At 37.0% G+C, this 576,716-nt stretch overlaps 2 protein-coding genes across 4 annotated transcripts; one reads left to right on the top strand and one right to left on the bottom strand.

The window, feature by feature from the left end:
- Positions 1–152,817: 152,817 nt before the first annotated feature.
- Positions 152,818–495,441, top strand: Stard13 (StAR related lipid transfer domain containing 13). Of its 3 annotated transcripts, XM_077795155.1 has the most exons (15): positions 152,818–152,885; positions 216,160–216,193; positions 438,240–438,311; positions 440,915–440,996; positions 459,202–459,265; positions 469,221–470,578; positions 471,723–471,896; positions 473,071–473,230; positions 480,420–480,618; positions 485,552–485,762; positions 486,366–486,480; positions 487,405–487,626; positions 488,168–488,385; positions 491,644–491,820; positions 492,988–495,441. In XM_077795155.1, exons 1-15 carry the CDS (start codon positions 152,856–152,858, stop codon positions 493,103–493,105), a joined length of 3,234 nt encoding a protein of 1,077 aa, XP_077651281.1. In that variant the 5' UTR covers positions 152,818–152,855; the 3' UTR covers positions 493,106–495,441. The 3 variants fall into 3 exon arrangements, with proteins under 3 accessions (XP_077651281.1, XP_077651280.1, XP_077651279.1); XM_077795154.1 differs by lacking the exons at positions 152,818–152,885; positions 216,160–216,193 and adding an exon at positions 281,317–281,440; XM_077795153.1 differs by lacking the exons at positions 152,818–152,885; positions 216,160–216,193 and adding an exon at positions 331,853–332,106.
- Positions 495,442–530,901: 35,460 nt separating this feature from the next.
- Positions 530,902–573,424, bottom strand: Kl (klotho). Its single transcript, XM_026395140.2, has 5 exons — positions 572,618–573,424; positions 538,924–539,434; positions 537,925–538,193; positions 531,902–533,003; positions 530,902–531,239 (listed from the first exon to the last, which is right to left on the bottom strand). The coding sequence occupies exons 1-5, from the start codon at positions 573,422–573,424 to the stop codon at positions 530,902–530,904; spliced, it is 3,027 nt and encodes a 1,008-aa protein (XP_026250925.2).
- Between the last annotated feature and the right edge of the window lie 3,292 nt (positions 573,425–576,716).

Below are 576,716 nucleotides of genomic sequence, written 5' to 3'. Positions count from 1 at the left end.
ACAGGTTGGAATAATGAGCTATATAATTATGAAAAATATAAGATTATTTACTTTGCTCCATAAGAATTAACACACAGCTACTTGGAATAATTTGTACTTGTTTAATTAGACTCCATTATTTTATTTAATCATGAATTCCATAGACAAGGAAGGTAATGTGATCTTTGGTGGTATGTTCTAAGTATGTTCATTCATCTAATTGTTAATCTAACTAATTGCATTAGCTCAGCCCATATTTCTTAATCTTATCTCCAATGATACCACGAAGAATTTACAAAATGCTCCATTGAACTTTAATATCATCTTTGGTGAAATTTTCATAAATGTAGAGGAATGTAAGAGAGGAACATGCTATATGCCAAGTCTAGCACTAGGCAGATGCTCCATTACAGCCCCACCCCCACATGGCTTTCATTGCTTGTGAATATACACATCATTCTTGAGCTACCCCCCTCACAATCCTGCAACTCAAATATTCACCCATCCAGATGATGACTTCAAAACTTCCCACTCCAAAAGTTCTTTTTATTTAAATATGACTGAGATGTTTGTGAGTAAATATGTAGTAGTTGGTCTGCCAGTGCAGGCATAATCTTTGAATCTGTAGAAATGCAAAGAATAATTATTAGGTTTTGTAAAAAAGAATGGTTGCACAGTCAAGGCCCTTCAGGGACAGTGCTGTGGTTAAAAAATAATAATAATAATATTCTTCTATTATGGTAGTGAGTATGGGTAAGTTTCCAGATGGAGTGGAACAAACCATGAAAATCTGGAAGGCCCATCCAGTCCCAGGAGATGGTATGCTTTTACCCAGCTCAGCCTGGGCACCAAAGGCTTGAGAAGAATGAGCACACTCTGCTATGGTTTAAAGACTCAGGAGGGAATGAAAACCATTCTCTTTCGCCTCTCCCTGTTGCTAGAACTGTTTATCTAGTAGTAGAGGTTTCTGCCTTCTTCTTTGATTTGTTTCTACAAGGATTCATTCATTTCCTTTGCATCCATCTGCATCTGCTCATTGTTGGACAGAGGCTCAGTCCTTTGTCCTCTTCTTAGAGTGACTCTCAACAGGGCGTGATTTCCATTGCTCTTCATGTGGTATAACTGGAGAGAAAGCAGTAGCTGTAACTTGGAGTCCAGGCATAGGTTGATACCCAGGTCCTTCCACTAGCCAGTTGGAGGAATTGCATGGAAGTTTTCTCAGTCTGTTTCCCCATGGGTGAAAATAGAGGCAATAATAATATTATTTGTCAGGATAGACATGAAAATTAAATAACATATGATAAGCAATTTAGCAGAATGACTGGATCATTCAATACAAATTCTATTTGCTATTGTTGGTTTTTTTTTTTAATTATCCTTTCTTCCAACCCTTTACACCCCTTAGGCTAGTGAACACTGATGTAAAGTAGTACATGATCTTCAGGGCAAGCTGCAATTTCAGGAACTAGCCAACTACTCCTGAGATAAAATGTAGAACCCAGACAGCTTAATACAATAAGATATTCAGAAGAAAGATGAAGGGCTAGCAATGAGCCTCATCCTTCCTCGCCTCCTCACTCAGTCTCAGTAAGCACATTCTTTAGTCTCTACCTGAAAACTATCACCTTAGTCATAATTTCCTAGACCCATGAGAGCCTAGTCTTATTTCTGGAAAGCTCTGTCACTACTGAACAGACAGTGATTCTTTTTTTTTTTTCCTGGAATTTTAAAAGAGTAGTATTAAAAAGCCCTCATATAATTGCAATCCACTTGAACAATTTACAATTTATCCCAGTCACATCCATATTCTCCCACGACAATCACCATCAGATTTTTTATGAAGTGAATTTCAGACATCATCTGTTTATCCACAAACATTTCAGTTTGTACCTTGAACTTAATACCCCCAATTTGGTTTTAACACTTCATTTTTTCCTTGGTCTTCATTTTCATTTAAGCAGGTGTTTGAATTAATTAGTCATAAAATATTTCAGAACAACAATTCCTCACCATCTGATAAAAGAGATGATTTTGTAATGGATCACAGGAGAAATATTTTTTACCCATGAAGAGTTTTCACTCTCCACATTTTCAACTCTTTCCAATTGGGATGCATTTTACAAAGGAGAGCAAATGCTATTTAATTGATAATGTTGATTTTTCTTTCTTAGTGGTACATAATGATTCATTACTCACAGGATGCCGTCTTAGTAATAAAAAAACACAATAGGTAAAAGATAAATGAATACACACACAGTAAAACTACCTGATTATGCATATCTATATGAATAATAAAATGAAAAATAAAGGTACAGTAATTGAATACATAAATCCTGAGAGAATAAATACTTCTGAACACCTCAGGATGCAACTTGGAGAGTCTGGCAAAGAAATCAAATACACATAAGCATTTTCTCCCAACAGATACAGAACATACTTAATGTGGAGTGTGAAGCTTAGAAATTCTCAAGATAAGCTTTTCTGTCTGTTATTAACATTTCCATAATCAAAATCCTTTTTTCTTTTTCATTGCTATTTCCCTCACTTATCCCCTTATCTTTCAAAAGCCTTTAAAATGGAAGTAACAGAAATGCACAGTGTGGACCACAGAAGGAAGGGGGATCATGAGGTGGCCCCAAGGGGCTGGGACACACACAAGTCAGTCAGATGGAAACAGCTGGTATGTTTATGTGACCACACCGTTTCTGCCTTAGCTCGTTTGACAGTCAAATACATCTTTTAGACATTTTTAGAACTGCATGGTAAAGAAGAATGTTTAGAGGCTGATGTGCTAAGGGATCTCGGGGGAAGTCCTGTGGCTTTGGGCAATCAGCTGGGGATTCCCCAAGCTTCATTTTCCTTATATTAAAAATTAGCAGTCTAAAGAGTTCACTGGGTATACTAGAATGGGGGCAGGGATTTTCAACTCTTTTGTTCACTACTGTATCTCCAGAACCTGAAGCAGTATCTGAGACATAGTGGATGCTCAGCAGATGCTGAATGGGTGAGGGAATAGGAAGAATTTTAGCTACCAAGCTCTGGAACAAATGCAGTGAAGGAGAGAATTTATGTCTAATCAGTGCAAATGATCCAAGAATGTTCATCAAACAGTGTTGACCAAAGAGATGTTGCCCATATACATATTTACCACTTTTCAAACATACACAGGTTTAACTGTGATGAATACTACATCTTAAAACCATATAATTAATATTATGTAGCACTTTGTGAAATTCTTTGACAATATAAGCAAACATGACGTAGCACTTAGTTTATCAGACTTACTAAGCACTTTAAACAATTAGCTGGTCTAATTTTTACATACTACACTATAGATACGCAAACTCTCCCTAGTTTGCATATAAGGACTCTGAGATAAAGAAAGGCAAAGTGACAGAACTGATATTCAAACCCAAGCAATCTGATTGCAGTCTGCTCTTAACCATATGCTTTATTAATATTACTAAGGAGTCACCTTTCTAGCTGAGCAAGACTTCACCTTTGAGAAATCTGGTTTTTATTGTTGGATGACTCCATAGTTCCCTGACTTTGAAATTTTAGCACTACAATGACATTGAAGATCACTTCTAGCCCATAAATGCCATGATTCTATATAGCAAGTTCTGATCAATATTTGAGTCACATTAAAACAGCAGTACAAGGTGAATTCAGAGAAACATTGGCCATTTCTCCTAAGATCCATGGAGGTGATCTATAAATTTCCCTCCATTTAGAGATTAGGAAGCCATGTCATACCATTCCCAGAAATGTTGGCCCCAGTCCTGGGGTTAAAAGAATGTGTTGATGTCAGTTAGCACATGGCCTTGTTTCATTTTAGCAGGAGACTCTCTTCCTTCAGGGGCATGTCAGAGGTCATTTTTATGCCTTGGTTGATTCCAGGTCCCAATAGTCAATTGCAGATTCCACTGACACATCAGCCCAGCAGCTTGTACAGAACCAGCCAAGCAACATTGATTTATGACCTTCCCTCTTGGGACTTTCATTAACCAAAATTATGGCACCCTGGAGACCCTTGGAGAGAGTCAGAGTTGGCATTCATTTTATTTTTAGCTTAATGCTTCCCCTTTCTCTCATTTCAAATCTGCCCTTTCTCAGTGGCTGCTTCTGAAAGCCAGAAGCTTTCAGTTGGTTAAACAACAGTAGTTAGCCTCATTATGGGAGGAGGACTAGGAAAACCAAAATAAAGAAGCACTTTCTCCTGGAAAAGAAAAAAATATCTGAGGTAGTAATTACTCCATTGTCTGAAATAATCCTATTAGGCATTGCCTTTCCATCAAAATTAACCAGCACAAAGGACCTGGAAAGAGAATGGAGCTGGTGGAATAAAATATTGCTTTCATTTCGCTGCTGGTCAAAAGAGATAACTTAAATTATCTATTTTTTTCCTTACCAAGAAGTACAAAAGTGGTCACCAATTCTTGACCATAGCAACATAATATCCGTATATTGGTTTTTTTCCCTTATTTTTCTGTCCTCAACTTGATAGCCTCTTGCATGTTTTATAGCATTTATAGCATTAGGTCAATAGTTCTATATTTTTCCTTTTTTTTTTTGGTCATGTAGTCTTTAAGAATGTGAAAAATCAGCCTAGATGCCCTTCAATAGATGAATGGATAAAAAAAAAATGTGGCATTTATACACAATGGAGTATTACTCTGCATTAAAAAATGACAAAATCATAGAATTTGGAGGGAAATGGATGGCATTAGAGCAGATTATGCTAAGTGAAGCTAGTCAATCTTTAAAAAACAAATACCAAATGACCCCTTTGATATAAGGGGAGTAAACAAGGACAGGGTAGGGACGAAGAGCTTGTGAAGAAGATGTACATTAAACCGGGATGAGAGGTGGGAGGAAAAGGGAGTGAGAAGGGAAATCGCATGGAAATGGAAGGTGATCCTCAGGGTTATACATAAGGACATATAAGAGGAAAGGAGGGGTAAGACAAGATAATACAAATCGAAGAAATGATTTACAGTAGAAGGGGTAGAGAGAGAAAAGGGGAGGGGAGGGGAGGGGAGGGGAGGGGGGATAGTAGAGAATAGGTCAGACAGCAGAATACATCAGACACTAGAAAGGCATTATGTCAATCAATGGAAGGGTAACTGATGTGATACAGCAATCTGTATACGGGGTATAATTGGGAGTTCATAACCCACTTGAATCAAATTGTGAAATATGATGTATTAAGAACTATGTAATGTTTTGAACGACCAACAATAAAAATAAATAAATAAATAAATAAATACAATATTAACAGTCATTGAATCTAGGAAGGAACTCTACACATGATCATTGTATTATTCTTTCAACTTTTCTATATGCTTAAAATTTTTATAATAAAAATTTTTATGCAAAATAAAAAAAAAAGAATGTGAAAAATACCACAGAGCTGCTCTTTGAAAAGTTATATAAATTGCAAAAATGCCAAGTGGTCAGGTATTCTCCAATTCCAATCCCACCAAACCACGAGGCAAGACATGATTAAGTACTGATCTTAAGCAAGACCTCACCTTTGAGGAATCTGGTTTTTATTGTTGGGTGACTCGCTAGTTCCCTGACTTTGAAATTTTAGCTCCAATAACACAGGACTCCACTTCCTCTCTCCCTCCTTTATTGTCATTGTTGTGACATTTCCAATGCAGTTTGTAAAAGGTCTGTCACAAGCTGTTCCATCATTTCCTTTTCATCAGGATTAGTAAAGCATTGATATATATGTATATATAAATATAATATATATAGTTTAGTTTGGTAACAACTCTCTTGCCCCAAATCAAAACAAAAACAAAATATCAAATTTTTTTCAAGGTAAGACAGCCTCATTAAGTTCTATCACATGCAACAATCTGTGAATGCATTAAAGGGAATTCTCACCAAATCCAAAGACAGTGCAATTCCATATTTTGCAGAGAAAACCTCAAATAAAATATACTATTGGTGTGGAACCTCTTCTATTAATTTATTTTTTCTCACTGACACCAAAAACTCTCAACAATTACAAAAAAAAAATCATTGAATGAGTGTAATACTACATCTTTGTTGAGTGGAGTATTACATGTGGTAACTAACGGATCACAAATAGGAAATGGGTAGGATGAAAAGAACCTCCAGTGACAATTTCAGGAAAGACAGTGGATTGGAAATATGAAGTTGAGAAATTACTGTGGGTTCAACTTTTGGCAGTTTCTCCCCTCAGGTCCTGAGTGTTCACTGGAAAGGATCATCGTAGCTAAAGAGATCCCTGTGCTTTATTTGTGGAGGGAGTAGGATGAATCAAACTAATACCCACCATTGTTACTTCTCTTTCTTGCAGAGGAAGCACTTGGACACGTCCCTTCCCAGTAGAAGTTTCCAGGCTCTCTTCAGAGTCAGACTTTGTAAATCACTAAAATTAGAGGAGGAGCAGGTGCCATTTAGGCAAGTAAAACAGAAGCTAAACTCTTCATTCAAGAGAGTTTGCAATCAGGGGTCTCTAGTTTCCCTTTGGAAAAAGCTTCAAACTCTGTAAGGGTCCAGATGACATCTGAAAGAGCCTGTCTTCCTCCCTTGTGCTATGAAATATATACTGTAGAGTACCTATGCATAATTAAATTAATAAAAACATAATGACTCTACACTGGGAAATTCAAACAGTTTGGGGTTGGGCAAGAAATAATTACTGTCAATGTGAGGTATTTTTGTGCCTATATGTATATTAAAATATAATCTGATTTTTTTTTTCTTGCTGGGAGGTCATATCCCTCTTCTCTCCCCGTTTCTGTCTTCTTTGCTCTTCCGTACATAATGCACTCCATAGTGAAGTCCCTATGCATCCCACAATTTTGAGGATTAACAAAAGTTAATGTTACTCCCTCTTCTTTTGATTGGCCTCACAAAACCTGCCTGTTGAGTTGATCACTTGCAAAAATAAACTTTATCAGTATCTGCTTCCAAAGGGGAGCCACAAGTTCAGCGGAAAATCCTTGTTATGGTTTAGATGGGGTATCCCCCAAAAGTTCATGTGTGAGACAATGCAAGAAGGTTCAGAGGAGAAATTATTGGGTTGTAAGAGTCTTAACCCAATCAGTGATTTAATCCCCTAATAGGGATTAACTGAGTGGTAATTGAAGTGGTAGGGTGTGGTTGGAGGAGGTGGGAATTGAGGCATGGCTTTGGGTATATATTTGTATCTGGAGAGTGGATTCTCTCTCTCTGCTTTCTGATCACCTTGTGAGCTGCTCCCCTCTGCCATAGCCTTCTGCCATGTTGTTCAGCCTCACCTTGAGCCCCAAGAAATGAAACCGGCCTTTTGAGAACTAAGACCTCCAAAGTTGTGAGCCCTATAAATCAACTTCCCTCTACATTTGTTCTGGATGGGTCCTTTTAGTCACAGCAGTGAAAAAGCTAACTAAAACAGTCCTCATCACCTCTTATCTTGTAATCCCATCATTACAGTCTGGCTTCCAATTTTGGTCCCTCTATGTCACCAAGTTCAAACTTTGTCACACTAGTACTGGCATCTGAGCCATGCTCCCTGCATTCAAGAGTAAGGAACAGTGCAAGTGGATAAATTAAAGACACCCACTAAATGTTTTTATAAAGTATTTGTTGTTTATCTGAAATTCAATTTTAAATAGGTAGCCTACATTTTTCTTTGCTATATTTGGCAACCTTAACAAAGAGGCAGCATCATCAAGACAGCACAAATCCTTTACTTGGTGTCCTGCCACCTGAAAGGACCGTGAGACCTTTGTTAAGCTACCAAAGAAAACAGCTGCACATCATCAAGGGTTTGCACCTGACAAGATCAGCCAGCTAAGGCAGAGAGAAAGTAAGTCAGGCAAAGCACAAGACTTGGGATGTTTCCTTACTTACGTGGAATTAGAAAGGTTTCAATAATTGAATAAATTGTAACAGCTAGAAAAGTTTAATTCTTTAAACAGAAACTGAGGACTATCACAAATATCGCCAGTCTAAAATTCTTGCTTAATATTATCAACGTAAATAAATATGGATTCAGCTGAGAAAAAAATGCTCAGGTGTAAATGGGCTGACATAAAAATCATGGTTCCACTTGATAAGAGCTTCATGGACACACAGCTGAGCTGACCCAGCCACACCCACCCACAGGGCCTCACTCTCCTCCTTCAAAGTTCATCTGAGGACCTTTCAACTTTTCAAACTTTCTGTTCAAACACAGTGTTGACATCTCTGGAATTTACTGAAGACCATTATCAGAAAATAGCATCTGAAATCATATCGGGTACAATTTGAGGCATCGAGTAATGAAGCTTGCTTTTGGCTATAGTTGTGGTTTCCTGGCTTCTAACATATACTAGTTTGAACTTTATCATAAACGGTTTATTGGGGGAGGGGGAGAGACTAAATTTGGTTTAGTTAGCCTAATCATCATTTTCTTGGAGAAAAAAACAGCTGAAACTAAAACCTAAAGGAAAATTTTTAAAAAATTGTTCTCCCCCAAAGTATGGGCCTACAGATTTCTCTTAGCATGTAGAAGTAACTGTGTCTGACCTCAAATTGCATCCAACAAAAATAGTTTTGCGTTGGTATCCCATTAGCTGGTAAAGAGTCATTGGGACAAAGGGTATAAGACGTTTTAAGAAAAGGATAACTCCAGACCAAGAGTCAGAAACTACCCCTAAATTGAAAAGTGATTTAACTTTGCAAAAGACTGGATTTTTTTGCCTACAAAAAGAAAAAAAAACTGACTCAAAAGCATTTGATGAGACTGAGAGCACCACATCAACATAGCAGTCATATTTATACACCCTTGTTCATCGCAGCACTGTTCACCATAGCCAAAAAGTGAAGCAACCCAAGTGCCTGTGGATGGATGAATGGACTAACAAAATGTAGTGTGTACTTGCAATGGAATGTTATTCATCCTTAAAAACAAACAAACAAAAACTTCTGACATATGCTCCAACCTGGATGATAGTTGAGAACCATATGCTAAGCAAAATAAACTAGACATCAAAGGAAAATATTGTATAATTACATGTGGGAGACCAACCTTGCACATGACTGGGTCACACTCCCGGCTGGGTGCTGAGGCACTCAGTCACAGAAATGTGGCCGAGCTTTCCCCACCCTTCTTGGGTGCGAGGGTCAGTGTCTTGTGCATGGGTGTGTCTTGCTACAGCCCCACGGGTGAAGCTTCGCTCACCTGTTCCTTTGTGATATAACCCCTTGCCCTGTTTAGGATAGAATCCTCCATGGAAGTGCCTTGTGTGTGTCCCCTTCTCTTACTGTGCCCTTGGGTGTGGCCTACCCAGGCGTCAGTCAACCTGCTGACAGTGGACATCATGAAGATGGACTCAGAAACCTGACCCCTTGCCTCATTTGAATAGCTTCTCCTCAATAAAAGGGGTCAGCGCGTGCTCTCTCTTCCTGAGGACCTTTAAGGTCAGAGGAGCCGTCACAGTGACCCCAAAGAAAAAGGTATTTGTCTCTTGTGTGGTTATTTCGTGCAGCCCAATTTGCCCGGTTTAACTGGAGTGACCCCTGAGCATTTTAGTCTCTAACTGAAACCTGGCAATTACACTTAAATGAGGTACCTAAAACAGTACCAAATTCATAGAAAGTAGAATAGTGGTTTCAGGGGGCTAAGATAGGGGGACGTGGGGAGTTCATATTTAATGGGTACAGAGTTTCATTTTGGGATGATAAAAACTTCTGAACATGGGTGATGGTGATGTTCACATAATTGCATGACTATACTTAAATGTCACTGAACTGTGTATTTAAAATATTTACAATGGCACATTGTATATATTACCACAAAAATATGCTATTTTACAGCTGGTGTGTAGTTTAGTGGTAGAGCATGTGCTTAGCATACATTAAGCCTTGGGTTCAATTCCCAGCACACACACATGCATATGCATGTGGGGGGTGGCGGGTGTATATACAATTTTTGAATACCCCATACATCAAAAAATCAAAGCTATCAGTAGTATAGGTAAGTGTGGCAAAGGAGTGGGCTTAGATATTTAAGTCAAAATACTATGGTATATTTGCATATATAATTTGAGGAGGCAGGATGGCCTTCCAAAAGTTAGATCTAAATTTTTCAAAAGATATTAATGATTCTAAAGACATTTTTGTACCTATGTTGTAAAAATAAATAATTGCTTATTTTTTCCCAGAACTTATCCTAAACAGTTCAGGAAAAAAAAAAAAACTTTGTATGTTTGTATATTATCTATATGCTGAACTCTGTAATTTCAGAGACTAGACTAAGTTAGTTCTATGCTGTGTTTTCAATAGTTTCTTGTGATTTCAATGCTCCCTGAAAATACTGTAAGGTCTGTGAGTTGGAGGATCGCATGGACTTCTTCAAAATCAGGTACAGAGTCCCTAGCATTGGACGTGGCTCTTAGATGCTCAATAAGTAGTTGCTGGATAAATGAGCAGGTGTGTAGGGGTGATGGATCATAGTTTAAGAAAAGGTTAGAGCTAGATGGGCTTCATGACTCTGTCACTCCAATGAGAGGATATGCCCTGACATATGTACCCTCACCAGAGACTACAGGATTTAGGGTACTTTGCACACAGTACCTGGGGCATCCCAATCAATATAGAATGTCTAGCCATATTACCCCTCTCAAGCAAGTTTCAGGGATCTCTGGTTTAAATGAAGTGGGACTTTAAGACCTGGGCCTTCCTTTTCTTTGGAACCTCCTGGAGTATATGAATTTGCATTAGACTAAATTATCTTAAAGACTTTCTCTATTATACATACACAATGAGGTTCTCCAGGGCATTCAGAACATCCAGGAAAGATTCCAACTTCCATCCCAACTTTAAAATCCTCTAGCCCATGTCCCCATTAAGCTGCCCATTCAGATCTGCCTGATTGACATGGTTTGGAAGTTAAGACCTAGCCTAACAGACCTGATTGTTTAGAAGATTATAACCCCATTTTTAATTGGAAATTGCCATATTTTTAATTTTGTAAAACATTGTGAACCAAACAAAACAAATCTGTGAGACAGAAATTTACTTGAATATATTAAAAGCCATTAAAAAACCTTACAATACCTTCCTTTCTTTCTTAGATTGGTCTTCTCTTTCATTCTTTATTCTTCCATTCCCACGCTCCTTTCTTCCTTCCATAGTTGTTGAACATCTACTGTTTCCAAGGTCTATTTCTAGCATAAATCTTATTTCTAGCATACACTATATATTGTCTAAGTCAGGGGAAAACAGACTACATCAAATCAGAGTTTAGATCCTGGCAGAGTGAAAAAGAGACAGATAATAAACAAATTAATAAGATTGATTACTAATGCTACAGTTTGAACATGATTTATCCACACCAACATTCATGTTGAGACTTGGTTCCCAATGCAATAGTATTAAGACATGGTAGGACCTTTAAGAAGAATGGCTCCACAAAGGAATTAAAGTCATTTCGCAGAAGTAGTGAGTTCTTTCTCTCATCATACTGTATTGGTTACCCCAAGAATGGGTTGTTACAAAGCAAATCCATTCTTCATGCTTTGGCTCTTCTGCACACACCTGTTTGCCATTCCACATTCATCCTTAAGTTGAAGCAGCACAAGGTTCTTGTTGGTTCTATGCTCTTGGAATTCCCAGACTCCAGAACTATGAACCAAAATAAACCTTCGTTCTTTATAAATTCTCCAGTCTCAAGCATTCTATTATAGCAACAGAAATAAACAGAGACAATTAGAATAAATATTGATAATTGCTATGAAGAAAAATAAGGTCAGAAAGTCAAATGAGGAGAGGGGTAAGAAAGTGTTAAGGAAGAAAGCTTGGGGAAAGGCAGGTGTAGCCAGCATGGACCAAGAGTGGGCAGCAACTTGCTTTGATTCTTTTATGCCAAGAACCTCATCTTCTAATATGTTTCCCATTTCAAGCCTATTCTTGCAAGTTTCTCAGTGGGTCTTAAAGCTCTTAGGACTTAAAGCCCATGGTCTCAGCAGTCCAATTCCAGCACCTCTTTGTTGGTTGTTCCTATCCTGTACTCATATAGAAATTTACCAGCAATTTGCATTTGTGGTTTCATTCATTTATTAAATGTTTATGTTCCAGTTTTTACTTGGAATGATGGAGACTTGCATATGAAAACAACACAAACTTTGTTCTCCAGAGGTCAAGCATCTGGTACTATGAAACAAAAATATGCAATAATGACAAAATTGATGACATAAACTATCTCAGTGCTCAAAAAAAAAAAACATACAAGGGAGTGCAAATGAGTACAAGAAAAAGTAAATGAGGTGTCGTTCACTCCTATGTAGAGAGACAGGCTGGAAAAGGTAGGGAGGGAAGAGACTAAGAATGTCTTAATTTGAGAACTTAGCAGTGATTTATAAATTCACCATTTGTTATGGATTTACACATCGTTAAACTTTGGCTATTATACATGGACCTTGTGAATTGATATATTAGAATTGGTCATCAAAAAAATCCCATCAATTCTAGCCTGTACATAGATTTCTCCTCTGAGGGAGCTATGCATTTTATCAGTTCTGATTTTAGTTGCATTAATACTTAGCCAGAATTTTGGTTCATGCAATTCAAAAGTTAATTGTTGTTTATATCCATCTACTATGGAATAATAACATTTAAATCTGAGTTAACCTCCCACTAATAATTACATTCTGAATTTAGAAAGCCATTAGGGATTAGGTCTGCTTATCCCATTAAAGTCAATTAAAAGAAAGAAGGATTCCTATTATTAACTTGTATTTCTAAAGCATTTGGAGTTGTAAAATGCCATGAAGTTACTTTGTGAACTGGGTTCTCAGGATTCCTTCAGGGGGCAAGGGACAGGTCCGCCACCTCTTTCACAAAGAGAAATGAGTCACAACAAGAGATGTGATTGGACAAGGGCCACAGGGCCAGGCATTGGGAAGGCAAGACAAGAAGTAACAAAATATAAGGGTATTTTTCTTTTTATTTTCAATTAGCTACAGAAGACTTAGTGTTATGCAAAAATCAAGCAGAAGTATTTCTAAAACCTATTTCTAAGTAAAATCATGAATGAGCCCAACAGCTTTTGCAACATGGCAGAATAGCTAAGAGAAATTTGTCTATTTTAATTTGCAGTGAGTTATATTTCAACCCTCCTTCTTTATCTTGCTATATTGAATTTCTTGAGGCATGATTCACTTCCATAAAGTTCTCTCTTGTAGAGTATACAATTCAGAGATTTGGGCATAGTCCCAAAATGATGTTAAATCAACACCACTAATTCCAAAGCATTTGCATCATCGTCCAAAGAAATCCACACCCACTAGTAGTCACTGCCCTTCTCCCTTCACCCAGCCCTGGCAACAGTTAATCTACTTTCTGACTCCATGTGTTTGTCTTTTCTGCATATGTCATCTATGTGGAATCATGTATGTCATGTCATGTTGTGTCTGGTTTTTAATCACATTGCATAATGTCTTAGATTTCATCCATGTTATAGCATGTACATCTTTCCTTCTCATGGTTGAATAATAATTTCCTTCTGAGAGTGTGTGTGTGTGTGTGTGTATGTATGTGTGTGTGTGTATAAATGTAATTTAAACTTGAGTTAATGTTAAATTTTATGTGTACATATACACTATACATATACAGATGTGTATCACATTTTCATTATCAGTTCATGGACTGATGAACATTTGGATTGTTTCCACTTTTTGGCCATTGTGAACATTCATGTACATATGTTTATGTGGGCATATCTTCTTTTAATTTCTTTATATATACTTAGACATAGAATTGTTGGGTTACGTGCTAACTTCATATTTAACAAGACAGTCATTAAACCAATATTTATTTTGAACTTATTGTATTTCGGGTTCTGGCTTAGGGCTGGATATACCATAAATAGCAAATTCAGATGAGATTCATTTTTGGTATTTATATTGTAGTATAGCCAGAGAAATGACAAACAAGTAAATTATAAACTAGATAATTAAGGATTTTGTTAAGTGTCTTGAATAAGATGCAGAAGATGACATGATGGAAAGTATCTGGGGGCTATGGGCGGTGGAAACCTGCCAGTGACCGCCTCTCCAGGAGATCATACTTGAGCTTAGATCTGAAAGATGAGAAGCAGAGAGCTATTCAAAGTCCAGAGAAGTATATATCAGACCAACAACTATATATTTCAGATAACAACTAAAAGGACCCTTCACACAATTGTAAATGTGCAATAAATGTATGTTAGGTGACTTAGACCCAAACCCCCAAACAAATAAAATACAGAAACTGCAATTTTACTAATTATCCAGAATCTAGATTATCTGGATTCTTGATAATTTGGTCAAATTAGCTCTAAGTCTCATTCCAATAACTAAACAAAAACTGGTGCTCAGAAAGTACAAACAACTCACTGGCTGGGATTTGGAGTAGGTCTTTTCTCTAGCTCTTAATTTTCTAAAGTGTAAGTCAAATATACTGTGATGTTTTTATGGCCCCATGCACCTCTTTAATATACATAGAAGGAAAATGAGGTTCAGGGAAGCTGTAAAGTGAAGGAACTAAATTCTATTTAGAGACTAGTACATGGAAAACCCTGTGTATATGATGCCATTTTAATCCTTGCAATACTCTCTGTATTAAATAGTATTCTTCCTGTGTGGCAAATAGGAAAGAGAATTATCCATCTTCCCCAGTCCAAGTATGGTAAGCGTTAGAGATAAGACTTGTCCCTAGAACTAGACCTGCCAACCCTGGAACCCACTGTAGGAGGTAGGAACAGACTTTCTTTTATCTTTCTTTCTTCTTTCTTTCTTTCTTTCTTTCTTTCTTTCTTTCTTTCTTTCTTTCTTTCTTTCTTCCTTCCTTCCTTCCTTCCTTCCTTCCTTCCTTCCTTCCTTCCTTCCTTCCTTCCTTCCTTCTTTCTTTCTTTCTTTCTTTCTTTCTTTCTTTCTTTCTTTCTTCTTTCTTTGTTTCTTTCTTTCTTTCTTTCTTTCTTTGGTATTCATATAGGTACTTAGGGTAATTCATCTCATTCCACCATCTTTTTTACCCCCATGCTCCCTTTCTTTCTCTCCCTCCCCTTTGCCCTATCTAGAGTTCCTCTAATCTTCCCTTGCTCCCTGTCCCAACCCCACTATGAATTAGCCTCCTTATATCAGAGAAAACATTCAGCATTTGGTTTTTGGGATTAGCTAACTTCACTTATTCTCCAACTCCATCCATTTACCTGCAAATGTCATGATTTTATTCCCTTTTATTGCTAAGTAATATTCCATCATGAATATATATACCACATTTTCTTTATCCATTCATCTACTGAGGGGCATCTAGGTTGGTTCCATAGTTTAACTATTATGAATTGTGCTGCAATAAACATTAATGTGTCTGTGTCCTTAAACTATATTACAGAGCAATAGTAACAAAACCACCATGGTATTGGCACCAAAATAGACTGGTAGACCAATGGTACAGAATAGAGGACACAGAGACTGACCCACATAATCACAGTTATCTTATTAGACAAAGGTGCCAAAAACATACATTGGAGAAAAGATAGCCTCTTTAACAAGTGGTGTTGGAAAAACTGGAAATCCATATGCAACAAAATGAAATTAAACACCTACCTCTCACCATGCACAAAAAATCAACACAAAGTGGACCAAGAATCTAGGAATTAAACCAGAGACCCTGCATATAATAGAAGAAAAAGTAGGCCCAAACCTCCATTATATTGGATTAGGCTCCTACTTCCTTAATAAGAAAATATTAAAATAAAACTCATAAACTACTCTGTAAATCCTTAGCAGAGTAAGCCTTTAATAAGTAGCAGCTGTTTTTATTTTATTTCTGCAAGAATGCACAGTAGACAAAACCAGATCGTAAGTCTCCTGTATCCTAGAGCAGTGCACGTCTCATCACCCCAGGAGGCTGTATTTAAAAAATAAATACATTCACTGAGTAACCCCATTAAATATACAATAAAATGGAAATAACTAAGAATAGAAATAATGAAGAGAAATATCAGTTTACTTTCCACACATCAGAAAAAAAAAGGGTTTGGATCCTATTCTGAGGCTGAACTCTGTGGAACTCAGCCCTTTGCTAGCTCTTTCCCACTTACAGCTTCTTGGATGCATAATCACATGAGATGGGGACTCAACAGCCTAGGTGTCAGGCTTGATGCACAAGGACCTTCAGGATAATGTCCTACTAATGCCATCGCCATTATTAGTATAAAAACACAGTTTAGGAATGGTGGAGGAGAGTGGGAATAGAGAAAAGATAGGTAATGGCTACCAAAATATAGTCAGGAGGAACTGGTTCTATTGTTCCTGTTGTTCCATAGCCTAGGAGGAGTGTCTCTAGCCTACATCAATTTATGATATATTTCTAAATGGCTAGAAAAGAAGAGCCTGAAGGCTGCCAATATGTTAAAATATAAATGTTTGAGGAAATGAGAATTCTAGTTGCCCTGATTTGATCATTTTACATCGTATCAAATTATCCTATATTCTACAAATATGTACAAATATTATGCTAATTAAATATTTTAATGTTAAAAATATATACTTAAGGGGGGATAGCAGAGGATAGGAAAGGCAGCAGAATACAACATACATAGTATCGCAATATGTAAAAACGTGGATGTGTAACTGATGTGATTCTGCAATATGTATACGGGGTAAAAATGGGAGTTCATAATCCGATTGAATCAAATGTATGAAATATGGTATGTCAAGAGCTTTGTAATGTTTTGAACAACTAATAATGAAAAAGAATATATATATATATATATATATATATATATATATATATATATATAAGCATTTGAATAGTTTCACAAATCCATGGAGCCAAACTGTGTAATGTAGGTCAAATGATTTATTTGGGATAGGGAGGAGGCAGACATGAGAGGGGCTTTCTGAATGACCTCTGTTGACCTGAGCTACTAGAATCTAATCTAGAGCATGACAATTTTGCACTAATTGGCAAAAGCACACCATGGGAGCTTTTTTTTTTTTTTTTCTATTTTGTTTAATTTTGTTGTTGTTGTTGTCAGTGGACCTTTATTTTATTTATTTATATGTGGTGCTGAGAATCAAACACATGCTAGGCAAGTGCTCTACCATTAAGCCACAACCCCTGCCCTGGGAGCTATTTCTTAAAACATAAATGTTGGATATATTGTTTATACACTAAAGCAAATTACAAAGATTGCTAGAATAACCGAGGTAAATATTTTTTGAGGTAAAATTCTTTGAGTCCTGTGAGACATGGATAAAAAGAAAAACATATTTTGAATTTCTGTTGATTTCACCTTTTCCCAAGGAGATCAAATCCTTCTGAGGAGATATAAACAAGATCCCTTTTGCAACTGTAAACATCAAAGTTAAGAAGGGCCTGGTCCAACATCTGTGAAATGCAGATATATTTTTAATTAATGTCTTGGAACTGGTACAAAACTTCCTTAGAGAGACATTTTACTCTAAAATTTTCATTTTCTACTTTAGGTGAGCCACACATTTCTCTACAATTATGAAATACAAAATGAAAATCCTCCATGTATGAAGCATTTTCTTTAATATCATTCCTTACAACTGAATTTATTTGTTCATGAAATATTAATCTTTCAAAGTCTTATTTAAAAGTTAATAAATAAATGAGATGTTATATTTTATGACACTCTTTAGTTGTTAAAGTCATTTTGAATATAACATTTCATTGTTTTGAATTCAGGGAGAATATAACCTCTTAACACTCCCTCCCACAGGCTAACTAGAATTTTGGACACTTGATCTAAAGGTCGCTTAAAAACAAAAATGGAACTCGTGCAATTTCAAAGCTGAAAAATGATGGCTTTCATATCTGTGTTTCATCCCTATTGCAAAAGCAGAAACCTTTGTGTGGCAACACAAACTAACCAAAAACAGTCCCCAGAGGGACAGTACCTGATTTTTCCCATGGCTGAGGTCCTCAGAAGCTAAGCAGCCCATAGCCAAGCAGTGTGGGCGTTTGCAGAATTTTGGGGGATCCTTAGATTCCTTTCTCCTAAATCCATGAGTGTTTAAAGAACTTTTCTCCACATAGCTACTGTACCCAGGGGCAGAACTTTTTTCCCTATAGGAGGATGACTGAGAGAAAGATGGAAAAAGAAAACAAAAGAGCAACAGGATATTTATTTCACTATGTCACATTTTTCTATTGTGTATGGGTAGCATGGAGCACATTCTTCTCAGCCTCTGAAGAAAATGAGCTGGGTAAGGAGCAGCTGTATTCTGCTGTAGTTATTCAGTAACAAAGAACAGGACAGAGCAGGCAGTCGAGTGTACACTTGGGACGTGGTCTCTTTGTGTGTACAGAGTCATCATATGAGGTTTTATTCTTGTGCTTGGACTTCCCTGGATTAACCAATTTTACATTTGCTTTGATAAGCTTTTTATTCATTTTAAAAATCATTACTGTCTCTCTGACAACAGCTGGTGTCCATTATTACTCAGATGTGTGTTTCTGTGTAATATCCTCCAGCTGGAAAAGTCACAGAATTCTCAATTAACTGCAAGAGTTGGCAGAAGGGAAAGAAAAGGGAAACCCCCCTCTGCAATGCTGCTGCTGGTACATGCAAATAAGGTCCATCCTGTGCAATACTGGGCTTAAGAGGAAGTTCACTGTCCTGCAACCCTGGTGGGCATCCCCATGAGCAAACTTTTGTACACTTCAAACCTAGTCCCCAGGGCAAGTGAAATGCCGTTTGCTTCTAGTCTTAGGACACAGAACAGAGGCCAACTGTACACTTCATGTTGCTAAACAATAAAATGTTTTCCATGATACCAAGTTTCTAAACAGATAACCCCATGACACTGCAGTTTCTCCAGTGCTATAACTGATGAGTTATATTAATAGCCTCTGTCCTCTTCCCACTACACAGTTTAAAGAGAACCTGCTCACAATGAGGAAAGTTGAAATCCTTATATCAATTATCCATTTCCATATAACAAAATGCCCACAATTTTGTGACTTAAACACACTATTCCACTGCTAACAATTCTGTGGGTTGGCAACGTGGGCTAAGTTCATTTGGGTGATTCTTCTGATGCTGCTCTTGCCTGGGGTCAACTGCAGATATAGTGATCTGATGACCTGGTTACACGTGGATTGTCCAACAATGACTCAAATCACATGACAACTGATGCTGGCTGTTAGCTAGGCCTTTCTCTTCCTGTGGTCTCAAATCCTCAAAGAGGCTAAGGAAGGCTTCCAAACATGGAAGTCTCAGAATTGCAAGATGACAGAAAGGGAAGCATCTTAAGGCAGATGCTTGAAGATCTCCCAGATTCACTTCTGCCCCAGTCTGTTAGTCAATGTAGTCACCGTAACCCCAAAGAGTCAAGTCGAAAGGAGGTAGCCTCCACCTGCTAATGGGTGGAATGGCAAGGTCACATTGCAAAGGACAGACGCATCCATCTTTGTAAGCAATCTACCACAACGAACTGCTAGCAAGGTATTTGTCATAAAGCCATGCCAACTTATGTCCAGAAAGAAAATTTCCATGTGTTTGTTTGCTATTTCTTATTTGCAGTATTTATTCTCTAACTATGTAAATGGAAATCTATCCTATCTACATTGTTATAGTGGAGCCTCCTGGACAGTTGAGTGTCATTATTCTTAGAAAAGTCCATATTGGAGCTGCTGCGAATGGCATAGAGAACAATGAACAATGTCCACCCTCTGAAGTAACTTGGCGTTCGTTCTATTACTCAGGCAGTGTAACAGGTACCACAGATGTCTTCAGTGACCTTTTGGTTAGGAAATAACTGTTCCTTCCTTTTCTTATTTCCTTGGAAGATTTTTTTTTTTTTTTCAGTTTGACCTCAAGAACAGTTCAGGCATCAGATGGGGAGGTCTCCTGAGTTCTTGTTTCTATTAGATCTAAATGGAGACAATGGCTATTCTCCAGACTGTCCAGGGAGATTTCCTGGGAGGAATGGAACATTCCAGGAGGCACATTCATTGTTTTAGTTACCCTTTTTTTAGAACACTCACTCAAGCTGCCACAAGTGGTTGCTAATGCGTTTTTGTTTTGTTTTGTCAATTATAAGCTTGAAATAAAAGGACAGCTGTAACTGGAAGCTGTTAGCTGTCAACTCTAGGAATTGATCTCTTTCATTCTTTCATGGCTCAATGATGCCTTTCCCTCCCTCATCATCTGTCTCTGTCTCTTCTCTAATAGTCTTCTCAGAGTCATTTGAGCAGGGTTACGTTGCACCCACATGTGGGGCACTTTCACATCACTGCCTATGCAATGGGACTCCCCAGAGCTCTTCCTTCCAGTACATAGTTTTTGCTCACTCGTACTAATTGTCATTTATTGAACACTTACTATGCACTAGGCATGGTACTTAAGGCTGTGCAAAAATTATCTGAATTAATTCCAACAACAACCCAATGACAACACATATATCATTTTCCCCATTTTATTTTATTTTTGGTCCCAGGCATTGAACTCAGGGGCACTTGACCACTGAGCCACATCCCAGCCTGATTTTGTATTTTTTTTTTTTTTTATGTAGAGACAGGGTCCCACTGAGTTGCTTAGTGCCTCGCTGTTGCTGAGGCTGCCTTTGAACTGGTGATTCTCCTGTCTCAGCCTCCTGAGCTGCTGGGATGGCAGGAGTGTACCCGGCACCCAACTCATTTCCCCCATTTTACAGATGAAGAAATTGAGGTTAGAAAGGGCCTAATCTCATTCCAAGTTACACCCTAGGAAATGGCCAGACTAGAATTGAATCCAGTACTCATCCTTTTGGCCTTCTTCAGTGCTTCTTTACAACCAGGTCTTGCACTTGGTGGGCCCTCAGTGTTCTAGCTTCTCCACCTGCTGACTCAGTTCCTATCTTTGGGCCAAAGTCGCTGATTGAGAATTTCCCTGTTTTCTCAAAAATTTAGCTAAAGCCTCAAAACTTAAGCTAACCGGTATTATGAATCCCGAAATCTTTAAGGAGAAGGAGCACATTCATTCTCCCTTCAGCCCTAAGCAGTGAGCAAACTGGTCTTTGGAGCCTTGTCCCACGTCCACATGCAACATCTCTTAAGAGGAAGACTAGAATTTATTGGGGGAAGGTGAGAGGGTTTGGAGAGTTCATGGATGCAAAAGGGCAGCTTGAATTAGGAAAGTTGTTGGGACAAACTACAGTGTGAACTGCTCACCAACCCCTTAAACTACGTGCAAGATACACTGGCCACCCCAGCCCCAGGTAGAGGTGGCTGAACTGTAGAATCAGGGGCAAAGCTGCCGTATCCACTGGGTGTACACCAGGAGAATTCTTGAAAGAAATTTCTTGAGAAATTTTTTCCTTTCTGTACCTCATGAAGGAGGATTTTCAGCATATATTTCTCCATTCACATTCCCAAGAGAAGGTCTCAGCCCTGTCTTTATTCTGGGCCACATTATGAGTTGTCCACCCCTGTCCAGTCAGCTGTGGCCAGGACATGGTCAAATAGAATCAAGAAAGAGGCCTGAAGGTCGTCCTTTTGCAGTGAAACTTCTCTTATGGAGATTTGTTAACAAAATAGGCAAATACTCAGCATTCTTTCAAGCTCTCTGGACTGCCATCTGTGTGTGTATGTGTTGTGTGTCTGAAAGAGTCGTGTGTATCTGGTGCGTGCATGCCATTTGAAGAGCTCTACTCATTTTCCTGGCATTTAAAAGAATCTCAAGGTACAGCAGTACTTGTTCTATGTGGACACATAGTGAGAACTTTTAGAGCCTCCCCTCTTCAGCCAGATGGAAACAGATCCATCTCTTCCCAGTCCTCAGCACAGAGCAGATGCTTAATACCAATATTTATTCTCTGTTAGCTTTGTCCTTGTATGTGAGGTCTTGCTTCAGTCCAAACCTGGCCTTCCTTGATCTCAGCTTTATTTATTCTGAAACAAGGAAGGAGCTTTATTTGTTTGTTCCCAGGGTTCCCCTGCAGTATCCAGGGACCCTACAGCCTTCCCTCCCCTGCCATCTGGTCCCTGGGATACTGGAGTTGCCAGATGTTACTAAATCTCACCTGGGCCACTAATTGGCTGTGTGACTCAGGGCAGGTTATTTAAGGTCTCTGAGCTTCAGTTGATTCACTGTTGAAAGGGGTTCTGTGCTGTCACCTCACAGAGTTGTTTGAAAGGCTGGTGAATAAAAACCAGTTCCTCAGGCTGCCTGCAGAGCACCAGTGTGTGGTTCTTTTGGGTAACTTGCCCCGCATTCTCCTCTCCGGCTCCACTACCTATCGGTGAACTTCTCTATTAACTTGTTCAACTGGGCTCTAAGCAGCCGTCTCTACATTATTAATCATAGTTTCTGCCTTTCATATTTGCTAAATCCAGCTGTTGCTTTTTTGAGCTCTAATTTTATTCACAGTCTCTAATTCTCACCCTCTAGATTAGTTATTCTTCTCTCTGTAACTACTAAAAAGTAAAAATAAAAATAAAAGACTGTTCCACCAACATTCATTCATTCTGTCATTCTTCTCCCCCAAGAGTATTCACAAGAGGGTGCACTCTACTGGGTATTGAGCTGAACTTTTTCAGAAGGATGACAAGAAAGGACAGAAAAGAAGGGGCAAAGATGAAAAAGACAAATTATAGTTTTCAAAGAGCCTAGAGCCTAGCATAGGCACAATCATTGGTAGGTGATGGCCATATCTATCCTTGTTATGTAATAGCTGTATCTCAAAATTAACTCTTAGAGTCAATATTTCTTTTATCCTTTGCATATGAACATGATAAAAAATTCACAATCCTGTTCATTTCTGTTCCAATAGCTTGTTTCTGACACAGCAGGTTTTTGTTACCAAAAATTACAAGATTGAGGAACTCAATTTTCTGAAGTTTTATTTCCTTATTTCTATAAGAGGGAATAATAATCAGTATCTCAAGGCTTTTTCTGAAAATTCAATAACAGAAAACAAGCATCGAGAATGGGTTTAAAAATACAGTACATACTCAATATTGAGTTTGGGACATCCTTACATTTCCTTTTATTCTTAAATACCAGTTCTTTATTAGAAATTTTACAAATGTTTTAAACATTTCAAAATTCTGTTGTCCTTTTAAGAAAATGTATTATATATATATATATATATATATATATATAATTTTTAATTTTTTTATTCTAATTTTTAATGTATGACATCAGAATGTATTACAATTCACATTACACATTTAGAGCACATTTTTCATGTCTCTGGTTGTACACAAAGTACAGTCATACCATTTATGTATTCATACAGGCACTTAGGGTAATGATATACATCTTATTCCACTGTCTTTCCTACCCCCATGTCCCTTCCCTTTCCCTACTTCCCCTTTGCTCTATCTAGAGTTCATCTAATCCAACCATGCTTCCCCTGAACCCCATTATGAATCAGCCTCCTTATATCAGAGAAAAGATTTGGCATTTGGTTTTTTGAGATTGGCTAACTTCACTTAGCATTATATTCTCCAACTCCATCCATTTACCTGCAAATGCTATGATTTTATTCTCTTTTAATGCTAAATAGTATGCCATTGTGTATATATACCACATTTTCTTTATCAATTCATCTACTGAAGGGCATCTAGGTTGACTCCACAGTTTAGCTATTGTGAATTGTGCTGCTATAAACATTGATGTGGCTGTGTCCCTGTAGTATGCTATTTTTAAGTCCTTTGGTTATAGACCAAGGAGAGGGATAGGTGGGTCAAATGATGGTTCCATTCCCAATTTTCCAAGGAACCTCCATATTGCTTTCCAAATTAGTTGCACCAATTTGCATTCCCACCAACAATGTATGAGTGTGCCCTTTTCCCCCACATCCTTGCCAACACTTATTATTGTTTATCTTCTTAATAGCTGCCATTCTGACTGGAGTGAGATAAAATCTTAGAGTAGTTTTGATTTGAATTTCTCTAATTGCTAGAGATGTTGAACGTTTTTTCATATATTTGTTGATTGATTATATGTTATCTTCTCAGAGGTGTCTGTTCAGTTTTTTGGCCCATTTATTGATTGGGCTATTTGGTTTTTTGGTATTTAGTTTTTTGAGTTCTTTATATACCCTAGAGATTAGTGCTCTCTCTGATGTGCAGGTGGTAAAAATTTGCCCCCAAGCTGTAGGCTCTCTATTCACTTCACTAATTGTTTCTTTTGCTGAGAAGAAGCTTTTTAGTTTCAATCCATCCCATTTATTGGTTCTTGATTTTAATTCTTGTGCTATAGAAATCTTATTAAGGAAAGTGGGGCCTAATCTGACATGATGTAGATTCGGGCCTACTTTTTCTCCTATTAGGCACAGTGTCTTTGTTTTAATTCCTACGGCCTTGATCCACATTGAGTTTTGTACATGGTGAGAGAGAAGGGGTTTAATTTCATTTTGTTGCATATGGATTTCCAGTTTTCCCAGCACCATTTGTTTAAGAGGCCATCTTTTCTCCTATGTATATTTTTGGCACCTTTGTCTAATATAACTGTAATTATGTGGGTCAGTCTCTGTGTCCTCTATTATGTACCATTGGTCTACAAGTCTTTTTTGGTGCCAAAATCATAGTTTTTCTTACTATTGCTCTGTAGTATAGTTTAGGGTCTGGTATATTAATGCCACCTGCTTCACTCCTCTTGCTAAGGATTGCTTTAGCTATTCTGGGTCTCTTATTTTTTCAGATGAATTTCATGACTTCTTTTTCTATTTCTATGAGGAGTGTCATTGAGATTTTGATTGGACTTGCATTAAATCTGTATAGTGCTATTGGTACTATGGCCATTTTGACAATATTAATTGCGACTAATGTCTTCTTTAATTTCTTTCTTTAACATTCTGTAATTTTCATTGTAGAGGCACATTTTTCATTAAGCTGATTCCCAGGTATTTTTTTTTTCTTTTTGATGCTGTTGTAAATAGGGAAGTTTTCCTGTTTCCCTTTCAGAGGATTTGTCACTGATATACAGAAATGCCATTGATTTATGGGTATTGATTTTATATCCTGCTACTTTGCTGAATTCATTTGCTAGTTCTAGAAGTTTGCTGGTGGAATTTTTGGGGGTCTTCTAGGTATAGAATCTAACCATCAGAAAATAGTGCTAATTTGAGTTCTTCTTTTCCTATTCATATCCCTTTAATTTATTTCATCTGTGTAATTGCTCTGGCCAGTGTTTCAAGAACTATGTTAAATAGAAGTGGTGAAAGAGGGCATCCCTGTCTTGTTCCAGTTTTTGGAGGGAATGCTTTCAATTTTTCCCCATAGAGAACGATGTTGTTCTGGGACTTGGCATAGATAGCTTTTACGATGTTGAGATATGTTCCTGTTACCCTAGTTTTTCTAGTGTTTTGAACATGAGGGGTATTTTGTATTTTGTTGAATGCCTTTTGTGCATTTATTGAGATGATCATATGATTCTTATCTTTGAGTCTATTAATGTGATGAATTACGTTTATTGATTTCCTTATGTTGAACCAACCTTGCATCCCTGGGATAAATCCCACTTGATCATGGTGCATGATCTTTTTGATATGTTTTTGTATTCGATTTGCCAGAATTTTATTAAGAATTTTTGCATCTATGTTCATTAGAGATGTTGGTCTGAAGTTTTCTTTCTTTGATGTGACTTTGCCTGGTTTGGGACTCAGGGTGATATTGGCCTCATAGAATGAGTTTGGAAGTACTTCTTCTTTCTATATTTCATGAAATAATTTGAGGAGTTTTGGTATTAGTTCTTCATTAACGGTCTTGTAGAACTCAGCTGGGTATCCATCAATTCCTGGGCTTTTCTTGGTGGGTAGGCTTCTGATGACATCTTCTATTTCATCGTTTGAAATTGATCTGTTTAAATATCATCCTGATTCAATTTGGGCGAATTATATGACTCCAGAAATTTTTTGATGCCTTCAATATTTTCTATTGTATTGGATTACAAGTTTTCAAAATATTTTTTTCTAATTATCTTCTGTATTTCTATAGTATCTGTTGTGATATTTCCTTTTTCATCACATATGTTAGTGATTTGAGTTTTCTCTCTCCTTCTCTTCATTAGTATGGCTAAGGGTTTGTCAATTTTATTTATTTTTTCAAAGAACTGACTTTTTGTTTTGTTAATTTTTTCAATTGTTTCTTTTGTTTCGATTTCATTGATTTTAGCTGATTTTAATTATTTCCTGTCTTCTACTTTTGGTGTTGGTTTGTTCTTCTTTTTTCTAGTGCTTTTAGATGTAATGGTAGGTCATTTATTTGTTGACTTTTTTTTTTTTTTTTAAGGAATGAACACCATGCAATGATGTTTCCTCTTAGTACTGCCTTCATAGTGTCCCAGAGATTTCAATATATTGTATCAGTGTTCTCATTTACCTCTAAGAATTTTTTAATCTCCTCCTTGAGGTCTTTTGCAACCCATTATTCATTCATTAGTGTATTATTTAGTCTCCAGGTGTTGGAGTAGCTTTTATTTTTTATCTTATCATTGTTTTCTAGTTTCATTCCATTATGATCTGATACAATTCAGGGTAGTATCTCTACTTTTTTGTATTTGTTAAGAATTGCTTTGTGGCACAATATATGGTCTACTTTAGAGAAGGATCCTTGTGCTGCTGAGAAGAATGTGTATTCACTCGTTGAAGGATGAAGTATTCTTTATATGTCCATTAAGTCTAAGTTATTGATTGTATTATTGAGTTGTATAGTTTCTTTGTTCAGCTTTTGTTTGGAAGATATATCCAGTGGTGATAGAGGTGTGTGAAAGTCACCCAGAAATATTATGCTGTGGTCTATTTGACTCTTGAACTTGAGAAGAGTTTATTTGATGAATAAACAAATAGATGCTCCATTGTTTGGGGCATATATGTTTATAATTGTTATAACTTGTTGGTGTATAGTTCTCTTGAGCAGTATGTATTGTCCTTCTTTATTCCTTTTGATTAACTTTAGCTTGAAGTCTACTTTATTTAAATGAGTATGGAAACCCTTGCTTGCTTCTGAAGTACGTGTGAGTGGTATATTTCCCAACCTTTCACCTTCAGTCTGTGGATATCCTTTCCTATGAGATGAGTCTCTTGGAGGCGGCATATTGTTGGGTCTTTTTTTTTTTATCCAATCTGCTAGTCTATGTCTTTTGATTGGTGAGTTTAGGCGATTAACATTCAAGGTTATTATTGAGACATGATTTGTATTCTCAGCCATTTTTGTTAATTTTTGGTATTTAACTTGACTTGGTTTCTCATTTGATTAGTTTTTCCTTTAGTGTAATATCTCTCTCTTCTGATTTTCATTATTATTTTTAATTTCCTCTTCATGGGATATTTTGTCAAGGATATTCTGTAGTGCAAGTTTTGTAGTTGTTAATTCTTTTAACTTTTGTTTATCATGGAAGGTTTTCATTTTATTATCAAATCTAAAACTTAATTTTTCTGGATATAAGATTCTTGGTTGGCATCCATTTTCTTTCAGAGCTTGATTAATGGTGTTCCAGGATCTTCTGGTTTGAGGGTCTTGGTTGAAAAATCTGCTGAGATACAAATTGGTCTCCCTCTATATGTAATCTGATTCCTCTTTCTTGTTGCCTTTAAGATTCTATGCTTACTCTGTATGCTAGGCATTTTCATTTTAATGTGCCTTGGTGTAAATGTGTTGTAATTTTGGACATTTGGTTTCCTGTAAGCCTCTTGTATTTGATTTTCCAATTCATTCTTCATGCTTGGGAAATTTTCTGATATTATCTCATTGAAGAGATAGTGCATTCCTTTGGTTTGAAACTCTATGCCTCCCTCTATCCCAATAACTCTTAGATTTGGTCTTTTGATGCTATTCCATAATTCTTGGATGTTCTGTTCATGATTCCTTACCATCTTCACTGTGTGGTCAGTTTTATTTTCCAGATTGTATACTTTATCTTCATTATCTGATGTTCTGTCTTCCAAGTGATCTATTCTGTTGGTCATGCTTTCTATTGAGTTTTTTATTTGGTTTATTGTTTCCTTCATTTCAAGGATTTCTGATTTTTTTTTTTGAGTCTCTCTTTCTTGAAGTAATATTTTGCTATCTGTATTTTCTCTCTTCTCTCTTTGTTGGAGTGATCAGTTTTTGCCTGTATTTGCTCATTTAGGTAATTCTTTAATTCACAGATCATTTTAATAATGAACATTCTGAACTCCTTCTCTGACGTTTCATCAACTTTGCTGTCCATGGGTCTATAATTGTAGTATCCTGGTTTGTTTGGGGCACTTTCCTCCCTTGTTTTGTCATGTTCTCTATGTGTCTTCCTTTCTTGTAGTGTGGATCTAGGATATTATAATTTCTACCCTATAATCTTGTAGTATCCCTACAGATTATTTGTACCTCACCTTGATGTTGGGCTTCCAGACCCTGCAGGTGTCCCTGGATGTATGCTACTGCAGCTAAAAGTGGTGGTGGCAATGATGGAGGTATCCAGAGATAAGTAGAGGTGTCCCAAGATGGATGCAACATCTTTCAGAGATCGTGCTGAAAGGGTGGACCTTACACTGTCTTTGGAATGCCTGCTCCAAGATGCAGCCATTTCTAGGCCATATCTGTTGTCAAAAGGTAGAGACTACTGTGCAGGGAAGGCTAAGGTGATGTCTGCAGTGTCCCAAAATGGAAGTGGGTTAGGCCTGGGCTCCCTGAGGGGGTGGGGGAGTTAGGACTGGGACCTACCCTGGGTCTGGGTCCTACATTGAGCTCTGGTGGGAGGAATGGACCCAGGACTACCCTAGGCCTGGGTCCTCTGAAGATTGGTGTAGGCGGATATGGGCCAGCCTGAACTCAGGCGTGGGTCTCATCCTTGCATTTCTTAATAAGAAAAGGGGGATAAGAAAAACAATGTAGTTTCTCCATCCCTCAGCAAAAAAAAAAAAAGCATTCATTTCCCATTTCCACTTCTCTTACTATGAGACTTAGATCTGCCACAACCAGCAGACCCTGATGTATATTGTCTTCCTCTAGTACCTCAGAAGCCTTCCTCCAATCATAATTCTGAGTAGGTTTTAAGCCTGCTTGAAACCTAAGGATCTGCTGTCTGAATAGTCTCATGAGTAATGGACAGGATGAGATTTATTTGAAAAATAAGAAATAAGGAAGCCATCTGCCAAAGCCATGATTAAATGCATAGACTCTGGTCTTTTGTGCTGAGTTAGAGAAAGCAGGGTTGCAGGTTTCCAATGAAACACTGAATGAAATTGCCAAGCTGGAAGGAAAGTAGAAGGGGAAGGAGCTATCATCCCTGCTATTTTCCTTAGTGTTTCATAATACATTAACACCCTCATTTGCATGGCTATTAGAGGTTATTTATATTCTAATTACAGGCTATCTGAATATTGCATTTATATTCTAATTGCAGGATTTAGGGAAAGCTCGTTTGTTTCCAAGAGGTGATTGTGGCTTAAGCAAAAAGAAATGTGTAGGTTGTTCAGGAGCCCCAGGCACACCCAGTGGGTAGAGATCGAAATGAGAAAGGGTGCCCAAGAAACAAAATCCACTGACCCTATGGGCCTATCTGGGAACAATTAGACAGAAGCATAGAAAAGGGAGTAGCTTTAATTTCAGTTGAAACTAGTAATACGTGGTGGATTGTACAATAGCTTTAGGAAACAGCATTAGGACCTACCATTCCTTAATCACTCTCCCCCAAGCAAGGCCTTTTTATTTTCAGAAGGGGAAAAAATCAAAACTACCCTCAAATTAGTGCTTCAGGAAAAACTACTTTTAGCTCTTGACTGGACTGGATAACTGCACTTTCACTATGTTAATCTTCTCTACAGAGCCTCAGACCTCAGAGAAAATTTTAAGTTCAATCTGGGAAGTACTGTACTGGACCTCACAAGTATTAACTGTGCCATTTTTAAAAGCATGTCAACGCCTCCTTGGCTTTACCCAGGAAATTCCCTGGATAAATAATTCCTTTTAGTCTTCTTCCTTTTTCCTTCCTTTCCTGTATCCCACTGAGTATATAATACAAAGCAGATAAACAAAAAGAACTGGATAATAAATTGGGAGATACATGTTAGAGATTTGCCTTGGCTACTAATTAGATAGGTGACTCTGGACAAGTTTCATTAGGAAGTCACCTCTACCTGTTCTCTCCCCTGGGAGGCTGGATCATTTTGTTCTTTCTGCTACCATGGTGGTACCTACTTGGAATTTTGCTATGGTGCAATGACTCGCTTACAAATCCATTTTCTTTTACCATTCAGGAGTTTCTTGGCGACAGGAGTTTTATTTTCCTATGTCTAGTAAATTTCATGAGGGCAAAGACTCTGGCTACTTCTGTGCAATTTTGAATTCTCTGTTCGTGAGACAGCCCTGGCACATAGCAGATGCTTAAGGACATGGAGCAGTCTTTCCCCAAGCCAACATGGTCTTGGTCTAGGAATCGCCATGACTGAGCTCCATTCTAATGCGAAGCCTCTCTGACCTCTCTATCTTCCAGTGGCTGCCTTGGAATCAGTCTTCATGTCTCCATTGTATTCTCCTTTCACTCTTTGTAGCATTTATCATCATCTGGCTTTACAGTATTTTCTCACCTGTTTCTTTCTTTGTTTTTCTCTTTTACCTTCGACTGCATGAGAGTAAGGACTTTTCAGTTTTGTTCGCTGTTTTACCTTTAACATCTAGAAACGTGTGGTTCACCGTATCTGCAGAATGAGTGAATCCATCAACTCAGGAGCTGACAAGAGCTTGCGCAGGTCCAACCCAAACACAATCTATAATCTCTGAGTTTAGGAAAAGAAAAATGATTCTCTCTCACAGAACATGGGAGACATGTGACCTTCGTGAGAATCTAAGGAAAAGGTCTTTAGGGGCATGATGATAACTTACTTGCTATCTGTGCGCTATGTGGCATGTACTTATTGACAAGGTCATCATTTAGCAGCCATGGGAGGCCTTGTATATTTCAGTCTTAGTATTTTATAAACACATAACAAATGCTTATGTGCAATATCTGCATATCAAATTTGGATATTTTTAATATTTCACTTGATTATTATTACTTTGCTATCTCATTATCTCTGCAATTCTATCTTGATTTTTCTGGAGAATAAGATTATATGGGGATACTTAAGAGTCAACCATAGTACAAGCTGGTTGGATAGAATATAATATCAACTATTTGGGCAGTGCTAACCTGATAGAATTTCCTCCGATCTGAATAATTTCTTAAGTATTCTGAATAAATGAGCTTCTACTCTGTATATTTTGGTCCATATTTCTGTTGCTCTCACAATATAGCTGAGGCTGGGTCATTGACAAAGGAAAATGATTTATCTTAGCTCTCAATTCATTTTGAGACAGGGAAACCTAGGAGCCTGGTATCAGCATCTGCTCAGCTTCTGCTGGGGGTCTCTTGAGGTATCATGTCACAGTGGAGAGGTAGAAAGGGGAAGTGGGCAAGCACAGATGGAGCAAATGTGTGAGAGAGAAGAAGGGGAGGTGCCAGGCTCACCTCCTAACAACCTGCTCTGAGAGAACTAATCCATCCCAGAGGAACTAATTAATGTCTTCATGAGGACAAAGCCCCCGTGGCAACGTAACTACCACTTAAAGGCTCTGCTTTCTATTACTGCCATATCAGGAATAAAATTACCACATGAAGTTTTGGTGCAGACAAACCATATCCATACCATAGCAATTATTTAGGACAGCAACGTCTGTGTATACCGTTGTTTTCCAGATTTGTTCTAAAAACCATGGAAGAACAACCAAACCTCATTTATTTCACACTAAATTTCTAAATATAAAGATCAAAAGAGGGTAAAATATACAAATACATACACAAAGCAACACAAATTTTTTCAATCTCATGAGAACTTGCTAAATGGACTTGACAGTGAGAAATATGAGAAAAGTCATTAGAAGTCAAAAAAATGTTTAACTAAATGCATAAATGAATGAATGAAAATATCACTACAGATTTGGTTAGAAGTTGAGCAAGTTTGAAAACAAAATAAAAAAACAGTATAGCAGTATGGTTGAAGCAAATTAAACTACGATTTAAAGATCTCTACACTGCTGAGTTGAATAGCAGATGTTTCATGCATTATTTTTTTTCAACTTGTTAATAAAATTGACTCTGCAAGAATTAGAATTCTAAACTCAGATATACTTTAGGTTTCCTGTGAATCTTCCATAGCAATGCAATTGAAATCAATTCAACTCATGTTTTCTAAAATTACTTTTTGAAAGCAAATTATCTAGGTTACCATGTTATAGCTTCTATATGATAAAATGTGTAGGTTTATTAGAAACTATCTTTTGATCTTTGACAAAGACCCAAAATTACCAGAGCCTTTGAATGAGCTGTAAATTCATAAGTGAGTACAAATTTTCAGTAGAAAATGCCATGCTAGTTGAAAGTTTGATCACAGGTTGTTTAATGCAGATTGGTGAGACCCTGAAATGAGTTGCCAGTGCATTTAGGAAGAATTCAGAATTATGTTAATATTCTAAGCTTTCCAGTTAGACAATAGAAACTAATCATTTTCCAGAGGACTTTGTCTTAAATACCTTTTTGTTACTTACCCTACTTACAATATAGTCTGTTCTCATTTATAGCTTGGGACAGAAGATAGCACTTGGAGGTGTGAGCCATGGAAATATAACATATTCTCTAAAATATAAGTGAGTTCTATTCCCAATAATCTGGTGGTAAAATCAGAAGCCTTGCCTTTCCTTCAGGTCACCCGGTGTGTTTAATGACAGTTATGAACAAGCAGGGCATCATGGCACATACCTCTAATCCCAGCAGCTTGGAGAGCTCAGGTAAGAGCATTGAGAGTTCAAAGACAGCCTCAGCAACTTAGCATGGCCCTAAGTAATTTAGCAAGACTCTGTCTCAAAACATAAAAAGGGATGGGAATGTGACTTGGTGGTTAAGTGCCTGTGGGCTCAATCCCTGGTACCAAAAAAAAAAAAAAAAAAAAAAAAAAAAGGAGTCAAAACAGACATTGAAGTCATACTCTCTCTATATAAGGTCCCACTTGAGTTTACTAGTAGCGAGACATGGATTAGTTATTTAATCTCTCTGTGGCTCAGTTTCCCCTCTTCACAGATGAGGACAGTGCCTACCACAGAGGTTTGCTATAGGGATTAAATGAAATAATGGCAGCTGGCACATGAAATATTCCCACATAGAAATGAATAGAGCTGCTGTTCTTTCGTTCATCTTGCTTTCAGGAGTAGTGTGCTGCTCACAACCTCAATTGAACTCTATTTTCAAAAGAATGTAAAACATGAGCTTTGAGGATAACACTACTGAAATTCTTATATAATACTCCTTCAGATCAGAGATAATTCTAAATTGTTAAAGATCCCTGAGGTCCCTGGAAACAACTCCCTAATTGTGTAGGCTGCAAAACTGGGACCCAGACTGATAATCAGCAGCCAAGCAAGGCAATGACCCCAAGGGTCCTGATGATCAACCAGTGCTTTTGACATAGGCATATTAAAGGAGCAATAATTCTTCATTGTTGTTACTTACTTTTTTAAGATGGAGTTTCTACATAAAATAGCAGGTGCAAGTACCTAACCTCCTATTCTTGATCTTTGAGAAGGGTCTTTTGAGAAAATGCATACCTTTCACTCTGCTTGTGCTTCAGACTTTGAAAGACAAGTTTTGTTCAAAGAGGAAGGGGGTTTAGGGACTCAGGTTCCTGAACAATCATGGAATTAAGAAGACTAAACTCCCACTTCTCCTGGGAGAGTCTCAATTTATACGTGTTACCCTAGTGTCGCATCAGATTGGCACCCCTTTTTGCTCTCCAAAGCCATCCTACTTTACATGATGAATTTTATGTGTTCCTTACTTAAAATACAATTATAAGTGTAATGGCCAGAGAAGCTACTGAGCTTCCAAGTCTCTTCCTTCTAGAACAAGAGGGGAAAACCCTATTTCTTTTGTTCTTTAAAATAGAGGACTAAAGAGAAAGCATGTGAGCAGCCACAATCATCATAAATCAGTAAAAATCATATTTGCTACCATGTATCTACTACTTACGATGAGTGACAATCTGTGCTGTGTTTTTATATCCATTTTCTTACAACTCCATGAGGCAGGTATTGAATTTCCATTCACTAGTTAATAAAACTGAACACAGGATACAGCACAGCATATGATAGGAGTCAGAATTCCAACCTGGAACAGTCTAGCACTACTAATACTGAGTATCTCCTTTACATGGAGGGAAGATAAGCACTCAAAAAGGTTTCCTTGAATACAGGGAAGCCATTTCTAAAGTAAAGGGAAGAGCTCTCCTCTCTTTGGACTATAGTTTATGGTAAAATTGTGAAAGGCCTTTCCAAGGCCTCCTTAAAAGAGCTGAGGGTGTCTAGGAATCCCACTTTAGTAGTATCTCGTAGGGAGCTGGTACACTCCTCCACTGTAGACTTCCTGCTGCCAGGTCCTGGTACGGGAAAGTGGAGAACCAACAAGGCTAGAAGTTTCCTTTGCAGCCAGCACAGAGCAAGCCCTGCTTCGCATCTCACTCCACCCTCCCTTTACAGCTGCATCACTTCCCTTGGGGCCATGAACATTGTTTGTTGTTTGTTTGTTTTTCCTGTGTCAGTGGAGTAATCCAACCATCTGAAAGAGAAATAGAAGGGAAGTGAGCAATTAAAGAAAAGAAATAGTAATTTAGATCATCTTATTTGGGGTCTAACCTTAGGTGAATTGATTTCTCTCTCATGGCTCCTTCAGGATTTTGGATCTATAGAACCGATTTTGGGGATGCAAAATGGTTTTGAGATATCTGTTCAAATTTAACTTCTAAAAAAATCGTGTCAGAATAGAGCACCTTGTAGGTGTCTATTACTTAGTAAATCAGACTTTGAAAACAGCATGGGGCTATGAGTTTAGAAATGGTTCAGGAGTTCTAGGAAACACCTATAGAAAACAATAAGAAGCATTCCATGGATTTATTGAACACCTTCTACCGTTGGATCATTAAAGCATATTTTCACTGTGAAATCACTAATGTTGTGTAAGTCTAGAATTCATGGAGTGATTTGTCTTCTAAAAGAGTTGACATGTCCTTGGCAAATGCTTTCAGATGCTATGGATTGATGCCACTCAGAATTCTTAGCTCAGGGATAAAAATCAAGTCGTAGCATGCATAAGATACATCAGAAGTCTAACATTCTGATATCAGGTAAGAAGTTAATGAGGTTATTTAAGCAATTTGTGTTTATATGCTGCCTGTCTTTTAACAAAAATTCATTCCAATCCATTAAAAATGATCATTGAATCATCAAAAGTTTTTGTCCCCTGATAGACCAAAAAAAAAAAAAAAAAAAAGAAAGAAAAGTAGTGTTTAGTTCTACCTAAAGAATATATTTGACTGAAAGCTGCAAACAAATGTAACTTTTGGTCATCTCTGGGTCCTTCTGAAGTCCCTATGTGCAGAGTTTAGAAGGAGCACCAAGAGGGTGGCCAGGGGGACAAAGTGCTCTACACGGCTCCACTTCATCTACCAGCACTACCAGGCTGGGAGTTGGGGGTGGGCATGCTGTTTCCTGACCTACCCTTTCCTCCAACCTTGGATGCCAAGATAAATTTTTCTATTCTGCAAATGGATTTCACATAAAATGGTTGAATAATGAAACTTATGAACAAACTAAGATAAGAGTATATAAGATCATCTGCCAATTTTACTTTTTAAACATTATTGTTAAGATGTAATCAAATATAACTTAGCAGTGAACAGACGTTACAAGTTGTACCAATCATTTATGTAGTCCTGAAACATAGAGGAGGCTATAGGTGCAATTTATGAAGGACATTTGGCAGCAAATGTGCATTTTCTTTCATGTTTTTTTTCCACAATTTAACATTTATTAAACGGGATAAAGACTAAGTAATACATATGTATCTATATATTGCATACATAATACATACACATATACATATATATACAGATATATATACACATATATATGAAAACATATTATTGTGTGTCTATGTATAAAGGCCAATATACACTTTGTTTTTAATGGGTGGTACGCCTGGAGTAGATCTTATGAATAAGGAATGGGGGGTAATCTGTGATATTGTTTACAAGACTCTGGCATAAGGCTCTAGCATTCATTTAAAACTTCCATTTATGTGCCATAAAAAAGAGGATGTCATGTGATTAAAATAAACCACTGAATCCTTTGGTGAATTGCATCAAGCATCATTCTGATGACAAAGAGAAAATAGGTGTGAGATTTTTCTAAATACTCAGAGGGTTAAATGCAATTAGTGGTATGGCTGAGGAATACAGCTGATATTATCAAGCATTATTTAGTGTTATTTACAATTAAACACAGATATTTTAATAGGAATTAAATACATTTTTTTAAGAGTTTCAAAATAAGTCCATTGTATAAATTAAAAAGTAACAACTTGGTTCAGTGACACTTGTGGCCATTTGAAGTGATAGCTGGAATGTTCTAGAACTAATGCTGTGTTTATTTAGGTCTTGGGTTATCATTTCATTGATCATTATTCATTTTCATTAACGTTTAATACATTTTTAAAAGAAATTACACCTTTCTCATTGACTCTTTAGAAGGAATGAAAAAGCATTAGAATATAGTGCCTCATGGCATAGTCATCAATTCTCAGGAAAGCACTAAGATAAATTATTGGTTTTCCTCTGAAATACATTTTTTTTCCTAGCAGAGTGAGACCTAAAAAATCAGAAGGCTGGAAAATGAGGTATATACCAGTAAAGAGAAATTGTTAAATTTGTTGATCATTTTACCAATATCATTTTTAAAAATATTTTTTAACAATACCTTTGTTTTATTTATTTTTATGTGGTGCTGAGGATTGAACCCAGCACCTTGCCCGTGCTTGGCAAGCAAGCACTCTACCCCTGAGCCACAACCCCAGACCACCAATATCATTTTTTCTACAAAGGCACCAAAAACTTTTGCTTCCCCTTTGATTCTAACCCCTGCCCTTGTTTTTGGCTTGAGGGATGGCATACTTCTACTTTGTATTACACCTGAATGATTTGATACAAAGATATCTAGGTTAGAATATAGATATAGTGGAATGCGTGCTAGAATATAAATAAAGTCAATACTATCCTCCTAGTGATTTTCTAAATAAGATTCATGGTTACATTGTAATTTATATCAACATGTAATAATAAAATTCTGGCAGGATGTTATAAATTAACTCAGAAGGCTCTGAGTAATATATCTATTAAAATAGTGCTGAATATTGGTGATCAATCAGCTCACTAGGCCTAGAATAAATTCTCCAGAGAAAGCAAGCAACAAGAATGGTATAGGAAATTACACAAGAACTGAAAAGAGCTGGGTACAGTGGCTCATACCTATAATCATAGAAACTGGGGAGGCTGAGGCAAGAGGATAGCAAGTTCAAAGCCAGCCTCATCAACTTAGCTAGGCCCTAAGCAACTTAGTGAGATCCTGATTCAAAATAAAAACTAAAAAGTGCTGGGGATGTGGTTCAGTGGTTAAGTGCCTCTTGGTTAAATCCCCAGTACCAAAAAAAAAAAAAAAAAAAAAAAAAACCACCAAAACTGAAGAGCTGATGTTTTATTAAAGCCTCAGTGCCAAATATGCTATCTGTTCTTTGCTTGTATGTAAACTGCCTACAGTGTATTGATTATATGGATTAACTACAGATTGACACTGCCACTATCTATCAGCATTGTTGAGGGCCATTTACAAAATTCGCATACTAAATACAAAATGTTGATTCTATTATAATAACAAAAATTAGACTTCTTCAGCAACATTATGGTTAGGAATTCTTTTTTAACGTATTATTTTAATATTTTAATACCGTTATTTCACTTATTTATTTTTATGTGGTGCTGAGGATCCAACCCAGGGTCTCGCACGTGCAAGGCGTGCACTCTACCACCAAGCGACAGCCCCAGCCTGTCAGGAATTCGTTCATTGTGACCATTGCCTAAAACTTTCATGATGGATGATTTTCTTTTTATTTCAAATCTAGTAAAAATGTATCCCCATAGCCTGGCACACTGGTGCCTGTTTGTAATCCCAGGGGCTCAGGAGGCTGAGGCAGGAAGATCTCAGCCAGCCTTAACCAAAGCAAGGCGCTAAACAACTCAGTGAGACCCTGTCTCTAAATAAAACACAGAACAGGGCTGGGGATGTGGCTCAGTGGTCAACTACCCCTGAGTTCAATCCCTGGTATACACCCCCCAAAAATGTATCACCATGACAGCATCTTTCCTTCTGTCCTTGCAGCTATAATTTTTAACTATAAATTACTTTGTGCTCACCAGATATCATGAAACACTTAAACTTTGTCTCACAGCATGGTTCTTTGAATCTGGGAAGTGCTGATTTTTACATAGACCTTTAATGAAATAAGAAAAATTTGATAGCTTATAATCATTCTATTCTAAAAATATAAAACTTCAATTAATCAAAATGTAAAATGTAACAAGTAGAACTATCATAGAGATTTGATTAAAATAAAATACAGATATACAAGATTATTTCCCACCATCTTCAGTTTTCAGCCCAAAGCTTACAGCTGTATCCAGATACACAGTGAGGCAGAGCAGCAAGCACTCTGATAGGGAATGTAGCGCTTCCTCAGTTATCAACAATAGGAGATCATCTCTCCATGAACTACTTACCTAGGAAGTAGGAAGACTAGGAAGAAAATATTTGAACTTTTAGAGAAGAAAGCCAAAATCATGCTCTTTTAAATATCTACCTGATTTTAACACTCTAGATAATTGTGGTTTTAATTTAGCATAATACTTGGGTCTTTTGAGAAATTAATGCCTGTCTTTGCCTTAACTGGAACATAATATATTTTTGAAAAATCACTAAAAGTACTTATAATATTCAAATCCCCAGAACTTATGCTAGCCAAGGACCTTTGTGTAGGAAAGAGAGTACTAAGTAATTCTTGCTCTCCACTCATAAAATAGGGTGATTTATTGAACATTTCTCTGGACTGGACAGAGCACTGATTTCCACCACTATATAATACACATTGGGATGACAGGAACTTGGGATCTAACTTACAAAGACTGAAGTTTTTTTGCTGTAATCTTGTTTTGTTTTCAAAAATACAGGCTTATATGCCAAAGGGATTCATAAAGAATGCCAACTGAGTTAATCGTTGCCTAAGAAGATCTGAATCTCTCTACTTGGGTAACAACAGCAGTCAGACTAGGATAGGAGAGGTGTTAGAAAAGAAATTCCTTTCCTGCTTCTACTGCATCATACACAGCCAGTGAGGTGTGAGAAAAGGTGAAGAAAGATTAGGACATGATACTCAGTGTCTACTGAATGTACACAAGAAAAGCTCTTTCAGATGGGCTGGGGTTGTAGCTTAGGGGTAGAGCTCTTGCCTAGCACATGTGAGGCACTGAGATCAATTCTCAGCACCACACTTAAATAAAATAAAGGTACATTGACAACTAAAAGTATATATATATATATATATATATATATATATATATATATATATACATATATATATATATATATATATATAGAGAGAGAGAGAGAGAGAGAGAGAGACTCTTTCATCATCTGGCTCTGTGAGGTAGACCATATCTAGGACTATGAAGAACAAGGTAGAATTCCATAGTCTTGGCTCTTTACAAAAGCCCTTCCTCTTTTTTATTTAATTTTTCCTTATATTTTACCTTTGTGATAATATATATTATAGTCTTATCACATCAAAGTGGGTTTAGGTTACTAGGGCATGTTGAAATACTGTTCCAAACACAATGTCACATGGTGGAGAGTGGATATACTGAGTCTCTGTAGGCACCTCGGAAGGCAAAAATCAGTATGCAATGGAGCAGCAGGCCAGTGTGGAATAAATATCAGCAAATTAACTTTTCCCTAGCCTGTAAAGGAAATCTTTCCTAAGGGCTAGGAAAGGGAGAGTGGTAGGAAAGGGGCTTGAAAGCTGGCCAAAAGAAGGTCTCGGGGGCCCCATTAAAACAAGCAGACGGTCAGGAGTGTCTGAGGATGCAAAGAAATAAGGGAAGCTGGGATTTGGTGGCTAATGAGCCAGGGACCAAGGGAGCAGGAATTTGCAATTTGGATCAGCAACTGCTTTGCTGGGTCATTCCAGGAAACTCACTTCATTTTTCTATTTCTCTGGCACTTTGCCTTTAAAACAAGCTATTCAAACTTACCCCATGGGGCAGCTTTGAGAAACAGATAATAAAAGCAAGCTTGAAGACTTTTGCAAATATGCAAAAATTATATAAATGTGAAATAATAACAAGGTCTGTTGGCACAGACTATTGTAAGTTATATCAGATTCCATACAAGGCTTTCATTTGCCTTTGGCATGCATTTTATTTCTTTTGTATTCATAAACCAAATGATAGCAACCTTGAATTACCTATCTAAAAGATTTTTGCAAACTTTCTGAGATTGTTGCCACATTAGAAGGAAATTAAAGATTTACAACACAAGATAGTGTTTCTGATAGAATGAGGCCAGGGAGAGAGACAATGAAACAGTATTGATTTTTTGCCCAGCTATTCCTTGGATCTTGAGAGCTTAGTAAATGGTGTGAAAATGCAGTATTTTTTTCTGTTCACTTTATATTCTTACCCACTTAAAGGTATCAGTTTATAGAGTGTATGCTTATGTCAAAGAATGCCATACAGTGCCCCACATTATCTTCATATATATATAACTTAGCAAATTTAAAATAGATTTAACCTAAAAATCATAGTGTTTTCCTAGAACACATGCATATTTGTTTTTAGACGTTAAGAAAATGAAAGCCCAATTAAGATTATCACAAACCATTTTCAACACTTATGTTAAGGCCAAACCACAAATTTGGCTCCATCTGGAAATCTCTAAAAAATAAGTTGGTATATTGAAAAAATAATAATAATAACTTCTGACTGGCAGCCTTAGTTTCATTTCTAAAAAGACAACATGTAAGAGCAGCTCTTGGTACTTTCATTGTTAGTTTAAACAGATATCTGTTCCACAACATTTGAAATAAAAGTTTCCAGTAAATTCCAGTTAAACTGTTGAGTATATTTATTGATTTACAAATGAGCAGATATTGTTGTTGCTTTATCAATGAAGCACAGTTAGAAATGAAATCAGCACTTCTGGATATAAGGTCTTTTTTATGGTGGTGTTTGGCTGGTGAAGTCATTGCAGTCTGTCTTGGAGGAGTTGACGGGGACCTAGTAGAGAATCCACAGCTTTCAGAAGTAGAGTTGCCCAATTAAATGACTTAACTCCAGGCTCCTGCCTACCCAGGCAGTCTTAATCTCAACAAAGCTAGGAAGCTGCTGGTGACCCTCTTGTTAAAAGGGCCTACACTAATCATAATTGCATAATAGATATTACATATTCACTATTGGCACTGAGCAAGTATCATCTCACATAATCCTCACTACCCAGTTTACAGAGAATGAAACTCAGAATTGGAATTTAGGTGAAGAGTTACGCAGCTCTTCCAGCATCAGTCTTAAGCAGGAGACTCCTACTAGATATGAACACAGATCTGTCTGATTCAGTGGTCTCTGTGCATTCCCTATGAAGTAGCACTGACCTGGGGAAAATGAATATACACCCATGTCAGTGGTGTCTCCATGTAACCATGGAGGTGTAGGCAAAAGAGTTAATTAGGTGCACTGTCGTCTTCTTAGCTTTCTGACTTCAGTTCTCCAAAGAGTCTTGATGTCTCTACAGTGTTTCTTTGCACAGAATGGGTTGAGTTTTGCCAAATCTTTACTCTGATTATGAGATTCAGGACTTTGACTTGGTAAGTGAAACTGGAGTTAGTTACCTTAATGCCAATTAGAACAGATAGATTCATTTCAATATAATTCTGAGAAAAAGAGAAGGGACCTGTTCTAACTCAAACTTCATACCTCAAATTGAACTTCAAAATTGCTCAGAAGACTTTTTTCTTACCTGGAATGGGAAAAATGACTGGGAGAAAAGCAAATAGGCCATTATTAATGAACAGTTTCATTAGTACCATGTACAAAGGAGAAAAAATAAAGGAAATTGCATCTGTAGTTCAGTTTCTGGAATAAATAATAGGAAAATATTGTGTGTGTGTGTGTGTGTGAGAGAGAGAGAGAGAGAGAGAGAGAGAGAGAGAGAGAGAACGAACGAACATATGCTGGGGTTGTGGCTCAGTGGTAGAGTGCTTGCCTAGCATATGTGAGGTATTGGGTTCGATTCTCAGCACCACATAAAAATAAATGTCCATCAACAATTAATAAAATATTTTTAAAAGAGAGAATACAGTAACATAAAATATGTTTTCACTCAGATTTGTTTCCTTGTGAAGGAAAAACTACTGTCTTAGGAACTAGCTGAAAAGTAAACAAAATAAATCTCAGTAGAATTACCCTATAGTGCTAAGAATCACTTGAATCACTTAAAGATCCATTTCTCTGCTATGGTTATTTTTATTTAAGAACAGACAGAGGCCCATTGTGGAACCCTGGAGGTTGGGCCACAAATAACACAAAGGTCCAAGGAAGGTCCAAGCTAATAGCAGGTTTTGAGCTCTCACATTCAGAAGGGACCACTGTATCCTCTCCACCTTTTGACCTTGACTACACTTATGAAAAACGGCAGCTTCAGTCTTTTGGTCCTTAGGTAGAAAAGAACATAATTCGCCCTCCCCCAGTGCCTGCAAGCGAGGCGAACCGGCAAGCCACGGGCGGGCGGGTCAGGCCCAGCAACCAGCCAAGGGACTGCAGCTACACGCGCCGGGGGGGAACGCTGACCGGACCCACTAGGACAGGTCCGGCGGCGGACGGCTGAGGGCTAGGCCTGTCCCCTCCCCCAGTGTCTGCAGGTAGGCGGGACTGTGAACAGGAGCAGAGCTGGCCCAAAGCCTGCTGAGGGGCGGAACCGGCCCCTCCCCCAGTGCCTGCAAGCGAGGCGAACCTGCAACCCATCGGGAGGTTAGGCCCAGCAACCTATGGAGTGACACAGGTGCCCCTGGCGCCTGCTGGGTAGGTGGACCTTTGACCGACCAGCAGAGCAGACCTAGGGCCTGCCAGCATGGTAGACGGATCACACTAATTGGAGGAGGATCACAGCCACTACCTGCCCTGCAAGGGTGATTTTTCAACTATACAAGAGCAATATAAATAAATAGAGGGGGAAAATATCAAAGACACAACAATTTCACCAAGCAGAAAGAAACGCCAGCAGCATGAAACGACAAGGAAAGAAAGGACCACAGGCAATGCAGGTCAACTCAACTTTAGAAGAGGTAATAGCTGCAACAGATGGAATGTCAGATAGAGAGCTCAGGACATACATGCTTCAGATGATCTGGAGTCTCAAGGAAGACATGAGACAGCAAAATCAGACAATGAAAGATCACATTGACAAACAAATCCAGGAAGTTAAAGATCAATTTCACAGGGAGATAGAGGTAATAAAAAACAAACAAATAGAAATACTAGGAATGCAGGAAACAATAAACCAACTTAAAAACTCAATTGAGAATACTACCAGCAGAGTGGATCACTTAGAAGATAGAACATCAGACAATGAAGACAGAGTATTTCAACTTGAAAAGAACATAGATAGCTCAGCAAGTCTACTAAGAAACCATGAGCAGAACATTCAAGAGCTATGGGATAATATCAAAAGACCTAACTTAAGAGTCATTGGGATACAGGAAGGCACAGAGCTCCAAACCAAAGGATTAAGCAATCTATTCAGTGAAATAATACAAGAAAACTTCCCAGACTTGAAGAATGAGACAGAATCCCAAATCCTAGAAGCCTACAGGATGCCGAATGTGCAAAATCATAAGAGATCCACACCAAGACACATTATAATGAAGATGTCCAACATACAGAACAAGGAGAGAATTTTAAAAGCTACAAGGGAAAGGAAGCAGATTACATTTAGGGGTAAACCAATCAGAATAACAGCTGATCTCTCAACACAGACTCTAAAAGCTAGAAGATCCTGGAATAACATATTTCAAACGCTTAAAGAAAATGGATTCCAACCAAGAATCTTGTATCCGGCGAAATTAAGCTTCAGGTTAGAAGATGAAATTAAAACCTTCCACGATAAACAAAAGTTAAAAGAATTCGCAGCTAGAAAACCATCTCTTCAAAAAATCCTTGGCAAAACATTACAGGAAGAGGAAATGGAAAATAACATTGATAACCAACAATGGGAGGTAGGACAGTAAAGGGGGGAAAGTAGTCAAAGAGGATAACAAATCAGGTTTAGTAACATCAATAAACAAATATGGATAGAAGAACAAACCATATCTCAATAATAACCCTAAATGTTAATGGCTTAAACTCACCAATTAAGAGACACAGGCTGGTAGAATGGATCAAAAAACAAGACCCAATAATATGCTGTCTACAGGAGACGCATTTGATAGGAAAAGATGTACATAGACTGAAGGTGAAAGGTTGGGAAAAATCATATCACTCATATGGACCACGGACACAAGCAGGAGTGTCCATACTCATATCTAATAAAATAGATTTCAAGCCAAAGCTAATCAAAAGGGATAAAGAAGGACACTTCATACTGCTCAAGGGAACCATACACCAACAAGACATAACAATCATAAATATATATGCCCCAAATAACGGAGCAGCCATGTTCATCAAGCAAACTCTTCTCAAGTTCAAGAGTCTAATAGACCACCATACAGTAATCATGGGAGACTTCAACACACCTCTCTCACCACTGGACAGATCTTCCAAACAAAAGTTAAATAAGGAAACTATAGAACTCAATAACACAATTAACAACCTAGACTTAATTGACATATATAGACTATACCACCCAACATCAAGTAGCTACACTTTTTTCTCAGCAGCACATGGAACCTTCTCAAAAATAGACCATATACTATGTCACAGGGCAACTCTTAGACAATACAAAGAGGTAGAGATAATACCATGCATCTTGTCTGATCATAATGGAATGAAACTGAAAATCAATGATAAAAGAAGAAAGGAAAAATCAAACATCACCTGGAGAATGAACAATAGGTTGCTGAGTGATCAATGGGTTTTAGAAGACATCAAGGAGGAAATTAAAAAATTCCTAGAGTTAAATGAAAACACAGACACAACATATCGGAATCTATGGGACACATTGAAAGCAGTTCTAAGAGGAAAATTCATTGCTTGGAGTTCATTCCTCAAAAAAAGAAAAAACCAACAAATAAATGATCTCATACTTCATCTCAAAATCCTAGAAAAAGAAGAGCAAAACAACAGCAAAAGAAGTAGAAGGCAAGAAATAATTAAAATCAGAGCTGAAATTAATGAAATTGAAACAAAAGAAACAATTGAAAAAATTGACAAAACTAAAAGCTGGTTCTTTGAAAAAATAAATAAAATTGACAGACCCTTAGCCATGCTAACGAAGAGAAGAAGAGAGAGAACCCAAATTACTAGCATACGGGATGAAAAAGGCAATATCACAACAGACACTTTAGAAATACAGAAGATAATCAGAAATTACTTTGAATCCTTATACTCCAATAAAATAGAAGATAGTGAAGGCATAGATAAATTCCTTGAGTCTTATGATCTGCCCAGATTGAGCCAGGAGGATATAGACAACCTAAACAGACCAATAACAATAGAGGAAATAGAAGAAACCATCAAAAGACTACCAACTAAGAAAAGCCCAGGACCGGATGGATATACAGCAGAGTTTTACAAAACCTTTAAAGAGGAACTAACACCAATACTTTTCAAGCTATTTCAGGAAATAGAAAAAGAGGGAGCTCTTCCAAATTCATTCTACGAGGCCAACATCACCCTGATTCCGAAACCAGACAAAGACACTTCAAAGAAGGAAAACTACAGACCAATATCTCTAATGAACCTTGATGCAAAAATCCTCAATAAAATTCTGGCGAATCGGATTCAAATACATATCAAAAAAATTATACACCATGATCAAGTAGGATTCATCCCTGGTATGCAAGGTTGGTTCAATATACGGAAATCAATAAATGTTATCCACCACATCAATAGACTTAAAAATAAGAACCATATGATCATATCGATAGATGCAGAAAAAGCTTTCGACAAAGTACAGCATCCCTTTATGTTCAAAACTCTAGAAAAATTAGGGATAACTGGATCATACCTCAACATTGTAAAAGCAATCTATGATAAGCCACAGGCCAGCATCATTTTGAATGGAGAAAAATTGAAGGCATTCCCTCTAAGATCTGGTACAAGACAGGGATGCCCTCTCTCACCACTTCTGTTCAACATAGTCCTCGAAATACTGGCCAGAGCAATTAGGCAGACGAAAGAAATTAAAGGCATAAAAATAGGAAAAGAAGAACTTAAATTATCACTATTTGCAGATGATATGATTCTATACCTAGCAGACCCAAAAGGGTCTACAAAGAAGCTATTAGAGCTAATAAATGAATTCAGCAAAGTGGCAGGATATAAGAGCAACACGCATAAATCAAAGGCATTCCTGTATATCAGCGACAGAGCCTCTGAAACGGAAATGAGGACAACTACTCCATTCACAATATCCCCCAAAAAAATAAAATACTTGGGAATCAACCTAACAAGAGAGGTGAAAGATTTATACAATGAAAATTACAGAACCCTAAAGAAAGACATAGAAGAAGACCTTAGAAGATGGAAAAATATACCCTGCTCATGGATAGGCAGAACTAACATCATCAAAATGGCGATATTACCAAAAGTCCTATATAAGTTCAATGCAATGCCAATCAAAATCCCAACAGCATATCTTGTAGAAATCGATAAAAGAATCATGAAATTCATATGGAACAATAAAAGACCCAGAATAGCAAAAACAATACTAAGCAGGAAGTGTGAATCAGGCGGTATAGCGATACCAGACTTCAAACTATACTACAGAGCAATAGTAACAAAAACAGCATGGTACTGGTACCAAAACAGGCGGGTGGACCAATGGTACAGAATAGAGGACACAGTAACCAATCCACAAAACTACAACTATCTTATTTTTGATAAAGGGGCTAAAAGCATGCAATGGAGGAAGGATAGCATCTTCAACAAATGGTGCTGGGAAAACTGGAAATCCATTTGCACCAAAATGAATCTGAATCCCTATCTCTCGCCATGCACAAAAGTTAACTCAAAATGGATCAAGGAGCTTGATATTAAATCAGAGACATGGCATCTGATAGAAGAAAAAGTTGGTTATGATCTACACGCTGTGGGATCGGGCTCCAAATTCCTCAATAGGACACCCATAGCGCTAGAGTTAACGAATAGAATCAACAAATGGGACTTACTCAAACTAAAAAGTTTTTTCTCAGCAAAAGAAACAATAAGAGAGATAAACAGGGAGCCTACATCCTGGGAACAAATCTTTACTCCACACACTTCAGATAGAGCCCTAATAACCAGAATATACAAAGAACTCAAAAAATTAGACAATAAGATAACAAATAACCCAATCAATAAATGGGCCAAGGACCTGAACAGACACTTCTCAGAGGAGGACTTACAATCAATCAACAAGTACATGAAAAAATGCTCACCATCGCTAGCAGTCAGAGAAATGCAAATCAAAACTACCCTAAGATACCATCTCACTCCAGTAAGACTGGCAGCCATTAGGAAGTCAAACAACAATAAGTGCTGGAGAGGATGCGGGGAAAAGGGCACTCTTGTTCACTGCTGGTGGGACTGCAAATTGGTGCAGCCAATTTGGAAAGCAGTATGGAGATTTCTTGGAAAGCTGGGAATGGAACCACCATTCGACCCAGCTATTCCCCTTCTGGGTCTATTCCCTAAAGCCCTAACAAGAGCATGCTACAGGGACACTGCTACATCGATGTTCATAGCAGCTCAATTCACGATAGCAAGACTGTGGAACCAGCCTAGATGCCCTTCAATAGATGAATGGATAAAAAAAATGTGGCATTTATATACTATGGAGTATTACTCTGCATTAAAAAATGACAAAATCATAGAATTTGGAGGGAAATGGATGGCATTAGAGCAGATTATGCTAAGTGAAGCTAGTCAATCTTTAAAAAACAAATTCCAAATGACTCCTTTGATATAAGGAGAGTAAACAAGGACAGGGTAGGGACGAAGAGCTTGAGAAGAAGATTTACATTAAACAGGGATGAGAGGTTGGAGGGAAAGGGAGTGAGAAGGGAAAGTGCATGGAAATGGAAGGCGATCCTCAGGGTTATAAAAAATGTCATATAAGAGGAAAGGAGGGGTAAGACAAGATAATACAAATGGAAGAAATGATTTACAGTAGAAGGGGTAGAGAGAGAAAAGGGGAGGGGAGGGGAGGGGAGGGGAGGGGGGATAGTAGAGAATAGGACAATCAGCAGAATACATCAGACACTAGAAAGGCAATATGTCAATCAATGGAAGGGAAACTGATGTGATACAGCAATTTGTATACGGGGTAAAAGCGGGAGTTCATAATCCATGTGAATCAACCATGTAATATGATGTATTAAGAACTATGTAATGTTATGAACGACCAATAAAAAAAAAAAAGAACATAATTCATGTGTTATACTAGAGGCACCTATCAGCAAGTATATGGATGAATCCTACCTGCATTTTGAGAACAGATACCCAACAACCCCTAGCATAATGCTTTACACATACATATAATAAATAATGCTTTATCATGAAAGACTAAGTACCCTTTATAATCATTAAAATTCAATAATTACACCACTCAAAAAGAAATAACAAACTACTTTCTAGATTTAAGCAGAAAAATATGATGAAATGTTACCATTTATGACAAAAAGGGTAGTATAATGAAAATAGAAAACAGATCAATATTAAAGAAGGTTGTATCAGACTTATTCCATTTCTCTTTATCAAACTAATTTTGTGATTGTGTTTTTCAAAGTGTAATGAATAAATAGAAAATACAATGGAAAGTATAGACTTCTCAACATGGGGTTAAATACAGGTAAGCCTCTACATCCCAGATTTGCCACTCTCAGTTGGGTCATATGTTGAACTAAAATATATTCTTTCATTTAATAATGATGACACTAAGACTGGTGGTATCTAAAGTCACTTGTAAAGATGAAGAAAGAGAGAGGGTGACATATTTTGGGGGTTGATTTCACAGAGTAAGCAAAGGTTGTATTATTCTGCTGATAGAAAAATACTTCACTACTGATTTTAAGTAGGAGTGTCTTATAATAATAGCTTCTCTTTTGAGATGTTAGAAATAGCTTTATTTTCCTTTTGCTTTCTCCAGGTGTTTTCTCAAATACTGGAGATTAATTTTATTCATTGGTCATTTGTACCTTATTGTGTTTTCTGTAATCATATGTGTGTATAGCTAAAAGTCTACGAGGGAATAGAATATTTAATTGGAAGATGGCAGTGAGTTTTGTGGGACTAAAGAAAAACAAGATTTATCTAGTGGAGGGAATGAAATGATTAGGAAAACTTCTATCCTTAAACAATTTTTTTATTTGTGCCTCTCTCCTTCTCTGTCTTTAGAATAATCTCATGTCCTTCTGAGATAGTTATAGTTTATACACAGACAATTCTAAGAGCCTCCCATTTGAAATTTTCATGCTTACATTCTACAAGTAACAAAATGTAAGCCTAAATCAGAATAGAAAATTTTTAAAGAGATTTTTTTAATGACCATGAAAGTCATATATATTTAAGATTTCTTCGGTACCCTTAGGCAAATGAAGTCATCTTCAAAGAATTAAAATAATTCCTAAATGTGTCCTTAAACACTATTATCAATTTTCTGCCGAAGACCAGACATCCAGGTTTATACTAACTTTTTAGAGTAACTATAGATTATACTTGTAGCTAAGGACAGTCTTGTTATCTCTGTAAAGATGATTTCTTATCACTCTTTCAAACATGAGGCAGCTAAACCATCTTAGCTTCCATCAGTCCTCTGCTCACTCCCATGCCCAGGCTTGCTCCTACTCAGTTTTCAGAGATGGAGCTCTGCTCTGCTCTGCTCTGCTCTGCTCTGCCCCTCCAAAGGGAAGGGCCAAGCCACATCCAGAAAGCAACAGAGCAGCCATGACTGCCCTCTGGATGGGCAGAGCCCACCTCACCTCCCAATTGTGCCAACATGCCCCAGGCAAGCAGGGTGACAGCCTGCTTGCAGGAATTTTGACAGCCTGCACTTGCTCTTGTGTGGAAGGAAATAGCACATTCAAGCACTTAAGCCACTAAGCATATCACGAGAGCAGGCAGCTGTAGTGAGGCAGGAAGAACTAGTTGGTCATGTGTGTCCCATCTCTGACACTTGACTAGGCAGCTGACCTTGGGCAAGTTGCCTTGGACTAAACTAAATTGTCCATGACTAATCTAGACAAATTGTCGTTGAGATAGAAATTTTATCCAGCTCTCCAGTTATTTACATCCAAATAATGAGACTCACTTAGTATTTGATAGACATGATTGTGCAACTATTGCACCAGCTTTAGGATATTGGAGGGAATAAAAGCTGTATCCAAGTGTCCCTTTGTCCCCTTTTTCTTATTGAGTATGTGTATGTGTGTGTATATATTCAGTTCTGGGGAAGATGTTGGTGATTTAGAGATGAGTAAGACCACTGCTGACTTTAAGGTTTGATGATATGGGTAGAAAAAAACCTTCAACTATTCACCACACTCTGTTTTAAGCAGTGATGCAGATGATACAGATTCAGGTTGGATTCGACTACTGAAAAACAGGAAGTCAGAGCCTCACTCTGCCTGCATCAGGGACCATGGGTGTCAACGATTGCTCACAAACACTTATGAAATATTTTCCAACAAGACATGCATCAGTTCATTCATTGTTATTGTCGATTAGTACTCCATTATATGAATATGCCACAATTTGTTTATCTATTCCCCTATTGAAGGATATTTGGGTTGTCTCTAGGTTGGGTTGCTTGGGATTTTTTCTGGGTCCTAAGGCTTATGAATAAAGCAGCTATGACATTCTTGAAGAAGTTATTTTTTTTTGTAATTAAAAAAATTTAGTTGATAAAAATGGCACATGTTTATGGGATACCATGTGATGTTTCAATACATATATATTGCTTAATATTCAAATCATTGTAAATCTGTCTCCTCATTTTGTGATATGAATAAGTCTTTAAGGCATACACTATCATCTATGAGTGGATCTGCTGAGAGGTGAGATACATGCATCATCATAAAGACCTGCCAAACTTTCCAGAATGGATAGATTGCATTCTACTTTCCCCAACCATGAGGAGAGCTCCAGCTGTTCTATGAATTCACCAAAATTTGGAGTACTGTGCTATCAGTCTTCCTTTTAGCCATCTAGTTGGTGTGAAATGTTATCTCAGTTTCTTTAATTGCATTTCCCTAATAATTAATGGCATTGGGCATTTTTTTTCAATGAGTTTGTTGATGATTCTTATAGCTTCTAGTAAAAAGTGTATTTTTGGCCGGGCATGGTGGTGCAAACCTGTAATTCCAGCTGCTCAGGAGGCTGAAGCAGGAGGACTGCAAGTCTGAGAAAGCCCCAGCAATTCATTGAGGTCCTAAGCAACTTAGCCAGAGCCTCTCTCAAAAGAAAAAAGGCTAGTGATATGGCTCAGTGGTAAAACAGCTCTGGGTTCAATCCCTGGTACCCACCACCCCCCTGAAAAAGAGTGTATTTTCAAAACATTTGCATGTTTTTAAAATGTATTTGCTTATCTTTTTATTAAATGGATGGATGGATGGATAGATATACAATTAAAGAAGTTTATGTATATGCACATAAACCAATATTTTTTTCCCAGTCTGTGGCTTTCCTTTTCATTTTACTAACAAATTCTTTCCAAAAGCAGACCTTTTAATTTTTACATTGATTAGGTCCAAAGTATTCATATTTCATGTTTAGGGCTTTTTGTGTCTTTTCCAGGCAAATTTTACCTACTTCAAAGTTGTAGAATTGTTCTCTTTCTTTTCTAGAAGATTTATGGTTTGGGTTTTTAGGTTGAGGTCCCAATGTTTGTGGACGGTATGGCATAGTAGAACTTACATTTTTTAAAAAATCTGTATTACATTTAATTTTCAAGGTGTTCACTGCTAGCTGTTGATTTTTGTATATGTTCTTGTATTCTCAACCTTGCTAAATTCACTTTTAAGTTCTAGTAACATTTTCATAGATTCATTAGGACTTTCTACATAAATAATCATGTAATCTGTGAATAAAGACAGCTTTATTCAAAGTTTTCTATATTTATAGTTTTTATTTCTTTTTCTTGCTTTCCTGCAATGTCTGTGACCTCTACTACTTTATGAAATAGAATGATATGAACACAATTCTGTCTTGCCACAATTTTAAGGGGGGGGGATGTTCAATATCTTATCATTAAGCAAAATGATAACTGCATAATTTTTTAGAGAGAGAGAGAGAGAGAGAGAGAGAGAGAGAGAGAGAGAGGGAATTTTAATATTTATTTTTTTTTTAGTTCTCGGCGGACACAACATCTTTGTTGGTATGTGGTGCTGAGGATCGAACCCAGGCTGCACGCATGCCAGGCGAGCGCGCTACCACTTGAGCCACATCCCCAGCCCATAACTGCATATTTTTTGTTAAATACATTTTATCAGATTAAAGTGTCTTAGTTTTTTATTTCTAATCATAAAAGGGCATTGGATATTGTTGGTGCCCTTTTTTTGCCCTTGTTTTCTGATTTTTTTCAAATATAAATATGATTTATGTGATTACAAATTACATGATTCTCTTCTCCTGTTATTCTCTTCATGTGGTAAATAAAAATTTAGATCTAAATATAATCGCACTGATTACATTCCTGCCTGGAATAAAATTCATTTGTTCAGTATATTATTATTCTTTTCATATGTTATGGGAACAATTTACCTTGTTAATCATTCAGATTTTATTTCTATGCTCATGAGAATTTTTGGTCTTGTTTTAAAGTTTTTTGTCAGGATTTTGTAACAGTGATCTCATGGCCTTATAAATGAATTATGAAGTACTTTCTTTTCCTTTATTTTCTGACAAAGTTTATGTAGAATTGGTGGTTTGTTTCCTTAAATGTTTGACAGAAACTTCCATGGAAACCATCTGAGTCTGCAGTTTTCTTAGCTGAAAGATTTTGAATTCTAAATTCAATTCCTTTAATATATTTCATCTTCTCACATTTTTAATTGCTCTTTGAGTCTGTTTTGGTAAAAGGAGTTTTTTTTTTAAAGTCCATTTTATCTAAGTTTTTAAATCTATTGAAATAAATTTTTATCTTTTTTTATTATTCTTGGATATATAACAATTTTTTAAAAAAAATTTTAGTTGTTGATGGACACAATATCTTTATTTATTTATTTTTATGTGGTGCTGAGGATCAAACTCAGTGCCTTGCCCATGTGAGGAAGGCACTCTAACACTGAGCTACAGTCCCAGCCCTGACAACATTCTTATTGCTGATATTAACTTATATTGTCTATCTTTGTTCGCTGAGTACTTACCAATTTTATTTTTCTTTAAAAAGTCCCCAATGTTTGGCTTTGTTAATTTCCTTTATTACTAACACATTTTCTACTTAGTTTGACCCTTTTTAAAAAATTTCCTTTCTTCTGCTTGGTTTAGATTTAGTTTATCCTTCTTTCTCTAACTTCTCAGGATAGAAGCTTAGCTTCTTGTTATTTTACCCTTTTATTCCAATATCAACATTTAAATTTGTAAATCTCCCTCTGAATACTTCGGCCACATCTCACAAATTCTGGCACAATATGTTTCCATTATCATCTAACTCCAAATATTTTCTAAGATTTCTAATATTTCCCTTATATTTATTCTTCGACTCCAGGTTAATGTGCTTTTAATTTCCAGCTATTTGGGAACATTTTTAGATATTGGTATTATAGTTCATATGTATGTTTTATTACATATGCTGCATTTGTTATACACTATGCTTTATTGATTTATAGATATTTTATTTATTTCAAATTTAATCTTACTCTAAGATATTTGTTGTTGCTTCTGTTTGGCAGTATTGGAGATTGAACCCAGGGTCTTGCACATTCTAGGCAAGCACTCTACCCTGACCTATATCCCAAGCCCTTATCAGGTTAAAATTACTTAAAATACATTAAAGACATGATTTATCTTGGTGGATGCAGAATATACACTTGAAAGGAATATGTTTTCCACATTGTTGGATGTATTATTCTGTAAGTCTCAACAAGGTCATTTGAATTGATAGTATTTTTCAAATTTGCTATATACCCAACTATTTATATGTTTATTTGTTGTATAAATTACAAAATGAGTTGTATGATTCTTGTTGACATCATATAGTTGAAACAGTTTTTATCTCAACTCTTCTTCTAATTGGAAAGTCTATCAAATGTGTATATAATAATTATTGATATAATTGGGTTCAAATCTATCTTCTTATTACTTGTTTTACATTTGTTCTATTTGTTTTTGTTTATTTGCTTGTTTTTCTCTATTTTCTTGCTTCTGTTCTTTTTTTTTTTTTTGAAAATCAAACATATTTAGTATTCCCTTTTATTTTCTCTATTGCTTTTTTTTCTATACCATATCATTTTTAGTGGATAGTCTACAAATTATAATACTGTAGTCTTAACTTATAAAAATAAATTCACATTAATTTAAAATTAAGTTAATTCTGTTAATAAAAGTAAAATCTATGTGATGCCACTTTACTTAAGAAAGCATATTTATATTTACCTACTCTATTTTTGGGTTAGGTTATCATATTTTCATATCCATGTTTATGCATATTATAACCCAATTTACTATTTTTAAACAGTCATTTTTAGTAAGAAATTAAGAGATAGAAGATAATTTTTTATAGTTACCTATATACTTGTAATCTCCATTTCTCTTCATTCCTTCCTTTAGGTCCAAATTTCCATCTGCCATTATTTCTTTGCAGGCTAAAGAACTTCTGTTAGTATTTATTTTAAGCAGGTCTGCTGGCAACATATTCTCAGCTTTTGTTTCTCTGAATATCTCTATTTTACCTTCTTTTCAAAGGATATCACTGGATGTAAAATCCTAGGATGACATTCCTTTTTTTTCTTTTTTTTTTTTTAGTTTTTAGAGGTGTAATTTTATTATCTTCTTGTCCATTATTTTTAAGAAAAGGGTACCAGAAATTTATATCACTATTACTGTCTGTGGAAGCCTCTTTGTACCAATGTAATATTTTCCTGGCTGTTTTCAGTATTTTCCTTATATTCGACTTCTAGCTATTTGCTCTCATGCATCTAGGTGTCATTTTCTTTGTGTTTATTCTCTGTACTTTATTGAGTGTCTCAAATCTGTAGCTTGATGTTTTCACTAAATTTGAGAAATTTGTGATGACTACTTCTTCATTTTTTCCCCTCCTTTGTTCTACCTCTCTCCTCTCCTTCTAGGATTTATGTTACATGTATGTGAGGGAGCTAGACAGACTCCTGTGGGTCCCTGAAGTCCTGTTCATGTGTTCCATCATTTTTCTCTTTTTCATGTTGGATAGTTTATATGGATTTGTCTTCATGGATTTTACATGGATTTGTCTTTCTTTTGCAATCTACAATTTGTCTTGAAATCCATTTGACAGATTTTTCTTTTCAAATAACTTTCAGTTTTAGAATTTCCATTTTCAATCATTTTTATTTTCAGTTGATATTCCTTATCTGTTGACTCGTTATTTCCACATTTTCCCTTAAGTTCTTGGACATCTTTATATTATGTGGTTTAAAGTTCTAACTTCCTAATCCCAATATCTAGGTAACCTCTAGGTCTCTCTTGACTGTCTTTTTCATGTAGAGTAACTGATAGTATATTTGATATCGTGGGTAACACATTATAGCAAGCTTCATTTACAAGGTCTTTTATTAAAAAAGTTATATGTTGCCTGAAAAGCAAGTAGATTTCTACCACGCGGCCTGCGCAGTGGTTTCATTAATGAGGTTCTAGGCATAAAGTTAGTTAGACGAGATCGAAATAAAAACACAAGACTCAATTACCTTAATTCTATTGCTAGGTCCGAGACGGCTCCCCTCTCTGGTTTGCTCCTCTAGCCGCCCAGCAGGGCAGCAAGGATTACTCAGGGCTAGCAGGAGAGAGAGAGCGAGCACGCCGGGGAGTAGCCTTTTATTAGGGAACCAGAGATTCAGGGGAGAATTCCATCCAATGAAGGTTGAGGGGGGGCTGCACTCCAAGGTCAGGGTCAGCGATTGGGTCCCCGGGGTCAGTGGTCAGGCACACCCCCACACGGATGGGCTCTCTCATCAGGAGAGGGACGGGAAAAACTTCGACATTTGCCAAAGTGCCTCAGACCCTCAACGGGAGGCACCCGATCACGTGTGAGAATGGCTCCCAACATATTCCCCCTTTTTTGTCTTAAAAATGAGGCGGAGGTTCATTCTCTGGAGTTCCTGGATTCTTGATTGGAAGACTCTCCATCCTATAGTTACAATACAAAAGAGAATTAACAGCAAAGAGAATAATCCAATAATGTACCAAGCGGAGTGTTTAAGAATATTTCCAGGATTTAATCCATTTAACTCCTTCAATATTTGATTAGCCAAAGAAGAAGGATCTGAAAAATCAGCTTTATTATTTTGAATGTCTTGGATATGGTGATGAAGTTCCAGAATATCCAAGCTATTATTACTATTTTGCCAAATACCTAATAAATGGTTTTTAATTTTCTCCCAATCCCAGAGAGAAGCATTGTACTTGGCAGCTGTAACACATACATACTTATAATTAGCATGGCATTTAAGCCTCTCCTTAAATTTTAAGGTTGAAAGTTCATTACCTATGTCTATAACAGTTGCCTCTAAGGCATTTAATTTAGTTTCAATCCTTTCATCAATATTTACTTGATTACACAGAGCCTTGGAAGTATTTTGAGCTAAATTATTAAGAAATTTTGCATGCTGAATATTTTGAGACAACGTCAGAGACGTAGAGACAGTTGAGGCAATAAATGAGACCAGTGCTAAGACACCAACAATTATGACTCCAATAGCACGTTTAGGTCTTGTTAGCTGAGCATGAATTTGCTGCAAGACTTGTAAACCAGCATCAGCATACCATGGCTCTGAAATATTAGCAGGTAATAAAACAAAAGAGGGCTGATGAAGTATCAGCACTCCTTTTTTTCCATTATACCTAGTAATACAATTGGTTAGGTTGCACTTATTACAAGCAATAACATATCTGTCACCCATCCATCTAACTTTTACATTTCCAATAATTAAAACATAAGGAGATTGGACACAAGCTCTTAAGCCATAGCAAGATCCCTATTTACAGTTCTTGCCGACAAATTTTGGTAAAGGCTTATCTGTAAAATGTAAATACTCTGAGGCAGCAATTAAACGCCAAATATCTTTTTTAATACCTCCTTCACTATAAGTCAAAATATTACTGACAAATCCTGCAGGTGTCATAGCAGAATTTCTTCGTAATTGTCTTTTATCAATCTTTGGAGACCAGTCTAAAATATATCCACTATCTTTAGACACCTTATGTTGTACAGGAAAGGCATTTACACAATCCATCCATTTAGGAAAGGTGCCGATCTCAATTATAGAACTATTTGGACAGTGGGATATCTGTGGAGGTTTTGCAGAAATGACTGGCTTGTTATGGGAAAGTCCCATTTTAATTACTGATCTAATATTAGGTTTTAAGTCCCCATAAATAGAATTATTTGTCAGTCTAGGTTTACCAATCGCTGTCTTTTCTTCAAATGATACTTTCAGATAGCCAGCATGTTTATCATATGACCAACACAAAGGTAATTGGGCACTGTAGCCAGAATAATTAAATCTAGTCACATGATTGGGAGTAATATGAGTATCTGTAAATCCTCCCATCATGAATGAGTCATTAGTAAATACTGGAATAGATTCTCCAGTCCACACAGCTGGGTGTACCAGGGGTGGATCTGGGAAATATGTCCAATAAGTGTCTACTTGATTCCCTTTTACCTGACAGCCCAGTAGGGCAATTACTGTCGCTACCATCAAGACTGGGGTCCTGTTCTTTCCTAGGCGTCGAAGTATTTGGGAAGCCTGGGTTGTTAGTTTCTTTACGTCTTTCCACGAAATCAGCTTTTCGACTGGTTCAATCTGGTCTTTCTTCATCCTTTTCCGAAATCTCCTCCTTCTGGGTAGTGGCTCCTCTGGGTCGATCCTCAGTCACTTGAATCTGGGTTCTATCTCCTCCATGTCTGATAGCACGTTCAGGCACCCAAATAGGACGGAAGGCACCTTCTGGGAAGATACAAGCATGGCCTTTTCCCCACATTATTACCGGATCTGGACCCTTCCACTGACCAGTCTGTAAGTCTTTCCACAGAACTCTGCCTAAGGGGCCTGTTACTGAAGGAGACATTTGTCTCTCAGCAGCAGTGTGACCTTCTGCATCACAGTTTAAAAAATTTAAAATAAACAAGGCATGATTAAGGCTATTTTGGGGAGTCACAATAAATTTAAAATAAACAAGGCATGATTAAGGCTATTTTGGGGAGTCACAATCCTATTCCCCCCTTTTAATTTTTGTAATTGAAGCTTAATAGATAAATGAGCTCGTTCCACAATGGCTTGACCTTGGGGGTTATAAGGAATTTCTGTTTTATGATTAATTTGAAACTCTTGGCAAAATTGTTGAAAAGAAGAGCTTACGTAAACTGGAGCATTATCTGTTTTAATCTGCATAGGGCACCCTAAAACGGAAAAAGCTGCTAAGCAATGAGAAATTACATGTTGAGCATTTTCCTTAGTACGTGCTGTAGCAAAAATAAATCTAGAATAAGTGTCCACTATGACATGCACATAACATTGCTTACCAAATTGAGGAATATGAGTTACATCCATCTGCCATATCTGATTTGGTTTTAATCCATGGGGATTTATCCCTGATGGCAGAGATGGAGTGTGAATAACACACTTTGGGCACTGGCTTACAATTTGACGAGCTTGTTTTCTGGTAATACTAAATTTTTTACGTAAGCTAGAAGCATTTTGATGGTGTAAGGAATGGGAAGCTAGTGCACAGTCATATGAAGACATCTGTTGACAAAAAGCTACTAACTTATCAATTTTGTCATTACCTGAAACTAGAGGTCCAGGAAGATTAGTATGGGCTCGAATGTGTCCTATGAAACATGGGTACTTTCGCATTAGCACTGTCTTTTGTAAATTATGAAATAATTCAAATAACTCCTGTGATGAAGTAAACCCAATCATTGAAGTTTCAATATTTTTGGTAACTCCGACTGCATATAAGCTGTCAGAATAAATATTAATAGGCTCATTTGAAAAGTAATCTAAGGCACAGATCAGAGCTTGAAGCTCTGCTCTTTGGGCAGAAGTATAAGAAGTTTGTATCACCTCTGTGTGAACACGACTGAAAAAACCTGCCTTACCGGAGTTAGAACCATCTGTGAACACCGATAAAGCTCCCTCTATTGGGTGAGCTCTTACAATTTTTGGAAAAATTAGTGATGTTAATGATGCAAATTGTATAATCTTATCACGAGGATAATGGCTATCTATCTGTCCAGGGAAATCAGTAAAAGCTATTTGCCAATAGTTAGAAGTTTGAAAAAGCCAGTTAGTTTGTTGAGCAGAAAATGGAATAATTATGATATCAGGCTCAGATCCAATTAATTGTAAAATCCTAGTTCTACCTTTAATTACTAATTGAGCTATAGAATCATGAAAAGGAATTAATGTTTTTTGAGGAGAGTGGGATAAATAAATCCACTCAATAACTCCTAATCTTTGCCATATGGCTCCTGTTGGGGTATGCTCAGTTGGAAATATTAATAAATACACTATTTCTTTAGGATCTATTCTAGTAAGCTGTGCATTTTTAATTGCAACTTCAACCTTTTTCAAGGCTGCCTTAGCTTCCAAAGTTAGCTGACGTGGAGAGGTTGGAGAAGGATTCCCTTGTAATATCTGAAATAAAGGACTTAACTCAGAAGTAGTTAGTTTTAAGGATGGCCTTAGCCAATTAATATCTCCCAATAATTTTTGAAAATCATTAAGGGTACGTAACTCCTTAACTCTTATCTGAAGATTTTGAGGACGGATTGTACGTCCTTGAATTATCTGGCTTAAATATTGAAAAGGAGACACTTTTTGAATTTTTTGAGGAGCTATACATAAACCCATTGCTGTAAGAGAAGCCTCTAACTGAGTAAAAATTTCTGAAAGTGTCTCTGGATTAGCATGAGCCAATAATATATCATCCATAAAATGAATAATATATGCATCAGGAAAGCTATTCCTTATGGGATCTATTGCCTGATCAACGTATTTTTGACACAGTGTAGGACTATTACGCATTCCCTGAGGAAGAACCTTCCAGCAATATCTCTTAACAGGTTCCTTAAAATTAATTGCTGGGACAGTGAAAGCAAACCTTTCACAATCTTTAGGATGCAACCTTATAGAGAAAAAGCAGTCTTTTAAATCTATTACCATCAAGCTATAATCTAAGGGAATGGCTGTGGGGGAGGGAAGTCCTGGCTGTAATGATCCCATAGGCTGAATTGCATGATTTATTGCCCTTAAATCCTGTAGTAATTTCCAATTTCCTGACTTTTTCCTAATAACAAAAATAGGTGTGTTCCAAGGACTAAGCGTTGGTTCAATATGACCAGCCTGAAATTGTTCCTCAACTAATCTATGAATTATTTTAAGTTTTTCCCCTGAGATGAGCCACTGAGAAATCCATATAGGCTCCTCTGTGAGCCACGTGATTTTTTCAGCTGTCTTAGGGATTGGGGAAGTGCTCAGGGCCCCTAGTAAAAATTTTGGTTTGGAGCATTTACTAATCTTTGTCGTGGAGACTGGCTTGTAAACAGATACTCTTCCTGAAAGGTCTCCCTATCATCTCTAGGAAAATACCTCTGATTGACTTCCTCAACTGACCTTATAGAATTTGGAGTAACTAATAATAATCCCATTTTGGTTAAAATATCTCTTCCCCATAGGTTAGCTGGTAAAGACTCTAACACATAAGGCTTAAAGACTCCACTGTTCCCATCAGAATCTTCCCAATGGAGATAGTTGGCACTTTGAGCAGGCTGTGAAACCTGTCCTATTCCCTCTAGGTTAGCTGGTGCTACATGCAAAGGCCAGTTTCTAGGCCAAAACCGACTAGACAATACCGAAATATCGGCTCTTGTGTCGATTATTCCTAGAAAGTTTTTATTATTAATTCTAAGTTTTAATAAAGGGCGTTCTTGTCTTACTAACTGTGACCAATATACTCTGTCCGGCTGCTTAGAAACTGAATCTGCCGGTAGGTGCCTTTCAGAGACACAAGGCAATAATATTAATTGGGCAAAAGTATCCTTTGGGGTGAGTCTTAGGGGATAATTGGCTTTTACAGTAACATATAGCTGTTCTTTAAATCCTGAATCTATCACACCAGGTGTTACCTTAATGGCTCCCTTCAAATTATTCCGTCCCAAAATTAAACCTACAGTATTATCAGGAAGCGGCCTGAAAATCCCAGTAGGAATTTGTTTTGGCCCCATTTCAGGATTTAATTCAACTGTCCTTGAAGGTCCTAAGAAAACTGTCTGTGATCTCTGTCCCTGTCCCGGTAAAAATCGCGGACTGTTCTGGTCGGCGCCAGTGACGTCACACTGTGCGACCTTCCCTGGAATTCCCCGTATTGTTGCTCGGCCCCCGCTAGGAGGGAATGATGGCGGCGAGAAGGCGGGCTCATCTGCGCCATCTGAATCCTCCACGTGGGGCTGCAAGTTTAAGTTCACATTTCTAACCTTTGGCTTGGCCCTTAGTGCCTTTGTTTTTAAACGGCTTAAGGGAAAGGGAATTAACTTAGCCTCAGGCTGATTCTCCATTTGAATAGACCTAATAGCTCCTTGAATGCCTTTTAAAAGGTCCTCAGGGGGCCACGAACTCTGGCCCATATATTCAAAAAGACAAACTTCTAGAGCTGTCCATGTTTTCTGTATATTTTCAATGCCTCCAGGTAATTCATTAGAAATACAAACTCTCTGTAACTTCCTTCCTAATTTCTCCCAAGTAAGTAAATTTGGAGATTCCTGTTCACAAAACCAAGGACAATATTCACCTACAATCTTTAAAAATTGTAATAACTGAGTTTTCTTAATCTGTTTCCCTTTCTGATTAATTATACTGTCTAAAATAGTCAGGTACATTTCCTTATCAGAACAAGTTGAATTTCCCATTTTAATTAATTTAACGTCTCTTTCCTTCAATAACTGTAGGTACTTTTGTGACCCAATGTCACTTCTTCCTTTATCTTTTTCCTTTATTTCTTTATTTCCTTTTTCCTTATCCTTATATCTTTTTTCCTTATCTTTATAGCGCGCTCCCACTCAATCTAACTAATCTAGAATGCCCCCCTCGTGGGCGCCAAATCTACCACGCGGCCTGCGCAGTGGTTTCATTAATGAGGTTCTAGGCATAAAGTTAGTTAGACGAGATCGAAATAAAAACACAAGACTCAATTACCTTAATTCTATTGCTAGGTCCGAGACGGCTCCCCTCTCTGGTTCGCTCCTCTAGCCGCCCAGCAGGGCAGCAAGGATTACTCAGGGCTAGCAGGAGAGAGAGAGCGAGCACGCCGGGGAGTAGCCTTTTATTAGGGAACCAGAGATTCAGGGGAGAATTCCATCCAATGAAGGTTGAGGGGGGGCTGCACTCCAAGGTCAGGGTCAGCGATTGGGTCCCCGGGGTCAGTGGTCAGGCACACCCCCACACGGATGGGCTCTCTCATCAGGAGAGGGACGGGAAAAACTTCGACATTTGCCAAAGTGCCTCAGACCCTCAACGGGAGGCACCCGATCACGTGTGAGAATGGCTCCCAACATAGATTGTTGAAATCCTCTCTGTCCTGCCAAACTTTGTTCCATTCTTTGTTAGGGCTGCTCTAATTCAGGTGTTTCTTTTGGTCATAAAGTATACCCCTCAGGTATGCTCTTTGTTCATATGGTGTGGTGTTTTTGAGGTCTGACTAACTGCCTAAGGTTCTCAGAGATGCTTGACATTCTCACTGTGCCAGGATTCTGTCTTCCAGCTTTATAGCAATCACATTCTTTCATGGAATTTCTCCCTCTGAACTCACAGCATAACCCTCAGTCAATGTTCCCCAGGAAACACACACACTAGGATCCCTGCTCCCCTTGGATCCCACCTTTCCAGTACCTGTTCTGAGAGTTCCAGCTGCTTCAGCAGTCCTGAATTCTGCTCTCAGCTTTCTCAGCAAGAGCACTCTGCACTCCTTGGGTGTTATCTCCCTGTGCTACAACACAGAACAAGCAAGAAGCTCCCAGCAAGAAGCTAAGACAAATATGGGTCTCATCTCATATTTCTGTATCTTAATTTTCTCGGCTATTCGGTGGTTTGAAATCAGATTTTTTTTTTCTAGCTTTATAGTATGCCAGAGAACAGATTTGACAGTAGTAACTCTATCATAGCTAGATGCAATTACAGCTTGTATCCTCAATATCTAGCTCACAATAAACAAGCTATCAGTGTAAGGTGAACAGATACGTATATCAGTGGTTATATAAACAGTTGGATTAGTGAAGGCATGGGTAGAAGAAACTTGATATGTCTTTCCCAACTTTTTTTCCTCCTTACCACTTCTCACAATCTAATATACAATGCATTTTTATTTATTTTGTTTTGTGTGTGTCACTCCTACTAAAGTATAAGTTTCACAATGACATGGTATAAAGTTTGCTTCATTCACTCAGTGATAGTACTAGAAAAGTGACTGACATATACAAAGTACTCAATAAATATTTGTCATTAAAGTTGGTTGATAAGGTTTTTTTTTTTTGGGGGGGGGGGCGGGGGTGATACTAGAAATTAAGCCCAGGGCTGCTTAAACACTGAGCAACATCCCCATCCCATTTTTTTTTTTAATTTGAGACAGGATCTGACTACATTGCATAAGGCCCCACTAAGTTGCTGAGGCATCATTTTGAATGATAGTGAAGAAATATGGGTAAAAGAAACTTGATGTGTCTTTTTTTATTTAACAACTGGAATGTTCATTCCAGGCTACACTATTCCTTGTTTGCTGTCATTTCGCATTTACATATGCCAATCTTGCAGCTGCTTAGAAACTTTGCATCCTTGCTTTTTTGCATGGATGGTTTCTTATGTCATTCAGAACTCAATTCAGATGTCCCCATTTCAGTGATATCTTCCCTGATCTAAAATAGAACCTCCTCTACGCTGAGTTTCTATTATTAACACCATACATGATTTTTCTCTACATTATTTTGTCTTTTTCATCAGTGACCCATAAGGTAATTTTTTTTATATTTTATAGCTAGGAAATTGAAATTCAGAGGGGTTAAATAAGGATGATTTTCTCAAGTATGGTGTCCTGAAAGCTCCACTCTGTTCTCTGCTTAAGATCTCCCTAGTTAAATCAAGATTTCAGCCAGGCTGGGTTCTTATCTGGAGGCTCTGGGAAAATAGCTGCTCCTAAGTTTATTTTGATTGTTGGGTGAATGGTGGGATCCAAGGAAATCGAGGATCTGTCCACGTTATCTTACCTAATGTTTTACATATTCACAGTGTTATCTATCTTCCTAGGTGACAAGCTCTATGAGAGCTACAATCTTATAGGGCCTCTGTAGGGTAAAACCCTGCACCTCACTCACTCTTTGGTCTTCAGTGGGCACTCAAAACATCTTTCTGGTTGTAGGCAGAATTCTAAAATGATCTCATGCTCTCCATCCCCTGATGCCACTATTGTGATTATGGTATGCAATATGGCAAAGGGATTTTGCAGATGTAGTTAATGCTACTAATTGATTGGATTAAAGAAAGGTAGATTATATGTTTGAGTTGTACCTAGACACTTGAGTCATTTCTAAATGGAGAGTTTTCTCCGAAAGTCAACAAAGAAGAAAATCAAAGTGATGAGAAACATGAAAAGGATTTGTTGCTCCAAAATCCTTCAATGTGAATATGGGAGTCATGTGCAGGGATGAGAAGATAGCCTCTCTGGCAGCAGCAACGGAATGAAGACCTCAGTTTTCCAGTTGCAACATATTGCATTCACCCAACGATCAAAATAAACATAAGGAGCAGCTATTTCCCCAGAGCTTCCAGATACGAACCCAACCTGGCTGCAACCTTGATTTAAACTGTGAAACCTTAAACAAAGAACACAGTGAAGCCTTCACAGCCTCCTGAACTATAGGACAGTGAGATAAAAACTAGATATCATTTTTATTTGGATTTATTTTTATTATGCATTATAATCATAAAAAAGGAGAATTTATTGTGATATGTTCACATATGCACATGATGTAGTTTGGTTAATTTCATTCTGCTGTTTCTCCCCTTTCCCATTCCTCCTCCCACCCCCTTATTTCCTTCCCTCTCATAAACTGTTCTCTCTTCTATTTTCATGAGATTCTTCTCAGCCTTTTAAAAAATTTTTCTTATTTCTCTCTGGCTTCCATATATAAGAGAAAACATTCAACCCTTGACTTTCTGTACCTGACTTATTTCACTCAGCCTGATTTTCTCTAGTTTCAGGCAATAAATGGACATTATTTTAAGCTGCTAAATTTGCAACGATTTGTTATGCAGCATGTTGTGGTTTGAATGTGTCCTCCAAAAGCTCAGGTGTTGAAAACGTGACCCTTAAATTTGTATATGAATGATATTTGAAGGTGGAATCTTTGGGAGACAAAGAGAACCAGATAAGATTCTGAGAGTGGGTTCCCAGGTTGGCATTTGTAAGAAGAGGAAAAGAACCCTGAGCTAGCATACTTGCATTCGTGCCACATGATGCCTTCTGCCATATCATGTTGCAGCGAGAAGACCCTCATCAAATGCTGGAGCCATGTTTTTGGGCTTTTCTGCTCCCAAAACTAATAGTTAAATAAGCCTCTATTCTTTGTACATTACTCAGTCTTGAGTATTTGGGTACGGCAACAAAAAAATAGACATACCAATAGGAAACTAACAATCATTCAATACTGGTGCCTCCAGCCACCTCACAGCCTCTGTCAGTCTCAGTGATGTCTCTGCCTCCTCCTTTACAGAGGTGACAGAGGACTCAGGTTTGTAATCCATTGACATGTGAGTTTGTCGCAGGTATTGGACTACAGTCCCAGTTTCCTTTCTGGCTGCGAGAGAGGCTCCCTCTGCTAGAAAAGTCCCTTAACAATCCCACATCTACAAAGGACCATGGTATCTATGTTGACCTATACTTTGCTCACCTTTAGGGAAGAGATACTATTACTGAAGGCTTGTTGTCTTTCTGGTTATTTTCAACACAGCATCCCCACTTTGCCAGAACATTGCTTGCTCTTCTACTGCCTGTTTTTGCTCACATCAACGTCTTCTGTCCTATCAACTGTTTCCTCTGTCTGAAAGTAAAATCTAAAGAACCACCACATAATTCTTATTTATTTATTTATTTATTTTTTTACTTATATTGGGGATCTAACCCATGGACCTTTACAACTGAGCTACATCCCCGCCCTTTTTTACTTTTTTTTTATTTTGAGCCAGGGTCTCATTAAGTTGCTGAGGCTGACTTTGAATTTATGATCCTCCTATCTCAGCCTCCCAAGTCACTAGGATTACAGGCGTATATCACTGCACCCAGCCTTAATTTATTTTTTTGAACAAAATTAATGTGTTCATAATGGTGCCATGCTCTTGAACTTCCTGCCTGAAATCTAAAACATGCAAAAGAATATACCAAAAAATAGAGAAAACTTTATCTAAAATGCCACATGGATCTCTTCCTTGAAAGTGACCATTTTGTATCTATATATCCTTCCAGGTATAATGTGTGTGTGTATGTGTGTGTGTGTGTGCGCGCGCGCGCGCGCTTGTGTGGATATATAATTACAGACACACACACACACACACACACACACACACACACACACACACACACGTCTCGCCCACGTCCCATGCATGTGGTGGAAATGGGGTTCCCCTCAGTGGAATGGGCTGGCTTAGAAATAAAAGCTAAGAAAAATAAAACAACAACAAAAAAAAAACCCACAGAATACAGAGAGTAGTCTCAAAAGCAGGGACAGGACCAGTAAGCTGATCCGATGGATCAAGCTTCTAGACTATGGCAAAATGGATCCCGCACCTACTTTGTTTATATGGAAGGACTTCCATAGAATGTTCTTAACCAAAAAAGATTAAAGGTGGGCTGTTCAGTTCCTAACAGGTTACACCCATCTCTGAAGCTACTAAGTGGGATCTTCCTAGCAGAGCAGAGATAGAGATCATGTGCACAGGGCAATCTATTACCCTGGGAGAGCCACAGAGAGTTCCCAAGGCCAAAGCTAAATCTGCCTGGCTTCAGGCCAAGAGAAGATCCTCATGTATTTCACGGGTGGCTTCCTGCACACATGCACATACCTTTGTTTTACCCCGAAATCTTACATTCTAGTTCCCACTGACTTTAGTTTCTTAGAAGTCACCAATATTTTTGTATGTTATATTTCCATTATTTCCAGGTTCTTTCAAAAATTCTCACTATTCTTAATTTCCATGAAGTCACTGACATTCTTGAAACGACACCATCATCATGCCACCTGGGTTTTCTACAGTTCCACATAATTCACAGAACATTACAATGTCTAGTGGTCTCTTGATTCCCAGAGGTAATCTGCTCCTCATCTTCTGCTTCCTATCCTCTCAGTGTTCTGGCTCCAGGACTCTGGTTTTGTGGACCTCCACTGTCTGGCCACTCACCTCACGTGGAAGACCGCCAAACTCCTTTTAAGATAGCTCAAATTGATCAACCACATTTTAGGTCTTCATTTCAGCAGCTCTTTGGGTATTTCTTCCCAGTATTCCACAACTCTATTTAAATAAAGTAAGATTTCTGTCGTTGAATCCCACTTTGGCTTTTTAGGGGAAGAGGAGAGGGAGAACTTGACAGGAGCTACCCTGTGGCATTCCTGGGGATGGACGCTTTCCACTTGGGCTCCGTCCTTGGGTTTATAGATAATCCTTCCCTTTCTCCCCTCCCTCACAGACACCCAGTCACTAGATGCCATTGACTCTTGGCTTGTAATCTCTTGCTACCCTTACACTAAATCATGCCTACATCAATAATCTTAAACATTCTCAATGCCTCTATCCCTTCCCCTAACCTTTCTGTAGCATTATATTTTCTAAGATAATTTTTACTTCCTGTTCAAAAATCTTAAATTCTTTCCCTTTGCTTATGTTTATAAAATAAAAAAATAAATATTATTTTGCTTGTCATTCAAATTCAAAATAATCTGGCTCCAAGTTCAAAATAATCTGGTTCCAACACACTTTTTTTTAATTTAATTTAATTTTATTTTTGGTACTGAGGATTGAACCCAGGGCCTCATACAAGCATTCTGTACCCTGGGCCACATCCTCATGCCCCCAGCTCTACAATACACATCTTTGAGCTTCATTTCCTACACAACTCTTCATTCCTCTTGCCCTTAAATGAGACATTTCCCTGCTCATACCATCCTATTTCTGTGCCTTGGTCACAATATAATGACTTACCACACCAACAGAAGCCCCTCAACTTTCTGAAACATTCACACTTTTTGGAAATCTAGCAATTCAAAGCTAAGTTAAATGCCCCTTCATTTATTCAGTATTTTCTGATATTATCTCTCTGTGATGCAGATTAATGGCTTATATACAAGGAGGAGGAGACCCAACCACACAGCACCTAATGTATGCTCAGCAATGTTCCAGGCACAGGTATTTCATTTAATCTTCATCAGCATTACAATATCATTGTGTTAACTCAAGTCACACAATCAAGGGATCAACTTGGTAAACTAAATTGAAGAACAAAAGGAAAGTAAACAAAAACCCAGAAAGACTAGGGTCAACTACAAAAAAAAAGGACTCAGTTCCTGTTGCTCTCTTTTGAACCAAGCTAATGGTGCTGATAGCACTGTGTGGGTTGGACTTACTGAGGAAGTGCCTGTCTCCACATCTAGAGCCACCCTGCCCTAGGGTGACTTGTCACTCAGGCCTCAACTGAAACATCCTTTCCTCCCAGAACTTTTCCTAACCTGCCCTTTCTCCCAGACCCACATGAGGTCCTCTTGTTATGCACCCTTATTGTCCTTTACACTTTTCCTGTATAGCATTTTCATAATTAAAGAATCTTCCTCTAGTTATATCCTTTGTTTCTTATTAATATCCAGGTAATTATTTATTTAGTTACTGAAGGATGATCACATTGAAGAGCAGAAACCATATATATTTTTTTCTTCTTCACAAGGGTATCTTCTGTGTCTGGCAGTGTGTGGCTCACGGTGGACATTAATGTAAATATTTGCTGAGAGAGTAAAAAATTATCCAAATGCTTAGGACAGTGCTTACCTGGTATCTCATAGACTTTCCCTATAGCTTGTCTCCCTGATTGCTAAATTATTTCTTCTATGCTTAATTAATGAGGGATGGATAGATGAATAGATGGAAAATTCTCCAAACCCTCTCACTATACATTTCTGAGACTAGCATCCAGAGAATGGTACATATTATTTTCGAATATCCTCTTGGTGCTGACTGTTAAGACTACCTACTGTCCCTACAGATCTCACCTTAGGCTGAGATTATGAGGGAGGGTCTTTCTATATCTTTCTTCAGACCTAACCTTCTCCCTCCCATCCTCCCTTCCCATCTCTCTGTCTTCCTTTTTAAATCTCATGTTTATCATCATTCTTTCATTTATTTTATCATTCTTTCTTTTATTATCGCTCATTCTCTTTTATTCACTCTCTTTCTCTTTTTCTTTCCTTTCTGCTTTTCTCTCTCTCCCTCCTCCCCTCCCTCACTTCCCCCACCTCCCCTTCCTTCCTTCCTTTCATTATCTTCTTGAAGCAATCTAACTCTGGCAAGAAATGTGTTTTTAATATGCTTGGCGTGGCTTCCACTACAGAGCTAAGTATGTTCAATAATACAATGCAACATAAATAATACAAATAATGATGGTACTACATTGTTAACATTAAGCTGATTCATTTAAGGACTGGCAGCAGCAAGAATTGTTTCAAAGAAATTAAACACGGGAAGATAATATAGATATGCAGTAATTATTAGTTGGTCTGAACAGTACTTACAACTGGTGAGTAATTTATTTTCCCACAGAGATTTTTCCATCTGAGAGTGAACCCAAACCACATTGAAAGGCCCCTTTGTTTGGGTGTAGTGTGAAGCAGTTGGAATGGTACCTCGATGTCATGATGGTATCTTTAATGCTGTGGATTTACACAGCACAAGGCTTCGCAGAAGCTTCCTTGTATTGTTATTTTAAAGACAGATTTGTGCCAAGGATCTGTTACTCTGCAGAGCATGCCAGATGGTTACCCTGGAAAGTTTCTTCTCAGAAACAGGTGGGTGTTCCTCTCACTATCCAGCCCAAAGGCACAACAGGGCTTTGCCGTGACTCTTAACTATTCTGGGAGCCATCCTTAACAGAGAGGCATTTTTCTGACAACGGGGAGTATTTTTCTTTTATTGGTGCCAAGAACATAGTAAGTAGTCAAAGATACCACGTATTGATCTTTTAACTTAAAAAATCCATACCTCCAGCTCAGTTTTCCTCTAAGCACCAGATCTCTCACCTTCTTACCATCTTCTCTTATATCTCTGCTACGTAACAGCCAAAGTAGATCCAGGGATTGTTTATGTCCATAATTTCTGTCCCAACATTTGCCCTGGGCCAAGTCAACCCTCTGCACCAAATCTTCCTCTTCTCTGTAAATGGCACCACCAGCTACCAAACTGTTGAAAACAAAACCACAGAGGTTCTCGTGGATTACTGATGTTCCACAAAATCCTGTTTAATCCACTAGTTGGATTCAACTGGATTTGTCAGTTGATTCTACCTTCAGACTTTAGCATTACTCTCTCATTGATTCTTGGAAGGTAATCCAAGTTAGGGTCCTCGTTTTGCCTAACTGGCCTCTCTTCTCACACTCTTATCCTTAAAAGTTCACTCTGCACCTAGCAGCCTAAGCAGATCCTACAATGTCAGCCAGATCTGTTCACTCCCCTGGCAGAATATTATGAATATTACCAAAAAATATTTATAATAAAATTCTCCCGACCATATTTCCCCATGTGATCTATGCTCTTCTAAGGAGAACCCAGCTGCTACCCTTTTCCCATTCACTTACAACCCTCCCCACCCCACAGTCTTGCCTTTGACCCTCCAACACACTAAATGAACACCAGCTCATGAGCTTGGTGCTTGCTGGCCTTTTCGTTTAAAATGTACATCCTCAAGATCTGCTTGGGACATCCCCCTTCTTATCTTTCAGGTCACAGATCAAATACTACCTCCTCAGATTGCCTGACCTCCTCAGCCCTCAGTCACATGCTCTGTTTTAAGAGCACTTGAGTTTATCTAAAATCATGATTGGCTCACTTGTATTTATTACCTAGCTCCATCCCTAGTATGTAACCTCCTTGAGCTTGGAGATCTTGTCAGTCACCGTAGCATCTCCCAAATGTAAAAGCACGTGCCCACAGCATCAGTGCCAGGGGACACTTGTTGACCAGATGGCTGGCTGAAAAATGCAAGAGAGGCCAGCATTTGTCTCCATGGGACCAGGCATCCTTCGGAGTCCTGAGATTCTGAACATTCACAGAGCAATATTTGGGTGGTCTAAGCCACAGACAGCATGAAAGAATCTAATTCCTGTTTTCAAAAAAAATAAAATAAAACAGAAAATATATCCATAGAAATAAGGTGCTTTTAGGCAGCATTTGAATCCCACCGGGGCATTGATTTTCAAGCAGTTAGGATGCCTCAGGTTCCAGCTCAGAAAGATGAAACCTCTGGCAATGGGGCAGCCTGATTTGGCTGAAACAGCTTTGTTTTAATCTTTTTTATGTTAAAAAAGTTTGGCATCCACAAAAAGGGATGTCTGAAAAATGGAATTCTACCACTGAAAAATAATACAGCTGGGTATGTGTATGTGCATTTAAAAATCACCTTCTGAACATCCAAAAATAGAGGGTAGATGTATTTCTTCTCTCTCTTCTCTTCTTGCCTTACAGTCCCACTGTTGCTGTCCTAGTTTGCATCCCTGTCCCATAGTTTAGGCCCTAAGACTATCATCAAGATCTTCTGACTCTTTTTTCTTTCTGATGATCCCATTTTTACTCTGCTGTTAAATCAGCATTACACCCTGGAAGCATAATTCTAAACTTGTCACTCCCCACCTCCTCCTGTGCCCTCAGCACACACTGCACACACAGCCTGGGGTGTAAGGACTTCTGGTATCTCATTCCTCAACAGCTCTGCAGCCCACAACCCTCCAGACCAGCTGAACTGGTGTTCCCTTGAAGTTCACCCAGGTCTGAAGTTCTTCCTTCTTGGTGCATGGGTGGGCCATAAGCCTTGCCTGTTGCTGATTCACCCTTCAACTTGAACTTGCCCTGCCTCTGCTGCCTTCAGCCTCCCTATTCCTTACTCCTACCTTAGTGCTCCATCAGAAGATCTTCTCAACTCTTTGCACTCCTATTGTGACACTGATCATGCCACTTTCTCCTTTGAACTGTCATAGCTTCAGCCTGCTCTTGTGGAGATATGACTTGAAGCAGAGGGTCAGTTTCAGGTCCCCCCTTTAACTGTCAATATTATTTGTGTAAGCTCAGACTCATCCTCTTTCAGCCTCATCTACCTTACCTATAAAATATACAGTCATCCCTCAGTGGAGGATTAGTTGTAGGGACTTCCAGTGATACCAAAACCTGTGGATGTTCAAGTCTCTTAGATAAAACAGTATAGTATTTGCATACACCCTACATACATCTTCCCAAATACTTTAAATGACTTCTGGATTACTTACAGTAGCCAATGCAATGCAAAGGTCACATAAATAGTTACTATACTATATTGTTGAACAATAACTAAGGGGGGAAAAAAGGCTGTACACATTCAATATAGTTTTTTCCAAATAGTTTTGACCCACAGTTGGTTGAATCTATGGATATGGAGTCCAAGGACACAGAAGACTGACATTAGTTTTACTCCTATTGTTGCTTGAGGGCAAAAATCATTCCGTTCATCATAGCACCTAATCCATAGCCCCTGTGCATACTAATGTCTAGCAGAGCCTGTTCATTTCAGAAATAATTCTGAGAAAAAGAGAAAGTACCCTGTTTTAGTCACCTTTGCATGACCATAACAAAATGCCCAAAGCAATTAACTTATAAAGAGAAAATGTTTATTTAGATCACAATTTAGAGATTCTTGTCCAAGATTAGGCAGCGTCATCACTTTGGGCCACTGAGTAGTACAGCACATTATGGTGGGAGCACATGTGGGAAGAAATCTTTTTATATCACAAGCAAGGAAGCTGATAGAGATGGAGAGGCTGCGTCCCACAATCCCTTTCTCAAGGGCATGCCCCTGAGGATCTCCCATAAGACTCCACTACTTAAAGGTCCACAACAACTCCAAATATGACCATTCTGGAGTCCACTACTCAATATATGGACCTTTGAAGGACCTTCAAACTCCTACAGACTCATTCTGACCCAAACTCAATATCGCAACTTTAACTCTGAGTTGCTCAGAAGAATGTTTTCTGACCTGGAGGGGGGAAAATTCATGAAGAGCTAGCAGGCTATCTATTAACTATTGTTATTTGCATAACAGATTGCTTGGGAGTGGGTTGAGCCTCTGACAGGGCAGCTATGAACATTGGGAAAGCCCCAGATCTTATTCAGGACTGAGCAGTCCTTCCCCCAGTAGATTATAGTTCTCTAACATTTTCTACTATTCATTAACAGATCTTTGGGCCATCCAAAATTTGTATAGGGCCCCTGAGCACTTTGAGAAAGAACTTTAATGAGGTTTGAATTGAGACTGTGCAGTTTTTGTCTGATGGCCAGGGTGGAGATGCATTTTCCTAGAAATGGGATAGATAGGAGGAAAGAGCACCAGCTCTCTGAAGAGATGCTTCATGGGGAGGTCTTAAGGGTGGTCTTGTTTCTGTACCAAGGCTTGCATGGCACAGAGAATAGGTAATTCAGGAGAAACTGCCTCGCTTTCTCTTTCCCATCTTGAATACTGGATCACCATGTCTAGATGATCAGATTGTGTATTGACCAAAACCACACAAAGGAAAGCATCTTTTTAAATTTATACATTTTTTTTCCAATTTTTGTGACACAAGAAAGTCAAAGTTTATAAGGAAGGTGGACTTTTCTAATTTCTTCCAGGGCTCTGTTTGGGCTAGGGGAGACCCTGGGAGGGCACCTATAGTAGAAACAATTATTCTATTAAGATTTTTTTTTTTTTTTTTGCTAATGGGGATTGAACTGAGGGGTGTTTAACCACTGAGCCACAGCCTCAGTCCCTTTTAATTTTTTATTTTGATATGGGGTTTAAGTTGCTTAAGGCCTAACTAAGTTGCTGAAGCTGGTCTCAAACTTGGGATCCTCCTTCCTCAACCTATCAAGTCCCTGGGATTACAAGCATGTGCCACCACTCCCAGCTTACTATTAAGATCTTAATAGCTATAGTTTTGTATATCTCTGCCAGAGTTGATTTCAAGAAGTAGAAGAAGTTTGCATATTGGTCACAGAGGAGAAAAGTCAGGAACCTAGTGGTCTGGAAGTTATTGATAGAGGCTTAGAGGGAGAAGAGTAAATCAGAAGCAAGATCAGTGGGGTCAGTGGAAGTTCCCAGTGCAGGACAATGGGCCTGCTACTCCACCCTCAGAGAAGGTGTGCATTATCACTATTACAGCACAAGAGTCATCAAACCATCTCTGTTTCTTCTTACCATCTAAACTGCCCCAAACTCTTTTAAGGGTAAATATTGTATATTAGTCATATTCATCCCCTGAACTCCTGGTACAGGACTGGTGTACATTTATTCACTAAACCTAATTGACTGACTGATTGATACCTATAGGTTTTTAAAGTTTTATGCCAGAGGCTTCATATATCCCATTTGCTTTCCTTCTCTTTGTGTTTTCTTCCCAGGCTTGGGGACTTTCCCAAGGAGATGATAATATAAACCTTTACTCTGCACAAGTTAGAAAATTTTATCATGTCAGGAACACCAGCATGGAAGCTATATCCTCTCCCCCAATATTCCAGCCCTTCCTCCATGTCCAGGTTCTCCTATGCCCCAAAAGGCAGGACACTGATTGAGTCAGTGAAGTTTTCATTTCAAGCCCGCTGGGCTCTATGAAGAATTGCATTTGACTCTGGGCATGGATTCAAAGTCTTTCTGAATAAATGACCTGCTTTTCTAGCTGTCAAAATGCAGACTTCATTGGCACTCTTATAATAACTCTAATTCAAGTTTATGTGCCAGAAACGGAACTTCTGCCTCTCAGATTCAACAAGGCCTTTAGACCATGGTTCTCTTGCACAATGTGGGCCTGCTATTAGAGCAACTAAGGGTGTGTGTAGTGTATTCAAATAATGTGGTATAAAGAACAGGAGGTCTGAAAGTGTAGCAGAGAGTTGGAGAACTGACTCCCATAAGTCTAGGGTACTAAAAATACCTTTTCTGTTCAAATGGTGCAAAGAATTTTATCGACATTTTTGCTTCCGTGGGATTTCTTACATTTTCCTGGTAACCAGAAACGGGTTTCACAATTTGTGTCTCATTTGGCTCCTTTTTTGAAGAGTGAGGGAAAGCTTGCTGTTCTTTCAGTGAGCCCAGAACAGTGGAGCAAGGAGCACTCAGCAGAGTGGATGCCTGCCAGAAGCTAGTCCTGCCAAACCAAACAGGAATCAGTGTGGACAATGGGAAGATTATGTGGTGGAAAATGGATACTCCGAATTAAGGCAGGAAAGCCACGTCAGTTATATTTAGCAGCAGTGTCTTTCCTCCAGGTTACAAACTTGTCCCTCTAAGAGTTCTGAGGATGTTGCTATTTCACTGAAATCGGGCCCACAAAAGGTCAAAGGGTAGAGTTGAAACAAAATGCTTTTTCTTTTATAACTTCCTACATGTCTTGATATCTGGCCACCACAGTGTCCTTTCATTCACAGTGGTCACAAGCCAGCCTGAATGACTCCTTCCAGCGCTGCCCAAAGAGGAGGAGGATGGAGACTGTGTAGTCATGAACAGAGGGACCATCTGGTCACCCTCTCTCTGGAGCTCTTATGTAATGATGCTGGATGGATATACAGATAAATTTTGTCCCTGTTTCCATCTTGACTTGCAAGGAAAGTAAAACAAAAACAAAACAAACACACACACACCTGGACTTCCCTAGCAGGACCACCCACACTTCAATGAGTACCCCATGGGGTGAACTCTCCATGACTTCTCCTAGTGGCCACAGGATGACCTTTGCATGGTCACTGTTCAAGTTGAAGGTCAAGTGGCTATGGCCCACTGCCAGCCAATACTCAGCCATGGCCAAATTCCCTGGGGAAATATAGGAAACTGGCACAGAATCAGGAGGCAGCTAGTGGCTCAGAGTAATCACTGAGGTAGGTACAGGGCTGTGCCCCCATTCCTTGTGTGAATGACTGACTCCATGACTTTTCTTTTTTTACATGCAAAGTAAAATGAGTCATTTAACTTTTAACAATGAGACAGTCAAACATGCAACAAATAATACAACATCATCAAGCTGTTTAGACATTATTATTGGAAACAGAGCTTGTGTTTTTTTTCATAAGGAAATAAAACCTTGAAGATCCAGCAAAGCTCTTTCTTCATCATTCTTCTCCACAGGAAGAACTTTCTTAAGTTGGCATGTGTCATTTCTACATGAGTTTTTCATACTTTACCATGGATGATTTTATTCAAATATGTGTTTATGCACATATGGATATGCTCATGCATGATTTTTAAATTTACATAAACAATATTTTTAACTATCTTTTTACAATTTACTTTTTGCACTTCACCTGCCATGTTTGAAATTTATCAATGTGAATATTGATTAATGTAGATTAAAGATTATTTAATATTCTTCTAAATAAAATAAGAATTCTTTAAACTCAGTATCCTATTCAGAGGTATGCATTTTTCTCCAACTTTACCAAATATTCAACTTTACCAAGTACAATACTTGCAAATGCTCTCCAAGAAAGTCGTACTAATTTTTAAGCCTACCAGCAATGCCTGACATTTTCACCAAAACTTGGTATCATCAGATTAATTATCTTTTGCTGATTCAATGGTTTCAAAGACTAACAAAGTAGCATATTTTTAGATGCTATTTTTCATCTGGACTTCTTTCTTTTTAAATTGCCTGTTCTTATTCTCTGCCTAAATTTCTATTTGTAGGGATTTTTTTTAATATAAATTTGGTAGTTTTCCCCCAGTCTATGACTTTCCTTTTCACTTTGTTTATGCTGTCTTTTAATTTTTAACATAGTTAAATTTACTGCTAATATAGTTAAGTTTACTTTTTAATGTAGTTTAATTTATTAATTTTTCTCTCCATTTTGTGATTTTTAGAGAAAAAATTTCATTGGTGCTGTATTTTGAAGACTCCTCCATGCTTTAGTACAGAAGAATTTTTTTTTTTAAATTTCAGTCTTTAACCTAACTGAGAATGTGAACTTCTGAGTCTTGAAATAGGGATTTACTTGCATTTGTTTCCCATGAGGATAATCAATTATCCCACACCATCTGTTGAAGAGCCTGCCCTCTTCCCACTGATTTATGACACTACCTGTCATATTCCATGTTTCCTTATGTTCGTGGATCTGTTTCTAGGTTTTCATTGATCTATTTTTCTCTCTCTGAACCATTACCTTACTTTTTAAATTATAATAATTTTATAGTTTTATTATAAATAAATTTTCTCTTTTCCCTTCCCTAATTTTCTTTCTTCTGGATTTTCTTGACTCTTATTGGCCAAAATACCTTATAGTTCTGTAGATATGAAGTCCAGCATTGGAGTTACTGGGCTAACATGGAGGAGTTAGTAGGGCTGGTCCTGGCAGGAGTCTGGGGAAGAACCCAGGTCCTCCGTCTTCTCCAGCTTCTAGAGGCCCTCTGCACACTGATCACTCAGACTTCTCATAGACTTCTAAGGACTATTTTGATTGCATTGGGCCTACCTGGGTAATCTAGATTGATCTTCTTATTGAAGGTCTGATCATTGGTAACACTTATTCCATTTGCTACCTTAATTCCCCTTTACTGTGTAACCTAATGTAGTCCCAGAATCCAGGAAATAGAATATGGGATATTTCCATCCTTTTACCTATTACTACTAGTGTTTCCTTTTGGTTTATGAATGTTTTTAAATTCCAAAATATGCAAAATTTGGGGTCAATTTTGGTTGATTTTAAATTGTATAGCATCTGAAGTCAGAGAATATATTCTGTATTGTTTATTTGGTATATGACTAATTTTTTAAATGACTTATTACATTGGCAATTATTATCAGTGGCCTATTTGTGTTTGAATAGAATATACATCCTTCAAAAATTTGCTACATCATTCTATATTTTTCTATGAGATCCACATTATTATGTTATTAAACCTGATATATAGTTATGATGCTTTTTGTTTTCTTGATCTATGAATTAGCTTAAATCTTTATGATTATGTATGATCAATACACATTATGATTGTGTATAGTCCATTTCTCCATGTAATTCTGTCAATTTCTGCTTTGAATGTTAAAATTCTATTTTATAAGGGCCTAGAATTTTTAAATTGTTATATGCTCCTAGTGAATTACCCCCTGAAGTATTACATATTGATGCTCTATATCTCTAATAGTGCCTTTTCATTTATTCATCTGATAGTTTTTGCTTTATTAGTTTTCTGTCCTTTACATTGAACTTATTTGTCTTAGTTTTTAATCCTTTACCTTCAACTTATTTGTGTTCTAAGTGAGTTTTGTGTAATTAACATGGCAAAATGTATTAAAATTCAATTTTAATATCTTTCGTAACTGGTGAGGCACTGGGTTCAAACTGTTTATAATTAGTATAAATATGAATATATTGAGATATATTTTCTATTTTAGTTTACGCTTTTTCTACTTGTAAATTATTTTTTAGCTTAATGATTCTGCCCAATAACTGATTACTCGTGTTCTCTATAGTCTCTACAATAAGATTTTTATAATTTTGTTTTCTTCCATTTAATTATAAGTTATATTCATATTTCTACATTGGGGTGCCAGAATTAAAATATAAGCACACATTCTCAACAATTTATTAATAGCTAAGGACTCTACCTTCTTCTTGAACAAAATAAGCATAAAGCATCAAGAAACTCAAGAAACTTTAAATTCTTTTTTTTTTTTTAGTTGTTGATGGGCCTTTAGTTCATTTATTTATTTATATGCAGAGCTGAGAATCAAACTCAGTGCCTCACACATGCTAAGTCACAACCCCAGCCCTAAATTCTTTTTCTTAATTACCTTTATTTTGTTTATTTAGTTTTTTTATGTGGTGCTGGGGATCAAACCCAGTGCCTCACAAATGTTAGGCAAACACTCTGCCACTGTGCCACAACCCCAGACCCCTAAATTCTTTATCTTCAATTTTTCCTTCACCTTTTTGTATGATACTATTATAATCTCTTTTCAGAAGTACGCTTTATTTAGTTCTACAGTGCCTGCACCACTCATTATTACTAATGTTGAAGTCAATTTACTCAGGTATTCACTAACATTTTGTCTAGTAAATTTTTCTTGCATCTTATGCATTCTGGATTTTATTTATTTGTTTGTTTGTTTATTTATTTATTATACCAGGGATTGAACCCAGGGGCATATAACCACTGAGCCACATCTCTAGCCCATTTTTGTTGTTGTTGTTGTTTTATTTTGAGACAGGTTCTCACTCAGTTGCTTAGGGCCTCTAAATTGCTGAGACTGGTTTTGAACTTGTTATCCTCCTGCCTCAGCCTCTTGAGTCACTGTGATTTCAGGCATGCACCACATCAGCTGGCCTGATTTTCTATTTTTTTTTAAGTATAAATTTGGCATTTAACTTGAATGAAGGACTCAACTGGATATATATTTTATATGTTATATATAAAGCATATATATATATATGCTTATCACTTATCACATGTCTAGATATTTATTGTTATCATAGTCAGCACACATTTTATTATGTGAATATGAGAATTTATGAGTTTCCTAAATTTTCAAAAATTTCAAACTCTTTTCTCTTTGACTGTTTCCCATCTCTCAGTATCAGTATCATTTCTTTTTTCTGTTCCTTTTAGACACATATTGGTGATGTTTGTTCCATCCTCCATGCCTCTAAACCCCTGTGTTTCTCAGTAATCCATTCTGTGTAATACAATATCTTCAGATATATTTTGCCATTCACAGATTCTCTCTTCAATTCTGACTTTGTTATTTAATCTGCTGATTTAATTTTTTCATTTAATGGATCTTTTTTCTAAAAATTGTACTTGGTAATTATTTAATCTACTGCTTTAATTTGCCTAATTTTAAGATTTCTTATTCTTTTCATGTTTTTAAAAAAATATCTTGGGGTTGTGGCTCAGTGGTAGAGCGCTTGCCTAAGCATACATGGGGCACTGAGTTCGATCCTCAGCACCACATAAAAATAAAATAAAGATATTGTGTCCACCTAAAACTAAAAAAATAAATTAAAAAAAAATATCTTTAAGTTCTTAAAAAAAAATCTTTATTTTGTAATGTACCAGAATTTTGTGTTAGGAGTTTTAGGAACTCTAAATATGCTATTTATTTGTCTCCTAACTTCTTCTATTGGTGGATCACTTCTTCCTAAAAGTTTGAAATTTTGGATCGGGAATCACACAGAACACACAGGTCTGAGTCTAGAGGAAAACAATTTAGTGAGATTTAAACTATGGTACTCTATAGTTTAAAAAATGACTGCCAGGTATTTCAGATCTCAGCATCTTCAGAAAAAAGATCATAAATACATGTATACCAGCTGAGGTTCACCCTCTCCAGGAGCCGTTGGGCTTTGTTGACTCCTGGGCATGGTCTGGTCATGGGGAACTAGATCAGGTTTAGAGGAAGAACCAGGTAAAACAGGATGAGAAGCGACAGGAAGCGTGGGAGAGTGGAAAGAGGTTTAGAGTCAGAAGCCCTTGTTGAATCCCCAGGCTTGGTATTTATAAGCTGCCTGACTCTTGGCAAGTCATTTCTCAGAGATTCAGTTTTCTTTTGTGTTAGATTAGGTCAACGATTTTCAAACTCTCTTTCTTTTTAAACCCACCCAACTCCCTTCTGCCCCCATGAAATATTTTCTTCAAAGGGAGCCTAACATTCAAGCAGATCAAAGAGGGGTTACTTTGGTTGAAGGGCAGGAGGGATATTACCCTCTGCCTCCCACCCTCTCCCACCCACAGGAGGCCCCTGAGGCTCTTCCACAAAGCCCTTAGGGCTGCCACCATTTGCCACTATTAGATTTACCAGGTAAGGGTTTGAAGGGAGCCTTCACTGAGTTGGCATCGAGCCAAACAGCCAATAATGAATTGGTCAAAGTGGTTACATTAAACATGGTTTCCATGAGGACTAAACGTGCCTTTCAGGTTTCCTAGCAACAGAAATCAAGGTCTGCTGACCGCATCAGGGAGAAAAAGATTGCTTTTTGAAACATGAGGTGGGAAAATGGTTAATTGAGTTGAACCCTTATACTCCTTTGTGATGCAACAATAGAAATGATCATTGGGGGCTGACAATTATTCTGTCTCTCCACGTCCCGTCTTCTATCATCTGAGCTGCACATGTCACTCACTTACCATGAGAAGCCTAGTAGAATTCTGACTGAATTGAAAATGAAAGGTGCTAGCAACATTTTTCTTTCTTCAATCCAAGTTTGGCCCAAAACAGAAAAAGTGAAAGGGAAAATGATAACATGAACCTTCCCCCTTCTGTTCCATGGGACTTGAAGGAAGATATTCAGACACAAGCTTTGAAATATTCTGGGTCTCTCTATCTGTTCTATAAAATGAACACCATCTCCCCATTTTATACATTAGAAAAATGTATAAGAGCCTAAGTGTCTCATCAAAGGTCATATGCCTATTAAATGGCAGAGCCAGGAGAAATCAGACATTTTATTAAATGATAATAATAATTTTTATTCAAATATTAAGTGGTATTTTTGCTAGTCACTGTGTACTGCTTCTTTAAACTTTGTTACTCTTGACCTAAATTCCTCCTTCAGATGTCCTTCTTGTGGAAAATGGTCATTGTTGGCAGGCTCTGGAATTTATGCTTAATGGTCCATAGTGCCTTCCAAGAGCTTAATGAGGAGAGTAGAACCAATCACCTCACCTAAGCTCCGGAGGATGAAGTTTTTATTTATTAATAAAGAAATCTATAAACACTGTTATTAAGTAACTAATAAAAATAGAGGTGGCAAAGAAAAATACAGCTTAATCATCTTTTTGTGTGGGTCTTTTAAGAGCATTGCTGAGATCCTCAAACTGCTCATTTGATTTCAAGCTAAGAGTTTGAGGTGTTCTTCTGAATTCTCTGAACTCCATAAAGAAAAGGACCTAGTTCTAGTGCCACAAGTATAAATAGTGCAGAGGGAGTTCATGAAACATGTGAAAGGTTTTAAGGCTGGGATGCCATGTTACCTTAATTTCTGCTTTTCAAATAAATTCATGAGGACAGAAATAGGCTCTGTTTGTGTCGGGACACTAGAAATAAAACCAGGTACAACAGGGTCCAGATGGGGCTGTTTCTTAAAGGAAATTGGAAAAGAAACTACTGGGTGCCTTTTTAAAATTGAAATTCCTACAATTGTAAGTTCCCCTTATAGATTTCACACCCAGAAAGATTCTTACATCATGGCAAACCAGGAATATTCCTCAGTGTTTTATCAAGGAGAGAAATACATCCAGCTCCTTTGCCATACTTCCAGATTTTCTGTCTAAAAGTTTTGTTATGGGGTATGTTTTATTCTCTTTCATTGCTGTGATCAAAACACCTGACAAGAATAATTCTAGAGGAGGAGAACTTTATTTGGTACACACAGTTTCAGAGGGCTCAGCCCACAGATAGCTGCCTCCATTGTTCTGAGCCTGAGCTACAGGAGAATATCATGGCAGAAAGGTGGGGGGGAAGAAAGCATCTCAGGACACAGCAATCATAAAGCAGAACAGAGTTCTCACCAGGGACAAAATATATACCCCAAAGGCGTGGCCCCCAATTACCTACCTCCTCCAGCCACACCCTACCTGCCTATAGTGACCATCTTTTTAATCCCTATCAGTGGATTCATCCACTGATTAAGTTGTAACTCTCATAATCTAATCATTTTGCCTCCAAATGTTCTTGCATTGTCTCTCACATCAGCTTTTGGGAGACACTACCTATCCAGACTGTAACAGCATCATATATTAGGAGCAAAGATATTCGTCTTGAAGCTCTTCATTTCAAGTGAAGTTTTTTGTTTTGTTTTTGGTGTGTGTGTGTGTGTGTGTGGTGTTTACTTAGACGTTAGGTAACGAGTCAATTTTAAAAATCAGCAAAGTGTCCCATTGATGTCTCTACTTAGATAAGACTGAGAAAACACCAGTTATATTCATATCAAACAGGGGAAGTTTCTAATGGAAATTATGACAAAGTTAAAACTACTTCCATATCACATGATACCACAACTGTTTCTACACTTGAGGATTTTGGTCACTTGAGTGAGTGACCGATACACAGGCAAATAATTATAATAAAATATTGGGCTAATGAGAAGATAAATGAACAAAGAGACATGAAGATAATTAGATGGGACTAAAATCATTTGAGATGGAGTCTAAGAGCACAATCATGAGATCTTTCCTTACAGACATTTGAGAACAGTCTTAATCTGAATTTTGCCCTTGTCTCTCTTTTAATGGATGTCCCTAGGGAACATTCACAATCATCAAACCAGACTGTCTTCTTACGGTGTAATAGTTCCAGGGAGGACTAAGTTCCAATGGGGCCTTATAAATAGGTTAAAATGTTCAAATCTCTGGGAGTAGAAGTTAAAAAAAAAAGAACTATTGAGAAAACTGGCTTAGCAAGAAAAGCTATTGATGTCAATCAGGGAAGAAAAAGATCATGAACTTCTTGATGTATGTGCCAGGATGCCCTAGAGGCTGGAGTCAGGTGGCAAAGACAAAATGATTAATAGTCATGTTCTTGAAGAAAATTTGAGAACAAATTGCATTACTCAGACACTTATTTTTCTGTCAGCAAGGTACGTCATAGTTCAAATCCATCAACTAATAGCCATTAAGATTCATGCCTAACTACATTTTGAGATTCTTAAGGGCAAAGACAGAAGCTTATTTATCTGTATTTCACCAATTCCTGCTGCTATTCCCACCATACAGTACAATAAAGGTTATAAGACTAAGTGAGAAGAGACTTGATAATTCTCTAAACTAAAAATATAGGAACACATTAGAGGAGTAGTGAACAACAACATGTGTGTTGTAGAGATTCCTAGTATACCTTACCTTTGTGGGTTCATGACCTAAACCATGGACTCTAGTGAAACAGTTTTAAATTGATATAAGTTGATGATTTAGCTCTTTCATTTGGGGCTTTTTGTGCATCACGAGATGATGAAAACATCAGCAATTAGCCTTAAAATAAAACAATTTAAGCAAATAAGACTTTTTCAGCTTTCTATGCTAAATGCATGCTGTTTCCATTTACAATCAATCTTAATAACAACAATAGCCATCAGCTTAATAAATCATAGCTTAGAATAAACTATCAATTCACACATTGTATAATGATTCACTGACAGTCCTTGGACTTTAGTCAGTTAATACCTGAAAGAGTATCTGATTTCCAACTCAGTTACAATCTCAGAGGTAAATACCACTGAATAGCCCTTGAATGGTATATTGGCTCTTCTTTTAATGGCAAATTTCAGCACAATTTGTAGAAAACCAGTAGAATCTGTGTTTGTTTTATCAAAGCAATTTAGCAACAATTTTTAAAAGAGGGTTTTAGGGCATGATTAAATCCCTGGAATTTAAAATCTGACCATTTTGTAATTGCTAAAACACCATGCCATGCTAATACAACATGAGTTTTCCAAATGGCCGATTTATTATTCTGTAATAAACTGTAACTTCATATGGAGTTCCCCTACGTGATCCTATTCTCTAGGGTACACAATAAGTCATTTGTTTAAAATGGATTTCACCTAGATATGCATATATCATTTATCTTAGATTGAAGATTTTCAGTATGTTTTTAGAAAGACTTAGTATAACTAAAATGGGGATAGCTTTTTATGTATCAACAATTTCCTTTTTAACAATAGGATTTCAAACTCTGCTTTCATTATAATTTAAACTGCCTCACTTAAAACCTAGTGATCCACTTATTTTCAACTTATAATTACCCTTATCTAAAATGCCATGTTATGCCAATGAGACAATGTGAAAGTCATTTAATGAATAGCCTCAGTTGACATATTCTCTGTATAATCCACATATTCAGGTCTTATCGGATAAGTTTTTTTTTTTTAACTCCGCAATTGGCTGTACTGTACTTTGCCCTAATATCAACACACTTAAACTCTCTTTCAGTAATGATGAAATAACATTCCTTCACAGTCCCATTCATTATGCATGCACTCAAGTCCATTTTACTCTTATCTCGTAAGTACATATAACAAGATGCTATTGGTCAATGTTAGGTTTAGGAGGATATAGAAAATTTCTTAGAAAGTTAAAAATAAAATTAAAATAAAATTACCATATGATACAGAAATTCCACCTCTGAGTACCTACATCAGAGAACTGAAAGTAGGGACTTGGACTGATACCCACCATGTTCATAGCAGCATTTATGCACAATAGCTAAAAGGTAGAAGCAACCCAAACATCCATCCACAGATGAATTGATAATCAAAGCAAAGTATTTACAGACAATGGAATACTATTCATCTTTCAAAGGGAAAGCAAATTAAAAAATACTTGACACATGCTGAAATGTGGATGAAACTCCAAGACTTCATGCTAAGTGAAATAAGCTAGTCATAGAGGACAAATGTGTGATTCCTCTCACATGAGGTACCTAGTGTAGTCAAATCCATAGAGGCAGAAGTAGATGGTGGTTGCCAGGGACTGGAAGGATTGGGGAATGGAGAGTTTAATGAGTAGCATTTAGTGGGTAGTGTTTCAGGTTGCAAAAATAAAACATTTCTGGAAAAATGTAGTGGTGATGACAGAACAATAATAAGAATATATTTAATACCACTGAACATACTCTTAAGTAAATTTTATATTACATACATTTTATTATAATTTTTAGAAAATGAATGATTTTCAAAAGTAATCTAAATGTTTTAATAATTTCTGATTAAAAAAATAAATAAACCCCAAAGTTTATGGTTTTAGAGAATCATCCTCCTGGCATTGGAGAAGATAATGCTAAGTGAAGTTAGCCAATCCCAAAAAAACAAATGCCAAATATTTTCTCTGATATAAGGGGGGTGACTCATAGTGGGGTAGGGAGGGAGAGCATGGGAAGATTAGATTAATTCTAGATAGGGAAGAGGGGTAGGAGGGAAAGGGAGGGGTAAGGGGATTAACAAGGATGGTGGAATGTGATAGTCATCATTATACAAAATACATGTATGAAGATTTGAATTTGGGGCCAACATACCTTATATACAAACAGAGATATGAAAAATTGTGGTATATATGTGTATTAAGAATTGTAATGCAAAAAAAAGAGTACATGTATAATGGCATAAGTTGGCGTGAACATACTTTAAATACAGAGATACGAAAAAAATTGTGCTCTATATGTGTAATAAGGATTGTAATGCATTCCACTGATGTCATGTATTTAAAAAATAAAATGAAATAGGGATAAATGTTGGGGGGAAAAAAAGAAAATCATCCTCCTATAGCTTTTATGGGATCTTGTGATAAAACCAGAAATGCAATGACTTATTATGGTAGAAAGAGCCTTGGCAGAGCTTGTAGTTTGAACCAGACCTCTATTGGTATTTGGTGGTCAAATCTGAATCAATCCAAAGCCTGTGATCTTTCTACAAGGCTCAGAATGTAGTGGGTATTTTTATGGCTGGATGAAATGACTTTATGAGGAAATAGAAGCAGTTGCTATTTGAAGAACTCAGCCAACTGCCACCAGGGAACTCTGCCAGTCCTGGGTAAGTAAGATAGAGACTGATCTCATCTCTAGAGGGATGAGATAGCCTGGCTGATAAATCCTGACATAGGTATCCAATCCAGATAAGGGGACACTTGTGGAGATGATATAGTTTGAAGAGGTTGTACTAGAACAAGAAGAAACTGTTATTTGAGATTCAAGGTCAGAGAATGTAACACCTTAGATGTCAACATGACCTCTTAAATTCTTCCTAACTCAGGCAAGACTGGCATGAAATGCACATGATGTCATGTGGGTCTAATAATTTCAAAGGAGAGATTGGAATGTTATGGGTAGAAAAGCTCAAGTTAGATCCTAAGAGTTTAAAGAAGACAAACTCCATATTTTGGCTGAGCATCGTCAGCCTTGACCTATAGAGACATAGAAATGGGATCCTCGGGCTTGTCTTGTTGACCTCTTGTAGCTGTTGAGCATCTCTGGAATTCTTAACCCTCTCTGTCAGACTGCCTATCACCATGCATGCACCCGGTGGCCTTCCAACCTCTCTTGGTGATGTGTTAGGCTCCAATGTACCTAGTCTAGCCCATCTGCACATGGCAGAACTCTGTGAGAAGGGTTGGAGTTTACAGCTGTATCAGCCCTATTCTGCAGAAAGTATTCATTAAATATTTGTTGAATTACATTGAAAACTACCTCACTTAATAAAATTATTACAACACATAAAGTTCTTCAATTTCTCCGTGTATTCTGTTATCATAAAATTGACCTAGGAAGGAAACAGGAACTACTTGTTAAACCCTATTTAAGCGAGTACATAAATCTCTTTGTTGCCCTTCTTTTAAAATACAATGATTTTGTTTAAAAGTCCTCAAAAGAACATTCTAATGTCAAACTGCTAGATTCTTTCATCTCCCAACTGCAAGTCTGATCTCTGGAGTCTCCCATTCTCTTGTAAACAATTAATTCCTGGCAAGAACATTGCTCTAAGATTCTAATCCATTGCTAGTCTCTTAAACAATACTGTGTCCACTTCTGATCACCTATGACTCCAGTTTTCCTCTAGACTTCAACTCTGAAATAATCTTTGAAGTTTACTGGTGAATTAAGGTAAGAAGGAGGAGGGGGAGAAGGAGAGAAGAGGAGAAGGAGAAAGGGAAGAGGAGAAGGAGAAAGGGAAGAGGAGAAGGAGAGAGTGGAAGAGAAGAAAGCAAAGAAAAATAAGAATACATATATAATAGAACACAATGCTTAAAAACTGATGTAAACTAAAAAATAATTTTTATTTTTTGAATACTTTTTTTTTAGTGGCTTGTGCTCATTTATTCAGAATATGCAATTAATCTCAAGTATATAATCCCTCAAATTTATATGAGATAAACAGTCTCTCCTTTCCCAAATTGGCTGTCTCTTCACATTCTGACCAGAGTCTGACTTAGAAGTTCACATACTGAAGAGTCTTTCCATACGTTTCACTGCCATCAGGACTGAAAGCAAATTCTTAGCACTATGGGGAAACAGATACCTGTTGACCTACGCTGTTGATTGATGAAAACATCCAGACATTGAGTGACATTCCCCAAGGTCACATAACACGGCTTCATTAGACCCAAGCCTTTCAAATTCCTTACCTGTGCTTCAGACTTTTGAATTGTTATCTTGTACAAAGCCACAGCTTTCACCATGACTGAGAGAGAAAGTCACTGATAGAAACCTGTTTTGACTCTGGTCTCTCACTAGCTGTATCTGATTCTACTGGTCAAGAATAGGGAGAAAACATGTGTAGGTAAAGAGTGATCATCTTTCCAGGGCAGCATTTGCAGCCACCTAGATCAGACTACAATGGAATTTGGGGTAATTAATATGTAGAATTGAAACCTATAAAGTATTTTAAATTCAGAGAAATTGACAGTTTGGTCATCTGTTTTCTATTTGGGAGGCTTGAACTGCTTAGCTTCCATGCTTCATGCCTTTTGGAGATGTGTTTTATTTTCTTTTTTTTTTTTTAATTTTTTTTTATTGTTGGTCATTCAAAACATTACATACTTCTTAATACATCATATTTCACAGTTTGATTCAAGTGGGTTATGAACTCCCAATTTTACCCCTTATACAGATTGCTGTATCACATCAGTTACCCTTCCATTGATTGACATATTGCCTTTCTAGTGTCTGATGTATTCTGCTGTCTGTCCTATTCTCTACTATCCCCCCTCCCCTCCCCTCCCCTCCCCTTTTCTCTCTCTACCCCTTCTACTGTAAATCATTTCTTCCATTTGTATTATCTTGTCTTACCCCTCCTTTCCTCTTATATGTCATTTTGTATAACCCTGAGGATCGCCTTCCATTACCATGCGATTTCCCTTCTCACTTCCTTTCCCTCCCACCTCTCAACCCTGTTAATGTAAATCTTCGTCACAAGCTCTTCGTCCCTACCCTGTCCTTGTTTACTCCCCTTATATCAAAGGAGTCATTTGGTATTTGTTTTTTAAAGATTGACTAGCTTCACTTAGCATAATCTGCTCTAATGCCATCCATTTCCCTCCAAATTCTATGATTTTGTCATTTTTTAATGCAGAGTAATACTCCATAGTGTATAAATGCCACATTTTTTTTATCCATTCATCTATTGAAGGGCATCTAGGCTGGTTCCACAGTCTTGCTATCATGAATTGAGCTGCTATGAACATCGATGTAGCAGTGTCCCTGTAGCATGCTCTTATTAGGTCTTTGGGGAATAGACCGAGAAGGGGAATAGCTGGGTCAAATGGTGGTTCCATTCCCAGCTTTCCAAGAAATCTCCATACTGCTTTCCAAATTGGCTGCACCAATTTGCAGTCCCACCAGCAATGAACAAGAGTGCCCTTTTCCCCACATCCTCTCCAGCACTTATTGTTGTTTGACTTCCTAATGGCTGCCAATCTTACTGGAGTGAGATGGTATCTTAGGGTGGTTTTGATTTGCATTTCTCTGACTGCTAGCGATGGTGAGCATTTTTTCATGTACTTATTGATTGATTGTATGTCCTCATCTGAGAAGTGTCTGTTCAGGTCCTTTGCCCATTTATTGATTGGGTTATTTGTTATCTTATTGTCTAATTTTTTGAGTTCTTTATATATTCTGGTTATTAGGGCTCTATCTGAAGTGTGTGGAGTGAAGATTTGTTCCCAGGATGTAGGCTCCCTGTTTATCTCTCTTATTGTTTCTTTTGCTGAGAAAAAACTTTTTAGTTTGAGTAAGTCCCATTTGTTGATTCTAGTTGTTAACTCTTGCGCTATGGGTGTCCTATTGAGGAATTTGGAGCCTGATCCCACAGTATGTAGATCATAGCCAACTTTTTCTTCTATCAGATGCCGTGTCTCTGATTTAATATCAAGCTCCTTGATCCATTTTGAGTTAACTTTTGTGCATGGCGAGAGATAGGGATTCAGATTCATTTTGATGCAGATGGATTTCCAGTTTTCCCAGCACCATTTGTTGAAGATGCTATCCTTCCTCCATTGCATGCTTTTAGCCCCTTTATCAAATATAAGATAGTTGTAGTTTTGTGGATTGGTTACTGTGTCCTCTATTCTGTACCATTGGTCCACCCGCCTGTTTTGGTACCAGTACCATGCTGTTTTTGTTACTATTGCTCTGTAGTATAGTTTGAAGTCTGGTATCGCTATACCGCCTGATTCACACTTCCTGCTTAGTATAATTTTTGCTATTCTGGGTCTTTTATTATTCCATATGAATTTCATGATTCTTTTATCTATTTCTACAAGAAATGCTGTTGGGATTTTGATTGGCATTGCATTGAACTTATAGAGAACTTTTGGTAATATCGCCATTTTGATGATGTTAGTTCTGCCTATCCATGAGCAGGGTATATTTTTCCATCTTCTAAGGTCTTCTTCTATATCTTTCTTTAAGGTTCTGTAATTTTCATTGTATAAATCTTTCACCTCTTTTGTTAGGTTGATTCCCAAGTATTTTATTTTTTGGGGGGATATTGTGAATGGAGTAGTTGTCCTCATTTCCGTTTCAGAGGGTTTGTCGCTGATATACAGGAATGCCTTTGATTTATGCGTGTTGATCTTATATCCTGCCACTTTGCTGAATTCATTTATTAGCTCTAATAGCTTCTTTGTAGACCCTTTTGGGTCTGCTAGGTATAAAATCATATCATCTGCAAATAGTGATAATTTAAGTTCTTCTTTTCCTATTTTTATGCCTTTAATTTCTTTCGTCTGTCTAATTGCTCTAGCCAGTGTTTCAAGGACTATGTTGAACAGAAGTGGTGAGAGAGGGCATCCCTGTCTTGTACCAGATCTTAGAGGGAATGCCTTCAATTTTTCTCCATTCAGAATGATGCTGGCCTGTGGCTTATCATAGATTGCTTTTACAATGTTGAGGTATGATCCAGTTATCCCTAATTTTTCTAGAGTTTTGAACATAAAGGGATGCTGTACTTTGTCGAATGCTTTTTCTGCATCTATCGAGATGATCATATGGTTCTTATTTTTAAGTCTATTGATGTGGTGAATAACATTTATTGATTTCCGTATATTGAACCAACCTTGCATACCAGGGATGAATCCTACTTGATCATGGTGTATAATTTTATTGATATGTATTTGAATCCGATTCGCCAGAATTTTATTGAGGATTTTTGCGTCAAGGTTCATTAGAGATATTGGTCTGTAGTTTTCTTTCTTTGAAGTGTCTTTGTCTGGTTTCGGAATCAGGGTGATGTTGGCTTCGTAGAATGAATTTGGAAGTTCTCCCTCTTTTTCTGTTTCCTGAAATAGCTTGAAAAGTATTGGTGTTAGTTCCTCTTTAAAGGTTTTGTAAAACTCTGCTGTATACCCATCCGGTCCTGGGCTTTTCTTAGTTGGTAATCTTTTGATGGTTTCTTCTATTTCCTCTATTGTTATTGGTCTGTTTAGGTTGTCTATATCCTCCTGACTCAATCTGGGCAGATCATAAGACTTAAGGAATTTATCTATGCCTTCACTATCTTCTATTTTATTGGAGTATAAGGATTCAAAATAATTTCTAATTATCTTCTGTATTTCTGAAGTGTCTGTTGTGATATTGCCTTTTTCATCCCGTATGCTAGTAATTTGGGTTCTCTCTCTTCTTCTCTTCGTTAGCATGGCTAAGGGTCTGTCAATTTTATTTATTTTTTCAAAGAACCAACTTTTAGTTTTGTCAATTTTTTCAATTGTTTCTTTTGTTTCAATTTCATTCATTTCAGCTCTGATTTTAATTATTTCTTGCCTTCTACTTCTTTTGCTATTGTTTTGCTCTTCTTTTTCTAGGATTTTGAGATGAAGTATGAGATCATTTATTTGTTGGTTTTTTCTTTTTTTGAGGAATGAACTCCAAGCAATGAATTTTCCTCTTAGAACTGCTTTCAATGTGTCCCATAGATTCCGATATGTTGTGTCTGTGTTTTCGTTTGACTCTAGGAAGTTTTTAATTTCCTCCTTGATGTCTTCTAAAACCCATTGATCATTCAGCAACCTATTGTTCATTCTCCAAGTGATGCTTGATTTTTCCTTCCTTCTTTTATCATTGATTTTCAGTTTCATTCCATTATGATCAGATAAGATGCATGGTATTATCTCTACCCCTTTATATTGTCTAAGAGTTGCCCTGTGACATAATATATGATCTATTTTTGAGAAGGTTCCATGTGCTGCTGAGAAAAAAGTGTAACTACTTGATGTTGGGTGGTATAGTCTATATATGTCAATTAAGTCTAGGTTGTTGATTGTGTTGTTGAGTTCTATAGTTTCCTTATTTAACTTTTGTTTGGTAGATCTGTCGAGTGGTGAGAGAGGTGAGTTGAAGTCTCCCATGATTATTGTATGGTGGTCTATTAGACTCTTGAACTTGAGAAGAATTTGCTTGATGAACACAGCTGCACCATTATTTGGGGCATATATATTTATGATTGTTATGTCTTGTTGGTGTATGGTTCCCTTGAGCAGTATGAAGTGTCCTTCTTTATCCCTTTTGATTAACTTTGGCTTGAAATCTATTTTATTGGATATGAGTATGGACACTCCTGCTTGTTTCCGAAGTCCATATGAGTGGTATGATTTTTCCCAACCTTTCACCTTCAGTCTATGAATATCTTTTCCTATCAGATGCGTCTCCTGTAGGCAGCATATTGTTGGGTCTTGTTTTGTGATCCATTCTACTAGCCTGTGTCTCTTAATTGGTGAGTTTAAGCCATTAACATTTAGGGTTATTATTGAGATATGGTTTGTTCTTCCAGCCATATTTGTTTATTAATGCTATTAAACCTGATTTGTTTTCCCCCCTTTACTGTCCTACCTCCCATTGTTGGTTTTCATTATTGTTTTCCATTTCCTCTTCCTGTAGTGTTTTGCCAAGGATTTTTTGAAGAGATGGTTTTCTAGCTGCAAATTCTTTTAACTTTTGTTTATCATGGAATGTTTTAATTTCATCTTCCATCCTGAAGCTTAATTTCGCCGGATACACGATTCTTGGTTGGAACCCATTTTCTTTAAGCGTTTGAAATATGTTATTCCAGGATCTTCTAGCTTTTAGAGTCTGTGTTGAGAGATCAGCTGTTATCCTGATTGGTTTACCCCTAAATGTAATCTGCTTCCTTTCTCTTGTAGCTTTTAAAATTCTCTCCTTATTCTGTATGTTGGACATCTTCATTATAATGTGTCTAGGTGTGGATCTCTTATGATTTTGCACATTCGGCGTCCTGTAGGCTTCTAAGATTTGGGATTCTGTCTCATTCTTCAAGTCTGGGAAGTTTTCTCTTATTATTTCACTGAACAGATTGTTTATTCCTTTGGTTTGGAGCTCTGTGCCTTCCTGTATCCCAATGACTCTTAAGTTTGGTCTTTTGATATTATCCCATAGTTCTTGGATGTTCTGCTCATGGTTTCTTAGCAGACTTGCTGAGCTGTCTATGTTCTTTTCAAGTTGAAATACTCTGTCTTCATTGTCTGATGTTCTATCTTCTAAGTGATCCACTCTGCTGGTAGTATTCTCAATTGAGTTTTTAAGTTGGTTTATTGTTTCCTGCATTTCTAGGATTTCTATTTGTTTGTTTTTTATTACCTCTATCTCCCTGTGAAATTGATCTTTTACTTCCTGGATTTGTTTGTCAATGTGGTCTTTCATTATCTGATTTTGCTCTCTCATGTCTCCCTTGAGACTCCAGATCATCTGAAGCATGTATATCCTGACCTCTCTATCTGACATTCCATCTGTTGCACCTATTACCTCTTCTAAAGTTGAGTTGACCTGCATTGCCTGTGGTCCTTTCTTTCCTTGTCTTTTCATACTGCTGGCGTTTCTTTCTGCTTGGTGAAACTGTTGTGTTTTTGAAGTTTTCCCTCTATTTATTTATATTGCTCTTGTATGGTTGAAAGATCACCTTGCAGGGCAGGTAGTGGCTGTGAACCTCCTCCAATTTGTGTGATCCGTCTGTTACGCTGGCAGGCCCTAGGTCTGCTCTTCTGGTCGGTCAAAGGTCCGCCTACCCAGCAGGCACGAGGGGCACCTCTGTCACTCTGCAGGTTGCTGGGCCTGACCTCCCGATGGGTCGAAGGTTCGCTTAGCTTGCAGGCACTGGGGGAGGGGCCGGTTCCACCCCTCAGCAGGCCACTGGGGCCATCCGCCGCTGGTCAGGGTCCCGCCTACTTTGCAGATACTGGGGGAGGGGACGGGCCTGCCCTTCAGCAAGCCGCTGGCCCTGTCCTACTTGTGGGTCCTGTCCGCGTTCCCTGCAGGCGCGCGTAGCTGTTCTCTCACTCGGCAGGTTGCTGGACCTGACCCGCCCGTGGGTTGCAGGTTCACCTAGCTTTCAGGCACTGGGGGAGGGGCCGGTTCCACCCCTCAGCAGGCCGCTGGGGCCATCTGCCCCTGGTCAGGGTCCCGCCTACCTTGCAGACACTGGGGGAGGGGACGGGCCTGCCCTTCAGCAAGCCGCCGGCCCTGTCCTACTTGTGTGTCCTGTCCGCGTTCCCTGCAGGTGCGCGTAGCTGTTCTCTCACTCGGCAGGTTGCTGGACCTGACCCGCCCGTGGGTTGCAGGTTCACCTAGCTTTCAGGCACTGGGGGAGGGGCCGGTTCCACCCCTCAGCAGGCCGCTGGGGCCATCCGCCGCTGATCTGGGTCCCGCCTACCTTGCAGACACTGGGGGAGGGGACGGGCCTGCCCTTCAGCAAGCCGCCGGCCCTGTCCTACTTGTGGGTCCTGTCCGCGTTCCCTGCAGGTGCGCGTAGCTGTTCTCTCACTCGGCAGGTTGCTGGACCTGACCCGCCCGTGGGTTGCAGGTTCGCCTAGCTTTCAGGCACTCTTATTTTTTGAATACTAAAGGGAATTTGATTCATATGCATAAATAACAAAATGTTCATCTTTTAAATCAGAATTCAAAATCTATCCACTAGTCTCAAAGCTAATGGAAAGCCCTGAAACATTTGCTTTGTTGCTTTTCAGCCAAAATGAACTAATTATGATTAAATTTTTTGGAAAAAAAAAAAAAGAAAATTCAAACATAGATGACAAATTAGGTGCCAGGTTTCAGCTACCTAGGATTCAAAACCATGTTGCTAAAAAGCAGGCTGCTGATGGATCTTTAATTACCAATATTAGTGCTATGGGCATACAGCCTATAATCAGGAATGCATAATGTGAATATAAAATACACAATTAATATAAAATGCAAGCTAAAAGAATTTTAATTAATGAATGAACATCCCAGTTGCATTAGTTTCTTAAGTAGGTCAGAGCTCAACACTGTCCAAATAATAGATTTTTATGTTTTTTAAATCTTCATATATCTCAGGGCAAGAAATTAATTTTGTCCTGTTCCAATGTCATCACTAGATTAATGACTGTCATGTGTGGAGCTTGGCTACAGGAAGCTCCTTAAATGCACAGCCATGTGTGGCTCCTGAAAAATGAACAGAATCATTTTTCTCAGAGGATATGATTACATTGGGATATCAAATAGATTATTTCTTTCTCAGAAAATAAGGAATGTTGAATTCATTCTGAGGACAGTGATGAAATGAGACTTAGAAATGAGAATGCCTCTCCCTTCTGTCATGCCTAACTTCTGCCGTACAGATACCATTTCATTTTAGAAAACTATTGAGCACACTTTGGGGAATACAAGGCTGAATTTTACAAGTCCCTTTCCTAGGAACTTTCTTCTAGTTGGGGATAAATGATTCCAGCAAGATCTATTGATCTCTACATATAGCACATGCAAATAAACACGTTTTCAAATTCAAAATGGGTTTATAAAGTATCTTTTCATCTACTTAAACATGATAAAGTTCCAATGGAGAGTTTTCTTTAGTTAAAAAAAATAAAATGTGCTTCCAGATCATCATGATTAGTTAGACTTTTCCATCTGTAAGACACGGTAGGTAGACCCATGTAAATGAGGGGCCTGAGTCCTGGGAGTTGGATTTTTGACTATTTATCTGCCCTTGCCTTGCATAAAACTCTTTAGCTCTTGGAGGTAGCTCTTGGAGAGTAATGTAAGGAAGCTGTTAAGATGCTACTGACAGGAGCCAGGCTTGTCCTCAAAATAAAATGAACCTGAAATTTCAAACTTAATTAAAATAAAAAATTGCTTAAGCAATTTGTGTGTGTGTGTGTGTGTGTGTGTGTGTTTGCTGGGATCAAACTCAAGGCCCTGTGCATTTGCTAAGCAAGTGCTCTACCACTGGGCTTCACACACAGTCCACATAATAAATTCGAAGGGACTATTCTATAATGTTGCTTTGTGAGACAAACAGTAGGAATCATTCTGTTTTAAATCACAGACTGAAAAAAAAATAATTTTAAGCTCTTTGAACTACTTCAAGACTAAATGTGTTTGAAATCCCATTGAAATTCTCTATATAATGATACTGACACATGAATGATTTGTCAGAAAAATAAAACAAACCTCCAGATTTGGCTTAGGTGTTGTCAAGGAAAATGGATGATCTAGAAACTCCTGTTTATTTAAGAGGTTAAATTTTTCCACCCTTTGCTTTGGGCACCCTTATGAGACCTGAACTCACCAGTACCCAGCTTATTGCAGATCCCCAGAAGGTTGCTTATTGAAAGTATAAGCCTGTGAGTTAAGTGGGAGAGAAGTTAGTGAGTCAGTCAGTGTGTATATGAATAAATGAGTGAATTTGTACCAGGAACTGCAGTAAATACTAGGACATGATGATCCTTGAACCTCAAACCAAAGATGAATAAATGCTTCTTAAATCCTGTTTGACATACTTTTGTGTGTACCCCTTACTTGCTAGCCAAGGACTTTCTCAAGTTCTTCATTTCAATCATGACAATGGTACTGATGGGGGGCAGTCACCTCCTTTATTTTTAAGCAATTCTTTTTCAATCAACTTTTAATTATCGTAAAGGAGGAAACCAGTGGTGCAGATAATCCCCAAATCTCTTTTTGGGATGCATTAGATGATGGCTTTTTTTACAGTAATTTGTCTTTCTAATTATGTTTTGATTAGGTTTATATTACACAAAAAGTTATTGAGAATTCTCTTAGCAAAGAGGACAGCAGGTCAGGCCATCCATGAACACTATGAGCAATGCACTGAGATTGGCTGAGACTGACCCAGACCTTTTTCTATGACCTCCTCTTTAAAATGCATTGTGCTGCTGGGTGCTATGGCACATGCCTGTGATCCCTAGCTACTTGAGTGACTAAGACAGGAAGATCCCAAGTTCAAGACCTGCCTCAGCAGTTTAGCAAGACTCTCAGCAACTTAGCAAGACCCTGTCTTAAAATAAAAAATAAGAAGGACTGGGGATATAGCTCAGTGGTAAAGCATCCCTATGTTTAATCCCCAGTACTGCAAAAATGAAAATAAATAAAATGCATTGCATTAAATACTCTGACGTATAGAAGGCCATAGTAGATGGCCATAGTAGATGGCCTTCTATAATTCAAATTTTATATACTACAAATTTTATTCAGTGATAATCACTGAGAATCTCTTAGAAGGTAGGTACTTTCCTACAGTTACAGATACTAAGAAAAAGCATAATCTTAAACAATGCATAATGAAATATAAGCTTGGAATTTTAAGGGCTTCCTGCATTAAATAGCAAGTTCTCCCTATCTGCCCTTTAGCAAAGAAGGCAATGTGTGATGAATGTAAATAGGTGGAGAAGATCCAGGAAGATTCTATAGGGCAGCACTGTCCAATAGAAAGTTAATATGAACCACACATGCAAAAAACTAAATTTTCATCTAGTTCAGACTAGTGCATCTCCAGTGCTTCATAGCCACATACAACTAAAGAAGATCATATTGGGAAGCACAGTTCTTGCACCTTGCTTCTACATTATGGTCTGGAGATCAGAAGCATTGACAACATCTGGGAGACTGTTAGAAATGCAGAGGCTGAGGTTCCACTTCAGACTTAGTACATCAAAATCTGCATTTTAAAAAGATAGATGATTCCCATGCAGATTAAAGTTTAAGAAGCACTGGTATAGACAGAGAAGTTTTAAATGATGATCTGGGACTGTGTAAAAGCCAACCATGAATAGGGTATGTGAGAGGTTAGAACCTAGGGACAGAGTAGTTGTCGATAAGGACTTAGATAAAACCAGTTTAAATCTGAGTGTCTGTTTCTCAGTCTTCAAAAAGGAAACTAATCTTGTGTACAATACAAGACTGATATTAGAATTAGAGACAATATGAGTAAATAAGTTTATATGATGCCTGGTTCCTAGACAAGGAAGATTTTACTGAATGTTATTACTGATGAGTAATAATCAGGTAAAGACTCTATGCTGCAAAATTTTAACTATGAGGAAAATGCCTGAAACTACAAGAAAATTGACCAAAGAGGGATGCTTGCAGAAGGTCACTGTTGTCACATACCAGTTCTGTATGTTTGGTAAGAGCCTCAAAAGAGAACTGGTGTCAAAGCAGTTTCACCCAAGGTAGGATGGGAAAGGGTAGCCCTATGGGGGCGACTGCAGGTGGTAGGATTCACATATCAGGGTCTTAAGCCTACTGTGGTCACCTTCATCAGAAAGTCTTGCACAACTTTGGACATCTGATTTAACATGGAATTAACAGGATGGGAAGGGATCAGACCACTGAAATAAAATGCTTATTTAACATCTGGTCCTTTCATTAAGTTGGCATGTCAGGGCAAGACACCTTATTCCAGCTGTCAAACTGTCTCAGTGTGTCTGGGAATATTAGTCATCATCCCCCTACTTCAAAACACCAGCTATCACCAGAGGGGCTTTAGTTATGCAGACTCTTGGATTTAGGAGCATCCTGGAGCTTTTCAAGAAAGTTAAGAATCAAAGTGGCTGAGTGAAATAGGCTGCTTAACAGGAAGGAGAAAGACTTCTGGGATGATGGAAAGATCCTGGCTTGGGAGTCTCCAGGAACATGGAATTCTAGTTGCAGCTGTGTCATGTAAACTGGTTGTTTTCTTTACTCAGAAGCTTAATCTGCCATGGTTTCAGTTTCTGCCCTGATAAAACAAGGAGTTTAATATGTAAATCTTTTTGGACATTAGTTGTATTTTTATTAATTTTAAATTTTTTATTTCATATTTTTGCAATAAAGTAAAATTTACAATCCTAACCATTTTGATGTACCCCATTCAGTGGAATTAAATACTTTTTCAATGTTATGTAGCTATCACCATCATCCATCTACAGAAATTTTCATCTGCCCAAACTGAAAACTCCATAACCATCAAACAACAACTCCCCATTTGTCTTACCCTCAGACCCTGGCAGCCACCACTCAGCTCTGTATGAGTTGAACTACTCTAGGCACTTCATATAAGTGAAATCATATCTCACAATATTTTTCTTTTGTGTCTGGTTTATTTTACTTAGTAGAATACAAGGTACATTGTGTTGTAGTGTGTTGCAAAATCTCTTTCCTTTTTAAGACTATGTATGTACTACAAATACATACATATATAGTATATCATGATAGATATGTACTACATTACTTTATTCATTCAACTGTCAATAGAAATTTTAGTGTTTCATCTTTCACCTATTGTGAATAATGTTACTATGGAGATATAAACAGCAAAGACACCTGTTTATGTCCCTGCTGTTGGTTCCTTGGCATACCCAGAAGTAGAATTACTGAAACATATAAGTCAACCTTTAATTTTTTGTGGAACCAAATCATGTTTTCCATAGATATTACACCATTTTGCATTCATATAAGCAGTAAGTTGCACAAGGGCTCTAATTTCTCCATATAGGTTTTTATGTACTGTTTATGATAGCCACCCTAATGGGTATGAAGTAGAATCTCATTGTGGTTTTCATTTAGATTTCCCTGATGATAACTAACATTGGGCATGTTTTCATCTTTATATGATTTTAAATGTCATCCTAAGCAATAGGAATTTGACCAAATTACCAAACTGGGCCCTGCCTACATAACTCCAGAGAGGATCCCTATTCCTTGTGTCCCATGGTGTCTTCCTCGCTACTGTGGTAAAAACTTCATTTACTAATATTCCTTGTGATAATCTGTACTTGTCTTGGCAGAGTTCAAGGACTGTGAACAGACGTTAAGTTTGAGTGCATTGGTACTTGGCTTGTAAATTAGAGTTGCTAAAATTTACTATAGTGGTGCCTAACTGGAGAATAGATGCATTCCTACATTGTCTGTGGATTCTGGAGTTAAGGGTTCCTTAACCCACGCCCCAAGAAGAGAAATAAGGAAGCCAGCCAAAGCAATGATGTAGAACTGCCAGAAGCTGGCTGCGGCCAGACTATGAGGACAGAGAAAAGCCAGCTAATCAAACTTTCAGGGAAAGTATAAACCAAAAATTGGAGCCACCAAAAGAAAGATCTAAGATGGAGTCATGCAAAGACTACAGACTGAAAAACTAAGAGACCCTAGTCCCAAAGAGGACTAACACAATCAAGTGGATATTGGAGGTTGATCTTTATTTTTATATGTGATGTAAAACAGTTACTCCATTAAGTTATTCCATTATAATTTAACTAGCAAGGCAGGTTATGGAATTGATCTTGGGCCTGTTGGGAACTCAAAATACATTCATTGACTTGAAATTCCTGAAATGTTTTTATTTAGAGTTTTACAGATCTCCTGCAGTATTATGGTGGGAAAAACCTTGGATGATTGTCTAGCTGATTTTCCTCTATAAGTGTTATATTTCAGGACCAGAGTTTTAAGGAAGGATTGATAAACACTGCATACTAAAACATCCTGACAATCATCCTTCTAATCTCAAAAGCTAAATTATGGGGAAAATGGGCATGAGGAAAAGGCTAATTTAAAAATTAATTGTGCAGAAAATTTTCTCATTATGTTTATGATATATTTAATAAATCAAAATCTACTTATTTAAACTGAGTTAGCAAATACTAAATTAAACTGCAGAATCTGAGTATAATGTCTTTAAGACCATTGAAACTGCAATTTTATAAGAATATTCTACATTTATTTTAGAATTGACTTACGAATTGGGTTTTTAAAGAACGATTTATTTAAAATCTTACAGTTCTGATATCTTTCTTGTATTCCCTTGGGAGAAATCAAGACATGAATTTTTATGTGCGCTTTCTAATCTTGAATAATCATGAGACTAGCTTTCTTATCAAAAGAGGGGAAAAAAATGGACCAAGCAGATCTTCTATCAAATTGATTTCCTTCCTTTGTTTCTGGTAATATATCTACTTTCCTCAAATTATTTGAACATGAAGTCCTTTTTAAATTTTTTCTGTTTAATATGTAATATGTGGTTTTAAGAATATATTTTAATTAATAAACTTTATTTTTTAAAACAATTTTAGATTTATAGAAAAAATGGATTTCATTTAGTTTTGTGTTTCATGGTTGTGCTTTGGGCGTGCTATATAGAAAACTGTTGTCAAAGTAAAGGTTGCCTGGATTTTCTCCTATGTTATCTTCTAGGAGTCTTATAGTTTTAAATTTAAGCCAACAATTTTTTATTAGTTAATTCTTGAGAAGGGTTCAAAGTCTATTTCTAGATTCATTTTCTTTTCTCTCCTCTTTCTTTTTCCTTTTCTTCTTTTTTTTCCTCCTCCTCCTTTTTTGCATGTGGATGTTCACTTGTTCCAAAGCCATTTGTTGTTGAGAAGACTATTCTTTCTCCATTGAATTACCTTCACTCTTTTATCAAAGATCAGTTTGCTCTACCTGTGTGTGTTTATTTCTGGAACTCGTTTTATTTGACATTAACTGATTATTTAATAGATTTTTTTGCTTCATAACACTATTGGTTATTAGTAAATACATTCATTTTCTTATTCAGGTATAATTTACATATAAGAAAATTCAGATACATTTCTATTTAAATAATAGAGAGACTATTTGATTTTTTTGAGGACAATGGTGTGAAATAGTTGAGACTTTACACTGTCCTGTTTGTGATTAAGGGAAAATCCTTTAAAAATGAAAGTATGTCTTCCACTGAGTTAGTTTTTCTGTAGAATATAAGTTATCACCTTTGTGATTATGACCACCAAGATTAAATATAACATAGCTGGATTTTTATCAGTTTGAATCCAAGGTTTGTGCTGCAAAATTGTGTAGTACCCTACACAAACCCCTTAATCAAGAACCAGTTTCGGCAATAAAGAATTGGAAATAATCATACATATCAACCAGGACTGTGGTAAAGTTTAAATAATAGAATATATTTGAAAGGACTTTTGTAAATGTGAAATCTTAAAGAAATATTATTTATTGAATAAGAAAACTTGAAGAGAGTGTTTTAAAGATAAATATGCCTAGCTACTATTATACAGCTGGTGTCTTTAAACCAGCAATTAAAGCATTAAGGTATTAAAATCACTAAGAATGCTTTTAGAAGTATCTTCTACAGATGATTCCACAAAATTCCATCCAAATGTACTAAGGTTTGTTACTCTAATCCATATTACATTATGTATAATTTTAAACTCTAACCCATATTATTTTTTATTCTATCTTTGGTGAAAAAACTTTAAGATTACTCTAAATTTTGTTACGGTGAGAAGGAATATTTGGGAAATAAATGACTGATGTGGGTGTATGGAATACTATGTTGTTTTCATTTCTTTTTTAGAGAATCAAGTCAATTGGAGATTAATTGATGTAGCTATCAACCATCAAGAAGCAGCACCAACAAATAATTTTAAATATTTGAACTAAAAATTCTAAATTGATAATAGAAACAGGATGTTCCTATTTGCAGTGATAACAGCAAAATACCTAATAATACCTTTGATTTTATGAAGAACAGAAATTTATTTTCTCAAAGCTTTGGATTTGGGGAGTCTAAAATCAAGGTGGTAGTGTTTGGTCTCGTGAGGATTTTCTTCCTGCATCTTCATCTGGGAAAAGGTCAAGGTCAAGGTCAAAGTGGCCTGCCTCTGCATAAAGCCTCTTTAATAAGGGCTTTAATTCTATCAACTAGAGAAGAATCAGAGGGCCAAATCACCTCTTAAAGGTCCAGCCTCTTAATACTATGGCCATGGCAATACCTGAATGAAGGAGGGAGACACAAGCCATAAGCCATAACAGTTTTCTTAATCATTCTCATTTCATTAATCCACTAGCTTATTGAAACATTTAGCAAAGAATTAGTGAGTTTCTGCTCCCCATAAAACTCCCACTAGGATAGTTCTTCGGTAAAATTAAAAATACCTTGAAAACAGATCCTTTATCTCAAAACCTTTTAAGTTGAAGAGATCAGTCTCATATTGATTTTGTGGCATTATGAGTTGTTCCTACAAATATCATTCTTCTTAAGCTTTAGGCAACATGACTGGCAAGAAAGGAGAAGAGCCCTCCAGGTAGAGGGAATGGCACGTGAAAAAGAAAAGCAGTGCAGGGTTTCTTGGCCATCTCTTCGTCCATTTCTTCTTTTTCCTATCCCCACAAAATGTAAAATTTGATCAATGTGTGCAGGACATCTGGTTATTTCTTTGCTCTTTTGAGGTCATTGCTAGTGCAACTGACTTAGTGACAAAGGAACATGAGTATAAAGTCTATTGCTCCGGAGCTCATTAGGTTGGCCAGCTATTTGCTCAGTCATAGGAAAATGAATGGCAAATGTAGAAATCTAACACTAATAAGACATTATTATTCAGCAAATAAACATAGCTTTAGGGAAAGTTATCAAATGTAACATTTCTACATTTCTCTTGACCCACAGATACATTTTATTTTTTTCCAAAAAACAGAAGCCAAATGAGTGTAGATTCCATAAATGTGAAAATGCTCTGTAATGCATAAACTGTGAAATTCATTAAAATAACAGATGTCGCTTTTGACTCATGAAAAGCGTAATGATTTATTCATTTTAAGCCTAACTCTCTTTTTTCCTAAATGTTTCAAACATACAGATCTATGAATCACCAACTGAGCTTTCTGGTTTGGAGGTCTATTTTAAAGAAATGACCAAATATATTGCTGAGGTTTTTCCTGAGATATAGACACCCCAGCGTCCTCTGATTAAAAACAGCAAAGAGATGATCATAATGGGCTAATATCAACAACTTTGGTTATCTACCTGGAGGGAGTTCACTGGCTATGCAGATCTGCCTCAGGAAGTTTGACAGTTAAACCCAATTATACTCAATCCGTTAAAATGATGCTTGACAGTTGATTTTTGAAAGCTGTATGTAAAATGTATGTCATTAGTCATACCTTTCAAAAACAGAGCAACTAAATCCCTGATATGATCTATGTGAAATGAACATGAGGTTCTTCAGAAACTAAAGCAAGACAAATAGCTAGAATCACACCCATTACTAGTATTCAATGAGCATTTTTGATAACCTACCTCTTTCAACAAAACATTTAAATTTATTTCCAACATATATGTAGATTTATTTACAACGAATATACTCATTTATTACTTACTATTGTATACATTAAAAACATGCAAAAACAGAGAGTTTTAAAGTGTAAAGAGTACATAAATAATATTTTGAATGATGTGCTAATGTTGGGGACAATTACTACCATTAGCTAAGATCTCAATTATAGTTTATACTTGGAGTGAAGTTTATTTTTAATGATAATGGATAAAATTCCATATTTTAAATTGTCTTCTTAAATATTACTAAAAAAAGTTGTACTAGTTCCTATAAAAACCAATTCAATTTTGTTTACTCTCTAAGGGAGTTGGGAGAGAGTTTGCATTAAGACAAGGAACAAGAAACAATTTTCTTGGTTATTTATGCTTGTATTATCAATATTGTCGTCCAGTTTCTTTGCAGAATCCTTTTAATTCACTTCTTCTTCGTGTGAAGGTTATGTAAACTAAAACTAGATAACATAATCTATAAAACTACTTTCAGCCAAGCACATAAGAACTGCAATCCATCATGATGGTCTGGACATCACGGTAGGGGAAAAGGCAAGAGGGAAATGGTTGGAAATAACTCATGTATATTACTCCATTCTCATTTCTCTTAAAAGTTACCATCTCAAGCTTCAATTTCAGTCTATATTAGCACTAATAGGTGGAAGATATTTATTTTAGAAGCAAATATTTTTATAATGTAAAATTTTTGTTCAGTATCTAATATATGTAACAATAAACAAAAAAATACATAACCTCATTAGGAAAAAATCATGCAAACAATTAACACAGAAATATATCCAGAATGAAAAACTGAAAAGTAATGAAGTGATTGACTGACATTGTAAGATAATTTCTCCAATAAGTAATATTTTAGACAAATTTCATTAGGACCTTTGTTCAGTTCCTTGGCCCATTTATTGATTGGGTTATTTGTTATTTTGGTGTTTAGCTTTTTGAGTTCTTTACATACACTAGAGATTAGTCCTCTATCTGATGTGCAAGTGGTAAAGATTTGCTCCCATTCTGTAGGCTCTCTATTCACCTCATTAATTGTTTCTTTTGATGAGAAGAAGCTTTTAGTTTGAATCCATCCCATTTATTAATTCTTGATTTTAATTCTTGTGCTATAGGACTCTTATTAAGGAAGTAGGGGCCTAATCTGACATGATGGAGATTTGGGCCTACTTTTTCTTCTAATAGGCACAGTGTCTTTGGTTTAATTCCTAGGTCCTTCATCCACTTTGAGTTAAGTTTTGCTTATGGTGAGAGATAGTGGTTTAATTTCATTTTGTTGCAAATGGATTTCCAGTTTTCCCAGCACCATTTGTTGAAGACGCTATCTTTTCTCCAATGTATGTTTTTGGCACCTTTGTCTAATATAAGATAACTAATTATTTGTGGTTTTTCCTATGTCATTATAGGTATATATGAACATATAAAATATAGATATATGTGTACTTTCACTGTGAAAATCATGATTTTGGGCTGAGAATATAACAACTTATGCTATTTAGGTCCTCATCCATTATAAGTAAATAATTCACAAGTTTAGAAATGTGTTTTAACTATATTTTATTTCTTCCTCTTCAGTATTCTTCTATATTTCCAAGTACAATGGAAATATACTATTGTATTTTTGGTCTATAATATAATTTGAAAGTACTTATAATCTGATTAATATTAGTAATGATCAAGTTGATGAAGAAATCTCCCCCAAGTCCTCTCTCAGGAAGGGTCTATACTTCTACCAATTATATTCACCTACAGATTAAAAGCCTGCCAATGATTATATTTCACATCAGTACAATAAACTTGCTGGCATTTTAGGGAGAGTAACATCTACTACTAGAGAAGCACTTAATTTTTAAGGTGCTTTGCACTAATAATGGCTTTCCACATCATGATTTGGGAGGCAAGACATATTCAGGTGTCCCCACTCTCAGAACATTTATTCAATTCTCTTCCACCACATTCCAGTCTTCTCTTCTTTGACAGGCAATATTCCTGATTTTTACCATGTTTCTGTACCACCTGTATCATTATTTGTTTAACATTTTAAGGACAAGTTTTCTTTTTTTGGGGGGGGGGGGTTGGTGGGGGGCAGTACCAGGGATTGAACTCAGGGGCTCTCGACCACTGAGCCACATCCTCAGCCCTATTTTGTATTTTATTTAGAGATAGGGTCTCACTGAGTTGCTTTAGTGCCACATTGTTGCTGAGGCTGGCTTTGAACTCATGATCCTCCTGTCTCAGCCTCCCAAGCTGCTAGGATTACAGACGTGTACCACGGCACCCAGCTGACAAGTTTTCTTTTTAACTTAAATGCAATCTTTAGTGGTTTACTCTGAAATCACAGTTTTATGGGTTGTTTTTTTCTAACATGTTATAAAAATGCATATAGAAGTTCTGCTCAAGTTTGCCAATATTAGTTATAGTTTGCTCTGGGAAACAAATGCCTGAAATCAGTGTCCTAGAACAGTGTCAGAAAGATACAGGGAAAGCCTAGCAGGAGTCCCCTGGATTTAAGTATTTCCTGAACCTAGTTTTGCAAGTTGAAGTAATGAAGGAACAACTGATTTCAGATATAATATTTGACATTCTTATGAGTTATAATTTACAGACTATCTTCTTTTGATTCTTGGAATATTTTCCAGAATACCAATTTACTTTCAAACATGGCAACAAAACCTTAATATCTATTGCTGTAATATGATCTGATTGTTATATCAGATGTTCAATGGCTTTTCAGGAAAACCAAATCTTTTACATACACAAGTCCAGCCAGATATTTAGCTATGTGATTTATGTTCTCTGTCTACTCTACCAGGATCTCTAGTCTTATGGAGGCTTAAAAATATTACTATATATTTTATAAAAAGATAAACAGTTTCATATTTCTTCATAAAATATCAAGGCAAAATTAATAATAACCTATTTATTGGTGAAATAAAATTACTATTACCAAGTAGGATTAGCTTACATATGTCATTTAAGATTAACTAAAATTAAGGTACATGATTATGCAACAGATTCCCATATGCCACACATAAAAATATCTTTGCTGGATATCTTTAGCTTTTATAAAAACTTCAAAAATTTCACAAACTAGATCGGGAAACAAAACCAATAAACATGATCCAGTAAGTGAAAAATGAAGTTTATCCCATTTAATTAAGGAACTGATATATCATATGACACTGAATTTACTTCAAATTGGTTCAGAAGTCAATATTAGCATTCTTTCAACCTATTGGTTTGTTTCTTTCTCATATAAAAATTCTACAAAGTGTTATATTTGAAGCTGTATGAATAATACCATATAAAATCATTTGGCTCAGATTTCCCTCGGAGATTTTTCTGTTTTGTCTATGCAAGACATGCTGATAATGGAATAATCTATAGAATAATAAATGGATCAACATTTCATAATTTAATTTGTCATTATATTTGGAAAGGAGACTACAATTGTTAAATAAAATTTATATTGAATGTGTATGCTTTTGTTATAGAGCAATAAAAAGAAAAATTCCTTAAGGAAATACAGAAAGGAAATGTGAAAAATAAAAACATATCTCAAGGAATTTCTTTGCACTCTTAAAATATTGATTTTTAAATTTGATTAAAAAATAGATCAGGAAGCTATTTTTAGGGCTTGATATATATATATATATATATATATATATATATATATATATATATATATATGGATCAATACGATAAACTGGCATCACAGATTTTTAAGATCTGCAAATAGGTTGGCATGCATGGGTATCAGACATTTAACCAGAGCACATGTTTTCAGTGGACTTTTAAACTTTATGTGAATCTAGGTGGCATTATAGAGAGATATTGATTATATTTTTAATATTTCTGGTTTATGAGATATTTTCTTATACACATGAATTACCTACACTTTTCCTATAGTCTGGGCAGGGATCACTATCACCATCACCTTTCACTGTAGGAAACTAAAGGAAGAGAATTTGACCTGGGAACACATTTTTAATCAGAGGTCACAGGGTCATGGATTTCTTCATTACTATAATAACAGAGAAATGCATATCCAATATTCTAAATATACTAATGTAATATGCTAAAAGCTATATTCAGAAAATAGTATAAAAGATTTTTTAAAATGAGAAAAACAGTTTGCAATCTAAAGTCATTATTATGTTGCATTATTTGCAAGAAAATATGGTACCTAGAAAGGAAGACTAGGGACAATTGACAGTTGAAGATTAGTATATTATTCAGCAGGTAGACAAAAAAGAAACTTTGCATATTCTTGTTTATTTAAGTAAGCATACAATTCTTTATCGTTGCTTCTGCTGTTCACTTTAATTAATATTGACCAGGCTTTGTTGTTTCCCAGCAGGCTGCTAACATAAGGTCTTCAGAACACTAGCCTGGCATTCCCATGCAAGTGGAAATTATTTTCTTTTGCAGGAAATCTTGGTGCCTGAGTCTTTTCAGTACCTCCTGTGCTCTCAATAGCCTGCACATTCTTAACTCCCAGAAGAGGCATGTTTCCAAGTGTTCTTAAGTATTCTCCCACTGAGAAGTGGGGGTGTAGCTCAGTGGTAGAGAATATACTTAGAACATGTGAGACCTTAAGAGCATTGAGAGAGAGAGAAAGAGAGAGAGAGAGAGAGAGAGAGAGAGAGAGAGAGAGAGAGAGAGAAATTCTCCCACTCACAGAATCCAGTCACTGTAAAAGGTGAGCAATTATTTCTGTGGCTGGAAAGTACCTGCTGCAGAGGAAGCTCCATGTCATTTCTGGACCCCACCATAGCATCCTTACCTCTTATAAGGAAGGGAAAGGGTATGGAGCCCACTCTCCTACATTAGAGCCTGTTTCTGTTAGATGTTTGGTAAACTTGAGCACAAGGTAAACCCTGATGAGAATGGGACTTGAGTGCAGTCTCGTTCAACTCTCCAACACTTAGAATTAGGCATTTGAGTTAAACAACTAATATAAAACAAAGTATTAAAAAAAGTACTGTCAGGCTGGGATCATGGCTCAGTGGTACAGTACGTGCCTCACATGTGTGAGGCACTGGGTTTAATTCTCAACACTGCTGATAAATAAAGGTCCATTCACAACTAAAAAAATAGTGTCACAATAAACTGCTATATTTAATTTTAACTATTTACACATTAGATATTTCTTTTCTTCTCAAAAGCAAACTAAAATAAGTTGAATTTGTGATATTAATTTTAGGAATTAAAAGACCTTGGTTCACTTTGTGAAGAATTCCTCACTTTGGTAATTTCAACAAGATGCAATGTGAATTATAAGTGCCAAACCATTTCCTAATGTAGGTAATTCTACTTAAGATTCTTAATGGATATAACTCATTTCAATGGATTCTCAACCCCAGCAAGAAGCAATATCTTTCCCTCTGAGTCTGCCAAGTGCCCATTCACTTCAAAACATGCAAAGAAGAAACTATTAGACATCAACTTGGGAATTCCTATAAATTCATGGCATGGAGTCTGTACTTAAGGATTCCTCTTTAAGGATACCCAGAGCAAGATGCAAGGTAATTCCTTCATCTCAGGATACCTGCCGGTACATGCAATATTAGCAATGCTAAAAAAACATCTTCTGGGGAACATATCATTTACTGCTAAAGTAGTAGAATATTTCTATTTCCTTCTTCTAGTCATATCCTTCTATATGTCTTTCAAATTAGCACTTCAAAGAAAAATTCAAAACAAATCCTAAACAAAAGCACAGCACATTTTTTTCCAACCTTGAGTGCACAACTCTTGTTGTTTAAGGTGAACTCAACACACATGATGTGTCAGGTGCCTTATTTGATAAGTGTGAAGAGAAAGGAGAGGAGGACAGGAAGGCCTTCAGCCAGCTGCCCCTCCAGGAAGCATTTTTATAGGAACTTCCTCTGGGAGTTTGCCCCACTTATGAGCAAACTATCCCTGGACTAACAAAGAAAAAAGTTCTGTTTCATCAAGAGTTTCAGTAAAGATTTTGGAGATAAACTAGGAAAAGATAAAAGTGAACAAAGAGTAATCCACCTGGTGGTGAGCTCAGTTGTTACCTAATCACGGCAGGAATTAGGACACTACCTCAGACATACACACTTTTGAAATGGTGGCTCCTAGACATTTCCAGTGTATTTATTATATTGTTCTTGCCAATTAAAGTGAGATGTGAAAAGATCTTTGAATGGGGAGTCAAATTGGCAACATAAATGATAAAAATTTAAACTATCTGTAGGTGTCTCAGTATGTTCCAAGGTTTTATCATTCATATCTAAAGCATCAAGGATATTAGCACTCAACTGATAGGAAAATCAAGTTCCCAAATAATTCAACTTGTACTTGAGCTTGGGTAGCTGAGTTTTAGGGTTCTAACTTCCTATCCCATGCTTTTTCATAGATTTCTTCATGACACACAGAATCAAAGGAAGGTTTAACTTTAAATGATTCAAGTGAGACATAATATTCATTACTTAAGCTTGTGCTTAGAATATAGCTACATGCCGATTTTCTCTTTGGATGATAAATTTTTAACAGAAATAAGCATAACTAACTCTCTTTGTGCATTTTATTTTACCTAGATCTTAAACTATTAATCAAAGGGGAAAATTCATGTTTCTGTCTAAAAGTTTAGTTAATAATTCACTGTATTGCCATTTCATCATAAAATAAATGCTTCCCCAAAATAATCTTTATAATCTATGCAGCTCAAAGTCAAAACAGCAAATCAGTTATAATTCAGATTCATAATAAAATGCTGGTGTAATCACTACTTCCTAACTGAAGGTCTATTTTGTAAACTTCTTTCTTTTGATTGGTCCTTCCATAATGAGGAAGCTTTCTTTTCATTCACTTTCCACTTATTCAATGTTTTATCCTTTAACTTCAAGCCCTATTTATTATTTAAAATTTTTAAATCCCCAATATTTCTTCAAAACAAGTGCCATGATGGAGCATAGACCATCCTCTAATTACAAAAAATTTTCTACAGAGCATTTAATCTCTGCACATGTATTTTTACACCTAATTTTCAATGTTGTCAATCTATTTTTCAAAGTATTCAATTAATTTAACCAACTTACCCGTTCACAAGCAAGGTGTAACTGGGAAGTAACACTAAAACTTACATTGTCCTTCTTGCTGACAAAGAATAACATGATTACCTTATCATATACAAGATTATTTGATATGTTTATACTAGCCATTTAATAGTAAATGTAAATTAACATTATCCCCACCTTTAATATGTAAATTTTCTAGATATAGGCTCAATAACTTTGTCATTATGTTACTTGCACTCAGATCACAATGGATAGTATATCAACGGTGAAGGTATTGTTTTTGTCTTCTATACTGTCATATTTGTGAAGAAGGCAGTGATTATTGGTAGTTGAAAAGCCATTATATAGCAGATCTATGGGGAAAATGAATTTCCTAGCTCAATATGTCACCATAATAATTCTGTCCAATAATAAATCTCAAAAGCATTATTTATTCAGTCTACTCTGAATTTTATAGATAAATTAGATAAAGAAATATAGACACAGTTATATAGATAGGTCTAGCAAATCTTCCTGAAATGTGATTTAACAAATCTTCCTTGGATAAATATATAGCTAAATATAAATTCTATAAATGAGGCTGAGGACTTATGAAGTCACTGAATAGACAACTTTTTATATTTAGTGTATTTATTGTTTAATTCCCCCTACCCATTCATATCCTGGGATTTTTGACATAATTAGTAAACCCGGACATTAATTGTTCTTCAGTTATTTAGTGCCTAGAGACAGATAGCCATTCTATGCAAACAGGAAACCCCATGGTGACAAAACTGGATTAAATAAAAGATTTGATTAATCGTTACCTCTGATACTATATTATTGCTCTTGAATGTTAAATATACCTGGGACATGAATATTTAAGGCAAGTTTCAGAGCTGGTCTTTCCAGTATTTTATTAACAAATGAGTGCTGCAGGAGAATGCTAAGTATCTTATGGAACTTCCCACCTTATTGACTGCAGTGAACTAGGTAATGGTTTATTTGCCATTGCTACCCCTTTAAGTACCCTACTTTTGTTAGCTTTTCATTACAATAAAATATCTGAGATAATCAACTTATAGTAAGGATAAATTTATTTTGGTTCATAGTATCAGAGGTTTCAGTCAGTATTTTCTTGGTCCCATTGGCTTTAGGCCTGTGGTGAGGTCAAACACCATGGTAGGCAGTGCACATGGAACACAACTAATTGCCTCATGGTAACTGGAAAGCAAAAAGAAAGGGGACAGGATTCCAGTATTTCCTCCAAGGGAATGATCCTAGAAAAACTAACTTCCTTCTGCCTCTTCACCCCTACTTCTTAAAAGTTCCATTAAAAGATCTTCCATTAGTGCCATGGACTACTGACCAAACCTTTAGTGTATGGTCCGTTGGCAGGCATTTAACATCCAAACCAGAACTGGAGAGGTGGGTCAGTGGTAGAGCCTAGCATTCACAAGCCCTGGGTTCATCCAAAAGCAAATAAACAAAATAACCAATCCAAACCATAACTCTCATGAACACTGGCATTTCTGACATTGATCCCAGGTCTTCTATATCTGTTTCTTTTCCTGTCTACAATCCCAAACAGACCCTCTTTGTCTTTATGACAATGTACTCCAAGTGACAAAGTAAGAATTGCAGGAGTCGCAGTAGAAATATATACATCATGATAAAAGAGTTCATACTGCAGAATGAAAAGGCATTACTTCTCAGGAATAACACCTGTTCAGCAAAATGTAGTTTCTTGGTTGTTTTTTCCCCCATCCCACATGATTTAAATCATATTAACTATTCATGGAAACAATAGAACAACAACAAAAAAACTCCCTAAATACCAGCACCTTTACAAACAACCTCTTCTTTTTCTAAAGAAAAAAAAAAGCAAGCTCATAAGCACATTGGCATTTTATTAATAGCAATGTATGACCCAGTGAAGTCTCAAAGCATTGTTTACACACAGGTTTTAAGGGAAGATGCAGAGGATAAAAGGGGCAAACTTCTGACACAAAAGGCATGCAATTTGACATTTTGACCCAGCCATTTAGACATGGAATGTTTTGACCCACATGTATAATTTACAAGTGTTTCAATTGTAAGTACATTGTAAGTACATTGATAAATAATTACTGAAAAGGTATGTTCCAGAGTGAATTTCACTAATTTAATAATTAGATCATTTCTCTATTCTATGCAGTTGAAGCATTTTCATTTTTTGTCTACTTTCATTTTCTACCCAAATGTTTCATTGCTATTCTTTTTCTGTATAAATTAAGTGAAGATTTGATTTACAGAACAATTTTTTATCATATTGTTTTGTAGATAAGAATTTATCAACTATAATTCCATCATTATAAATTTGTGATTTGGCTTATTAACTCTATGAAATTCCTTTTTTCATGATCTAAATGCCAAGGTCTGATTCTTCTGTCAGTTGTAGTCTGCCACAGATTCAACCTTTTCTGTCAGTTCCATTTTGTGTTTATTATTTTTACTAAGATCTCATTTTCTCTAGGTCCCTGTTAATCTGTTTTCACAAAGATATCATGATTCTCTGTAGTACTCTCCAGTTAAAATTCTGTCATTGTTGATTTTATTTTGTGTTGGTTACTACTATCAGAATATTTTTTTTATCAAAAGCTGTTCCTTTGTATTTGTTTGTTGGAGCAAAGAGTATTGGAGGTGGGTGTGTGTACCTATCAGGGTCAGAGCATCCTGTTTCAGCGATATATATTTAAACCATAATCAAGTGAAGCTTAAAGTTTTGGAGAAAAGCTGACATGTGCAGTAAAGCACAAGAATTGCATTGCAGGAATACTAGAAGGGCATTCTGTGGCTTGCTTAAAATGTAGAGGAATAAGAAATAACTGAACCATCAAATTAGACAATGGGGAAGTGTATGCTAGAGTGTAAATAATGTGGTAGGTGATGGAAGGCCTGCTGTAAACTAGATGAAATAAGTAATAGATTATGGAAGGACGGAATTCAGACACAGAAAGGATTGCCTAGTAATAGAGTGTACCTGAGGGCAGCGACCCCTCCTACTGCTTAATTCTATGAAAGATCTCCAATTGAGAATGGGGGTTGCTCTGATGTGGCAAATTTCTCACTTCTCTTAGGTTACTTTACTAACAATTTGGGGTGAGGGTAGGGGATGGGGAGCTGGCTCTATTTCTCATGCCATTGATTGGCCTTGTGATCTTTCAGGCCTCTTGTTTGAAGTTTCCACAGAAATGAAAGGGAGAGCAACCTTAAAAGAGGATAGGATACAATATTACCATAGGATACAATGCTGTGTTTATAACTAAAGGGGAAATTCCTTATATAGGGTCTTCACAAGTGCCAGAAACTATGCTAGGGCTGGATTTGTACTGAAAATAGGATATTGTCTCTGAGCCTCAGGCAGTTGGAGATTATGAGAATATATAAATATTGTGGTAAATTCTTTAACAGATACAGACATAAGTGCTTTTAAAGCCTAAAGGGGAAAGTAATTAATTGGGCTTGGGAAAGCTTTTTGAAAGTGACATTGATTTGGACAAATCAATGAATAAATAGGAAAGTGCTTGTGACCACACTCAAGGGAAGAAGAGAATATCTAAGGTATTCTGGATAAAGTCCCTGGATATTGGCTGAGATTGATGCCAATAATTATGTCCTTCTGTGACTTTTTAAAAAAATCTTTCCAGAGATAGAGTCCTGGGCGAGGTGAATGATCTACATGAGCCTACAGATAATTGATGTTCCTGTTGTCTACATTGCTGGACTGCAGGCTCAATTCCTACATCACAGTGGTTTGCAAAATTACTAAATCCATAACAAATTCACTTTTCTTCAGTTTTACCAATATAACCTTCTTTTTAAAGTCACCACATATATTAAATATTTTATGAAAATACAACTTTTTAAAATATCTTGTTGTTAAAACTTTCTCCAAAGACAACAAAGTTGCTATTTAAAAAAAAAATTGTAGATGGACACAATACCTTTATTTAATTTATTTAATTTTATGTGGTGCTGAGCTCAAACTCAAGGTTTCACACATGCAAGGCATCGCTTACCACTGAGCAACCCAAGTTGCTATTTTTTTTAATATTTATTTTTTGAAGTTGGACACAATAGCTTTGCTTAATTTATTTATTTTTATGTGGTGCTGAGGATCTAACCCAGGGCTTCGCATGCACTAGGAGAGTTTATGTTTTTTTAAAACATAAACTACAGTTAAAAAAAACAAAAGGCTTAGCAGTACCTTATAGTATTCAATCTTAGCTCCTCCAAGAGCTTATGCTAAATCTAATTTTACCTTGGGATCAAAGGTTTCCCTGATTGTTTCTCCTCTCAGCTCCCAACTATCATGCTAGGGAATATGCTGTGATATATGAAATTTAACTTATAATTATTAATGTTATAATAGGATATTTTATATTTTTACATTATTACATAAGAATATTTGTGAAATATGTTTTCTTTTTCTAAGGAACTAAATTGGGTAAATAAATACATAAAATTAACATTATTTTGCTACATAGTTTATTTATTCAACAAACATGTATTAATAAATTACTTGGTACTCCAAGGTCTTTCCATAAAGACCAATGAGACAGGTTCTTAGATCTTGCAAAGTTTATGGTACATACCTTATTGAAATGTAACTAATTAATAAGTTTGCAAAATAAAAGTATTTGTAAAATACTGTTTAATTTCAAAAGAAAAAGAGACTGACTGTTTATGGAGAGTGCCAGAAGATTTCATGGATGAAAAGTCATTTGGTCTGGGGATAGTGTTGAATAAATATTGGACGCATGGAAATGGAAGATTATTTTATACAAAGAGAAAAATGTAAGAACATTTGGTGAAGGAGTGTTGGTAGCCAAATTGGAGAATGACCAAAGGTTTACAGTCCATGAGGGCATGACCAAAAAGACAATTATAGATAGTAGAATTTTTCAGTTAAAAAAAGTTTTAAAAATAGCTAAAATAAATGTGAAGATGTTACTTTCTAAATATGGATCTTATCTCTTTCAAAATTACCACTCATACATACATAGGAAAAAAAGTCATTTATAGTAAATCTATATCTAATAAGAAAAGGGAGCATTTAAATGAGGTTCTGAATTCAACATCATTGAAGACTGTAACTCATCTATTATCCTCAGAAAGCAATAGAAATGTTATCTCAGCTCTGAATATTTTGAAAACTTTGAAGTGAAATAATAAGCTCTTACGGTTGAAAAAGATGGCCAGTTCATTCAGGCTCACTGAGAAATCTCAAGGCCAAAATGTGTTACTTTTCAATTGCAGCTATGGTTTAAGAAGAAAGAAATGACAGCGCATTAGTCATGTTATGTGGTACAATAATGGCCCCAGGGTGGGGTTATTACTAAATGATGACACCCTTGGAATTGTTTGACTAATGCTATAAATTATCTCTGTGCTGTACAAAACACATTACAGTATAATATTTTTTATATCTTTGGATTGCAAAGGATTAGCAAGTGGCTCTGAAAAGCAACTAATTTAGGAGGATTTGAAATGAAGAGCAGTCTGAAGTTTTTCATGGATATCCATGGTATTAAACTCAAAACACTGACAGAAGGCTGTAATGAATTTCAGGAAGGTAGTTTGGCACAGATCTATAAAATCCAATTTGTAATAAACATCTAAAGTCACTCACAAAAACATTTTTTAAAAGACAAGAAGTGCAATGCAATAAATGACACTTTTAAGTAATGCAATTAGAAAATAACAAGAGAATGTCTAGTAGTAACACAGGAATCAGAGAGTCTGTCATAGGAGAACATCTTGCAAAATGAATAGTTGAAAAGATTTCAAGCAAATAATTTTTATGTATGTGATCCCTTCTCCCCACAAGTTTCATGTTCTTTGTAAAGGTTTTAAACCCCAGAATAACTCCTGTAACTCTCTTTTGCTTTTTTTCTTTTAACTTTAATCAAGAACTTACCATATTTTTTTTCTTTCTTTTCTTCTTTTGAAGAGAAAGGGATGCTAGAGATCAAACTTAGGGAATTGTGAATGCTAAACACACGCTCTTCCTTTGAGCTACATCCTCACCCTTCAGGATTTCATCTTCAAGCATAGCTAACATCCATCTGTTAGAACTCCAAAACAAAAAAATAAGTTGAAGAAGAAAGAGATGGGGGAAAATGATTCCAAGTTATTTGGATCAATAACTTTACAAGCTTAAGTGCTTTTATAGCAAACTAAAACTAGAAAAGGTTAAGGAGGTAACTTAGAAAAATAACATTCTTTTTTTTTTCTTTATGTGGTACTGAGTATTGAACCCAGAAAGCTCTCCCCAACCCTTTTTAAATTTATCTTGATGGATCAAATTCAGGAATTAGACCAGAAAGTATGCAATTCCTAGAAGAAAACATTGAGTCAACATTCCAACTTATAGGCACAGTCAATGACTTTCTCAATAGGATTCATAAAGCTCAGGAAATAATGCAAAGAGTTAATAAATGGGATGGCATAAAATTAAAAAAAAATTCTGCACAGCAAAGGAAACAAGTATGTGAAGAATGATTCTACAGAATGAGAGAAAATCTTTGCTAGCTACTCTTCTGACAGAGGATTTGTACCCAGACTATATAAAACTCAAAAAAAAAATTACTACCAAAAAAAACCCCAATTAATAAATGGGCAAATGAACTAAACAGATACTTCTCAAAAGAAGAAATACAAATGACCAACAAATATGTGAAAAAAAAATGTTCAACATTATTAGCAATTAGTGAAATGCAAATTAAAACTATAACTGAGATTTCATCTCACTCCAATTAGAATGGCAGCCATCAAGAATACAAACAACAATGAATGCTGGAGAGGATATGGAGAAAAAGAAATATTTTTACACTGATGGTGGGATTGTAAATTGGTACAACCACTATGGAAATCAGTATCGGGCTTCTTCAAAAGACTCGGACTCACAATACAATCCATCTGTACCACTCCTCCTATTCATATCCTAAAGAATTCAAGTCATCACATTATGCAGTACCAAGTTTATTGCTGCACAATTCACAATAGTCAAACTATGAAACCAGCCTTGGTATCCATCAACAGATAAATTAATAAAGAAAATGTAGTATATATATACAATAAAGTTTAATTTAGCCATGAGATCATATCACTTGCAGGAAAATAAGTGGAACTTGAGAGCATTATGTTAAGTGAAATAAGTCAAATTCAGAAAGTCAAAGGTCATATGTTTTCTCTCATATGTGGAAACTAGAGAGGAAAAAGGAAAAACAAAAAGGCACGTGGGGGATCTCATGAAAATTGAAGGGAGATCAGTAGAGTAGAGGAAATAAACCAGGGGAAAGAGAAGAGGAAATTGACAGAGAATATACTGGAGAATTGTATTGGTCAAATTATATTGTAATATTGTATGCACATATGAATGTGTAACAAGTCCCAGCATTATGTACAACTATAATGCACCAATAAAAATATGGACAAATAAAAATGTTTTATTTGGGGATAGGGTCTTCCTAAATTACCCAGGCTGGCTTCAAACTTCCAAGTCTCCTGTTTCAGCCTCCCACGCACCTGAGATTATAGGTGTGCATCACTGCACCAAGCAAGTATTTTATCTACCTGTCTATCCATCTATAGATAGATAGATAGATAGATAGATATGTGTGTGTGTGTGTGTGTGTGTGTGTGTGTGTATATATATATATATATATATATATATATATATATATATATATAGAGAGAGAGAGAGAGAGAGAGAGAGAGATATGACAGCTAGCAACAGTGGACTCTGAAAGAACTAACACTTACATAAAGTTTAATAATGCCTACACCAAAGACATGAAAAATATGATTTCAGTACCAAAATAGTTTAATCTGCTGTGCTATTGTCAACAGAATGCAGAATAAAAAGAGATGGCTAGAACTCAAATCAAACATAAAATTATATTTAATTATGTGGGGCTTTCTTTGAAAGGTTCTGTCTGCAAGTTCATTCAGTATAATGAAAGCATAATTACAAATAGCTGGAACTGATAGTGTTACCTGCTTTCAAATATTTTTAAATTCAAATAGGCAATGAACTGTTTTAAGAATTTTTAAATGGTGGATAGCATGTGTGCTTACCAAAAATTATTTAGTTATATAGTCTCAAAAGGGATTGATTTCCTTTGAACTGTTGCTGCAGTGATCTATTGAATTTTATTGGCAACAATTTTTATGATGTATGAAAATTTACCTTTATTGTGACCTATGGTTTGCAAGATTGATTAGGTAAACATAATCCTTCTGTTACCCTACAGTCTGTGTGAAGAGGGAAAAACTAAACACATTCAGACCTTTTCAAGGCTAATTCTTAAATCTTTAAAATCTTTTCCCTTTAAAATGATGTGTCTGCAACATACTATGCCTTGCAGCAGTCTATATAAGGACTATTTGGTTTAAAAAAAAAATCTAAACTAAACCTCATAATTTAGGCTTTTAACCAAGTTGAAGTTTTGTGAGAGGGGGAAATGCATTAAAAGTTAAGAACTAATGTTGCAGTAATTAATATACAACTTGTACATATAAGACAATAGTGTGGGATATTTGTGTGGACAGATAAGAAGGGAATATAGACTATCCTTGGAACATTACCTATAATGTCAATTAACACTTTCTTATTTCAAATTAAGCTCTCAGAAAAGAATATACAAAAGTCTTAGTCACTTGGACTGCTATAATAAAACCATAGACTGAGTGGCTTAAACAACAGACATATCTGTCATGGCTCTGGAGGCTGAGAAGTCTCAGGTCAAGGTGCCAGTAGATTCAGTTCCTGATGATGGGTCTGCCCAGCTTGCAGACTGGAGCCTTCTTGCTGTATCTTTACATGGCAGAAAGACTGTGTACTGGTGTCTCTTCCTAAGCTTATAAGGACATTATTCCCAGCATGAAGGCTTCACCTTCATGTCATCTAAACTTAAATAATTCACAAAGACTCCAACTCCAAATACCATCACATTGAGGGATTAGGATTTCAATGTATGAATTGAGAGGACATAAATATACAGTTTATAATGAGAAATATATGAAATTTTGACTCGCCTTAATGTCTCTATTTTCCAGCTTTCCTGGGCCCCAGTAATATTAAAGTCCTTTCAAACCTGAGAGGTATCTGAATATCCTGTTTTGTGTATAAATGGAATTTGTTTCTGTTGGACAAAATTAGTGATACTTTTGGGAAAACAAGAGATTGCATTCTAAAGAAGGATTATAAATAAATGCGGTAGATTAATGTAGTTTAGAAAGTAATTTTGTGGAGCCAGCCCCTCCCCCAGTGCCTGCAAGGTAGGCGAACCTGCGACCCACGGCAGGTCAGGCCCAGCAACCTGCCGAGTGACAGTGCTGCCACACGCACCTGCAGGGAACTCGGTCCTGCGACCCACCAGCAGCACAGGTCCAGCGGCCTGCTGAGGGGCAGGCCCGCCCCCTCCCCCAGTGCCTGCAAGGTAGGCGGGACTGTGACCCACCGGGAGGTTAGGCCCAGCAACCTGCGGAGTGACAGAGGTGCCCCTCCCGCCTGCTGGGTAGGCAAACCTTCGACCGACCAGCAGAGCAGACCTAGGGCCCGCCAGCATGGTAGACGGATCACACGAATTGGAGGAGGATCACAGACACTACCTGGCCTGCAAGGGAGATTTTTCAACTATACAAGAGCAATATAAATAAATAGAGGGAAAATTTCAAAAACACAACAGTTTCACCAAGCAGAAAGAAATGCCAGCAGTATGAAAAGACAAGGAAAGAAAGGACCACAGGCAATGCAGGTCAACTCAACTTTAGAAGAGGTAATAGCTGCAACAGATGGAATGTCAGATAGAGAGGTCAGGATACACATGCTTCAGATGATCTGGAGTCTCAAGGAAGACATGAGACAGCAAAATCAGACAATGAAAGATCACATTGACAAGGAACTACATAAACAAATCCAGGAAGTAAAAGATCAATTTCATAGGGAGATAGAGGTAATAAAAAACAAACAAATAGAAATCCTAGAAATGCAGGAAGCAATAAACCAACTTAAAAACTCAATTGAGAATACTACCAGCAGAGTGGATCACTTAGAAGATAGAACATCAGACAATGAAGACAGAGTATTTCAACTTGAAAAGAACATAGACAGCTCAGCAAGTCTGCTAAGAAACCATGAGCAGAACATCCAAGAACTATGGGATAATATCAAAAGACCAAACTTAAGAGTCACAGGGATACAGGAAGGCACAGAGCTCCAAACCAAAGGAATAAACAATCTATTCAGTGAAATAATACGAGAAAACTTCCCAGACTTGAAGAATGAGACAGAATCCCAAAACCTAGAAGCCTACAGGACGCCGAATGTGCAAAATCATAAGAGATCCACACCTAGACACATTATAATGAAGATGTCCAACATACAGAATAAGGAGAGAATTTTAAAAGCTACAAGAGAAAGGAAGCAGATTACATTTAGGGGTAAACCAATCAGAATAACAGCTGATCTCTCAACACAGACTCTAAAAGCTAGAAGATCCTGGAATAACATATTTCAAACACTAAAAGAAAATGGGTTCCAACCAAGAATCGTGTATCCGGCGAATTAAGGTTCAGGATGGAAGATGAAATTAAAACATTCCACGATAAACAAAAGTTAAAAGAATTTGCAGCTAGAAAACCATCTCTTCAAAAAATCCTTGGCAAAACACTACAGGAAGAGGAAATGGAAAACAACAATGAAAACCAACCATGGGAGGTAGGACAGTAAAGGGGGGAAAATAATCAAAGAGGAAAACAAATCAGGTTTAGTAGCATTAATAAACAAATATGGCTGGAAGAACAAACCATATCTCAATAATAACCCTAAATGTTAATGGCTTAAACTCACCAATTAAGAGACACAGGCTAGTTGAATGGATCACAAAACAAGACCCAACAATATGCTGCCTACAGGAGACGCATTTGATAGGAAAAGATATACATAGACTGAAGGTGAAAGGTTGGTAAAAATCATATCACTCATATGGACTGCAGAAACAAGCAGGAGTGTCCATACTCATATCAAATAAAATAGATTTCAAGCCAAAGTTAATCAAAAGGGATAAAGAGGGACACTACATACTGCTCAAGGAAACCATACACCAACAACACATAACAATCATAAATATATATGCCCCAAACAACGGTGCTGCTATGTTCATCAAACAAACTCTTCTCAAGTTCAAGAGTCTAATAGACCACCATACAATAATCATGGGAGACTTCAACACACCTCTCTCACCACTGGACAGATCTTCCAAACAAAAGTTGAATAAGGAAACTATAGAACTCAATAACACAATCAACAACCTAGACTTAATTGACATATATAGAATATACTACCCAACATCAAGCAGCTACACTTTTTTCTCAGCAGCACATGGATCCTTCTCAAAAATAGATCATATATTATGTCACAGGGCAACTCTTAGACAATATAAAGGAGTAGAGATAATACCATGCATCTTATCTGATCATAATGGAATGAAACTGAAAATCAACGATAAAAGAGGGAAGGAAAAATCATGCATCACTTGGAGAATGAACAATAGGTTACTGAATGATCAATGGGTTTTAGAAGACATCAAGGAGGAAATTAAAAAATTCTTAGAGTTAAATGAAAACACAGACACAACATATCGGAATCTATGGGACACATTGAAAGCAGTTCTAAGAGGAAAATTCATTGCTTGGAGTGCATTCCTTAAAAAAAGAAAAAACCAACAAATAAATGATCTCATACTTCATCTCAAAATCCTAGAAAAAGAAGAGCAAAACAACAGCAAAAGAAGTAGAAGGCAAGAAATAATTAAAATCAGAGCTGAAATTAATGAAATCGAAACAAAAGAAACAATTGAAAAAATTGACAAAACTAAAAGTTGGTTCTTTGAAAAAATAAATAAAATTGACAGACCCTTAGCCATGCTAGCAAAGAGAAGAAGAGAGAGAACTCAAATTACTAGCATACGGGATGAAAAAGGCAAGATCACAACAGACACTTCAGAAATACAGAAGATAATCAGAAATTATTTTGAATCCTTATACTCCAATAAAATAGAAGATAGTGAAGGCATCGATAAATTTCTTAAGTCATATAATCTGCCCAGATTGAGTCAGGAGGATATAGACAACCTAAACAGACCAATATCAATTGAGGAAATAGAAGAAACCATCAAAAGATTACCATCTAAGAAAAGCCCAGGACCGGATGGGTATACAGCAGAGTTTTACAAACCCTTTAAAGAGGAACTAATACCAATACTTTTCAAGCTATTTCAGGAAATAGAAAAAGAGGGAGAACTTCCAAATTCATTCTACGAGGCCAACATCACCCTGATTCCGAAACCAGACAAAGACACTTCAAAGAAAGAAAACTACAGACCAATATCTCTAATGAACCCTGATGCAAAAATCCTCAATAAAATTCTGGTGAATCGGATACAAAAACATATCAAAAAAATTGTGCACCATGATCAAGTAGGATTCATCCCTGGTATGCAAGGCTGGTTCAATATACAGAAATCAATAAATGTTATTCACCACATCAATAGACTTAAAAATAAGAACCATATGATCATCTCGATAGATGCGGAAAAAGCATTCGACAAAGTAAAGCATCCCTTTATGTTCAAAACTCTCGAAAAACTAGGGATAACAGGAACATACCTCAACATTGTAAAAGCAATTTATGCTAAGCCTCAGGCTAGCATCATTCTGAATGGAGAAAAATTGAAGGCATTCCCTCTAAAATCTGGAACAAGACAGGGATGCCCTCTCTCACCACTTCTGTTCAACATAGTTCTCGAAACACTGGCCAGAGCAATTAGACAGACAAAAGAAATTAATGGCATAAAAATAGGAAAAGAAGAACTTAAATTATCACTATTTGCAGATGACATGATTCTATACCTAGCAGACCCAAAAGGGTCTACAAAGAAACTATCAGAGCTAATAAATGAATTCAGCAAAGTGGCAGGTTATAAAATCAACACGCATAAATCAAAGGCATTCCTGTATATCAGTGACAAATCCTCTGAAATGGAAACGAGGACAACCACTCCGTTCACAATATCCTCAAAAAGAATAAAATACTTGGGAATCAACCTAACAAATAGGTGAAAGACTTATACAATGAAAACTACAGAACCCTAAAGAGAGAAATTGAAGAAGACCTTAGAAGATGGAAAAATATACCATGTTCATGGATAGGCAGAACTAACATCATCAAAATGGCGATATTACCAAAAGTTCTCTATAGGTTTAATGCAATGCCAATCAAAATCCCAACGGCATTTCTTGTAGAAATAGAGAAAGCAATCATGAAATTCATATGGAAGAATAAAAGACCCAGAATAGCAAAAACAATACTAAGCAGGAAGTGTGAATCAGGTGGTATAGCAATTCCAGATTTCAAACTATACTACAGAGCAATAGTAACAAAAACAGCATGGTACTGGTACCAAAACAGGCGGGTGGACCAATGGTACAGAATAGAGGACACAGAAACCAACCCACAAAACTACAACTTTCTTATATTTGATAAAGGGGCTAAAAGCATGCAATGGAGGAAGGATAGCATCTTCAACAAATGGTTCTGGGAAAACAGGAAATCCATATGCAACAAAATGAAACTGAATCCCTTTCTCTTGCCATGCACAAAAGTTAACTCAAAATGAATCAAGGAGCTTGATATCAAATCAGAGACTCGGCATCTGATAGAAGAAAAAGTTGGCTACGAGCTACATGCTGTGGGGTCGGGCTCCAAATTCCTCAATAGGACACCCATAGCACAAGAGTTAACATCCAGAATCAACAAATGGGACTTACTCAAACTAAAAATTTTTTCTCAGCAAAAGACACAATAAGAGAGGTAAATAGGGAGCCTACATCATGGGAACAAATCTTTACTCCTCACACTTCAGATAGAGCCCTAATATCCAGAGTATACAAAGAACTCAGAAAATTAGACAATAAGATAACAAATAACCCAATCAACAAATGCGCCAAGGACTTGAACAGACACTTCTCAGAGGAGGACATACAATCAATCAACAAGTACATGAAAAAATGCTCACCATCTCTAGCAGTCAGAGAAATGCAAATCAAAACCGCCCTAAGATACCATCTCACTCCAGTAAGATTGGCAGCCATATGAAGTCAAACAACAATAAGTGCTGGCAAGGATGTGGGGAAAAGGGTACACTTGTACATTGTTGGTGGGACTGCAAATTGGTGCAGCCAATTTGGAAAGCAGTATGGAGATTTCTTGGAAAGCTGGGAATGGAACCACCATTTGACCCAGCTATTCCCCTTCTCGGTCTATTCCCTAAAGGCCTAAAAAGAGCATGCTACAGGGACACTGCTACATCGATGTTCATAGCAGCACAATTCACAATAGCAAGACTGTGGAACCAACCCAGATGCCCTTCAATAGACGAATGGATAAAAAAAAAATGTGGCATTTATACACAATGGAGTATTACTCTGCATTAAAACATGACAAAATCATAGAATTTGGTGGGAAATGGATGGCATTAGAGCAGATTATGCTAAGCTAAGCTAGCCAAGCCCTAAAAAACAAATGCCAAATGTCTTCTTTGATATAAGGAGAGTAACTAAGAACAGACTAGGGAAGAAGAGCACGAGAAGAAGACCAACATTAAACAAGGATGAGAGGTGGGAGGGAAAGGGAGAGAGAAGGGAAATTGCATGGAAATGGAAGGAGACCCTCAGGGTTATACAAAATTACATACAAGAGGAAGTGAGGGGAAAGGGAAAAATAATACAAGGGGGAGGAATGAATTACAGTAGTGGGGGTAGAGAGAGAAGAGGGGAGGGGAGGGGAGGGGGGAATAGTAGAGGATAGGAAAAGCAGCAGAATACAACAGACATGAGTATATCAATATGTAAATCAATGGAAGTGTAACTGATGTGATTCTGCAAGCTGTATACGGGGTAAAATGGGAGTTCATAACCCACTTGAATCAAAATGTGAAATATGATATATCAAGAACTATGTAATGTTTTGAACAACCAACAATAAAATAAATAAATAAATAAATAAATAAATAAATAAAATAATTTTGTAAAAATAGTAGTCTTCAAAAATATTTTCCAAACCTCTCCTCTAATTTGTGAACACAGAGCAAATTAAGAAACTCAATGGGCTTTGCTAATCACTTAAAATGATTATTTTTCTTGGAAAGAGAGAATTTAAATGACAGCTCTGTTAAAAATTATACTCTAAACATGTCAATCATATGCCTAGAAACATTAAATTAAAAAGTCAACTATTGCTACATTTAACATTTTATTTTCTTCAGTCATTTGGATATGTACTAATTTCCAGATGAGTGAGTTGGTTAGAAAGGGATAACATTGAACCTGGAGATTACTGACAGTTAAAAATGAAACTCAAATTGAGTGAAGTCTGTGCTTGATATCAACAGTAGTGTTATATTAGTAGACAGTATTATTATAATAATTTTATTTTATTTGTCAGGCTGAATATAAATGAGTCACTTTTTCTTTTTATTTATCATGATTTCCATGTCATAGGAGGTCAAATAGTATAGTAGAAACCAGAAAACAAGCAAAATCAGTATACCATAATTTTTCCAGAAAGGAGATAATTTTTACTTTTCATCTTAAAGAAAATTGCTAATTCCATTTGATGTCTTTTCCTTCTTTAATTTCCTTTCTATTCAACCTTCTTTCCCTTCTTTTTCTCCACTACATAGACTATATCTTTTTCTTTTTAAATTCCAGAAAAAAAGCACAAATAGTCAAAAACAAAACTGGGAAAAAGTGTCTTAACAATGAGGCCAAATTTTAAAAGAAAATATGTAAATATGCTTTAGTAAAGATATTTGCTTTTAAGTTTTATTTATTTAACAAATATTTTATTGGTCCCAGTATTTTCATTGCACTTTTCTTTTTTCTTTTTTGAGAGAGAGAGAGAGAGAGAGAGAGAGAGAGAGAGAGAGAGAGAGAGAGAGAGAGAGAGAGAGAGAGAGAGAGAGAGAGAGAGAATTTTTTAATATTTATTTTTTAGTTTTATTTTATTTGTATGTGGTGCGGAGTATGGAACCCAGCGCCCCGAGCATGCCAGGAGAGCACATTACTGCTTGAGCCACATCCCCAGCCCCTGGCACTTTTCTAAGTGTTTTTAAAATATTAACTGATTTGATCCTAACAACCTTGTGAAGTGAGGACCATTATCATCCTTCAATTTTAGATGAGGAAACTGAGGCAAAGAAAGTTAGGAGGTTTGCACAAGGAAACAGAACCTGCAAGTAATGGAAAGAAAAAAAATGTTGGCAGGATATGGAAACTCTTTGTTCCCTTCCTAGAGTTCTGCTTTATTTTTCTTCTACAAATGAAATTGTATTTCAACCTTTACTATAAAGTCATTTTTTGCTATATTTGATTTTTTAATCTTTTTATTTTTATGAAACAGTATTTTAATTAGTTTAAATCAGATGGTGGCTCATTCTCTTGTGCTTCTGTCATCCACACTTGAGAATGCACTGACTCAGAGAAGGAATCTTTTTCAACTCTACAATTTCCTTAAATTTAGGGACCATGGTCATGTTAGTGCCTCATTCTCCCAAAGTCCTGTATACTGGTAGAATTTTTGTTTGTTTGTTTTCCTGAAAAAACTATCTACCTGTGTTAATTCCTTATATCTTATCAAGGCTTTGTACCTAGACTTACTTTAATTTCTCCAGAAAACTAAAAGGGTATGTGTGTGGAGGGGAGATGAAGTAATTTTTATAAAATCCACATCCTTTCCAGAGTGTCTCACTTTAAGTTTCCAATTAAGAATAAAAACAGCAGTTCAAAAAACATTTACAGAGCACCTTCTATATAACAGGCATAATGCCAGTACACGATTATGGAGAAAAATAAGCTATAATTGCTGTCTTTAAGAAAATATAGCAAATAATAAAATACCAAGTCTTATGAATAATTAAAATTTGTATAAAGTTCAAAAAGTGAGTAGAAATTTTTCAGAATAAGATAATTTCAAAATGAATAACTGTGATACTTTAGAAACCTATTTGCATAATACCATATGAAAATTCAAAAAAAAATTTCCTCATATTTGTACAGGATTATTATGCTATTTGAGCAGACCCATTTCTTTTAAATTATCATGTTATTAAAATATCAGGATGGTGTTCAAATTAAAAAATTTTGGGGGGAAACCTTATGTTTGTCAAGAGCTTGGTCAGGTGACCGCACGGGCAGGCGGCAGGGCCCCACCTCCAGTTGGAGTGGTCTCACAAGGTTCTAATCATAATACATTGAAGACTGTTATGATTATTTTAGTTTATATGCTCAATTCATTGAACATAATCAAATAATATGATTCAATTAAATTCAAAATTATAGACAATTATATTAATTTAACTTTTATAATAATCCAACCCTTAATGCCTTTACCTTTGTCAATATAAAATTATTGTCTCAGAATGTTTTATTTAGCTATCTCACTATAATTTTGCCTCTTGTATTCTAGTTGCATTATTAAATGATTGTTCTTTTTATTTGTACGATTATGTGTGCAATTTATAATAAAAAAACTTTTACTCCTTTAAAAAAAATTTTTTTTAAAGTTCAGCTTATTTAAGCTTCTAAAACAACATATCCTAGTTTTAAAGAAAGGAAAGAATGGGAGATGAAAAGGGAGGGGGAACAAAGAGATAAGGGGCTAAGAGAACAATAATAAGAATTCCTTTGTATAAGAGATATTAATTTAGTGCATTCAACGCTGTCCTACAGTCCTGTATGAGATGAAATTATTATACCTTTTTATATGGCTAAATGTCTCTCTGTATTGTTTGGGCCAGATATTTAAAGGTAAAGAGAAGAACTAATTGAACTTCACAGACTTGTGAAGGGGATAGGTAATTTCCATGTTCACCAAATTCTCAGCATAAGAGATTAAGATCTTTAAGGCAAAGCATGCTTCTGTGGGGCATGGTGTCACATGCCTCTTATCCCAGTGGCTAAGGAGGATAAGGCAGGAAGATCCAAAGTTTAAAGCCAACCTCAGCAACTTAGGGATGCCCTAAGCAACTTAGAGAGATCCTGTCTCAAAATAAAAAATAAAAAAGGGGTGGGGATATTGCGCAGTGGTTAAGTGCCCTCCTTGGGTTCAATCCCTGGTACAAAAAAAAAAAAAACAGCTATCTTTTTAAAAACCTTTTTATGAATCCTGAAAAATAATTTAACTATGAATTTAAAAGCTTTTGATACAATTCTTGAAAAAAATCAGTGAAAATATGCTTCCTCATTTTTATAAACAATAAATATAGAAATTCTGTTTAGATTATAAACATAAAATTACTATTAAATTATCACTATATCTCTAATTTTCTTTATTCAAAGTTATCTTTGTTTTAAATTCATATAATATGAATTTATATGCATTATTTCTTATAATAACATTACTTATAATAATTTTAATAACTGCACTATTTCTTCTTATGAGTTATACATTATCTATGTTTTTTTTAACTTAGTGATGCTGGGGAATAAAAACTATGGCTATTTTAAATAATCTACTATTTAGGTGTTGTTTTCAGTTTTATATAGTTACCAATGAAGTTGCAATTAGTATTTTTGCCTCACTCCTTTTTATGATTATTTTCATAAAAGAGATTCCCAGAAATAAAGTCCCTAGTCAAAATGCAACTATTTATATCAACAAAAACTAGTGGATTATGTGTTTAATTTTTTTTTTTTTTTTTTTTGGTATTGGGTATTGAACCCAGGGATGCTTAACCACTGAGTACATTCCCCAGACCTTTTTTTTTTTTTCTAAAATTATTTTGAGACAGGAACCCCCTAAGTTGCTTAGGGCCTCACTAAGTTGCTGAATCTGGCTTTGAACTCTGAACTCCTGCCTCAGCTTCCTGAGCCACTGGGATTACAGCCATGAAACCACTGTGCCTGGAGTCAGTTATTTTTTAATGTTGTTTAATATGTACTAAAGCATGTAAGTTATACTTCTTGTGTATTTTGTTAATTTACATTCTATTCCTATATTGGTATTAAATTATTTCAGTTATTAAAGCTTTAAAATACATTTTCAAAACATCACGTACAATAATCATCTGTCAGTAAAAGCGTCTAGTATAGCTTATATAAATCATTATTTTTCCTTTCAAAACATGCTGTGCATTTTTTGAAACTTCTACATAGAGTGTTTTTTGTCAAGATGGAAAACAATTTAAACCAAAATTTTATTATTATTTCCCATGAATTGCATTAAATCTATAATTTGGAGGTAACTGACACCTTGAAGCATTATTGTTAACAAGCAGAGGCATAGTTTGTCTGCTGATTTATTTCTATTTTCAAAGATTTTTATCTTTAATTGTGTAGGTCACAAATATTTCTCATTAAAGATGTTCTTAAAAATTTATATTTTTGTTGCTACAGTGAATGTGATTCTCTTTTCATTGATTTCTTAATAGCTTTATTTAAGTACAATTTACATGTAATACATGTGTGTGTGATTTCTGACATACTCATTACAGTACAAGAACAAACTTTACATGACTGCTATAATTTTAAGCATATGTCAGTTGTTTTATAGCTTAGTGTGGAGGACTGTACTGGGGAATGTATCATGTGTGGTTGTGAAGTATGTGTCTTCAACTTTTGTTTGGCAGAGTGTTCTATGGAGGTCGGTTAGGTCTAGTTGGGCCATAGTGTTAAGTGTTGAGTGATATAAAAGATATCCTTGCTGATTTTCTATCTAGAGTTGTCCTATTAATTACTAAGATTGAGATGTTAAAGTCTCTATTTCTCTCTTCAGTTCTTTCTTTGTTCCCTATACTTGAAAAAAAATCTGTTAGTTGTGTATATATTTACAAATGTTCTATTTTCCTGTTGTATTAACTCTTATCATTATGAAATGTCACTCTCTTACCTATTTTTTTATCTTGAAGTATTTTTTTTTGTTACTTGTATATTCACTCTAGCTCTATTTGTTTTACTGTTTGCATGATGTATCTTTTCTCATCTTTTGAACTTTCAGACTGAGGTTTTCGATCTATAATGTAGCACTTGTAGGCAGCAGTGAGTTGGATCTTGTCTGCTATCATAAATCCAGTCTAAGAATCTCTTTTAGTTGGAGCATTTAATCTATTTACATGCAATGAAATTATTGATATAGCTGAACTTCAGCTTTTTAAAAGTTTTCCAGTATGGGTCAAGTCTTTTTTGTTCACTATTCCTCTTGCATGACCTTCTTTTGTGTTACATAGACATTTTCTAGTATACTACTTGGATTGCTTTTGCAAAACTCTTTGTAAAATTGTTTTCTTAGTGTTAACAATACTCATCTTAAATCATTACAATCTACTTCAAATTTTCTTTTATTTAATATTTTTTTTAGTTGTAAATGGACACGATATCCTTATTTTTTTAATGTGGTGCTGAGGATCAAACCTAATGCCTCACACTTGCTAGACATGCGCTCTACCACTGAGCCACATCCCCAGCGCTAAAATTAATACTAAATATCAGTGAAATATAGAAATTTTGCTAAAATATAGCTCCATTTTCTCCTTTCTCCTTTGTGTTGTTATCACAGGTAATCTTTATGTTAAGAGCTCAATGACAGTTTCATAATTATCATCTCAAGCAATTATCTTTTAAATAAGTGAAAGGTACAACAGACAAAATATTTACTTTTATAGTCCTTTATATTTACCTTTATTATTACTATTTCCAGAATTATTTCTTCACATGGATTCAAGTCACTATTATCATTTCCTTTGATTCCAAAGAATTTTCTTCAATGTTTCCTATAAAGCAGTTTTAATAATAATAAATTGTTTCTGACTTTATCCAAAAATGTCTTTATTCCACTTTCCTTTTTTTGAAGTTTCCTTTAAAGGGGTATAGAATTTGAGGTTGACAGATTTTTTTTTTTCCTTTGTGTCAGCCTGCTGCCTTTTGGCCTCTACTATTTCTGATGAGAAGTCAGCTTTTAATCTTCTTGTGTTTCCACTGTATGTGATTGTTCATTTTCCAAGATGTTCTCCTCTTTAGCTTTTAAATATGACTATAATGTACTATAATGTATCTTACTATTTCTTTGGGTTAATACTCTTTGGAGATCATTGAGCTTCCTGGATAGGTAAATTAATTTTTTTTTCAGCAAATTTGGAAAGTTTTGATCATTATTTCTTTGCACATTTTCTGTACCTTTCTGTCTCTTCTCTCCTTCTAGGGTTCTGTGTGTGTGGAAGCATACAAATAATGTGTCCTACAGGTCTCTGAGACTGTTAATTTTTCATTCTGTTCTGATTTGGACATGCCATAAAAGGAGAGAAACTACACAGTAATTTGAACAAGTTTAATATATTGAATTGTGTATAGCTGGGTACTCAAGTAATGAGAAAAAGTAAGGGCAGCACTTTAAAGTTTCAAGATTAGCTGGATGTTAACAGGCAAATCCCTATAATCCCAGAAACTCAGGGGACTAAGGCAAGAGGATCACAAGTTTGAGGATAGCCTCAGCAACCCTGTCTCAAAATTAAAAAAAAAAAAAAAAAAAAAAAGAAAGAAAGAAAGATGGGAGGTGGGGGCTTAGGAACTTAGCTCAGTGGTAAATCACTCCTGGTTCAATCCCCAGTTTAAAAAAAAAAAAAATTCCCCCTAAAAAAAACAAACAAACAAACAAACAAACAAACTTTCAGAACTAGAATATAAGAAGCAGCCAGTATCCCTAGGTTTGGGATACAGTATCAAAGGCAAACACCCTCCCAGGACTGAGATCCGTCTTGTTAAAAAGGAGGGAATGACCAGTGTTCACTGAGAACATACTATGGAGCTCCATCAGCAAAATTTGTTGGAAATTCCCTTTTAGAGTAATGATAAAAATCACTTCACATAACGTTATTTCCCTGAAGGCATTCTGCTTTAAAACTGTCCAGTGGGACAGAGATAAGCTATTCATCAGTGATTTCTGTGATGTTTGGTTTTATATTATTTTGGTTTATCTTCTTTTTTTTACTTTGATGTGTATTTTACTCATTTTAAATAAAAGATATACAATTCTTCTTATAGAATATTTATCAGGCATACTTTATTCAGGGCATTACAATAAAAGTTAATAATTTTTTGTCTAGTACTGGAGTTGTTTTAACTTTAATCCTTCACTAAGCATTATTTAGCAACATGATAGCTATATTTTCAAAATCTATTTTTGTAAGATAAAGGGGAAATAATTAGGACCTTATAGGTAAAGCAGGGTTAAGAAATTATAATCATTAATAAACTTAAAATAAAGGCAGACAATACACTACATAAATCAACTAAAAACATTTAAAATACCTTATGAGAATAATTACCATTATTCAATAACTAGTATCCCTTCTTCCTAAAAATATTTTTGGTTTTCCTTAATTCACAAGTCTTCTACAATGATTATGAGTGTGTTTTTGCTTTGTTATAAATAAGAATTGTAAGAAACATTTTCCCTTGTAACTCCATCAAATGGTCAATGCTTTTTGATTTGATTATTCATTTGCCTTATTTAGCTTAGGATATTTGAAGGAGAAAATTATAGTATAAGATATTCTTTAAATCCTTCCTATTTCATTGTTTTACATTCAAGAAAACTTACTGCCAATGCATAAGTGATCATAGTAGAACATTGCTCTTGTTCTGAACTTCCAATTTAAATTCCTTTCCTTTGTTTAATTGCCTCAGCTTCCTATATTCCATCCAAATTACATTACAAAAATATCTGCACTTGCTCTGCTATATATTTTACCTCCCTTTCTTCTCTCAGGATCCCATATTTTGTTATAATTCTAAAAAAATTATCCTCAAGAAAAATTACTTATATTTTTACATAACATCCTAAATGCTCACACTTGTAGAAAAAGTACAAGCAAGTATATCCAAAATTCTGTACAATAGGAATTTTAGTTGTGGAGACATTATTGTACTTGACACAAAATGGTTTAGTAGAAGTTCACTTAAAGGGACTGAATTCCATCTGGTATCGAAACACATTTAAGACAGTGGAGCCAAAATAAAGGTTGGGAAAGGTATGATAGGAGAGAATGAATAATTGGAGGTTGGATTTAATTAATCCATGAAAGTTGTATGTATATATAGAATATCACACACCCATTAATATGTGCACATAATGTTAACCAAAAATTTTTTAAAAGATTAAAAAAACATAATTATGCAAATACATATTTTGCAAAAAACCAATAAAGGGTACCGCAAAAATGGGGTTACATAACAGCTACATCTATATAAGTAAAACATCAAGAATACTGAAAAGCTAGACTCATTTCAGTAGTGCTAATAACTAATTCTGAGCAATACATGTGCATGGCTAATAATCACAATGAAACAAACAGTTGTAAAAAATCTACTGGGAAATGGCTATTTTTGTGGTAATATTTTAAAACCATATAAAAATACCATGATATTTTTACTTTTTCTAAAGTATTAAAATTTATATTGTTGAAATTAGTATGGAAAATTTAGATATATTATGATATGCTAATCAAAAAAATTATCATCTGCTCAGTCAATACTCTCATTTAAGTTATTATAACTTACCCACATATAAAGTTGTATCAATTACCAATGTAACAAATGAACTAGTAGTTTTCTTTTGATCACAAATAAGAAATGTTAATATTCTGACAACACAACAATAAATTTAGTTCACCTTAAGGGAGCATGCCCATGATATGAAGACAGCAGAATATTTAATTCAAACTTATTTCCAAAGAATAACTTAGCTTGAAATAATAGACAATTTGAATGTGATTTTAAAATTTAAAAAGTCAAAAGACTAGAAAAATCTGAAAACTAAAACACCATTATGAGGCAATATGAAGGCTACAGAGATTCACCTAGCAGTGACTAACAATATGATGTATTGCCAGTATAAAAGACACAAAAACTGGTCTAACACTAAATAAAAATATGAGCACCAGTATTATTAGGCTAAAATGAGAAATTTAGTAAGTCAATTGATTGCAGCAAAAACAATATTTATAGAAAATTATCTGTAAGGGCTGGGGCTGTAGCTCAGTGGTAGAGAGCTACTCACACATGTGAGGCCCTGGGTTCCATTCTCAGCACCACATAAAAATAAATAAATAAAAAGATATTGTGTCCATCTACAACTAAAAATAATAATAATAAAAAGTTATATATAATATTAAAGGTATCTGTGTCCACTGAATCAACTTATTTCCCATTTCTTGGAGAAATGCTTCTTTCCACAGATGTTCCTTACAAATCTATTTATGTATTTATTGTGTTGTGAGAAAATAAGAGGGAAAACAAAACTTAAAACATGACCCCTACCCCCAAAGAAACTGCTAATAGAAATTACTTTCAAAAGCAATCTTGACAGTGGGGTCCTAATCTAATTATTGCATCAAACTCCATCAAAATTTGGCTGAAAGTAACCTACATCATTTCATATAATGCTAACTGACAAAATGAGCCAGGATAAAGGGTAATGCTAATAACCATAATAAATATGTCATAAATAATTTCAGTCAAGAAAATAGTTATTTAATAATGCTCCCCAAGTACAGTAAGTACCATTACTATTGAGTAGATAGGCTTTATATCACAATTCTCCCCTCTTTATTAGTGAATTCATTACAAGTTTAGTTTCAATTAAAGCACAGAACATATACATTTCTCTGTTTAGTCTAAATGGCTAATCAATAATTACTCAAACACAAGGTACTCAGCCTCTTGGGGCAATGCCATGATTTGGGGACAGTTCTTCTCAACACCACCCCCTCTTTTTATCCTTTGCTGTTGTTAAGGAGGAAGTTCATTCAGGTGAGAGGGGAAAAGAAAAAACAAACGTGAAATTTAGGTATTTTTTTAAAAGCCAGATTATAACACTTAGCAATTACAAAAAATATAATACAATGCATAAATATAAAACCTCACACAATCCTAAAAACATAATAAGTGAAAGAACAGTAATAATTAAAAATAGTCAACATTTCCAGGTAACACTGATAGTTCACAGGCATAAAAACAGTCCTCTTTGATATTAGGGAAATTCCAATAGCCTGCAGGTATAGATGCATGTAGAGCAAGAGTGTGCAAAGTTTCCAAAAGACATGGCACCAGACCACTTAATGGCATAGTAAGTTAGATTCCTCAGTTATTTGTAGTAACACAATAATTTCACTCTATTAATACCAAATTAAGTAAGCTTGAATAACTCATTCAGTAGGTTGAAACTAAGAAGACTTTCGTTGAGTAAAAACCAGTCTATGAAACTGGGCTCATTCATATTAAAGTACAGAAAAAGAGCCTTGCATTTTTTCCTAAGGACTTCAAAGCCCATAAGCTTGCCTTAAAGAAAAATTGATTTAGGGAAATCAGCATCTGATACAGAGACAGAAGTAATTTAGTGGACTAACTTAAAATACACAGGAAAAAAACCAGTGTAATTAATACCTAATTTTATTTAATAAAAAATATAAGGTACAATTGCATTGATCTGATGTAACTTTGTAATAAATAGTATGAATTCATTCTGCAAAATTCATTTCTTTCATCACTTTAGTGAAGCTCTTAAATTGCACTTATTTAATGGAAATCTTACTGAATCATTGCAAAAGCACCATTTTGTTGTCTTCATTGATTATCAGATACATTAATTTGAAAACCAAGGAGATAAAGTTACTTTTATAGTAAAGTCACTCCTACTAGGACAAACATTCCAAAGTTTTTATCAGTTTTAGGAATATCATCAGTTATAAACAAAACAACCTATCTAACAATATTTGTATTTCTATTAGAAACAAGGATGAAGCTTATAGAGTGTAGCATGCTTTATTCATAGGTAGGGGTCAATAAATGCAGTGGCTTTGACAGATTCAAAGGCCTGCTGAGAACAACGTAAGTTTTGAGGTGTACATTTTTATATGGTATAGGGGGTAAGGGATAGATGATTCAGTGAAACAAAGAACTATCACCTGATGCAAAAGGAAACTGAAAAATTGTCATCTTCCAAACGGTAAAAATTAAACTGTTGAAATTCTTTTCTCCTTAATTGTAGTCATTTCTGATTTACCAATTTTCAACAGTTAATGTGAACAACAGAAATTACATCATAATAACTGAAATATTTAATATACCTGATGTTACAGCACCCTCTATCATATATAGAACACACATATATGAATTAGTGGCCTAAATAAGTATTTATGTAACAACTTTCCTAGATCTAGAGCTTAGTTTATTATTTCCCCTTCATGGAGTTAAAGATAATCCACTTTTAAACCAGCAATTTAACCTAGTACCACCTTCCCTGCAATACACAGCAAAGGGCACTCATTCTTGACAAAGCAATCCGGAACTCTTAAGTTATTCCATATTAGTTTTAACACCAACAGCATCAGTATCACCTAAGAACTGTTATTATCCTGCTCTACTTACTCCCAGATCTTCCCTCCCACTTATTAACTATGTAGTTGAGGCCCAGCAATCTTTTAATTAGCCTTTCAGAGAATTCTGACTCATGCACAATTTTGAGAACCAATAGTATAGAACAAACATCTAATGGCAAGTTATAAGGGCTATTCCCTTTTACTACATATTTTGATACAGAAAGCACCATGCAGAGAGAAAAAAAAAAAAAAACAGTGAAAACGAGTTAAATACTGTATGTAAGCGCTTCAGCTTCCAGGAAAATGTTTACAGGCAAAAATTAAACATCTATCTCGACTTTGCTAAAATTGAGGGGCTTACTTTCCCTGTTTAAACAAATCTATATTCAGAGTTTCTGAGGATTTTTTTTTTCTTTTTGTACCTGAGATAGAACCCAGGGAGCTTAACCTTTGAAGCACAACCCTAGGCCCCACTTTTTAACGTATCTTATTTAGAAAGAGGATCTCAGCTGAGTTGCTTAAGGCCTGCCTGAATTGCGAAGCTGGCTTTAAACTCAGGATCCTCCTGTCCCAGTCTCCAGAGTCGCTGGGATTACAAGCATACGGACCACGCCCAACCTCCATGGATAATTTTTAAAGCAAATTTTCTACTAAATTTTCTGCTGTTGGATCTGGAACACCCCGCACGATTTTGTAACACCAGCTTAACAGACCAATGGAAACAAAAGCGGGAGCTAATCAACGCCACAAAGCCTGTGCCATCTTCTCTCCACAGTGCAAAAGAAGGAGAGGCTCCCAGTTCCCAAAAGAGTAAAAAAAAAAAAAAAAAAAAAAAAAATGAAGTGGGAAAGGCCCAGTGAACGGAGAAGGGCTATTTTTTTCTGGGCTTGAAACTATAAAAGACAAATTTCCTTTCCGTCTGGGGTACTCATCTCTCCTACAAGCAGTTTCCGCTTCAGAATCCCCGCGAAAAGCATTCTGCGCGGGAACTCAGTGGGGCGGAGCCTCTGGTCCCTCCCTCCTCGCGGGAGAGAGAAAGGCAAGTCCCGGCAGCGGTTTCTCTGGAAGGTTCGGAGAGTTAAGCGCGCGCCCCCTCCGCGAGCAGCGAGAAACTCAGCACCAGATGGCGCTGCAGCACCGAGAGCCAGAGTCTGGGCCAGTGGGGAAATGGGAACAGGCGTCACCGGATCCTTTCCTTCGCGTCCGTAGCCGGAAATGTGCGCGGGCGCCAGCCTCTCGTCCCGGATATTAAGATTTCGGGAGCGTTCCCGCGTGAGGGCGGGGCTAGTACCGGAACCAAACGGCGACCGTGGGGCTTTGGGGCGGAAGCCCGGGGTGGTGCCTGCAGGTCCTGATTTCCGGTGCTCGCGCCACGTTTGGGCGGGAGCGCGAGGAGGGGCAGCGGGGCGGGTTCTCTCCCTGCGCTTGCGTAGTTTTAGGATGCCGGCGCCCGCCGCCGAGTGTCTTTCTCCATTTTTGCACGTTTGCTGGTCCGCCAAAGCGGAAATGGTGGCGTAATAAGTGTTGTGTGTGTTTTTCCCCCGCCCACTGGGTTCGGTTTTCTGGCTGGGAGTCAGGGTTCTGGAAATCTTTGTGGAAAGCCAGTGCTATATGAGGTAAAAACTCGAGCTGTAGTTTTCCTCGTAATCTTAAACGATCCAGATATGCGCTGGGCGCGGTCCCAGACTTTCCCTCTAAGTCTTTCTGAGCCTGCTTGACCCACCCGGTTGTTCCTTTAAACATTTATTCTGAGAAGTTTGGGGAGTCGCAAGGAAGATGGGTGTCGCGAGGTCAATAGGCTTTTCATGTGGAACCGAGAACATTTTTAAGTTAAATACAGAAGGATGTCACAAAGTAATTTACTTACGTTGACTCCCGTTTTTTATTTTTGTCAGAATGAGCAGTTTTGTTTTCAGCCTTTTAGGGTACGGCTTTGGACACTATCAGTTTTTGTTAACTAAGGGAAAACCCCCTGTGCAATTGTGTACCCGAAGAAAATTTTGTCTTTTTTCCACTTCTGTGCTGTACTGGCGAGCCCCTGTGCCTGTATGGACTTTTCCTAGGGATGGATCTTAGTGGCGCTTCAGAGTACATTGGCTTTGTTCTTAGGTCCAGCGGGGGAGCAGCCAAGTATGTTGCAAAAAGTAAAATCTTTGTGAATCTGTATCCATCTTCTTTTAATTTTATACTGATTCTAAAAGTGTTCGCTGTGCAAAGTGCCCAGTTCCCCCAGAGAGTGTTTTCAGCTTTCGTGGACAATTTTTAGAATTTGAAAGCACTTCTTAAAATGCTGCTTGTGAAAGAGCAAAAGGAATAGAGAGTTTAAAGTAAACTGAAAAAGAGTGGTGGCCTGCAGATTACAAGAGTTATATGGTCTGAAGTGGCCAAATAAGGACATTTTAGTTTTTTGTTTATTTTGGTTTTTTTGCAACAATCTTTTTAGTAGTTTTGGTAGTACATGTTGTGAAGGGAGCCATCCGGACTTGAGTAATGCCATGGCACATATTTATGTAAAAGCCAAAGGGGGAATATGGGCAACACTACAGTGTCATTCAGGAGTGCTGAGAAATGGCACAAGGAGACAAGATATCCAGGGAGTAAAGAAAAACCATAATGGAAGATAATAGAAAACATGTGAAAGCGAAGGTCACAGCTAAAGCCGGAAAAGGTTAGTGTGGAAGACAGAAAAATAGTATCTAGACCTCACAATGAATGTATGGAATGAAGGAATAAGTATTTCATCATTGGATATTTCAGCTTTGGCTAATCCCCATCTCTCTGACTTTAACTTCTCTATATAGTCTCATCTTTCCTGGATTTCATATCCAACCAACCTTAAATTGAGGAATTACTTCATTTTATCATCATTATACTGTAATTTGCATAACTCTCAGAAATAGTGGTAATTAAGTCACTCCTGTGCAAATAACCTCAACTCTTGACCTTCAGCACTTAACTTTCCTGGCAAAACACAAACCATGGACAAACTCGTGCATTTATGGTTTTTTGTGCTTGCTTCCAAGCAGCTTAACAATTGGATAGACATCTAAATGGGCTTTCTACATTGATTAGCCCTATTATTGCTTTTCCCTAGTAATTTCATTTTTTTTCTCTAAACAAAATATTTCATTTTTTTTCTTCTTCAAATTACAGACTTCCTCCTCAACCTAATGGCTTTGTCTCATGCCTTATTGAAAAAAGAATTATTGAGCATAAACCAAGAACTCTTATATTGCCACCAATCCATCTACATCTGCACTCTTCAAACATCTGTTTTCTAGTTAAAGGGATGCCAGGTCTTTCTATCACAAGGCAACACTTAGTATTTTCAGACTTCAGTTTTAATCATTGATGAGTATATGGATTTACCTCGTTTTTGTGACCTGTATGTACAAAACTTGCCTATTTTTAATCTGAGTTGTTGGTTTTAACTGAGTTGTAGGAGTTATTCACATCTTACATAAGTACTTTTTTGTCAGAGGTATATGTTGTGAATATTTTTTTCCAGTGTGTAGTTTTCATTTTAATGATAGTGTCTTTTGAAGAGGAGCGTAAATTGTATTTTTCTAGGTATTTGTAATTATCCAGATACTCAACTTCATTAGCATGAAGCTATTCATAAGATCCTCTTTTTAGTATTCACTATGTCCTCCACAGATATCCTCCAATATGAAAATATGCAGGTATTCGAACTTCTTCTAGAAAATGGCATGATATTTGCACATAACCTATATATGCACTCCTATATTCTTTAAATCCACTCTAGGTTATTTAAAATAGCTAATGCAATGTAAAAAATACCATGTAAGTTGTTATTTTATTCTATTGTTTAGGGAATAATGACAAAAAATAAAGTCTACATGTTCAGTAAACACATTTAAAAAAAAAAGTATTTTCCATCCACAGTTAAATCTGTGAACATGGAATCCATGGGTACAAAGGATTGACTGTACTTAATTTATGCCTCTGATCTACTTAAAGTAATTTTTCTGTATGTTTTAATAACAAGAGTCAATATACATGTTTTTCAAAATAGGAATCCAGTTATTCTGTATGTATTCAAAAAGATCATCCTTGGGCCTAGGGTTGTAGCTCAGTGGTAGAGTGTTTGCCTAGCAAGTGTGAAGCACTGGGTTCAATCCTCAGCATCACATAAAAATAAATAAATAAAAGGTATTGTACCCATCTACAACTAAAAATATATATATATATTTAAAAAAGGTCATCCTTTAAATCCATAGCACCTTTGTCAAAAATCAATTGATTTTCTGAATCTTTATTCTCTTTAGTTCAATTAGCATGTCTTTCCTTAAGCCCATGCCACACTATATTGATTAATATAGCTTTACAAATCTTGAAATAAGATAATGAAAGACATATTCTTTTTTCTTAAAATTATTTATTCTAAATCCTTTGCATTTTAATATGAATTTTAGAATCAAAGTTTATATTTTTCCAAAAGCCTGCTGAGATTTTAATTGGGTTTTTGTTGAATCTCTTCATCAGTTTGGAGAAAATTGATGTATTAAAAATATAGTTTTTCAAACAATAAACAAAGCAAATATCTTCATTTATTTTGGTATCTAATTGCTGTTTTTAATTTTCAGTTTATAGATCTGGCACTGATATTGTTAAGTTTATTCCTAAGTCATAGTTTCTTTAAATTTTACAACTATATTTACAATTTTTAATTTAAATTTCCAGTTACTTGAGTTATATTTTTCTAGAATTTTCATGTCATCCTTATGTACAGATTCTACTTTAGTGAAATTCTATAGTTTGTGCCTGATAATTCCTATATTTGGATTATCTATACATCTTATTTCTATTGTCTTTATCTTATTCATATTTTTTGGTCTACATAGAAATTCTGAATGGAATGCTGTTTTTGTTCACAAAAAATTGTATTCAGAAGGAAGTTTTGCACTTTTATAAAAGAATTACTTTTGCATCTATTGGGAAGTAAACTACGAGCAGAACACCTTAATCTAATGAAGGGTTGAGATTATTTCAAACTGCTTTTCCATTTTTGTTAGTCCTGGTCTATTTCAGACTCTTTCTTACTCCTGGGATGATCCTTTACATGTACCAACTAAAAGCCTAAGGTGTTTTCAAATCTCCACAGTGGGCCCTAAAATCTTAATTTTTATTTTCTTAGAACCATAGGTCTCCTGAAAGCTCTTCTCAGTTAATCTTCTTATTAGCTATCATTTTCTGCATTTCTTCTCAACCTCTGGAACATTTTCCAAAACGGCAAATTAAGTCAGGGAAAATACAGTTGAATATAAGCAGACTTCTCTGCACCCTTCTTCATGATCTTACCTCTCAAGATAACTTCAGAAAAATCCTTTTTGTATTTTACTCAACTTTTCTAGTTTTCCACAGGAAGATGTGTTTTATTTAAATTTTTTTTTGAATGGGACATTTTTCTGCATATCAGTATCACCATTTTTGTCTCCAATCATCAGAAGCAACCAGAAAGATACAACATTAGCTTTTTGTCTTGATTCTAGAGGTGTTTGTAGATCCTCTTAGAAGTGATACTCCCTTGCCACAGGTGGTTTCCTGGGAAATACCCTTAGTTCTCTTTAAGGTTTGTCTAAGTCTACCTTCTGCATGGGGAAACACCCTCTGCTCTTCCTTCTGAGAGACCAGCATGTTTAGTTTCCACATAAACTAAACATGACAGTACTGTAGCTGTAAATTCAATATGTCACCTTTGATACTCTTACAAACATATGTTCTAGTCAAGCAGGAAGAAATTTATCCTTTTATTTATCTTTTATAGATATCAGCAAAGAAATATGCTTACCAGAGAATGGGTGTGATTTGTTACCTTCTTGTCAAGAACAATTACATAAAATATTGCCCACAGGTCTGTAGGTGTCCTGTAGAAAGATCTGAATGATCAGGACGTAATCCCAAATCCTCTACTTTCTGCATGGGTAGGTGGATTGAGTAAATTATTTCCTTTTTCTGAGTCTCCATTTCCCTTGTTGATCAAACAAGATGTCCACATTGGGAGATTCCTGTTAGGTTTTAAAAGATACTGTATAAAGTGATAAATGATATGTTCTGTTATTATTCATAAAGTTATTTATATAGAAAGGCCGTTTTAACTTTGGAGAGAAGAGCCATAACTTGTCTACATAGCAGTAATATTTCAGAACCCACAGTTTCCAGCTTGCTGCTCATAATATAGTTTAATTTAGTAAACATTGATTTGGTCTCTATTAAATGCAGAACACTACACTAAAAACCTAGGATGCAAAACCTTTGAAATAATAACCTGTCTCAGCTATGTTAACATCTTGTCCATTTTATTGAAAACCGTGGTCAGTTGTTCTGAAACAGTTTTATCATCAATAGGATTTAGGTGTCAGACATTTTGGTGTTTGCTCTCTTGCTATTTAATGCATCCTGAAATAGGTTTTATAAACCTAAAATAAAATTTAATAAAACAACCTAGACTAAAATTTCAGCTACACTGTGAATAGCACCCACTTGAATTTCGTTACTAACAAACCTGTAGTATAATACCATGATGCCGTTTCACTTAGAAGGCTATATGACAAAATGAGACCTGAGATCTGCTCCAACATATTAATAATTAATTTGTTACAGGGATTGGAGGAAAGACTGTCATCAGACATCAAATGAAAGTTCTCCTGTTCAGTGTGATGACAGAAGCAATTTCTTCTTTCCTTAAAGAGGAAAATGAAGTTGTTTTATAGTAGACTATTCATTGAAGGGCTTTCTGTCAGGTTTTCCCTTTTAAGTTTGCCCTTAGGATTCTCCATCCAGATAGACTTGAAATCTCCTTGAACACAAGACACTCAGCTTTAGTTATTATGTCTACCCATCCCTATTGTCTGCCTAATTCTTACCCTACTAAGAGAACAAAATAGTTATGCAGTATATAAAGAACAAGTAATTTAAAACATTCTCATATCCAATAGGAGATCTTCCTGTGATAAGAAATTATATTTGAGAATCCAATAATCTATTCCCTGAGCTTGACTTTCTTCATTTGGAAGTTCATTTCATTTTCATAGCCCATAGAATAAACAAATACAGCTTGGAACATTCTTACATTTATTGACCAGAATATGATCCAAATGATGTTGAAATTACCTCATCTCCTTATATGGATTATATTGTGTATATATGCACAGAACCTAGAGGGACACGTCCAATTAAGCTTCTTGTGACTGGATGACTTTGTTCTTTGCTTTTTTTTCCCCTGTAATGTACAATTTACTTTTAAAAAATAAAAATTATTTTAAAAACCAAAGAAAAATACACATGGATTCAATCCTCAGTATCTATATGTGTTTATATGAGTGTGTTTGTGTGTGTGTGTGTATAATATATGAATGATGTTTTATATATATATATATATATATATATATATATATATATATATATATATATATGATATAATGGCATGTGATGTAATGGCAAACAATTTAGTCATCTTATTCACCATTTCCATCTTGCTTCACCATTTTGTTTTACACCTCTGCAATTTTCAGTATACTATGTCACAGATTTAACCTCATATATATTGAATTTATTTACATGCACACAGAGAGAAAGGAAATGTCAAGCCTAGAGTCACTTTCCCATAACCCCACTCTATTAATGTGTCAGAAATTACCAGATGCTCTTATTTCACATCCTGATGAAGCCTAACTGAGATGTTGAGTCTGACCTCTATGTGTTCTATATGGGATTGCTCAATCCTCCCACATTCCAATAGTTTAAGTATAGATTTTCTGGCAGTTATCTTGCCTTTTATAATGTTCTTAGATGGAATCAGTAAAACAAATGTGCCTTTTCTTTCCCTGAATGGGGTTATTATAGAGAAATATGAAGAAGCCATAAATAAGGGTGCAAAGTTCCCTTTATCCCCAAAGCACAAATAGTCTTATTGAGGGCTGGAACATATTTACTCCAGCTTTTGTGATAAGAGAAGGAATATAAGTTTTTTATGTTCAAAATAAATTTGACCTTAGTCCAAAACAACTAACTATATTGAAGAACTCTCTCCTCTTTTAAAGCAAGCCTTTGTTATACCTCTTTAATTCATATAATTGAATTATTTTAAAAAATCAAAAGAATAAACTGACTTTCAATTTTCTGCTTCTTTCAGGTTTTTGTTCTATATTACTAAAATATAATACATCATTGATTGCAGTTGATTCTCTGGTGCAACTTAAAATAGAGCATATCATTTATTTAAGTATATTAATTTGAAATTATTACAGCTAAATAATGATTCTAAACTGTTTTTAAAGCATCAATATTAAGCCAAAAGGAAGATTTGTGGCTAAAATTTCTATTCTGTGCTTTTTTAACTTTTATTTTTGCTAACCATATTCTGATTTGTATAATCAACTCATTCTGCTTCTCATATTTTGTCCATAATTTGGAAAAATCATTAATTAGAAAAAAATGAGATCTTTCATTGAGAAAACCATGCATTTTAATTTTCTTCACTTTCCATATTTGGAGTTAATGTTTGATCTCTAGTGAATAGTTTGATAGCAGATGACCATAACTTACATAACAATGAAATAAAATTAAGTTTTATAACATAAATGTTATAACAATCCAACCAGGCACTATGATGCACACCTTTAGTCCCAGCAGCTGAGGAGGCTGAGGCAGGAGGAACACAAATTTGAGGCCAGCCTCAGCAACTTAGTGAGGACCTAAGTAACTTAGTGAGACCCTGTCTCAAAATAAAAAACAAAAGGGCTGAGGATGTGGTTCAGTGCTTAAGCATCCCTAACTTCAATCCCTGGTACCAAACAAACAACAACAACAAAACAGGCACAGTGCTTACTCTCATGGTGCTTACGGTAGACATTTAGTTACTAAATTAAGAAAAATATATCTAAAAGACTACTGAAACTATAATCACTTTTAACATTTCCACTATGCATTCTATGTATAAAATAAATGTTAGAAGATGATCTTTTTCTCTATATCATTGTACACTATCACAAAATGCAGCATTAAAAACATCAAACATGGTTCCAAACATCTTTAAAACAAGAATTCATGACTAAATAATTGATAAGAGATTTTTTTTATGTTGAACTCCGAAGTTTATTTGTTGAATCACCCAGAAAATCTACACTCTGTCTTTCCTATTTTTCCTTGTCTTGTGGAGCATTTTTACAAAACTTAGAGACATCTTTACACATAGCCAAGTGTTATCATCCAGTTAAGTTATGGACTGTCATTAATCTTGCATACTAGTCCAAAGAAGATATTTCAAAAACCTGATTCCTAAAAATGACGGTTTTTAAAGGCCTAACAGTTTATGGTAGAAGATTCTAGGACATAAATAATGAAACATTCTATTCATAGTAAGAAATCTGAGAATATAGAGAAAGTAAAAAGTATACTCAGATAACAAAAGGTGTGATTTTAAGTTTGTTGTTAGATTTTCTTTGCCTGTCCCAAAGCATTTCTATGGTGATGTTATAGGTCTACTTATTTCTATTCATTGATCATTCATCAATTATTTTTGAAATTTTAAATATACAAAGTTCTGAACAGTATTATGATTAATATAAAGTAAGTATAAGATATGTCCTTCCGTTTTAGAAAGAGTAATTAGAGAAAAAAGACACTTATGTAATGGGAACTACCTTATAATGAAGTATGCAACTAGGGTATCTCTCAGACTGGTATCAAGAAAGAGCATAATAGTAGCTGCCATTTGTCTGTGCCCAGAGCTTTCTTTTTAGTCCTCATAGTAAAGATCAGCATCACTGGGGAAATCATTAAGCCATGCATCTGTTTTGTGTACTTTCCTGTATCTATTGTAAAACCAAGATATTATTTTGAAAAAGCACACATATACAAAGGAGGGAGCCAAAAGTAAGGAAAAGTTAATCTCAAATTAAGAAATATTGGAATACTGGTGACTATTATCCATGCATAAAACTCTTTGGTATTTATACAGTCTCCCTGTATTTTTTTTTTTAACATTCTCCTTTGTAAAATACGACCATAAAAATAGAATCCACATCGTTCCCATTACCTACAGCAAAAAGTCAAACTCCCTAATGTTTGACTTCTTTATCTAGGGGTCCCCCCATTCACCTTTCAAACATCATTTACTGCAATTATTCCCTAGGCACCATCAGATGAAGTCAGATTAAAATCCTCACAGTGCCTTGAATATGCTGTATTTTTTTTTTTTTGTGTGTGTGTGTGTGTGTGTGCTTTTATGCCTTTGGGATTTTCTACCCCTGAAATAATACTATTTATCCTTCAAAACTGAGTTTAAAGGTTACCTCCTCCATGAACTTTTCCTTTTCCCTTAGGCAGAATAATTTGCTCTTTTGTCTATGTTCCCATACCATTTGGTACATAGTTTGGCTTGTAATATTATCTGTCTACATGACCCTTTCACCCTAAATGAGAATCTTTAAGAAAATGTGTGAAATTCACTTTTGCTTTCATTGTACTTGGATAATGCTTGGCATATGAGTGAATGAATGGATGTTTAAATGAGAAGAGACAAGAATTGGGAGGTTCCAAAGATGTACTTTTATTAAGAAAGCCTTTAAGTAAGTGAAACATGAAGATACCTAAATTAACTATGTACAAGTGAAAAATAAAGCATGAGACTTCAAAAATGTGTTTTATATGTAACTAGGTAGAACTGGACATCAGTGTGATCCCCTTGTATTCTCACATCTCATTTTTATTCCATTAGTTCTATATCCATTGTCAATGGAACACACTGACATGAAGACATTTGGGTTCTTTGATTAACATGGCTCTAACTTTCTCTTTAGTGTGTTCGTGATGGATCCCTGTTGATTTTTTTAATAGTACTTCACCCATCAGAAAGGATATAGTCCATACCTCTCACAGAAAATATAACAGATTTCTAGCTTCCTGAAGACCTGGCTGTGTCCTGGGTAAAATATGAGCTAAAAATAAAATGGGAAGTAACAAATAAAACCTTATGAGTAGGTCCTGATAACATCCTTAATGAGACAAGAGACATTGAGAGGTCAAGTAACTTGCGAGGTCACAAAGACAAAATAATAAGAGGAATCATGATAAGAATATAGACAGCAACCTGCTTTCACTACACTAAGTTAAATCACTAAATAAATGGTAGTTAGTGAGAAGGAAAAGAAGGATCTTGTGAGCAGCAATAGAATATATGAAAAACTGTAAGGCCTCTTTGTTTCTCAGATCTGGAGTGCTGTGATATATTTTTAGTCATTCAGCAGTAAGTACATTAGTCTCCATTATAGGAAGAACTGAGCTTAGAAATATTGACAAAGATTAATTCAATGCAAATTATTTTAGCTTAGCTTGGGAAAAGCTATCATATGATTACATTTTTTCATGATGTTTTTAATGTTCTCTGAAGGTTAATTATGCAAACATTTTTTTGACATGTAAGATAAATCTACATGAAAATAAATAACAAGGACAATGTTCAGCATATGCTAAACTCTGACCTTAAGCTTCACTTCATTTAAAGTTGGAAATCCCAAGCTAATTATTACATTATTTTGGATATTAATATTCAGTTAACTGACAAAAAGTAAGGAGATATTTTGGTTAATATTTAATATTCTAAACATTGTAATACATGGATTTTAAAAATACAAATATTTTGTTTTCCTCTAGAAAGTTTAATATCTTAGTCTTCAGTTTCTAAATTACATCTAATTAGTAGGATTCTTCTTTGCAAATGAGGAAGTTAAAGAATGACATGCTAAATTTTTAATTTTATATAAATATTAAAACATAATTTTAGAAGAGTAGAACTTATTTTAAATGCTTATATTCTCATATTACTGTCTTTTATTTTGAAAGAATAATGAAATGAGTCAAGAATTTGCTCCTTATCTCCCCAGCCTCAGATAGTCAATAGTGCACTACATAATTTTTTGGTATATTTGCATTAAGGTGAATATCTTAGAAATTTTTTTTCCTAAGCTTTCTTCTTATAAAACTCGGGCATATATTAGAAAGGTAATTTTATTGTTCATTTTCTGTAATTCATAGTTGATTTCCTTTTATGGCTTATTTGTATATAGATGAAAATATTCTGTGATATTTATCACATCAGTGAAGTCTAATATTCTAGAGTTTATACCTATTCATAGCAACCTTAGAAAATGACTATATTGATAGCATATAAAATTTTTTGGTGTTACTTTTTCTGTGTGTGGAGGGGGTAGCCAGGGGAGAAGAATAAATGAAGAAGCATTATATGACTAATATATGAACTACAAAAATTAAGGAATGGATAAAGACTCAGAGAAAAGAATAAAATTTAAAAAATGTTATTAATCAAAAATTAATTCCCATGGAGTTATGAAGCCTAAAGGAAATCTTGTTTAGTTATTTGCAGTAATAAAGATATTAAATTAATCCCTTTGAATTATATACATTTAAAAAATCTAGTTTCAGAAGTACCTAAAAATATAAGAAAAATATCACTAAGGAACCAAATCTAATAATTTTCTCTGACTGTGTCACTTTTTTCCACAAAGAAGGAAACAGGCTTTTTTGTTTTTTGTTTTTGTGTGTTTTCCTTTTGACCTATGGGGCTTGTCCTCTGTAATGGTTCTAAAAGAACACTAAAAAGGATTACCATTACTGAAAACTCACATCACATCGTCCTCAGAGGATCATTCCTGAAGCAAAGACAATATCTTCATTTTATCTATTTTATAGATCCATTATTCCCTTATCCATTTACCTGTCATATACTATCATAACAATAGCTAATATTAATTCATCACTTACCATGTGACAGGTATTTTAAAAGTGTTTTATGCATATAAACTCTTTACAATCCAGGAAATGCAAAGTATTATTCTAGTTTTACAAATAATTTACAAAGAGGGAAAGTAATTTACACTGCTTACATGACTACACTGCTAGTTAGTGTCAGAGCCTAGGTTTGAACCTAACACTCCAGCTACTGAGTTTGCATACTTAACCATTCTTTTGTTCTCCCAGTACAATGTTTTGGTCTGTTTTCTTCTGCTTTACTGGAATATCTGCAGAGTGAGTAATTTATAAACAAAAATTTATTTGGCTCATGGTTCTGGGGATTGGAAAGTCCAGAAGTATGGTCCAGACATACTGGAAGGTAAAGACCTTCCAGCTGTGGCATCCTGTAGGGGAAGGTGGAAGGGCAAAAAGCATGTGTGAGAGACTGACAGAGCAAGAGGGATCTGCTTTTAAGCAAGTCCACTTCTACAATAAAGGCATTAATTTAGTTATGAAAGGAGAGCCCTAGCCCTCATCACCTGCTACCTCTTAAGGTCCCATATCTTAATACTTTTATAATAGCAATGAAATTTCCACATGAGTTTTGGAGAGGACCTTCAAACAATAGTGGTAACTGTAAAAATCAGTTTAAAAATTTAGGGAAAGTCACGGAAAACAAACAATTACTTGTTTATTTAACAAATATTTATTGAATGATTGCTCTGTTTCAGACACTGCTAAGTGCTTGGTAGTAAATTAAGGCTTGTCTTTACTTTCATAGAGTTTACAATTTAATGAAGTAGTTAATTATTCAATAATAAGAATGCTAGACATAGTTTTAATAGAAGTAGTACAGGAATACACAGAAATATCTACCGGAAGTAATGCAATACTTCTCAGAAGCAGTGATGATTAGGCTGAAATCTAATATAATAAGATTATTTATCTGTCTCGCTGTTGAGTCTGTCTAATCTAAAGTCTAGGCCCTTCCAGAACAAGATGGCTATAATATCAAATTCTTTTCACATGTGCAAGAGTCTAAGTCTGATAATAAATTTGAATGACTAAATATAATAGTGTTATATTAAAACATATATTGCCAAAATTCAATTGTGGAAGAAACTGAACAACACAAAAACCAATGGAAGAAATGAAAGAAGTTATGTTTTACATGTATATTTTTCATGGCTATAAATGTATATTTTTTCATATACCATAAATGTATGCATTTATTTGTCAATTAAGAAATGAATGAATAACAATTATAACACTTTGATCTTGCAGTTTATAAAAGTTTTCAAATATGCATGTATAGTATTATATTATATACTTTGATAGTTTAAAATTAGTTTTAGTTTATAAATAAGTTTTCTGGCTTTACTAGTGCTAATTACACTAAGGATAAATGTCTTTGGAAAAATTATTAATCTTTAAGAATATTTTTATATTTTATATTAATTTTCAAAGCTATTATAATTTTAAAATGTATTTTTATTGATACATCCATAATTACTTGAATTATCGTCTAGAAAAAGTTATTTATATGTGAAAAAAAACCTGCTTAAATTTGTTATTCCATAGGATTCTATAAACCTGGAGATTACTTATAAAACAGAACATCAGGGGCAAAAAGTATTGTAGAACAAAACTGAAAACTTCAAGGATCTTGATGGTGTACCAAACCAGATGTCAACTGGAGCTCGACCAAAAACTAAGGTAAGGAGCTTTATTACAAAATACCTGGCAAGAGCATCATACCCGCTTATACAGTGCTGTTTACCAAGGGAAAATAAATTCACAGGTTTTTTACTTTTCTCTTTGTTTTTAAATTTAAATTATGGTAGACCATTTTTTATTACAATATGAGGGAATTTGTAATGAAAAAATTTGAAGTTGTTAATATTTACAAACATTATGTAGTCATTAATATTTACAAAATAAGAAAAAAATTATTTTCACTGTTGAGGGAGAATGATTAGTCCAAGGTGACAGGTAGAGCCAGAGTAAAGGACTGTATGCACTTCATTTAATTTCTCCAGTATTAGTGGAAAAATATGCTGCAGTTGCATTTCCTTGACTATTATTAGAAAAGACTTCCTATTGAGATGGTTTGTTTCCCATGGTTCAGGTGTCCAGAACACATCTACAGGACATTAATTTAATAATGGACATTAATAAAACCCAGAGAATTTGTTGTTGTGTTTTTGATATAATAAAAATAAAGAAAAATTTAGCAGCCTTTCTTACAGATATTTTGCAACTTTTAATCAGATTTGTAATTTTTTTTTCTGAAAATTTAAATTTTTTTTTCATTCTTTAAAAATTTAATCTGAAAATAGATATTAAGTCCTTACCAGTATTGGATGTATAAGGATGTTAAATAATAATTTACAAGATTGTATACAGGTGCTTATAATTCTTGATTTATGATGCTCTGGCTACTTTATGATGTAAAAGAGTAATAATCATCTTATGAGTAAATATGAAGGTAACATTATGCATTATCCTGACAGAAAACAGGAGAAACTTTTAAAACTTATCTGAAGTGGGATAATTTAAGAGATTGCTTGCAAAGCTATGGGCAAGGTTAAGAGAAACAAGTAATTCCTAAGATGGTTGATTGCCAAGCAGTTTGCCCAGCAGATCTTTGTTCTTCAGGAGCACATGTAGTCACAACCAAACTATAGACTGACTGAGAATAAACTAAGAGAGCTGCTTCTAACCTTCTGACCTTCTGGGACTCAAATTGACTAAATTCATGGAGAATCAGAGGGAAGAGCACTTGATTGATGCAGGGAATTTTTAGGACAGTGAAACTATTTTGTATAACTATATAGTAGTATATACATGTTGTTGTACATTTTTTAAAAATCCTTTGAACAACAGCAAGAGTGAAGCTTCATGTAAATAATGTACTTGGGGTGAGTATGACGTGTCAATATAGGATTATCAGTTGCAACATATGTACCGCTTAGTTGGGGAATGTTTGTGGGGGAATGTATGCGTGTGGGAGGTGGGGGAGACTTGGGAAAGCTCTGTACATTCCTCTCAATATTTCTGTGAACCTATAAGGTCTCTAAAAAGTAAAATCTATTTTTTAAATGTTTTCTAAATTAAAAAAGAAAAATATAGTACATCCTATCTATTCTCTCTTTTGGTAAAGAATGATAGATAACATCAAACTTTTACACTCAACTTTCTTTTTAGATCATTCCTAGCTCAAGAAGAAAATATTTATTGCACTTCAATTGATTTTTTTTAAGATTAACAGTGAAAGTTAAAAAGGAGAAAACCATTATCTTTAGTGTGATGCTATAGTTCATTGCCTATTGCCTCTTAAGGGAATGCAATTTATTAAAGAGGCATTTGGGACCTCTCTTAGTTGTTTTCCTAATAGTACTTTTTAATTTTTTAAATTCTCATTCCTTTTTTAAATTTTTACACTAAGCTAATAATTATTCTTGGACAGATGATTTATTTCCAAATTAGCTCATTCAGGATAAGGACAGAATAACTATATAAGTTATAATATAAAAACATTGGAGAATATTTAATTTCCCAACCCATTCATAAGATCATAATCTGAGTCCTCAGTCATCTTAGTGACACAAGGAATGGAAAAGATACATATATATCCTCAGATATTGAAACTGGGATCCATTTTGGCCTCTGAAAATATTTTTCTGTTATCTGTTGTCACTACCAACAGTGTCATAGGTATTCCTTCTAAGATATTTGCCTGTAAATAGGTAGCACATGGGACAGGCAGGGGCCCCCTTGGTAGAGGAATTCTTGATTGTGTTCTGCCTGTGGATCCTTAGGCAAATGGATAATAGATTATGAAAGCTTTCTTGCTGTTTTCCTACTCTAGCGAACAATCTCTAAAAGCTGGCTCATTTTTGGTTCCTCTGTATACGTCATGAACTTAGAGTCTCCTTGATAGAGAAAGATTGCCATAGGCTAAATTTTTTTCAAAATAAGAAACAAATATTTCTGCACAGATTTATGATTTATGGTGGCCTAATGTGAGTTCATTTGTGTGACTTATTATCATTGTTATTTTCTCAGACTACTCTGCAAAACCCAATTTTATCCATAATATATCTAATGTGTAAAATTCACTGTCCTGTAGAGCATGTTTGAAGAATATTTTTTTTAATGTAGCTGTGATTGCTGAATACTGAGGGGCAAGGCCTCTTGTAACTTTAGACAGTGTTCCCCCCGGGCTAGCACTACACAGAGAATGGAATATGAAGGTCTTATTGCATGTGTCTTTTTGCTTATTGTCTTATTGCTTGTGTTAATTAGCTTTCCATTACTGTAACAAATATCTAAGATAATCAAAGATGTAAGGCTTATTTTGTAAGGAGGTTTCACTTTGTGGTTGTTTGGCCTGTTACTTTTGTTTCTGTGTCTAGTCAGTATATCATGTTATGAATGCACAATGGAGGAAGCCTTCACCTCATAGGCAGAAGAAAGAGTAGAGCTCTGAGGTCTTAGACCCACAATGACTTGAAGTTCTCCAACTAGACTCCACCTCCACTATATCCCAATAGAGCCACAAGCTGAGGACCAAGCCTTTAACACATGTGCTTTTGGGGAACATTATCCAAACTACAGCATTGCTTATCAAGATTTCAAGGCACTTTTAGTACAAATTTCCGAAGTTCCAAACATGGTTTGTACCTTGGTAGAACAACTCATTTCTATTCATCTCAGATATCAATCCCTAGGGTCAAAGTAAAGCATGATAGTTGTTAACAGTAGCTACAGTATAAGTGAGTTACAAAAACAGTTCAAGACTAACACTGGGTTTAAATACTCCCACCAAACACAAGAACCAGGTATCTCAGTTTAGACATCAGGTCAGAGCTGCCATGTATACTCAAGGGACCCCTTTTCTAATTTGCACAAAGATACCTTCTTCTTACCAAGCTTTTGTCCCTAAGATGGTGAATACCAAAGAAGATGTGTTTTTTAAATCTTTATGAAAACTATCACATGGGCTAGATAGGCTATGAAATGGCTAAAGGATGGTCTAGACCATGTCAACAGAAATGACAAAAAGCCCAAGGTGTGAACTATAAATTTGGCCAAGTTGCCAAGCTGAGAAGTCTTTTAAAAAGTAATCCAAGGCCACAGGGGCCCCAGTTGAAAATATTACACTACCCTGGTTCTGGCTCTCAGCTTTCAACCTGAAAGAGCAGGCCAGGCACATTTCTGAGGTCATCGATTCATGAGTAGCTTTTGAATTATGTTTAGTTCACAGCTCATGAGTGTGGAGCAAAGAGGATTTGTTGATGCTGGTAGCTGTATCCTAGGCAGAGATCAACAGGGTATGGACTGGCCAGTTCCACATGATCTACCTCAAGAACCTGCATCTTCAGTCCTCATACTCCTACTGAGAGCCTTTGGTCTCTGGCTGCCATAGCATTTCTAACTACCTGGTCTGATGCCTCTTGAACTAAGTGTATCAAGTCTTGAATTTTAAATCTCCTGCCTTAGTGAAAGGCAACTTTAGTCAATTCATCATTCAAGTCACAAACCTGGGAAACACCCTATTTTCTGTTCTCTCCCTTAAATACACTTTGATCCTCACCAAATCCATCTTTTCTACATTTCTAAAAACATAACGCTTTGCATTAACATCCCTAATGCCACTGTCCTAGGTCAGTTATCTTTCACCTGAAATATACACTATTAGCTGGTCATCTTCTTTTGGCAGCAAATACCCATATTTGTTATCCAAAATGCAAATTTTTAAAGGTTAAATCTGATCATATCTTTCAGAATGCTAAATCTGATAATATCTCTGTTCTATGGGGAAAATCCTTCAGTGTATTCACATTATCTTTGATAGAAAATTAAATTTCTGTATTTGTCAGACAAAGCCATTCATGATCTATTCACACCTACTTCTCCATTGTCCTCTTTCTCTCCCCTGACTTTTACTTAATGTCATATCAGGTTACTTTTAGATCCTTAGGTCTTTACTGACTCTCCTTGTATTTGCATCACTTGCTCCTTTGACCTGGAATTCCCTTTCTGTCTTCTTCACATTAGTTCATTTTACTAGGTTCTCAAGCTCTGGCTATAGAAAGTCCGTGTTCTTTGGGCATTTATCATATTAATGCCTTTTATATGTTTTTGCTTTTCCTTCATAGAACTTGAAGCAATTTCAAGTCCAGACTGTACCACTCATCTTTGAAACCTCAGTGCTAGGCAAAGCAACTGAAAATAGTATGCCCTCATGAAATTCTCAAAAACATACTATGCTCTAAGTATTTTTGCTAGTAAGAGCACCTTTCTGTTGTGGTGTATTGGACAGAAATTGCTATTTGGATACATGTGAACCAATGTTTTGGCAAGATACAAACACTAGAAAGGAAGAGGGATATATATTCATACCGCAAAAATTTACTAGGTTTCAGGATGTCAAGAATTAAAGAACTGTCAGGGACAAAGACTTCCGTCTAGAAGAAGTTCCTAGAAGAGTTTTTCATCTAGGACAGACTTGTAGTTTTTCCTCACCCTCCCACCCCTTGCCTTTTTTTTTTTTTTTTTTTTTTTTTGTCTGAGAGATGTTGGCAGCATGCTATCCTTTCTACTGCCACCTTCCCTTCTTTATTTTCAGCTATTTCTTCCATTCCTTGACTCCTAAGACATAATAAAACTGGTCCCAAGAAAGAAATCTCTTCCTTCTCCAGTATTTCTAAAGGGTTTTACTTGAAAGTAGAACAAATAGACAATGATGAAAAAAGTCAATACTTTTAATTTTTCCTTAAAGAGTATTGGCAGGACATAAGACAGATAGAAGACAGGTCTTGAGCCATGTTTCTTATACTTTTCGAAGCCACCTATGTTTAGTGAATTTCCTAGACTTTTGTTAGAGAAAGGAAGAATAATTAAAGTATATCTATAGCCTTTGTAAGAGTTGAGATGAAACAGGGGCTAGGGATTTGGCAAATGAGCCTTTTTGCTAGAAGACAGGCAGCTACAGAAATATGAGAGAAGGAAAGCCTTAGGTGGTGATGCTGGGGGAAGACATCCTGCCTCTTGTTACTTTTTCCTTGCTGTTATTTCTAGAATGACTACCTCATGGATCCCTGTCTGGGCTCCTCAGTAGGGGGAAGTTCAAAGGATTTTTGTATGGTTAAAGGAATGAGGAAAAGTTTGTGAAACATGTCTTCCCAGTAGCAGCTGTAGAGGAAGCAGAATTACTTTGGCTACCAGACTAAGGCAGCAATTCCCAAGGGACTATCTGTACAAACACAGTGGCCCAGGAGACATAAGATAGAGGCTGACTATTACTGTGTATGTGTGTTTCTTAGTAATATCATAAAGAATGAAATACCTAATTTACTGTGTATATGTGTTTCTTAGTAATATCATAAAGAATGAAACACCTAATTTACATTTGATTCTATGATTAAATCATGATGAACTATTCTAGAATGTTTATGTACTTCTGTATGTCACCGCAGACTTGGGAGAATATTTGCCAGAGCTAGTATGTACTGAGCCATAGCTGTGTAAAATGACATCTGTCTCAGGAACACAGCCCACTTGTGTGGGTGAAAATATGCAGTTGCAAGCCGCATGTGGCCACTGCATTCTTTAGGCCTTTGTTATCCTTGAAATCATCCCAGCTATCAACCAAATTTATTTCTCCTCTGAATTAGTAAAAAATATTTTTAAGCATGGCATATCTGAAAAATTCAAGGCTTTCATTCAGTTTGTTTTATAGTCCTAACTGATTACAGAAGTTTCCTCTGTATCTTGAATGGATAGCAGAATTGACTGTTGTAATAAATTCTCTGCTCTGCAGACTTGTGCAGCGCAAGCCTGTGCCAAAAGTTATGCACCACATGGCAACTGAAAATGATTGGATAACTATGGTAAGAGTGTATTTAGAGAAAACACACAGTTACAAGTACTATACACACTTTCAATGTTTTTAAAAACATATCAAATAAGTCAGTCTGTATATATTGATTGAGTGCCTGTTCTATGTAGAAGTTTGCAAGACCTGCTGCTTTTGTGTCAAGTTATCTGGACATAGAACTTAGAAATATTACTAATATGTCATCTCTTACAAGAATATTGGAGAAATAATGACTTCCTAAGATATCAAGGTTCATCCACTGTTGATTTTCAGTGTTAGGAACTTGGAACTGGGATTAAGAACATTTTAGTCATCAAGAAAAATGTTTCTTGTGGGTTTCTTAGCTAGGAATTGTTAAATTAAAAATTTCAAAACTTCTCAAAGCACTTGAAAAGGAGTATAAAGACCTTTGCAATGGGATTGTGCAGTGGAGAGAGACTGGGCTCAACTCCAAATACATCCTGGATAAGTGAGAATTTATAGTTAAAGATAGGGTGGGGGATAGTGAATGGAAATTTACTAAGAGGAAACATCAGAAGTGTTATGGTTTGGATATGAGGTGTTCCCCAAAGGTTCCTGGATTATCCAGTGTTTCTACCTGAAATTATTATATTATGAGGTTATAATCTAATCAGTGAATTAACCCATTTGATGGGTTAATAATTTGAATGGAATACAGGATGGGAACTATAGGCAGGTAGGGAGTGGCTGGTGGAAGTAGATCACTGGAGACATACTCTTAGGGATTATATTTTGTCCCTGGTGCCTCCATTTCTTTTTCTTTTTTTTCAGCTGCCATGAGTTGACAGCTTTCCTCTGCCACTTCCTTCTGCTACAGTTTTCTTTTTTTATTTGTTTTAATTAGTTACACATGACAGTACAATGACCTTGACATATCATACATTTGAATCAGATGGGATATAATTTCTCATTTTTCTGAGTGTACAGGTTGCAGAATCATATTGGTCATGCAGTCACATATATACACACAGTAATAATAATGTCTATTTCATTCTACTGTCCTTCCTTTCCCCCATCTGCTCCCTTCCCCTCCCATCACTTCTCTCTACCTAATCTAAGGTGACGCTATTCTTTTTTTTTCCTCACATCTTCATACATGTATTATTTTGTATAACGAAGAGGGTCTTCTTCACCTTCCATGCTATTCTCCTTCTCCCTCCCTTTCCCTCCCACCTCTCTTCCCTATCTAGAGGTAATCTTCTTCCCACGCTCTTCCTCCCTGCCCCATTTTGAGTCACTTATATCAGAGAAGACATTTGGCTTTTGTTTTTTTGGGATTGGCTAACTTCACTTAGCATAATCTGCTCTAATGCTATCCATTTCCCTGCAAATGCCATGATCTTGTTATTTTTTAATGCTGAATAATATTCCATTACAGAGCAATAGTAACAAAAACAGCATGGTACTGGCACCAAAACAGGCTGGTAGACCAATGGTACAGAATAGAGGACACAGAGACTAACCCACAAAATTATAACTACCTTATATTAGACAAAGGTGCTAAAAGCATGCAATGGAGAAAGGATAGCATCTTCAACAAATGGTGCTGGGAAAACTGGAAATCCATATGCAACAAAATGAAATTGAATCCCTATCTGTCACCATGCACAAAAGTTAACTCAAAATGGATCAAGGATCTAGGAATCAAACCAGAGACTCTGCGTCTAATAGAAGAAAAAGTTGGCCCTAATTTCCATCACTTGGGGTTAGGCCCCAATTTCCTTAATAAGACACCTATAGCACAAGAATTAAAACCAAGAATCAACAAATGGGATGAATTTAAACTAAAAACTTTTGTCTCAGCAATATGTGAGGTGAATAGGGAGCCTCCATCCTGGGAACAAATTTTTACCCCTCACACATCAGATAGAGCTCTAATATCTAGGGTATACAAAGAACTCAAAAAGCTAAAGATCAAAAAAAAAAAAAACACCAAATAATCCAATCAACAAATGGGCCAATGACCTGAACAGACACATCTCAGAAGAGGATATACAATCAATCAACAAATACATGAAGAAATGCTCATCATCTCTAGCAATCAGAGAAATGCAAATTAAAACTACTCTAAGATACCATCTCACTCCAGTAAGAATGGCAGCCATTATGAAGTCAAACAACAAGTGCTGTCGAGGATATGGGGGAAAAAGGTACTTATACATTGCTGGTGGGACTGCAAATTGATGCAGCAAAATTGGAAAGCAGTATGGAGATTCCTTGGAAAGCTGGGAATGGAACCATCATTTGACCCAGCTCTTCCTCAGTTTATACCCAAAAGACCTAAAAACAGCGTGCTACAGGGAAACAGCCACATCAATGTTTATAGCAGCACAATTCATAATAGTTAGACTGTGGAGCCAACCTAGATGCCCTTCTACCACAGTTTTCTGCTTTACCTTAGCTTCAGAGCAATGGAGTCAGCTGATCATGGACCCAGACCTCTGAAACCTTGAACCAAAATAAACTTTTCTTCCTCTAAGTCATTCTTGTTAGGTGTTTTGGTCATAGTGATGAAAAGCTGACTAACACAAGGGGAAAGGGAGATTCTTGATGAACCAACCTAATGGTATTCTTGTTAAAGGAAGAGGAGGAGGATCTCCAATCAGATAGTGAGAGTGATTAGATGTTGAGGGTGGGAGGTTCAGGCTTGACTATCAGAGTAGATTCTTAGTAAAATTGGGTTTTACAAGGAAGTACTCAGTAGGATAAGCTTAGAAGAAGGTTTAGGAGCCTGACTAAAGTTTGGTTAAGTAGAGAATCTTTGTCAGCATGTGCCATGACCTTAAGAGATATGTAGGAGACAGGATCCACTAGAATGACCCAACTCATGGGAAGGATCTGATCAGGTGATAGAAATAGATTTGGTCTGTAAACAACACAGCAGAGCCCTAGAGACATTAAACATCTAAGAAAGCCTCCATCACAGTATAGAAGTGACTGTGAATTCTGGTCATAAATGTCAGTGTCCTGATAATTCTGATTCCTTAGTCATTGCACAGCTGTTCCTGGAGAGTAAGTGAGACACATAAATTAGTGACTATAGTGATTATGCTACTCACATCTGCTCTGCATCATCTTCTCTACCCTTTCCAAACAGCTGTAGCCAAAGATGAAACTTCCTTTCCCACAGCTCAGACCATAGGACTGTAAGTTGTATCCCACCCCATCTCCCACCTCTAAGTATCAAAATGAAGATTCTTCAATCATCCAAGTTTTCATATCATTTTACTGGAGGAAAACTAAGCAGTGGCCCCACTGAAAGGAAGAATGCTGTGAATTTTCCATGTTGACATAGTGTTTTTTTGTTTGTTTGTTTGTTTGCCACAAACAAATGTTATCTTTGTGGATTTAAAGGACAGCCACATGTAGACAGCTTTCTAATCCTTTATTTTGTTTTTTGTTTTTTGTTTTTTTTTCTTTTTTTATTGGTTGTTCAAAACATTACATAGTTCTTTATATATCATATTTAACACTTTGGTTCAAGTGGGTTATGAACTCCCATTTTTACCCCGTATACAGATTGCAGAATCACATCTAATCCTTTATTTTGAAATGAGATTCAAGCAGTAAGTCTAAAGTAGAAAAGCAATTTGGTTGAATTAATTCACACTTATGTGTAAATTACTGAAAGACCTTAAATGTTCTTGGAAAGTTGTATTTAAAGTGATTCTCGGTATACTAAAATATAGTTCAGTGAAAGAACTCTCGCCTAGCATGCTCAGGACCCTGTGTTTGGTCATAAGCACTGCAAAAATGAAATGAAATAAAATAGATTATCTCTTGATCCAAACAAATCTGTGGGGAATAGTAATCCTGGCAATGTAACATGGTAAAATAAACAAGTCTATTAATGCCCCAGAAACTGTTTTAAAGGCAGGGGCAGAACACAGACTGTTATGGTTTAGATATGAAGTATTTCACAAATACTTGTCATGTGAAAGGCCTGGTTTCCAATGCAACAATGTTTAGAAGTGGGGATTTTGGGAAGTGATTGGATCATGAGGCCTCTGGCCTTCTTCTTAGCTGAATGAACTATTGGGAGATTGTAGGCCGTGGGATCTAGTTGGGATCATGTTGGGAGCATGGCCTTGAGAACTTTATCTTGTGCCCAATTCCTTTGTTGTCCCCTTCCCTTCTGCTTTGCAGAAGCCATGAGGTGAGCATCATTCCTCCACTATACCTTTTACAATGATGCCCTGCTTTGCTTTAAGCCAAAAGAAATGGAACTGACCACCTTAGATGGAAACCTCTGAAATTACGAAGCAAAATAAATCTCTCCTCCTTTAAGTTGTTTTTCTCAGATATTTTGTCACAATTAAAAGCTGACTAACATGACTCATTCCCATCTGAGTCTGTGCTCTGCCAAATTGTACCTGTTTACTCACAGCCTGTTCATGCCCCCTCCACTTCTAATTCCACTATTCTCTTGAAGTTTCAAGTATTTTTATTTCTTTTTTCTTTCTTTTTTTTTTGTAGTAAGTTTCAGAATCAGAACTTAAGGATAGAAAAAAAAAAAAAAAAAGCCTACCAGGGAGGAATGGTAGTTAGCAGGTACAGAGATAGAGCCATGGTCACTGTGAGTCCTGTTTGTAAACATCGTGTTCTGGTCCTTGTGAGTCCTGTTTGTAAACATTGTGTTCTGGTCATTGTGAGTCCTGTTTGTAAACATCAAGGGCAGACAATGGTTTGTTATAACTATATCTTTGTATGGATTAATTTTATTTGTCTGTAAAAATATCAGAAATAGAAAAATAATGGCAAACTATTATTGAGAGTATAAGTGTAGCTGTTGATGTCAAGTACTTGGAAAATATCCAGCCCTATTGCTCCCTTGGGCTAGACTGATACTGCCTATGAACTTCCTTCAAGAAAAACAACCAGTTTCACCATCCATTTTTTATTAACTCCACATTCTCAGAGGAACCTTTTCGTACTCCCTTGAATTTCAGGACTAAATTTATTTCACTACATGTAGAGGCATCTTACTGGATATAATTATCCACAAAGCCAATTGTGCCTTCCAAGACAAGTAGGAATATATATGATTGTTCTTCCTCCATTCTGCCTACTTTCTTTTAAGTCTCCCAACATTATTTCAAGAATAAGGAAAGCAATATTTTTGTTCCTAATGGAAAAAATTCAGGATCAGTATGCTTACTATGAGTGGCATCAAATACTTATTTGGGCTAAGAAACTCTTCCTTGGTTAATATAGAGATAGGTCATCAAAAGGAATTGGATTTTAGCTACTTTAATGGTGATATTAATGCATACTAGAAAAGAAAATAGGCTAAGAGATTCAGGCTCTGATGAAAACCTGAGATTCCAAGTTAAAAGCTGTAGGTAAGCACTGCCTGTAGAAGTCATCCACATATTTAATTTTAAGTTTTATAGCAGCCACTTAAAAAAGGAAAAATAACAGGTGAAATTTTATTTTCACATTGCTATTAACATAATGTTAATAGCATATTTTATTGAAACCAACATATACAGAGTGTTATCATTTCAACACATAATACATACAACAATTATTAACAAGACAATATTTTTAAATTCTAAATCTTCAAAATAGAGTATGTATTTTACAAATAGCATATCTAGACTTAGAGTAACCATATTTAAAGTCTAGTCTGGGGGACAGAGCAGCTCCAGGGGATAACACAAGAAGAAAGAACTTCATGATGACAAAAACCATTTATTTATTCTAATAGAACCTAAGTCAGAGAGAGCATTAAGAAACTAATGATGGAAAATTAAGAGAATTGCATAACTTTGGCAGAGATTTCCAAGAAATAGACTGGTTAAAGATGATTTATGTGAATAGATAGTATTTACTGAGTATGATTCAGATGGAGATAAGGTGATCAATTTTTACTTTAATTAAGGGATGAACTTGGAATTCATTCAAAAATGATCTTGATTTTCTTAAAGTAAGTAAGAAAAACAGTTCTGCTCCTGGAACAGGGTAGAAGTAAAAGTAAAAACCAAAGAATATGTGTCTAAACCCCCCCTAAACATATAACCCTAAAGAGAAAAGCAGACTCCTGAAGCTAATACACATAATTACTTCCCTAGATTTAGGGGATTACCAAAATATATATATTATTCAGGAGAGATAGATAGATAGATAGATAGATAGATAGATAGAGGCTTTGTTGACTGAAACTCATAAACATTCATGGGTTATTGTTATTGGCTAAAGAAAGGGCTGTTTTGTGGAGATGAAGTATCAGGTAAAAACAATCATCAGAGAGCACCATTAATTGTCAGAGATGTGATGATATTCTTGATGAACAACAGAGAATCAGTGGAGGTGAAGAAGGACTGTCTTTCTGTTGAGAGCAATTAGACATTTGTTTTATCAAAACATTTATTGTCTACTTTTTAGAGCCTTCATACCATTACTCTATTATATATTTAATGTGAGGGCATATGATGCTCAATAATTAGTTTTTTCCTCCTCAATGTGGGCTTTCAGTGGCTTCATAAAAATGATAAATGGCTCTTCTTGGACATACAGGATAGAGATTGGCAGGCAATTCAAAGTTAAGATTTCCCAGTAGAACTATCACTACCAAGGTTTTGCCTCTATTCTGAAAAATGTCAAAAATTAGGCCAAGATTTTTATGATCACCACTTCATACTACCTAAAAGGCTTTTCTACCCTCCCTTCTTTTTTTTTTTTTTTTTTTTGGTTGTGCATGTGCCTGCAATTTCTGTATTTTCTCAGTTGCATCCACTTTGAATATGCTTGTTTATGGATGCTCCTAAAAGCAATCATTTCAAAGAACTCTAGGTTTTGCTGAGACCATTGTATACATGGGAAAAATTATTTTATTGGAAAATGACTTAGGAAGACACAAAAACATGTTATGCTACAAGATAAGTGAATTATTTGACAGCATATCCTGTAAAGCAAGGCACTTGGAACCTTTAATAAAGAGCATGTTCTGAAATATCCGATATAACACTTTATTAGAGATTTTTCTCACACCTGATCTTGTTTGAATTATACAATGACCTCATCAGGGCATTTGAAAGATTCTGTTGCTTTTTTTTTTTCTTTTGTGCATGCAAAGCAAGCACTCTACCAACTGAGCTATACCGCAACCCCAGATTCTACTGTTTTGAAGCCAGAATATTTAAATGACTTGATCAAGGTCACAGAGCTGATATTTGACAAAAACAGTAACCTAATGCTCTTAGTTCTATATCATATCATTCTCTCCCTTTATCTTTGAAAGTAGTGTTTTCCAGACCACAAATCCTGGATGCAATGACTATAACTACTTGCTGTCTTGATGGCTCTGCTCCCATTTCTTATAACTTCAGCTCCTACAATTTCTGCCCACCATTCTAGGAGTCTCAGGGTCTTTGTTCCCATGGAATCTTGTGGGAGTGGGGTATTATTTTTTAAAGTTGGGTTTATTTTTAAAAATCATTTTATTATCCAGTTGGGAATCCATAGTGTCATCTATTATTGCCCAAGTCATGAACAGCTGAATCCCTCCAAAGATACCAAGTCTGCTGCAGTGTTATGCTCTCTCACTAGTCTGGCCCAGCTCCAGGCTGTTGCAGTGTGCTGCTCAGACTCCAAATGCAAAGGTAACCCCAGAGCAGAGGAAGTGCCCTTTGCTCCCCCCCCCGCCCCCCCCCACACTACCTTCTTTTCTTCCAAAGCTGTTAAACACTGCCCTCAACAGAGTCTTTAAGGAAACTGCTCTTTTCACTTTAATTGCTTGTTTTTATACTCTTCTCTCTCTGAGTCGTCCACAGAGACTGAATTTAAGAAACCAGGTAATAAGTTCCATACTTTTCCCTTCAATTGCTGCATTCCTCCTCCAATGACCTATTGAGCTTTAACACAGCAGAACTTCCTTTGAATAAGTTATTTCCCTGAATATTCTTAGATCTTTCCAAACAATAGATTCGGCTGGGCCTATCCTGCCCATCCTTCCACAGCCAGACATGTCCATGGTTTAGATGATAAAATCCAGATTGACAGAGTTTCCCCCAGACACTGACCCCACTTTCTCAGTTACCTTTTGTGAACATCTATTGAATCAAAGCCAGATTTTTCTGCCTATCGAATGCCCTTTCCCAATTGTTTATTTAATCTTACTATCTTTCATGCCCCTGTCTCCATAGGATGTCAGACAAAACTTGTGTATAATGAGTGTTTCCCATAAATATCAATTATATAAACAAGTAAATGATAAATTATGGGTGAACTATTATAGACTGACTTTTCTTAGATATATTTCTAGGTATTTTTTTATTAATGATTAAAATATTTTTCTCTCAAAATACAAAGCTGTTATGCATTAGTGGTGTCTTTCTCATCTTCAATATTCTCTTCCTTATCAAGTTAACATGAATAAAGATGTTGGCAGTGGATTAGTATGGTTTTTATTATTAATGAGGGAAACACATTAATTAGTACAACACTGGGTTAAGTTATTGAACAAACCAGCCCTTAAATGAAACAAAACCCACTCAGAAGCTCAAAATCTGAGGAAGGTTATAGTAATTTAGATCTCTTCTATAAAAGGATATGCAAATACTCATAAATACATAATGCAGCATGAAAAAAAATTTATACTTTGTGAACATTAGTACAAGTGGTTTTATGTAGTACAGAGTTCAAGAATAAGTCATGAGAATTTTATCTTCAGAGAGGATATAGCCAACTTTAAAAAAAATGGTACTCACTTCCTTTTGGAGAGACTTCAAGAAGGAAATGAGATTTCCAACACTCTTTTGCCTGAATAAAGAATAAGCTAAAGTTGTGAAGGTCAATGAATGAATCACATACCTCAATCCTCTAGATTTGAAATCAATTGATAAATAAAGTATCAAAAAGAGATAAAAAATAAATACTTTTATTACTAATAAAACCAATTTGGAGACCATGCCTTGAACCCAAAATTGCCTTTTTATTTTCCCCTTTTATCCTGAATAGAACTTTCTTGTCGCAAGTGCATCAACTGCACATATTCAAGCCTTTTTTGAAAGAATAAGAGCTGGTGAAGAGTTACCATGTAATTTTCAAAGAAGAAATACAGAAAGTGAGCATCATATGTCTAGCTTCCTCCCTCCAATTGGAAAAGTCAGTAATAGGCAAACTTTCTGAAAAGGGCCAGGTAGTGAATAATTTAGGCTTTGAGACCATGTGTTCTTTGTTCCAGCTACTCAATTTTTATCTTGTAGCATGAGAGCAGATGTAGACAATATATAAACAAAATGAGTACAGCTGTTGCATTATTTTTCTAGGGCTGCCTTAACAAAGTACTAGAGTCTGGGTGGCTTAAACAATAGAAATTTATTGCCTCATAGTTCTGGAGGATAGAAGTCTAAGATCAAGGTGTGGGCAGGGTTGGTTTCTTCTGAGAATTGCAAGGGAAATCAGTTTCTGGCCTCTCTCCTAGCTTCTGGTGGTTTGCTGGCAATCTTAGGAATTCCTTGGCTTGTAGAAACAAAATCCTGGTCTCAGTCTTCATATTCACATGACATTCTTCTTGTATGTGTATCTCTATTGTCCTTTTGATAATAACAACTGTCATATTGGATTAGGAATTCACTTTATCCCAGTATAACCAGTATTAACCAATTATATATAAAATTATCTTTTTGCAGATTAAGTACACAATTTTAAGTACTGGGGGTTAGGACTTAAATATATGAATTTGAGGGAGACACAATTCAACCCATAAGAACTGTATTCCAATAAAACATTATATATACACACATGAAATGTTGAATTCCATCAAAATAGCATTCAACTGTTATGAGAAATTCTTTTTTATTTTCCCCATAATGTATGCAAACCATACAGAAACAAACCCCGTCTGAAGTTTACCAACTTCTGAGTTAAATCATTCTTCCTCCATAGGGAGGACAAGTTAGGCAGGGAAGAAAACAAAAGTGTTTCTCAAATTGTCACACCCCTGGGGAGTGGAAATATGAGGAGTGAGGTGACAAATGTCCCATATCACAGAGTCCAAAGACTGAGGCCAACTGGAAGTCAGAATGGGAGGCATTATCCTGGGCTTCCCATTGTGGATGAGATGGTCCACGGTCAGAGATGACAATGGAATAAGAAAAACAAAAATAAGAGATAAACAAGGAAGCTTAGAAAGTGTAACTTACAGTCTTCATTTTAGGCCATTTAAAAACCACAGTATACCCGAGAAGAAATTGATCAGCCTGGTCAAATTAATTCAGGAAGAGTAGGAACAGAAGTAAATCTATAAGTAGGAAGCTTAGAGGAGAGGGTAATGCAAAAATCCAGACTGAAGTTACAAGAACCTGGATTGAAGCTTTCTCTACTCTAAGGTCTCTGATACTTCTCTTAGTTCTCTCATTTCTAAAAATCTTTGGTTGTGAGTTGTTAAAATATTTATTATTTTCCATCTTGTAAGGAATGCAGTTAAGACTTTGATTTTCATAGTAAGATTTTGCTCACACATAGGGTCTTTAATGCAGGTAGATTTACATACCATTTTAGTCAGCCTTAGGCTCTTAATTTCCTATAATTGTTTTCATTCTTTAGATTCCAGTGGTTTGCTGTGTAATTTTTACTGCAAGCCTTTATGAATCAAATGATTATTGTGAGGGGTGGTCTTGAGGGACATGCCACCCTCACCATCCTTTCTTCTAGAACATGCTTTCCAAAATCTGCTTATATATCAAACGACATGACTAAAAACAGCCCATGTGTACTTCATTATTTCAAACTCTACCTCTGAATTGCCTTCATAGATTTTCAATTTAATAAGGGCTTCTGTTTTTTAATTAAAGGGCAGTTTTTGTAATAAAAGGCATAGAACATTTCTGCCTCTTTTGTGATGCTTCTGCTGAGGATTTTTGATTCTATTATTTGATGCTAGTGCATGAAAAGCTATGTAATAAGTTATTGTTAGACTTTAGTGCAAGGAACAAGAGAGTCTCTTCTGATGAAGTATTTCCTCTAAGATAACCATATTCACAGAACTCTTCAATATCCATTTTATTTAGACATTTAGAAGGTCAGAGATAAATTTTGTCCTTGACTTTAGGTGAGGGACTCAACCCAGGTTTTCAGTTTATCTTTTCTCTTCTCTCACTTTATTATTTGGATCCTTTCTCTTATTTTTAACTTGCTTTTATGATTTTATTAGAATCTCTTTTATTACAAAGAGACACAAAACATTTTTGAGCATTAGTAGGCTATAAATCAGCATTAATAAATGATTGGCTCTTATCATTTTGTCCAGGGGGATTATCCTCTAATATGGAACTTTATGACCTTAGTTATCTATTAATGCTATCTCAGGTTACATTGAGTTTTTTGGTTTTTTTTTTTTTACCACACATATTCCTTAATCAATGATTCCTGTCTTGAAATGCTATATTTGTTAAAGAGACAAACACATATTGGACTGCAGAAATACACACCTTTAAAAAAATATGTTTTTAGGAGGCAGTTTAATTATCTCTTTGAAAGCATTAAAATTAAATTAAAAAGACTTTAGCTATGTTCCTTAGAATTCATTTGTTTGGAAGTGACAGAAGCCCAGCTCAGTATCATTTAGGAATAAAAATGTATATATTGATTTGAAATTTTTGGAAAGCTTTACCTATAACTAGATCCCAAAGAGCTCAAAATAAGGCGCTTTTGCTCATAACCCTGCTTTACTAAACTATTTATTGGCTTCATTGTGGGGCAGGTTCTCTCCACAATATACAGAAGTGACAAGCAGTAGTTCTGGGTTTCTAGTGCACCAGTTCTAGCATTTGAGGTGGGTGGGACGGGGGCAGAGGCAGTCTGTTTGATGTCCATTTGACAACAAATCTAAGTTTTGAGGAAAGCTTTTATGGCCTGGCTTTGGTTATGTGACCTTCTTTTGACTTAACTGAGACTGAAGAATTCCAGTGAGTACTTAATTAGCCAGGGCCCCATGATATGCTCATTCCTAGAGACAGAAGATGTGATTATCCCCACCCAAATTACTTCGACTCAGGAGAGTTCCCAAAGAAATTTGGGGATGAAGAAAACACAGGTTAACTACATCTTTCATTATGTTTTCATCACTTGGCTGCCCAGCATCTACATATACTTACTTACCAACTTATAAAATTCTCAAAATGGCCCTTGCTAATATAATGTAAATATACTTCTACAGGGAAACCCGCTGTACCTCTACTCTTAAGGGAGATAGGACTCATCCAGTTACTGCTTTCCACTTTAATTGCAGACTCTCTAAGTTAAGGCATTTTTCTTGGTTAGGTCTAAATGTAACTTCTTATGCCTTGACCAAAGGGTACATTTAACACTGCCAATTCATGGTGGTAAAGAGAAAACGCTTGCTGCAGTAAAACTTCCATTTGAGAAAGGAGAAGAGGGCATTCACTAAATAGTGATCTCAAATTTATAACAATTGTCTTGTGCTGCTGGACAAAGAAAAGCAAGAACTCTCTGACTTGGCAGTGGAGGGAGTTGTTTGTTCAAGAATCTGGCTTGCCGTTCCCTGTTCTAGGAGGAACTCCTTTTCCATTGTCCTACATGGTGACAAACAAATGGACCTTGGAGAGATTTTCATTAAGACAGCTGTAACATTTCAGTTCCTATTTCCTGTAGATGTGGATTTGGAGGCTGGAATTTGCCTTATGAGTTGGGCATTTTCAGGTATGTTTGGTAAGCCTTGGCATTTCTCTAACAATGCCATTGCTTTTACTGATGGACCTGGTTGCTATTTGTTTGTCTGTTGATTTCTTGGATTCTCCCCAAAATGGTACCCAGAGCTCTTAGACAGTCACCATCAGTGATTAGTCACCATCAGTCTAGTTTCAGTTCTCAATGATTCTTCCTTAGCAATCAGACCTTTATTCTCTGCCTCACCCCCCAGCCATATGGACCTGGAACTGGGAAACTGGGCTGTAGTCATGGAGATCCTAACCATTTGTGGTGGTGAAAATTCCTGGGGATGCATTTTGTAGAAGAGTTCTAATCATTCTCTTTGTTAGAAAATGTACATACAGCAACAAGTATTTGCAAGGGATCCTTTGGTTCTCTGGTCTACCTGTATTCCAATCTCTCTTCTCATTCTGCTTTCCACTTGTACTAACTTCAGCAAAGGAGACTGACACATGTACCATGTCAAAGGTTATTTGCTCTTGACCATTTTGGAGTGCCAGATGAAGGCAGAAAGGATGACTGAGCAAGGACTTAATTTCATTCCCTCTCTGCTTCCAAAACTACCAGATTAGTTTGAGGAGTATCCTTTTCTTGTATAATCTGGTTGAGGATTGAAAGTAGCTAACACCCTCCAAAATTATGACACTCTTTTCCTTATTCCCTAAAACCCTATACTTGATATTTATATGATTTGAGTTCTAAGACACATTAAGCATCTTCCAATGGGTGTATTTGCTGTCAAACAATAGGTTTTGCCTTTTTTCCTAGCCTTGAATGGAAAATACTCCACCTCACTTCAGCTCAGCCAATATCACATTTTAAGGTCTGTTGTTCATGTTACTCCACTTTTGGTCATCAAATACTTTATTAGTTAAAGTTTACTTTGGTACACATTATAGAAATGTGTACCAATGGCTTAAATAGAAGGAATTTAAGGAATTTGGCTTCCACAATTAAGTCAGAAATATAGTTGTCTTCAAGCATGTTAATTATAAAAGTTCAGTGTTGAGACCAGGACACAGGATAGGTAGCTATTTATCAAAAAAAAAAAAAAAAAGGAAATGGATATATAACACTTCCTATCACCCTGTTGCTAACAGCCTCCAGGAGAGGGGAAGGATTGCACTTCCAATATAAGTAATCACCCTCTGTGTCTCTTCACACTCAGCCACTGAGCCACATCCTCAGCCCTATTTTTTGTATTTTATTTAGAGACAGGTTCTCATGAGCTGCTAAGCACCTTGCTGTTGCTGAGGCTGGCTTTGACCTCACAATTCTCCTGTCTCAGCCTCTGGAGCTGCTGGGATTATAGGCGTGTGCCACTGCACCCAGCTAAAATATTTTATTGTTTAGGAAATTTAATTTTGAGGAATAATATTAATGTTTTGATATTTAGTTTTTATGCTATAGTATATAAAATTTTAATTTCTATGAAATGACTCTTTATAAATATTTGTAACTTAATTTTGCATACTTATAAAATATTTATTGAATCATATACTGATTAGTTTTTAGAAATAGAGAAATCTAAAGTTGGATTTCGACAATACCATTTGCCAGCCAATTGAGCATGGATTTTTAATGTCCTTGAGCCTCAGTTTCCTCATTTATAGAAAACCGGGGCTATTTTATATGAATGGTATAATGGCATAATAAATGTGAAACAGTGTTTTTTGCTGGCCACATAGAAGGCACTCAATAAATGCTCACTTTCTTTCTTCCATTCATTTACTGTCCCTGTTCATACTTAACAAGAGTGACAAGCACTGGACTTCAGACTCACATAGTAGAGGGAGTGTTGATCTTTCTCCATTTACTTCTAACTGAACACCCAAGCTGCTGTGAACCATGCTTGGGAAGCAGATTTGTTTTGAAGCAGATTAAGACCCAGATTATAATTGGGAACTTTTCTGTAGGAGTAGGATCTTTCTAGAGATACCTCAAATGGAACAACTTTTGTTGCTATCTTTTTGATGTAATTTTTTTCTGATGAAAAGATATGAAAAATGTGGAAGGGAATTAAGAGTTAAAACAGAAAAGAAGAGTGATATGGTGGGGAGTTTTTGTCATTGTTGTTTTTCAGGTTTCAGGTTTTATTTTTTTAATACCATAAACTTTTTTTCTAATAGCTAATACTGTTTTTCCTCAAAGAACAGCATCATATAATTATAACATGAATACTGAAGCATTATTTGAACATCCTAAAAATCTTATTATCTTTAATATATAAATTTAAAAATAAGGGAGCACCAATGCCCCTATATCATGAAGAGTTAGAAACTAGAATTATATAATTTTATTTCTCACTGCTTAATCTCATGAGTAATGTTGCCCTCACAAGAGCATTCCTACAGTAGTATGTTCTACCTTAATAATACTTGGCAGCTCTCGATTCCTTTTACTGCTAAATATATAAACAAAATGTTAGAAGAAGTCATCACAGTCTGAGGCAAAAGGAATTGTAAAGCATTCAATCAATTTTTTTTTTTAAAAAATAACAAGCCAAAGAGCACTCAGAATGACTTATTTAGCAGTCAGAAAGTTTTGTTTTTTTTTTATTGAACAAGTGTAAAATATACTGGGAGGTGCTGGTATAGCTGTTAAGGGTAATAGTTAAAATAGTTTAAAAGGCACATGCTAAATGGAATAAGATGGACATCATATACAAACACACACATACACATACAAACAGAGAACTTGTGGGAAATATATGTATGTGTGTCTGTGTGTGTATACATATGTATATACACAAATATATGTACATATACATATGTACATACATACACAAATATATACATATGTGTGTGTAAAATATATTATATGTATATATATGTAATACACAGAGATGGGAGGAAAGAGAGAGAGAACTATGGGAAATTGCCAATCTAATTTCCCTTTCTTTGGGAGTTTTCTAAACTTTAGCTTTATTCAGCTCTGGTTTAAAATGCATAAATAAATTTAAAAGTTAAATAGTGTAAATTAAAATAGACTGGTAATCTGATTTGAAAAGATGACTTGCCAAACAGTTTTGGGAGGCCTGCATTCTAGTCCTAATTTTCACTCAAAAAATTTGTCAATTTACTGTTTGGTACTGAATGTTTGTGTATCCCCAAAATTTATATTGAAGCCCCAACCCTAATGTGATTATATTTGGGCCTTGGGAGGTAATTAACTTTAGACAAATTTATAAGGCCAGATTCTCATGTTAGAATTAGTGTCCATATAAGAACAGGAAAAAACAGAAACTCACTTTCTCTCCCCCATATGTGGACACAACAAAGTGACCATCTTCAACCAAGAAGCACATCCTCACAAAAACCTGACCATACTGGCACCTTGATCTTGGACTTCCAACTTGCAAAAGCATGAGATATAAATTCTGTTGGTTAAGCCAGATAGTCTAAGTTATTTGTTCTTAAGCCAGCTAGTCTAAGTTATTTGTTCGTGGCGGTATGGGTTGATTAATAATACTCATTCAAATCTCCTTGAAAGGAAAGCGAGGCACCAGGAGATGGGCGAGTGAAAAATGAAAGACTGAGAACAGGCAGAGATGCACATGAGAGTTTATTTGTCAGAGCTGACTAAGAAAGGCACATCTCTCAATAGATGCAGAGAGGCAAAACAGGTTTGGGGTTCAGGACTTTTATGGGGCAGGCTCAGAGATTATGCAGGTGGTTAAGGGTGGGGTTGGCATGAGGGAGTGGTGATATGCCCTTGGGCAGGAAAGAATGCAGGCAGTGAAGGGTTGGGCTAGTATGAGGGAGTGTGAGCCTTTTTCAGAAATGCCCTTGTGTGGGAAAGCGAAATGGCAGTTGTCACTTAAGATGGCGGTCCAGATGCTAAGCAAGGACCTTACACACCTAACTTATTTTAGCCTCAGTTCTATAATTTATAAAAAACAGGATCCTATTAAATAATTTTTGAGGTTGATTCTTGTGCTGGAATTTGAACTTCAGTGTACACTGATAGTTTAATTGTGATAGGGAGAACTTGGGACTGTTTGAAATTTTGAGTATTTCTAAAGCATTGCATATAAAAACATGAAGAAGGCACAATAAATTTCTTTACTATTTTATACTGAAACTTGGAATACAGCTTGAAGTAGTCTTTACTTTGGATTCATAATGTCACTGTCTCTGTGAGATTCAGCATTTTTTATTGCAAATGAGAATTATCTCTCATCTTGCAAAGATGTTATTTGAAATTGTCATTTTGTCTATTATTTGGATTCCTTTAATGGATAGCATTTATACTCACTCAGTTTTACTGCTTATCTTTTCTCTTTAAAGCTAATCTAATATATTCTCATTTTATTAGTGGAAACCCTATTAGTTTATCTCTAAACTATCACAAAAAAGTAAATATTTTTAAATGTTAAATTCCTTAACCACATTGATATTCCAAAATAAAAAGGCTCAAAGAATTCCTAATTTAAAGGGATTAGAGAAATTTGAATTTTGATCTATTTAACTCTCACTTGTATCATTTACTTACAACACTTTCATCAACACTTGAATAACATTTCACCACAGGTACAAACTTGGCAGAAGAGAATTCCAAATTTCTACAACAATTGAAGTTTATCAGTTATCATGCTGTGCTTATAAATATTTTGTTGGCTTAAAACCTCAGAATATTTAATTGTTATTTTCATCTGTTTGCAAAGAACTAGCTGCTTTTAAAACTTCAATCCAGATAATGTGGAAGTATCAACAGCTTCTAGTTGGTTTTACTGAAATCAGTTCATCAGTACAACAGCTCTTTTTTATTAGCTACTATTTTAATGTCTTATGCTATGCTAGTGAAGAGCTGCCTGTTATTGACAGTAAAAGTACTCATCATGTTATAATACAGATTCTTGTATGGCTGTATTTATCAATTCTAATAGCATTAAAGTAACATATTAGAACTAGAAAAATAACCACCCATAATCCAATCATTTATTGTTTCAGAGTTCCAAGGGTAATATGCTCCAAAAGACCCTCAACCACTTAGCTCCTTCCTTATGAAACCTACAATGAGGAAGATCCATTTGACACACATAACATTAATAACATGCATGTGAGCATGAGGGCACACAATATATCAGTCTTTAAGGGTTTTGAAATCTTGAAGGTTTTAAAATCTGATTGGCCCTTTGAGGTCATTCAAATTATGCTAAGCAAGTTTTTATTCTGTCAGAATTTATAAGGCTAGCCAAAATTTATTTTTCTTGCCATAAAGAATAACCAGAAAGGAAAACTGGTGTGGGAATCGGCCAAAATAGATTTCTGCTACAAAACTTCCATTTCTTGTACATTTGAGGCTCGATTAGAAAATATACTATAATTATCATTTTTCACATATATATGAAAACAATAATAATACTAATTATACTAATAATATGAACAATAATTATGAACACTATATTGAGTAGAAGTGTATTTATTATGCCATTATAATTTCTTATTTTATACTTAGCTTCAAAAATATTTATCATCTGAAATAACAAATAAATTATATTAAATGTGGAAGATAATTATCCCAAGATGAAAATTAATATAAACCATCCATTATAAGAGAGGTAACAGAAAATAATACAAAATAATTCAGAATCCTGCATAACTTCTTCTTTATTTCCATCAGCTTTATTCAAAGGTAATATATACATGACAAGTGTTTCTGTCCTGTTTAGAAGACAGGAAAACCGAGACAAAAATATTTAAATAAATTACTCTAGGAAAAAAAGTGATTCTCATGAAGATAGTGTTCATAGTTTAGTTCATACAGGTCCTTGTACATGTTTATCATTTATCTTTGAGGATTATTCAAATATACCATGAAAAGATAAACCCATATTATTTGGTAAGTAATGGTTTCCTTAATAAATTCCTAATGCAAAACAAAAGTAGTTCTTCCAAATTTCCAATTTTAAATGATATGAAAGAAGACCTGATGTCATGGAGTTCTGACGGTTTTTTTAATTGGCATGTGCAACTGTAAGAATGGTTAAAATTAGGGAAAATTCAAATTGACTTCTGATTATATTCTCACCTGTTGTATATTATAAGAACAATTTTTATGGTCTACAGAGAACTGAGCTACAAGTATCTGACATTGGTACATGAGAGCTAAACTCAGGGAGGCCCAGAGCTAACAGGAAGTAGAGAGTCACTGAGTCATGTCATGGGAATTCCTGGCTAGTGAGCTTTGATAACATTCAGATAGACCACACTGCTGATTTTGGGAGATTTGTTGTGGGAAACCTACGTATTTACTGTGTTTAAATAGTCTGGGCTATTTATTTCTTTTTATTTTTCTTTTCTTTTTATGCCATAGCAGAGAAAACCTTGGCATTGTGGTCTCTATAGAAAATATTGTGTAAACTCTCTGCTTGGCAGTTGTCCTAAGTGATCAACTGCTCACTCTTGTATAGGAGGCAGAACCATGGCAGAAGGGTGTAGCAAAGGAAAGCAGCTCAAAACTTGGCAAGAGGAAGGAGAGATCTCTGCTCACCAGGGACAAATTATATACTCCAAAGGCACACTCCTAAGCACTTACCTCCTTAAGCCACAGCTTACCTGTATACAGTTCCCAACCAGTTAATCCCTATCACTTTATTTTAATTCACTGATTAGGTTAAGGCTATTCTAACCCAAATATTTTACCTCTGAGCTTCCTTGCATTGTCTCACACATGAGCTTTTGGGAGACACTTTATATCTAAACTATAACCACAGGTAAAATATATAGTATGCTCAATGGCAATAACTGCATTGGGCGAAAAAATAAAGCCAGAAAGAGGGGTAGTGAGTTGGTGCAGGTGGGGTTATGCAGTTACAAAGCAAGCAGTTGGTGAATGCTGCACTGAGAAGATGCGTTTAGAATTGGTATTCCAGAATCCTAGCTCTTTCTGCCCTCTGTTTTAAAAGGACACTTGAGGTGAACAGCTAACCTTGGGTAGTTCAATATCTTGATGAGTACATTATCCCCCACAGTAGTTCTGTCTTTTTGGGTTTACTACTCTGTCTGCTGAGGAACTGACAACAAGTCATTCAGGGTCACATTGAGGAGGGCATTAATATGGCACCACTTTATTGATTCTCTCATTGCCCTTTCTCACTAAATCTCACCTTTGATCTTGAATGCCTCTAGCCACTGGGCATTTTCTGTGAGTACACAACTGTAAATTTGAGGGCTGAAGTGTTAGAATCCTAGATTTGGTTTTCTTAAATTTTTTTCTTATTTTCTTCTTTTGAATATACAATGTTTTATAACAGTTGGTATAGGAAACAACTTTTTAAAAAATTAATAAGCTTTAATTTTTAGAGTAACTTAAATTTGTAGAAAAATTGAGCAAAAAACATAGTTTCCAAATAATCTCCACTCCCACTCCCTCACTCACAGTGTCATCTATTATTAACATCTTACTTTAGTATAGTACATTTGCTATAATTGATGAACCAATATGATACATTTTTATTAATAAAAAATCATTATTAATATTAGCATTCACAACTGTTTTAATGTCCTATGGGTTTAGACAAATGTTTATGCACTTTATGGATCATATAATAACAATTCCTTGTTCATTCTGGGACCTGGGTGAGGGACTGAGGCTTGATGAGTGTACATCCAGAGTAAGGAGGTGTGTCCATGTCTGAGGGGTGGTTCTCTAAGGAGGTTTTGCTTTCAATAATTGGCTTGTGGTTCATAAAGTTCAAGTGATGGTGATGAGCTTTTCAGATGTCCCAACCCTGACCGCACACTAAATGCTGATTCTCTCTGAGAGACGTGATCTGACTGTAAGTACCTGTGTCCCAAACATCATAAAACCTTATTCAACAGAACAGAGATATCTGAGAATATCTATGCAATGAGATGCCTGATCCTTTGGTGGACCATATTTGGAGCAAGTGAGTAGAATCACAGGGCACTGAAACTTTGAGTGTTCTTGGGCAACTTAACCTCTTTGAGCCTCAGCATTTCCAATTTAAAAAGGCATAAGGATACTAAATTCAGAATCAATGAGATAAACTCTATGAAGGAACTAGATCACTCAGTAAATAGTAGCTGTAGTATTATACTATTATCCAACTTTTCTTATTGCCCCATCTAAAGGAGCTCTTGTGTTGAGGTTTCTCAAAAGAATCCCCTAGTATAATGGTGCCAAACTTTATTCCTTATCACATTTGGGGGTATAATGGAAAGAGTGTGTTAGATTCCAACTTTCTATTTTATTATTTATAAAAACAGATGGCACTCAGTTTAATTGATTCTGACTTCTAAATATTAATTTTTATTTAAAGTTTACTGTAGTACAGATGGTAAATATACTGTAGCAAGTATGAAATTTGAGAAGTTTGCATATAATTAAAAAAGATAAAGTGAGATTGGGAAAAGTTTCTGTGGCAGGGCAAGGCAAGCAATTCCTTGAGGGGAAGATCTTCTATGTTGAAAAGGATAAGGGTATTGCAGAAGACCAAGGTTAATCATGAAACCTCACACCAGATTCTCACATCCTCAGCCCTGAGTCTTGAGAATTTCTCTCTCCCTTTTGGAGCCTTTACCTTGAATAAACATTGGAAAATTGTACTCCTTTCTTTTCTATTACAGACTACTTGAAATATATTGATATCTTCTGTATATATAAGGCATGTAGCTAAAGTAACCTTAAATATTTTTAACATTTGGATTATTTTCTATGTATGTATGTGAAATGATAATTATATAAGTTGGATAAGTAGAGCCCAAAGACATTGAAAAAGCATATCTGTTATACATATGTTGCTAATAACAACAAAATTAACAATATTAGCTGCAACAACAACTACATCAACAGCATCAGCAGTTGCTAAGCTTTTTCTTACTTTGTGCGAGGAGAATGCTGAGAGTTTTACTTGGATTATCTCATTTAATTTCCACAACAAGTCTACAACAACACAGGGACTATGGATGTCTACATTTCCCAGATGAAGAAACCAAGACTTAGAGAGGTCAATTGACCAAGATCACAGAGCTCATGAGTTTTAATAATAAATAGTTAACTCAGACTAGTGGTAAGTATAGAAAGATGTTTTTGCTTGGGAGACTTGTTCCCCAACAGAAAACTTCATGTTCTCAAAGGTTTAACGTAGTAGACAGTGCAATTTAACATACATTGCTTCTCTTTTTTGGCAGACAAGGGCTGAGAAGTTGAAGTGCAGGAGCTTGTGTTTGGGAAGAGCAGTTGAGGAGGGGAGAGGCCATGATGAGGCTAAGAATCTGTTAGTAAACAGAATTGTGTAAGACATAAGTCATGTAATCACATACCTGGAAATAAATGTTGACAAGGACGGATGGAAAGAGAATGGAGGAAAGAAAGAACTGGAAGCTTTCCACTAAATAGCTGGCAGTTTTCTGGGTTCCCCTGAGCTCCTTTATGTTTGTTGCTTGGCAACTGTATTTAGACTGCAAAGCCTATTAACCTGCTATTAGTAGCTCTTAAGTTCACTTTAGGAGTCTCTGGGTCCAAATCTAAGAAATTACTTCGATATTCTTTCCTTATGGCTACTCTAGGTCAAGGCTGATCTCAAAATGTAGACGAAATGACTTAGGATCATTTTGATCATGATTTATAAGCAATGAAGGCAAGGGTCCACAGTGAATGATTTTCATCTCCAGCATTCTGAATTTCATACTTTCTACACATTCAACATTTAAACTATCTCCAATTCACCAATGTATACTTGATAATTAATTAATGTCTTTTTAATTTATTCTAATCTTTGTTTTGTTCTTACATATCTGCATGGATCTTCTTTGTTCTTGAAGTAATTTGAAGTTGAAAGGTTGTATGATAATTCAACTTTTGGTAATGATATTGATAATATCCTACATTTTTATAGACATTCATACAATTCAGAGTGATTGTATATCCGTTACTTCAACTGATCTTGTTTGAAGTGAATAATGGTGATTCTGTGCTCTTGGAAGACCAATTTTTGAGATATTTCTTAGAAAATTAATGAGACCCAGCCATTTCCACAGTTATCTTAATATAACACTAACATTTTTCCAAGACTGAAAATTCCTTTATAATCTCTGTTGCTTCTCCTTTCAAAGTTTGAGGGCAAATTTTTTATGGTTCATTATACATACTGACACAGTTTTCTAATTTCCTAGAGCATTTTTTGAAAGCCAGAAATATATTTAACACAACTATGTTAAATTTTAAACTGGTCTCACCCAAAAGATTTTTGTAACATCATGGACCATTTCACTTCAGTATTTAAAAATGCCTTTGAGTTTCAGAACTATTAAACAGTAATAAAATTATTAGTCATTGCTTATTTTTGACATTTATTTAATTTAAGTCAATCTGAATGCATTTCTACTAATTACATTTTCAGTTTACCAAGTAGGAGTTTGGGGGAAAATTAGGCTTAATTTGTAAAATCTCTCATAATAATTGATTTTAAATAATGGAGATCGGTTACTCCCTATGTGAATCTGCCATTTTCTATTTCCTGAATTGCAATGGTTTGCTAATTCTTTCATCTTTGATAATTATTCATCAATATTTATAATGTTTATTTTTAATTTTATTCAATTATGTATTTACCAATAATTATAATTATTAAACTCACAAGAAATTTTTAGCACTTAGAGATATGGTACTCCAAGAAAATTTTGAAAATTAAAAATCTGCATTTGTAGACTTATTTTTGTTACATAAATATGAATAGGTGATCTGTAAAATGCTTTATTGATATCCTTTACATTAGGATAAAATTATAATGAGCAAGTAGAACTGATTTTAAGGAAAAAAAGGAATACAACAGTTGTCCTTCCTTACTCTGGGGTACATTCCAAGATTCCCAGTAGATACTTGAAACTGTGAATAGTACTGAAACCTATGCATGCTATGTTTTTTCCTTTACATACATACCTCTGATAAAGTTTAACTTAAAAATTAGGCATAGTAAGAGACTAACAACAACAATAATAAAATAGAACAATTAAAATAATAAATTATAATAATATTGCCAGTATCACTACTTGTACTTTGGTGCCACTATTAAGTAAAATAAGGGTTATTTGAACACAAGCACTGTTGCCCCTTGACCTTTGATCAGATAATCAAGATGGTTACTAAGTGATAAGGTATGGGTAGCAGACATGAGGTGGATGTGATAGACAAAAGGATGATTGATAACCAGTATGGGATGGAGAAGGATGGTTCAAGTATTCATCATGTGTGCATCATGTGCACTTAGACGAGTGTACAATTTGAAACCTGCAAACTGTTTATTTCTGGAACTGGCCATTTAATATTTTCAGACTTTGGTTGACTAAAGGTAAGTGAAACTGCAGGAAAAAAACCTCATAGATAAAAGGGAACTGTTGTAAAATTATTCCAACTTATTAAAAGATGTTTAAAATTTTACTATGAAAATTTTCAAACACAAATAGTAGATAGAAGAGTAAAAAAGGAACCCTCATGTACCCATTCCCTAGAACCACTATTAAAAACTTACTCCAATCTTGTTTCATCTACATCCTCACCTACATCTCCCCTACCTATATTATTTTGAAAGCAAATCCAGTCATTGTATCAATTTATCAATAAAATCTTGGCATCTATTTCTAAAAGATAAGGACTTTAAAAAACATAACCATAATATTACCGTACCTGAAATACCATACTATCCAGCTCTTATATCCAATTCAGATTTTTTTCTAAGTTTGTTTAAATCAGAATCCAAATAAAGTACACACATTAAAATTGGTTTCATGGCTCTCAAGTCTTTTAATTTATATGCCTCCCTACACATATGGCCCCCTACAACTTTGCCAGACTCTACATTGAAGAAATCAGATTGTGTGTTCTGTAGTTTCACAGAGATTAGACTTTGATGATTAATTTAACATGTCCTTTTGTACTCTGTATTTCCTGCAAATTAGTAATTGGATCTAGCCACATAAATAGGATGTGGCTCAGTATATTTTGGTAAAATTACTTTATAGATGGTGTTATCTTCTTTAATTAGAAGGAATTTCTATCTGGTTAGCTCTTATTTTGTGATATTAGCAGCTGGAATCAATCAATGCCTAGTTCCACTATTTTCTTAGGGATTGCAAATGGTTATATACAAAATTAATATATTCTAATTAATATTAGTATGTTCTAATTAATTATTCTGCTTTCTTTATTAACATCCTCCATCACTATTTGGATTTCTTGTATAATTTATTTAGGGAAGACAGGATTAACGCTTGATTCTTTTTATTACTATTTTTCAAAATAATTACTTTGTCCACTAGTATTTTCCAATGGTCTTACTGGGAATTGTTTCAACATAATTTGTATAATTTAATCCACTGTTATAAATATGTTGTTTTCCTTAAATGTTTCCCTATTTGGTCAATGGAGGCCTCTTGAAGTTGGCTCCTGGTTCTTTTGTCATGAATATTTTTCATAGCTTCCTGCAGGATTTCAAGTATGCTAAGACTCTTCAGGTTTATCATAAACATTGTCTACTTCAGACCTGAAATAAGCCATTTCTCTAAGGAAGTATTTTAGTCAGCTTTTCTGCTGGTGTGACTAAATGACCTGACCATTACAACTGAAGTGGAGGAAGGGTTTATTTGAGGCTCACAGTTTCAGAGGTCTCAATGCATCGACAGCCAACTCCATTCCCCGAGGCTTGAAGTGAGGTAGAACATCATGGCAGAAGAGTGTGGCAGAGGGAAGCAGCTCACATCATGATCAGAAAGCAGAGAGATACTCCACTCACCAGATATAAATATATACCCAAAGCCATGCCCCATTTTCCACCTCCTCCAAACACACATTACCGCTTCAGTTACCACTCAGTTAATCCCTATTGAGGGATGAAATCACTGATTGGGTTAAGATTCTTGCAATCCAGTCATTTCTCCTCTGAAACTTCTTGGATTGTCTCATGTGAGCTTTGGGGGACCCCTCACATCCAAACCATAACAGAAAGTCTCTTCCTTTTTAGTAAAAATATGGAATTTGAAAAATCACAAATTATTACTCTTATTAGTACTAGGCTAGTCATTGTTCCTAAATCTTTGCTGTGGATAGGTATAAGAAATATATATCTGTGTATAAATGTATTTAAAGAAAAAATAATAATAAGTTCCTATTCTTGATTTCAATTTAAATTCAGTACTATAGGATTTCTACTTTTCTGCTTTGATTTTCTGTATTCTCTTTTCCCATAGCAAGAATCCTGGTTCTGAAAAACACTGTAAATGATATAATATCATGCAATAGTCATTCCTCTTATTCCATAGTCTATACAAATGATTTCAGAATTGATAATACCAATACTACTACTTCATATGTTATATTAGTACTGGAACTAGTTAATATTCATTCTTGCTAGTTGTTTAACTAGTTCCTCTCAGTATGGTTATATCACAAATTGGATATATGTTGTGCTTCATTTTGTTTATTTATTATTTTTATTAGATTTCTTTAGAGCTGAATTCAGCTACAGTATAGGTATACATAGTTGTTGGGTTCATTTTGACAAAGTAATACATGCATGGGAGCTTGATTAACTCCATTTAAGTCCTTTTTTTCTCCAACTTTTTCTCCCTTCTTCCCCTTATCTATTCTCCTCCTTGTACTGATCTTCCTTTTTGCTCATTTATTTATTTCTAATGGTACTTTTTACATATACATTCAAGTGGAATTCTCTATGGTATATTTATATATGTACATAGCATGGTATTGTTGAATTCATTATGTATATCCTCACTTTTACCTTTCCTCCTCCCTTCCTCTTGCTCTTTTTCTACTCCACTGATCTTCTCCATATCTTTATGATATCCATCCCCCCATCACTGGCTTTTATTCCTCATTTTGCTCCAGCTTCCATATATGAGAGAAAATATTTAACTCTTGATTTTCTGAGTCTGGTTTATTTCACTTAGCAGGATGTTATCCATTTTCATCCATTTGCTAGCAAATACCACATATATTTCTTTTTTAAATGTTTGATAATGTCCTATAATTCTGTAGGATATTAAATTAAAAACGGAATGTAATGGAGTCCTAGTTTCTATTCCTGTCCTTTTTACTCTATTTTCTTCCTCCCTTAATAGATAACCTTTTTTATTTTTTCTTTATTTTTGTACTGGGATTTAAACCCAGGGTCTCTGTACCACTGAGTTATATCCCCAGTCCTTTGTATTTGATTTTGAGACAGGGTCTCACTAAGTTGCCCAGGTTGATCTTGAACTTGGAATCTTTCTGCCTCAGCCTCCTGAGTAGCTGGGATTGCAGATGAACACCACCATGCCAAGCCAATAGATAACCATTTTAAACAAATTGGACTATCCTTCTATCATCAATTTAAATTATATAATTATATATAATACACATGTATATGTGTATGTTATAAATATATATACATATATATAGATATATATATACACACACATAAAAATACACATATATGTATTCCCCCTTTCTTTAATTATAATACTCTTAACATCCCTTATTCTACTCTTGTTTTTTCATTTACCAATATATTTAATTTCATTTGACAATATATCATAGAGTTAACTCTGTAGTGCTACATATTTTTATTTTTTTTCCTCAATACTTTAGCACTCCATTGCATGGATGTACCATAATTTACCAAACCTGACTCTTACTGATGTACTTTTGCGTGTTTTCAGTCCTTGGTTTTTACAACTATTACTTCAATGCAATGTGCATCTGTCTTTTTGCATCTTTATTCCTCTGTATCCTTGTGAAAGTGGAATCAATGCATTTCCAGATCCAAAGGTAAGTATAGGGGTAGTTTTGCCAATTATTGCTAAATTCCCCTTCAAAAGAGTATTTCATATTTACATTCCCACCTGTAATGTATGCAATACCTCTTTCCTCTTGCAAAAAAAAAAAAAAAAAAAAAGAATGCTGTTCAAGTTTTGGAGTTGTACTAATCTACTAGATAAGAAGTGGTATCTCAGTGTGGTTTTAATGTGTTTTTATCTTATTTTGAGGAAAGTTGATCATATTTTGTTTTAGTCAGCTTTTTCACCCCTGTGACCAAAAGACCTGAAAAGAATAATTTTTAAGGAGGAAAAGTTTATTTGGAGCTCATGGTTTCAGTCCATAGACCTTTGCTCTTGGCCTGAGATAAGGTAGAACTTCAAGGCAGAAGGGCATGGTGGAGGAAAGCAGCTCAGGACATGACAACGAGGAAGCAGAAAGAACTCTGGCTCACAAGGGACAAAATGTGTACTCCTAAGCATGCCCCAACCCACCTCCTCCAGCCACACCTTACCTGTCTAGAGTTAGTACCTAGTTAATCCCTATCAGGGAATTAATGTACTGATTAGTAGGATAAAACTCTCATAATCCAGTCATTTCACCTCTATGCTTTCTTGCATTGTCTCACACATGGGCTTTTGGGGACATCTCCTATCTAAAACATAACATCTTTTTATATGATTAGAAGCCATTTGTAATGTGATCCACATCTTAATGAACCACATATCACTTCTGTGTTGCATTGCTCCATAGATGTTTATATTTTATCCTCTACTGTTAGAAGCTCCTTACATATTAGGACATTAATAATTTGAATGTGATATACTGCAGATATATTTTCCAAATTTGTCATTTGACATTTACTTCATTTTTAAAAGTAGGTGATGATGGAAATCAAATTACTATGGAATTAGATTCCACTGGACACTTTAAAAAAAGAATTTATTATAAAATGTAATATTTTATCATATATTTGACTTATATTCTTTTCTACTGTTAAATATGTGTTTCAAAGATTTTTTAGGAGATACAAGAAGAGGTACCTGAGGAAAATCATTTGAAGATTACAGATCCTCATGAGTAACTTCTTTAGTTTGGCACCAACAAAAGAGCCTGGGCAGATATCAGGAAAGTTTATATGACTTTGTAGTCTGAAAGTTGAAGTTCAGACTTTGCTGAGTCACCATAGGCAGGTTTCTAAACTGATTTGAGCCTTGATTTCCTCATACATAATATATAAAGGTATTCATGTATCTCCCACATGGGGTCATTATGAAGATTAAGTTATATAATGTCAATGTGCCTAAAATATAGATAGTAGTCCTTAAATATTTTTATGCAACATAAGTTTAAAAAAATAAAAGACATAGTTAGCTTTATCATACTATCAGTTATCCAGGATCAGATTATGTTCCTATGAATTCATGATTTTTCTGCTTCTTTTTCACAGTCTAAAAAGAAAAAGACTAAAAATGCTAATACATTTGTATGGTGATGTTTAGTATGTCATTCGTTTCTTTAATAATACCTCCTTTAGGTGGGTAGTGTATATCAGTTACTATGATAAGTATAAATATTCGGAGATAAGACATGATCCCCACCTGCAAGGAACTATCAGTGAAATAGGCTAATGAGTGAACAAACGTAGCAAAAGCAGTGCTGGTTTTGCTGCCAGAAGTATTTATACATTGATGTGGACGCATAGAACTCCTAACCTGAGATAGACAAAGAAATAAGATCAAATCAGATATCTTAAATCAGATAAATAATACAAAGAATGAATAAAAGTAAGTAAGATGACAAAGGGTGTGGTAGGAAGAGGAAACAGGTGGGCAAATATTCAAGAGTTCAGAGCCTGAGAGGTGCTCCAGCTATACTTAAGCTACCTTAAGTATAGCTGGAGTACCATATATACTTGAGAGTGACCAAGGTGGGCCTAGAGATGAAGTTGGAAACTGGGTCATGGAGGGAAGTGCAGGTCTTACCAAGGAACTTGAATTAATAATGGAGTGTTGTCAGTATGAAAGTGTCACCATCGGACTTGTGTTGTTCACAGATTACTTTGGCTGCATTATGAAGAGTTGATTGGAATAAAAATTATATACAAGACTTCTGTGCTCATTCATCCAGTTATTTAACAAGAATTTATTGAGGTCCTTCATATTCCAGGTCTGTGCTAGACACTGAGAAATCCTAAATGAAGGCATTGGCAATATGTTTAGACAATTTGTTGACATAGCAGAAAATGGGTTTGTTGTGCTGGGAGAGGTATTATGAAATCTGGTTTATGTGTCTAGATTGTGTTTGAGGAGGAATTTTCCTGTTCCAACTTGTTTTTAATTATTTGAAGTACTTTTTTGCATTTCAATAAAAGACTATATTTGTAAGAATATACCTTTAAACTTACACACCTAGTACACCTTGATACAAACAACATATCCACATAATCAGCATTTAGTTCAAGAAATAGAACATTTCCCTTCACGTTTCCTTCTAGTCACCAACATTTCACAACTTATAAAAACATAGATTTAGGTGTTTTGTTTTGTTTTTGTTCATTAAAGTTAAGTGGTATGTATTCTTTTGTGTCATCTTCTTTAGTTCAACATTATTTTTATGATATTCATCTAAATTAATTTATGAACCATACTTATTCATTCTCATTGCTACCTAGTATTCCATTATATGACTATACCATACTTTATCATTCTACTTAGATGAATATGTATAGTTTCTAATTTGGGGTTATTTCAAAGAGACAGTTCCTAGTAGCATTCAAGTATATATTTTTGGTGCACATACATTCCTGGGTCCATCTAGGAGTGAAATTATTAGGTCATAGCATATATCTATTCAGTACTACATATTTTTTTCTGGTGCTTTTACTAATTTGAATTCATACTTCAAATTTTGCTAGTGTTTTAAATTTTAATCATTCTCTTGGTATATAATGGTATCACACTGCGGTATTAATTTCCACTTTATATGTGTGTGTGTATGTGTGTATGTGTGTGTGTGTATGTGTGTGTGTTTCCCATTCTATGGACTGACTTTTCACTTTTGATGACTTAAATGAGCAGAGTTTTTAAATTTTAATATGTTACAATTTATCAATTTGTTTTTGTTTTGTGGTCAGTACCTTTGGGTTCTGTTTAAGGAAGTTTATCTTCTTCAAGGACATGAAAATGTTCCTATGTATTTTCCTCTAAAAAATTTATTATTTTACTTTTTACATTTATATGCACAATCCATCTGAAAACACTTCCTACATCATATGGGAGAAAGTCATTTTTTTTTCATTAATCAAAAGCAAACCCCCTACTTGAGTGGGAGAAGTAGGGGTAAAGAAAAATGCAAAAATGTGATGAGTCACTATGAGGAGATTGTAACAAACTTATAGTCATTTCACATTTTCTCTCTTGAATTATTTATTACTTCTCTAATAGTCCAATCTGAAGTGTTTCCTATCTCTTTTGGAATTTCATGTTATTTATTGTATATACTAGAGCTTTCCCAACTTTTTAAACCTAAGAGACTTAGGATTTGGAGTAGTTGAAAGTAATAAGCTGAGACTGTAACAACCTCAAACCCACAGGTGGACATGGGTGCTGAGGGGATTAAGATCTTGGCCCATGGGTAACCCATTTATGGCACAACCATTAGAAAGTTCTACTTTATAACATTAATTTCAAGGTTTTGTTTTTAGGTATTAAATTATTATATAATGAATTAACCAGTGCTTCTCAAACTTTGGTATATATTGTAACATCATAAACAATATCTAAAAAGCTTGCTAAGCACAAATTTCTGCAGTCTATTCCCAGATCTTTGGGTTCATAAGGTCTGGGATGGGGTCCAAAAATGGTGTTTCTAACTGTGATGCTTATGCTACTGGTCTAGGGACCACAAGTTTGAGAAACACTGCATGCACCTCGTGACTCTCAGCACAGAACCTTCGCATATGGTTGCATCTCAATGGCATTAATAGAATTTAAAGTTTGAATGTTTAAATGAGTCAACAGTAGATGAAAAAAGTCATAATTTCAATTTATTCTTAAGGATTTGTATAGGTGGACACCCATTGCTCCATGAAGATGTCTTTTACTTTTCAAGGTAGAATAATTTCTTCTCCACCCTTCCTCCATATTATTGCTGAAATTTATACATACATTCACTTATGTACTCACACATTATTTTGTAATTTTTACTTACAAGTATGTCTAAAAACTTTGTATTTTTGAGCCAGATAGGTTTATATAGCTTTAAATGTGAGTTCTTATACTTATTGTCTCTAAAACTTAGCAACTTACTTATAGCTCTTAGTGTGAGTTCCTAGTTTTAAGACTGTGGATGATATTGTGGACCTTGTGAGCATTATATGAGGCTCCATTGTGGAGCCTCAGTAGATGACGGTGCACCTTCTTTTCCAGATACCAGATCCATAGTATTCTACTAATTTTTGTACCCCAGTGCTTGGTACCATGAGTTGCACTCACTTGATAAATGATGAGTTAATAAGCTAACAAGTCCAAGTACACCTATGAATCCTAATTATTTCTGGTTTAATCTTTTTATAACCTCCAGTTTCCTTCAGTTTATGAAAAAAATCACTGAGTTCCTGAGGCCATGTCAGACTAATTCAGGGACTACCTAAAAACTGCCTGAATTTGGGGTAGATTGGTCTCTTCATATTCTTTTAACGAGAAGAAGTCAAAATTTCCTTAAAATCTAGACAATTTTACATTTCTCTTGGACATGAATGGGGCTAAAATGGGTCCAAGGTCTATGGAGAAACCATAGAATGAGTACATAATAATTTGTCTACACCTATTTTCCTTAATGTTAGACCTACTCCTCACTTATTGGACTTATCTTTGCATATACTTGATTCTAAACCATTCTGAATGGATTAGAAAAGTTAGGTACCTGAAAGTGTTTCTTGGGTGCATTTTTGCTACATGATGGATTGGTGAAAGTTTAATATTGAGAACTGAGCAATAAAAATTGCACCATCGGTGTATGTCAGTGGTTCTTAATCTGATAGTTTTATTCCCTATTCACTACCTCAATTCCAGGAGAACTGGCAGTGCTTGGAGGTATTTTGTGTTGTTACATGTCAAAGCCTAAGAAAGGGCATTGCTTGCATCTATCTAGTCAATAGACATCACTGATGTTGCTAAATGTCCTACAATGTAGGAGACAGATCCTTGATCCATACCACCACTATGATAAATAATTTTCCAATGACAAACATCAATAGTGTGGAGACTGAGAAATTCTGATATATGTTTTTCTTTTTTATAATTTAATTTTGGAAATTAATTATAAACCAATGACAAAGTTCTAAATAAAAAAGACTTGTTATAAAGAGCAAATTTAAAAAATGGCTAAATTGATGCTCTTGAAGATTACACATAGAAAAGGAAGGTACCATCTATTTTATAATTAAATGAATGACAAGGAGAGTGTACTGTGTAATTTCACTTCACTTCCCAAGCTTTTATCTTAGAAAGGAATTAACATAGGTAGATATTTTATCTATGTCTGAATGATTGGCTTTAAACGCATTTATAATGAAAGAGTATTCTTTTTCTATTCTTCTCTTCATTTCCTATTTGAGCCAAATGGAAAAAAGTAAATTTAGTTTGAAAATGTCTATAATGCAACTTGGCCTTTTAGTGCTGCAAAGATTTGTCCGTTTCAAAAGAGTCCTTGAGCATTTCTCAGGAAGGTCATTTTGTTTTGCTTTAAAAAATGAAAATATGTTGTCTGCATTGCGTATAGGCATAAAGTCAGTTGGTCACATGACTCTTTTCCCCCTAAGGAGCCAAAAAAGCAGGGAGCTAATGTGACTGAATTGTGAATGTACCACTCTGGTAATCAATTATTTCTAAAACACAGCCATGCATGTGTTATATTTTAGAATGGAAAGAGCCCTTTGAGGGAACATTAGATATTCCCTCCCATTCTGAAAGTAGAAGTTGCTTTGTGAATCTAGCAAATAAAAAAGAATTGGAAGTTTATTTAAATTGATCTGTGTGCTTGGAAGCTATGGATGAAATACTGTGAATCAGCCATGGCTGTAATGCACTTGCAGGAATCGGGTGCTGCTATCTGCCTGGCTGGTTTCTATTTGGCACACCACAGAAAGATCTTTACAGCATATCTCTGCTGTCTGTCACTCTTTGTGACTATATAGTGAGAGCAATTTCACACTCTTTTGTCTTTTCTGTGAAAAAAGCAGAAGTGTCTGACTGAACATCTTATTCATATTCTAAGATCATCACAGCAGTGACTTGTTCAAAACAATGTAGCTAGTGCTTCACAAACATCCATTCTTTCCCCTCATTCCTATCCTTTCTGGAATGTTTTCCTTGGGATGTCTCAGATCAGGTGATCCAGATCCTATATTTGGCTCCATCATTACCTTATCATATGGGATTAGACCAAACTCAACTCAAATGTCTCAATTTCCTCTTATATAAAATGGGCTAATAATGCCTGCTCTTGTTATCTCACAGAATTATTGTGAGCAACTAATACACATAGTAAATATTTTGACCTCTCTCTGCTCTAATATTTCTTTTCCCATGTCTCTTTCACAGTCACATACCTAATGTCTGTGAGAGTATCAGTAAACACCACTCCTTAAATACCTGTTGAATGAAACATAAGCTATTTCAATTTAATAATTCTTTCTGCTATTCATAGTAAGGGGCATTCCATATAAACTAAACTTTCAGTGACTTGATGAGCCAAAATGTTAAAAACATATTTCAAAATGGTCTAAAGACAAAAAAAATAGAGCATCTGAACTTTAATTCTTAAAGTTACTTTAGTTCATTGTTTATAGGGGAAAGTGGTCATATAATATGGATTAAGAGCTGGGCCTGGGAATTAGGCTATCCTCAGTTGACCACTAATTCTGAAACTTACCTGTGGCACTGTGTAAGTTTCTTAAATGATATAAACTTCAGTTTGTGTGTGTCTGTGAAAAATGGAATAGTAATAATACATTGTTTATTGTATTATTCTGAGGGTTAAATGAGGTAATTTGTAAAAGTGCTTAGCATGATTCCTGATATGTAGTAATTATACATATTAGGGTAGGCCTATCTGTGGTAACGAATAGGTCCCCCAAATAAATACTGATTTAGCTACAATAGTTTAAGACTTATATTCTTATTTAGGAGGTTGCTTACTTTTATATAATATTCAGGAATTCAAGTTCTTTTCTTTTAAAGACCCTGCCTTTATATCTAAATTAGCAAAATAGGAAGAAGAGGGTAGACAAGGCAGTTGGCAGGCAATTACCATATTGCTCCTGCATTCAGCCATTGGTGAGAACTTGAAATGAAGAGGAAAGAACAAATGAGATTGTTGATGTCTTAATCTGTTTTGTGATGCTATAACAGAATACCCTTGACAGGGTAATTATTGATGAACAGATATTTATTTCTCGGTTTTTGAGGCTAAGAAGTACAAGATAAAGGTACCACCACATGGTGGGGGCTTTCTTGCTGTACCATTCAATGTCAGAAATAAAAGGAAGAGGGGAATATATTAACATATCCCTTTATAAGAACCCACTCCTGCAATTTTGAACTCACTTCCATAATAATGGCATTAATCCATTTATGAGGACAGTATAGAGATACTGGTTTCTCTGATTTTTTTTTAAAAAGGCACAAAAATCGTAAGTAGGATGGAAAGAGAGAATTAAGGATTCTGATTTCGAATGTTGAATTAGATCTCCAGAAGAATATCCGTGTGAGAGAGTCTTTCAGGCAATTAGAGATAGAAGATTGAAACTGGGGATGCTATGGAATTCAGAGTGGTTATTCTCATAGAACTAATAGTTATATCCCTGTGATTAAAGGCAACTCCTAAAAAGATGATTCATCAAATTTAACTTGCCTTATTTATGACACATTTGCCACTACTTTTGCTTAAGTAACAAAGGTGTGATTATTACTTTCCATAGAGTAACTGGACTGTGAAGATCTTGCGGATCATCCCCTTGAGCAGAAGTTCAAAGTTGTCCTTAAATCAGGCCTAGTGATTAAGTATGATATCAAATATACACATATATATATTTCAAGAAACATATGTTCTATATATAGATTATATATAGAATATATATATATCAAGATATATATGTGTTCTGTATATAGATTATCCATATATAGAAGGTATATATCTACACATATAGGTGTATATTATCTATAAAGTAGAGATAATAATAACATCTACCTTATGGAATTTTTGTGAAGATTAACATACAGTTGTCCCTGGATGTCTGTTGGGGTATTGGTTCTAAGACCTTTCTTGAATACCAAAATCTTGCATACAATCTGAGCACCTTCTCCCATATTCTTCAAATCATCTCTAAACTACTTGTAATAGTTAATACAATATAAAGGCCATATGAATACTTGTTGCACTGTATGGCTTAAGAACTAATGGCTCGGGAAGAGCCTGTATATGTTCAGTACAGATGCAATATTTTTTTAAAAAAATATTTCTGATCTGTAGTTAGTTGAATCCATGGATACAGAACCCACAGATATGGGAGACCTCAGCTGTAGATGGTGTAGATAGAATATCTAAGTGCCTAGTACATGGTATACTCTCCCATCTTATTTTCACATTATTGTCATTGTTATTATTATACCCTTAATTTAAATATGCAACACAAAGAACACCCAACCACAGGTAGATTTAATAGATGCCCTAATTTTGCACTGAAAAGAGTTATCCTGCACTTAGAGTATCCTAACTTCAACATCAACCTCTAATATGATACTTTCCAGTCATCTACAGAAGGGCCAGCTTTCAGAAGATCTCCTTTTGGTTTAGTGTCCTCTTAGAAAATAAAAGTATCTGCCACCCAACCATACACTGGTTATATCCTTGGGAAAATATTTGTTTGTTATTATGTAGGCCAAAGATCAGAAAAAACTGCCAAGTATATATTTCCCTTTTGTATTGTGCTAAAATAGTATTTAGGGGTTTAAAAGACTTTTGAGTTCACAAAAGCCATCTTCTGACTCTTAGACTACTTTATATTCATGTTATATTTTCTGCCTTGAAAGCAATTTAGAAATACCAACTAATGCCATAAAATTATGCTACATTTCTAGGTTAGTTTGTTAGTTGGTTTTGGTTTATATTTACTGCTTTCACTTAGAGATTTTCATCTAACTTCTATCCAGTCTTTAAACTTTTATGTGATATTAGTATGCAAATACATTAAAGTTGAGTGAGATAGAATAAAATACAAATAAGTAGAGAGCGCATTCATGTAATGTTAAAGATGCAAGTCTGGAAATACTTTATAATTATTTGCTATGAGCATTAGGGGAATTTCATAGTTAGATTTTTGTTCTCATTTTTTACTTAATGTTAACTACATTATCCTGACAGCTGATAGTAATCTGGTATAGGGAAGGTGCCCTTGCCAGGTTATACACTACTCTATTTCCTTAGGAAAGATATTTGTAATATACAGAGTATTTGGCAGATTATTTTTTTCAGAAGTAAGGAAAATGACAATGAAGATGGTAAAAATAAATGCAAAAGAGAATTAGAAAAATAATGTAAAACAGTTAAAAGGACCTGGTAACAAATATAGATTGAGAAAAGGAGAAATCAATGACAGTTTTCTGATTTTGAGTTGGAGGTTGTACTTACAGAGATGGGGAAGATCCAGGGTTTAAATGATTACCTGTAGTCTTACTTCACTACTGTACCAGAGCTCCCCACAGGCAGGTAACACAGCTACTAACATAGTATCTGACACATAGCAGACCTTCAACATATCTTTAAATGAGAAAAGATAGAGAATTATTATGCAAAAGTAGCATAATATCACTATCAAAAGAGGAGAGTATATAGTGATGCCCAGAATCCCTGTAGACACTAAAATTCCCAGATGCCTAAGCCCTTATATGAAATGGTGTAGCATTTGCATATAACCCTTGCAATTTCTCCCAAATACTCTAAATCATCTCTAGATTGCTTATAATGTAAGTTGCTGCTATAATAATAAATAGTTGCTGCTGCTTTGGGATAAATCCAAGCAGCCTATACACCTGGTTAGCATCTCTGAAAGAAAGAAAAAGAGGGAAACAAAAAGTACGTGAAAGAACAATGGCAAATATTTTCCAAATTTAGTGAAAACTCCAAACCTACTAGCATAGATGCCTATCAGGAAGTTCAAGGAACTCCAAACACAAAAAATTTGAAAATCATACCAAAGTACATCAGAATGAAAATAATTAAAACTAATGAGAAAAAAAGATAAAAATAGAGGAGGAAAAATACATTTCACGCAGTGGAACAAAGATAAGAATGACATCAGATTTATGTTTGTAAACAATGCAAGCCAGTGGAGCAATCTGTTTAAGTATCATGAGGAAAAATCAAAACTAGAATTATGAACCCAGAAAGATAATCTTTCAAATAAAGGTGAAATAATCGTTGTCTTATGCATACAACAATAAAAAAATTGTTACCAGCACATCTGTAGTTCTAAGAATATTAAAGACCTTTAGGCAAAAGGAAAATTGTATCAGAGGTAAATATGCATCTACTCAAAGGAGCAAGGAGTCAATGGAAATGGTAAATGCATAAATATGGCAACAGTGTATTTGGTGGTTTATAACTGATGTAGCAGTAAAATGTGTGACAGTGAGTCAACTAAGGAGATAAAATCTTTAAAAAAATTAATTAATGCAAAAGAAATGAGACAAAGAAGCAAAGGCAATTCAGTAGAGAAAAAATAGTCTCTTGAGCAAATGGTGCTGAGAAAATTGGATATCAAATTGAATATATATTCAAAAGCAATGAAATTTAGCCCATACCTCTCACCACATTCCGACATTATTTCCAAAGGGATCATAGGCAAATATAAAATATAAAGCTTGGCTTAGACAAAGATATTTTTAGATATAACACCAAAAACAATTCATAAAAAGAACAAATCCTAAATTAGATATTTTAAATATTAAGGACTTCTTTCTTCAAAAGAGACTGCTAAGAGAATAAAAAGATGATCCATAGATTGGGAGAAAATCTTCATAAATCACTTTCCTAATAAAGGACTTATATCCAGAATATATAAATAATTCTAAAAATGTAGTAATGAGGACACAATCAACTTTTTCAAAAGTGGGAAAATGACTTGAAAGCAACTATTAAAGTCAGCATAGAGATTTAAATAAGCATATGAAAAAGCAACTCAATCTATTAGATATTGGGGAAGGGCAAATTACAACTACAAAAAATGTTAAATCCCACCATATACCTATTCGAATAGCAGAAATTAAAAAGACTTTTCCATACCACATGTTGACAAGAATGTGGAATAACCAGCACTCTTGCACACTGCTAATGGGAATATAAAATGGTACAGTACTTTGGAATCAGCTTGGCTGATATATGCCTATCATGCAGTTCCATCATATCACTTTCATAAGAATAAGAAGAAAATATCCATATAGAAATTCTATATCAATTTTCATAGCAGCTGTGTTTGTAATAGTCCAGAATTGGAAATAAGGTAATTGTCTATCAACAGACAAATGAATAAACAGATTGTGACATCTCTATGCAATGGAATTCTACTCACTAATAAATAGAACAAACTATTCATACACACAACAATATGAATGAATCTTAAATACATTATACTAAGTGAAAGAGGCCAAAAAACATATTATAAATATTTTATAAGTCCCTCAATCTTTCTTGAAAGAAAGCATATCTGAGGGTTAGGGTGGGTGGGAGGTTTGAAAGGGCGAGAGAAGAGGTTATAAAAAGTACCAAGAAATTTGGGGACGGAAGATACAAACATGTTTATCATCTTAATTGTGGCCATATTTTCATGGGTATAGTCTTATGTAAAAATTTATCAACTTGTACATTTTAAATCACAGTTATTCTATGTCACTTATACCTCAATAAGGCTGTAAAAAAGCCTCTTCTAAAGAAAGCATGATTAAAAAAGAAATAACAAAAGTAGTGCAGGTTGTGCCCTTCTCAGAGGTGCCCAGTTACAAGAAGAAGGGAGTCTGAAATTCAGACATTTGTGCCATTAGTTAGGAAGAAGTGTAATTCAGTCACCTGAAGAAAGATAGGGTAATTTGCTTTAAATGTCGTTTCTGTGTAAGCAGCAGCCTTGTTATGATCATAATTCATTATACTTTACTCTATTTGAAGATGAGAAAAAAAGAAAAGAAATTGCTGGACTTAAAAGTTTGTGTATACACAAGAAATCAGATCACAACTATTCATTTGAGTTAATAAGAAATATGGAAAAAAACTAAACAGTTGTGTTCATAATGCTTTTATAAACTACATATTTAAATTTTAAGTAGTATCTGTTATAAAAAATAAGAAAAATGAACACATTTACACCTTTCCAACTGTCCTCCATATTTTTTGAGCTTTATCTTTATGTGATTATTTTGACATCATCATCATCATCATCATAATTGACATCATAATAATATTATTATTAATATTGTCAGAATAAAAATAGAGATAACTGTAAATTATGATGAAAGAACTATAACTATGGAAGACCTTGATTTTGATTTGAAATGGACTTAATGCTCACTATGTCTCCATGTCTGAGGTAATTTTTCTTAGTCTCTGCAATCAAACTGCGTTTTGTAAGGAGGTGCTGCTATGAAATTAATGTTTATGTCCTCCTCCCCACATTCATATATTGAAACCTAATCCAGATGTGCTAATATTTAGAGGTGGGTTGATTAAGCCAGGAAGGTAGGTCCCTCTTGTATGGGATTAGTGCCCTAATAAGAAGCTCCAGAGAGACCCTTTATGCTTCTGCCTTGTGAAGACACATTAAAACCATGGTTATTTTTTTTTTTTAGTAGGCTAATACTTTTATTATATATGTACCTCCAGTTCTGAAAAATATAGTTTCAAACTTAATATATTTTCCAGAGTTATATATTATTTTTCTTTTTTAAATAATTGTAAACATTCTCTGGTTAGCCACAATTCTCTATCAAGTAATTTTTAAATGGGTCTGTTTCTTTCTGATCTTTGGAATTTACATGAGGTATCTGTCATCGTCATGCCACATAATATTTTCCAACTTTTAATTGCACTTAACACTTTGAAAAATAATCATATGCATAAACCTTAATACATCTTACTGATTTTATATTCTGGAAAATTCCAGGAAGTCAAGATGCTGAGTCATGGATCACAGCATTTTTTTTTTTTTACTTGCATTTATTTTTTTTTTTTATTGTTGGTCATTCAAAACATTACATAGTTCTTAATACATCATATTTCACAATTTGATTCAAGTGGGTTATGAACTCCCAATTATACCCCGTATACAGATTGCTGAATCACATCAGTTACCCTTCCATTGATTGACAAATTGCCTTTCTAGTGTCTGATGTATTCTGCTGTCTGTCCTATTCTCTACTATCCCCCCTCCCCTCCCCTCCCCTCCCCTCTTCTCTCTCTACCCCTTCTACTGTAAATCATTTCTTCCATTTGTATTATCTTGTCTTACCCCTCCTTTCCTCTTATATGACATTTTGTATGACCCTGAGGATCGCCTTCCATTTCCATGCAATTTCCCAAAACTCTAGAAAAATTAGGGATAACAGGATCATACCTCAACATTGTAAAAGCAATCTATGATAAGCCACAGGCCAGCATCATTCTGAATGGAGAAAAATTGAAGGCATTCCCTCTAAGATCTGGTACAAGACAGGGATGCCCTCTCTCACCACTTCTGTTCAACATAGTCCTAGAAACACTGGCCAGAGCAATTAGACAGACGAAAGAAATTAAAGGCATAAAAATAGGAAAAGAAGAACTTAAATTATCACTATTTGCAGATGATATGATTCTATACCTAGCAGACCCAAAAGGGTCTACAAAGAAGCTATTAGAGCTAATAAATGAATTCAGCAAAGTGGCAGGATATAAGATCAACACGCATAAATCAAAGGCATTCCTGTATATCAGTGACAAATCCTCTGAAACGGAAATGAGGAAAACTACTCCGTTCACAATATCCCCCCAAAAAATAAAATACTTGGGAATCAACCTAACAAAAGAGGTGAAAGATTTATACAATGAAAATTACAGAACACTAAAGAAAGATATAGAAGAAGACCTTAGAAGATGGAAAAATATACCCTGCTCATGGATAGGCAGAACCAACATCATCAAAATGGCGATATTACCAAAAGTTCTCTATAAGTTCAATGCAATGCCAATCAAAATCCCAACAGCATTTCTTGTAGAAATAGATAAAAGAATCATGAAATTCATATGGAATAATAAAAGACCCAGAATAGCAAAAACAATGCTAAGCAGGAAGTGTGAATCAGGCGGTATAGCGATACCAGACTTCAAACTATACTACAGAGCAATAGTTACAAAAACAGCATGGTACTGGTACCAAAACAGGAGGGTGGACCAATGGTACAGAATAGAGGACACAGTAACCAATCCACAAAACTACAACTATCTTATATTTGATAAAGGGGCTAAAAGCATGCAATGGAGGAAGGATAGCATCTTCAACAAATGGTGCTGGGAAAACTGAAAATCCATTTGCATCAAAAAGAAGCTGAATCCCTATCTCTCGCCATGCACTAAAGTTAACTCAAAATGGATCAAGGAGCTTGATATTAAATCAGAGACACGGCATCTGATAGAAAAAAAAGTTGGTTATGATCTACATACTGTGGGATCGGGCCCCAAATTCCTCAATAGGACACCCATAGTGCAAGAGTTAACAACTAGAATCAACAAATGGGACTTACTCAAACTAAAAAGTTTCTTCTCAGCAAAAGAAACAATAAGAGAGATAAACAGGGAGCCTACATCCTGGGAACAAATCTTTACTCCACACACTTCAGATAGAGCCCTAATAACCAGAATATACAAAGAACTCAAAAAATTAGACAATAAGATTACAAATAACCCAATCAATAAATGGGCCAAGGACCTGAACAGACACTTCTCAGAGGAGGACATGCAATCAATCAATAAGTACATGAAAAAATGCTCACCATCTCTAGCAGTCAGAGAAATGCAAATCAAAACTACCCTAAGATACCATCTCACTCCAGTAAGACTGGCAGCCATTAGGAAGTCAAACAACAATAAGTGCTGGAGAGGATGCGGGGAAAAGGGCACTCTTGTTCATTGCTGGTGGGACTGCAAATTGGTGCAGCCAATTTGGAAAGCAGTATGGAGATTTCTCGGAAAGCTGGGAATGGAACCACCATTTGACCCAGCTATTCCCCTTCTCGGTCTATTCCCTAAAGTCCTAACAAGAGCATGCTACAGGGACACTGCTACATCGATGTTCATAGCAGCTCAATTCACGATAGCAAGACTGTGGAACCAGCCTAGATGCCCTTCAATAGATGAATGGATAAAAAAAATGTGGCATTTATACACAATGGAGTATTACTCTGCATTAAAAAATGACAAAATCATAGAATTTGGAGGGAAATGGATGGCATTAGAGCAGATTATGCTAAGTGAAGCTAGTCAATCTTTAAAAAACAAATACCAAATGACTCCTTTGATATAAGGGGAGTAAACAAGGACAGGGTAGGGATGAAGAGCTTGAGAAGAAGATTTACATTAAACAGGGATGAGAGGTGGGAGGTAAAGGGAGTGAGAAGGGAAAACCATGGTTATTTATGAACTAGGAAGCAGAATATCATCAGACATCATATTAGCAACTTTATCTTGGAATTTTCAATCTCCAAAACTGTGAAGCATAAATTTTGGTGGTTTAGAAAGCACCCAATCTATGGTAGTTTCTTACAGTGGCCCAGATTGACCAAGAAAAGGTATGTTGGACACTTCGTGTACACATTTCTCACCTGTCTAGGTATACACTCTGGGGGCCACATTTTTTTTTCTCTTAGGTTTTTGTAAATAAAACTTTACTTTTTTGGCATTGAAGGTTTTCTAGATGCTTATATTATTCACTATTTGGAAGGTTATACCAATAACTTCATTGGAACTTGACATTACTTCTATTTTATATTCTGGATCACAAGGTGACTCATCAAGCAACAAATTTAAATTGCTTTTGTTTCATAAAAGTTTTCTGCTTCCATGTGTCCTTCTTGTTCTCTTTTCTAGGAAAACCAGTTTTATATATGCTATTTGTGTCTGCAACATTATTATATTTCTCTTCTATTTCAATCTAAGGCCTTGTCAGCCTACTTTTTTTTGTCTAAGTGGTTTTAAAATATATGTTTTTAATAATTATTTCTTTTTTAGTGTAGAAACATCTGAAAAGAGATCATTGAAACTCTGGAGAAATATTATTCTGAATTTTTATTGAGTTTCTTGGAGCAATTTATTTGTGATGTAGTTTTGTTCTATTCTAATCTTCTCTGATTTTTTTTTTCAAAAAACTTTTTAGCCAGCCCCTGAGTGGTCCCTTTGCCTTTATTACTCACACTTAAATTATATGTCCTTTTTGCAAAGGAATAATATGATCCTAAGGCTGGTGTGGAAGATAAGTTGAGACAGTTTGTTGTTTTGTCATAAATATTCTATCACCAATTCTGTTATTTCCTTTGTCCCAGGGGCAAGTCCTCTCTAATTTTTGGACATTCTTGGCAAATATTTTTCTGCAGAGGGCCAGATAATAAATATTTTAGACTTTGATAGTCATTCTGTTTCTGTCTCAATTATCCAACTCTCCCAATTGTAGCCTACCATGAATTGCATCCCCTTTCTTAGTCTGTTCAGACTGCTATAACAAAATACTATAAGTCACTTAGCTTATAAAGAACAAATTTATTTCTCACACTTCTGGAGACTGAGATCCCAGATCAAGGTGCAGCAGATTTGGTGTCTGGTGAGGGCTAGCTTTCTGGTTCACAGATGGTGATTTTTTTGCTGTGTCCTTACATGGTAGAACACACATGCAGTTTTCTGGGGTCTCTTTTCTAAAGGGACTAATCCCATTTATGAGAATTCTGCACTCATGACCTAATCATCTCCCAAAGCCCCCATTTCCTAATACTCCCTGACTTCCTTTTATGATAGGGAGCTGCTCACAAGGGGACTCCGGCTTCTCCCACACTCTCCTGGTACTGAGAGTTCCAGTTATAGATCATCACCAGGCCTTCCACTCTTGTGACACTTATTTTTGGACAAGGCTGCATCCTGTTCAGAGCTGGAGATTTGGGAGTATTCTCATCATCCTTATTTTGGCAGAACTTTCCATTGTAATTGGCTTCTGTGTGTCATCTGTGGTTTAGGCTTATGGCCATATTCTTATTTTATAGGTGAAGGAGTGTTGAATTTTGTCCCTCCTGATTTCCATTATGTCACTAGACTTTAAGAACTGAAGCAAATAAAAGTTCCTGTACTTACACATTTTTGAAAGAAAGACAAATAATTCTGAATGGTTGGGAACATGTCTTTTTTTCTCTGTGTTCCCAGAGCATAACTCAGGGCCCTGTCCAGAGCAAATTTCTGATGAATCACTAGTGTTCTTGATTTTCCCCATTTTATATTTCTCTACTTCCTTTCTCTACACTGGGGCTACCGTTACAAATGCTGACTTCTTTGCATGTCTGCACCAGCCTCCAGACTTTCTTCCTCTGACCTGTCCTTGTTCTTCACACATTCATTTTCTACTTTGCAGCCAAATGATCTCATATCACACATCTTGTTTTAAATTCTTCAGTAGCAGCTCTTTATTCTTGGATACACTCTAGAGACAAGCACATAGTATTCATTCAGTAAATATCTGTGAAATGAAAGATTGTAGGGAATCAGGAGCCTTAGGCCTTGAGATGGAACAGAGATAGGTCATAAAGTTGTAGTATCCCTTTTGCCAGTTCATTAAATCTTCACTTGCTTCTGTTCTTTTGTCTATAAATATGTGCTTAGGACCAGAAACAAAAATAAGACAATGTATAAATGTGTTAGTTCATGTCTGCCAAGATGCTGATATCAAGATAGGATAAGATACACAAGAGATTCATTGAGAAAGGGAAGAAGGAAAAGTGAGAAGAGCCTCCAGGCTACAGTGGACATCTGACATGAATGAAAGGAGAGAGGGATGGAGGAGTCTCAGGCTACAGTGCAGTTCTAAGGAAGGCTTAACCAGACCCAGGACAAGTCCTGGAGTCAAAACCATCCATAAGAGGTGAGGTGAATAGGATCTGTATTGGTATACACCATCCCCTCCTTGATGCTCCCACTGATGTGAGCAGCCTATGGAAGTATGGCTTCTTTACTAAAAGGGTGATGGACCAAGACAGGCAAATACTTCCCACAGCTCAGAAGATCTGAGCGGTGCTGGATGTGGTGGCATGTGCCTGTAATCCCAGCAATCGGTCGACTAAGGCAGGAGGATCACAAGTTGGAGGCCAACCTCAGCAACTTAGTGAAGCTCTAAGTGAGACCTTGTCTCACAATAAAAAATAAAAAGGACTGGGAATGTAGCTCAATGGTAAAGTTTCTCTGGGTTCAATCCCCAGTACAAAAGAAAATTAGGAAGAGGAAAACGAAGAGGAAGGGGAAGGAAAGAGGGAGAGGAGGGGGAAGAACTGAGCAGTACATTTTGCAAATAGAAGACGCTTAGAGTTATGAGATGATGAGATAATAAGCATAAGAAAAAAAATCATCTTTCAACTACACAATGGCTGTCTATTGAGCTTGTGGGTTTCACATCACAGACCCATCACCCTTGCTTTTTTTTTTTTCACCCTTGCTTTTTAAGTCTCTTTTTCCTGCTACATTCCTTTTATCCATCTCACTCAGAACTTTTATGTAGAGGTTGGCAGGAACAGAGAAGCAGAACTTCAGACCATTCCTTTCAGCTGTTGGGCTTTTAGGAGGAGCCAACCCCGGTCTTCCAACCATCACCACAACCTTTTATATTTTATCTTTCCATTTCTGAGGAATAATTTTCTCTTCTTAAAATGGTAGCATGCAGCAGTGTTTATGCAACTGTTGTGTTACAGATGATGTGAAATTACATTTGGGTCAATAAGTTTTAAGGTCCTACATCTCTATTAACAGATAAAAGCAGTGATACTTACTATATTATTATTATCTCCTGTACTTCATCTCTTATTGATATTTCCTTAAACAATTGACTATTCTGTGTCTTTAAAATTAAAAATGAAGGGATAAAAACCCAACATCACCATTGTTTCCTCCATACTTAAAAGAAAAAATGTTCTTAAGGATCATTTTTAATTTAAGTCCTTAGGATTTATCCAGGAAGTTCCTTGAGTGGGGTCCAGAAAGAGGTGTGGCCATCCATTTCTGACATTTTCCAGGGCTGTGTCAGAAATTATTCTGTTGGCCGATGTTCAGCTGAATGAGTCAAGACCTTAGAGGCATTGGCTTATGAGGCAGGATTTGGGTAGGATTTTTTTTAAAACTGTACTACTCCTATAAAGAAAATGAAGCTTTAAATAAAACATGCTACTTTAATCTTATATAATCTTGAAAGCTGGAAGTACTAGGCTATAAAAACAAGCCTGAAGGCCAAAGCAAAATATGTCTATGAAACAGGCAAACCCTGGGGGATGTTACCCAAGGAGGACCACAAAGTGCTAACAGTTAAACCAAACTCTTGATCTTGATCTCTTTTAAATAGACCTAACAGGTAAAGGGTATGACTACTTAGGGACAAAATTGGGATGTGACAGAATGACTCTTTCCCAAAACTTCTTTAATGTTAGGCAATATATTTTAGAGTTACAGATGAAACTAAAAACAGTAGCTAAAAAGAAGGACATTTTTATATAAATATACACATGTGTTTCAGACTATGCATTTATTCAGACTGAATTAAAAAATCTGTGTTCAGTCTACTGCTAGATTCAATAGATGGGAGATAATACACAATTTTTAAAATTTAATCTTTACATTTATGTGAGGTCTATATTACTATCTCTCTTTTATACATAAGTCTTAGCCAAGTGAAGAATACTCATGTAACTAGTAAGAGTTGTAATCAAGAACGCAAGTTTTTTTTTTAATACAAGTTGGCTATTCTTTATCTTAAATGCCTAGAACCAGAAGTGTCTTGGATTTTGTAGTTTTTCATATTTAAGATTATTTGTACATAAATAACGATATATCTTAGGGATGTAACTGAAGTCTAACACAAAGTCCTTTTATATTTTATAGGCACCTTAAATATATATCTTAACAGTAATTTTACATAATATTCTGGAAATTTTTGTTCATGAAACAAAATTCATGGTGTGGAATTGTCCACTGACCAGACCAGCATCATGTCAGTGCTCAAGATGTTTCAGATCTTGGAGCATTTCAGATCTTTGTATTAGGAATGTTCAGCCTGTATACCACAATGGCTTAAAAGAAATAGAGATGAATTGTCATTTCTTCACATTTACTTGAAGAGAGAGGATACATTTGTGAATTAACTAGAGAATAATTTGTGGAGGTATATGTGAGACTATATTCTGAGCACTACAGGAGTACAGAAGTTGCTTTACAAACAGAAAACTCTTTTCTCCTATGCTCCTCTCTAGCTCCAGGACCCCCTTACACCTGTCTTTCATGTCCTAAGAGAATTGAACCCCAACTATCAGCTGTCCACCACAGCCAGACTGTCAATATCCACACCCTCCTTATTTTCTCCAGTTGGCTCTGCTCTCTGGGACCCATTCTTAGACCCTTCTGTGGGTCTGTTTTTCCTGGAATCTGCAACTATGGTCTTCACAAGTTCTTTTCCCTTGGTCTGTGAATATATTGAAATCTCTTCTAATTTAAAAAAGTGCTTCATCAAATTACTTCCTAAGACTAGAAATTTGGCTTCCTTCAACTTTTCTGAGTTTCTTGATATTATATTACTTTATTTATTCCTTTTTTTTCTATTCTAATTGCTATCCCCTGGTTCTGGCCAAGGTCACTTCATAATTACCAACTTCGGAGTTGCCATTTTCAGCCCTTTGCTATTAATCTACTTCTGCTGATTAAAATCTTTCCTCTTCTAACATATACTACATTATTTTCTTCTCTGGCTGCTTTTCTTAGTCATCCTTTCATCTTTTCATCCTCATAAATACCATCATGCCCAGATTTTTGACTCTACCTTTCTTTTTCTTAGCAAAATCGCTTTTTCTGAACAACCTCATACTTGTTCAAAGTTGGAATTATTGATATTCTGTACTCATTCAGTCCAGACCACTTTACTGAGCTCTAGTTTCTTTATACAGTCCCAGCTGGTATCCCACAGACACTTCAAACTCAAGGTGTCCAAAAACAGAATTCCCTTCCACACCTCTCCTATCACTCATCTTCATCAATGTGACACTGCCACAAACCAGGTATCCCAGACCTGGAAACTATTCAAGACACTCCCTCTCACACTCGCTTCCTCTCTTTGCTTTTAATCAGTCCCCTTGTAAATATGACTCATACCTGTCGTCCTCACACAGTCTAGTACCAGCCCTATGTTTTACCTAGTCATGATCCATTGTAACAGTCCCCCGGATTGTATCCAGTTTCTTCACCCTATCCACAGTCTACCCCTTGTGGTGGCTCCAGATTTGCCATTATAAAACCTGCATTTTAGAGTCTTCATTACCCATAAAAGTCATTCTCAACTCCTAAATGTAGTATGCAAACTCCTTCATGATCTAGCCCAATCCTATCCTTCTAACCACATCACTCTCTACTCTTCTCCAAAACTGATATTGCAGCAACATCAGAATGCCTTCATTTCTCTAGACACCCCTACTTTCTTCTGCCCCTCATACACATTGCTCCTCCTCCCTGAATTTCCCCTCTTACTCTTCCTATGAGCCTATTACTCTTTATAAAACATCTCTGATTTTCTCTATGAGATCCACCACTCGTTCCTCTTTGGAAATCAGTATGTTTTCTGTACACCTTTGTTCCTATACTTGTTCTGTAGTATTATAAACTTTGTGTTGTTGGTGGTAGGGGGTTGTCTTCTGTCTTATCCTGGAATTTCATTCAGGGAATAAGAACTCAGTTTCATTCTAAGTCAGCCAGGTTTTCAATTGCACGTACAAACTATTTAACCATCACCTTTATTCTTAAATGTTAACTGAACTTATTATCTAAGTCAGATAACTCCATATTGTAATAAATCTGCAATTAATTGCTTTCTAATAGTGTTATGTGTATATGTCTTATGTATCCTTCTAGATTATCAAAGTTTGATGTTTTACCCACAAAATTATCCTAAAATGGACCAGGTGTTTCTTAAAGCTAGATAGTAAAGTCCAAGATGGTGGAAATGCTTTTTATTTGGGTCTTGATCTGATTACTTGTCTAGGAAATCCCTATTTCAATCATGAAACAAAATACTCTTTTATGATTATTAAAGAATTATGAGCTAAATAACAGAAAATGTTTGATTTTTGAGTTAATTAGTTCAGATTCCCATTTCTTTATTTCTCAAAAATTAACTCTTTGGCTTTATATTCAGAGCTTTTGTTTGTCAAAAGCATCTCAGAGCATAATATTTTTTGTTATTACTGTCTGGCAAATGTTTGTGTGCATTTAGTCATTAATTTTTAATTTTTCAAAGTCTAGTGAAAATACATGTGGCATGTGTTATACTCTTGCATGGATTCTTCCAGATAAGTATATCTTCCAGAGTAAAACAGAAAGAATTTGTTGGTTGGGGTGAATGAGAGTCAGAGCACAGCCCAAGTCATATGTCCATATTGGAGCGGGACACTGAGTACAGGATCTAAAGAGAGGAGCACAAAAATGTCTGAGCAAGAGGGAACAGTGAAACCTGTATTTCAGGTTCATGATTGGAAAAGGACTGTTCAAAACATGAAAGGGCATCTGGAAACCCCGATTCCTGTCTGGCTGTTTCAGCAGCACCATCCCCAGCTGCTGGCTGTCACACAGGGTTCTAGCAAACTCTGCCTTGAATGGAAGGATTGACCATTTATTGGCCTAGAGTGAATACAGTTGTACAAAAGAATGGAAGTTCTTAGGTCTTTTTGAGTTGTTGCACTTCTGTAAAACTTACTTAAAGTATTTGTCCAGATGCAAAATGCCTGGGATCATTGTTTTAGAATGAATTTTATTCACTAAACTTCTATAATCAGTTCTGTTATTTAAAAACTTCTTTTTCATTTGATGTATTCCTTTCTTCATTTATTTGTTCTTGAGACTTGGCACAACTCTTACATAAAACATACACAGAAGGATAGAAAACAAGTGGCCCCTTCATGTAAACTAATCAAGAAGGAAGTGAAGCCACCCAAATGTGGTCTATACCATCTGTGACAAATAGTAAAACCACGGCCACAGTTTTTTCCGTAACTGCTAACAGTAAAATATAAAATCCTTTTTATTAGTACCAGATGTGAAGAATGCTTATTAAAATGCCATGGTTTATTAAATAACATCACTTCAGACTCACTGAACTAATAAAGATTAGGTATTTTTGCATTAAATGTCTGAAATTATGTATTACACACTTCTATTTCAAATATTTGAATACTAATATACACATACCAAAATTTATATTTAGAAACACAGATTTATATATCATGGGCTAAACTGAAAAATGCTTAAAACCACAAAAGTAGTTTTCATATGTCTCTTATGTTTAAGGTTTCTTGAGGTTTTTATATGGCACTGGAAATAAGTGTAACATATGTTAGATTTATAGGAAAAAAGAGTAGATTTTAAATTATATAATATATTCTATAATTTTTAGAATATTTTTCCTTGGCTTTCATGGCATAATTATTTCAGGAAGTCTGTGTTCTTTCCCTTCTCTCCCCTCCTTCCCACTGTCTAACATTTTCTCAAAACTAGTTGGGAAAGGATAGCTTTAACAGCTAGGCAGGAACCACTATAGAGAATTTTTTCATAAATAAAAAGATTTTGTGTACTTCTCATCATGGCTATGATCAAAATATTTCAAATTCAAATTTAAAGTCAATAATGAGAATTCAGTAAGATAAATAAATAACATCATATTTTTATTACTTCATTAACTGATAATTTGGTTGAAACTCTTAAAATTATTAGAGATTATAATGCTTTGAAATATTTCTTCCCCATTTTTACCTATAATACGTACTCAATCTACTAGACAGCTAATGGAGAGAGATTTAGGAAAAGGTTTTACTTTTTCTGTTTGAGATATTTTTCACCTACAATAGTCAGTCTTAACTTACTTGGACCAAAGTCAGTGTGTAACATTTACAGACCTAACATTGTCCAAGGAAACAAATTTCCAGTGGTAATCTGGTGATCAACCTTTTCCATTCATTTCTACTTAGGCATTATTCAGTAATATTTAAATCAGGGCCACTACTAAATATAATCTATTGAGTTTGAAATCAACAGGTGGGTTCTGGATAAAGTAAAGGACACATAATAAAATGACTTACATGTTTACCTATGATTTTATTTATTTTAGAAGTATATTTGATGCTTTTGGTTTTCAAGGTTTATATGAAGGCATTGAGAACAAATGAGTCTTTTGTGTTTCAAAGCAGCAGGTGTTGAAAAAGCTTTCTATTTGACTACTACTATAGTAGGTAAAGTATTTATTACATGCCCTAGTCTACCAATAAAAATTTATCTGGGTGCTTTCATGGTTATCTAATATAGTTATATATTTTAGTCTAGCATATTTGGATAAGTATGCAAAGGATACATGTTTGAATAAATCTATTCCCAAAAGCAATTGTTTTAAATCTAGCCCTATCATAGAACAAATACCTAAAATATTTTTTATCCTTAAAGTATGTATGAACATGGATTTATAATTACTATGACTTTAGAAGCACTAGAAAATTTACCACCTTCTTGGGTATCTCACCAAATGAGGCAAGTGACTCTAATACTACTAATCAAGAAAGAAACAAAGTCACCCAAATGTGGTCTCTGCCATCTATGGTCTGTGATAAGTATTAAACCCACAATCATGATTTTTCTATGAGACTATCCATGAGCTAATTCTAACAATTTTTCATGAATTGCCCATGAGATAATTCTAGCAATTCTAGAGTTCTCAAATCTCCAATTTGGGTACTTATCTGCTCCCAGACAACTGTACAACAGAAAGAACAATTGAAGCACTCAGCAAATGTTTATTTCTATACATTTCTATACCAACTAAGCACTCAACAAATATTTATTTAATAAAATATCTAGATAAAGAACCCATGAATTGTCTGAAGACATGTAATCTTATTATACTGGCTCCAGTGAATAGCTGGCGTCATGCCACATTTTGCTTCAAGATTTACCCTTCCTATATGTTTCTAGAGCTAACTATAATCTCATGATTATTAGACAGAGATAAGTAATTATCTGAGAGTAGCAGTTTCTTTATTATCTATCCTTATGTCACAATTTGTATCTTAGAGAAGTATCCTATAAATGTGTTATATTGCTGAGATCTAAAGAGTTTCTACTCTATTATTTGGATTTCTAAACAGAGGAGTTTGAATTATGATACAGTAGAAGTTTCAACATATGGGGTTGCCTTAGATTGTGCATCTCATGATTTTTTTCCCTCAGGTATCTTTTTTTTTGTAATTGCAATAAAATACACATAACACAAAATTTATTATCTTAACCATTTTTAAGTACAGTGATATTAATCCAACTACATCATTGTGGAACCATCAACACCATCCACTCAAGAACTTTCATTTTCCAAAACTGAAACTCTGTACTCATTGAACAATAATTCCCCACTATTTCCTCTCCCTAGTCCCTGGGATCTAGTAATTTTAAGTAAAAATTATCATGTTAAAATATTGTCATATATTCATAAAAATACATGTTCACCATCACACTTATGAATTTTTAGATTAACATGTTATAGAAAATGCATATTTTATATTTGTTCTTTTCTTTAATAATTTTCCTAGGAAATGAGAGCTCCTATGCCTCTGCTTCTTGTTTTACAAACAATTGAAATGGTTACATGCATCAGGGGCTCATTTTCAAATATTTTCAACATCTTTATACTTCAGTAATATTTTTCATTATTCAAGGACACTGAATTTTGTTGCTTTAATTTAGCAAAAAAAAATGCTACTTTTTTCAAATGACACTTCACATTTACAATGTTCAGATTTTTAAATATGTTTAAACATCATCCCACATTTTTCTCCAAGTTGTATCTTTTATTTATGTTTCTAGAGTTCACTATAATCTCATGAACATGTACCTTTTATGGAATATTTATATTTAGGACAAAATAATACTTGCCCATACTTTTGTCAAATGCTCTGCTTTATCTGAGAATCCCTGGTTCACTTGGGTTTCATTGATTTATGTTTGGAGTCAATTAATCTGACCTTTCATTCTTGTATCAAGGGAAATAATAATAATAATAATAATTATTATTATTATTATTATTTGCCGCAGTCTGGCTGGGCACAAATCAGGAGCCACAGAAGCAGAAACAAACTTTATTTCTGAACTCCACCAGCACACTCCACACACGCTCCCCAGGAAGTCCCGGAACTCCACCCATGGGGCTCCTCCAGGAACCACCAACTGGAAATCCCTCCTCCAGCACTTCCCCAACCAATGGGAACTCTCCGGGAATCCCCCGTGAGAACTTCAAAGTAGCGCTAGAACTCCAAAGTTGCAGGCCGAGGTGGACAGCAGGGGTCTAATATACACAGCTTAACATAACCATTATCATCTCAATGGCTTGCTGGCGTCACCTCTGAATCACTCTGTTCTAGCAAAAATGTCATTCGGACTGGCTATGGCTCTCAGCAATTATTATTATTAATGTATGAGTAACTCTATTAGTACTCTCTCTCAAGGTATGGTCAAAGAAGCCTATTTATTATATTTTACTTCCTCTTCAAACCCTCAGGCTGAAATTTCTCTGTAGCAATTCCTCTTAACTCCTAAGTGAGAATTTTTTAAATAGCTGTACATGAATAATTCTACCAGGTTATTTCTATGTTTATATGCTTATTAAAACATTGCTGAATTTAGAAAAATAATTTTTAATATTATATTACATTCAGGTAACACAACTTATTTTGCTTTCTAATTTTACCCTACTTGTTATTCCAGGTCAACTAGTCATTAAATAAATTTGATTCCAACCCAAGTCAGAACCATTTTATTGGTTGCATAGGGTTCACTCTAGAGCAGAAAATAGGCATTTACTTAATATTATTTGAGAAATCTTTCCCCTCCTGTGTGTCACAGTGTCTGGAGGCTTGCCATTGAAGGTTCGTTTCTTGTGTTTATCGTCAGATGGTAGGTACCCCTTAATGTTTGAATATCCATGGGAAGAGAGACTCTTCTCATTGTCAGTCACCAACAGTTTTGTGAATTTGCTATTACCCCAGGACAAGTATGAACAGAGAAATAAGGGAAGGTGAGGAGGGGAAGAGAGATAGAGATAGAGATAGATAGATAAGAGAATAGAAAAAGGGTTGGGAAGGAGCTGTGATATGTAGAACAAAACTTTATGTCAACAAGTAAATCAATGGAAGTGTAACTGATGTGATTCTGCAATCTGTATACGGGGTAAAAATGGGAGTTCATAACCCACTTGAATCAAAGTGTGAAATATGATATATCAAGAACTATGTAATGTTTTGAACAACCAATTAAAAAAAAAACTTTATGTCAGCATTTTGCCTCTTTCATTCCAAATTCCCATAGAGTATTATTTACCTGATACTTTGAAAAAATAAAGTGTAACCCTCTGTTTTTCAGAATTTCTTTCAGAATAATCAACAAGTATTTACTTTATGCTTCCTCTATGTTACTCATGGGTCTCATTATATATCACATGAATTATTGTACTTACTCCTCTTCAAGAAACTCCATCTTACTGATGAGGAAATAAGACAAAGAAATTTGGTAACTTTCTTGAGATCATGCAGATAGTAGCTGTCTTTCTGATTGCTAAACCTAGGATCCTAACCTCTGCACTGTATTGATTTTTAGGGTCATGGGGGACTATTGAAGGGTCTTTTAAATTTTTTTATTTGTTCTTTTTAGTTTTACATGACAGTAGAATGTATTTTGACACATCATACCTACATAGAGTATAACTTCCCATTCTTGTGGTTGTACCTACTGTGGAGTTATACATGGTCATGTATTCATACATGAACACAGAAAGTTATGTCTGATTCATTCTACTGTCTTTCCCATCATTCCTATTTCCCCCACTTCCCCCGTTCAATTCAGTGACATTCCACTGCTTCCTCCCTACTACCTATTGTGAGTCAGTATCCACAAATCAGATAAAACATTCTACCTTTGTTTATTTGGGATTGGCTTATTTCACTTAGCATGATAGTCTTCAGTTCCATCCACTTACCAGCAAATGCCATAATTTCATTCTTGAAGGGTATTAAGACAATTAATGTAATCACATTGTTTTTAGAAAGATTAAACTGTGAATAAGAGAAATAAGGCTGGAGTCAAACTAGGAAGTTAGGAAGCTGAGTTACCTAGGTAAGACCTGAATGTTGTCCAGGAGATGTAAGTAAGAATGAAAAGTGATGGATTGACTAAAGTAAGATTTGGGAGTAGACAACAAGGATTTGTTGAGAACAGGAAGAGAGATAAAGGATGAGCTCTGGGTTCCTGATTTGAATAGTGATGCCATTCATTAAGAAAGGAACATAGAAAGAGGATCAGTTTAGATCTGGAAGTGTCTGGCCAAGAGAGTGGAGAGGAGGTTTTAGGAAGGCAGCAGAGGATTCTGAATTTTGAACACATGGAGTTTAAGGTGTCTACTAAAGCATGTATAAATCAGATGTCCACTCAGCACTTGGCTCCATTGACCTGGAGCTCAAGGCAAGAATCCAGGTTGGAGATATAAATCTGAAGGTTATCAGAATGGACAGAAAGTAAATGATGTCACTATGGAAGAACCTACAAAATAAGGAGAGAAAGCCCAACTGCAATCCCTGATGAAACAAAATAATACTAAAGTAAATGAAATTAACCTTTAAGGAGGACAAAGGCAAAGGGCAGCAAACCAGTAAAATGATAAGGAACAGCCAGAGGGTAGAAAAGACTGCAGGAACAGAGTGGGAGTACAGAAGGGCAGAAGGATCATTTTCTGATGATGTACTTTGTATACAACCAGAGATGAAAAATTGTGCTCTATATGTGTAATATGAATTGTAATGCATTCTGCTGTCATGTATAACAAATTGGAATAAAAAAAGAAGAAGGGAGGAGCGGTCAGCTGCATTAGCTGCTGTGTTATTGGGGGATCAAGTGAGGCAGGGACTGGATTTAGCACTAAGGAGATTCCTGGTGATTTGAGGGCAGTAGAATAATCAATAGAAACTGGAATTTAATCTTCTCTGTTAGTAAGTAGATGCAAATCTTTACTTAAGTCAGAAAAAAATAACTTGACGCATCTTCCCCATCAGTATTATAATTACTTTTATAATTCCAAATGAGTTGTGTAGTCTCTCAAATAATTCAATTTTAATGCTTCAATTGGCACTTTATTTTTATTTCTGGAGGCCCTTTGATTCTTATTTTATAAACTGACTCTTGTTTTGAGCATGATGATGATATTCTTGACAAAATGGTATAATTTTGAGATATTAAGAGAGTCATGATTTTTTACAGGTGCTCTCTGACAAACGAAGCAAAGAAAGAGCTGGTAAGTCTCCTTGATCAGCTATGTTTTACTGTTTATTGATAGAAAATGTTTGAAGAGTTTTGTCTAATCCCTATAAATTTTAGCATGCCATGAGTATTCTGAATCATTGATAGAAAGTCGATGGTTACTCTGTGATGTTAAATCAGAATATGTTATACATCTTGGAGACTGAATTAATTCACTTTGTTCTTTCATAATCCTCATGCCATTATTTTGTATGTTTATCCCCATTTGGTAAGGTTGATTTCATACAGAGAAAACTTGCTTTGCATAAGAAGTCTTTATCTTAAAATATATGCCATAAATTCAATAGGAACTAAATAGAAAGTTACATCTGTACTGAAAAATCCGCTTAGAAGAGAAGTGATTTTGAGAAAATAGTACGTATGAGGCCACCATCTCCAATGTCTTTGAGTTTGGAGATGTTTTGTGTAAGTCCAGCTATTTTCTATCTTAATTTATTGATTTTTTATTTTAGTGACTTTGTAAAGTAAGAGTAATGACTACCTGAATCAGCTACTTACCACCCTTTAGCAGCTGTTCTTTTATTCTTGGCTTCTTCATTGTGGATGCAAGATTGAAATCTCCTCCTGTTCATTGTGGATACAACATGAAATCTCCTTATCAGTCCTTAGGTCATATTGGCATTTACATACTTAAACATGGGAAAGAGCCACTTCAAAATCCTTTTCCTTCATATTGGTAGAATTACATGTTTCTGAACTGCTTCAATATGAAAATTAAAACTTATTTTCTCTTGAGTTTTTATCATTAAAGCCTGATTTTGAAATAAACTTGTCAAATAATGCCTCTAAAAATAACAGTCTAATGCTGCCTTCATCTACATTGTTAATCATCATTATTTCCATTTTTATATATTCATTTTTCTATCATATGTTAAGAACCAATTTTAGTTCATTTTTCAAAAACTCCAGATCTTAGCTTTAGTGCCTATTAATATTACCACTTGATCTCTGGGATATATAATAATTACTTATCTATGGTTTTGGGGTCTAGAATTATAGTTACCTGAGGTCAGCCTTGGTCTGAAAACATTAAATGGAAAATTCAAGGAAAAAAAAATTTCATAAATTTTAAATCATATGCAGTTCTAAATAGTATGATGAAATCTGTATTTTCCACTACATCCTGCTCAAGTGTGAATTTTTCCCTTTCTTCTCCATCCGCACTATCTGTGCTACCCTCCTACTACTCACTTACTAGCTTGTCAGCAGATTGATTGTTGTGATATCACAGTGATCATGTGTTTAAATGATAAGTTAAGCTTTATCATGTTCTTGTATGTAAAGGAAAAAGGCATAGTATATGTAGGATTTGGTGCTACCCACAGTTTCAAGCACCCACTGTGGTTCTTGGAACATGTCACCCCTGAATAAGGGGGACTGCTATTCTTCCAGCTCCTGGAAAGATTTGCAAGGAGAACTTTTCAGTAGACCATGGGCTCTAGTGACTAGATGGAACTTTGTCATGAAGTGATGAAGTGTTTTCAGGGAGTATGCTGGGCCTAGCAGCCGTCTCACTAAAATTATCAATCAGAATTTGTTCCTCCTGCTATGAAATGCTTGTAGCATCAAACATGCACACTTTTATCTATGTCTACATTTATGCTTGGAACTTTAACTATATTTAACTTTCAACCACCTGACATCTAAAAGGGAAATAAGCAAAGCTCTCTTAAAATTGTACAAATGTGTCCAAATAGTAAATTATACCAAGTAGAACCCTTTGTGCCTCATGTCTCTTATTGAGATTCCAACCTGAACCCAAGGAGTTGATGATACATTTGCCTCAGCAAAGAATGTGCTTCACTCCAGAAATTACCTAATTAGGACTTTTCACAAGTGAGAAGCCTGTGAAACCCTTAGACAAATAAAATGTTTCTTCTGGAGATTTGACAATTGGAGTGGAAGAGATCTATTGTCTTCATATCATAAACATGTGCAGCTTATATCTGAAGAATAGTTTTAGTCCAATAAAAGCTATTGTCGAGAAATTGGTAAACTAGTGCAGTTCACTTCTATTCTGACATGAAAAATACATTGCTAACAAATCTCCATGAGGAAGTTCAGCCATGGATGCTTGGACATGATGTAATAGTTCTGGACTCGGAGAATGTGGAGCTTATCTATGAGTATTTGGGTAGCATGCTTTGTGCTTTCTTAGCTGCTTAACTATTCTGCCATTTCTGCCATTTAGTCTTTCATTTTGCAAGAAAAAAATATTGTGTGGGCAGGCAAGCCAGCAAAAACTAGAAAAGAGTCAAATCAATTTTCACATAAATACTTATGGAAAGTGCTCTGGGAGTAGGATATATTGGTGAAGGATGTCTGAGAGCAATTTTTCTGCACATATAAATCATAGGAGAATTTTGGAAGCCTGATTCAAAATTTCAAATATAAAAAGTCCTTCATTTGGATTTTTCAATTACAGTTGCCCTCTTTTTCATAAAACTCATCTTTCAAATTAAATGATTAATCATTTTAATTGTTGATGGTGCTTCTAAAATGTGAAGTCAGTTCTCTTCATTTCTAATTTGGCTCCTCTTCATTGCTTGTTGGTGGGAGTGTCCAAAATCTTCTCTCAGTTTGTTTTGCTAGATATGTAATATGATTATCAAACCAAAGGGGCCACTTATATATTCAAATGCAAGGTGGACCATGACATAGGAAAAGGATATGACTATGAGCCAAGCCCACTACTTAACGTTGCCAGGCAATTCCTGATGATTCTTTCCTGTATTTTAAAACTTTCTAACCCATGTTTTCCTTTGGTCTCACCGATTAGGGGTGAATGTGGAACCCAATGCAAGAGAGATTTCAAACATTAAAACATAGTTAATAGGGCTGGGGATGTGGCTCAAGCCGTAGGGCGCTCGCCTGGCATGCATGCAGCCCGGGTTCAATCCTCAGCACCACATACAAAGATGTTGTGTATGCCGATAACTAAAAAATAAATATTAAAATTCTCTCTCTCTCTCTTTCCCTCTCTCACTCTCTCTTTAAAGAAATAATTTTAAAAAATAAAAAATAAAAAAACATAGTTAATAAAGAGGCCTAAAGGCCAGTCATTTATTATTCTTTTATTTATTTATTTTTATTGGTTATTCAAAACATTACAAAGATTGCAGAATCACATCGGTTACACATCCACATTTTTACATAATGCCATAATAGTAACTGTTGTATTCTGCTACTTTTCCTATCCTCTACTATCCCCTCTCCCTTCCCCTCCCATCTTCTCTCTCTACTCCATCTACTGTAATTCATTTCTCTCCTTATTTTTCCCCATTCCCCTCACTTATTATTCTCACTAATAAATTAAGAGAGGACACCATTAAATTGTACTCATTTCTAAACAGTTGAAACTGTCCACTGAGGCTAAAAGATCCTAGCCTAGTAATAAAAAAATATCTACTATAGCAACATAGGAGCAAGTTATCTCATTTAATGTCTATCATGCTGTGACCTTCATTAGATAAAAAGTTTAAAGGAATGTTCAAATTATTATGAACAAAAACATGTACTATTGAGTGTACCTTTTTAAAATTTCACTGGAGTTTAATTATAGTGTCAAAGCCTAAGCTCAAGAGATACTCCCTACCCTTTATCCATTCCAGTCTGAAATTATAACTTCTATTTAACCCATTATTAAACATCTACCATGTCTTTGACACTATGCAGGGCATTAGTAATACAAAGATATGTAACAAAATTATCCCTCTTTCAAGAAATTTACCTAACTTAAAATCTCTCTCAAGATTTCTTCAGTGAAACCAGAGCTTTTCAGTAAATTTATGACTACTTAGTGAAATTTATAGTAATTTAGTAAGATTTTTAAGTTATGATTTCCTTTGACTATAGAAAGAGACATAAGTACCGTTCTGTGGCAATATACTCACATTAGGCAAAAGGAAAGCATCAAGCCATGCCAAGAGAAACCTTAGTTTTATTTTAAGTGGTGTGAATCTCCATCTTGAAATGCAAGTACCACATAAAGCTTAACCACTTTATAAATCTAGTTAAAATACAATCTTCCCCTCCCCATATTTGAATTGTACCAGTTCATTCCCTGAGCACTCGTTTTCTGAGTACTTAGTTAACCCTTGTAAACTGCCAACTTAAATACAGACAAGGAAAAGGCAAACATTTTCTATCCACCATTCCCGCCCCTCAAAGCTGAAATTCATGGTCTTCTCCTAAGCAACGTGTCCCAAATGTCTTTGGAAGAGTCTTGAGAAGCAGGGGAGTCAAGAGAGTTGCCCAGTCAGCAAATATGAAATGTATGCTTTACCTTAAAATTTCAGATGACTTTTGCATGCTGTTCCTTCCACCTCCAATGCCCTTCCCTAACTCTCAGCATGGTTGCCTCTATTTCATGAAACCAAATTGCTATCCACGTTGAAAAGTCTTTGCTGTTCACTTTTGCTGAAGAAGTATATTGAACCAACTGAATTCTATCATTGCAAATTCCCTGCTTTCTTCAAAGCATCTGTCAAAATTCACAATTATATATTTTCTCTCTCTCTCTCCATTTCTTTCCTACCTTTCTTTCTTTTCTTCCTCCTTCCTTCCCTTCTCTTCTTTCCTTTCTACTGTAGTAGCAGGTCCATGTCTCATTTACTGTTTTATCACTTGCACCCAGCAGACTGCTACTAATCATCAGATACTCAAAAAATTGTTGATTAAATGAAGCCTGAAATAATTGTTTTATATTTGTATAATTATTTTATCCACCCAGAAAAAACATATGCAAGAAGAAGTTCATAGTATTTATGCCCTGACTTTGTAACCCTCTTGGCACATTGACAAATACCCCAGTTTGAAGAAGATTAATTAATATAGAAGATCAATATTTATTAGTGCTTGTTATGTACCACAGAAATATTATTATATCCTCTTTATATTCATGCAATCCTCAGAACAACACTATAATGTAGGAAGTATTGTATTCACTACATAGATAGAAACAGTAAGTGTTAAGGGGTCAAGAAATAAAATCAAGACACTTGCTCTGTAAGTGTCTGAGTTGAAATTTGAGTCTGGTTCTATTTGATTTCTAAGATCACCTACTTTTCTCTAAACAAATATACCTCAGGGAATATGTTTGGGGTGGGGCAGGTTATTAGTTGTACTGTTTATTCACAAACTTCTACTAGTGTGCTTTAGAAATTCATACATTTATTAAGTATGAGTCCACTTTAGTTCATTATGAGGAATGCAAACAAGAAAAAAGACAATGTCTTCCCTCACAAGGCTCATAGTTAATGCAAAATGACAGTAAAGAAATTGAACACATTTAGGGATCAAACACAGATATTTTACCTTCTATTTCTGATATTCCGAGTGTGAACATGATAGGAACACAGGAAGGATCCCTAAACCCAAGGGCACATTGTTTTTGTAATGAGGATTAATTACCCCTTACTTACATGTCCCTTCTAAATAGAATTGTTAATAAGAAAATGACTTCTGGAGACCAAAACTAAAGTATTCCAAGAGATTTGATCTTATTGTTTCCACAGGGTCTTTGGAGCAAGCTAGACCAGAATAAACTTTAAATACAAACCAATCTTTGCCTGATTTCTCCTTTTTGTGGTCTTCTGGGAAGTGATTCCAGTTTTTCCAGAAGGTGAGAGACTTGAAAAATATGAGATCTTGGGTTGGGACCTGAGCTCTGACATGGGTCTGTCTGCACCTAATAGAGGAAAAGAAAGGCCCAAATCTTCATCATGTTGGTTTAGGCTCCAACTTCCTTAACAAGACTCCTAAAGCACCAAGAAATAAAATCAAGAATTAATAAATGGGATGATCTCAAACTAAAAAGCTGCTTCTCAGCAAAAGAAACAATGAGGTGAAGAGAGAGCCTACATTTTGGGAGCAAATTTTTGCCACACACACATCAAATAGAGCACTAATCTCCAGAATATATAAATAACTCAAAAAACTTAACACAAAAAACACCAAACAACCCAATCAATAAATGGGCTAAAGAGCTGAACAGACACTTCTCAGAAGAAGATATACATTTGATCAACAAAAATAAGAAAAAATGTTCAACATGTCTAGTAATTAGAGAAATGCAAATCAAAATTACTGAAAGATTTCATCTCACTCCAGTCAGAATGGTAGTTATCAAGAATACAGACAACAATAAATGTTGGCAAGGATGTGGGGGAAAAGGTACACTCATACATTGTGGGGAGGACTGCAAATTGGTGCAACCAATCTGGAAAATTTGGAAGGGAACCACCATTTGACCCAATCCTTGGTCTATACCCAGAAGTCCTAAAATGAGCATACTATAGTAATGCAGCCACATCAATGTTCATAGCAGCTCAATTCACAGTAACTAAATTGTGGAAGCAACCTAGATGCCCTTCAATAGATGAATGGATAAAGAAACTGTGGTATATATACACAATGGATTATTACTCAGCCTTAAAGAAGAATGAAATTATGGCATTTGCCAATATATGGATGGAGTTGGAGAATATTGTGCTAAGTAAGACAATGCTAAAAAAAAACAAAGGCTGAATATTCTTTCTGATAAGTGTATGCTGGTCCAAAACAGGGAGCAGGGAGGCATGGGGGAAATGGAGGAACTTTGATTGGGCAAAGAGGAGGGAAGGAGGGGAGGAAAGATGGTAGAATGAGATGGACATCATTACCCTAGATACATGTAAGACTGCACACAGGGTGACACTACATTAAGTACAGCCAGAGAAATGAAAAGTCGTGCTGCAATTGTGTACAATGAATCAAAATTCATTTTGCTGTCATAATACTTAATTAAAATAAATTTAAAAATAAAAGAAAATATGAGGTCTTGACCAGAAAGCAAAAAGCAATTACAATGCTTTGTAGGTAATCTGTTGCAGCAAGGAAAGGATATAATCATCTTAAAAAAAAATCTTCCTTTAATACAACCAAAAATTTCTTCAGTTAGAAACATTGGAGAAGCAATTTGCTCTGTTGTTCAGAGTCATATATTGCAAATAGTATACATTACTAGGAAAATATCTTTTCAGCATTACTTCTTATTTGTTTTCTGATTTTAAAAGGAAATAAAAGTTCTATTCAATTGGAACATGAGTTTATCTCTTCTGATGTCTGGAATATGGGGTCTCTATTTTTGACATGTTGACTTATTAAATAATATAAATTAAATGTTGAGAATAAAGCATTATTTCATTTTTTAGATTCTATAATATATTCAGCTTGTAAATAAATCTGAGATTACTCAGTGTTTATTTTTTATCATTTTTGAAACAGAATCTCTGAAAAAAGTGCATTAAAGAAAATATCAAAGTTAAAAGGCAGTCATAATGTTTGCTTTCAAAAATGCCTTTTGTAAGAATGTTGTACTCAAACGTATAATCTTGAAAGTATCACTCATACTCCATTACATTCATTCTGATTTTAACATATACATAGCCCCATAGAAAATGTTAAATCACCTACATATTGACTGAGAATTTCTACAGATAAGTAACTTTGATATAAATTTGCCTGTAACAATGAGTTAGGTCTTTGGAAATACTGGTAGATATAAGTGATTTCTTACAGACTCAGGTTTATTTGTGAAACTATGCCTTTTCTTAAGCAGCCCTGCAATTATCCTATTTTAAATGTGGGTCCTTTTATAAGGCATTGATCAAACCTGAGCATGTATTAGGCAAGAAGAAGAAGAAAGAATATTTGCCCCACATAATTTTTCAAGAAATTAATCATTGAATGCTATTTAATTAAGCCTTGCTAACTTATATTTATGTCTTCTCAACATTTTTCTCTAAGAAAGGAAGAAAGATTCCACAATTATATTAGAATATGGATGGGCACCATCAGCAAAATCTAGAAAGTAACCGTGGTTCCTTGCTTCTCTTCTCTCCCTCAGCTGAAGAAGCTTTCAACCCAAATCTCCCAATACTGGAAACAAGTCACTGCCTCTCCTCCTTTATTTGCCATGACCTCAATCCCCCTGTTGTTCTTTCCATATACCTTGCACTTTTATACCAGAGATGTGAAGACAAGGTGTCCCCTGACTTCTCTACCTGGCAAACTCTTTTGCACACAATTGAGAGGCCATATCAGAGGCAAAAGAATCTGTGGAACTTTCCTTAATCCTTAAGCAGAGTTAACAAGTTACATGACATTTTGTAGTATAGTCTTTGTCATTGGTCCTATAATATCTATCAATATCTACTCAACAATGTCTACTGTAGCCTCATTGAGGTCAGCAACCAGGTCTGAGGTCCTTTATATCCCTAGTACCTGCCACAGATTAGCTGCTGCTGCTGCTCCTCCTCCTCCTCCTCCTCCTCCTCCTCCTCCTCCTCCTCCTCCTCCTTTTCCTCCTCCTCCTCCTTTTTCTTCTAATTAGTTATGCATGACAGCAGGATGCATTTTGATTCATTGTACACAAATGGAGCACAATTTTTCATTTCTCTGGTTGTACACAATGTAGAGTCATACCATTTGTGTAAGGATTAGGTTCTTGATACTTTTTTTCACTGAATGAAATTATTATTCACTTTATATTTGTAACCACCCTATGTGAGATAAGCAATATAACTATAATTTTGATTTTACAGAAATTATGGTTAATAGACTTGAAATAGTTTGTCAGATTTTATACATCTATTAATTGGCAGACAAAAACTAAAACTAAAGCTTTACTCAAATAAATTTTCTACATTGTAACACTGGATATTACTTGTTGTTTTGCCTTTTTCGTTTAAAACATTTTAATTATTTAAAATTGGCTATTGGAAAAAATATATATGTAGTTTACAATGGCATTGTCTAATAGAAATATAATGCAACCTACAAGTGTAACTTAAAATTTTCTATGAAACTGGGATTGAGGGTATAGCTCAGTAGTAGAGCACTTGCCTAGCATGTATGAGGCACTGGATTCGATTCTCAGCACCAAATAAAATAAATGAATAAAATAAGGTCCATCAACATCTAAAAATTTTTTTAAAAATTTTGTTATAAACCTAAAAAATTAGAAATCAGTGAAATAGATTTTAGTAACATTTTGTTTAGCCAAATCTCTATAATATATTTGTAACAAATAATCAAAATAGAAATTACTGAGCTATTTCACAATCATTTCTTATATTTTTTAGTAAAATTCTGGGTGTATCTTATATTTATAGCATATCTCAATTCATAGCCACATTGCTAATGCTGCATAGCCACACAAGTCTAGGGGCTACCAGTTTGGACAATGCAGTTCCTATTGGTATGGTTTTTGTGAAGGGCAATATTGGATGAATCCATTCCAAATATCAGTATGGTATGCTAATGAAAATCATTATGTCAGCAGTGTGGGTTATAGTGTCTTTCTTTCCACTCTTTTTAATTTAAAACATTTGTAGAGATTATTAATTTCCTTAATATATTTATTAAAAGCATTCCTATTTTCACCACAATCCCAAATATTAACTTTATGTTTTACCTTTGTTAATACAAAACTGAAGAACATTGTTCTTTTCAGAAACAGAACATATGAACAGAAAGGCCTATGTTTGGTTCTAGGCCTCTGTCATTTATTAGCTTTATGATCCAAGGCAACTCATCAATCTGTTTAATCCTCATTTTCTTCATCTATGAATATGGATAACAACTTTCCTGTTTGTAATTATTACATGTATTATATGAGGTAATAGATGGTAAGTCATAAATATGTGTTCCCTGTTCTGGATCTATATGTAGGAGCTATTACTTGCATTATTATTATCAATAATAATTAATTCTAGAAAAAGTTCTTATAATCATCTCCACTACAATTTTTATTTATTGAGGACCCAAATGATGCATAATAAAGCATTTTTAATGGTGAACATAAGTATATAAACAGAACAGGGGACTCTAAAGGGATCCAAATTTTAAGATATCAAAGCTCATTCTGTACTTTAATGATTATTTATTCTATTTAGTTATACATGACAGCCAAATGCAGTTCAACTCATTGTACACAAATGGAGCACAACTTCTCATTTCTCTGGCTGTATGCAATGCAGAGTCCCACTGTTTGTGCAATTATACACGTATATAGGGTAATATCCATCTTATTCTGCCATCCTTCCCACCCTCACACCCCCTTCCCTCCCTTCACTCCCCTCTGCCCAACCCAAAGTTCCTCCATTTTTCGCTACCCCCACCCCCCATTATGTATCAGCATCTGCATATCAGAGAAAACATTTGGCCTTTGGTTGGGGGATTGACTTATTTCACTTAGCATGATATTCTTCAACTCCATCCATTTATTGGCAAATGCCATAATTTCATTCTTTAAGGCTGAGTAATATTCCATTGTGGTGTGTCTATACCACAGTTTCTTTGTCCCTTCATCTGTTGAAGGGCATCTAGGTTGGTTCCATAGTTTAGCTATTTAAATTGAACTGGTGTTGCTGCATCAATGTAATATACTATCTATCTATCTATCTATCTATCTATCTATCTATATTATATTATATTATATTATATTATATTATATTTTAAGTTCTTTGGGTATAAATCTAGGAGTGGGATAGCTGTGTCAAATGGTGATTCCTTTCCAGTTTTTCTAAGGAATCTCCATACTACTTTCCAGATTGGTTGCACCAATTTGCAGTCCCACCAGCCATGTATGAGAGTACCTTTTCCCCCACATCCTCTCCAACAGTTAGTTGCTAGTATTCTTGATAATTGCCATTCTGACTGGAGTGAGATGAAATCTTAGAGTAGTTTTGATATGCATTCCTCTAATTGCTAGAGATGTTGAACATTTTTTCATGTATTTGTTGATTGATTGTATTTCTTCTTCTGTGAATTGTCTGTTGAGTTCCTTAGCCCATTTATTGATTGGGTTATTTATTGTATTGGTGAAAATATTTCATTACAATAATAGAGGAACTGTGATTTTTAATATAGCACATACTTCATAAAGAGTTTTATAATAAATGAGTACATTACTCTTCTGAAAAAAATTATAGATCACAAAAACATAGTTTCAAAAAACAATATAATGTCTCAAGTATAATAAATAAAAAGAGAGTAATTTTTAACTAAATGATTATTTAAATATATAATGTTTCTATATGAAGATATTAATAAAGTGATCTGATGCTTATCATGAGTAGTTTTGGATTTAAAATAAGTAAGAATATGAGAAGCCATTGGTTGAAGAGTTATATGTAATTGAAGGAATAGAGTAGAATTAGAATAAAACTTCCATTGGAATGAGTGATAAGAGACAGACTTATAACTGTGTGACAGAAAGCAGAAAAAAAATAACCATAATTAAAGTAGAAGTGAGATGGTAAGACAAATTTTCAAATGTCAATATGGAGAAAATGAGAAAATTTGATATGATCTGGGCTTTATTTATGTATTGTGTCATAATAATTAATTTCCTGCATTATAACATGGACCGGGTAGAAACAAAGTATCACCCCAAACATATTTCCTTTCTTGAAATCCTACCAATTATTTAAAGTCATTGGCTATCTTTTACTTCCATGAGCAACAAATACATTTTCTTTCAAGGGCAACAAAAAAACTGAGGGTGTATTAGAAAATAAAACTCTATTTATATTAAGAATATTGTATTCTCTTTAGAGAAATTGTATTGTTGATCTACAAGAATAATATTGAAAAACCTAGATAACCCCAAAATAAATGGTTTAAACATACATTATTATATTCAACATTTTAAAATAATGGCTAGCTCTAAAAATAAATATACAAATAAACTATAAATATGAATATACAAATATATATTAATTTGCATATGTGTACACACAATAAGAACAGCAATAACAACAATTACAAATACAAATGCAGATTGCTACTATAGGATAAGTTTTCTATCACAGTACCATGAATCTGGTATGACATTATTTTCTGGGATGGTGATCAATGCTTCACAAGGTTATAGACAAAATTTTAGTCCTTCCACAATTTACAGTGTAGTGTCATGCTGAAAAACTGAGTATGTATTAAAACCATGTAAAAACTACTTTCTGTTTGTATGGAAAATGGAATTAGAGTCTAGTCTCAGAGAAGCTCAGTTTATAACTTATGAGATAGGAGATTTGGAAAACATTTAGAATGAAGGGCAGTTCTTCACTGTGTAGTCCAGTCTTGTGGATTTCGGAGAGTCAAGATATTTTCTGGCCACTACCACTAATTTCTTTTTTATTATTATTATTAGTTGTTCAAAACATTACATAGCTCTTGACATATCATATTTCTTACATTTGATTCAAGTGGATTATGAACTCCCATTTTTTTTCATATACAGATTGCAGAAGATCCCAATCATTGCAATAACCAGAATGTCCCCACTCATTTGTTCCCAAGTGCACTCATTCTAGGAGATGTAGGATCTCCACAGAGAACCATTGACTGAAAAAGGAAGAGCACCCTGGTCATTCATGGTTTCCACACACATACACCAGTGCAACAGCATGCCTTGAGATGGGAATACCTCCTGGAATGGGGATGGACACACATTTGCTACCCATTCCTTCTACTGTGTGGTGGACCAGTTCTGATAATTCCTGGACATACAATTGCTTTCTTATTGATGGCTTTGAAAGAATCTCCTAGAAGGACACAGAGGCAAAGGGTTTATGATATCTCCAGAACTTGTTAAAGAAGACACCATCAAATACATGTGATGAATATCTACTATCTCCTTTGAATAATTACATATACAGTATTCCTTCCCTTATCCACAGGGGATAGGTTTCATTTGCTGTAACAAAATACCTATGAAAATCATCTTAAAGGAGAAAAGGTTTACTTTGGCTCACATTTTCAGAGTTTCAGCCCATGATCACTTGACTCCATCATTTCTAGGCAAAACATCATGGTGAGAAGGGTGTGGTTCACTCCATGATGCCATTCATGGTGGACAGGAAGAAGATAAAGAGGAGGGGACATATAGTCTCCAAGGACATGACCCCAAGGACCCACTTTCTTTAATTAGGCTCCATCTCATAAATTTCTGTTACCATGCAATAGTTCATTAAGTTATGAATTCATCAATGGATTAATCCATTGGTGAGATTAGAGCCCTCATGATCAAATTACTTTCCAATGGTCTCTGAACTCTATTGCTTTGGGGACCAAGTCTTAAATACCTAATCTTTGCAGATATAGTTCATATCCAAATCATAACAGGTTCCAAGACCCTCAGTGAATGGCTGAGACTACAGATAGTTCTGACTCCTACATGCACTGTGTTTTTCCTATACATACATAGCTGTGATAAAGTTTAAGTTATAAATTAGGCAGAGTAAGAGATTAACAACCATAACTAATAGTGAAATAAAAAAATCACAATGATGTACTATTAACAAATGTTATGTGGAAAGGAGTTATGTGAATATGGCCTCTTTCTCTTGAAAAGCCAAGACAAATATTAATGTCAATATTAATATTTTCAGGCTGTGATTGACTGTGGGTAACTAAAACTGCAAAAAGTAAAACCTCAGAAAAGGAAGTACTACTAGATGATGTGTTCTTTTTCACTGAGTTCTTGCATAAAGTAAGACCATAATTTTTGTTCATTTTTTGAGATTTTTAAAATGAGATTTAAAGCCTTCAAATATCTATTCTTAGTGCCAAAATTCACATGAAAATCAACTTGTCATTTGATAACAATTAGCAGCTCAAATTAACAAATTCAGGCACATATAGAGTTTTAATTCACCTTTTAGAGTTATCTTGCAATGGGAAGCAAACCACTTTGCTGGAAAATTCACTAAAGGCAAGCTTGTCAGCTCTGTCTATTTTGAGTAACACTGAAAGATGTCTCAAAGGTACATTTGTTCTATCTAATAAGGTGTAAGACAAATTTGGACTTCTACATGTAAAAATACATTTACATCAATATTCCTTATAGCCTTTCATTGATGTTGTTGAGCAATTTCATAGCTCCCCAGCACCCACAGGATGAAATCCAGACACTTTGGCCACCCTGCCCCTGACTTTTCACTGGCTTCCTGCACTTTTCACCTTATAGTTGTTACTCAGGCCAGACACTAGGCTTGCAATTGAAACCCTACTTGGTCACTTAAAATTACTTTACTTTCAGAGTCAATTTTTTTCAAAAAATCAGAAATAGTGGGTAGTACGTGCAAAAACACATGCCGAATGCTTAGCAGAAACCCTGGTAGGCAGTGCGTGTTCTAAAAGTATCAGTTCATTTCTTTTTCCTTTTAATGTCTTCATCTCACAATTTAGGAAAGTACTGTGTTTGAGACCGTAACAAATTCCACCTTTGTGAAAATTTCCCTTGAGAGCTCAGCTAGAAGTAATCATTCATTTATAGATGAAAAAAATTAGCTACAAAGAAATTTAATAGCCCAGAACTTCATAACTTGTAAGTAAAAACATGAATTTCAATATGGGAAGTCTTGCTCTGGAGTCTGTTTTGGTATTTTTTTTCAAAAACAGAGACTTATTGAGATATAATTCATATAACATACAATTCATTCACTTAAAATGTACAATTCAATTATTTTTAGTATATTCATGGAGTTTTAGAACTACCACCATAATAAATATTAGAACATTTTCATCACTACAAAAAGAAATTCCTCATTGATCTCATTTCCACCTGTATCTTGCCACCCAGTCCCTGCGCACTAATACACTTTCAGTCTCTGTGGATTTTCCTTTCAATTAAATGGGATCAGGCTATATAAGATCTTTATGACTGACTACCCTCTTAGCATAATGCTTTCAGCGTTCTTCCATGTTGTAACGAGTAACAGTACTTCATTTCTTCTTTTTTTTATTCATTTTTTTCTTTTTCTTTTTTATTTGTTCTAATTAATTATACATGACAGTAGAATGCACATTAACACATACATAAATGGAGTATAATTTCTCATACATAAATGGAGTATAATTTTTCTTCTGGTTGTACATGATGTAGAATCACACCAGTCGTGTAAAATCATATATGAACTTGGTAATAATGTCTGATTCATTCTACTACTATTCCTACCTCCATACCCCTCCTTCACTCTCCTCTACTTAATCCAAAATAAATCTATTCTTCCCTAGCACCCCTCTGTTATTGTGAATTAGCATCTATTTTCAGAGAAAACATTTAGCCTTTGTTTTGGGGGAATTGACTTATTTCACTTAGCATGATGTTATCAAATTCCATGCATTTACTGTCAAATGCCATAATTCCATTTTTCTTTAAAGCTGAGTAATATTCCAGTCTATAGCCACAGTTTTTTTTATCTATTCATCTGTTGAAGGCCACATAAGTTGGTTCCATAGTTTAGCTATTATAAGCTGAGCTGCTAGAAACATTGATGTGGCTGCATCCATGAAGTATGCTGATTTTAAGTCCTTTGGATATAAATCTAGGAGTGGGATAGCTGGGTAAAATGGTGGTTCCTTTCCAATTTTTCTAAGGAATCTCCATAATAATTTCTAGATTGTTTGCACCAATTTGCAGTCCCACCAGCAATGTATGAGTCTTTTCCCCATATACTCTCCAGCAGTTAGTGTTGCTTGTGTTCTTGATAATTGCCATTCTGATTGGAGTGAGATGAAATATTAGAGTAGTTTTAATTTGCATTCCTCTAATTTCTAGAGATGTTGAACATTTTTCATATATTTTTTGATTGATTATATTTCTTCTTACATGAAGTGTCTGTTGAGTTCCTCAGCCCATTTATTGGTTGGGTTATTTGGTTTGTGTGTGTGTGTGTGTGTGTAATTAAGTTTTTTGAGTTATTCATACATCCTGGAGATTAATGCTCAATCTGAGATGCAGATAGTAAAGATTTTCTCCCATTTTGTAGGCTATCCCTTCACGTTATTGTTTCCTTTGCTAAGAAGAAGCTTTTTAGTTTGAATTTTTCCCATTTATTGATTCTTGATTTTACTTGTGCTTTAGGATTCTTGTTAAGAAAGTCAGATCTTAGGCTGATGTGGTAAAGATTTAGGGCTTATCTTCTATTAGGCTCAGTGTCTTTGTTCTAGTGCCTAAGTTTTTGATCCACTTTAAGTTTAGTTTCATGCAGGATGAGAGATATAGGTTTAATTTCATTTTATTACATGTGGATTTCTAATTTTCCCAGCACCATTTAATATTCCATTCAATGGACATCCTACACTGAATTATCTATTCTTCAGCTTTTGATCTTTGGATATTCCCACTTGTTTGCTTTTATGAATAGTTCCTCTATAAACATTCGACTACATGATTTTGCATGAACTTTTTTTTTAAGTTTCTTGTGGGCATATATTGTTGGCATGTTGCATCCTATAATAATTCTATGTTTGACTTTTTGAGGACGAGCCAAACTATTGTCCAAAGTGAGTGCAATAGTTCAAATTCCCACCAGAAATGTATATGGGTTCCAACTTTTCCACCTCCTCACCAAAACTTATTATCTTTTTTATTATAATCTCAGTAGATATGAAATAGTGCCTCATTATAGTTTTAATTTACATTTTTCTAGTAGCCAATGATGTCAAACATTTTTTTGTTCATGTACCTAATGACAACTTTTATATCTTCTTTGAAGAAGAAGATATCTGTTCAAAACCTTTTTAAGGACATTTTAAAATTAGGTTATCTTTTCAAAATGTTGAAACGTAGCAGTTATTTAGATATTCTTGCATATAATTTCCTATTTTGCATACTATTTACAAATATTTTTTCCTATTCTTTGGGTTGTCTTTTTACTTTTTGATAATATCTTTGGATTATAATTTTCTTTCATTTTTGATGAATTCCAATTTATTTTATTTTTCTCTTTTTGGTTTTACCCTTGCTGCTATATTTAAGAAAGCTTCATAATCCACAGTGATGCAGATTTACTTCTAGGTGTTTTTCTAAGTCTTGTAGTTTTAGCACTTACATTTAGATCTGTGACCCACTTGGAGTTAATTATTCTATGTGGCCTAACAAAAGGTCTGACTTCATTCTTTTACATGTGGCTATCCAGTTTTTCCAGTGTTAGTTGTTTAAAATACTGTTCTTTACCCCCTTAAATTGGCACTCTCGTGATCCTGTGTGTCTTGTGTCTGTCATCTCTATCAGATGCTCTCATCCTTATAAGCTACATTTCCTCCCTCAGCCATGTTCCTATACTCTTTCTTCCTTTCTCATGTGCATTCACTCTGGAATGGAGTTCCCCCTATGTACCAAAATCCTCCTCATCCTTAGACTACCTCAAATGGAATCTAGTCATTGAGGCTTTACCGTAAGTACCTTATGTAGTTCTTAAAAATAATTTTCTTACTAGATTATTATTGGCAATTCTTCTATTATTTCTCTCTATCTTTTTAAAATTCTATTCTCTCTTTCCAGATACCTGGCACAGTGTCTAATACATCGTAAACACTATAGACATAAATATGTTGAACTGAATTAATGAAAATGGCCTTACCCAGGATTGTGGGGCCTATAAGCAATCCAGGAAGATCTCAAAGAAATCAAACATTCAATAAATATGAAAGTCAATATAAATGAAAACTGCAACCCACAGCAAATACATTTTCATTTTCTTTTTCTTCTGATAAATTTCCTATTGATTTATTATTGCTGTAGCACTGTTAAGAACAGAGAAAGCTAGTGAAAATTTTATAGGCGGATAAAATGTTTTGCAAGTGAATGTGATTTTCTAATGTGTCCTACAGCCTGCATTAGTAAGAGTATTTTTAAGATCAATTTTGTTAAAGACTGTCTCTTGCTTCGTTTTTATAGCTTATTTAAAGAAGATTAAAGATGTTTTACTTGCCAACAGTCACTTTGAATGAATATGGTTTTGGCTTTATTTTTTTAAAGAAAATTGATTTATAAAGGTGGTTATAAAACCAACATTATGTACAGCATTCAGAATTGGGGCTGCAGGAGGCAGCAGCCGATGACAGAAAATAAAAATGAAATGAGAAGAAAGCACTTTTCTAAAGCTCAATTCTAACAAAAATGAAATAGAACATTTTCTTGTTTTCTTCTTCTGGCAAATAAAGAAAATGGGAAAAGGAATAACAGCCACTGTGGAAATAGTCCCTGCTTGCTCTCTGCCTTTATTCTGGATAATGATGCTTAGTTATAATGACAGGAATTTACTTTATTAGAGAATTTTCTAAATTTAATTTAAAGAACTTTAGTTGTCTATTAACATAAGTTATTTCTAGTAAAATAAATGATATGCTAAAATCTTGTGGTGGCTCAATATTTTGAAGAACTCAAATATTTAAAGTCAAAAACATTGCCATAAAGTAGATGAAGCCATAGACACCGTACTGGTAGAACTAATAAAGGGCCTCTCTTTTGAAAAACCTCTTTCAGGGCTAACAGTTTACAAGGAAATTATGATAGAGTTGCTGGAACTGGGAGCATGGTTAGGAATAAATGTCAGGTTTCTGGAAGTTGTACAGAAAATGAACCACTTTCTTCCATTAGATGATGACCCAATGTCCTGCTTGGGGTTGGACTGGAAGAGGCCACCTCCTCAGTCTGATATTGAGCAGAGACAGCAAAGGTCTGCTGCCAGAGTACAGAAACCTTCTATGTGGTTTGAGAAAAAGATGAACTCAGGATAGCTTGTGACTTTATTATGCCTATTATTTGTAAGGATAGTTTAAAAGAGAAGGTTGAAAGTATTTTGTTGAAAGAGATTAGTTTTCTCAGTACAGGTAGATGGCTTTAACCATCTAATACGGGTCACCTTTTATAACGGAAGGTTTAGAGGGAGAGAGCACAGGAGGTCAGGAATTCTGGGTGGAACTTGTAAATAGTAAAATGAACTGAGTAATTTTTTTTTTTTACAGAAATGAGTGTGTTTGGGAGTAGGAAATAGTGCTCAAGAGCAGAGGAATTTTACAGCATGGGCCTTTGGGTTGGAAATGCTTTTAGCATCCTAACTCTAATTTTCTTGGAATCAGGCTTGGTATTTATCTGCATTAACCTCTTTGCACACAGTGAGACTGTTGAAGAAGAAAGTGTATGGTACTCTTCTCTGCTTTCTGCTTCTGCTTTCAATTTTCTGACCATTAACATCTTCCATGGTACCAATAAATAAAGAAGGAGATAGATTATCCCAGAAAATTTTCAATAAATCACCTGAATATGACCTAACCCTGGCATATATCAGAAGCATAATCCTGCAATGGAGAGGCACACACAGCTATTGATTTTTATTAAGCTTGCATTAAGCACTTAGCAGTAGACAGCAATAAATTAGTAATCACCCCAGTGTTTAAGTTCAACTGAAATGGTACATTAGAGGAATTCTGAGATGCAATGCCAAACCTACACTACATGGGGAATGACACAGAGCAGAGAAGCAAGGAGAAAGAAGGCTGAGAAATACAGGAAAAAATGAACTATTAAGACAATGTGCTGGGAAAAGCTGTGGCTCTAAGGGTTGATCTCTGTACAACATAGAGAAGTTGAAATTCCAGAGCATCTTCCTTTCTTGGTAAGGTATTTGTAGTTCCAGTTAAGTCTGATAAATATAAATGATTAAGTCTTATTCCTACAAAGATGTTAGTATGTCCTGACCTGTCATTTCCTGGAATGAATGTGACTGTTGAGCCAGGCAAGTACTAGTAACATTCACTGGCCATGTCCACACTCTAAACATAATGTCCAGGGTAGAGAGAAATGGAATCTCATATGCCAGGGCTTTTTTCTTCCAGAGGAGGGAAAGGGCAATAGAAAAATGTACTTATTCCACTCTCTGCCCTGTAGAATCTATAATTCATGGTGCAAATTGTCATTGAGCAAAGACACCACATTATATAATGGGAAGAAGAAAACTTGCAACGTGTTCCCTCTCATTTTGTAATTTAAAGATCATTTTCTTTTTGTTTAGTTTTTCTGTGGTACAAGGGATTAAACCCGGGACACTCTATAACTGAACCACATCCCCAGTTTTTGTTTTGTTTTGTTTTTGAGGGAGGGTCTCACTAAATTGCCAAGGCTAGCTTTCAAATTGTGATACTCCTGCCTTAGCTTCCTCAGTCTCTGGGATTATAGGCCTGTGCCAACACATCAGGACTAAGGGTCATTTTTTCCCCCTCAATACATAGTGAAAAGCACAGATTCTGGAGCCAGGAGATAATATAGTGATAGAGTACTTGCCTAGCATGAAGGAGGCCTTAGGTTTGACTCCCAGCATTGGAAAACAAAGAGCACAGATTCTGGAACAAACCTGTTTCACTTTGTACTGTAGCTCCATCACACACCAGCTGGGTGACCTTAAATAAATTACTTGAATGTGCCCTCATTGTTTTAATTTGAAAATATGGTCAAATATAGCACCTCTTAGAATTTTTATAAGTATGAAATAAGTTAACATTTGTAAATGTCCAGCATTATGATAGTTAGTGATATATAAATAATAATATCTCAAAATAATATCTAATAAGTATATTTCAAAAATTTCCTTTATTTACTACACACAGTTCTGGGTATTAGAGATATAGTAGTAAACAAAAAGTCCTGATCTCACAGCACTTTCTTTCTGTTGGGGAAAATAAGTGATAAAAACAAGAAAATAGATAATATGAGTTATAGTGATGGCTGTTATGCAAATATGAAGCAAAAGAGAGACAGATAATGTGGTTGCTATTAGTGTGGCTGGTCAGAGAAGGTCTCTTGGATTAGAGAATATTTCAGCATATATTTGAAGGAAGGGAGAGAGCTATCCAGAAACCTAGGAAAAGACAACTTTCAAAACAGAAGGAAATATGTTGGCAAAGACCTCAAGGTAGAATAGGGTTGATCTTTACATGAAGATCAAAAATAGCCAGAGCAGACTAATCTAAGTGGGAAATGAGGAGAGAGATGAAATGGGTTTGGATCATAAGGGTTATGGACAGATTATTTATCTCCAGCAAATTTATTTAACTCTTAAGTTTGAAGAGCATAATTATGAACTTCATTCCATGGGTTTATGTTGTCATATGTTTGTCTCACAAGATTTTAGTTATTTTAAAATAAAGGAGTAGGTAGAAGTAACCATCAACAGGTGAATGAATAAACAAAGGTGATATATCCATAAATGGGATGTTATTCAGCTTTAAAAAGGGAAAAGATTCCAACACCTGCTATAATGTGTTGGACCTTGGAGATATTCTGATAAGTTAAATAAATAAACCAGTAACAAAAAGATAGACACTGTGACATTCTACTTATATGAGGTACATGGAATAGTCAAAATCACAGGTAGAAAATAGAGTGGTGTTGCTAGGGGCTAGGCCAGAGGGGAATGGAAAGTTAGTATTTAATGGTTTACAGAGTTTCAATTTTACAAGTATTAGTGTTAAGTATACTTACTTAAGTATACTTACTGAGATGTAAGCTTAAAAATGGTTATAATGGCCAACTCTGAGTTATATGTATAATTTACCACAGTTAAAATTTTTTAAAGAATAGCTGGGTGCAGTGGCGCATGTCTGTAATCCCATCAGCTCTCGAGGCTAAAACGGAAGGATTGTAAATTTGAAGCCAGCCTCAGCAATTTAGCAAGACCCTATGCAAATTGGCAAAGCCCTGTCTCCAAACATACATGTGGAAAAAAAAAAAAAAAGGGCTGGTTATCCATCCCTGGACTCAATACCCGGCTACCAAAAATATTATTTTTTAAACAACAATTAAATAAAGCAGTTACATGGATTCACCTTCAGACCCCTGACATACAGTGGCAAGATACTAGACAGTAGGAAGAGAATCCCTGCTATCTGCCTGTACACCACATAGAACAAGATCTGAGAAAGGACAGCCAGTGACAATTCCATTTCTGAGATTAATTTTCATCTCACATTGGGATTAGCAGATAAAAATTACCAATCACTTGGGTGAAGTACATTACTAAAATTATTCCTAAATCAATATTCTTCGAGAATAGGGGTGATATTAAGGGACATTTATTTTATTGTAGCTTTAATGGTTTTTACATCGGTAGGTGTTCCCCTCATTTTCACCTGTGACTGCTCTGCAAAACTACCAATTCCCATGCAGATGATTGAGGCAATGTTCTCAATCCAGGCACAAGCTTTCCTGGCTGTAACTTGAGCACTAATGGAGAAAATAACAAGGCTGATGTAAGATCAGAAATGAGAATGCTGAAGACCCTCCAAGGGATATGTATACTCTGCATGGTTTTTAAAATACCAAACAGTACAAAAAAAGCATAGTTTCCATTTGAGATGGCACTCTCAAAAAGCATTTTTCACAACTGTGACCAACTCAACTATTTCTTGTTGGTATTGCTCAGAAAAACACAATGTAGAAATGGTGAAACAAAAAGCAAAGCCAAAAGTTCAACATGCCAGAGAAGCTTTGTGCCCATGTTTCTTTCCAGTTGATGTCCTACCCTTCTGGTGTTCGAAGCCATTTTCCTCTGACACTAGTTTCATTTAGCCATCAACTACTGTAAGATGGAATTCCTGGGCTGTTGGGTGGTAAGATAATGACCATTAGCATAGCCAAGCAGGAAAGGGCTGTAATGAGGGGACTTGAAGCAAATTTGAAAGAAACCTGCATTTTGGTGAATATCCTACTGCTCATTTAAATTAGCATAAAAAAGACCCAAAGATAATATGGCTTTAGCCTCTGTAGTCAGATATAAGATATTATGTCATATGTATATTGCTAGATAATGTTTAAATTAGCTAAAATTACAGTGAGAATCCTGAGTTGCTGCTGCAAAAAATGTCCTAATACAACTTGCCTGCCCTCACCTTAACTACCATGATTTTCTCCCAGAGTCTTCCAGACACAGGAAATCCTCATTACTTATAGTTCAAAATCTGTGAGTTTTCATACTCACTAAAGTTTGTAACCCCCACCCCAAATAAATATTTGAGATGTCCTTGCAGTCACTTGTAGACATGCACAGAGCGATGATGGACACATTCTCAGCTGCATTTGAATAAGGGGATGCATATCGGGAATGTTGTGAGTAGTGTGTGTACAATGGGCCTTCCTTGGCTTTTCCTGTTGGGGGGTGTGTGTATGTGTGTATGTTTGTGTGTTTGTGTGTATGTGTGCACCCGCTCATATGGAGTGGTACAGGGTTGTCAAGAAACTAGAACCAGCTTCTGCACACACTCACAGTCCCACCCTCCTCCTGGCAGAGCCAGATGTCCTCTCAGAATGAGTAGGTCACAGGAAGTGTAGAAGGACATAAACTCACTGAAGCAGTGCTTCTCAGCCTACATCCTGCTCTATCCAGTGAGGTTATCATAGGAGAACTTATTGGTTAGGACCAGTGGCTCAAATGGGCATTCAGTCTTCAGAAGGAGATGGGATTGTATACAGTGAATGGTAGAGAAACTTTGTCAGAATGACTTTGAGGCAAATGTAGTTTGCAAAAGTCTCAGAAGTAACTCTGATAGCCACCCTCTACCAGCCTCAGCAGGGTATGACATTTCCTTCTTACATTACTGGCTGGTGAAGTAGAAACTTACATGTACCTTGTCATTTCACAGAACTCTTAGTTCTAACCTGGAGCTCACATTTCATGTTTTTCTAATCTAAGACCTTATTTTACTATTGAGAGTGACTTGTTCTTAGTCACGCCTCTAAGTCCTTAAGGGACATATCTGAGATTCTCTCTCTGGAACACTACCTATTCCAAGCCAACACTCATGCATTCTAAACATTAGAAATACCTGTACCTGTATAAAAATGTTGTATTATTTCTGCTTAAGGCTCTTGACTTCTTTCATTAGATTCTCTGTCTCTTTGCATGTGTCTCCATATTTCTCTTAAAGAACAGAAGAGCATTTTACTTTGATCTTCCTTCTTTGTGGGAAAACATATTCTGTTTTGTTACTTGCCTTAAGAAAAAGACTTTAAGAGACAATATCCTATAGATGAGAAAGATTTATGTCAGCAGATATTCCATTGCCTTTTTTGTCCCCTTGGAATCTGCTACTAACCAAGATATCCTTTGTAGTTCCCTAGTCTCTTCATCTGTATTGTAGGAGCCATTGAAAACCTTATCTTGTCATTATCTATTTCAGCTATGCACAACCAAGGATTATCAGCCCTTTCCATGTATTACTGCTCATCAATCACACTAGCTATTAAACTAATTAAAGATGAAAGTTTGTATATGACTCAAGAGGTCTAAAGTGAAACATGTAATAGAACAGTCCTATTAATAGTATCTAGGCTGAGAGAATACAAAAGAGTAAAAAGATAAAAAATGACTAGCATTTACAATGAAGACTGAGCTGATCAGCTAGAATTTATTTATTTTTTATCCATACAGCAAGTGGAGGGTATGGAAGTTTTGTTTACTGTTGTGAAATATTTTCTATGTTCACGAGTTTTACAAATAAAAAAGGAAAAAATGTTAGTCTGATTCTTATACCCTGACACCCAAGGAAACCTTTAATTGTTGTGGAAAGATGACTATTTATACAATGATAGTGCTCTGTAATGGTGTCATGTTAGGGCACATACATGTTAGGGCACATTCATGTCTAAGTTTTACCTCTTAGTAATAGCAAAGTTTATCACAAAGCATTTATTTCTGTTCTATTACATTTCTTTTAAAAAATGCCATGATATCTACAAGTTAATGAAAGATAAAATATGTTGAATCAAAATTATTTTTAACAGTAGCATGAATATCCATGATGTAAGGTTTCATCACAGTTTGCACATGTCTTACATGTCAGGCATTCCCTTGGTATCTTCCCAAATTATCTTAAAAACAAATAGTTAAGAAAGCCTATACCCCTCACCTCTGCCAAAAAAAAGGAAACCCATAACTCCCACATAATCATTTCTAAGTCCAAACACAAGCAAACTCTGCCATCATTACCACAGAAAATTTGATTAAAGTTGGTTAATCTATGAAGGGTCAGAAATCTTAGCCTCTTTGCAAGCTAACAAGTTAGCTTGTTATAGCTTTAAGGATATTGGCAGAAGACATGAGTTTCCTGGATCAGAGACAATGGACTTTATTACTCATGGCAGTAGCAGAAGCCACAGTGTCAGCGTTTGCATTATTTTCCTGAACTCCAATTCCCACAGGGTAATACCTGCACATGCAGTGCATTTTGGCACAACAGAGAACCCTGAAAATTTAATGAATATAAAGTTTGTATAATGGGCAGTACATATGCCTGTCCTTTGCTTCTGAGGGAGACATTAGTATCCTCCAAGTCTATTTGATATACAAATATCTGTGGAGAAAATAGTCCAGAACAAATGTACTCAGTTTCTCTGCTTGTAACTCATATAGAAAATTAAGAAAACATTGGGGAATCATTCCTCAATACTTATAGCTCTCCAATTGTTCTTTCCTGGCCTCATGGAGTTTCTTTCTGTGAATCACAGTCTACAGCAACAGACTCAAGTAAGACCCTCTGTAGATCTCTATAACTAATTGCACAGCTCCCTACTCTTCTGATTCTCTGAAGTGTAAATTCTAGTCATTCCAGCTTCCCGGGATTCTTATTTATGTCTCTTCAATTTTGTGATCTCTGTGTTTCTCCTGAGGTATCCCTTACTGTACCTCAATTCAGAAAGTGCTTCTAAGCAAAAAGCTGGGGATGGTTGTAGGGATATTTTATCTATATCCCTCCTCTCAGGAATCACAGCTTTATGCAGTATCCTTTAAAATGTCAAGAAATATTTTATGATTTTTTTTCCATTTTCTGTTCTTTGCAGTATGACTACAAGTTCAGTACCAATTACTGAATAACCAATTCTGCTCTAGCACAATAGAAACAGATATCTCCATATTGTGTGTGTGTGTGTGTGTGTGTGTGTGTGTGTGTGGTGTCTTAACAATTTCTGGGACAGGTATTAAAAATGATTAGGCTTTAAGTTGCATAAACATAATACTAAAATTAATTACATACCTAAAAGAGGACAGAATAATGTGACAGCTACATTGAGGCATAAAATGCTTCATTTTCCATTTGTGCTTTCATGAAGCAGAGACTGCAGTCTGAGGGCACCTTCCAGGGAGAGTATCAGGGCCAATCTGTCTGGGGGAAAGCCAGTGAGTTGAACCAAGTGTCATTTGGGGAAACAATAGAGGGGCCTTCCCACTTCTTTGAATTGTGGCTCAAGGTGGGACCTTTGGGAAAATGTCTGATTGACATCTTTGACACCTTCTTATACTTCATTGTTAGTGTTTCAGGCTTGAACGGAAGTACACTCATTTCTTGGAATCCACAGGGAATTGATTCCAGGAGTCCCATGAATACCAAAATCCACAGGTACTCAGATCCCTTATATAAAATGACAAAGTGTTTGCATGTAATCTATGCATATCCTCCTGTAGATTTTAAGTCATCTCTAGATGACTTATAATACCCAATAGGATTTAAATACTATGTAAACAGTTGCTATACTATATTGTTCAGGGAATAATAACCAGGAAAAAAGTCCATATGATGTATGTTTAATACAAATGCAATTTTTTTCTTCAAATAGTTTCAATCCTAGGTTGGTTGAATCCAGAGATTCATTTACTGGGGGAAGGTGTGTGATTGATTATATGTCTTTCTTCCTTAAGTCAGTACCTCCAATCTTTTATTGATTATGAAAATTGTGGTTTTCTCCTTCTAATTATAGAACTGGAGTCATTGCCCAGGGTTAGACATAGTTTCATAGCCCAGAAAGTACAGGTTAAGGCTAAGGCTTGATTGAGGAGAATTGGTTTCCAATGGTACCTTCACTTATTTTGACAATTAACATAGAGAAGTGGGAAAATTGAGGGAAGAATCTGTCACTCTCTTTAGCAAATCTTTTTTTCCAAATTGAAGAAAACACCAGCACAGACACTTAGCTGGTTTCTTTCTCACCTTTTCTCATCATTGGAATTTCATCTCTCTCTCCATTTTATATCTACCATAATAATTACATTATTTCAACTCTTATGATCTTATAAAACCAAGTAATAGCATTATAAACCAATCAATAGCATTATAAATAAATACATTCACCAAGAATAGATTTAAGCTACTTCAAACAATTAAGTTATTTATTCAGTATTTGACTGAATTTTTCAGGTCACAATAATAATTCATTTCACCAGGAGGTATTTTAAAAAGCATTACTTTGTCCTTTTAGTATCCTTATTATTTAATGTCAGAAAATTAGGTCTTTTTAAAGTCATTCTTCTTTTGAACTGTAAATATGGTCGACAGAGCACAATACTACCAAGGGAAAATCCAGTTCTTCTCAACCTCTAAGTTGCCTTCTTACTGCTGCCATAATTATCTTCCTTCATAAGAAATGAAACAAATGCAGTTATATCACTTGAAGACTTCTGATGGCCCTCTATGTCTTCATAGATACTCCAAAATATTTTAGAGAATAAAAGGCCCATTGCAATTTCAGCCTACTTTCCAATTTCCCATACCATCTCTGTCATTGTCTTGAAATCTCCTTACACCCTGTCGAGGTCAAAAGGCCTTTTCCAGGTTCTGTGCCTTTGCTTGAGTCATATGATCTGCCTAAGAAGTCCTCTCTGAACAATTCAGTGCTCTGTTCAGAGTTGTTTGCTCATTCTTTCCCACTGTTTTCCCACTTCTAAGTGAAATGCTCTAGAAGAACATCCCTGGCATATTCTGTGCTTTACCTGGTTAGCACTGTTCTCCAAATATTACTGTTTTGCATTTACATCCTACTGATCAACAATAAGTCCCATCTCTTTCCAAGAGTTTCCACCCTGAATATTCCTGAAAATCCTCTGGTGTGATTACATATGGGATTTGAAAGCCCTCTGGGCCCCACCAGATGATGGCAATATATCTGCCGTGTCCAATATGATAGCTACTAGCCACATATGGTGATGGAGTATGTGAAGTATGGCTAGTGTGATGGAGCAACTGTAACTTAAAATTATTTTCATTTTACTTAATTTTAATATAATTTAAATAGATACATGCAAGCGGTGGGTATCACTTTGGACAGTGCAGTTTTAGAATTCTCAGAGGTCTATAGACCAATTCAAAGGACTATTATCCAGGAATTGTTTATAATAAAAAATAGAATAATTTTTAAATGGAGCAATGGGTCATAAAAATTAAGGGACAATAATAATTACATTGTCCTGTAGGCTTTAAGTCATCTTCAAGATGACTTGTAATACTCAGCATGATATAAACATTTCTATGTAAATAAAAATGGGAAATAATTTGCACAATCATATGAATCAAATGGTTTTCCATTTCTATTCTTCAGGGATTAGTTAAATAAAATTCAACATGCATAAATTCACACTAGTCTTCACATTGCTTTTTTACAATATTCTGCAGCCTTTTTTCATCATTCAAGTTTTGTTGCTCTAGAACAATATTCTTAATTTTCTATTTTGTTTGTTAGTTCCTTATATTTTTATAAGTGTCCTGCATATTGACAACATATATTAGATGGTGGGAGCAAGTGATTGGATTAGTCTGTAAAATACTAAAACAATAACATTTGCTGGAGAGGATGTGGGGAAAAGGGTACTCTTGTACATTGCTGGTGGGACTGCAAATTGGTTTGGCCAATTTGGAAAGCAGTATGGAGATCCTGGGAAAGCTGGGAATGGAACCACCATTTGACCCAGCTATTGCCCTTCTTGGACTATTCCCTGAAGACCTTAAAAGAGCGTACTACAGGGATACTGCCACATCGATGTTCATAGCAGCACAATTCACAATAGCTAGACTGTGGAACCAACCCAGATGCCCTTCAATAGATGAATGGATAAAAAAAAATGTGGCATTTATACACCATGGAGTATTACGCAGCACTAAAAAATGACAAAATCATGGAATTTGCAGGGAAATGGATGGCACTAGAGCAGATTATGCTTAGTGAAGCTAGCCAATCCCTAAAAAACAAATGCCAAATGTCTTCTTTGATATAATGAGAGCAACTAAGAATAGAGAAGGGAGGAAGAGCAGGAAGAAAAGATTAACATTAAACAGAGACATGAGGTGGGAGGGAAAGGGAGAGAAAAGGGAAATTGCATGGAAATGGAGGGAGACCCTCATTGTTATACAAAATTACATATAAGAGGTTGTAAGGGGAATGGGAAAATAAACAAGGAGAGAAATGAATTACAGTAGATGGGGTAGAGAGAGAAGATGGGAGGGGAATGGAGGGAGGATAGTAGAGGATATGAAAGGTTGCAGAATACAACTGTTACTAATAGGGCATTATGTAAAAATGTGGATGTGTAACCGATGTGATTCTGCAATCTGTATTTGGGGTAAAAATGGGAGTTCATAACCCACTTGAATCTAATGTATGAAATATGATATGTCAAGAGCTTTGTAATGTTTTGAACAACCAATAAAAAAAAGAAAAAAAGGGGAAGCGAATTTAGTCTATAAGTTAAAGCACAAACATGGGTGTCAGATAGACATTGGTCAAGTTATTCAATCTAAGTTTCATAATATCCTGTTTGGAAATGAAGTTAATAATACTTTGTAACCCAGTGGAAGAATTCATAGAAAGCCTTTAGCTTACTGTCTGGCACAGAGTGAATATTTAAATGTTTATTGATAATTTTACTCTGTTGATTATTATATTTTTATTTTATTAGTATTCTCACTTATGTAGAATTTTATTTAAAACACACTTTTAGGACATAATTCTTTTGATTCCTGAATAGCTTTCAAAGGCTGCTAGAGATTGCTTTTCACTTTATGCAAATAATTGGAGGTTGGAAAATGTTAGCAATCTGCCCAAGTACCAACAGACAGAAAATGTTTACAGACCATATAACCCAAGCAAAGCCTACTACACCATGCTGCCATTGTTATCAGTAATCATCTTGCTGCCTTTTTAAACATGCTCAGCAATTCATTTCTTCATCTTCAAATTGTACAGTCTAATCTGGGTGTTAGCAAATGTTCCTGCTTGTCAGGAATGTTCTCTCCCTAGGATTGCCTGCCTTTCCAGCCACATGTGGCTATTGTGTTTTAAATCTGTTTCTTGTGCATTGGGTGAATAGTGCTTCATAATGTGCAGTAATGGCTTGCATAATCATTGGCAAACCAATTTTTCAAACTCCTCTTATCCATGCCCAAGAGCAAACACTTATGGTTTACCTCTGAAAAGCCAGGCCAACATCTGAATCTGGACCTCAACAAATGTGTCTTTGTTTCAGTAGTTCTTGAAATCAGTTATAAAAGCTCTTAGGCATCTGCCAAGAGCCTTTGCCATATTGTACCTTACAAGTAAGAGACAAAGGGTTTGGGAATAATTAAACAAAGCATGATTTTTATATTTTGTTTATTCAGAACTCTAACCTGTATTTTTTATGCATCCATATTTAAATAGAGATTACTTGAAAGGTGGCCCACAGTCTTAGAGAATACTGCATCCATACTCAATGCATGTTTGTTAGATGATATTATGAATTGATTTCTTCTCTTCTAATTAAACAGAGTATGAATGTGTGGTTAAATAAATGCAAAATTCTATGACTACATTCATTCCACTGCATCAGACAAAATATGATATAGCCAAATGAATATGGTATGCTTCACATGCAAACAGATTACTTTTTAAATTATTGATAATAAATGTGAACTAGGCTACTGGTCTATATGATCACAAGCAGCTCAACTTCTCTATTTGTTTCTCCACTTGCAAAACAAAGAAGTTAAGGAAAGAATTCTCACAACAGAACCAAATTCTCACTTGACATGATTTAAGAATTGACCCATTTGTGAAAAACTTTTGTGTAGTAGAATAGTACTGCTAAGGCCACTAACAACAATAATGTTTTAGGGTATTATGCTATGTAGGTTTTTCAGAAGGCAATCATTTTACAGTTGGCTGGGTTCATTCCAGAGAATTCTTAGTATTGATGATAAACAATTACTGGCCCAAAGCTGACAACTGATGGCTTCTGCTTCCTCGATGATTTCCTGGGTTCTTCCTTACCAAAGACTCCCTACTGTATCATTTATGAAACCCAGCTAAGGATCATTTGATCACTTGATACTGTCACATTCATAAGAATCTTCCTAAATGTGTAACAATGTTTAAAAATCTTTTCCAAAATTATGTGTTAAAGTAGTGTGTGGTGTACTTGGCCCATTTATTAGTCTTGTATGCATTCTGCAGTAACACTATCCTGGCCATGTTGATTTACAGTAAAGTTTCTGCCTATAACACAAAACACCTAGAATATGATTTAAAAATAAACTGCATAAATTTCAATCATCCATGGTTTTGGTAAATTCAGTGAATGTTTAATGACAAAACTCATGAGAGTTCAGCTGCTCATTTCAAATGATTTATAGTTGTGGTTTTTGTTTTGCTAAATGTGAATGTTGTTTGTTCTGGTTTTCCTTACCTAGAGTACACAATAATATTACACTTTATGTCGATTATTTCCCATTTCCTAAGGTACTATCATTTTTTAATTTATATATGACAGCAAATGCATTACAATTCTTAATACATATGTAGAGCATAATATTTCATATTTCTGGTTGTATACATAATATATTCACACCAATTCGTGTCTTCATACCTGTACTTTGGATAATAATGATCATAACATTCCACCATCATTAATATCCCCATGCCCCTTCCCTTTCCCTCCAACCTCTCTGCCCTATCTAGAGTTCATCTATTCCTCCCATGCTCCCTCTCCCTATCCCACTATGAATCAGCCTCCTTATATCAAAGAAAACATTTGGCATTTGGCTTTTGTGGATTGGCTAACTTCACTTAGCATTATCTTCTTTAAATCCATCCATTTACCTGCAAATGCCATGATTTTATTCTCTTTTCTTGCTGAGTAATATACCATTATGTATATATGCCACATTTTTTTATCCATTCATCTACTTAAGGGCAGCTAGATTGGTTCCACAGTTTAGCTATTGTGAATTGTGCTGCTATAAACATTGATGTGGCTGTGTCCCTGTAGTATGCTGTTTTTAAGTCCTCTAGATATAGACCGAGGAGAGGAACAGCTGAGTTAAATGGTGGTTCCATTCCCAGTTTTCCAAGAAATCTCCATACTGCTTTCCATATTGGCTGCACCAATTTTCATCCCACCAGCAATGTATAAGTGTGCCTTTTCCCCACATCCTTGCCAACACTTATTGTTGTTTGTCTTCATAATAGCTGCCATTCTGACTGGAGTGAGATGAAATATTAGAGTGGTTTTGATTTGCATTTCTCTAATTGCTAGTGATGATGAACATTTTTTTTCATGTATTTGTTGATTGATTGTACATCATCTTCTGGGAAGTGTCTCTTCAGGTCCTTGGCCCATTTATTGATTGGGTTATTTGGGGGTTTTTTGGTGTTTAGATTTTTCAGTTCTTTATATACCCTAGTGATTAGTGCTCTATCTGCTGTGTGAGGGGTAAAGATTTGCTCCCAAGATGTAGGCTCTCTATTCTTCTCACAGATTGTTTCTTTTGCTGAGAAGAAACTTTTAAGTTTAAGTCCATCCCATTTCTTGATTCATTTATTTTAAAATAAAATGTAGTTAATTTTATTGAAATGACAAAGGTTTCTTGTTATGTTTTTACTATAATTCATACTGAAATCTTCTAGTAACATCTTCTAGTAACTGAGAAGGAAGAATTGTTTGTGACACACACATACACACACACACACACACACACACACACACACACACACATGCTTAAAAATGTAACCTGCATGGTGATTAAGAGTTTTCAAGTATTGCCTGATAAAATCAATGTACTGGAAAGGAACTATAGAAGTTCAAACTCATCTATGGAATGGCTCCTGAAAATACTATATGCAAAGTCATCAGAAATAGAAGAGGGCCACCAATATTTTCAAAGATACATCTAGAGTTGTTTTTGTTTTCCTCCTGGCCTATTAGGTAAAATGAAAATAACTCTTGCATTTTGGTGGTGGACAGGACTTCCTAGCCACCAGCTCCTACCTACTGTTTAACTTGGATTATTCTGTTGAGAGGTCAAAATGGCAGCTCCCGATCTTCCTGGACCAAGAGTAACAACTCTTCTCATACTTGAACATACCATTTCTGACATGAGCAAAGTGTGTGTTCTGAGTTATATTTCCAATAGCACTGACAGATCAGCATCAATTCATCTTTATCTTCTTGTTTCTGCTTTGTGACAAATGCTATAAATTTATAAAGAGAAGGTTGAAGATACAAGTGCATGCTGTCATTCTCAAGAAAAAAGGCTCATGCTGCAAAAAGTAATAGCACAGATGCTCTTGGAATCCCCAATAACTTGTTCTAGCAAATCAAATCTAAAGAAAGTCAGGTGGACAATGGCACTAGGAAGTAAAATTCAAGTTCTGTTGAAACACAGGGTCGATGATAAATATATCCTATAGTAATTGACCTTACTACTTTCCCTGTTGGTAATGCTGGGCAAAGCAACTCCATACCAAAGCCAGGGTATGAAACTAATTTAGCAATTATTCTATTTGTATAGAATAAAGGTGGTAGGTGAGGGAGATAAATTATCAAAGTTGGGGATAGTGCCTCTTATTTATTTGTAAACAATAGTTAGTACTTAAGACATGCATTTTTATTGAATTCTCTAGGTGTTTTGCCTCTTTGAGGTCCTGTGTCTTTCCTTTTTTATTCTTGATTTGACACATTCCATTTATGTTATTGAAATTGGTCTCCATATCTTTCTTTTATGCTTGTACTAAGGAAGGGTGACTCTTGATTCTATTTCTTCAATTGACACTTTTAAATAAAACTAGGAAATAAGTCATATCTTCAGTAGTGGAACTTTTAAAAAACTCTTCAGAAGGAAAACAAAGGTGGGGTGGGGATCTCATGAAAATCAAAGGGAGATCAGTAGAATCCAGGAAAGGGACTAGGGGAATGGAGGAGGAAGGCATGGGGGAAGTGCTGGGGACTAATATTGGCCAAATTACATTGTTATATTGTGTGCCTGTATGAATATGTAATAACAAATCCCATAATCATGTACAAATATAATGCATCAATAAAATAATGTGGAAAAAACTCGTTTTAATTACTTATAGACTTGTGAATATATTGAGATCAAAATTATAGAACAGTCTTCCTTCCTGTGCATTAAAGCCAGACTATCATATACTCAAACATAATAAATGAAAACAAATAAAATGAACTGAATTTAGTAAATTGATTTTAATTACAATTGACATGTTTACTAGCCTACATGGCTATGTAATATAAATGTAATGGTAGTAAACATTTACATTTTATTTATGCATTTACAAGTAATTAAATGCTAACATACCATTTGAATATTAGAGAATGACATTTCTCAAGCAAATTTGTTGAATGTTTTCTTTTTATGTACTCTGCAGTTTATGATGGGAAAAAGAGTTGCAAGCCCATCTTACTACAGAATAAAAGGAAAATGAACAGCTAAAGGTGGTAGGTGAGGGAGAGGATTCAGGAACCACACACCTGGCCTGGCTCAGCCCACCCCCCTATTTCCTTCACTAGAAAGCTCCTCAGCACTGCTTTCCCAGAGTTCTTCTACCATCACACTCTCAAGTAAAGGGGCAAAGAACCCTTTTCCCTCCCTAAACTGTTCAGTCACTTGGTTTTTTCTTCCTTCTCTACCAGTTACATATACCCCATTCCTTTGAAGGAATGTAAAGAGGCAACAAGGTCCTGGGAGCTGGGACACTGAAGTCCCATTGGCACCTGCAGCAACAATGACATGATAGATAAGGCTGTCGATATTAGGACTAATCTCAGAGTAGAGGACAAATCTCAGCCTGACAGATGGAGTAACTTTGGTGCAGCTGCCAAGCTGCAGGGCAGGGAACCACCTAGTTTTTTTCAGGTCCGTATGCTTCAGCGAGTCAGGATAGGGTGTGTCCATAAAGGGGAATTAACAATGCCAGGCAGAGCATTGTTACTCCAAAGGCCTGTAAGAGTTTAGAGGAAACAGACATCACAAGCTTCTAGAAGAGATGGGACTTAGCTGAGCTCTGAAAACAAGGCAAAATCTAAATAAACTTTACCCAGAAGGAAAGCAAAAAATGTTACCAGTAGGATTGGAGCCTCAGAATCTTATTAAACACCTGCCCACATTGTAGGTGTCAGTTCGTATCCTATCTCTTATAGGCTTGAAGCAACAACCACCACAACAGCAAAGAGCTCTTCCTAACACATAGACTTTCCTCTGTAGAACACAACCATGTGGTTATACCTGCTCTGTGACTGTACTGCCCAACTCTTACCTCTGCCAAGCCACTCAGGTATTAGGCCTCTGTTGGCAGATAAAGGCAAGCCACAAATGGTCACTTCCAGGCAGTTGCCTTTGATCTCTGCCCATTTACATTTTTTATTATTTTTTGTCTACCTATTGATTTTCAGTTGGTGCTTTATAGAATACATAAAGGTGAAATTCATGGTAGTATATTTATACATGCACATAGTTCTGCCCATTTACTTTACATTCTGCTATTCTTGTTCAATTTCCCTTTAGTTATCACAACCCAGCCTTGATCTTTGTCTCCATCTCCTCCTGTTTAGCAAGGCATGTAGATATCCTCTGGGGCTTCTGGAATCCTGGCTTCCAATTCCTATTGGCTCTGCTCACCTCCTGATTTTTTTCATTTCCTCTGGTTCGGGATGAAAAACTCTTGCAGTCTCCATTTCATAAAAAGTACTGTTAGATTCTAATTACCCTCTCAGATCCCCCCACTCGTCCTTTTTCTCATCCCAGCCTCAAAGCCCAGGACACATTTGTTGTGTGCAAAGACCGGTTGGACACAGAATAGGGAGGAGAGAGGAGGGAGTATTCCCTCAAGCATGAGTCCCTTGAGACCAGTCACCACATTTTAAAATTTTGAATCACCTACACTCAGAATAGTCCTCTGCACAAAATACATGTTTCTATTATTTGTAACCTATGATAAAGCACAACCATTCAAGTCTGTTTCATCTGAGATTCCCTACTGTTGAGATCAAGACATCCGATGCCAACTCCCTCCGCCCACGCCTCATCTCCAAATCAAGATAGTAGAGGGCCTGTGTGGATTGGCAAAGAAGGTGGTGAAAATCCCTGTTTGCTTTCCTCAGACCATCATAACTTCACAGCTTAAAAAGGGTTGAAGTGGAAAACCAAGGAGGGCAGATCTGTTATTTGTAGAGTGGGCAAAATGTTATACTTCCCCCTTGTCCTAAGTCAGATGAGGGGACCTCTGGGACTCCAGTGCTGTAAGGAGATCAGAAAACTCAACCTACATTCTCTGGGCTTTGGAGGACCCAGGCAATGGTACCTAATTCCTTTCTGGGGAACAGAAAGACAAAAGGCTACTGTGCTTGATCTGACTGCCCCTGGACAGAATGAGGTAGATATTGGAAGGAAACCTCTCCCACTAAGGACCGTGGGGACAGGTCTTTAGTGGGAGAGGTCCTGGGCTGCAAGTGCTCTCTATAAGGAAGACACCATGAGAACTGCCTGTAGGGGACTGGATGGGGTAGGCCACCAGAAGCCTAGAGCCAAGAACGAAATCCAGCAGTGAGCCCTTGTGGGGGAAGAATCAGCATAGGAATCTGCCACACCCAGAGGACATAGATATGGCACTTCTCTGACCAACCAGCTAAGCCTGGAAGACCTTTCCTCTTCATGCTCTCAGCCCCCTCAACACCCACTGCAACTTCCAAGAAAGCCAGGGTGGTCTACGAAAAGCAGAGTGGAGGTGATGGTAGAGAAAGGCAGTGACTGGAGACTGAAGAGAAAGGCTGCAAATCAGAAAAGCTCTAATATTGGATCAAATGTGAAGCTTTTTATAATTACAGTGGACTGGATATTTCAATTATGAAAATGAGATGTTTTTAGGGCCAAATATGACCAGATTACTTTTAATTATTTGTGTAATCTGCAGAACTGAGGAACTTTGGGTTTCATTCAAAATGAGAAAGAAAAGGTCCAAAGAAGGGTATGTATGAAAGCAAGATGTATAAAAAGAGAGTGAAGCTGCTTTCTGTTTGCATGCAGTTGAATTTAGCTGATATCAATGTAGCAAATGAGTAAATAAGAAATTGATGGGTGAATCAATGCAAAGAAATAATAGCAAATTCTGTTGTATTACTCAATTTGACTCAGCACACATTTACCATACATTAAATTTTTTAAGTGATATTTACTTCTTCTTTCTAGTTCTCACTTATTTCTGCTGTTAACCCAGTCGAAACTCTGGTCATTCTATGTTTATCATTCAAGGTGAATACTATTTTCCTCATGGTGTTCAGTTTCTCTGGCTTCTGCTTTCCTCGTTTTCTGCAAGACTACTCTTGAGCTCACAGTTGAGGACAACTGTACTATTATGGTCTGAATGTGGTTTGTCCCCAATAATTCATGCATTGGTCCTCAGTGTGTTTGTATTGAGGAGATAGAACCCTTAAGAGAAGGGGCCCACTGGGAAATTAAGTCATTGGAGTGTGCTGCCTTCCTAAGAGATTAGTGGGACCCTGGGAGAGTTCGTTCCTGCGAGAGTAGGTTGTTACAAAAGAGAAAGACTAACCCCTCCCCACTCTCTGATTTCCTGTCTTGCCATGTGATCTCCCTCTCAAGTGCTCCTACCATGCTACCCTCATGATGTGATAAAGCTAAGGATGCCCTCACCAGAGCCAAGTAGATGTTGGTATGCTCTTAGATTTCCAATGCTATAAGTTAAATAAGCTCTTTCATTTACAAATTACTTACCTTCAGGTATTTTATTTTAACATTGTAAACAAGACTAATTCAAGTACCAAATAGGTGCATTGACCTTTTATCTTCTCCAAGACTTTCCTATTTTCCTACTATATGGATACATTCCAGATCTGTATCCTTTTCCTACTTTTTATATTCCTTTCCTTTCTCCCAAAGTAAGAATCCAGGATTTCCAAGACATATTGGACAAGAGCTATTATCAAGAGAGATACAATTTAGAAAGAAGGTTATTGATATATTTTTGAGTCTTTTCTCCTCTGCATCATTTTGGTTCTGCACATGAGTTACCTGCCCTCCCTTGGTTTACCATCCTCAATATTCCCATGTATCTCTGGCACGTTACTCAAGTCCCTCCCTCTCAGCACAATATTCCTTGGGGGTGGATAGAGGTAGGTGGGATAGGATTAAGGAAATGAGGAGAATGCTGGTTCCACAGGGAATAGAAATACTAAAGTATTTGAAGATACATCCTTGTAGACAACAGTGTAATTAACTTTCTTGGTGTTTTCGATACTTTTACTCTTAGTATTCCTTCTAAAATTCAACATCTATTTTTATGCTAAATCACTATTGTACTTACAGGTTTATTTTCTCTTGTGCTATAGTACTTAATGATAGAGTTTTTTAAAAAGAGTTCTTTATAGCTTATTAATATTAAATGATTTGATTCAAAAGCATCTGCTTTCTCAGACCCAATGGACTCAGCATACTTTTAAGGAGCATTAAAATATTGATTGGTCAGTGTTTAATAAGCCATACTGAATAGTTTCCTGTGACTTGACTTAAAAAGTTGTCTTCCCTTATTCTTATCTCAACCAGCTGCATTATCAGGCTTTAACCATTTATTTAAAAAATTGAAGAGAAGTGTTTTCCTCTCATTATCATGAAGTGGTGAACAACAAGGATTAAAGCTGAAGGAAGGACTGTGTAGTTGTCATTTATTGATCTGAATACAAACGTCCTTCTGTGAAGGTCTTCCCACCATTCCTTTCATCCAAGTATGATCTGTGGTCAGACCCCATCATGCAAAGCACTACTTCAGACCTTTACAATCTTTGCTTCAGAGTTGGGCCAGCCAACTAGTTTGTTCTCGAATTTATCTTACAGGTGACAAACTAAATAGAGCCACACAAAGTTTAAATTTCAGCCTTGTGTTGTCTTGGTTGGTCAGGCCAAATTGGTCAGCAATGTTGTGTCCTGGAACAAGCTGCCCTCAGTCTACACCAAACTGGTCAACCTACTCTCTTGCCTAACTTCTCTCTCTCTCTCTCTCTCTCTCTCTCTCTCTCTCTCTCTCTCTCTCTCTCTCCCTCACATCATGGAATCTTCCAGTAGGAAATCTTCCAATAGGAAAACAAACCCACAGAAGACAAAGGTGCCAGGCCAGTGGGTCAGGGGGGTGACTAGAAAAAGGGTGTGCAGCTTTGTTTCTTCAATCTAACACTGACTGCCTGCCATTTCTACCCATGCTGTGAGCTGCAAAGTTGTTGCCAGATTCTTCTGTTTGGTACTTCCATCGTGACCTTAGATGAAGCACTGGCTACTTGTGTGGCATGCCTGTAAGGCAAGCAAAGGGAAACAATAGGAAAAATATGAAGTGTCTTGTGAGAGAAGGTACATTTATTTTGAAAATTTGATTTCATGGATTTTTTATAACCCATAATGGGAAATTTGAGGAGATGTCATCTACCAGCACCGCCCAGACCACACCCACTGGGTTCCAAATGGACAGAGCATTGCCCTTGGTTTCATGCTTCAGTGCCACAAAAAGATTGATTAATTGGAAGAATTTTGAAATATCCACAAGAATAATAAAGTAATAAGAAGAATTATTTATGGAACAGATTAAAAGAGTAAGGCATATAAGAGTAGTTAAGTGAATAGCAGGCATGAAGATAAAACTAAAGTCCATAAATGCCAATGTGAAGAATTATATTATACATGTAGAGAAAGTGCTGAAATTTAGACATCATGAAATAAAATAAAAGGCAGGTAAATGTAGGTTGTTCAATTATAATAGCAATAGTAATAGCTAGCCATTAGTTAGTTATCATTAGAATAGCTATATCAGTGGAATAGCATTTCTCCAGCATTTCAAATTTAAAATAGCCTAAACTATGGAAATGAGACTTAGGCCACAGCTAATTTATAAAGAGTATTATAATTTTCACTTTCTCATGTTATGAACTTTTAGTGTTCTTTAATTCGTGTTTAATTAACATTTGTGTGCTAGATGCTACAAGACAATATTGAACAGAAACAGAATCCCTGCTCTCATGCAGACAGTCTACTGAAAGGACCAACAATCAACAAAGAAATAACCTAAATAAACTTAAAATTACAACTGATGCTAAGTAGGAAAAGATAAATGATATTCTAAGAGTTGACAACAGAAACTTACCTCATCTGGGAGGATGGAAGGAAAAGGGACATTTCAGCTGAGGACTGAGGGCAGGAGTTGTGAGGGCTGGGATAGGCAGGGTATTGTGGTAAAGGAATAGGAGACTACACTGCAGAAGCTCTATGACACCAGGGAGCATGGGCACAGCTTTTATAACTGTGTTAGTTTAACTTGACACATAATTTCCTCAGAAGAAATCAAAATTAAGATGCAGGGAAAATGACTCGAAGTTACCCACAGAAACACTGAATTTCATAGAGTTCCACTAAGAACACTAGATTAAATATAACTTAGTGCCCATAAGGTAAGTCATGCTGTGTTTATGACTATGCAGTGCCAACTGGTCTTCATTTGCACTAATGGCCAGGAAGATCAGCAGCTTGTGGAGTACATGATACCAGGGCCATCCCTTGTGGCTATAGGCAAGTGAGTTCTCTCTATAGAAATCTTAAAGGATAAGCCTTAGAGGAGACAGCTATGGAAAATTATAGAATAGTATTTTAACTTTTATGTATCATTATGTAGAACCATATCAAGAAATACATCTTTATGTTCTGGAAAATAATACTGAAAGCACCTGAAAGAAATTTAAAAGGATGCCCTGGATCATATAATAAAAATATTATAATTTCTGAAGTTCTGTAAGTGTTGTCTCCTGAACAATTTTCTAAATGAGTAATGTATATATCTATATATATCCATATCTATATCTATATCTATATCTATATATATATATATATATATATATATATACACACACACATACATGTAGATAGCCATTCCTGGGTTATGCCAAATGTGATATGTTTAATAGGTGTTTTGGGGGGGAGGAGCTTAAAAGTACTTTCAATAAGTTGAACATACTATGAACTAGACAAAAGTACATAGTTTTCCTAAAGTTTTATGTTAGTGTAAATTATAAAACTCTAGCAAGGTGATAAAATATTTGGTATCTCCCAAACCTAATTCATCAGAGAATACTTTTTTCCGCTTGAAATACACATTCATCAGAATACAGCTTTCCTATATACTTACATAGGTAACATGAAATTAGAGAAAAGTCAAGGCTATTTTTGGTTTAAGACTTTGTTGCCACTTAATTGACTTTGTAATCATGTCTGCAATTCCTAGCTGGACCTAGAAGACTGCCCACTTTGGGGACCCAGTCCAATCTTCTCTTCTATCTTGTCTGCCCTTGCCCGTGTACTTTTATGTTCTGGCTACACTAAATTTCTCCCTTACCCTGAACCTTGCACATGTGCCTACTGCTTAGAAAGCCCTATGACTCACTCTCTGCCTCTCTCTACCCTTGATCTCAATGTAGTTTGTCAGAGGTCAGTTCATTCTTCAAGATCCAGTCCTTGTGTCTCTTTCTGTGAACTGTTCTTTCTTCAGATACAGCAATCACATCATTATATTCTCTTTTATCTGTTTACCTGACCCTCCTGCCTCTTCCCTTGGACTGAACTTCTTACTTCAGGACAGGGCACAGAGAGTTCTCTTGTGTACAGTCTTATTTAATAGAATGTACCCATACTCAGAGGAAATGCCTATGCTGAGTGTGAAATTAAAATTGTGTATGTGTGATGATTTAAGTATTCTTCATTTTTCAAATAAAACAAATAAATCAAACAATAAAACACCTATATGATAAAGAGACCAACTTCTCTGTCTTGCATTCACTTATTATTGCAGTTCTCATAGATTATGTATTTTTATGAGTCAGGTCTGTCAACTTTGTCTTTGCACACAAGGACCTCATCATGTTTATTTTTTATCCTAACCATTTAGCATAGATTCTGACCCTTAGTAAATTCATCATAAATGGTATTCAAATTAAATGGAATCAAACCTTACTCAGCTCCTTGGTTTTTTACCTGCTGATATGAAGATTGTCACTGCAAAGTGACTAAATGAGTATGTGAAATCTGAGATCGAAGTGCCAGGTCTGAATCTCAGTTGATCACCAATGTGAAGTTGGGCAAGTTATTTGTCCTCTGTTTCCTTAAAAAGAGGATGTTAATGTCTACCTTCTAGGGCTATTATGAAGATAAAATCCTTATCTATATTTATGTCTATTTCTACATAGATATCACTTATTTATCTTAATTATTTGGAGTGCTTTGCTTGTCAAAAAATGACAATTAAATATTGTGATACACAAAGAGAAAATCTCCTACCCTTCTAAATCATATTAAATGTCAAATATGGGGGTCATGTCAATAAAGAAATTCCCTAAACACTATAAGGGCATAATATGCATTGTTTAATGATTGTATATGTTTTATTATTTGATTCTCTTAATTCTATAAGGAAAACCAGTTTTATTTTTATAGCCCAGCTGGAATGATGGTACATATAAATGGCAATAAAGAGAGCATACACTGTGTTAAGTGCATGTTTCTAATAATATGCACATGTTTTCGGAGAGTAGAATTATTCTTGAGAACCATAGATAGACATAAAGGTATAATGGAGGATGGGTGAGTCTTGGCAGGTAAGACAGCAAGAGCAAGGTGCAGCGGTTGGAGTACATTTGGCATGTTTGGGGTGATGAGCTCACAATGTGGCACAATGGAGGCTCAGCCAGGTCATGGGAACTGCACCTGCCAGTCTGAGAATATGAAGGGCCCAAATGCCATATTGCTCCAGCAATGTTAACTATTCACTTCTCTGAGGTCCCTGCTGGCCAACTTGACCCATGAATTACAGACAGGTATGACAGCCAAAGAAGGTCTGGAGATCCTTGAGAGAGAGTTAAAGCCACACACTAGCTTCCCTTAATTAAAATGAACTTTGCTTAATTGCTTCATTCCACAAACAGCAACCAACACCAGCGTGGTTCCAGTGCTATAAAAGCAGCCATCTAGCCATTAAGAAGTTACCAAACATTTCTACCAGAATTGTATTGGCTATTGCAAATGCTTTCATTAACAAGACTTTGTGCATTTTGTTTTTAGATGATTTCATTACTGATTTACCCAATTAGTCAATGTCCATTTTCCTCTGCTAAATTAATAATAATAAAATAATAATAATAAACAAGGACAACAAAAAACTGCTCCCATCCCAACCCCTGGGCTCAAGACGAAGAAAAAAATGAACAAACAAACAAAAAAAGAACTATACCATAACCACAGATGATCACATGCTTTTCTCCTTTCAGTGCAGGTGTTCTGTTCTGATTTGGATTATTCATGGTTATTGTATAATTTTCCATATTATAAGTACAACATTTCTCACCCTCTGCAAATGGCACATGTATGGCTGGGGAATGCAGTGGGGGCGGGGGGTGGGAGTAAGTTTAAGGGTGAGGGCATGAGGTCTTTAAATGTTCTACTAAGAGTCTTTTATCCTGTGAAAACTTCAAGAATTAAATAATAACAGTCTTAGTACTGACAATTCTAGATAAATATCATTTTACTTCCAGAGAAAGTCCAGTATTTTTCTGCCCCCATTATTAAGTCCACGATACCCTTATTACCTTCAATCTTTCTCCCCAATTTCAAGTATTTGGGGTATATAGTTGAATTTCTAGATCATATGGCAATTTTGTTTTAATTTTTTAAAGAACCTCCATCCCACTTTCTATAGTGACTGCTCAATTTCACATTCCCACCAGCAGTGCACAAGGGTTCCAATTTTTCCACATTTTCACTGACAATTATTTTTATTAAAAAAAAAGCAGTCATATGGTATGGGTATGAAGTAGTGTCTTGTGGTTTTGATTTGCATTTCCCTAATAATTAGTGATGTTAAACATCTTTTCATGTGCTTATTGGCCATTGTACATATTTCTTTGGAGCAATCTATTCAAGTTCTTTGCTCGGTTACTAATTGTGTTGTTTTGTTGTTGTTTAGTTGAAGGAGTTCTTTATACATACTGGATATTAATCCTATATCCAATATTTGATCTGCAAATATGTCATGACTTTCTGTATATTGCAATTTGAGTCTGTTAATAGTGTTCTTTGATACAGGAACTGTTTTTGTATACTTTTTTAGAATTGACGACTGTGCCTTTGAATGTTGTCTGATTTATATTTGCATTTTTAATTTAATCTAGTTCTTAAATTATGCCTAATGATTTATGACTGTACTTAAACTTATCATGAAGTCTGACTAAAGGTAAATCAACGTGGTTTTAAAATGATCTGTGACAGAACAAGACCAATGAAATTTAGAAATTCCAAATATAAACATTTTCAGGCTTGAGCTCTGTTAGAGTACATAAAGGAAGCTTCAAAGCTCTCCATCATTGTCCCTAGATTTAGAATTCTGACACTTCCAGAGAGAGACTTTGAATATTAATTGCTGCTGTATGGCAAGAATAAGATGAAAAATTACTGTAGAACAATCAGATTAAAAAATTCCTGCATTTGGCTAGTCTCAAAGATGGATGGGAAATAGTAATTCTCAAAGAACTGAATTTTCAAGAAAGTAAAGATGTTTGTAAAAATTCAGAATGTGCCTCAAAGGTTGACTCCTGATGGTCTTACTATAATGTGATACATCATTGATATAGTTTATCAAATGAGAAAAGCTATTTACCATCCAGTAAATAGAAAGGGCTATGAGGTGCTTTATTATTTTTAGACTGCATTACTTGGCTAATTTACAATCCAAGAAAGCTACTAAGAATACCCATCCAATTCTGTTTCAGTTTTGTTTTCTCCTACTCTGTGATTTATTTTTAGTTCAAGAAATTTCTTCCACAAATTATCACGAGGCCATAGAGTCACGTGAATTATGTACTGCTGTAACCATTCATCGTCTGTAGAGGAGTTTAATAGAAACTCTGATCTCTGATCATTCTGGTTGGTTCACATTTGAAAGGATTACATAAAACTCCTTTGAGTAATTAGCATAGCATATCAACAAAGGGTTAGTTGATTTTTTACAATAGAAGGTCAGGGAAGAGAAAGTCATTTAGAAGACTTAAGAAATTGCCTTCCTGAGGTCATTTTCACTCTCAATCATGAAATAACTTCAAAAGCATGAGTCAAGCACTTAGTATTTCTGGAGTAAACAGCACTACTGAGTAACTGTAGTTCAATGACAGCGTCTTCATTGGGTTAATGCAAATTAGAGTTAATAAAGATGTATTCATGCACATATGTAGGTGTACTTAAAGGGGTTGTGTCTGTACGTTAACTAGGGTCATATTTAACCTTTCATTGTAGCTCCGTGTTTACTCAACCTCTGACTTTATGATGAATGATCCATTTGAAATGAACTTTTTGTGCCCTTTCAGATATACAGTGCTTGCAACTGCTTACATATAATGTTTTAAATTTTTTTTCTCCAATTGTTGGAGATTCAGTCACAAACCTTTATTTTGAAGTGATTTATCTGATTATTTACATTAAAAGAGATTAAATACTCATAGAGAATTAGACTGGAGAATATGTAGGCCTTCCTGCTTCTGATTGGTTGTGCATTAAAAATGAAATACAGCAAGTATTTCTGAGACATAGTCTATATGGTTTCATATTTCTTTGAGCTTTAATTAGAAGTTGATCAGAAATAAACATTTTTTGTGACTACATTTTCCCAATTTCAGTTCAGGAATAGAAATAATTTAGTATTATTTATAAAGCCCAAATTGGGAAAATGTGAAGTCCATGTATTGGGTATCAAATATGTACCTTAAATCATATAATTTTAGAAAAGAGACCTCAGAGGGTTTCTGTTCTGTTTCTCTCACTTTACAAAGGTAGAAGCAACTGAAAGTTGCTGAGTTTACCCTTGGCAGCCTAACACATAGCACACTAATGACAGCCTAAGGATGAGGACTAAGGGGGCCAGGTCATATCCTAGTTCAGTATCCTCTTTACCAATCCAGATTATCTTCTTTCAGCTATTCCTTTTTATAAGCAATTACACATTTCTATTTAATTAGAAGATGTCATGTGCATTAATGGAAACAACAGGTAATTTCTCTGTTAACTTTTTTTAAAAAATATTTTTTAGTTGTTGATGGACCTTCATTTTATTTGCTTATTTTTATGTGATGCTAGGAATCAAACCCAGTGCCTCACATGTATGAGGCAAGCACTCTATCGCTGAGCTACACCTCCAGTCCCAATCTCTATTAACTTGTGAATTTTTCCTTACTCTAACCTTTATAATGAAAAAAGAGCACTCAAAATCGAAAACATTTTCAACAAGGTAACAAAATGCAATCTAGTGTAAAATACTTAATAGAAAACATAGAATATATATAGACTCAAGGAGGGTACACTTTCTTGTAGGTATTTCAGAAAAGACCTAGTGTTTAACAGATATTTAACCAGAAGAGATATGGTGGGGGGTGAAATGACTTTTTCTATATTATGTATGCTTTCAGATGCTAATGAGGGTAAAAATGGACAAGACTAATAACATTAAAGGATATCTCTTTGCTCAGATGGTAGACACATTGGCAATAAAGAAGGAAGCATAATTAATTTTTTCCTTCTACTGAGGAAAAGCCAATCTCAATGTTCTTAGTCTATTTTATGCCATTTTATTCAGAGATGAAGTGAATCAATCCTGAACTTTGAGACAGATATTTAAATGAAACTAATTATTTCTTTGAAATTATTTTTATTATAAATAAAATAGATTAAATGAAAATAGAGTGAAATTCAGAAAAGATAATTTTGTTCTGCATGTGAATAGTATAAATACACCAGGAAATCTATTAAGTTACAACTAAACACAAAAATGAATTCTAGAGGAGCTGGGCTTGTGTCTCAGCAGTAGAGTGCTTGCCTAGCACATATGAGGCACTGGGTTCAATCCTCAGCACCACATAAAAATAAATAAAATAAAGGTATTGTGTCTGTCCAACTACAACTAAAAAATATTTTTAAAAGAATGAATTCTGGAATATTTTTAAAAACAGAACTCGCAGGTTTGCAGTGTACACTAATTTGCTGTTGGTCTTCTGAAACTAATCGTATCATGCAAACCATTTTTCTCTATTTCCCAAACTCAGCTAAGAGTGAGTAAAATGTAGTAAAATTCAAATTCAGTGAAGTGGCATTAGCAAATCTTCAAACTATATAAATTTCTTTCTACCCTTCTGAAACTAATTGTACAGTGCAAACCATTATTCCCTGATCCTCAAACCCAATCAAGAAGGAAAAAGGTAAGAAAATTCAGCAGAAGTGTCCCATAAATTCAAAAATTAATTCTTACTTCTAAGAGGATCAAAGGTGCTAAGCACAGCTATATTATAATAGACTAGTTCATAATGATTAACAGTTAATATATGTCAGACCCTGTTCTAAGTACCTTGTAAATATAATCTTATTTAATCTTCATAACAACCCTATGAGGTAAGAGATATTATTTTCCCCATTTTACAGATGAGAAAGCAGAATCATAAAGAAATGGATTTGTTCTTGCAAGTGGCAGAGCTCACCTGGAAAACATTTTGCAAGAAGCCAAAAACAATATGTACATTTATTTCATCATGTAGCTTAGATTCATTTCTAGTATGCTGAACCATCATGATAACTTATGTTTTGATTATAAAACTAGAAATTTTGGAAAAACTTAAAATACTATGAATCTATCAATATTTCTTGAACATTTTGACTTACTTATTGAGAGACAACTGTATGCCAAGCCCAGGGATGTTCTCTATTCTATAAATGATACGTGGCTCTTAAAGTAAATTTTTCTTCCATCTACCTTCAAACTAAATCTTACCTAAAATATATATAATTACTTTATGTGTGTATATGAACATATACACACTTTTTTAAATAAAGATAAAGTGAGTCTTCAAGTGCTTCTTTATATAAAAGACTAAAACAAGTGGCAGTTGACATTAGATGGCAAATGCATTCTCAAGTTGATTTTGTGTTTGCCTTGAACTACTGGACCTGTTTCCAGACCATTAACTTTGCTCAGAACAGATAAACAAGCACCCATTAGAAAGTTTCAACATACAAGCTATTTTGGAGTGGGCTTTTTTTTTTTTTTTTTTTTTTTTTGGTGCTAATATCAAGTGCACTGAAACAGAATAAAGATGGCAATTTTTCAGGGTATTTGAAGGGAGAAAACTTCAGTAAGAGAGAGAGAGAGGCATTCCCACTGCCCAAAAGAAAATTTACTTTGATTGTGAAGATCAAGGAGTAGGTGGGTTTCGTCTGTCAGCAGAAAAAGAAAACAATGAAGGCACCTGCTAATGTCTATGTACTTTCCGAAGCTGACATTAAGTGGGGGAAAGTACTTCTGAATTGGGGTCCAGAATGCCTGATAAGGCTAAACAGAAGGAAAGATATTACCCTGCTTATAGGGTTGCCAGATAAAGTGCAGAACAATATAAACATAAATATATTGCATATATTTAGAGTAAAAAATTTTTTTCTGAAATTCCAATTGAATTATCCATCCTGTATTTTTGCTTATAAATCTGATAGCCTTACTCATTTCCTGTCTGCAGTGTACCCTGGCTTCAAGCTGCTAGTGGCTCTCATGGTCTCAGTCAGAGATGCCAGTAGAGAATGTCTGTAGTGAAGAGGTGATTTGTGATGGAATCTCTAACAGGGAACATTAGGAGGGCTTCTGCTATCATTCCACCAAAGCTCATGTTGAAATTTAATGCCGTTTTAAGGCATTAAGAAGTAGATTAATGGGTTAATGGGTGATCTGAAGAGTGAGTCTGTTAGAAAACCTAATGTTTGTCTCTTTTTGACTCTCTCTTGTCTGCACCCTTTTCACCATGTGTTCTGTGCTACCTTAGGACTCTTCAGAGAGTCCTCAACAGCAATATGCAGCCTCTCATGCTTGAACTTCTGATCTTCCAAAACTTTAAAAAAAAAGAAAAGAAAAAAAAAGAAAGAAAGAAAGAAAAGAAAACTTTTTTCTTTTTAAATCACCAAATCTGTAGTATTCAGTTTTAGCAACAGAAAATAGAGTAAGGCAGTCTTCCAAAAGGCCCTCTGACTGGAGACTGGAAATTTCTGTTTTATCTAACACATTGGAAGAATCTACATGTTGAACTGCATCCTCATAACCCCTCTCCTGGCCCTGGAGTTTGGTGGACCTGCCTTTATAACCATAGCCTCCATCTAGTTTCTGTCCATCAAGGCTCTTATTCTCTCAGCTTTCCCAGTCTACACTTGTTGAAGACCTTTCTTGACACAGGTTCTTTTGTACTTACATTGCTATCTCCATCACAAAGCAGGAAGCTCAGAATATACTAAATGCAGAATACAAGTTTATTGACTTTGAAATTTCCAGAGGTTTTGTTTATTGTTTTTGTCATTATTTTCTGCTAATAACAGTAAAGAGGAAACACTCTTCCTCCTAAACACTCATTGTGTCTGTTAATTTGTAAAAACACATAGGGAAAGACAGAGTTACATACAATGCTCTTTTTCTATATACCCAACATAGTGTCTGGTACATTCAAGATACTCAACAAATATTTGTTGAGTGAGTGAATGGATGCTAATTATGGTATTAGAGTACAAAGAGGGCTGGTATAAGATTTATCTACAGTTCTCATAAACACCATTTTACTGAAAGAGCTTTTCTGTATTATAGGAGCTGGGCCAGGATGGGGGAGGCAAGCTGGCTCAATGTGCCACAGTTTGGGATATACTGAGAAGAATTGGTGAGGGTGCTAGGAGGAAGTAGGGGCAGGTATTAGTCATGGGGTTTACTCTTCTAAGATAAGAAGTGTTTGAAGTAGGGGGAGAGATTGAGGACACAAGTAGTACCAAACAACAGGAGGAGAAGGAGGAAAAAGAGGAAGGAAATTTCAAACCATGTTATCAGGGAGGGAAGGATATTTCTAACAGTTCCTGGGCACTTTGAGTACCTTGTCCTAATGGCCATAAACTGGAAGTGACAAGTCTACATTGGTATGCATCGTTAAGGACCACTCACTGTGTTAGAGATTACTAGATTTTAAATTCATGTAAAACAACAAACCTTAAATTTAGTTTGATTGATATAATTATTACACTCCACTAAAGTAATGGATATAGGTAGGGAAAAAAATATTGTTGTTTAGAACTGAGTTCCCTTCCAAAGGAGAGGTGTCTAATCAATTTACATTATATAATAAGGGGAAATCATAGGTAGTTAGTTGTCATTTATGTTTGGAATACTTTTCCCATGGAGATGAAAGCAGAAATGAGCATGTGAAAGAAAACTGAACATTATGTCACTCAAGATTTAAGTAAATCATAGGGAAATACTTTAATACATGATGCAAGTTTATTGTTTTTACTGTCTTAAATTTTTTGGTCTTTCTTTAAAGAGGTCCTTTTTCCCCTTACTTGCATATGGAAAGTGATATTTTTAATGTTCTTTACTCTATTGCACTTTACTGGAATACTGATCTCTTAGGCTGAATTTAATCGAAGCCAGCTTGTTTGTGGCATTGATTAACTGTTTAAAGCATAGAACTGTCTTCAGGTTTCAAAACATGCTTGAAGTTTTTACCTAAATCTATGTTTTATTAGATGTGAATGTAAAGAAGTTCCAGAAACAGCTGTAGACATTCTTGTTTTGTGTCTAACATATATTATCTAAAATAAAAATGGTAAAAAAAATTAAGTCTTTTGGATGATGGTGTAGCACATTTCTGACCTGATGAAAATTGTGCCTTTCCCTTTTTCTTAATATATTATCTCCATAATGACAGATAGGTCATGAAAGTGCATGCTGTTAATGTTGCCATTAATCATTTAGCTATATACCAATTCCAGTGTATTTTTAAAGCAAACTTGGACTACCAGATACTTAAAGTGTTCTCATATAGGACATGGATAACTTCATGTCATAACCACTAAATACTCTTCATAGGAAATAAACATTTTAGCTTGCATCCAAAAAGAGTAGCTTTTATAACAGTTCATTGAAACCCCAGCCCTAAGCTCCTTTTACTAATGCTGTCCTAATATCCAGCCTATCAAGTGAAATCAGTGTTTAACGCTTATAATGCACAGAACTGTAAAAATGTGCTTTCTTAAAAGGCATTAACCCAGAGATCCAATAATACGAATAGTGAGGTTTATCTTGACAGGTAAATCAGCTCATTGGTAAGCAAAATAGCCAGACAATACTATCCTTGTTATTGAGCTGCAGGTGTTTAAAAACTAAGCGGACTAAGGGAGAAACTTAAGCATTGTATTGCAGGAATGAATGATGGTAAGGGAAGCAAAGCTTGGGTAGCTAGTTAGGCAGGTGCTTGGGAAAAATAAAGGGGAAAAAAGAAATCTAAAATCAAAAGCAGGTGCCTGGTTAATTTTTTATGACTCTACTAGAACTAACAAGAGGGCTAAGGTTAGAAACAAGGAGATTAAAATAGCTATTTCTAAGAAACACTTTTCAGAAGAATAAAGTAAAGTTTTGAAGATAACCCTGCTCTAAAAATTCATTGTGTCCAGATTAGCTATGGGGAAATCCAGTAATCTAAAAACAAACATATTTGATATCAGCCTCAGAAATATTTATTAAATCCCTCCAGGATCTGTGACAGAATTCTATCCTGTCTTTCTTAAGGTAACTATAATATGATCTCAGGAAGTATTTGGAAGCATTTTTAACTTGGGATGCCAAGTGGTATATATGTATAAATTAGATACCAATCTGTTTACTGATCAGGTTTAAGCTATTCTGTATCTATAAATCTAAACTTAAGGAGTAAAAAGTCCACTTATAGTATTCCGCTTATCCATAGGGATATATTCCAAGGCTTGCACTAGATTCTGACAGATTGAACCAAATCCTGAATACATGATTTTCTTTCCTATACATACTGACCCATGATAAAACTGAATTTATACATTAGATACAGAGATTAACAAGAACTAATAGAACAATTATAACATATACAATTATGTGAATGTGATTGCTCTCTCTCTCAAAATAACTTATGATACTGCATTCACCCTTCATTTTCTTGTGATGACACGATATGATACAATGTTTTTTGATAAGATGAAGAGAGATTAATGAATGATATATGGACCTTCTGAGGATTTGAAAACTTTACATTTTTTTTATTTCTGGAATTTTCCATTCAATGTTTTTGGACCTTGGCTGAGACAAGTAACTGAAATTGTTAAAAAAAGGAAACCATTAAAAAAGAGGAACAATTATAGCCCTTTAATGGAAATCTTTAAAGAATATTTTTAAGAAAGTGTTTGCTTAAGGGGATAGGATTGTGGCTCAGTAGTAGAGCACTTGCCTAGTGCATGTAAGGTACCAGGTTTGATTCTCAACACCACATAAAAAAATAAATAAAGATATTATTTAAAAAAAAGAAAGAAAATCTTTGCTTAGAATAAAACCATTGATGGATCAATTTAGGCACACTAATAATATCTTAATAAAGATGTTTAAAAAGCAGTATGAGGGTAGCCCAAGAATAAATAAAAATCATTGAAAAATTAGAGGAAAAGAAAAACAGAAAGAATTTGCAAGCAGAGATAATATCTCAAGTGAAAATTCTTACTGTTTTATAGTTATACCAGGAAAAGTATACCGAGTACAGAGAAAACAGAGCAAAATGTTTTACTGGTTAGATGCTTGACCTCCAGTGAATTTATAGTTCATCTGTAAGGGTTACAGTTGGCATGATTTATTCTTCAAGGTATTAAAGGTTGAGGGACGCCATTCAGTATTTATCTCTCCCACTATTTTTCTACAAAGCTTTGATGAAATCATAACATTTTATCTGCTAGGAAATCTTGTACTCACCTTGGCTGCTGTACTCACCTAAGAACTGGGGTGGGGAAGGTGGTCTCAAGTCTTGCTACACTGCCTTGTCTTCCTTAACAGGGTTCCCTTGTCCAGTCCCAACTGCCGTCATACATTATACCACGTCATTCGAATGCACAGTTTAAACTTCCAACCATACAACAAAATGTGGAGGCACCAGCTGTATACTGTTGATATGCATCAAAGTACAGTTTTATGTTGCTGAACTCCCTTTTCTCCAATTTAAAGGCTTTAAGCACTCTGCTCCTGGCATCTCCTCTTGCCATTCCTGTTATGATCTAGGTTCTTAGAATCCATGAGGCTGTGCATTGTGTTCAACCCCTCTCTTCTCATGCTCCCATCCAGATCCACTATTTCCTTCAGTCTTCCTTCCTTACTCTTGTCTCTAGCAAATTGGGGTCCTTTCCTGCTGAAGCTAAGAGGGGCCTACAACAATTTGTTTTATGATGACCTCACACTAAAGTGGAAGGTGACCAACTGATTCTTATTCTAGAGTTTTTACCTATGCAGCTGCCTCTCTCCAGATTAAATTCTAGCAGGCTCTGTCTTGTTCTACCACTTCTGTCTGTAGAACTGTACCCCTCTGTATTCCTTCTCACTTATTTAACTCTCTCCATTTGGCTCTTGTTCACAGTCTATAGTCTTTCCCTCCTCTTTCTTAATCATTATTCTGTTCTCCTTTAGAACCAGTCATATCTTGCCCATAAGGAATTGTATTTTTCCTTAAATAGGGAATTATAATTTTTTTACAATATTGTATTCACATTTAGACACTAATAACAAGTTTACACATTAAATTCATGGTATACTCTTGTATGTTAAAGATAATCCCATTGATTCTTTGTTTGTTTTAATTAGCTACACATGACAGTATAATGACCTTGACATATCATACATTTGAATCAGATGGGATATAATATCTCATTTTTCTGAGTGTACAGGTTGCAGAAATACATTGGTCATGCATTCACATATATACACACAGTAATAATAATGTCTGCTTCATTCTACTATCCTTCCTATCTCCCAAAACCCTCCACTCCCCTCCCATCACTTCTCTCTACCTAATCTAGGGTAACGCTATTCTTTTTTTTCCCCTCACATCTTCATACATGTATTTTGTATAACAATGAGGGTCTCCTTCCACCTTCCATGCAATTCCCCATTGATTCTTATTATATGTTTGAAATACTGAAAACTTTACATTTCAATTTTTCACACAGAAAACTCCAGAGTCCCAATCTGGTTTGTGTCAAGGGAAAGGGAATGTTGATTTATGATAAGATTAGCTTCCTCAAGTGTAAATTGTAGATTTTTAATTGGAGGAGGGTCCTAAGTAATGCTTTAAATTCATTAACTTGATTAAATATTCCAAAATATTTAGTCACATAATTATATATTGCTATTTTGAATTTTCTTTTCATTTATTTTTATTTTATAAATCATGACTTAGAACTTAAAATGTTTGTGTGCATACTAATTACCATTTTTTAAAGATTAATGTTAAATATTTCAACATTTAACTAGGTAATATATAAGTACACCTATCTTCCAAACCCATTCTGTTGGGTTTTCAATACTTCATTCATTCAGAACTTGCTATGTACGGAGTCCTCCCTATCCATGGGCAAAATATTTCAAAACCCTCAGTAGTTACTTAAAGCATGAATAGTAAAAACCTTACATACTATATTTTTTCATACATACATACCTATGGTCAAGTTTAACTTATACATCAGCAATAGTAATAAAATATTGCCATAATATAATGTATAATAGCAAAATAATATAACATAATATACAATGAATAGAATATTATAACAATATTAAAAGGTTATATAAATGTGATCTGTCTCTCTCTCAAAATACCTTATTGTACTGTACTCACCCTTATTCTTGTGATGATTTGAAATGATAAATGTCTATATGATGAGATGAAATTAGGTGAATGATAATACATAGGCACTGTAATAGCATCAGACCACTACATAAGGGTTACTTGAACATAAGTACCATGATGTCTTTACAATCTGATAACCAAGATGGCTACTAAGTGACTGGAAGATGGGTAACATACAGTGTGGACACATTGGACAAAGAACTGATTTACATCCCAGATAAACAGGATGGAGTAAGATTCATCACACTACTCAAAATGACATGCAATTTAAAACATGAAAACTGTTTCCTTCTGGAATTTCCATTAATATGTTCAGATCATGATTGGCCAAGGGTAACTAAACAAATAGAAAGTGAAACCATGAATAAAGGGGGACTATGGTATTGAGCAATATTTGGTCCTTGGGATACAGATATTAAAAGGAGGTTACAATGCATGGGGAAAGTGAAACTGTACTTTATGGGCCTTATGTATATCTTAAAAAATGAAAAGTCTGTGTGTTCTAGGCAAGAGGAGCAAGTACAAAAGCACCAATGCAGTCAAGAAAATATCAGTTCCTCTGTGAAGTATCAGGCAAGCACTTACATTGAGAGTAAGGGAAGAAAGTGCACATGAGCCCTAGGGAGAGTGATGACATTCTGAGAGAGATTTTGAGGTTGTGTCCAAAGAAAAGGGACCAGCTAGAGACAGCAAAGATTGGGCTGGTGATTCTCACCCCATCAGTGTTGTGTCATCAGTCTGCTCAGTTTCAGGATGTCACCTGTAGCACATAATGGCCTGGACATAAGTGTGGATACAGGCATTTTGCCAGAACAGTATGGAAGAACTAAGAACTAAAATAGTTGTGTGTGTGTGTGTGTGTGTGTGTGTGTGTGTGTGTAATGAGGCAGTGGTGGAAACTCTGGCTCGTGGAGCTTAATCTGAGGCTAGGAAGGCATAGCACCAAGGAGAGGAGCTGATTAAATAAAGGAAAAGCAAAAGCAAAGATCAGAAGACATGATGAGGAATGCGAAGAGGAATCAAGGTCCTTCCAGAGGCAGAGATAAAGGTTCAGAAGTGCAGTAAGTTGAGTGGTGACTTAGACCAGGGTGTGTCCATGGGAGTGGGTGGCTGAAATAAAGACAAAGGTCCCCAGAGTTGTGACTACAAGGATTTAAGCTCTCTAGAGGGAATAGGTCAGAATCAGGTAACATTGAGGATTTCCAGTAATGACATGCAGTTTCTTGGCAAGTGATTCACCATTTATTCATTTACCACATATGTTTATTGTGCACGTGTTTTATGCTAAACACTGCTTGAGATGGAAATCAGTATCCAAAAAGAAAGGCAAGGTCCCTGCTCTTTGGAAACTTTCAATCTAGAGAAGGAGTAATTGAGGCAAAAAGCAAAAATAAACCAATACAAAATATTATGTGGTCATGTGCTATTGTCAGTGTTAGTGAGGTTTGATCACAAAATGGAGAACAACAACATGCGTAGATAGGTGGTCAGGAAGGGCTTCATAGGAGAGGACAATTAGGCTTAGACCTAAAAGTTAAGAAAATTAAATTCAATAACATTAAAAAAATGTTCTAGGCACAGGAAATACAAAGATAGACAAAAGAGGGGCCCTGAGTTGTATAAATAAATAGAAGTATCCAAAAATCAATTAAATTCAGAAAGATTTCTCAGGACTCCAAAATGAATTTGGTTCACAGTTTTCCTTCATTAATATCAGCTCTTTTTTTAAAATGGCACCTAAGAATTCTTTATAAAAAAGCAAATTATACCAAATATATATTATTAGCACTGAATGGCCTATGGAGCCCAACTGAAGTGATTCAAACAATATCAAGTTTTCTTACATGGAAGGAAAAATGTTCAACAAAGGACAGTAGACAGAATAAAACATACATTAAATGTTAAAAGTAATTTCTGTTGATCCAGAAACTCTTAAACATACTAACTCTCTTTGTATTCACCATGTTATCATAAGGCACTAAAAGAAAAACACACATTTTAAAAAATTAAGTACTTCTTAAGTGTTTCTGTTGAAAAAATAAGGAATTATATCTTGAGTGTCAAAATTTTATCATATTTTATTTTTTAAACTGATAAATATACTTTATTGGTTCATTAAATTATTCGTAATAGTGGGATCCATTGTGATATATTTATATGTGCATATAACATAATTTTGGTTAGTTTCAATCCCCAGAACCTCTCCTTTCCTTCCCTTACTTCCTCCCCCTGGTGTCCTTGCTCTATTCTACTGGTATCCTTTCTATTATCATGAAACCACCTCTTTTTTCCCAGTTTTTTCTTAGCTTCCACAAATGGGAAAAACAGACAATCTGGACTTTCTGAATCTGGATTATTTCATCTAACATAATGCTCTCAAGTTCCATTTATTTTCATGCAGATGACATAATTTCATCCTTCTTTATGGCTGAATAAAATTCCATTGTGAATATATACCACATTTAGTTTGTCCATTCATCTGTAGATGGACATCTAGGCTATAATTTGGCTATCATTAATTGCTTTGCTGTAAACATGGGTATGCATGTATTGCTATAATATTCTGAATAATTCTTTTGGATAAATACCAAGAAATGGTACAGCTGGTTCATGTGGTGTTTTCATTCCTTGCCGTTTCAGGAAACTCTGTACTGATTTCCACAGTGGTTGTACTAATTTACAGTCCCACCAACAATGTATGTGTTCCTTTTCCCTCACATCCTTGCCAGCATTTATTATTATTTGTGTTCTTGATGACTGCCATTCTAACTGGGAGTGACATGGAATCTTACTGTAGTTTTGATTTGCATTTCCCTAATCACTAAACATGTACAGCCTTTTTAAAAAAATTTATTTGTTGACCATCTTTATTTCTTCTTTTGAGAAGTATCTATTTCATTTGCCTATTATTGAATGAGTTATTTGTGGGCTATTTTGGGTGGAAAATATTTTAGTTCTTTACATATTCTGGGTGTTAATTCTCCTTTGGAAGAGTAACTATCAAAGATTATTCTTTCCTTCTGTTGTATCCTTTGCTATGCAGAAGCTTTTCAATTTGACGGCCTACATTTATAAAATAATTCTTGGTATTATTTTCTGAGCTTTAGGAGTTCTACTGAGGAAGTAAGGCATTGCATACACTGTGGAATATTCCCTTTTCCTCTAGGAGTTGCCTAGTTTTTGGTCTTATTCTGAGGGCTTTGACCCTTCTTGAGTTGACTTTTGTGGAGGTGAAAGATAGGAACCTAGTTTTATTCTTCTACATGTAGATATCCAGTTTTTCCAAAACCATTTGTTAGAAAGGCTGTTCTTCCAACATATATTTTTGATCCCTTTCCCAAGGATCAGATAACTGTATTTGTGTGGGTCTGTCTCTGTTTTCTATTCCATTCCATTGTTCTATGAATCTTTACTCTTTTTAAAACATCATAAATTGAAATACATTTTATAATATTATTTACACTCTTTAGAGTTCTATTAGTAATAAGGATATGTCTCAGGATGTTGAGAGAACTCTGTCTTGGCACTCTTAGTGTCTGAAAGAATTGGGCACATTTAACTGGCTTTAAATAATGTCAGTAGCTGGAACACAGGCCACCCAAAAAACACTGTGTCATTTAATAATAGTGACCTTTGTTGAATAAATACAGTTTTAAATAAGCAAATAGGAAATGTACCTGTTTCAAAGATTCTCTAAACCTTCTCTATTATCATGATATCTTTTGTTTGGATTACATTTTAAATTAAACTTTTCACATGTAGTTTAACTTGGATCAGGGTTATTAGAACAAAACTTTCTTCTCTGTATGTGACAAATCAGGAAACCTAGGCATAGAGAGGTAAAACCATGGCTTCTATCACTCCCACTGCATATCATTTGCAGCTGGCATTTGAATCCTACTCTTATACCTTTCAAATTCATTGCTATTTTCTACCACTGTTGAATATCTTCTTTTTAGCATAATGCTGTCCAGACTTCAGCTGAATTGGAATCTCATGAGGATTGCAGAATTTCTTTAGGCAAAATAATAATAATTGAAGCTAACATTTAATGAAAGTAAATGTTATAGCAGGCACCATTTTAAGTATTTTACATGTACCATTACATTTGATCCTTGTCAAAAGCTCTATGTGTGTGGGGGGGAACTATTACTATTCCTATTTCATAGATGCTGAGACTGAGGAATAGAAAAGATGGATAATATTGAGATCACACAGCTAGAAGGTGTGTAGCCACAGTGTGAACCTAGTTGGTGTCTCCTCTGCTTGGACTTTAGCCTTTTCACTCTACAGTACTATCTGTGGAGGCTGGGACTGGCTTTCTCTGCTCTTTAGCTGATGTGTTCATTGATCTTAGAGTTCAGTAGCACTGTGTATGTTTCACAGTATATATTTGAGTGTTTCTAAAGTGTACCAAGGTCTTAAGCTATGCTATAGTGAGTATAAAATGGATGACTCTTAATAGGTCAATTTTCCTACATCCTCTTCCTATTCTTGTAGAACATTGAGTGTATACTGCCTGTTTTTAAAGATGCCAAAGATTGCTTAATAAATATTTGTGTGGTAAATATAATTGGGGCAAAGTGTTACTCCATTGAAGGATACAAAGGTCTCAGCCCCTTCTGACTGTCCACACAAATAAACACACTTAGCTGGCCTTAAATCATGTTAGTAGTTAGGACACAATTAAGTTCACCTAATAAAGCAAGTTATGTGCTTTACTTTCATAAAATAGGCTAAAGGATCTCACAAGGTTATCTGAAAGCAGATGTCAGAATGATTCTAGTGATTGCAATCACTGAAATTTCTTCAATCTAACATCTTCTGAGTGCCAGGAGAGATCTGTGAGACACTGACCCAGGATATCCCATATGGTAATGATGGTCTCCATAAGCATGCATGAAAAATACGGAAAGGATTTACAGTATTTGTAAAGTCTGTGAGATACAGATGGTCCTGAAAGATTTTTTTTTGACTTTGCCATAGTTAAAAAAAAATGATACCCATTCAGTAGAAGATGCACTTTGACTTTTGAATTTGAGTCCTTTCCTGGGTTAGAGATATGTGGTCAAATCCTCTCTCTTGGAATGCTGGGTAGCAGCAGTGCCCTCAGCTCCTAGTCACTCTGTGATCATGATGGGCAACAACTTATACTCTACAGTGATTATGTTGCTAAGTTCAGATGTTCTATAGGTTACCTGTATTTAATTAATTCATTTTGATTTATAATATTTTCAACTTATGATTGGTTTATCAGAACATAACACTGTTCAAAATCAAGAAGCATCTGTGTTATGACATGGCATTAATCCTAGAGATTTGAAGCATTTACTAGTGCACATCAGAAAAATATTAAACATAGCCAAAGTTATTAATCATGAAGGCAGATTACAGCTAACACTAAATTTTGCTTCTGAGGAAGCATGGAGCCCAACACTTTTTTAATTACTAGAACCAAACCCCCAAAGCAAGACAGGTAGATTTAGAGGATGGCAATGGAGAGCACTGAGACCCTAAACAGGACATGTTCACTTTGGTGACTATAAGCCAAAGACCTGGCATGAAAAGTCTGCTTCTCCAGAATCTTCAACAACAAGGCCCTGAAATATAGCCCAAAGCATGCACCTAACATCTCTCTTGGGAAAGAACCTCTCAAGGGGACAGTTCTAAGAGCTCTTCACCCTTCTTTCTGGTAGCAAAAGAAAAAATGTTCTTTCAAGGAGGACAGTCCCCAATAGTAGACTGGAAACCACATGAAATTATGCACCATGACCATGGGCTTCTGGCAAAGGATTTCTGGCTTGGTACAGTTAGAAACTGGGCTCTATTCTTAAGCAAAGATTTCCAACAGCAAAATACCCAACAGGCAGTAGAAGTTGCTTCTCCACTTTTCTGTAGGGAACAATGGGACAGAATTAGAGTTGAACATGGGAAATGGAAGTGAAAGAGATAAGAAATTTGTGGAATTGCATTGGCATTCAGATACATAGGTAAGTGGGTGGCAAGTTCTACTTAATGCCTGTAGTATGGTGATGAGTCTTAATTACATAGCACTAAAAGAAGGAGAAAGAAAAAAATAATGTTTTTATTCATGTGCCAAATTTTTTTGTCACAAGATTACTTGTAATTTTAGAAATTTGAAGGGAAGTGTTCAAAGTTATAAAAGTTTCAGAATAAATTATGATGTGTCTATCCAATAGAATTTTATATATTTGTTGAAAACCATTTTAAAAGATAACATAAATTGGAAAAATTCTTACGACCTAATGCTAACTGAAAAAAAGTGTAAAATTTGGTATAAAATTCTTTTTTTAATATACAAAGAAAAAACTGAAAGGAAAATTTTCAAATGATATCAGCTCTTTCTTTTGATACAGGTGATTTTAATGTTTCTAATTATAGCTTCGTGTTTAAAAACTATAATCATCAATACATATAATCTTTGTATTTAAATTGATAAAATTCATATAAGAAAATAGTAATTAATGACAATGAAACAATAGCATCATAAGCATAATTAAAATTTATATTTATACTAAGTAACAGATCTTACTGATAATGAGTCATCTAAAATAATAAGAACATTCATTTAGTTAGTAAATAATTCTACTATGTGCTATTCACTGAAAAGGGCACAAAGGATTCAGAAATAAAAGTACTGTCCCAGATCTGCAGGGGGATCTCAGGACTATTAGGGAGGCAGAGAAAAAACAATTATACACAGTGCTCTGCAATAAGTGCTCTTCTAGAAGGGACCCCAATGCACTGTGAAAACATAGTAGAGGAAGAACCAGCCAGCCAGTAGGATTAGTAAATCTACAAATCTACAAAACCCCCTCCTTCCAGGAGAAGGTGGCATTCAAGTTGAATAAGGGTGAGTGGGGGAAAAAAGTGAGATAAGGGCATTCAGTCAGAGTTACTGCATAAAGGAAGTTAAACAAAATATGTCCTTAGAGTACAATCCTTCATTTATTCTATAAGTATTTACTGAGCCAGACTATCAGGATCCACAAACGAGTAAGACACATCTGCCTGGAGACCAACCACAAACACACAAAATGTCCAGAAGTGAAGAATACTATCAAGAAATTAAACTGGATGCCTTAGGAGGGAGTTATAATGTTATTTAGATTGGGTGTCACAGTTTCTTATAAGAATTTGGGAAAGATTTGGGCTAGACAGTGATGTAATAATAATAGTATTATGGTTGGTAGCATAGACCGAATCCTTCCAATGCGCCAAGTGGATTGTGTAATGTTATACACAATAAAAGCCTTTAGGGAGTTACTATTGAGAGCAGAAACAAAAGAATCGCATAGGTCTATTTCTCCAGCTATATTTTAAACACAGGTACTTTCTGTATGAACCAAGTGGGCCTTGAAAAGAGCCACATGGGGTCTGGTGTGACAAAAAGAAGTCCATCCAGGTAAGGATGTCTCAGGATCACCAAAAGACAAGACTGTGTCAGGAGGAAGGGAATAGTCAGCAGTGTGCAGTAGCCCTCACATCCCAGAAAGGACAACCAGTAGATTTAGCAACCAGATGATTTATTGGTGACATTATAAGAACAGTTTCAATGAGGTAGTGAGGCAGCCTAGAGTGTAGCACTGATAAGGGAAGACTCTCCCCCGACCCAAGAAATAGAAGGTAGAGGCAGTATGCTTTATTATAGTTGCTGTTGTTTCGGTTTTGGTTTGTGTTAAAGGCTGAGACTTGAGGGTTGAACCTAATGAGAGGGGGACGCAGAGGAAATAGCAAATGCAGCAAATTTCCCATATGAACAAGAAGGGCTAGAGAGCAAAGTACAGGTTAGGGGCTAGGTCTTGGGTAGGAAGAGCCACTCCTCTTCCGTTGTGATAGGCGGGAAGGGAGTAAGCAAGAAGGCAGGTAGGGGCAGGGAGCTGCCTGATTTCATTGCTCTGGAGTAGGTGGTATTTTCATCAGCTTTTGGCAGATGAAGACCCCAGGGGGAAAGGAGAAGTTCCACCTATGGTTTAGCTTTGAAACAGATCTTGTGAAGAATGAGAGTGGATGCTGAGGACCTGTATAAAATATTCCAAGTGGCCCTGAGCTTCCTTTTGAGTTGAAACATTTGCATTTATGGTGGCTCTGTCTGCACAGCTGTGAGATTCCTCCAGCAGGGCCAGCAGCTGGGCTGGGCCATTCTGTGTGGCACAAGCTGCTCAGTCAGCACCTGTTCCAAGCAGATCACTTCAATCTTTCATCAGCTTCTCTTAGACAGTACTCCACTCATGAACCAGCCAGAACTAAACTAATTTGAAATGCCAGATTCTATCTTCAGATCAGTCATATAAGGAAAATTCCTAATCCAGGGCGTCTGAATATAAAATACATGTTAGAATAGAAAGTAGTAAGGGCCTAGGTTCTTTGGAGCTAAATGATCACTGAATTAACTTGAATGTTCCTTGCTCTATTCCTGTATATATAATATTAAAACTCCAGCCTCTGATTTCAATAAGAGATCCCTTTTAAAAGTCAAATACACAGCTTCCCAGGGGACATATTTGTTAAACATTTTGTCCTTATGCTGAGTAGCAGCCACTTTAAGAGAACACAAACTTGCAGAGCATTTTGTTACTATTACTACATACATACAAAACAGAGGATGTAATCAGAAGGGCATTTGGCACGGGTCCAGAAGGCAATCTGGATTAGTCTGTAACTGGCTGCCACAATTTCAAGTCCATTTCTGATCCATGCCTTATTGCTTCATAACTGACAACTTCAAAGGCTTAACAGGATGGCACAAAAACAGCTCTCCATTACTTCTAGCTTATTCTGAAGTGAGCTGCACCAGTGAATTCTTTTGAATATTTATTCTTTTGAGTTTTAAAATAACAAAGACAAATTTTATCCTCATCCCCTCACTTTCCACCAACAATATGAACTGGTGGAGGAAATATTTACTAACAGAGCTGTACAGAGGATACTTAGATAGCTGCTAATTTCTATTCTTTTCATTTATTTATTTATTTTTTAGTTGGACACCATATCTTTATTTATTTACTTTTATGTAGTGCTGAGAATCAAACCCAGGGCCACACACATGTGAGGCGAGCACTCTACTGCTGAGCCACAACCCCAGCCCCACTAATTTCTATTCTAAATCAGTAGTGATTTGTATAATGGAGGATTGAATGATTTTCTTAAATTTCCAAACTTCCCATGGGGCATTTGAACATCATGAATCACATCAAATAAAATTGTCATAATTACTTTGTTCAGGGTCCTTAAAGAACTTTAGAAACAAATCCTTGTAAATTGCAGGACACCCTGAGGCTGAAATAGTTTTGTCTTGCCTTATGAATTAAAAGTTGAAACCTAGGAAAGAGTTGATGGTCTCCTGCTGTATTTCTTAAAGAGCCAATGCATCTCCTCTCTTGGCTGCAAGTTTAGAGTTAATTTCTAATTAAAATCCTATTTTATGCTTTTGGCCAAAACACCTTAAAATTATTTTATTCTCATGTTTCACTTCCTCATAATACCTATTTTTTAACTGTGTATGAATATTAATGCTTTCTCAGAGTATGCAAATCTATTTTGTGTAGGTTCCTCACAGTTTGACTTTAATATTTGAAAATTATTTTTCTCATTGCTTATGCAATGGAAATAGTATTTGTTAATTTCATTAATTAATCCATGTTAATTTCATTGTAGATTGCATTCAGCTAATTATTTTATTGGTGAAAACAAAAATATTAACATATTATGTTACCAGTTTAGAACTCCAGAAGGTCAACCTAACAGAGAAGCTCATTTCAAGTGATTTGAATTCACAAAAACCAATGAGTTATCATGACACTAAGGGTAGCATGTTTAAATTTTTCCTAACAATTGTGATGGTGGCCTTTTCTGAGACTGAAAGATGGCATGTATCAGGAAATAGCAAGAACCTGGTACAGCTTCTGATCTCTGGGCGAAATTGAGAAAGGGGAGTTGGAAGCTTGGTGGGGGTGGGGGCATGAGGACTAAGCTGTCAGGTTAGGAAAGGGAGGGAGGGAAGGAAGGACGGAAAACGCTCCTGGAAGGAGAGGGGCGCTAGACAGTCGGAGAGGGAAAGAGAAGGGGAGGGAGAGAAGAGTAGTGGAGGAGCGCCCAGCGGAGGGGAGGGGAGGAGAGGAGAGGGAAAGTGAAAAGGAGTGAGGAGTTGACGAAGCACAGAGGTTAGCTTTGCAGGGTACTCCAAGGGCAAGGCATCCCTGTCTGCGCGCGTGGCGGAACCTCCCAGCGCTTGATGGACCCATGTCGCGCCCGCAGCGGGTCCCGGGACCCCAGCTGGAGTTGTGCGTCTGGCTTCTCCAGTCTTGGGTAGTGTGAGTCGCGGCCACGCGGGAGTGGCGGTGGTGAGCCCGCCGGTCGTTATGAGGAAGGATCTAAAATGACCAGCAAACGGAGAGCTTTCCAAACGCCCCTCAGGAGATCAATCAGTGAGCAGTTACGGGACTCTACGGCCAGAGCCTGGGATCTGCTGTGGAAAAACGTCCGGGAAAGAAGGTTGGCAGGTCGGTGTCCGCGAGACCCCGGGACCCGCGAGGGCGGGAGGAGGCTCCCGCTGTCCCATGGTGGTAGCGTGATCTGGGCACAGGTTTCAGAGCGTGAGGTTGGGCAGATCAAGCGGCATGCACCACCCTCCCTGGGCCAGCGCAGCGCACGCGGGTGGGTGTGGGCTGCACACCCCGCGTGCGAGCTAACTGCCTGGAGGGGTGCTCCATGTGGATGGAAAGAAGGAGCAGGGGTCACCTGGAGAGCCTTCCTCCCAGTGGCCACTTCTTCTGGCTGGCCTCTGTTCCTCTGCTATCCCATTCCACCCCACCCCAAATGGCCTTTCCTAAGGCAGCCTCTTTCCCAGCCTTGCCTTTTCCACGAGGTACACATCCACTGAGTGGGTGAGGGGAGAGTCAGTTCAAGGCGAGGGAGCACAACCAAAGCTCTGAAAGACCAAACGTTTAGGGGGAGAGGAAAACAGGGAAACATTTGTTGGTGCTAGTAACCAGCTGTTTGCACCCCTGTCCAGCTGTGGATCAGGCTCTCTTCCCTTTGGGGTTGCAAAGAAGGGCCTGCCTGTGGGAATCCATTGCCCAGGAATCAGAGAAAGACTGGAGACGAGAGGATCATTCTGAGCCAAGAGGTTCTTAAGAATCCTTGCATAGTTCCACCCCCAGCTCCCTGCTGTGTCCTCATTTCTGTGCATGCTCCTTGGCACCACTCCCTTGTAGGGCCACAAGCATAGTGAGTGGTCTGGCCTCCTCAGAGTACTTCTTAGAAGCTTTAGGTCCCTTTAGTCACTGCATCATACCTGTCCCATAAAATAAAGTGGCCCAATTCCCTAGCACAGTTACTGGGCTGGGTAGGTTTTGGGCCTCCTTTGCTCAAATGTGACCTGCTGGAAGATGCTTCAGGAATTGAGGAAAGTGTGAGGAGAAGGACCTCCGAGGTGAACATGAGCCAATTGGATCTTGCTATCCTCTCCAGTGGTATCTCCTGAGATAGACAATGATGCAGGGGTGGGAGAGAGTTCTAGAGAAGAAGGTATGAGATTTGCAGAAAGAAAGGATGCCCCAGGTAAAGTGGGAGATTTAACCCTCTTTGAGCAGCTCCTCTCCCTTTTCCTATTTAGACTGTAGGTTTAATAGGTTGTAGGTTGCTAATGTTCTGCCCTTAAATCCATGCAACCCAGTTCCCCAACAACCTGATGGAATTCTGGAGCAGATGCCCCAGTGTTTATTACCTTGAGCAGAAGGTCATTATCAGGTTAACTAAATTAAAAGTAGGCATTATGGATGATTCCAGCACTCACTGTGGTGAGCATAAAATGTTCTCCCATATTTTCTGTCCAGCACTGTGGCTCCATTTAGTGAACACCCAAGAAATAAACAGGTTTTTCAGTCTATTCCCAGAAATAAGTTGTGGTCACCCAGTAATTTTGACTGTTAATTTTTGAAGACCTGTATATGCATTGTAGACCTTGATTAATAACAATTAATAACATTCCCTGTTATCATGTTAAATTATATAATCTATATGATGGATAGTGTTAGAGAAAATTTTGTGGTCTAATAAACTTTCATTGCTTCATGACTTCAGAATGCTTACTCTTTCATAGCTTCTGTTATTTAACCTTGCTAAGTTTGCTAAATCAGTGGATCCTTGGGAAACAAGAAGTCTTTCTAGGAGGGCTGCCAAGTCTATGTTGGGTTTTATAGAAACTATGACCAAAAATGACTACAGCACTGTCTTTTTCAAAAGATGATCTGAGAGGGAAGGGAGGGTGATGTAAACACTAAAAACTATTATGGTTGTCCAGGAGGATCATATATTCACATGAATTTTAGACATTACAGGTAAGGCAGTGGTGTGGAAAAGTTTTGATCCTGGGGAATAAACTATAGGTAGAGATTTTAAGACCATGAATATATAGAAATTAAGGCTAAAAGTGGCTTCAGAATGGTAAGAATAAGAGCTCTCTCAGAGAAGTGCAATTATTTTTTAAAATAGCAGTATGAGGTTTTAAAATGTTTAATCAAAATATTAATATCTGCTTACCTGTAATCTGCTTACCACTCTGCTAACAGTGGATGCCAGCAGGTTATTCAACTGGGACCAAACAATCCACTGTGAAGCAGACTTCAACCTCTGCCTCTCTAAGCAAGCTGGGATGCTTGCCACAAAACCAAGCCAACTCCATGAAGGAGCTTTTAGATGCAAATTGATTTTCTTGGGTTTTCTTGCTAAGGTAGCTAAAATATGGAACTTTGGCCATGAGACATTGAAATACTTAAGTTATTAATGTTGGCATCAATTCTAAGTGAAAGTGTTCTTCATTTGTAAAAGTGTCCTTAAATGGTTCAGTTTGCAACATCAGAATAACCAACTATGTGAATATGTCCCCAGAGGGCATCTGTTCTGCCAAGAGATGATATGAGACTATTGTCTTTTTGGTTTTTGTTTTGTTTATCTTTTTCTATCAGATAAAAGTTTTGTGCTGGATTTTCTTTAATTTGCCTAACAGCATTCAGAGTTCTTCATAACAAATTTGTGTTTGTTGTCCAGAGAATTCTGGAGGTATTTGATTCTCTCTTTGCTTTTTTACATCCCAGGGAAGGAAATATTTATTCTACTTCAATCTTAAATGTTCTTCATTGAAAAAGTGTCTTTTTAACTGAACAGAAAATGTGATTGTAAGTAAAAACAAATACAACTGTTTAAGCATATTGAAGCCTTTGGATTTCTGTGATATGGGACTATTTTCAGGAAGGAGGGGAGCATACATGGGGGAGCATTTCTTAACATAGGTCACAATGACACAAATAATGAAACCAATGAAAGGATAAGATGAGAATGGTGTTCAATTATGTTCATTTTATTTTAAAATAATACATGGGAATTATTTAAAAACTAGTATTGGGAGCCCTGCTTGGGCTTTCCAATTCTGGGGTAGTTGCTAAATTTCCATTAAGTTGTGTGTTTTTTGCCAGTGCATACTTCTTGATTTCCAAAAATTCTGATCTTCTCATGGGGTCAGTAAGAGTTTTACTCATCTGTCATCTCAACATTCATTATTGCATTAGTGGTGGTAATTGTTGTTTATATCCAAATGACAGAGTTGGGTAGTGTTCAAAGCAGGATTCAAATTCAGTTCATCAGAAATCAAAGGCCTTCTGTGCCCATTTCCTATTACACCACACTGCCTCTTCCCTAGGCTTTGTGAAGATATGGACTCCCACTCCTTTCTAAGGTTCTCTGTTACATATAGATTAAAAATAATAGCAAAAGGCCTGCAAAAATTACTTTCTTCCATCTAGGAATGACAAAGATAACCCCGTGCACTTAAAATAGCTTGTCTTTAGGTCATCCCATTGGGCTGGTTAGCATATGGTCTTGTAGAGATTTTAAACAAATCCATACATATAACTTGTTGGGACCCCTATGTGATACAATCCCACCCACTCCCAGAGAAGGGGATGCAAATATGAGAGGCTGTGGTAAACCCTTAGTAAACTGCATGTTTCTTCCAGGTAGATGAGTGACAGGTTCTTCTGGCTTCCCCAGTTCCCTAATCATCCACTACTGTGACAATTCTGAACTTTTATAGCATTATTAAATTCTTTAGGCAGAAAGCATACCCTTTAATTTTTTGGTATCTGTAAGCAGCTTGAGCCACTTTTCAAATGCTAAGGTCTGAGAAAATCCAAATGACTTTTCTAAAGCTTTCTGATCCTTTATTTAAAAGTTTGTACTTTTTAATGGAAATTTCACACATATGTTTGATTCCTTTATGCTCATATAACAATATTTAGGTGGCTTGTGAACTAATTGATGTCCAAGTCTTTTGATCTCTTTTATAGTCTAATTTTAAATAATTTCTCTGAACCACAGGAAATATATTGCTGCCAAGAATATACGAACTTAAACAACTGAAAAGTTTGAGTTTCATTAGAAACATTTATGCCACCAAATTTCAGTAGGTCTCATCATGTTAAAACATGTTCATTCATCTCAAACTGAAGAGCAGCATCCTTCGATATGATGTAAACACAAGATTGGGACTTTAATGCAGAGCAGAATCAAGAATAAAACATGAGCCATAAAAAAGTACCTTATTAAAACTTAAATGTGTTCCATGATATCAAAAGTACGGGATGATACTATCTGATCCTTTCTGTGTATCTCATATCCTTTTCATTATCAGATAATGTGAAAAATAGGCCCTCCTACTCTGTTATGGTGTTGTTGTTCCTGCTCTTTTTAAAAATGTCCCTTGATGGACCTATGTTGATAGGTGATTTATATGAATAATAACAAAAAAAATCAAAGTCAAGTAATTATGCAATTAAAACCAGAGAAGGAGAGAGCATCATCTATATCAGAGTTCTCAACTTTGTCTGCACAGAGAATCATCTGAAGCCTTTCAGAGCACCAATGCCCTGTTCCCCTCCCTCCCAGAGATCTGATTCAGTTCAGGTGAGGCCTGGGCATCAATATTTTTTAACATTCTGCAGAAGGTTCCACTATGCAGTCAGGATTAAGAACCATTGATTTGCATTTAAATGCACGACAACCATAGAATTCTAGGTCTAATACAATGTTATCCAGGCTGTACATCTTTAATCTGAAAATCCCAAATTCAAACTGATCTAAAATCTGAAATTTTTTTTAAGACTGACATGATGCCACAAGTGGAAAACTCCACACCTGACCTCAAGTGATAGGATTATGGTCAAGACACAGGTGCACAGAACATTTTCTTCAGCATCCTCCAGGGTAAAAGACCCTCTGAGTCTCTTCAACTATAATATGCAAACTTATTTTTATGCATGAAATTATTTCATATGTTGTATAAAATTACTTTTCAACTATGTATGTAGGGTATATATGAAACAAATGAATTTGATTTTAAATTTTGGTTCCCTCCCCAAGATATCTCATTATATATATCCAAATATTCCAAAATATGAAAGCCAAAACACATCTGGTACTAACCATTTTGCAAAAAGGATGCTCACTGTGTATTTTAAGCACTTAATAAAACTTTTGAGAAATAAAAAAGAAATGAGGTCAAAGTAAGCTTGTGTTATTACAGGGACATGTGGAGAAAAACAAAAGCCAGTGGAACAGGAAGATTAATGAAAAAGAAGTCAATGTCAGATACATTGACAGGATCAGGTTATTAGATTATGATGAGCTTCCTTGCTAATGAAAGAAGTTTGAATTTGGTACTCAAAAGACTTTTAATTGACAAGACATGATTGAATTACTACCAGCAGTGGTTCATATGAGACACAACAGTGACATGAACTAGGGAGACAGTAGTAGAAATGAAGAGAAAGGGACAAATTTGAAATGTCTTGGAAGTAGATACAGCAATGTGACAGACTGTTGTTGGAGACCAGGGGACACCTAGGTTTGAATATAAGCCACTAATGGAGGGTAGTTGCTATTGGCTGAGATGGGAACAGCTGGCAGTGAAAGGGAAGGAAGAGGAGTGAAGAGTTCTCTGTTGGCCACGTTAACTTTGGAATGCCTTGTAGATCCAAATGTAAAAGTCAAAGAATTGGATGTACAAATAGAGCTTTGGAAGGAAAATCAGAACCAGTGAAATAAATTTGGGATGCATACAAACTACTCTATAAAACGTTGGAACTCTAGGGGCTACTTAGAAGGAGAATATAGGTAAGGGGAAAAAGAGACCAAGGACCAAGTTCTAGGGCATTCTTTGTTTAGAGCACAGCATCTGGACCTAAATATACATATGCATGTGCTAAATTCCTGGGAGGATTAGAAAGATAGCTGCTTTCTTCTAACAATATAGCAGTACTATATTGAATAATCTTTTGCAATAAATTTGCTTATTTGGTTCTAGAACTGTTGGTGAATTTTTTAAAAATCATGAAAATATGTCTCACTAATTTTTTTAAAAATGCCTTTTTAATTTAAAACCTACATTGTAAAGTAAAAATTAAAATTATAAAATAACAGTAGGAAAGACTTCTTAAGGTTGCCCCTGACCAAAAAAAAAAAAAAATCCTCACAAAAAAAAGAAAAATATACTTAACTAAATACTTCTCTAATTCCTGAAACTTATTGGGCTCATGTGCTGTGCAACAGGGTAAGAACTTTGTATTGGGCAGGTGGGTTTAGCTAGTAGGAAAGATTATACATACTGATTTTTCCAATATTGCATCCATTTACTGACTTTTATCAGTTATGTATTGCCGATGGAAAAAATAAAGTTGATTGAAGTGGCATTCTCAGAGAAAAATAAGTAGCCAACATCTTAATTTTTTGTATTTGAAAGGGAAGTAACTTAATTTTCTGCATTTATCAGGAGAATAACTTAAACTTGGCCAATACAAATTGCTGGCTAATCCTTAAAAGTAGCAAATACCCTTTCCTCCTGGAACTGAAATGGAGGAAGACCATGTTAATTGTTTGTAGTGGTTTAGAATAAAAGACAAGCCTAACTAGTTAGTTGAAATTTCGAAGATCATCATTTTTATTTATTTATTTATTTATTTTTGTGAATCACCAACTTGACCAGTTAGCCACAGAGTACATACTTCTTTTTTGTGCTTTTTAAAAATTTATGTTGAATAAAATAGCTTGTAAAGAAAAATTTGCCTGGAGACATTGTAGTTTTATCCAATAGGATATTTCTATTCTACCCTTTCGCAAGTTTAGTGATATTGCAAAATGAAAACAAACATGGCTTAAAAAATATTACAACATTCCTGGGCTTTTTTTAAGGGTCCTTGAATGTGTAGTCCCAAAACAGTCAAGTTGAAGGACAAACATTTTTGTCATGTTTGTAGTTAGTCAATAAGTATTTATTGAGCCATGAAATAGCATTCTTGTCAAAGCATGTTGGGACAGTAGTGCAGGATATTAATTCCTTACTGTGGTTGTATCCTGGCAAAGCACGTAAATTTCATTATGCTGCTGAAATCACTTAACTGATCTATCTGACCAGAAATAGAGCAAGCTTCCAGAAATTGCAAAGGACAGTATAGAATGTGCCATGACTACACAATATTGTATTTGCAAATCTGCTGTGTCAAATCATTTTACATTCTCAGGCAGAATATTTCTTTGGTAACACTTTTATCCAAAGTAAAAATTCCAGAATGTTATGGTTGTTATTTTGTACAATAGAGCATACATTATCTATATTTCATTATGCTATATGGTATTTGTTGAATTTTTCTTTCTTTTTCCTATGTAGAAAATTAAATGAATAGAGACAATTATGCAACTCCATAAAAACTGATACATTTACTAGGAATGATATTAAATTGGAATTTTATACTTATCCTTTCTTCATCCAGATAAAGTAGAAATATTTTCAGGTTCCTTGAGGATTTTTGAAAGTGTTTTTTTATTGACAATTAGAATAACATCACAAAGTATAAATGTATGAATATCTAGGAAAGGTAGAAAGTGCAAATTATACTAATCAATCATTTCATGGGAATGTACGGGTTGTCACAGTGACATCACAAAAATAGCAAGACAGATCCTCCCCCCACTTACCTGATGTTGAGTTGTATTTCTCACACAGCTCTGCAAAAACAATGATGGTTTATATCTTTCCTAGCTACAGGGAGTTCTCCCCATGCCCATGGTTTTGAAATAAACTTCATCCTTTCAGTGGCAAGAGAACACTTCATAAGTAATACACATAAAAGAAGAGAAATTATTAGAATGAAAGTAAATTTTTAAAAAGGCTTTTGCATATTTCAACTAGTGTCTTTTAGGCTATTTTGTTCCAGAAAGTAAAAAAGAGAAACTTTGTGCTGTTTGATTTCTAGGTCTTAAATCTAAATCAAAGCAATAACCGTATATGAAAAAACTGCAGTGTTAACCTTCAGGGGAACATCATCATGGTGGAAAGGAATTGAAATTATTTGGAATGTTATATGTATATTATCACAGGTATATAATGAGTGGTTAACATTAGTGAAATTAGTATTGTTCAGTTATAATACTAACAGAAACATTTTTCACAGGTATAGCTATAGTGCTAGGAGCATAGACTGCCCAGTGTCCTCAGTGCATGTTCTTTTAACTCTTGGTTCATACAACCATACAGTAGAGAGTGGGGTTAGTGGTGTTGGGACATAATGGAAGATCACTGGCACAACATCACAATCTGGTGGTTAAGAGTACCTACTAGAGCCAAGACTACATGGGTTTGAATCCTTCCTCTATCTTGTCAGCAGGAGGTTTGGGAGCAATATAGTTAATCCCAATGTTCTTCATTTCTGTCATCTTTAAAAAAGGAGATAAACATAGTACTTACCTCATAGAGTACTTATGAATGATTAAATGAGTTAATATTTAAAAAGCACTTAGTACAATGTCAATACACACACACACACACACACACACACATACACACACACACAGCAGCAGCAGCAGCAGCAGCAGAAACGTGTTTTTTTGGTTAAGGAAAAAGATTCTTTTAACACTAACCTTAAGCCACCACCCTCTTCGCTTCTGGATTTATTTGCCTTGTTGGTATATCTTTTGAACCCATTTTAGATTGTATGTCTAGGGACTTTCAAGTGGCAGAACATTTGCCTCACTCTCCTTATTCTGACTCGGATAAAAAGTAAACTGCTAAATATGTTTTTAGCATGGTTGGCAGCATCTCATATAGATCCATTAGTGTTATAGAATGAACCATTCATTATGCTAACATTTGTCTTTACTTATCATCAATTAAGGTTTGTTCATCAAAATCACCATCAGCTTTAAAGCTGTGCAACTAGGAATTCATTTGCATGTCCTTGGACTAAATTGGATGTGATGACGACCTAATTAAAATGTGAGACATTGGAGTAGGATAATCTCTCAGGTCCCACTTAGCTTTAAAAAATCAATGAATCTATAAAACTAGACTGTGGACCTAAAAGAACTTAATATTCCTAAGTCTTTTAGTTTCTCCTCTGATGGATTTCATAGAATATTTGATAGATGAGAGAAAGAGCAGATGCCCATGAGTGCAACCTAGGAAATCCACAAGTGTTACTCCCTGTGTAGATTTGGTCATCTAGTCTATGTCAACAGCAACAACAACTGGTACCTTGGATTATTGGAACTATGTCTGCTAGAATTGGAGAAGGAGCAAGAAAGGGATACACTAAGAGTAGGGCCTGAAAACACCCCTAAAACTTCAACAGTTCCTGCACCAGTCAAGTAGGGCTAGTGGACTTCATAGGCCTGGGACTTCACAGGCCAGCAGCCACAAGTATTCACTTCTTGGTTTAATGCTTTACTGTTAATCTCCTGAAATTCTTGAAATTCAGAAGACACATTTTCATTTTGCATGGAGCCCTGAAAATGATGGGGCCAGTCCCACTCAGAGGAAGCCAACTCTTGTGGAATCATGCCTTGCTTTGTGAGTTCACTTTTATGTTAAAGGTAAGATAAAAGCAACTAGTAAAATCATAGGAGGTTAGATCTGGAAGGGACCTTGGAAGGCTTCTCTTGAGCATCTGCAAATTCACAATTTGCATCCTCTGTGCCTCTTGCTCTCAGGAAAGGTGCACTTCAAGAGGGGAAGTGTGTTTTATTTTATTGCTTATTGATTCTGACAGCACCATTATGAAGCAAGATACTAACATTATCCCTGATGTTTGCAGAGTTATAATGATTATAATTTAGTTATTACATTTATTAAAGTAAATATTTTAATTATTTTTTTAAAGTATGACATTTAGGTATAATAAGAAATTGGAACAATATACAATTCTTCATCTGCTAGACTTTCAGATCCTTGTTTTGAAAACTTCTTAAATTGTTTCTTAATTAAATACTTATTTATAGTGCCCATAATAAATTAATTCATCAAAACAATTCTATTAAAACCATTAAAGCTATTTCCTATGCAGTTTCCACCTTCTTAGGAGAGGAAATTAGGAGATATAGCAATAAAGCCTATTATTTATCACCAGAGATTTTCAGGATATGTCTGCCAACATTTTATTTTGTCATTATGCCCATCTGTCCCTGGGAAGAACACTAAAACTGATTGTGTCTAGTCTCACAAAGTTTCAAAGGTTAAATCCTCTTTTGCTAACAGCACCTGTACATAGAACTCTCATTGACAATGTAAAAAATATGCATTCCCAGACAACTGAAAAACAAGGAGTGCATGCATTTCCATTTCCTTTTATGTTACATCTTCTGAGAATATATTTGAACAGTTCTGAATACTTACATTGTTGTAGGCCTTGTGGAAATAAAGTTGATCCGCCTGATAGCAGGGCCCTGCCTCCAGATGGACACAGTAGTAATCCGTGAATAAAATCAGGTGACAGTGGCTTGGTAAACGAGTTCTATATATCTAATCCTAAATACAAGAGAAGTATGAGAGTGTAAGCAACTTTATCAAGGAGTCCTATCAAGTTTTACTTTCCAGATAAGAAATGCTAAATTTGTAGGAGTACTATCAGTAGCACCATCATCATATTCAGAAGTTCAAAATATAAGATAGCTCTGAAACAGGGTCTCCTGTCTGAATACTTAAATGCTGTGATTTACCCAAATGCCTGTATTTCCCCAAAGCCTCAAGCTCTTCATTGTGACATGCCAACTGCCCTAAAATAGTGAGCTGCCCAGTGAGTGCATGCTGAGTGAATGAGTGTTATGGTTTGGATATGGTATGTTTCCCAAAAGCCCCCATATTAATGCGGTAGGTGAAACAATTACACTATGAGAGTTATGACCTAATCAGTGGATTAATCCATATTTGAATGGATTACTGGGTTATAGATAACTAAGCAGGTAGGGCTTGGCTAGAGGAGATGAGTCACTGGGGATGTGCCTTGGAGATTAAATATTGTGCCTCCTCTTCCCTTCCCTTCTTTTCTCTTTCCTCCTTTTATCTTTCTATCCATCTATCTATCTATCTTATCTCTATCTGCTTCCTAGCAACCATGAGGTGAGCAGCTTTTCCTCCATGTCCTTACACCTTGATGTTCTGCCTCACCCTAGGCCCAGAGCCATGAAGCCAGCTGACTAGCCAACTGATCATGGACTGAAACTCTGAAACCATGATACCAAATAAACTTTTCTCATCTAAGTTGTTCTGGTTTGGTAGTTTGATCACAATAAGTTAATGATATCATACTATTAATAGCTGCTAGCATTGGGCCCTTTTACATGCCAGGAATTGTGCTAAGTACTCTACTGATTTTGTCATTTAATGTCCAGGCATCTCAGTAGGCACCACTAGTGTCACTGTCCACATATACAGCACCTTGCTGTGATTTTTGAAAAAGCTTTATTCTGTTCTAATGAATTAGATAAAGGTGCCTTCCCTTAGAAGATGGAGCCTCATGGGTGTGTGTCTCAATGAGTTTATCCTAGGATGAATTTCAACTTCCATAGCCCCACTTCCTGCACATGGTAAATGTCAAAGGGCACTCTGAGTACTGCTGCTGTCCCCAATTTATGGGTGAAAAAGCCAAGATTTAGTGAGGTAAGAGACTTATTTAAGGTGCATACTTACTTTCTATAGCTATGTAGGTTTATAAGAGTGATGTGATTCTCATGACTTGTAACATTTGTGAGATCTAGAAGGCTCCAAGACCCGTGCTTAATCTTAGGAGTAACAGTTCTTGAGTGTTATAGGGACAACACAGTACATTTTCAGAGCCCAGCCTCACTGAGAATTCAAGATAATCCTCGGGTATTACAGGGCATTCTGGCATCCCAGGGTCTCCTTGGTAATGATGATGATTAGCAATGATTCTGAATATTTGTGGAGCATTTTAAAGCTAAGTATTTGTCCCCTAATGAAATGGCTTAAAATCAATAGGTTCTTACAAAATCCTTTGAGGGAGGCAGGGTGTGTGCCATAATTGCTAATACATTAATGAAACAAAGGAGGATAAGAAAAAGTTATGATTTCAGAGAGTCTCATAGTCAGCACATGGTAGATGGGATCTGAATCCAGACTCCTACTCTAGGCTTGTTCTTTTAATCACTTTCATGCTGCCCGGTGTAAGCTCAGCTCTTTCCAGATCAGTCAGTAGCCGTTAGCTGAACCCATGGCTCCCAAACCTGAGGGTACATCAGAACTGTCAATAAAGCTTTGTAAATTCCAGATCCCTGGACTCCTCATTAGACCTACTGTGTGATGATGGAGAAAGAAGGTAATACGTATTTTTTAACAAATTTTCCAAGTGATACCCTGCCTAATACTGTCCTCCCATTAAAGATTGGGGATAGACTCTAAATTCTCATGACTATCCCAGGTTCCTTGCCTTATGCTGTTTTCTAGATCTAATCCTTTATTTTCCTTATACCTACCCAGATCCTACCCATTTTTCAAGAACTAGCTCAAGTCCCTCATGATTTCATTGCCAGTGCCATTTTGGCGATCCCCTTCCCACTTCACAAAGGTTTCCCTTTCCATGAGTAATCTTTGGGTGATGAGAGGCCAGAAGGCCCGACTCCAGTGAGGGACTGCTTTTGGCTTTTCCTTTCATGACTCTGAGGTTGTGAACATTATCCCCATATTAACGATGGAGTAAGTAAGGTACTTGAGTAAGGAACTTGACTGAGACCTGTGGCCTGCACAGGTGGTAAGGTACAGAGTGGGGTCTCTGCTGGCCTCACTCTACTGCCTTTTCATTCTTTCTACTGTCTAGTCTTTATCTTCCTAGCAGAATTTCTTTTATACTGCAATAGAGAGACATTGTTTTACATTTAAAAAAACTTTTCATCTCCTTTGTATAATCATACACTAAAATAACCCAGTTATTGAAGAAATGGCTGAGTGTCTTTCCATATTTCTTTTGTGAATTTCTGCCTAGGCAGATTCAAAGAGCTGAACTGATATTGAATAGAAATCATATTTATTTATTCAACCCCTTTAATATTCCAAGAGAATTCCAGCCAATAGTCTGTCTTCTTCTTTCTTTGCACTCAATGAACCATAAAATGTTAGCACTCATGGAAGCTTTATAAATTATCTTGTCCAAGACATTTCTTTTAGAAACTGATTGGAACCTCAGAGAGGTTAAATTAATCTGTTCCAGATCACATATCTCATTCATGATAAATTTGAGATTAGAGCCTAACTCAAAATCACACTATTGACTCTTGGGATTATAGGTGACTTCGTACTTAGCCACTCATTCATAAGCAAAAGGCCTATTTCAGAAATTAGTGTACTAGAGTACAGACCTTTTTTCCTCTCAGTGATGGAGATTGAACCCAGGGACACTTAACCACTTAGCAACATCTCCAGCACTTTTTTTACTTTGAGACAAGGTCTTGCAAAATTGCTGAGGCTGGCTTTAAATTTGTGATTCTCCTGTCTCACCCTCTGAGTCATTGGGATCACAGGCATGTGCCATTGTACCAGGCGAGTACAGACTTTCTGAGGAAAAGGAGAGTACCTTTTTACTGTCAGTAGGAAAGCCTATCCTTTGAGCTAAGTATTATAAGTGTTTGTTGGCAGCCAGCCTCACTGACTCAGTGACTGATTAAAGAGAGGACTACCTGGTTAAAGGATATTAAACGCATCTGCTTCCTCCCTCCTAAGTGCTGAGTTCACCTCAGATGACCCTAAATGCTACCTACTGTGCTGTGATACTACCCCCAGATGTTTGACACAACTATCAGCTTTATGGTCTAATGGAAGATAACCTTTTCCTGTCTTCTAACCTCCTTCCAAAGTGCAATTAGCAATTCTCATTTTACCACTAAAGGTAACAAACACTGCCGTTATAACATGTTAGGGTGGGAAAAATGGATAAGGTATAGTTGAAATTTGAACATCTGTTTTATCATCTATATAAGATTAAAAAATTCCTTTTGACCATTTTTAAAATTATTATGGAACTATAGAAAATAATGGAATTATTTGTAAATTTTTGTAAATTATGGCTTTATTTTTGTAGATACTCCAAGATTTTCATTCATTTGATTTATTCAACAAATATTTATTAAGAATCTGCTATGCCAAACACTGTCCCAGCTACTAGAGATTCAGTGGTGAATATAACAGACAAAAATCAATGCTTCCATTCAACTGGTAGAGCCAGATAACAATAAATAATGTATTATTTTAAATTTTAAAAATACCATATTATGAAGAAAAACAAAATTATATAGGAGCTAGAGAATGGAAGTGGGTGATATTTTGGATCTGATAGGCAAAGTGTCTTTGCAGTTTGGATTGTTATAATAGAACCCTAGAGTGAGCAACTTAAACTACAAATATTTATTTATCACAGTCTGGAAGCTGGAAGTCCAAGCCAGCATTTTTGGGTTCTGGTGAGGGCCCTTTTTCACAATGCCATATTCTTCTGGTTTTATCCTCACATGGTAGAAGGAGGATGGGAAAGCAAGTTATCTTTTATAAGAGCATAATCACATTTGAGATTTCTGCACCCTCACAATCTTAATACATTGGGAGTTGGAATTTCAGCATTTCGTCTTGGGGAGTCAAAAACATGCAATCCTTTGTTGGGAGGGCTGTCTGGGGAAATACCACTGAAGTAGAGATCTGGAGGAAAATTTTCTAGGCAGAAGAAATAGGATGGGATTAATCCTGAAGCAGGGCCAGAGTGGCAAGACATGGGAGGGACAGGTAGCCAGCCCTTCTGCAGCCTTATGTCAGGGAAGGAGTCTGGGTATGATTCTCTGAGAACAATGCCTGGTTTATGATGCAAAAGGTCAGTAGAAAAAATAATAGAGGCCAAGAGTAGAAACAATGAGGCTTCTACTAGAGGCTTACAGAAAGTTCAAACTTAGTTTATATATCAGTTATACAAAAAAATATTCTATTGCTAGTCAAATAAGGCTCATCACTTAAGAGAAGGAAAAAAATAACATCTGATCCTCAGACTTTCATACAAATGGGGGAAATTTGATTTTCTCATTCATTCAAAAACAATTAAAGTGAGATTAATTAAACAATATGTCTCTCAAATGTATTCAGTTGAAAAATTTCTCCTATATTTATACCAGAACATAAATATTAAATGAATATTATATGTCAGATCATCTGCTATGCTCTATATTAGAATAAGAAAATGAAAAACACCGAGTCTAACCCACAAAAAAATTATAGACAAGTACAGGACTAGAAGAATGTACAAACTGTGAAGGGAAGTCAGAGGATGGAGTGGCTTTGCAGAGTAGTGAACCTCTGAGTTGGACCTTAAAAGAGAGAGGCTCTGAGGAGAGGGAAGAAATAGTATATGAAAAAGAACAGACAGGAAGCAGAATCAGTAATTACTCAATATTGCTGAGACCTCAGCTACAAGTAAGAGAGCAGGTAAAGACTGAAGAGGTAGACAGAGCCAAAAGATGAGCTTTCAGATCTTGTATTTGGTGATGTATTGAGTAATCTGCAAATTATCTTATAATTTAAGATTACAAACGATTCCCAGCTCACAATTTTTTGACCATCATAAAGATGGTACAAAAGTGATACTTATTCAGTAAAAACTGAACTCTGAAATTTGTATTTTGCTCTTTTCCAGAGCTAGTGATATGAGGTCTGCTCTACTTTTGAGATGCTGGGCAGCAGCAGCAATATGCAGCTCCCAGTCCGCTACACAATCATGAGAGCAAACAACTGATACTCTACAATATATAGTGTTGCCAGTAGAGTTTTTTTAATATTATGCTTCATGTTTTCCCATTCCATCATGTCTACAAAATACCCATCTGTGTGTGTACATGAAATAGTCAACACTTATTATAAAATAGGCTTTGTGTTAGATGATAGTGCCCAACCGTAGGCTAAGTAAGTGTTCTGAGCGCATTTAAGGAAGCAGAGACTAAATGGTGATGTTTGGCAGATTATATGCATTTTCAACTTGTGATATTTTCAATTTACAATAGATTTATAGGGATGCAACCTCATGATCATGTGTATATAAATATGTGAATCCATTTTCTTTTCTTCATCATAAGCATTAGTAGACCCTATTAATTTTTGTGCCCATTTTTCTTAATTAATTTTTTCTAAAGTAATTTCTAAATTACTTTATGAGTTTATAGGTAACCATTAGTGTGTCTTTGCTTGCATGAATATTGCAAAGGGTATGAAATCCTCCATGGCTTTAAAAGATGGTTTTGCTGAATTAGCAGGATCTCCTAGAATTCCCTGTTTACTACAGTATCTTGATGTTCTTCATTTCAGATCTTGGAGCAGATTTTTTAGATTTAATGAGTGTCAGATGTACATGTGAAATATTAGAGAGACTGGGTAGTTGGTAATCTCCATAAAGTGACTGATAGGACTTCTTGATCTATTTTTCCTAAGGCTTTTGGACAATAGTTACCTAAAAAGGATCCTCTTGAAAAAAATGATCTGAAATGGACCTCAAAGACTGTATTTGTTCATTCGTAAGCATTTATGGTGACCTGCATTATGCAAGATTCTGTACAACATATTGGGTATACAAAAATGAATTATATAAAAGCCTTTCTTTTAAGAGATTTACCATAATTAATGACTTCTTACAATTCTTATAATAACTCACAATTCTAACACTTTAGTATATTTCCAAAATTATTTTTGGTCAATAGTTAAAAAGGTTTTTTAATATTTCATTAAAATTTTTGAGTTCTTTAATTATGCATAAGTTCAACCTTATGGAAAGCTGAATTTATTTTTCTAATATACTGACTAATGACGAGGGGGGAGGAGTTAGAAGAAAAGTACCAATTCATGGTTCACAACTTGAGAATCTGCATTGAACAGCTGCTGCGCTGTAACACTTATCCTTTTTGTTCACACGGAATTGCTCTCTGGGATCTTCAGATAATCGTGGTCGCCCAAGGGCTCTTCAAATGTCACCAGGGCAACAACAAAGTAACACACTTGAAGTAGGCCCTCTGTGGCATTCTTTATGGAAAGCACTGAATTAAATTATTGCATAACAAATCGTCTGCATATGAAAGGCAGTGGACTGTTAGAGAACCAAAGTGAAGACAATGCTGAGTTTGATTCCTACCTCCACTCACAACTCACTGGCACCCTTAGAAATCTTGCTGTGACCTGAGTCCCCTATTTGGAATGTGGGAAATATTAATACTGTACTTTTGACCTCAAGGGAATTAACGAGTTAAATTAGGGAGATTATTGTGATGGTCAGAGACAAATTCCCATCTATCCCTTTTACTCTTTCTTGGTCAGCCTCTCAACAAGATAAATGAATTTCCCCATTGCTCCTAACAAATCTGACAATAGCTACCATTGATCCAGTCCTTATCATGTGCCATGGAGCTGCTAAGCACTACTCAGGCATTATTTTATCTCAACCTAATGCCCTGTAGAGCATAAAATCTCAATTTTATAATGAGGACATTTAGACTTTAGAACATGTAATTCTTGGCCCAGGTTCTCAAAGTGTAGGAGTATTCTGACACTATGATTAGAACCAGGTGAACTGTCTCATGAGATCTCAAACCTCTATACATATTAAGAAAACTATTTCATACGACATTCATACTACATTCTGTATCACCATTACACTACCTGGATCCCACTTCCCTAGAAACTGCAAATAGAAATATTTATTTCAGGATATACAGAACCCAATGGAGAGATAGCATATGCAATATAGATAGCATGCAATATTTTAGGCATAACTAGGCCAAAATAAGACAGATTTCTAAATATACAGAAATATTTACATCCAAGTGATACTAGTGGCTCACCTCTTATCCCAGTAATTCTTGATGTTCCTCTCTGAAAATTGCTAGCTTTTGACCTACACAAGAACACAAATCTCACTCCTTTTTGGTCAGATTTCAGTTCAGACTCCTGAAGATCAATACCTTTCCTTCACCCGATTTAACCATGAAAGACTTAATTATTTTAATGCAAGTTGGTTTTCAAAGTGCAGAAATTTGATACCATTACTATGTATTTGAAAGGACCAGTTTCCCCCTCCTTGTAAATTTTACTTACAATGATGAAAATAACAGGCTAATTGTAACAACTACTTGCAGGTAATCATTATACACTTCTAAATTGTATTCAAAAGAGCATTCTGAATACATTTCAAGCAGGCCAGCATATTTGAAATAAATATGGTATCCCAAGAGAATACCTTTAATGGAGACAGCAAATATATAGCTATTGTTTGTGGGGTTTCTTTTTTTTTTTTTTTTTGAGAGAGAGAGAGAGAGAGAGAGAGAGAGAGAGAATTTTTTAATATTTATTTTTTAGTTTTCAACAGACACAACATCTTTGTTTGTATGTGGTGCTGAGGATCGAACCCGGGCCGCACGCATGCCAGGCAAGCGTGCTACCGCTTGAGCCACATCCCTAGCCCTTGTTTGTGTTTTTAAAATGGTAATATTGCTTTTAAATCACATATCTACCATGGTGCTCTAAAAGTATTCACTGTGGATAAATATATGCAGCCATTGTTTTTCCAAGGAATATTGTAATAACTACAGCTTTTTGGTTGCTATAAGGCATTCATGTCATTGAATTCAGTTCTTAGAACAATCCTAGTAGATCATCATTATACTAATTTTCAATATGATACAACTAAAGTTTATTGAGGCTTGGAAACCTGAGCAAAATCTCATGACTAAGATTATCTTCCACTGAGATGTATTCATTTAACCACAAAACATCAAAGTGAGGCAGTAATGCTTTCTGCTTAGATGGAGAATAAACATAGAAAATCAATTATAAACACTCAATAAATTGAGTATAAATGCACCACTAGAACTCAGGAGACTGATTTACAGTCCTCCTTCTATGTCCTCCTATTCTACATCTATGGATTCAACCGACTAAAGATCAAAAATATTCAAAAACTTTTCCAGAAAATTCCAAAAAGCAAAATTTGAATTTGCTGCTCATTTAGCACTACACTGAATCTACATGAATGAAGTGATGCATAGGCATACTTGATGTAGCTTCCTGCATTACATAGACCCTCTCTCTTTAGTACATGTTGGTTTTGCATAGGTGGCCTCTACACTTAGCCTGAGATGGTTTGGTCTGAAAATGCACACTTTTCCCCTTTATCATTATTCTTCAAACAATATAGTGTGACAACTGTTTACATAGCATTACATTATATTAGGTACTATAAATCATCTAGAGATGACTTAAAGTATAGGAGAAGATTGCAGAGGCTCTTTGCCAATACTATATCATTTTATATAAGGGGCTTGAGTTTGGGTGGCTGTGGTATCTAGGGGTTTCTGGAACCAACTCTCAGACAACAAGGGACGATCAAATTCTTAATGAATAGAATCAATTATGTGAAAACACTTGGACAAAATATGTTATTAATTCTTAAATTATAGTAAATATGTTATTAATTCTTAAATTATAGTAAAAAGGAATAACGTTGAGGTGCTTTTTCAGAAATGGACATAATATGTACACACCCATGAAAAGGAGAAATTTAAGGTCCAAGAGCCTTGCATTTTGAAGATTTTTACAAGGATATTGTGAGGCAGATGATCTTTAAGCCCTACTTTGAAAACACTGTTATATTACAAAATAGATGCTCTCAACATGTTTTCCTCTCCTTTCCCTAACTGTATCAGTACAGGAAGAAAACCAAACACAATAGCTTAAGCCAGGAAACTCAGCACATAGGGTATTATATGTCTGGTTTACAGTACTTAATTGAAATATACCAAAATGAAATTTCATTTCAAATTTAACTTCTTAGTGTAATAGCCTCTTCATAAAGCTCAATGTATTGATATGGTATTTAAATAAAGAAAATTCTCACAGAAGGCTCTGGTTGATAAATCTCATCAGGATGCTCTCAGCACAGGGAACAGCCAGAGTAATGCCAGGTGGGGATGAGGGGGATTTCCTGTTTATTTGTGTTACCTACTTAAAATGATTTTGTACATCCTGTGATTTGCACAGTTGTTCTGAAAGGAAGCTCTTATATTTAACTCCATTGAAATGCAGAGCTTGTGTTTTTGAAGGAGGGTGAGATGGATATAAATCTCCTTTGCACTTTTCATCAGTTGATGGATTATATATTCTTTCAGCTTCACTTTTCTGTTTCTCAGTAACAATGTTAGGCTTCATAGGACTGATGATGACTTTCTGAGGTTCATAAGTTATGTATCAGTGTTTGCATTTTTTTTTTACTTTTCCCCCTTTTTTTCTCTTTCCCCTCTCCTTTTGTGTGTAACATTTGGATAATTTAATTCTGTCCATAAGGAGATCAAGGAAATGGGATAAAAATTAATTCTTCAAAGTACCTCAGATATAAAGACTTAGTGGAGAAAGTGGTTCAAAATCCTAGGTCATATTAAGATTTTTATATAGATTTGAATTTTTAAAATTTTCTTTCTTGTCTACAAAGAATAATCAACAGTTGTCTGAAGACAGAACTGTTTGCTGATGATAGAAAGCAGAGTACCAAGGAAAGGCCCTCATCCTATTATCTTTTGGAGCTACTTAGGCTTGTTCTGTGAGCCAATTTGCCATTTGATGACAGGGAGAGTGCAGGGGGGTGGGGAAAAGAGTTCAACTGAACCCTTCCTTGTTCAGCATAAGTAGGAAGATAGTGTTGGTTGCACTAAAAGCAAAGTTGTATCGATGAGTTTAGAAAAAGAATGATGAGCCACTATGAGACTTGATGCATAGATTCAGAATGCTTTGCATTTACCAAGAGAGAGAGAAAGAGAGAGAAAGAAGAACACTCTTTTAACGTGCAAAAAAAGAAAAAAGTAAAGTGAGTGGTAGTAAAACACAGAGATTCCAGGGTCTATAAACACAGGGCCAGTAGAAACAATCATTGCATAGTTTGGAAGAGTTGTACCTATATTCAGAAGAGAAGATTTTAGGGATAATGTTGACATGGAAGATCAATATATAATGTTCAATCTGTCGATATTTATTACAACTTTCAATGTGCTTAAAGGCAACTGTAATTTTTTTTCTATAAATGATGGAAGTCTTTTGAATTTAGGTCCTTCATATATCTTCATCCCTCCTAAGCACACAAATTACAAAAATCACATATAGCATCCTCTAGTTAATATTGAGTAAAAAAAAAAATGAAAACAATAAGGACTCCTGAAGAATTACATTTTAAAGTGATTTTTGTGGACAAGTTGTGGAGGATTTCTTTTTAATAGAAAACTATCATATAACTATTTTGACTTTGAAACTCAAACTCTAATTCTCTCTTCAATATCAGCTTTTGATCTTGTGTTTGATGGAGTCAGATCATAAGCATTCACACTCACAAAATGTATTTAGAACTTTTAACTGAGTAAAATAATCCAGTTTCTAAGTTAGTATCGGTCCTTATTCTGGGCATGAAGCACTTTCGTTACATAGGACCTGAGGAATGCCCCAGCTGGGGAAATGCCACTTAATAGATTCAAACAGATGGATTTTGATGAGTGTCTGCACTGTTCACACCCCTTTAACAAATGTTTTAGAATATTCTCAAGTAACATGCTTAACTTGAAAACAAATATGGATTTGCTTACTTTTGAGCCAATAATAATTATTATCATTAGTAGAATATAAAAATATCTTTTCTGTTTTTTTATCTTAGAGTGCCAAATTCATATGTTTCGTTGTATCTCTAGACCTTTTGCTTCCATGTACATATAGAGAAAATGTACTTTGAATTTAAAAACAGGCGTTGGCAGAAAATTATTTCAGCTGTTGTGAAATATTGCACTTTTTTTTAATCTCTTCTTGCCCCGAAACCAGCCATCATCAGCTGTGGAAATAACTACATGAAATCCCCAAGAGGAATGCAAGATCCTGTTACAATGTATTCTTATCAATTGAGACTGTTAATTCAGAACAAAAGTGAGTAACACTAGGCTAGAAATCAGACTGGCCAAAGGAGCAAGATGGTATTTCCTTCTGGAGCCATTTGGTGGAGTCTGGGTCTCTTCCTGAGTGTGAGGCATATCTCTGCCTATATTTTTGTTCCCAAAGTTCATTTTCTCCTGGCATTAAGTTAATTGAAGGCCAGATAATCAAGTTTAAGTATAGGACAACAAGAAAGCAAGAAATTGGAGATACTGTTTTGAGGTGGTACAATTAGAACATAAGCACATATATTAATGTATTGAGTGTCTCTTTCGGCCAAGGCACTTTGCTGGGTTCTGTGAGAAAGGCTGAAGAAACAAGAACTCTTTGTCAACTTTGACCTAGCCCTGGGGATAGATTGCCCTTATAAGACAAATTGCATACGTAATTATTCAATGACACAAAGTGCTGTGGAGAAGAAAGGAGGGCATCAGGGATACTGACAGCATTTTTAGGGTTGGAGAACTCTTCCTTGAGGAACAGACTGGAGCTATGTTCTAGGGTAATATAAAATCCTTAGAAAGGTCTAAAAGGAGCATACAGGAGGTGGACAACATGTGCAAGGACTCAGAATCAGGAACATTTTTGGGTCAGAACAGGGGTTGGAAGGCAGTGTGTTCATGGATGCCATGAGCACTAAGAGTGCCCAATCCTGATGGGAACCTCTTCACTTTACATTTGTTGAGCTCCACATTTTGGCTCTGGTTGGTGATATTTGTTTTCTGGTTGGAAGAAAAGACATGAGATTTCAAATTTCTTTTCTTATTCTGGTCCAATCCTTACTGTGTCTGCATCTCCATCTCAAAGTTTCTAAAAAAAAAATTATTTTCGGGGTGGGGGGCTTGTAAGAAAATCATACTATTACCTGTTTGTAATGGCCTGGCCACTTTAACCGATTTAATATCTGTTGAAACTTTAGGTTGTATATTTTTTTCAAAAACTATTCATTTAAATTCATAGAAATGTGAACTGTATCATATGATTATACTATGTGTTCATTTAGGTTTTGAAGATAGTCTTTTCTTTTTAACTTCTGCAAGGCCTGGTTTATAAAGAGGAAAATAAGTCTTACATACCAAAATAGAAGAGTTTCCAGATTCTACTTCTCAAAAACTGAATGACATTCTGCAGCTTTTATGTAACATCTGCACATTCGACAGCTGTTAGGTCATTCCTGCAACTCCAGCATTTGTTCATATTTTCAGATGTTCAACATTTTTATGAGCAGATGTAAGTTTTTAAGTGTTATTTGAAGAAAACATGCCTTTCCAGTTGCAAAATATAATTTCTGGTTCATTTGTTAGGAAATGAAAATATCAGATACATTTTTAATGTATCTATGGTGATTTAAATTCTCATCCAAACTATGTGGAGAACAGCATAAACAACAGTAAAAACAGAGGGCTCCTTTAGCTGGTAGGACAAGATTTAGAGATTACATTGTTTTGAAGTCTTATGTTACTAAGACTTTGGACTGTTTAATTGTACATTGTGTACATTATAAGGAAATATAAGCCAAATTTGTGTGATTGTTGTCTCCAGATTTGAAAAGTTATATAAGTGAAAATATTAGATACAATGATGAGTAGTTATATAAAATTTATAAATGAAGTCAATTTGGATGTGAGATGTAATATTTGTTAGTCAGTTACATACATGCTAATCTCCATGCTCTGATTAATGAATAGTGAATTGATAGTATCTGCAGAACGCCTACTTTATTCAGAACATTCTTTTCCTCACAAGTCATAGCAGAATAAAAAATAGAAAATGAATTATTTGTGTTCTAATGAGATAAAAATTTAATGGGATGCACAAAATATACATCCCTGATGATATCTGAAAAGTGACAAAAATTATAAGTGAATATTCTATCAACTGGGTTTATAAATACTGAAAGAATAGAGAAGAAAAACTCCTATCAGCAAGGGTTGCTTAAGAGTGCCTTTCACAGGAGAAAACTTTTGGTTTGGCTGGAAAGGAAAGTAAGCTATGTGAGCTGATGTTCAGTGGTGGGGTCTATAGCATTTCTTTAGTGCTACCATCTCCTGGCCATGTAGCTTTAGGCAAGATGTTTTACCACTTCAACTCAGATTTTCCATCTGTAGAATGGGAATTATAATCCTTTTTGAGTGAGTATTTAAAAAGATAGTATATGTAAGAGAATAGTAATGGTGCTTAAAATGTTAGTTTTTAATACTTATTTATCATTACCCCATTAATAGAAATTACTGAAATCAGGAGTTTTAGGTATCGAGAAAGAGGGGGTTGAGAGAGAAGAGGGGAGGGGAGGGGAGGGGGGATAGTAGAGGTTAGGATAGAGAGCAGAATTCATCAGACACTAGAATGGCAATATGTAAATCAATGGAAATGTAATTGATGTAACTGATGTGATTCAGCAATCTGTATACGGGGTAAAAATGGGAGTTCATAACCCTTTTGAATCAAACTGTGAAATATGATATATCAAGTTAGATGTAATGTTTTGAACGACCAACAATAAAAAAATAAATAAAAAAAATTTAAAAAAAAGTACAGAGGAGCAAATAGCCTGACTCAGAAATATTTAGTCAGTTTTAAACAACAGAAATGTTCTTTAAGATAAAGACTGCTTAATGATCTCCATAAACTATTCTGTGTGACTTTTAACTGTCCTTACAATCTGGAGATTGGTCATTTCATCCAAAGTTACAAATATGACTTGCACATAGCTGACCTTTAATAATGTGTATAAAATGAAAGAATGTATGTTCACTTGTGTACATGATTCAGGGTGTGACAACTTTGCTATGGTTTCAAAGTGTACCCCCAAATCCCATATGTTAAAGACTTGGTCACCAGCCTGTGGTGCTATTGTGAGTTGATGGAACCTTTAAGATGTATGGCCTAGTGGAAAAATTTTAGGTCACTGGGGCTATCCCCTTGAAGGAGATACAGGGACCCCAGGGCCTCCCTCTCTTTTTGCTTACTGGCTGCCACAAGGTGAACAGGATTTTTCCACCACATGTTTCCACCCTGACAAAATGCTTCACCACAGGCTCAAAATCAATAGGGCTAGCTAACCATGAACTGAAACTTCCAAAACCATGAGCCAACACAAACCTTTCTTCCTTATAAATTTAAATTCTCAGCCAATTACCTAATCTTGTTACTACTATACAATAACTTTTGTTACTGTAATACAAAACTAACACAAATTTCTACTGAAAATTTGTAAATGCAGTTTTCTGTTTGTATATATGGGAAGCTGATCATTTTGTTAATCATTAAGAAAAATCTATGAGAAGAAATGTAATTAAGAGAAACACATAAAATACATAGTATAAGGATATTTGGGGAATTTTCACATTATGGAAAAATCAATTAAAGCCAGGAGAAAGCATGAAACATGGGGGCCATATTCAGAGGAACATCACAAGGGTATGTTACATGCCTTTTTCTCACACTAGTTAGTTAATCCTTGCACACACTACTTTAAGAAGCCTTGCAATGCCTTGATGTCACAGGTACCTAGAATCCTGGTCCATGGCCTCTGAGGGGGAAGGAAGGGACCTAGTCTAATCCAGACAGCCCTCAGCTCCAGGTTCAAGACACTTAATAGACCAGACTCTTTTCTCATGTAAAACAGGTAAGGAACAACAACAACAAAAAAAGACACTAAACATACCTAAGATTCAGTAATCACTCTTTTAGTTTAGCAGCAAAGTTGATAACCATGTTGTTCTGTTTCAAAGCTTATTAGTGTGCTCTCTACTTTCTACACTCTATATACTATATACTCTGTATTTCTATATACTAGTGTACTTTCTATATACAGATTCATTTAATATTCATAATATTGGGCACTGCCATTAACCAGTTTTACTGAAGAAGAAGCTGAAGTGGAATGAAGTGAAATATTGTATCTAAGTTCAGGAATTTAGCAAGCAACGAAGCAAGACCCTGAACTGAAATGATCGTGTCCCTTCAAAGCTGGGCTCTCACTCATTAAAATACACAGTCTGATCTACATCAGAAACACAGTAAGGCGTACACAAGTACACAGTAAGCATCTTGTCTTTGTTGGGGTTTTATTAAGTTCTTTTTTACGGACATAAATATTGAGCTATGGAACTAAGGGTAGCCTTAGAGGCCATCTTCAAGTCCAAACCCTTATTCTTTATGTCCTCATTGAGGCCAGAAATGATAAACATTTGCCCTGACAGGACAAGTGCTCTGGATTATGGAGAAGTAACAGATATTCAGGTCTCCTGATTCAGTGCTTTTCTCATTCTACAGTGCTGCTTGACAGGAGAAAATGTATCTTATTGTTAAATTCATGTCTATTTTTTAAAAATTATTCAGATAAAATTCACATAAAATGCACCCTTATAAAATGCACATTTTGGTGTTTTTTAGCATATTCATAAAGTTGTGCACCACTAATTCCAGAGCATTTTATCACACTAAGAAGAAACCTAGATCCAAAGGCATATATCTGATAGGGGGAAACTACAGGGGTGTCCAGAGACTGCCTGAAAGGAATAAGAAATTAGGTTGGAGATAGAATACAAAGACCCCAGAAGTAAATGTGGAGTCTTTGAATGGTAATTGATGGAACTCATGATTCCAAGGGGAGAATGTTACCTAGGGTTTCTAGCTGATATTTTTCTTTTTATTATGAGATTTTGGCCTTTCTACTTTTCAGTGTTTAAAATGTCAGTTCTGTTAATGAAACGATGATGTTGTTATTGAATGTTTTGATTTAACAAAATTAAAATGTAAACTCTAGTTTTACTCCAAAACTTTCTTTTGAAATTATTCCCAGTCTGTAAAAATCCCGAAGTCTAGGATCCTCTGTCTTAAGTTACACTGACCCTAAAGTCTATAAACATTGGTTCACTTAATCATGAAGGTATCACCAAGAGTTTCTCATTACAATTGCTGTTAATAGATGATGACTTTGCCAACCAGGGGTCTTTAAGAATTTTCTCCTGATGAGGTAGCCAAAGACAGTATCTTTATACACACAAAATGTAAAGTCAGATGTACACAAATTCACAGTTGTACTATCTAACTTTAACTGGCAACCTCTATTGAAAGAGATTGACTAGATGCTTAAATCAGATTACACTGAATATTCTTGTAAATCCTTTTCAGTTCAGTGGAAGGATTTGACAAATTACATGAAGTAGGAAAGTGAGGTATTGCCAGGGGCCTTCATGTACAAAATTAAGTTTCTCTAGTTTTTATTTCACATTTGTGTTCCAAAGATAGCCTTCCAAGGAGAACTGTGTTTTAACTAGAGTAAACTCATTTTAATTTATATCAATGAAGATGAGCATATTCTGTTCCTTGAAATGATGTTTTAGAAAGTGTTTTATGTTGTTTCTTCTCAAGGATATTATGCAGTATGCACATTATCCAGACCTAATGCAAACAACTGTAATTGTCAATGAAAAGGTGTGCTCTCTTAAACTGTTTTTCAAAGTGCCTTTTCATGATTGAAACACCCCTCAATTTCCCTTAAATGTATACTCCTTGCTCTTTTAAATAAATGTCTGTACCTAAATTATAAACAAAAAGGTTTATGCACCATTTGTTTTAGTGCTATCTCATTCTTAGTCAATCACTTATATTCTACACAAAATATATGTTACCAGATACTATGATTATAAAATGCATAACTTCTGGTCTCAAGAGTTTGATTTATACATATTAAATAAATGGGAATAAAGCATCAATGAAAATTGGTACTGGGGAAGGACACCAACTCTGGTATCCTAATGATCTGGGTTTGAATTCGGGTCTACTTTTCTTATTCTCTGTTTGTCTATGGCATAGGAATACTAATATTGGTTTTATTATGTGCTTGCTTGTATCATTGGTTGTTATAAGAATAAAATGAGAAACTGCATTCATTGACTTATCAAGTGGTTTTTAGACATATAACAAAACTATTTAACAAGGAGCCTGGAATATAGTGAGTGCTTAATTCAGTTGCAGTTATTTCAACTTTCATTCTGTGTCTTGAGAACTTCAGATAACTGGCCTTCTGCCATAATGCCTTATACTACAGTCCCTGTTGTGGTAAATTTCTAAACATTTTCCCTTCCCATGGGCTGGAATTATACTCCAAATCACTTCTGGGGCCTGGGAGTAAAACTGTGGACACTTGCCTATTTGTCTGTTGTCCTTGAGTTAGTTATCATTGAATTTTGTACACCTGAGTTTCTCCAATTCTACAGTCTGTGTTGGTCTTGTGGGTATCTGTTCAGTTGTTATCTCTCAGATTGGGCATATCCCATGATTAGATTTTCCCTCATCCCACCTTAAAAATGGTTCTCTCTCCAGATATCAGTCCCTACCAGTGTTCTTCATACTGTCATGGCTGACTATGCCATAAATAACCCTCAGGGTTGATACACTGAGCATCCAGCTACCTTATGGAAAGAAAATCCAGACATCCTGTGGCCACAGCCTTGTAAATTATGCAGATGGAGGGCAAAGGATTAAAGTACATAACTATAGTTTCAAAAATATTGTTATAGAAAAGAAAAATATCAGCCCAAAGAAAACAGAAGAGTTTTTCAAGGGATGCAAAATGGTATCTATGGATGTTTGGGAAAAAGAGAATGAGGTTTTTTTTTTGTTGTTGTTGTTTTTGTTTTTGTTTTTTCCAGACAAAAGTGAAAGGTTTCAATGAAGGTCAAGTAGATATGAAGTCACTCAATTTAGGACAGCTTAATGGTTGTCCGAGAGTAAGAAGACATGCATTAGCAACTTGGCTCTGCCACTTACTAGAAATGTGATTTTGATAATTTCTACTTTCTAAATGTCAGTTATTACTAATACAATAAAAAGGAGTGGAACTGTGAGACATAAAAGCTAAAAATTATAAGCTTGGGGTTCTGTGCAAGTCCCAGATTAGAGGAAGGTGGAGTTTGAATAAGCAGGTTGTGGATTTTTCTTCCGAAGAGGTAACTCTCAAAATAAATTTTTCGCTGAAATCAGAAATTCACCAGAAGATGGAGTGGAGGGAAAATGCTCTGGTAAGGGTCAGCAACATTTGCAGAGATAGTTAAGCATGAAAACATAGCAAGTTGGAAGCAAAAGGTCTAGGACTCCTGATCCCAAATCATTCTGGAGGATGTACAAATGGAACTATTAAGTGGGGTTAATGGCTTTTACTTATTTGGTTCATATGGATTTTTATTAATAAAGCAAGCATTTTTTTCATGTCATGTAGTAATGAAATTTCCCCATGGAGTAGTACTTTTCATTCCAAATACCCTGTTTTTCTAAGAACAAATATCCCCACTAATATACTCGTGATAAATTAAAAAGAAAAAAATTTTCAAAAACATTTTAAGTCACATTTATTCTTACTGGATGCTTATATGATTCTTACTTATGTATGTTCCCAAATAACCTAAGTGTTTTGAAAATATCTAACAGCAAATTTGGTCACTTACAAAGAGATTAAATGCAAATTATGAACTTATGTTCAGAACTTCAGTTCTACAAAACAGTATCTAATCATTTTGGAACTCACTATAATTGATTTAGAATTGTTGTTACTTAGGAAGAATGTTATTGCTTAGGAATAAACTTTGAGCAGAGCCCTGTTAAATATGGCTCAACAAATGTATCACTCCTTATGGAATTTTTCTTGTTTATTATTACACATTTTGTTGTTACTTTGATCTGAAAGAGAGGTTACAAAATAAAATGGTCTCTGAATCCAACAACAGGTATTCACATACTTATCCAGCAGAGCTTTTTGTTTGTTTTGATTGGCAGAGGGAAACCATGTTGCCACATGTCTGCTCAAATAAATTAACATTACCACCTAAACTGACTCATTTGGAAGGAACAAGATCACATAGCAGAAGTATCACTTATATCAGGAAGTATTCATGCAAAAAAAATTGAGAAGTGACAGATTTCTTATTTTCATCTTGTTTTAATGATGCCATCTCTTAATCTTGACATGCATTCTGAGTCGAAAACAAAGGCCTAAGATTAGAACCATGGAAAACAAGAGAATGGCAAATAATGTAGGGAAGAGTCAGAGAAAGAGGGGAGGAGCAGAAAAAGCATGTTTTAGTTTCTCAAGATAGGAATTTGACATAAAATGCCCCTGACAAGGGAATTTCAACTTGAAAGACTATCTTCCCCAGCTAGGTGGCATCTAGAACCTAGAATTGGTATTAAGAGAGAGAGAAAAAAAGGAACATAGTGTTTTCTCTAAAACTAAAATTTTCTCTAAAAATGGGTTCTCTTTTAACAAATGTCTGAATTTTAATATGGAACTTTGTATTTTTACCATCAAATCAAAAGAAACCATAAGATTAACATTAAAACTATTGTTAGAAATTATTATAGCTTTTATATGTATGTACATATTTGTACACATGTAACACATTGTAAAGCAAAACATGGATATTTTTATGCAACGTTTTAAGCACAACTTTTTTAAAGAAAAACATTAAGCATTTATTCTGATAAGGTTTGCATATTCAATGGTGTATAAACCATGTAGTATTTTTTTCCACATGTCTGCTCAAATAAATTAAGCACTTAGTAAGAGCATTAATTGTGTTTTAGATATTGAAAGAATCACATGTTTTTTTCTTCAACATAAAATTCACATGCAAGAAAAGCACAGTGTAAACAGTATCTCTCCCCTACGGAGCTGCTTTCCACCAATGTTGAGAGTAGGACTTGGCCCTGTCTTTGGCCTCATCTCCTGTTATGGCTTCCTGCTCTGTGCTCTTGAAACTCAGAGATTTTATAGTTCCATCTCTGTATTCTAGAGCCTGAAAGGAGTCTACTAAGATTTTTATTGTTGTTGTTGTTTTGTTTTACTAAATGAAAAGAAAAATGAATAACTTCAGACTAGAAGTGATGAAACATGAAAATAAGAAATAAGATTGTAAGTAATATTTATAGTTTAAAAAGCACTTTCATTATCTGCCTTAGTTCCCCTACCTCCATTTTATAGGTAAGGAAATAGAAGCTCACAGAGGTTAAGTAAGCTGCCCAAAAGTCACTGAGATGGGATTGACACCATTTCTTCCTAAATCCCATATGCTTTCTACTACATCTTGCTACCCTGAGAAGTACTCATCTGAATACAAAATGAGTTGAAGGTGAAAAGATTGTATCTAATATATTGAATTTTATTCAAGGTGAAAGAAGAAAAAAGTCTATTTTCAGAAAGGTCAGAATATTAATCACACTTCATGAGTGCTTATATTCATTTGGCTTGTTATTTTTTTTATAATGAAAGAAGAACCAGCAATGCGAGTTTAATATCACAAGAGAACTGGCAGTATTTTATTAATCTATGCTGCTACATTACCTTCAATGGTGTAAGGACTGCTGTTTATCAGTTTGTGCAATGAACTGAATTATAGCCTGAGATGTATAATTTTCACTTACTGAAAAAGAGGCAGGAAGGTGCAAAACATTCTATTATAATCATGAGAATATATATTTTAAAATATATTTCACTTTTGCAATCTCATGATTTCCTTTCTTACAATCTTATCTTTAACTGATATATACCTGGAAGAACCACCAGCGTCTTCATTAGTGAAGGAGAAATTAGAACCATCCATGCATCTGAGAAAGTGTCAGCACCATCGTCTCCCAAGAAATAAGTGTACAATAGCTGCCTGCTGCCACCTAGACCTGTAGTTGAAAAGAGCAACTGCAAGGCTGGGAGTACAACTGAGTGGTAGAACACTTGCCTAGCATGCCTAATGCCCTGGTTCTGACCCACCCCACTCCAGCACCAAAAAGAAAAAAAAATGCACAAGTGCTCCACTCAGTGTGATCATATGTTCCCAACTCTCCAGAGACTGGGAATCAATAGGCATTTGCAAATCTAGATTTTCTCTCTAGATGCATCCCTTTCTTTCCCTCAGAGGAGCATAATGTCACCAGGCTCTATATAAAGATTATTTTAAAAATGAATCAAGTAGATCATTTATAATACTTGCTAATTTCTAGAAGTGGAATTCTGTGTGAAGGAAAAACATGTAGGAACAGGTTGTTCAAGACTTTAGAACACATATTGTCCTCATTCTCAATACCCTTTTTGAAGGGAAACATTTTATTCAAAAGAGATTCTTCCTGTCCCATTCATTCCTGGTTTAGAATATTAATATATACTTGCAGCTGTCTTCTCTGCTACTATTTGCAGATTCTAAAATATACTACAAATTATAAAGAAACTGTGTCAAATGTCCTGAGTGGAAATAAGAAGCCCTAAACATATGTGATTGTTACAGATTCACATAGATCACCTGTCAATGCATTTTATGGTCATTTGTTCAGTGAGCTTGGATGAAATGACAGCTGAATATGACTATTCTCTCCTGTTTTTCTCTTTCCCCACCATCCACTTCAGTGGCCCACCCTGGGCATTGTAAATGTAGATGTTACACAAGCTTCTCTCCACCTTCTTTTGACCTTGACCTACATCCTGCAATAGTGTTTGGATAGGTGTCTCCTTAAACTAATTCACAACTTCAATTTTCACTCTCACCTGAAGACTCGAAATTCCTTACCTCCATCAGTCTCTGGGCCCCAATGCATCTCTTGAACATACAATTCTCCGATTTCATTTCAGGCTCATCAAGAGTTCAGAAAAGGAAGAGTGAATGCATCATCCAAGCAGGTATCCTGGAGGAGGCAGGGTTTCAATTCATTGTAGCATTAGATTTTTCTTTATCAAAACTATCCAGTTAGAGGAGCTGGGGTTGTGGCTCAGTGGTAGAGCATTTGCCTGGCATGTGTGAAGCACTAGGTTAGATCCTCAACACCATATAAAATAAATATATAAAACTAAAGATATTGTGTCCATTCACAACTAAAAATTTTTTAAAAACTGTCCAGTTAGACCTTTTATATTAAGAAAATGTATTTGCTTCTTGGACTTCAGTATCATGCCTTATATGCATTCAGTGTTTCTCATTAAATCTAAATTGCTCATCTGAGATCAGTATTAAGTCTACAGAAAACTGCTGGTTGGAAAATCACAGATTAATTACTTTATGAAAGAGCCTGGTAAGAAGCAAAGTGACCCACAGGTCATCTGGGACTTTGCCTACCTCAGAGCTGGAAAAAGGCTCACAGCGCACTTACTGGGGGCACAATAAGGCCCCATATGGAAGGAAATGGGTGTTCCCATGAGACCAATCATGTTTTGCCAAGATATTTGATTGAAAAATAGAAAAAAAATAAGTCATTAGTAGAGTTTCAAGCTTAAATCTTTCAAGAAAGGCCATTATGCATATTGACAGATGCATGTCGCCACTTTAAAAAATACTACAAACCGATTCTTGTGTTCATTTCTGATTCCAATATCGTGTTCTGTTCTATTTTCACCCTGAACTGTGTATCATTTATCTGCAGGAACATTTTATTTAGAAAAAAAATATAGTCAAAGGAAGTGGCTGTGAGGTGGCTGTGATTTAACTGCTCTTCCTCCAGAGAGACTCTATGGTGATTCTTGCCACGTCTCCCGAAGCAAATGCTACTGTAAAGCTCCCCATGAGAGGGAGCTTCTTTTGGAGAGGGTGCTCCATTTGGTGAGGGCTATTGTCTCTCCAAATATAGTGCCTTTGTGTTGAGGGCCACATAATCCAATGACAAAGTAAAACAATGGAATTCTGCCCGTAAAATTTTTGTAAATAGCCATCCCTTTGACAAAAATTGATTAGTAAGGAAATACCACAATTGCTCTTTTACCAGTAATTGTTTAAAATATTGATTATAAATGAACAACATGTGATGGGTTTATGACTAAGAAGATCCATATTTTATGTGTGCTCCTCAATGTGAGAGGTCTAGTATAAGCACAGAAGGATTAACATAAAACTAGACTTTACTAGTTCCTGGGTCTACCTTCAAGCTGCAGATGGAGACAATGCATGACAATCTTTAAAATGGATAGAAGTCCTTCCCAGTTACCCTTCTTCTGATCCCCCACAAGAATGATGAGGCCTGCCTGCAAGTTTCCCTAAAACCCTGTCCTGTAATATATCATAACACTTACTAGAGGCTATTATAATTATTTATACTTGTTTGTCCATCCCACACAGAGATGATCTGTGTCCTTCAATTGTTAGTATCCATAGGAGATTGGTTCCAGGACCTCCTCCCTGATACTAAAGAACATAGATGCTTAAGCCCTTTATAAAATGGCACAATATTTGCATATAACCTATGCATATCTTCCTGTACACTTTAAAGCATCTCTAGATTATTTATGATATATAATATAATTTATAATTCTTATAATAAAATGTGCAAATATTAATAATATTTTGGGTGGATTTTAAAGGGGAAAGTAGAATTTCAACAGGTGTAGATGTCAGGGAGGACATTTACCGTTGTTTTTAAACTAATACTTGAGAGTTATAGAATTCCTTCATTCAGAGATGTGCAATTTAAAAATTATACAGAATTCTTATCTTTATGTCTACATGGAAAATAAGTATTTTAAAGCTGAAATATTTTATCATGTGGAATATTGGTAAATGTTTCTTTTTAAGATTTATTTCTTTTTAAGATTTAAAAGGGGAGAACTTTAGAATTTAAATATATGAAATTAGTGTTGAGCATGAAAACACATGTCTACTAGAAAATTTTAAGCTATTTTGGTACCTGAAAATAGATTTCAGATCTTTTTCAGAATGAAAGGCTATCTAGATCAATAAAATCTTTAAGAAAAATAACCTTAATGACGAATCACATGTAAAGTATGGAATATAGGAACATCAAAACAATGCATAAATATTTACCTAACCATGTAAGATATCCCTGGCTCAGTAGAAAGATTTAAAAACCTCAAAATTATTGACCCTTGGCCTGTCTGCAGTTAGCAGATTTCACAACCTGAGAATGTCCATGAATTCATCTTTCTTGTTGATGAAAAGTGATTATGTTAGAACATCACTCCTCAAACATTATTGTTACCTGCAAATCTTGTAAAAATATGTAGGTTCTGAATGAGCAGGCCTGGGACCAGACCTGAGATTTCACAAGTTTTCAGATGATGCTGTGCCACTGGTTGTTGACCTCACTTAGGATTCGAAGTCTTTTAAGGCGTCCTGTTGCACTAGTGTCCTAGGTAAGCCTTCTGGGTTCTAGTGTGAACACTTTCTCATCAGATATCAACTACATGATGATTTAACTACAAAATCTATTAGAATTTCTTCTTATCATTGGTGCACAGTGCTTTTTATTTTTTTGCCACTTCAGGATAAAGTAATATACTTATTGGTCTCCCCTGGATGTCCCTGGCATACAATATATTCTCTACATTCCCCCTGTATAAGTGCCAGAATTGGTCATATTTAAATTCCAGTACATAGTAGAATATACTTTGTGTGGAATCAGGCTTTTAGTAATCTGCCCAGTAGTTATGGCACCATATGTCAATCAAATTTTCTAATTATTTATCAAGTCCTACTCTGTGTCAAAGACTCTATATAATGCAAGATGAATCATTATTTATTTTTTAGATGAGGACATTGATAATGAGAGAGATATGGTTGAAGTCTAGGGTCACCCAGCCAATAGAAAGAGTGAAGATTTTAATCTGAGTCTCCCTGGTTCCCAGGCTTTGCTCTGTCTGCTGTTTCACACTGCCTCTCTGTGGAGGCACGAGGATGAAAGAGGGAGGCTCAAAGATGTGCACAGCACATTGTGGGTTTCAAGAACTTTTTAATACAAGAGCAGTAAGAGATGAAACAAAGCAGCAGAGAATAAAGTGACCCATGACTGTGGCAGAGGTCTCATGGGAATGCAAAGGAAAGAGGAGGTGGAAGAGGAAGAAGCTTTCCCATAGAGGAGAACGCTGAGTCAGGTCTTGAAAAATGAGAAGAAATTGAAGGAATGAAAAGAGAGTTTAATGGGCAATAGGGAGAAGAGGAATCCCTTTCCTTCAAACCTTGAACAATTTCAATGGTTTTTAGGGCAACAAGTGAGTTCCCCCTAATGGGCCTTTAATGCCAAACTGTAGAATTTGAACTTTATTCTTTAATCAGTGAGGGGAATCTCCCAATGTTTTATTTATTTATTTATTTTTATTATTAGTTATTCAAAACATTACAAAGCTCTTAACTCTCCCAATGTTTTAAAGTAATATATTAGAACTATCTGTAAAAGGAATAATAAATCACAACTACAGGAAATGAACCTAACAACTATAAATGTGAACATCTGGAGCAGGAAGACAAGAAGGTAGTTTCCTCATGAGCAAAATGGGGATAAAATAGTAGTTAGTGCAAAGAGTTGTTTTGAGAAATAGGTGAGATGCTTATGTAGACTACTTGAAATGGTTCCTGACACATGTGTTCAAAAAATGTGAGCTCTCATTACTTCTGTACTCTAATCAGGAGGGTAAAGGAGCCCTAATTCTTCACTTATTTACATTTAGAAAATATTATAGTTGGGGTTGGGTATGTGGCTCAATCAGTAGCGCGCTCACCTGGCATGCGGGCGGCCCGGGTTCAATCCTCAGTACCACATACAAACAAAGGTGTTGTGTCTGCCAAAAACTAAAGGAAATAAATATTTAAAAATTCTCTCTCTCTCTCTCTCTCTCTCTCTCTCTCTCTCTCTCTCTCTCTTTAAAAAAAAAGAAAATACTATAATTAATTCTTCACTTTTATTAGAGTTTCTCTGTCCAGTATCAGTCACATGGAAGATACTGTCATGCCTATGTTGTTGGTGTTATCCTTATTTTTCTTTCCACTCTTCCTCCAGTAGGTGTGTATTTGTGTCTTTTTTCTAACCTCCATTATCATCAGGACGGCACTGTGACTTCCCTTTGCCTTAATGTTACCTTGTTCCTTGTGTCATTCTTTCCTCCCTCAATTTTACTCCAATCACTACATGAGAGTCTTCCTGAGCATGCTTTGTGCCTTTAGGGCCAATGTGAAGGTAGGCCTATAATTCTTAGAATAATTTAACAATTAATAGATGAATCCAGGTTTTCTATGAACAAAGAAACTCAAGGTAGAAATTCCCAGTAGAAGAACTTCATTGGAAGTGTTTTTGAGATATGATACAGCATTGAGTTTTCATTGGTTAGTCCTCTTCTAAAAAACTGAGAACATACAAATGTACAGAACATATTTGATATCTTAAAGTAAGATAAAGTCAAATCCAGAGAGGAGAAAAAGGAGAGAAGATGTGGTGGGAAAGAAGAGGGATAAAGCATACATCAGAGTTCTAGGTCTCTATACTTTATCCTCACACTGTAGTCACATACCCTTGTGCAAATCACTTTGTTTCTCACATGCAGAGTAAACAGACAGGTATTAATCAAATAGTCATCATGCCAAAATATCACAATTCAGGGATGAAAGAGGTCAAAGAGGTACTACTGTCTTTTTGAGTTAAATAAAGAGAATTGCACCAACTATAATTATATAGCTTTAAAATAGGTAAATCAGCATTTGTCCCACTCAAGGAATCACAGAACAAGGATTGGCTATATGCTGTGTTCATAAAATGCTATCTTGGTATCCACATGTTGAGTATACATACAATTGGTCACTTCTCAGAATCATAAGCTCTTTCCAAGGGACCTCCCCACCAATGTATAACATTTCCCATCTGGTTGACTCTAAAATTGAAAATTTCTAAGGATTAGGACCTTCCAATATTGAAAGTAGCCCTTTCTACCTTTATACTTTGAACTTGAGTCAAAGTTCTCATGCATATTGCAAGTGAGAAGGGGAGGGGAGAACTATCTTACCGTATTCCAGGTGTTTCATTTACATAATCTAACTAAGCCTTCATGATAGTTTTATGAGACTGACCTCAATTTTATAGATAAGAAAACTGAGTTGCAGAAAAATGAACTTACTTTATTTGTCCAAGTTTATATAGTAAATACCAAGCAGAGCCTAACTTTGAATACATGTTGACTTGACTCTGAGTGCACAGTTCTAGGTGTTTTAGACCTTTATTTTAGAGCCATTTAAAAATACTTGGAGGGTAATGGCATCCTTTGAAGGTCTCATGAAATCCAAAGGCCTGTGCTCTAGGAAAGTGAACATATGCTCATCATTTTGCATGCAATCTCATGATTCCAGTGGACTGCAGGTCACACATGATTAGCAACACCCATGCTTTATGTTCATTGGTTAGAACACAAGCTTCATTATGACAGAAATCATGTCTATTTTATTCATTGGAATATTCCTAGCACCAAGAACCTTGCCTGGCACAGAGTAGGCACTTAGTAAAATAGTTATAGTTGTTAAATTAAAGTGATTCCAAATGCCTGGGCCCATTTGCCTACTTCCTTAAAGCAGGTGCTAAAAGTATGGGATGGGGCAATTGCCTCTGTGCAGAACTCACCAAAACCACAGAATGACTTAACCACAAAGGACCTCTAGGTCCCAGTTTGTGAAGTTATGAGCCAAGTTTTGTTCATTTTGCTTTTTCACTTTCAAGTCACTTTCTCTTCCTCTACTCTTGAGAAAAGGATAATGTCTTTAATAGTTCCTTTTAAAATTGGAATTTGAAGTACATTAGTGCTTGGAAGTATTTGGATAAAAAATGTTTAGACTACTTTGTCTAAATGATTCCTAGTACCACCAAAATGCTATGTAAATGGATTTTGCTCATTGTTGTGAGATTAGAACTTGAAATTGCCTCTGTGTACTTGTGAAGCTGACATAAATATCCATTCTTAGGAAATAATTGGAAGGATGTTATGTGGTATCTCTCCCAAGTTTGAAAACAAGGAATAGTTTCAAAGATAATTTTCTGATCTCTATATCTAGATATTGGGTCTATGCAGTTGATGGTTCTTGCTGTATTCATTGAACCTTTACCATCAGGCAGCATTCAAGAAGTGACGTACAAATTATCAGACTGTACTCTATAGAGATATGTAAAAATATTATACATCAATGAAAAATTCTGTCTCCACATCTCCACCCCAATTTCCTTAATTCTTTGAAATGTAAATTTAAAAACCAAGCAGTCATTCTTCTGTCTATTACAGGAAAAACCTAGAAAAAGAAATTAAGCTGTGGGGAAATTACAACGAGGCTCCATTTCTCTGGATCAAAACAACCAGGCAGTTGGATTAATTTAGTCAAGCATTAAATTAAGTCAACAAAAAATCAGCCAAAAAAGCAAAAAACAGAAACAAGAAGTCATGCAAAATTCTTTTTCAGCTACCTTTTTTTTTCTTGGTCTAGATTTTGATTAGTTGATATAGGAGTGTAAAAGGAACTAACAATCACACATTTTTGGTCTCTTTATACACGTGAGTATATACCAGATACACAGTTCATATCCATATAAATACATATGAACTGTTCTATAGAAAGGGAAAGAGATTAAACTAATTTAAACAGTAAAATGGTAAAGGCATTATTTGGTGTTTTGCAACAGGAGAGTAACATGCTCAAAGGTGACATGATCAAAGTGGCATTCTGAGAAGCTCAACATTCTATGGTGCCCAGTATAGATGAGGGAAGAGGTAAGACTAGACACAGAGGATCAAGCAGGACTATTGGAATTCTCTAGCCAGGATAGCTAGCCCCTATGGGATGGAGGCAAAAATGCAAGAAGGAATGGATGTAAGAGACATTTTGAAAAAGGCATCAATAAACCCTTTCATTTTCTCTTTCTTAAATGTAATTATTTTGAAAGCTGAAGTTTTGCCTAACTGTGTTAAGCACTAAAAGAATCCAAGCCATGCAAGACAGTGTCTATGATCTTTGAGCAGATTTCCTTGTCTCTCTGTCACCCAACTGTGATGCACACAGGCAGCTGGAAATATGCTAAGGCTGAGGCTCCTTCTCTATATCTCCTAATGTGAATTGCTGGTTAGCCTAGGCCCCCTCGTTATATAAAGAATTAACTAGTCACACAGTAGAATATTTGAAAAATGTAAATCTAAGAAACATTGCCCACTTTTCCACCATCCTAAAAATGGTTATAATTGTCTTAAACTTTTTTACTCTGTATTTTTTTAACTTCTAAATATTTACAGTCATTGAATATACCACATCATTTTACATTTAGTTTTTAATTGTTTTTAGTTGTAGATGAATCAGTACCTTTATTTATTTATTTATTTTGTGTGGTGCTGAGGATCAAACTCAGTGCCTTACACATGTGAGGCAAGCACTCTACCACTGAACCACAACCCTAGCCCCTGCATTTTTTTTTTTTACATACACTGATTGATTAATGGAATCCTGGGCCATTCATATTGACAACAAGGCAAGGTCAAGGACATCACTTGAAACCCCCAACATCAGGGAACTAAAGAGAATATTTTAAGTTTGTTGTAAACCAAGAGTATCTCTTGGTATGTTCTATCCTGTGCAGTGAACATGTTTTTGATATTCGGTAAGCATTCTCCTATGATTGATTAGGGTTGAGTCATCTTGGTGGAGCAGGGTAAGGAGAAGGTAACCACGCCTGGCGATCTGTGCTACACTTGGTCTGTTTAAACAGGTCTGAACTATAAGACATAGTGTGATTATGGTCATGCTTGTGGAGGTTGGCCAGAGGCCACTGCGTGCTTTCATAATCATCAAGCTCTGATGATATAAGAAATCTCAGGAGAGTCTCTACATAATTATATACACATATATATTTTCTAATAAAAAAGAGCTCCCTTAGAAAGACTGTACAAAACAGGCACAACAATGGATGAACCTGGAGGACATTATCCGAAGTGAAATAAGCCAGATGTAGAGAGACAAATACCACATGATCTCAATTACACATGGAATCTAAAAAAGAGTCAAACTCAGAAGCAGGAAGTAAGAATGATGTCTGCCAGGGCTTATAGACTAGGGGAAAGGATAGCATGGGGAGACATGTAGGTTAAAGATATGTAAGATGAATAAATTCTACTGATCTAATGTATAGCTTAGTGACTATAGCAAATGATACTGTTTTGTTTACTTGAAATTGATAAAAGAGCATATTTTAAGTGTTCTCATCCTGCAACCACCACACTAAACAATGACAACTATGGGTGGTGGTGCGTGAATTAATTTGTGCTAATCAGTATATGGTATATACATGTATCAAGTCATCATGTTGTATGCCTTAAATATAAATAAGTTTTATTTGTCAAGTAAATATTTTTTAAAAAGCACAACAACCAAGGAATAACCATTTCTTCCCTTAATTCAAAGAAGCACTACAATGAGCAACCTTCAAGGAAAGCTATGGGTCTAAGTTTAGAAACATGCTTTGTCCAAAAGTAAAACTGTACTGATTTTGAAAAGAAGATTAGATAAAATTTAGTTTGTTCCACAATTCCAGAGTACCAATAGAGAGTAGGTATAGGAAAACTTCCCACATTGGCTGTAACTCTGATCCTTCCCTGAAGACCACCCTTTCTTCCACTCAAGCCTATGATCCCTAGATTTACTTTCCTTCTTGAGTTATTTGCCATTATTCATCACAGTCCTTCTCCTGAAATATTATTTATAGGAAATAACCATCAATATCTCCTCAATTTAGCTACATATCTCCTAGATATAGAGCTCTTGGTGGGGAAAGGAAGGATGAATCAAGAGGAGTCTTCGGTGGGTACAGCCTTCCAAATTGAATTTTTAGGCCTAAAAAATTAGGGTTAAAGGCCTAAAGGGTTAAAGGCCTAAAGGCCTTTAAATTAGGGTTTCAAAATTCTTGAATAAGAAAGGGTAAGAGAAAAGATACAAATAACATGAGAGGTGAGTTAGTGGTGTTGTTTCTATTATGTCAAGCAAGATGCTAACAAATATATTTTCATCACACCATAATCACCTTTAGTTACATTATTCCTCTCAACTTAAAAGAGGAAGCCCCTTTGCTGCTCAGCTTGAAGTCCTAAAATTTATATTCCTAATCACCCCAGAGTTCTGTTGAAACCTAAATCTAAACCTCTAGAGGAACATTTTGTTCTCCTTGCAAATTCTTAGTCTTACTCTTTTTATGGAATATTATTTAACGTTTTTGTTCTTTCTACCAATTTCCATTCTTTGAGGTACAGGTTGATAGATAGCCTTCTAGCAGGAATAAGGAGGAAAAAATCCTATTGTGTTCTACTGAGCTGTATTTACTCAAAAAGGCATTTATGGTTTAAGTATATAAAACATAAATTGCATTATTAATCCTGCACCCTTATTCTTCCACTATTTGTGAGCCATGGATATTTCCAAACTTTACTAAATGCCCAAATTCTATGTGGATTCAGATAGAAAGGAATTAGATATAAAAATGTAAGATTCAAGGGAAGAGGTCAGCATATAATCTTGCTAATGAAGTACATTTTATTATGCAGTCCCAAACATTTTCAAAACAGATAATGTAGAGAATAAATAATATATTTTTCAAAAGATTTATCATAGGATTTGCTTAATGAGAAAACTTCAATTTTATATTTAAACTATGGTTCAACAATAAGAAAATATATTAATTGTTGCTCAATATGGGGAAGGAGGCTGAGTGAGGTGGTGCACACTTGTAATCCCAGCAGCTCAGGAGGCTGAGGCAGGAAGATAGTAAGTTCAAAGCTAGCCTCAGCAAAAAGTGAGGCACTAAGCAACTCAGTGAGACCCTAAATAAAATACAGAATAGGGCTGGGTATGTAACTTAATGGTTAAGTGCCCTGAGTTTAATCCCTGGCACCCACCCCCACACCTCAATAAAAAAGATGGGGAAAGAATTTATAGAATTCTATCTGACCTAAAAGAGGAGAAGTCTCTAAGTGAAGGCAAATTTCACCTAAGAAATTAAAAAATCCCTTCTAGTATTCTAACCAATCCTTTTAAAACAATGAACATTTGCTTTATTTTTAATTGGGGCAAAAAGTTAGTAGGTTCTAGAAAATACTGGACAGTAAATTAATTAAAATCTCCAAATTATTGAAAGAATCATTGAAGAAATACATATGAGCATGAAGAAACAGAGGTGACTGATTGATAACCCAAATGTAATGTGGCTTTACAAAGAACAAAAGAAGCTAAATAAATGTAGCTTCCTGTTTTGGTAATATAGCAAGTCTGATCAGTTCCAAGAAGGCCATAAATACAAAGTGTGATCACCTTGGGAGATTATGCCATGATATTGCTATGGAAGCATACAGACTAGAAAACAAGGTATCTTAGAGAACTGTATCAGTTTGGATAGTGGTTCTACAGAGCATAGATCAGTGGATTAAAGTCTCTCAGAAGGAGCATCTGTAAAGGTTAGTTGAAGGCCTCTGTAACTGGCCCATTGAGGTTCAATTTTATAAGCAACATGCTTATAAAATTTGAGGCAGATGCAAAGATAAGACAGATAACTACATTTTTAAAATATATTTTTAACCCCTCTTTGTGAAGCAAGAAGTTGCTTATTTTTCTAGGTTTCTTAGTTTTTGCAATAGAATTTAGACTCTCCTCTGTTTGATGGACAAAGCATATACTTTTGGTACTAAGCAACAAAGCAAACTATGTGTATTCAAGGCTCTTTCTGGAAGATAAAACCTTGAATGATCTGTCATGCAATCCTTATCCAATCCAAGTTATTGTATGAACTACAACATTTATAATGCCTAAAATGTTTGCATCTACTACTCTAGAGAGTCTAAGCTTTATCTTTGGAAAAATTCATATAATCCTTCACTGAATTATTTATTCAACCAGTTATTATTGATTTCTTACTATGTGCCAGACCTTGTGGGTAGACACTGAGTATAAACTGAATGAAACAGATACAGTCTAAGCAACAACTAAGTAACACATAGATCAATGATCAAATACATATGCAATTACAAACTTGGAAAAGTGCTAAAGTGCAATAAATGGTATGCTGCTTCCACTTAGGTGAAGTGAACAGGAATGGCCCGCCTGAGAATAGATCATTAAGGCTGATGTGGAAAGCTGAAGAGCCAGTGTTCCAAAGGGTTCCAGAGAGAGCATTCCAGGCTGAAGAGTAGCACATACAGTGAGAAGTCTGAAAGTGAAGGAGGCAAGAGAGGAGACTGTGAAAAACAGGGAGTGGTAAGAAGGGACCTGATTGTTTAGGTTCTGGTAGTCTAAGTAAGCAATGTGGTAAGCAGAGAAGTGATGATGATGTCCAACACATGGTTTAAAATATCATAAAGAATAGCATATTTGACAGCGGAATGCATTATAATTCTTATTACACATACAGAGCACAATTTTTCATATCTCTGATTGTATACTTAGTATATTCACACCAATTAATATCTTCATACATATAAATTTAAAAAAGGGCGCCAGAACATGTCAAGGCTATCTTAAAAAAAAAGAATAGCACATGTATATCATATTTTTGGAGGCTCTCATAGAAACTATTTTTCCTAAATAATGCTTTGTTATATATACTATTATTGAAGGATACAGTTATGTTTAATTATCATATCCAATATCTCTAAGGATGCTGATTCTTTATGAAGACCCAGGAAAATCTTCCCTGGGTTACAATACCTGGTGACATGTTTAGTTTGAATCCATGATCTATTTTCATCTTATGGATATACTGAATTTTGTAATAGGTCTTATTTCTTTTTTACTTTGTCTCAGAGGAATCTTAAACCACATTTTCACGTATCTCCAACAAATGTGCAGGGTTGTGTGGCTTGTATTTCTATAAACTGATTTCACCCTTGGATTTTATCCTTTTCCTACCTTTATTTTACCTTTACCCAAATTTACTCAGTTGTTTATTTTTCACTTTTTATACAATAAGCATTTTTGTTAGTCATCAAAATGAATAAGGTAAAAATAAATTTCTGGGGGGGAGAAAATCAGGAATTTAAAATATCTCAATAATTCCTGTAAGTTTAAAGAACTGTTCTTGAGTTCAAAAGTTATTTGTTAAATACAGAATAGAGAATATTTATTTAACATCAGATACTATGAAAATACATAAACACCACACAGCTTAACCATTTAGGTCAACTGTAAGACAGAGATTGCCTCCCACACATCACTTAATACTGGTGTAGTGTTGAGGTCCTTTTCTGTCTTCCCTGACAAATAATCTCTTGAGGGGAGAGGCCACATTCTATTACCATTGTATCTTTCATACACACTGAAGTGCTGTGCAGGCTTTCATCCAATGTTGAATTCTTTAATAAGTAAATATAAAATTTAAAATAAACCTACCATAATCCCAAACTGAATCTTCAAGAGTAAAAAACCCTGAATGCAGGAAGTATGCACACACTGTACTGTATATTACCATGCTTGGCCATGTCTGGACCTCTAAACTTAGCATAGGTGCCATATTTTCAAAGGACTATTTGCAAACTGGAATAGATCCAAAAGAGAGCAATCTGCTTGAGGAATAGTTAGAAGTTGTGTGGTTTGATTAAAAGGAATGTCTAGATTACAAAAAAAGATCCTTGTAAAAGACATATTGATCTTCTTCATACATCCAAAGGACAGTCCTGTCTCATTCCAAATGGCAGAATTAGAGGCCGTGGATGGACATTATAAGAAAGAACTTTCTCCAACAGCTTTAGGTTCTCTGTGAGATAATACACTCTGCATAAGAAGGTAGAAAATTAACTGCACTCACAGGGGAACTCCAATAGTAGTTGATTGGTTATATTAGAAGTTGTTTTATATCCTTTCTAAATTTAAGATGTAAAAACTGTATTCCCATAATAAATGTAATGAACAAATAGAGTCCATATGAGCATATAAGAGTCTAATCTAATTAGTGTGTTGTGTAGTGATTGTTTATAGGTGTTAATATGCAGGGAACAAATAATAAAGAAATTTGTATCGGTCATGAAAATGTTTTCAAAGGCAATAGGATTTAACTGAGTCTCATGGATAGAAGAATAGAGAATCACACAATTCCAAACTTGTGAAACAACTGAGAAGAGTTGAAGAATTTTGATTTGGCTGGAATGGTTGGGTATAGGCCATGGTACCAGAACAGGCCAGGCCAGATCACTGAACATATCAGCTGAATTGATAGCTGGGTCCCCAGGGGATGGTATGAGGGCAGAGTATAAGTTCTAGGAGGCTCATATACAAAGGACAGGAAGGGGAGGTTAACCAAAGACAGTGGAGAGGGCTGATATTGAAACAAGATCTAGACTCCAAATGGAAGCCATGGTCTAAAACTGGGGAGCTGATCAGAAGAAGATCTAGTCAGAACCCTATCAAGATGGACCTGGTCACAGCTGCAAGTGTTGGTATCATTGTCTCACCTACGTTGGGCTCGTAGTACATGCAAGTTAAGAAGGTTCTTTTGCACAGAGTTAGGCGTACATATCACAACTATTAGAAATCCTCCCAAACTGAGCCTCAAAGTCCACAGAAAGGCTTTGACATCAACCCACATCCCTTGGGTTTGTGTAATTTCAAAAGTAGCCTTCCAAATCTGTTCTGCATTTTTCTGCCTGCCACTTGTATCTCAAACATTTTCCTACTTGGCAGCACTACCTTGGCTCCCTCCACACAGACTGACTGTTGAGGAGGCTGGAATGTGTGTGAAGGAGTAGAAGGAGATGCAGACAGATGAAAGAGTAGTGAGCCATTCCTGGCTTCTGTAAAAGCGCTCCTAGCTTTTTGCCATGTTTATACAAGATTCCACTGAGCGCTAATCTTGGATCATCTATCATAAGATTGGAACATTTTAAATACTTAAAGTTTTATTAAGAGATCAAATATCAGAGTTTTGATTGTATTTAGAGTATTTGCTTTGAGACTGAATGCCATGGAAAAGGCAAGACATGGGTAGAGCTAGCCTTGAGGATGTGCAAAAACAGAGGACAAAGAACCTACTCTGCAAAAGAAGAGTTGTCAAAGAGGACAGGGATCAGGCCTGTGGGTGTGCATGCTCCTGCTTCATTTTAGAATGGAGTCTCTAGTTCTTAGCTTTGGATTCTTCCTTAGGGGCTGTCACTGATTATTCAAGGGCTGTGGGCTCTGTTCTTCTTACCTTAAAACACTCAAAACTCAGTCACCATGGTATTTTGGCCATCACAAACTCATATTTCCAGTTAGGCATTCCAGGATCACATGCAACTAAATAGGATTAAGATGATCCTTAATCTATTCTCCCAAAATTTTCTTCCCTATCTAATTTCTTCAGCACTTTTTCAGTGCCACAATTTACCTTCCAACTCTCTCTTATGTGATAGTGGAAATGGTCAAAATTTTATCAGCTTGGAGACAACACAGGCTGTATATTCACTTGCTATATAAACTGGATCATTGCTTCACCTCTGTGTATCTTACTTTTCTTTTCCATAAAATAGGGTACTTTCGAGAGTTGTTGTGGAGATTAATTAAATACATGAAATGTAAATAGCATAAGGCCAGAAGGTACTCAACATTGTTACCTCCTTTCTGTACTTTTTTCCACCCCTTGTCCTTTTTTGTTCTCTTTGTTTCCTAATATTCATTTGTTTATTGTGTCTGAAATAGTAAAAATCGCTCTCAATAATCAAATTAGGGAAGGTGAAAACTAGAAATTAACACCATCCATTTCTTTCATTTTTAAGGGAATTACAAAGAAAGAGAAAGCATCACTCTTGGAAGATTCGCTCATATTTTGGGCACTCTCTTCCTCTCTCTGTTTCCTTAGGACCTCAGTTGGCAGTGCTGAGTAAAATTATTCTGTGATATGTGGAGAGGACAGACCCAGAGAGGTAATCAGCAACTTTTTGCTTCTAGTAGAATAGAACTCCCACCCCAGTAGTAATTTTTCTTCCACTGGTACTAAATGATTTAACACACACACACACACACACACACACACACACACACACAATTCATTAAAAGAGTACAGATTGGGTTAGGATTTAGCTCAATTAGTAGAGTGCTTGCTTCACATATACAACACCCAGGACCACACACACACACAAAAATACAGGTTTCATTGCAATGGAAAGACATTAGCGTAAAGTAATGCTAATAAGAAAATAATATTACCTATCTACTTTAAATATACTACTTGGGAAATATAAAATGGCAAAAACATGATGAGCAGTCACATGAATTTGTAGATGCTAATTGAACCATAAAATAAGACTTGGGACCTTATATATGACATGAGGAGACAGAGTTCTCAATACATAATTCTTCCTTGATCCTCTTGTTAAAACATTTTGCTTTTTCTTTTTAATTTTGAAAAATTAGGCTTATTCTCATTTTCTTTCTTTTAATCAGGGAATAAAATTCCTTTTTTTCTCTAATTTAAATTCAGTTTGTGTCAATCTATGAAATATTATTTCATCTGTTTACATGTCAAAGTATACATATTTATGATCTTGATGTTTTCAGAACAAGAAAACATCAGAAACACCCTAGGACTTTGTCATATTCATTATTATGCAAACAAAGTGTTTCTCAGGAAGAATCATTCTATTTATTTTTTATGTTGCATTCAACTCAATTAAAAAATTTTTATTGGTGCATAATAATTATACAGAATAGGATGTTTTATTGTGGTATATTCATACATACACATCACATAATTTGATTACTTTTTAAAATGCAGCCAAGAAAGCAATGAATTGCAAGATTGTCATTGAGAATAGCCAATCTTTAAGTGTATTCACAACTATAAAATGACTACATATTATTTCCTGCCTTTTACTCTCCTTTGCTTAGCTTCCTGAAACATGTCAGAAGTCCCCAAATTCCATGTCCTTCTCTTCCTTCACTGTCCACCCTTCTTCCATTCTCTCCTACCTAGTGAAAAGGCAATAACTGGCAAGTTTCTGGCTTGATGAAAGGTTTATGACAAGGATGCCCTCAGTGTTGGTCTACCAAACCAGAAGTATATTCACGAAGTGGCAGACAATAGAAGCACCTTGATCAGATGGCAGGCAGTGCTGACTCTATGAACTTAGCTAATGGACTTTCCAGGCATCTAATATTGCAATATTGTACTAAACCTTTCTACTATTCATGTCCATGCTTTTGCCCTACCACTCACTAGATCCCTCTCACCTTTCTAAAAGGGATGCTAGGGAACAAAAAAAAAAAAAAAAAAAAAAAAAAAAAAAAAAAAAAAACTTTGATCAAATCCTAAGAAAGAATGGAAAGTGCACAGTATGATCCAGTGAGATCTATCTTTCTTTTTCTAATATGATGCCAACCTGAAAACTAACATTTGCCTCCTCTTATGTAAATCAGAAAAGGTTCACAATTGCCATGACAGTGTAAGTTCTAGTATCAGGATATCAAAAATTCCAGCCAGGAAAGGTGTTAAAGCTAACCGCTACCAGAGAGCCACAGTAACAAGAATTGAGGTCCTAATCAAAGTCGTGCTACACTTTTAATTGAGAATTTCTCATTATTATGCCATGTTTCAGGTTGAGTCAGCCAAATGTAAAACAACCTGGCCATATACTTCTTTATTAAAGAAGTTTATTCTTCCACCCAGGCTCAGAATTTGATAACAGGTTTTCCATGGACTTTTTTCTCTTTACATCAAACAATTGTAAAGAGGAAAAATGGGGTGAGGGCATTCTAATTTATCCCACATGGATACTTGGATATGACCAAATTGAATTACTAGCAGTTTCCTTAAACATGCACTCTGATTCCCAGCCTGCACACAATGTGGACATAGTCCATTCTGCAAAGCCCTCCCCAACCTTCATTACACACACACACACACACACACACACACACACACACACACAATTTTCTTCTGTGCCTGGCTTGGTAATCATCATCCCAGTCAGAAATAATATTGCTCACCTGGCATTGTGTTTGTCTTTTAAAATCACCTCTCACATGTGGCCTTGTATTATAAGCTTTTGCATAACATCTCTGTCCATCTACAGTACAGTAGGTTGGCAGTAGTCATATTTGCAGTATTTTGCACACTGTGTAGTGATTCTTAGCAGTGTTGTAAATGTGATAGGTACTCCTCATTATATTTTGCTTCTTGGTGATTAAAAATTGGGTAAATAGAAAAAGTAAAGGAGAATGTATGGACTTTTAATAAATAATCTTTGCATAGTTTGCTTTTTTGAGTCTTATCTGTAAGAGCCCTACAGGTCCCATCCTTGAAGGGCAGAAATCTTGCATATTTATTCCTTAAAGCCAGAGTAGAAAGCTTGTTTTTCATTGAAAAAAATCTTTATTTATTTCCTTGTAATGAAGGTTGGTAGTTTATACTCTGTTATGGGTGCTTACTGAAATTGTTTCTTACTTAAGACATTTATCACTTCTACTTTTTTTTTTTTTTTACCTGCCTGCAACAGCATTATTTATATAAAGCCAAGAAACTTTCTCTTAACTTTTGTATCCTGAAAGGTTTCCTATGCCCAAAGCTTGTTGGCTTCTGTTTTTTTTTTTTTTTCTTTTCTCTTTTAACTCTTCTAGTGCGTGCTGGGCTTGGGTGCTTCGTCAGCTCTGAGGCATGTCAAATACTTGTACTCTCTTTTAGCACTGCGTGGGGGATCCAAGCTGCTTGAACTGCCTGCCTCTCTGCGGGGCTTGGGGCTGACTGCGAACGTTTCCAGTTTTCTCGCGTCCTCTGATTGGATCCTGGAAGTCACGTGAGGGCCCGGGGATTGGAATTCTGAGTTGTGGCTTTTGGCACTCCTTTTTCTTTTAAAAATCGCTTGGTCTGTTGAGCTCTCCTGGGCTTGGTGCCTTTAGACCGAGGCTGGGGACAGTTGCAAACAGCCACAGGCAGACTGAGGTGGCAATAGAAAATCTGCCGAGATGTTCAGTCAGGTGCCCAGGACCCCAGCTTCAGGCTGCTACTATCTAAATTCCATGACACCTGAGGGCCAGGAGATGTTCTTGCGATTTGATCAGACTACAAGACGCTCTCCTTACAGGATGAGCCGGATTCTAGCACGCCATCAGCTAGTGACTAAAATTCAACAAGGTGAGTTGCCGGCAGTGAAAGGCTGTTGCTAATTCTGATTTCTGTTGGCTCTGTTTCACGCTAACCCAGTTTTTTGAGTTATTGTTTTCACTTTACAATGTATGGATTTCTATGCCACGCTGCACTTAACTTTTAAAAATAACTTTAAGCTGCAGTTTTAAGCAAACTGTGACAGCTCTTAGCTGCCACATAACTCAATATAAAGTGCATAAAAAACTTCACCGTGAGACAGTGAATCATAAATTCCAAAACGTACGTGTGTCTACAGAACAAACGAGAAAGGTTTACTCAGTGTTTGTTTTTGGAGCTTTCTGCGGGTTCCTCACACTGGCCACATTTAAAACGTGGACACTTGTTTATTTAATTAAGGAAGAAGACAGGGGACTAAATGTCCACCCTGCCCAGAGTTCTTAGAACATCTTCAGTTAAGAGGGGAAAGTAAGAAATCTATTCTTAAAGCCACTGGGCTGACAACTAGAATCATATTCTCTTCCTGTTTGTATGTTTATGTCAGGAGTTGCCACTGATCTTTTGATATTGTTTTTCTGGTAAAGAATAAATGTGTTTGTTTACTTCAGAACAAATCCTGTGACCTGCACACAGAAGCATTAGCTTCCTCAGGCAAAGAGGAGAGAATATTGATTATAAGCTGCTAGATTTTTTAAATTTTTTTAAATTCTTGGGGGGAGAAAACAACCTTGAAGCTTGGGCATTTCTAAAACTTAATATTCCCCCCAATAAAGCAAAACATACTCCTTATAGGATGGAAAGTTAAGGATGGAAAGGTGCCGATTTAAAACACAAATGCACAAACAGTTAATAACTACCCCCTCCTGGACTAATAAAACTAATTATTCTTTTGGTACTATATGATTTTATCAGGACTTTCTAGAGCCATTATAAAATTACTGTTTCCATTTCAATAAATGAACATAAGTTTATATTGAATTTTAGAGGGGAAGTTGAAATTTGTAATTGCAAAAATCTTATTGTAATATTTCCAGGAGGAACAATATGTATTCTAGTGAGCAACATTTGATGATATTGTTTCCTTGGAAATTGGGATTTGTTTGTAAAGGTTCAGGAACTGGTTATGTGTGAAGGATACTGGTCCTACATACCGGTCTGATTTCAGGAAGGATATTATGTCATTCCATAAACTCTGTGTGCAGGTCTTGATTGAATAGAAACAAAAGTATTTCCCTGTGGTTTGATTTAAAAATACATTAGGCTTAGAATAAAAAACAGCTCCATTTTAGCTTTGGAAGTGTCTTACAATGGTGCTTTTCCAGATGCTATCATCTTTATGGACAAAGGGTTTAATAAATGTTTGATGGTAAAGTATCATCTATAATCTATAAATGTTCCTCAGCATGCATATGAAGAGAATAACATCTTAGAAATATCACATAGAATTCAATGAAATTTCTTTGAAGACCATCTTAGGTGTATTCACAATAATTGATTTCATTAAGAAATTATTTATGTTTTTTTTTTTTTTTTGGCTGAGGGTTGTTTTTCCATTAAAGATTTGAAGATCTGAACACTTTCATTATCACTGAAAATACACTCTCACACAGACATGGGCACTCTATGTTTCATGTTTAAATTCAACTAGAAAATTTAAACATCCTCACCTTTTTATACTGAGCGATGGAATTTTTGAAGCCAATGAATACCTAAAAATTTAAAGGGATGATCAAGATCATAGGGAAGCATGAAAGAATGCCAACAATTTGGTGATTCAGAAATCATCATTTGTTAATATCATATTGTGGATTAGTAAGACAGAAAGCAAAAGCAAACGGACATTATTGAGTTTACTGTATAATATATTGTAAATGTAAGACTGGTTTTCTGTCACAATAAAGAATATTTGAATATTCACAATTTACCAGGCGCTGCTATGAGAGTTTTCTATAAATTTTAATTTATTTTTTTCCTTGAAAAATCCTTATAATTAAATTCTATTATACCCATTTTAGAAGTGATAAAGCCCGAGATATATGGAGTTCAATTAACTTGTCCAAGGTCACATTGTAAGAGCTGGTATTTGAATACAGGTCTAACACCTATGATCTACAGTGCATTCGGCAGTTTTTCAGTTTTTATAATGAATGCTAAACAACCTATGATTGAATTTTGGATCATATAATGTATCAAAGGCCATTTAGGCTTTTTACTCAGGAGACAACAATGAATCATATTACAGAACCAAAATTGGTCATTTATTATGAAGTTTCCAGGTTGGTTTTATTTCTCTAGTGGGAACAAAGAACTATGTAATCTCTTGATTAGTTAGTACCCACTGGTACAAGGTGTCAAGTTGTTTTACCAATGATCTAATCTTTCACTTAAGATTTATCAAGTGTATATTAAATTAATAATAACATTATTTTTGTAGTACCTGTATTAATATCTGGAAATGATAGCCACATCAGTAAAAATTTAAGCTTTGTGGCTATCATTTTACTCTGCTTTACATCTTTCAAAGAAAATTTAGCACTATTCTAATATAATTTTGGTTATCACTACTTATAATTTCTCATGACTGGTGGGAACAGTGCAAACAGGAGTAAGTTGCTCCCCAGTGACCTCATTGTAGTGATATAATCACTGAATGGCATGGACATGATTCAACAGCAGATACACTCATGGGGAGGAAAAACAAGGAGGATAAATAAAGGACTCTTTGATGATGCATAGGATCAGAATTAGTTACCCAAACCCAGGATGAATCTAAACGTGCTCATCTTCAGGTACATTCCAAAATATACGCACATCATATCTGTAAGCTTTTTGTCTTGTTGTTCTGTAGTTTATTAAGTAAAGAGATCTTTAAAATAAAGTGATATATTGCAGAGTGAAAGTTTATCAGAAGTCATACTGTCCTTAATTCCAACCCCCACATTCTTGATTGAATCAATAGGGAAATTATTGCAGAGAGAGAGAGAGAGAGAGAGAGAGAGAGAGAGAGAGAGAGAGAGAGAGAAGGGAAATAATAATGGTCCTTATTTCCCTCATGGACAGACACTTGAGAATAGAGAAGAGAGAAGATGCTAAGTGGGTGGAGGAGGAACAGTTACGTCCATGATAAGAAAGAATTAGATTTTTTTCTATTAAATTTTCCATCTTTGTTTAAAGTTTTTTTTAATTGTTTTTAGTTGTAGATGAACATGATACCTTTATTTTTTTTTATTTTTATGTGGTGCTGAGGATCAAACCCAGTGCCTCACACATGCAAGACGAGCACTCTACCACTGAGCTACAATTTGACCCCCAAATTTGCCATCTTAACCATTTTCAAGTGAACAGTTTAATGATATTGAATATACTCATAATTCATAATTTTTTTCAAGCATCACCACCATCCAACTCCATAACTCTTTTCATCTTACAAAATTGAAACTCTAAATCCTTTAAAAAGTAGCTCCTTATACCTCCCTCTTCCGAGCCCCTGGTAACCACCATTGTACTTTGTATCTCTATGAATTTGTCAACTCTAGGTAACTCATATAAGTGGAATCATACAGCATTTCTTTTCGTGACCAGTTTATTTCATTTAGCATAATGTCCTTGAGGTTCATCTTTGTTGTAGCATTTTGACAGGATTTATTTCCCTTTTAAGGCAAATAATACTTCATTGTATATCTATACCATATTTCTGAGTCTTTTTGATAGTCAGTAGCTGTCCTAATTAATGAGTATGAGTGGAAGAACTGGATTTCTCTGTCATTATCTAAGGGTTGTGATCTACTGGTACAGGAACACCATGTTTAATGTCTAACATTCACACACATAATTTGAGAAATCCAAATCCAAGTAGACATAAATGTGATTGCTTTCTTTATGAAGAAATTAAGTATCAGTTAAACTTTTAATTTTATTTTTTATGCTTAGAAAACAGCATGATGTGTTTTCCACTTTATTAGAAAGTAGAAGCTGGAAGAAGGAGACAGGGATCCAGAACGTGTAGACATTTTCTCATTCTTTACGATGGCAAGTTCCACAACTTCACTGGGCCTCATTTCTTGATGAAATAGATGGACTGTGATTGCACAGGTTTATTCTGGTTCTTGTGCTGTGGAATTTTCTCTGTTGTTCAGTCAGTACTCCTTGAATAAGCATAGAAACAAGGTAAACTTAACCTAACTTAAAAAAAAAAAAAAAACTACAAAGGAAACAGAACAGTTTTATTACATGAAATCAATTAGTGGCTTCCAATTTTTCTACAGTTTGTCAAAGAAATGGTAAAGTGAAAGTCAGGTTTTTGTTCTATTCCTGCTACTAATTTATTATGTGACAGAATATCACAACTTCTCTGAAACTTTTTTCTTAAAGTCTTGGATTAAACCATCGCTAAAGTACCCATCATCTCTGAAATTCTAGAATTCTTTGATTGCAGCTATAACCTTATGAAAAAAGACAGTTTTTATGTATATTTTCCTTATTATGTCATTCATCAGTTACCTGAACCTGCTTCTTTGATGCCTGTGTAATACTCTCATTGTTCACATGATAGGAATGTTAGAAGTCCAGTCTTGTGGGCTACATAAATGTCAGTATTACTGTAATTATAAAGAAACTTGTGGAAACCATTCTGTCTCAGGGCACTCTCATTTTCATTGACTTTTTTTTTTTTAATCTGAGATGATCTTTAAATAGATACAGCAACTGCATTCAACTTAACTAGAGTCGAATATGCTTCCTTTTCTATGTCCTCAGCTAAGGCAAGTGGGCCCTACTGACACATTCTCTCCCATTACTCTGTCAAATGGCATTTTGAGAATTTGCCCAACCTAAGTGGTGAATGTTGCCCATCCCTGGTGAGACCCCCAACAACTGGGTAGCGTCAGCCTAAATTAAGCCCTCATTTGTTCTTTTGGAATTGCCCTTTCTTTGTGTTTAGTACTTTTTTACCCAACTACTTTCACAACAAGAGGGTGAATACACTGGCAGAAAAAGAAATGGAATGCATAAAACAGGCTAAGACTGTATCAGTCAAGTATTGCTCAAGTTTTTTTGTTTTTAAGTGGTGACTGTCATAAGTTCACATTTTATGAATCAAGAGTCTCATTCTATTCAGTGCTGGTGACTGAAGGGCCTATTCAGAAAGGATACTGTTTAACCAAAGATACAGGAAAATCTGTTAAGTGAATTAATTCAATGAGCTTTGAATAACAGTTGAAAGTTATTACACAATGAAACTGTGAGCATCCAAGAAATAAGTCCTAGAAGAAAATTAGCAGAAGAGCAATATGCTTATAAGTACACAAAACTTGAGATTTTCAGATTAACCAAACTAATGGTTCAATAGCTCTATGTCACTGCTTTTATTAGCTCTGATTTTATAAATATACATCCTAGATACAGGCAGTTGCCAAAGTTGGAATCTGCAACATTGGTTTAAGTGAATGGAGATTCATTTTTCTCCTTTTCCCTCCCACGGTGAGTGCTTTCATTCCTAGTAAATTCTGGACAGTGGTCAACTCTTATATTGTATAATTCCTCATTTCCTTGGCAACTTAAACATGAACAGAGATGGAAGCACAAATTAAAAATAAAATAAACAAACCACCAGCGGTCTTAGCAATATCAATTGATGACCCCAAATAAATTTTAAAAGAGAGCAAACAACAAGTGGGCTTTGATAAACTTTTTACATAATGAAAAATAAACAGGTGGGGGTTTAATGGAGACAAATCATTAAAGAGGATATATCCTGTCTCTGAGTTTCATTAGTTATGAGAACACAGTGGTGAGACTATCAAAGAATACAAGCAGAACATAGGTAAACCTGAACACAAATTATAGTCCATATATTTGAATAAAATAAAGATTATGAAAAAAGTATTTGCTGTCTCCTTAGGGTTAATTGGAATATGATATGAGGGTGGGGAAAGATATATATTGATTTGCAATAGAGAATTTGAGGCAGTTTATAGAAGAACATACAACTCATCAAGATTATAAAAACATAAATCTAGTGAATAGAAAAATGTTGGTCAATGTATAAGACTAGGAGAAGATAGACAGAGAAATATAAAATGTACAATGCTGAATAGTTATTCAAAAAAGGCTGCAAATTTAACTTGAGTTTCACTAATGAGGAAAACATGGTCAAGGGAAAGATTTACCAGATCCATAAAGTAAAATTCTGCCAGCATACCTTTTCCAACGAATTCATATTTGGAAGAAACATCTCCCAAGAACTTGATACATAAGAGTAATTTCACATACAGATCTCCCAAAGAGAATACTACAAGATGTAGTGGATGGTACTGCTAGCCATTGCTACAGTGAATTCAACAGCAAATACCATTTGGTTATGTCTTATAACATCTCATGGTGGAAGTAAGGACGTCACAACAAATTATAATTCAGTAAAAATATCTGGTGGTGTGATGAGTAAAATTAAGGAGTTTCAGATATGCAATCCTCTGATTCTCTGTCTTAAACCCAGAAATAGCATGGAGCCCATCTAGAAGGAGTTTTTTAGTCTGCCTCACAGAACACTAGTCCCACTAGATAGACATTAAGGAGGGAAAATGTTTCTGTGGTTAAGTAATTTTGGGAAATGCTGCATCCTCTTTCCTTTCTTGGAAATTCACACTTAGGAAAGACTAAGAGAAATCCTGCAAAAACTAGTTTGATTTTATTTAAATTGGTGTATTTCATCATGAGACCACTTTTCACCAGATACCAGGAAATGAATCTTGCAAAACCAGTGTTCCCTGGGGAACACATTTGGAAATGCTGATTTAGGAGAGTGCATGGCCTGTGGTTTGTTCAGATAATGCACTTTGAATATATTTCTGGCAAGGATTATTAGGCAGTAGAGTTTGAAGTTGTAATTTGGGGAGTGACATTGCAAGTATTCTCTGTTTTTAAAGATGGCAACTGGTTAAAAGCAAGATCGTCATCTTTTCATGAAAACTTAATAACCAAATGAAGATTCTAATCAGCCCCTATACATATGTTGGAGAGAACATTTAAGGAGTCAGTGTATAGACACAGTTAACAATTATAAAACTATGAAATCAAATATGCAAAAAACTCTACAACATTGAGTTGCCCCTGAAAAAAAGAAATATCTGGGCCAGAAGAAATAAATGATTGCTTTCTAGATCTGAATTTACTTATCTTATTATATAGCTAAAGTTCTGGGCAAGTTCTGAAAGGGTCTGATATTCCTGTAGCTAATTCAGAATAGTCCCTGGCTGCTGGGAAGTGAAGTCACTGCCCACAGGAAAGAAGCAGGAAACCCTTCAGGAGTCCCAACCCCCTCCCTGGTCGGAGGTGACGTGAACTCACTGAAACTCAGGAATTGATGTGGCTTAGATTTAGTTTCTGACTTCATGGTCTAAAATGTGTTTGATTCTGTAAAATCCCTCTCAGTACAATGAAATAAAGTGAACTGGTCCAATATAGATAATTTTAATTGGTAAAATCTGTTTGGTTGAGTTGTATAAGCAATTTATTAATTCCTGGGAGGCCTGCAAAGATATTTTTTCCTCCTGCTGGCAAAGAAGCAGAGCGTTTGCATTATGAATGATGCTTTTGATAGTAATTCACAAAATGTTGAAAAGCTACAACAGAATGCACACGGAACTGGCCAATCCATCTAGCCTCAGTCCTCATGTTGTAAAGTTACATAAGACCATAGCTACCACTGGGGAATGATACCATCTAGGGCAGGACAGGTTTCTATAAAATTTTATACACTAATGTTTGAAAAGATGTGAATTCTCTTATTTTGGAGCAACTTAGAATCTAGTGGCACTTAAATGAAGAACTTGGAAGGCCTGGGGTTGTGGCTCAATGGTAAAGTGCTCACCTTGCAAGTGTGAGGCACTATATTCAATCCTCAGCATCACATATAAATAAATAAAATAAAGGACTTGGAAAATAACTCTAAAATGACAGAATATGCTAGTGCTGTTAGATAAAGGAAATTAGTTGATATAAGTCCAAAAAAAACCTGGCCAGACTGACAAATGATTTCTCTCCTAAGGTATAGGAATCCTGACAGTTTTGAAGGTCTGACAAAGGCAGAGCTGACTAAAATAAAAATGGTTTGTGTTGCTTTGCCTCTCTTAGCAGTCTGATAAAACACAACAGTAAAAAATTATAGGAAGACTGAAACAGAACTTGGCAGTCACCAAGTACCTAATTTACATGTCAGTATTTTGAGCTGAAGTAGGCATTCTCTTCCTGCATTCCAACTCCCCCCTTCCTGGTTAATTCTGAAAATCATACATATGGATAGCAAGAACCTTTGATTAGTATTCAGTGTCTATAAGTGAATGGTAGCATTTCACATACATTTATATTCACCAAATGATACAATGGGGAAAAGTATGTATAGTTATAAAATCATAATTTCCCCTGATGGATTTACTACCCTGAAATTATACTGTTTAAAATTATTATAAGAATTAAGGCAGATTCACAATCCAGCATTAATGATATGCCAACCATCTCCACCCAGATAAAACTAGAAAAATTTAAAGAATTTCCCCCAGATACTTTGAGGGACACAACACATTTCCTATTAAATGCATTTCTCAAAATAGAGAGTGAAATCCATCCCGAGGCCCTAAGTGATTGGACTTATGTAAAACCTTGTGTTGTGTATAACAGGTTCACAGTCATCAAACCCTCTACCATTCTTCTCTTGTGGGTAGGAAGGTCTGTGAATCTCTTTCCCTGTGAATTCAGATCCTTGTCACTAGTATTCCAACTCACCTGTTCCCCTTCTAGATCTAAGGCAGACAAAGCTGCTTAGATTTTTTTTTTTTTTTTTTTTTTTTTTTTTTTTTATTGCTGGCTTCCTAGAAGAAGGAGAGGGTGGGGAAACTTGGCAAGAAAGAAAGGAAATCATTCTCGCAGGATGTCTTCAAGAAACCTGAGAAGGAATTCCATTCAATGAGTTCCTCTTCTGTTAGTCCTAACACCAAGTGTGAATGAATTCCACATTTAAATTTTTGTGTTTTATCACTGGCCAGGGCATCCAGTTTATGGGCTTGCTCATGAAATGGTAGCATAGGACATAGAGACATGTGTGTTTTTTTTATGCCTTCTTCTGTGACAGTCTTCTAGGAGTTGTTATGTTGGTAGTATGTTGAAACCTGTGCTGTTCTTAGGGGCAAATAATTGAAACATGTTGGTTAAATTTCAAGATACACTTTCTTACATTTTCAAATAACCTCAGGGATGAAGATTACCTTTTCAAATAACCTCAGGGGTAAAGAATGCCCCAGGGACACCATCCATTGAACTCAGCTCCAAACTTTCTGCAACTACAGTTTGGAACCATTGGAGGGTTTTGGAATCACGCAGCTTGTATTTGAACCCTAGTCCTACATCTTCCCAGCAGAGTGACACTGGTCACATTATTTAACATTTCTAAGCCTTGGTTCCCATGTGGGCAAAATGAAGCTAATAATAGCAACTATCCCAGAGTTATTAAAAGGATTAGATGAGGGAATATAATTAACAGAATATAATTAGATGAGGGAATATAATTATCAAAATGCCTCATACAGACCGAGTACTCAATATAAGAAAAAACATATTACATATCCATGTAAATAAGATACTTCAAGATATCATCAGATGAAAATTAAATTGTGTACTCTATCCCATGTTTACTAAGGCAGACATAAATAATGCCACATTTTTTGTGCGTCTCCTCAAAAGGTGTCCACCAAAATATTTGAAATAATTTTTTAAAAATCTTAAATTGTAATGAAAACTATTATTGCCTTTTTCAATTGTGGATTTCTATGGATAGCAGTTTCTGTCTCAGTTGTCCTGAACTGCCTTGAAATTGTGGGTTTAGGCCAGGTTTCAACTTCTCTAGAAAAATAGCAAAGCACATTAGTACTCTCCTTCTGAACAGTATAAGAGACAATTTTCGGTATTCCTGACTTTGAAATCACTTAGTGGTAAATTCTAAAGCTGAGAGTAGAGTGGGGAGCTGAAGAAACAGGGCTGTGTCCGAGTGAGGAGTTGGAAGGCCAGCAGTAGTGGGACAGAGGTAAGATCAAGGCCTTAGATGAACATCATTACCCAGCAGTAGTGGATGAGACTGTATCGATGGAACACTTGGTTTAAATTGCACTGTTCTTTAAAATCCACAAACAGTGATCTTTTAAAAATCATCTGAAAACCATTTATGCCCTCCCAGTGATGGCAACACATACAGTAGGAAGGCCACTAAACCCTCATGTGGAATGGCCTTGGATAATTGGGATTTCAGTTTCCTCTTTCGTAATGCAAGTGGTAAGCAGATCAATCTGTAACTGATGTTCCAGAAAGACAGTTGCACAAAGGTTGGCACTCTATTAGTCATGGAAAATAACTTTAAGATCGCAGACCATGCTAATGTTTTAATGGTCTGTATTAATTTGTTAGGGTTCCCATAACAAAGTATCAAAGACTGAGTAGCCTAGACAACAGAAATTTGTTTTCTCTGAAGTCTGAGAACAAGGTGTTGGCAGAGTTGGTTCCTTCTAAGACCTCTCTCCTTGACTTATAGAAAACGGTCTTCTCCCTGTGTCTTCACACGGTTTTTCTCCCCTCTCTCTCTCTCTCTCTCTCTCTCTCTCTCTCTGTGTGTGTGTGTGTGTGTGAGTCCTAATCTTGCCTTATTATAAGGATACCAATAAAATTGCATTAGGGTCCATCCATGTGACCTCTTTTATATTAATTACCTCTTTAAAGGACCTATCTCCAAATATAGTCATATTCTAAGGTATTAGGACTTATGAATTCAACATGAATTTTAAGAAGACACAATTCAGCCTGCAACGCTAATCAAATGTTTATTTTCCAGTTTTATTTGTTACATTGAAAAAGAGAAGGGAAGCTAATTTTTAAAGTACTTATGCTTACCAGGCACTGTGCTAGTTTTTTCTATCTTTTTGTCTTATTCAATACTAATAACAACCCTTGAAGGTAAATATTAGTACAGGTTGAGCATCCTTGATCCAAAAATCTGAAATCTGAAATGCTCCAAAATCTGAAACTTCCTGATGACCAATAAGTGGAAAATTTCACATCTGACCTCATGTGAAAGGTTGTGGCCAACACACAGGCACACTAAAAATGTTGTATAAATTGCCTTTTGGCTATATTTAGATGGTATATATGAAACATATATAAATGTTGTGTTAGACTAGGGTCCCATCTCCAGGATGTCTGATTATGTATATGAAAATATTCTGAAATCTGAAAAAAATATTAGAAATCCAAAACACTTTTGCTCCTAAGCATTTCAGATAAAGGATATCCCCATGTTTAGTAGAGAATACTAAGAAAAGACCATCACAAGCTGAAATAAAATGATGAAACAATAAGAATATATTTGAGGGGCTGGGGTTGTGGCTCAGCGGTAGAGCGATCTCCTACCGCTGGCACTTGTGAGATGTTGGGTTCCATCCTCAGCACCACTTTAAAAATAAATAAATAAAATAAGGTATAAAAAGAAAAAGAAGGGGCAGTGGTAAAGTGCTTGCCTACACATGCAAGGTACTGGTTCGATCCTCAGCACCACATACAAATAAATAAATAAAATAAAGGTATTGTGTCCAACTACAACTAAATAAAAATTTAAAAAAGAATATATTTGAAAAAGATATTATCTGAATTCCCCTCCCAAATTATTGTGATTTTCTAAATTTATGTTAACTTTGAGATTTTAATTTTGTAGAAACTTTCCAGTTTTCCATGTTGTTGTATAAAGTAGTACATAGGAAAAAAACCTCCTGTAAAATGTACATAAAATTTCTAATGCCCTGCTGATAATTTTAAAACTAAGCACTCTCTTTCTCATACTAATCTAAAGAAGGTATTTTAAAAACTGAATTGCTCATTTCTTCTAAGAATTTAATTTCTTTTTATTGAAGAATATTCTTTGTATTTGTTGACTCCTTCAGTCAGGGAAGACTTAATATGAATATGATAATTATTTGTTGAAATTTGTTGTTAGATTTGAATGGATTACTATTTGATAAATAAACCTTATGAATGCTTTTGCTTCACTCATTTTATAGACTATATATTCTCTTAGATCCCCCTCTATGTAGGAGATCCTCCATAAGGCTTAGAAACACCAGCATAGTACAATCTTATACATCATAACTTTAATCTTGAGCCCTGTAAAAAGCTTGTTTTATAGGAAATATTTGATGTCTGCATAGCATCTTGTAAACCCGGAAAAGCTATTATAATATTAATGCCTTCACTGGTATAGTGCATGACATTTTGTGGAGCAATTCCACATGCTTTATCTTCTTGAATACATGTGTGAAATGGTACTACAAATCTTGGATTAGAAAGCTTTGTTCCCGAAAATCTGTCTTTCTGAGACCTGACAAATGCCTATGCATGTGTTCCTGTTTTGAAATGTTTCTCATCTCCCTGAATCGTTTCTTTGGAAGTGGAATTTTGTGGTATGGAAAAGCACACTTACCTGAGTGGGACTCTGCGAATCACTATAAAGTCATTGGATATAAAAAGGAAACTTGGCAGCAAGCAGAGGCAATTGTAAAACATTAACCAGTAGAATAGAGTTTGTTTCAGAGTCCAATTTCTCCTCCTCCCTCAGCCTTCTAGAGTAAAGGGACTTCCTCACTTCTAGCTTTACACAATTGGATTTTGGGCAAAGCCATTCTATTTCTGTTTGTTTCACTTGAGGCTTCTCCTCCCACTCTGGTCTCCTTCAATTTTCTAGTTACCTTTGCAGAGCTGACCCTGGACACAGCAGCTTCTATCCTGTGAAGTTTATTGTTTTGTTTCATAATTCCACGAATGACGTGGGGTTGAAACAGGTTCTCTTCAGCTCATTAATTGTCAATCACTCTTCCTGTGGGCTTCTTGAGCCTGTGCAGCTGCATCCAGAACCCAGAGAGCCCTGCCTCCTGGGCTGCAGGAGAACTTTTCCACTGGGTCACCCAAGTGAAAAGATGAGGGTCTCACATTGAGAGGCAGGTTGTAAGCAGAGTTTATTGACATTTAGATGAAATATTTGGGTCTGTGATTGGTCATTCGACTTCTACATTTTATACTACAAATAAGCTTTTGAAATATTTACAGAATTTAAAACATAGTAACACTAGATGTATAGCTTCCCTACCCTTCTCAAGGGTTCTCTATGATATACCTCAGATTATTTTCAGGATTATATATATTGTTCTTCTATTTAATTCTCATGAACATCTGAGAGTTAAGTTTACTCCTCTAGAAAATAAACATAACTATACCTAATGCTTAGGTCTCACCATATTCATTTACCTAATGAGTCAAAAAAGACTCTGAGAGTTAAATAAACTTTCCCAAAGTCACACAGCAAGGGGTGGCACAACTGGGTGTCTAGATGATCTGGGGGCACACATAATTCACTGCTATGTGCCCCCATCATTTCCTAATTATAGCTGGACTTGTTTTCTTGGAATTAAGAAAGGTTTCCATTTTTGTTTTTCATTATTATAAACCCAGTTGGCCCTCCCTCCCCTATTAACCCCTCAAGTTGTTGGAGGCCCTCATTGCGCCACTAAAACCAGAAGCAATACTGCATGACTTTTCTATATTAACTCCCTTCCCACTGCCCTCTTGAGGGCTAGTTGCTCTTTATCAAGAACACTGTGTCCAAAGTAAATGTCAGAGCAGCACAAATCTTTGCCAAAGGCTGGAATCCAGCATGGTTAGGTAGGAACAGGCCTAACAGAGGGAAGGGACAGATTCTTCCACCTCCAACCTTCTTTCTGTACTTCCGACCCTTCAAAAAACTGCCTTTCTTCCTAGAAAGTTCTGGGTCATGGATTGGCAAGCCTCCTCCACATCTTCCCTGGGCTCCCAGGGCCCTGGGAGCTCAGGAACTTACATAATTTCACAGTGGGCCTTTTCAGACAGAGGGTAGAGAGAGAGAGGCAAGATGGGAGTTGAGACTGACCTATCCTGCTCTGTGGACTGTGGATCTCAAACTCATGAGCTCTGTAGTTCAGGAAAAGTACCAGTTAAATGAGTGTCCATATTTCAAAGAGCGGTGGAGAATTTTTTTTGTACATTTGACAGTTCTGACCTCAGTCATGACAGAGGCCTACAGACCAGAATAATCACAGTTGTACTCTGCACTTGTAGCTGGAGAACAGTAGCTAGTCAGAAGAAAATATCAATGTTCTGCCAACTTCTGCTGTTTGTGAAATTTTGCCAGAAGCAAAACAGGATCAAAAAATAATAAACAGACCTCTTCCCTTGCTTCATGTCTATTATTTACATAAAGAGATTGATAAACTGACTGTGCTTGTGCAGTGCTCAGGAAAGAAAATTTTTAAGGAGACACGGTTAATTTGGTGGTCCTTGTTGCATTTGATTTAGATTTTTCTCTAATAATTGTTTCCGAGAGACAGTCTCTACTGCAAATAGTGCTGCTTCTCCAATGCAAGCAGCCTAAATTGTGGACCTTACAAATTGACACAGGAGTTACATGCAGCCATAAAACTTCCTCAGGGAAGGAAATGATTCTCAAAGACAAAAGAACAGTATGAGCCTTAAGGAGAATAGTTGTTACCAATAGGAAGAGAGAACTAACCTGTATGTCAAGCTCAGGGAACTGCTTGAGTCAGGAGACCTAGATTCTAGAAAACCTTTGTCCTAACCTGGTATTCTGAATGTTGCTAATTTACATATCAGTGACAAGGGTTTTTTTTTTTCTATGAAATGGGAATAATCTTAGCTCCTAATATTCAGCAATATTATTGAGGAAAAATAATTGAAATGAAATCAATTAAAATAGAAGACCTGATGCTGGATTCTGGAGTGACATAGGAAAGTTGGGCACCTGCTAGTGATCACTAGTCTTATCTAAATACAGGAGCCAAATGGATAAAGCAAGACTCAGTTCTTTGGCATCCTCAGTTGAACATAAAACATGATCCCACTTGCTTCTATTCTGAGAATAATAATTCATATCATTCCCTAAGGATATGGAAATAATGTGCCACTCTATGGGTTTGGCTTCTTTTTAATTGGTTCCCAAATGGGCCAACTCTACTAATTTTTTAATATGTCTTATGTGCTATAATTCTATATAAGTAATTGGGGTCATTGCAAACTCTCGATTTTCCTCTCATTTTTCTTTCATTCTCAGGTGTCAAGAATTTTATTTATTTATTTATTTATTTATTTAGTATTTTTACTCAACTAATAAACATTGTTTTCCACTCTTAACGAATAATTTCCTGTAACCACGAGAAGGATAAAACTTTGTAAAGTGAAAGATATTGTGTCATGGACTCAGGAACTGTGACAAGTACAGTGTTGTAAATCATATGTTTTCAGAGTTATGAAAACTGAGTTTACTGCCTGTGGCTAAATTTTTATGTGGATCATACTTCTTTAGGCAGGATGCCTGGTGTGGTTGTCCTAGTCAGAGATCTCAAAGCACTTCTGTGGCCACAGTCAGTTTTATGACTCTGAGAGGACCAACGGAACTAAATGTTATACCACCCAGATGGTCTGATGAAGAAAAGACCTACTGTCCTGCCTGGCACAGCTCAGAGTGAATGTGTTAGAAAAGTAGGGTTAAAGATACAAGGAACATATACTTTACAAACATATCCCTTGAAGTGCAGAGGAGTATCTAAGTTTGTGAAATGACTTGCCAAGACCCTTTACCCCAACAAAAACCGAACCCTAGGACTTCACTGACTTCTTTCTTATACACAAGGGTGAGAATAACTTCTCTCCACCATGATGCCTCTGAGTTTCCCAACAACCTTTGTTTGCACAGCAGAACAATTTTCTTGTTTATAGCTGGCTCTACTCAGTGAACAGCCATTTAAATAAATTACCATGTTTTTTGATTGATAATTTCACATGGGAAGCCTCATATCCTTGATTCACCAGAGATAATCTTTCAGTAGTTTTCTTTTTCTTTAGCCCTGGGAAGCTGTGCATCTTCAGAAACTCATAATTTGTAGATACAACATGCATTACTTAAAGACATGCAGTTTGTATTTTTCAGACCTACGTTCAAATCCCAGTTTCAACATTTATTGACTGTGTGACCTTAAACAGGTTCCATGACCTCTGTAAGCCTGTTTCCTCATCTAACATAGGACTAATAGCAATAAAATCCACCACTTAAAGTTATCACGGGGATAAAGTGTTATCACATTGGCTTAGTCCAGAGCCTGGTTCCTACTCAAGGCAGTATGTGTTATTGTATATTTTAGTTAGCATTGCATCACTATAATCAAAAGACCTGACAATAACAATTTTGAGGAGGAAACATTTGTTTTGGTTCAGTTTCATGATCAGCCAACTCCATAGCTTCAAGCCCAAGGTGAGGCGGAACATCATGGCATAGGGTGTGGAGGAGGAATGCAGCTCAGGATATGGCAACCAGGAAGCAGAGAAAGAGTTCTGCTCACAGAGACAAAATGTAAACCCTAGAGTTACATCTCTGGTGACCTACTTCCTCCAACCCCACCCTAACTTCCTACAGTTACCACCCAGTTAATCCATTTCAGAGGATTGACCTGCTGATTAGGTCATACCTCTCATAATCTAATCATTTCACCTCTGAAAATTCTTGCATTGCCTCACACATGAGTTTTTGGGGGCCATCTCTTATCTAAACAACATAGTTCTGCCCCTGACCCCTAAAAGCTCATTTCCATCTCACAATGCAAAATACATTTAGTCAGTCCCTATAGTCTTAATAGTTCCAGCATTGACCAGAAGTCCCAGTTAAAAATCTCATCTGACACTCCAGGCAAGATCAAAAGCAAGTTACATATTTACAATATATAATGGCACAGATAAACTTTTCCATTCCAAAAGAGAGCAATGAATGAATAGAAAAATGGGATAGAACCAAAGAAAGACCAAAATCCAGCTTGTAAAACAAATTCTTTTAGCTCCACATTCAGCCATCTTGGGCACATGGCATTGTGGTATCCTCTCCAAAGAGCTTTTATAGCTCTGCCCCTATAGCCTTGCTGGTTGCAGCTCACATGGCCTCTAACTTGTCTTGTTTCTACTCTGTTACTGCAGCTTTCCATGGCACATGTTTCACATTATTGGAATCTCTTAATCTTGGGGGTCTCCACTGAAGTTTTGGCTTCCATCTTATGTCTTCATGTATCACCTTCCCAGGGGCAGCACATAGGGATTCCAATCCTGCTACACTTTGTCTGGCTTCCCAGGCCTTCCTTTCAAATCTCAGTGGAAGCATTCATAAAGCCTTAACTCCAGCATCTTGAATTACTATAGAACCAGTGCCATGAGATTAATTCCAAGGTCTGCCACCATCTTGAGCAGTAGCCAAGCCTCCTGGTACCATGGCTATAGCAACCACTAAGTGCTGGGTGACTGAGCATGTTGAAAAAGCTTCCTAGGCCTTTCTCTCTGTGCAGTCAGTGTGTTTCCATGGTCTTTTTTTAAAGGAATTTTTACTTGAGCTGAGGTGGGTGCAATCTTGCCAATTTCTGAGATGCCCTCAAGCCATCTTTCCTGTTGTCTCTGTGCAGAGTAATTAGCATCTCTTAAGTAGCTGTAATGTCTTTAACAACCACAACTTACTTAGCCACAGTTTTTTTGGTGAAATTGTAAATTTATTAATTTTCTTCATTACTTTCTGCTCCTGACTATCAGAGTAAACTTGGCTAAAAGCTGCCAGCGATACATGCCACCACTGGAATGCTGTGCTGCATTGAAATTTCCTCCATCAGATTAATTAGTTCGTCACCTTTAAATTCAGCCTCACATGTCTCAAGATATGGACAAAATGTAGACAACAATGTGTTAAACTAACAACTCTAATTCAATTTCCATTTGAGTTCTTCCTCTCTGAGACTTCATGAACCCAGTCTTTACTGTCCACAGTCCTATTGGCATTTTGAGCTCTCACCAAAATTGTCCATTAATCTCATTTTGCAATATTTTAAAGGCTTTCCTGCTTGCATCTCTAAGCTTTTCAAATATTCCTCCCCAGAAAACCACCTCCAAAGGCTTCTAAACCACAGTGAGGTTAGTTATAGCAATGACCTCAATTCTCTGTACCAATTTCTGTTTTAGTCAGCTTTTCATTGCTGTGACTGAAAGACCCAACAAGAACAATGTAGAGGAGGAAAAGTTTATTTTGGTTCATAGTTTCAGAGGTTCAATCTTTGGTTGGCCAACTTCATGGCTTTGTGTCCTGAAGTGAGGCAGAACATCATTACAGAAGGTGTGGCAGAGAAAGCAGCTTAGGGCATGGCAACCAGGAAATGGAGAGAGGCTTTGCTCACTGGGGACAAAATATATACTCCAAAGTCATATCTACAATGACCTACTTCCTCTAGCCACATCTTACCTGTCTCCGGCTACTGCCCGGTTAATTCATAACAATGGACCAATCCACTGATTAAGTTATATCTCCCATAATTTAATCATCTCACCCTGAAAATTATTGCATTGTCTCACACATGAACTTTTGGAGAACACTTCATATCTAAATCATAACACTGTTAAAAAAAAAAAAGATACTAACAACCAACTACATAGCCCATTCTACCATGGAGTAGCTATTTGCAGGGAAGATCAAATGCCCAAGCTTTGATAATTCCATAAAGTAGAAGCTATAAAAAGGCCAAAGTTGTAGTAAACCTGAGAATGTCAAAGTATTCTCAGAGGAGAGAATAATAATGAGAGATAATGGCAGTTTAGAAACTTTGCAATTTTGAGTAAGGATTTTCCTGACCAAATGGATTTTACCTTTGAAAATAAATAGCTGTCAAACTTGAGGTGTAATAGATAATAATTTTAGTTCCTAAACAATGAAACCAACCCCCAGAAGTCCAGTGTACATATTACAACTCTGTCATGAAGTTGATATAAGAATGTCTAACCTTTGATAATGTGCACTCTTCATATTTCGATTCTGACTTTCAAAAATGAAGCACTGAATCTTTGAAACATTTGTCTTAATTATACAATTAATTGAGAATTAATAACGTATCATCCTGCCTCCATTTATAAGATGTGGTAGAATAAGCCTGCAGGAAGCCTGCTTTACCACCCTTTGCCCTGGCCTCAAGTTTGCAGCCTGCTCCAAAGCCAAGAAGAAAGGAGACACCTCAGCTAGCAGCAATAACTTATCTTCAAAGCCTAGAATTCCCTTGGCTTATTTACAAAAGCAGCTTTTTAAGTCTTCTGTGTTTATTAATTTTGCTAAACTTGAAACACTGAACTCAAATTTGTGGTAACATACTCTGTTGGCTTACAGAAAACCAAGTACATTTATTGTCTTTCCATTTTTGTATGGGGAGGACATAGCCATTCGTTCACTCACTCACATACTTTGTGCCAGGTGTTATTAGAACCTTGAGCTATAATACATTTAAAAAATAATAACACCACAGTTTAGTGAGTGGACCTTAAATAGGTGCTATGTGGTGCTATAAATGTTGGGGATAGGCATCTATGTAGGGGAGTGGAGCCACAATGGAAAAATCTGGAGTTCAAGTTATCACTTAGTTTTCATTGTTGCTGTAGTGTTTTGTTGTTCCATTGCTTTAGCTTCCATCCCTCTGTCAGAAAGTATTCCTGCTTGGTATTACTGAGGTGAAACGGGGATATTTACTAGCTGTCAGGCAAGTTCCCATCACTTGGCCATGTGTCTTCTGTAGAATCTGAATAGTTATTCCAGTCCAGGAATACAAAACCCTCTCCCTTCTATGAAAACCATATTGTCCTTGAAAATTCAGAGCCCATCCTCCACAGAGAATTTACATCTGTGTTAACACTGTCACACTAGCAATTTTGCTCTCCCTGGGAGGATTACGATGGGACTGTGGCAAGTTTCTCAGGAAACTCACTTTAGTAACATAGTAATGACTAGCACAGATATTTAAAAGAGACCACCTTTTTGGATTAAATTTCACTTTTTCTGCATGAACTATACTAGTGGAAAATCTAGCTTAGCCAATATTTCAACAAATATTTGTACAATGTCAATTGTATGCAAGATCTTTGCTGGTATTCCATGTGATATGTGAGTTATATGAAACATTATTGCTGCCCTCAAGGAGACTGACATTAAGTATGATAAGACCTAAACTGTCATGAAGTTGACAATTGAAGGGAGTATATATCTAAGTGACTAACAGGCACTCAAAGAAATGAAGATCTTAACTGTAGCAATAAAGAAATGATGAATCCAGAATATAGTGCCATAATTTTCAGGGTGGCAAAACATTTATATGCTTTATAAAATTTTAGAGATTGCAATGCCTTTCTCATCATGCTTTTCCACTCTGGTAAGAATCCATGAATTTGAATATATGGCTGTATCTTTTACTTGAGATTCTCATTCTAGTTTGTGACACCTCTTCAGTGATTTGTGTTGTCAGTAACTCTTACTTGGTAAAATCTGATCACCTTACAACAGAACTTTCACTGGATTGTAATTAAATTACCTGATGGAATGATAATAGTTTTCTTCTTTTTTAGGCATGAGTGCTTTAAAAAATGTGTTGGTAAGGAATAAATGAAATCAAATCCTAACACTCAATGAATTTAATATGTGTGGTAAGGAGATTTAAATTTTAAATCCCTAGCCTTTGCATATTAGTTTGAAACATTTCTTATTTCAATTATAAGCTTTTTAAACAGTATCATGTACCCAAATACAAATATAATTTAGTGCCTGATTTTAGGAATATGAATAAACTAAAACACTACATAAATTGGTCCAACTTGTCTGAAATAACTGGAAACCACAAGATTAATTTGTAAAGAAACTCAATAAACAAATTCTCTATAGGACACCTGTTCTTGCTGTTGATATTAAATTTTTTAAAAAGCCAGTCAGCATTTCATGAAGGAGGAGAATTTGAAATGTGAACTCTCTCAGAAGTAGTTTAAAGATGTTTAAATATTTTACGAAGTATGAAATTGCACATATTTGCCTCAGGCAGATACCCCACTGATATTGAATGAAAAATACTCACATTGGATTTTATAAGAGCTATTAATATGAAGTTTTACTATTAAACTAAATTTTAGTTCATATTTTGAATGTAGCTACAGGGTAAATCCATATTCAATGAGATGACTAAAGAGCCTTCAGGGAACAGAGTTTGTGCTTCAAGGGAGAAGCAGCTACATTGGAGAATTGGAATTACTCACAAGATACACAAATGATGCTGAATTATCTAGTGTGCTTTTCAGTCTTTTTATACCCATTTTTTCCATTCTTGGAAGGAAGCAACTTTTCACCATTTCCCATAAGTCCAATCTGTTCTTCTCTTTCTTCAATGACACAGGTCTGTCTGCAGACCAAGATGGACAGAGTCAGGCAGGGACTCTCCTTGGCAGATCAGAGTCATACTCGTTCCTGTGACTTCTCCCAAAAAGCAAGAACTAAAGGTCACTCCCTACCTCTGGGTCAATGCCAGGTTGGTATTTGGCTGGCACCTGACTGATTCATCTGACTGAATGTTACAACTAGAATTATCACAAGAAGAGACTTTGCCCCCAGACATAAAGAGGTGACATTCCAGGAGTTCTAGCTACATTGCACTATTTCTTCAGTTGCACAAATACTTGCAAATGTCATTCTGCACTTTCAGGCACTTTCATTAACATTATCTCACATAAGCCCCCACAACACTATGAGGTAGCAAAGGGGAATAGAGTCTCATCACTACTCTCTGCCCAGGATTAAAGAGAATCCAGAATCTCCAGGGTCTAAGGTTGGAGAAGAGTCTGCAAGTAAGGCCAAGTAATTCTCCTTTTCATCCCAAATCCTGTTTTCCACCCTGAGTGCTCTCATTTCATTGATAGCTATTTTCATTGCCACTCCCTGAATCCTTGGGGATAGAATTAAATGTTTCTAGGTGATGTTTTGTTAAAAATTAAAGAAGATGGGGTTCCTTTGCTGCAGTGGTTTTCAGACAGGAACAGTTTTACCTTCAAGGGGACATTTGGCAATATGTAGAGATATTTTTGATTATCACAACTGTTGGGAAGTGTGCTGCTGGCATCTAGCAGGCCATGGCCAAGGATACTGCTAAACTTCCTACAATTACAAGACAGCACCCCACACACATACAACAAATAGTGATCTGGCCCAGAATAGCAGTAGTGCCACTGTTGAGAAACCCTGTCTCACAGGAATTTTATAATCCTTATCAGAACAAGGAAATTAGATCTTCAAGAGACTGAGGAACTTGCTCAAGATCCCATACCTTCCATCCACAAGATGGAGCAGAACTTAGGTCCCCATTTTGAGCTCCTTAGTCACATGTCTTTATTTCCTTATGGAACTTCTGCTTGCCCTGACACCTGTCTATAGAAAGAAAACTTGGATGGAGAAGTGGTTTTTCTCACTGTTATTGAGTCCTGGGTAGTGTGAGATCCACTACACCAATGCAATGAGCATAACCCTTGGGGTGGACATTGTGCACCTGTGGTTTTCTTTATTCTTCAGGAGACAGGTGCAATGCTTATGTGGGCCTAGTGAAGATTTGGCTAAAGCCTGGATAGGAATTGGAATCTAACCTTCCAGCTTAAGACTTGTAAATAATACCTGAAAAACTGGAGATTGGAGTGTGTGTGTGCGTGTGTTCTGGGTGTGGTGTGTAAGGGCAGAAAGATCTTATCCTAAAATGACTAGCAAATACTAATTACTTGTTAATTTTGGAGGTAATTGTTTTCTCATCCTACAAACAGGAAATTAATCTAAGCCCCCTAATTTAAGCCCCAGAAAGTTTGGATCATCTGCTGATTGCCAGAAAAGATACGCTCATTGTCCCATTAGAGTGTCCATCACATGGGACAGGCAGGCTAAAGACTGCAGCTGCAGCACAGAGCTGCCACCCCTATGCAAGGAACCTTTTGCACACTAGGAACTTAAGAGAAAACAGTACTACCCGGAGCATCTGGCAAAGGCAGGCCCCAGGCAGACACGCCCCCAGCTCTCTAAGTACCCTGATTCATGCCACCTGGCGGGAAGTCTTGTTATGAGTAGTCCTTTCTTATAGACCCATCCATCACTTCACATTCCATGTCAGAGCAGGATCTGGCTTCATTCAGCCTTGGAGAAATGAATGTTCAGGTAATAGATGACAGAATGTTGAGTGAATGTTTTCTCTAGTGTCTTGACCATTCCTGCTCAGTCTCTTTCTTCCCAGTCTGAGGCAATCTCTATTCTTTTCCAAAAGGGAGCACACACATAATCCAGCTTGTTCACTTGAGTGAAGCATCTCCAGCCCCTATCTTCTCACTACTCATTGGTTTGAGTTCACCAGGGAAAGCCTTCTAGGGTTGAGCAACAGAACAAAAAGAAAGGCCTGCCCTGCCTTTTGAACTCGAGCAACCCGCACATACAGTGTTTTAACTGTTCTGGAAAGAATGAAGCATTCATGAGCCTCATGAGCCATTCCATTTCCAAGAAAAAAATTTCCTGTGACATTTTAATCCCCTTTTGTGCTGGAGTGTTTTTAGAGTTTTCTCCTGCCAGTCATCTCAAATGTTTTGTATCTTTCCCTTTTAGCTGAATTGCATATTATGAGCCATGACCCACAATAAAAAATAATGCCACTGTTATTGAATGAAAGTCTCGTTCTTTGAGTTATTCTGGGCTATGGGTCACCCTATAAATGCTGACCTCCGAAAATCCAAAGATGTTATCTGGTTGAGGCTTATACTGGGGAGAACAAAAATGAGCTATGAGATGAAAATGACCACCTGGGATCTCCAGTTTGGCTTAGGTTTCTGTGAAATAGTTTCTGTAAAAACACATGAGTGGGCACCATAGTATTTTTTTTCTGATATGAGAGCTGGCTTATTTCTGGGATCTCTTGTCTGCTTGTGGAATTTTTCTAGATACTCTATACCTAAATCAGGGCTTCTCTACCTCACCATTATTGGCATTTGGGGTCCAGATAATCCTTTTTTATGGGTGCTGTTCTGTACAGTGTAGGGTGTTAAGCAGATTTGTGGTTTCTACCCTCTAAATACCAGAAGTAGCTGGATGCCCAAGTTGCAGAGAACAAAAATGTCTCCTGACGTTGTTACATGTTCACAGTTGAGTTTAATGCTCTTGTGGATAAAAGAAGAATGTAAATTAATTCATTCCTTTACTCAGTCCTTTAACAAATACCTCATAATTATCACCTTTAGCAACTTTCAGGGAAGATAGATATTAATCTAAATAATTATATTAGTGACATCCTCTAATAAAGATTGGGAGAACTTAGCATGGGAGTTCAGGGGAAACCTTAACTCTGCTTCAAAGTTATCAGACTTGCTTGAAATTCTGATACTCCATTTATTCAAGAAGCACTTATTTTTCAGGGAAAATATCTAGTTTATTGTGATATTGCTCAAGAATGAATTTCAAAACTAAACTTGTGTATTTTTTATAAATGTGTTAGTAATGTAAATTCTTGTTGTCAAATGTTGATTTTTAAAATGCCCTAATATCTATATATGAGTTGTTGTACAAATATACATGAAAATGTCTGAGTGAATTGATTGGAGATTGGTAGTTCAAAGGCTACCTGAACCCTGAGCCTTGGATCATGTTCAGGCTCAGTCTCAGCAAGCTGCTGCCATGCATTAAAGTCACATTGTTCAACCTTTGTTCTCAGTAACAGACAAAGTGGATGTTTACACTCTTCTGGGCTTCAGATTTGATAACTTCCCTATAAAATGTGGAGAGCAGTAAAATGAACTTGAAAATAAACTTGCTTTAACTGTTGAAGCAGTATTGGCGATAGTTTCCCACCATGAGCTACAGCAAGACACACAGTGCCCAGCCTATTAGCTGGACACTCTTTTCCTTTCTCTTTTATTGCAATTAAGTATGAAATATGCTGTTAAAAGGGATGGTTTTGGATCTATGAAAATCATCCGCATCTTTTAACTATATAGGAGACAGTATGATTTAATCATTAAGAACAGTAACTGGGATTCAGAAAGATATGGAACTAGCATGACCATGGACAAGTTATTTAGGACCACTGTACCTCAGATTCTTTGTAGAAACTGGAATAATAATGTTCATCTCAAAGAATGTTGTGAGCATATTTGTATCTGGGATATGTGAGATATTTTAAAAAATTGCCCAGTCTAAGGGTTGGATGCATGGATGATGCCAGTATTCACGTGTTAGTAACACATTATTTGCTACATATCACATACTGGTGTGCCCATGAGCCTAATCATCAAAACTGTTGCTTTAAAGCTAGAAAGAAACAAAACCAGGAAGTATCATCACTCCACAAAATACTTGTGTTTCTTAAAATCAAAGACCAAACATTGTTGTCTTTCCTTCTAATACTAAGAAGTTATTAGACGCTCTTCAGCAGAGCAGTCAATATCAATGTTGTGGGGGTGACATTATAAAAAAGCTGATGCATTTGAGATGAATTATAAGAGAAGGTGGAATTGGAGAAGGGGAGGTCTAGAAGGTCTTCCATAGCCCAGGAAAAGCCCACAAATGTAGGCATAAAGCAAGACTTTGCTTTCACTTCAGATGTAATTTGGATATCATTAACAATTTTAAATTCAAGAAAGGTGGTATGTTAGCCAGCTTTCCATCATTATAGCAAATATCTTATATAATCAATTTATAAAGATAAAATTTTATTTTGGCTATGTTTTTAGAGGTTCCAGTCCATGATTGGCTACATTCGTTGTTTTCAGGCTTCTGTTATGGGGACAGTGCATCATGGTGAGAGCACAAGGCACAGCAAAATCTTTTGCTTCATGAGTGGGAGGTGAAAAGAGAGTAAGAAAAACTTGTGAGTGACCTAATATCCCCATCAAGGGCACACCTCCAATTACCTGAAGTCCTCCCACTAAATTCTGATTCTTAATGTTCCCCTGTCTCCAAATAGCAGCAAACTGGAGACCACAGCTTTTAAAGCACAAGTCCTCATTCCAGGCCTAAACTATAGCAGATGGTATCACTTTCTGATGCTTTCTTGGGCTTGACTCAACCATAAACAGGGGCATCCTGTGCCCTTGGTCCTTGAGACTTAGGATACTGAAGCCACTTTCAGTTTTTTTTTTTTTTTTTTTTGCTTTACAACTATGTAGATGTGATGGAGGATACTAACTTAAGACAGAGGAAACATCCTGCACCAGGGTGGAGATAACAACACCAGATCCATCAGATCGTGGAAACTGTTACCAAAGCAAATGTGAAGTTTAAGAGTAGAAACATAGATGAGAGTTCTCATTTTAAAGAGGTCCTTTAATTTTCTCTTTAATTTTCTGTCAATAATTTTACCTGGACATCCTCCTAATTGAAATGTTTCTCTATTAATTTTCAATTCCTACCAAAATAACAGTAGCAATAATAACCAAAATATTGTTAGTCTCTCTGAAAATGATGACCCTGTAAATTGTACTGATTTCTTTTTCAAAACAATTAATTTCTCTTATCCATTCCCTCATTTATTCATTCAGTTTTTATTCTGCACCTGTTATAAACTGGGCAAGCCAAGACATGGGTCTTGCCCTCAAACTTTCATTCTAGTGGAGGTGGGGAGGGCAGAGAGAGAGGTATAGAGGTAATGACCGAACTGGGCAAAAGTACAGTGGCACCAGATGTGCAGAGTGCAGTGGGAGCCCCAAAGCCTGCACTAGGTGCTTCTGAGTGTTGGACTGTTGGAACTCCAAGAAACAGGAATGTTCCAGCTGACATCTGAAGGAGATACCCAAGCAAATAGAAAACAGAGACCCCCGCCATAACACTAGAGCATGACACTCAAAGAACAGAAAGATATTTATAGGAGGAAGATCTCACATGCTGTAGTTTAGCAGAGTGAGAAAGCATGGTCTGTTCTACAAAGAACAAATTAAGGGGAAGCCTCATTTTCTTTATGGGAGCAGAGACCTGCATAGGTACTGTGGCTTTATAATGTCTGTGTATGTCTAATTCTATCAAACAGATCACTGGAGCCTATCTCTAAATCAACCTAACCATTAAAGGGTGTGTGGATCCGTTTGGTCCTTATGCAGAAGCAATCCACATAAAGATTTAATTGAAAGTCTTTAATTGAAAATAGCAAGAATGGTTCTTAGAAATATTCGATATTCTGCATTTAGAAACAGCCTGAATTATTTTGCAGTCCATCTGGGTGCCTTCTAAGGTAGAGGGAATATTACCTAAATATATTAAAAAGGGCATCATCCTTCACCACTTTTGCCTTCCCCTGGATCCTTGTTTTGACTTCTTAATCTCTAGAAAGGCAGATTGCATCGTCTCTTATGCTAATGAGTTCCTGTACTGTTCTTAAAAGCCATTAAACAATTTCTAAATTTAATCAAAATTCAGTTGAAACTTGTTCTCTTTTGTCCGTCTTCAATTGAAAACAAAGAACAACTGTCCTCTAGCACATTTATATTCTCATACAATGATGGTGGAAGCATTTACTCCAGTGACATGACATGGGTGGTCCCTTGCTTGCTTTAACTATGCCAGATAAAGGATGAACCTTCAGCAACCAAATCATTGACACTGCAGCCTGAGGAAGACCCTGAGGAAATCTTGTAGCTGGAAGGAAATTTGCAAATGAGGAACTCTTCTCACTTGCTTAACCTGAGCAGCTGATAAAAGGGGAGCTGTCCGTTTAAAATGATTCAGAGCCTTATCACGTTCCTATAAAACAAAATGACTAAATGAAGCAGCTGGAAGATTATAGTGAGTTTTAATTATCTTTTAATAGCCAAAGGGCTCTTGCCAACACATGCTGATAACCTGTCAGTTGTTATGTGCCATATAATCTCTGTTTATGAGTCTCAGCTGTTACAAATTGGAAAATATATTTACAGCAATGATCTTTTCTTGTTTAATGCAAATTCCCAGAGATGTTCAAACTGAAATTTGGCCTCGCTGCTTTGTTTCTGTTGCCCTCTTGTGTGGAATTGTAAAGGCTGGCGAAATCTGTTCATAATAACCGACCTCCTCCTCCTTCACAAATTATTATTTTCATTATGAATATAAGAATTCCAATTCTAAAAAGTAAGAATAAAATCAATTATGAAGCTCATAGTGCGTATTTCTATAAATTGACTACAAATCATTTTTAATGTTAATCTACATTCTTTTTAAATCAACCTGCCACCTTCTCCTTCTCTCCTTAGATTTTCCACCTCAAATGGTTTTTGAGCTCCAAGGCTCCAAGACAGTTGTATGGTGTCTTATCACATTCCCTCTATAATCCTATATTACACAGGTAGATAGACAGACGGACAGACAGACATAGAGGTAATGACTATACAGGGTGAGAGTACAGTAGTACCTGTAAGTGCAGGATGCATGGGGGCTTCACGGGGGCCTTACACTAAGTGATGGGATAGATAGATAGATAGATAGATAGATAGATAGATAGATAGATAGATAGATAGATAGATGGATGATAGATCAATCTATATACAGCTTTTGGCATTCAGTACAGTGTAGACCAAATGAGCAAAGCCTTTTGAAGTTACAAGTCTTCTTGTCTTGTCTTGACCTTGGTGGTATCTCATCTTGCTGCTTCTCTTGACTCATTTACTGATGTCTTGGCTAGCTACTCTTATTCCTCTTCCTGGCTCTGTGTTCCCCAAGACTAAGTTCCCATTCATGACTCCTGTGACCATTTTTATGTGGATGATTCTCAGAGGTACATTTGTAGATTGGACCTCATACCTCTCTTCCACATTTCAAATTGCCTTAATTGAACATCTCCAATAATATAATTATTATTCCTTCTGAATTTATTATACAACTGAATTTATTAACTTTCTGTCTGGAACATTTTCCTATTTTGTCTAGGTCTTTATTTGTTTTCTCATCTTCTTGATAAGAAACTTAGGATCATTTTTTTAAATTTTACTAGCTTTTATATCTGTGGTCAGTCTCTAAGGACTACCACTTTTTTCTTCACAATATCTTTGAGATTAACAAAAGGAATTGAATTGTTCTTTATTTCCACTGCAAACTTTGTGGCTCAAATGAGAAATTTCTGTTTATTTTCAGCTTAAAGATTTAATATATAAATAGATTATACTTTATTGAAATCCTCATTGGTCCCATTCACCCCCTATAGCTGAGCTTAGCAGCAGTGAGTCATCATTTATGTTTTTTTCCATCACGTTTATTGATAGGCTTGTCTTTTTTAAGCTCAACTAGAGTTCTGCAGTCATTCTGGTCTAGTAGATGCAAAGGCCCTAGCCATTCGAAATTCAAAAGAATTCAAAATTGTAGTGACTATAACAACAAACAAACAAACAAAACCTCCTGATTATTATGGAAACAAGTGTAGAAGTTTTTAAAAACTTGAAAGGGAAGAAAATGTGATGGGATGACTAGTTTACTAATTGTTAAGCTGTCAAAGTGCTAATGGGTTCTGAAGGAACCTGAGAAAATTGCATACTAAGGGAGGAGTGTAGAGCCCATGTGCTTGGCAATAACCTGCAAAAGAGGAGGAATTGGGTTGACAAAATAGCAACACTGTTGAATGGAAGGCTGGAGGAGCAGTGGAAGCCATTTCCTGCCCTACCAGCCAGAGGCATTCCAGAAGGCTGAGGAAGTAGGGTACAGTTAATGAAATACACATCATTAGTCCTACACTTACGCAAATTTGCACATCAGAGTGGTTATGTCTCAGAACTACCAACAAGTCCAAGGCACATTCAGAGCTTTGGGATTCCATGAAACCAAGTTAAAAATTAATTTGAAAACGAACCTTCTTTTATATCTTTATGCTCAGCTTCTTAGTATTTCAGTAAGATGAATTCACTTACACAAGTTGAAAAATGGTCAGATGAAAATAATCAAACTTACATGTGTATATTTTTTTATTTGTACTTGATATAAAAATTGACCTGAATACAGGTTCTCTTTCGTTGGTGAGCCTGAAGAGTCTTATACTATCTGTAAACCAACATAAATGTCAGCCTGGGTGTGCATTACTGGCAAGGGCCAATAATTAATGCTTTCTCTTCAAATCAATAGGTAGATCCTCTGGAGGTCTCATCCCTTCATAGTTGCACGTAAGCCCTGGAGTATTTGACATGAAGTAGCCCTTCCCTGCCCTGGAAGGATTGTGACAAAGAGAAAATATAACAATGGAAATTTTTGTACACAATACTTGCTTGTTGCTAATAATGAATAGCATGTACAGACATCCTTAGACTGACTGGTTCAGTCTGATATTTTTTTTCCTGCCTCTAGGGGTCTTGGTTGGTGTAAACTTTGTAACAAGAAAAAGGAGGATTTGTCTGTGAAATAAATTACCATCAAGGCTCACTACACCATACATACCTTCTTTGCTCATTCACCTCCTTATATAGATTTGGGGAGTTGGGCATGGGTCTGATTGATAGCAAATAGGGTCCACAAGCTCCAGAGTAAGGTGCCTAGCTCTGGTTCTGGGTGGTTCTCCTTGGAAAGTGGGATAAATCTGGATAAATCTTCATCCTTAGCATTCTTGCTATGAAGATTTATCTATCCTTTATCATATAAGCTAAGAACAGAATTATGATAATACCTGGATCCTTCTGGGTATGAAGGAGGAAATATGTAAACACACATCAGTCTACACATCTATAGGAGGTTTCCAACTTTGTTGTACTCACAGGACAATTTGAAACACTAGAATGTAGGGAACATCTATGAGGGGATTGAGAGACCTAAAACAATGCTAAAACAACCGCAATGTGCTACTGTGTTACAGTGTCTATAAAGGCGACCCCACTGTGGCACATACACCTGTTCTTTCTTCTTCAGCACTGTCAAACTTATTGTCCTGACTTTACCTTCTCATGTCTACTCTGCTTCAGGTGTCTAGCATGTCAGATGTCCACATTATCCTCTTTGCAGCTGATCTGACCTTGTGCTGTTCCTCTAACCTTAGTCAGCTTCACAGCCCAAGGCCTACTCAGCTGAGCACACCCCCTGCTGGGGACCAACCAGCCTGTTTTGCCTGGAATGCCAGGGTATCTTTTAGTGCTGAAAATGGGACAGCCCCCAAGGAAATGGAATGGTTGTTACCCTACATGTGACAGAAATCGTCTCAATAGTGCCTTTATTCAGCTGCAGCACCACTTCATTTTACAAATGGATCACCAATGGGCAGCACACCTGGCGTGCAATCCCCCTGGAGACTCTGAAAGTCCTGTGGAAATGTGTTTGTTTATGTTTTATTCATTGCTCAATGAACTTGTCCACTCAAAGGAGGGCTTTGTTTTTATCTCATTCAGTCTAGTTGGAATTCAAATATGATGTTTAGACTGGTTATGTTTGAAAAGTTTAATTCCAGGTTTTGATGATATGCTTAAAAATCAAAGAGCTTGACATAAGCCAATAGAATTGGCCTTCTTTGTTGGAAGGAGCTGCAGTTGGATCCCAGGCCAGAGGAAACCCACAAGGCCACAGAGCTGTCAGCAAAGCTGCCAGAGAAGGTGGCCTTGCCATCATTGCTTATCAGTAGCCTTGCCCTTCAAAAAAGGGCTGTCTTTCCCATTAGCCCTGCAGTTGGAGCCAAATGTCATGTACAAGGTTATGAATATGTTCTGTGGTGTAGTCCTTATTGTGGGTACAACCTCATCTAGCACTTAAACTAAGCTCTGTGTGTTCTTTGGGATAATGACATTTTTTTTTTTTTCTAGATGAAACATTCACTACATATATCCTTCCCAGCTACAGTAACACTGTCCTTTGGAGATATATGTATATATATATGTGTGTGTGTGTATGTATGTATGTATATATATATATATATAATTTTTTTTAATGATTTGTGTGTTAAGATTTATTCTTGATTGCTAGAAGTTGGACTCCAGAGCAAGAATAGTGAGTATAACAACACAAAAACAAAACTGAAAGAGGAAGAGAACATAGGTCAAAGAAGTCTTTGAGCAAGGTCCATACTCATCACCTTGAGATCACAAAAGCCATCCATCAGGCAGGACTGGGAGATCGGTGGGTAGAGAACATATGTTAGGTTCTCAAAGTATGAAGACAGGTTTCCTTTCTCTGTTCTTAAAAATAGCATGATATTGGGATCTAGGTGTCATGGGAAAATTATTTAGCAGTGACCTTTCTATGTTTACCTAATTAATTTAAAAAATGTGAAAGGACTGGGCCAGATCATTTGTTCCACAAGTGGTGGTGGGGGGGGGCAGGGTTCATTCCTTAGGGAAGCTCTTTTGGGAGATAACTCACCTATTGTCATCTCTAACCTCTAGCTCCCTGGTGCCTCAGGCAAAGGACAAGTATTTCTTTCCTTTACAGCTCTCATCATCCTGCCCAAGGCAGGAACAGGACCATAAAATCTTTGTAACTTGCAGAGAATCCAATTTGATTGAAAAAGTTCTTTCAGATGCAAATCTTGCAAAATGATTTGTTGTGGGAAAAGTTAGGAAAATGTCTAAACAAATGTTTTTCTGGATGTAGTCTTCCATTGTGCAGTTTCGAACAATTCTCCCCCATAAGTCAAGTGAAAAACACACCTGCTAGGTTAAGACTGTTGATAGTGACAACATGGATTTTCCTCTTGCAGTATCAACATTGTGTTGGAAGCCTGGAGTGTGTAGATCTTGCAGGTTGGGATTTATGAAGAGAGAACTGTTCAGAACTGGAACTGGTTGTTTAGCACACTTGAAAATATGCGGAAGGGAGGGACCTAAATACAGCCATGAGTGAGGACCTTCTCAGTCACTCCATGTGGTTACAAACAAATGACAGAGAGCTGTTGTGCAGTTATTTCAGGGTTCCAAATGGAATGTCTAGCACTCTGTTATCGCTGCTTCCACAGCAGCCTCCTGAGGCCCTGGGGCCATCCTAGGGAGCCTCACCCTGTTCTCATCACCCCCTTGTCAAAAATAGGCAGTGGCTAGGGGTGTGGCAATCAGGGAGGATTAAAGGCAGAGAATTTCAAATAAAGGGCAGTTTCTGAGACATCAAAGCTTCTCAAAATCTTGAATAAATCATATATTTAACCAGAATAAATTGAATTTGGAAGATGATGATGTTTCTTTCTTCCTTCCTTTTGGAACCAGAGGGCCATGGTGATGTGGGAAATATTAAATGTAGTGATGATATGTGTACCATTTTTAATATGTGATTATCTGTGTCTGTAGTTTTTCAGGATGAATAAAGCTTGTTTTGATTTTTAGGCTTTATCAGAAGTCTGCAGAGGTAGGGTTTTGCTAGATTGTCTGTTTTGTAAAGGAAATTGCATTCAGGATTAGCTGTTTCTTGTTTAAGCAGCAGCATTACTTGACAAGCTAAATAGGGTGATAAATCTGAGGCTTGCAGAGAGTATACTTTTAAAAATTCCCTTCTAACATTAAAAATATATTTCATTATAACTTACTATCATGGGCAGAAAACCCCAACATATAAATGTGCCTGTATGTTAAACAAACAGCAATTAATTAAACATTCTTATTTCTTTTAACTAACGAAGAAACTTTGGGACGTGAAAATGTGTGAATCTACTTACAAAGAGCTCACCAGCCTCTTTCTTGGGGCTGACCTAATGATGTCTTGCGCACTTCCTCTTTTAAAAAACAAAAAGAAATGACACTGAGACCCAAAACTGCAAATTAGTGGTTGTTCAGTCTTTATAACTATAGTGAACACACATGGTTTTCTGATGACGACCACAGCTGGGGTAGATGAATCATCCTAACCTGGCAAACTGTTTTAGTAAATCTTCCATTTTAATGAAGTGATTCATTTGGAAAGAGAGGCAATGCAGTGAGCATAAAGCCCAGACACTCCAGCAACCTGAAGTGGCTCCAAACCACATCACTGATCATACTGGCAAACCTCATAGCAGAGTGAAGAAAAGCCAGGCAGCCTGTCAACCTTCAGTGTGTCCTACCCCCTTTATACTAGATATTTGTATTCATCCCCTCACTTGATTCTTTAAAAAAAAATCGTCTGAAATTGATGTTATATTTTACAAATGAAAATCTGAAGCTTATAGAACTTTAGATAGGTCAGAGGGGAGGGAGGGGAAAGGAGGGGGCAAGGGAATAGGAACGTTGGTGGAATGAGTTAGACATCATTATCCTAAGTACATGTATAAGACACAAATGATGTGAAAATACTTTGTGTACAATCGATGTCTTGAAAATTTGTGCTCTATATGTGTAATATGAAATGAATTGCATCCTACAATCATGTATAACAAATTAGAATAAATTGAAAAAGAAGTTAAACAACTTATACAACTTAAGCATCTTAGTTCTTTATCTTATTCTATTTCTTTATCTTATTCTGCCCTCTTCCTCTTCTGTCTTCCCTCTCCCATCCTCTTCCTTTCCGTTTCCATTTTCCCTATTCTTTTGTTCTTTCATTTTTCAAAATATATTGAACTTTTATATCATGCCAGGCTCTGTGCTAAATGCCAGGATCCAGTGACCAGTGATCCTTGTCCTCATGGACAAGGATCCAGTGATCCTTGTCCTCATGGAGCCTAGCCAACATGCAGGAGGAACCGTGCATATAGAAGGGGTGCTTCCTAGGAAGAATAACTAATGTTTAACTTAATAACTAGTATAATAACTTAATAGTTGACACACTAAGAATTTTAAAAGATTTCAACAGGATAGGGCAATGGACCAAGACCATTGGTTGAAATTAAGTAGAAATAAACATAATGCCTCCCACTGACATTTGTTTTTATATAAATATAAAATCAGTAAGATATGACTTCATAGAGTTTCAGGTAAAGTTTGAAACCCCAGCAATATGAAAAATGCCATAAAAAGGATTCAGTCTATAGAAGGCTCTCTCCATACCAGCATAGATTCCAAAACAGATGGTGATAATTCCATATCACATTTAAAACTCTCTACAGGTTCTTATTTGTTTGTTTTAAGGGAGACACTTATTATGAGATAGTATATATCAATTTAAGAGAATAAAATTCTCCACAAATCTGTTTCCTCGGCTAGAGGGTAAGAGATACATTAATAAAAAAATAAGGCTCATTCTCTGAGCCTTATTTTTTTATTAATTTTATTTTATTTCCTCTTCCCTAATGAACTTGCCCTCAGGGAACTTTTGGCATGGTAGATGTGAACTAAGGATATCAATGGAATCACAAAGTAGCTGATTTTCCCTAAGAATACATTGTGATTATCTGTTGTTCATTTAGTGTACAGTTTTCCAGAATTTTCTTCTCACTATTTTAGTCTGAGAATGTGAAATTAACATGTGTAATGCTAATACTATGAAATAATAGTTTATTATATCATGAGGAAGAACCCAAAATAAGAAAGAACACTGGCAATGGAATTAAACACTTTGGTTGAATCCCAACTCTACCAAGGTTAATTGTGGTACAAACAAGTTATTTAACATTCTCTGAGCCTTATTTTTTTATTTGTAAAATGGGGATGCTTAGCTCTGCATCATAAGATTGTCATAGCAACTCAAAATAATACTGATAAACTGCTGATCAAAGTGCCTAACATAATGTAAGTGGCTAAGGAAACCTTGAGAAAAGAAATAATTGAAAGAAAGGGGAGGAATCAAGGAAGAATTCCTGGAAGAAATGCTTTTTGATTTTCATTCTTAATAACTCATGGACATGGATTGAGTATTAAAAACCCATTTGTAACTGGAAAAAAATCGACAAAATGAAGATATGAGGGGAAGAATTTGTCCAGACACCATTGTGTTTTTTCTTTGGCCAATCAGGGCGACCCTTGAGAGTGTGTTCTATTAAATTAATTGACAACTGTGTGTAGCCAGCGATAATCTCTGGGCATATGTAGAATATCTGCTCCTAAATCCTCCTCATTTGAGCAATGGTGTTCATTTTTACCAACTTTTTCTTATTGTAATTTATAAAACTGGAAATCATTTTTACAACACATAAAATGTCAAATACTTTTTATAAGAATTTCCATGAAGCACAGTTGTGAAGTCTGCCTTTAAAAAAAGATGGTTATTTCTGTTCCTTTATCAGAAATATTCAGCAAGGGGACAAGGTTATTTTCTTTATCAGAAACTACTACCCAACTTAACTAGTGAAAAGCAACTTTTTAAATATTTGTTATTTAAAAGAAAACTAGATATATTCAACTTGCCACTCAACCTAAAACTAGGGGATATAATAATGTAACTAATAATTTTAAATATTATGTAATCCAGCTGTTATAATATGAGAAAGAGCATTCATGAGAAAGAAATGAAGTGATCAGGGATATGAAGGAAGAAGAGAAGGCAAAAGAAAAACCAAATGTGAGTCAGAAAAGGAGAATTAAATGAATAAGAGAGGAAGAGAGAACAAAGAAGCAAGAATAAAATAAAAAAGAGAAACACAGAAAGAATAGGAAAGAGGAATAGGGGAGTAAGTGGGGCCAGTATGGAGAAGGGGCCACCCTTCTTTCACCCAGAAACCCCATGTTCTTCCCCCCACCCCAAATCTAAGTCTTGACCTGGATGGAGGACACTCTAGAAGCTGAAGTGTAGAGATCTTTAGCATATCCTCAAATGCCCAGGATCATCACAGACTTCCAGTTTTAAATAGTGCCTAGAACTTCCTTTTCATTAAAAACCTACCAAGTTATAGTCCCTTCTTTTTTTCTTGTCTTCTTCCTCCTGGTGATAGCTTTGACTCATTTGAAATCCAAGATTACAATAGGAATCAGAGATAAAATGTTATATATTCATTTATTCAAAATAATTGTTTTTAGCCTAGTTGGGTCTTGAAGTTCAGTAATATAAGGACACTTCATAAAAGATGTTAATTGCCTTAATCAAAATCTTTTGCATCAGCCATCCCCAATCTTGTGCGCATATTGGAATCACCTGGCCAGCTGTTAAAACCTGGGTAGTCTGGGGCTATCAAGTGGGATTGTTGTGGGGGGTGGCAGCATCCATTATTAAATATATATATATAAATAAACATATATATTTGTAGATGGACAGAATACCTTTATTTTATTTTTATGTGGTACTGAGGATCAAACCCAGTGCCTCATGTATACCAAGCAAACCACTCTACCACTGAGCTCCAGCCCCAGCCCCAGCATCCATTATTTTGTAAGCAACTAGGATGCTGTGATATGATGTGATGTGCAGCCAGCATGAGAATCATGCCTTTTGGCCTAGTAAGATATATACACACATACATGTATAATATTATATATGTATTTAACAAATTGTAAAACTTTATATAATAGATATATAACTATTATATGTGTTATATAAATAATACATGTTATATGTAGCAAATTGCAAAACTGTGTGTGAGTGTGTGTTTGTATTAAAGGACATTTGGGTATTCTAAAAAAATGTTATAAAAAGGCAAGCTCCAACAAATGAGAGGTGCACTGGCCATGTGAAATGGCAATGGTACTGGAAATGGCTTCATATTGAATTTGTTTCTTATCCATTACCCAAGCACAGTGCTCATCACATTTACCCCATTGCCTGCTGTATGACGCCCCATCTCCTCACTTGGAGTGCCCCTCCATTCTGATTCTCTGCTTTCTGATACCTTGTGTCCTGCCAAACTCAACCATCATGTACTTTATTGTCTGGGCTTTTTTCCAACCTTTCCTTTATAGGACCAATCTAAAACTCTCCATAACCACACCTCCATAATTGTCTACTGAAATTTTATCCATCCTCATGGTATTTTTTCCACTAAGCACTCTTAATTCTTTTGCCAGTAGATACAACAGTCCTTCTTGTCTTTGAAATTCTGTTGCATGCTGTTTCATGTGTCTCCCCTCTATGCTTATCTGCATTTGTTTTATGATTGTGAATATTTTTATCTTATCTCTAATGAGCTGAGTAAACGTTGAGAATATCTCCTATATCCTTGCATCCTCTGTTGTGCCAGCCTAGCACAGTGTTCTGCACAGAATGTGCTCAACAGATATTTATCCAGTGGAATTAATAAAATTGAGACAATATGTCAGTAGAGGTATAAAACTGATTGAGAAGGAAACTAAAATTTAGATAGGTGTGTTTGCTGAAATAAATTAGCAATGTCAGCAGAATCTGTTCTGTTCCTGAACATAGAGACTTAGACAATGACACAGTCAAATGAGAAGCTGATGCAGCCTACATCAACTACAGACCTGTATACATGGTTCTAGGATGTATTGTGTGAACACAAAGTGAAGGAGTAAACAGGTAATGTTCTACCCAACCCTAACTTAATGACAGTGGCTCTTCTCTCCTTTGTGAAACAAGACAGTCACTTATTCACCTTAAATCACTTTCCTTCCCTTCACTTTGACACTCATGTATTAAATTATAACCCTGAGATTTATAATCTCTTTGCTCAAAAGACAAAGAATTTATGTCTATGAATATGGTGCAATTGTTTTTCTATCCACACACTAAAGAAAGAGAAAAAAAGAATTATAATTTTAAAGAAATGGCTAAGCTTGAGCTTATTGTTTACAATGTTCTCTGGATAACAGGCCCACCCTGACCTCTTCATGCTCCCTCCAAATAACCCCACTGTACTTTGAATAAAATGAAATGGTTGTCCTTAGGTCACATTGTTCTTCTGCTGCACACAGTAAGCATGAGTGTGCATTGAAAAGTAGAATCCGGCCTCTTCAGCTTACAAGTTAATTTAATCAACCCTTTTTAAATTACTTAAAAAAAAAAGAAAGAACCAAAGAAAAGAAAATCTGTTTTAGAAACAAAGTGTATCTATGCAGCTTTCTTTGCACATGGAAGACAAAGGATCTTTCCAATAGGAAGACAGAATGACAATTTCACTTATCTTGTCTGCTCATAAATTAGATCAGTGACATATTTTCTGTTGAAGAAGAAACCTTATCTTAGTGGCTACATTTCTGAATCAGTCATCTGCATTTCAGTCCTGCCCCCACTCACAAGCAGGGAACATTATACAATTTGTACATTTCAATTAGGTTGCCATAAAAAATGAGTAGCTCAAGGGCATTAGTTTATTACTGGTATCCAGCCAGGGTTTCCTTTCTAAATGACATTCTGAAAGCCTTCATTCTGAGCATAATCACCTTAGGGCACCCAGAGTGTGGTCCCAAATGATTCAATTACAGCTGAAAGTTGCTCTCTTCCTGGAGCACAAGACTCCAGAAACCTATCTTCAGCCTTTTGTGTTTGCAGAATATTTTTTCTTTTATAAACGTTCCTATGAGAAAGTAAAAGCAGATGAGGATTATGTTCTGTGTTCTTGCTATTGTTTCTTTTCTATCTGATCTGTATTTATGAAGTGCAGTGTCATGTCTTAGGACAAATGATGCTCAGCTTACCAAGTGAGTTTATAAATCATTTGGCTCAAAATAGAAGTATTTCCCCATAAAAGCAATAGTCAACAATGCTGAGTTTACCACTGACCCTCAGTTAACTCCTCATGAAACCTAGCTCTAGAGAATTAATACTTTCGTTTTCATTTCTAGGGAAAGGGAGTTAATGTTTCCAAAAACTTGGAAACAATGTTTTTGGGAATGCCTCTGCTATGTGTTAGCTCCCTCTTCCCTGGTAGTGATAGGGAGATTATTTTTCCTTCTCTTCTGAGACAGATTCCTGTGATGTATTTGATTCAAGAATGTATGAATTATCTACTGCTGTGTAACAAACCACTCCAAACTTAGTGATTGAAAGCAATAATCACTTATTGGTTCACAATTCTGTATATCAGCAATTTGTACAGGGCTCAGCTGGTAGATTCTTCTGCTGGTCTCTTCTGTCTCATGCAACAGCAGTTGACTGGTAGATTGATGGAGTTTGGTGACCCAGCATTGCCCCCCTCACATGACTAGAGATTGATTTTGGCTGTCAGCTTGGTCCCTCTCTCCATATGGCCCTTCATCCTCTTTGAGCTGGCCTGAACTTCTGGTCTTAGAGTTCTATGAGAGTGATTATAGAAACTGAAAGACCTCTTTCACCTAGACTCATAAGTTTCACAGCATCACTTCTGTTTCATGTGCTGGTCAAAACAAATCACACAGCCAAATCCAGATTCAGAATTTTTTTCCTTGATAAGAGGAGTAGCAGGGTCAAATTGCAGAGGGACATGCAGGGATAGGAGGAATTATTGCAACCATCGCTATAAAGAATCTACTATAGTGATGTTTGGTGGAGGGGTGAGAAGCCAGAGTGGTAAAAGGGAGGGAAATGGTGACTGCTAACTTTGAAATTCAAAGGACCTGTATTCCAATCTCACTTTATTGCTCCCTTGTATGTCCTGGGAAAGATAACTAACCTATCCAAGCTTTATTTTCCTATCTCTTGAGGATAATCCTTCCATATTATGATTGTTGTGATAATTAGAGATAATGTTTCTATACTCACCTAGCAAAGTATTGGTTCCACAGTAGCTGTCAGTAAACAATTAAAGCCATACTTCTTGTGTGTCCCCCTTATCTCACTAAGGCAACAGGAAGACACATGCTTTGGTCATCTCAACGTGGGTGTTTTTCAGACATTTTGAAATCATCACATTCACAAAGAACTCACAAACTCTTCCCCTTCACCTCCCCCATCCTGATTTGCAGCTTTCATTGCAGATTAAGATATTGCTATTCAAATAATTGCCCAAGTTAGGGGCTTGAGAGCCATCCCCTTACCCCATACCTATCTATTGGCACCTGCTCCCATCCTTTCCACCAGTGTCTATTGGACACCTGAGAAATGCCAGGCTTTGGGCCAGGCCTGAAATTAACAGGTAAATGAGGCTGTTGTGGTTCCTGTCCTTAAGGAACTTATACTCCTCTGATAATGTGAGAATCTCCAAGTTTTATTAAAGAAACAAGATATTGTGAGTAAAACCAGTTTTTGTCAACCCTTTATCTTCACAGCCCCCATGCTGAAATCTGGGCTGCCATTATCCCCTTCCAGAGACCTGGTAACAAAGTTTCTCTCTCCTTTAGGATTCATGTTCCACACAGTTACTGTATATGTCTTTTTGGGAAAAAGAAATTCATCTTTAATTTCTCCTTGAAAATCTGTATGACCCACGGGATTAAAATCCAGGCTCCTCAAGGCTCCTTTACTCTTGGCTTCAGATGTAGCCATTCCCCCCACCCCAGGAACCCTTCATCATTACACCTTACATTCCCCACAGGTACGTGGATCAGTTGTGTTCTTGCAGGAATCTGTGCCTTCACTTAAGGGAAAGCCTTTACTATGAAATGCTTCTCTTGGATCCCTAACTTTCTCCACCACACACACACACAACACAGTTTCTTCTTATTTTTGCACCTCACAGCTTTAGAACATTCAGTAAGCATTCAGTAACTGTTTCTTGAATGAATTTTGGTGAGGATGGTCAGAGGTAAGAGGTAGTATGATTCTAGTGAGGGATAGCTGAGTAGGGATAGTGTCTATCGAACAGCACAGTAGGGAAGAAGATGAAGTACATTGTGGTGCAGGGATAGAGGCTTGAGATGGGATGAGAGGGAGAATCCTTGGCAAAACAGCATTAGAGGGGGAAAGGGAATTCCTATAACCAGATCAGACAGAAAGGAGAGTTGCAATAGAGATGTGTTTTCTGAAACTGAATGAATGCTTCCAGAAATCAGCAGTTTGAAATAGACTATGGTTATTTTTATTGCACAGTAAGCAGTTAATATATAGTTTCTAACTTAGAGGGCTAAATTGGTCCTGCAAGCTCCAAGAACAGGAAGGGACACAGACGTACCAGCTCATCCTCTAAATATATCAGACCTAATACATAATTTAAAAGGTGTTTTTGAAAATTTTAGTCATAAAACTATCATTAATTCTATAATATTTAATTTTATTGTATATATGATATAATTCAAAGTGAAAGTACCTGGAAAATATGTGGGAGGGAGAACTGAAACTGTTGTATTAAAAGCCAAAGCTTTTGTGATAGTTTGATATAGTTTGACATAAATACAAAGTTTTATTTATGTTTGATAGTTTGACATAAATCAAAGTTTAATTTGCAGTTTTATTCTATTGCTCTATGATAGCTCTATAGGTCCATGTTACTTATTAGCTAGATTTTAAGCATCACTAGGTCCTTTTTTACTCATTTCATTATTTTTATCTTTACTGACCTCTGTGAGTGTTGAGAAATAACTTATATATTTATTACAAATAGAGGTCTATTGTGACATTTAATTAATTGTAGAAATAAATGATATTCAATGTATAGATGTTCTATGAACATACAGACTAATTTAAAGTGAATAAAAGCAAGTATTGTGAGATTACCTCATAATTTATAACAGCTCCTCATAGCTGCAGAGAGTATGTTCCAAGACCCCAGTGGATTCATGAAACTACAAATAGTACAAAACCCTATAGATACTAATTTTTTTCAATGTGTATATATCTGTGATAAAATTTGGCACAGTAAAAAATTAACACCAGTAAGTACTAAAAATAATTACTATATTAAGTCAAATAAAGTAAAATACCTGAATACAAACACTTTGATACTGCCACAGTATCTAATTTTCTAGCTGATTACTAAGTAAGAAGTAGGTAGCATATACATCATGGATAAACAGAGCAAAGTGATGATTTACATCCCAAACAGTATAAAGTGGGATGGTGCAAGACTTTATCATGCTATTTGGGTAACTAAAACTGAAAAGTTCAACCTTGGATAATGAGAGAACTACTGTATTTTTGTTTTGTTTTGTTTTGGTTTGGTTTTTGCCTGGCTATCTAGGAGTGACAGTTCCAAAATTAGGAATATTGAACTAAAGAGAAGATAAATATGACTCCTGAGAAAGATAATGAGTTTGGTTTGAAGAGAAGATTGAAATATTTAAGAGAATCAAATGAATTTGGAATGACCTCAGAAGATATTTATAATTTCTGAAAATTAGCACATTCAGTAATATATACAACATTGAGGAAATCTATTGAGTAGCTGTTGTGAGCCTAAGTGTGGTCATAAAGCATTGCCTCCATGCTCTTCAAGGCTTTGAGGACTAGGTGATCCCTGATGGGTTTCACTTGCCGTCACATCAAAGTCAAATATTTAAATTATAATAGTATCAGAGAATTTAGGGAAATAAAGATTTCTCTTGCCCTATATCCAAAAAAATGTGTCTTCCTAACAAGCTTACTTATACTCAATGTTTCACTGCCATATTGCTAAGGAAGCAGGGACACTCCCAAAGAAGATTGTTGCTGAAAGCGTCTGATTTAGTACTCAAAAGTTTAGAAATCTCTGCATATGTACAAAGGCTTAAGGGGATTAACTAGGATGAAATACTGAGATCTGTTACTCAGCACAAGAGATTTTCCTCAAAATCTCTAACACTGAGAAAGCCATGCATTTTTACCAGACCCAATGGCTTCCTTGCCCCTCCTTGTCTCCAAGAAATGGTAACAATTTATGTAAGGTATGTCCTGCTTGTTATCAAGCCAGAAGAGAATGTAAATCAGATTCCTGTCAGATATTTTGGATTCTGCCTTACTGGCCAACCATAAATTTGTTTTCTGAAAGAAATGATATGATTCATTCTCAAAATTCAGAAGAATTCTATAATATAATATAATAATAATTCAGTTTTCAAAAATTAAAAGGCATTCTAGGTTCTCCAGAAGGCCAAAGATAAATATAAAGCACAAATTATCTACAATTTATGATGTAAGATTTCCTCATTTTAAAATTATGATGAGCTTTAAGACAGGAAGATATGAAGATATGTTTATTTGCATAATATATGACAATACTTAAGATCCTTAGCATGTTGGAAAGCAAGACATGCAGATAAATACATACTGCTTTATTATTAATGATTTTGTATTTCTATAGCAAAAGAATTAAATAGGAAATGAATAAGTGAGTGAATAAAGATACCGTGTAGAGTTGTTCATTTGAAGGTAGAAATATTGAGGATTTTGTGCAATTGTTGTTAGGAAGCATTTATAACGTAATTTTTTATTTATAGTGTTTTTCAGTCATAATTACTTCAACTTGGCAATCCTAGTAAGCTGGGTAACAATTATTATCCTCATTTTACATGCAGGAAACTGATATGTCAACATTAGGTGACTTGCCTGAGGCCAAAGAGTTTAATTTGTTGGAGGCAGAATGCTAAAGTTAACAGTATTTTAGCTTCTTAAAAAAATATTTTAAGAAACTGGACTATCATTTCACATAATACAAAAACTCCCTCAAGCTTCATAGCTCATTTTCACAAAAATCATGAAAGGTGATTAAATATCGAGTAGCCCTGTTTTACTGATGAGAAAGTCATGGGCAATTGTAGATATGTCCAAATGAGAAAGTCACTGAAGTATCTGAGAGCCCAGGGAATAAAAGAGGGAAAACAAGGCAGTAAGTTTGAAGATGCTGAACTATGGAGGGAAGAAGGCTGGTGAGCTCCATTAAAAACAGCTGGGACTTGCCGGGCACAGTGGCACACGTTTGTAATCCCAGTGGCATGGGAGGCTGAGGCAGGAGGATTACAAGTTCAGTGGTTGAGTATCCCTTGAGTTCACTCCCTGGTATAAATAAATAAATAAATAAATAAATAAATAAATAAATAAAAGCTGGAACTCTGTTCTATGTATCCTCCAGAGCATTTTCTCAGAAGAATAAAATGTAAAATCCATTGAGGACAAAAGGACCAAAAAATTAGTTTATGATAAGAAAAGCAGAAGATACCAGTCAACATATCAAAGGTCAGATATTTCCATCTGATTGACTCAATCACTGCTCAGTGGAGACCAGAATAAAGTCTATTCAGACAATCAGCCTAGCCCATATTTCTCTGTACACATGAACTTGTAAGGCACATGTGGGTATAAACATGGTTCTTTCTTCAGCTTGTCTACAAAGTCTTGAACAGTGAGTGTCTTCTGCATTGAGTAGTGCTCAATCTATGTTGCTGAGGTTTCTCAGGTATGTCTGCAATACTCTGGAGGAAAAGAGAGAGGATGAAAGATTATAAATTGAGCAATTGCTTTTTCATCCATCCTGGAGTGTTTGAGATTTAATACAGTGACCTGTGATCCAGATGATTGGACAAAGCATATAGTAATATCCCCTTGTCCATGATTATGTTTTCCTTGGTTTCAGTTATGCACAGTCAACTGCAGTCCAAAATTAGTAAACAGAAAATCTGGAAATAAACATTAACCATAGTCATATTATGTTTATTACAGTACTTTTTATAATTACTCTATTTTTACCATCAGTTATTTCTGTTAATTTCATACTGTGCCAGATTTCTAAATTAAACTTTATCTTAAATATGTATAGGAAAAAATACAGTATAGTTGTCCCTCAGTACCTATGGGAGATTGGTTCCAGGACCTGCACAGATACCAAAATCCACAGAGGCTCAAGTCCCTCATATATGCTAGCAAAGTATTTGCATAGAACCTACACACATCTTCCCACATACTTTATCACCTCCAGATTGCTTATAATACCCAAATGATGCAAATGCTATATAGATTTGTTGTATTGCTTAGGGGGAAATGACCCCAAAAAGTCTGAGCATGTTCAATAAATACAGATAGATGTTTTTTTCAAATATATTCAAGCCACTATTGTTTGAATTCACAGATGTGCAATCACTGGATATGTAGGGCCAACTGAACAGGGTTGCATAGTATCCTTGGTTTCAGAGATCCACTGAGAGTCTTAGAAGCTATCCCTCATAGATACAGGAGAACTACTATACCAGGATGATACTGAGTCATAAGGTTATTAAAGTCTTCGAAGTTTCAGGTAAAACTTGATCTCAAAAAGTTAGAGAAATGCTTCAGTCAGAAAGGCCAATCTACAAATTGAGCACCAGTTTTGCCCCAGATGGCCATGTGACCAAGGCCATTCTGAACTGTCCCTTTCCTCCCTTGTGGGTATATATGGAGTTCAGAAAAGAAGTGGTGCATGTGACGGCATGCTGCAAGATTTTGAATATGTCCCTTTAACTCAACATGGTGCTCAGAATCCAAAATACAACACCCAAAAATGTGTTTCTTTTTGGATCCCTTATATAAGACGCAAAGCTCTCAAATTTCCTTGAGTGAGCCACCTGAGCACACGAGGTATGCATTGTAGGAGACTTGGGCTGTGAAAGATCTGGGGCACCCCAAAAGCCTAAAGAGAGGTACTCGGGCACCACCCATGGGCAACACCTGAGCTCTATTTCTGTGGTGCCACACAATAAGAGCCTGGCCTTCTTTCGTGAACATCTTCACCCCTCCCCATGGCTTTGTGCCTGGATAACTGCTGGGTCAATAGTCCTAAATCCTGGTCAGTCCCTTATCGTGTCCCCAGCCTGCTGCTATTTAGACTCTCCCTCATCCTTGAGATACGTTTTGTGTTCTAACTGTCCTTTACTGTTAGGGTGGGTGACTGAGGGATTTCCTGGGATGCAAGACTTTTAGTTGTAAAATAGTAGATGACCCTACATAGAGCCAATTTAAACTCTTTCAGAATTAATGTTCCAATCTCTCCAACAGGAATTATTATTTTCTCTCTTCTTTATTTGCCCACAAATTTGGGATCATAGCTCTATTTTAGCCCTCTTAGGCATTAGAATTTTTTCCCAAGTGTTCCTTCAGCAGATTTTTATACAGTTGTGTATATGGATACGTCTATGATGTGCTCTGCACATCAGGTTGCTTCAGAGTTTTTTGCATGAACTGAAGAAATTAATCATCAAATACAAAATGAGGAGAAACTGACCTTAGGCATCATAATGGACTAAATAAACAGTGTTTAGAAAAGATAATGTGATTCTCAGATGAATCAACATGAGGATAACAGGAAATAGCCTGAGATTTCAGCAAAAGAGAATCTCATGCATCACAAAGCAGTCCTTGACCAGAGGATGGAGGGGGGAAAAAAAGTAGATATAGCTTGCAAAAGATTGTGAAATCTGTATTCTCAAAAATCATTAAACATTGCCCCAGCATCTATGTATCTTAGTTTATAATGATGATTTTATGAAATAAGGGGCTGGACAAAGTAATGTTGGAGGCAGTATTCATGCTGGCTGCCTCCAGGAAACAACAGTGGGCCAGGGTGAGTGTTCTCCACATTTCCATACCCCGTTTTCTTTTTAACCAAGGTAAGATGTGCACGTACTGTATTTTTCCTAAGTTGTAATGTTTGAGGTTTAGAAGTCAGTAGCGTAAAGCTTAGTAGCAGCACGTGATATCACATTATCACTGATGAATTTCCCAACAAGATTTATTTGGGTAATTCTATTCTTTTTTTTTCCTCACATCTTTATACATGTAGAGAGAAGTTATGGGAGGAGAAGGGAGGGGATGGGAGGATAGGAAAGATAGTAGAATGAGACAGACATTATTATTACTGTGTGTATATATGTGACTGCATGACCAATATGATTCTGCAACCTGTACACTCAGAAAAATGAGAAATTATATCCCATCTGATTCAAATGTATGATATATCAAAGTCATTGTACTGTCATGTATAATTAATTAAAACAAATAAACAAAAATAAAAATGAAAAGATTTATTTGGGGACATGAAGACTCAGTGAATTATCATTTGCCATGGTCTTCACTGAAGAGTGATGGCTCCAGTCTCCTTCTTCACCATGTGGACTGACCATCTGCTCCTGATAATTGCAAATTCACTTCCAGGACTCATAAAGTCTCCCTGTATTCTTGCATGTCTTTGAAATGCCTCCGGCAACTGCTCCTCTCGCCAATGGAGCAGCCTGAGCAGCCCCAACAGCTGTGGATTCACTGGGGTTTGTCCCTGCTCCATTTCTGGCAGCCAGCAACAACCGCTAGCCACCCTCCAAAAAAGCCTGCACATTGTAAACCCATTAAGGCTTAACTCCTAGGGGACAACAAAGAGAACTGCGTTTGAATGTGAGCTCTGTGTGGATCACAGAGCCTTCTGGCACTCGGACTTGTCCTCAGGGCCAGGGTGATCTGTAGGGAAAGTTACAAGCTTCTGAGGGAATATTTTCACAGGTTTTCTAAACAAAAGCTTCTTTCTTCCAACTCTGTACAACTCTTTTCTGATTGCTAATTAACCAAACCTAGTGAAAAACAGGCCATTTCTGTAAATAGACTAGAAGTGGTGTGTGTGTGTATACGTGCATGGTTGATGTCAACAGGAGTTTTAATGTTTTTTGGTTCTTTTGAGGCAGCATTAAATGAAGCCCTGTTTTGAGTTTGCGAAGATGGCAAGGGGACTGTCACTGTCACTGTCATCTCTTCTAGCGACTTTTCCTGTCTGAACAGTCACAGCTGCCTTTGCATATTAAACAGCTATACACTTTCCCCTTTGAAAGTTGCTCCAATCTTTACTTGAGGGTCTGTTTCAGTCTGTGCCCTGTGAGGATACATTTCAGCTGTCTTACCCTGTTTACTGCCATACAATCCCTATTTAGGAAGTCCCTTCTTGTCTCCTCTGTCTTAGATTACTAAGCTGTTGTTTACTTTCCCACCCAGGAACCCTCCCTCTTAGGTTGCCTTTTGTATTTAGTATGCACTAGAAGATCTGGAAGCCCATACAGGTTGCCAGAAATTTTTATTCCAGCTGATACACCACTGTACATACTTCTACTTAGGCAAAGCCAGCCAGAGCCTGGTGGCCTTTTGGAATTGTTGCTAAAGCTTTCAAAAATGTCTTTTAATTTTGCTTTCTTTGTGGGACAGTAAAGAAGGAGACTGGAGCCATCACTCTTCAGTCATGACCATGGCAAATGGTAATTCACTGAGTCCTCATGTCCCCAAATAAATCTTCTTGGTGTTTGTGGGGGGGTCAATTTGCAAGTTTTGCAATTCTGTATTTTGAACTTTGAAAACTTTGTATCGTTTCTTTTATCCACAATTATGGTACTTAATACAAGGTTACCTATCAATTCAGTCTTTGCCTTACTGATTTTTAATTAATATTTCTTATGTGTTTTAAATCTAGGTTGTTTTTTTTTTTTCGGTTTGAGACACTATGTCTTAGGGGAAAAAAGCTCTTCACAGGCCTCTAGTGGGCATGTTGTGGAACTGCAAAAATCTTCATTCAAATGTATAAAACTGGTATGTGTGCAGGACTTAGGCAATCACAAAAGTGAGTTCTTCATTTGGAGACAAATAGTATGCTTAGAGGTAAGGAAAATAAGAAAATGTTGAAATAAAATGCTTGGATGACTAACCACAGATTATTATCTATTTGTCAACTGCTGCCTGTTGGCAAATGAACTGAATTTCTTGGACTAAAAATACCATGTAGATTAATAGACTAAAAAGTCTATTTTATAACAGCAGGTTAATTTTAATTTCAAATTATAATTTTAAATCAACTGTACTCTTAATTCATTTTTGTCAAGTTTTTATCAAGAATTTAAAAAGCCTGATAGTGTAATAGATTCATAGTTTAAATAAGAAACAATCAGTTTAAATGTTTCATCTCAAAAAGTTGAAAATATATGCTGTGGAAAGAAATATGTGAGGAAATAATGTTGTCCAGAGATGATTCCAACCTTCTCTAGAGACTAAAATCCACCAGAGCTCTCTACCGGCCTTCAGTGATTTTCCATGAGCACTCTATGTACCCTTTATGCTTCCGTGTCTTGCTTTTATGTCCCCTTTGCCTGAAATGACTCCTCCCTTCCACCACTTCTGAACCTGGCAGAATTCTTCATATCCCTGAAACTCCCAGTCGAATGCCACTTTTTATATGCAACTTCCCTTTCCACCACCTAACTGTTGAAAACTATTCTACACTTATCCTCAATACCCAGCACACAACTGCAGGTATTTATTCTTTGTTTTGTGGACTTTTTCTTTTCACTGTTTTAAGATAGTTAAAAGATAGTTTATAAAATGAGTCAGACAATAAACTTTTTGTCTAAACATTACCTGAACCAGACTAAATATTAAACTTTCACTTATTTCCCAATCATTTACTACATTTTCTTATCTGAATAACAGGATTAAATTTGAAAACTTTTGTTCAAATATCATAACACTTATGGCAATAGGCCAGCAGTAGCCTTTTACTAAAGACTTCCTGTTCTCTTATGAGGCAAAAATGGACAAAATGAAGTGATTCGTGAAATTGAAAGAATAGGTTATTTATAAAAAAAATAAAAGAACACAAATAAAATTTATCTCTAAGAATAAGTTGTTTAGAGCTTATATTAGTCTGCTCAGGCTGCCATAATATAAGACCATAGACTGGGTTACTTGAACAAAAGAACTTTATCTCACATTTCTGGATGCTAAAAGTCCAATATCAGGGTGCCAGCATGGTAGAATCTGGTGAGAGCTCTCTCTTCCTGGTTTGCATATGGCCACCTTCTCACTGAGATCTCATATGGAGGAGGGAGAGCAAGTTCTCTTATGTCTCTTCACAAACTCCATCATGAGAGCTACACCTGACTATAATTACTTACTTACTAAAGACCCCATCCCCAATACAAGCATATTGGGGTTAGAGATTCAGCATATGGAGTTGAATCTGATCCATAATCAGAGCCTAAACAAGCATTTGGTACAAGCATTACTTTGCTAATATAGTTTTCTAAATTTGTAATTGAACATTACTATTAGAAGGAACCACATGCAAACATGAAGAATTTTTTTTTAATTAAGGAAAAGATTTAAAGAAGAATATAAGGCAGTATTTATATAAAATATATCAAGGATAATTGTTCTTGATGAAATGAGAACACAAGATGTTCTAAGTTCATCCAAAACTCAGTTATGTATCAGCATCAGCTCAATGGAAAAAAAAAATCTAAAAACAAATAACAAATATTATGCACCAAAGTTCTGGTGTTTTATTCCTAGAAAGTATCTGACATCCTTACAACATGATTTACTTACTCTTTCTTTACATATAGTTTTTAAATTTATTTTTCAGGTTCTCACAGGATATTAAAAACTAGAAGGAAAAGGGAGGCTATAGATGGACTGATAGAAGATGAAAGTGGTGGCTGATTTGACAGCAATGAAGTGAAATAAAATAATTATAAAAAGTCAGTCAGGCTCAGGGCTGGGGTTGTGGCTCAGCGGTAGAGTGGCCGCCTAGCACGTGCAAGAGCCTGCGTTTGATCCTCAGCACCACCTAAAAATAAACAAATCAAATAAAGATATTGTGTTCAACTACAACTAAAAAATAAAATTTAAAAAAAAGTCAATCAGGCTTGAGGGCCCTATCAGCAGCCTGAGGTCAGGAATATTCTTATTTCCCATGTATCCCCAGTTTCTAACAGAGCACTTGATATGATTTATTGAATTAATGCATATTTTATTTGGTACAAAAGATATCATGGTATAATAACTGCTATTCATAATATTCATCTTTAGTGATTAAGAAAATAGTAAATTATATATATGTATTTTATTTTAAAAGAAAGGCTTATATCCATTTTCTAACATTTCCCTTCAAAAAGCTATTTATTTAGTTTTAAAGTTCAGATGATCTAATGTTAAATCCTTAGGTCCACATACTAAAAAATAAAGAAAAGAAAAAGAAAAAAATCTGTTATCACACAATATCTCATTCCTGAAATATTCCAATTTTTCTCTTATTTGTTCCTAAAAGGAATGGAATAGTATCTTAATCCGTTTTCTTTTTCCATAACAGAATACCTGAGATGGGTTTTTTGTAAGGATGAGAGGTTTATTTAGCTCATGATTCTCAAAGTTGAGAATCCAAGAGAATGACATGACACTGATATCTTCCAGTGAGGGCCTTCTTTCTATGTCATATTGCATAATGGATCACATTGCAATACAGTGCAAGTGTGCCAGAGAGAACTCACTTTTATAAGAAAGTTAATTGCATGATGACCCCTTAATCCATTAATGGATAATCCATTCATAAGGGCAGAGCCCTCATGATCCACTCACCTCCCACAACACAGCACTGATGCACTGAGGACCAAGCTTCCAATCCATGAACACATTCAAACCATAGTTGACAACCATAGTAATTAGGTAAATTTCTAACTGTAAAATCAAAAGTCAAGAGTCAGGTAACTCACATATCTACACAGAATAGAGATGTGGTTATACTCAGAAAGACAGTTTTGAGAAAAATGCACAGAGATGATGGTGCTTTCCATCTCATATATAGTATACCACTATTAATGTCACTATTGTTTCTTGAAGAAACAGAGACCCAGTGAAAGCAATTTAACCATAAAAGGAACATAGTAGTCATTAGGGCTATTTGTAAAATATTCTAATGTGACATGAAGTAGGACTGAACTTCCTCTTTGATGTTAGGCATGGCCACATGACTGGATTTGATTGATGAAAAGTGAATAGGTCCCACTTTTAGGCAGAGGCTTTAACAGCCAATGTATGACTGCCATATTCTCTTTCTGCTGCTGTGGGGATCATTGAGATGAAATTTTCAGCTGTGTCTCTGAGGGACTAAGAAGAAATGTACTCACTGCCAATCCTTATTGTTCATACAGAATGAAGAGTACACTCTGGTGAAAAGCTGCTGAGATTTGGGTGGGATGGACTTTTGTTACTGAAGCATAATCTAGCCTATCCTGACTACCCCAGAATGATTGTAAAGATAAGAACTGTTCCTCAAACCTAACACCAGGAGAGAAGATACAGTTAGGGTTCATGGGAATTGAAATGAAGACCTAGAAGAAATAAAGCATTATCTCTACCCCATTACAAAATGGTGTTTCCCATCTTTGTTTCTCTCCACAAGTTGTGAGTTACTTTTTGTCACCTGGTCTAACAACTTCCTCTGCTTTCTTACCTACACATTATCAAATGTAATTGCTATCTTTTCTCACTACCATAGATTCAAATTGCTTTTGGCCACCTATTCCATTTTCCCAAAGTAGGAATCTTTGGGGCCTTTGCTAGTGCCTCTTGGGTCAGGTGTCATCCCCTCCTGTAATCAGCTGTGAATATCACTCAGAAAACCTAAATCTGGAGAAAATAATGGTTAATATTTAGTTACTATTTAGTATTACCAGGTAATGTTCTAAGAGTTTACATGTAAAGACTCATTCTCTTTTACAATGACCATATGACATGGGTATTATTGTTGTTATCCCCACTTTACAGGTGTATAAACTCAGAAAATGGCTCAGGGCACACTTCCAGGAGTGATAGAAGGAGTGATTTGAACACAGTGTGGCTCCAGAACCCACCGTTTTAACTTCTCTATATAGAATATTTTAAGAATATTTGGTTTTATGGCCAGAAATGTAAAGAATATGAGCTTCTGAAATGTATCCAGGTTGTCTTTAGTTTTGTTTTATGATAGCAATAGTAAAACATTGGTCTTGAAGAAGCAGAGTTGGAACTCTGTAATGCAGTGCACTGTCTGAACTGCTGTCCTCAGATAACTCTTCACATATTCTTCCAGACTTTCAGCACTGCCAATAAATGCTGGGTAATCTAGGACAAGTTGGACAACTTCCACCAAAGTTTTTTTTTAGGTTACTCTCAGATCTTAACTAAATTAATCTGTGGTCTGTTCTCAGAAATGAAATTTTGTAATAATCTCAAAGTTAAAAACAGGGATTTTTATCCTCTCATTCCCTATGAAAGCATTGAATATACCTACCAATCATTTAATTTATCAGAGCTTCACAGACCAGTGGTCAACATGAAATTAATCCAGTCTTAAGAAGGGTCAGTCTGGTAACAAATAAGAATTATAGCAGTTAGACCCAGGGCCATGTTTCTTCAACTTACTGAGGCATTCTCCCCATGACATTATTCATTACCAAAGAGGAACTTGAAACAATTTGCTGATTTGCTAAAAATTTTAACTGGCTGGGGGATTTTTAGGACCTTGCTATTTATATGTTATGTGAATAGCCCATATAGCTATCTTATTCCTTCTTTATCTGTAACATAGAGAACCATGCAGAAAAAGAAAAGTAGGAAACCAGTAGAAGTGAACAGTTAGGGTGTTGTAGGAGACTTCAGCAGAATGCACTCTGAAAACATTCTGCATCTGTTAATACTATATATTGGCTGTGTGGATGTGCCACCAAATAGGATGCAGGGCCTGGAGCTTAGAAGGTCCCAGTGCTTCACTTAAGGTTCTGCTGTTACCATCTTGAAATCATTCATCATTTTGTTAATTGTAATAAAATACACAGAACATGAAATTTACCTTCTCTGCCATTTTCAGGTGTATAGTTCTGTAGTGTTAAACATATTCACATTCTTGTCTAATTTCTTTTTATCTTATGAAACTGAAACTCTATACCTATGAACAACAACATTTCATTTCTATTTTCCAGCTCCTGGAAACTACCATTTAACTTTCTATGAATTTGACTAAACTAGGTATCTCTTGTAAGTGGAATTATGTAGTGTTTGTCTTTTTGTGACTGTCATTTCATCTAGCATAGTGTTCTCAAGGTCCATCCATGTTGCAGCATATATAAGAATTTCCTTGCTTTTTAAAGTTGAATAATATTCCACTATATGTATTGACCACTTTTGTTTTTCCATTCATCTGTGAATGCACACTTGGGTTGCTTCTACCTTTTGGCTATTTTGAATAATGCTGCTATGAATATGGATATACAATGATCTCTTTGAGATTGAAATTTTTAATAGATGTTTAGCAAGGTGTGTTTCCATTTTGTATTGAGATACACAAATTATGTGGCCAGTCCTGCACAGAGGACTGGTAAGAGTAAGCCAGAGCACTAAGGAGAGTTGGATTGGTCAAGCAGAGGGTCAGGAGGGCTCCACTCAGGATCAATGTGAACTAAACTCAAGAGGGAAGTGGAGGACACATACCAAATAAATTGATAAGTCTCTGCCCTAATACCAGTTTATAATTCCAGTTCATTGCAAAAATTGGTGATTTTATTAAAGGTACTGATGAGGTGCTAAAGGAATATGGTTTAAAAGCAGTTCCTCTTCCCATCAGCATCTCAGTCTGGAACCCTGGTAGCTGTTTATTTTCATACTCTTTCCTCCCCTCCCTCCTCTAAAGTCACACACTTGACCTATGAGGTACTGCATGGTGACCATCTCCCTTATTCCATGGAAAATTATTTTGAAATTTGTTTTCTTAAATTCTCATATCCATCCCCACATCTTACACAGTACTCTGTATACAATAGGTATGATAAAGAGATGTTTGTCATATTTTAAAAACTGAGGAAGTAACATACTCTGTGTATTTCTAGTGCCCTTATATTTAGTCATCCAGATTCTAGGTTTACCTTTAGGTTCTCTTTTTTAAAGAAATGATCTTACAAATATACTCAGATTTTCAGTGTCATGCAACTCAGTATAACTAAGCATGGAACAATGTGAACTAACATATATTTATCACAGTGGCCTTTTCTGTTTTTTTAATATCAAAATCTAAACGCCAAGATTCAAGAATATATACTCTGCTATCTGCTTTTCACAGACCACTGAATAAAAGATAAGTGGATATGTTGTGATAATGCCATCTTGAATTTATACAAACTCCTGCTGTGTTATGGTACTGGCAGCATTTCTTATAATGTTTTATTTAGCAGAGAGGTTAAACAGTTTTCTATAAGTCAGAGAAGTGAGGTGAATGGGCATCATCATGTAGGAACAGTATGGGCTTTAGTATGACATGCTTTGGAGTCATTCAAATACAGAGTTAGCTACTTATGTATAGCCTGGAACTCCAAATAAATCTCTGAACTTCCATTTTATCCTCTGCAGACTGGGGATAAAATGAAATGTGTGTATATGTGTGTGTAAAATGTAGTCTGCCCCACACTTTGTCATTAAGTAGGCACTCAGTAAATGTTCACAACCCTTGTCTTTCTCTTTAGAAATGACCACTTCCTTCTTCACTTGTCCTGCAAGATGAAGGGCTTTTTGATGAAAGGAATCATTTCTTATTATCTTTGGCCCCAACACAGCTCCTGAACTTATAAAGTTTTAGTAAAGTTGAATTTTTGAAAAATCAAATTTGTGTTTAATTGATATTGACATTAATTTAAATTTAGGGGGTTTTGGGGTAATGTTTATTTATTTATTTTTGCATTACAAAAATTTAGTATTTTTAATGAAAATGTTTCTTATCTCCAGCTCAGCAGCTTTCTTCCTAATAGGGAAAACACAGTCCTTCCTTGCTCTCTTCAAGGCACATGAGTGTGGTGGGTCACCAGCGTGCCTTCAACTACAAATTGTAGGCCAGTAATCATTTTGCACATGTCATCAAAAACAAGCTGGGCAGATGGCAAATGTCTTTTCAAAACTCTAGTTTTTGAGGTTATGATGGGTGGTGAATGGTCAGATATTGCCAAACACTCTTGATCCTAAAAAGCTACATGGTCCATCTCTGTTTTTTTTTCTACAAATATGTTTTAATTAATATCTCTTCAGTTTATGTTTTCCCCATGTGGTATATTCTACTTGTTACTATTGTCTTTAATTTTTTATTCTAACTTTTTTTAAAGAGAGAGAGAATTTTAATATTTATTTTTTAGTTATCGGCGGACACAACATCTTTGTTTGTATGTGGTGCTGAGGATCGAACCTGGGCCGCACGCATGCCAGGCAAGCGCACTACCACTTGAGCCACATCCCCAGCCCTATTCTAACGTTTTATATATGACAGCAGAATGCATTATAATTCATATTACACATATGGAGCACAATTTTTCATATCTCTGGTTGTATACAAAGTATATTTGTACCATTCATGTCTTCATACATGTACTTAGGGTAATGATGTTGCTCTCATTCCACCATCTTTTCTACCCCCATATCCCCTCTCTGTCCCTCCCACCCCTTTGCCCTATCTAGAGCTCGTCTAATCCTTCCATGCTCCCACTCCCAATGCTACTATGAATCAGCCTCCTTATATCAGAGAAAACATTCGGCATTTGGTTTTTTGGGATTGGCTAACTTCACTTAGCATTATATTCTCCAACTCCATCCATTTACCTGCAAATGCCATGATTTTATTCTCTTTTATTGCTGAGTAATACACATTGTGTATATATACCACATTTTCTTTATCCATTCATCTACTAAAGGGCATCTAGTAACAAAAGCAGCATGGTATTGGCACCAAAATAGACTGGTAGACCCAATGGTAAAGAATAGAGGACACAGAAACTGTTTAGCTATTGTGAATTGTGCTGCTATAAACATTGATGTCCCTGTAGTATGCTGTTTTTAAGTACTTTTGGTGTAAACCAAAGAGTGAGATAGCTGGGTCAAATGATAGTTCCATTCCCAGTTTTCCAAGGAATCTCCATACTGCTTTCCATATGGGCTGCACCAATTTGCATTCCCACCAGCAATGTATGAGTGTGCCTTTTTCCCCCATCTTCGCCAACACTTATTGTTGTTTGTATTCTTAATAGCTACTATTCTGACTGCAGAGAGATGAAATTTTAGTTTTAATTTGCATTAAACATTTTTCATATATTCATTGATTGATTGTATATCATCCTCTGAGAAGTGTCTGTTCAGTTCCTTGGCTCATTTATTGATTGGGTTATTTGTTTTTGTTTTTGTTTTTTGGTATTTAGCTTTTTGAGTTCTTTATATACCCTAGAGATTAGTGCTCTATCTGATATGAGAGTGGCAAAATTTGCTCCCGAGATATAGGCTCTCACTGATTGTTTATTTTGCTGAGAAGAAGCTTTTTAGTTTGAATCCATCTCATTTATTGATTCTTGATTTTAATTCTTATGCTATAGGAGTCTTATTAAGGAAGTAGAGGCCTAATTTGGGCCTACTTTATCTTCTATTAGACATGGAGTCTCTGGTTTAATTCCTAGGTCCTTGATCCACTTTGAGTTGTTTTGTGCATGGTGAAAGAAAGGGTTTAATTTCATTTTGTTGCATATAGATTTCCAGTTTTCACAGCACCATTTGTTGAGGAGGCTATCTTTTCTCCAATGTATGTTTTCGGCACCTTTTTCTAATATAGTTATGTGGATTAGTCTCTGTGTCCTCTATTCTGTACCATTGGTCTACCAGTCTATTTTGGTGCCAATACAATGCTGCTTTTGTTACTATTGCTCTGTAGAATAGTTTAAGGTCTGGTATAGTGATGCAACCTGCTTCACTATTCTTTTTTTTTTTTTTTAATTTTTTTTTTTATTTTTTAGTTCTCGGCGGACACAACATCTTTGTTGGTATGTGGTGCTGAGGATCGAACCCGGGCAGCACGCATGCCAGGCGAGGGCGCTACTGCTTGAGCCACATCCCCAGCCCTGCTTCACTATTCTTGTTAAGAATTGCTTTAGCTATTCTGGGTCTCTTATTTTTCCGGATGAATTTAATGACTGCTTTTTCTAGTTCTATGAGAAATGCCATTGGGATTTTGATTGGAATTGCATTAAACCTGTATAGTGCTTTTGGTAGTATGATCATTTTGACAATATTAATTAATTCTGCCTATCCAAGAGCAAGGTAGCTCTTTCTATCTTTTAAGGTCTTCTTTTGTTGTTGTTGTTGTTGTTTTGTTTTTGTTTGTTTGTTTATTTTAGTATTCTGTAGTTTTCATTGTAGAGGTCTTTCATCTCTTTCATTAGGTTGATTCCCAAGTTGTTGTTTGTTTTTGTTTTTGTTTTTGTTTTGAGGCTATTGTAAATGGGGCAGTTTTTCTCATTTCCCTTTCAGAGGATTTGTCACTGATATACAGAAATGCCTTTGATTTATGGGTGTTGGTTTTATATCCTGGAACTTTGCTGAATTCATTTACTAGTTCTAGAAGTTTTATGGTGGAATTTTTGGGGTCTTCTAGGTATAGAATCATATCATTAGCAAATAGTGCTTATTTGAGTTCTTCTTTTCCTATCCATATCCCTTCAATTTATTTTGTCTGTCTAATTGCTCTGGCCAGTGTTTCAAGAACTATGTTAAATAGAAGTGGTGAAAGAGGGCATCCCTGTCTTGTTCCAGTTTTTAGAGGGAATGCTTTCAATTTTTTTCCATTTAGAATGATGTTGCCCTGGGGCTTAGCATAGATAGCTTTTACAATGTTGAGATATGTTCCTGTTATCCCTAGTTTTTCTAGTGTTTTGAACATGAATGGGTGCTGTATTTTCTTAAATGCTTTTTCTGTGTCTATTGAGAAGATGATTCTTATTTTTAAGTCTATTGATGTGATGAATTACATTTATTGATTTCCATATGTTGACCCAACCTTGCATCCCTAGAATGAATCCCACTTGATTGTGGTAAACTATCTTTTTGATATGTTTTTGTATTCGGTTGGTCAGAATTTTATTGAGAATTTTTGCATTTATGTTCATTAGAGATATTGGTCTGAAGTTTTTTTTTTTCTTTGATGTGTCTTTGTCTGGTTAGGAATCAGGATGATATTGGCCTCATAGAATGAGTTTAGAAGTGCTCCCTCTTTTTCTATTTCCTGAAATAAATTGAAGAGTATCGGTATTAGTTCTTCTTTAAAGGTCTTGTAGAACTCGGCTGTGTATACATCCAGTCCTGGGCTTTTCTTGGTTGGTAGGCTTCTGATGGTGTCTTCTATTTCATTGCTTGAAATTGATATATTGAAATTGTATATATCATCCTGATTCAATTTGGGCAAATCATATGTCTCTAGAAATTTGTTCATGCCTTTGAAATTTTCTATTTTATTGGAGTACAAGTTTTCAAAATAATTTGTAATCATCTTCTGTATTTCTGTAGTGTCTGTTGTCATATTACCTTTTTCATCCTGTATGTTAGTAATTTGAGTTTTCTCTCTCTTTTTCTTCATTAACATGGTTTGTCAATTTTATTTATTTTTTCAAAGAACCAAATTTTGTTTTGTCAAGTTTTTCAATTGTTTCTTTTGTTTTGATTTCAGCTGTGATTTTAATTATTTCCTGTATTCTACTGCTTTGGGTGTTTTTTGTTCTTCCTTTTCTAGGGCTTTGAGATGTAATGTTAGGTCATTTATTTGTTGACTTTTTCTTCATTCAAGGAATGAACTCCATGCAATGAACTTTCCTCTTATTACTGCCTTCAGAGTGTCCCAAGATTTCAGTACGTTGTATCAGTGTTCTCATTTACTTCCAAGGATTTTTTAATCTCCTCCTTGATGTCTTTTGCAACCCATTGTTCATTCAGTAACATATTATTTAGTCTCCAGGTGTTGGAGTAGCTTTTATTTTTTTTAATCATTGTTTTCTAGTTTCATTCCATTAGGATCTGATAGAATGCAGGGTAGTATCTCTACTTTTTGTATTTGATAAGAGTTTCTTTGTGGCATAATATATGGTCTATTTTAGAGAAGGATCCATGTGCTTCTGAGAAGAAAGTGTGTTCGCTCATTAAAGGATGAAATATTCTATATATATCTGTTAAGTCTAAGTTATTGATTATATTATTGAGTTGCATTGTTTCTTTGTTCAGCTTTTGTTTGGAAGATCTATCCAGTGGTGAAAGAGGTATGTGAAAGTCACCCAGAATTACTGTGTTGTGATCTATTTGACTCTTGAACTTGAGAAGAGTTTATTTGATGAACATAGATGCTCCATTGTTTGGAGCATATATGTTTATAATTGTTACATTTTGTTGGTGTATGGTTCACTTGAGCAGTATGTACTGTCCTTCTTTATCCCTTTTGATTAACTTTAGCTTAAAGTCTACTTTATTTGATACAAGGATGAAAACCCCTGCTTGCTTCTGCAGTCCATGTGAGTGGACTCACATGGACTAACCTTTCACCTTCAGTCTGTGGATGTCTTTTCCTATGAGCATCTCTGGTTTTTGAATGGCCCACACTCACATGCTTTATGGAAATAATATTTCACCTTTCTTTTAATACATTTAGAGAGTGATATTGTCTGTTTTCATAGTTTTTCACTCCATTAATTCTTAAATCATATCTGACCCATGTGGCAGCCACATCTCCAGATGAGGAAATGGACCTCAAATGTGATGAGCATCATCATGTCCAAGTTTCATGGATCCAAACTCTGACTGTGTCATGATCAAAGAACAAAGTATCATAAGGTTTGTTTTTAAAAAGTAAATAAATAATATATTACAAAGTGAAAGAATGATTATGGGACACCAAGAGGACACTATCTGGAGAGTTGGCTGGTAGTTGAAATAAGAGATAAATCTTCACTGTTTTCATTTTGTTATGTAAAAGTAAAGTAAATATTAGTTGTATTTGTCAGCATTTGATTATGTAACAAAATACCTGAGATAATCAGTTTATAAAAAGAAAAGATTTATTTTGTTTCACAGTTTTGCAGGTTTCAGTTCATGGTTGGGTCGTTGCTTTGGGGCCTGTGGCAAGGTGGCATATCATGGTAGGAGCACATGGTAGAGCAAGCTTCTCATTGCCTGGCAGCTAGAAAGCAAAGAAAGAGAGGCAGGAAGTGGTCAGGGTTCCAGTATCCCCTCTAGGAACAAGCCCCAAGTGATATAATTTCTTCCTACTAGGCCCCACCTCTTAAAGGTTCCACCACCTCCAAATAGCACCACCCTAGGGACCAAGCTTTTTAACACAGGGGCCTTTGAGGGACATTTACAACCATAGCATTGACCATATGGGGCTAAGATGGCCTGGGGAAGAACAAAGGATATGCTTTAAACATGGGAACCTCAGCATAATTTCAACAAAGTAGAAAGTGGTCTGCTGATGTCTTTTTAGGGAGGAATCCTAAGTGAAAGCAAGGTTCCACAATTCAGAGACTAGTAGGCCCACCTCTGGGTGTTCTTTTTTTATTTATTTTTTTCTCCCCAACATATTCATTTTATTCCTGGATTCTCTGAAGCACTCACCTCTGAGCTGGTAGAGCATTTTGTTGTTCTTATAAATATATTCTTTTGCAAGAAACAACAGTTTGGGTGTCTTAGGGGGAAAACTATAGCCAGAACCTAATGCTTCCAAGGGATTTAAACATGATTCTGTTTCCCTGGAAACCAGGCCCTGTCCTGCTGGTTGCACACATTTCTTGTAGGAGATCAGTGCCCTCGAATCTCTTGACAGTGAAGACCACCTTGAAACTCAAAACATCTGTGGTGTTTTGAAGCACATCCTTGTTGTTTAAAAAGCTTACAGACTTCACAGCATTGCATATGTTCCAAATGTTTCGCCTTAGCTATTATCATAGGAGAGAGAGAGAGAGAGAGAGAGAGAGAGAGAGAGTGTGTGTGTGTGTGTGTGTGTGTGTGTGTGTGTGTGTGTTTAAAATCTGGTATTGATAAAAGCTAAGGTTTTTAATAAATTCTGAAGTCACTGAAGGGTTGTTGGAGCTGGCAGATGCCACTATCACTCAGCGCTGATGTTCCCGCATTTGGATTACTGAGGCATTACAGGAGAGTAGCTAATCTTTTGTGGCCAGTGCTGCTTGCCTGTGTTGATAAGTGTGATTAACAACTTAAAGTCAAATACATTAGCAAATGCCTTATAGCTTCCAGGAATGTGCACGGCCACCCACGCTTCACAGTAAAATGAGAAACACAACAAGTTCCAGGAGCCTAAGATTCCTAGACCTTTTGGATTTGTATGCCTCCAAGTTTAGTTTTTAAGTTGGTTTCAATCAAATCATGAAGAGCAATTGTTAGAAGCAGTCAGATATAAACCAAAAAAATGAGGAATGTGTTTACTTTGGGGACTTGTTATAAAAAAAAAATGATGTTTGTTAAATTTGCAGAATCTTCTTTGGGTCTGTGTTAATCCCCAAATTTCAAAGTGAATTTTAAAAGAGATACTAGATATTTTAGAAATTTCACTGCACAATTCAGTTTTTGAGGCTAACCCTCTAAACTCTAGGCTCCTTACACATTGAGTGAGGCAATGATAGGTGAGGTAATACTCAAAACAACTTAGTGAAGAAATCCAGCTTAGGCAGTGATCAACCCCTCTTGCCACATAAACCAGGGCTTTGTTCTTTCCAAACTGCAGCTTCATTGTTGATGCTCTTTAGCATGTTAATTAAAGCAAGTCCCTATGCTTACTGTCTTATCAGGAATTCTGGATTTCTCTGCTCATGATAAAAGATATCACATCTGAAAATTGTGGATAAGGTTTGATACTTACAAGTGAAGGGTTAGTGGACAGAAGGGGAGAAAGGACAAGATGAGAATGGAATTAGACACTCCTGAAGAACAGTAGTGCCAGTTGCAAGAAGCAAATCTGTTCTTGTAGTATTGCCATGAACACAATGCATGAAATTGGCTCTCCCCAGCAGGTAGCTTATGCTTTCTGCCTCACTGTACACTTTCCTGGTCTGTGGCTGCTGAATGCCAGAACTTCAAGTACTTTACCTACCAGGAGGAGGCCAGAGTATGCTCCATTCCTTGGCAACAGAAGCAAAGAGCCAGCTCTCTGGAGCATCAAACCTATAGGAAAGATGCTAATGTGAAGCAGACTCTTTGGTGTTATTTTGTTTTGTTTTGGTTATATTTTTTCTCTATCACTTGTGTCCTTCGGAGTCTTTATTGTGAATAGTTTTTGTACCACCTGAGTTTGTTTTCTCTGCTGTCAGCACAGCTTTCCAAACCACGGTTGACTTTTTGCTGACACAACAAAATTGTTTCCCCATTTCTCTCCTTCTCCTCTTATTTTGGTTTTAAAATAAGCTAAAGGCCTAATAATGTTTAGAAATTCAAAAATATTGCAATAAAAATCCTGTATGTATGGTGGAACATCCACAGAGATAAAAGAATGCTGACACTTTCAAACAGTACCTGCTGTGGAATTAAATTCTTATCATTTGAATTCCATGTACAGCTGTCATTACTCCTACAGTCCATTTCAGAGCCCTCATGCCATGCTGCAGATATGCTGTCTGACTCTCTGTATAGAATCTTTTTAGATAAAATAAGTACAAGAAATCATGGTCATTATTCTAAGCAGCCAAATGTATTAACCTTGATTTGCTTCAAAATAAGAACATGTCAGAGATGTGGTGTAGATTCCCTTGATCTAGAAACATAATGATTTCACAAAACTTTCCATTTTAAACAAAGCTTAGAACAATGTGGAATTTTATAAGAAAGTAGAATTTAATAAGAAAAGGTAACATTTTTCCCAGAAAAAGAAAGGGCATTTACTAATAGTAGAAATTATAGATAGATTATTATGCCTGTTTAGGAATGGGAAATGCTGGGAAAGGGACCATAGAGTTTATGTTTAGAGTGCACTGTCAACATGGATTTGTTTGGCTTTCAGCATTACCTGAAATGCTTGCTACTGAAATTGTTATTACTGAATTGCTACTGAAGTTCTCATAGAAGTCTGAGAACCCGAGAACCACAAGTTGCAACTTGAAAATGACCATAGAGAGTGTGGAAAGTCCCTCAGCTCTCTTTATCCACATTTGCACCTGCCTGTCCTGCCCGCAGGACCCCTATGAATGAACATGTCACTACTTGCCTGTGCTCTGGGTGCATCCGTACCCAAGCAATTCAGCAGTCAAATCCAAACCTTGATATTTCCATTGCTATTAATAAGAATAACTCAACAGTAGAATGCGATATTTATTTTCTGATTAAAGTGGGGTAGAAAACAAGGCAAGCATACTCTGAATACCTATGTGCACGGTAGGAGGATAGTCTGTCTCCTTCAGGAAGGAAAGAAATTTAATTCCATTCAGTTAAGTTGTTCATCTAATAGTTTGTGTATACACTCATTCATCCATCTATTCTCCCATATTGCCCATGATATAAAATTACTAGAGAGAAACAGAAGTGGAATATCTATCAGCTTCAGGGGAAAAGTGATTTTTCCTCTCTCTGCAGAAAAGGGCAAACATACTCTGGTGCCATTCAGGAGTGATGCTGCTCTCTGGGCCTTGCTCCCCCAGTGCCACACTTTTAAATATAGCAATCATTTGGATTCCAGTGATCTAAGCTAATAGCTTCCTTAACTGCTTATTTGAAGATCTCCAAGACAAGTTAAATTAACAAAATAAGACTGAGAATAATACATGTACTATGATTCTATTTTGTTGGAAAAGAATTATCTTATGATGAATATGCAGCATGGTTGAATATGTACAGATACATGTATATATTTCACAACATAAAATATGTGTATATACATGGGGCATACACTTACACATTCACATTACATATTGTTTTCAGATGTGTGTGTAACAAATTCAGGACCACACTTTTAATAGTGTCTCCTTTAGGGAGAAAGGTGGCATTAAGAGTTGGGAATAAAATGAGGTTTTACTTTTTTTAATCCACATTCTGCATTGTTTGAATTTTTTACATTTTAATTTAATTCAGTTTTTATTTTAATATATTGAATGTTTTATTTTAAAACACTTTTAAGAAAAATATTTTAAAGGTTATTTTCATAGGTCTTAAAATGTGCTGGGTATTCTTTGACTTCACTTTGTGAAGATAAGAAAATAATTTATTAAAAATGAATGAATCCCTCTTACAGAGTGAAAACTGTTTTCATATTTATAATATACTCATAGCATAACAAAAATAATGTGTAATACATCTCTTAGTGTTTTGTTTTCTTATAATTTCTTTTTGCCAAGAAATGTGTGGATCTTTTAGGTATCTAAGATCTAATTATTGCCAAAAGAAGCATCTTTATTTTGAGCTCTCTAGTCAAGTAAACTTAGGAACTTTGGCTAATTTTCTTAAATGTCCTATGAGTTCCATGTCCCATGCTGTCTTTACTAATGGTCTATAGTGATCAAATTGGCATTCCTAACTCTTAGGTTCTTTTTAGCAGATAATGACATTTTAAGGCAAAAGAGGATCAACAATTCTCCCTAAAAGTTCATGATGAAGTCATATTGATACCAAATGTAGTCAGATATCTATATTTGTTAAGCAACAGGGTCTTGGGATGTAAATCAGTGGTAGGCACTCACTTAACATAGGTAAGGCCCTGGACTCCATCCCCAGCACCAATAAATTAGTTAATTAATTAACAAACAAACAAGCAGCCACATACCCTCATTCAGAAATCAGTATGCAGGCTTGAACATGTCCTGGCTCTTAGCTTTCCTTTTAAATGCTTCAACCGCAGCCTTAACATAAAAGATTTTTCTGAGACTTGAGGTAAACACTGGTATTGCAAAGGCAGATTCTGCCACCTTGATAGCCAGCACTAGGCAAAAAGAGACCTCCAAAGTTCATGACTGGACCAAAATTATTAAGGTATTTAAACTAGGGAATTATTACCCAACAGGTGAAGGCTTTATTGGGTTTTTACACAGAAAGACTTTTAGCCAATCTGTATTTCTTGAATACCTTAATTCCACCAAGCACACTAGTCAATGGTCAGGACTTCCACCAGTCAGCACCCATTTCTGATGCTCAAATTGCTCACTGGAGGTGGAGGAGAGAGATGGTGACAGCAATGCTTATTGCAGCCAATTCTTAAGTATAGGCTTTCTCTTTAGAATGCCTGTGAGACTGTGTCCACAACTTGGAATGCTTGATTAGATGCTATCAGCACCTGGGTTATAGCTTACCCTAAGTAACCCACACATAATATGGCACTATGGATGCCTAAGTATTTTAAAGTAGCTTACAGACAAGTATTGCAATTAGCTATTCTTGCAGAGATTGTTTCTTGAATTACAGCTAATCAAATTCAACCCTTTAAGTGTAATCATAGTCACTTATATTTTTAAATTCTAACAATGGAATGATGGATAATATGTATTGGATGTGTAAGACAAGCTCTGCTGAAAGCGTTTTGCATGTATTAACCCATTTAATCGCCTACCCAGGCTGCCATTATTATCCATTTAACAATGAGATATTGTAAGTAACTTGTTCAGGTTCACCAGCCTTACTTCCTGTCTCCATCTGTGCATCAGAGCTCATTCACTACTCTGAAAGTGTCCTTCTCTCTCAAGTGCACTGCCTTGCAAAACAGTCTATGCCTATGAAAGTGCTTTCTGGATTCTCCCACCCCCACTCCCAACCCTAGATTCCTTTGTGAACCTGCACTATACTTTTTCCAACCCTCACTGTCTCATATTCTGTTTTTGGTCATACAGGTTGAAAATTCCTAATCCAAAAATAAAAAATCTGAAACTTTTTCAGTTCCAGTATGACACTACAAGTGGAAAATTCCACACCATGAAATTTTGTTTCATCTACTGAACTATTAAAAATATTATGTAAAATTACCTGCAAATATAATTACCCTTATATATAAAGTGTATGTGAAACATAAATGAACTTTGTGTTTAAACTTGACTCCCATCTCCAAGATATCTTATTATTAACATATGCAAATACTCCAAAATCTGAAAGACTCCAAAATTTGAAACTATTATGGTCCCAAGCATTTTAGATAAGGGACACTCAACTTGTAATTTTGTGTGTGCTTGTCAACCAGCTGTTCCAAAGAAAGCTGTCAATATGCATCTTTCTAAGGTAACTAATATATAACTAATATATAGAAAGTCTTGTATACTATAGGAATAAAAAAGTATTTATTATATTAGATCTTTACAGTTGGTAGGTTCCCTTTCCCAAAATTAGTGTAATCCTTCAGTATGGGAATAAGAGATAGCATATCTGGAGCCATTATGAAAGTAGATTACCTTTCCAATACCTTTAGTCATGAACCCATCATTGGTAGTGAAATACCATGCAGGGAGGAGCAGGTGACTCCCATATCACTTATTTTTCCTTAGCCTGAATTCCACAGATGCCCAGCTACCAGTGACAAAGGCCAAATAGAAACGGGCCCTGTTGGACTTAAAGGCTCACTTCTTTCCCCCTGAAGCAAACAAGGTCTCACAAACACCATTTAGGAAAATTTACTCTAACAATCCATGTGCTTTCATTAAAGAGATGTTTACAAACATTCTGGTTCTCCACTTAAGCATATTGTAGGCAGGATGACTTTCTCAGAGGAGATGTAGGAAAGGGGAGGGGTTTGGACAGTGAGTACAGAAAGCTAAATCAGACAAGGGGTCCTGGAACACTAGGTCTCTTCTTATTTTCCAGTGTCCAGAAAGCCTTTCTTCTTCCAAATCCCACCTTCACATTTGAGGAATCTGCAAGGACACACAGGAGTCTCAACCTTGATGTATCTGGTCTTCCAGTTTCAAGCTCAGACTTCTCACAGTAACCCAACCCCCCTCTCTTAGCATGAGTAGCTTTTATGCAGTTCATTGTCTAGTTTACTCACTCACTTAGTTGGCCAATGTTGATTATGTGTGTTTCTGCCCTTAAAGGGCTTATAGCAGATGACAGTTCCAGTATTCCGTTAGGTGAGATTGAGGAAGCATAATTAAGGTAGCAAACATTCACTACTCAACTCCTCTCTGACTTATGCTTACTATATATTCTTTCTTACCATAGAGTACAAATATTTAAAATTTGAGTTACTGTTATTCTCAGCATGTACTTTAGACTCTGTACATTATTCCCACAGTCCTTTTATCTTTAGCTTTCCTTATCACAGGCTGCTGTATTTACTTTGGTACCATCCTTTGCCAGATTAAATATTTATATTGATTTAATATTCCCTCTGTTGTTGAAAAGAACAATATGAATATTGAATTAAAACAACAAAGTACTTTGTGGTCTTCATTTAATCTTGCAATCACCTGTGAGGTCCCCAGAGTTTATTCTGTCCCTTTCATGTTCAAGGACACCACCGAGAAATAAAACTGATACCTTTTGACTCTGGATCCTAATATTCAAATCATTAGCCTAGTAACACTCACATGAGATTGTTTGTATAAAATGTGTGCCCCAACTAGCTGAAAAGATTTGACTATTCTTGACTGTACAGAATCTAAAGTTTAGAATGCATAGTTCATCCTCATTCATAGAGTAAATTGTTCCATGGCCACCTTCATTGATTTAGAGCAGTCTTCTTTCATCTAGAACCTGAAATATATCTCTTACATTCTCTTGATTCATTAAGATCACTGATAGTATGAATCCTAGCAAATTCTGTTGCTTAGGTTATTACTTCATCTGAATATGAATGATGTTTTATGTTAGGTCAGAAGATTATAAGCATACCCATTTGGTAATGTTCTATTTGGGCATTTTCTCCTTTCCCATTTTCTCTTTGACATTGCTTTACACAGTATGAACAAGTTACAGATTATTCAGTCATGTGTGTGTGTGTGTGTGTGTGTGTGTGTGTGTGTGTGTGTTTCCATCATGGTCATCTTTTGAATTTTATTAGCTATGAAAAAGTCTAAACCAAGTGTACAATTTCCTCCTTTCCTGTGAAGTTTCAGGCTCACTTAAATGGGATTTGTTAGATAAGATGCATGCTTGACACTGAGCAGGAGAATCTAGGAGAAGGAGTGCTCCTCTTGGTTTGTGATAGACTGGCAGCATTTTTCCTCTGGTATGTGCCAGAGCCGCAGAGCCAGTTTTAAAAGAGAGGGTTTATAGGAAATCCAGCTGTGAGTTTTCATTTTTTCTCTTGGAGCTGGAGGCGGGGCCAAAACCAACCTCAAACCAGGCTCACCATTGATCAGGCTAGAATGATGTGGACCAGTCTCACGGACAACAGCTAAGCACAGAGGAAATATTAGCTGGCAGAGATAACGAAGAGGAAACGCTCAGTGACAGATGCACCATCTGTCAGTTACTGAGGAGCAGTTTTCAAGAAAGCAGAAAATGAAATGAAGACGAGAGTGGTTTTGTTTCAAAGGTACAGGACAGCCTCAGGACATTTTTAAACAAAGTAAGTTTGTGTTCCACAGAAAAAGAGGTCGTGGTGGTGGGAAAGACAGCAGTTGCTTCCTATTTGGACTGTCGTTTCGTTATTGATATAATAAGTTTTCTTTGTGGTGGGTTTGATATTTAGGTGAATATTCTTTAACAAGAACTTGATTTAAAATTAAAAAGCAGTGCCTGTCATTATTCACTTTGAAGATATTTGAAAGTTACAGTAAGATTTACTTTACTTTTATTTAATCTCAAAAAAGAACAGTTCTATCTTAGATTACAGACATAAATACTTTCTTACTTTCTTCCTTACTTCCCCTCACCTTCCCTTTCTTCTTTCCTCCCTCTTTAAACCTTTTCCTTCTTTTCTTTCTCTTTCTTTTTTTTTTTTCTTCTGAACTATGGGCAAAATTATTTGTATGTTTCCTCAAAGACAATTTAGAGAGAAAGTGACCACCTTTGAAATATAAGAGGCTGGCAGGGTGTAACTGCCTATAAGGTTGCTTAATTCCATGGGATAGGTTACTTCAGTAGCCTTGAATATGACCTAGACTTTCCATGGGCCTTCCAAATAATGCTATTGATGTTGACATAGTTTTTTAAAGGAAGTTGCTTCTGAATCTTTTTTAAAAAATATTTTTATTAGTTGTTAATGGAACTTTATTTTATTTATTTATATGCGATGCTGAGAATCAACCCAGTGCCTCACACATGCTAGGCAAGCGCTCTACCACTGAGCCACAACCCCTGAATCTTTTTCAGTTTATCTTTCTCTTTAGAAGTCCATCACTCTCTTTCAGAACATAAACTTACTTATGAAACAATCCTGCTATTTATGTTTAATACAATTTCCCAAGTACTTGTTTTCAAAGTTGGACTTGTACTGTGTATAGTTGTTTGTTATATCTGAGTGGTTTGTACTCACTGTCAGATGTCGTATGTTTTATTAGGCCAGGATTTGTCTAATTCCAAAGAGAAATAAAATAATGATTTGGAATGATGAGATTCTTTGAGAAATAGCAAAAAGTGTTAAGAGGGATCACAGGTTCCATTTATTGGAAAAGAAGCAGTTGTCTTATCATTTGCACAGACAAAAAGGGATTTAGCTTGCATTGGTGTTAAGAGGCTGTGTAGTCCAAACCAGAAGTGGAAGTACTGGCAGAAGCAGAAACCACTCAGTGTTATGGCCCAATATGGATGTCAGAGCTCTGTAGCATGTGTGGGAAAATGGCCACAGTCCAACGTCTGGAATCATTTATCTTCTGCTAGAGTCTACAAGACAACTGTTTTATGCATTTTACAGAATTCCTCGCTGATTGATTTCATTTACATGGAGCGGGTGCAATGACGGATGGTGGGGACAGCTACATGTGGGAGAAGTATTGATCTATTTCTGTTTTTCTGACATCCTGCTCCCATTAGCGTCCTTAGCACCTTGAATGAGATTGTGCCGTTCCTAACAGCCATATGGTTTCAACAGGATCCTTTCCACACATTTCATAATGAAAGCCACATTACATCTTTCCTTATTGGGGAAACCAGAAATTAAGAGTTGAAGGTTTGGTCTTACTGTCTTTTCAGTAGCTTAACCTATTTCCTGCATTGTCAATTTAAAAAACGAGGGGGAGAAAACATCAGTAGATAGAGGTCTCTGTAGGCTCCAGGCAGCCTGAGAAGTCATATAGAGATGTGTGTGTGATGATCTTTAGGAAATCCTGGAACATACTGCTATTGATATACTGATCTGTATCTACACGCAAGGGAATCATATTTGCCAGCCAGTGTATTCTGTGTGAGCAAACGTCATGTGTGCTAACAGATGCTGGCATGTGACAGGGTGGTATCTGGCCCTCTTTTCTAATGTGTGAAAGAATATTTGCCCACTTTTGACAGGATCCATATCAGATCTTATGGAGATTTTTACATTTGTCACAAATACCAAGAAAACAGAAGCTTTGAGTTTCAGCCACTACCCTTACGTTTTCTAACTTTTTGACCTTGAAGAAGATAATTAACCTTTTAATAAATCTATTTCACTACTTAAAAATAGAATAAGTTATTCTAGCCATCTCTGTCTCCCAGACACTTTAAATGTCTAAGATATTTATAGTATTTCTTGTGCTATTGGTTTTTAAAAATTATCTAAGCCATTTATGAAATTGCCTCTCTCTCCTTAGATACAACTTCTACAAAGCACTAAAAAAGCTGGAAAACTCTGTATCATTAAAAATAAAATCCTATAATCTTGTATATTAGTACTTTTGTTTTTAGTAGCCCTCTTGAAGCTACTTGCACCAGTCTTTTTTTTTTTTTCTGTGTGTGGAATTATTCTTTCATTTTCTCATCACATTTTCCAGCACTGTGAAGGACTAGCCATTTCCTCAAACAGGTTGAAGTTTTAGAAATTGAGTTAAAATTGGTGCAATATTGCTTTGATTTATCAAGGTTGAATAGATATAATTTTTAACTTTTTAATGTAAAAAAAATGAATGAGAGTACAAATTAAGATGCCTAATATTTTCTTCCAATTAATAGATACAAACATAAATAAGTATGTGTGTGTGTATATATATAAATACATATATATATGCCATGTAAAAACAAATATTTATATATTCAGAAAATGTTATCTTTTAAAAATATTCCTATAAAAATGGTAGTGTATAAAATACTAAGAATCAAAGATAGAAACCATTAGTGTGTTTCATTTTAAACCATTCTCATTTTAAGTGATAAAATGATAGCAGCTTACTGTACTGCAGAGGACATCAGAAGTCAGATGTCTCCCTATCAGCTGCCACACCAGTGTGCTGTTCACAGAACCAGGGGCTTCTTGGGAAATGGGCCCTTGAGAAATGGGAAGCATAGCAACACGGTGAGCCACTCCACTCAACTGTGTGACCTTAGGCAAATCACGCGACTTAACTAACCCGCGGTTCTGCTACAGTAAGGGGATAAGAATGTTTACCTTACTACATGAGGTGGTCAAGGGGATCCACTGACATCATATGCACAATAACTCTAAAGCCACTTAAAGTCAATAATGAAACTTTGACGTTTTCTTTCTTCCTGGAATTTTCCTTACTTCCCTAATAAATTCCACACATCATTCAAAAGCTTCTTTGAACTCTTTCCTGATCTCTCAAATATGTCTTTCTTTTAAGGCCCTGGATCTTGTCCTGGGAAAAATTAACCAATTTTGTTCCCCATATTTGTTCTTCCCCAACCAGCAACTGACCCTCATTATTATACTTTGCCTTTCCATGTCTCCCTGCTCTGCTCCTTTCATTTGTCTCAGCTGTAACTCCATTACAACACTCTCCTTTTCCTCCAAAGCTGCTTTAAATATCGCAAGACTTGAAGCCTTCTCTAAACATCATTTAGAGCCCTCTTCATTCTTGGTTCCCATGGTGTAACGTCGAATCAAATCCTTATCTTGTTCTATTTTGTCCTTTATTTACCCATCTTCCCCCTTTCCTCAAAGACAGGGGATCTACAATGCTTCACTAATTCCCCAGTGCTTACCATAGTTTCTCATAACTAGTTGACATTCAAGTCATTGTTGTTGAATGAATATCAACACAGATACATAGCTAGATATGTTCTTTTTTAAATCTTCCCATCTTTTTGTAAAGCAGACTGGCAGTATTTATTAAGACTCTCTGATCCAATAACTCTTCTCCTAAGGAAATAGTTAGGAAAAAAATAGACAAAACTTTCTGGAGAAAGATGCTTAGCATAATTGAATCATAATATTATTCATAAATAATATGAAAAGTGGCAAATAAGTGATTAGCACAATTTTTATAATCTAAATAATCCAAAGCTTGCCTGACAGATTATATACTAATTAATTGGTCCCAATGACTATCCTTCTTTTTAAGATACTTTTTCATAGAACCATAAACTTGGAACAACTAAGTTTAGCAACTTATTCCCAGGCTTCTGACTTCACTACTCTAATTATTCCTTTTTTTTTTTTTTTAACATGTTGAAAATAAGGTAACCTTTGAGGTCAAAATTTGAAAGCTCTTTGAAAGAACAACAATCTTAGCATCAAAAAAGTTCTAGAAAGCCAAAAGGGCTGTATCACTCATTTAATTTCAAAAATAGACTGTCATTGAGCATCTCTCAATGACAATTTCTACCGAAATTCTAACAGGTTGAAGTTTTCTCTTAAACTGAGATTAAAAACAGTTAAAAAAGAAAACTTGAGTCTACTTGTTAAATGACTACAATGAAAACTATGTAAATGATGGAAGGTTTTTATAATCTCTCATTTAATCTCTTTTTACATGGAATAACTGGCAGAGGTAAAGCCATTTTATCATAATAGTGTCTGCATGTTTTATCAGGACAAACCACAGGAATACTGGAACTAATCTGCCACCAAATCAAGGATGTGTAGCCATTTGAACATTGAACTGACTTAGGTACCATCCATCATTTACCACTATGTTTAGTTAAGGAAGCTTTCTTTTTTCAATTCTTAGAATAAAGCTTATAATGCGTCTCCAGTAATAACACACCACTCCCTGAAACTCTCAATAGAGAGGCTGGAGCAGAGGATTTCTGATGGGCAAGAACATTTCCTCAAGAGGACTTTCCATCTTGACTTAAAAGTGCCTAAAGGCATGTGCCTTCTTTAAAGATGTTTCTAGATGGTCCTGTTTGGGTGTGTGTTTGTTGTGCTACAGCATAAGTGATGCAAGTCCTCTGTCCACTATTTAAATGGCAGGAGAATGACCACTTCAGATATGAATAAAAACACAGCAGTAAGTATAAAAATGAATTCCTGAGTGGGATACAGCTAGGCAAACCAGCAATGTCTATGTAGACCGTTTGTATGTGAAAGGATCAGGGAATGGAATCCTGAGAAAGCAACCCTACAAGATGCCTGAATCTTAAGAGGAAAGTTCTTTGAAGAGGCCTTATTCATTTTCAGGGAAGCTTTAGAAGACTGTGGAGTGACACCTTCACAGGATTGCATGCTAGCTGACAGGTGACTTGCTAGTGTCTTCCATAGATACCTAGTGGGCAGCGCAAGGCTGAAGTTGGTCAATTTTCTGAGCTTGGGTTAAGCTGAGCTGGTTATGGAGGCTAGAAGTGAATGAGAGAGCAAGCTGCTAGCTAAAGGACTCATTATCTTCTAAGGCCAAGGAGCCCTCACAGGAGGCCAAGGAAGGGTGTGAGTGCTGTCAACAATTGGAAGGGAAAGAGGTACAAGGGGTCGGGGGGTGGGGGGCACACAGAGTTACCCTTCACCCTCTGCAGAGGGGTCTCCTGTGAGACCTGTTTATTCTGTACCCGGCAAAGGGCAAGAGAATCCTATCTGATTTTTTTGCTCATGGTTCTAGAATTCAAATTCACTCTACTTCCTCAGCAAAGATTGTGCTATTAAAACTCCTTTGGAATTATTGGTTCTCTGCCACCCACAAGACAGCACTGATTTAGGACAATCTCCTGAGAAATGTTCTCTCCACATGTGCTTATTATCCTTCAGCCCAGACCATTCGTACAGGGGCCAGCCAGTGATTGGCTATGTACATTATGAGAACATGCCCAGTGAAGAGAAACCAAGCAAGCAACTGAGATACAATTTCTAGAATTAACCATAAATTATCCCATGAAAAGAAGCCTTATGTAACACTAAGTCATCCCAACTGGTGTTCTTTGGGCCTTGCAAGCATTTGAATAAAACCACAAAATAGTTAAACAACAATAGTGGGAGTTCAGTTTAAATAAAAGCAGTTTATATTTTTAACTAAGGATCAGACTCGAAATTAAGTGACCCTTCTGTGCCAGGCAATACAGCAGAGAAAAATAAGATATCTCTGTCTTTAGTTAAAGTGTCCTGCTCCGTGTTTGTTTAAGCTACGATTTTATTTTTCCTTTTGGATTCACCATCATTTGCATTTTTTAATGTTGGTATATTTCTTCTACAAAGGAACTCAATGCTTGTCTTACTATAATTTTCTTGCCTTAAAATCCACAGCTAGTGACATTGTATATTTCATTTCAACAAATATTTACTGAGCATTTACGATGTGCAAGGAACTATGAAAAGGAAACAGATGTATAATGCTATAACGCCTTCTCAAGGATATTCAGTCCCATCTTGGGGACAGATATGGATGCAATTCAAGAAAGAATGCCTTTCATGCTAATGAAAGCCTTAAGGCAAGGCATCATAGAGTACATATTTAAATCTAATTGGAAGAATGGGAAAGATTCACAGATGATATGAAGCTTGATCTAGAACCATCAAGGGATTTCAGTAGAGGGCAAAGAAAGGAACAGATGCACCAGACTAAAAGATATGTAACTAAAACACAAAGACTTTCAAGCATTGAATGTGTTCAAAAATAAATGAGTGGCCCCAGCATGACTATGCCTTAAGAGGTAGAGAAAGGTCACTATGTTGAAAACTAAGACTGGAAAGGAAGATTGAGGCTAGATTATTTTAAGGTTTGGGATGTTATTTCAAAAATCAGGTATAGCCAGTAGCTCTCAGTAACTCTCATAGGGAGGGTAGTGATTTTAACTGGTAACTTAGGACAAATATTCTGATAGAAAGAGAATGTCAGAAATAAAATAATGTTATTATTTATAGGTCCATTGCAACGATCTATCCATCTAACAAATACTAACGGGGTAAATACTATGTGTCAGGCCTTATTTCAGGCTATAGAGATATAAAAATAAGCAAAATAAACTTTCCTGTCCCATGGAGCTTAAGGTGAAATGGGAATTGAGATGATGAGCAGCACAAACCAACAAATTGTGGTCACTCTAGTGATACAGTATAAAGATTGACAAACAGTGCCTATAGTTTAACTGTGGCTTGTTGATCCATTTGGCAAACATATATAAGCACTGTGAGTAACACTGTGATGAATGATGAGTATCAGAGGTGAAATATGCTCACTGATGGAGAGTAAAGAGAATATTTATAAATATGTGAAGTTTGGTCCTAAATCAGATTTTGGAGAATGAGATGGCATAAATATTTAACTCTTGACAAGCCCACTTCCTATATAAACAGGTTTTACTAGGCTGATTCTCAAAATATCTAGGTCTTTAACCACCACCCTCCATGTCAGTTGTGCTAAACTCACTTAGAATTAAATAACTGTATTCTTCAATAATCAACTCTACCTAAATCTGCCTGTAATGCTGATCCCCATTACATGTACATTAAGGGTGCCTCAAGTAGGAGATGCATGTACTGTGAATAGACTCCAGGTGTGCTAAGGGACCTGCTGATCCCCTTGGGTCTGGGGTAGCCAAAAGCATCATCTGGTAACCTGGGGCTTCTAGAAACCTAGTATTTTATGACAATACAAAAGTGTATGCCACATTGTGGAAAAGGTCAGAAACATGCAATTGGAGATGGCACCACAATATCTCCTACTCTGTCCTTGCACAATGACCCCACTCCTTTTTGAATATACAGTTGTCCTCTTTATCCAGGGTTTTGCTTTTCACAGTTCTAGTTACCCATGATCAACCATGGTCAGAAAATATTAAATGGAAAATTCCAGAAATAAACAATTTATTATGGCATTTGCCAGTAAATGGATGGAGCTGGAGAATATCATGCTAAGCAAAATAAACCAATCCCAAAGCATCAAAAGCCGAATGTTTTCTCTGATATATAGATACTAATTCATGATGAGGGCAGTTAGGGAAGAATGGAGGTACTTTGGATTAGACAGAGGGGAGTGAAATAAGGGGAGGAGAGATAAGAGTAAGAAGGATAGTAGAATGAATGGGACATTATGACCCTATGTGCATATGTGAGTACATGGCCTGTGTAATTCTATATCATGTACAATCAGAAGAATGAGAAGTTATACTCCATTTATGTGTGATGTGTCAAAATGCATTCTACTGTCAAGTATAACTATTTAGAACAAATTAAAAAAGAAATAAATAATAAGTTTATAAGTTTCAAATTGCATGCCATTATGAGTAGCATGATGACATCTTGAGCCATTCTATTTTATCCTGCTTGAGATGTGAATCATCATTTTGTGTAGTGTACCAACACTATATATTCCTATAGTCACTTAAAATCAGTATTCATCACTTAGTATTAGTCTCAGCCAATTGACTGCTGTGATATGACCGTGCTTGTACCTAGGGTTCAGGTAACCCCTGGGAATCTTAGAATTTATACCCCAAGTATAGGTGAAGACTACCATATACTCCTATCAGTAATAAATTTTGAGCAGTATTCCTAATGCATCTATCGTTATGTACCTTCTAAGTTCTGTACATGTCACTGGTATCATTAATATCTCAAGTCATAAAGGCCAAAGTTCATTAACAAACATATAAATTCTAATCTCAAATTTTGTTCCCAGACAATTTTAAATTAGTTCAACTGATTTCATGTCCACTCTCAATCTATTCTCATCAGTCTTACTTTGGTGATGTGACTGTTGTTAACAGGGCCAGTACCAGGAGAACAGAAATTTCAGCTTTGCTTTCTTCTTATTCGCGGCTGTTAAATTAATATTTTCTATTCATGGCCTCTCTTCAAGAATCTTTTTAAGTCACTTCTCTATTTTGTGAGGGTTAGTTTGATTAAAAGTAAAGCAGCATTACCTATAATCCTCTCAGTTGCGTACATGTAGACAGCACTCCATCATGATGTACAGCAATATAGTTCACACTGACCCTCAGAAACCACCAGCAGGCATGCAGCTTAAGCAAGGACACCTTGCATCAGATCCTGATATTGAATACAGGCTTTATTTGTTAAAAAAATATTTAACTAAAATATTTAAAATAAACACAAATGGAATGTTTCATGTATTTATCTGCACCGCACTTGGAGACAGTTGTTCTCATATCATGTATCTATTCTACCTCCATAACTTAATGAAAAAAAAACATGTGCTTTTTATCTGCCATCCACACAGTACAGATCATCTCATTTCATCCTCCTAGCCACCTCTGAGGCAGAGCTATTATCTCCATTTCAAAATGAGAAAATGGGCTCTGTGAGGTTTACTAACTTGTTCAGGGTAGCATTGCCTTTAAGAAACAGATTTAAACAGAAGATTTTTCTAGTCTTAACTGTCATCTTCCTTCTCTTAGGTAATTTTCATTCTTGTGTCTAAAGAACTAAGTTCCAGAAAAAAATGATGAAATTTGAGTTCTCAAGACTCTCTTTTAAGATAATACTGCTGTGGGTGCTACACGGCAGCTGTCTGGCTAAAATTGTAGCATCAGGATAGTGGGTTTGTGTCTGTGCCACAAATTTGGTTGCTATGGAATCTTTCTCATAGGAAAATATTTGTCAGCTCCAGGTGGCTGGGACACCAGACAGACTTACTGATAGTTAGATGAACAGAGGCAATGATTTAGCAAGTTACAGGGTAGAATCTGAGAGAAAAACAGTCTCCAGAAACTTTGATGAAGTAGGCTACAGATGCTAGGATTGTGTTTTGACTGCTAGAAAATTTCAGCAGTTCTGTTACTGAAAGAGAATGGATAAGTCCATAGAAACAGGACATTGGTAAAACAGCGTTCTTTCCTATGGGGGAAAACATATTACATTAGAATAAGTGGATGTATTGACACAGTAAAATTAAATTTCTATGTCCAAAGTGGTGACAAAATTAAGCATTTTAAGTGTTGGTCATTGACTTCAAGCATCTCTGTAGTACAAATTCATTCTCATTGAAGATGATTACATCCAGATAATGTTCTCTTCCTGTAAGAAGTGAAGAACAAAGGAAAATAAATAAAACACAGTTTACTAGAATCTCATAAAAGTTCTTGCATAAGAAGTGGAGAAGCATGGGAAAATAGGAGTTTTTTAAAAAAAATAAAAACAAGTTTTTCCTTGAAGTTCCTGCAAGATTGCAGTTCACATAACATATTGGTGTGTGTATATGTTTATACAAGAGAGAACTGTCTCACCAGAAAAATGTGAATCAGAGTTTCTATGGTAGCTATGGTTGTTTTTTTTAGAATGACTAAGAGCATATATAATGTCTTATATGCTTTTATAAAAAGCAGTTTACCATTTATTTCTGAATATTTAAAAAATTCATTTTTACTTTCTCCAAAGAATCTTACATCTGAGGGTTGAAAAACATATTTTTTTCATCTTAATTCTTTATCATTTTGAATTTGTCCATTCTTTATCATTTTGAATTTGTCCTCCATTCTGCCCCACACTAGCAAAGCACATTGAAAATTGTTCTGTTAACAAACATGATAAATTTTTTTGTTTTGTTTTTTGGGGTACTGGGGATTGAACTCAGGGGAACTCAGCTACTGAGCCACATCTCCAGTCCTTTTGTATATTTTATTTACAGACGGGGTCTCACTGAGTTGCTTAGTGCCTTGCTTTTGTTGAGGCTGGCTGTGAACTTGTGATCCTCCTTCCTCAGTTTCCAGAGCCACTGGGATTATAAGCGAGTGTCACCCCATCCAGCCATACTTGATAAATTAATATCTAGTCCATATTGAAGCAATTTCCTTCTATAATAAGTACTTTAAAATATGTTTAAGTACAAATCTACTTTTAAATCTAGAACAAATGCTGATTAACCTTATTTAGGTATTCTTAGCATAAAATGATCCACGTTTACAACATACGTAAATCAGAGATTTTTGTTAAGATTCAGACAAAATACTTTAAAAATGAAAATGTTAGTTCCATTAGCAAAGTGAATCTCATAGCAAAATATTTCCAAAATGAAATAGTAACCATTCCTCCATATTTATATTAAGATTTACTTACAAAAACTTTATTTAACACACAATTTTAAGGAAATGTCTGTTTTTAAAAGTAAAGTATATTTGTGGCTCAAATGTCACTAAATAAAAATGTGTTTATTAAGCATGGGCTGTGTTCATTGGTCTCTTCCTGTGGCTTTTCTGCTGAGTTTAGTCCATTAAATGTAAGTACATAGTAAGTCAAAAGGAACCTGAAAGAGTGTGTTTCAGGCTCTTGCTTCTAACTGCAAGAATTCTTTCATTTCCCCTGTAGAAGTGAAAATAAGCTCTAACAATCTTTGAGGTCTCTGGGATCATTCTAGACTAGTTACTAATAGAAAACAACAACATGAAAATCTCACTTTACAGGAACATTTTTGCTTCAGCTCTGAAGGGGAAAATGCATAATCCTATTACACTTAGTTATCAGCACCATTTGAAATGCTGGCTGCCTTGATAATCACCATGGAGCCACATAGGACTTTGCTAGTAGATAGCTAAATTTAATTAATCACACAGATGACTGGATAAACCTCCTCATGTATTTTACTGGTCTATGTACTTTATCTCCCCTGCCCCCACAAGTTCAAGTTGTTTTTTTTTAATCTTGTCTTCCTGATGCAAGTACCGTATAGCAGCCAACAAAAACACAAAAACAGCAGCAAGACAACCCTGAGAAGCATAGTTTGGAAAAAGGTGGAAGGCGCTGGGCTCAGGCAGATCTGGGTTTGAATCCTGGCATTGTTGCTGTTCCTATGCATGCTTTCCTACTGCTGTGATTTTCCAATTGCTCATCTTAAAGTGGTGATGAAGAGGAAACAGCATACTGTAAAGAGCCTCATGCTGCACTTGTCCAGGCAAATATCCAGTAGCAAACTGTTAGGATGATATTCTCATTGTTACTATTCCTCATCTCTTAAAAAGCTCTTAGAGATGGATGGAAAATCTAGTGTTCCCACCTAGAACATTCTGCAAGGCATCAAGACCTTTGGAAAAGCAATGCTTGATGATTCAACTTTTCCTCCTCTTCTTATCAATAACAAATTGCATTTTCATCAGTGTTTGCTTTGCCTTTTTCTACTACGCACTGCTACTATCTGGCACAGTGTTGAATGTGTATGGCTAATGGATGGTTGTGTAGTTAAATGAATGGAGAAATTACATAAACAATACTTTTCAGTTGCATTTTATTTATCATTTTTACTCTACCTTATTTCAAGAGTATTTGGAAAAGCTTTGCTATTTTTAATTTACTTATTCATATAAGTTATGAATAAAGAATAGAACTAGAGCAGAAGCTCTTGTTTTGAGTTATAGAAACCCTATGGGTTACCTTGGGCACATTACTTAACCTTCCTGAACCTTAGATTCTTCTCCATAAGATGGCAAGGGTAATATCTTTTAAAAGTTTCTGTGAGGATTAAATGAGCCATTGTACAAAAAACACTCAGCATTGTGCCTGGCACATGATATAAATAATAACTATGCAGACAACTTTTAGCAGAATATTTGAACAGCATATACATATGAGAGAACTGAAAAAAAGAACCAAACGGACTTTATGGGCCTTATAAAACCTCTCTCACATAGTTTATATCAAGAGAACCTTCCAGAATATGCCTAAAAAAATAAAAAATAAAAACCTGCAGCATCTTAAAAAATCAAAACCTTCAACAAATTCCTATAATATGTACATGATTATGATCAGCAAATTAAGGAATAATGGAAGCAAAGTTACTAATAAACAGTTTTAGCTTCTAAGTAGCATACTCCCTATTTAGTACATACTGCGATTATATAGCAAATGCTTATCTCTAGTCAAACTAAAAAAATACCTAAAGCCTTTCACATGCTCTAGATTTTTTTTGCCTTTTTAATAATAAGCACTTAGTGAATTGCTCCCAAGTTTTACCATGTCTATTTGTACCTGAGAGTGTATCAAGTGATCCAAGAACTCGAAAAACAGACACTCAAGTTCACGGACATCTGTAACTTGATTTCAGAGAAAGCTGTCCAAGCCATGTGCATTGAGGGCCAGTCTGCCTGACTGATTTGTAGTCTGGGGGGGGGGGGGCAGTCCAAATTTATTTACCCAGATGTTTTAATAACTGTTTAATAGTAACTGGCTGTCTTTAAAAATGCAGTTTTATGCATCTCTCCAAACTCAGAATCCTGCTTTTATTCTCATTTTTATAGAATTAAATTATACAACAAGAAGAGATCAGAAATGATACACTTAACAATAGAACTGAAAAAGAAAACCTTGTTGGGGTTGATGTCAGAGACCAAGACACAGATGTTGAGGCTGTGGTCTCTGGGGACTTGCAGCCTGCTGTGTCAGAGACCACACTATGAAATCACATCAACCATTTGGTCAGGGCTTGCCAACAATTCTTTCCCAGAAACCAAGTGTTAGACAAACCCACATTCATATGAGTTTTTCAGTTAGCATGGGTGTAGCCATTGTCTGCGATCAGATAGCCAGGACAAAAGGTGCATGGTTTATCTTCTCTAGAGTTCCAAAGTGGCATTGGATTCACAGATTTCAGGTGCTATCAGCCTAATACTCCATCTTACAAATCATAGAATTTTAGAGTATTCCAAGATGAAAGAGACTTCATCTTCCTTGTGAGAAGACTGAGATTATATGGAGGGTCAAGTTCATAACAAAGGCTGCAGAGCTCCTTAGCTGTTTCATCAGGTCCTTTCATTGGGCACCTTTTGAATGTTTAAGCTGTAACTTATTCTAGAAAGTCTTTGCCATCCACAGACTCTTTTTCTATTATTTTCTTCAAGAAAATTTTTATAATTATAGTAAAAATATTTGAAATACTGTGCATATAATCTGGTAACCCACAGTTGTCTAATCATCAAAGCTTCTCAATGAAAAATACACTTAAAAACCTGAGAATTATGTATATTATTTTTGACATGATTTCACTTTAATAGCTATTAATCCCATAACTTATTAAAATTAAAATAAGCATACCTAGTAAATTACCAAATTCCAAAGTCTTTTTTTGAAACCTGAGTACTATAATAATGCATTGGAATAACACTGAGTTAGTTTGTTTGTTTTTATTGTTGTTGTTAAAGGCTTAGATTTTTTAAGATTATTTAATTTATATTGGGCACATTGAGAAATGGGTACAATATTCCAACTGTATATCCCTTATTTTTGATCTGTCATGGTGGTAGTGCTAAAAGCCACATGTTTAAAGACATGGGGTTTTATTTTCTTGCCTGTCTCAGTAAATCCTCAAAATATTTTTTAACAAACCACACTTGGGTTATAATAAACCCGAGCTTGAATGCACTACCCATGACGGAACTTGTAGCCAAAAACTTATTCATCAGCTCAAGTAAACTTACCAGGTGTTCACAAGATACTTAGTACAATGAGAAGGTGGTTTTGTCCCAGAGGACAGTGGAAAACTAAATTTTAAAATAACAGTAAATCAAGAGTTAGTTTCAGGGTAACCATTTTAACAATAGCATTTAAAATTATTTAGAATGGGTTGAAACTGAGAGTAGGTGGGTTTTAGGTGGTACATTTCAGTCTATTAAATGCCTCCGAAAAACCCAGGCTCCCTAAGATGGGCCAAAAGATGGGGAGTGCACATAGAAAAAACAATCCTATAGATGGGAAGAGTAAGTGATCCAAGCAAAATATTTTACTTAGAAAGGTAAAATCAAGAAAGATGTCATAGTTTCTGATTTGAAAAATAACTGTGAATCAGGCACTGCTGAAATAAAAGCAAACTAACAAGTACTTTCTCCCTTGGAGAGAGGTTCACGTCTTCTACTCTCACTGCCTCTCTTTTTTCTTATTACTAAAAGTTGGTTATATCCAGCCATTAAATACTAGTTTTAAAAGGTGCAGTCACTTTGGAAATTCCAGTCAAATTATACATGAGCCTGCTGTTACCTTGAAAATACACTAGAGAAATTTTGTAAAATTTTGATTTGTAACTTTTTCTTATGATTTTTTTAGACATCCAGCTATGTGTAATGTTACTTTTCAACAATAAAAAGCAATGAAATGCAACATTTTTAAATGACAAAATAGAAGCATAAACACAGGCCTGGGACTCATTGACTCTCAGTCCCATTAACCATAACAATTAGTTTAACCAAATAGTCTTCATACTCTTAAGCCTATAAATCCAGTTTAGAATGAAAATAAATACAAATTTACATAGGATTTTGTGGATTTAAGAAGAAATGTCTTATCACTTGTCATTTTCATGGATTAGTCTAACAGGCACAAAAACTTTCCACATGGAAAAAGAGAGAACAAAAAAATTTTACCCACCTACTACATATCCCTTGGGGAATCTGCCATTGAAGTGTAGAAAATTCCAAACTGCTTTTTAAATATATTTGAGTCTTTGAAACTGATGAGCAATGAAGCAAACCTATTCAGTCAACCAAAGTAGTTTATTAGAGGAGAAAAAAATAAATCCTTTTCAAAAGAAGCTGTTTCACAATCTATCTTAGTGTGGTGCTGCTTGAGAGTTGGATACCTTCCATGAAAACAAAGTGGACATAAAAGACAAAAGAGTTTGGGAATAATATCAAGAGTGAGGTTGAGACACCGTGTGTGTCCATGTGCGTGCGTGCATGACACATATATGTAATGACAGCAAAGCATCCCAGAACTTTTCCTGAGAATTAACTGTGCTCATTTTTACTTTGATGTGCCTATTCTTATAACTCATTCAACGTTCATTATTCCCATAAATGCTGAATCCAAAACACACTACTCTTTTCCAGGCAGTATAGTGGCCACTGGGGATTCAATGTCAAATACAGCAGAGATTCCTATCCTCAAAGTGCTTATCATCTTAACCAAGAAACTCTGATTCACATTCAGGGAGACTGAACCTCTGCCAACTCCACATGTAACTCCTCAGGTCACCTGGGCACTGGCACACCTATTGTTGGCTAGAGAAGTAGAGTGCTAAAGCCCATGGCAGGCTCACCCGTGTACTTTTGGCCAGAACTCCTTCAAGTGGCCTAACTACTGGAGATGCTGAGAATCTATAGTCCATGGGTGTTTGTTAAATAGTTAGCTTAGTTCGTTAGATGAGTTTTTCTGTCTTTGCCACAACATTATTTAAATCTTAATTTAAATTTGAATTTAAAATTCAAATTTTAATCTTAATTTAAAAGAAATTCATAGTTAAAGTATCCTTTTGTTGAAAAGTGATCTGGAAATCTAAGATTCATACAATACTTCCATTTTATTAATTTATAAATTAATAGTTAATGACAAATGAAGGTAGGAGTCTCAATAAAATGCATGGCCATCCAACCACTTTCTTGTTAGTAGGTCTCAGGTTTTTTTAATTGGGCTTTTCATAAATCTAAGATTGATGGATTTGCTTATTTCTTTTGCTCTCCATTCTTCCTGAAGTTGCAAATAAGCAGTGGAAAGGTGAAGAGTGCAATAGAGATCCTGGAGGTAAATCAAATATTAAATAATGCACAACTCAGGTCATTACTATAATGACAATAATTATCTTCTAAAAAATCAAGAGTTGGCAGCACTTGGCAACTCCCCATCTGACTCTGATGTTCACTCTCTGCCTGCCTTCCTGCAGCTTCCTGCCTCCCATCATTCTAAATCTCATCACATCCTTTGGTCAAGACTCTTACAAAAGTTTAAAAGACAGGAAGTGACTCAGTGGTTCCCTCCAGGGGTCAGGTGTGTGGGTAGTGAGAGTAGGGAATTCCAGATTAGACAAGTAACCCAGATGGGAGGGTAACTGGACTGGAATGTCAGAAATGACACTGACATCAGCACAAAAGATCCTCCTCCACTTTCCCAGACAAGTATCTCAAAAGGCTGCTGTGAACTATTTCCCACCTATTTTCACAACAGGACCAGAACAAGGAAGTGCCAACATGAAACCTAAGGAGAATGGTTGTCAATACTTGAAGCAGAGTTTCATTTCAGATTTCTGGCAAAATTTATTGAGAGTTCAGTTGTACCTGAGGTTTAACAAATAGAAGCCATTACGCCAAAGAGAATATTAAAACTTAGAATTTGGTAAATCTAAGATGTTTGTGTGTGTGCTGTTTTGGGGATTATTAATTTCAAATATCCTAAATTTGCTACCACCATTATTATGTTCTAAAATGAAGTTATGGAATGCATAATTAGTAATGTAAATAGAAACCACACTTGACATTGTAATGTTAAAATATTCCAGAGGCGCTGTATTGTACTTTTTGTACCAAGGAGGGAGAAGTCTCTTAGAAACATCATCTTTGCTACTTTTAGTCAACTGTGGAAGGTCTTGTTTTATTCTATGGTGCTGTGGATGGAACTCATGCATATTAAGCAAGTGCTCTACTATGGATCCATAACCCCTCCCTTCAGAATGTTTTTAAAACTGTAATTATGGTCTAAAAAGGAATTTAAGGAAAGTTTTGGAAATTTGAAACAAATGATTAACCATTGGGATTACAATGTGACTCCTAAACTGTTTCTTTATGAGTAGAGAGTTCTGTTTCCTACTAAAAGACTGTTGATAATGTGGATCAGTGGAACATACTCCACATTACAGTTTAGTCCTGTCCAGGGATTTAATTCATTAGAAAGTATGCGGTTCTTTCTATTCCAAATGGAATCATTTCTCTATGGGACTCTATTTCACTTGAGACTATGATGCAAATCCGTGGTGTTCTTTTTTATGTGAATGAAAACAGTGAGGAGAGGAAGTGTGGAGGCTTGGAATCTCAGCTGAGGCTCCCAGGTCACTAGGGAGCAGGGAGGCTCCCCTCCACTCTTAGTAGCCGGAAGCCAGAGAGAGGATGATCATCTGTGCCCTGCTCTAAATTTCTCTGAGCCTCTGTGCTGGAAGCTTCCTCCATTCTCCAGGCAAATATTAATCAAGCCTTGTTGGGGTGCTATGCACTATCCTGGTGCAGGGAATGCAAAGACAATGGCTGCGGAGGGAAACAGAAGAGCAGAATAAACTGAAAATTCCAGCTAGGGTAAGTGCTGGGTCAGAAGAACATGGAGGATAGGAAGTAGAGAAGGGAAAGAAGAGAAGGACAAACTTAGCCTTGTGTGAAAAGAGTGGTGGACTTTTCAGGAAGGTAAAACTAGACCTGAGAAGTAAAGAGGCAGAGGGGAAAGGAAGGGTAAGAATCAGCTTGTCAGATGAAGTAGGAGAAGGCCATTCTAGACAGAGGGAAGAGAACCAGCAGAAATGAGATGGGGTCCCAGGTGGCAGTGCAGTTAGGGAACCTCAGGTTGGTAAACATTACTGGCTAACATCACTGGTGTCCCTGGCTTCCAGGGCATGTGGATACAGAACAACATGCCCAACCTGTGCTGAGCTCAAGAATTACATGCCTTCCTTGGACATTTGGATTTTACTTTGAAGCGGTTTCAGAACTGTGAAAGGTTCTAAGCAGGAGAGTGGGTGATCAGATTTGTGTTCTGTCTCTGAAGTTATTTCTTTACATGGTATCAATTGCATTCTTGAATAAAATGCACAAGATCTCCTGCTAGTTTATGGAAATATATTCAAGAACATCTTTATTTTCAAGCCACTTTATGTTGCTGAGCAGAGATTCTGCCTTCATTCTGTGATCTTAAGCTTAGCAACATCAGCATCCATTGTCTGTATGTCTCTTGGTTCTTTAAGGTCAGACATCTGGGTCTGCCATACTGTCATCCTGGCTTGAATGGAATCAGAATTTGCCTGGTACATGGGGATGCTATTATCAAAAGTAGATGAATAGATCATCTCTCTAAAAGCAAGATTTGTCTTTTAAATTTATATCTGAGCTTCTTCAATGAGGCAGAATGCCCAGGAGTCTTCAGAAGATAAAGGACAGTACATCTTCTTGAAGTATCAGTGTTTCTTAAATTTGAAGAAAAGTTTTTTTTGTATTAAAATAAGTGTTAGCATCTTATATTCCAGCTATGTTTAGAAGGAAATGTCAAATAAATTCACTAGAGGTAGACTTTTATGTTCGGGTATGTCAGTAGAAAGAGGTGAAAAGCATTCATTTCAGTTTAAAGTCATAGCTTCAATTGCCACAGTGACTACAACCACCAAAACCTGTACTGAGCCCTTATTTTCAGTTAATTCACTGTGCTCAGACTTCTGACCTACAGAATGACGCGGAAGTTTTAGTCACAGAGCACAGATCAAATGACAATTCAGTATGGCCAGAGGTCATAGAGTGGGGTGACCGGAAGTGCTAGAAGGAAGTATCTGACCAGCTATACCTTCAAGGAAGAAGCTTTGTCTAAGCAGAGTGGAGGATCTCCTGAGTAGGCCTAGCTGGTTTAGTGGCCAATTACATTACACATTTTCCTTTGCTCCTGAAAATCAAAATAGTCAAACTGAATGTGGTTATGTTGCAAGGGATGGGAAGCATTAGTCTAATTAAAAGCATCCCACATCTCCACTTCCTCAGGGAGGCCACTGTGGACTGGCTGACTGATTGCCTGAGAGGTAGGAATGGGGCAGCTGAGGGAGCTGGATTTCCTCCAGGGCACATCCTAGGACGTGTGGGCAGTCTAAACTCAACTAGTCTCAGATCCACACAGAGAGGACCTAATCCTTTCTTGTCACCAGAACTGCCCTCCTTTTCCCCGGCCCTCCAGACTGGAAATGACTCTGGACCAAATTTGACTTCCAAGCACTATTCCAAACCCACATCTGGAAAACCTCTAGGCTGCAGGAGATTTCATGTCATTGATTTGTTATTGATTAAGGCTGGGGGCTGGCACTCAGCCCAACCTCAGCCCCAGCAACAGTAGCAGCAGACTTTTCAAATAGAGTGGAACAGAAAGCTATGAAACCTGGCACATGCTCCTCTGCTTCCTTAAATCAAACCAGGAAAGGAAAAAGATAGCAAGAGAGATTTTTCAGGGGGTGCCATGTTCCTTCTCCAAAAACCTTTGACCAGAAGCATCTTGGAGGTTCTTTTCCAGAAATTAGTCAAGGGGCCACTGTTCATTCTGGCTGGAGATTAATGAAGTGCAAGAAAAGTACTTCCCAGCTCCTCCTGAATTCAGCACGCATGGAGAATGCTCAGACTCCACGTGCACTGCCGGATACTTGTGGTACAAAAAGTGACTAAGGCAACTTCAGCCCTTGAAAAGGTTGTGATCTCATGGAGAAGGCAGACATGCAATGAGAACATTCTAGGATAATGTCATGAGAACTTTTATAGATATATAAAAGGCCAAGAGAAAAGCCAGGCCAACCTGGGATTCAGGGGATAATGTCTAGGCTAAATCCCAGTAAAAGGTAAATGAGAGTAAGCAAGGAGAAAAGATGTAGAAAGAATGTGACAGATGAAAAGATGAAGGACAGGAAGCAGCCAGAGCACAAGCACAGGATGTGGAACAGCAGCCTGGGCTGGGGAGCTCCAGATGTGAACTCCCAGAAGCTGGCAGCAACTGAGTCTTGGAAGCACTGCAGGCCACAGTGGTGGGCTGACACTTTGTTCTGCAGATGTCAGGGAGGCATGAAGGAGCTTTCAGAATGACCATAAATTGAACTTAAGAGATGCAAGAAGGGCAAGAACAGATGCATGGAGACCTGCTAAGACTGTTGCAGTAGTCCTGGGTACAACATGAGTATCTAAACCAAGATGGAAGAAATGGAGTTAAGGAGGAGAATAGGAGATTGAAAAATATATTAATTAAGCATAGTCACCAGGCCCTGGTGCTTTGTAATAACAACATTGGGACCGAAAAGGGGAGGAAGATTCCCCAGGTGTTAGACTCATAGAACCCTGTTGAGTTTATTCATTTTTTTTAAACCAGATGCTTCTCATATAACCAAGAGTTATCTACAGCTGTGTTGTTTAAATGAGGGAGCAAAAAGTCAGGTAGTGGGTATGATCAGCAATTTTTGATGGGACCGGATAGGACAAAAAATGTCAGATGGGCTTGCATATATAAAATACATGCAACAATGAACTATTATTTTGTGAAACTTTGTTTCAGTCTGGATATGTGTAACTGTGCATGTGTGGGTGTGGGCATATTCATACTCTCTGAAATGTATTTCTTACATTGACCACAAAAAAGAGTGGGGTCAGAACATTTGAAATTACTGTGGAATTCTTTTTCTATTGTCGTGACTCAACTCTGAATTATTTTCAAGTATGAGTATGTTCCAGTCAGGTTTGATCATCTTAAAAAGGTGACTGATTCCTTTATGAGAAAACAGGACAATCTTTTTTGCTGTTATTCTTTCAAGACTAAATCTTGCAGTTCTCTGTATGCTTGGGATTTCCAAGGATTGGATAAAAAGGGACATGAAATTGGGAACGGAGCCAGCAGAAATGATTATCTCAGTCAATGCCAGGACAGTGTCAAATGTCTTGCCCTTCAGAAAAAAGGAATAACATCAAGATATGCAAAGACCCTCCTGCCCAAGGATATCTACAAGCATGTACCCAGAGGTGAAATCACAACTGGAATGTTGTGATTTCATTTATGTATTTCTTTTTCATGTATTTTCATTGAGGGCTTTACAATTTGCAAATTCTTTCACATTTTCCCATGTTGAAAATAGCCCTGTGAGTTTAGAGGGACCTTAATATTCTGAGAGATGTTTGCATGTTTATTGGCCTACAGATCTATAAATATTTTTCATCTTAATATAGTCATTCATGCATTTAGTCAACATTCATTAAATGATAACCATTTGCAAATCTTTAGGCTAAGAACAGGAGTTGTAAAGATGCAGTCTGGCTTTCAATCTGATAATGTGTACCTGCAACATAATAATTTAAGAAGATGCAAAATCTGCATATTTATTCAAAAATACTTGCAGTTTTACCTAGGACATAGTTACAGAATACCTGTGCCATGAGTGTGTGTCTATGTGTGTGTGTGATTATATAAGATAGAGATATTATTTATCTCTCTGTTCTAAAATCAAAATCTGATAACCCACAGGGAACAGAGTAGGACAAAACTGGCACTCTTTTAAGCCTCCAAGGTTTATGAAGTTTTCTTTCTTGGGCTAAATGTTTAATATGTTGGAGGTAGGTTAAGCATATCACTTGATGAAAGCTAAATAACCTCAAGTAGAAAAAAAGCTCGCATTCAGCAATGTTTGTGCACAAAGGGCTCCCTGGGCCATGAATTCCACACAAAAATCTCAAATTAAGAACACTTACATCATGCACTAGCTTGAGCAATACAGATTTCATCTGTTTTTAAAAAATTATGTATCAATATTTTATTTTTCTTTATTTTGTGAAAACAAAAGGTTCAAAGTGGACTAAATTTTCTGTTTAGCATTAGGTATAATTTGAGCAGTCATAGACATTAATTATAATCATTTTAAGCATAAGAGCAGTCTTTGCTTTTAAATGTAAGTGATTTGAAATATTTAAATGAATTTTCCAATTCCTTTCCCACAAAGCAGATCCCTGAATACACACCTAGGATGTTTTTAATAACGAGAGTGACCTTGGCAGGAAGCTTACCTGGAAGATTCATGATCTCTTGAGGTCAGTGACCTTGGGCTCCACATTAAACCCCCAACTTCTCCCAGTCACTAATCCACAGGAAGCCCGTATCCTTCACTCACAGTTAACTTATTTGTTCAGGTTTGTTTTGTTTTTTTTCTCATAATGTGGAAAAATAACCTTTTGAAAACATTTTCCTTAATGAAATCCACATGTCTGATACAAATTTTTTTCCCAAGGTTCTGCTATGTTTAGTTATGTTTTAACACATCTTTGACCTTGGCATCTCCACATATCAGGCACAGGATGGCTAATATTTTACTTATTAACTGGTGAGCATATCGTATACGATAATCACAAAACAATCTTCCTCAGCCTAGTGTTCATATCCCAAAAGTAACAGCCTTTTAGGATAAGGCCCTTATTGCCACCTTCAAAGTGTCACATTTCATTTATGACTCTCACTGCATTGTGTTAAATAGCATTGCATGGTGTGAAGCATGGCTTGCTTCATTGTAGAGCATCATTTAACAGAAAGAGTATAACAAAATGTTCTGTAGAAAATGAATTGCCTGTTACATATTTGTCCTAAGAAGAATCTGGATGCAGATTGATGGGTACTCATAGCCCCAAGGTTGTCCTGCAGGCAGATGCAAGAACTAAAGAATCTAATGCCAGGAAGGCACAAGGTTCTCAAGAGTCCAGGTCCGAAACAGTGGGCAGAAAAGAGTTGTCTACAGCGAGACATTTGGCTAACCAATTAGCTCAAATCTTTCATCATCTGCCAGGTTGTTGCTGCTCACCTTATTAAAAATGCCCCCTCTTGATACCAACTATAGGGGGCATTGTCCTTCTCTGGGGAGCTAGTAAAACCTAGACCTTTGGTTTTCTTGTTCAACTAAGAGACCTACAGGGCAGGACCTGGCTGCCCATGGCCTTGCATTCTCCCACAGTGTGTAACAGCAGGGTTTCACATCAGGGGCACCAAACAGATGTCTCTTGAATAAATAATTAGACAAATTCCTCTACATATAAAGGTCAAATGAAGAAGAACTGAGTGGGAAGTATCAGAGATCAGGAGAACCACTATTTTCTATTACAGAAAAATAAGAATAAGCACCTTTACCATAGTAGGAGTAGCATAGGAGCTCCAGGTGTGTGTCTAATTGCATTACAGTGAGGTGATCATTTAATTCTCATGACAACTCTCTGAGATAGGTACTATTGTTCAGTCCCACTTAATAGAGGAGGAAACAGGCCTGTTGAAGGTAACCTACCTAACCTCGAAAAGATAAATGAGAGGTAGAGCCAGAATTTGGACTTGGCCCTTGCTTGTAATCACTTCATTCTGTGTTGCTTTTCTTGTATCCAAATAGTGTACTTATTATGCCCTCAAATACAGAAACATTTTCTAGATAAACTGACAGCTTCTCTTTAAAAAGTTAATATGTAAAACCAAGTATTTGTATTCAATAAGAGAAATGACTAGGGTTTTATTTAAGTACTAGATATGCCACTAGTTAAGAGCAAAATGAAATTAGAATACTTCTCCATTTAAAACACCCCTTTGGGCCAGCCTCAGCAACTTAGCAAGGTCCTAAGCAGTTTAGCAAGATCATGTCTCAAAAAAAGTTTTTTTAAAGGGGATATAGCTGGGATATAGCTCAGTCGTCAAGTGCCCCTAGGTTAAATCCCCAGTACCAAAATATTAAAAAATAAATAAAATTTTTAAAAATCCTCTTTGTAACAATAATATTAACTTTGCATAAAAAATGAAATTATCTTAAGTTGTGCTTTTGACAAATTTACTGGTATTTATAAATTTGGGTTACATTGTGCTTTTGATTATTTAAATGATTTGAGGAGTCATATAGACTACAAATATTCATCCAGTCATTAAAACAATGTGTAGAGTTTTTCTTTATCTGGTCAGTGTGTTTGTTTTGTTTTCCAAGTACAACCTTGGAACTTCAGCAATCAGGAAGTACCAGTGTACTGCATCTTTGAAATTGACTAAATACATATGCAGGAGGTCAAAGACAAGTAAAACAGCTATTACATAAAATCTCCACTCTTTGAATACCTAAGAGGTCCAAAAAGGAAGAAGTGGGAACATGGTCCAAGATCTAACCTTGACTTTGAACTTCCTGACTTATGTTAGTTTAAGACATCCCTGTAGCATCATTTAAACATAGTTCTGGTGTATGAATAAACTTCTACTTGGAATTTCCTTTTTGAAGTTTGCTGAGAATATAAATCAAAACCATATGAGATGCGTTTTAATCCAGAATGTAAAATAACATGAGAAATGTCAACTCAGAAGTAGTCCCTGAAATACATTCACCAGGATGCACATTCTGAAGAAATTCTTTGTTTAGAATGAAAGCCTCCGGAGAACTGGATTATTTTTAGCCCATGACTATAGAACCCTTGATTGATTAAAAAAAAAAAAAAAGATGTTTTTAAAAGTAATGGAAGTAGGAATTTACTCAGTCATCTAAAATGTCTGAAAGGACATCTGTTGGTATTGTCAAGTGAAAAAGCAGATTACAAATCTATTTAAAGATTATTATAAAGTAGATAGTATACATGTACACACATCTTCATAATAAGAGTATGAGAGACTATATGTATGCCAACTAAAAGTTCATCTTCATGGGGATTATCCCCTTTCCTTTTTTTCTTTTTTCTTTAGTTTATCTTTTTACTCAAAATCAGAAAACCTAAATCACAATCCTCCCTTGGTATCATAAAGGGACTTATTCCAAGATACACTCCCGCAAACACTTAGATCTATGAATGTTCAAGTCCCTTATAGAAAATGGGTCAATATTTGCACATAATCTAAAAACATTCTCCTATACCCTTTAAATCATCATTTAATGACATGTAACACCTAATGCAATGCAAATGTTATGTAAATAGTTGTTGTACTGTGTTATTTGGGGGATAATGACAAGAAAAATTATCTACACGTGTTCAATATAGACAAATTTAGTTTTATGAGTATTTTTTTATCTGACATTGGTTGAATCTGCAGGTGTGTGGAACTGTCACCTGCAAGTCTAGTATGTTGGCCCTTACAAAGAGCCAACTATATATTTGGTTTTAGAAAATGAGTGTATTGTCTTTACTTGATAGCCTTCTTGTTTGTCACATTGCCTTATTTGAATGCAGCTGAAACCTAGTGCTATCCCTTGCTGGGTGGTCTGGAGTTGGATGTAACAGATTTGAAGCCTACACACTACCTAGGATTTAGTGTCATCCTGTAATTAGCATCACCAAAATGTTGCAGTAGTGCCCAATTGCTGGTACTTCAGTAAAGGAAGAATCTTTGGTGGGTTCAGGATGTGGTTTAGTGATATAGCACTTTCCTCACATGTGGAGACCCTGGATTTAGTCCTCAGCACTGCAAAAGAAAGAAAAGAAGGGAAAAAAATGGATACTTTCAAATTGCTGGTTCAATTTTTGTTCTCTCGTTTTATGAGTACACTTAAGCCTTGGCTACAATATGTCTGCATAAGTGAATCTCAAGTATAGATTTTGCTGCTCCTCTATTAGATTTCATTGAAGGAGGAATGTGAAGTCACTTTCTTCTCAAGTCTGTTCTTAGGGAAAATTATCCTGTTATACTTCTTTTATACCTGAATTCAGAGAGTTTGCATAAGCATATTAGCCAAGACCAGCCAAAACTACGTTAGGAAATTTGTTATGTCTCCCAAAACAAGAGAATTAAATTATATTCATACTATACCTCCAATTAGAATTAGTTGCATATTTACATGAAATATACACCTGCTATTTTCTACTTTGTTCTCAACTTAAAATTTGAAGAGGACCAAGCTGGGCAGAGTGGCACATACTTGTAATCCCAATGACTGAGGCAGGAAGATTGCAAGTTCAAAGCCAGCCTCAGCAATATAGCATGGCTCTAAGCAACTTAGTGAGACCCTGTCTCTAAAAAATAAAAAAAGGCTGGGGATATGGCTCAGTTTTCACATGTTCCTGGGTTCAGTCCCTGATACCAAAAAGAAAAGAAAAAAAAAAACTCGTTTTGAAGTGGCCCAATTAAGATTTGGGAATAATGATTTTTAAGGCCTAAAGAATTCCTAAGAATTCAGAGTTATATACCATACAAATTGAACTTCTAATGTATTATAAACATTTAAAACATTTTATAGCTTAGGTAATTTTTATTTGTTCCAATTAGTTATACATGACAGTAGAATGTATTTTGACACATCATACATAAATGGAGTATAACTTCTCATTCTTCTGGTTGTACATGATGTAGAATCACATCAGTAATATAATCATATATGTACATAGGGTAATAATGTCCAATTCATTCTACTCTCCTTCCTATCCCTATACTCCCCTCCCTTTACTTTCCTCTGCCTAATCCAAAGTACCTCTATTTTTTCCTACCCCCCTGCCCATCGTAAATTAGCATCTGCATATCAGAGAAAACATTCAACCTTTGGTTTTTCAGGATTGGCTTATTTCCATGTAGCTGATATTCTCCAGCTCCATCCATTTACCAGCAAATTCCATAATTTCATTCTTCTTTAAGGCTGAGTAATATTCCATTTTTTATATATACCGGACTTTCTTTATCCATTCATCTGTTGAAGGGCATCTAGGTTGGTTTCATAGTTTGGCTATTGTGAATTGAGCTGCTATAAACATTGATGTGGCTGTGTCATTGTAGTATGCTGATTTTAAGTCCTTCGGGTATAAACTGAGGAGTAGGATAGCTGGTCAAATGGTGGTTCCATTCCAAGTTTTCTAAGGAATTGCCATGCCACTTTTCATAATGGTTGCAAAATTTTGCAGTCCCACCAGCGACGTATGAGGGTACATTTTTCCTCACATCTTTGCCAACATTTATTATTGCTTGCATTCTTGATAATTGTCATTCTGACTGGAGTGAGATGAAATTTTAGATTTAAATTTTTCTAATTGCTAGAGATGTTGACCATTTTTTCATATAATTGTTGGTTATATTTCTTCTTCTGTGAAGTGCTTGTTCAGTTCCTTAGCCCATTTATTGATTGGGCAATTTTTTGGGGGAGGTGTTGAGTTTTTTGAGTTATTTACATATTCTGGAATTAATGCTGTACATTTGTTGCATGGGATACCTCAGTTGACATTAATATCAGTATGCCATATGATTAGATCCCAAAAAGACACAAGTCATGAACGAATCATCATGTCTGTTGGAAAAAAGGGCTCAACAGTTTCCTGCCTCTTCAGTGGAGAGCTTGAATTCCTCCACCTCCAAACAGCTTGAGCTCTTTGAACTACTTGAACTCATTTTTTTTATTTCTTTCTGTGAGGAATATATAATGTTAGTATCTACTAACAGATTGCAAAATAAACATTCTATTACTCAAGCGATCACGCCTCTAAGCTTAGCAATCTCTTTGGCCTTAAAAAATAGGGAGAAAAATAAATCAGTAGTTGAAAACTAATAACAACTTAATTTCTTGTATTTGACCCTTTTTTTCTGGGAGGGTGGTATGTGTTTAGAAAATCATTCAGCCATCTTCATTCAGCAGACACCTAGAAAGCATTCCAGAAATCTGGCAAAGACATGTTGAAAAATTTCCAGTAAATTTTTCATTTGCAATCTGAACCAGTACCAAGAAATAAAACACATAAACATATAAGGTTTTTATATATAGTCAGATAATAAAAGTGTTCCTATGTTGTACAAATATTTCCCTGTATTTAATTAAGCAAAAAAAAAATAGTTTTGGTTGATTAGGTATGATGATCACAAAGAAATCCAATGCAAATCCTCTTCAGGAGCTCTAGTCAAGTCCTATCTTGCCATGCCAACCCTAGGAGAAGAGAAAGAATTGAAGGCGCTTGCAGGATTCTTTGAGTCACTTTATCCTAACAGACTCTGTGTTCCTTCTTTTTGCCTACATGGCAAGGTTTTCCCTGATATCATGGAAGTTTCTGGTGTATTTAGAATATCCAGAGCTATAAGAATTGAGCTAAGCAAATCAAAGATCAGATAACCTTCTTCAATTGCAGACATTCAGGTATGTTTGGAAGGAGGCACAGAGGGGTTTCAGTCCCTAAAACCATTCATAATTATTTTTTAACATTTTAAAAATAAAAGTCTTAAAGCAATGTAGAATGGAAGAATACCTCCCAGAAGTCAAAGAAACCTGACTTCCTAATAGTGGTAGAGTTTGTTCAAGGCAATTGCTTTTCCCTAGGAAAGAAATCAACATGATAAAAGGTGAGTACACAAGGCCCCTGCTGATGCTGGAACTTGAGAAGTTAAAGTTAGAGTTTCTGCTCCTGAGAGCCAATCTCAAGCCAGCCACACTTATTCTTCACCTTTCCAAAAGAAGCCAGAGAAGATGAATTAGACTGAGAGCATTTGCAGACTCTAATGCTCTCAAGAAGAGTTACTAGAGATTATTGTCTTGTTAGGCCAACATGGAGGCACTTTGGCCAACCCTTACAAATTCTGGTGCTTTCTAATTATCTGAATCACTTCTCTGGTCCCCAGCCTTGCATTTCAGTTGAGAACCTCTTGGGAGTTAGTGGTAGGCAGAGGCTCCACAACTTCCAAAAGCTTGGGATGCTCCTGTGCTTGTATATGCATGCAGCCTCACTGAGAAATACCACAAGCGCCTGATGGGAACAATCTGTCCCAAATGAAAGGGGAGAATAAAGAACTACTCTGCCTCATGGAAAACTTGAGTCAAAACAATCTGGTCAGAAACTATTTGGCTGCAAGAGTGTATATTTTCTTTTTTCTTTTTCTTTGATATTGATTGGAGTGGAGGGATTGTAATTATTTTTTCTTTTTAAATACTATTAGGAATATGGGTGTGGAAATTAACGTTTATATTCCTGAGGAGTTTCCTATTCAATTGCAACTGGACTTTTCAGTTTCTGTGGTACAAATGTGGGTGCATGTAAGAGATGAGTGTGAAAGGGTTGTTTACAATATTTTCTGAATTTGTTTAAGCCATGTATGTAGGCAAGGAAGCATAATTCCAGGCAGAAATTAAATAATGAGATTATTTTCATCCATGCCACACTGACAGACATGTTCCAGTAGTTTCAAGTTTAAATAAAAGCACATAGTGTCTTCTATATGCTTCACCTATGGAATGAATAGCTGGCAGCTGTGTTAAATTGGCTTGCCCGAGCTCATGCCCCTCTGCAGACCCCATTCCCACATTGTGGCAGCATAAAATGATGGAAGTCTATTTCGTGTTCACATTCTATTTCAGAAGCTCATCTGCTGTGGCTCTTTCCCTGTGTCATCAAGCTCAAGGGATAGCCTCAACCTAAGACATGCTAGCTTCATGATAAAGGGACAAGAGGCTGGCTCAAGTCGGAGTTGGCCCTTGAAATTAGCAGAAGTTACTTATGTTCACATTTCATTGGGAAAATTGGGTCCTGTGGCCAAGCCTGATATCAGTGGGGTGAGAATTATTTGCCTCCCAGTCAGAGGAGAGCTGTGAGTCATATGGGTACTACAAAGAGTAGGGGATTATTGGAAACACATAAGAAAAAAAATATGTTTAAGAAAAAAACACATTTTAAAATTATAAATGTAATAATTAATTTATAATATATTCAATGTATATAAGATACTCTATTTCTATATTTACATATATATGACCCACACCCTACATTATACAATATATTTCATATACCCACACACACACATAATTTTCCCTACCAGTCTGAAAAATAATGATTAAAAACAATCAGTGAGTGACTAGGAAAAAGCCTACTTCTCAGAGTTAGCTTGCTCCACCTCTTTCACTCCAATAGAAATTATTTTAAGTGATTAGATTTGCTGAGTCCAACTCATAGAAGATATCTGAAGGCCTGAGAAGTAAGACTAATGTTAAGAATTGTTGAAAGTATATTACGTCTTAGTGTGTCTGTGACTCTTGCTTTGGAGAGAAAAATATACATTCCCCACCATGCATCTCTGTCTTGACTGAATACAATTATGTGTTATCGTGAAATATGCATATATGTCTCTTCCAGATTTCTTCTTCCTATGGTTATATGCTTGCTGACAATAAGATATTCTGTTATGCATCAAGAAAAACAATGCTTTAAATTATGGAGAAATAAGATGGATGTTTAGAAGTTGTCTCAATGTTCTGAATATTCAATAGTTGATAATATTAAATTTATTCTAAATAACCTGCATTTTAGCTCCTTTTAGGAACTTAGAAAGAATGGAAAAGATATGCTATGCATGTTAGGAAAAAAATTATACTTAGCATACATTTAAAACTTACTCAGGCCTTTTACACATCAAAACAAAAGATATCTAATTCCAAAAATGCAAAAAAAAATTTTAAAAAAAAGAACATTCTGGGGCTTGGGATGTGGCTCGAGGGGTAATGCGCTCGTCTGGCATGCGTGCGGCCTGGGTTCGATCCTCAGCACCACATACCAACAAAAGATGTTGTGTCCGCCGAAAACTAAAAATAAATATTAAAAAATTCTCTCTCTCTCTCTCTCTCTCTCTCTCTCTCTCTCTCTCTCTCTCTCTCTCTCCTCTCTCCCTCTCTTTAAAAAAAAAAAAAAAACATATTCTGACATCAGGCCATGGAATCTAAATCAAAGTCTGTTACTGTGAAAAGGCCAATGCTCCACCCTATACCTGTAATTAAGGTTATGAAACTGGGAAGAAGGATCATAGTGTAAGGTTCTGTGTAATAGTAATGACTGCACCATTCATAGCCTTACATAGATAGGATGGATACCCTGGCGTTGACTTCACAAAACTGGCCTAGGTATGGCCAAAGAAATATATCTCCAATAAACAGGGACTTCTCCTGAGAAATTCCCTCTGAAGACAAAGGATTCATTGCCTTAAGCAGAACATTAATAATGAAGCTAACTCATCCATATGAATTATCATAAACCAACAACCATGAACCTGTTGAAATTTTAATAATACCTTTGATATACTTTAATAGTGGTAATTGCATTCACTGCAGACATCTTGTGGTGGCTGAGTCACCCTGCAATGCTCATACCTGTCATCTTTCAGGAATAGGGTGCCCACCACGTTAACCTGCTCAAATGAAAAAACAAAACACTCTTCCTAAGCCTACTTTTCTAAATCACATGAAGATCATGCTGTCTCCCCTCCCCAACCCCCACTTCTCTTGAGTACTTTTAATGAACATTTAAGAAAAAGACCTACTTAAATTGGAGCCGGTTTGTCCTTGAAAATTCAAGATTTGTAAAAACAACATATGCCTGTATGTGCTTGCATAAACTTACACAGTAAAGCAGATTCCTTCTAGCCAACTAAATGTCTTATGATAATAAATTTTAATTTGGTCCTGATTTGAATTTTTGGTCATTTAGAATACCCAATACCTTTGGGTTATCTGTGGAAGAATGTATTTGCTATGCAGAGAATAATATAAACCAAAATGTACTTAAAATGCTCAGCTAGGAGAACACACTGTTCTGAAGCATGCCAGAAGCACCAGTTTAAAAATACAATGAGATTGTAACTTGAGACACAGCTTGCAAACCTGGCCTGCAAATTTTCTGTGCTCAATATAATTCCTTACTTGACTGAGGTCCTCCTGAGCTCTGTACATTCAACTGTTCATATCCAAAATCACTAAATTAACAATTCTTCAAAGAATTCTTGAAAGAAACAGGGTGTAAATCTCACATGGACTTCCAGCCTTCTGCACTGAAAAGGTCTTGCTGAAGTATTTTTTCTTGGCTCCCTTCATGTTACATCCTCCCAGCAGTAAAATACAATTTGGCGTTATTCAAAAATCAAATATTTAAAAAATAAGCATCATTCCCAAAACAAAGTAAATTTTCTTTTTTTTATAAACAATGTCATTGTATGGGAAAATATTCACGATGTATAATTATGTAAAAAAAAAGCAGTCAACCTAAGATATTATTACCATATTACCACTTTGACAACATACATCAAATTATGTGTTAGTAATGGGACAAGAGTTGATTTTTTCCTTTTATTGTGACTTTCAGAATTTTCTTTTATAAGCTTTTAAAATTGAACATGTATAATTAAGAAACATGATAATGCTTTGTAAAAACATATCATTGGCCCGGGTATGTTTCCATAGTGGCTTTGTTCTCATGCCCATAGGAATGTCCCCTCCCTCAGGCTCCAGTGAGTTAGCCTCTCTTACCAGGTCTGTCTTTGAATAAAGGTAATGTCATTTTCTGAGCAATCAGGTTCACATTTTATTCTAAACAACTGGCTGTCAATCAGATAAGAATCTAAATTGAATACAGCAAATTTGCCCCTAGGTTTAGGTAAAAGCAACTGAGGCAAAACAGTGATTTTGCCTCAAGTGGAATGGCAGACAGGTGGCAGGAAATTGTGCCTAGCACCAAACCACCTACTGAATTTGTGAGTAAACCAAATGAAAAAGGATTGCTTGGGTTTTGTGCAGATCAAGCCACCAAGTGAAAAACTGTGTGTCCCCCTTTCAACCAGTTGATTTCATTCCCAAATGACTGTTGACCTAAGGTCCCAAAGCTCCTTAATCTTCATAGACTAAAGACAGAGAGATGCTGCTGAGAGAAGAAGGACATTCTCAGGTGGGTAGTGGTTATAGGATCAGGTATGTGGTGGGGGGCAAGAGCTCCCACCCCCTCTTAAACCATACAAAAGATGTTCCTCACATAGAGAGGTTCTATTATCAGGAGAAGCAGGGAAGAATGTTGAGCAGGCAAAAACAGATAGCTACTATAAACCAAAATGGAATGACTAATTACAAAACTTCTGTTGAAATGCTGTCATAATAACCAGCCAAATGAATAGCATTTTCCCCAACAAAGTACAATTGTCCCCTCTCCTTACCCAAAATTTCACTTTCCACAATTTCAGTTACTCAGAGTCAACCTCAGTTAGAAAATGTTAAATGGAAAGTGCCATAAATAAACAATTCATTTATTTAAAATTGTACACTATCCTGGCAGCATGATTAAATCTCATACTATCCTATACCATCTCGTTCTGTCCCACTTGGGATATGAACTGGCCTCTTGTCCAAGTATGACCATGCTATATATAAGCTACCTACCTGTTAGTTGCTTAGTAGACATCTCAGTTATTAGATCAAAAACCATAGTATATGCCATGTTTGATATAGGGTTTCTGGCATTCACTGGAAGTCTTAGGCCATATTCCCATGTATAAGGGAGAACTACTATAGCACAGTAACATTCATAGAGATCTGCAGGCTCCTCTGTCCAGTGGCATTCTCTAGTTCCACTCCATAACTCAGGTTTTCAGATAGAAAGTTTCAATGAGTTGATGCTCTGCCTTGTAACCCCGGAGCTACTACAGGGCAGGTAATGGTTAAATGGAAAACAAATTAAATTGTTAAAATGTGATTTTAATAGCTCTTAGTGCTTTTATGTAATATGATGCTGGCTAACAAGAGCACATTAAAAAAGGAGATTTTCATACTTTTCTCCTCAAATGTCATTTAAATCTCATTAGGGAAATCTTTGTGAAATGATGACACTGGCAATATGATTCCTTTTAAATTTTACTGTATGGGCCACTATAACAGGCCTGGGGAAAACATTAGTGTTTGGCTGATAGGTGTTAGTAGGGACTGTAGGGTATCAATAGAAATTGAAAGAGCCTCCAACTCAATTTCATATGCAAAATCAAATTTGAGAGTGGTTAATTGTGCCAGGTAATTTTGCTTGTTTGCTTCATCACTGACCAGTAAATAAGATTTGTTCTGCCTTCAACTGAGACAAGATGTCTTTGGAAGGTAGCATATAGTTGGGTCTTATAAGGGAATGGGAAAGATAGCATGTGTTTGAGGGACACTTCGTAAATAGAAGGTAATTTAGTGTGGGAGCAATGTGGCTCAAGGAGCTCAAGTGTGGGGGAGTGTTTTAGAGTTACTCTGTTGCCATTTGATTTTCAGACCTAAAAGATAAATGCCTACCCATTTAAAAAACAAACAAAAAACAAGCCCATTGAGCAATTGATTTATCTGGGTTCTGGTGAAGATTTAGTTATTCATATTTGTATATGAATAAGATTTTAAGATTTCAATACATTATCAATGTTGCTTTTGTTTGGGGAAAAATGAAATGAAATTATCATTTCATTTTTAAATTGAAAAACCCCAGCCTCTCCCCATCTAGCCTCAGCCCCATCCCACTGCCCAACCAGAGTTTTTAGCTCCAAAAGTTTTTCTGGAAGGACCCCTGGCTGTCCACTTCTCCCCACCTTGTCATCCCTCCCATCCCCAGCCTGGTGGAGTGCATACTGATTCCTGTTCTCACTTCCTAATCTCCTTTGAGCTTCTGTGTTGTATAACCCCTATCTTCTGGGTCCCCTTCATTTGTTCTTCATGGCCTGGCTCTCTCAAATTCTCTTGTTTAACACTACATTTTGATCATAGTAAAAGTGATAATTAAATAGAAAAAGACAAAGTATTGATGTAATTTAAATAGAAAATACAAAATTCTGTGCTTCTCTCTAAAGTTTGCTGTCACATAATCAAATTTAAAGCATGTCTAGAAATTAGATATTTTCTTATTATTACCCACTGTATCATATTGAAGCAGAAAGCAAATCTCAAGCTTGAAAATTTATAGGGCATCAATTTATCTATGACTCAGTAGAGACTCACTACATTTTCTAAGTGTAACAAATAGAAGGTGCCTTTTCTATTTACTGTGAAATAGTCTGTGATTATCAGAGTAAAAGCCTTCACATAAGGATTCTCAAATGAGTACTGAACATAACCTGCAGGCAATACATGAATTGCCCTGTGCACCTTCCAAAGGGAAAGCACAGGTTAGCCAGTGCAGCATTATGTAGCCAAAGCTCTGGTTTGAACAGCCTTTGTGAAACAGAGACCCTCCTCTTTAGTAAAAATATTTTCCAAAGCTTTTATTTCCAACTTGATACTCCAGGTATTTCTGAAACATGTATGTGGCAGGAATGAGAACATGTTGGATCTGTGCTGGTCACACATCAGGGATAGAACTCAAATTTAGAAATTGTCAGCCCCTGGGGTGACAACAGATTAAGGAATGCCAAAGAAACAAACTCTTTGGGGCAGGAATCACCAAAGGCTCTGCTTCCCTGAATTTACTGACAAATTTCAATCTAGGTCTAACCAGATCAGTGGGTCAGAGATATAACTTTTGCTCTTTGTTTTAGGGAGTAAGAACTGGACTTTGGTCTATTTTCCTAACTTATATACCAAATGTCTTTGTCATATCAAACATTATACTATACTGAGCTTTCACCATAGAGGTACAGTCTCAAGCCCATGGCCAATGTTAGTGCAGATGGATTCTGCACAGTGGTCCTAAGAAGGCCCTGGACTCTCCAGCTTTGGCTCTGGGGAAACCAAACATCACAGTAAATGGAATTGCACTGACCTGTGGTGGGCCCATCCCAACAGCAGAAGAAGCTCCTTGGTAGAGACCTGTTACAATCAACTGTTTGATTTTGTTTGGAGAAACTGGACTTTTGACAGATGAATTTCTTTTCCCTCAGAGTCGTTTATTTAACAGAGTTATGGCTGAGAAATGATCAGGATTCATAAGGTCGAACGGTGACCTGATTCACACACTGGACTCCTCCCATCTCACACCACAGCTTTCCCAGGCAGGTGGTTGGGTGGTCCTTTGGGTGACCCTTCAATGGTTGCCTGAAGGATATAACATTTTGGGCTTGGCCCCCAGAGATTCTAGTAGCCCCATCAAACTCAAGTCTCCATTTTCTTTTCCATGCCGCACGCACTCTGAGCTGGAAATCATTCAGTTGTGCTTGATGAATGAACATCTTGTTAAAATGCATTGGGAATTAAGGTCATCAGTGAAATTAAAGGAATAACAATACCTTGGATTTTTGTAATACCTCCCTTCATGAGAAAAATACATTTTCATAGACTACCCAGTTGTGGTCTTTCATTATTCCAAGAGTGAAAGAATAAAGGAATGTTGAATAAATATCCTTAACCTTATCTTGGAAACTCAAACAAAGCCATTAAAAAGAGGATTATAAAGAAGTCTTCCTTCCTCCAACCTACTCCCCTGGTTCCCTGGTGTATAATAAGATATTTTTCCCTGCCTGAAACTCAACCTTTATGTTCTGTCTTCTGTGGTTTTGTTATTACCTCCATACTTATGGGTCTACAGTGAAGATAACTTTACATAACAAGGTCCTTTATGTTGCCTGTTCATTTTACACCCATTTTGGGATGGGGCTACTTATACAGAATTACCTGAGAACAATTTTGCCTTGTAACAACTTGCACAAAGCTCACTAGCATCTTCTCAATGAAGGAGACAGAGTGCTGGGGTGTGCCTGTTGAACTCACAATTTTCTTTTTCTCATATTTTTCAGAAATTGAGGCAAAGGAAGCATGTGACTGGCTGCGGGCTGCTGGGTTCCCACAATACGCACAGTTATACGAAGGTACATTCAGCCCCTCTCTTTGTTCTTTACAAAGAGAATAAAATTCAAAATGAACCATATGGATCGTTTTATTTTCCAGGTCTTTTACTGTTTTGCTTTGCTTTCTTGTCCCCTCAGCTTGTGCTATGCTCAAGGCTTGTCCTGATACCAACTTAGAAATGAGAATCTCTTCCCAAGCCCGGTTTCTTTCTGCTTCCCACTACAATGCTCATCTCTTTACCAGAAACCCCCACATCTGTTTTCCTTCCAGGGTTTTGCCATCAGCAGCTTTTACATACCTTTTTCCTGGCTTTTTCTCTGCTATGCTCATTTTCTTAAAACTGCAATAAATCAGTTGTTAAAACTTCTTAGAAGTCTCAGAATTAGTTGGTTTGTAATTTCTTTTATTTCTGTTCACCTCTACATATATAAAAAAATAACCACAGCTCTTAACTTCTTGTTGAATGGTCCTTATTCGAAGTGTATTTGTAAGGAACCCAGCAATGAACAGATGGCATAGTCGAGCTCATCTGCAAAGGATTATTGCTAATGGGTTCATTACAAAGGTGTGGACAGGATATGGAATCCATGAGGAGCAGTGCAACAGAGCTGTCATACCAAACCCAATGCAGGAAAGGAGAGGTGCCAGAGCCCAGGGGAGAGGAGACTAGAAGAGACTCTTGGGAGCACACAGCTGGCCCTGGGCAGCCTTCACTGTCAAGAACCAGAGGATAACTATCCTGACCTTAAGCTCCTCTTTCAGACTCCAGTCAGGGCTTCCCACTGATCAAACATGAAAGGAAGCCAGAGGGCACGGGTCCCCTGGGATGTCATATATCCCAATAGGGCACAAAGCAGGGCACTGAGAAACAGAAATGGAGGGTAGGTCTGCTGGACTACCCAGAGGATACCCAGCACACTAAACATTGCTGACTTCTCTCCTGATGGCATGAAATTTATGTAGAATGAAAATAATCAACAAAATTAATTTTTACTTAGAGGCAACTGTATCCCTTCATCTGGAAGCTCAGTTTTATATTAAAAAGCAGAGCATTTTACTTCTCTCACTTAAATTCTGAAAAGATAAAGGAGAGCTTATTTCTGCATGTGTTTGTGATCTAGGATCTCTGGTAAAAGTTTTCATAGAATTGTTACCTTTTAGACAAGGAACAATCTTCTAAGGTTTAAATGGTTTGTGCAATTCTCCCTCACTCCCATTTTCACCAGTTTACTAATGAGGAATGAGAAGCTTAAGGTTGAGCTTAAATGGCATTTCCAAAGAGGAAGCTGTCAGAACTAAAATCCTTGATCCTTATTGAGCATATTTTCCATAATGTTCAATCTCTTATAAACTTAAAATACAATGAGATTTAAATGTTAAAGATTCCATAAATATCTAAGAGGTAAAGATAGCTTAGCTCCTAAGTTACATGTGCCTCTCTGATTTGGTTTAAGACACTTATATAGACTAAATGTAACAAGACCAAGTACTTCTATAAGGCTATGTGTCAAGTATTCTTCAGAGCACATTACTTATATTATATGTTAATATTCACAACACTGCCAAGAGGTGGATATTATAATTATCATCATCACCATTTTATAGATGAGGAAACAGAGGCCCAAAGAAAGGTAAGTATCTTGCCCCCAGTTTCATAGCTAAGAAGTAATCAGAACTCAAAGCCAGGACCACTGGGGTCAGTGTCTACTCCTTACTACAACACACTTGCTGATAGAATGAGACAAGTCTTCATTCTGGGACCATCTGGAATTTAAACACATTATTATTATTATTATTATTATTTTGACAGAAGAGAAATTGTTTCTGTTTCCAGTGCACACTGAGATTTAGATACCATTAGATTTATCATGACTGACAAGGTATAGGCAGTACAGAATATAAGATGAAAAAGAATGAACCAACATTGTTAAAATTGATGATGATCTCTATGCCCAATCATCTCCTGATTTTTACCTACATCAATAAGTTGACTAAAATTAATTCCATGTTTCTGAAGATTATCATTGACCTCCAAAGCTGGCATGGATTGTCTGTTGGAGAAAAGTCATGTTATTGAAATTTTTCCTTCTCTTTTGATAGAATCAATCGTTTGAGCATTTTACTTGCACTTCAAAGTGACTCAAGATTTTGCTACAAAAGAAAACATTTGAGTCCATTGAACTTTGGGTATTTTGGGAAATGTCCTTTTTGAAGAAAAAAAGAAAATCTGCCATACTAAGCATTCCATGAATCATTAGGACAAAAGTCAGTGACCTACACTTTAGGAGGCTGGTGAGATTATAAAAGCTCTCCTCCAAGCCCTAATCGGCCTCAGGATGTCTATAATAAGGATAAGCTATAAAAATGTAGGCACTTAGTATTTAATTCTACCCAAGGTCAAGCACTTGATTATTCTCATATTTCACATTTATATTGTACTCTCAAAAGCATTCACTGTGATAAAAATTATCTGCTATATTAAATAACACCAACAGTGATAATTGATCCTAACTGCTATTAAATTCTGTGGCTTTTACAGACCTTAGTGACCCAAATATGTTGGTACCCATTCAGATAAAACAAGGCACATGAACCTCTTTGTCTCTCCCTTTTTCTCCCTCAGATTCACAATTTCCCATCAACATTGTGGGTGTCAAGAATGATCATGATTTTCTTGAAAAGGACCTTGTAGAACCTCTTTGCAGGTAAATCATGTGAAGTGGTTTTCTTTCTTTCTATTGGTCAGCCTCCAGTAGGTATACTAAATTGAGGAACAAGTTTAACAATTCAGTAAATATGTATTATGTACTTATTATCCCTATTATGTTTTGGACAAGATCAAGTTTCTGAGTATATTACAGTGAGCATGATCAATTCATGTTTTCATGGAACTTAAATTCTGGTAGGAAACCGGAGACACTGGATTAGGAAAAAGGAAGAGAAGAGAGAAAGAGGAAAGGTTATTTCAGAATGTGTTAAATGCTATTAAAAGTAAAATAGGGCCAGGCGTAGTGGTGCACACCTGTAATCCCAGTGGCTCTCGAGGCTAAGACAGGAAGATTGCAAGTTCAAAGCTAGCCTCAGCAATTTAGCGAGGCACTACAGTAGTGAGATCCTGTCTCTAAATAAAATACAAAATAGGGCTAGGGATGTGGCTCACTGGGAGAGTGCACCTAAGTTCTATCCCTAGTACCACCATCCCCCGAAAAGTAAAATAGGATGAGGATATAAGCATAAGTTGGAAGACATAGATGAGATAGTAGGAGGAAACAATAGGGGTGGCCTAGCATGAGAGGTCAGGAAAGGCTCTAGAAACCTCCATGAGTTTGTCACACTTGACTATATTCTTTTTTGCAAAGTCAATTGATTATTCTGAAATTAGAAAATCTAAAGCTAAATAATTATATCATCAGCAAACCAGCATATTGAAGATTTTGCAGTGTGATAGATGCTATAGGAGACATAGATGTATGTGTGAATAATTCTCTCCTCTTAAACACTTTATAGTGGAATTGGAGAAACCTAGTGAAATAAGTGAGGTATGAATACATGAACAAATAAGTAACATTACTGTTTGGTTACTAAAGCATTCAATATAATCTATATTCTGCATAAGAGGAGATCTTTGTAAGATTCTGAAATTTCCTAATGAAGGCACTGGAGAAAGGTCAGAGTTGGAGGTGAGTGTTAGTTATTGAGCAATAAGTTATTTCACTAAGGTAGTATAGCTTGTTACAAGTTGGAAAGCACCTTAAATCCAATATCAGTGACCTTCAGTGCAGGGTTCTTTCTAGTACATTCTGCATTAGCATACAAAAGATGGTAGTGTGAGGGGAAAATAATGATGACCAAAGCTTGTCAACATTAGGAGAAACCAATGCACATTAGAAGTATGTAAAATCATCTTATTTTTAGGATTGCTAAATCTTCTGACATAAATATTTTTGTGATCCTAAGTCAGTCACTTCATGGTTCCTATGTGAAAATAGATTTGTATTTAAAAATATCCTTGAATGTTCAAGAAAGCAATACTGTGAGTTTGCTCAAATTCAAGATAACAATCTGGACAGGTAGAAGAGCTAAGAACTCTTCATAAATTTGAACAGGAACAGGCTATTTGAACTAGAAAACAAGTAAGCACAAAATGCCATTTGTGAGAGTTTGAGAGTTGAATGGATGATTTGGTTGTGATTCTTTAAATGTAATGAATTGGAAAAGTGTTTTTTTCTGTCTTCTTGTTAAAGGCACCCGCCATGAAGGAGCATATTCCTCTTCAGAAGCATTCATTTCACTCAGTACTGTTCAGCCAGTACCTCATCCTGAGTGTTTCCTCTTATTGTTCGCTGAGCATGTTAATTGCTAGTTGGCACTGAAAAAAAAAAGAAAGAAAAGTTTTATTTTTTAAAGTTATATTACATTACCTTTTTCTCATTAAATTTTTTAATGTTTTTCTTAAAATTTTTTTATTTGTTCTTTTTAATTATACATGGCAGTAGAGTGTATTTTATATCATACATACATGGAGTGTTTTCCTTAAATTGAAGTATGGTGTATATATAAAGTGAAATTCACTATTTTTAGTGCACATTTTTTTTTGAGTTTTGACAAATGCCTACAGTCATATAAAACCACCACCACTGTGTAGACACAGAACAGCTCCATCACCCCCCAGTACCCTGGTTCTAATTGTCAACTTCTACCCCTACTTCCAGTCTCAGCAACTACTGATTTATTTTTTTCTGCCTATAGTTTTCCCTTTACCAGAGTATCATACAAAGGAAATTAAAACAGTATGTAGCCTTTTTAGCCTGTCTTCTTTCCCTTGGTGTAATGCATTTAAGATTCACTCATGTTGTTATTTTTTAGTAGTTCATTTTGTTTCATTTCTGAGTGTATGGATATACCACAGTTTGTTTATCTATTCACCAGTTGAAGTATATTTGGGTATATGCTGGTTTTGGATTATTATAAAGGCATTCTGAGCATTCATATTCAAGTTTTTGAGTGAACATAAGTTTTCGTTTCTTTTGAATAAAACCTTAGGAATGAAACTGTGGGGGCCATATGACAAATCTGTTTTTAACTTAAGAAACCAGTAAATATTTCCAAAGTTACCCTACTCTTCTGTATTTCCACTAACAATACATGAGAGTTATAATTGTGCTATACTTCATTATTGTCAGTTTTTGTTTTGTTTTTAGACTTTCTTACAGATTTCTAATATTATTGCATTGATTTTAATTTACATTACATATGTATTTTACATTTTCATAATGACTAATAATATTGAATATCTTTTCATGTACTTATTTGACATCTATCTTCTTTGTAAAATAATTTTAAAAACTTTTTCCCGTTTTTAATTGTATTGTTTGTTTTCTATTGTTGACTTTTGATAGATTTTTGTCCTGGATACAAATCCTTTGTCAGATATGTTTTAAAATGTTTTCTGGGCATGATGGCACATGCCTGTAATCCCATCTACTCTGGAAGTGATCCCAAGTTCAAAGACAGCCTCAGCAACTTAGCAAGGAGATAAGCAACTTAACAAGACTCTATCTCAAAATAAAAAATAAAAGGGGCTGGGGATGTGGTTTAGTGGTTGAGCACCCCTGGGTTCAATCCCTGGGGGAGATATATATGTATATATATTTTAAACTATTATATATACTATATATAGTGTGTGTATATACATATATGTTTTAAAACTATTTTCTGCTGGTCAATTTCTTGTCTTTTTAATATCTTAGCAGTATCTTTAATACAATGAACATTTCCAATTTTGCTAAAGTCTAATTTATCTATTATTTTATGTTTTTAAAGTCTTTGCTTAACATAAGGTCATGATTATTTTTCCTACATTTTCTTTTATATATTTAATAACTTTTGTATTTATACATGATCCATTCTGAGTTGATTAATATGCAAAGTGTGGATCAAGATTCATTTTTTGCATATTAATATCCAAAATACTCAATTGTTTTAGTTCCATGTTAACTAGACAATGCTCTTTGCTTTGACCGAGTATGTATGTGTTTCTAGCAGCTCAGATATGCTCTACTTATTTATGTGTCTATCCTTTCATCAATTTGACATTGCCTTGATTATTTAGCTTTAAATAAGTCTTGGGATTCAATAGTGAGTCCTCTAACTTTTGTTTACCTTGCCAGGATGTTTTGGCTATTCTAGTTCCTCTGCATTTCCACATAAATGTTAAAAATAGCTTGTCAGTATATATTTTAAAAATCTCACTGGGGTTTTGATTTGAATTGTGATGAATCTGTAAATTAGTTTGGAAAGAACTGGTACCTTAATATTTACTCTTTTGTTCTAAAAACAGTATATGTCTATTTGTTTAGGTCTCTGCTTTTTCCACCAGTTATTTCTGGTTTTCAGCATACGGATATTACATATATATATATTTCATAGTACCTAGGAATTTCTTGATTGTGTTGTAAATAGTACTACCTTTTATCCTTTCAATTTCTAGTTGTCTGTTCATAGAATGTATTTTTCATATATTGTCCTTTAATCCTGCAATCTTTCCAGACTCACTCATTACGTCCAGTAGCTTTGTTGTACTTTACTTAGAATTTAATCTCTAAAATGTTAATGAAAGACTGAATTTTAAACCAAGAATAAAAATTCTATCACATATTTTAAAATCAAAATTTCAGGAACAAAGACTGTGCAATTCTGTTCACAGGATGACGTATATGGTTTACTGGGTCAAGCTTTGAATCTCAAACATGCGGGTGGTAAATCCTTATCTCCTCACTGCTGAATATGATCCAAAATGCTTAGAATAAGTTATGGACTTTTCCATCAAAGTCTACACTTTTAAAAAATGTCTTTCAGATGTGTTATGGGAATGAGCCAGTACTATTAATATGAAATCATGTAGATGTATAAAGTTCTGAGTAATAATACTTGTGTTAGCCAGAAAAATCAAGAAGTCTTCTCTTGTAGAACACATGACCCATCAAGACACAGCTGCAGAAAAATCCATACATCTGTACCCCAAAATACATTACTACATCAACACAAGGGAGGGCAGCAATACTAGACCCTGAAGCGCTCCTAATAAGAGCCCAGCTTGTGTAAAAATTGTTAGAGTGACAGGAGTTTGTTATAATTGGAAGAATTCTTAGGGCAACTATGTCTCCAAAAATATTATGAAGCAAGAAAAACATTTGGCTAGAGGTGTGTGAACTGAAATTCTTGGGCCTCAGGAGCTATGGGTAGAACAGAGGCCAAAGGAGTAATCACACCCAGGGTGGATCAAAGGGAGCAGATGGAGGAGGTAGACAGATGGAGGTGGCTTGGCCAAAAAGAAGCAGCATGGAGTTTCTTTCCCTTCCTGTGAGTTCCATCAAGACACAGATTTCCTGCCTTGCAAATAGCAGAAAGTAGGCAGAAGATCTCCAGCCCGAGGGGAATGACAGCGCTTTTAAAACTTTGAGATTGATGAGTGGTTAATTAGACACTCACCCACTCAGGATGGTAAGTCATGATTAATGCCAAAAGAGCAGTAAGAGGTTGCAATTTTGTTCATTTTCTTCCTTATGCACTGTAGACACAGAGATGGAGCTGGTCTCCTGTTTTATTTTTAAAGCTTCGTGGGCTGTACAGTTCTTATACACATTTGAAATGCTGAGATACTGCAGAATTGTAGAGAAATCCTAGCCCGAGGGCAGGGTAGCCTCTGCCAGGTACACTAAAGAAGACAGGAGAGCTGGAAGTCTTCTATGAATGGTATCAATGATAAGAATTTTTCTTACCTTTGGTTTTCTGCAAATGTCTCTCCTATGTCGACAGGCAGCTAATGTGCTAGGTCCCAATATACTGAAGAATTACCACCTTTTTTTGATTGGCTTGGAAATGTATATATATATTTTGTACTAAGGGTACAGCTGGCAGGAAGGGCCAGGACTGGCTCCAAATATGTGGATGTGTAGATCTCATTTTCTTTTTTTAATTTTTGCAGCTCTTAATTTTAGTCCCCAGAAAGTAGATAAGTTTTCTGTCTTTGTTAAGGCATGAAATTCCAGAATGAGAGCTGAGTTTCACTGTGGCTTCAGCAAGGCTAACAGGACCAGTGCACAATAGGCACTCTTAGAAATGTTTATTACTACAATTCATAAGACTGTGCTATTATTTTAGCAACCATAGTTAAAATTCTCTTTGGATGTTTTTTATTGAATCCTTAACTTAAAAATTTTTCTCTTGTAAGTCATGGAAAGCTCATTGCAAATTGAATCTAAGTGAAATGAACGAAACCATAACTCTGTCAGATTGTAGGGATAATCAAGGTATCAAACTGGCTTGAAAAGTTTGTCAACTTTAAGGCAAATTACAGCAAACCAAAGCTCCAGGATGAAATTTTTTAGAGAAATAACATATTTTATTAGCATTTTGGTATGTTTACAGTGTTCACTCAGGCTGCTAACATAGGCCTTGGATTTCTAAGTGGGTGTTAGTTAAACATTTGCATAATTTGTTTTGTTAATAAATGCTAATTAATTATATCATTGTAAAATAAGGGCATCCAAAGTGTTCAGTGTTGTTTGATATAGCTATGGATTTGGTTAGGACTGTGCAGTGTATTTCTGCCCTTCATATTTAAAGGAGTAATATATAACACTGAGTTTCATATGGAACAAGGAAGGGCACCTAATGAGAATGGTATTTACAGTTCAGCTCTACATGCAAAGGCCCATATTTGATTTGAGTATGTTAAATAACATTAATAATATTAAATAATGCTAGTCTTTATGAATGTTGATAACATTATAAATATTTTCCCTTCTAGAATGTTTATCACAGAAAATGCACAATATTATATATTGTATTATTGTGTCATATAATAATATAGGATGATTATTAATTAGACTAAGTCTTTGGACAAGTCAGTGGGCAAAGAAAACAAGGGATTACTTGATCTTTACAGTACTCTTCCACTTTTAAAATCTTGGGTCTGCAAATAAATACAATTCCCAATGATCAGTTGTTTTATTTCTTTAAAACACTAATAAAATACTCTCTTCGTACCAGGCTCTTCTCTTAAGCATTTTTACAAATATTTACTCTGAATTCTCCTAGAGACCCTATAAGATAGACCCTAACATATTCCCATTTTACAGAGGAAGAAACAGGCTATAAAATAATTTGCCTACCAATATCTAGTAAATGCTAGTAGGGATTATCCACAACAACACTGCTAATAGGAATTATTTCATAAGAACATTGATGTGACTGTTTTGAACATTAAATTTTTGTTCTAAATTAATGTTTAGAAAAGGTCTCTTTATCCTCATCCCCACTCCCACCATGAACCTCACCACTGAGATAGCCTATGCAATATGAGAATAGGTGTACAGTCAGGTACAGACCTAGGGGGTCAAAACAGGGAATTTCTCTATACATTATTTTGCATGAAAACATTGATTTTGTGTTTTAAAATAGCCTCTTCTGTGGCCTTTTCTAACAAGCTATTCAAGGTGACTTTGTGATTCTAAAACTTTCAGGAAGAATACACAGGAAACTATGGAATCAGGCAAGAGAGTGAACAAAGAAGGAGTTTATATTTTTAATATTTAACACTTCTCTCTATATGCATTTTAGGTGTTTGTATTACATTAGCAATGTTTTTAAAAAATGCCTTGCTTTGCCAGAAAATGGGTAGCATGTATTGAGGGCCACTAGGCACTAAGTTGTGTGCATCCATTTAGTTGTCACCACAACCTGTGAAGAACAGATGTGGTACCTACTGTTGTTTAAGCTGAATGTCGGAGATGCCCATCCCTGAGACAGGGAACATCCACCTCCCTGGCAGGTCCAGGGGGCTGGTGAGTGTTCAAGAAGTGGCCAGAAGGAAAATTGAGAAGAACAGATCTGCTTGGGGGACCAGAGATAGGTGGAGATATCCACAGTACAGTTGAATGGACAGGGACCTCATTGGAGACTGAAATAGTCAGCATTTGAGGGTCTGAAGATTCGGAGAGTAGCAAGGTCACTGGAGATGGGGGTAGGAGAAGAGTAACAGAAGGAGATTGAGCCTGGAGAATCCTCATCCACAGGGGAGGGGAAGAAGAGAAGCCCCGCTGTGTTATGTCAGTGAACAGAGGCTTCCAAACCCTCCAGTTCCCACTGAGTTGTTTGTGTTTTGCTTTCAGTTCTTGAACCTCTCTCAGAAATGTCTGGCCGTGACCCTTATTTCAACTTGGCCTGGTTTTCACTAGTGAAATTACTGGATCAGATGAAGTTGTTGTCTGGTTAAAAAGCTAAGCACACTCCAAAGCAAGCATATATGAATATTAAATTTGTCTGAAATTCTAAGTCTAAGGAAACCCCATCCCTGCATGTACCTTTGGGCCTCTTTGGTTGTCGTCCTTTACTGATTGGTCAATATAGTGATGCTATTATTTGAAACTTTGATCATTAGTTAGAATCTATAACTTACTTAACGTTATTTTCTCATGCAAGTTGCATGACCTTACACAAGGCCTCACCTATGTGCTCTCTTCTGACAACCTAGGCATACTTTTCTCCACACACCCCACCATGGCCTCCACTTTTCTCCCACATCTCAGCTAATATCCAGGGGCAGTTGTTTGTGGGTTCAAGGTTACTTTTCCTGCTGCAGCCTGAACATTTGGTGAAAGAGCCAGAAGGCAGAACATAGGCATGACATTTCCAGACTGACTCTGCAGTGTCATGATGACAGCCACTTGCTGATTTCTTACTACTCATATTTTTTACTTCCTGCAGACACCATATAGGCCCCCTACTGATGGTCTGTGACTTTCAAAAGGCCCTGCTGTCAGGGATTACATACCAGAGCTGTCTGTTTGGCATAGCATAACCACTCTGCTCTCCAGAATCAGTGTTTGCTAAACCCCATCAGCACAGAGCCCTTTCCCATGCCCTGTGGCTTACAGCCCAGAGGAGGAGCTGGCCCCTAACTTGCTTGGACTTGTTCGCCTTTGATCCCTGGGTCAGTAGTATGTCCTCAGTGACTTGGTTCCTGAATGTCTTTGAGAGCCCCACCCAGGACACTCCTCGGCAGACCATGCTAGGTCCACTGCCCTGACACAGGAACCCAGGGTGAGAAGTTCAGGCTGCTGGGCTTGACTCAAAATTGTCTCAAAGAGGTGGACTCTTTTGTTCATTTCTTATTATTTTTCACATGCCTTTGGCAGAAATTTTAGAACTATCCCAGGAAGCTGTCCATGAAATCAGCATGAGTGACTTCATGTCCAATCTGAAGTCTGGCAGTTCAAATGTAAAATATGTGTCTAAAATATGATGGAGATTTCTGTGGTTTGCCCAGGCTTCCATGCCCAGTGGGTTTGGGCTCAGTGCTTCTCCCTTTACCCTCCATTCCTGGAACACACTGCTCACAATCCGCAGCCCTCCCACCATGCACTGCCCTCCCTTCCTGTTCTTCTGCAGGATCCCTCCCCTCCTATAGTCCAGGCCATCTTCCCAGAACCTGGTCTTTCTGTCTCTCTGACTCTCCCTCCTATGTGCCCCTGAGAGTTGTACCCAACTCAGTTTTATGTTGCCCACTGCCTGGTTCCTGCTGTGGTCATCAGGCATGGAGGGACTTTCTACCAGTTCCTAAGGGCTCCACAGTGGGCACTATCTCTTCTTCATTTGTATATTTTGGGTGCTTGGTATTTTATGTCCTTGTACTGAGCAGGATGTCAATAAATATTAAGTTGAACTAGAACTCAGAAGAAAGTTAAGTTCCCAAATTATTGTATTGGTTCTTCCTGTTAGAGAATATCATGATGATACATTATTCATTTTCTCCTCAAAATATCCTAAATCGCTTTCCCTCTGAGCTGAATTCATAGGCAAACATGTGGTGTCCACTGTCTTCCCTTTCAGGGTTCACTCCCATCTTCACCACCCTTTTTATCTGCTCGGTCCACATCCTCTATCTACACTGCCCTCACCAATTGCTACATCTAAAAAGACATTTGTATTCCTCTGTTTGTAATTCTTCTAGCCTAGGTAGCAAGTTTCTCTTATTCATTTCCCTGCTCAAATATTACTTCCTGTGGGAGGTGTTGTCCTTATGCTTTTAGGAATTGAGTTGCTTATTCTCTTACATGTTTATATTCCACATAGAACTAAGAGATCCTCAAGGGCAGAAAACATCTCTTGTTTGTCTGTGTATTCCCAGAACCTATCCTTTTCCTGGTATAGAACACACACTCTTAAAATGAGACCATTATTTCCCCTTTAGCCATACATCAGCCATTCTAAAGGATTCTGAAGACAACAGTAGAAATTAACAGATTTTGTGGACAATTCTTCTGAAGGTGCAAACTATTTTGTTTATATTAACATACAAACCCAGTTTGCTCTAAGCACAAAGAAAACAGCCCTCATCTGTGTTGTGGGTTTTCTCTTTTCCTGGAAAAAGTGGAGTGGGAGAGGAAATAGCCATTTGTTGTGTAGCCTATGCCAGGTACCTGACACATGCCCTCATTTTCCAGGCCCTCCTAAAATTCTTCTTGGATAGACAGAAGCAGATAAAATCACTGGACAGGAAGAAGGTCTAGCTCATCTGTTACTAATGTGTGACTCCCTTGAAGAAGTATTCCTGTCAGAGGCTTTGTTTCCTCATCTGAAAATAAAAGGATCAGTCCAAAAGGTCCCTGGAGTTGGCCAAGCTCTAATGTTTCCTTAGCAAACATTGACTGAATGGATTCACTGTGACCCTGTGCCTTTTATAGGCAGTAGGGATGCAAATAAGATACAGATCACAAGCTGTCATGTTCAGTGGTGGAGAATAAATCTGTTATTCTGACCACAAAGGTCCACTGCAACTAGTTAGAATAAATCAGTGATCAGACTCATATAAACAAAGTATGTTCAGTTAAAAATGAAAAGCCTGTAACGACTACCATGTGTAATACTTCCTTCTAGGACTTATTGTGTTGGGAAGAAAAATATATCACGCTCTGTGTTTCAAGATAGACTCTGATCCACTAGATTCAATTAGAAATTTTATAATTGAAATTTTTGTTCATGCAGAACAGTTTTCCAGGCAGCAGTATTAGACCAACTTGGATTACCTAAAGGATTTCGTCTTTCTTAGGATTAAGTTAAATGCAAACAAATTCCTATGCTAAGCATTTGTCTGAAGTGCAGGCTGGCCTCACTCACACCAGAATTTCACAGTGGTTTTTATCAGGTGCAATGAATACTTCTGCTATGTGACATTCTTTTACCCATGGGAGCCAGATCAGAAAGAGACAATTTTGTCATATATCTCTGAAATATATGTTTCATTCAGTTTGATTCTTGGAGCAGTTAGCCATTGTTTATTTTGCTTTGTGTGAGATAAATCACAGGCCATTACTACATTATGTCTGGAATGTGTAAAAAGTTTCAGACGACTTTAAAGAATATTCTCCTCTTAGGCATAAGGCAAGAGTCAGAGGAGATGCATGGTTTGTGTGCATGATTGAGATTATACCCAGAATGTCTAAGATGTTTTCAATAATGATAATTTTGTAGATAGGATTGAGAACTAATGAGGAAGTAGACTGAGAACAAAAGAAATACACATCACTTTCCATTAGTAATTTCAATGTCCAAGAAACAAAATTATTTTTTAACAATAAAATAAAGATTACATTTTTAAATTGACTACTTTAGAGCAATTAATTTTAGGTTCACAGCCAATATGAGTGGCAAGAACAGATCTCCCATTTATCCCTTCCATTATGCATATTTCCACCACTATCAACATTCTCCACCAGAGAGGTACGTTTGTTATCATCCACGAACGGACACTGATAAATCATTATCGCGGAAGTTCATAGGTTCCCTCTTAGTGGTTTTATTCTATGAGTTTTAACAAATGTACAATGACATGTATCCACCCTTTTAGTACCATATAGTTTTACTACTAAAAACTCTCTGTGTTCTGCCTGTTCCTCTCTCCTTTTCCCTAATCTCTGGCAATCAGTGATCTTTTCATTGTCTCCATAGTTTCCCTCTTCCAGAATGTAATATAGCTAGAATCCTATAATATTGGTTCTTGCACTGAATAATATGCATTCAAGTTTCCTCCATGCTTCCCATCACTTAATAGCTCATTTCTTAGTTATTGCTGAATAATAATTTATTGTCCAGCTATACCATAGTTTATCAATTCTCACAACATCTTGATTGCTGTCAATTTTTGGCAATAATGAGTAAAGCTGCTATAATACCTTTGTGCAGAATTTTGTATGGACATAAATTTTCAACTCACTTGGGTAAATACCAAGGAATGTGACTTGACTGCTAGATCAAACAGTAAGGGTATGTTTTGCAGTGAGAAACTGTTCAATTATCTTCCAAAGTAGCTAACCCATTTTGTATTCTCACTAGCATGAGTGAGAGTTTCTGTCATCAGTGTTTTAGATTTTTGTTTTCATTATTATTTTACTTTGCAATTCCTTTATGACATGTGATGTTGAAGATATTTTAATATGCTTTATTTTCTATCTGTGTATCTTTTTTGGTAAGGTGCCTGTACAAATCTTTTACCCATTTCTAAATTGGGCTATTTGTTTACTTAATTGTTGGATTTTAAAAATTGTAGCTTACAGTTCTTTATCAGGACAGTCTTTTGCAAATATTTTCTCCCAGTATATAGCTTGTCTTCTCATTCTCTTTACAGTGTCATTCTCAGAGCAGAATTTTTGAATTTTAATGAAGTCTTGTTCTTCATCAATTTCCCCGCCCCCATGGATTACACCTTTTATGTTGAATCTAAAAGATTAACACTATACCCCATACCTACAGCCATGTAGACTTTATCCTGTGTTCTCATTTAGAAGTTGTATAGTTTTGTGTTTACAAAAAGTCTATAATTCATTTTAAGTTCATTTCTATGAAGAGCATAAAGTCTGTGTCTAGATTGATTTTTTGCATGTGATATTTCAAATATTATCTTTCATTAAAGATTATCTTTTGTATTGCTTTTTTGTAAAGGTAAATGGTCTATATTTTGTTAGTCTATAATTGTTGTGGGCTCTCAGTGTTATCCTGTTGATTAGTTTTGTCTATACTTTTACCAATACCACACTCACTTTATTACTGTTATTTAATAGTAAGCCTTGAATTTAATAGTGTCAATCCCTCAGTTTTGTTCTTCTCCTTCAATATTGTGTGGGCTCTTCTGGGTCCTTTGCCTCCCCATATAAATGTTAGAATCAATTTTTTGATGTATACTATCTTGTGGGGGGTTTTTTGTTGTTGTTTAAAACTGAACATTTTGAATATTATTATGTGACAACTAAAAATCAGATTCTTCTTCCCCAGGGTTTTTTGTTATTATTTGTTTAGTGATGTCCCTCAACTAATGATCTAGTCTATATCCTTTGTCATGTATGGCCACTGAAGTTTCTACTCAGTTAATTTAGCCAACAGCAAAATATAATGTGGAAATTTCCTTAAATACCTTTAAGCAATATGTCTCCCAGACTTTTCCAAGGAGTATTTTGTGCATGCTTCAATGTGGCTTGAGTGCTCCAGCAGGAAATTGACAAACTTGGCGTTAGTCACTTCCTGTTTGTGTGATTATCTAGGTCAGACAAAGGTGAGAGATTAGGGCCTTCCCAGGTCTTTACTGGGTGTGCATACAGTTCTTGCATATGTGCTTGGCCCTCTAGATTCCTAAGAATATGTTGGAATTTTTTTTAAGTTCCCTGTGGACACTATCTCATTCCCCCAGCTATTCCTTTAAACTTTTTTGATCTCCTTCTTGTTTGACCCAACCGTTACCACTATTTCAGGCAACTGCATTGTTTAAAAAATTGCCACTGATTGTCTTTGACAAACACTCTGGGTCAAAAGCTGTTCTCAATTGTGAACTCAGATTCAAGTTAAATAAAGATAAGCCCTGTGAATGGAGGCTTTCTGAGAACTTCTAGAAAGTTCAGAAAATGACAATCTTGAGTAGTAGAGGTTTGGGGATACAAAGTTTTTCTACTTTCTCTGGTGGCTTCTGGGCTGCTGATTTTCCTAGCTACTCTGATTGTGAGGCTGTTGGTTTTCAAAGCTCCTGCAGAGCTGGGGAAAGGGGCATAGAAATAGGGCTCACTATTTTTACATGCATTCCGCCATTTAAAAAAAAAAAAAAACAGACAACATTGTATTAATTTCCTGTATTCTTATAAGGTTATTTTTGAAAATATTTTTCAGTATTCTTATTGCTTTTATGAAGGAACAGAGTTCTAGAGGTCTTTCTTCACCATTCTCATTAGCATTACTCACATTACTTTTTATTCAGTTTTATTAAAGTATAATTTACATTTGAAAAAATTACCAATTTAAGGTATCCAATTTAAAGAGTTTTGTCAAATGTGATCAGTTATATAACTATCACCACACGCATAATACAGAAAATTTTTGTTAATTCAGTACCCCATTGCTGGCATCTGGCAAACATGACTGCTTGTTGCCACCACAATTATGCCTTTTATGTGTTTTTTAAATAAATATAACCACATGTATACAATCACTGTATCTGTTTTTTTTTCACTTAGCAAAATGCCCCTGAGAGTCATCCATGTTTTTGATATATCAGTAATTAGTGACTTGAATTGTTAAGTATTCCATTGTATGGATATACTACAATTTTATATCCATTTACTAGTTGATGTGATTTTGGGTTACTTGTATTTTTTTATTATTTTATGAATAAGACTCCTATGAACATTCAAGTACCATTCTTTTTATGGACATATAATTCCTTTTATATTGAACACACAACTAAGAGTAGATTTGGTGGGTCAAATGATTAAGTATATTTAATTCTATAAGAAATTGCCAAATGACTTTTCAAATAAGTTGCATCCTTTTGGGAGTTTCAGAAATTCTGGATCCTTGCTAACAGTGTTATCAATGTTTGTAATTTGAACATTTTAGTGTGCATGTAGTGGTGTCTCATTTTGATTTTAATTCCTTTCTCCCATGTCTAATGATGTTAAATGTCTTTTCTTGTGCTTATTAGGCATTTATATATCTTCTCTTAGAAATGCCTATTCACAAATTTATCTCATTTTTAAGATAAAATTATTCAACTTTTATGAATATTAAATATTTAAAAATATTTCCAGTTATGAGTCCAATATCAGATTCTCTATAACTTTTGTGAACATTTTCTTCAAGTCTATAATCAATTCTTAAGGTGCAGAGAGATTTTTGAGTTTATGATTAAAGGATCCAAGTCTATAAAGATGAATATAGTTAAAGTCTCCAACTTTAAAAGTAATAAATACATTTTCTCCATGTATCAGAAAATATACAGTGTATTTGATTACATGGCATATTAAGAATGAGCCCTTTGATGTCTTTTGTGTATGTAGTAGATAAACTTTTTCACAAATAGAGAGGTTTGTTTGTTCTACCCAACTATAATGGAAGAACAGGTGGTTAGATAAGTAAATTTTATAAATGATGGGCAATCCTTCAAACCTGTCACAGCTACCAAATGAGTAACATTATTATTTTTTTTTTAATTTCACATACCACTGTTAGGTAAAGATGTTAATACATGTGGAATTGACCAAGAAGATAATCTGTTAGCCACAAAGGCCAAGAATCCACTGAAGACAGTCTTAGACCAGATGATCAGCTTCCCATCAAGAATTGCCTATTTTATTTGACACTATTAGGAATTCGTAGACAGTGGGTAAATTGCAGGTGACTAAAAATGAGGAGAATCATCATACATTTTTAAGTCAATGAATGTTGTGATAAGAAGTTGAGAAATAGAACTGGTTTCAGTGTGAACCACTGGGAATAATATCAAAGCCAATTAAGAGGCTGTTGCCTAACTCTAGGTGAAAGATAAGAAGGAACTGAACTAGGAACAAAGGAGAGGAAGGTCTTCTTCAAAGACATTATAGAAGTAGAATTTACAGGACCTCTTGATCAATGGATATAGTTCCTGAAGAAGAATCTCAATATGACTCCATTTCGTAGTGTGGGTAACCTATTGGTGATGCACTCATTCAGACAGCAAGTAGGAGATAAGTTTTGAAGAGAATGCAATGAGTTATTTGAATTTGAAGAACCCGTAAGACCCCACAGATTGGTGAGAGTGGGATGTAGTTGCAAATGTAGCTATGGGCTCAGGTGAGATGGATCAGTGACAGTAGAGGTTGTACCATCAGAATCTAGTTTATTTTGAGATGAGATACTCTAGTATGCCCATCCAGAGTAATAGAGCAAATACTTCTGTTTGAATTCTAAATAAATAAATTATATGGCCAAAATTCACTGAACTGAAATCATATGACCTATGCACACAAAAAATGGTCAATGATCAAAGATGAGAGGTTGAACACTAGAATTTACTTACTTCTAAGTCCTGAATAATTTTCAGAGAGAGATTTCCTCACAAGAAGATCACAACTATAAAATTTTCCGTGTATAAAAAAATAGAAATATATCATAGAGGACTTAGAAAGCCCAAGGAACAAAATTTAAGTAGACAAAGGAGAAAGTTGTTATATAACTCACTTTTCACTGAAGAAACCCTAATACTATAAAATACTATAAAATTGTTGGTGAGCATGGAGGTAGGCTAAAAGCAGGAGGGTTGTTTGGAATTGTATTTTAAAGTAGGTAGAGACCTAAAAATTCTTCCTCAGTCTATATCTAGGTGATTTCTCTCCTTACTACCAATACAATACTAGAAGTTGATTCCCCAAAGAGGCTAAAACAGAAGCTTCCTTGATTGGGAGTATCAGACATGGTTGAAGATGGGTGTTCTACTAAAAACAGAAGTCCATGTCACAGTCTGCATACTTTCTAAATGTCAGCATTCCCAAGACTCTTCTATTAATTACTCAGCTCCAGAACAGTGGAAAACACTCTCAAGAGGAATCTCATTTCTGAGAAATGTAATCAGCTCAGAATAAAAGACAAAACAAGGGCAGCAAATCCCGATTAGAAGAGGTCAAAAGGCTCAGAGAAACAAGTCTCCAAGGAAACTAAATTGTTAGACAATCCAATATAATAGAAAACACATAGAGACTGAGGTAATTGGGAGAGTGTTTGGGTTTGGATTTAGGGATAAGCACATAGAAAATTAAGGAAATACACTAGATACTTATTAACTTCAGAGATAACCAAAAGTTGAAAATGAAAGGAAAAATAATCAAAGTATGATATACAGGTGAATAGCATTTCCATGGTCATGATAAACACTGAATATTGATTTATCCATGAATTATGACATGGCTATATTTGGAAGACACAAAAGGTGAGCGTGTTCCAAAAAAACAAATTCAGTAGATAATTACTTACACTGCAAGATTAAAAAGTTTAAAAGAGTTGTTTCCAAAGAGTGAGAAATAGGAAAGGATATGAGGGGTAGTGTTTAACTCTTCAAAGCTTATGCATTCATTAATTGTGATATTTTTATTTTAAAAAATGAAACAAAAATAATAAGGGATTTGTGAAGGGAATTTCATGACAATAAGATTGGATGAAAATTGAGGATGTCTTCCAAATAGTGAAAAGGAAACATTTCACATGAAAATGTTGGAGTAGTGAGTATAGACCCTTAATGGAGAGGTAGAATTGAAAAAAGATTGGTAGTTTGCTTGATTATAGTTCTTTAGGTAGCTAACTAATTGGTTAGTCCATTTATTGAAGACAGAGAAGAAAGAAGTTGAGAGACGAGTTTGCTGAATGGAAGGGAACAAATGAAATCTCAAAGTCCCAGATGAAGTGGTGGATATTGAAATAAAGAACAAGGTTAAAAAGGTTAGCTTTGAAGAGTAGGGGCATCCTTTCTTGCAGAGCACAGAAGCAGAGTGGCAGGATTAAGGGCATATAAATATTATCGATGATGAAGAAAAGGATTCTGAAAAGAATTTATATCTAACAGTTTATATTTTCTCATTGGCAGCTGTGGCTAAGGCTTCAGTTGAGGAACAGGGTCTTTTTGATTGCCAGAGATTAGGAACCAAACAGAGGGGAAAATGAAAGGAACGCTGCTGAGTAGCAATTTTGGGAGCCCAGCTGAGGGTGAAAAGCAAAATATATGTATTAGTCAGCATGGACTACCATGAAAGAATACCACAGACTGGGTGGCCTCAACAATAAGAATTTATTTTCTCACAGTTCACAGTTCTGGAGGCTGCAAGGTCCAAGGTAAAGGTCCTGGCAGGATTTGGTTCTTGGTAAGGACCCTCTTCCTGACCTCCCGACAGCCACCTTCTCTGGTGTTCTCACATGGGGGGAATTGAGGAAGAAAGAAAGAGCGAGAACACGTAAGCTCTCTGGAGTCTCTTCTTATAGGGACACTAATCCTGTTGGATCAGGACTCCTCCCTTGTGACCTTATTTACCTTCAAGTACCTTTTTATTATAAATACGGTCACACTGGGGGCTGGAGCTTCAACACATGAGTTTTGAGGGGAATATAGTTAAGGGCATAGCATGTATAATTCAGCAATATAGTGTAAGTTACTTTCCCATGTATACCCAACTGCCTGAGACCAAGAGAAAAGACAGATGGTTAAACAGATCCTATTTGGGGATTAGTAGGATAGAGTTGATGGAAGGTCAAGGTGGCAAATGATTGAGGGACTGGTGAAAGTATAGCTAAAATGATTGGCATGGATTGCAAGAAGGGTGGAAAGGGAAGCCGGAAAGGACTGGGTTTAGATTAGAGAAAGTACAATAGGGGTGGGCCTAATGACGGAGTTCTCTTAGGTCAAAAGGCACAAATGAAAACTACATGTTTTCTGCTGTCTTGGGACATAATAGGTTGTTTCTGCTCTTTCAACTTTACTGAAAAGTAAAGGAGGATTATCAGACTGGAAAGACAATTTAGATTCGTTAGAGGTAGTAATCATCTTTTCTTCCCCTTGCTTTCTAGACGACTAAATACATTGAACAAGTGTGCCTCAATGAAACTTGATGTGAACTTCCAAAGGAAAAAGGTAGGTGTCCATACCTGGCTAAGATAATGACCACATCAACAGAAACAGTTTGTATTCATAGATTAAAAACAACATGAACCAAACAAAATTTTGAAATGCTCTACCATCTATGTTGCTTCTCCAAATATCCCAACTTATCACAGTGGTCCTAAATAAATCCATTGTAAACCCACTCTGAGAGCTGTTTGTCTCACCGTTTCAGTTTGCTTTAGTATTTTTATCAGAGGATTTGAATAAAGTTGTAAATATCTCAGTTCTTGGTAATCTTTTCGAAATTTGTATATTTGTAAATGCCAACCTATATTAGACTCAAATACTCCACAAAAACTAGTAGATTAAAAGAGTTTTCAGAAAAGGATCAATGGGTCCAAGCTGTTATCTTATGGTTTGTTCTGTATGTCAAATATGCATACATTCTCATGCAGGTTCATTTGATGATGTAACTTTTAAAAGAACTAGTCGACAGTATAACCACAAAATACTGAGTCTGCTTCGTTTTAACTATTCTCTCCCTTGCACTTTTATCCAGTCACAAATATTTGGTGCATTTTAAAAAGTTACTGTATTTTTCTGCTCCTTTGCATGTGTTATTCCCTCTGAGTGAACAAATCTCAAGATTTCAGTCTTAAAGCTATACAGGCTGAGCATACCTAACCTGAAAATCCAAAATCTATCATACCCAAATACAAGACTTTTTGAACACCTACATGATGCTCAAAAAATTTTGGATTTTGGAGCATTATGGATTTGGGGTTTTCTGATTATAGATGCTCAACCAATAAAACCTATACAAATATTCCTAAGTCAAAAAGACTCCAAAATCTCAAATGCATCCTTTACCTGGCATTTTAGGTAAGAGATATTCAAGCACTTTCTATTTTCCAGAAACCTAGGTTATGTGCTTACCATACATTATCATTTAATTCATTTCTGTAAGACTTCTCTGCTTTCTAGATAAAAAAAAAAAAGTAAACCTCGAACAGGCTGTCATTTACAGCTAGTGGTATAACAGGGTTTCAACCTTAGGAACATCTAACTTCATAACCAAAGCTCCTAACCACTGTGATGTTCTATCTCTTTGTCACTGAATTCATCCTTTTTAAGGAAATCCAGGATTAGAATCATTCACTACTTCTTTTCCTTCAGCATCTCAATTGTGTAACTAACTAATCAAGCCTCAGTATATTTTGAAGAAATGGAGAAAACATCTTTCAGTCAAAAGAAAGTATTCTTTATTTTGGTTTACCCAGAGAAATCATTACATCCAATGGATTTTAAGAACCTCCTGGGTAACCTAATCTTTAAAAATAATGTTAACCTGAATTTGTGCTCTAAAATAGCACCCCTTCAAAAAAACTCAAATGAATTTGGATTGACCTCACCTTAAAAACAATTCAGGATTTGAGCTAGGAATCAACGATTTAAGCTAGGGAAGCAAAGGAGTGAAAAACAATATCCAGAGAAGTATTAAAACATGAGGAATTTTTCCAGGCCAAAGACAAATTTAAAATGTGGGAATATACCTCCCGACAGCTGTCTGGCTGAATAGACCCCTTGAGAAGCATACATACTATTTGAAGCATGAGGGTCAGATGTTGTTTTGATTGTAACACATGGTTCTTATTAAACTGAACACAGCCATGCCTGTGTGTCTAAAGCGTGGGTGCTCAGATGGCGGGTATAGACGACTGCCTCTACAGACCTTTAGCTGCAGTGTATCACAAAAGAAAATGCCTCAAACTAATGACATGATTTGTTTCCCACAAAGTGGAGTGACTGGATTTTTACCCTGTCATCAGCTTTTCAAAACCCACAGGCGCAATAGTCTTGAATAACCTTTGTTAGGCTCCTCATGCATTATGTTCACAAAAGCTCCTCTGTAAATTGGTCACTTCAGTATTCTGACATTCTTGGTGTATTTCTTATGTTGGCTATAGTGGCACACACTGTACAGTCCCTGCTAAGCAATAGGTCTCACAAAAGCATGCACTTAAATAAAATACTTCTTTTTCCACTGTAAATTGGAGCGTCATGGCCTGAATTTTCAAATAAAAAAATTCAAGATGTGGTTTCTACCCACTTGTGACTCTCGGTAATGACCAGCATTATTGAGAATCCAAACTCTGATGCAGAAGGTGTTGTGTGTAGCACTCATTTCTGTGATCTACTCTTACATAAGTCATAGGGTAATTCTTGATTTTACTATGAAAAAAAAAAATAAGAACAGGGTTAACACTAGTCCAAGTGATCAAAAATAGAAAGTGAGACTTAGGAACTGAACACCCTGTGAAACTCCAGCCAACGTTGGAATTCATTTATTTAGAAGAAAATTAAGACAGTAGAATTTCCTCTAGGTCTGTTCCCGTTTTAAGCAATCCAAGAAATAGAAGCAGAATCTTTATCTCCAATCTTCAGAGACTCTGACGTTGTTTTGCAGAATCTAGTTCCCAAATGGCTCAAGTGACCAGTATCACAGTCCTTCTCCCCTTGAGGTTGTTAAATCTATGGCAGAGTGACATGGGCTTGCCTGGCAGTTTGGGTGGTTAACAAATGCTAGCACAGAGCCTCTTCTCTGCCAGACCCTATTCTCCATCACTAAGTCCATGTCACAGGTGCAGAAATCAAAGGGCCCAGTTACTTGCCCAAAGCCACACAGAAATGGTAGAGACAGGATTTGAACACCAGTGTTCTGGTATCAGAATGCTTCTCTTCACCTTTCAAAGATATTCAGAAATGTATGGGAACCTGAGTGAGCTTCTGGCCCTTGTCTGAGAGCTGGAAGGGTCTCATGTTTCCTCAGCAATACATTCAGTTAACTATTTGTACTGTTGTTTTTAAAAAAAAAAAAAAGATGTTTCTTTCCATCTGTATTGAATCTACCATTGATTGTCTTCATGGCAATCTTGTTGAATTCCATAGATTTGGATGGGCTGATCAAAGGAAGAAAATGAAAAGTCCACAGATAAGTGATATATATATATATATATATATATATATATATATATATATATATATATATATATCAATATATATATTGAAGATACTTGCTTAGGTATATGTCAGATGTCACTTATAAAGCACCAGGAGAATGACACTGTACCTGCCCTCCCACAAGATACTGTCTAACCACTTTTGTAGAAGAGAAAATTGATTAAGGATTCAACATCGATGTCCCTGCCCTTGAGAGTCAGGTGGAGACCAGTGTTCTCATCTGATCTTGGCCTCACTGAAAGGTTGACTAAAACTCAGCCAAGAGGCATTGCAGGAGAGCCTGGGCATACCTGCAGTGGGCTGCCTGTGACTCCAGGTTTTTCAGCCCTGCCTCATTCCAAGTGGCACATTCCTGCCCTGAACAGGCTGACTCAGCCACTCAGCCCCAGTTAACTTTAATGGAAGACACGCTTCTAAATGTCTATGTAACTGTGGATTAGCTGCCTCTTGCAGCTGCAGATCCTTGTGGCTCCTCTTTCCCATGTAAAGATATGACCAAATTCCAGGGTTGTTTTTTTTTAATCCCCTCTTTATGGAGTGTCTGTTTGGCATCTGTCTCCAAGGAATATATAATTTCAGTGAATAATGATCTCACTTTTAGAAAAAGCCAAACTTCGGAGACTCATCTAAATTAAAAACCCTAAGGCACACACCAAGCTGCCAGTCCTCAGAAAAATGTTTCTTCCTCATTATTACCTACCAAATTCACACTGGCTTCATGAAGACACTGAGCTCCCTGATTCTGGCTAGTGTTTATGTGATGTGACTTCTATTCAAAGGAAAAAAATGGATTCTGGAGACTCCCGTCAGGCTCTTAATGAAAAAAGGAGACACATGCCCACAACAGACTGGTCTTTCCTCATAACAAAGACGGCCCAGGAATGAAAGAGCAGCTTCAAAAGAAGGTTCTGGTTTAAATTCCAGTTTTAATAAGACTCTCTGAAATCGTGACCAACAGTGGAAAGCAACATAAAAACCATGACTAATTGCCACCTTGCAGCCAGCACCCTTGCCTGGATGCCATGGGCATTGCAGAGGAGCCACAGCTGTGGCTGAGGGCCCAGTCTTCACCCCACCTCCTCACAGCCTTTCCCAGCCTCGTATCCTCCACAAATAGCACTCCTCTGGCAGCTCTGAACAGCAGAGTCAAACAAGAGAAAAACGACATTGTCTTCTATCATTCACTTGCTGGGGAACATGAACAGTTTTGAATTGCGTGTGAATGTCTTAGAACCTTAGAATCTTGGAGCTGGAAGGGATCCTCGGTCATGTTTTCCAACCTCCCACCCGCTCACTACAGGATTTCTTTCTCAGAGCGTCCCTCACAATTCATTCAGCCCCCGCCTGTAAGCTTCTCAACAGGATGAGCTTTTTCCATCACAAGGCACCTTATTTTTTTTCTAATTACTTGCAGTCTTCCACGTAATAAGCTAAAAGCTGATATGAAATAAATTAGCCCATCTGATGCTAGCTCTTTTCTCTGGAGACTATGGATTTTCCTTTTTGCATATACCAGCCCCTTCAGCTCTGTCCTCTAGAGCAGAGATTGACAAACTACTATTCTGTTTTTGTAAATAAAGTTTTATTGGAACACAGTTATAACCATTTTTTTGAGACAACAGAGTTCAGTATTTGCAACAGAGACCATAAAGCCTGTAGACCTAAACTACTTACTATCTGGCCCTTCACAGAAAAAGTTTTCTGACCCCTGCTCAATCCAGAACAAATTTTCCCAAACTATCTGTTGTAAATTACCTGGGGTTTTGTTTTATTTTTATTTCTTGTCTGCCACAATACTTTTATAAAATTTAATGCACATGAGTTAGAAATATGAAATGTTTAATTATGGAAAATACCAATATTTTAGTAAGGCTTTAGCAATACTAAATGTTTTAGTATTAGACACAAAATTACACCCCAATGAATATGAGCAGAACAAATAGAAGAAACAGAAAATAGAAAAAAATGACAAAAACTCCTCATATTTTTATTGAACATGTGCATGATATGAAGAATTTGTTATTCATCTATCTTAAGTAAATAAAAATTTTACATTGAGATGGCAACAAATTCCTCATATTAAATACTTGTCTACACATTCCGAACCATCACTGTAATCATGAATATATAAGAATTTTAATGTGACAGTGAGTTTTTGTTTGTTATATAATTTTGGTAGAATGGACAACCACCCTAATCACAGGAATAATGTACATCTAAAATGTTTCTTTTTTGTTTTGTTTTAATACCAGTCAGAAACTCGCCTACAGAGTTCACTGACTAGAATGGAATTGAGATTTTAAAGCAGTTTCAAAACTGAGAGTTTTCCTTCAAACACCTGTTATTCTGATGAAACAGGTCATTCCATACTTTCAAAGTCCCATCTAACACCCTCCTCATTAGCCATGTCTTGTAATTATAAAGTTGTAAATTTAGATTATCTTTATGTGGAACAATCAAGCCTATACATGAAGCACTGTGGGTTGTAGTAGATAAAACCAATCTACCCTATGTGAAAAGACTGATCCACCAATCTTGATCTTGGATAGCAAAGCCCTTGTCAAATGGGGACAGTCAATTAATGCCTACTCTCAATTTCTATGCCTATCTCACATGACTGGGAAGTTTTGGGCCCCAGGCAACCCCCACCACACTTTGAGTTGCACTGTCTAGAGTTCCTTGTTTCTAAACCAAACACTGTTAGTTCTTTAGATATCCTTCACAGAACATAGTGGTTCCTAGATCCTTGCTCATCCTGATTGTTCTTCTCTAGAAATGTACTCCCTAAATATAATATTTAGAAAAAGCCCATTGTTCCTGACTGATGTGACCAATGAGAATACAGTGGGCTTACCTGGCACAGTGGCGTATAACTATAATCCCAGTGATTCAGGAGACTGAGGCAGGAGGATGGCAAATTCAAGGCCAGCCTTGGCAATTTAGCAAGACCCTATCTCAAAATAAAAATAAAAATAGACTGGAGATTCAGCTCATTGGTAAAGCCCCTGGGTTCAATCCCCTATATGGCAGAAGAAAAAAAGACACACTGGACTCTAACCTCCTGAGACTCTGGATCCTTGCTCTGATCACACATCCTAAGGTTGGTGTCTTCGGTAGCCATATTCCATGGTTAACCCACATTAAGATTAAATCTGCTCAAGCGCTCAAGGTTATTAATTGAAAGAGGAGTTGAATTAAGTAATTTATTTTTGAAGTTGGAGTATTTTTATATTTATTCATGCAGTTTCCACTTATCAACAAACCATTCTTCAATTCTGTTAAGATATTTATAGATCTCCGTACAGGATAAATATCCCTTCCAAAATGCTGGGGATCAGAAGTATATTGGGGATATTTTTAGAGTTTGAAATACTTGCATATATGTAATGAGATACTTTGGGGATGGGGCCTATACACCTTATAGGTAATTTATGGAATATATTTAGTAATTTTGTACACAGATGGAAGAGAATTTTATGGTACAGAATTTTCTACTTGTGGTATCTAAAGTTTCAGACTTTGGAGCATTTTGGATTTTGTCATCTTTACATTTTAAAAGCATGAGTTCTTCTGACTCATGAATTTATTCTTAAAATGCCCATAACCTTGAGTTATACCTCCTGAGATCCCTTCCTCAATTGCTTTCAGTCTTTTGAGCACACTCTTTCGTGAAATTATTCAACCACTTACTAACAACACTCTAGCCGCTTCAAGCATAGTTAGCTGTCTCAGTCACGACAATATTATTGTCAATTATCTTAATGAAATTCATATTTTGTGTATCCATAGTATGTTCATGATCTTGTATACCACATAGTTAGAGTCTTCATAAACACATCCAACTCCCAGAAATCTGCACTTAGCATTTCTAAATAATCACAACAGTTTGTTTGTAACCTAAAAAACAAATCAAAATGAAACCTGATAATTTCTTAAAAAATAAGATATTTCCAGAAATACTATTTGGGAGGCTACCATGCACCTGAACACTCTTCTGGGTCCCGAGTGTATAAAAGAAGCTGACAATGTACCAAGAAGCCATGCAAAACACACTGCAGATGAATTTAATGGGTCACAAAAAAAAACCCACAATGTTTTAAAAAATGAAACAAACTAGACTATAGGTTGAGTATCTCTTATCCAAAATGTTTGGGACCAGAAGGGATACAGATTTTAATTTGGGAGCATTATGAAATATGTGCACATATATAATGAAATACTTAAGGGATGGAATCAAATTCTAAACATGAAATTTATCTAGGCTTCATATATACCTTAGCCTGTAGGCAGTTTTATTCAATATTTTTAGTGTGCCTATGGTTTGACTGCACCCTATCACATGAGGTCAGGTGTGGAATTTTCCACTTGTGACATCATATAGACACAAAACATTTCAAATTTTATAATTTTAGATTAAGGATGTCCAACCTGGATAAAATATGAGAGTACAAACAAAAGGGCTAATTATTATAGCATTTTTTTTGCTTTAATGTAATATACATATATACCCTGAGTTGTGGTGGAAAATGAATCTCTTATTGTATGTCACAGTCAATAATTTAAAAGATCTTGTACTAGTGGAAAAAACAGACTCAGAATTTTATGCCATTGGGGATATACTATGATAATTTTATGCTTCTCCTTTAGCAAAAGGAGAAGGGGTGCTTTATTTTCTTTTTTATTTGTTTTGTTTTTATTTTTTATTGCTTTGGTTCAAAAAAAAAACTTAAATACTGCAGAATTTCCCTGAACTCTTTGCCTCTTTTTTCAGGGATTTACCACTTTCCACATGCCTCGGTTGGGTTGTAAATGTCTTCCTCTTGGCCAAATTTAGTGGAATAAGCTCCTAAAGCCCAGCAGACATGGGTGCATTCTAGCCCCTGTCCACAGAGCCCAGCTTGGCATCTCTCCTTAACCTAAATAAAGGAGTCTTTATCCAACTAGTATGTGGTTTGCTAGCATCAGTAACCAGGCTTGAGAGAGTCCTTGGAACCAAAATTAAATATTATAGTTTCTATTTTTAAATATCTATATTTCTCTAAAAGTGGATCCTTCTTTTGCCTTTTCTAAAACTCTTTGTTGAAGGGATGTTTTCAGAATACTTACTCAATATCAACTTCTTCTTACAAGCTTCTTGAAATGTGATCTGAAAATCTAACAGCTCAGCCTTCAGCTATCATATTGCTTTATACATAAACGTCCCTCAGACGTTGGTCTTTATGATATTAATCACAGAAAAAGAGGAAGTCGAAAGTATCATAAGGAAAGCCTATGTTGAGTCATAGTCCCAGAATCTTGCCTTTTTTCCATGTGTACAATTACAATTTCTAAAATTCTTTCACCAAAGCTCCCTACGACTTAGCTTTAAAAATCAAAGCTAAGTTCCCCACTGTGAAGACAAAGTTGGAATGCCTGTTTGTACCTTGACTTTGTACTTTCTTCCATCTTATTCTTGAATGTTGGAATTTTGTCCAACCCAGATAGAATCTAGATTTTGAAAGATAGAAACAATTGAAACATGGAAAAAATGACAAGTAAACAAATAACTCACATCAAGGGACCATCATTACCTAATTTAATTCTCTCAGCAAACATATGAGGCAGAGCCTATTTTTGATTATACACATAATGGAAATTTACTGTAGTGAGGGTAAGTAAGTTGTACATTGTTGCATAGCTCTTAACCGATGCCACTACCGGTCAGAACCAGGTCTTAGAACTGGATGACAAAGTAATTTAAAAAAAAAAAAGTTATGGGCATTTTATGGGTTTGAGATTTGGAAGGATATAAATATAAGCAAAATAGAGAAAGACAGGTCCTGCTCTTGTTGACCTTCCCTGTAACAATTGAGAGTGGATGCTGTCAAGCTGAAGGCTTCTGTTCTGGGAAATTATACATCATCATATTTGGAGTGTACTGTGGAAAGCCACTTAGTTGTGAAACATGCTGGAGACAAGAATTCTCGCCAGGTTTTTACTGTAGTAGATTTAGAGAGAGGTGTCAGGGTCCTAGACAAGGGAGTGAGAGTGAAGATATGAAAGAGGTAACAGATTTGAAAATCATTTCCACATAGAGTCTTGGTGGTGTGCATGGTGAAAAGGGAGCAGGAGCTGACCCTTCATTTTGAAAGTAAATTATATGCTCTCCCTCAAGGTCCATGCTGGACCCAAAGATATACAAAGATAAATAAGATCATCTTTGCACTCAGGGAATGAAGACTGTCATCTCTTAGGTGTTGCAGATTCAGGCAAAAACAGGTGAGGCCAGTGTGTCAGATACAGAAGGCAGGACATTGCAAAGCCCTGGGGACTGACCACAACTTAGAGGGCATGTCCCTCCAAAGGCATTCCTGCAGAAGGCAGAGCAGCTGGATTGAACTCTGTTCAAATGTGTTCTCCACATTGACTCCCAAAATTCTACTCAAAGAAATTAAGTACATGATTTTGCTGTTAATTTATACAGGAAATATACCATAAGAATCAAGTTTGGGAGACTGTGGTTAAGGATTGTTAGTTTTAAGATCTGTTGACATTGAGGTTCCAAAGAAATTACCTAAAGAATAAGGGTCCTGGGACTCAGCAAAGAGATATGGGAAAAGAAGCAAGTACCCTTTATAGCAGAGTGGAGCTTTTTTGTGAAAAAGAGGACTGCAGGTGTTTTATATTTAGACTGTCTAGTCAGATGGTAATTACACCCTCTTTGTAATCAGTCAGGAAAAAAAATTGTTAGAGAAGAAAGAAGGATGCAAAAATTCTATGAAAATGGAAACTTGGCAAGTGAAGAAGAGGTCCTCTGGGGAGGAAGAGGATTTATAATGAAAGTGGAGGAGGAGCCAAGCAGGGGTGCCAAGGAACCCCAGCATAAGTGCCAAAAGTGAGGGGTAAGGAGGTGGAAGTGCTGTGCCTGCCTAGGTCGCCTTGCTGCAAGCTCCTTGTAATGAGCCTCCTCCCTGATGTTTTGCAGGGTGACGACTCAGATGAGGAAGATCTTTGCATCAGCAACAAATGGACTTTCCAGAGAACCAGCCGCAGGTGGTCTCGTGTGGACGACCTGCACACACTATTCCCTGGGGGAGACAGAAATGGGTCACCCATGGGCCCTATGATGAGAAACACAACCAGCAGTGAGAGCGTCCTCACAGACCTGAGTGAGCCCGAGGTCTGCTCCATTCACAGTGAAAGCAGCGGCGGCAGTGACAGCCGCAGTCAGTCAGGCCAGTACTGTGCTGACAGCCCAGTCATGCTGGAGGCCACCCTAGTCAGCAGTGGCCTCCCACAGTCCCCCCGAGACACTCTCAACCACCCTTTGCACCCCAAGAATGAGAAATCCAACAGGGCCAGGGCCAAGTCGATTTTGAAACGCATGGAAACACTCCGAGCTAAGGGAGTCCATGGGAAGCATAAGGGGCCAGGGCGGACAGGTGGCCTTGTGATCAGTGGACCTGTGTTACAACAGGAGCCCGAGTCCTTTAAGGCCATGCAATGCATCCAAATACCAAATGGAGATCTCCAGAACTCACCCCCAGCCGCCTGCAGAAAAGGGCTTCCATGCTCCAGTAAATCCAGTGGTGAGAGCAGCCCCTCAAACAGCAGCAGTGGGGTGAGCACGCCATGCCTGAAGGAACGAAAATGCCACCAGGAGGCCAACAAGCGTGGGGGCATGTACTTGGAGGACCTGGATGTGCTGGCAGGGACAGCACTGCGGGATACAGAAGACCAAAGCCACACTCATGGGTTTCACTCCCAAGAGAATTTGGTGGTGCATATTCCCAAGGATCATAAACCAGGAACATTCCCCAAGGCACTTTCTATCGAAAGCCTGTCACCCACAGATAACAGCAATGGGGTTAACTGGAGGACCGGGAGCATCTCCCTGGGCAGGCAGCAGGGCTCTGGCGGGAGGGAGCCCAGGCTCATGGCATCCTGCCACAGAGCAAGCCGAGTCAGTATCTATGACAACGTCCCCAGCTCCCATCTGTATGCCAGCACAGGAGATCTGCTGGACTTGGAGAAAGATGACCTGTTCATCTTGGATGACATCCTGCAGCAAGTCAATGGACTCCAAGAAGTAGTGGCTGATTGGTCGAAAAATGTCTTGCCTGAACTGCAAACTCATGACGCGTTGGGTGGGGAACCTGGTTTACCTGCCTTGCCATCTCCTAATCAAATCACCTTAGATTTTGAGGGCCACTCTGTCTCAGAAGGTCGGACAACACCCAGTGATGTAGAAAGAGACGGAACATCTCTGAATGAGTCTGAGGCCCCTGGGGTCAGAGAAAGGAGGGATTCTGGTGTAGGGGCTTCTCTGACCAGGCCAAACAGGTAGGTGGCATGGTTTCATAAAATGGAGTTTCATTCATTTTGTAAGAGTTATGCTTTGTTTATTTGCTTTAATAAATATATAGAGAATCTACAGAAAGCCTGTTACCATTCTTGGGTGATACCATTCTTATGTGGCTTAGAATTATTTGAACAGAAGTGAATCTTTTGTACATATGCAGTAACCAAATCCATGTCAAAACACATTTATTTCTCTTTACCCTTTATTTCAATCTTAGTTTTATTTTAAAAAAAAAATTATTTTGAGCTTCTTATTTGCAAAGCTCTTTTCTAGGCATCCACATGGGAAATGACAGACAACTGAGGCACAGTCCCTGTGCACAGATGCTTCCCAGTGTTAGTTAAAATGTTTCCACTTCCAAAATTAAACTCTTTAATCCCATGAGAAATATCTGAGATCTAAGGTGGGTGCCTCATAAACTGGTTTTGCTTTAAGATGCTGATTATAAACCATGTAAAAGCTGGTTTACAAAGATTATTTCAAAAATACCCTAAAAAAATGGCCCTGGGAGGGTCTAACTAGTAGAATCACTATCACTGTGTGTGTGGCTGGCTCTGGTTGAAACAGTGCTTAGTCTTAAGGCTCATTGATATGTTGTCATCTGAGCCTGTCACTTTCAGTCTCCATCTCAACATTGTCCAGGAGTTAGACAAAGAGGCCCAGAAGGAAGCATGAAGTGGTCTACAGCCCCCAAATGTCTGAGAGCACTCCTTCTCTGCTCACCCTCCTTCTATGTCTCTGTCTCCATATTTCTGTTTCCATTTCTGTCTTTTCCTTTTTCTGTGTCTTTAAGTCTCTGTCACTCTCTTACACACACACACACACACACACACACACGCACGCAAGTCTCAAGTTCTCAATATTTGGGGAATGAATTTGGGAATAAACAAAAATTATTGAATCATTTATTTAAACCTCATAACAAAACTGATAATTTTTCCAACTTGGAAAAAAACAATTTTTTTATCTCAATTCTATACATTTGTGTTGTCGATTACATTTGTTCTGTGATTTTCTTGGCTCAGAAAAGGTTTTGATTAGCTGCTTATAGATGAGGGATTTCCTGTGTTTCCCAGTACTGAGTCCACTTTGTGACTGGCTTCTCTGATGGTCTTTCTGCTCAAGGCGACTCCGATGGAACAGTTTCCAGCTCTCACACCAGCCCCAGCCATCCCCGGCGTCACCCCACATCAGCAGTCAGACAGCCGGCCAACTGAACCTGCTCCAGCGCTTCTCACTGCTCCGCCTCACAGCCATCATGGAGAAGTACTCCATGTCCAACAAGCATGGCTGGACATGGTGCGTAGCACGTTCACAGTGGGATTGTTCGCTCACAGCTAAGTATGCGATTGCAAAAACTTCAGTGTTTGCATTCTGATGTCTGAAGAATCCATTCACTGCCTGTCCTGGCGCTGTCCTTGAAGTAATGCACGGAGTTCTGTCTCCCTGTCCGCCTTCTGGGCAGGCACAGCTCCTCGGGTGTGATGTAGCCTGCAGGAAGCATTGCTTTATTTGTAGCTCTCAGTTGGTTTCCAGGGAAGGCAGTCAGACTCCAAGACAGAAAAAAGAGACAAGTAAAGGGTGATTAATTGTGAACAGAGGAATTAAAAATAAACTGACTATAAAATAATTCTGGCAGTCTGCAGAGAAACATGTGTCACTTGTACTTTCTCACCCAATGCAGAACTCACTACTTAGAACATTGATTGACTCAAAGTGCATTTGATTCTTCAAATACATTTATGCTTTTATTTCATTTGAAAATTAAAATGAGAATATCCAGTGAACCTTTGTAATTAAGGAATTGACTTTAAATCATATGTTGGAACTTGTATATAGATCTATTGTAGATGATTTGGTGAATTTGAAAATGTGTCAGTTTTTGTCCCTATGTTATATATTATGTATGTAGATGAATCCATGGTGCTTTTATAAAAAAAAATATTTTAGAAGTTTATAAATTGCAGGGTCAAATTAATATATGCTTATGTATTAAAATTCCTTTAAAAAATGCAACTGGCTCCAGAAAACTAAGAACATAAACAAACAAACAAACAAACAAAAAATGTGGTTTATCTTCTCTCCTCTCTTTTTTCCTGCAACCCCAACCAGATTTCTTGTTCCTGTTGGAATTTTTACATGTGTTTAATTTTATTCTATTGGGGACTTTTAAGTGTTCATCACTTGAGAGATGTGGCAATAACAATTCAATTGGAAAACTGTCCATTTGACTTGAAAACAAAGCTACAAATACATTCTGCAAACATGACTCATGCTGTCTAGTAGACATAACATAGGCAAGGGCCACACGTAGTATTGCCATGCAATGTGATTAATAGAGAAAGAATGTTGAATTCTCCCTGTGTCTCTCGGGTATTCCAACAAGAGCTTGGCTTCCTTTCTCTTGCTTCCACAGCCTCTCCCCACGATGTGCCCCAGGGGGCTTGCATGACCTGGTTTCTGTGAATTCTAGGTCAGTTCCAAAGTTCATGAAGAGGATGAAAGTTCCTGATTACAAAGACAAGGCTGTCTTTGGTGTTCCTCTCATAGTCCACGTCCAAAGAACGGGACAACCTCTGCCTCAGAGCATTCAGCAAGCACTAAGATATCTTCGTAGCAACTGCCTTGATCAGGTATGGCTGTAAACCTAGATTTGGACTTGGATTGATGGAATGCCAGACTGAGTTAGATCTGTTCACTCCCAGGCAAGATCTGCCCCACCAAACCTAAAAGGCATTACAATCTTTACACGCTAAAATTTAATTTGACTAGGCTCAATCCCTACCAAGCTATGTGAGGATGTTTCCTCATGACTTCTGGGGTGACACCTTGAAGTGACTGCAGAAAGTTAATGTTAATATTTGTACCTCTGATGTCTAATTTACATTCCCAAGAAACTGAAAGGTAAGCTATGTCCTGCATTTCTTTTTTTGTTTGTTTTTCCTTTTTTTTTTTTTTTTTTTTTTTTTTTTTGGTACTGGGGATTGAACCAGGAGCATTTTACCACTGAGCTACATCCCCAATCCTTTTTACTTTTTATGAGAGAGGATCTTGCTAAGTTTCTGAGGGTCTTACTAAATTGCTAAAGCTGACCTTGAACTTGCATTCCTCCTGCCTCAGCCTCTTGAGTGGCTAGGATTACAAGTATGTACCACTGTGCCCAGTTTGCATTTGCTTTTTAATTATAGTCTCAATGCCACCACTGATTTCACAGCATGCTTTTATCCCTCTCATATTATTTTTGTAAAAAAAATAAATTGGTTTTTGTAACTCCCTTTATTAATTTTTTGAAGCAGCATATGACCAGGAAACCTTAAGCCAAAGACAGATTTATTTACATCTTTTTAAAATGTACAAGTAAAAAGTGATAAAAAATATGAAAACAGTACGATCTAAATCAAATATCCTTTCATCTAAAAGAGTTGATTAAAGCTTTTGTTATACAAAATATTTAGAGATTATTTTCTGCCTCTGAGACTATTTGAGGACCATAATAATGGTGGACTGTGATTAAGCCCAGAGTGAAATCCATCCTGTAATTTACAAAGCAAAGCCTTTGCTTCTCCAAATTAACACCCATTGGTTTCTTAAACATTCTGTCCAAAATAAAAGTCATGTCTCTGCTTCATAAATTGCAACCTTGAGTAGTGGATGTATTTGCAGGCAACAAAGTAACCATCTTTGTTCACCACACTTTTTAATGGCATGCAGAGAATATGTACCAACCTTAGATTATTCAGAACTTTTATTGTTTTGCCCTTGACCATGGCTCAGTTGACACAAATGAGCTGAGTTACATGAGTTCAAAGATCTTGGCACTGATTCTTGTAGAGAACCAAAACTGAAAGCACACATACAGGCAAGATGATTTCTGAATAAATTAAATACTAGATTTTGGTGGAGCAAAGTAGGAGTAACTTTGTCATTTGAAATCATCTTTGATTTAACTAGAGACATTATGCTCTTCAATCTTTCGCATGTCTAATCTAGAGGATATATAGATATATATTTTTGCATATTTGGATGTCATTGTAGAAGGTGGAGTGGCTGCTGTTGTTGCAATGATGATGTTTTGGTTTTGTGAAATGAATTTAATAACAAGCCTCTTATTTCTGAAAAATAAGGGCAACAAAGTGCTTAAAAATAAGATGCTATGAAAGAGAATATTTTGCTCCAAAAGTATGGCCAGCTATTACTTATCAGAAGAAAATATATTAAGAAAAAACAGTTGTTGGTTCAGGAATGCCCAAAGGAAATACAGTCCATCTATGCCATAAATTGAATAACAGTAACCTTTCTTGACTGTCCGGCAAGTTCTACTTTCACTGCTTCATTTAATCCTAGATCTACCCTAGGTAGTTAATACCCCAGCCTCCATCACGGAGCCAACACCTGCTTGTAAATCTGTGTAACTCCAGAGTTTAACTCCCGTGTTTAACCACTGCATTCTACTGTACTGTTAGAATTGCTTTTCCCTTGTGAACTTTGGGGTGGCTCCATCTCCAGCATTAGGGGACACTTTAAGAGTTGGTCCTGTGCAACTCATTGATGAATCTGGTCTGTAGATTTTGTTGACGATTTTGGTCATTACATCCTGTTGTGTTCTTTATCTGAGAATAGGAGGAATAATTTTTTCCTAAGGCACTATCCAGCTCTTGAAAACAGTGTGCTGCTTCTGGATAATTTGTCTGTTTTTAATATTATAGACACAAGGATCATTCAATTGAGTGTGTTTTCCTCTCTGTACTGACTGCTAGGAAGCTTGGAGCCAAATGCATATTCTGTCTGTAGTAAATATAGATAATTTTTAATGAATTTTCTACATCAGCCTCATACCTAGTTTCAGTTACTATTTTCTATCTTTATTTTCCTCTTGCTGTAATTTTTCTATTATTCTTAATTTGACTATATTTTATTGTATTTTGTTAAAGTCCTCCTTGAACAAAGTTGGGTATAAATAAATAAATTATAATACCACTATTCTACTCTCTACCAGGTCCTAAGTATAGAATGGGAATAGAAATTTAGGAATTCCTGCCCAGTGGAGATTTTGAATAATATGCATCACCAGCATTACTGCTATGATTTGACCCAGTCTCCCTTTCAAAGCAAAGTTGCATGGAGAGAAGAAAGTCATAAACAGAGAGGAGAATGGACACCAAACCCTCCTCCAGCTCTGCTCACTGGCTTGTCCCCAGTGTCCATCTCAAGTTTCTAACTAATTTTTAAGTCTGGAAGAATTCCATGTTGTAAAACTGTACAGACAAAGCCTTGTAGGAAAGAGATTCATTTCAAGGGCATAAAGACTGACTCTAAATGTAATCAGACTGAGCCAACACAGTGTTTCTCTTGTTATCAGTCACCAGGAAGAATCTGTAGGGTGGCAGGTGGACTTTTGCTGCAGTCAATTCCCACCTTAATTCTGGCAGGGTTTCCTTCCTCATCTCATTGTGGGGAACATGCAGAGGTTACCCTTCAGATCCCTGTGGGAAAGGAAAGTTGTCTAAGAAGGAAACTGAGGAAAACTGGAGAAATGAAGAAGAACCAAAAAAAAAAAAAATCCAAGTAGAAGGGGAAGACTGTCTTAGAGAATTAACAGCAAATAAAAATTAATGAATCCAAAAAGACAGGGAATGAAGAGAAAAAAGGAAGAAGAGAAACATTAGATGAATGTCCCTTGTAGGCCAGCAGCACCTCCTTGGAGAAGAGATTCAGTGTCTGCACGGGATCTTGAAATCTCAGCCCTACCCATAAAAGACCAGAAGGTCTCCAAATATCCTTCTTCTAAGCCATGCTTGAGCAGGAAGCACCATCCAAGTCCTGCCTAAGGCTCTGTCCTTGATCTGAGGGAAGGAGGATTCATGCAGGGAACTGGACCACTTCCCCTCAAGCTCAGAGTTCATCTGGAACATAAGCACTCATCACAGAGTTGATTCCAGCCCCACAAAGTCCTGAAACAGTGCCAGCATTTCACCTCCCACACTCCCCACTGCAGAGCAGTTTATATATGATGAAGCATAGCTTATCCATTTGCGCCCTTGCAGATGGCTGTAGATGAAATGAGGAAGTTTAGCCTTCAATTACGAACCATTTGTATTCAGACATAGCAGTGCGTGAGAGGAGCCTCGCTTTGTTGTCTGCGCCTTTATTTCTGCCCTAAATCAACAGTGCACAGAAGCATAGGTTATACCGGTTCCTGATGAATATGAAGTCAGCTCAGTGCTCAAAATCGGAACCCGCTGCACACTCTCCCTATGAATCTCTCCCTTTCTGAATAAACCCAACCTTTCTTCATTAGCTGAGCAAATTTCTAAAGAAGAGGAAATGGAAGTCCTGATAAACATCATTAAGCCCAGAAAGGATTAGCATAAACAGGATGCCAAGAAGGAGATTTAATATTATTTAGATGAAATTTGAATTGTAATGCAGCACTCATGCCCAACTGCTCCTTCTAATGGAGCAGTAAGTTTTAAAAGCCTAATTATGCTGGGAAGGCACTTCATGCTCAGTGCCAGGGTCCTCTAATCCGCTGCCTGTTCATCACTTTGCCTATCTCAGATATAACGAAGGATGCTTGCTCTGAGACTATCGATTTAAATCGTTCCCTCAGCCCTTGGTTTCTCAAAGCTGGGTTTTTAGGTGGAAGACAAAAGAGAAGAGAGAAAAACTAGATGAAGGGAACATTATGCACTATTCATTCTTTCGTTCTTCTTAAGGTGGAGGGAGAGAGTGCAGGCAAGAAAGATGTTTATAAAATGAATTTTGCATTGCTGACCATCATTGCTTCCTTTTTGGAGAGGATATTTGAGCTGGGCTTTGAAGACATAAAAGCAGGACGTGTTATGTAATTTGTGGGGCCCTGGACAAAATGAAAATATGTGATTCCTTCTTCATATATTATTGAGAATTTCATAACAGCAACAGTAGAACTTGTGTGACTGCCCAGATTGCCCACCTGACAGTGATAGACACAGAGGTAAATGAAGGACATAGACCCTCTTGGGTCTTGCTCCTAGTGAAGCTAAGGGAATCTGAGTTTCAACAATGATGAGGATGCCCTCAGAAGCAACCCGTTTCTTCAATCTCCATTTATTACATTAAAAACAAAAATCTTTAGTCATCCCCGTGTTGAAAACTTTTTGAAAAAAACAATGGCTATCAACAATCACTTGTACCACCATGTGGTCTTGTTCTATGCAGATAGATAGGAGGCACTTTTCTTTGGTCTCAGGACCTCTACACCATTAGAAGTACCTTCTGCTTACTGTGTCCAGATGCTGTCTACAGCAACCAGGAGAAGCCTCAGCCCAAAATAGCTTGAATGTTAGGAAATTCATATCTCACATACAGACAATAATGAGTCAGAAAACAGGATGGTGCCAGGGTTAGTTCATTCATTAATTCATCAATATCTTTGGAGACTGTAGTTCTTTCCATCTTTCCTGTCTGCCTCTTTAGCTATTGCATCTCAAATCTAGACCAATTTGAGACCACTTTTCCTTTATTAGGTTTAGGACATTTCCTCTGGCTTCCAACAGAAATCCATAGAACACACAAATATTTCCCATGTCCCCTGGAAGGTAAGCGCAGTGTGGGAATGTTATTGTCAAAATTTGAAACAAAACAAATAAATCTTTGACAACCCTGAGACATCCTATGAGCTCAAAGTCAGAACAAACAGCTCAGAGCCTGCCACTGGAGAGCCCCAGACATGTCTAAAATAATTAAAATAACAACATTTGCCGAAAAGAGAAAGAAACTTGGAATCTGAACAATACAAAGAAAACACCTGTGGGAAGTGTATGTGCATGCACATTAGTATGGACCTAGAAACAGAGCTTGAAGGACACAGTAGACAAGAAAAACATGCTCAGCAATTTAAACATAAACACTCTTTTTATAGATCTGATCAATATTGCTCTGCTGTTTAAAAAACATAGGAATTCTTCTCAAATGAAATAATACCAACTCACATGAGGATAAATATTTGTGACTTACACTTAAGAATTCACCTTCAGGGCATTGAGATTCTGAAAACTCCCATGCAGCACAGTTCTGTGATGTACACAGTCCTGGGCCTTCTTCCAAAATTAAAAACTCAAAATGTAAACAAACGAAAGATGCATCTCACTTCAATAATCACCCATCTGATATCTTATATTTTTCTTTTAACAATGCATGCTTTCTTCTCATGCACTTTGATGAAACATGGAGTAGTTGCCAGATAAAGAAAGATAACTTTTATTTAGATTTTTTATGGAGAATAAGCTAAGTATAGCAATTTTGCATTTTCTAGATACTTCAATCTTTAAGAATAAAAAAAAGTATTGAAGATTTAAAGTGATAATATGTCTGAATATCCTGACCTGTGAAATTAGGGTTAGGATGATAAGCCTTGGAATGCAAAGAAATATTGCTAAGATTCTGTTTTTGTGACCACAAAAAGCAACTCTGTATAATTTCCCCTGTGATCCATGCAGCTGACATATACAAAAACCTGAGTGTTCTCTAATGGCCTTGAGTTCTTCCTTTGCTTTTACTGCAGTTCAAAAGAACTGGGGTTTTAGGGCTGCTCTCATTTATAGCAACAATCATGAGAGCTTTTGTCAGACACCTGAACTTGGGTCAGGGCCCAGGTGCGATCTTGGCACACAGAGGAGCTGGCGAGACAACTGTGCTCATATTTTCTTCATTGCCAACTCTGGTGCCACTATCTACCATCCAGCCACTTGGGAATGTTCCCACCTTGCTTTGCATAAGTGGGCCAACCTCAGAGCCACTGAGGAATGAAAGGAGTAGAAAATAAAGATTGAAAAAAACTGAGTTTTGAAAAACTTGATGCCCTCCAGGCATTTAAAATGATCAGACATTCTTTCACTGTAAGCCAGAGCTCCCAGGAAAGCTCAGTTCTTTTTATGGATGGAAGCAAGTCCAGGGTGGGGAGGGCTTCTCAAGGGCCTGAGCTTAACCTGCCCAACCAGGCCAGGATCTTCACTCTTGCAATGAGGGCTCTGCCTACCTCACTCATCCCTATTCAGGCCATTATTTTTTGGTTTCTTATTTTTCTGTTTATTTGTCAAGCAGGGAGGTGTTTAAGTCCTATAGGTGAAAAAAGACTGACATGATCATGTCTGAATAAAAGCCCCCCAATTGTCATTCTCAATAGAGGGGTCTATATACAAAACAAAGTGGAGTAGTAAGTGCCAGGCATAGGAGCCACATACATCATGGTGCCAAGGATTAAGCAAATAAGACCCTAAATCAAATTATGTGCTTATAATAATGTTTTCTTGCATGGGCATATTCCCTATAGACTTCTCTTCCAAGGGGTATTAAATATGGTTGCTTATCTTGGACCCTTCCTTCCACCAAGCACCTTACTCCCAGGAAAATTTTCATTGCCCAGACTTTCTCAAAATCCCCATGAAAGTGTAAATGCTAAAGGGCAGGGAATATTGTCTGCTCTGCTCCCTAATGACTCCTAGCAAAAGAATGCCTGGCACATAGTGGATGCTTAATCACTACTTTTTGAATAAGTGAACACAATATTGACATCTACAGTGTGCCAGAACTCTACGGGTCACACAGCAGCTTCACATATGTTTTCTCATTCAGTCTCCACAACAGTCCGGGGCAGTGGGGTCTTATTCTTATCTTCACTTCACAGGAGAGACATCATTGTTCAGCTTTGCCTGTAGTAGCTACAGGAGTATTCAGAATTGTGAATAAAAATGCAATTCTAGCTCATTTAGTTCTGGTCCCAAGCCTTCTGGTGTCAGGGAAAGGATAGCCCAGCTAATGTGTCCTGATGGCTCCTTTCAGGTGGGTCTTTTTCGAAAGTCGGGAGTGAAGTCTCGAATCCATGCCCTACGTCAGATGAACGAGAACTTTCCTGAGAATGTCAGCTATGAAGACCAGTCCGCTTATGACGTGGCAGACATGGTGAAGCAGTTCTTCCGGGACCTTCCTGAGCCTCTTTTCACCAACAAACTCAGCGAGACCTTCCTCCACATCTATCAGTGTAAGTGGGGGTCATACCAATCAGTGTTCTCATGTGCATCCAAACCATTTAAAAAAAAAAAAACCCTATAGATTGAATTTTAACACATGAATCCATAAAGAAGGGTGTAAAAGTTATAGCCCTAATCTCCTCTCCAGAAATAACCTTTGTTCAGAGTTTGGTGTAGAATCTCCACAACATTTTTTATGCACTGGAAAATATCTTTTTGACATCAAAATATTTCTTCTCAATAGAGCTTTCTTGGTGTAAGATCTCAAACTAACTTTCAATAATATACTTTCAAGAAATTTCAAATGATAAGGGGACATGCTCAAATTTATTTTGTATTTGGGTATTTATTAAAACATTTAATTTTTTTAAAAGTACACATTTTCTTGGGATATAGGAAATTTAAAGCTGAATGTATTAAAATAATAGAAATTTTTAAAAAGCAGATATATTTTAATTGGTGAAAAGCAAGCAAACCAAATCAATGCTTCAGCTGAATGCAACTAATTCATATTTTCACTTGGAATTTTTTTTAAATAATGTCAAATCAATAGTTCTCAGAGCAAAGCCACTATAGTTAAAATAATTATTCAAAATAACAACTGCTGATTAAAAATCCTATCCTGCCAAAGGTCATTGTAAAGGGAGATTATTAGAAACAAACATGTAAAGCCAGGTGCAGTGGCGCTCACCTGTAATTACCAGTGACTTGGGAGCCTGAGGCTGGAGGATCAAAAGTTTCAGGCCAACTTGGGCAACTTAGCGAACCCTATCTCAAAATAAAAAAGAAAAGCAAGAGGGTTGGGAATGTAGCCCAGTGATAGGGTGCCCCTTTATTCAATCCCCAGTATTAAAGGAGAAGGAGAAGAAAAGAAAAAAAGAAAGATGTGAATCTTTTCTAGAAATGATAACATTAGGACTATGGATTGCTTTCATAGCCCAAGTCCCAATTCCTTATAGTGGGGGACAAGAACAGTTGGCCAGTGGACTTTCAGTTTACAGCAAAATATGCCTAAAATGGGTCTTGACATGGAATTGACCCAATTTGAAGATCCCCACTGTAGGGATTTCTGTACTAAATATGTTTAAAGAGTGTATAATATTACAAATTCAAAAAGGATTGTAATTAGTACCACTTGTAGAAACAGAATAAAGTGGTGACCCACTAAATAAATATTATTTTCTCCAAGTGAATAGCTTAAGTTGAAATAATGATACACATTGTTGGAGCCTAAACACAGGGTGTTCATGAAAGGGCTGCTGAGAGGTCAAACACCATTTTTCAGTTAAGCCTCCCTATGACTTGGAAGTATCCCATATGAGTCTTGACATTTAATCAGGTCTGGGGCTGAAGTCGACACTAGTGTACGTCTAAAGCTAGATTATTTCCAAGAGATAAATGTCTTTGGCTCTTTCTGAGATATAACCAAAAAGCCAGATCAAAGCAGGGCTTTATTTTAGCTGAGCAAACATTTTCGGAGTGGGATTTATGGACAGGGTGTGGTGTGGAGCGTGGCAGAGCATATGGATGCTGCCTGAGACTCACGCTCTGCTCTTAAGGATCTTACAACTTAAAGAGACGAGACATGAACATAAATGACTGCAATACAACAAGGTGGGAAAAATAACACAAAAAGGTTACAAAGACAAGTCCAAGAAAGCTGAGATGAGTGACGAGGACTTGGAGAAAGAGAAAATGACACCCAAAGGTTGAGATATGTGAGGAACACATGCTAGGTGAAGCAAGTGGCATGAGCATGTGTCAGAGCAGCTCAAGGTTTTGTCTATCTGTCCTGCAGGGGTACTAAATGTACAACTTTTCAGATGACACTGAAAAATTAGGCCAGGATCACACAAGGAAAGCATTGAAAATTAGAGCAGAGGTCTGTATTTGATCCATTAAGCATTGGGGAACCTTCAGGTATGTTTGAGGGACTTACCAGTTATGATGCTCTCTACTGCAAAAAACAACCAAAAGTCCAACAAACAACTGTTTAAACAATAAGGACATTGTATTGTCTCACTTGACAAGAAATCAGAATTAAAACATTGCAATGTTAAGTAATTCTGCAACTCAGTGGTGCCAGGGCAAAGTCAGCCTCTCTTGGCTTCCTTTTGAGGTCACAATATGACTGCCACAACTTATAATTGTCATGTCTTCATAAAATCACATTCAAAGGCATAGAGGGGCAGGGAGTCCTCCTTGGGCATATGTCTCTTTTTATCAGGGAGATAAATCTTGCAGAAGCTTTATGTCTTCTTCTCTAAGTCAGACAATGAAACGAGGAATGGGATTATCATTTTTGGTTTAAGCCAACACAGTTCATCCCTGAACAGAATGTATGTTTTCTTAGGAAGAAAGGGAAGAATGAGTATTGAGTATGGAGCCAACCCTGTTCTTGCCGTGAAGGTGAAAGTTGGTGAGGACTGTACTTTTGATCCATGAATGTGGAAGTGGTGTGCAGGAGGTATTTCATAGGCAAGATTGGAGGGCAAGAGAGCCGATGCACTAATGGAGGCTCTGGATTACTTACTGTGACTTCCAGCAGTGAGACTAGAAACTGGAAACAGGACAGTCCATGGATAGACCCTGCTGTCAAAGATTCCAGAGGACTCTTGGGGGAGAGAGGAACAGTTCCCCTCCCAGTTCTCCAGAGAAGTTCTGTTTTTCAACTGTTGGGCTTTCATCAGCTGATGAACATAAATAAGGTGTGGAGTGGATCCTGAAGATATTTTAATCCCACCAGTCTATGAGAGGGGAAAGGATGGAGAGATTAAAGACAGCCCTACAGTTGTATGACTCGACAACGCAGAGAATGTGGACAGGAAGAGAAGGGGAGCTCACTTGTGGGGAGAAAGAAGAAAGGTTCAGAATAGAGAGGATGCTGAGAGTGAAGGACTGATGGCCACCTGGCTATAAATTCTCAGCACTTAGAAAGGCAGATCTCCAATGGTCTCCAAAGAGCCAAGAAAAGCAGGAACCACAGCAGTGTCATGTATAACAGAAAGGTCACAGTTGAAAAGGTTCACAATGAATGTGAATTGAGGGATTAGTAGGTACCTTCTCAAGCCTTTTTAGTAGCAAGTAATGTATAGGAGATATTTTCTGAGGGATAAAAGAACAAGTAGGAAATTAAAACAATGTATAAAGATGACAGATGATTCCTTTAAAATGATGGTATAGGAAAAAATCTTGGCATGGAATAAAAAAGTTAAACTTTCGATGACATCTTACCTATAGCAGCATATTTAAAAGCGGCTTAGTGGCTCAAGCTAAATTTATAATACTATTACCCAGCTTAAAATCCTAAGTAGTACCTGTTTGAACACAAGCAAGAAAAGAGGAAGTGGTTTTGCTATCATTTAAACAAAATGGCTTTTCTCCATAAACCCAGTTTATCTTGTACCAGTACATAATAGATACCATAGGGTGGGGATGGGTTTCAGCACGCTGAATGCAGGGTCACACTTTTCCAGAAATTTGGGTTTGCGGTCTGACTGGAGCCAAGAGTCTGGTCATCTCTGAGATGTAAGCTCCTTCTACATGATGCTGGAGAAGCACAGGAGAGCCCGACACAGACAACCCACAGGGACCACAAGTCTTTTGGCCATTCAGGACCCAGGCAGAGGTCACACACCGTGGCCCAGTCTGGAGCAGGAAGCACCAATTTCTTTTTAATCATGCACCCCTGCCAGTGGTAAAAAGCTGTGTATATTTATTTATCTTAATAATGTATATACTGTGTGATATATGATTTAGAGTGCACATTATAAGGCAACTCAAGCAGTATTTATAATGGACAAGAGAAAATATAAACACATTTGGAAGTTCTAACATTTTCTTCCCACACCTCAAGGGATTGTCATGAGCACACCCTGCCCCTGACCTCTTGGGAGTACAGATGTCCTAGTGTGGAGACTTCTGCTCCAGAAAGCAGCCTTTTAATGACAGCAGTATTAACTGAAGTGAGCTCCTGACTGTGTCAGTAAATTAAACCTAAAGGATCATTAAACAAACACAGCCAGGGGGCAGCAAAATGCAGCACCTAACACCCATTCACTGTGACTTTTCCATGTAGTTCACTTCATAATGTCAAGTTAGTTCCCTTTTAAATCTGCATAGCCAATGCCCACCACGACCACTACCACCACCACCACCACAGGGACCACCCTCAAGAAGAATGAAACTGAGAAGGGCTGCCCATTCCTTATAACCTCACGGAGCCTAGTTCCTCTTCCCCAGGCAAAACCTCTATTCCATAATCCCCCAAGATTACAGGACAAGTGAGTGAGTTTCTACCCAAAGTCAACTGAGTACCTCTTCCCAACCAAACCCTGGTGACTTACAGGAGCAAGGAAGGGAAGAGGTACCAAGCTTACCATCAAGCCTCTGACCTTCTGGGAGTGCCCCAGGAGGCGCCAGCTGGACACTCTCACTCTCGGTTAACTGTGGCCATGCTGGCAGTATGATCTGGCTGCTCCATGGGAGGAAAAGGTCAGGCTGTTGTCCTATCACTCAGTGACTTTCAAATCACATCCTGTAGAGCCCTGAGTATCCTAACAGGTGCTTCCAAAGCTGTCTGGTGAGGAGGATGGGCAAGAAAAAAAAAAAAAAAAAACAAGTTGGCAGAGCTTCAGTCCATTGCCAACCTTGTCTACTACAGAAAAATCAACTGAAAACAAATGACCAGACTGATTTCTCAGAGTGTGAAAAGCCAGGACAGGCTTTCTAAGTATGTGTTACTTTCTAAGTATGGCTGGGTCATCCAGACCACAGCTCTGCCTCTCACCTATCTTTGAGGCCTAAGCCATTAGTTACTTCTTCGTGCCATTAGTCATTTGGTTTTGGTGGTTGATGTCAGGAAGTGCAGTGCAGATTACACACTCTGCTGCTAACTCTTTCGGAGGCCGTGGCTCTAATGACTTGGTGCCCACTTTTCCTCAGACGTCCCCAAAGAGCAGCGACTGCAGGCTGTGCAGGCCGCCATCTTGCTGCTGGCAGATGAAAACAGGGAGGCCCTACAGACTCTCCTTTGCTTCCTAAATGACGTGGTCAACTTGGTGGAAGAAAATCAGATGACGTCCATGAACCTGGCTGTGTGTCTGGCCCCCTCCCTTTTTCATCTTAATTTATTGAAGAAAGAAAGCTCTCCAAGGTAAGTTTTCCTCAACAACCGCAATCCCAAACCAGGCCACCCCCACAATTCATAAATAAACTCCTCTCATGCTAGATTTCAACTTGAAGCTTTGTCAGCTCTCACTTTATAATCAGAGCATGCTCCAAAACGACCTCATTCACGTGACTCAGGTTCATGGAATTGTCAAAGTAGTATTGAAGAAGGTCAGTTGAGATCCAGAAAGCCTGAGGAGTTTTGTTTGTAAGAGTGGGAAGGGGGGGGAAAGTACACAGATCTGTATTTTACGATCTTTAATTTTGAAAGACTATATTTAAACAAGAAAAACAAAGCTCAGGAACATGTAGTTGAGTGGTTTCAAACTTTAGAAAAAAATTGATGCATTTCTCCTCCCACAGCTCTTCCTGCCCTTGTGTTTTTCCAAGGCTTTGGTTGTGAGCTGTTGGGCTGTTAGCCTGCCTTGGAATATCTAAGATGTGTGGTCATTGTTTTTATTTGGAAATGAGAACGGCTGGGCTCTGGATAGCATCTGGGGATGAACAGAAAACAAAAGGGATGCATGTGCTCAGTATTGTGAAAAGCTCGTTGGTTTGTGATCTGCTCAGCACTCACATTCAATTACAGAGTCATCCAGAAGAAATATGCCACTGGGAAGCCAGATCAAAAGGACCTCAATGAGAATCTGGCCGCAGCTCAGGGTCTTGCCCACATGATCACGGAATGCAACAAACTGTTTGAGGTGAGCAAAAGGCTCTACTGCCTTCCTCCTAGCTCTTGGAACTAGATAAGAAGCTTGGAATCCTTGCTGCATTTATGGTTTATATCTGTTTGTTCCTGACCTTATGATGACAATAGTATGCTTCGTAGCACTGGGTTTTGCCTCCAAGAAACATGAGGAGCTAGCTATACAGTCCAGGCTTTGATAGAGACACTTGGAGTCACTATGATGATGATTTTTTTGTGCAAACAATTGCATCACCTTCCTTTGTCAGGTTCAGGGCCAGTCAGCCAATATTGTTATATTTGATTTTACCTCAGGGCTTGATTAGGCTCCACATTTGTGTGTGTGTGTGTGTGTTTGTGTGTGTGTGTGTGTGTGTGTGTGTGTGTGTGTGTGAGAGAGAGAGAGAGAGAGAGAGAGAGAGAGAGAGGGAGTAATGACAGCCTAGGAGTAAAGCCACAGATATGCCAAAGAAGTTAAGTGAACAAGACTTCTGGCATATTTTCTGTAGTAAAATTGGCATTTTTCAATGGGAAGAATGTGCTAAAAAGGTAAAGCTATTTCTAAGTCGTTTTTGATGTTTCCTTCACAAGTCTATTGCATTAAGTCTGTTCACAGAGTAGAATTGTTGGAGCTCACATTTTGACAAACAGAATAAAAATAAAAGAAAAGGAAAAGAAAAGGAAAATGCAAAGAATGAATGGGAAGTCATAGAAGTGTTCTGAATAATAAATATAACCTCAGAAACATATTTGTATTTCCTAACTTCAGGAAGGCCCCTCCCAGACTTGGCAGTGATCTTAGAAAAACATCTAGCCATGTGACCCTTGGCCCATTGCTCAGACCTCGGTTGTTGATGAAATGACTTTGCTTCTTCTAACCATTAGTCTCAGCATTTCCCTTACCTCAGTGTGTTGCTCCTCTGTGTACCCCTTGCTTCAGGTCCCACATGAGTTGGTGGCCCAGTCTCGAAACTCATATGCAGAGGCTGAGATCCACGCACCCACCCTGGAAGACTTGGGGACGCAGCTAGAGGAGAGTGGAGCAACTTTCCACACTTACCTGGAGCATCTTGTCCAGGGCCTCCAGAAAGAAGCCAAGGAGAAGTTCAAAGGATGGGTCACGTGCTCCAGCCCCGACAACACAGACCTCGCTTTCAAAAAGGTAATCTCCCATTAGCCACATCTAACAACTGGGGATTTGTTTTTGCTTACAAATGGCTGCTCATCCATAGGACTCAGCACACAGGTGAACAGTGAAGACATTTACTGTTCAAAGACCCTGTCTAGAGACTGCTAAGCAGCCCTGCTGCGTGCAGTCAGGAGTCCAGACCATGGTACCGACTTCTGGATCCCAATCCTATCTCTGCCAGAGCTGTGTAATGTTGGGCAAGTCACTGCCTCTATTTTCCCATCTAGAAAACTGGACATTCTAAGAGAACCTCAGTCAGAAGGGGGCTATTAACAAGTCAAATATGCTTAGAACAGTGCCTGGCACACAGTAGGCACCTCGAATGTTGGCAATTATTCTTTTGATTGTCATTATCATTCTTAAGCATCAAGATTAAAATATTTACATTTTAAACTGAGAGGTGTATAGCCTCGCTGTCCATTGACATAAGAGATTGTTTTTAAACCCCAGGAGAAGTGGGGCAGGTTTTTGTGGGACCCTGACCTCTTCAGTTTCCACTGGTGTCTTTCCCGAGGTGGGGGACGGGAACCCCCTGAAGCTGTGGAAGGCGTCTGTGGAGGTGGAGGCGCCCCCCTCAGTGGTGCTGAACCGTGTGCTGAGAGAGCGCCACCTGTGGGACGAGGACTTCCTGCAGTGGAAGGTGGTGGAAACGCTGGACAGGCAGACAGAAGTCTATCAGTACGTGGTGAACAGCATGGCCCCCCATCCTTCCAGAGACTTTGTGGTTCTCAGGTAAGCGTGACTCCGGGTTTTATGATGTCCTGTTCCAAAAGCAGGACGAGAGCTGCAAATGTAAGCACTGCTTGGAGTTCTACCACCTAAATCCAGCCTCTGCTGGGAACACTAAGCCACCTCTCATTTCCCACAGTGAAACCTGACTTGGCCGTATTTATGCCTGACTTCCTGCTTCTTCACCCAATTTACAGCTCTGCCCGAGCTCTCTTACAGCCCCTCTCCTTGTGGAGCACAGAGTTTATTAGGCCATAAATATCATTCATTTCCCCAGAACAGAGGCCCCTGAATAGCTGCTGTTTGTCCAGTTGCACTTTCTGCCAAATTATGCAAATCGAATCTGATTGGCTTTTCTCCTGATCTTTGCCTTTCTCCCCAAGGAAAAGCAAGTCTTCATTTGGTGAAACTCTAACACAGGAATGTGTATAATTTCAAAACCCTTCTGTCTAACTTCAGATGGTCATGACTAATGACCATGCCTGGAATCCTTGGCACAGCCCTGCAGGTCTGCAAATGCTGAGACACTGGACTTACAATCAGATTTCAGGGCCTGGCAAGGCTTGGTGGGTGTTGTGCCTGCCACTGAAATATTGTTTCTGATTGATTTATGAGTTGAGTTCCAGACCCCTGTTCCCTGGGCTTGGAATGAGATGCTGAAGCAACAGTAGGAAATTCGCCTAGAAGTGCAATATTTCATCAGAAAGAACAGATTGAGGATATTAAAGAACCTGATACAATGTAATTAGATCAATATATCCTTTTTATTAAAAATCTAAGCAAACCCAGTCTCTTCTCACAGATCATCAGTGTAAAAGGAGTCACTAGTGAAATTCCCAAATGTATATTTAAAATGGTTTCTTTATCAAACTAGTTTCAAGAGCAAACCAAGGGTTACTTTTCACATGGGTTCTTTATTCCTTTGGTATTGCTCCTTAAGCCCTTAACTTTTAGGGGTGAGTTTTCTCTAAATATATGTGTGTATCCCAGTAACCTTGGGATCCTGGTGGAGAATGTGGGCGACTATAAGGGTGGCTTATTACCAACAGTTGTTGGGACATTAGTCATCTGTGGAGTTGAATTTCAGCCTTCATCCTCACAAGCAGAAAGTCGAGTGGTTGTCCAGGGTGCAGCCAGAGGAATGGGCCTTGCCGTAGCATGCCTCTTATTTCCCTGCAGAGGAGGGGAGGGGGGGCCCCTGCATGGAGCCTCCCCCATTCCACCCATACAGCAACCCTGCCAGACTGCCATTTATTAGTGTGTCAAAAATTATACCTCATGCCAGGCACTGTTCAGCCTCTGAGGATGCCCAGGTGAACAAACAGACCGGGTCCTGATCTCTCAGGATTTATATTTTACTGGGGAAAGTGGGTTGATAAATAATAACAAAAAGGGGTAGGCTAATTTATCCTAGGTGGAATAAATAAGAAGGAGATGGTAAGGGTGGAATTTTAAATATAGTGGTCAGGGTTATGTCTTACTGCATGGATACAAGACTTGAAAGAGAAGTGAGTGGACCATGACACTCTGGAGGGGAGCTTGGCAGTTAGAAGGATTAACGATGATGCACCAGACCTGGTTCCTGCCAACAGGCATTCCTTACGTTTATGACACAGGAAGGTGGAAACTGACAGGTGTGATGAGGAAATGGCAGGGTTGAGATGCCCTGTCTTCAGCGCATCTGCCCATCTGGGCTGGCATGTGTGAGGTTGGTCATCTCTTAGGATCACCATGGTTACCTCTCATTTTATAATCATCTCTAGCTCCTCAAGAGCTACAGTGAGAGTTACTGAAGCTTTTCCCGTCTTAACCCCACAGATCTCTAAGCCTGTCAGTCTTCATTATTTATCATATTGCCATGCGTGAAAAGAAAATGATCATAGCCCAGGGGAACTTTCTGAGCATTTGTGTCAGGCTTGGTTACTCCCAAGTTCTGGCTGTGTGTCTTCATTTATTTTCAGTTACTATAATAAAATATCTGAGCCTGGGTAATTTATAAAGAATAGAGCTTTATGTAGCTCACAGTTCTGGAGACTGGGAAATCTGAGAGCGTGGTGCCAGCATCTACTCAGCATGTGGTGAGGGCCTCCTGCTAGGCCGTAGCATGGCAGAAGGCGTCATGTGGTGAGACAGAGAAAGCATGCCAGAGAGAGCTTGCTTCTATGACACAGCCAGTCCCTCAATCACCCTTTGATTCATCAATCAATTAATCCATGAATGGATTATCTGTCCATGAGGGCACAGCCAAAGATCCCACCTCTCAACACCACTACACTGGGGACCAAGTTTCCAAGACACGAAAATTTGGGAGCACATTAAAGCCATAGCATGGGACATATCTGATAGCTTATCTTCTTCATGTGGTGGGATGGGTGAAGTCACAGATGAGACCCCTGAGCCAGGGAATAGGAGCCACGAAATGAAGAGTAGGAGTTATAATACAGTCTGTTATCACAGGTCTCTCTGGTGGAAGGGGAAGTAAGAGGTGCTTACCAGGATGCCCTCATGGTTCCTGACTCCATGTACAATTATTTTCCAAGTAGTAGCCCCACTGAGTTTGAATAACTCCCGGGTCAGGGAATTCAGGGCCTCGCGGGGCAGCCAGTAACAGCTGTGGGCAGTTCACACAGTGAGTGTCCTCCAGACTGAGCCAGCATGTGCCTTCCTGGAGTCAAATCAACTATGATTATTTCCCCCCAACCCAAGAGCCACTGAAGCATTTGGAGAGCATCAACAGGTCCACACAGGGGTTAGTTTTCTTCTAATTAGGCACCAAAAAATCGTTTATTTAAGACTCGAATCACCTCCTCCAGGAAGCCTCCCCAGTTGCCTCCTCTGACCCTCTGCGTCATCCCAGAGCCCTCTGTGCAGAGCAGCATCAGTGCCCTCATCAGGGTGTTTCAGAATCGTCGGTGTCTCCTCCTGCCACGTGTGTCTTCGTGTCCCTGTGGCTTCTCAGGGCCCAGCACATGGATGTCTCTGCAGATGAATGGAAGAATTGAGGGAGTCCTAAACCCTAAAGTCATCTCTTCATTAATGGGCAGGAACTCCCCTGCCAGGACAGGGCCTCAGTTTGGGGTTCCCAATGCAGGTCTGAGAGCCTCTGAGTCTGAGAGCTGAAGCTTATGGAAACCATTAGCTTAATCCAAGTAACTAACATTGGAATTTGAGCCCATGTTTTTGGCAGGAGAATCTTAGCTCTGTGTTCAGGTTTCTCTTTCTCTCTTAACTGTAACTGATGTGTAGCTTATTTCGCTCCAGGACCTGGAAGACTGATTTGCCCAAAGGAATGTGCACCCTGGTGTCCCTCTCTGTGGAGCACGAAGAAGCCCCACTCATGGGTGGTGTGCGGGCTGTGGTGATGGATTCTCAGTACTTAATAGAACCATGTGGTTCCGGCAAGTCCAGACTGACCCACATCTGCAGAATAGATCTGAAGTAAGTGGCAGCTCCTGAGGATGGCAGGCACCGGTCTCGGGAGCATTCTTTACACACGGCTCATTCACCAGGGCCTTGTTGTGTTTTCTAATTTCACTACTTCTTTTCCTCATTCCCATTAACAGACTTCTACAGATGATTGCATATTCCTCCTCTATTTCCTAAAATTCTAACATTTCTCCTCCTGTCCTTTGCTCTTTTTTATTGTTTCTAAGTTATGTATTCACTTACTTTTAATTAACAAGCAAAAATTATGTATATTTAGTGTGCAGCATGATATTTTTATGTCTGAATGCATTGCTGAATCACTAAAGCAAGCTATTCACATATCTATTTCCTCATGTTCTTATTTTCTATGATGAGAACACTTAAAATCTACTCTCCTGGCAGTTTTTGAGAATACAAGACATTGTTATTCATGGTAGCCAGCATGTTGGTCTCTTGAACTTGTTGCCCCATCGAAAATGGAAAGTTTGTCTCCTTTGATCAACATCCATCTCCCAGCCCCTACCTTACCCCAAGCCTCTGGTACCCACCATTCTACCCTACTTCCATGAGTTCCACATTTTAGATTCTACATAATAGTGAGAATATGCAGTATTTGTCATTCTGTGCCTGGCATATTTCACTTAGCGTAATGTCCTCCAAGTTCCTCCACATCGTCACAAATGACCAAATCCCTTTCTTTTTGAAGACTGAGTAGTATTCCATTGTATGTGTAGGCCACATATTCCTTATCCATTCATTCACCAGTGGACACTTAGGTTAAATCCAAATGTTGCTATTCCCTTCATTTGGTTTTGTTTTGTTTTGTTTTGTTGTTGTTGTTGTTTTGTTTTGTTTTTTGAGAAAAAAAAAACAAACTTAAATTCAATCCCTTCAGGGAACCCAGCATACTGAGCTAAGTTCTTGGTGGAGGTAGGTATAAATTTAGTTTTCTGAGTAAATTCTAGATTCAGTGTGCATCTTCCTGGTTTAGCCCAAGGAGTTGGTATAATTTATAAGCAGCTGATGGCAGAATGGGGTCTTCAGATCCTCAAGGCAGCAGCCCTAGGTTGTTGCACATGTCCTGGTGACTGGAGCCCAAGGACAGCCCTGTCTGCCCTACAGACTGCTGTGACTTGGAAGAAGACATCCCGACTCCCTTTCTCGTTTCTCTCCCTGCAGAGGTCACTCTCCAGAATGGTACAACAAAGGCTTTGGACACCTCTGTGCAGCAGAAGTTGCCAGGATTCGAAACTCTTTTCAGCCCCTCCTTGCTGAGGGTCCAGAAACTAAAATCTGAGTTTTCCCCAGTGTGACATCAAACTCAGGGAACAGGAAGCTAAAACGGACATTTGTGGCAGAGTGTGAGCGTGAGAAAGCGAGCAGGAGAGAGGCGCTGGTGAACGTGGTTAATCGTTAAAAATGGAAACACTGCGAAGTTGGAATGTTGAAGATGCAAGAATTTTCTGAGAACTTTTTCAGCCTTCCTGGAGACGGCTACATCCCTACTAATATAATATTTTTTAAAAAATCAGAACATGTATCTATGCTACTTAAAATGAAATGGATTAGTCCTTATGCATTGCCTAATTTGCTATTTAAAAGCTTCTAAGAAGCATATTCTTAACTGTAAATAAATGTACATGTAGCATTTGTACATATATGTGTATATCTCTATCTCTCTGTATATATATGTAAAATATTGATTTTATATAGAATTGTCTGACTCCGTGAGTCCCTTCCTCACACAGCTCTTCCCAAGCTTCCCTGGCCCTACTCCCTACTGGCCCTTAATCTAAGCAGAGCCCGCTGCTAACACCAAGGTGTGAAAATTTATCATCTGTCAGCTTTACTTGATGTCTAGCCAAAGATTAGCTAACCAAAGGAAAATAGCATTGAAAGGTTCTTAAGCATTTTGCCAATTTGTTTCTGTTGTTCAAAAACTGAGAGTGGAGTGCTGGGAGAAAGCACGAGAAGGAATCCTTACTCCTCTTCAAAGCAAAGCAGTGGGTGAGAAGTTATTGCCAAAGTCTAGATTTCAAGTAGCATCTGGCAGTTTCATTCAGTGCAATGTCAGATGGACACCAATGACCAGATCAAAACCAATACGCCACCCCCACCCCCAAAAAGGGCTGAATATCATGTCATACCTTTTCATATTCACAAAGAGAGACTCTGCGTTGTCTCAAGTTTTCATAGACGTTTTCCATAATGTAATTAAATGTTCTTCTATTTGACCAGTGGCCTATGTGGTCATAGTTAATTGGCATTTCATTACCAACGTATTGCACTGAATTTACTCTGGACATCAGACAAAGGGAGATGACGGTCACTCAAGAGTCCTGGATAGTCACAGCTTCAGGGAATTTATATTTTGCTATATGTGATATTCTTAAAATATAATTCATTAAAGTCTTGCAATTTGAAAAACAGGGTTTTAACTAACATAAGACCAAAACTATATTTTAATTAGTTTTAGAAAATATAAGCAGATATATTAATTCTAGGTTTCTTCATTAGCCAATTCAAGCTGCCTATGCATATGACCCCACCTTATTTATTATTGTACAGACTAAGCAAATTAACTTTTTCTTAACCATTTTCAAATGGGTTTAAGTTGGCTTTTTTTAATTATTGTAATACAACTCTAGTCGTAAAAATAACTTATTGTGCTTTGTTTAAAGGAGAGATTTTCTGTGGTTGTCTATGACAGAGACGGATATGATTTAGCAACTGATATTGGAGGGAAAAAATGACTGTTTTCAGGGGTTTTGTATTATAAGCATTTATGTGATGTTTTCTCTTATAAGAGATGTGCAATTGTCTTATTGAGAGGAATAAAAAAGCTCTGCGTTTGGTATGGTGCAAGGAAAATCATGCTAGGAATTTTTCATTCCCATGTCTACTTAAGATGGTGGCAGCAAGCCCATGATTTACCATTTGGGCAGTTCTCTGTGAGCAAGACAAATATGCTTCTGCCATGACATCTTAAATTTAATCATATATCCCAGATTACTTTCTATGCATCGACAAGATCATTAATGAAGTTTAATCTAGCTAAACACTGGTCCTGCTCCAGAGGTAGGACACTGTGTGTTTGGAAAATAGAATAGGCACACCAGGATGAATGGCATCATATCGCACAGGGCAGTGCTACTCTAACTCTAACCTACACAGGAATCACCTGGGGATCTTATTAAAATGCACGCTCTGACTCAGGCAGTCAGGGGTGGGCCTGACATTCTGCATTTGTAATGAGCCTCAGAGATGCCATGCTTGGAGCCCCAGGGACACACTTTGAAGAAAAAAGACATAGAGAATACTGAAAACATAATAAAAACAAATACGATTGTACTTCTGACTTCCCCCCACCCAATTACTTGTCTTTTAGTTTTTATGCACATACTAATCACATCACCCCTGTAATAACAACATGGTGCATCTTTAAAATAGAGGAAAAGGGCAGGGGGATGAAAAGAGACTGCATCAAGCTTGTTTGTCAGATACTACAGTATTTTATTCATCTTTTTCTTGCCAATGGAAATAAAATATAATATTGCATTTAAATATTTATTTATACCTCATGTATATTTTTACCTCAATTGTTGGTATCAATCATCGACTGTAAATAAATAATTGCCAAAGCAAATAAATTTATATACATTAAATATTTCCTATTTTCGATAAAATACATGTTGATTTTCATGCTTCATTCTAAAAGTGGAAAACCTGCTCCAGAAGGAGGATTTCTCCCAAAGGGTATGCCGTGAACTTGACTCTTGGTGTTGTCTGTGGTCAGTCTCGTCTCCAAATGCAAGGATGTTGTTATCAGCAGACATTCACTAGCAGGTTAGACACTGCCTAACCTGGGTTGGAGGCGTTAAAGTGATGGGTAGGCTTATCACACACACACACACACACACATACAGGTATAGACATAGAGAATCTGGAAGTTATAAAACATACCGATGGTGTTTTTTTCAAGTATTTAGCGAACTCTTTACTACATTTTATTTTTGTTGAGTAAAGACTTTATAAAATGATGGAAACTGCACCACTAGGCCATGAAGAATAGCCACAAATGGCTCTGAGCTCCATCCTTGCATTCTTGAACTTGTGTCCTGTAGATTTTACTTCTTTTTTTTTTAAGAGAATTTTAATATTTTTTTTTTTTTAGTTTTCGGCGGACACAACATCTTTTTTTGCATGTGGTGTTGAGGATCGAACCCGGGCCACACGCATGCCAGGCGAGCGCACAACCGCTTGAGTCACATCCCCAGCCAGGTTTTACTTCTAAAAAACAACAAAGATAACCCTTGGCCAAGTAAACAGGCACCCCAAACAGTCTCAGCCATAGGTTCAAAAGCCACAGCAGCCCCAAAGACCACATGGCCCCATAAGAATTTTTCTGTCTCTGCTCTTCACTCAACTCATATGCCTTCTCCGTTACTTCAAAGTTTTGCTTTCATAAGCAAAGGAGGAATTCCATGTCCCCTGTTCCTCTTCTATGTGAAAGAAGAGAATGTAGTAGTACAAATGTCTTCCTGGGAGCAGGGATCATATGAATTCAAACTTGATTCTAAACATTCTTTGTGTGATTCTTAAGTGTAAAATTTCTACTTCTGTCTTTTGATACTTGGTCATGGAATGAACAGCCATGTGACTTCCAGGGAGGATGGGGTAAAGCAATAGAATAGACCCTAGCTAGGTGAAGTGTCACAAAAGCCAAGTCAAAATATATTGACATCACAGGAGCGAAAAAGAATAATAACCTGCCATTGCAGCAGTACCAGTGCAAAGCCATGAAGTGTTAATAACTAACAACTGATAATGTACAACCTGTGACATCTCTTAAGCAGTCTACATCCTTGTCAACTTTCTCAAAAACAGTGTATACTTCCACCCTGATAACCCCTGATAACCTCAGGCCACCTCAGTGATTCCTAGCCACATCCTCCTTGTGCACAGCCAAGTCGACTCAGAATTCCATCACTGTCCCTCTGGAGCCAGATGACCCACAGGATACACTTCCTCATTCAGCACCCAATCAGCAGGAGCAGGACACAGCAGGCAGGGTGCTGATTCAAAGGAGACATGGTATGAAGAGGGAACAGTGAGACCCAGGTGATTCTCTTTATTCATGGTAGTTCTGTCTATAAGGTTTCTACAAAACCGACTTTAATGCCTAGTAAACCTAGTAAACCTGAGGGAAATACAGAGCGAGGTCCCAGTGAGCCTCTGATCACAAGGCTTTTGTCAGACCATCGATGCAAAACCTTGTTTCTTTGTGTTTCTATATAAAGACACACACACACACATACACACACACACACACACACACACACACACACACACTTAAAATTAATTATCCACAGTATTTCTTTATAATACAATCCTGGCCAAGAAGGGTTTAATGTTTTCCTAACCTTGCTTAATGCGACCATAAATATCTTGGGTTTTCAGCCTCTAGACAATGCTCTTTTGACTACACTGCTTAAAACCAGTTTTGTCATCTCAGAATCCACAATTTTGGCTGCTTTTCCATCACTCCATCACCCACCATAAACATCACTTCTGTAGATTTGGAGCAGCCTTACCTGCTCTTCCTTCCTTGTTCTGTGTGCCATGTTGTTGGTTGTTAACATTGAATTCATGGCCAACAGCTGAATTCATGGCTAACTCTGGTCTGAACAAAGCTCATCGAACACACAGATTTTCCCTGTGAGGCACATTCCAGCCTCCTTGCACTTAGGACCCCCCAGACAGCACTTCAGCCATTTTAAACAATGAAATCACATTCAAAAGGGGAAAAAAATCAATAAATGGGAAAAGCATGACACTAAATAAAGTATGAAAAGGACACATAGGATGAGACTTGAAACAAGAAGGCAGGTCGTCAAGCGGTTCACCCTCAGCTGGGAATGTGAACCCTGATGACTTCAACTTTTTTACACTCTGTGAATGTCCACAAATGACCACATGACCTAGTATTGATTGTGAGATTACAAATCAACCTCAGTGAGGAGGGAATTCACAAATATGTAATCCACAAATAATGAGAATGAATCGTAGATAAAATTCCCAGTGGCCCATTTCTGTGACGTCTGTGACAGCCCAGAGGCAGCAGTAACCCCCAGGGGAATCAGAGCACAGGATGTCTCCTCTGAGCGGGAGGAATTTGGACTTCAGTGAGTAAAGAGAGCTGAGAAACAGAGGAGTGAGATCACACTGGTTTTGATGATGGGAATTTAAAATAGACCAAAATCGACTTGGCGTGTTGCTAGCGCCTATGCAGGAGCAGGGTGTGAAGTGCCCATCTCTGCCAGCATTCTTCGCCTGGTGGTTTCCATGTTAAACAGTAGTGGAATCTCTCACCACCCTGATAACCTGCCTTTCCCTTCCCTTTAGGACATGCATTCTGTTATTTCCTATTGATGTGCAGAGTTTATATGAATTCATAATTTCATCTGATCCACCTCAGAGAGGACACTTTCAAAACCTGACAACACTGTTTATGCCAAGACCCATAGAGCACCGTATCAGTCTGGGTAGTCCATGATCCAAGGAGGCCAAGAGCCAGTGAGATGAGCTCACTGGTGAGAACACCAAGGACACACTTCCAATGGCAGGAAAGGCGGGGTTGCCAGGCTCAGAGCTTCTCTGGTCGTGATGCCCATTGCTTCTCATGGGAGGTCAGCTGGCCCTGGGGATGAGCAGGCTCAGAGCCTGGACCATTCGCTCCCTGCAGCAGAGGTCTTATTGTATGAGCTAAGTGTGAGCCACCACTTCACCTCCACCCACAACTCCAACATGGCCACCACACGGAACCAGGATCCTTTCGTGGGCCACACTGGAATCTGTCCTTTTTGGTCAGCCCAGGCCCCCATGTGTGCTAAGGAGACACTTCAAACTGGTAACCCAAAGGACAGGCAGCTATGTTGAGGATGGAATGGTGTGAAGGGCACAGTTAAGGTTGAGAATCTGTTTTGAAGGCTATCATAACAACCCAGATCAAATATAGCTGTGGGGAAAGGAGTGGATAAATTTTAAAGACATTTTTTGACTCAGAGTAATAAAGACTGTTAGTAGCTGGTTGTGGAAAGATGGAGAAAGGATCATTCTGAGTCTTCCAACTTGAGTGTAGTTAGTCCTTTAAGTGACATGGGGATAAAGAAGAGCACCAGCAGGTCTCTGGTGGACATCAGGCAGGAACAGAGTTATGCTGGGAAAGGTCATCACCGAGCTCTGAACAGCTCACAGTGCTGATGGTGAATGAATGCTGCACAGCCAGTTACACATACGGGAGATAAAGGAAGCACCATTGATGGTTGCTCTTATGTGTCAACTTGCCTGGGCCACAGGGTGCCCAGACTAAGCATTGTTTCTGGCTGTGTCCTCCAGGGGGTTTTTGGATAAGCTAAGCATTTGAATCTGTGAAGACATTAAAGCAGATTGCTCTCACACAAAGCAGTTGGCTATTATCCAGTCTGTGGAAGACCTGAAGAGAACAAAATGTGGGAGAAGGAGGAATTTGCCCCTTTTTTCCCTCCACCACTGCTTGAACTGGGACATCTTATGTCATCTTCTCCTGCTTGAGAGTCAGGATACATCAGGCTCCTTCAGGCTTAAACTGAATCATACCACCAGCTTTCCTGTGCTCCAGCCTGCAGGTCATAGATGTCACCTCCACAGATTTATCAGGCTCCATAACCTCCTGATCTAATTTACCATAATGAATCTCCAAATACATGTATTACGTATGTTTATATGTTTTCTGATTATTGATATTATATGCACTGTAATTTTATATGTTTGCTATGATGCCAAACTACTCTTGCTCATGTCTATGACTCTGCATTGACCTTCTCCCCACATTGTTGGTCACTGATAGCCTATTTATTCTTTCAAACCCAAAGCATCATTTCTTCCATGGACATTTGGACTTTCCTGACCACGCCTCTCAAATTCATCTATTTCTTAACACATCTCTTTTATTGCCTAAGTCACATGAACTGTCAATTAACTCATTTGCTGGGCACCTCCTTGTGAAGAAAAAGAGGCACAGCTGCCCAGACTAAGGAATGCTCTGGGAATTGCACTTGCTGATGCAAGATGGTTACGTCTTCCAAGCCAGTAGGAAAGGAGGGCTAGCAGCCATGCACCGATGTTAGAAGCCCAAGACGTGTCCCGAGACCACCACAATCAAGTCCTGATACTAGGTGGTAATAGAGCAAGCCCCTGATTGTTTTGATTTCTAGAAACCAGTCCCTCTCAAGGGCCCTCAGACACCTCGGGGAGTTTTCCAGATGCATGGATTCCCTTGCTCAAGTTTGATGTCTCCATCACCCTCCACAGTCCACCCCTGTGGCCAATGACCCTGTCAGCTCACTGCCCGGCTCCACACAGTTGCCATTGTGCTCTGGGCACAATGACACCAAAACAGGTCTCAAGGGGAGGACCCAATTCTCACCTTGATTTTTCCTATGAAGCTAGTGCAAGTTCCTTAGATCCCCCAGCACAGCAGGGACCAATCCGTCACTGATAATAAGACTCATCCAACATATTGCAGAGAAGAGAAACCCAAGCAGAATTTGTGATAAAATGTTTCCTGTCCCACGCAGCGGTGCACACCTGTAATCCCAGTTCAAGGCCAGCCTCAGCAACTTAGCTAGACCCTATCTCAAAATAAAAAATGGGCTGGGGATGTGCCTCTGGGTTCAATCCCTGGTACCCCAAAAATAATAATAATTTAAAAAGTGGTTCCTCTTTGAGCCCACTGACCCAAGCCTGACCTTAGCAGCCCTTACCTTTCAGTCTGCCAAGTCCACTTTGAACATCAGTGAACATCCACACCAGGGGGATACCAAGCCCACCTTGTTCTCAGTTCTGAGTCCACCCAGTCTTTATAGTGGGATGAACACAAATGCCAAATGCGATGGCTCAGTTCACCTTGGGAGAAGACCTATTTCCATTTACTTATCTATGGGCTCCACCTGATGACCCCAGATGATAATCACAAAATGGACAAAGGTTGACTCATTTCCCAATGTCTGGATTATCTCACAGGAAATACCACCACATTGTTTCCTACAGGCACAGCTGAAAAGCCAGTGCCCCCAGCTGGCCCTGGGAAGGTGGACAGCACATGGTCTCCTGGCCTTCCCTTTCTGGGTCCCCATCCTAGCAGCAAAGTCAGGCAGCTCTCTCCTTAGTGCTACCCAGCTCTGAAGTGCCTTCCCCATCTTCTGTATATCAGCCATCCCACCTGCTGAAAAGCTGACTGATGGCATTTTAATATGAATGAGTTTCAGACAGAGCTACTCCACTATATATTTGCATAATTAAGCCTTTTATCTCTTTATTGGGAATCAGAGGCTTTGTCTCCTGTTAGGTGGATTTCAGGCATCAGCAGGTAGGTGGGAGCTATTTTGGGAATCAGGAAAAGCCTGAAATTATGCAACATAAAAAAGCCTAACTCTGAAAGTCAACCTGACCTTGTCTCCTAGGATAACTGGGCTGGGCAAAAGGATGGTTTCTGCCCCCACATGACCCCTACTTCCCTGGGGAGGCTGGGAGATGTACCTTTTCTGGAGATCAGGGAGCTTTGGCTGGAATTCAGAAGGGCTCTCCCTCTTTCCGACCCTTCCTTCAGCTGGTCCCTCTTCTCTTATTCACTACAAAGCTGTCCAAATCTCATCATTTCTTCTGGGAGTGAAAAGGTCGGGCGAACGTCGGAGGAAAAGACCACCAAGAGACTGTCTCATGCAACAGCAAAGGGTTTATTGGGGGTCCAGCATGCTGGGGCTCAGAGCTCACTTCAGAGGAGCAAAGAACAAAGAGCCCCGAGAACAACTTGAGCAGAGTTTATATACATTCTTTAGAGAGGGCAGGGACTTACATACATCATAGCCTCCTTTAGCAAATCATCATATACCGCGGGAAAATCAAATAAGAGCTCTAAAACATGATTAGCACATTCATTGGCGGGAACAGGTCGGGCAGGGGGTGATTGGTCAGCCCTGAGAAGGGGTATACGTTTAAACTGATTGGTTGAAGCCCTGAGATGTATACGTGCTGAGCTGCACGGTTTCTGGGAAGGGGTTGTTAAGTAACTAGGTGGTCAGGGAAGATTTCGACACACATCTAATGGGCAGTTCCGGGAATTGTCTTAACTGCCACCAGAATTTCAGGTTCTGAGTGCAGCTTGGAAACTTTACAAAACCTGGTTCTTTACATTTCAATTTCAATTTCTTTTATTCTTTCAGGAGAATCCAGATGCCTTTGTTTTTCAGGTTTTTGGTGCCTGTCAAGCACTTGCTGAAGAAATTCCCGGGGTTGTGTGGCATCTTCTTTGTCTACAGGTGTAGGGCACAGTTTTATCATATACTTTCTGACAGAGGAAGAACCAAGACAACTCCCGCATCGTATGTCAGTGATCCAGATGGAGGAGAGGTCCTGGAGGAAAGGGGAAAACAGGGGCAGGACAGACTGTTGCTCCAATGGATAAGAGTTGAACGTGTCATGTAAGGAAGCACAACACTGGGGGCACCTAACGAAAAGAAGACCTGGTTATTGTACTCTTCATTGGTTTTCCCATTTGTTGGTGGCTCCCTCATGCACAGGGGGAAACAAGAGGGAACAGGCAGAAGTACCAATCCTGTTGAAGCTGTCAGTATAGCAGTGTCCCACACTGGATGTGAATCCTCCCTGTGTCTCATGAGTCCACACGGTATATGCTACCCACCTGCTAGTCACTGGTTATCAGATTGACCATTGCAGTATTATTGTAAATCTCTTACTATGACTAATTTATAACATGGCTGTGTACATAAAGAAAAAACACATGGTATGTATAGATTTTAGCGTTACCCGTGGTTTTAAGCATTTCCCTTGGGGTCTTGGACTGTGTTTTTGTCATCTTTTTCACTGCTGTGAACAAAAGAACAATTTTAAGAAGAGTTTATTTGGGGGCTCATGGTTTCAGAGGTCTCAGTCCACAGAGAGACAGACGGGGCTCAAGGTGAGACAGAACATCATGGCAGACTAATGTGGTGGAGGAAAGCAGCTCAGGACATCACGCCAAGAAACAGAGAAAGAAGAGAGTTCTACTCACCTGGGTCAAAATATGTGCCCCCTACACACACCCCCAGTGACCCACTTCCTCCAACCACAGCTTACCTGCCCACAGTTACCACGAGTTGATCCCTATCAGGGGATTCATTCACTGATTAGGTTAAACCTCTCATAACCCAATCCTTTCACCTCTAAATGCTCTTGCATTGTTTTACACATGAGCTTTTGAAGGACTTGTCATACGTAAACCATGACAGACCATCTTCCCTGCCCACAAGGAAGGACAACTGTACTGTCTTCCATGAAGATGGACAATTCAAAATTGTCTTGGAGAATATACTATGCGATCATCTAAAATTAAACATGTTCTTTAAAGAGCAGCCTCTGGTGTGATGACAGCTCCCGTCCCTGGGCTCGGCTAAGCCGCCATCTGTGGGGCTGAGCCTTGAGTATCATGCAACAGGAACACATGCTCCAGAACTGTGTTTCTCTTCTAGAACTGCGTGAAACAGAATGCTCAACTCCAAAGAAACTTGGAAGTGGCAAAGGAAAGCCAAATCTTTCTTTGCTCTCAGTTTTCAGGAGTTCCAGAATAAGACCAGGAGTGTATATTATGCAGCACAAAACACACTCACCAGTTCATGGAAAGAAACATCAAACCCACTGTGCAGCACTCCAAGCACAATGCAGCAGTCCCTCGTTGGATTGCAAGGTTCACTTCACAGGGAGCTGTGTGGCTGTTCTAACCTGCCCCATAAATCTCAATGTTCACATTTAAAAGGGCCCCCAGAGCCCGAGTCCTGATGACTAGATTAGTGTTCAGGGACCAGACTGTTGCAAAGCAGGCATCAAGGAGGATACTTGTCCAGGAGCTGAAGAGATTTTAAACAATAGCATGCCCAGCAACTGCTGTTGCTTTGTGGAACTGAATAGGAACGGGAGGGGGAACTTCTTTTGCTGAGAGGATAGAACACTTTGTAATTCTGGTTCAAGGATCTGGGAGTGTAAAACAAACAGCTCCTCCTGTTCTCACATTCCAGAGTCAAGATGTTATGCAGAGATTGGAAATAGATTGCTCAAGGTGACATCGTGAGCCACGCAAATCAAGAAGAAAGTTTTTCTGAGATTAAAATTCCCAGGATAGGGTTAAAGTCACAACACCATGACAAGGGAATCGAGGTCATAAAAGGACCCAGGGCTAGAGAATATTAGTACAGTGTTCTACAGAGCATTGAGGAAACCCCAGGAACCAGCACTCAGTCGGGGCAATTCCCTAGAGCATTTTCCAAGTAGTTACTGACTCAAGGACAGGATACCAGAACTTCAGACCCCAAAGTACAAAATGGTGACATTAAGGGAAACTCTTCTGATGTCCTGCCTACTATGTGTACTTTGTCTTCTTGTTTCAGATAGTCACCGATCCTACACGTGATAAACCTCCACTGAGGGAAAAAAAGAGAAGACAGCCACTACTGCCTGCCTAGAAGTCTTGTTAAGGGCAGGCAGGAGGGTGTTCACACAGGTCCATGTACAGACATCATCCACGTATACGTACATATAGTTTGATGCATATGTAAAAGTTACACATTAATCTTCACAAAGACCCAATACTGCTTCTATTTTCTTTATATCCTTTTTAGTCCTAAAAGGACTAAAAATTTAGAACTGAAATCTAAGCAATTCAGTTTTTTCTTGCTGCTGCCCTGAGTGGGATGGGCGGGGGGGGGGGATTTTCTCTGACAGAATGATGAAACAAATTAGGCAGAGTGGAAGTCAGTTGTGTCCATGAGAGGATCCGGGTGGAATTTAGCTAAGTGGATCTTCTACAGAGGGAAATTTTGACTATAATTCCAAATAATCTCCATCATGAAAAAGATGCTGAAGACAAGGAGGCCACACAGCAAGCTCTCTGATGAGTTTTTAAAAGGCCATGGGGCACATTAGGGAGGGACAACTTCCACCCCTTTTTTGGCCCTGAAACTCCTGCCCCTGCCTTCTTAGCAGGCTAAGATGCTAATGGGATTCTCTGGATCCCTGGTGTTTGGACATAGCCACAGCATTGCCAAGTGGTCCACATCATGTATGCTCCCAGGAGCCTGCAGCCAGAAAGTCAAGTCTAAAACACACATGGCCCTTTTTGCACCCCACCCACCCCAAACTCCCAACCAGTAGCATGTCTGAGCCTGATCCTAAGATTTAGACTCAAAATAGGAACTTTTACTATAGTGCTCAGACATTTGAACAGCTATAAATAGAGATGTCTTTTATTCCGTTCTGCTATTGTTTCTGGGCACAAAGATTCTTTGGAGCCTGGTGGGAGGGATCAATACAGAGATTTTAGCATTCCTGGATCCCTGGCAATAATAATATATAATGGCATGAGAATTAAAGGCTATTACATAATTATGGTTTATTATGATATACAATTATATAATTATATACTATATATGATTATTGTTTCTTGGATAGAAGGCAAAGTATTTGAAACAAATTCCAAAGATGAGCAGGAGAGGTGTCAGGAAGCCCAAAGTCCAGAATGTACTTAGGTTTCCCAAATGTATAGGAGAGCAGGGGCTGGGGATGTGGCTCAAGCGGTAGCAGGCTCAGCTGGCATGCGTTCGGCCCGGGTTCGATCCTCAGCACCACATACAAACAAAGATGTTGTGTCCGCCGATAACTGAAAAATAAATATTAAAAAAATTCTCTCTCTCTCCCTCTCTCACTCTTTCTTTTAAAAAAAAAGATATAGTGGAGAGCAAAAACAAAATGAAAATAACCACATAAGGACTTTCAGAAGACATATTTAGCGCAAGCATAAAGAGAAGGAAGAGCTAGGCTTGACCTGAATGATGTAATGTCAATGGGAGACTAAAGGAAGGGAAAATGATTCTTAACCTGCAATGTTATCACCTCTCCAGCCCTAAGCATCACCCTCCAGGAAAATATACAACAACACTTGGTTAAAAGAGTACGGTAGTTTCAAAATATGCCCACAGATTATTTGATGCTCCTCCCTTCAAGAAGTGGAGCTTAATACTTCTCCCACTAAGTGTGGGCTATGTATAGGGACCTGCATTAACAATAGAACGTGGCAGAAATACTATGTGATTCCAAGCGTGGGTTTGAATTTCTCTTGGTAGATATCTAGGAGTGGAATTATAGGACCATATGGTACATTTGTGTTAAACTTTTTAAGAAACTGCCAAACTACCTTCCCAAGTAGCTACGCTACCTTTACACTCCCACCAGCACCGCACAAGGATTCCAGTTTCTTAGCATCGTCCCCAGAGACTGTTATTGTCCCTCTTTTGGATGACAGCCATCCCATTCCAATGACCATGAAGTTCCATTTCACTATCATCTGTGGCTGTTAATTGTAAGCAAAAATAAAAGCGTTAAGTGGCACATGAACTGATAGAATTCAATTTTCTTTCTCTTTACAATCACTAGACTGTCGTTGTTCATTTCAAATCTACAGTTCAACAAAACAAAAACACATAGAGGAAACTACAATCAAATTGTGCCCAAAGCAAAGGCGAACTATTCCAAACTTACTTACTCTTGAAACAAACTCATGTAGCTGAATCTATGTTTCAGGGGCTGACCGTAATGGGGTCTTCTCTGAATGAACTTCCTTGTAGAAAAAAATGTTTATTAAAGGGCAGATAATGAAATACTCAAGTCTGAAGTTTATGTTTTATCAAAATTCAGCAATATTTTGTATTCACTTGAATTTAATATAATATTTTCTCAGGGAAAAAATAATTTAAGGCTAAAATTATTTAGAGTTGTCAGCTCCTGGTGATAATAAAAAAGCTGCTCAAATTTTAGTCTGTACTCATGATTTCACCCTTTCACAGGGGATGTGATAAGGGAAGTGTCTTGCTTATGCTCCAGGCAATTGCTTCCAAGGTCCCAGCCCTGGTACCCTGATGAAGACCCCCCCAGTGCCCCAGGAGGAAGCTATGGTCACGTGGGGAAGCTGAGCTGCTTATTTTCTGCTGTATTTATCAAACAGAAGATGAATTGGAACTGATTAACTTATCATCTAAGTTGATAAATTAATCCCCAGTGGGCTCTGGGCTTTTTCCAGGTTGCTGCTAACAAGGAGCGTTGAGGGCAAGCTGAAGAGCACAGCTCTGCCCTCGCTCCCAAGGCCCTCCTCTGACATCCAGCTGGGCTCAGGCCTATGCTTGCTTGTGATCTATCTTCCTTTGTTGAAGATTCCCCTCATGAGTGGGGAAGAGAAAGGAGCAGAGTGAGCCAGTATCAGGATGGTGGTGTGGGTAGGGGGAAGACACTGAGGCAGCCCTGGATCTTGGGCACCTAAGAGCAGTCAATCTTTGAGAGGAACAATTGGGACTAGCAGAAAGGTGCCGTCATTTTAAAACAGAATGGCTCCCACTTCAGCATGACTGGAAGCTGGTCCAATAAGGCGGTAAAGAATGTTCTGCCCAGATAGGCCGCTGGTCAGTCTTGGGACCACAGCCAAGAACACCATCTGAGACTTTCTAGAAAGAGGGATCAGGCAGCAGGCTTCTGGAGCTTGGGTCCTCTGTCAGGCCACCCTCTAAGGAGCCAGAGGATCCGAGCAGCCCTTTCCCCTGCTTTGCTGAATCGTTCCTCGATGAGCAACCTGGAGGGTTTGTTTGGCTGTCAGTCGGGGAGGCTCAGAGAGAGATAATGAGCAGAAAGGACTAGGGACTGATTTGGGGCCTCTGTGCAGAGTAGCAGATGCAGATTTTGGGAAAGAAGGCTGGGGAGAGGAAGGGACCTCATTGACAGGAATTCCTGGTCACAAAGAATATTGTCCACCCCACCCCAACCCCCAATGGCTCCCTGAGGTAGCCAGGTCTTAAGTGTGGTTAAAAAGTGACCATTCCCCATGGTGGACATGGGCATGATTGAACACGCTCAAAAAATGAGAGTGCTCGTCACCCCCCGGTTATTTTGCTACAGCAAGACTGCGGCATGAGAGTCCATCAGTGAAGGTAGAGTTCTCCAGAGTGGACGCCCAAGGGCACACACTGAGCCTTAGCAGAGGGACTCCTGCACACCTGAGTCCCCTTTGACACTACAACCTTGAATTACAGCTATGTTCAAAGAACTGACGCTCAGAGCATCATTATGCAAATTAAAATTGTGTTAGCTGTCCTTGTTGGAGCATTAACATCTCTGAAATTTAGATTAAGGATGGTCCCACAAAGCGGCACAATGCACCAGGGACTCTTTTGTCGTTATTGTTTAATGTGGCCGTTCTCCCAGAAATTACCTTCTCATAAACACGAGTCTCTACAGGAGCAGGGTGGTTCTTAGCAGCTGCTAAACGCAGTTTCGGAGGAGCCTGAACTTCACACAGCCTGCGGGGCATTTGGGCATTATTTTGTTGCTGTTGTTGTTTTGTGTTTCGTTTTTTGTTTCTTTGTTTTTTTACAAAGACAAGCTATCAAGCTATGGAAGGTTTGTTCTCAAACATTCTGTCCTTGGCCCTCCACCACCCTTCCACGATGTGCTGCCTAACTTACGATGCCTAACTTATGATGGGTTCTGTTCCCATGAACCCATCCTAAGTTGAAAGTCATTGCAGTCAAAATGCATGCAACATACCTAACCTGCATCCTGGCTCAGGGTCACTTACATGATGGAGTCTCCTTTCTTCTCCTGATCATGGGACTGACAGGAAGCTGCAGGTCGCAGTCGCTGTTCTCTGCATTGCAAGACAGGATCTGACTGCATAGCACTAGCCTGGGGGAAGATCCACGTTCAAAATTTCAAGTATACTTCCACTGAATATGTACACTTTCTCACCACCTTAAAGTTGAAAAATTGCTCTAAGTCAAACCATTGTAAGTCAAGAGCACCATCTATTTATTATTCAGTAAATTGTTTCCTAGCATGAGCCCCAAAGCCCATCTCAAGATACTCCAAGTCATACATCGAGGCAGGCAGGAAGGGAGTGTGATAGGAATTTGATAAGAAATCATTGAAGAAAAGGGTGTGATGCTCCCTGGGAGGGGACAGGAATGAACCCCAAACCTGTCCTACCCAACTAGCTTTGACAGCACCGGACTCTGTTCTGAGATCTTCACCTGATCATCCACAGGATGCACTTGCTTGAAGGTTCAAATGATGTAACCCTACGCTAGCCACTGGTTTATCAATAGGGAAGACGGTAGGTCTTCGAGGTTCCTAAGCCTTTGGTCAAGGGATCCAAGCAAAGGCCCCTGGGAAGGAAGGAGTAACCCAAGAGGAGGGAGAAAATTGGGGGAAAGAGGCTTACTAGAGGGCAGGGGAAGAAGTAGGCGGAGCAATTGCTTCACTCCCCGCAGCCTCTCTTCAGTCCCCAAGTGAGTGTGTGGCCTGGGTTCAGCCATAAAGCTATGATCCCCTGGTTTTATTGGCATTTTGAGTGTCCAGATACGACGTGAACGACTTTCACAGGCACAGACTCCTGCTTCTCTTCCTAATGCACTAAAATTCCAGGAATTCAGAGAAACCTAGTTCCTGAAGTTCACTTGTATAGATTTCTATATTTTGGTTCAATTAAAATATCTTCAACTATGGAGCAGGTACAACAATGGGCAGGTGCATTCAAAGGCCAAGCCTGGCAAAATGGCCACATGGTGTTCTCTATTTTTTTCGGTGACAGGAACACAACCTGACAAATGGAGTGGTAAAGAAACACAGAGCTCCAGTGTTTATTTAATAGGCTGGAAAAATGAAAAAGAGCTCTCCCCAGCATGCCCAGTGGAAAAGAACTGTTGGTGGGAGAAGACTAGCTGCAGGAACAATAGGCTAAGAAAGTCAGATCTTAGGAGAAAGGGAACGGAAAGTGTCCCCGTGAGCTCAGCATTATTTTAGTTTTCATAGTTCAGGAAGGAACATGAATGGGGAGCGTGCCCGACTCCTACCTGCTGGCTCTTTAAATAATTCAGTTTCCCCTTCCTTCTTTTGGTTTCTCTCTCTTCTTCCTGCCTTCTTTATCACTTCTCCCATCCTTCCTTCATTTTTCTTTTCTTGTTCCCTTTCTTCTTTCTTCCTCTCTTTTCCTGGACCACATCAAGAGCCCTGTGTGAACAACCTAGTGTCGTAAACCAATGCAAAAATATTTGTTTATCTCAATATCTCCAATAAGAAAATATTTACATATATAAACATATTCCTGACATTGTTTCAGAATTTTAACTGAATAATGCTGCAATAGACATGCAGATATATTCTGAAGACATTATATTTCTATGTATTTTTGTTTGTTTGTTTTTGGAATCGCTTTTCAGGAATGAACCTGGTTGATCAGAACCCTGTTTTTGGCAGATACCACCATGCTGCCGTTTAAAAATGGCCTTAATAATTCACATTTCGTCTGCAAAGTATGACAGTAGCTTTTTCCTCTGCATTCCTACCTCTAGAGAAAATGATAGTGTTATCATTCTATTATTTTCTGTTCATTATGTGGTTATGAAAGCTACTATCTTGTCTCTTTAATTTGCATTTCCTTGATTACTGATAATTTAGGGTCTCTATATTGTGGTCATCATATCCACTTTTGGGTAAATTATCTATTCGTGTCTATTTTCTCTTGTTTCCCTTTAGTAGGAACTCTTGGTATTTTAAAGATGTTAACCTTTATCTGTCATCTGTGATGCAAATATATTTTTAACTCTGTAATTTCTCCTTGACCTGGTTTAATCTTCAGCAGTTTTTTGTGTCTTGTTAAGAACAGTTCCACAACACTGGATGTGGTGGTGCACGCCCACAATCCCAGTGGCTGGGGAGGCTGAGACAGGAAGATCGAGAGTTCAAAGTCAGTCTCAGCAAAAGGCAAGTCTCAGCTCCCTGAGACCCTGTCTCTAAATAAAATACAAAATGGGGCTGGAGATGTGGCTCAGTGGTTGAGTGTCCCTGAGTTCAATCCCCGGTCCCTAAAAGAAAAAGAAGAAAAAAAGAACAGTCTCACAAACCCTGAACTGTGTGTAGAAGCACCTAGATTTTCTTCTGTGATTTAATTCATTCATTTATTTGGCTTTACACTAAAGACTTCAGCTATTGGGATTTATGTACATCTCTTCTGGAGAAAGGTGCCCATTTCTATTTTCTTCTAGGGGAAGAGTCAGGCCAGCACCTTCCTCCTTACACGGAACTGAAATAGCAATTCCATACCTTATTAAAATAGCTGGTATTGGGGAATCTACATCTAGATTTGCCACTTAATCCCTCCAATGTTTTTTATTTCAAAAACCAGTGCCCATTCACTTGCTTATAATCACAATATTTATAATAAATATATATATAATCACAATGCTTATAATAAACATATATGTGTGTATATATATTTTTTTTAATATTTGCACTCACACTTTATTCTTGGGCATTTTATTTTTCCACATAAACTTTGAGATCATTTTACTTCATTTTTAAATGTTGTGATTGCAATTGGAATTGTAATATGTATCATAATTAATACATCATACATATCGTGAATTTGGGGAAACACGGCATTTTTTGTTACTTTCAGTATCCACATCTAATATCCTAGTATATACCTAAAAACTGAGTGTGATTTTTTTTTTAATAATCTGAGATTTGTTTTCAGATTTGTTTTTCTCTGTTGGTATTCATTTCCATCTTATTGAAACTATGAATTATTTTTTCCCATTTGAATGTTTCCTCCAAGAATCATGTTGAAATTTTACTCCATTGTAATAGTATTGAGAGATGTGACCTTAGGAGGTAATAAGGTCAGAAGGACTCCAGTCTATGAAGGATTAATGTCATTGTTCAGGGTCAAATTAGCAGTATCTAGTTTCTGATAAAAGGATAAGTTCAGCTCCTCTCCTTTGTCTCCCTGGTTTTCCTGATACCTCTGCAAACTTGCCCTTCCGCCATATTGTGATCCAGCACAGGCTTTCACTGCGTGCCCAAGCCATGCTCCTGGATCTCACAACCTGGAGAACTGTGAGCCAAAAATTCTACTCCTAGTGCTATAGCAACCGAAATAGACTAAGAACTTAGGACTGTTGGGTTTTCCAGGAATATTTAACATTATCAACAAGAATTTCATCTTTTCTTTTCCAATGTCTATAGCAATTAATTCACTGCATTTTCTTACTGTATTTGCTAAAACTTCTAAGACTTTAATAATGGCAAGAGTAAGCAATTTTATCTAGTTTCTGATCATAATTGAAGTGATTTTAGTGTTTTACTGTGAGAATAAAGTCTGCCTATTTTTGTAGTCTTTATCAGATTTTAAAAAAAGCTTTCTCATGTACATATTTTCTTAAAGTTATTAAGAATACCTCCTGGATTTTTATCAAAGTGACTTTTTAGCATATTTTGATATGTTTTTCTTCTCTAATATGTTGATTTAATGAATTATATTGCTAGTTTTCCTATACAATCTTACTTTTTTTTTTTTTTTTTGGTACTATGGATTGAACTCAGGGGCACTTGACCTCTGAGCCACCTTCCCAGCCCTATTTTGTATTTTATTTAGAAACAGGGTCTCACTGAGTTGCTTAGTGCCTCGCCATTGCTGAGGCTGGCTTTGAACTCGCCATCCTCCTGCCTTCAGCCTCCCAAGCTACTATGATTACAGGTGCGTGCCACTGAGCCCGGCTTGCATTCTTATAATAAACTCAGCCATATTGTATTCTTCTGTTAATACAAAAATCACATTTAGAGATATTTTCTTCTAACAAGTGATATTGATTTTTTTATAGTGTCTTTTCTAAGGTTTCAGTAGTAAGACAGGGTTCATATATACAATGAGAGCTTGTCCATCTTCTTCTCTACTCTTGAGTAGTTTAAATCTTGATTTCATGGTGCTTAGTCTATTCAACTTTTTTACTTCCTTTTCATTCAACTTTAATAATTTATATTTTCCTAGGAATTCATCAGTGTTTTCTAAGCTTCCAAATTACTTTTTTTGAGGTTAAAGTTTTCTGTGTGACCAACTAAATGATCAACTATTTTTTGTTATCTATTACATAGCCATTAAAACACTATATGCTCTTTAGGAGTCTCTAAATAAAATCATTTGCATTAAGTAAACAGAAATATATTGAATGTACCTCATCCTAGACATTCAGGCTGGGCCCAGGATAAATAAGTCCACTTTCTGTCTGTCTTGTTTTGCCCATCACCAAACTTTTCTAGAATGATGTCCACTATGTCTGCCCCACTGACTAACTCCTGTTTTGCCTAAGTCTCAGCTTCATGTCACTTTCCTCAGGAAGGAATTCTTGGTACCCTAGGCCAGGCTGGAGGGCAGTGTCAAATGCGCAGAACTTTTTCTTCTTGTCATTTGTCTCCTTTGTAATGATGTCACTGTTTGTATGATTATTATTTATATCTTTCCTACTAACTAGTGAGCTCCATGAGGATGGGGTGATGTCTGCTTCATTTGAACCTCAAACTGAGTTGAAGAGGGTGAAGAATCTGGCACACAGTAGGCCAGATATCTTTTACATACATAGATAACTGAACATATGATTGATTAACCAGAGGACATATAAATGCAAGAACTGTCACTGGTGATTTCCTCCCATGTGGTTGGAAAGCCGCATGACCACATCAAAGACTTCTGAAGCAGACACGCACACAAAAAAAGCAGAGTTGAGAGATGGAAGAAAACAAGATTTCCTGGCTCCTGAGAGCATATCCAACCCTGCTTAAAGTTTGAACCAAAAACCCAATTGCATCCCATTCCTTGGATTTTCTGAGATCTGCCATAGCCTTCTAATTCCACTCTTTGTTGAAGCTAAAAACAAAAGCAGATTTCTTTAAGCTTTGTCTAATGTCCATTTTTTGTTTCAGAACCCCATCCAGGGTGCCATATTGTACTCCCTGAAGATTCTCTTGGCTCTGAGAGTTTCTCAGACTTTCCTCGGTTTAGATGACCTCATTGTATTTTTTATACTTTATTGTATTCCTTCTAATTTTATGTTCATTTGGTTTGCTTTGTTGTCTTCTCTTTTTCCCACTGCTAGTGTTTACTGGTTTTCATAAGTCTCTTTTCATTATCTTTATCCTTTTGTTAACGTTGTTTTTCTACTGCAATTTTCTACTCTATAAACATTGCCTCCCCTCTCTAAGGGCTCCAAAGAAAGTACATATTTCTTTTTTTTTAACTTTTTCATCCCCAGCACTAGGGATTGAACCTAGAGGTGCTTTACCACTGAGCTATACCCCAGATCTCTTAATATTTTATTTTTGAGACAAGGTCTTACTAAGTTGCTGAGACTGGCTTCAAACTTGGGATCTTCCTGCCTCAGCCTCCCAAGTCACTGAGATTACAGGAATTCACCCTAATGCCCAGATAAATACAAATATATTTGTTACTGCAAAATTTTAACAACATGGTATTTATTTTCTTCACCAATATAGTCTATCCCAAGAAGGTCAATCTCTTGTGAGATTTATACTTCTTTATTCTTCTCAATCCCATTCTCATCCAGATCAAGATAAAAATTTTAAAATACTTTGCCTCAATTTACTTTGCCCCTAATTTTTATTTATTTATTTTTCGGAGATAGCTTAGTATTTTTAGTTTCAGATGGTCATTAGAATTTTTCCTTTCTGTTGTCAGAATTATCATTTGGGGTAACTACTATATATCCTTGCTCTGTTGTTTTTCATTGTTTTAAACTACGTATGCATTGCTAATTATTGTTTCTTGTCCTCTAGATATACTCCCACCTCTAGTGGTAGTGCTGTGTATTAATCTATTTCCCATTGCTATAATAAGACACTGGAGGCTGGGTACTTTATAAATAAAATAGGATTGTGTAGCTCACAGTTTTGGAGGCTTGAAGAATTCAAGCTTGGGAAGCCACATTAATTTGGCCTTTAATAAGGGCCTCATGGAAGATGGCCTCACACTGGCAGAAACACCATTGCCAGAGCCACCACAAGCCAAAGCAGGAATCCAGGGAGCAGGAAGAGGCCAGTCTTCCTTATTTATAGTAAATTGCTCTGCAAAACCAGCACCTATCACTTCCAAAGTAAAGGATAATCCATTCATATCCTACCTCAACACCACCCCTCTGCGGACCAAGCCTCTCTGACACACTCAGGAACAAATGCATCCAAACTATAACATGCTGGTACGAGGTGGCGTGTGGTTATGGCGCCATGTGTGTTGACTTCCTCTAGTGGTTTACTCCAGTGCCCCAGGTCCCCAGTGATATACTGTCTAAGTGACAGCACTCCACCCTCCCCTCCACCCTGAAAGACCAGTGACATCTTCAGTGTATATAGGGATCTCAGGTCGCAGTCCTTGTCAATGGACAGATGTTCTCCGCTGTCTTCAAACGTGGTACGTGAAGCATACATGACAGTCTGCTCCTTCAAGTAACTGTTTATTTGTGTCCAGAAGTTTGTAATGTTTTGTTTTCATTCCTGAGATTCAAAAACTTCCCAAACCAGCCTCAGTGACTGTTGTTGTTGTTATTGTCACTGATGTTTTCCCTCGTCCCTTCTGCTTGGAACTTGGTGGACAGTTGGAATTTGCCCATTTAGGTTGTTCTTCATATTGGAGACACTTTCTTCTTTTACTAATGGAACGATTCCCTCTTCTGCCTCTGTTCCTTTTTTTCTCTCTGAATCTTCTCTGATTCATATTAGTTTGTTCAAGATAACGATCTTCAAAACCTATCGTTCTCCCTCGTGATGGTCTTCTTACATTTTTGCTCTGTGTTTTGAGTTGCCACCTCCAGATGAACTTCGAGGCCGTGAATGCAAGTCTCAACAGTGACCACTTCTCTCCTTCAATTTGTTTACTGGAATTCTTAGTTCAAAGATGATGCGGGAGTTCTTTGACTTCATTGACTACTCTTACATGTGTCTCCATTTGGTTCAAGTTTTAATCCGTTCATTTGAGGGCTTGTCAGAGTGTTCTGTGTGTTTTTCCTCTCTCTCTCTCTCTCTCTCTCTCTCTCTCTCTCTCTCTCTCTCTCTCCCTCCCTCCCTCCTGAGCCCTCTCTGAACACTGGGGTCCAAGCCCAGCAACTGGAGTCCATCAAACGATGCCAGGACACAGGATCTCTCAGATGTGGTCCACAGAGACCTGGAGCACCCAGGATTCTCTCCAGGGTCTACAAGACCACCACTACTTTTATAAGAATATGAACAAGTCATTTGCCTTTCCCATCTTGCTGACATTTGCTATAACAACAAAAGCAAGGGTAGGTGAAACTCCTGGTTTCTTAGCATGACTCAAAGCAATGTCACCCAAAGTAAAGGGTCGTCACCATACCCTTTACTGCCACATACAGAGAAAGTACAGAATTTAAAGATTTGAGTGATTTGTAAAGGGCATTGCAATAAAAGCAAAGCTGGGCTCACTTCCAACAGCACGGACCCTGGAGGGTCTGTCATTCCCCTATCCCTAGAGAACCAGCTCTAATTTTAGAGGGAGAAAAGAGAAAGAAAATAAAAACACACATAAAATGTTCCAGCATGTTTTTACAAGAGTGGTGACTGAGGGAAAGAAAAACAGCGTTGCTCCCTTTTCTTCATCTTTAATGTCCTCCAACACTTAATGTGCTGCTTTGGAAACTGAGAGAAAGAACAGACCCATCTGAAGCCCAGGCCTGGCCTGGCAGGCTGCCAGGAGGTAGCACTTGATCCACTCTAAGTCCAACCCCCCAGGTGACAGTTTCTTGTGCTACGCGTCTGTATTTTTCATCAGGATAAAAAGGAAGCTTGGGCTCCTAGTAGAGAGCTCTGTCCTCCTTCCTATTCCAGAAATAATTTTTCTTCTCCTGGAAGCAGGACCAGGTTCATAATTTGAATGATCCAATGCAAAGTGAAAAGGAAGCCTTCTTTTTTCTAAAAGCAGGAAAAATGTGCCATGAAGAAACTAATGTGTAAAGAGTTTTTCTCTAAAAATACTTTGCTACAAGGCAAGTAACAAGGGCAACAGGGATACACTAATAACAACATGAATGTTCAGATTTGCAAAATGATATTTTGGTGTCATAATTTTATATACAGTAACGCAATATGATATTTTATTAATGTGATTTCTTAATTAATATTTTTCCAGCTCACTTTTTTTTTAGAAATTTAGTATCATCAAAATCTAAGTAATTGAACTTGATTTTTGATAGATATAATTAAAGTAGCATCAGTTGCTCTTAGAAATGAAAGATTACAATTTTTGATCATTTTTAATTTTGAAAAGGATCTTTCTGCATTTGCAACTGTTAATGGAGCTATGAACAGTATTTCATAGGCTGTGACAACATCCCTGTGATTATTTTCTGATATATTATTGGAATAAATTTCTGATCAATTCTTCAAAATTTAAATTTCATTACATGTAGAACTGATAATTCTCGCAGAGCAATTTTTCTAAAAAACTTAGCTCCGTTCAAATCATTGTCAGAAGTCTGGAGTTAACTTTGAATGTATACAATGTTATTTTATATGATGTTTTTTTAATATCCTCTCTGACATTTCCTCTAATTTATGGAGCTTTGCTACGTCTGTGATTATTGTGGATATTACCACCAATCTGGACCTCGGTCCTGGCCTGGGCACCTCTCAGGAACCTGGGCTTGTCCCAAGCACATGAGACCTGGTCACTGACTGTGTGTGCACACACTTCCTGCCACGCCCATGGGCTGCTCCTGAACAGCAAACACACACACACACACACACACACACACACACACACACTCATGTCTGGCACAAGGAGCATTCTGCATTGACTCATCAGACATCATCAGAAAAATATAAGCTCAAGGAGAAAATTATATTAAGAATCCTAAAACAGTCACAGAGGAACATTAGGTCAAGCACAAGGTCCTGTGCATGCAATTACACAGGTCACACTACCACGAAGCCACCCGGGGTCCGTGAGTCCAGATACACATCAATAGTAATGTCTGCTTTCCCACCTACCAGTAGTTTGGGTTGGAGTGTTTAATGCACTTTTTATTGCCAATCTAGTAGATAATTTGTCTTATAAATCTGCTGCCTACAATCTCCCCTAGAAATGGCTGAGATTTTGTGCGGCTTAGCCAGCCAGCAGCTCTCTCTCCTTGTGAGTCAATTGGCTATCTTCTCTACAAAAGTCAACTTTCAATAATTACTAATGACCAAAATTAGTTGCTGGGCCTTTTGAGTTGCTAATCTTCCTCAGGAGTTATTAGCTCAGGCCTGGAGAAGCCCTGGACTCACACAGCCATTGAGAATGTCCTGGCCACAAGTTCTAGAGCAATCCTGCCTGCTCAAATCCCACTCTACCACCACTTTCCTGCTGCAAGTTTGGGGCAGGTTATTAACCTCTGCAAGCCTCAATTTGTTCATCTTTTAAATGGGGATAATGGTATATCTTTAAAGATAGGGCTTGATAAATGTTTATTACTATCCAATTCTAAATAAACGGGATTTCATCTCTTAGCTTATAGCATTGATGTTCCTAAGGAGACAGAAATAATAGCTTTGACTAGCAAATTTTTGTGTGAAAAATGGAGAGGATGATCACTAGGGCTTTCTGAAGTGGTCTACCAAGAACAGAAACAGGAATCAAATGCAGTAAGACCATTTGAAAAGTAAAGTCAGGGGAAGGTGCTGCAGCATCGGTTGAGGGTGTGTGTGTGTGTGTGTGTGTGTGTGTGTGTGTGTGTGCGCGCGCGCGCGCGCTCGCTGGCACATGCATGTGTGGACCTGTGTTCACATGCATGTGTAGAAAGGGCTCTGGATTTGCACACATTCTACCCTGCATTCACCTGAAGGAAGACCTTGAGCATCCACATGTACAACACACACACACACACACACACACACACACACACACGGCTTTCATTCCATTGCTGGGGTTGCTTCTTCTTGGGTACACAGAGGCCTCAGCAGATCTGCAGTGAGACAACATGGACAAGGAATGTAGAATAGAACACCTCTTCTAACCCACACAAGACAAAGAGCAGGCAGTTTTTGAAGTGTCGTTTGTTTTGTTTTGTTTTTGTTTTGTTATGAAGTGGGATGAGGCTTCTCAAACCTATCTTATGTTGGTCATGAGTTTGAACCCTGAGTCAACACCAGCATTCTGTAAAAAGGAATTCAGAACATAAAAAGGAATTCACATTTAAGTTTCATCAGCTTTGCCAGTAGAGACTAAAAGGTTAATTAGGGCTAATTAATCAACCCTATATACCCATAGATAGGCATGTTAAAATTTAATTTCTTCCTTGATGCATTTTATAAAATATAAGTGTGACCTATTACAGGGAAATTAAATCATCAAAAGTGATGAAGCCATCGAGTTTCATTAAATCCTCCCAGGAGATTTGTGGGGTAGAACACCTGAGGCTGTCTCTGCAGCTCAACCAGTGACCTCTGGAAATGGTTACCAAACCCGTGTCCTCCCCATTCTCCATCCCCACCTGCAGGAGTCTTCTCAGCCAGGACTAGAGCTGGCTGTGCTCTGCTGCTCCAGAGCATGCAGGACTTTTCCCTGTCCACTGCAGGCTCTGTCAGGATCCAGCGAGTTGCAACCACTTTGGGATTCACAACCAAGGAAGCCTCATAGAGAGACGATTGATTACAAGGCAATGAGAAGGGCTGAAAAGCCAACAGGGGATGGTGAGGAAAATCAGAGAGCAGCGACACAGGAAACAGCTGCCACCCAAGTGCTATAGCATGGATCTGGAGTGTCCCCCAGAGACCCATGTGTTAAATATTTTGTCCCCAGGGTGATGCTACTGAAACATGGAAGAGCCTTTGAGAGAGGGGCCTAGCTCATTGCAGGCCTGCTCTTAAGGGGACCGTGAGACCTCAGCACCTCTCTCTCTTTCAGGTGAGTGGCTCTGTTCCCCCATGCATTTCAGCCATGATGGGCTGCATGCATCACTACAGGTCCAAAGCCACAGGGCCAACCGATCCAAGACTGAAACCTCTAAAATGGTGAGTCAAAATGAACCTTTTCTTTTATAAGTTGATTGTTTCGTTTCTTGTTGCAGTAATGGAAAGCTGACTAGCACTCCCAGTGGACAGCATAGAGGATGCATTACTGAACCCCAAGGGCCAGGCTCCTATTGAATCTGTCCCAGACTAACAGAGAGGGACATAGCATCACTCGAGGTCCAGGTCTACACCAAAGGTACCAGTCGCCCAGGCAGCCAATCCATTCTAAATTACCTGTGAAGAAATAGCAAAGAACCGTGTTTGATTTGTAGAACTTTTCTTCATAGGTCATTCTATGGTGGGGGGGGTGGGGGCATGTACTAGGGATTGAACTCAGGAGCCCTTGACCACTGAGCCACATCCCCAGCCCTATTTTTTGTATTTTATTTAGAGACAGGGTCTCACTGAGTTGCTTAGTGCCTAACTTTTGCTGAACCCAGGGGCTGGCTTTGAACTCATGATCCTCCTGCCTCAGCCTCCCGAGCCGCTGGGATTACAGGCGTGTGCCACGTCGCCCAGCTTCATAAGTCATTTTTTAGTAATTGTTCTATAAAAGGCACTATTTTAAAGAACCATACTTTTCTTAATGTCTATGAAGAAAGTGATTAAATATCACACTGTATGCTAATTACAGTAAACTATTATCCCCACATAATTTATGCCAAGACATTTTGAATATGCATAAATTGACTAGAGTAGGATATCCTGCTTAATAACTCCATTAACTTGCACATATTGTGTGTGTGCTAATTATTTGTTGAATGAACTAACCATCAAAGGAAGATTAATGTTCAGATTGATATTATTGTGATTTTTATTGTATTTTAATTCTTTGAAAATTGATAATCTACTATGATACATATAATGAACTGTTAATGAGAAACAAACATCTTAATATGATCTTCTTTAAATGACTGAGAAGGCATCAGAAGATTCTGTACAGCCCCTGGGTAAATACCATGAACACCAATTATCATGTTAAAGAGAAGCCCGATTGGCAAAATGCCAGATGAGAGAATTCAACTGAGCCTGAAGTAGCTAGAAAAATAGTCAACTGCTTTGAAAGAACCACCTGTAATAACACTTTTCATTAGGTGTTTAAACATACAATGTATTTTATTAAGAAATTAATAAGCATCCTAGGGAATAACAAGACAAGATGAGCCCCTTGCCTTAGAGCACCTTATAATCTAATAGCAAAAATGAGGTAATCACACAGTCAAGCCCTTATGGGGAATCGTAGGTGTGAATTCTAATGTTCAGTGAGGTCTGAGGTTGACCAGGCCAGAGCACGTGAGAAGGGAAATTTGAAAGCAAATGCCAATCAACAGCAGGGAGCAAGCTCCTTCACTTACAGGAGTGTCTGGAGATGGAGATGACCTCATCAAGATGGTGCTTGATGTGTGGAAAGGACACAAGCCAGAAAACCAGTTAGGGCTTGTTGAAAAGTCTAAGCAAAGGGTCCAAAGAGGACAGTTGCTGCAAGTATACAAATGAAGGGAGTGTGCTAGAAATATTAAAATGAAAACAATCCCTAGAATTTCATGCCTGTGTATCGCAAGGGTTGATTGGGAAAATTAGGAGAAAAGAAGTTCCTTAGAAGGAAAAGATTGGCTCTTCCCCTTCAGGCAAACCTGATTGAAGGCTGAATAAGATATCCCAGAAGAGACACCCAGCAAGAATGCACCAAACATCTTGACAGTGTTTGCAAAGTAGCTTTATTATGATATCGTCATTGTGTTACCTGTATCCAGAACTAAAACACTCACTCATCACTCATATTCCAAACTATTTTGAATAAAAATAGAAATTCCTTGGTTAACATATTCTTAAAGGTTTTTAAACATAGCAGTACAAGTCATTTTTATGTGCATCAAACAGGTACAATTTTCCACTTTAACAGAATCATGATGTGGATGATAATATCATCCAGACTTTCATGTTTACGTTGAAGAAAACTGGATATGGCATTCATCCCGTGAGCAGAGATGAAGAGTGATGATCCTCTTGGCACACTGTGTGGATTTGTGCTTTCCTGGCAAGAGCTGGAACCAATTGAGACAAGAGAGACTGAACTTTAAAACTGCATGGCTATTGGGCTGGTAAGAACCCTGCACTTCACTTATAAGAACAGCATTTCATTGACTCCTTTTTTTTTAAATCTCTTTAGAGGTGATAGAAGTGAATTCAGCATGAGAGAGCCAGATAAGATCTTCCACCTGAACGATGCTTTGACATTTACAAACTACTTTCTCGTATGACATTAATACACTCAGTTTCACAATAACCCTGGGAAGTGGGTGTCATTAACCACTTGCAGATGGATGCATCAAGCACTGAACAGAAGTGACAAATAATAAAATCCCAGTCTCCTAGATCTTAGAAAGGACAGGTCTATGGTATACACAAGTGCTTGTTCTAGAATTGTGCTATTTTTCAGACTTGGAGCTGCCCAAATCAGCCTTGCTTTTTATGGTCTTCATTCAATGTGAATGTTTTTTTGTTGTTGTTTGTTTGTTTTTGCTACCAGGTATTGAACCCAGGGGTACTTAACCACTGAGCCATTTCCCTAGCCCTTACAATCTTTTATTTGAGACAGGGTCTCACTAAGTTGCTTAGGGCCTCACTCAGTTACCGAGGCTGGCTTTAAATTTGCAATCTCTTGCCTCAGCCTCCTGAGCTGCTGGAATTACGGGCATGTGCCCCCACACTCAGTTCAATGTGGAAAAAAGTTCCAATGAATTTGAAGCTCTGATGTTTCATAATACACACTTTATCCGTTAGTAAATATACACAACATCTTATGTCGTTATAATATCTGTCATGTTTAATTCTGTTTTTATATCTCATATTGAACACACATCACCAGACGTTAGATCTTAGAGAACATTTGTAACATAAGGCTACAAACACAAGTACTCTTCTAACATGATAAAATAAGAAGAAAAATGCAGATAATTTTGTCCTGGATTTTCTTTTTTAAGGTTTTAAGATTCAAGTTACGGGCTGGGGATGTGGCTCAAGCGGTAGCGCGCTCACCTGGCATGCGTGCGGCCCGGGTTCGATCCTCAGCACCACATACAAAGATGTTGTGTCCGCCGAAAACTAAAAAATAAATATTAAAAATTCTCTCTCTCTCTCACTCTCTCTTTAAAAAAAAAAAGATTCAAGTTACTTTTAACTTTAAAACTATAGTCATTTAGACTCCAAAGACTATTAATTTTTGTAAAAGTATAATCACCTGGACCTAAAAGTTCTGTTTCAAAGATAACTATGCCTTTAAGGTGAGAATTTTCTGTTAGAACACTGTGTCATAGAGTTTTGATGGTGATAGCCTGGAATTGGCGCCTGTTTGCCATCCTGTGGCACCTGCTTCATTCTGGCCCTTTTTACCATTCCAACAAAAACAGACTAGTAGTTCTTTTCTCTGTGTCTTATTATCCTCATTAGAACAAATTACATCCCTTACTCAACCACAGAGGGCCCTGAGCCCCTTTCTCCTCAAAGTGTGGTCCTTAGAACAACCAAATCATGGGCACCCTTGGAACACTGTGAGAAATGCAAGACCTCAGGCCACACCAGGCCTGCAGAATCGGAACGGGCCTTTTGCCAAGATCACCGGGTGATTCATCTATACATGAAAGTTGGAGAAGGCGGATTGAGATTATAGGGTTCCCATCTTTAACTTCCCATTGTAATTGCCTGGGAGCTGGATCCTGCCCCAGAGAAACTGATTTAATTGGCCTGAAGATTTTTTTTTTTTTAACTCCCAGGTGATTCGAACGTGTAACCAAAATTAAACCCACTGGTCTTGATTAACTCTCTCTTTATAGACAAGAACAATGCCCGTGGGTTAGATGATTTGTTCCAGGTTACAAGGCAAAAATTTGCATGAATAAGAAATTGGAAGGTCTCTGTCTGATATGGGCCTGGCTCCACTATATAAAAGCCCATTCCTCCCAAAGTCCCAGGCCTCTGTTCCCACATGGGGGAGAGGGCCTCATTCTTGCTTCCATTTCCATCTACCTGCTAGTCTTAGGTGTGTTCTGCCTTTCTGGACACACCGCATGCCTCTCCCAGTTTTCAATGATCCTTGCTTTCCTCCGTGAGCCCCACCCTCATAAACCCTGAAATCATCCTCAGCCTTTTCAGCCTCTTTGGAAGTGTCTTTCACAACACTGGGAACTGACTCATCACCTCCAGTGGCATCGCCCCTTCCACACCATCCTCCTGGTGCCAACTGAACATACTTGACCTCTCAGCTTCCCAAGTTTTCAGTTCCTGCTTCTGGTTCAATGCCCTGTGCTTTGATCCTCCTCACCTGGCATCCACTGAATCTGCTCTTGACCACATTTCTATACAGCCCGGGGCTTCTCAAAGAGTAGGCCATTGGAATCACAAGGGGGAGCCCCTTGCCTGCCCCCACACAATGCTGCCCTCTCCCCAGGAGCACTTAAAGGCGGTCAGGTCATCTGCCTGTTGACACACACCCTAGGGCACGGAGATGCAGAGGTGTGGCTCCACTCAGAGACCTCCCCAGAGCTCTCACCCATTTTCTGCTTTCCCTCATCTCCCTCCTTCCCTGAGTAAACCACTGTGCCCTGCTTGTCCCCAGCACTGCTGGACTCTACAGCTCACCGTGAGGACGTGAGTAATCCCCACTGTGCTTGTTTTGGTGGATTAGTAGGTCCATTTCAGACAGACAAATAGGGACATTTTAGAATGCTATCAATTTGGAATAAAGTCTGACTCATTATTGATCTTGTCTTTTTTTTTTTTCTTTTTTTGGTATCAGGGATTGAACCCAGGGGCACTTAACCACTCAGCCACATCCCCAATCCTTTTTATTTTTTTTTTTATTTTGAGACAGGGTCCCGAGTTGTTTAGAGCCTTGCTAAGTTGCCGAAGCTGGCCTTGAACCTGTGATCTTCCTTCCTCAGCCTCCCAAGGTGCTGGGATTACAGGCGTGAGCCACTGCACCCAGCTCATCTTGTCTTTTACTGGTAGAATATTTTCACCTGACCCACCTATCATTCTCTAATTATATCTCTCTTTTGCTTCTCTCCAGTTTACCACTACTGGCCCCTGGGTGAAAAAAAAAAAAAACTCTTTAAATTTAAAGGGGGAAAGGAGTTATAAAACCTTAAATCTTAAATAAAACAACATCGAAACACTATAGAATTGCCATCTAATAACTTAGAAATAAGTTAACCAAAGCTTTGATTCACATACAGAAAACAAACCAATCAAATAGCTTAGGCAACATTTATGCTTAAGGCCGTAATTAGACAACAGCTACAATACTGAAAGAAATGGAATGTTCCAAACTAATCAAGTGAGATTTTTTTTTTTAAAAAAAGATCAGCCTATTCTAACAATTAAAGGGCAATGTTTCAGTTGAAAATAATTTAAACAAAATGAATAAAGTCATTTAATATTAGTTTATGGAAGTATATGGAAATCATACTAAAATCAGAAACTCTACAAAGGTTTTTGAATCACATGAAAATTAGTTAATGAGACTTAAATTATTTACCAACTAAATAACAATATACAAATTTTAATGTTTTGTCTGTTATTAAGTTGTATCGAAAGAGCCTATGCTACAACATACTGATGTAAAAACATCTTCTGCCAAATAATCTTCAGGATTCTACCAAGCCAACATTTGTAATATATGAATCAAAAAATAATAATTTAGTAATATTAAGTAAATGTGAGGATTGGTTTTTCTCTTTTAGTGTTACCAAGGGATTCTTTTATCCAAATTCACAAATAAAATAACTAAAGAGCTTCAGAGTGAATCATTTTGACTGTAATAGTCCTTGGTTTTACAAAATTGAACTCTAAAAATCCAATTCATAAGAAATTTCATGCGCCTTAGCGGTAGCGGAATTAGTCTAGAAAAATACATCTGGGGCAGGTGCATTGTCTATTGAAAACTTGCTATGTTCCCACTGAGCCGAAACTGACCTGTTTTCCCCATTTCAAAGATGAGGACACTGAGGTTCTACAGGGTGGAATTATCCGAGAGCACACAACTGCAAGGTCATTTTGAACCTGGGTCTTGCTCACTCTTTTTCCTATGTCTTTCCATCTCAATTGATATGTAAGTTGACTTTTTTTTTTTCATCTCTTCACATCTTGGTCAAAAAAAAGGGGTGGGGAGGCTTTAATATTATTAGTCGTCAAGTCTTTTTGGTAGACAGAAATCATGTCCTGAAATGGAATTTTGCCACATTTTAGGTGCCTTACCATAGTCCTCAGGGGCATTTCCACCCTTCACTCCCGGCTTTCTTGTGGTTTTTCTGGACCTCTTTCTCCTTATGATTTCAAACAATTGCATTTGCCACAAACTCATGAAAATAACATTCCAGGAAATATCTTGAAAACAACAAAAGACTCCAGCAATACTTAGTGTTTATAAAAATGGGGAAATGCAATGGGTGTAAGGAAAAAAAGCTGCTGGTTCTAGGACATTATAAGTATTTGGATATGACGTGAAATGTTCTCAGTAAGATGACCTCCCTATCTGTATTTATGAACAGAGAACTTAGCTACCTAGTTAAGAGACAGTGTGAATAACGAAGACAGAAAGTTACAATCCTCTCAGTGATAAGAGGAGATAACTTAGGATAGCTGAGTTACTACCTAGAAAAGCAAGCTATCAAAGGTCATTGTGTGAAAGATTATTGGTTCTTCCCAATACACAGGATTGAAATGTATGGCATCTAACACATGTCAATTTCCTGTTGACTGCTGGTCCTTATTAATTCAGTCTTTGAATAAAGATAATGGCAGTAAGCTAATTTTTGTATTCATTTATTCTATCATTGATTTCTACATTTCCAGTTAATCATTTTTTTGTTTTTTTGTTTTTGTTTTTGTTTGGTAGTAGGGAATGACCCTAGAGGTACTTTACCAGTGAGCCACATCCCCAGCCCTTTTTATTTTTTATTTTGAGACAGGGTCTTGCTAAGTTGCTGAGGCTGGCTGCCAACTTTCAGTCCTCCTGCCTCAGCCTCCCCAGTCACTGAGATTACAGGTATGCATCACCATACCCAGCCAATCAAAATTTTTGAACAATATTATGTATAGGACACTGCATTGAACATGGAAAAAAATAAAACAAAGATGACTTGACCTCTGAGACCCTCATGTCGAGGATGATCAATATCATCCAAATGAACATTTTCTTTCCCAGGTAGAATTGCCAGCAGCATTGCATAATATGAAATAATAAATGGGGATGCTATAGAACAATGAACTTACTCTATTAATTCAGAAAAGGACAATTTGAAGAAAAGACTGAATTTTTTGTATATGTAAATTACAAAGCAGTTTAACTCTCCCTAAGAATTCTTCTAATTTGTTAAATATTTTGGAAATATTAATTCTATTTTAAAGGCTCGTGCTATTTAATACCATAGCCATTAGCCTCATATGGCCATTGAGTTTACTATGTATCTGGTCCAAATTGAGCACACAACTATGCCGTGTGTTAAACACACAGATTTCTAAGATTCAGTACAAAAACAGTATGTAAAATATCTCAATAAATTTAAACTAACTATATATTGAGATTCTAATATTTTGGATATATTGGTGAAAATTGAATCAGTAAAATACATAAGATTAATTTTTAATTTGATAAATATGTGGTTTATTATATCTCTGCTGGACAGCACTGCTCTACATAATATAAAGAAAAGCCTCCAAGGTTTTAGGCATTCTAATAATTATCCATGGAAGACAAAAATAAAATGATCTGAAAACCCTGTTCTCCAAATCAGAGCAAAATGAAGTGCGGGTACGTGCAAAGGGCTCATGTGGGATCAAGGGAATATGCAGTAAATACAGAGTAGTTGCAAATAGCTGCAAGCCCTCAGGGATCCATGAGTTTTCCACTCATTGTTGACTGTAGAGTTGGCCCCACAACACAGGAGAGTGGTAGGGACTCCAAGAGAATATATATGGCACATGTATGGAAAACCTAGAACCTATAAGAATAGGGAATCAAAGAAAAGGTCAGGAGTGCAAAGAATGCAGGGCTCTGAGAATCCAGTGAAAATGTGAGCATGGGACTCAGGGTACAGCTCTGTGATAGAGTACCTGCCTGGTATGCAAGAGGCCCTGGATTCCATCCTCAGCACTGTATTCAAAGAAAAGAAAAGAAATGAACATGCATCACCTCACCATGATTTAGACATGTCCCCAGGAATTCCTGTGTGGAAGACTTAATCCCCAGTGTCATATGTTAATCCTATCGGGAGGTAATCAGAGTTAGATGAGGTCAGGAGGGTAGGGCTCCCATGATGGGGGAGCAGCTTTATAAGAAGAGAGACCTATGCTAGCTAGCATGCTCGCTCTGACTCACCATGTGATGCCCTCTGTCATGTTGAGATGCAAGAAAGGGCCCTCGGCACCACCTGGCACCTAGAGACTGGACTTCCCAGCTTCCAGTGCCATTAGCCAAAGAAACTTCCATGCTTTATCAATTACCCGGACTATGGGATTCAGTTATAGCAACAGAAGACAATTAAGACAATCCCATGGGACCAGAAAGACTCTCTTCCCAGGCCCTCCTGGAAGTACCAAGCCTAATCTGAGAGGGGCCCTGGCTCCTTTGACCTAGCCAGAGCACCAGTTCTGAAGGTCAGCCAGGATTCTAACATGATGCTCGTGTTACGGTTGAGTTGAATGGCTTTGAGATGTCATTCCTCTTGGGTACTTTGGCTTCTCTATTTTACCCCTTTCAGCTTTTCCTTTATTTCACTCTCTCTGTGTCTGAAATTCTCTTTCAGCTCAACCACATGGACTCCCTGGGACACCTTCCCTGCCTCCGCCATTGTTCATCATTGGTAGGTCACATTCTCCTGCAGTCACAACATGTCTTCATTGTTCCAGTCACATCTTAAGAAGCTGGGTTCAACTCAAAAAAAATTTAATTAAAAAATAAATAGCTAGTAATCAGACACATGATTACAAAAAAAAGATAAAGTTGCAGGCAGATTTATTACAATACTTCATCAAAGGGCAGAGCTACTTCTCTGTACACTCAAGAAAATGAATGTAAATGTTGTAGCAAGGAAATTGTTTTAAACAACATTCATTATTTAACATGAGAAAGAAACTAGTCTAACAAATAGAATGGTCAAATAACTTGTGATATAGTCATATAGTAGAAATCTCTACAACTATTAAAATCATACATTTGAAGACCAATGATAAAAGTTATACAATAAAAATTAATAAAGGTACATAACTATATGTGATATGATCTGACTATATAACATAAAATACATAGGAAAGGTTAATAGTGGCTAGCTCTGGGTTGTGACATTATAGGTAATTTTTATTTTTCTTTACATATAGTCTCTGTATTTAATTTTTTTTACAACTAACATATATTACTCTTACAATCTGAAAAATATATACATAAAATAAACTATTGATTCTCTAGTGTCCGATTTTAATAAAGTGTCCGATTTTATAAAGAATCCCACCAAAAGCTTATCTTTCATGGAAAAATTATACCACCTCTCAAGATGATATATAATACAGTACAGTATTTTATTATACACTATGACCCTGTGTCAGCAAGGTTAGTTATGCCTGTTATGACTGCTTTATGTCACCTGATACAATATTGACTATCTATAAAACAACTCCAGTGTAAGAAAGAGACATGCCCGTCTAAAAATCAGCAAGACTTATTTAAAGGGTGTTAAAGAAGAAGACCTAATTAGTCCTTTCTCCAGGAATCAGTAGCATGTTTCAGTAGAAAAGTTCAAAGCAAAATTAGTTCAAAGCTACTTCCACAGATACAAAACCAAAAAAATCCAGTGTTATCAGACCTGATTGCTTTTGAACATATTAAGAAATTTTAAATGTATTAAGAATTTTTTTTTTCAAAAAATTCACAGCACATTCTGAAGAACAGAAAGTGGAGTCAGTCTTCACAGAATGAGTTACGGTTTCATCCTTACTCTCTCAAGAAAAATCATTTCGCTCATTCCAAGGTCTGCTCAAAAACAAAAGGATGTAAAATCAATTAATCATGTTGCTCACAATAAGCATGTTTTTGTCCACCTAGAGCCACTGCAGGAGATTGCATTTCACAATTGCTTTCTGCTTCCCCAAGAACCCAGCATCTCATGATTCATCTTTATGTCTTTGCAAACATTTATCAAAAGTCTCCTAGGTGTGGGCCCTCAACAAGGCACCAGTGAAACTAAACCCTTAAGGACCAGGGGCTCAGAGAGTGCCTCTAAAAATTCACATGAAATATAAATTTCCATAATCTGATAAATATATCATTAATCAAATACATAAATTGATATTAGCAGCATTGGATAAAACACTATTTTTTTTAAAGAGAGAGTGAGAGAGGAGAGAGAGAGAGAGAGAGAGAGAGAGAGAGAGAGAGAGAGAGAGAGAATTTTTAATATTTATTTTTTAGTTCTCGGCGGACACAACATCTTTGTTGGTATGTGGTGCTGAGGATTGAACCCGGGCCGCACGCATGCTAGACGAGCGCGCTACCGCCTGAGCCACATTCCCAGCCCAAAACACTATTTTTAAAGGGAATAATAGGGCCCCTTTGTCATCTCTCCGGTATGTATTCTGCTACCTTCTTTATAGGAAACTTGGTGAGTTAGAGGCTTGGCCATTAGGTATTATCATGGTAGTTGGAGAGACCTGGGACTTAACTTTTTTAATCTAATGCTTACAGTTGTCCCTTCAAGAAAACCATAAAATTTAAAATGGGCACAGATAAAAATATTCCTAATCTTGTCATTCAAATTTCTGTACAAAGTTTTCTCTGCTGTGATTCCCATTTTTCATGCTTCCCATGCAGTGTTAAAGAAATCACGGTGCCTATCAGTCTCTTAATTGCCCCAAAAAAAGAACAAATTCAGACACTCTTTTCCTTATTCATTATTTTACAATCACCTATGCCCATTTTAGAACCTCTAACATATGCCACAGAAACGTTTCCTAAAAGCCAAATGGATGAAATTTCACAACACTGAGAGGTAAAAACGGTTAACAGTTCATGTGTGTGCATAATTATTTCAAGACAAATGAACAGGAAAAGCCTAGCTCAGACTACTTGTAACTTCTTCTGCCTTTCTTAGAGTAGTAAAAAATAAGGGAAAGAGAAATAATAAAAGCAAAAAGCAAAAAAGCGATGAAAGCCAGTAAAGACTTCCGTGTGTGAAAAAAACTGCATTCAGTACACATGGTGTATTCTTCAGGGCAGAACCTTTCCAGCGCTTCGGGACCTAGGAAACCATTGTTGTCGATAATTTTCCTGTAATGCTTCATGGATGGTTTGGGCTCAAACTGATTGGCGGCATATCGATAGAGGCCAAACTTCGGAGCCGAGCGATCGTTAAATGAATAAGCAAAGTATCCACAAAGATTGATACCATCCAACACGTAGGCTGGAAAAACACAAGGACAGGAGGAATCATTAAAATATTTTGCACACAGGACCTCCCTTTGACATAGCATTGGTCCACCAGGGAAAAGAGCATTTAATAAAACTTTGGAATCCATTAGATTTAATTAGAAAAATCTTTTTATAAGGAGACAAATAGGTAAATATCAAGACAAATATTGAACTACACGGAACAGTGGTTTGATGTAATTAAACCTTCTATGATGCATTTGGCTTAAATTTTACACTCATCAGCACTTCAGATGTCTGTGGGACCATGTGTGATTGAAGATGAGAAAGTCTATCCCCTAGTAGAGCTAGGGGTTTCTGTCTGGTCTTCCACTTATCCCTAAACTCTTACTCCTAGAGGAAAATACTATTTCTTGGATTGTTTCAGTGGAACCAGGTCCTTTGTTGTGAGTGGCAGTGTGTGTTTCTGTTGGAGAGTTTCTTTTCTTTTAAAGAGAGAGAGAGGAGATAATTTTTTTATATACTTATTGTTTAGTTTTCGATGGACACAACATCTTTATTTTAAGTGGTGCTAAGGATCGAACCCAGAGCCCCGGCGCATGCCAGGCGAGCGCGCTACCACTCACATGCGCAGCCCTGTTGGAGAGTTTCTATCAGCTACCCTTTGGTGGCCTTTCTGTTTCAGGAGCTCCTTACCTTTCAGAGCTTCATTTACATAATTCTGTATGTAATACATCCTCAACTTGTCTTGTTCGGCTTGGGGATCATCATCTATGCCATTGGCCATTATATACATGGGGAGATCTCCGTACTTGAACTTCAGCCAGTTCAGCACTTTGCGCAAGCCCCAGGGCACCACGGCCACCTGGCTGGGGGAGTTGAGCCAGGTGATGTCCGTCATTTCTTGCACCTCAAGGTAATCGTTGTATTTTAGGGGATCTTCTTTCTCCCAGTCTACAAGTATAGTGGTGTAATGGCTTAAAGCCAGAAAGTCAAAGGAACCCTGGATCAGCTTCTTTTCCTCTTCGGTGAAATAAGGTAGAAGAAAATTGTTCCTTTGGTTCAGCCATTCCCTCATCACGCGTGGGTAATCTCCAGAGCCGAAAATGGGTTCGGCCAGCCAGCCAATGTCAAATTCCAAAACTCTCTCGGCCACTTCTTTGTCCTTCGGGGACAGAGGGCACGCGGGTTCTATCCAATCCGCCTGCAAGGCTATGGAGATTTTGCCCTTTTGAGCAGGTCTGAACTTTTCATCATACACGTGCCAAGCCAACGCATGGGCCTTCAGAAGGTGATGCCCCGCCCGGTAGGTCATATTGCGCGTGTCGGGCTCATTCATCGTGATCCAAAACTGGACGTGGTGACCGAGCTCTTGAAAGCACAGTCTGGCATACTCTGCAAAAGCCAGGGTGGTGCGCGGGTTCTCCCAGGCGCCCTGCTTGGCCAGCGGACGCGGCAGGCCTTGGTGGGGGGCAGCGGGGTGCCACAGGGACACCACCGGCGTGATGTTGGCGCGGACCAGTTCACTGACCACGCAGCGATAGAAGTGCAGGACCGTGTGGTTCACGTGGGACTGGTTGCCCAGAGGGAGGATCAGGGCCCAGTCCAGGGAGAAGTGAAAATGTGTAACGTGCATTTCCTCGAGTAAGGCGATCTGGGGCCGGATGGCAGCAAAATCTACGCAGTAGGATTTCCTCCTCTTGGCCATCACTCCGTCCACTTTAATAAGCCTCTTACTGTGATGGACATCCCACAGGTAGACATTTGGGTCAGTAAACTGAGAGAGAGTGGTGTCCACCTACAAAAAAAATAGAGTAAAGGTTTGCTTCACCTGGAAAATCCTGAAAGGTCCATGCAAGTATTTCAACAAAATTAGCAAGTAAGATGAGCAAAATTAAACTCCTTCCTAGCTGGGAATTTAAATCACTTTTTGTAAATTGTAGTTTCTTGAGGAAGAAAAGATTCCACTTTTTAAAAAATATTTTTTAGTTGTCAATGGAACCTTATTTTATTTATTTATTTGCAGTGTTGAGAACCGAACCCAGTGCCTCACACATGCTAGGCAAGCACTCTGCCACTGAGCCACAACCCCAGCAAAGATTCCACTTTTTAAAAAAAGTACTTTACATTACTCACAGTTCTTGCTAAACTTTACACTTAAGATTAGTGTTTTTTAAAAACTATCTGATTTTGGTCACTTCAGTTAACAAAAACAAATAATTTTTGCAGGCAGGCAGTCTGTGTTGTGCAAGAAGGGTATTGTTGGATGTTTTAGTGTAAGAAATCACTAATGGCATGAGGTATTCAAATTTAAAAATAAATAGGCAAAATGTAAAAGCTTAAAAGCTGCATGAGTTAAAGCTAGAAAATGAAATCGTATTTATAATTAAATTGTGCTTCTTAAAATTATGTCCTACATTTAGGTTTTCCCTGGGGTGCTAAATAAGCATAACTGTTGTCTTTCATGGAGTTTAGGGTCAGTGATAGAATTTAACAAATTCAATCTATTGGTATAAAGCCTGAGAGAGAATGTGGAAATAAGGAACAATAATGTCATCCACCCAGAGAGGGATTTCTTTTAAATGAAGTTTTTCTTTAGTTTTCTAAAATATTTTTTTCTGTATTAATATTAATTATAGGGTTCTCAAACATATGACATATAAGCTTCCAAAATAGAAACAGGTGCTTAGGAAAAGTGGACAAATTGTGAAAGCAAAAAAATCATGAAATCCTCCCTCCACAGCTTACACAAAAACTGAAAAGTCCATCTGAGAGACCTGCAACCTAAGCCAGTTTCTCCTCTGAAATAATCCTTTTAGAACAGGTGTCTTGGCCTGACCCTGCCATAAAAGCAAAGATCAGATAAACCCTGGTTTTGAAGCTCTAGCAGAGGTGTTGTGAATTTTACAGTCCTGTCATAAACGCACAATTCTTTGCTGGTTCTCTGGAGGGGTGAGTGCTGTGTTTGTAAGGGAAAGTAATAAAAAGCAGGGTGTCAGAGGAAATTGATTTTCTGGAGAATTGTCCCTTGTGGATCACCCACGCATGCACTTCCCCTAGTGCTGTGGGAATGCTGTAAGAAGTCATTTTCCACATCCGTATATCCACAAATTGTGTTTCCTTAGCTTCACAAGAGAAAATATTTGCATGTTATTTTGAAGAAAAAGTGTTCAGAACTTGAAGGAATTTTTTGCATTATTTTTATAGAGCTTTGAGATGACTAAATTCATAACTTTTCTGCCAGAATCATCCAAAGCAACAGCTTTGATTCACTCCATCTGAAAACAAACATGAAAGACCAAGATATGATTATTTTGCATGGGTGGGGGGTTGGGATCATATTTTTTTAAAATATGCAGCATTTAGAAATGAGTGTTTAGGTAAAATTTCTTCTAACTGCTGTTAATTTGTTGACTTCGTTTTTGCTTAAAAATGAAATAATAAAATTAGACCTTTGAGAAGGAATTGGTATAAAGTATGTATCTAGTATGTTATGGAAGAAACTTTCTCCTAACAGGGACTGAAGTCAAAGAAGCTCCATGTCCTCAGTATGTAGCACATTCTTTATTTCTGTTACCTAGGAGCCTTTGTGGTTATGGAAAACAAGCCTGCCAGCTAGAAGTTGGGTCCAAGTGAAATGGCAATGCCTATGAATGAGCCAACATCAGACTTCAGACAGGTCACGGTCAATGGGATATTATTTTTCAACTTATTAAAGTGAAACACAAGCCCCAAATATTAAGTGTTTGAAACACTAGCCAGGAAGGGAAAGATGAATTTGGATGGCTTAGACATCAACTTCTCAGGACGTCAACGTGTTAAGTTAGAACACTGCTTGTCAATGAAAATGCTCTCACACCTTGGAACAGATGGGTCAGAGGACCTCCTTTTACTATGCCAATCAGGCATTAGCCTGGAGTTGCTAATATGAGGCCAAGCCCAAACTGCAAACCAGAAAGAAGAAAACGCAGCTGCAGCCTGTTCCCACAGAGAGCTTCCAGGGAGTTGGCATCCACCATGGCTTTGAGAGTCAATTATGGGTTTGGGCCTGATAAGCTAAAAGTGCATCCTCAGAGAGGTTGAGACCAGTGAGTGGCTCACCCAGGATTAACCCATTTTGTCCCATCATCCTAGGTGTAGAACATCTATAAAAACTTATATTATGTAATATATAATACTTATAATAAATATTAATATTATATACATATATAAAATGTGTCATATATATGGGCTCCAGGTTATGGTTTCCAAACTATTTTTTTTTTGGTACCAGGGATTGAACCTAGGGGGGCTTAACTATTGAGCCACATCCCCAGCCCATATGGTATTTTATTTAGACACAGGGTCTCCCTAAATTGTTGATGCTGGTTTGAACTTGCAATCCTCTTGCCTCAGCCTCCCAAGCTGCTGGGATTACAGGCATGTGCCATGGCACCCAGCGGTTTCCAACCTATTTCAACCTATTTTAATGTACCCGTGTTGATTTCTTTGAAATATTCACAGAATTGAAAACTTGGGACTTAGTAAGATTAAGATTCTATAAAAAAGGAACTTCTCTCCCCATTTTCCTATTTGCTGCCATACTTTTTTGCTTCTGATCAGAGTTTCTCTTCTCTCTCAAGGAAATAAGATGCAGGCTTTGCATGGAAATGGGGAAGGAGTAAAATGGTTTTCAACAGCCTCCACTTCCCTACGGAAGATGCTGGCTATGAGACTTCTCCACACACAAAGGACCAAATTGGGAGTTACCTGCCAGACTTGGGCTGCTATCAGAAATCAGGGAGAACATGAGCCCTTCAGTGACAGTGCTCAATGCCTTCAGAGAGTGAGTGAGAAGTCAAGATACAGAATAAAGACCAAGCACCATCTAATTCACCCCATCCCCAATAAAGGGCAGGAGGAAGGAGAGACTGAAGGACCTATCTTCTTCCCTTTCTCTGTCCCTGTCCCTCCTCCTTCCTTATCAGCCCCAACTCTGCCACCTCAGAGACTGCTTAAGCTCCATTTTGTGTCCCACATGGAGAGAGAAAGAAGGTTCCAAATAGCTCTGGACTGGGGAAGAAGGGAGACAAGCAAGAAGGAAAGCCCACACTGAGCAAATTGAAGCTAAGAAGCCTTCTTCCTATTGCACTCAGACATCACCATGACAGGTACCTGGGATAATCAACTTATGGAGAGGAAACATTTCCTTTTGGCTCACAGTTTTGGTGGTTATAGTCCTTGATTGATTGACAGCTTTGCTTTTGGGTCTATGGTGAGACAGGATATCGTGGTGGGGAGCATATGGTAAAGCCAACTGCTTATCTCATGGTCAGGATACAAAAAAGAGAAAGAGGAAAGGGCTGGAGACCTACTATTCTCCTCCAGGGCACATCCCCAATTACCTAAAGGCCTCCTACCAGGCCCCACCTCTTAAACATTTCCCCACCTCCCAGTAGTGCCAAGTTGGAAACCAAGCCTTTAACCCATGGGCCTTTGGGGACGTTCCAACTCCACACTAAAGCACCAAACCAACATTCCTCAGTAAATGTGAAGAAAGGAATTGAGTCTGAGACCACGTCTAAACCATACTACATATTCTGAAAAAAAAAAATGTAAGAAAAATCTAAACCAACAAAAACATATGAAGGCTAGTGTTGATTTATTTACTTATAAATATTTCAATTTAATATTTACAAAGAAACAACAATGCATTGCAACCAGAACACCTTTCCTCAGATCCAAGCATTCTTCCAAATACTTCTTTTGAAGCTATAGCAGCTACAAAGTGACTAGAAGAATCCAACATGCTAAATCTCACTGCTTAACAATGGAGACTGAACTGTGTCTCTGTCTTGATCAGTTTTCATTCTCAGGCTATGTGGTAGTACCCCACCATCCCACCCTGCTCACTTACCCTCAAGTTCTGTTCACTCCTTTACCTTGTTTGTGTACCCATCTCTTAATCTCAATAGTCTCCATTACTCCTTTGAAAACAGGGTGGTGATTTTACTCATTTCAGTGACTAAACTGACAATCCCCCCTAATCAAGTGACCCCATCACCACACAAGGCTCTGTACACACTTAATGAAGTATTCAATCAAACCCAAGAAAATAAGTCCCTTTTAAATTAGGGAAATTAAAAAAGAACATTGAGGATTAACTAACTACAAAGTAGATATTCAATAAATATTGATTGATCATTTTAAAGCATTTCCATATCATTTCAGTGACTATATCTAAAAAGGGCATTTCTATCAGTGAGTCATTGGAGAAGGGTTTGCATTGATGAGGGGTTTCTGCAAGTCTGGGGGTGAGGGTGGTCCATGTTTATGCCTCAGGAGAGCTGTACCCTCATTCTCAGCTGGTCCACTGAGATCTCAGAGACTCTGGAGTTCCATGTCATATCTTATTTATGAAAAAGCTCAACTGTTTTAAAAAGGATTAGAACCCCATAATACTAAAAGACCGTGTTTTTTTTTTTATTGTCTTATCAAATCTTAAATACTCAGGTGTTTAAATTCTTTTCCTTTGGATCTAATTTAAATCATATGATGAAGATTGGAAGATCTTTGGGGAGAAGAGTGCAGCATTCCAAATGGTGATCTCCAGGTGCTCACTGGGAACTGTTGGGCTCCAAGAGCGGAGAGTGCACCATGTCAAGAGCCTGAGAAGGAAGCACTACTTACTAGTGACAGGGCTTGGTGAGACTGCTGATGGGTTTTGTCAGCTGACTTACTTGAACGTAGTTGTCAACAACTCCCCAAGCAAAGTCACAGGGAAATGTCCCTTCTAGGGGTTGATTTTCAGGTAAAGGAGGGAAGCCATTTTTCTCTATCAGCTTTTGGTAGAACAAGGCTGAAGACTTCGGCAACAGCTTCTTATCCTGGCTCAGAAAGTCGACATAGAAGAGTCCACGTCTGATGCTGTAGCCTCTGTGCCACTCGAAACCATCCATGAGGGACCACGCCGTGTACCCGATGACATTGACCCCATCCAGCCTGATGGCTGCAAAAGGCAGAGAGGACAAGAGCAGCATGACCCTTCCCTGGGCACTCACCTCAGGGTTCGAGAGAATCTGAGGGTTTCACTACTTAAGGAAATGCCAAGTAGAATGCTCCCAGTTTGGCAAACCAATGATTTTTTTTTTCTTATTGACAAAAGGTTCTCATTGATTCTAGATAACTCTACAGATAAATGGCTTCACAAATAGGCTTATCTCCAATGTGTTTTTATTTGGATTTCTGAGACAGGATAGTTTCTTACTCCCAGTGGGTGCACTACAGGGCCAATATCTGTTTTCTGCCTAAGCACCTAGCATTGAACCTCAGATCCTAAATGAAAAAGGTCTTTAAAATCATGAACTACTACTTCTTCCAGATAATATGTATACACCCTTTTAAAAAAAGTGTTTAATCGGTCAAAGTAATAAAAACTCAAGAACACGCACAGAGAGCTACATGTCCTAAGATTTCTATTATACTTAAAGTCTTAATTAATAACTGCAAATCAAGTAATTTCAAACATTAACCCAGTTTATCCCTTATGAGAGAAGATAAAAATTAAGTTCTTCAAGGCCTCAAACAGAAAAGGCACTACCTAAATGCATTTCTACTATTGCCAAAATGAATTCCTACAATATGACTAAAAATAGAACACAGCATATGGCAGATAATCTTAAGGATTGTGTCCCCCATGGATTTTGACAAGAAATGAATATTTTTACCCCAAATCCTACCTTTTAAGGTTTCCATGATGAACTTTTTGAGGTAATACATGTATTTGGCATCATCTCTCTTGGTGGTCCCTGAGACAAACCAGCCATTTTCCACAATAAATATTTGAGGGTGGTTATATTCAAGGTCAATCCAAGAAAGGAGTTGCCTCAGGTTGGGAGATTCTAATTGGTGGAACTTCATGTGCGGGTCCAATAGTTGAAAACTCAAGGTGGGTCCAAAGGAAAGAGCAAAAAAGTCAGCAGTTCCCTTGACGAACCTTTTCTCAGATTCAGTAAAATCAGGCAGAAGAGATGAAAGGTTATTCTTCATGCTCTCGGGATAGTCACCATCAATAAATATGGGTTTGGCAAACCAGCCTAGCACAAAGTCAAGGGATTTTTGACATTCTTTGATGTTATGGTCTGTCATCCTTCGAGGATTGATCCAGTGAGAGCTGAGGGCGATGGACACTTGGCCTCCCTGAGTTGGACGGAAAGAAGTGTTGTAGAGATGCCAGATTTGGGCATGAGCCTATGAAGAGAAAAATCATGGTGAATTTCTCTGATGGTGAGAGATGCAGGACATAGTTATTTCCCCAATTCTAGTTGTATCTGTTTCTCATCAAGCCTATCCTAATGACTAACCCCACACTATAAAAATTAGCTGAAACCAGGTCTGGGGTTGTGGCTCAGTGGTAGAGCGCTTGCCTAGCAGCGCTCTACCACTGAGGTAGTGAGGTAGTGAGGCACTGGGTTCGATTCTCAGCACCATGTAAAAATAAATAAATAAGGGGATTATATCCATCCACAACCAAAAAATATTTTTTTAAAAATTAGCTGGAACCAATAAATTATTTCAGAGGTAGCTCACCCCACCATGAGCTGCTACCATGATTAAAGTTATTTCCATTGTTTTTCAGCAGCCAGTGGAAATTTATTATGAGTTTATTAGAGTAAGTTGGTGGTTATTATTCATATTTTGAAAAGCTAATGAAATAAGAATTTGTTATACTGTCTTGCTACTTACTTGACTTTGGATTATGGACTTTTTAATTAATGGGTTCCATGAAAAGAACCAATGTCGCATCTGTGATCACACTAGGAATTTCTAAATAGGATTATATACTTTATCCTAAGAGACTGGGAGTTTCCAAACTGACTCAAGTTGTTGGAGTCAATTTAATATTTCTTACTCATCTCCCATAGCTAAATTCCAATGTGTGTCCTCAGAATCTTTGTTCTTCCCTATGAATCAGCATAATATATTAAAAGACAATCTAAATTCTAATCTTGGCCCACCCTCCACAACTCTGGGACAGTGCTGGCTTCCTGCAGATCCAGGGTACAAGGTATAAGCCAAGAGGAAAAACACAGCTAAATACAGCTGGCAGGAGACGGGCACTCTACCGTTAAGTCAGCTCTCAGTAACTGTTTCCTACCAGTGAAAGGGCTTTGCTTCCATGAAACCAACTTTATATTCCCATTAAATCTTGCTGACTTCTGATATCTTTTCATTTGTTTTCTTTTATTTACAAATATTGAGACTTAAATGGTATTTTTCCCTTTCTACTTGAAGTTTCGCTTCACCTTTGGATTCCTTGACTTACTCCCACCATTTTCCTACAAATATAAATACTATTAGCCTTTTATTCCCCTAACATATATTCTTTGAAAATTCTATTTTAATTCTCCATTTAATTCTGTATCTTCTACAACATGATCATGCCAATTTTCATTCCAATCCCTGAGCCGGAAGAAGATCTGTTGCTCAGTATGCCAAATATCCTCTTCATTTTTCTTAAATATTCTTCTCCTGGTTCATTTCAGGGCAGGAATCCAAAAATGGCCTCATCACCATTCTTAGGAGCTCAGCTAACCATTTCAATGAAATAAGATTGTTTATGTCTGATTTTTATTTTTAGTTTCTTAGTGACATCTGTTATTTCATTTCACTGAGTGTATTCTTTCCATATAGCAGCTATCTATAAGCTAAGAAAGAAATAGAGGATAAAATGTGAATGGAAGCAATAGTGACTTTTGTCTGTTAGCTCTATGATTTCACCTGCCCTTCATTATTTTCCTTGCCACCCCCAAACTATCCCTCCCTTCTCTGTTGACAGGAAACCATGATGTCACTTGATAGGTAAATAGAAAAGCAGGGGAATAGTCAAACTGGTACTCAGGAATCCACCCTTTGGGACCTAGGACCAAGGGACATTCCTAATTTGGCCCAATTTGAGGCCTATGAACTGTCATGTCCTAAATTCTAACAGGCAGTCATCTTCAGAGCAAGCACTGAATAGGTAGGAACTTCACAGTCTGGCTCAGTTGTACAGGTAGCTGGAATCATGCAACAGAATTGTTCATGATAACGGACCACACTTCTAACCTGGAAGACTTTGACATGGATCAGAGGAAATGTGGATGAAATGATAAATGACCTGGGCCACTGACAAAGGCACAGGTGATCGCCGGTGTCAGTTAAAGTTCCTGCTCCATCAAGTTTTAGTTATGTGCCTTTGACCACATTATTTAACCTGGACAGGGAAGCCCAGCTTTCTGTGCCTCTCATTGAATGCTTCAAGCATTAAATTAGATAATTTATGTAAAAGCTCCTGACACAGAGATTCTATAGTAGAGTCTCCATGAATGTTTATTTCATGAACATTGTTGGAAAAGGAAACCCCACCTGCTCTGCAATCCAGACTATAACAGTGATATGATGCAGTGATAAAATGTGGAGTTTAGATCACAACTCCTTTATCTGTTACAATGTGAACCTCTGTTGCTTATCCTATCTCAGAGGTAGCTTACTGCACTGCACGAAGAGCTGCTCCCATGATTGAAGTTGTCTCCATTGTTTTTTCATCAACCAGTGGAAATGCAAATACCATCTATTTTCTCATAAGGATTATGAGGATTAATTGATCTGATGCAAGTCAAAGTGCCTATTACGTAGTTGATTATTTTAGAGGATACATTTACAGCATAGAAAACATCTTAGGTACTATTTGGCTTAACTCTACTCCAAATCTCTATTGCATCTGTTCTTTGTCTGTTCTCTAGAGCGGCCCAGCTAGGTGGTCCTCCTGTGCCTGGCATCTTCTCCAGGAAATCCCAACCCCATCTGACCTGCCACACTGAACTGCACATCCAAGTCTCCAACATGCTGTGCTCCCATCATTTAATGAGGGTAATGATGCATCCTTCTCCAGACTGAGCTTCCTGAGGAATCCCTCATGGCCTCCCTGGCCCTCAGAGGCCCGAGTCTGTTAAACAGAATTAAATCTGCTCCATCACCTCCTCATGAGGTTGTTCATTCCATCTGCAGATGGTAGGTTTGAGAAAATCAGATGCAGTACTGAGGCAGAATATGAGAAAAGTCATCACTAAGGGTCTTGCAACAATCAAGGATGATTCACAGGAAAAAGGTCATGCACGGTCTCCCATTGCTTTCTAATTTTTCCAGGTATGTTCATTTTATAAGCCTGTCATCTTAAGATTGAGACTCAATAAACCTAGTGACGAGGACTCAGATAAATAATTAACTATATGGGCAAGAAAGAATGCTCATCTACAACCTATTTCTAAATAGCAAAACATTGAAAACAATTGAAGTGTCCAATATTCAAATATGTTTACAACCATATAAACATATAGGAATGTTTTAATAATGATGGTATAACTGAAAAAATAAGACATTCTTTTAAAACATTACAAATCTTTCAAAAGAATATCTATAAACAGGTAACAATGTTTCTAAAATCATAACTGAACCAAAAACAAATTATAAAATAGTAAGTAATGTGCAATTTTTTTATTAAAGAAAAATATGTACATAAAGATCTGGAAGGATTTACAACTTCTTAAAAGAAGTTTTGTGGCAAGATTGTGGGTGGTATAATTCTCTTCACTTTTTCTTTTCTGACCATAAATATGTATTGCTTTAGAGATTTGAAAAAATTAAAATTCAAAAAGGAAAATGGTTCATAGCAATTGGATGGCAGGCTCTCCTGGTATAACTAATCCCTACCAACCTGTTCTCTACGTTTCCCTAAAGTTTCTGCCTCAAATCCCAAATCCCAAGCACAATGAGCCCTGCTTGAGGTTCTGAGATCCCCTAGGTGCCCAAATTTTTATAAGTAAAGCCCCCTGAAGTATTTTTTTTAGCTATTCCAGGTCCTTTGACTCTACCTCCACTTCAAAACTTTGCCCCCCATCACCACTTCCATAAAGCCTCCCTGACATCTTCCCTCTCCCCAATCTTGCTGAGCTACAGGTCCATTCTATCTGTTTCCACAGCTAAACTCAATCCAAGACGTTAACCATATTTTATTGCATTTATTTAAGTATCTGGATTGTGGGTGCTTCAAACACTTTTTATCTCTCTCTCCTTAGATTCCAGCAAAGTATCTGCAATAGACTCAGTAATAAATAGATATGGAGGAAGGAAGGCTGGCAGGAAGATCAAACAGTCTGAGACAGATGCAAATGATTTTCTGGACCAACGCAGGGAAACACTCTCATAAGATACCCTGGTTCTGGGAGGGGAGGGGAGGGGGGATAGTAAAGGATAGGAAAGATAGCAGAATACAACAGTCACTAGTATGGCAATATGTAAAAACGTGGATGTGTAACCGATGTGATTCTGCAATCTGTATACGGAGTAAAAATGGGAGTTCATAACCCACTTGAATCAAATGTATGAAATATGATATGTCAAGAGCTTTGTAATGTTTTGAACAACCAATAAAAAATAATAATTAGACTGTAAAAAAATATTCTCATTAAAGTGTTTTTCTTGTTTTCTATTTTAAAAAAAGATACCCTGGTTCTATTTTATTTCTAAGACCTTGGAAGACAGAGAATTTTTATGCACATAAAATTTAAAAAATAATAATTAGAAGGAATTTGACAAGGTAGTCTCTAAGAGTGATACTATATTGTCTTACCACGTACAAATGATCCAATAAATAACCAATAAAAAAAAAGAAAATTTAAAAAAAAAGAAAAACAAGAGTTCAAAATTTTAATAAACTCCAATTCATCATTTAAAAAAAAATAAAAATAAAAGGAAAAATAAATAAATAAATTCCCAAAGAAATATGGACTAAAGCTCCAAGTACAGGAAAAATACTGTCAAGTACATTTTTGAAAGAATCAGCTCCAACATTATCTGTGTGCAATAAATATATATAAGGTGTCAGTTTGAAAGAAATAGAATGAAAAGAGATAGTGCAAAGGATAAGCATTAAAAAGCTGGTGGCTCAAATTATATTGTTCTAGTGTATGCATGTACTAATACGTAACAAGTCCCACCACTGGACAACTATATGGCACAAGTTTTAAAAATGTGGAGAAATGGAAAAAAAAATGCTGAACGCTATAGTAGCTATAGAAGAAAATAGACTTCAAGACAAGCACTGATACCAAAGACAGAGACATAAAAAGAAGGTTGATTCATCAAGAAGACAAAATTCTAAATGTAATGATATCTGAACTTTAAAATATATAAAGCAGACACAGAATTTTTAAAAAACCCAATAGAAAAATGGACAATTATCTTTAGAGGTTTTAATTCCACTCTCAGTAATTGATTAAAGAAAACGAAAAAAAATACATTTACCATGTAGATGTTGTCTAAACACTACTATCAATCAACTTGACAATATCAACACTACATTAAACAATATCTTCAAGTGTTTGTGAAATAATCATGAATATAAATAATACGCTGAACCATAAAATAAATTCCAAGAAATATCAATACAATAGAATCTTACAGAGACTGTGCTGTGATCAGAATGGAATTAAATTAGAATTTAGTAACACATCTAGAAAATCCACCAAATATTTGGAAATTAAACACACATTTATAAATAATCTATGTGTCAAGGAAGAAATAAAAGGGGTATTAGAAAACATTTTTAACTTAATAATAATTAAAATATTAAATCCAAATGTATGAGATGTAGTGAAAATAAAACTTGAAGGAAAAGGTGATAGCTTTAAATGCTAATATTAGAAGAGAGACCTACAAACCGACAACTTAAAATTTCATCTTGAGAAGTTAGAAAATAGAAAAGCAAATTAAAACCAAAACAAATGAAAGGATGGAAATAATGAAGATAAAAGCTAAAATCAATGAAATAGAAAATAAACAACAGAAAAAATTAACAGAGGCAAAAATAGTCTCTGAGTATAGTGATAAACTAACACATTCCTATTAACACTTAAGTAAAAAAAAATCTAGAAACTATAAGTAAAAGTAGAAACGGGATAGGTCATTGTTGCAAATACTCAGATACTAACAGGGGAACAAAGAAAATATTACAAAGCACTTTATGTCAAAAATTTGACAACTTAAACAGAATTCACAAATTCCTTGAAAAAAATAATAGAATCAACAAAATCCTATTTTCCAAGGAGCATTAAGTAATCTAAAATTCATAAATCAAATTGAAAGATCAACAAAATTGACAAACCTTTAGCTAGACCAAGAAAAAAAAGAGAAAACTCAAATTAATGATACCAGAAATGAAAGTGGGGACATTACTACTGAGACTACTGACACTTTTCTGTGTCCATTTCTGTAACAAAAAGCATTATATGGGAATGCTAGCAATAATTGGATGCCAACAACCAGATAACTTAGACGAAATGAGCAAATTCCTGTCGGTAAACAAATTGCCGAATGTGACTCAAGAAAACAGAATATCTGAATGGATGTATAATGAAAGGTTGAATTCAGTAATCAAGAATCTCTCAACTTAGGAAAGCCCAGGACCAGTGGTTTTTTTATAGTGAAGAGGTAATTAAGAAAACAATTTCATTTATAATAATCAAAACAGAATGAAATACTTAGGAATACATTTAGCCACCCCACGATTCTATTTACATTGCAGTGGAGGTCTTGGCCAGTGCAGTAAGCAAATTGAAGAAATAAAATGCATGTTTCTTGGAAAGAAAGAAAACAAAACCTCTGCTGTTCATAGAAAACATGATTGTCCTTGTAGACATCTGAAATGGTCTAAGAAAGAAAATGATTACAACTAACAAGTAAATTTCCTAAGTGGGACAGAATGCGAGGTCAATGTACAAAAATCAGTTGTATTTCTACATGAGCAGCAAACAATTGTAAAACAGAATTTAAATGCAAAACTATGTACAACAGCTCCAAACCATAAAATAATTGGGAATAATTTAACAAAAGATGTGCAAGACTGTTACAATGATATCTGCAAAATATTGCTAACAGAAATTAAAGAAAAACTGAAAGAGAGAGACACCATTTTCATAAATTAAAAAACTCAATATTAAATTTTGGGTCCAAATATAAAAGCTAGTGCTATAAAGCTTGAAAAGCAAAACACAAGATAATAGCCTCTGATCTTGGGATAGGAAAAACTTAAAACAGAAAACTTTAACAAAAAATCAACAAACTGAACATCATCAAAATTAAAATATGTTCAAAAGTTTTCAGAATGAAAAGGCAAATCAATTAATGGGGGTAAATAGGAGATATACATATATATAGCATGTGTGATATGTATATTATATATATTAAAATAATTCTATACAAAATAAAAATAATTATCCTATCAATCAGTAGGAAAAACAAAATACTCCCTTCCCCACCCTGAACAAAAGATCTGAACAGACACTTCACATGAGAATCTTCACCCATGCCCATAAGCACACAGAGACTGCTCAACATCAACAGAGAAATAAAAATTAAAACTACAATGAGCAACCACACTCACTAAGAGGCCTACGATTAGAAAGACTGAGGACCAATTCTAGCAAAGATGTGAAGCAACTGGAATTTGTGAACTCATGTGATGGGCTGCAGTCAAAACACAGATGCACACAAAATAGTATATAAAATTACCTTCAGCCTATGTGTATAAGATGTATGTGGAATGTAAATGAATCTCATTTTTAGACTTGGATCCCACCTTTAAGACATCTCATTATGTGTATGCAAATATTCCAAAATTCAAAATCAGAAATTCTTCTGGTCTGGAGCATGTTGAATAAAAGATGTGTATGGAATGCCCTTGGAATTGTGACGGACACATAATAAGTAGCATACCAATGTTTATTATTCATGTGTGGTGGTGATATAATTTGATTTATGAATTTTAGATTACTGAATGCTCCATGGAGAATAGGATCCAGGAGGGCAAGAGTGGAGACAGAGCTGGGCGGCTATCACAGTGGTCCAGGAAAAAGATGACAGTGGTTTGGACCAACAATCCAAGTAAAAGAGGATGTTGGTAAAGGAGGTAGCAAGAAGTGGCCAAATTTAAGCTCCTACTGAAGGCAAAATCAATAGTACTTGCTGATGATTTGTATGTATTTACATGTGTACTGGGGAGAGGGCCATTAAAGACAACAAAGAAAGCCAAAAATAAAAGGTTGGGGAAGCAAAGGGGTCAAGTTCAGTATAGGTCATGGGTTTTCCATCTTGGAGAAGCTGCTTGGGAGACCACTGGGCCTATGAATCTGTAGTTGGAAAAAACATTGTTAGTATTAATGATCTTTTGAATATATTTCAGGAGTAATACCAATGGGGATACTTTTTGTTACCATTCCTTAGATTTTTTTAAAAAATGAAATGGAATGATTCTTAAAAGATTAATTTAATCCTATAAATAATCTTTATTAAATTGATTGAGACCAACAGTGAAAGAAATGAAATGCAGCCCACAAACAGAAAACGGTTCCCACAGCTCATGGGTGTCTACTCCCTCCTGGCACCCTCCAGATGTTACTTCAGGTCTCAATCACAGGTTGGGGCTCAGCGGTAGAGCACTTGCCTAGCATGTGCAAGGCGCTGGGTTGGATCCTTAGCACCACACAAAAGTAAATAAATAAAATAAGGGTATTGTGTCCAACTATAACTAAAAAAAAAAATATTTAAAAAAATATTTCAGAGCACACCAGAGGCTTCTTTCCTTTTGGGACATTCATTTACCTCGACTTCAACAACAGTATCAGGATGCCCTGTCTGAGGACTTTCTTCAAAGTCCCTGCTTTATCGCATGCTGTTACACAAGCATGCCAACGGGCCTAATGTTGGTGTTTGTAGAGCAAATTACTCCTCTTGTTTCTATCAGCATGGTTCCATGGATCATAAACTGCAGCTGCTTGAGAGAGCATTTCAAATGGCCTTCTACAAAACAATCGTCTAGTAGAATGCATAAATGATTCCTCCAAAATAGCCATCTACAGCTTTTATCACAAAAATAGCCAGGAGTCTCTTTGAATTCCTTATAAGTTTGCTCAGACCGTAACCTGAGCCCAGGACCTCACATCTGCCTTCCCTGGCACTCTGGTACATGGGTATATGTGACTAGGCAGCAGCTGGGATTGCTTGCTTTTACTTTGGACTTCTTAGCAAATCTAATGAGTGAAATTTCTAACTCTGGGCACCAAGCCCTACAACCTCCCACAAATTACTAGGAAAAATCAGTACAGTTTCCTGTAAATGTATAGCTCATCACCTTCCGACCCAATTCTTCTACTATAGTTAGGCTAATTTCTTATTATGCCTCACCTACGGCTGTACCTACCTTGAACGACCCCCTGACAACCCTAAAGTAACCGTCTGCCTTTCCTCTATAATCTATATCCCTCTTCACCTTCTGTTTCAGACTTGCCTCATCTAGGAAGACGCCCCTAATTAACTCCACTCTTAATTTCTGTTTTCCCCAGCTATTCACTGAAAAATGCTCATTCTTTCTAAATTGGGTTCAATTCTCATCTCCACTGTGAAGTTTTGTTTGGCTCTACAGATTCATATACATATTTCTTTACCAATGCACTCTACACACATGCATTTGGAATAGATACCATATGTCATTATAGTTCCCCATAAGTTAGTGGCTCTTCAGTAAGATTATATGCATGCTCTCCAGCAATAGTGGAGTTGAATAGAAAAACATGAACTCCCAACAATTGGGGATTACTCATGTATTTATTCTTTCTCTCAAATATTTATTGAGTAGCTATTAAGCACCAGCCATTAATTCCTAGATCATTTGAAACAAGCTAAAGGAACAACAACAAAAAAAAAAGGACAAATAGTAAGAACTCATTGAAATAACCCAGGAATAAAGGATCAACTGGAACAAACTAATTTTTAGCAACAAAGTATTATCATTTACTTTAATAAATTATATTTAGCTGTAGATAAGCCATGTTCAGTATTAACTAATTTATGGAATCATTTTACAGATATCAAATAAATATACATAGAACAGGAATTTAAAAAATATTTTTAATTGTAGTTGAACACAATACCTTTATTTTTTTTTTTTATTATTTTTATGTGGTGCTGAGGATGGAACCCAGTGCCTCACATGTGCTAGGTAAGTGCTCCACCACTGAGTCACAACCTCAGCCCTAGGACAGGATTTTTAAGGATTTGTACTAATGGGATAATAATTGTCCCTACGTGGCTCTCAGCACCTACTGAGTAGGATATGGGCAACTTTTTACATCCTTCTGTTTCTCTGACTCTCTGACTTTTATATCATAAACGTATATTGCTTATCTAATAAGAAAAAAATAAACAAGTAAGAAAAGAAACCAAATGTTCAAGTTTAGATTAGAGACTTTTCCTCTGCAAACTGTTGACTACACAGTTTTTCTAAACTGATGGTGTGTGCTCTACTTGTTTAACTGTGTTTCCCCTTTTCATAGAATGGAGGGCAGGGATTGTTCCAACTAATTCAATTCCTCACCACTCAGCAATTATTTATTGATTTATAAATATCCTATTACTCTCCCTTTCCGTTGTTCCAGAATCTTACAAACATGGAAGGGTAACAGTTGCTTACACTTTAACCTTATAATTTAAAAAAAAAGAATAGTTAGAAATGCTTTAAAAATTCTTGGAATACCAAAATTATTAACACAGGGAAGTCTAGTAATTGGGATTCGTTTTCAAACAAATGGTCTAGCTGATTAAACTATTCTCCACTGCAAATGTTTTTTACCAAGTTGCATTTCATCAAATCATCTGGAACTCTCCAAAACAACTTTAAATTTCAGATAATGAAGCCAAACAATTGCCCTTTCTTTCCTAGCCTGTGCCACCTCTGGGGCAGATGGGTTGGGAGCAAAGAATCTTTATAATATCCCCCATCGTGGGATTTGTCTCATGCTCAGGGGAGAGCAATGGGGCATTTAAGAATGGAAATTATGATTAAAGGCATGGATATAAGAATTTAACCAATGTGTTGGGAAAATAATAATGCCAGCCTAATTAGAGGAAAGGATTAATAGTTTGTGGCTTTTGGAAACTAAGTTTACAATAGAGAGTATGGAACTGGAACAAGACAAAATGTGAGCATGAAGTTATTTGGACTTGATGTAATAGGTCACAAGGGAAGAGCAAAAGTTTCTGAGACAAGTGATGATCTATGGTTTATGCTCGAAATCATCCATGCAGAATGGATTCAAATGTGAACAGCTGGATGCTGAAAGGTAGAACGACCGTGCCAAAATCTAGATATTTCCAAGGTCCTGAACAGAGGTGACGACTACTGGAAAGTAAAAAGGGAAAATCTGAGAAACGTTTGGAAGCAGAGAATGGAAAGAGCAGAATGCAATAGTTACAGCATCACTCACGCCCATGAATAAGCATTACTTCTGAGCTGGGTTAGGCTTTATGGAGCATTTCTTCTTGTCTCCTGTGGCTGATCCAGAAGGCTGTTGGCTGGGACAAATAGGACAGCGTGACTCTGCTCCACATGCCTCATCTCCCAGTGGATCAACCCAGGCTTTTTCTCCCAGCAATTGCCAAAGATCATCTACCAGCTTTGCAACAGCTAACACTCCATTGGCTAAAACAAGTCATGTGACTAAAGCCAGTGTCAAAGGTGGAGCTGAATGTTTGCCAGTGTGGAGAACACTGCAAGGTTACTTAGTAAAGGGCACGGATACAATGAAGAGATGACTAGTGTCAAAGGTGGAGCTGAATGTTTGCCAGTGTGGAGAACACTGCAAGGTTACTTAGTAAAGGGCACGGATACAATGAAGAGATGACTAACCCGAGGCTTGAATTTAATCAGCCTACTGTAGACGGTGAGACTAAATTGAGGCAATAAAAAAGAAACTGTTGAAGATAACAGCTTAGGTATGATTCAAAGCTAAACTAATACATGAGTTAGCCTGAAAAGTGAAGTTTCTGTCACTCTCTGGCTGGATCTACAGGCTCAAAAATCTTTGTTGACTTTTAAAGGTGACTAATTTGATAGATGGTTTAGCTCCCATGCCAAGGAATTTAATCATTTATTCAACAAGCATTATTCAACCCTCACTATATGTCAGACACATAGTGCTGGGAATACAGAAATGAACAACAATTCCAGGTTTAGCTGTGTGCCATTAGTTACAGCATTCTAACACCAATAGAAAAACTGACTTCCAGTGTTCCTCAATACACATCCAAAAGATGTGTGCTCTCAATATTCAGATATTTCCACCTAGCCCCCAGAACATGGTTATCTTCCAAACTGTAACATTTTTATTTCAAATCTTTGTTAAGATCTGCAAGGTGAAATCTGCTACATGTGACTGCTAAAACAGCTTTTTATTCTGTCCTCAAAGAACTAACTTTGGGATTAGATCTCTAGAAATCACAAGACATTATGGCATATGCTAGTTTTGAGAAATGGACAGTAAGATGGATATTAGATTTTTTTTTTAACTGTGGTAAAATATCCCCAATGTAAAATGTATCCCTTTAACCCATTTTTAAAGTCTGTAATTCAAAAACTGGTTTATGAAGCATCTACTATGTACTACTCTCATACTAGGTTCTAGAGACCCACTGAACATGAATAAAGTATGATATCTATTCTCCAAAAATGTTTACTGTGATTCCTTGGCTTCACAGAAAAGCTGTGAAAATAAAAATAATAATAATAATAATTAATAATAATAAAATAATTAAAAATCCACTTGTTTCTCTTCTCCTACTTCAAGTTGAGGGACTCCAGCCAGACCAACAATGTAGCTTCCCTGAGATTTTTCTGCTAGAAAAAAAGGCCAGCAGCTCTCCTACATCTGGAGAGGAGGTAAATCCAGAGTGCTGACATGGAAAAAGACCCTCTGTGGTGGGGTGCAAGAAGCCCAACTGACCCAGGCACAAATGTGTGGGTGTGCTTGTGTGTGTTTGGGGCAAAGTCCTTAATGAAGCCCAGCTCCTAAAGCCTAGGGTCCCTGGGTCTCTTTCTGAATTCCAGAACCTTCTTATAAAGTCACTTTCCTTCCTGGGACTAGAATTAGTTTGCGTTGGTCAAATGCAAATGCAGGGTTTCTTAACACACTTATCCCCAACCTTGAGCTTCTACAGGCCCCTCAGGGAAAGCTGTGCTCTAACAACCAGGCATGATGAAGGCCAAGGTCTAGTTCTTCAAATCATGTTGTGATTTTGGAGTTTTGTTACTTAAGATATTTTTGTCTGGGTTTTTTTTTCAAAGTAGATTACATAAAAGGCCTTATTCATTTGTTTTTAAATAAAAGCTTCCTTCAAAGGAAATAAAAAATAATTTCATAACTCATATTAGGAAACTACACTAATAAATCTGAGCTTAGGTTTTTGCCTCATTAATTTATATGCACAGAACTAATCAACATCAGTGAAATCATTCTATTTAATACTAAGTCATGCTGCTACAAAAATCCTTCCAAATCACTGATGTTAGGTTGTTAAAATATCCCAGCTTGTGGCCATAATCCATCTAGCCCACTAATAACAATATTATTATTTGAGACATAAGGCGTTCCAGTTCCTAGGTTCCTGTCTCTGTTTTTCTAATAACAGTGAGAACAGTGAAGGAAGCGGTAGGGAGGCACAAGGTTAGATGAGGAAAAGAGACAAGAAGATAAAGAACTGAGATAAGTGATGTATTTACAAGTCAGCAAAAGCATCCTGGAGTTCATCTTTCAAATCAGATCTTTCTGGTAAACATCTATTACTATAATCGCCCACGTAATTCTATAATACCCTCACGAAACAGCTACTCTCCAATTTCAACAAAACTGGTTCAAGTGTTTTCCTTCCATAATAGTCACCTTTCCCTCCTAAATGCTCTCCCTCTGCCTCCTCACCTAATTCTCCTGCTTTGAATTATCAACAGCAGATGTCAACCCACTCTCCCCGAGACTTTACGATGATCATTTATCAGTTCGCAGGATCATTTAGAGTGCTTTGCTTTTGAAATAACTCAATTCCCCTGGCAGCAGAGATCACTTTTAACCCAAGAAAAAAAAAGAAATGACATGTGAATGCATTTCTACATCCACTGCTCTCCGGAGTAGTGGTCAGTTAAAAGTAATCTGCCTGACCTTCCCCCGACACACACTTCCATTTCCCATTTGTTGATTTGTGGTAGCAGAATCTTCAGGGTCTTATGTCAAAGCTTTTCATTCTACAGGTGGTGCAGTCAATCCATGGGTAGCCTCAATAATTTTGAAAACTGAAATAGAAGAGGTTAGAACGTATTAGAAGGCATGACATCTAATAAGGTAAGTATTGTTTCATGATCCTTTAGTTTCAATTATATTTCAAGATGCCATTTACCAGACTGGCACAGTGGCACACACCTGTAAACCCAGGGCCTTGGGAGGCTGTAGCAGGAAGATCATGAGTTCAAAGCCAGCCTCAACAACAGCCCAGCAAGGTACTAAGCAACTCAATGAGACCCTGACTCTAAATAAAATACAAAATAAGGCTGGGGATGTGGTTCAGCGGTTGAGTGCCCCTGAGTTCAATCCCCCGTACCCCACCCCCCGCAAAAAAAAAGATGACCTTTCTTATTTTGGATCAAGGTCAAAAAAGTTTGAAAGTCACTGGCCTATACCTAAGGATATTTCCATTCCAGAAGCATTTATGAAGCACATACTATGGGCAAGGCACGTTGTAGCGCTTTGGGATACAACATGACAAATCAGATCAAAAACCTCTGCCCCTATGGAGCTTCCATTTTAGCAGGACTAAAAGCCAACAGGCATTACAATGTAATTTGTAAAGAATGTTGGGAGACAACAGGTGGTTTTTCTTAAAAAAAAAAAAAATAGAGAATGAGATAAAGGTGGGCCATAGGGAGGAGGTGCGATTTTATTTTTTCCCAGTGACACTCACCAGAGTCTTTGATTTTACCTTTCATTAAATACACTGTGGTTTTAATCTTTTCAAAAATCCATGTAGATTCCTATTGGGCAAGCATCCTTATCATTGCTCTTTTCCATAAGCAAATTGTTCAAAGGTGCACTCCCTTCTGCAGCCCCAGAGAATCAGCATCAGGGACTGGGATTGACCAGGCAGACCTGCTCCGAGGCCTCAGCTCGGACACCAGTAATCCTTCTGCCCCATTTCCAAATCTAGGAAAAAATGTCCTGACAGTCTCCCTTGGTGATCAGAAATAATCTCCAAAGATTATTCTTTATCAAAAAAAAAAAAAAAAAAAGCTAGGCTTTGACCAGATTCGTTTGTAAGTGTTCCTCCAGAGGTGTTAATGAACACTATATAAACCTCTTGGCCCTACAGTTATTAAACCCAAAGAATTAGCTTCTGTCTGGGGAGTTCATAAGCAATCTCACATTACCTTTTCGGTAGCCACTATTCTGCCAGATGGGTTTTGATTGTTTTTGTTTTTTTATAAAACATTTCTCTTATTGGTACTTCCATTCAGAAGCTTAAAAAAAATCAAAGTGGAGAAAATCTGCTTCAGACATTTCATAGGCCAGACGTGTACTGTGGAGCCTTCCTGTCTCCCAGAGGCCCCAGGTAGGGGCCTTCTCTGCTGCATGTCAGGCTGGGTCACTTCGAGAACAATTTTAAATGGGGGTGGTACAGGGTTGCCTGTTTCGAGAAAGTGGCTTGGGAGCATACACTTAAGGATTCTGTGCTAGGAGGAGTAGGTGAGGTGGGAGAACATTCTAGCAGAAAGGAGTAAAAAAAAAAATAAAGACCCCAAGGCACAACAGCAAGACCCTGGTGTGGCTGGAAGGATAATCAAGGAACTACATTGGTAACAGCTGCTTGATCCATCTTCCTCTCTGACAAAAGGGAGATATTAAAATTGCAGGGCTTAAACATAAAAGGAAAAAGGAGAAGGTTTTTAATCAAATTGTAAATGACACGGTGTTTCACTTCTCCTCTGTGCCTTTTCTTTCTCACAGAGTAGCAGTAAACACAGGAGACAGCCGCATTGTCTATACTGTGACTCCTCATAAGACAGCCCTTGGTTTCTTTCCTTTTTTAAACATGAGAATTGGGAAGGAAAAGGAAAAGGGATCAGAGTGGACATGCATTTTTGTGTCAGGACTACTATTTGAGTTATCATGGAATCATTGTTTCGTTCAGCAAATATTTATTCAATGGTTATTATGCAGCACATCGTGGGGGCCCAGAGCCCAGGTACATAAGACAATTATGGAGCAAAATTGAAAGCAATGGTGCCATAAGATGGATTTTTAGGAACTGCGATGGTGATTTAATTCAGAGGAAGGAAAGACTCCTTGCTGAGGGAAATTGGCCAAGTCTTCCTGTGGGAAGTAGCTTCTAAACCATATAATAAAAGATCCCATTTCCTGGGCATTCCAGATGACCTCTCCCGCTGACAACACCATGTTAATGAAGCCAACAAAGGTGCTGTGGTCAACAGCCAGCATCAAGTGCCAATCAGTGGCTGACGGGTCCTGGATGCCCAATGTGGTAGAAGCTTCAGATGACTGCAGACCACAGGAAAACTGTCCAGCTGAGCCCTTCCACAATCCTGACCCACAACTGAAAGCTACATAAAATGGTTATTTAAAGCCCCTCATCCTGAGGGTACTATATAGCAGTTAGGAACTGAAACAGGTGTATCTTGGTCAGTGGATTTTTAAAAACGGGTCATGGTGAGCCTCTCAGATGTTAGTGAAGGTTAGGGACAAGTCAGGATTCACATTCTCCTCCATTTCAGGTGCTGATGTGCACAAGGAGGGTGTAGATATTGGGGAGTGCACCCCTTAAGAAGCTGGTGCTGGACTGGGGCAGTATGGAGTCCTGGACTGAACCCTGGAACTAGTGGCTCAGAAAACCTGGGTTCTGTCCCAGCTCTACCACTTGGCAGCCCTAACAAAGCTATATTCTCTGAGCCTCTCAATAAACTTACCTGCCCTATAAAAACACACAAAAACACTTCAGATCCTCTAAAGCTTATTCAGTGGTATTTTTAATTACTTTTAATTAAGTTCATTCATGCAGCTTAAAATCAAGTAATACCAAAGGCTTATCACAAGAAACAGTGAACCTCTTCCCTACCTCCCAGACCCCCACTCCTGCTCCCAACAGTCACATTTAGCTGTTTCTTCTAGTAATCACCATCACGATCCTAAATACTATGATTATTCTGAAATTTAATAATTCATCAGGAAGATGAGGTGCTATATCTCTGCCATTCCCTTTGAAAAATCAGGAAATATTATCTAAGATCTTGAATTTCTAGCTTCTTTTGAAAGCTCAGAGAATCTAGCAGGACCACATCTGATAATGGTCTGCTGTGGTGACTAGTTGGGACCCAGGTTCATCAAAGGCCAGTTTTTCCTACCCCTGGCCAATTTCACTAAAGCAGAAGACCTATTTGCCCTGCTCAGCATCATTATCCTAGGTAGCAGCCCTCCTGAAAGATCATGAATTGGTCAACATGCCAACCCACATGTTCCTATGAGCTTCCTCAGTAGAACTGTATCTGTATGAAATAAAATCCATGACTATAAGTCACATACAATATGTTAGTTGCATAATAGGTACAACAATTGATAATATTTGATCAATAATTGATAACATTTATATGAAAGATGAAAATCTCAGTTTTAAAAGGAAGGAAATATAGTTTGCAGAAACAATAGACCCATGAATAAAGTATCATGTAATGTTTAATAAAACTGCCTAAGTATGAAAGAAGAGAAGATAATAGGAGACAATATAGACTCGTAGACTCAGTCTACCAAACTAGCCTCAAATATTTTTTACAGGATTATATAGCTTATCTGGAACACAATAATCATATCTCTGTGAGGAATTATTTTCAAAACCAAAAAGCCTCCCAGTGAAATTCTTCGAGCCCAAAAGAAGAAAATGGAGTATACATAAGATAGTACTGGTGCTATCTGAAAAACTGTATTTTAAGAGTATTCGCTGGTTAAACAAAAATTTGTTGTTGCTTTCTAAGTGCCAAACACTGACACATAGTGAAACACTGATTAATGAGACAGATCCACTTCAAAGAAAGTAACTAACAATATGAGTTTACTCATAATCCTATTTCTTTATAACTTTTTATAATCAAAGAGACAGGGACAGAGCCAGGTGCAATGGCGCATGCCTGAAATCCCAGTGACTTGAGAGGCTGAAACAGGAGAATTTCAAGTTCAAAGCCAGCCACAGCAACTCAGTGAGGCCCTGAGCAATTTGATAAGGCCTCATCCCTAAATAAAATACAAAAAAAAAAAAAAAGAAGAAAAGGGCTGTGGATGTGTCTCAGTGGTTAAGCACCCCTGGGTTCTATCCCCAGTACCAAATAGAGAGAGAGAGAGAGAAAGAGAGAGAAACTCAGAAGGCATTACTCTGAAAATATGGAAATTCTCCAAAGCCTGACTCAAAAAGATCTCTATAGTCTGGAATGCTATAAATGTGTTATAACCAGCAAAAATAATTTTTAAAGTGATGCTAAAATGCCTATTTTTTTTATTTTATGTAAGCAACACATATTAGTGTTTTAAAAGGTTGAATACAACTTACAAGAATAATCATAGTTCTCTGTCCTCCCTTCTCATCTCTCTCCAGTTACCCTCCCTATGGGTAAAATCATTTGTGATTCAAGACCTTTACTATGGAATTTACACACCTAATAACTCCCATACTGAAATAACTCCATTGACTTCCTGTTACAGCACAGGAGGATTTAGCTCTCTTGTACAGCCACGTTAGCTATACAACAGTTTTTAGTTTAACTAACATTCAGTGCTGACATTATTCTGCCAATGTGATTATTATTCACAGATGGGTGTAATAATACAGTAACAAATACTCTATTTTCTTAATGTTTTTCCTTAATGATAATAGTTCCATTGCTTTTTCATTTGCTTGGTTTTCTTTGTCTGCAGATCATTCTTCCCACAATTTCCAGTAGACTCTCTGCACAGACTGCAGAGAGGTCATATCGGCCTCAATAGTTTTCCTGGAGGCCACATTCTGGAATCTTCTCCTCTGCACTAGTCGCTGTTACGTGTATTGCACTGCCAACCTCCTGGGTCCATACTTCATCGTTCCTGAGTTAGACCTCTGTTTTGTTTTTTCCTATGTACTCTTTCTTCTTGTCTTCATAGCTCATGTGGAAGTTATTCTCCCATGGCTTCCTGAGCATGGATTCGTGGAAATTTTTTTTTTCTTATGAGACTTTGAATATCTGGAAATTTCCTTATTCTACAGTCATAAGTGGTTGATGGTTTGGACAACTATTAAGTTCTAGATGGAAATAATTTTCATTCCCTTCTGTACAGCATTCCTCACTGTTCTTCACAATAGCCATAAAAATAGCTATAATAGTGGCTATTAGGAGCACAGTCCACTGATGGCACCAGGTGCTACCCCTTTGGAACCCTACCATAGTTGGTCCTGAGGCCGTGTTTCTCATAGGCTGTTCTCATATGAGAACATAGCCGGGATACTAATGGAGACCCACTGCGGCAAGATGTGGACTCCTCCTGTGGACAGTGTTGGCTCAAGGACTCCTCACTGACCTGGCCAGATCTTTCTTAGACCTGTGCTACCACCTGAGATCCTCCTACCCAGTCCTGCCTCCTTCCTGCCCTCCTCCTTCACAGAGGCCAGATATACAGAATTCTAAAGGCTCCCTGACCTTCTCTGGCTCCTTCCCTTTTATCATTTATAGTTGGTTCCCCATAAATTTCTTGCACATCTAATCCTGTCTTGACATTTACTTCTTAGAAGACACAAACTAACACAACTGGGCTTTGAGAACCAACTCACTCATTTCCTAGAAGACAAAGAGTATGCCATTCTGACTGACGTGTAAGGGACAGAGAGTCTCCCGGCATACATGGTGTCCCAGTGACTGATTATCTCACCCGGGGTAACCAGGGGAAGTGTTCTGGTGGAGAGGCATGCCATTGCTTAGGTACGATGATTCAGGCTCCAGTGCCTAGAAGGAAAGGGGCACTGACTGCTTTTTATATTATATTGCAATCCTATGGAGAGGGAATGAGAAACTGAGGGCCATTATCAAGTAGTTAAAGGATCAATACGAGAGCAAGAATAACCCATTGGTAGCTCACAGAAAAGTCCTTATATACTGCAATGGAGAAGTAGACAGAGGTTAGCAGCAGACTTAAGACCCAATCGAGTTGCAGCAAGCCAGGGATGCTTAGATTTTCAGCCACAGCAGGACTTTCATGCTGAGGCCAGAAGGCTGACCTGGAAAATCTGGGATTCTGAAACTTGAGATGTGGTTACACCTGAGGAAGCTGGCTCTCCAGACTCCTTGGCATCCTTAAAACTTACAGAAGTAGTTCACACTTCCCTAGTAAGAGATTGCACTTTCCTATTGCTAAAAACGTCTCACTCCTAAAACACAACAGGTGCCGCTCCTAGGAATTCCAGTATAACCTACTTGGAGAGAGCCATGTCTGAACAAGGAGGAAAGAAATTATATACCCAAGTAGCTTCATGATTTAGCAAGTTTTACAAGAACCAGACCACTGGGATCAAATTTTGAAGGTTCTTTATCAAGGAACTAGAATATAAGACAGGATGGACAAGAAATAATCCATTGACTAGGGGCACTTTTTCCAAAAATACGTTTAAAGCTCTGACCAAGGATCCCAAGGGATGGGGTAAACTTGTTGCTAGGATGGCTCAGACACGCCCAGAGAAAGTAATGACCAATGTTGAGTAGATGGAAGTATCTGAAAACCTGGCCCTGAACGCTGGTACAGGAAGGACTAAACTAAGAAATATAGATCTTCTGGAGCCCATATATTATGTGAGCCAAATAACTCTCCAGAGGGTAGTCCCAAGTAAGGCCACACACCATTCACCAAAGCCATCAGGAACACACCTGTCAGGGACACCAGCTCTTCTAAGAAATTCAGTGGTGGTGCTCTTCTCCAGGCCAGGCTGGTGGTAGGAGAGGGAGTCAGGGCTGGGCTGGGCTGGGCATGCATAGAGATGCTAAGACCCTGAAGTAACAGAGAGCAGGTCGGGAGTCATGCTGAAGCTCTAGAAGCCAGGGAGTTGTAAAGATGCTTAATAAAGAATGGCTCAATAAAAAATCATGACCCAGGGCCAGAGTTGTGGCTCAGTGGTAGAGTTCCTGCCTAGCATGTGTGAGGTACTGGGTTCGATCCCTGGCACCACACAAAAATAAACGAATAAAAGTGAAGGTATTGTGTCCATCTACAACTAAAAATTAAAAATTCAAAAATTTTTAAGAAGTCATGATCCCTTGCTCATTTCCCCAGACTTAGCCAATTTTCTCATCTCATAACACTGATGAAAGAGGTGACCAGGTCCCTGGGCAAAAGAAACTTGCTTACCACAGAAATTGCCTCAGTTCTTTGCATTTGATGTGAAATTTCACGTCCTCTGGGTCTAAGAAATTTTTTTTATTACTTCACCATTTCCTTTATTTTTATTTCAGTTACTTATTGCTGTGAAATACTGAAACCTCCTCCCCAGTTTAGTGTTTATTTTTCCTCTTCATTCTGAGGGCTAACTGGGCCTTTTGGGGTAGTTCTGCTCTGGGCTGCATTTCATGTGGTTAATTCGGTTAGGATTCAGTTAGCCTGACCAAGATGCACTTTGATTCCCCAATGTCTCCGTCCACACGACCTCTCCTCTTTCAGTAAGAGTGCCTGCCATAAATTTGTTTAATACGGTTAAGTTTCTGCTTTGACATCCACTTTCAGGTCTGATGTCGTTGTTTGAGACCCCGTCATGCCCTGTCACCTTTGGCCTCATTAAAACTTCTCTGTATGATGGATGGTGATTTATCTTGTTTGTTCCTCACCCACTGACCCAAATTCCAAAACATCCCCCTAAAAGACCACTTAATGATCAACACTTAGAATCATGTAAATCATGTCCTCCTTTGCATTTATTTTCTTTAAACCAGCCTAGCCACCACCCCACAGGAAGGCCAAGGGAAGGACACCAGTGAACCTTCATGAAAGCACGGTCCCACAGGTCCTTTCCTGTCCCCTTTCCCATCTTCCCTCTTCCTCTCCTACCCATCCACTGGTTGAGCTCCCCATCACCGGGAGATTTTTCATCGACCTTCAGTTGGTGCCCTCACCTCTCTGGTACCTGTGAATAATGCATTTTTTCAGTTACATGTATTCTGATTTCACCTCCTCACTGTGTCTTGATGGACATATACACCTGAACCTAACTCCCCCCGAACTCCTCCACTCATCAGGACTCTCCTAAAGAGCGACTCTCTTGGCTTACGGCCACTCTCGAGTAAATTAAAAGTAAACTATAACAATGGAAACCACAACATAGCCCAAGTATCAAAGCTGGCTTTTAAGAGGGAGTGACCCAACAGGAAAAATTCCAATGTGCACAGACTTATCCACTTTTTACTTGCCTACTATCCCCTTGGCCAAAGCAAGTCACATAGTCAAGCCCTCAGTTCACATGGGAGGCAAGTGTACAAAGGTGTGGACACTGAGTGACATTTTCAGTAGGGGACACTGGTACAACACGGCTTGCTCCCTTTTTTGTAACTCCTGTTATTTGAATTCTACACCTCTGACTGCTCCATTGATTATCTTACATTTTTCTACTATTTTCCATCTCTTTGCCTTCTTGTTCTACTCTAAGGGAGATTCATAAACTTCATCTTCCAAACTTTCTACTGAAACTTTCATTTCTGCTATAATGTATTTAATTTCGAAATATTCCTTTTTCATCCCTTGAATATTTGATATATTACCCTGTTCCCATTTTCTAGATGCAATATCTTCTCTGATCTCTTCAAGAAGATTAGTGTAAGTTGGGGCTTACTGTTGTTACTGTTGTCTTTTTCCCCCCTCCCTGCCTAATCCATTTTCTCTAAGTGGCTTTCTTCCCTCCTGTTTATTTGAGTGGGTCTCAGTCTTTCATGTGAAAGGCTTTCTTCAGATGTCTGTTTATTCTTGATTGCCTACTCATGTTTAAGAGATGAGAAACAAAATCCTAATTGGGAGGTGTGAGCACATGGATGTGGTTTGTTGACTTGAGCTGTGCTGTACAGTGCACTACCTTGACCATTTATTGTGGAACTTCTAAGACTGGCATCTGTGGTCTTTCCTCATGAGCTCATCAGACTTCCTGGGAAAGGGTCTTCCAGTCATCCCTGCCTCAGAGTAGAAGCAAACTCAGCATTCTGAGAACCTGGAGAGGAAAGTTCTGGGATGGACCCAGCTCTCAGTTGCCTGTGTTTTCTGAATCTGTATCAGTGTGGTGCTCACTCATGCCCCAAGTGTGCTTGATGTTCCATAGTCCACACACCTTTCATGTGATACTCTGCAAATATTAACTCCCCGTTTCCCTCCTTGAACAACAAAGAGGGGCAAATGTCCAGCAATGAAGACTGGTTTTATAGACCTAGAAATGTATTGTTTCTTAAACAGCTTTCAACTATTTCTCCTCATTTTAGCCAATCATTCCCTTTACCCCCAATTCCAGAGTAACTGGATTTGCTTCTTTCAGCCCTTTGAAGGTTGCAATCATCAGATTGGCTGTTGGCTTCTCCTACTGCCAATTTAGTGGTCAGTTTTCCAGGTCTGCTAAATCAACTCCATAAACATTTGTCCATCTGCCCTTCAAATTCCAAAATACAGTTATTCTGCTCACTCCAGATCTGTGTGTGTGTGTGTGTGTGTGTGTGTGTGTGTCTTTCTTCAGTTGAATTTAATGAGGCTTCAACAGGGAACAAAGTTGATGGGTGAGTTCAATCTGCTGTCTTTCCTCAGAAATAGTACTTGGTGTTTCTCTGTTACATCAGTGACACGTATCACCTACAGAAAATTGAAAATCTAGATAATCAGAAAGGAAAAAATAACCTGTAATCTCACTATCCAAAAATAACCCAAATTCTCCTTTCACACTGTATGGGTGTAGGCAGAAGCAGAGCATGCTTTCCCTCACATAGCAAATATGTGCACAGCTCCTCTCTCCAGGCCCTGTGAGGTTCTGGGTATATTGGAAAGTAAGATAAACATGGCTCCTTCCTCCCAGCTTGAGATCTCTGGGGGGAAACTAATAAACCACTTCAATAAAATGTGTGAAGTACTATTAAAGGGTAGTACAGTATTTGGGAGGAGAAGAAGGAAGAACTATAAAACCCATTCTTGGACCTGCATGCCAGGCAGAGTTCCTGGGAGACAAGATAAAAAGGACTGCAAAGTGTACGTTACTTACTTATACAGCAGAGATATGGAAAAAGCATAACACAGCTGATTTGTTTTTCTCTTAACAATATACCACATGCAACTTGTAGAAAACCAAATGTCCACCTTTCAATAATCATTTAGTTTTGCACTGGACAAGTATAACACTGCTCTTTAAACTGATCATTTTACAACATATAGATTATTTCCAATTCTTACGAATAACCCATCACCTGTGGTAAACTTTCTCTGAATGAAATTTAATAAGACTAAAAGTTCAAAACTAAGCTACGAAAGATGACAGGAGGTGGCTGGCCTAACAGTAATGTGCACGAGAGGGGAAAGCCTGAGAGGTTTTAGCTGATGACAAACTCATCTGAGCCAGCCATGAGGTGACAGCCAAAACCGTTTAATGCAATCTTGGACAGCGTGAAAATGACTCGGTGTCTAGAGCAAGCAATGTAATCACTCAAGTCGACTGTACATCTGGGGCACCTCTTTGCTCTACACAGCAAATGTTAAAAGAGGCATTGGAAATTCCCAGACCTCCTTTTTCATCTTTTTGTCCTTTTCTACCAGGGCTTCCGAAGTACTGCATCCTGTTTTGTGATTTGTCAAATTGTTTCACCTGCCCTGACTTCAGAAGGGCTATTTCATAGAACTACACAATGTGCTTCCTACTTTGTGTGTCTGACATGTCTAGCCCAGCAGAAAGGCCCACTCCCTAGTTTTATAAATAAAACTTTATTGTAACCCAGCATGTGTCCATTCATTAACATATTGCTTATGGCTGTTCTCTTGGTGCAACAGACTGAGAAGTTGCAACAGACGCTACATGACCCATAAAACCTGAAACTTAGTCTTCTGCAGAAAAAGCCTGTCAGCCTCTGATCTCATCTGAACAGTTTTCCCCAACATTCTTCCTGTCCCTCAAAACTGAGGCACTTCTACATTCTATTGCAATTATTTGATGATTATCTCTCCCTCACTAATCTGTGACATGGTGACAGAGGTCTTACCTTATTTCCCCATTTTTTTGGCAGCAACGTAAGTGAGATTTGCCACCCTAAAATCCCAGCCACAGTCAATACCCACCCCCCTTCTAGAGGGAGAGGCAAAGCAGCAGAATCAGAGTGAAGGCTGTTCTTCTCTCTCAGTTCACAGAGACCTGGAAATGCAACCCCAGACAAGAAGGAGCGAAAAGGCCGCCCACATTAGGGCTTCCTCAGCAGCCGGCGTTAGAAACACGGGAGGAAGCTGTCTCTCTCCTGCAGACCAGTGTCTTTTTAGTAAGAAATACAAATGCAGTAACTGGTGTTTGACTTAATTTCAGGGAGAAGGTACCTGACACCAGAGTGAAAGACCCTTACCACCATCCCCCCACCTCTACAAAATCTGTCAGGAAGGCCAGGGGTGGCAAATGGACACCATGAAGAAATTTGGGACACTTGAAGAGAGGAAGGGGTTGAAAGGAGAGGATCATGGGATGAGGAGTCCAAAGAGAAGAAGGGCTAAGGGAGGGAAGGAGGACCCCCAAATGGCCCTGCAAGGGCCTTGATGCAGGGGGCACTGCCTCCACCAGCCCTTCCCCCACTGGGACTTTAAAGCCGTCCCCTTAAAACAAAGAGCCTGTAACTACAGCTCAGGAGCCAGGAAGCTGTATTCTCTGCAGGGTCCAGAGTTGGAGGCCTACCTCCAGCACCTCGTCCTTAGTCATCTATACCCATCACCTTCCCTCATGAAGGACAATGGCACAGAGGCAGACTCCACAGACAACCCAAGGCCCGTCCCTCTGCGGGGAGACAGGTCCACTTTTCCATCCCTTCTCCTCCACCTCATCCTTAAGGGTCAGATGATTGAGGGGCCTAGTCAAAGGTTTCATTGTGTTCCACAGCTTCCTGCCCCACAGGAAGCTCTCAAGAAATATCCCTGACTCAATGTCCAGCTCCGCTGTCTTTTGTGAGCATGTTTTAGAATTTCACTCTAATGAAAGGGAAACTATTTAGGAAGAACATAGTGGCTTTTTCAAATATTAGAAAAGTTGTTGTCTTGGTCTATTTTCCGCTTCTAGAACAGAATATCATAGACTGGATGGCTTAAAAGGAAATGTATTTCTCACAGTTCTGGGTCTGGGAAGTCCAAGGATTCCATCTGGTGAGGGCCTTCATGTTGCATAATCACACGGTGGAAGGACACACAGCAAGAGAGCATGTACAGGGGCTGGGGATGTGGCTCAAGCAGTAGTGTGCTTGCCTGGCATGTGTGCGGCCCAGGTTCGATCCTCAGCACCACATACCAACAAAGATGTTGTGTCCGCCGAGAACTAAGAAATAAATACTAAAAAATTCTCTCTCTCTCTCTCTCTCTCTCTCTCTCTCTCTCTCTCTCTCTCTCTCTCTCTCTTCCCGAGAGAGAGAGCGAGAGCGAATGCACATGAGAGAGACTGAGAGGATGCTGAAGTTTCAAACCCACTCCCGCAGTAACAACCCTCATCCATTCATGAGGACAAAGTCCCCTGACCTAACAACCTCCCATTAGGCTCCGCTTCTCACTACCATGGCACCAGCAATTAAATCTCAACACAAGTTTTGGAGGGGACAAGCATTCACAGCACAGCAGTTGTCTTGTCAAAGGGTGATTGGCTTTATTCTTTGAGATTTAGGAAAGCAAAGAGACAACCAGGAGTCGAGTCCTGTACAGCAGCAGATTTCAGTGCATTACAAAAGATAAAATCAAGCTGGAAACTTGAGAAGAGCTGAGTTCGCCTTACTGAAGAGAGTAGAGCAGAAGGTAGAAGACCCCACCAGGGTTTGTCCCAGGGAGAAATGTGGCCTGGAATTTCCCAGGTCCCTCTGACTCTAATATTTTAATCATCCACTAAAAAAGTGCACATATAGACATGGAAATAATATTTGCATAACCACTATATTCTACATACCTCAGTGCTTTCGGTTTATTTTGTGAATAACTATAATGACAGTGGGTCATGGCTGATATTCTGACATCTCTACTTTAACCAATAACATCTATTTAGACTGTGACCACAAATTTCACTAAATATTTATTTTCTTTTGCGCATGTATTATATTACATCAATCACAAACTTGAGTCTTTCCAACACCAAACTGGGTCCCAAAAAGGTACTTGGTAGTACATATTACAAAAATTAGGTTATTTTAAACATGGTTTGATAATTTGGGGCAAATGCTATTAAAGTAATTTCAAAGAAGAGTCCACGTCCTATTGAATGCCATAGGTGCCAAACTGAGAAGTTAGATGACGTTACACATTCTAAAGCATTTGTTTGATTCTCTTGTAACTGGAGAGGATCATTTCTTAAATATTTATTGCTATGATTATCATTATTGATGGTAAATTCATATCTCACTGCCATGGCATGGATGAGTACCCCCGAGAGGTCCATGTGTTAAAGGATTGTTCCCCACGATGGTACTGTTGGAACATTCTGCTGACTTTTTAGGAGGTGGAACCTTGTGGGAGGTCCTAGGTCATGGGAGTGTGCCCTCAAAGGGGACTGTGGGACCGGGGTCTCTTTCTCATGCCCATTTGCTTCCTGGCTGATGAGGTAATTGGTTTGTTCTCCACACACCTCTGCCATGATGTGCTGCCCTCCCAGGGTCCCAAACGATAGGGTCAGAGGTCATGGACGGGAACCTCTAAAACTGTAAGGCAGAATAACCCTTTCTCTTTTTAAGTTATTTATCCTAGATACTTTGTTATAGAAATGGGAAGCTAACTAATATACTTACCTTTATAGGACTTTTTGCATTTTTCAAAACATATTGGCATGTATGATGTGGTTTTAATTCTCACAATACCTGGAAGGGAAGCAACAGGGTAGAGATTGTTGTCTGTCCTGAGTGATTTGTTCCCACCTGCTTTCAGCATAATAGGATAATTCTCCGAGTTCATGGCTCAGCAGTAGACAGTAATTCCCAGACTCCTTTGCATACATGACTGGGTTCTGCCAAGGGGAACTGAGTGGAAGTGAAGAAACAACTTCCAGGTCAGGAAGTTGATAGAGGCCCTGTTCTCCCTCTTACTCTCTTCCCCTGCCCACTGAATGAAAATGGGATAGTACTTGCTCTGGAAACTCACAGAGGTCATTTGTACATAGAGTTAGGAACGTTTTCACTATTTTTCTTCACTGAAAAATTTCTCCCAAGATAAAGCAGGAAAAAGCAAACTATAAGCATTTAACTTACAAGAAAATGGACATATTGAAATAAGCAGAAAATATTTTGCATATACATTTATTTATTCATTAGAAGTAGATGGAATAGTTCCTCTGTGTCAAATACTGACATAAACACTAAAAATTTGAAAATAAATACGATATGTAGTCTGTGCCCTCAAATAGCCACAAATGAGTAAACGATCCACTCTGCCAGTTGTTGTCCCCAAATTGGACAATAAACTGGTTTATCCAAGATGGAGGTGAGAAGAGATATATATTTCCTTCAGATTAACTTTGTACCCACTGTGTATCAAAATAGAGCATATAAAATGTATATTATGCTTCTATTTAAATATAGGTTACAAGTACAATGTTTCTTGTAACATTTCTGGAGAAGATGTGCATTTTGGAGGATTTAATAACAATAGGTATTTTTTGTCATCCCCTCTTTATCTGCTACCCTCCCAATAGACATATGTTCTATGTCCTTCTACACCTAAAATTCCTTTATATCTAAAAAATATAACCTTCACTGAAAGAAAGTCACCTTTTGCACAAATCGATTATAATAAAATTATGGTTTAGAGCAATGATCTTTTTGAAAAACTAAGATAACTCAGAAAGTTCCTGTGTGCAAAGCTGTGACTGACTACATATGCAGGTGTCATGGTTCACTCATTTTACACTTGAGAAATGCACACTGACCTTATTTAGATGCTTATCAGTTTACATTTTCCATCTTCAACTCAAAATAATTGATGTTGTTAAAGTAGTGCTATGATTTTTAACATTATTTTATTAGTTATTTTCCTATTTTAAATTTTTTCTTGGATTTGTCTGTAATCTTCAGAAAATATTGTCTTCAATCAGCTATTCAAAGAGGAGTGAGTCAAGCTCTTTGAAAAACATTTAAACTAGTTCTGATTGAGTGGGGATTGCATTCAGTCATGTTCTACAAAATACATTACCTTTCAACCCAGCCATGTACCACATACATTTTAATGAGAGGTAAATTTGTAAAGTGCTTCCTAAAAGTACATAGTATATATAATTTGAACAGACATGTAGTAGATGATTTGCTTTCACTTATTACTTGGGGAATGAAAATTCAACCAGATAGCAAATAAATATATGCCTAAAGCTAACCAAGAGACTTTACCACTCACCCCATTTTGAAAACATCTCATAATGCTCTCTATAGTGAATACAGATAGTTTTAGATTGGAAGTTTTTACAATGGAGTCATAAATTTGGTGATGAACCTTAAATATTCACTGTAAATGTCAGATGCTACATCATTATGTTCACTGGTTTTTCTATCTGGATAGGATTTGGTATTTCCTGTTCCAAATGGCTAGAAAGTCTGGCAAGGAGAGAAAATCCCAGAAGCACAAATTTATAAAGGCAAAACAAGGTTATTCAGTAGCCAGAAGCCACCCCCGGAGCACCTACCAAGGGCATGATACCATTTTAGGAGAAGCAGGTAAAGGGAACAAGGCTCCCTCATTTAAGGAACTGTCCAGCTAGTGGTTAAATAGAAGGGGAAATGCGGAAAGAGGCACCAGAGTGAAGCAATGTATTGTGGGATTCCAGAGAAGGGAAAGGTAGCATTCAGGTATGGGGCCAAAAGAGTGAGCTTGTTGGTTCTTGAAGAATAGGTGGAATTTTTATAAGCAGACTCCTGACTTGTTCTCACAGTGACAAACTGGGACTTCTAGGGAGCAAGGACATAAGTTAGCATGGGCTCCAGGTAGGAGGCTCTTCCTCTCACCCAGGCAGAATCCCATAGTGGCTTGGACCTCAGCCACAGCCACAAATAAAGGTGGAAGGGGTTTGATTCTGGATATATGATGGTAGGTAGAGCTCTAAGACTTGTCAAAAATTAGAAATAAGATGTGAGAGAAAGGGGAGAGTTGAGATTTGGGGCCCAACAAACAGGAAAGGCTGAGGGCCATAACAGAGTCAGCAGGCATTGGGTTTTAAACGTGTTACCTGTAACTCACCGATTAGACAGCTAAGAGGACAAGACAGTTATCTCTCCAGGTTTGGAGCTCAGGGGAGAAGTCCCAGCTGGAGACACAAAATTTGAAATTATCAGGTTACAGAGACTGTTCAATGGGATCCCTAGAGTAAATCTAGACAGGACACCCTGGACACAGCCCTGGCCCCTGCACTCTTTCCAGATGAAGTGATAAGGAAGAAACAACCGAGAAGGAAAAGGAATCACTAAGGAGCTAAGAAGAGAAACAAGAGAGAGCAGGGGTCTGGAAGCCAAGTTGAGGAAGTGTGACAAGAAGGGGGGCTTTAGATGTGCGGAGGCTTAGATGCATGCCGCACAGGACAGATCAGCCAAGACACCAGCTTCCACGAGCTTCCACGCTGCACTGAACACCAGTCAGTATTGACAAGCATCTCCTGCGGGCGGGCAGGGCTGGAGATACTTGTATCTTCAACTTGGTGTTGATCCTCTCAGAAACCCAGGGGCAAAATAAAATCTCAAAAGTGCTCCTGGGGCTAGACTCCAAAACTTAATGCTGGTTTTTCAAGGACATCAAGAACCCTATTTCAAGAGCCATGAAAGCTGAGCAGACCATTTTTAAGCCAAAGAAGCAGAGAAATTCCTCTTGAAGGTGTCTCTCCCACTCCACCCCACCCTCCCCAACACACAGTTTTGTCAAGGCTCATGCCTATACCAGGAACCCGGGAGAGGATCATGGAGACCTCCACGGTGAACAGAGTCCCCCATTATTTGTCCTGCTGTTTGCCCTGCCTCCTAGCCTCCAGGCCATCAGACAAGGATTCTGGAATCTCTGTGGGGTTCAAGTGTCCATTCTCCCCAGTATTCCTAAGCCACTTGAAAATTAGTGGAAACAGAGAGGTGTGGGGTGGGGTGGGCCAGCTTTGTCCTTCACCAGCATTAGATCCCCAGATGGTAATTAATATGCTAAGGGCTCCATGGTCTCTAACTCTGCACAAAAGCAACATCTAGCCTCAGCAGAAATATTCTATTACCAAAATCTGCAGAATAAGTTTTCTCTTTTTCAGATAAGGTAAAAAATGAACTATCCAACCCTCTACCCCCTACACACATCTAGAAAGAACATTGAAAACAGAATTAAAGAATTTCACACAACAAAGCAAATTTAAGATACCCTCCTAAATAATGGCAACTTCTAAATGAGATACAAAAATGACTAAATTCCAAGCCTGAACAAATTTGAAAGGAAACTTAATATTTTACAACAACTAACATTGTGTTTGCAGCATCAGCAAAACCAAGCCTAGTGTCTATCAGTCACTAATTTCTTATGAATACAAAGTCCACTGCACTTCTAGGACGGATGGTTAGTGTTGGCAATTTTTTTTGTGTAATTCCTCAAAAATGTAACTGAAAAGTTAACCACAGGTCAAGAGTGGACACAAGAACCTAAAATGTGTTAATCATTTGAAATACCAGAGCACCAGAGAGTTCTTGCAATTCCTTATCTTATAAATGCAATTTGGTCAATATAATAACAACCAACTACTTTTGTGTACATATAGTTTGTTGTATGCACTCTAAAAAATAGATCTTGTATCATTTAAATATTAAATAGTGATTTTACAAGACAGGTGTATCAGATCCCCCCCCCAAGCTAGTCCACTAATCTCCTATTTGTTTGTGACATGAACTGACCATTTGCTTAAGTTTTCTTCAAAATATGAGGCAGTTCTACCCATAGTTTTTCTACTACCTACCATCAACTGGTGATGGTTAGAGCTTATTGGTTCCTTAAAAGGACTTACAGAAGAAAAAAATTAAAGAAGTAACCCTATGAGAAGATATATATATATATATATATATATATATATATATATATATATGATCAGCAAAATCACAACTTGTCAAATAAATTTGACATTCTTGCATGACCAATGGTAACAAACAGGGTTGTGAAGCAGACATGCAATCTAATTTCACCATTATTACATTACCAGCAGCACAGAGCACTAAAGCAACTCAATAACCCAGTACTGTTCTGCCTCAATTATCTATGGCTTTCATTAAAAGTGTTTAGAAAGTCTTCATCTTGAATTTGTTCATAATATGTGGCTTTATTCTAAATTGAAAAATCTATCTTCCAGTAGATCCACAAGTCACCCAAAAGGGGTACCGAAAGGACTGGCATGAGCCCTCAAACCAATAGGGATTTGAACATTAAGCAGAAAAGGAGGAAGTAATAATTGAGAGACAGTTTTATCATGGCATATCAATATTTCCTGCTGTCAAAATATATGAGATCTTTTGCACAAGGGTATTAAAATTACTTTTGTCAGACTAATAATCTCATCAGTTAGGAATCCTTTCAACTAGAGACAGCATTGGGGAAATACAGATGTTGCAGACAGAATCTATACCATCCTGCAGTTGGTTCTGTATTGTTTGTGCCTAGCTTTGTTTAAGACTGTGTAAAGGGGTCCTCAGATCCTTGGTGACTGAGTAAGGTTGGTGTGAATGTTGTTCTCTGCCCTAGGGCAGAAGGAATCTCCAAACACGGGTTAAACCCGACCCTCCCTGAGGTGAGGATTTGACACCTTCGCATTTGAAGGAGTGTGCCCTTGTGCCTCAAGTAAAAAAGGTTTTAACGGATTAACACTGATCTCTGGCTGATTGCAATGCCCGCCCGTCTGTGTGGCTTGTGAACGCACTTGTTTCTTTCATCCATCCTCCTCATTCTCTCCCTACTGCTGCCACAAGGAAATCCCTGCCACTCTTCCCTCTAGAATTCTTCAACACCAGAGAAAGTTCTCTTTCCTTACAGGAGAAACTGACTCCTATTTCCTTTGGATAAATGCGCTCCAAGGGGCACTCACTCGCGCGCTCTCTGAAGGACTTCCCTGCAGGTCCTAACTCCACGCCTTTAAGGACAGCCCAAGCTGCTCACTTGCCTCGCGAAGTGCGAATCCTGAGTGACCCCACAAAGCAGTTCAAGCGAGGCCTCGTGTGAGAGCTGGAGACTCAGGCGCCCCTCGTGCCTCTGGCACCTCTCAGACCCTCTCTCTCCCCCTCGCACTCACCAGAAGAAGGTTGTGCGCCACCAGGTACCCAAGGCTCCGGCTGCCCCGGACGCCTGGGGCCAGGCGTCCGGTGGCGTAGCCGTGCCAGGCCACCACGTAGGGGTTGTCGATGGTGATCCAGTATTTGACCTGGCCACCGAAGTGGCGGAAGCAGAGCTCGGCATAATCCCTGAAGTGTTCCGCCAGGGCGCGGTTGGCCCAGCCTCCGTAGGCGTCCTGCAGGCGCTGGGGCAGGTCCCAGTGGTACAGGGTGACCACGGGCTCCACGCCCAGCTCCCGCAGCCGCTCCAGCAGGCGCCGGTAGTACCGTAGCCCCTCGCGATTGGGGGCTCCCGCGCTGCCATTGGGGAGCACCCGCGCCCACGAGATAGAGAAGCGGTAATGGGTGACTCCAAGATCGCGCAGCCCCTCTGTGTCTCGGAAGACGTTGTTGTAGCCGTCGCTGGCCACGTCCCCTGTGGCGGGAGGGGAAGGTGATGGAGCGCCCGACGGCAGATCAGCTGTCGGGGGATCGCCCAGGGTCCCCGGAGGGTGATGAGTGAACGTGTCCCAGATGGATGCGCCCTTGCCGTGCTGCCTCCAGCCACCCTCGGTCTGGTAGGCGGCGCTGCCCACCGCCCAGAGGAAGCCGTCGGGGAAAGTGTCGTGGAGCAGGTCTGCAGCCTCCGGAGCCGCAGGGCGCGCGAAGCGGGCCCAGGTCTGCGCGCCGTCGCCGGGCTCGGCGCGCAGGCAGCGGCCGCTCAGGGCCAGCAGCAGCAGCAGCAACCGCTGAGGCCGCGGGGTGCGCAGAGGGGCGCGGGCCGGCATGCTGCGCGGTAACCTGGTGCTGGGGCCCCGCGCCGTGTCCCTTTATGCCTGCGTCGCTCAGTCCCGCCCGCCCCAGCCGGCGCCCACCCCCGCTCCCCATGGGCCCCCGCTGGCAATAATTACCTATGAGCAGGCGCCTCCCTCCGCCCTGGCATGGGAGGGGGGACCAGGGCGCAAAGGGCGAGGGGCGCCCCGGGACGCAGCGCGACAGCCGGTCAAGTGCGGCCAGGGTTGATTGCGGACGTCGGAGGAAGGGCACCTGTTCCTCGCAGATCGTGGGAGCCCCACAGGATATTTCCGCGACGCTCAAGTTCTGAGCGCCACCTTCTCTTTGCCATCAGCGAGCCCTCCTGGGAGAAACAGTGGCGCCCAACTTTCCCCCATTTGGCGCGGGGTCTTCGCGGGGCCGTCACGGAGCCCACCGGCGGGCAAGCACCTGCTTTCTCTTTTCTCCTATTTGGAGGACGAGGGAAGCTTGGGATTGACTTTGACATTGCTAGGAATCGTCTTGACATTGTAGAGGGAGGGCCACGTTGGAACTTTGCCTTGTGCTTAGAGAAAGGTTATGTGGCAGATTTTCCCTTAGGTAAAGTGCTTTCAGAGAGATGCACCCCACCTTGGCATCACGAGAGGGATGGCCCTTCCTTGCCCGCCCCGCCCCCCTCGTCTAAGAAGCCTTAGAAAGACAGAAAGATGGTGCAAAATAGATTTATGGGTTGCGCTCGGTTTTTGCTTCTTCCCCCACCCCCACTCACTTTTTAACCATTTTAAACTAGCACTAGTTCTTTAAATGGATCTCGGAATTCCCCAGTGAACTTCAAATCACAAATGTTGATTGTTCTTCTGGGAGGTGGGGGGAAGGAGCAAAAGTACAGAAACAAAACCACCAAGATTTGACTTTGAGTACATCTCATCAACTGTTTTTACTCTTTTGCATTCATTTTATATACAATCACTTTTCAGCTTTCAGTTCTGACTTAGCAAGAAACTTACCTAGGCAAAGTTATGCACTGACTCAGCTGTACTGGAGCCTAAGGCTCCCAGGGTCCCACATTTGCTCCCTTTTCTATAGAGGGAAAGGGAAAGGAGATTTAGCACAACCATTCCCAACCCCTACAACAAAATAGTGCTGTAACAATTTTCCAGTTGCTACAAAGCCCTTCAGACAAAAGTTAGGTGCCAGGACAGCCATACTCATGTGTGTGTATATATACATGTACCTACATATAAATACAGGAATGGTGAATAATTGATATACATTTGCTGACATAGAAGCCCTGGATGCCACTTTTGTGATTTGGAACAGAGCAATCTCTCAAAGCTCAAGTTTACTCTTCTATAAAAGGAGGATGGACTGTCTGACCTGTCGCTTCAGAGGATTCTGGTGCTCGAATGAAAATAAATGTACATAAAGGTGACTCAAAAATGGAAAGCCCAGACAAAGGAAAAATCTTGCTAACAGCTAATGTTTTTACCTTCCTATTCAGTGTGTTATAACTCACTCCCTGCCCACCCACACATGTGTCGCATGACTAATCTCTTCACAGAGGTACCTGCATTCTCACTGGTGATCTCCCTTGCACTGTCTCACACAAATTTAAAGGCAATGAAGTTTTAAGTGTTGCAGACAAGCTACTTTTATTAATTCCCTTGAAATGAAAGCACAACAAATTTATTGCAGTATTTTATTAAATATTCCCAACTCCAGCTAGCATACATTATCATGATTAGTAAGATTAAGTCATCAGACTGGAAAAAAGGCTTATTGCTATTCTGTTAAATGTGCTATTTACATTTTTCAATAAATGTAAAATAACAAACAATGATACCTCGGCAATTAAAAAAATTACACCACACAACTGCACAGTTACCCTCCCTTCCAGCTACATTAAAAAGCTTCTACATCTTGCATCACCTTTCCCTTTCGGAACTGAAGAGCTGAAGATTAGAGTGTTTGCTGGGTGGGAGCTTGTTAATTTTCAATTAGAAATGCTTGATGAGTCTCGTGGAGAATAGCTTAGGCTAAGTATTCACTTATTGATGTAAGGTCTGTTTGTTTGGGGGAGATTGTATCTATTGCTGTTTTTATTTAATCGATAGCTTTTTAAAGTTTCTTTTAGAGCAGTGATTAAAAAGTGGGATCAAGTTGATTAAATGCTTCACATCTCAAATTCACCTAAAGGGAACATAAGTCACATGCATCTCTTAGGATGGACATCAACCCTTCAGCATTTGCAGTTTTCCCCGGTGATGGCTAATTTAACCCAACAGAAAAAAATCATGTGATTGCTAAACTTTATTTTTTGTTTATCAAAGTTCCATTCATGATTAATAAGTTCTGGATTCCCAAAGTGTGAATAAGTACTAATGCTGCTTTTCATGTGTTTGGTTTTATTTTTGTTTTTTGGGTTTTACCACCTTCAAACATTTACCAAGTTGGTTTCACATGCTTTGTTCCCTTGCCTATGAGAGACTAATTACTTGCTGTGCTTTGAATATGAAGGTGGAATTATCTGTACATGGAAGGAAAGGACGTTTTAAAATTTCCTTTTACTGGGGTCCTACAGCCTAAAAGTGGCCAAAATTCTGATTATTTTTCCTCCATTCTCCACATTCTTTCATCTAGTCCCTTTGCAGCTATTCTCCTGCATGCTTCTGGGATCATAGGATCCTCCACCACCAAAGGAACAGAAAGAGGTTCACTGATTCTCATGAACCCAAACACATACCAATCTCACCAGTCAATTCACCAGCAGCAGACACTCAGCCTCCCTGGAAGGTGTTTCTGTGGGCACCACCATTTCATTAAGCAACAACCATGAACCAACCACACAACTGTGAAGTGCTTAGACTTGGAAACGTAAGTGACAGCCCTTGCCCTCAAAAGCAATGTGTAATTGGAAAGAAAGGATAAAGCTGACAATAAATAAGTGGTTTCGTTTGTTTTATTTAGTGTCGATAAATGACACTTTAAATAGCTGTTAGAAAAATTCAGAAAGAGGAGAAATTACTCCACTTTGAGTTAGTTGGAAAAGTTTCTCAGAGAATATAGGGCAATATTGGGGCTTAAAGAATAAAATTTGCAAAGAGACTTGGAGGCAGGGAACCCAGGACAGCAATGTGTTGAAGAAGAAAAAGGTTCACAGTGTATTTATGGTGGAAATAAGTTCGTATGTGCAAGGAAATAGAGGACTGAAAAGTCAGATGAGGGCAGATTATTAGGAGTCTTTAATAGGTTTCATTTTATTCTACTTCCCTGGTTCAACTCTGACAAGCCAAACAAAATTGAAAA

Source organism: Urocitellus parryii, chromosome 2, assembly GCF_045843805.1.
Source record: "Urocitellus parryii isolate mUroPar1 chromosome 2, mUroPar1.hap1, whole genome shotgun sequence".
Classification (NCBI taxonomy): Eukaryota; Metazoa; Chordata; class Mammalia; order Rodentia; family Sciuridae; genus Urocitellus; species Urocitellus parryii.
The sequence above is the reverse complement of the archived record's forward strand: the minus strand, read 5'-3'. Positions and strand labels throughout refer to the sequence as shown.

Bases quoted from the DNA above. Each gene is read 5' to 3' on its own strand.
- Stard13 (XM_077795153.1), top strand. From the start codon at position 331,938: ATGTTCAGTCAGGTGCCCAGGACCCCAGCTTCAGGCTGCTACTATCTA. The intron at 438,312-440,914 runs GTACATTCAGCC...TTTCTCCCTCAG, and splicing joins ATACGCACAGTTATACGAAG to ATTCACAATTTCCCATCAAC. The intron at 491,821-492,987 runs GTAAGTGGCAGC...CTCTCCCTGCAG, and splicing joins ATCTGCAGAATAGATCTGAA to AGGTCACTCTCCAGAATGGT.
- Kl (XM_026395140.2), bottom strand. From the start codon at position 573,424: ATGCCGGCCCGCGCCCCTCTGCGCACCCCGCGGCCTCAGCGGTTGCTG. The intron at 533,004-537,924 runs GTAAGTCAGCTG...TTTTTTTTGTAG, and splicing joins TTGTTGACAACTACGTTCAA to GTGGACACCACTCTCTCTCA. The intron at 531,240-531,901 runs GTAAGGAGCTCC...GTGTTTTTCCAG, and splicing joins TGTAAATGAAGCTCTGAAAG to CCTACGTGTTGGATGGTATC.